This window comes from Caretta caretta, chromosome 8 (genome assembly GCF_965140235.1).
Source record: "Caretta caretta isolate rCarCar2 chromosome 8, rCarCar1.hap1, whole genome shotgun sequence".
Taxonomy (NCBI): domain Eukaryota; kingdom Metazoa; phylum Chordata; order Testudines; family Cheloniidae; genus Caretta; species Caretta caretta.
In genome coordinates this window covers 55,371,704-55,948,419 of record NC_134213.1, presented here as the reverse complement: position 1 = coordinate 55,948,419, position 576,716 = coordinate 55,371,704, and the positions used below count along the sequence as shown (strand labels likewise).

Below are 576,716 nucleotides of genomic sequence, written 5' to 3'. Positions count from 1 at the left end.
CCCCATTTCAACACCTCTCTCCTCTTCCTGGCACCATATTGTCAAAGGATTTTGCATCTCTTCTCTTCTTTGTAAGTCCAGTAGCTTGCTTTTCTTGGGGGCTATCAGTTAGTGGCTGTTTTTGGTGTCCCTCAGTAACCCTTACCCAAGCTTTGGCTCAGAATAAGCTATCTAAATAAATATAGTGTTTCTATTTGATGTGAAGCAGCTATCCTTTATAAGCTGTGCGTCTTTGATAGGTTTGCTGTTTTTATGAACAAAAATAACTCTTTTTGCACTCAGCTTCAGTCTCCCCCACCTTGCCACAAATTTTCCTCTGGCAATTATAATGAGGTGAAGTAATGTTTGGGGAGTAAATATCCTTTACTTAGCTAGCCCAGTAAAATGTGGATCTAAAGAATGGAAATATTTCAAATTAAAGTCATCCTCCCAAGCGGTGCGATTTATATAGAACACCATGCCTTTGAAGCTAGGCCTCCCCTCCCCCCGCTACTGTTCCTCACACATTCTTGTCAGCTGCTGGAAATGGCCCACCTTGATTATCACTACAAAAGGTGCCCCCCCCCACCCGCTCTCCTGCTGGTAATAGCTCACTTATCTGATCACTCTTCTTACAGTGAGTATGGTAACACCCATTGTTTCATGTTCTCTGTGTATATAAATCTCCCCACTGTATTTTCCACTGCATGCATCCAATGAAGTGAGCTGTAGCTCATGAAAGCTTATGCTCAAATAAATTTGTTATTCTCTAAGGTGCCACAAGTACTCCTTTTCTTTGAAACATAGTTGATGTGGCAGAAACTGATGCTTGGCGAAGATAGAATTTCTCAGTTGCAAAGGAAAGATGGATTGGCAGACAAACATTTCAGACCTAAAGAAAGGATCTCTTCTGAAAATTCCAGGTTTAAATTGCTTCGCTACAGCAGAATGCTAAAAAAGGTCTGGATTGATGTTACTGTATAAATGTCACTAAATTTTCAGTTCATCACTAAACTATCTATGGAGTTAACTGCAAGTCCATCACCCAACTGAAATGTTTTAATACAGCTGAGTATTTGCCTTCCTTCAGACAACAATAAAAAAGCCCCAAGTACACTTATTATCCTGAAAAATTGTTTATCGTGAAACTAATTTACAACAAGCAACCAGTTAAAAATAAAAGTCAACACATGCATGACAAAATGCCTGTATTTTCCTATCTATAGATCAGGTGTAATTCCCGCTTTCTTGCACTGACATTACATCAATGCTAAATGATCTGGGGTAGGCTCTCAATGTTCATAGCACACAGGATGGACGTTAGTTCTTTTTGTTGGCGGGGTATTGTATAGAGCAGTTGTTCTCAAAGGTGGTCCGCTGCTTGTTCAGCGGTTTGCCGCTCCAGGCCAATGGGGGCTGCAGGAAGGGCGGCCAGCACATCCCTCAGCCCACGCCGCTTCCTGCAGCCCCCTTTGGCCTGGAGTGGTGAACCGCGGTCAGTGGGAGCTGCAATCGGCCGAACCTGCAGATGCGGCAGGTAAACAAACCGGCCCGGCCCCCCCACCGGCTTTCCCTGAACAAGCGGTGGCCCTAGTTTGAGAACCACTGGTATAGAGAGAGGTGAGTTGTGTTTGGGAAATGATACGGCACCAAACGATACGGCACTCTGTCATGGCAGAGTGGACACAGGGATTTTAGGTCAGCTGTTTACCTGTATAAAAATGTGGCACAATCCCAAGATAATGCAGATGGTTTTGAAGAGATGAGTGGTGAGAAGAAGGAGGAGTCAAAGATGATTTTGAAATATTTTTTGCAACTGATGTTACAACCTGTATTTCATTGGCTAAGAAAGAATGGTGTCTGATGAAGTCCTGAAAATTGGAATTAGCGGATTCCTGGCTATGCAACAGATTTCATGGGTAACATTGGGAAGTCATATATGACCTGATATTTAGAGAGGTTGAGTGCCTGCAGCTCCCATTTACTTCAATGGGAATTGTGCGTGCTCTGTACTGTACCTCTAAAAAGTCAGTCTGTTAACCTTTTTGTGCCTCACTTTTACAATCTGTAAGGGGAAATAATTCTGTCCTACCTTGTTGTGTTAAACTGATGTTTGTGAAGTACTTTGAGACCCTTGCATGAAAGGCACTAGGCAAGTGCCAAACAATAATATGACTAATTAATCAGGGGGTAAAGCTGTGCTGAGAGTTGCTTCTGAGCAGCATTTCCTAGCAGCTATCTCCGGTGTGACTTCTTTCACTCTCTGGTCAATTTTTCTGTTTAATAAAAATTAAGCATTTGGCTGAGAAAATCTAAGTGTGTGCTTTGATTCTTAAATACAAAGAATGTACAGGTTGTGACGGGTTCGGTCACAGAGACCCCCTTGAGACTGTCCCCTGATGTGCTGAGACTACCTCTGAGCCCATTTTCTCTGCCAGTTTGGGCCTCCAGAACCCAGCCTTGTTGAGCCAGACACACAAGCCTGCTGCAGCACATACCCAGGGTCTGAACCATGCCCCCAAAGCTGCAGACTTAACTGAAAACAGCTTAAGAAGTGCTCCTGTCTCCAGCACCCAGACACTCAGTTCCCAATGGGATCCAAACCATCCAAATAAATCAGTTTTACTCTGTATAAAGCTTATACAGGGTAAACTCATAAATTGTCTGCCCTCTATAACACTGAGAGAGAGATATGCACAGCTGTTTACTCCCCCAGGTACTAATCATAGATTCATAGATATTTAGGTCAGAAGGGACCATTATGATCATCTAGTCTGACCTGCACAACGCAGGCCACAGAATTTCACCCACCACTCCTGCGAAAAACCTCTCACCTATGTCTGAGCTATTAAAGTCCTCAAATCGTGGTTTAAAGACTTCAAGGAGCAGAGAATCCTCCAGCAAGTGACCCGTGCCCCATGCTACAGAGGAAGGCGAAAAACCTCCAGGGCCTCTTCCAATCTGCCCTGGAGGAAAATTCCTTCCCAACCTCAAATATGGCGATCAGCTAAACCCTGAGCATATGGGCAAGATTCACCAGCCAGATACTACAGAAAATTCTTTCCTGGGTAACTCAGATCCCACCCCATCTAATATCCCATCACAGGCCATTGGGCCTATTTACCATGAATATTTAATTACCAAAACCATGTTATCCCATCATACCATCTCCTCCATAAACTTATCAAGTTTAATCTTAAAGCCAGATAGATCTTTTGCAGTGGGGGCACTTACTCTGGGTTAATTAATAAACAGAAGTGATTTTATTAAGTATAAAAAGTAGCATTTAAGTGGTTTCAGGTAATAACAGACAGAACAAGGTAAGTTACTAAGTAAAATAAATCAAAATGCACGAGGCTAACTTAATATACTAAGGATCTAGTTACAAATACTAGATGCTATTTCAGGCACAATCCTTTTCAGACCAGCGTTGTAGTTTATGGCCTGGGTCCAGCAATCCCTCACACCCCCACAGCTACAGTCCTTTGTTCCTGTTTCTTTCAGGCATCTCTTTGAGGTGAAGAGACCATCTCTTGAGCCAGCTGAAGAGAAAAATGGAGAGGCTTCCAGCGCCTTTTATATTCTCTCTCTTGTGGGCGGAAACCCCTTTGTTCTTCTGTGCAAAGTCACAGCAACAAGATGGAGTTTGTAGCCACCTGGGCAAGTCACATGTCCATGAATCATTCAGCTTTTTGCAGGCCGACACCATTGTTTACGTGTTAGTTTGAACGTTCCCAGGAAAGCTCAGATGTGGATTGGTGTCTCCCAAAGTCCATTGTTAGTTAAGTACTCCCAATTACTTGAATAGACCCTTAACAATACGTTGGCCAAACCTCCCTTATGTGTTTCCTACAGCAAACACTTCAAATACAAGCATAGAGCCAATGCTCATAACTTCAGATATAAAAATGATACATGCCTACAAATAGGATGATCATAACCTTTGCAAAGATATGCTACATGGCATATCTAGCACAAAACATATTCCAGTTATGTTATATTTACACTCATAAGCATATTTCCATAAACATATAGAATGCAACATCACACAGGCCTTAATTAACACCTGATTTTTTTCTTTCTCTCATGGTGTTTCAGCACTTCCAGCCCTCATCAGAAGTAAGTCCAAAAAGGTAGAGGGAAGCTAACTAGAAGAGTAGATGCTTCCATACCAAAGGTGTGAATTCTACAAATAGCTAATGGTTGAAGGAGTGTGTCTTTTTTTAAAAAAATTGTTTTTCTTCATGGGTCTTAACACAAAATTACCTAGTTTTAAAGCAAATATGCCAATGTCCTGTGTTTTAGACTCAGTTCTTAGCCATCTCTGGCTCAGATTGCTTTTTAGAAATTCCATAGTCTCACTTCATGTACGAGTGAGACCTCCTATTATAAGCTGGATAGAGGAATTTAATACATTACAGTGAAGCTTATTTTAAAGCAAGCTGAAGTACATAAATTTCAATTTTAGCATTTTTTTTCTTAATCAGATACTATGGTAATTGCATTAGCAGGGAGAGATGAAAGTAAGTGGAGGAAACATTTTTTTTTACCGTAACTTTTTAATGGAATATACTATTTGTGAATGGAATCTTATTAGTTGCACCGGAGAAAATGCACCTAATACTTCAACCCTTTATTTTCAGAGGTAAGGAGGAGGTAATGTGGAGGAAGGTGTTGAGAATAGGGGATTAACATATTAGACATCCTAGATATAACAATGAAAGTGTTCTTAAACTAGAGATTACAGGTTCTTAGTCAGCATCCAACTTTTATATTTAAAATCATGTTATCAGTCCACCAGGAAGAAGGGTTAAAAGTCTGGTTGCAACTACAATAGGAATGACAGTATACCACAATCTGCTTGTGAGAGCTGGAAAGATAACTCCAGATAGTCACTATCTTGTCTTCATGAAAGTCTGCCTGGAACCAGAGCTCTGTTTTGGTTTCAGGAGAGGATCATATGTACAGAAGCACCTCTGTTGCTACCTACTTCTGCACTAGAATAACTGAAGGTATCTCTAGTCATGATTGCAGCTCAAGCTGACATACCTGAGCTAGAACAGTGAAGCCGTGAACAGTAAAGCCATAGCAGTGTGAGATAAAGCACAGCTAACCCTGCAAACAATTACCCAGGGTTCCGGTGGGTTTGTATAGCCCACACTGAAACTCACACTGCTGTGGCGTTGCTGTTTTGGGACCCAAGCTCGCTAGATAAAAGCTGCTGGGGTACGTCAGCTCAAGCTGAAGTAATCTCTTGTCATTGTGGTCCAGACATACCCTAAGTTCCCTTCCTCTCTGTAACTTGTTTAGTGGAGGGGCAAAGTTATCAGAGCCATCTTGGTGTTGCCACTAACGTTATAGAGGAATTATGTATGTGCATACTTGAGGTGGTGTGGGCTCCGAGGCTGAGGTCGGCAATGCTACTACCAGCTCTAGTATAACAGCAGATGTATTCTGTGCTATGACCAACACCATGCTAAAGATCAACACAGTGGTAATCTTATAGGGAGTCATGTAAAAATAGACACAGCTGTAAACATACGAGTAAATTAGATTTGGGCAGGAAGTGGGGTGACAGTCAAAGCAGTTACACTTTAGGCCTTCTCTACGCACACAAGTTCTACTGCTTTCATTATACCAGTATAGTACAAACCCCCTAGTGTGGATGCAGTTATGTTAGTGTAAAAGTGCTTCTCCTGGCATAGCTTATGACTATACTAGAAGGGGAATACTGTACTACTATAAGCACATTTATATTAGTTAAACTGTGCCCACCTTAGGAGTTATACAAGTATAACAATATTGGTTTAAAAAAAATCATTCCCTAACCAACGTAGTTACACCAGAAGAAAAACTGTACATAGACAGGCTTTAGACTCAGTAGCAGAAAGAATGAAAGGATAGTGTCAGTGAGGTACAAAACCAAAAGCACCAATTGCTACAAATTGCATCTTTTGGGATTTGGATGTGGTTTGTGTGTTTCATTGCTTTTCTTACGTAAACTTTCCACCTTACTCCTGTTTAAAGAAATGTATTATAAGTAACCAATGACTACATTACAGTACAGAGCTAATTCATAGAAAATAGAATGTTTCCAATTGCATAACAGTATTTGGTAGCTTAAAAGTGCAGTGTTAAGAATAGTGACAACCTGAGATGCTTACTAACAGAGTGGGAATTTAAGTGAACATGCAGTACTAATAATAACGCTTTATATTTATTAGAGTGCATCAACATTTTTTCTTGAGTTTTTTTAAATGAAAAATGCCTTTTTGACCAAAATGAACATTTTAACAGTTTGCCCAATTTTCCTTTTGGTTGAAATTTTCTGATTTTTTCCCCCCACTAAAAAACCAGAAACCAAACCTGAAATTTTCAGTTAAAAATTTTGAGATTTGGTTTTCAAAAACTGAATTTTTATGAGCTTCCCCCCCTAAAAAATTAAACAAAATGTGTTTTGTTTTTTGAAACCCAATAAACTCTTATGGGAATTTTTAAAAAATGTATTGTTAAAAAATGTCTTGCAAAAATGATTGGCATTTTAAACCAGCTCTAATGCTTATATAGAAATTTTCATTTGAACTTTTTTATTTTCAAACTTATACATACACTGAGCAGCAACCTCTGGGATAAAATGTAGCAGCTCTTTAACAGTATTGAGCAACATTACACTCAAGTTTAGTATGGGAAGTGAAGAAATATACCATATCCAATTATGGCCCTCAAATGCCAGGTGTAAGCACTTTCTGAATAAGATTAGATAGACATGAGATTAAATAGACATGCATCACTCAATTATGAGAATAGGAAAAGTTGGGGAATCCCCTATATAAGGGGTGCATACAACTCAACTGTGTTTGGGAGCATCTAAGAAGACTGAATAATGTGGGACATTTATAATACTGTAGCTAGAAACTGCTAGTAGAATAAATCTGACAATCAAGAACATGTCAAAAGCCTCACAGAGACACATTCAGGATTGTTAATTCTTACAATCATGTCAAGTTATTCACCTCTTGTCAAGCCAAACAGATCTCCTTCTGGGGACAGCCTGTCTCTACGCTGACATCTGAAATGTATGGCAGTATCACTGCATCTCACAATGAAATAAAGGTACAGTAAATTTGGTGAGGCATCAGAAAGATGTTGCTGTGGTGTCAATTGTCAGCAATAAGATCTGCTCTAATGCTCACAGCCAAAAGGGTGAAAGCAGGGCTGGCTCTAGGTTTTTTGCCCCCAAGCAAAAAATTTGCCGCCCCAAGCTCCGGGAAAAAAAAAAAAGGGGTGGCCGGAACACCGCCCCTGGAATTGTGCTGCCCCAAGCACATGCTTGCTCTGCTGGTGCCTATAGCCGGTCCTGGGTGAAAGAATAAAGAGAGAGCTGAAAGCTGAGAATACTGGTAACAGGCCCCTTCCTCACAGTGTTTCACAGTAGAATGCTAGGCATCAGAAGTATTCTTAGGATGAATCTTCGTCCCTTTACAAATTCAAGGCTGAGTCCTTTAACTGACGCCTTCATTAAAACATCAAGAGGCTTTTGGTCAAGAGCACCAATAAATAAAAAATGATTATTAATAATGCACAACCTTGGCAGGTCTTTGGACACAGGTGGTATAGCTGGACTCTTGAGTGGAGTGAGGAAGAATGCAATTCTGTTTGGAATAGGGAGCAAACTTGATATCTGTGTTGGGAAAATACTAAAGGGGAAGGGAGGGATAGCAATATTATAGGGCTGGGCAAGTTATACCAGAAGTCTGTGAACAGGCTATATCTGGATAACTTGTCTCTTTTTGACTGTCACCTCAATTAGTTACTTCAGATCTAACAAGCTAAGAGGATCTGGTCACATGAGTTATGTAGTTGGTAAATAGTTAAGCAGTCCAGTCCAGGTCCCCTGTAAAGCCACTACCACATTCTGCACTTCAGAGAATCTGCAACTTGACAATTAATGCCATACAGCGACTGCCTCATAGCTTTGAGCTCAGACATCCCTTCCTTATTTAAAAAAATTGTGTGTGTGTGTGTGAGTGAGAGAGAGAGAGAGAGAGATTCTAAGTGAGTTAGCAATCCAAAACCCATGGACTTTCAGTGGGAGTTGGGATATGTAATTGCATTAGTCTCATTTAAAAATATGCTTGCCACAGAAGCAGTACAAAAAACCCAAACCCAAACAAACAAACAAACAAAAAACAAGTAGAAAGGAACGGATTCACTCAAAAATTAGTAATATTACCTGTTAATGTCACTTGTGAAAAGCTTTCAGTAAGCTCTTCCAACAAATTCTCTTTTAAAGAAGTCTTACAATAAGGGAAGACACCAGTATATTGGTTTGGTATACATTATTAACTTCAAGCCCAAATCTGAGTTCTTGCACCACTTATAGCCTGAAGTCTGTCAACTGGAGGTACAGCTACTTGGATTTGAGTCCCCAGCTGAATTCAGAAAATGTAATCCATGCTATATAAATACAGTAGATGTCAGCTTATTTGGAGGGATGTCAATTTATCACATATAATAAACAAACAAATGAGGCATGTTAATGATAAGGAGTCATATTTATATAGGGCTCTTCACATAGAAGGATCCCCAAGTGCATCACAAATTATGTGTATCTACAATATATGAATCATTTTACTCATAGGGGCTGGAATGTGACAATAGTTTAACACCATCCAGCAACACTACATAACATTTAGGACTGAGGGTGGGGGGATTTTTTTAAAAAAATCTAGTCAGGATGTAATTATATAGTTTGAAATCTGACCATGACACTTGGACTAGCAGAGTCAAATTATGGGATCTCTTTTAAGAACCTTCAGAAAGGTCTTTGGTTTTACAAAAATTCCTGAGATTCCTAAACTTAGTCCATCCTTTTGGAAGTTAGTTGGCTCTTTAAATTAGCTCACTAGTTACTGCATTTCATAAACCTTTATCTACTTAGGACTTGTTCAAGTTCTCATTAAACATAAAGTCAAACTGGCTTCCGTGGGAATGAGAGCTGAGATTTGAGTGAAGAGCCAAGTGAAAATTATGAAGTGATTTCACATGACAAGGCCATTTCAGACACACACACAAAACAACATTAAGCACATAAGATTACACAATAGGAAATCTTGAACTTTTGCTGACCCCTGCCAATGGCAGTTTGCCAAGGGAAAGTTTTGAAGCTACCCTAATGCTCTGTTTTGGAAATCTTTCTGATTCTAATGTCCAGTGCTTGTATACTATTTTAAGAAGAAAATGAGAAGTGCTGAAGTATGTTTCCAGGGTACCATAGCTAATAAACTAAAATGCCTGCCTAGAACTGCTGTACTTTACAGCCTGGAAATCCTATATATTGGTAATTACCCAAACCATATAAACTTATGCAATATTAAACCACAAATGAAAAATAGGTAAGAGAAGGTGGTTTTGCAAAGTAACAGCAGTGTCATCCTGGAAAGAGAATGGGAAAGTGGATGCATATATATCAACTTTGATGAGTATTGTACCTTTAGACTGCAATCTGCAATTATCATGGCAACAGCCATGATGGCCTGAAATAGTTGCTCAGCCTCACCTGTTCGGTTATACAATAGCATTGCAATCCCCCTACCTAATGTAAACCAAATCTTGGCTAGGAACATGAAATCAAGTTGCCAAAAGGAGTGCCTGGCATTCCACTACCTTACTCGTGGCCTTATTGTCTGATAACCAATAGAGAATTTCCTCCTGTTAAAGAAAAACTGCCCTCTAATTACTCTCAGTAATGATTTCTAATTAGTAATTATTAGTAATTACTTATTACTTAGTAATCTTTCTAATCATTACTATCTGCAGTAGTTGCAAAGGAGAGGAAATCACTAGAAGTAATCTATGTCTCTTAAAGTATAATTAACAATTAAACCAGAAAGGTGCCATCTTGACATTCTGATGTCGATTAAAGACTCAGAAAATGCAGCTCAGAGTTTGAGGGCAAAGCGAAAAGGCTGGACACTTGCAAAGTAGCTCTAATATAAGTTCTATTAATTATCCTTTTAACTGCCGATTGGTTTGTGTTTGAAAGGTGACATATGCAGCTTTGAATGTCTGGGAAGTATTTGGATACGTGGTTTTGGTTCCAGCCCATCTCTACTCTTAGCAGGATTCTTTCATTCTTTTGGTAGAAGAGTCAGGGTTGGTTAAACCTCAAAGGGTTTGACGGTTTGGTTCTGATGTAGTTGGTTGGAGAATTTCCAAAACTTTAAAGTTTTGATGAAAAATGTACTTGTCTCTCCTTCCCTCTGCTGCAATGTCTACAAAGCAATGGGCAAAGGCAAGGGTGCCAGTGCTCTGTGCCCGCTGCCTGTTCAGTAATCCGTATTGTCTCAGTGTTGCCTTGGGCTCCCTCTCCCTCTGGTTGCTGTATCTGTCTCTTAGACTGTAAACTCTTTGGGGTGGGGACCATCTTTCTGTTATGTGTGTGTACAATGCTGAGTATAATGCTACTAATAAAACACAATCTTGGATTGTGTTCTGTTTTTGACCAGCTCTTCCTGGACGTGTGGCTGTTTATCAGAACCACTCCCCTGCTCTGTAGTATTCTGATAGGACACCTCAGAGAGTTAGGTGCTTTGTTCTGTTCTTCATAGGTTCTTATACCACGCTTATCACCATAGTAACCGAGTATCTTCCAGTCGTGCATTAAGCCAGCTGACTACTCATCTGTCACCAGGGCCAGATTAAGACCTTTAGAGGCCCTAAGCACTGAAAAGATTATGGTGCCCCCCCATATATAATTCAAAATAAAAACAATACTATACCGTAAAATAAAATTTTATTTTTCGAAATGACACAAAACTTACATGTATGCTGAAATTAAAATAGCTTCTTTCTAGATTTTCTGATTGCAAAATTCTGGATAAGTTCATCGAAGCTGACTCAATGAAGCATGTCCGGTTCCATACACAATAGGGAAAGTGAATCAAGTCTGTCCTGACACACTGTTGTTCTCTGAGAGTTTTTCATTTTTTTCAGCTGAGAAAAAGAGCGTTCTGCGGAGCACTTAGTAATCATCAATGTTAGAAAAATACGTAGTGCAATCTCTACATTTGGAAATACACATTGTATTCTGTCTTTCAATATTGTGTCATGAAGATCAATGTGACTGAATTTCATTTTTCCTGTTTCATTAAACTTTGCGTGCGTATAACAGTGGAACTGCCATACTTCTTCACAGAGATTCATGTTCAAGTCAACAGGGTATGAGTCAACTAGCTTTTGGGAACCTTGTGAATATTGTTTGTCAGATAAATCCATATCATTTAGAAAAGAAAATCTGCTTGATACTTCTTTGTACACTTCACCTCTCCTCTTCATATGAGCTGCAAGTGTATCAATTATAGCGTAGTAAGTAGATACGCGAAATTTGTCTCTAGGATTCAATGCTGTTTCCGTTGCACTGCTATCATTTGCTTGGTTTTTCCTGATTCACTTGCAGGACTGGGCTTCTTTGTAGTTAGTATCAGACACGATATCTTTTGATATGTCTTCAAATCTTTCGAAATCATTCCTCAAAGTGTGTAAGTGGTCTGCTAATGATTGACAGAGGTCTGCACATGTTTTCAAATCCAATTCTTTTTCTTGGAGAGCTTTACTTGTGTGGTAAAAGTGTTGTAAAATTTCATTCCACATGGTCAACACGAATACAAACTCTAGTTCTTGCATCTCGTTTGCAATGTTTTCTGCCTCTCATATAGTTCCTCCCTTTTGTGATTGGTCTTCAGCTATACTTTCTAATGCATCCATAATCTTTCAGTAGGACTCCAGAATTGCACTTGTTGCCACAGCATGTGCCTCCCAGCGAGTATTAGAAAGAGATTTCAACACACGATCATTGCCTAAATATGTTTTAAGAACTGTCCATCGGTGTGCTGAGGCAGAGAAAAATGTATAAAGTAACTGGACTGTTGAGAAAAAACTTACTGCCACTGGACAACGATCAACAGGACTGCGGCCAACAAGATTGAGAGAGTGTGCAGCACATGGCATGAATATGGCATATTTGTTCTGTTCTAAAAGCTTCTTCTGCGTTCCTCGATAACGCCCTGACATGTTCGCAGCGTTGTCATAAGATTGACCTCTGCACTTTAAGAAATCTATTTTGCAAACTTGCACAGATATTGCAGTACTTGATTTGCCATTTCTTCACCCGTGTGGCTTTTCAAATTGAGGAATGTTATAAATTGTTCAACTGGTTTTTCATCTGTGGGAGACACATAGCTTAGTACAATACTCAATTGATCAATATGTGAAAGATCAGGTGTAGAGTCGACAGATAAACTGAAATACCCAGCAGTACTTATTTCATCCACAATAGCTGAACGAACTTTGTCACTCATTAGACCAATGAGTTCATCACATATTCTTGGATAAGTATGATGGGTTACCTTTGCCAGCATTCCCATATTTTGAGATATGGCCTGCTAAAAATGGGTCAAACTGAGCCACAAGCTCCAACAATCCCAAGAAATTTCCATTCTGCAATGATCCAAATGTGTCATTTGATCCCCAGAAAGGCAGACCACGTTCAGCTAATCTTGAATAACAGCTATAACACGCTGCAACACGTGTTGCCAGTATTCACACTCCCCTTTAATTTGTTCTTCCAATTTTTGTGTCAATCCAAAGCCCTATCTTCGATTTAAATATGTCAACATTGAATCTCTGTGAGTAGTGCTATTTTCATGTTGTTCAATTAAAACAGTATTCCGCCAGTCACTAAATCCATCTGCAGCAAACCGGAATGTTGAAGGTTTATATGCAAAAAGTTTGCAAACAAAACAGTACACAGACCCTGTTGATGATGAATACAGTAGCCATTCTCGAGTGTATTTCTCACCATTCACTTTCATGCTGAAAAATATTTTTTGTGGACAATATCTTGTTTGTTTACCATTGGTAAAAGACCGACGTGATTTCTCAAATGGCCCAGTGTGGTGTTGACAGTCATTTGGTCCATGATCTATCCAGTAAGCTACATCATCGGTACTGAAATCAACCCACATACCAGGATCTTTTCTCCTATTATTTACAGCATGAACAGGCTCAGTCTCTGACACATCCACACCTTCTAGAACAATGTCTGTTTAACCACCAGGAGTAGGATGATCAGTTATAGTTTCTGACACATCCACATGTTCTGGAATGGTGTTTGTTTCACAAATAGAAGAAGGGTCAGTCTCTGAAATACCTACAGGTTTTGAAACGATGTCTGTGCTACTGAGAGAAGATGTTGCTTCTGATGGATTCGCTTTGAAAAATGATGTCAGCTTTGGAAGATTTTGGAAAATTTCACTAGTTTTTTTGTTTCTTTTCTTCTGCCAGTTTACGTTTCTGTGCTCCACTCAGTTGGTTACGTTTCATCCTGCCCCTTATCTCAGTTATCTGAACTTAAAAAAAAAAACAAATTATACAATGTACACTATTTTTATGTATATATATATAATATATGTACAAGAAAGAAAAAAAACGAATCAAGTACATATAACTCAGAAGAATATATCAATAATAAATAATAATAATAAATTTATTGCAATATATGACAGGATCTGATTTCCTCATATTATTTCGATCTACGTTAGTAGGATGCCCCCCTGGTTTAGGTGGGGATAAGTAATAAAAAGAGAACAGAAAAACGGGGGAAGAGTGTGTAGTGGAGTGTAAGGAAGTCTAACAAAGTTCTGATTTTTCCCATGATGACTACTTCGATGCTTTTTTTGAAATATCAAATATCAATTTAAAAAAAAATCTCATTATTTTTGGTGTCCCCTGCTTTGCTGGTGCCCTAAGTACGTGCTTAGTCTGACTATTGGGTAATCCAACCCTGTCAGTCACATGTTGTTTGTTCTCATCTTCTTTCCGGAGGGTGCAGAGGAGTGTCTTGTTTTAGTGGGTTTTTTATATTTATTTATATAACTTCAGTATACCTGTTGGCATGTGTTTTTTACTGGAGAAGGCTGGGTCAAAGAAATGCATCTTGCTCTTGGAGTGGAAAGTTGTGAAGTCCTTAGCTCTTCAGGGAGTTCATTCTACAGTCTTGGACCCCATCTCTTCAGAGATGGTTCTGTCTCCTGCACAGACAAGTTTTACTCTTATAGTTGAAACAACAAGGAGTCCTTCTGCCACCTTAGAGACTAACAAATTTATTTAGACATAAACTTTTGTGGGCTATAACCCACTCGATCAGATGCATGGAGTGAAAAATACAGTATGCAGGTATAAATATACAGCACATGAAAAGATGGGAGTTGCCTTACCAAGTGGGGGGGGGTCAGTGCTAACTTATAGTTGAGAGTTCCAGAGGAACATAGTTGTTGGCCATGGTCTTTGTCCTGCAGCTTGAGATGATCTTTTAGCTATCCTTGGCCCAAGTCCTGAAGCGCTTTGAAGATAAGCATTGAAACCTGGAACTTGATTAGAAATTCTATGGAGAGCCAGTGTACAGAGTGGAGGACAGGTGTGATATGCCCACGGTAGCTTGTGTTGCTGAGAAGACACACTGCAGTGTTCTATACTAGTTGGAATTTTCTAGATGCTGAAGGCTTCATGCCCAGGTATATTGCATTGCCATAACTCAGCCAAGAGGTGATGGAGGCATGAATAACTGAAGCCAAGTCTTCCTCTGTCATGAGTATTCTAGCCACCAGCAATGTAGAAAGCATTACTCACTGCCATTGTGACATGAGAACTCAGCATCAGTGAGGAATCCGAGAGTACTCCTAAACTATGGACTGAATTGACCAGTTGTTGATATGTATCTTAGAATAGACTGTGGCTGCAAATCCCTGAAAATACTTTCCTCTGTCCTCCAGCATTACCTCTGTCTTCCTCAGGTTCAGCTTCAGTCAGCTGTTCATCCATGAGTTGATCTCATCCGAGCACTAGACCATCTTGATGGTAGTGGTGTGGTTGTATGTGGGGAAAGATCAGTAGAGATGTTTAGCATCTGCATATTGCTGGCACTTGCGTCCATGTCATCTGACCAGTTAATCTAATGGTTGCATAGAGATGTTGAAAAGGACCAGAGGAAAAAATTGATCCTTGTGGAAGCCCACAAGAGAGGTGTCTAGTGGTGGAGGTGCAGTTTCCCATCACTACTCATGGGGAGCATGGGTGCAGGAAGGGCTGAATGTAGATTATTAGCTTCAGTTTGATGAGCTTATATTTGGCTTTTTGCTAGCTTCTCTGTGAGCTTGAACGGGAGTGGGAGGTTTGATGTTGGGTGATAGTTGGCTAGGACAGAAGTAGTCAGTGTGGGCTTCTTCATTTTTGGTCATACTATTGCATGTTTGAAAGAGGAAGAGATAATTCCTTCTCTGAGTCATTGGTTTCACTCAGGAGGGGCACTAATTGTTCATGAATCTCTTTCACAAGGAAGGACATGAGCTGGCTTCACAAGTCAAATCCCATTGCAATTCACTGGGATTTGGGCACCTAATTGCCTGAGGTGCCTTTGAAAATTTCAGTCTAAGTGGCTGTAATGTACATGTTATGGGGGTATAAACACAGCAAATTAGACTCACCACTGAATCTGGTTAGTGAAGTGCTGGAGAGGGGAGACACTGGTTAAAATTCTGTCACCAAAATGAAGGGAGGGAGGGATGATTTCTGTGCCTCTAAAGTTCAACCCCTCTCTGGTTGAAACCTCGTTGGCAGAAATGACTTGTCCTTGGGGTTTATAAAAATATGTCCTGCAGAGCAATTTGGCCTTTAGAATAGACCAGATAACACCAGAAAGAGTTCAATTTGTGTCAGCTGAAGTAGGCAGGTCGGGTAATTAACTTATAGGAGGCTCTGAAGTCTAGCATTTTTTCCCCAAATACTGGCCATTTGGTGCAATGACATATTGAGGACCGTTTTCAGAAACAAGTTATAAACATTACTGTCTAAATGCAGCTTACTATGCGTTTGTTTGCCAAGTATAGTTGCCTCAGTCCTTGAGTAAGAGAAAGTGTTTTTATGTTTAAAAAGGAAGATAATAAAGACCTTCTTCAGTTCCCCATCCCTCCTTTCAGCAAAGACATCCATCCCTGGTGCAAAGGCTTTATCACAAGTTAAGCTGGACATTGTTGTGTTTTGGGATTTTTTTTGTGGGAGCCCGTTGTTAAAGTGCTCTATTTTGAAAAGTCATCATGAGCTTTCATGGTCTGGTCACCGTTTTTAGTATCAAATGTGCTCCGTTTATGAGTAAAAAGAAATTATTTTCCTAGTCGTCAGCCCTGCAAGCTGCTAGCTTGCACTCTAAATATCCAAGTAGGTTCTTTTCTTCTAGGGTATCATCACTATAATAAAGGTTCTGATTGCAAAATTAGTCCCTCCGCAAAACCTGTTCAAAACCATTGGCTTCAATTTTGTAGAGGATGCACAGGCTGGAATAGAATCCAGTTCACTCCCTGTTAGTTGTTCAGGCTCTCTGGGACTGAGAGGAGTAAAGAGCAGTAAAAGCCTTTATTTTTATCACTTGGACCAGTAGATGTAACCATGAATACACACATAGGAAGCACTTCTGTTAAGTAAGAAGGTACCTTTTCATAGTCCAACCAGACTTTAAAACATTGGTAGCATGTCAGTGAATTTGACCACCATCATGCAGTATGAATCCTTCTGGTCATATTGTAAATACAACAGATCATACTGATAATCAGGGCCATGTCATGCGCTCAGTCACTATCATCAGTTGGAGCTTCATGAAAGGATGGAGGACAGCACGCTATATGCCCTACTACTGCATGGGAGTTGCATTTGCTATCAGAAGCCAACACTGTACTAATTTCTCCTCTGGATGAACATATTCAGCCGCCATTAGCATTAGCTAGAGCTGTGCAGAAGATATTTGTTGCAAAGCTGAAAGCGTGACCCTGAACGTGACCTCCTAGGGAGCTTTAAATTGTGTGATTTCAGGTTTCAGGCTGTGGATGTTGAGACTGGTTACGTGGATTGTAGAACATGCTATTGGGTCTGGTTCTTTGAGTGGCTGGCCTATTCCATGGTCTCGGGGCCAGGAGGCTGGGGGAGGAGGGTAATCAGCAGAAACCGTTTCACTTTTTTCACTTTGATTCTTGGAGAGAGAAATTAAGATGCTCTGTGCAAGGTTGTTAGAAAAACAGTTTATGCACCTTTTCTTACCAAGATAATAATCATACAGTTTGAGATCAGATGAGAATCAGCTAAAAGAGAGGTTAAAATCTGGTATTTTCTGAGCCTCTCCCAAGAGGGACACATTTAAAAAGTTGAAAATTAAAGGAAGGAATATTACAAAACTCACCTTTAAAAAGCACTACTCTCCTCTTCAGTATTTGCCCTCTGTTAGTTTGAAGACCTGCTTGCAGTGGTCTGAGAACCAAGCTCTCCTCCTTTGCACCATCACTTGCAATTCTTTGTCCATGGTTCCTAAAAATGAGCTGTAAAGCTGTTTATCTCACTGCAAACAAAGGATTAACAGCAATAATAGGAAATCTCAGAGGGAAACAAGTGTTCAGGTATGACACATGCTGTATGTTCATAGCATCGATCTTGCACAAACTGACCTGGAAATAAAGAGGAGCCACCAAATCTAATCATTGGTGACTTGATCCATCTCTACTGTTAGCTCCAGGCAAAGTCAAACACTCGAAGTTAGGAAATGCAGACAGGAAACTGACACACAGAGAGATTAATGTCAAAAGGATCCGATCAGAGACATCTAGGACCTGATATTTTTCAGAGCGCATAGCATGGTGTAGCATTTTATATGTTCATAGTACAGCTCCCATTGATGTCAGTAGAGCACTTCTACAAATCAGACCCCAGTGTCGCAGATCGGGCACCCAGAAAATGAGGAACAACTAATCAGTGATCACCTGTGATTTAAGTAACTTGCCCAGCATCACATAGTAACTCTGTGGCAAAGATAGGGATAGAATCTAGTTCTCCAGGGGAGCATTTGGTTGCCTTAACCATGAGACCACCCTTTCTCTTCCTGTAATCCCCTGCCTCATTCACTATTCACCTTCCATCTTCTTCAGCTAATGAAGCAGGGGTCCAATAGACAACAGCCTCCTTCACCACACAGCTCTAAATCATCCCCAGAGTGTGTCCTTTCTCAGCACAGAGTAGGGCAGGGGACCTGTGGAAAAAATAATTTGTGATCATGCAATTAAAGACAGTTACGGGGCCAACATTTTGCAACATTTTAATGTATTTTTGTATGTAATATCATAGGTTTTCGAAAAAGCAAACTGAAAAATCAGATTTAATCATGTGGCATCATATTGATACCTACATGGGCCATCAGCAGTGTTGGAACCTTTAGCTCCACTGCACAGACCTCTGCCACATGAGCTAATGGCGTAACTGATAGCAGAAGTAGACTCTCATCTCCTACATTGACCAGCAGTAGAGGGTGATGGTCCTGAAATACTTTGCTAGAGGGTTTCAAAGAAACTTGCGGAGAGCAGAGGAACAGTGAAACTCAGCAATCCTGGGTTCCATTCCAGGCTGTGGACGGGAGCATGGTCTACCCATTTTCCCCAAGCTTGAGCCTTCTGGTCCTGTCTCTGTCTGTCTCTGCCCCTCCCCACACCCCCAGCTTCTTATTCCAGAACCAGTCGCTTTGCCCAGCAAGCCTCACCTTTCCAGACTCCCAGTCACAATTTCCTAGCGCATATATTCCCAGCTCCCTCCCTGCACCTTGGTTCCTTCTCAGATCAGTCTCCCCTTTGCCCACCTCCTTTCTCCTAACCCATTGCTTCCCATCCAGTGTCCTTGCTTTGCCAATCCCATTCCCATTCTCCTCCAGCTCCTCATCCAAATGTAATCGCCCCTGTCAAAACTATTGGCTCTGTTTCCCTCTCACCCCAATTCCTAGTCCCAGTTTCCTTCTCATCCATTACCAGCCTCCAGTCCCAATCTCTCCCTGCCACCCTGTCTTAATCTAGTCCCTTCACATCTCCCAGCTCTGATTCTTGTCTGCTTTGCATTTAAATTAGGCAGCTTCATCCTCCATGCTGCCTCAGCCCAACAGGAGGGGCATTGAGGGCACAGGAGAGACAGACTCCTTGCTCTGACTTCTAGGGCCTGGCCCCCTAATGGCTGACAGCACCCCAGAGCTGCAATTGCAGGAAAAGTCCTGCTCAGCCCAAGGTTGGAGCACAATCAGTGTGGATGGAATCTTCCAAGAATTTAGCTACTAAAAATCTAAAAAGTCTCTACTGAGCATTTGCAAATTGCAATTTTTCAAAGGCTTATAACTTGGTCAAATTTGGGCAGATTTTCAAAGGAACAACAAAAGGCACAAAAAGACTGACAGAGGCCACCCTCCTGCTGAATTTCAAGTTCATGCTGCAAAGCAGGTGGGTTCTGGAGTGTCTCAAATAAAAGCTCCCCAAAATATTTTAACATGGGCAAAAGAATGTATTTTTCCCTAGCCTCATTCTCAGAAACAGCTAAACTGTTTTCAAAACAAAACAGAAAAAAACAACTCTGCCTGGGACAGTCACCTGGCATGGAAAATTTCAGCCCAAATAGTTGAAGTGTGGTGGTTATAAGCAACTGAAAATAGAGCCTTATAATGGGACATGTCAGGCAACCCTGATAAATGCAGTGCTACCAGCCCTGCCTATCATAATACATACTGACACCAATCAGTGTTGTCTATATGTAGGAAAGACTGATGAGTAGAAGATTAGGGCTATCACTATATAGATATAATTTACCTGTGCGTGCTTAGATTCCACAGTAGTTATTTCAATAGTTATACTGGCATAAAATTGTTGTAATGCAGAGGAGAATCAGGCTCCAGAGATGTAAGGCAAGTGAAGAATAAAGGGGGACTGTGTGCAATCTAACCCGTAGCCTTTTGTTCTTGATTTGTACTAATATCTCCAGTAATTTGTCTATTTATACCCATCAGCAGATGTGACCAGGGATCTTCCCCCATTTCTTCGATGATGCCTGTCGTTGGCAGTGAAGTCTCAGCAATAGCTTGTAAGAGCAGAAACAAAACAGCATGTAAAAGCATGTCCAAAAGCCTTGGGGATCAATGTTCCAAAGGTCTTCAAATAAATCCTTAAAACTTCTGTGAGGTTTTGATATTTCACTGTTTGAAGCTGGGACTGCAATGGAAACAGCACAGAAAATTTGGCTGTAGTCTGACTTAGAAGGAAGTAAAATGTAAGCCCCAAATTGTTTCACTGCATTACCGTGTGCGAGTATAGCAATCATTTGCTTAGAATGAAGTTCTGTAAAGAGCAAGATCTGAGTAGAAGAGAGTTCTTCTCTGTTGATTTGTGTCCATCTCTCTGCATGTGTAGATATGTTGTTTTTCTTTAGCAAAACCATTGCCCGGTAAGAGATTTATAACTGCAGCAATTCATTCCTTAAAGGCAAATATTAAATTAAACAGCAGGGTTTATCTTTAAAAAATGTAAATGTGCAGAAGTGGCTATTCTTCCCACCTATGCCCTTTACCATCTGAAAGTGCTTGAGTAACATAGAAAGCTGAGATCTTAGATTGTATATTGTATAGTGCAGGAGACAGATTGAAAACGCCTCTAAAAATCTACCCATAGCTGCCGTGACCTCACCTCCGGCCTGCACAACCACCCTCTGACAGAGTAAGAGGGGAGACGTGATGAGCACTTTAGATCAGTTAGGTTCTCTGGGAGTTATCCTGGATCTGAGGCGTTACTGACAGGAGGGAGATATTCAGCTGAATTATTCAGAGGTGTCAGCTAGAATCCAGACTAGGGTAAGACCACAAAACTCATTTCAATTTAGAATAGACTGAGACTAAATTGTTGGTAGGTTAGGCCAGTGTTTTATCCACTGAACCTATTACAGCTCCTCTGACATGTCTAGACTTTTTGATTCATCAGCCACAGATACCCTCTGTCAGAACCTTTGACAAAATATACTAAAATCTCATCACACCAGCATGTACTTTTATGTGCGTTTTCATGTCTATCAATGCTGGTCATCTAGTAATGTGTGTGCAAAATTGCTTCACAATCCACTTCCTTTTCTTTCTCAATTCACCAGTTTTTATGATATGAAAGCCTCTTCTGTGGTGACAAACTGTCAAAAATTGTTACATTTCCAAAGAAAGGGCTTAGGCAGAAGAGGATGGTTACAAAGCAGAACACTTCATTTTGCATACATATCCTGGGAAGCAGCAATAATAGGAAAAGGGATATAGAAGAACTTGCATGATTTCATGGGAGTTTTGAGCTCAGCGTGGGCTGCAGAAGACCTGCATGCGGTGGAAGGCAGGTTAGTTTGATTTTTGACTAACTAGGAGTTTAGGGAGCGGTAAATGTTCAAGCTGCTGCAAAGGGAGGAGAGTACAAGGTGGGGGAGTCTCATCATTCCCCTCATTTATGTCAAGAGGAGCCACAGAAATAAATCCCCCTTTTCACCTGCTCTTGGGATCCTCTGGATCAGTTAGTCAGTCTACATCTCCCTGTCATTTTCAACTTAATTTTTAAAGGTTTCAGAGGAACAGCCGTGTTAGTCTGTATTCACAAAAAGAAAAGGAGTACTTGTGGCACCTTAGAGACTAACCAATTTATTTGAGCATGAGCTTTCGTGAGCTACACATCTGATGAAGTGAGCTGTAGCTCACGAAAGCTCATGCTCAAATAAATTGGTTAGTCTCTAAGGTGCCACAAGTACTCCTTTAATTTTTAAAGTATCACACAGGGTCTAATCCTTATGCTGCACCAACCCCGGTGGAGGGTTCCGTTCTTCCCAGCTCTCCGCTGAGCGGTCTCAGATTCACTCAACAACCTTTACTGTACAGCTCCTGCAGATGAACTAGCTGCAGCCCTGTTCTAGTGACTGCTGGTTCCCCACAGCAACAGCTCTACTATCCCCACCCTCAAACAGCAAAACTACATCCATTCCATTGCAACCAGAGCTCTGATCAGCTATGGAGGAGGGCCAGGTTTATAAAGATTTTAGAAATGGGACCTTGAATGACACAGGTATTGTTTTTCTTGTGTCACACTGTCCCACTCTTAGAGCTGGGTGAAACTTCTTTTGGCAAAAATGCAGATTCAGGTCGACCAAAACATTTTGCGAATTAGTGTTAATTTTGCCCAATTTTGGGGATTAAAAGCACACCAACCAAATCATTCCCCAAAATTAATATTTCATTTGGACACTTTGAAATTAAACATTTTGATTTATTATTTGAAATTACTTTTTTAAAATGTCCTTTAATTTTTTTAAAATTATCCTAAAAATGCTTGAAACTAAACTGAAATTTTTTTTAAAAAATTTCAGTTTTCTGTCAATCTAAAGCATTTTTTAAAATTATTTTTCAGAATTGCCAGCAAATTGAAAAATCCATTATTTGCACAGCTCTACCCATGATCCACATCCCCACGGGGACATGACCCATTATTAAATAATATCAGGAGAAATTCCCGAAGCAACCACAGTATAGGATATTGGTCTTGGACCGATACAGAACAAGCACTGGAGGACAACAGCACTGTAAACAGAAGAGTCTGTGATTATCCCAGTTCCACTTTAACCCAGTGGGACTTTGGGAAAGGGCATATTTCTTTATCCCATTTTTGGGGGGCCTGCATAGCCTTTTATTTCTATTTACAGCTAAGTACAGCTCAGTGTGACACACATACTGTACTATATTTGTCGGTCAGCATGCTTGAGACATTACAGTTAAGTATTAGATCTGTCCAACATGACAAGGTTTTTCCAAGGAAAAAGAAATGTATGTCTTCCCATTTTGTAGGCCCTGGGACAAAGATAAGATGCATGTTTGTGTGAGTAAGACTTTAGCAATTAGCACAGGGGAGGGCAAACTTTTTGGCCTGAGAGCTGCATCGGGTTTCTGAAATTGTATGGAGGGCTGGTTAGGGGAGGCTGTGCCTCCCCGAACAGCCAGGCCTGGCCCGGCCCCCACCCCCTATCCAACCCCCACCGCGTCTTGCCCTCTGATGGCCCCCTGTAACCCCTGCCCCATCCACCCCCCCTCCTCTCCGTCCCCTGACCGCCCCTGGACCCCCTGCCCCATCCAACTCCCCTCTCCTTCCTGACTGCCCCCCCCCGGGACCCCTGCCCCATCCAACCACCCCTTCTCCCTGACAGACCCCAGACACCCCGCCCCTAACTGCCCCCACCACCCCATCCAACCCCCCCTCTTCTTCCTGACTGCCCCCTCAGACCTCTGCCCCATCCACACACACCCCGCTCCCTGACCCCTGACTGCCCCCGGAATCCCCGCCCCTGACTGCCCCCCACCACCCCATACAACCCCTCCTCTCCTTCCTGACTGCCCCCCGGGACCCCTGCTCCCATTCAATCCCCCGGTTCCCCGCCCTCTGACCGTCCCGACCCCTATACACATCCCAAGCCCCTGACCACCCCCCGAACTCCCCTGCCCTCTATCCACCACCCCCCCACTCCCTGCCCCTTGCCCCCTTACTGCGCTGCCTGGAGCACCGGTGGCTGGTGGCACGGCTGCACCAGGACAGGCAGCCGTGCCGCACAGCACAGAGCATTGCGCTGGTGGCACAGTGAGCTGAGACTGCGGGGGAGGGGGAACAGCAGGGGAGGGGCTGAGGGTAAGCCTCCCAGGCCAGGAGCTCAGGGGCCAGGCAGGACGGTCCCGAGGGCCAGATGTGGCCTGCGGGCTGTAGTTTGCCCACCTCTGAATTAGCAGCATGTCATGGGAGTCAACAGGGAAATATAACTGATGCTGATCAAAGAGTATATGTAAAGCCCTGCAAATCTGAGGATATCCGTGGACCATGTTTGCAAATCGCGGATCAGATGCAGATACAAATTTTGTATCCATGCAGGGCTCTATATATTTGATTTTGTTATTCAGTAGATGATACGATCACTTTTACTGAACCAAAACCGAAAACTAATCCCAACTATATGTAGTGATCAGAGCAGAGCACTGAGCAGCGGTTGCTATTTATTAGTGGAGGAGTTCAAGGTGGACTCCCCCTGGCTTAAATGGGAAGGATCTGCTAGTAGGGCATTCTCAGTGAGAGACTGTCACCTGTGCAACACAAATTCCAGGGGTATGGCAAGGCCTTCCTTTTTGCTTAGGGTGGGATTTTAAAACACACTCAGCACCAGCTTAACTCTGCTTTCACTACAGTCAGTGAAAAAGCTCCCATTAACTCCAGTGGGAGCAATGAAAATCCAACCCTGTAGCTTTGGGGGAAGGAATGGGAGAGGCTGGACCATGACTGCTGCTGTTTATTAGAGAAATAAAGTTTTGTTGGGGAGTGGTGTCTATTTGCAGTTGTCTAGATTTGTGGCTGAAGGTGTGTGGAAGCTGCCAGATTTCCCTTTCATTCCAATTGTATTTTTAACTTTTGGTAGAACCCTGGCACCTAGAACTCTGGGTAGCACTTTTTTTTTTTTATCAGATCCATTATACATCTAAACACAATGTAATGTGTTTATATATCGATAGGTATAAAATTTAACTACATATGTGAATGTGCAAATACTAGCCCAAAGAAGACACAAAGCATATATAATTTGCACCAGGCTGGATGTTATGCATATCTAAAGACGGCCCCCAAACCTGGTGGATCCCATGGGATTTGTGGGAGGAGGTTATTTCTATTGAGGTTCTGCAGGGATTCTGGCCACTTATTGCTCCCCTTTGCCCACCTGTCTGGCTGTGCAACTCCAATGGATCTGCAGTTTTGGGTTTTCCTGCAAATCCCCATTCAGCTTTAAACAGCTGCTGTGTTCCACCCCAGAGGTGGCAGCAACTCAGCAGCACTGCATTTACAGAGGTATGCTGCAATTAAAAAGTTGCTAGATGCAAAAAGCAAAGTAATTATTAAAATCAATTCTTATTTGCACTTACAGAAGAGTCAGAGGTCAGGAATCCCATTGTGCCAGGTGCTGTGTGCACATGTGATGAAGAGACAGGGGGCTGAGGCACATGACTCATGACAGAGATTCTCAACCCTTTTCTTTCTGAGGCCCCACAAGCTATAAAAACTCCACGGCCCTTCTTGTGCCACAAAAAATACCTGATTTTCTGCATATAAAAGCCAGGGCCGATGTTAGGGGGTAGCAAGCAGGGCAATTGTCTGGGGCCTTAAACCACTGGGGGCCCTGCAAAGATACATTGCTCAGGCTTTGGCTTTAGCCCCAGATGGCAGGGCTCAAGGCCCCGGACTTCAGACCTAGGCAGTGGGGCTTTTGCTTTCTGCCCTGGGCCTCAGTGAGTCCAATGCTGGCCCTGCTTGCAGCCCCCCAGGGAGCTCCAGACCCCTGGTTGAGAACCACTGACTTATGAGGAGAGGCTGAGGGAACTGAGCTTATTTAGTCTGCAGAAGAGAAGAGTGAGGGGAGATTTGATAGCAGCCTTCAACTACCTAAACGGGGATTCCAAGGAGGATGGAACTAGGCTGTTCTCAGTGGTGGCAGATGACACAACAAGGAGCAAGGGTCTCAAGTTGCAGTGGGGGACGTCTAGGTTGGATATTAGGAAAAACTATTTCACTAGGAGGTTGATGAAGCACTGGAATGGGTTACCTAGGGAGGTGGTGGAATCTTCTTCCTTAAGAGGTTTTCAAGGCCCGGCTTGACAAAGCCCTGGCTGGGATGATTTAGTTGGGGACTGGTCCTGCTTTGAGCAGGGGGTTGGACTAGATGACCTCCTGAGGTCCCTTCCAACCCTGATATTCTATGATTCTCCAGTCACTGGTCATGTGTGGAGGAAGGGCTGCTGCATCAGAACCACAGCTCCTAAAGCCCCACTTGTATTTTCATACAAGTATTCTGTCTGGGTCCTTTTATCTGTTAGGGGACCACAGAAACCTTAATTATCTAAGAAAATAAGAGGAGCAAGTCAAATCGGTTTAATGGAGGAACACCCATTGACCCTGCCCTTGCTTGGAAACGTGGCCATCCAAACTTCCAGCACGTTGCTGGTACCTGCAACATACAAGAGTTTATATGTTACAGTAAACCCAGAAAACATTGGGTGGACCAGCTCCTAGGAAGGTGGAAAATCACATTACAAGGGAGAGCCTTTTCAGCATTATTCTATTCGAATGTTCACTGAAATAGGTCATTTAGAGGGAGATTTTCAAAGGCAATTAGGTGCTGAGGTTAGGTGCTGAGCTGGCATTTGCCGCTTAGAAAATCTCTCACATATTTTTCAACTGTGAAAGCTGTTCTCATTGTCGTAAAGAAACAAATCAAGATGCGTATGTAAGGGGACTCTTGTTAACATTCAGTGGGCGTTTTGGTTGGCTAGCTCCCAGTACCAAAAGGGAAGAGTCAATGGGAAATCAGGACCCTGAGACTGACTGTCCCCAGGAACAATGGGGAGAGGCCAATGCTCCAGGTCAGCTTGATTGACAAGACAGGCAGGCTAATCAGGGAGTCAGGAGGCCAGGGTGGGTCCTGTCCTCCGTTTGAGCTGGAATTGTCTGGGTCAGACAGAGTGGGGCCAAGCTAAGGAGAAAGCAGGAGTCCAAGCTGAGCTGGGGATCAGAGCTGTGCCAGATCCAGAGAGGCCAGAAAAGCAGCTCAGGGAGCAGATCCTGTGCTGGGAGCAGGGTTGCAGCCACAGAGCCACAAGACCAGAGAAGCAGCCCAGGGGGATGGAGGCAAAGCAGCAGCAGCATCAGTGCTGAGGCAGAGTGGACCCGGAGCTAGAACAGTGGAGCTGGGGCTGGAGCTGGGTGCGATGAGCAACTGGGGCCAGCCAAGGGGGGACCCTGGGCAAAGGGCCCAGCTCAGAAAGACACCCCCAGCCAAGGGTCCTTGCAGGACAGACTGAGAGGGGAATCTTAACCTGATGGGGGGCTGATGCTGGGAAAAAGGGTCCCACCCAAAGCCCGGAGGTGTGTGGCCACCACCAGAGCAAGTATCCAACCCACATCCCTGCAGCATCCCTGCAGCACAGCCAAGGCCTGAGAAGAAGGCCTGGGACCTACGAGGAACAGACTGTGAACTGCCCTGACATTCCAGAGACACTGTTTGTGATGTTCCTTGCCACAGAGTGGGGTGATGCGTTTTCCTTTAACCATTCCCATTTTTCTTATTCTTTTTTAAATTAATTGCTGATTAAATAAATTGTATTTCCTTTAAATTGTATGTAATGATCAGTGGGTCAGGGAAGCGCCCAGTGCAGACAGAGCACCCCGGCGTGGGGACACCCTAGCCCCTGCCCTAGGTGACCACAGCAAGGTTGGGGGGTCAAGCCTACCAGGAATCCTGGGCCCATCCTTGTTGGGGTTACGAGGACTCTGCCAGACAGGAGAGTTGAAGGGGAGTCCTCGAGGGCAGTGAGGCCTCTGGGTAAAAGAAGTGGGAGTGAGGACTCAGATCCTTCGGCTAGCCCATTTCACTGGGGTAGTGCAGCAGCCAGGAAAGTTCCCCGCAATAGTGGGACCATTCCCCTGCTTACACATGTTTGAATCCTTGGTGTTTTTTTTTTTTAAAAAGTCATTTACCCTACAAATAAACGTGCTTTATATGAAATATTAGCCCTCTTCCGATGGGCTACATAAATATTTTTAAACATAGCACAAACTTCAGCATGTTCCACATGATTTGCAGAGAAATTTCTTCAGGATATCCTAACACAGTCCACTGGGGAATCCTAATATAGCAAAACTTTGTTATGCATCTGTATTAAGGAATAAAATCTGTGTAAGAGTGATGTAGAACTTCCAGACTTATTTTACTCTTTGGGATCATCTGAAAGTATTCTCTGGGTCTCATACATCATAAATATTGTATTGATTCACACATCTGAAGGAATCTCACATGTATACTGGGAATATTAACTGTATTCCTCTTATCTTTAGCCAGTACAATAGAACCTCAAAGTTATGAACACCAGAGTTACGAACTGACCAGTCAACCGCACATTTGGAACCAAAAGTATGCAATCAGGCGGCAGCAGAGACCAAAAAAAACAAAAACAAAAAAGGAAAAAGCAAATACAGTACAGTACTGTCTTAAAAGCTACTAAAAAAATTAAGGGAAAGTTGAAAAAAAAGATTTGTCAAGGTAAGGTGGCTATTTCTGTGCTTGTTTCATTTAAATTAAGATGGTTAAAAGCAGCATTTTTCTTCTACGTGGTAAAATTTCAAAGTTGTATTAAGTCAATGTTCAGTTGTAAACTTCTGAAAGAACAACCATAACGTTTTGTTCAGAGTTACGAACAACCTTACTCCCAAGATGATCGTTAACTCTGAGGTTCTACTGTATAATGTATTTAACAGGGCATTCAGACTAGACAGAAAGGAAAATGAATTATTAAACTATTTGACTGTTATTTGTTGCAATGTCTGAGATTCTTATGGCTGGTCTATATTGAAAAGTTACATCGGCATAACAACATCTTTAACACCCCTGAGAGACTTAATTGACCCGACCTAACCCCCAGTGCAGACAGCAGTAGGTTAATGAAAGAATTTTTCTGTTGGCCTAGCTACTGATTCTTGAGGAGATGGATTACGTACAGAAGCATGAGAACCCCTCCAGTTGCTGTAGTAATTGTCTACACTGAAGTGCTACAGCAGCAGAGTTGCAGAGCTACGGGTTCAGTTCAGTACGAGTTGCAGAGCTACTGTAGTGTTTAAAGTGTAGACATAGCCTTAGATTCACTGGACAAATAAACAAGAAGATAGAACACAATAATCTTACTTTGGCTAATGTCTCATGGGTGATTTGTATTCAGAAATTGACACCGCCCTTGCCCTTAATGGTTTCAGATGAAGATTATATATTTCATTTGTTGACCTGCACTGTTTGTAATGCAACCGCATACTGTTTAAAATCTGCTGCCTTCTACATCAGAGATATGTGCGTTTCAGTGACAGATGTAGTGACCCCAATGTATAGAATCAATTTAAATGACTCAAGGGGTCAGCAAAATCAGATTCATAGAATGGTCAGCCAAAATTGTATTGGAATCTTTGAGCATACTTTAAAGTGGGTGTTTAAGGGAGAAGGATAATAGTTGGATGTGGCCTTAATGCTAGTTTCTGTGTAGTTTGTCATCCTATTTGGAATCTTTGGATGAAAGACGCTCTAGTATGTTAAATATAGATGAGCTGTTTATGGGAGTCATAAGACGACATTGACCAAAGGAATAAATCAGCATGAATATAAAAAAAAAAATGCCCCAAAAGTGAGATCTGTGCAAGAGCCTCTCAAGAGAAGTGTTTTCTAAGTCTAACAGACCCTGGTACCAAGCTCACTGTTAGAAGAGTGTATCAGGGAGCTCTAGATAAAAATGTTTAAAATAACACAATCAAGAAGCCAAAAATTCCACCCCAAACCTGCCCTCTTGGCTAAACTAAAGTGAGCCTTCCTACCTCACTGTAACAGACTCTGTTCTCTGTTGAACCTGAGCTAATCCAATGATACTCTCTCTGTCCTAGACAGCTATTTTATAGAGCTCCCTAGTTTAAACAATTAGATCTTGACTATGGTATAAAGCCCAAATCTTCAATTTTAGCCTAAATATCTTTGATTATCTGGGCCTAAGTAGGGAACCTTTCCAGCTGTTGGTATGTGGACAGCAGGAGATGTAGTCTGAGGTGAACTCCCCTGTCTGGCAGTGTAAGGAGTAGGCCTTTGCCCTCTGTCTTACTGAATAATGAAGACTATTTGGGGAAACTCTACAAAGAATGAGGAAACACAACCATATCACTTGCGTCTTTTGATAGGGGCCTATATGCACTTTGAAGACTAATCGTGACTAATGTGTATTTCAGCCAAGACTTAGTTCTTGGTTGTACGAAAGCACTAAAGTCATAGATGAATAGACGTTAGAACACAGGATTGTTCCTATAGTCAAGAGGAGGCCAGTTGCAGGTAGGACACCTATTCCTCTTTCACCCACACAACTTTAAAAAAGAAAAAAAGGCCGGTCCCAGATGAACATTCCCCCTCACTCAAAGACTGCACTTGTCCCTTACTTACACTGCATTATTTTCACTAACATTGAAGAATTAGCATCTAATGTGTATTTACTGTATCATCACTGCCCAGCTGGTTATGTTATATCTTAACTAGGGACAATGTAGTTTCTTAGATCTCAACTCTGCATCATACATTTCTCCTGGGGAGAAGAGGAGGAATGTATGGGACGTTGGGTTCTGGGGAAATTAGATGAGGGATAGAAGAGATTAGAGGAAAAGTTTATCCTCAAAACTTTGCAAGAATTTGTACACAAGATGGAACCATTATTAGCACTGGCAGGGTTAAGTATAGCCAGCACCAAAAGAAGAGTATGCTGGAGACAGAATACTAAACCAGCATAAGTGTGAATTCCCTTCAATATGCATACAGCTCCCATCATTGCTAATAATAAGAGTTAAGTTGTGAACAGAGGTCAGAATAGAACCCCATGTAGGGAAATGACTTAAATTATAGTTCACGTATTTGCTACAGATACTAGCTTCTTAGATCAGTTAAATATTGGGAAGTGTGACAAATGTTGTCTTCTAGACAAGCCTCTGAGTCATATCCAAGTTTCGTGTTTCTGTTCCCCAAGGACTCTGGAAACAAATGGTATTTTTCTCCTGATGTTTTTTTTAAATTTCATATGCCAGGAAGTGAGAAGAAAGATTGAGCACATTGTTTTTAATTTGTTATTATTAATTTTTCTTTTAGGAACTGTGTCTACAAGTTGTAGACAACTGGAAGACAGCTCAGGACATGAGAAAAATACTGTTTGCTAGCCCATTCGGCACAGCGTATCATAAGACTGCTGCCAACATTCTAATGGTGATTATTTGTGCTCTGAGGAACCACTAATATTGCTGGATTCCTCCTACCCTTGCCAATGCCAGTCATGATTCTGACCTTATGTTCTAGTATGAGGGCAAAAGGCCTTATTTTTTCCTTTCTGTTAATTGTCAAGTGATAAATATAGCTAGTAAAGTGACCTTCTACTCCCATAATAATCTACTAAAGTTTAAAGCCCAGATTATGAAATTTAGCAGTGCTAGCTCTGTAATTGTGGATCAGCCCATCCCTTAGCCTGCAGTTATATGATGTGAGTGTAAATATGGTTAATGAGCAGTGTCAACTATCTTTTTAAGAGCAACGGCAGATTTTTTTAAATTTAAAAACTTTATCAGCAGTAGATTAAATATGTTTAGTCTTAAATAGACATTTATAAAATATCAAGGATGAAATTCTATCCCTACTGAAGCCAATGGGAATTTTGTTATTGACCTTAATTGGCCCAGAATTTTACCCTGAATACTAAGGGGCCAGAGTCTCAGCTGGTGTAAATTACTTCAGAGGAGCTATGCTGATTTGCACCAGCTGAGAATCTGGCCCTTAGTATTTGGGGTAAAGGGCCAGATCCTCAAATATATTTAGGCTCCTAATTTCTATTGAAATCAATGGAAGTTAGAAGCCTAAATACCTTAGAGGATCTGACCCAAAATGAATAAAACCCAGGTAAGAATTCTATAACAGGGATGTGCTGTCACAGGGTGAACTGGTCCTTTAAGAGGGTTGGGGCTCAACTTCACCTGTGCCATACTTAATTCACCTCCCCAGGTGTAGGAAATGAGCACTGCAATGCAGCAGGTGGATCATGTGATTAACCTAGGCCTGCTGTCGGGGGACATAAGAACAGTCTTTGGAGGGCCTAGTGAAGAGCAACTTCTGAGGGGTCTGAATGAAGATGGATTTTAGGGAGAGCAGCCCTGGCAAGTTAATGTTCTATATGTGTGGAAGGGCTTGGTGTGTAGGAAGAGTTCCTGGGAAGGAAAGATAATACAGTTGAGGCTCTAGAGGTGTGGCTGGACTAGTTGTTTAAAGTTCTGAGGACTGGGATTCCATCATAGGTGCTAGAACTGCGGGTGCTGTTGCAACCCCTGGCTTGAAGTGGTTTCTGTGCTATAAAGGGTTTAAAGTTTGGTTGAATGACTCTTAGCACTCCCACTATGCACATTGTTCCAGCACCCCTGGAACCTATATAAAAAGATGGGTGTGACATTGCCCTGTAATGCTACCTAGGCTTAGTGAAGGGAAGTAGTGACCCTTGCAAACAAGGGACAGATGGAAATACTGAGTGTAACCTAGCAGAGGCTAAAGCTGAACCCAGGGGAGAGTGTTGTGGAAGAGAAACAAGGCCCTTTTGGAAGCAATAGCTGTGCCCAGCTAAAGACTGGAGTGGAAAACTTTTTCCCTGCCCCACCTCCCCTTAACAATCCAGAAAGGATGGACTTCTCTGCTTGGTTGAAGGTCTAAATCACTTCAGCTGGAAGATAGACCCCAAGCTAGACAGGTAAGTCCTTGTACTAAACATTGGAACATGGATTTTAAGTGTCAGCAGGCTTTTAAATATATCTAGTATGTACACTTTAAGCTCATTTAACCTGAAGAATGAGAGCTAATCTGGATGCCTGTTTGAGCACTTATTTATTTTTTAAAATTACATTGAGAATTCCTAATGCAGGAAGAAAACTTTGGATGCAAGCTTTTTGAGCAAGGTCTATCTCTTCACTGTGGTGTACAGGGCCTAGCACACTGGGGCCCTGATTGGGGTGTTTTGGTGCTACTGTAATAAAAATCATCTTAAGAATGAGAAAGCAGTGTAGGTGAAGTGGAATTTGGGGGTGACAGTTGCCCTATAACATGGGGCTGAGCTGGTAGGTAATGAGGAGAAATAGAGCATTGTGTGTACCAAATAGATTGGTTTGTATCCTAGAATGTGTTTAATATGAGACTTTCCCAGAGCAATAATTTTGGGAGGGGGCAGAATGAGTTAATCACTCAAGATTGGATGGCAACATACAAATGGAAAGATACCAGTCTGAAAAATATGATGGCTTGTCTTTTTTTCTCCTGTAGTGTCTATAATATTGATCAAGTTTTTTTTTTTTTGTTTTTTGCACGACACTACTCCAGAACATCTTCTGGTATACTGAACTCTGTGTTGTCAAATGTAACCATGGCTCCTCCTAGATAATAACAGTATTGGTATCACCACATTGTTAGTGCTGCTATAGTTAAAACTGTTGTGGGGTTCATGTCTTCAAAAGTGCATAACTCGGCCATTAAAATTCCCTCAAGCCTGACTTTCCTTAAAGGGTTTCAACAGGTGCAGAGACAGAACAACATTAAAGGATGCTCTAAGATTTGTAAGAAAACAAAAGTAATTTCTGACCAGCTGCCTTTAGAATCAAGCCATCGGTACTTACTGAAGATTGATGTCTTTGATTATATTGGAGAACACTTTTTTTATTAAAGGAAACCAGCAACTTTTTTCCAGCTAAAATTCTCTACAGATTTTTGGTATGAAAGCTATGTGGCAGTAACACTGAGACAATTGTAATGACTCCAAAGTAGCCTTCATATTGGTCCAATATTTTGTTTTCAGTCATCTTTGTGACTTCCACCATCTTTGATGTATCTGTTATACCATTAGTTTTACAGAAGAGTAAAACAAAAATCAGGGAAAACTGATTTGAGGACAATATTAAAAGGTATAGCTAGGCTGAGTTCTAACTTTAATCTTTATTCAGGAAAGCACTTCAGCATGTGATTAAGGCTAAACATGCACTTAATATGATCTTGAAGAGGGATACCATTAAGCATATACCTGAATCGAAGTTGAAGGACATTCTAAACCTATATGAAGGGCATTAATACTGAGGGAGGAGGAGGATTATCTAGGATGATAAAAAGAATTTTATCCTTTTTACTCCTAGTTAAGAAAGGGTAAATCTAAGATAACTGTCAGGAAGTTTTTCCTGATTGTATCTATGAAGTGTGCTGTAAAGTGATTAGACAAAGGACTAGAAGAAGGTACTGAATCTGGAAGACCCAAGTCTTTTCCCTCTCTTCTGTGATTCTAGAATAAAGACCAATTTCAACACTTTCCTACTACTTCTGCCCAGGAATAACTTTCATATTAGCAACCGCTATAGATCATATTCCCCCCTCAAATATTTAGATTTTTGAAAAATCTAATATAGCAATAGCTTCACCTTCTTGTCCTTAATCCTCAGTGACTCCTTACTTACAACTTTCTTGCTTTTACAATATGCACTATTCAGAACTTCCTTACTATTTCTGTTCTTTACTGAATCTACCTTCGTCTTTAGTTCTCACTTTCTAAAATATTCACTGTAATTGAAGCGTAGATACATCACAATTACACTGCAGTTTTGCTTTTAGTATATAATTACTGCTAATTCCTATAACCAAACAGTCAACTATATGACTGAATTTTTACTACTGATTTCCCCTTTAGGTAACTCCTGTGCTGATCAGTGCTGTGGGTAGCTCTGCAGGCTGGCTTGCCTGCAGCAGTGTCCAGAAGCCATTGTTTCTGTACTGTGCGGTAATATCCAGAATCTTTAACTTCAAGTTCTTGTGGAGTCACAGATCGTACTCTCCTGTGTCAAGGAGGAAAAAAACAAAGCCTGTTTGTGCTGCCAGATCCTCTGAACTGATTATACGCTTGGGGTCATAATTTGCTTTTGTTTACATTGGTATAAACCCAGAATCAGGTGAAGCTGCTCTGGAATTACACTGGGGTGAGCAGAATTTGGCCCACATTTATGCAATTCCATATTCTGACAGGACATACTGGCCCTTTAAGAGAGGCTTCAAACCCAGCACAGCCTGTTTCCCCTTGTTCTCAGGTGAAAGGGAATTCTAGGAGTTGTGGATGTGCCCCAGTGTGTTCTGGGAAAGGGTAGGTATATAAGACACAAAGTAGCTATATCTGTTAGGTGACTCTTGACACATGTGGTAGATGCGTGTATGTGTGCCTCTCCAGAATGGGCTTTGGAAGGAGCCTGGATAGCACTTAAAGGTGCCTTAGAGCTGAGAGTAGGGAAGGAGAAATGCTGGGCAAGAGTTGGGGGTATGTAAGGGCTTTGTCTGAAGAGTGTTCTGGGTAGACTCTAGTAGTATGTGGAAAGTCTAGGGCAGGGATCAGCAACCTTTGGCATGCGGCCCGCCAGGGTAAGCCTCCTGGCAGGCCGGGCAGGTTTGTTTACCTGCTGCATCCACAGGTTTGGCCAGTCATGGCTCCCACTGGCCACGGTTCGCAGTCCCAGGCCAGTGGGGGCTGCAGGAAGCAGCAGACAGCACATCCCTTGGCCCTTGCCACTTCCTGCAGCCCCCACTGGCCTGGAGCAATTTAGCGGGGGATTGGCCCTGCTTTGAGCAGGGGGTTGGACTAGATGACCTCCTGAGGTCCCTTCCAACCCTGATACTCTATTATTCCTAGCCTAGGGTGAGTATCTGCTTGCTTTCCAGAGTCCAGGCTTCCAAAGAGGGGGAAAAAGGATGTCTCCATTCACCCGCTTCCTGCTGTGTGTGGGAAGCTGGTTATATTCCTGATGAAGAGCCTATGATGGTTCTTGGAGTACCCAGGACTGAGTCCCCTTGTTATGCCCCCACAGCAAGAGACTTGCTGGTGCATAACTGGGGCCCACCTCCAGTCTGTTGGCCACCTAACCAGTCTTCTCTGGGCTATGGAGTATGAATGAAGTTATGACTTTAATATAACAGTTTCTGGAGTGAGGGACTGGGAAAAATAATACTTATATCAAACTTTTGCTAAAATATATGCAAGTCCTTAAACCTCAAGAGACCACAGAGATACTCAGTTTGCCAGTCCCAAGTGTCCAAAAAGCATGAGTCTAGTTTTTTAAAATCCAATTGTTCCTTTGCCTTCTGCCTCTGAACTTTCATGGTTCTTATTTAGAAGTTTTTTCTGAAACCATGAGGACTAGAAATGTTATTTCTAAATGAAATTCTCATGCAGTAGCATAATTCCAGGAGCTGGGTCTCTCTTTAAAAATAAATTTAAAAAATCACCAAATCATAGTACCTGCAATTAAATCATGAGCATTAGAAACAGATGTTAGCATTAAGCTAAGGGAGTAAGTCTGAATAAATTAATTCAGATTTATATTCTGTATAGGGCTGCTTTGAGGTGACAAACTAGGTTATCCCAGTTTTAAAAATACACTGTCTACTGATGCCAAATTAAGCAGGCAGTTACTCCTGAGGGAAACACGAGATACCAGACAAGTCTCCAAATGGTGGACAATGGAACAGGCTGTGCCCTGCATGATACGGCTCTTTTTAAAAGGAGCCAGACAGAGTTCTGACTCCACACAAACCAGGCTTTCATGAGGGTCAGCCTGGCTTGTAACTAAGAGCTCTACATTAGAGGGCAAAGCTGCCTTCTTCCTGGGGAAGACAAAGTGACTATTCTAATCCTAGGTCAGCACTGCTGCCAAGCTAACACTGCAAAAGCAAGAATCCAAATTATCTGGAAATTTCTTAGGGGTAGTAACCACCCAAGGAATGATGCATGTATATCCATTTAAAAAAGAGTAGTGCTCCTGGCTGGCTTCTCCCAGAGTAAGGCTGCATCAAAAGGGAAAAAATACAGCAATGTTATCAAATGATGCAAATTCTGAATGATCTGGTTCTGTTGTTCTGTCAGCAAGGGACATCTGTGTACCAATGACACAGGGCAAAGCAGCTGTCAAAGCATAAGGAAGCTTGAAGACTGTTAGCCCTGGTCTACACTAGGACTTTAGATCGAATTTAGCAGCGTTAAATCGATTTAAACCTGCACCCGTCCACACAATGAAGCCCTTTATTTCGACTTAAAGGGCTCTTAAAATCGATTTCCTTACTCCACCCCTGACAAGTGGATTAGCGCTTAAATCGACGTTGCCGGCTCGAATTTGGGGTACTGTGGACACAATTCGATGGTATTGGCCTCCGGGAGCTATCCCAGAGTGCTCCATTCTGACCGCTCTGGACAGCGCTCTCAACTCAGATGCACTGGCCAGGTAGACAGGAAAAGAACCGCGAACTTTTGAATCTCATTTCCTGTTTGGCCAGCGTGGCAAGCTGCAGGTGACCATGCAGAGCTCATCAGCAGAGGTGACCATGATGGAGTCCCAGAATCGCAAAAGAGCTCCAGCATGGACTGAACGGGAGGTACGGGATCTGATCGCTGTTTGGGGAGAGGAATCCGTGCTATCAGAACTCCGTTCCAGTTTTCGAAATGCCAAAACCTTTCTGAAAATCTCCCAGGGCATGAAGGACAGAGGCCATAACAGGGACCCGAAGCAGTGCCGCGTGAAACTGAAGGAGCTGAGGCAAGCCTACCAGAAAACCAGAGAGGCGAACGGCCGCTCTGGGTCAGAGCCCCAAACATGCCGCTTCTATGATGAGCTGCATGCCATTTTAGGGGGTTCAGCCACCACTACCCCAGCCGTGTTGTTTGACTCCTTCAATGGAGATGGAGGCAATACAGAAGTAGGTTTTGGGGACGAAGAAGATGATGAGGAGGAGGTTGTAGATAGCTCACAGCAAGCAAGCGGAGAAACCGGTTTTCCCGACAGCCAGGAACTGTTTCTCACCCTAGACCTGGAGCCAGTACCCCCCGAACCCACCCAAGGCTGCCTCCTGGACTCAGCAGGCGGAGAAGGGACCTCTGGTGAGTGTACCTTTTAAAATGCTATACATGGTTTAAAAGCAAGCATGTGAAAGGATTACTTTGCCCTGGCATTTGCGGTTCTGCCTTTGCAAAAGGTTTCTGGGGAGGGCAGCCTTATTTCGTCCTTCATGGTAGGACACTTTACCACTCCAGGCCAGCAACACGTACTGGGGAATCACTGTAGAACAAAGCATTGCAGTGTATGTTTGCTGGCATTCAACCAAAATCCGTTCACGCGGTGGGAGGAGGCAAAATGCGACCTTGTAACGAAAGCACATGTGCTATGTATGTAATGTTAACTTTCAAGGTTTACCCTGAAAGAGTGTAGCCACTGTTTTATAAAATGTGTCTTTTTAAATACCGCTGTCCCTTTTTTTTTCTCCACCAGCTGCATGTGTTTCAATGATCACAGGATCTTCTCCTTCCCAGAGGCTAGTGAAGCTTAGAAAGAAAAAAAAACGCACTCGCGATGAAATGTTCTCCGAGCTCATGCTGTCCTCCCACACTGACAGAGCACAGACGAATGCGTGGAGGCAAATAATGTCAGAGTGCAGGAAAGCACAAAATGACCGGGAGGAGAGGTGGAGGGCTGAAGAGAGTAAGTGGCGGGCTGAAGAGAGTAAGTGGCGGGCTGAAGACAGGGCTGAAGCTCAAATGTGGCGGCAGCGTGATGAGAGGAGGCAGGATTCAATGCTGAGGCTGCTGCAGGACCAAACCAGTATGCTCCAGTGTATGGTTGAGCTGCAGCAAAGGCAGCTGGAGCACAGACTGCCACTGCAGCCCCTCTGTAACCAACCGCCCTCCTCCCCAAGTTCCATAGCCTCCACACCCAGACGCCCAAGAACACGGTGGGGAGGCCTCCGGCCAACCAGCCATTCCCCCACAGAGGATTGCCCAAAAAAAAGAAGGCTGTCATTCAATAAATTTTAAAGTTGTAAACTTTTAAAGTGCTGTGCTTAAAGTGCTGTGTGGCATTTTCCTTCCCTCCTCCACCACCCCTCCTGGGATACCTTGGTAGTCATCCCCCTATTTGTGTGATGAATGAATAACGAATGCATGACTGTGAAGCAGCAATGACTTTATTGGCTCTGCAAGCAATGATTAAAGGGAGGAGGGGAGGGTGGTTAGCTTACAGGGAAGTAGAGTGAACCAAGGGGCGGGGGGGTTCATCAAGGAGAAACAAACAGAACTTTCACACTGTAGCCTGGCCAGTCATGAAACTGTTTTTCAAAGCTTCTCTGATGCGTACCGCGCCCTCCTGTGCTCTTCTAACCGCCCTGGTGTCTGGCTGCGCGTAACCAGCAGCCAGGCGATTTGCCTCAACCTCCCACCCCGCCATAAACGTCTCCCCCTTACTCTCACAGATATTGTGGAGCACACAGCAAGCAGTAATAACAGTGGGAATATTGGTTTCGCTGAGGTCTAAGCGAGTCAATAAACTGCGCCAGCGGGCCTTTAAACGTCCAAATGCACATTCTACCACCATTCTGCACTTGCTCAGCCTGTAGTTGAACAGCTCCTGACCACTGTCCAGGCTGCCTGTGTACGGCTTCATGAGCCATGGCATTAAGGGGTAGGCTGGGTCCCCAAGGATACATATAGGCATTTCAACATCCCCAACAGTTATTTTCTGGTCTGGGAATAAAGTCCCTTCCTGCAGCTTTTGAAACAGACCAGAGTTCCTGAAGATGCGAGCATCATGCACCTTTCCCGGCCATCCCACGTTGATGTTGGTGAAACGTCCCTTGTGATCCACCAGAGCTTGCAGCACTATCGAAAAGTACCCCTTGCGGTTTATGTACTCGGCGGCTTGGTGCTCCGGTGCCAAGATAGGGATATGGGTTCCATCTATAGCCCCACCACAGTTAGGGAATCCCATTGCAGCAAAGCCATCCACTATGACCTGCACATTTCCCAGGGTCACTACCCTTGATATCAGCAGATCTTTGATTGCGTGGGCTACTTGCATCACAGCAGCCCCCACAGTAGATTTGCCCACTCCAAATTGATTCCCAACTGACCGGTAGCTGTCTGGCGTTGCAAGCTTCCACAGGGCTATCGCCACTCGCTTCTCAACTGTGAGGGCTGCTCTCATCTTGGTATTCATGCGCTTCAGGACAGGGGAAAGCAAGTCACAAAGTTCCATGAAAGTGCCCTTACGCATGCGAAAGTTTCGTAGCCACTGGGAATCGTCCCAGACCTGCAACACTATGCGGTCCCACCAGTCTGTGCTTGTTTCCCGAGCCCAGAATCGGCGTTCCACAGCATGAACCTGCCCCATTAGCACCATGATGCATGCATTGTCAGGGCCCATGCTTTCAGAGAAATCTGTGTCCATGTCCTGATCACTCACGGGACCGCGCTGACGTCGCCTCCTCGCCCGGTATCGCGTTGCCATGTTCTGGTGCTGCATATACTGCTGAATAATGCGTGTGGTGGTTAATGTGCTCCTAATTGCCAAAGTGAGCTGAGCGGGCTCCATGCTTGCCGTGGTATGGCGTCCGCACAGAAAAAAGGCGCGGAACGATTGTCTGCCGTTGCTCTGACGGAGGGAGGGGCGACTGACGACACGGCTTACAGGGTTGGCTTCAGGGAGCTAAAATCAACAAAGGGGGTGCCTGTACATCAAGGAGTATTTCAGGCAGGACTGCACGGAGGGTTCCAATAAGAAATGGTGCACCTAAGTTATCGTTGTTATTGGAACAAGGAGGTTAGCCTGGCCTCTGATTGATACATGGCTAGATTTACCTCGCTGCACCTTCTCTGTGAGTGACTGCAGTGTGACCTAGAGGAATGAGTCCCCTAGACAGGGGAGGAGGCAAATGAGTACAAAACAAATCTGGTCTATTTCTTGTTTTGACCCACTCCATCTATCTTTTACATCTTTGGCTGGCAGCAGACGGTGCAGAAGGACTGCATGCCATCCACATCTCATGGCTGCTCGGCAGAAGATGGTACAGTACGCCTGCTAGCCATCCCCATCTCTTGCCTGCCTGGCAGAAGATGGTGCAATACGACTGCTAGCAATCCTCATCTCTTGCCTGCCTGGCAGAAGATGGTACAGTACGACTGCTAGCAGTCCGTATCGCCTGCCTGCTCACCATAAGACGGTTCAATAGGACTGACTGCAGGACTAAAGAGAATGACCTGGTCAAGTCACTCCAAATGTAGTCCCTGCGCCCATGTCTGCCCAGGCGCTCCCAGCCGACGCGGCCAGGAGCACCTCGGACACGATGAGGACGACTACCAGTCGTATTGCACCGTCTGCTGCCAGAAGGCAAGGGGTTACTGCTACTGTGCAGCAAAGCCGTACCGCGTCTGCCAGCACCCAGGAGACATAGGGTGACGGTTACCTGAGCGGGCTCCATGCTTGCTGTGGTATGGCGTCTGCACAGGTAACTCAGGAAAAAAGGCGCGAAATGATTGTCTGCCCTTGCTTTCACGGGGGGAGGGAGGGAACGGGAGGCTGACGATATGTACCCAGAACCACCCGCGACAATGTTTTAGCCCCATCAGGCATTGGGATCTCAACCCAGAATTCCAATGGGCAGCGGAGACTGCGGGAACTGTGGGATAGCTACCCACAGTGCAACGCTCCGGAAGTCGACGCTTGCCTCGGTACTGTGGAAGCGCTCCGCCGAGTTAATGCACTTAATGCACTTAGAGCATTTTCTGTGGGGACACACACACTCGAATTTATAAAACCGATTTCTAAAAAACCGACTTCTATAAATTCGACCTTATTCCGTAGTGTAGACATACCCTTAGAAATTAACATAATCTAACAGGAGGCAATTCCTGACTGAGGGTTCACTTTATCCTGGGGGTGAGGGGGAACTTCTGCAAATGAAACCTTTTAAAATGATATGCTTTATGCAACTCCATTAAAAGGACAAATGGGTAATTTACAGCATTAATTATGTTGTAGCAAAATTATGTGCACCTCAGCAAACTGGATCTCTTGGAATGGGGTTGTGTTAATCTAAATCTCACCGTTGGTTTAGCTTGACATAGTCATATCTACTAATCTCATGTTCAAATGAAACCTGACAAATTTTACCTAGTTCTGGCTTGACTGAGATCTAAATTGTTTTGAAGTAAAACAAGCTCTTGAAGCTGGGCCTGTATTTCCTTGAAAGGCATGAAACCTTTAAACAGACCTGGGCTCAGCTTCATGTCTGCAGCGACACTCAATACCAGGTGAATCTTGCTTGGTTTCAGGTTTCGCTGAAAATATTTTACACCGCTTGGCTCAGCAGCCTTCCCCCCCCCCCAACAGCTAATCTCCTTCACTAGCAACTGTTACTGTTTATCAGTCTGAACTATCAATTCCTGGGCTATCCTACTACTAGACCAAGCTCTTTGACAGGAAGAAGTACAGCTAATTGACTCCAGTTACTGAGGTTATATTAAGACATTTAAATATCTTTCTATTGAACACTAATCATGTTATGTTCCAACAAGTGTCTAACTGTACAAGATGGCAACCACCTTGTCAGTGTTCAGAAGCTGCATTCAACTCCATCTAGAATCAAACCCCTCTAAGTTCAGCCTTAGAACTCTTGTATGAGGATTTTGAGGTAGCTGGATAACTTCTAGCCAAACTTGAGATACAGAGAAGGAGAGAGGATAGGGAGAGTTAACTTTCACTGCTGATCTTCTGTGTGCATCCAATGAAGTGAACTGTAGCTCACGAAATCTCATGCTCAAAAAAATTGGTTAGTCTCTAAGGTGCCACAAGTACTCCTTTTCTTTGTGCTTATTTGGCAACTGCTGTTGCTCATTAATATTGCATTGAAACGCCTATGATAGGATGCACAATTCACAGCACAGGAGGTATGCTATTCCTGGTATCTTCAGGAATAATCAAGTAAAGTGACTTGCACAAAAGTGGCCTGCATCCATGCCAACAGCCAATGATCCTGTAAGATCACAAACTAGGAAGGAATAGGGTCAGAAAAAACACGTGCTATTGGAAGCAGGGTTACTGATACAGTAGGCTATCCTTAATTGTTTCTGAACCAACATATGGTATTGCCTTGCATGCTGTTTCTCAGATGGGATATCAAACCAAGGATTGAATGGTGGTTTGTGAGTGTGGTGGGCTTTTTGAGGAAGAAGGGATACTTTCAGTGTAGTCTGGCCACCTGAGGCAGCAAAACTTTGCAGATGATAAATGTGATGTGCTGTCAGGCCTCTGCTTGGCTCCCCTTTACTGAAGTTTGAATACACCCAGGGGTTCAGATGCAATTGTTTCTTTCCCCTTGGTGGGGGCCAAATGGCCTGCCAGCTACTTGACTTTGACTCTTTCCTGACATGGTGGGAGGGGACTAGAAATGGAGAGCCTTGGAGATGCCATGCATTTTGTGACATCCAAACAAGCTGTCAGTTGGAATAGATTGTGTAGATCTTCATAATATGACACTTTCTCATCTTTCTTACATGCCTTGAGCAGTGAAATGCTTAGCAATGTTGACATCTAAAGCATAATTGGCATTTAATGCCCATTTGAAAGTGGAGTTCACACTTCTCAGCTGCTTCAGATTCAGACAGATAGCTATAAAAATGTAAACCAAGTATTTCTTTGGAACCATAACAGCTAGAGTTAGCTTTCTTTTCTCTCTCTAATAAAGACTTTCTGGAAAACAGTAAGGCAGCTCAAGAGAGGAACTAGTATGTCATCTCCCTCTGTATTGGCTTAAATCAAGTTTTCATGAAATCAAGTCCTGAACTATGAAGAGTTGACCTATGCTACTTAAGATCTCCTAGCCAAATTTAAATAGAGTAACTATCGTTAAATTGACCTTAAATTCCCTCTGTAGCTTCAAGTGGATATAGTATTCTTCACTTTCTGCCCTGAACAGTTGTATAGTGTTGCTGGATACTGATCAGCTCCTGGGTGCTGCCTTCCACTGCAGAGGTCAGGGAAATGATTTGTGTATGTGCAGTGTGTGGTTTCTGAAGCTTGAGCAGTCTGAGCTCACTTGGCTGAAAGGCCCTATATACATATCAATTATTAGCTGTAGGAAAATTGCTATTTAGATGGCAAACTAGTTGCTTTTTTCCCCAAAGTACAAAATGAGCCACTAGGGGGGGGAAATTGCCAAGAGTATAATTGAATGGGTTCTGGTTGTTTGAAACCTCCATATACTTCCCAATGTTCTGGGAAGAGTTTACTGTAGTTCAGATGTGTAGGAGCTTGTCAACACTGAGAAACTTATTATAATTATACTGGTAATTTTCCCTGTGTAGACAAGTCCTAAGCAGAGCTGATTGAAACACTGAAATTCTGAGACCTGGAAACTTCTTTTATTCCAATTTAGCACAAAAGCTACACGTTTCCAAAATTTCACTCAGAACAATTGAAACCTTCTTGGTTCTTCTCCCCCTCCCTTCCCCATTCCTCTAAATGAGGAATCTGGCTTCCCCAACTTCAGGAGGTGAGGGTTGTGGAGTCCTTATGCTGCCATGGAGTGGGAAGCCTAGCTAGAACTGGGACTCTCAGGGTCCTGGCTCTGTGGCAGGAAGTTGGAGGGAACCAACAACAGGGTTGCTCACGTGGTGGGGCTGCTGCAGACCTAGAGGCATGAGCTCTCCAGCAGCCCACCAGGTAAGCTGATCAGAACCCTGCCTGTGTTTGGCAAATGTTCTCAAAATTCAAACACTTCCACAATGCGTCAATGACAAATCAGCATTTCCTGACCCATTCCTTTCCCTAACATTTTGTTGAAATGATCAGGAGTTTTCCTAGTACTAAGTCCTGAGGCAGATTCTCAGTGTTGCATATTCATTTTTCTTTCTAACTCAGTTTACTCTTGCTGCAGGACAACAAAGAAAGGAGAGCTGCAATGGTATAACAAGATTCATATTTTAGCACCCTGTTCACAAATGGTAGGTGACTTCACAAGTGTAATGGAGTTCTGGGGGGGTATGTGCTCCTATAATACAACGGGTTGTATTGGGGAAGATTTCAAACAAGCTTGTTTCCTCTTCTTCGTTTCCCTCCCCTCCCCCCCCATCCCAGAGTCTCTTAAACACTGAGTCTGTTTAACAAAATATTGCTTGGCAATAAAAATTGGCCCATGTACACAAGCTCTGGCTGGGCACTGCGCATTCAAGAATTGAATTGTTACAACCACCTGAGAAGAAAAATCACTTCTATGCAACTTGCATGAAGAACCATGTAGCAAGAGTTTATAATCCAAGAAATCTAGCTTAACACTGACATGTTTGTTTAAATTATAGTGACCCCAACTAAGATTAGGCCACTGTTCAGTACTGTACAGAAATATGATCAGATACAGTCCCTACCCCAAAGAGCTTAGAGTCAAAGTAGTTAAGACAAAGGGTGAAAGAGGAATAGAAGTACAGAGGGGTGAATTGGCTTGTCCAAGCATAGGCACCACCCTGTGGGTGCTCCAGGGCTGGAGCACCCACAGGGGGGGAAAAAAAAAATGGTGGTGGTTGAGCACCTCCCACCCACCTGCAGGCCCTGCAGATCAGCATTTTCCCTCTCCTTCACAGGGTCGACCGTGAAACAGCTGTTTCACAGAGTGCAGGAGACTGGAGGTGGGAGGAGCAAGGATGCAGCGCACTTGGGGGCAGGGGCAGGAAGAAGCAGGGTATGAGTGGGGCCTTGGGGGAAGGGGTGAAGCAGGGGTAGAGCTGAGGGTCAAGCACCCTCCCCCCAGCACTTTGAAAAGTCAGCACCTGTGTGTCCAAGTGTGATGCCTTCCTGTGGACCAGAACTTAAGCCACTGTTACTGCTCTGTCTCAGCAGGAGTTAGGTCTGCTGCTGCTTAGCTGTGTGCTGGTTCTGTGACACCCCAGTGTGCTTGCCTTGCCAGCAAGCTCTTCAGGACTCTGCCAGTTCAAACCTTGCCTTGCAGGTAACAATCAGTGAACCCCAATTTGCAAGTTTCCCAGAGATGTCTCCCTGCAGTGTCCAGTCCCTTCAACTAGATATACTCAAAAGTTCTTAGCTGCCTCCTAAGAGACAGTGTACACACCAGCCTATTAGTAGTGGAAGGTGAGCCCTCAGCTAACCTAATACACAATACCAAGAGTTTTATTACAAAACTAAGTTTTATTTCCAAAGAAGGGACATTTAAGTGATCTTAAGGAAGAATAAGACCACTATAGTTACAAGTAAACAAAACAAGCTTTCTAGTGATTAAAACTTAATTTTAGCAAATTACAATCTTTTGCCTAAGCAGTTCTCTTATTAGGGGTATGTCTACACTGCAAAGTTGTTGACAAAATTTTTCTCTTTCACAGATACTTAAAGCCCCCCCCCCCCCATGAAAGACAAAAGTTTTACTGATGCAAGTGGCAGTGTGTGAACACAGCACTCTCCTGCCGACAAAGCTAACGCAAGGCTGGAAGTATTTTGTCGGCAAAAGTGCTGACAAAGTACTGACAAAGTGTTTACACATGCTGACTTTTAGCAACACGGCTGTGTTGACACCACCTTGCCACTAAAAGCTGCATGGTGTAGACAAGCCCTTACTTACATCAGGTTATCAACATCTCATCTTTCAGGTCAAGAGGGATCCAGCTTTCATAAGTGTCACATTGTCTTGAGTGGCTCACAACTGTGAATGCCTCCCTCAGGGCAGACTGTCAAAAACAAGGCAGACACCCAAATTGATGGTCTGTTCTATAATTAGATTTTACCAAGCCAGAAACAAATTTGAACTCCTAGATCACTTACCAGGTCTACCATGACATGACAGACAGCCTCTTTAACACTCCAGTCTATTTGACCACCCAGACAAACTGGAATGTTTGATTAAAAAGTCACTTACACCAAAAATCACACCACATTCAGGTTGCTCCCAGTCCCAAGAGACCAATCACTTAACCCAGATCAGCTGGTACTCTAAGGCCTGGTTTACACTACAAGGTTAGGTTGAATTTAGCCACATTAGGTTTTTTAATAAGCAATGTAGCTACACAATCAACCCCATTCCACTGACCTAAACGGTTCTTAAAACCGACTGCTGTACTCTTCCCTGACAAGGGGAATAGCGCTAAAATTGACCTTCCTGGGTCAAATTTGGGGTAATGCAGACGCAGCACTGCAATTCGATGGTATTGGCCTCTGGGAGCTATCCCTGAGTGTTCCAGTGTGACTGCTCTGGACAGCACTTTCAACTCCGATGCACTAGCCAGGTACACAGGAAAATCCCTGGGAACTTTTGAATTTCATTTCCTGTTTCACTACCTGTGGTGAGCTCAGCAGAACAGGTGACCATGCAGTCCCAGAATTTCAAACTAGCTCCAGCATGGAGTGAACTGGAGCTGATTGCTGTATGGGGAGAAGAAACTGCAGGCAGTACTCTGATCCAGGAGAAGGAATGCTGATATATATGCCAAAATCGCACAGGGCATGGTGGACAGAGGCTATACCAGGGACACAGCAGTACCACATGAAAATTAAGGAGCTCAGGCAAGCCTACCAAAAGACAAAGGAGGCAAACAGCCACTCCGGGTCAGAGCCCCAGACATGCTGCTTCTATGATCTGCTGCATGCCATTCTGGGGGGGGAACCCTAACACTACCCAACAGTCTCCGTGGACACCTGCAAGGTGGCAACCTCACAATGTGGATGAGAGAGGAGGAGAATGCGCAGCAGGCAAGCGGAGAATCCATTCTCCCCAGCAGCGAGGACCTTTTCCTCACCCTGGAGCCAATACCCTCCCAGAGCATATTGTTCCCAGATCCTGAAGGCAGAGAAGGCACCTCTGGTGAGTGCACATTTGTAACGACACTACAGGGGTTAAAAGCAATTGTTTGTATTGTTTGATTTGCCCTGAACCATTGAGATGCATTCACAGCCAGTACAGCTACTGCGAAAGTCTGTTAACATGCCCTGGGGATGGAGTGGGAATTGTCCAGGGATATCTCCATGAAGCTCTCCTGGAGGTACTCTGAAAGCCTTTGCAGAAGGTTTCTGGGGCAGGCTGCCTTATTTCATCCTCCACAGTAGGACACTTTACCACACCAAGCCAGTAGCAAGTAGTCTGGAATCATTGCAGCACAAAGCATGGCAGCAAATGGTCCTGGGTTTTGGTCACATTCATGCTGACACAAAGATAAAAACTGAATGTTGTGTCAGTGATATCATTCAGGGTCACCTGATTGAAATAGGGGAATTTTTGTAAGGGAACAATAATCCCCTCTGTTTGGTGATCCCCAGCCCATTAGACCCTGGTCATGCTGGGCTGTTTGCACTTGGCTAAAAGGGATCATCCCAGAGAATAGCCACATGGTGGATGCTGCACATCCACCCCAAAACCTGCAGCCCCTCCTTTTAAATGGCAAAACCAACCGGCATTGGTTGCTATGGGAAAGGAGGGTGCTGCAGTTTAAAATCATTCCCACGTGTTATGAACATAGAAGCCAACCCCACATACCCTTTAGCTTACCATGGCTGCCTGGAAACTGAATTCTGTTGCCTTGCTGTGTATGATGTGTCACCATACCAGCAGGCACTCAATATAAAAGGCAAAATGCCTTTTACCTAAAACACATGAGCTGTCTGCTGTGAATTGCTTGATTCACTGTGAGAGTCTCCCTTTTGTTCTCAAACATATCATCTTAAATTCTACTCTCCCTTTTCCCCCTGTCCCCGGAGCTGCACATGTTTCTGTGCTCCCCATATCAACTCTGTCCCTGAGGTTATCACCTATTAGAAGGCAAAAAAACCCCACACTCACAATGACATGTTTTCAGAGCTCATGCAGTCCTCTCACACTGATAGGGTACAGCTGAATGCATGGAGGCATTGGGTGGCAGAGGCCAGGAAAGCATACAGTGAACGTGACTGGGACACCCAGGAGGAGATGCTGAGGCTAATGTGGGAGCAAACTGACATGATGAGGTGTCTGGTGGAGCTGCAGGAAAGGCACCTAGAATACAGACTCCCGCTGCATCCATTGTGTAACCACCTGCCCTCCTTGCCAAGTTCCATACCCTCCTCCCCAGGTGCACAAGAATGGGGGAGAGGCTCCAGCACCCAGCCACTCAACCCCAGAGGATGGCCCAAACAGCAGAAGGCTGTCATTCAAACAGCTTTCATTATTAGTGTGGCTACAATAAGCCATGTGGCCTTGTCTTTCCCTCCTCCCCCAACCCACCCAGGCTACCTTTGGCTAGTCAGCATTCTCAGTGATCTCAAAGTTGTTTCGTTCTTTTTTTAAGAAATAAAGAATGAATGGATTCAAAACACTAGGGCCTTTATTTCCTGTGCCAGCTGTAGTTGAAACAGGGTTAGCTTACAGGGAAGTACATTCACCAGAGGGGGTGGCTTTGCATCAAGGACAAACACACAAACTGTCATACTGTAGCCTGATCAGTCATGAAACTGTTTTTCCGAAGTCTCTCTGATGCGCAGCACGTCTTAATAGGCTTTTCTAATTGCCCTGATCTCTGGCTGTTCAAAACTGGTCACCAGGCGATTTGCCTCAACCTCCCACCCTGCCATAAACATCTTTTTTTTTTTTTCCCCCCCTTACTCTCTGATATTACGGAACACACAGCAAGCAGCAATAACAATGGGAATACTGGTTTTGCTGAGGTCTAACCAACTCAGCAAACGGCACCAGGGCACTTTTAAACATCCAAAGGCACATTCTACCACCATTCTGCACTTGCTCAGCCTATAGTTGAACTGTTCCTTTCTGCTGTTCAGGCTGCCTGTGTATGGCTTCATGAGCCATGGGAGCAAGGGATAGGCTAGGTCCCCAAGGATAACTATTGGCATTTCAACATCCCCAACCATAATTTTATGGTCTGGGAAGAAGGTCCCTTCTTATAGCTTTCCAAATAGCCCAAAGTTCCAAAAGATGCAAGCATCATGCACCTTTCCTGACCATCCCACACTGATGTCAGTGAAACAGCCCTTGTGATCTACCTGTGCTTGCAACACCATTGAGAAGTACCCCTTGCAGTTTATGTACTGTTGGGCAAGGTGGTCCAGTGCCAAGATAGGGATGTGTGTTCCATCTATCAACCAACCACAGTTAGGCAACCCCATTGCAGCAAAGCCATCCACTATGACCTGACGTTTCCCAGAGTCACTAACCTTGTTAACAGAAGGTTATTGATTGCCTTGGTTACTTGGATCACAGCAATCCCCATGGTAGATTTGCCCACTCTGAATTGATTCCTGACTGACCAGTAGCAGTCAGGCATTGCAAGCTTCCACAGGTCTATCGCCACTTGTTTCTCAACTGTCAGGGCAGGTCTCATCTTGGTATTCCTGTGCTTCAGGGCAGGGGAGAGCAACTCACAAAGTTCCATGAAAGTGGCCTTATGCATGCAAAAGTTTTGCAGCTACTGGGAATCATCCCATACCCGCAACACTATGCGGTCCCACCAGTCTGTGCTTGTTGGCCGGGCCCAGAATTGGTGTTCCACTGTATCAACCTGCCCCAATGCTGCCATGATGTCCCCATTGCCACATCCTGTGCTTTCAGGAATGTCTGTGTCCATGTCATCCTCACAATCTTCCTCATGCTGGATGCTCCTAGCTAGGCTCTGCACATATTACACGCTGATGCGCAAGGTGTTTACAATGCTCACAAAAGCAGTGTGCAGCTGAGTGGGTGCCATGCTATGGCATCTTCACGGATAACCCAGGAAAAATGAAACTATTGTTTGCCATTGCTTTGAAGGAGAGAGGGAAGACTAATGACATGTACCCAAAACCACCTGCAACAATGTTTTTGCCCCATCAGGCATTGGGAGCTTAATGCAGAATTCCAATAGGCAGCAGGGACTGTGGGATAGCTACCTACAGTGCACCACTCCATGAGTCAATGCTAGCCACGGTATTGAGGACACACTCCACCAACCTAATGCATTTAGTGGGGACACACGTGATCGATTGTGTAAAATTGGTTACTAAAGATTGACTTCTATAAAATTGACCTAATTTCATAGTGTAGATATGCTCTGAATCTCACCACAAAGACAATGCTGGTAGCCAGTGCTGTAGGCTTATTAGCTAAGAAAAGGTTATTGAGAGGTTAAAGTAGGTAAAATATATGTACAGGTGAGTAATTCCAAATGGTAGCAGAAATGTAAGTCATCTGTCAGTTTCCCAAAAGTCTCTCAGGGCTACCCAGAGTAACTTGAAAAAAGAAAAGGAGTACTTGTGGCACCTTAGAGACTAACCAATTTATTTATTTATACAGCTCATGAAAGCTTATGCTCAAATAAATTGGTTAGTCTCTAAGGTGCCACAAGTACTTCTTTTCTTTTTGCAAATACAGACTAACACGGCTGTTACTCTGAAACCAGAGTAACTTGGGATTGGTCGTCTTGTTTAGTTATTCCACACTGTTAGAATCTAAACAGTACAGAGATGAATCCATACTTCTAGTTTCTTCTCAGAGAAAACAAGCTGCCAGGGTCACTACCCACATCAGCTCTTCCTCTGGTGATGGAGAGCGAGGAATGCTTTTTGAGTCTTTGACCCCCTGATCATCACACACAATGACTACTTGCTATGAAATTAGCACCTTTCTGTTAAAGTTCTTCATTTGAATTTTACTAGGCTTCTTGCTCATTTGACGGGTTATTTAGTTACAGTGGTAAACACAGTGTAAATGTTTGTACTATATTATAATGGGTAAAGATAAGTGAAAACTATGCAAATAACATCCCATTAGTTTTCATGAAGTTTAAATACCAAATACTCTTATTCATTTAACAATTAATTTGATCTATACTAATACACAAGTAAACTGACCTGGAGCTCTGGCATGAACTGGCACCTGGTCTGCCAGTGTCATCATAAGTTCAAAGGGTGCTGTACAGTATTGTCCCCTCAATGATGAATCATTAATGTTTCTTTGCTACCTTATTATCCAAATTGGACTGTCTGTTTTAAGAGCCAGGAAGGCTTCCTGAGGCAAGCAGGGGCAGATTCCGTCTCCCAGTGTGATTGTTAAGCACGCTTCTCCCCTGCTTGTCTAGCTTGAGGGCTTTGTTTACCTTCTGTGTAAATGTACTTCTTTGCTCTCTGCCTATGACCAAGCCAGCCTGTCAGACAGATAAATATGCACATTCCTTTGTCTATGGCTCTGCCTCCCGATCGCATTTTAACACCACATTTCGTATAAAGTCCATATATACACTGTACAATGATTTTTCAGGACCAGCATGTTACCTGTTTACATGTGATACTTACTTGGTACACTTGGGATGCATATTATGGCAACAGTGCAGTGTGGGGGACTGTCAGGCATGATGAGTTATGGTATGGGGGCCCTCTGCCAGTTGGCAATGAGGGAATCCAGGGCTCACAGCAAGGTCAGAGCAGATCAGTGCCAGTGCTGGTCACAGAATCCAAGTTTTCTAGTGAACTCCCTTTCAATAAATAGACCATATACATCCCTAGTTCATAATAATTGTCTCTGTACAAGGTTCACCACAGTGTATATAATGTAGCCAACAGCACATATTACTTAGGATCAGCTTGGCCTTCCCATCTTGTTAGTCTACAGAAGCAGGTTTGATCACATAGCACAAGAACTTCCAGCTGAGCAGAACAAAGAAGTGATGAGCTAGGATGGGTAACCATTCCTCTGCCTCCAGAACAATTGCCTGTGGAATCCAATGAGGTTTTTCAATCCTTTAAAATAGCTACATAAAGCATCTGGAGAACTGAGATTATGGTCTCTGCCAGCAGCATATAGACTTCATGCAGTTCTACATTGTTTCACCTCCTGTGCAAACAGCACCCACTCCCTGCTGCTCTGAACTGGCCATCCAATATACCATCTCGGCTTATCTTGATTGGAGAGTAATTATACATTCAGGGAATATCAATATCCTCCTCTTAATGGGTTAATAGCTCCCCACAAGGATCAAGATCATGAGTTGCTATAGTGTAGCTATTACAGGAAAAACCAAGCAATGTGCCAAACATCATTGATTGATTGGTGTAAAGATTCTCTCACTCCTGCCAAAATGACACAGTCCTCATCCAACCCCCCCCCCCCCCCCCACACACACACATTCCAAAAGAGAAAGTGTTAAACTGCATCACAAGAAGCCCAAAGAAAAGATTATTAAAGATATCTCCTCTCTTCCTAAGCTGGAACTGGAGAATGATTGGGAAGTTGATTAAAATCGGTTGTTGCCATGGTCACTTATTTCTGGAGGCCACTCATTTCAGTGTTCTCAACCTTAAACAAGATGTTTCAGCTGAGGTCAATTTTTCAGTTGGTCATCCACTGCCAAAGTAATAGGATCAGATGAACAGTGCTTTTCATAAGCCTTTTTAGTGTGTGAGGAAACTGCCTTTTCTTCTGTCAGATTCCCTTAATGACTTTTTATTAAACTAAGAAAACAAGATTTCTTGCATTCTGTCTTTCAGGCAGATTTTATGTCAAAGATCAGCTGCTTATAAGAGCATTGCAAAGTTGGAACATTTCAAATGAAAGCTCAGATTTTCAGAGAGGAACCTATTTTGCCTCACACTTAAAAAAAAAAAATGTATGAAAGCTGTCAGGCTCCCCCACCCCAGCAACCCCCCAGCAGTGCAACAGAATAGCTCCCACCAAATCTTAACTAAAGACCCAACTAAAGCAGTTGGCTTTAAGAGAGACAAACAGCTCCAATAAAGGTGTTTTTTCCTCCCCCCCTTTTTAAAAAAAACCAAACAACTCCTCAAGCATTCCTAAGCTTCTCCAGCAGCTATGGCTTATTGTCATGTCATGTCCTTTGCTCTACAGTCTACCACAAAGCCTGTCTCTTTTCCACATGACGGATGTATGTACTACCAGAGTTGCAGATAACAGAGGCACCTGCGCTAAAGCACAATTGGTATTAAAAAGAGAGACCGCTGTGGGGGTGTTGTCAGTTTGGGCCCTTGCCTTTGGAACTCCTGTGACCCCATTACCCTGTTCCTAGTCTACCACATTCCAAACTTACTAACTTTCAGAGAATGGGAAGATGCATCTCTTCTCCCTGGCCCAGAGAGATGGGCATGGGTGAAGGGGGATTTTGTTGGTGCTTCTTTCAGGGGAATTTGTATCTGTTATTGCCAGGATAACATTATCTGCAGATAAGAGAGCATCTCCTGCTGACAGCGCTGTCCACACAAGTGCTTTTGTTGGTGAAACTTAGGTTGGTCAGGAGTTTGTTTGTTTTTTTCACTCCCCTGACTGACAAAAGTGCTAGTGCAGACAAAGCCGAAGAGAATCTGTCTGGATATTATATGCATAGTCCCCTTGCCAATTTGGGGGCCACAGAGAAACATCTTTCATCAGCTTCCACAGAGGCAGAGATTGGAACAGAGACTTCCTGCTTCACCTGTGCTTGAGGGACATACAGATTGGGGGTTGGATCAGGAGCCCCATAGAAAAGTAGGGCAATTACCTGCAGGCCCCATAGAGCCTTCACATTGTGGGACTGCCCAGGCATGTGAGGTGACCCTCTGAGGGACCTTGTGACCAGAGAGCCGGCTGCTGGTGGTCAGAGCAGCCAGAGAGGACATGGCTCCTGAGCTACTCTGCCACAGAGGACAAGAGAGTCCATTTCAGAACTGTCTGCTAGTAGCACCCGATAGACCTCCCTGCACCAGGAGCCAGGGGCTGGCCAGAGCTTGAGGCGACCAAGGACTCACTCCTGCCAAAAGGGAGAGCTGTTAGCTTCCAGCAAGGGACACCAGACCTTCATGTTGAGTTCCAACTCTGTCATCCACATAAGACCCATGAGATAACTCTGTGGGTATGGGAGGTTCTTGTTATATTGACTGTTTGCGGGCTTCTAATGTCTGTAGCCATGGGATTGGTTGGGTTCTTTGCTTGTTTGATATCCTTGATGCCTGTTCCATTCCCTTTCTTGTAATTCTCTTCTCCGGTTTCAAAAAATCAAAAGATCAAAATAATTACATTGTATTCCCAGTTAGAACCCCTCATGGATATTCTAGTGCATGCATCTCGCCATTAAGTGGAGACACCACACCTGAACTCAGGGTTCACTGGTCCTAAAGAGGGGGCAATAAAGGGATCTAGCACCCTTGGGAATCAGGGTGCCCCAGGAGGGTATTACATAATAGCATCATTTCCCTTCGTGATAAATCTCAATCTTTCCTTTTCTGACCATGTGACTTTCCCATTGGCAACTTCATTATGGAGCAAATTGCACTGGTCTATTTTAATTTAAAGTGACAAATGTACTAAGCACTCTCAACGTATTCAAGAAAGGATGGTGCCTGCTTTGAGGAGCTCGTGATCTATAGGAAAGACTAAAAGTAGAATATAAAATACAAGTCAACAGGATTCCCTGTAGGGAGCATAGCAACAATGGATTTGTATGAGGGACTTAAATGTGGGCAGAATAAGGGATTTGGTAATTTAGTTCAGAAGTTTATATATGGGGGAAGGGGGATGGCAGCAGCGGTGGCATGGAAAAATGGCCTAGAAGCAATTGTGTGAGAAGCTGACAAATGGGGAAACCCTACTCCTTCATTTATAGGAGATGACCTCTCCATATAATTGGTTTCTCCATCATCCAGCCTTGCCTGCCTGCTAAGGAGACCAGCATGCTCAAAGGCAGCATTGTCTGTTTTACCTTGCCACTTTAAATCCATGACTGGCTGAAGACTGTGTCTTCTCCACACAATGTGGGAAAGCTCTATTGCCCTGTAGAGTTTGCTCTTTATATGAAGGTGAATGCGGTATTGCTTTAACAATTGCATTAGGTTGTGTAGATACGTTACTTATTGGATAGGTGATTTCTTATCCTCTTCTGAGAGCACGGTTAGACCACTTGCACAGCAGGTAAATGTTGTCTCTGCATTACAGCTAATCCTGATATGTCTTGTTTGGGTCTGGTTGGTAAATCTGTTTTTGAAAAGCTGGCTGTCAAGTGAAGGTTTACAGAGGTAGTTGCAAAAGCAAGATGTTATCAGGTCTTGTTCTGAGTGGGCTACAAGTGTACATTCTTCTGTAAAGAGTACTCTAATCTCAGCCACTTGCATGTGTCAATAAAGGTGCTGGAAGCTCTCATTAAAGAGTTTGCCTGAGCAGAGTCTAATCAACTTTCCCACCTGCAGGCCACAAATTGCTTCATCTAAATTTGGCAAACAAGCTCAAACTGAATGCATCCGATGAGGTGAGCTATAGCTCATGAAAGCTTATGCTCAGATAAATTTGTTAGTCCCTAAGGTGCCATAAGTACTCCTTTTCTTTAAGCTCAAACTAGTGATTGGGTAATGACACACCCTGCTTAATTCCATTTATAATACTCAAAGGGCTAGATATCATTTTAGCTGCCAGACTCTGCCAACCATGCCATCATGTAGGTACTGCTGAAGAGGGGCCACTTTGTCGGGGCATCTGAAACTTCTCAAGAATCTCCAGAGACAAGGATAGTTGCTGGTATTAGACTTTTTTTTATCAGGCCAAAACAGAAAAGGACTATTTGAAGGCCTCTGTTGTGTTCCCTGGACATCTGCAACTACTGAGAAGCAACTCATTAGTACTGTATTGTCATTCAAAACAGTGCAGCAACTACAGGCGTGTGAAATCCATAAGGTTTTCTAGCAGCCAACTGAGAACTCATTGCTATTGTATTCAGTGAAATAGAGGTGAACAAACAATGAGAAAAAGTGGAGAGAAATGCCAAGTATTTCTACAGAGTTACAGGGTTTTCAGTGTGATATTGTTTCTGATACTTAAATCCTGATCAGTGACAGAATATAGCACCAGATATACTTGATTTTAATGTAGATTTTAAAAGGTCCTTTGTGCCCCATTACAACTACAACTGATTACCAATGCCTAAAGCAAATAATTAGAAGAGCAATTTCTAGTATTATGGGACTCTGGATTATATAAATATGTCTCTGATACAATCCTTGATCATAAGAACAGCCATACTGGGTCAGACCAAAGGTCCGTCTAGCCCAGCATCCTGTCTTCTGACAGTGGCCAATGCCAGGTGCCCCAGAGGGAATGAACAGAACAGGTAATCATCAAGTGATCCATCCGCCGTTGCTCATTCCCAGCTTCCAGCAAAAACAGAGGCTAGGGACACCATCTCTGCCCAGCCTGGCTAGTAGCCATTGATGGACCTATCCTCCATGGACTTATCTATTTCTTTTTTTCAACCCTAATATTATAGTCTTGGCCTTCACAATATCTTCTGTCAAGGAGTTCCACAGGCTGACTGCGTTGTATGAAGAAATGCTGCCATTTCTTTGTTTTAAACGTGCTGCCTATTAATTTCATTTGGTGACCCCTAATTCTTGTGTTATGAGAAGGAGTAAACAACACTTCCTTATTTACTTTCTCTACACCAGTCATGATTATAGACCTCTATCATATCCCCCCCCTTAGTCATCTCTTTTCCAAGATGAAAAGTCCCAGTCTTATAACTCACCTCATACGGCAGCCGTTCCATACCCCTAATCATTTTTGTTGCCCTTTTCTGAACCTTTTCCAATTCCAATATCTTTTTTTGAAATGGGGTGACCACATCTGTACGCCGTATTCAAGATGTGGGCATACCATGGATCTTTATAGAGGCAATATGATATTTTCTGTCTTATCTATCCCTTTCTTAATGATTCCCAACATTCTGTTTGCTTTTTTGACTGCCACTGCACACTGAGTGGATGATTTCAGAGAACTATCCACAATGACTCTGAGATCTCTTTCCTGAGTGGTAACAGCTTATTTAGACCCCATCATTTTATACGTATAGTTGGGATTGTTTTCCAATGTGCATTACTTTGCATTTATCAGCATTGAATTTCATCTGCCATTTTGTTGCCCAGTCACCCAGTTTTGAGAGATCCTTTTGTAGCTCTTTGCAGTCTGACTGGGACTTAACTATCTTGAGTAGTTTTGTATCCTCTGCAAATTTTGCCACCTCACTGTTTACCCTCTTTTTCCAGATCATTTATGAATATGTTAAATAGGACTGGGCCCAGTACAGTCCCCTGGGGGACACCACTATTTACCTCTCTCCAGTTTGAAAACTGACCATTTGTTCCTACCTTTTATTTCCTATCTTTTTTTTATCAGTTACCAATCTATGAAAGAACCTTCCCTCTTATCCCATGAAGCTTACTTTGCTTAAGAGCCTTTGGTGAGGGACCTTGTCAAAGGCTTTCTGAAAATCTAAATACAGTATATCCACTGGATCCCCTTTGTCAACATGCTTGTTGATCCCCTCAAAGAATTCTAGTAGATTGGTGAGGCATGATTTCCCTTTACAAAAACCATGTTGACTATTCCCCAACAAAGTATGTTCATCTATTTGTCTGACAATTTTGTGCTTTACTATAGTTTCAAGCAGTTTGCCTGGTACTGATGTCAGGCTTACCAGCCTGTAATTGCCAGGGTCATCTCTAGAGCCCTTTTTAAAAATTGGCATCTCATTAGCTATCCTCCAGTCATTTAGTAAGAAGCTGATTTAAATGATAGGTTACAGGCTGTTAGTTGTCCTGCTATTTCACATTTGAGTTCCTTCAGAACTCTTGGGTGAATACCATCTGGGCCTGGTGACTTATTACTTTTTAGTTTATCAATTTGTTCCAAAACCGCCTCTAATGACACCTCAATCTGGGACAGTTCCTCAGATCTGTCACCTAAAAAGAATGGCTCAGGTTTGGGAATCTCCCTCACATCCTCAACTGCAATGGCCTTATCGTCCTTGAGTGCTCCTTTAGCACCTCGATTGTCCAGTGGTCCCACTGGTTGTTTAGCAGGCTTCCTGCTTCTGATGTACTTAAAATGTTTTTGCTATTACTTTTTGAGTCTTTGGCTAACTGTTCCTCAAATTCTTTTTTGGCCTTCCTAATTATATTTTTACACTTCATTTGCCAGAGTTTATGCTCCTATTTTCCTCACTAGGATTTAACTTCCACTTTTTAAAGGATGCCTTTTTGTCTCTCACTGCTTCTTTTATTTTGTTTAGCCACAGTGGCTCTTTTTTGGTTCTACAGTACAAAGCACAAGATCTGCTATGTACTATATCAGCAGCCTTAGGGTGAATGTGTGGATTGGTCAGAAGTGTAACTTCTTTCTGCTTCGTTCTTCTATCTATGGTTGCTATGAAACAATTAATCTCCCAATCCTTTTGTGTGCAAAAATTGAACAATTCTGGTACCAAAAAATCTCTGTTGTGAGAAAATGACTGAAAGGGGACATGTTTATATTATAGATCTGAAACTGATTGGTAAGATGGCTTTTTATTTCCTGCTATGTGCATGTCAAAATGTTCTTCAAAATTGAAGATGTATTGCAAATTTATTATGGAGGGTTTAGGAACTGAACATGCACAGGATAATTTTTTAGGGAAAGATGGTGCCAATAAGAAACTAAACTCTTCTATCACATCCAATATTAAAATTTATGTAACACAACTGAGAGGTCCTGAGTCAGTTGTTTTCTCCCTCCATCAGTTATTCAGTGCAAACAGTCAGTGTGAACTAGCACATTGAGATGAGCTAATTTCTAGCCTGCAGAAACCCCTCTTTCAAGCATGAGTGGCATAAATCATTCTCTCATTGCTATTCCTCTCTTCTGATTTCTTTCTTACAGTGGCTAGGCTCTGGTAACTGATGAGACAATGTTCAAAATAAAAAAATCCATAGTCACAATAAAGCAAACTGGTAGATAGGGATCTACAGGATCACAGGGTTGAACGGCCAGTTACGTATGAACCCTGACCTCTCATGCAGAGACTATCACCTATTCTATAAACCCAATTTGCATACCAAAAAAGTCTAAAGGCAACGTTGTCGCTGTCTTACTCAATGACAAGGTAAGATGCCACTTCTTACACTGGAGCAGCACATCTACCAGGTCCTCAAGGAATCAATTCTGAAGCACTTAGAGGAGAGGAAAGTGATCAGGAACAGTCAGCATGGATTCACCAAGGGCAAGTCATGCCTGACTTATCTAATTGCCTTCTACGATGAGATAACTGGCTCTGTGGATGAGAGGAAAGTGGTGGACGTGTTGTTCCTTGACTTTAGCAAAGCTTTTGACACGGTCTCCCACAGTATTCTTGCCAGCAAGTTAAAGAAGTATGGGCTGCATGAATGGACTATAAGGTGGATAGAAAGTTGGCTAGATTGTCGGGCTCAACGGGTAGCGATCAATGGCTCCATGTCTAGTTGGCAGCCAGTATCAAGTGGAGTGCCCCAAGGGTCGGTCCTCGGGCCGGTTTTGTTCAATATCTTCATAAATGATCTGGAGGATGGTGTGGATTGCACCCTCAGCAAGTTTGCAGATGACACTAAACTGGGAGGAGAGGTAGATATGCTGGAGGGTAGGGATAGGATACAGAGGGCCCTAGACAAATTAGAGGATTGGGCCAAAAGAAATCTGATGAGGTTCAACAAGTGCAGAGTCCTGCACTTAGGACGGAAGAATCCCATGCACCGCTACAGACTAGGGACCGAATGGCTCGGCAGCAGTTCTGCAGAAAAGGACCTAGGGGTTACAGTGGACGAAAAGCTGGATATGAGTAAACAGTGTGCCCTTGTTGCCAAGAAGGCCAATGGCATTTTGGGATGTATATGTAGGGGCATTGCCAGCAGATTGAGGGATGTGATCATCCCCCTGTATTCGACATTGGTGAGGCCTCATCTGGAGTACTGTGTCCAGTTTTGGGCTCCACACTACAAGAAGGATGTGGAAAAATTGGAAAGAGTCCAGTGGAGGGCAACAAAAATGATTAGGGGACTGGAACACATGACTTATGAGGAGAGGCTGAGGGAACTGGGATTGTTTAGTCTGCGGAAGAGAAGAATGAGGGGGGATTTGATAGCTGCTTTCAACTACCTGAAAGGGGGTTCCAGAGAGGATTGCTCTAGACTGTTCTCAGTGGTAGCTGATGACAGAACAAGGAGTAATGGTCTCAAGTTGCAGTGGGGGAGGTTTAGGTTGGATATTAGGAAAAACTTTTTCACTAGGAGGATGGTGAAACACTGGAATGCGTTACCTAGGGAGGTGGTGGAATCTCCTTCCTTAGATATTTTTAAAGTCAGGTTTGACAAAGCCCTGGCTGGGATGATTTAGTTGGGGATTGGTCCTGCTTTGAGCAGGGGGTTGGACAAGATGACCTCCTGAGGTCCCTTCCAACCCTGATATTCTATGATTCTATGATATTCGCTCAGCTATATCCGTGGGAAAAAACAAAACTGCAAATACTCAGTGTAGACAAAAGCTAGAAACACTGTAAAATGTGCTGTGAAATTGCTACTTTTATGGCTAGGAAGTATTTTTTGCTATCACATTTAGGGGAGAACAGATACCGGTAGGAAGATTATATGGTAGGGTACATCCCTCAACACTAAGGCACACCATCTCCTACTTCAGAATTAAAAGCAGCCAACATTAGATTCCTTTACATTGCCAAGTCATTTGAAGAGGGAGGAAGTGAAGGTTGTCCCTCAGCTGGCCTATCTCTTCCCATGAGCAACCACAGTAGGGGACCATCTGCAGACAGGAATTTAGGTTAGCCCTAAAACTGACTTGCTTTTGAGGGGCCTGTAACGTTGCACTCCATATGTTATATGGAAATATGTTTATAAGTGTGAATATGATGTAACTGGAATATACTTCATGCAAAAGGTCTCTTGTAAGGTATCATTACAAAGCTTATGATCTACTGAGTGTCTTCATCCTATTTGGTTGCATGCATTTCTATGTCTGGAGTTAGGAGAATAAGATATAAACTTGTATTACTGATGTAAACGTGTTAAGTGGAAGCCATTAAGGGTGCTTCAGAATCAGTGAACTGTGAATGAATGGGTTTGTTTACCTGCAAGCCTTCCTATGTACATGTCTTCCAGCTACTAGGTAATGAAGAAGAAGGTCTTACAGTGACATATGATCACATTACCTGAACTGGAATGCATCTTAAACCTGGTGCTTTTCCATTTAGAAGGAAGGGTGGGGATCCAGAGAGACAAAAGATTCCTGCCTTGTGCCAAACCTATAAAAGGGAGTGGAACAGAACAAAGAGGGCTGCCAGTCATAAGAAATCCCCTAGTTACCACCTGAACTAGAACTAACAAGGGCTGTACAAGGGGAAAGGATTGGACCCAGGCTAGGAAGGAGTCTAGTCTGTGAAAGAAGCTTATTGGAACATCTCAGGGTGAGATTTACCTGTATTCAGTTTCTTAATGTGTTAGACTTAGACTTGTGTGTTTTGTTTTATTTTTCTTGGTAATTTACGTTGTTCTGTCTGTTATTACTTGAAACCACTTGAATCCTACTTTTTATACTTAATAAAATCACTTTTGTTTGTTAACAAACCCAGAGTAAGTGATTAATACCTGGGGGAGCAAACAGCTGTGCATATCTCCGTATCAGTGTTATAGAGGGCAGACAATTTATGAGTTTACCCTGTATAAGCTTTATACAGAGGGGTTTGGATCCCATTGGGAACTGGGTGTCTGGGTATTGGAGATAGGTAACCTGCTGAGTGGTTTTCAGTTAAAGCCTGCAGCTTTGGGGGCGAGGTTCAGACCTGGGTCTGTGTTGCAGCAGGCTAGCGTGTCTGGCTCAACAAGGCAGGGTTCTGGAGTCCCAAGCCATCCAGGAAAACCGGCTCCGAGGAAATTTCAGCACATCAGGTGACAGTCCCAAGGGGGGCTCTGTGACCAAACCTGTCACAGGGCCCTTCAGAAGCAGATAGTATACCTTAGAGTCTACGGAAAACTGATCTGGGACTCAGGTTGTCACTATTTAATTCTTGAGGATAGGTTCTACATGTGGGTTTTTAAGACTTAATTTCGTGCTCTCCAGTATTATATTGTGGAATCTTACTAGTGCCTCCAGATGTCCTTAACTGAAGTATTAACACTATTGAACAGTAGAAAATAAATCTTACTCTGAACTCCCTGCAGTTGTATGACCTTAAACAGGCTTGCCATCACTCTAGCAATAACTGAGTTCTAACCATCTCTAAAGAGCCCCCCAAAATCTATTCCTACTACATTCCTTTTTTCTTTATGGAAAAGTCTTTTACAACTTAATGGGGGAGAATCAAGTTATGAAGAAATAGTCTGACAGGCTAACTTAAAACTGATTTTAATTTAATAGAGTTATTGGAAAAAATTAACTTCCATAAAAAAATTCAAAATGAAATCAATGTTCCGTTTGAACAAAACTTGTTTAGGTCTTTTTTTGAAAACCAAAATGCTGCTGTTTGGTGTTGGTTCCCCCTGCTCTTCTTCTCTTCCCTGTTAAAAGCTGCGGAGGGGCTGTTTGTGTTTGTGTGTGTGTGTGTGTGTGTGTGTGTTTTAAACTCAAACTGTTATTTTCTTGAACTCTTGTTTAACTTAAGCATTTTGTCCAGAAAACCCCAGCAGCTTGACAAAAATGTAGACCAGCTCTAAGAATTCTGTCATTGCTATGGAATTCTATAAGTTGGTTTGACCACTCCAGAAAAAGGTTATAATTCTGTCAAATTCTATAGGATTCTTCTGTGTGTGAGAGACTTGGTCCTTCAGCTGTGGCAGCGACCCTTCCTGTGACTAGTATGAATTCTCCTCAGGACAGTGAAATGTGAGAACAGGCCACATGATGATATAAAGGAGAATCTCCTTTTTGTTAGAGGAAGGTTCTCTGATGTTGCACAGGTTGTGTTTTGGTTCATAAGCCAGCTTGATCCACTCAGAACTGTTCCAGAGTGCTTAGAGTGTGACAGTCAGGACTCTGCATTTCATTCCCAGCTGTACCTGTGACTTTGGACAAGTTATTTAGGCCTATTTAGGCCAAGTTATTTAGGATATCTACTGCCTGGTATTTACAGGTGCTTCCACTGAAGTAAAAATGTTGGCTGTGTAGTGCTACTGAAAATGTGGCCTTGTGTTTTCCCCCTGGGCACCTACCAATGGGGGCATGTCTTACTAGATTAAGACTTAAATTTTCAGGAGTCACTTTCTGCCTCAGTGTCCTCATCTGAATCACACTTTTCTACTTCAGAAGGGACTTGTGACTTTAACTTGACATCATTGAAAGATGGTATATGAAAGGCTGTTATGATGGGATATTTTAGTAGTGAAAATAAAAATTGATTCTAATTTTTTATTAAATAGCAAAAGTCACAAAACAGGCATAGTATTCTTCCTTTTCCTAGCCTGAACAGCTACTTAAACAGATTAGGACAGAAACCCTTTCCCCCCATATGTAACATCTATTCAGAAAGAGAATTGCTAAGTATAATTATTCTTAATCGGATCTTAATCTTCACTGTGAAATTATATGGTGGTAGTAAGAAAATGACAGGTTAGAAATCCTAAGCAATTTGTAAGAGAGCTAAAGAGACAGAGCTTAGTTTCCCATTGCCCATGTACTCTGCAAAGTGCTTCCAAATGCAGCTTTTAGAACATAACAGCCATACTGGGTCAGGCCAAAGGTCCATCTAGCCTAGTATCCTGTCTTCTGACAGTGGCCAATGCCAGGTGCCCCAGAGGGAACGAACAGAACAGGTAATCATCAAGTGATCCATCCCCTGTCACTCATTCCCAGCTTCCAGCAAACAGAGGCTAGGGTCATCATCCCCGCCCATCCTGGCTAATAGCCGTTGATAGACCTATCCTCCATGAATTTATCTTTGCATTCAAACACTCCCATTCTGGTTTGGTAGCACTCTGTACAGGTGCAAGTGACTATTCATGGTGTAAGGCAATGGGAAACTGGGCCTGTAATCTTTACTGAAGTGTTAATGCAGTATCTATCCCAGAAAGTTGGGGGGGGGGGGAAGCTGCTCTGAGGCACCAACTCCCCTAGGTCATTCTCTTCTCACTACCTTTCCCTCCTGCTGCCTTAGACAGTCATTGTCTTCCCACCTGCCCTCAAACCAACCATACAGAGCTGGTACTGATGGACCCAAAGCCCAGTATGTTCAGTTACACAACTGAGGGAGGTCCTCAGCAGCCCAGTGACATTAAATCTCATCCAGATTGGACTCTAGTTGGCACTGAACTTCATTCTTAAAGGAGAGAGATGGGGAGGTGATACCTCTTGTCAAGGCTGATTCCCCACTCTGGCACTTCGAGTGCAGAAGGTGGGGGCCCGCAAGGATTTTAAAAATTAATACTGGCCACTCCAGGCTGGTATTAAACTCCCAAGGTCACAGCTTCTCTCTGACCTTGGATGGGTAGATGCTGCCACCACCCAAGTGCAACCCTCCCCCACTTTTTAGAGAACCCAGAAAGGCGCACTTGGGAATTCCTTCCTGTGGGGTACCCACAAGCCCTTTCACCCCCACTCCAGGGAAGAGCTGAGAAAGAAAAACAAAGGAAATCGGCTGTTGCCACCAGCTAATTAAACATATGCCCAAACCTCTAGGATACCAAAAAGCTAATACTGTTCGTAAAGGCAAATTTTATTAAAAACAAAAAGAAAGAAAATACATCTGGAATTTAGGCTTTTGCTAGATTTAAAAAAAAAACAACCCACTTTCAAAATTTAAACATCAAGAATAACCTTCTTGAGGTCCAACTTAAAGGTTACAAGCAAAACAAAAAGCATTTGTGGTTAGCACAGAGGAGTCCACAAGCCAATAAGAAATAAACCTAATCATGTCTTCCTAGACATTCCCTAATTTACTTACATTTCTGGGGTTTCAGAAAAGCAATCTGTAGGTATGATCTGATGGATTTTCATACCTGGCTTTCAGCTTCTCACAGCATAACTGTTTCCTGTTCCTCTCTTTCCCAGAGAAGACCACCACACAGAGAAAGGGAAGTTTTCCAATTTTAAGAAGTTCTAGCCCTCCTGTTGGCTCTTTTAGTCAGCTCCTCCACTCTTTTCCTTTTACCTGTGGGCTTATTAACCCTTTACAGGTAAAGGGAATAGAGAACAGTGGTTTTATAGCTAACTGGCCAGCTGGGTGCCCATAAAAGGGAGCTCCCCTCCACTTCATTTATCAACCTGTCATGAGGGAGTGGGGAGGAAGGGTAAGGGGTCACCATGTAAAGGATAGATAAGTGCTGAGAACTGGGAGGCAGGGAAAGGGGCTGCTGTCATGCTAAAACACACTCACTCCTACTTTAAGTGGACAAGGTGTAAACTAAAAAAACCTCCTGAACATACATCTTTGTCCTGCAAATGTGTATTGCTGTATGTAGCCCCCTTAAATTCAAACCTGACGCCAACAGGACAATTAATGGTAATGTCATTGGGATTGGGTTCCAAGGTTAGGCTTGCAAAACAGTTTGCCAGGGTTTGAAAACAGAGAGTGGGGAAAGGATTTGAGAAGCATCATGCCCTAGTGGATAGGGGCACTGGGTTGGGAACCACAATACCTGAGTTCTGTTCCTGGGTCTGCTTATGACCTTGGGCAAATCAGTTCTCTCTGCTTGCCTTTTCACCTTCTCTTGCCAACTTAGACTGCAGTCTCTTCTGGGTAGGAACTGTCTGACAAAGACCCAACCAAAACACAGTATTAGTCAACCCATTGGATGATGCCCTAACTGTGTTGGCAGAGATTTTAAACACCTTAACAAAAAGAGCTGGAAACATTAAAAATAGCAGTTATTTGTGGAGTCAAATAAAAAGACCCTTTTAGGCAAGTGTTCCAAACACCATTTAAAAAGAGTAGCAATGAAGGGGAGTACTGAGAAACAATGTTCAAATTGGACATTTGTGTAAAACCAATTTTAAAAAAATACTTTTGAGCTGTCTCCTTTCTCCTTCGTCTGTTTGAGATTGGAGTCTTTTTGAGGTAAGAACCTGTCCTTATTTCCCCCACTCACTAGTAGATGTCTACTCAACTTATAGGTCTTTCCACATAAGCTAAACATCATGGGCCTGATCCTCATATTATGTAAATTGTCAAAATTAAAGTCAACAGATCTCTACCCTTATGCAAGCAGAGACAGGGCCAGATTCTCTGCTTCAGAGCTCCACAGTGTGCCAGTTCTGTGAGCACATGTGAGTTTTCACGTGTATGCACTGGTGGGAATTTCTGCAACCATTCAGTTGTCTCAAATTATATTATGTTGAGGGCACAAATGTAGATTTGCATCCACAAATGTGGCATCTTATGCATGCAAATGGATGCACCAGCAAAATATGTAGACACTTTAATGGGCACAGATTAAAAGTTTGGCTCCATTCGTCACCTGCTGGCAAAGTAGTATCTGCACATATATACCATTGGCCTAATTCATCCCTGGTATAATTCTATTTAAATTAATGGATTTACACCAGGGATGAGTTTGGTGCAATGTTACAAACAAGAAGGAGGATCTCAACACAGATAAGAGAAATGACAGATAATGGAAAATTACTGTCAAGCCGCTCCAGACAGCTTACAAATGTGGATGCCAACCTCAGGGCAGACTGTTAGAAACCAGGGCACAAACCCCAAACTGGTTGTGTGTTCTATAAATTTCACCAACCAAGTATCAAGTGTGAACTCCTCAAGCACTATAACTGCCTTAACGTGGACACTCCTTTGGGTACTCTAGTCTATTTTGCGACCCAGGCAATCCTGCCTTTTGTGATAGATGGTTCCCCCTACATCAAAAATCACAATAATATTCAGGTTACTCCCAGTCCCAAAGGACCGGTCACTTACCCCAGGTAAAGTGCACTTTAGATCGCTCACCAAATATGCTTGTAGCCAATCCTGTAATAAACTAACTAAAGATTAGCTAGGAAGAAAAGTTATTTACAAGGTTAAAGCAGGTAAGCATATACACACATGAGTTGCAGCCTTAGGTTTCAAAAGATAATAGAAGCTTGTATAATATACAAGTTCTATATGTCCTCTAGGCTAACCCAGGCTAAGCAGCTTGGCTATCCCTTGCTTAAACTTAGAAATATTGCCCTCTCCAAACAGCATAGTGATACAGTTCTTTCTGGTCAGGCATTTTTATTCCCCTCCCCCAAAGTTCAAACTGTGATGGGATGAGGGTTTGTGGACATCCCCTCCTGTGTGTGGGGGGGGGGAGCAATCAACAAAGTCTTTTGTCCACTGATGTTCCATAATGGTTCATCTGGTGTCTATGGGCCTCCTTTTGTTGGGCAGGAGATGACACCACTTATGGTAAACTAGTATTTCACATTTAGTAATGCTTCTTTCTTGACTGGGTGGGGGAGAGACGGGGATGGGGACAGTTCCAGTTTCATAGCAAAACACTTCTATAGTTACACAGCAAACACTTCAGTATTACTTTATAGCATGGGATACAGATATTATAAGTTAGATTAATGAATGCAGCAACTCACAAGCATTTCATAAACTCCAAACACTAAACATATTTTTATAAACTTATCACTAACACACAGGTGAGCCAGACTGGTTTCCAGCTATGCATTTGTCAGTGTTCAGTGAGGGCTAGGGCCCTTGGCATGAGCTGGCATCTGGTCTGTCAGTATCACAACTACTTTGTGTACAGAGGACACACAACAGAAAGTTGTAAGGAGGATTTCATATTCGAGATCTATCAGCAGGAGGGGATTGTAATTATATCTAGAAAAACTTTCTGGGGAATGAATCAAATAGAATAGATTCAAGGGCTCAGAGCTGCATCTTTGATATAAGACTACACTCCCAGTCATGTATAATTCAGCTAAGGGCTGTCAGGTTAGTTTGTGGCACTTCTTCATATTGTACAGATATCCTTCTGGCAATGGTTATGAGGGAGAGACTGTTACAGCAATACGTTAACTCCAGAGCCATAGCACTTTTTCATGTAGTGGAAACAGATTTTTTTAAAGCTAATGTTGCCCTAAGAAGCTACCATTTTTCTCTCTTCTATCAATGTAAAACCTTTTAGATGAAAAGGTTCTATTAAATACCAGATACTAGCCTTGTGTAGATGTCAGTCGTCTGGCTGACAATTCCATCCTCCAAGCCCTGGGGAAAATATCAACTGTCTTTCTGAAGCCCGTGTCCCAATTCAGGAAAGCACTTAAGTCTGTACTGACTTTCCTGAATTGGGATCCAAATCTGGATGTAACACAGGCTACCCCGAACACCTTCACACTTAACATCTATTGAGGATTCTGTAGCGGTTCCCTTTCTGGCAGCACTTAGCCTTTCATTAGCTCATTGCATGGAGGTGGCAATAGAAAGGCCAGTTCAACAGTATATCTGGTTATCTCGAGTTGTCAGTGGTCCCTATCCCTGTGTCCTCTTGCTGGGTCAGCTCCCCAGTAACAGTAGGGGCAGCAGTAGAGAAAATAATGTCCAGCCCCTTTAACTAAGAGTCCAATCCTGTGGGAGCAGGAACCATGATAGTGCACACATGATCACCAATCCTCTCTTTGCTCCAAGATTTTAAAGCTAGCCTTCAATTGTTGCGGTACTAGAACATGTGGTGAGAGAGACCCTTTTGCTTTAAATGTCACTTAGCTTGTTAAGTATTAGTTTGCATTTTACCTTTTATTTCTTGTAACCAATTCTGACTTTATACCTTGTTACCTGTAATTAAGGCTGCGTGTCTGTCACAGAAGTCACTGATTCCTTGACTTCTATAGCAGCCGGTGTGGCTGGCTCTGGGGCTGCCCAAGCAGCTCGGGCAGCCCCTGGCCAGCAGCAGCAAGAGTTCTGGTGTGGGAGGAAGCTCAGTGCTGGGGCAGGGGGTTGGGGTAGCACTTACCTTGGAGGGGGGGCACTCCCCAGAAGTGGCCAGCATGTCTCTGCTGCTCCCAGGTAGAGGGGCCAGGGGGCTCTGTGCACCGCCCCCACCTGCAGGCACCACCCTCACTGTTCCCATTGGCTCCAGTTCCCAGCCAGTGGGAGCTGCAGAGCTGGCACTCAGTGCGGGGGCAATGCATGGAGCCCCTCTGGCCTTCCCTCTCCCTAGGAACTGCATGCTGGCCGTTTCTGTGGAGCTGTGCAGAGCCTGTCAGGGAGCGTTGCTGCCCCCTGCCCCCCAAGCACCAATAGGGGTCCCGGGCCACCCCCCAGCACCCACAATGGCCCTGGACTGCCCCCACCCGAACACCCCGAGCTCAAGTTTCAGATAGGGGTATATAGTACAAGTCATGAACAGGACACTGGCTGTGAATTTTTGTTTACTGCCCATGACTTTTACTAAAAATATCCATGACTAAAACATAGCCTTACTTGTAATCACTTAAAATCTACCTTTCTGTAGTTAATAAACTTGTTTTACCTAAACCAGTGTGTCTTTGGATTGAAGTATTTGGGAAACTTCATTTGAGATAACAGGATTTGTGCATATCGTTTTCTATTAATAAAATGACAGACTTTGTATGAGCTTGTATTGTCCAGAAGGAGAGAGCTGGGTAGTACAAGACACGCATTTCTGGTGACAAGTCTGGGACTGGGAATTTGCTGGTGTTGCTATATAACTCAGCCTGATACAGTAGTAATTTACATGCTGGAGGCTGTGTGTGGGCAGACCAAGAGTGGTTGCTCTCACAGCAAAGCAGTGTAATATACACCCCAGGTTGGAGAATTGAAGGGACAGCTGTACCACAGTCCAGATTGTATCCGGAGTAATGTCACAGCATACCTAAAATTAACATGTTTTAAGTTGCTCCCTGAATGGCGGCTGTTACGGCACATATACTATCTTGGCTGGTAAAATTGTAGAGAAGTGAAATTCCTGTACCAGTGGCACTTGCTGCCATAGGATAGGACGCAAATGAGTTGACAAATGGTTTAGTATTTTTTAAAATGGTTTAGGGACTTAGGACTCAGTTATACTCAAATAAACATACTTGTGCTCACAATGTACCTAGATGACTAAGGATCTGGTTGTCATGGAGGTCACGGATTCCATGACTATAATGTACCTCCATGACTTCTTTGGCTTCAGCCTGCTGCAGCGCTGGGGCTGGAGCAGCTGTCAGGCCCCACTGAGGAGTAGCAGCCCACAGTGTCAGAGCAGCGAGCTAGCAGTCAGCCCCCAGGGCCAAGGAAGCGGCCCACATCAGGAGAAAGTAGTCTAGGCTGGAGCAGTAGCCAGCAGTCAGCTCCTGCTGAGGGAGCAGCAGCAGGGCTGGAGCAGCAGCTGGTGGTCAACTCCTGGCAGGGCTCTGACTATTAGTCTTCCTCCACCCCTGGGGTATTTTTAGTAAAACTCAAGAACAGGTCATGGGCTTCCATGAATTTTGGCTTATTGCCCACAACCTGTCCGTGACTTTTACTAAAAATACCCATGACAAAATCTTAACCTTACAGATGATGAATGTTGACAAAGGGACAAACAGGTGCTGTTCTCCTCGTTCTCCTCTATTCTCTGACTTTTGTGACATCTGGGGTTTTTTGTCCTTAGGGCAGGGACTGTGTATGTGTGTGTACAGTGCTGACGACAGTGGAGGCCCAGGTCCTGATTGGTGTCTCTTGGCATTGCTGTAATACAAATAAGTAAAACATGGATAAACAATTCAACCAGAAGAGCCCATAACTATCTTAGTCAACCTCTTCTGTTGCCCTTAATCTTAGCTTAAACGATTTATACTAATGGATGTGTTGGATGAAGCTCGACTCCACGGAATTGCTGTAGCAAGCGGTGATTGTGCACGATGTTTGTTTTCTCTGGCATGCAAAATGAAAAAATAAACTACTGCTCTAGCCTTGTGGGGCTGTTCTTTACATGCCACTGGAACTGTCAGCTCCCCAAGGCACAGCCACAAACCCCAGTGCAGTCAATTTTCTGTGTCTTGAGGAGAAATCTAACTTAGTTCTTATTTTTCTATCATAATGCTATGTTTCCTTCTGGGTCCTTCTCTCTCTCCTCCCACAAACCCACACCACTATAAATCCTTCTCCTTGTCTCATGTTCTAATGTACGTTAGGAGAGTTGGGGTGGGAGTTCTTTTTCTAAAGATTTTTTTAAAAAAAATTTGCTCCCCAGCTTTCCTTGCACAAATACAGTAGAGACTCTAGTGGCACTTTTCCATCCTTTACTTCAACTGAGGTTAGGAGGTCTGAGAATTGTTTGTTCATCTATAGTAGTGCCACTGACTCTTGCAAGGTCCTGTATTAACAAGTATGATCTAGTGGTGGGTGCAAGAGATGCACGGAGGTCTGGGTTCTATTCCTGATTTTGCCATGCATTTACTTTCTGACCTTCAGCAAGGTACATAACACTTCTGCACCTCAGCTTCCCAATCTATAAAACTGGGATAATAATACTTCATCTCCTCTCCAAAACTGTTTGCAGGACTAGGGAGGGAAGCCTTCTAGGCAAGTTGGGTTTTTATTACTATTAGACAGTTTGGGCCCCCACAGTTTTTGCAACCTAAAGGCCAGACCCTGCAATACTTAGTTATTTGGGTAGACTTTACACTGGTGATGGGTAACCTGTGGCCTGTCAGGGTAATCTGCTGGCGGGCCGCGAGATAACGTTTACATTGACCATCCATAGGCACAGCCGCCCGCAGCTCCCAGTGGCCATGGTTCGCTGAACAAGATTACTTGCTTTAGTTAATGGTTAAAGGAGTAGAGGATAATTCCTACTCACGTGCACACCCAGAATGTATCTATTTTAACACATCAAATATTGCCCAAGTGTTAAAATTCCTAACACTGAAACAGCTCCGCTCCAGCCAATGCTGCTCTGAAGGTGACTTGCTTCCTTGCAGAGGAATCCTGCTTTGTGAAACCACAGCCCTTTAAAACTGACTGTATCCTCCTTCTGTATCTTGCATCTGACCATATCTACAAGAAGGATTGCTCACATTGCTGCCCAGTGCATTGAATTTGCCAGTGCACTTTCATAATACTATTTGGTTGAGGAGAATTTAAGATTTTTTCTCCTTAATTCTTTGCCACTGTGAAATGAAGCCCTGACTTTCTTCCTCTTCCAGGCCTTTAGCTGAAAGCATAGCAACATCTCCTGGAAGGGGATGGCTATTACAAGGTCAATTATAAGTGATTGACAAGTTCAGTTAATGCAATAGAATCTCATGATTTCTTCCAGTTGTGTAATCAGAATTAACTGCATACACAGCTACTACAGTACTTTGTTCCCTTCCCCCATAGTACAAAGCTATTGTAATAGTAAATGATTTGTTTAAAAATATCTGTTCATGTTTGTGGACAATATGCATAAATTAAATCAGTTTGATCCTAGCAGTACAGATCACACCAGTATGTATCATAGCAAAGGATGAGAGAGAGAGAGAGTGTGTGTGTGTGTGTGTGTGTAAAAAACAAAGAACTGGACTGGTGATTTCAGACCAGGAGGGGAAAGAGCCAGGAGGCATTCAAACATTACAGACAGTTGACAAGAAGGTGTGAGTAACAGTAGGGAGAAATTAGTATTGGGGAAATTAAGTTTAGGTTTTGTAATGACTCAACCACTCCCAGTGTCTATTCAGGGCTAATCTGATGGTATCCAGTTTGCAAATTAATTCCAATTCTGCAGGTTCATGTTGGAGTCTGTTTTTGAAGTTTTTTTTGTTGAAGAATTGCCACTTTTAGGTCTGTTATTGAGTGACCAGAGAGACTGAAGTGTTCTCCTACTGGTTTTTGAATGTTATGATTCCTGATGTCAGATTTGTGTCCATTTATTCTTTTGCATAGAGACTGGCTAATGGGCCACTCTCTTACCACTTCAAAAGAGATTTTTCCTCCCTTGGTATCCTGCTGTTAATTGATTTATCTCGTTAGACTGACCTCACACTTGGTAAAGCAACCCCCATCCTTTCATGTATTTATACCTGCTCCTGTATTTTCATTCCATGCATCTGATGAATGGGTTCTAACCCACAAAAGCTTATGCCCAAATAAATGTTAGTCTAAGGTGCCACAAGGACTCCTCATTATTTTAACCCAGCTAGATGTATTGAATCATTATCAGATAATCAGTGAGTCAATTACCAAGGAGGAATAGAACAGAAAGCTACAGGGGACATTAAGAATGGCCATTAAGTATGAAGCAAGCAGTTACCAATAGAGGTTCTTTCTCCTAAGAAGGCAAACAATCATGATTGACTCAATGATGAGAAGACAGAGCATTCAGCAACAAATACGAGCACAACAGGACAGTGTGCTGTCTCCCTGGAGCAAAAATAGGAGATGTAACTGCAAGATTGGACAGCATTATTAAATCATCTGGCAGATAGCCTCTGGCAGTGATCCCCAGAGGAACCAAAAACTCTCTGCATTACATGGAACTATGCAGATGATACAAGACTTCAGGGATCTTGGAAGGGAGCTGAAGAAGAATGAAGTCCAAGTGATCTTCTCAGAGATCCTTCTGGTCCCCGGGGCAGAGAAGGCAGAAAATACTGGAGGTGAACTATTGGCTGCATGACTGGTATGAAGTTGAAGGTCTTGAATGTGGCCCAATATTCCACAAAATCTTGTGTGGGGGGTGGGGGGACGGGGTTGAGGGCAGGCATCCTCTGGGAAATCAGCACCTATGCTCCTAGGCATGCACCGGGTGGTACTGGTGGCATCAAGGCGGGCGGGCATGTGGAAGCCCTGGCCATGTGGGCAGAGCGCACCCAGCAGTGCAGCCAGCAGCTCGCTGGGCACCAACGGGGGCCCATTGACTGTTCTGCTCTGGGGCCCGGAATTGCTGTCAGTGGCCCTGTTTGAGGGGATGTCAAGGGAATGGCCTGCATCTCACAGTTGGGGTGGGGGGGATTTCTCAGTCTGATTAGATGGAGCAGCCAGAGGGCATTATACTAATAGCCAAAGGGAAGGGTTCTGAAGAGGCAAATGTGGTTGTCTCTCTGGAAGATATGCTTTAGTCAAACAAGTTATTGGGCTTAATACAGGGGTAACAGGGCAAAATATAATGGCCTGTGAGACACAGGTCTGATGGTCCCTTCAGGCCATAAAGGCTCTGAATAATGGACATACAGGTAAGTAGTAACTGTAGTAGTAGCACTTGTATAGAGTCTTAAATCGGTAATTGCAAGCCACCTCAGCACTGAGGCTGGGATTGTCAATGGTGCTGAAGGGAGACAAGTGAGTTAGGCATCCAACTCCCTCATGCATATTTGAAAATCACAGTCCAGTTGAGACATCAGAACGCCTGTCGGATGTTGTCAAGATTCCTTCCCCACTCTGAACTCTAGGGTACAGATGTGGGGACCTGCATGAAAGACCCCCTAAGCTTATTCTTACCAGCTTAGGTTAAAAACTTCCTCAAGGTACAAACTTTGCCTTGTCCTTGAACCCTATGCTGCCAACACCAAGCGTGTTAAACAAAGAACAGGGAAAAAGCTCACTTGAAGATGTTGTCTCCCCAAAATATGCCCCCAAGCCCTACACGCCCTTTCCTGGGGAAGGCTTGATAAAAATCCTCACCAATTTGCATAGGTGAACACAGACCCAAACCCTTGGATCTTAAGAACAATGAAAAAACAATCAGGTTCTTAAAAGAATAATTTTAATTAAAGAAAAAGTAAAAGAATCACCTCTGTAAAATCAGGATGGTAAATACCTCACAGGATAATCAGATTCAAAACATAGAGAATCCCTCTAGGCAAAACCTTAAGTTACAAAAAGACACAAAAAAAGGAATATACATTCCATTCAGCACAGCTATTTTACCAGCCATTTAAACAAAACAGAAATTAACGCATATCTAGCTAGATTACTTACTAAATTCTAAGATTCCCTTCCTTTTCTGTTCCCGGCAAAAGCATCACACAGACAGACCCTTTGTTCCCCCCACCCCCTCCAGCTTTGAAAGTAACTTGTCTCCTCATTGGTCATTTTGGTCAGGTGCCAGTGAGGTTATCCTAGCTTCTTAACCCTTTACAAGTGAAAGGGTTTTGCCTCTGGCCAGGAGGGATTTTATAGTTCTGAATACAGAAAGGTGGTTACCCTTCCCTTTATATTTATGACAGATATAAGTATCGCTATCCCAGCTTACAGATGGCAGAATTGAGAAACTGAGATGAAGTCTGTATTGGACTTGAGCCTCATGACTCCCAAGCCCTGTGAACAAAAAAAGCCACATGTTTAACATTTTTCTAGTCGTAATATTGTGCGGTTTTAAATGATCATTCTAATATGGGATAATCCTGTTTCTCCACCTCTACAGGCCCAGAGGTTTCCAGCCAAAATTGAACTGCACTGGCTTTACTGCAATGGGGTGAGGAGTAGATAGGGGTCTGTATCCCTTGAGGCTCTTAGGGCACCCCACGTGGCAGGGTAGGATGGGGCAGACTGGTTGAAGGTTAGGGTTGGGGAAATCTGCAACCATACTTGCCCTTGTAACGCTGAGTGATGGAGACTACTGCGCCCTAAGAGCTATAGGATTAGCCACAGAATAACCCTGTGCCACTTCGCAGCCTGGGGAGGAGGATTCTTTTTGTCTCACAAGGTTTCTTTCACTTTTGGCATGTCTCTAATCTTTCTCCTATGCACACGTGCCCAGCATTCAGATGGTATCCATCACTTGTTAGCTTTCTAGTATGATTGGATTAGATTTCATTCATCTAATATATGTAATAAATGTTCCACTTGCCCTACTCACAACCTTTGCACTGTGTCTACCCTGGCTCTATTAGAGAGGCTGCATTAGTAGTGACTGTTCTAATCAAGGCTGCAAAACAGTCTTGTAGGAACTTAAGAATTGCCATACTGAATCATACCAATCAATGGTCGTTCAGTCTAATATCCTGTCATCCATGGATGACAGTACCAGATGCTTCAGAGGAAGGTGCAAGAAGTCTTGCAGTGGACACTTATGGAATTCCATGAAGTTTTCTCCTAGCCCCTATTAGTGAGAAGCTAGTTTAAGCCCTGAAACTGGAGGGTTTAGAGCACTCTTAAGTTTTTTGGAAGTGGTCAAAGTGGTGGTGGAGACATTATGGAAACTTAGAACAAAAAACCACTTGATTTCCCCTCTCCCCAACAATTTAAAACAATTTTAGTTTTGGGCGATTTTTCCCCTCTTCCCCCCTTTCCCCCCCAGGGAAGGGGAAACCCAAAATAATTAATGAAAACAAATCTTCATAAACATTTTCATGCAAAAAACTTGAAAGGAATCTTTTTGTATCAAAAAAAGGGACATTCTGGCCAGTGCACAAGAGGCATCACCATTATTGTGAAGTGTGTATTCCGTGCTGTGCCAACCACACACTGCTGGCTAATGCAGCAGGGGTTTGTCTGTGATACTTAGCTCAGATTTAATCACTTAATACTCTTGTTTCTTGTGTTCTGGAGCACCAGAACTACCACTGTAGCTGCCCCTTGTGCGAAGGAAGGGAATAGTGCTTGTACTATTTTCACGCTTGCCCAGTCACAACAGAGCCCTGTGTCTGAAGAGAAGTCTTTACTGTCTTCTCTTGTAGTAACCACTAGATCACAGATCATGTTGCAGGAAAGTATAACAGGGAGAAGGAGAAGCAATCAACACATGGATTTTTATAGATTCCAAGGTCTGAAAGGACCACTGTGATCTCCTCCGACTTCCTGTATAAACTGGCCATAGAAGTTCCCCAAAATAAATCCTAGAGAATCTTTTAGAAAAACATTCAGTATTGACTTTTTTTAAAATTGCCAATGATGGAGAGTCCACCATGACCCTTGGTAAATTGTTTCAATGGTTAATTACTCTCACTGTTTAAAAATTCACACCTTATTTATACTCTGAATTTGCCTAGCTCCAACTACCAACCATTGGATTGTGCTACACCTTTCTCTGGAAGACTGAAGAGTCCATTATTAAATATTTGTTCCCCATATAGGCACGCGAACACTAATCAAGTCAGCCCTTAATGTTGTTTTGTTAAGCTAAATTTTGAGCTCCTTGAGTCTATCAAGGAATGTTTCCTAACCCTTCAATCGTTCTTGTGGCTCTTTTCTGAACTCTCCAGTTTTATCAACCTCCTTCATGAGCTGTGGTACACCAGAACTGGATATAGTATCATTCCCCAGCAGTGGTCATGCTAGTGCCAAACACAGGGGGAAAATGACCTTTGTCCCTGATAAATCCAAATTATTTTTTACATACATGTCAAATAGTTTGGATGAACAGCTTTCAGTTTTTGGGTTATCTACAAACTGCTAGCTTTGTTTGCTATTTATTTTTCCAAGTGTGCATCATCACCTTAGTGACATGATACTGTTTTTGCTTCCTGACAGAGTGAACCATCAGGAGAACAACAAATAAGACTATGTCTACATTGCTCTACAGTTCAGACTACAGGGATGTGCATGGCGGTATGCACCAAAGTGCTGTGCTGTAACTCTGCCATGCAGCTGCCGTGAGTGCAAACTAAAAGGTTCCTAGTTCATGTTTAATGTAATCCTTTTCAAACAGGACTTGCACTAATGCAAACTAGGAACCTTTTAGTTTTGCGCTTGCAGTGTCCATGTAGCGGAGTTACAGTGCAGCACTTTGGTGTGCACCAGCTATTCATACCCCAGGCTGCGGGGCAGTATAAACAAGCCCTAAAAGGCAGCCAATTAGTTTATGTATGAATACTCTTATTTGCATGTGAATAGATTCATCTGAAAAACAGCCATTCCCTAAAGGTTCATGAGAACAAAAACCCATTTGGGTGTGTAACAGGGTGTACTCATCTCTTGTGAGTGCCCCCTTGACCAAGTGTGTGTGCCTGCACTCTGTTTGTCCCTGCTCTGGGATAGAGCAGTGCCCCAGAGCTCCCTCCTTGAAGATGTGTTCCAGCCCAGGGACCCTGTAGATAGCAGCTGTCTGCTGTGTCCCTTTAACTACGTTATATGGCTTCTCTAATTCCCTGGGCCACTTCCCCACTGCCTCACGCTATCTTTACCCTTACCTCAAGGCCTTGTCCTAATAGAGTCCCAGCAACCAGCTCAGGTCTCCTTCTCCCTTTCCCCGGTTTCTGGCAGCACTGCCCTATCTGGGGTTCTACAGCTCCATCAACCAGCCACACATCTACAACTACAGAAAGGAACTGAGCTCCCGTTGGCCCTGCAGCTCTTTCTACACTCGGCTGCTGGGCTCTGATTGGCTGTATCCACAAAGCCACTCTAGGCAGCTTGGAGGACCCTCTCCACTGATCCTTTTTTGGGGCAGGGTATGGCAGGGCCATAAGGCTTCCAGCAAGGGGCCTCAGTGGGTATGGTATACACCCTGTGACAGAGTATGTTTGCAAACGGGAAATTAAGAGGTACAACTGCAGTCAATCTGAACAGCTGTTTAGAATTGTGTTTTATACAACACTTCCAATATTCAGCTGGCTCCATACAGTAAATATCTAGAAATATTGCTACTTCAGACACATCTTGGAGCAAGTGTAGCAAAACCACAACTTCCCCCAGATCTGATGTAATTTGCATAGCAACATTTATGATAAATGGACATTTAGATCAGAAATGTCAGTTCTAAATTTAACTGGATTACATTAGGATTCCCTGCATTACAGGCTGATTCCCTGAACTACATTCATTGAAAGATCAACAATATCTCAATCTACTAAAACCAGAAATGGACCTCTGGATAAATAAGCTATTTTATAATAGATGTATAAATATTTTATCACTTTTTTGTCACTTACAAAATTGAACCATGATACATTGTCTAAATCAGTCACGGATGACTCTTGATAAGCTCATCAGTCCATAGTGGAGAATAGTTGGTCATATTGGGCCAGACCCTGAATTTGTGTAAACTGTCATCACAGCTCCCTTGACTTCAACTGAGGTATGACAGCTTACAGCAGCTGAGGATGTGACTCAATATTCCTTATGAATAGGATTTCTCATGAATATAGCCTTTTTCTGTTTGTGAATATTTCAAACAGCTCCTTTGCTTTTTTGGAATGTATTGTGTTCCTGTAACAAGGTTTTCGCTTGGCCCTTGCACTGTGGGACCCCTGCGTCCACAAATCTGCTTGAGACCTCTTCTGGGTGCAATCACCAGTGCCTTTTATTTATAGTGTCAGCTCCCACCGCCTTCTATTTACAGACCGCTCCAAACTAGAAACCGGGGGGACAGCTAGCTTCTCCAGCCAGCATGGATGCACAGTCCTTGGCTCCTCCCTTTCCCCCTTAACTTCCTTCCTTCCTTCCTTCCTTCCTGCCAGCCCTATGTAGCCCCCTGGCTAATGAGGCCCGCAGGTGCTTCCCTTCTATCAATTAGTCGTGGCATTCTCAGCCAGCCCCAATTAATGCTTCTTAATTGGAGCTGGGCTAACAGAGGGCTGGCTCAGGACCTCGAGACCAGCACCCTGTTACAGTTCCCTAAGTATGCACTGAGTCGCTTAGGAAAACAATTTTCCACCTCTGTTATGTTTGAACTCTTCTTTGTTAATGAGGTCATTGGTCACTGAAGTCAACTAGCATTGTTTCTGCTCCCTGTTTGGAAAACTGAAACTCTTTTCAAACAGATGAGCGAATAACTTTCTGCACGCAAATGCTCTTATTTACACACAGTTATGGTATTTGTACCACATTTGTGTGAAACATTTTGCATGAGTATTTACAGATGAATTATAATAAATAAGGGGTTTGAATGTGCTGAACTGATATTTGGATTTCAAACAGATGTTCATGAACACTGTTTTTCAATGTTCAACCAGCTCTGGTTAGAAGACATGGGAATGAGAAATGTGATTGATTAATGCAGTAGTGATAAAAGGTGGTCTTAAGTGTTCTCATATCTTGCTCTTTAATAGTTGTCTTTAATTGGCTTTCATAAGCCATATAAGTATTTCTTAAGGTTCCAGTCATGATCTCACTTTTTTTGTTTTGAGCTAAAAATAGTTGCACAATAAATGGAGTGTAATCAGTCTCTATGCTATTTGTGGCTGTGATATTAGTTCATGTGATAAATAGCATTTACCATACTTTTGATCCTCCCCACCATGTAATCTTCCTACTAATACATTTTCACTGGGGCTCCTTCTGACACTGCAAATCTCCTAGGAGTCTCAAATGGCTTTTTAAACTACAGAAATACTGTTTTCCCGCAAACAAGAAATTTCCTTCAAAACCATACTGGCCCAAAGCCCAGGATTGGCAATATTCAGTCCTGAATGAGCTAAACATGTAGCTAATTTAAGGTCTAATATCTCTCAAACAATCAACTAATAAACTGGTGTTTTATTGCATGGTGGAGCTGGGGATATGCCAAAGGGACCATAAGCAGTATGCTTCTAAATCACTAATTATCAGACCTTAAAACCACAACACAATGGAAAACACAAAACATTGTTTAATTCCGTCCCTGCTCCCGTGTGGATTCCCAGCTGAATTTGTGAAGCCAGATTTTTTGAAGAGACCTCAGCTCCTATTTAAAATCTGTTCACTTGGTAAGGTTCCTAAACAGCAGCTGAGTCCTTTAAATAATCTGGCCCCAGTTGCGGGTGCTGAGCCCTCTAGAATAATCAACCCATAGTTCACAGAGAGCCTGGCTTTATAGGAAGTATCAGTACAAAATGTTAAATGCTGTAATAACACATCTGAAGTAGTTTCTCCACAGCAAGTGTGGCATATATAGAATACCAGATGGTGGATGTACTACAAAGCTTTTTATCAGCACTTATTAGGCATGACTTCCTTTTAAATATGGGTTTGTCATTCATGACTAAAACATTTACCCCCAAACTCATGCTAACAATGTCCTGTGTCATCATTATGTATTTCATATACAGGAAGTAACATAGCTAAGCAAATCTACCACAAAACTTTTTCTTTGGCTGCACTTATCCGTGCTTGTTTTTTATGGCAGTGGTGGTGGTGATTTAACAGCAGACAAACATTTTTATTAACTGTTTCACTACTGCCTGTCTTGAAGTGGCAGAATTCCAAATGGAATGTCAATAGGGTCTTTCTCTCTCCACGTGGTAAGAGATGTGCTTGATTGGCCTTTTTCTGTTCAGAGTCTATTAACTGTGCCATATTGGGTTGTGGACAAAAGTTCCATCACTGGCCAAACTCCAGCTGCCCAACTCAGATCAACTGTGGATTCCCTGCAAATGGAAGTCTTCTGTACTAACCTCTGTGTCCCTAAAAAAGGCTATTTCTGTCCCCCAAGCAAGGTTGTTTCTGTAGAATCACTGTTATAGACGGTTTATGTAGACTTACAATTAATGTTTGTATGTCAAAATATAAAATATGGGTGCATCTATACCTTACAGTCTCTTTCTGGGCAGACTTTCTGCCACTGTGAGCCTTGGACTTGTATCTTTCAGGACTGAATCTAGGGCACCATAGTTTAATTCTCTTCCTACCTGGTGGTGTCTCCCCGAAAGAGAACAGGAAGAATTTTTTATTGTAGCCAATTGTAAACTTCATTTAAATGCAGAAGTGGACTGCATGTTTATTTTCCTTTGCTTTTATCCAACTACAGCAGAGATCTGTGGCCTTGTAGAGCAAGAACACCATTTTCGGCTGATGATCCCCTCCCCCCCCCCCCCCCCAACTTATTTTTTTTTTAAATAATGCAGGCAAAACTGCCACTGATCTCAATGGGAGTTTTACCTGAATACCAAAGTGACTGGGCCCTTAGCTGACTGACTAACAGCCCTAGTGAGCCACAAACAGTAATGCTCTAATATTCCATTGCAATGTCTGGATCAGACTGGACATTGCGTTATTGTGACAACACTGATCAGTGTTTGGGTACCAACTGACAGGCAGCTTAGAAGCACCTGGGGATGGGGAGATGAAGTGTGATGTAGTAAGCTTAGTAATGAAATATCAAGAGGTCATTCTACAGTTGTTGGGTGGGTCCTAATGACTCCATTTGATGCGGCAGTGTCTCCAGTTTACTCTGCTCCTGGTTGCATGGAGTCTATGTGCAGCGCTGCTTCTTTCTCCATCCCTCTGAGCAGTCAGGGAAGGTGGGGGGAGAGAAATCCCAGTGATTCGACCTATTTGCTCAGCATTCCTTGTGCTGCCCGTGTGTGTGTACAAGGCAGTGTTGGGGAGTGCTTGTTTGATTGGTACTTTGCTTGCTCTGCCTCGTATCAGATCACGTCTTAGATGTGGACTTAAACATTAAGACCGGCTTGTGGTTCTAAAGCCACGTGTTGAAGGTTTCTGGACTAAACGCAAATTATTTTTCTTAATAGAAGGTGATGTTTATATGATGTAAAGTCATGCTATCGATCAAAAGATGTGATTATTATGCATTTTTACATAGATTAATAGGGACATGTAGGGGTTGTAAAGTCAATTGCTTGGCAGTGGTGAACTAACAACTTGTTTTCTGACAGTTTTCCTGTCTGGCCATATCACTAAACCTGAGGAATGACTGAAGGGATTAGCATGCCAAAGTAAGAAGATGAACACAAACATGTTGTGTCTGTTGAATAAAATATCCCTTTTAGAGCCATTTCCATGCCAATCCTTTGAAGAACATGGTTGCATCTACACACTTACTTCCCTCTGCTCTTCAGAAAAGATTTAATGTCCAGCAACTGGCCTTATCTAGGTTTTAGAGTTAGAGAACAGCTGGACTAGAGTACTAAGTTGTCAGGACTGCCTGGCTCTGATGATAGATCTGCAATTACCTCACTGTATGACTGTAGGTAAATTAAAACTTAATCGTTCTATGCCTCAGGTTGCCCATCTGTGAAAATATAGATAATCCCTATTAAGATAGGGTGTTAGTGTTAATCAGTAATGAATGTAAAGTCCATTAAAATAAGCACAAAATATTATAGATTCAGTCCTAAACTCAGTGCCTATTCAATCAAAGCTCCCACTAATGCAGCAGGAGTTGACTCACTATTGAATAAAGACTGTAGGATTTTGTTCCTTTTCCCTTTACCATCTCATTCCAATTTTGCACCAAATGTTTGTTTAAATTACACTTTCCTGTTCCAAGCATTACCTTTGATGATAAAGTATTGGCCAAACACAGCTCTCGCTTACAGTATAGACTCTATACTCCTGCAGTGGAATTACTCTGAATTCATACTGATGTAACTGACATCTGAACTAGCCCATTCTTTGCATTTGATGGGTATAAAGTCCTGTTGGTAATCTGGTTTAAGTGAAAAGACGGTGGTGGTGGTGGTGGTATCCTAAACAATGAGTTTCACTAGAACACCCAGTTTCAGTGAGGAGAAGGTATTCTGTTGCAAATATTCTAGCTACAAACCTCTTGCCTTATTGGATTACCCTTACCCAATCAGTGAGTTGATCAGGAAGGCTATATCTGAACACTACTGTTTTTTAGTCAGTTTAAAATGCAGCCTGAGTTTGCATTCATCTGTTATGCTCATGTATGAAAAGTGGCTGACAGTAAATTTGCACTGCCCCGATTTGGTTGCTATATGCCATTCACCAGTGCACTCTGTTTTCAGTGACAGACCCTAAACTACTTAAATAGCTCTATTGCTTCAAAAACCACCCTTCTGACCTTGCAGATCAGCCTTTAAGAACATGAGTTGCCACACTGGGTCAGACCATGGTCCATTTTGCCCAGTATCCTGTCTCCGACAATGGCCTGTACCAGATCTTCCGGGGGAGTATACAGAATGGAGTGGTCTATCCTGGTCTTTCCCTCACAGCTTCTGGCAGTCAGTGGTTTAGAACAGCCCAGAGCATGGGGTTGCATCCCTGACCATCTTGGCTAATAGCTATTGATAAACTTATCTAGGTCTCTTTTGAACCCAGGTATACTTTTGACCTTCATAACATCCCATGGCAATGAGTTCCACTGGTTAGTTGTGTGAAAAACACTTCCTCTTGTTTGTAATAAACCTGCTGGTCACTAATTTAATTGGGTGATCCCTGGTCTTTGTATTGTGGGAAAAGTAAATAACACTTTTATAGACCTACCACATACTCCTTTAGTGTCTCTTTTCTAAGATGAACCACCCTAATCTTTTTGGTCTATCCTCATATAGGAGCTGCTCCATACCCTGGATCATCTTTGCTGTCCCTTCTTGGAAACTTTTCCATTTCACTATATCCTTTTTGAGATGGGGTGACCAGAACTGGTCACAGTAAGCAAGGTGTGGGTGCACCATGGATTTATATAGTGGCATTATGATATTCTGTCATCTTTTCTATCCCTTTCCTGATAGTTCCTAACATACCGTTAGCCTTTTTGACCTCTGCTGCATAGTGAACTGAAGTTTTCAAAACTATCCACAGTGACTCCAAGATCTCTTTTTTTTGGGTGGCAATAGATAATTTAGAACCTATCATTGTACATATATAGTTGGGATTACTTTTTCCAGTGAGCATTACTTTGCACTTATCAATGTTGAATTTCATCTGCCATTTTGTAGCATACTCACCCAGTTTTGTGAGATCCCTCTAACTCAGGGGTGGGCAAACTTTTTGGCCTGAGGGCCAAATCTGGGTGGGGAAATTGCATGCAGGGCCATGAATGTAGGGCTGGGGCAGGGGGTAGGGGTGCAGGAGGGAGTAGTGCAGTGTGGGAGGGGGTGTGAAATGCAGAAAGGGGCTAAGGGCAGGGGGTCGGGGTACAGGCAGATGTGCAGAGTGCAGGAGGGGGCTCAGGGCAGGGGGTTGGGGGCTAGGGGTTGGGGTACAGGAGGGGTGCAGGGTGTGTTGGGGGCTCAGGGCAGGGGGTTGGGGTGCAGGCTCCAGCCCGGCACTGCTTACCTTGAGCGGTTCTGAGGTGGCAGTGGCGTGCAGTGGGGCTAAGGCAGGCTGCCTGCCTGCCTGCCCTGGCCCTGCGCTGCTCCCAGAAGCGGCTGGCGCCACGTCCCTGTGGCCCCTGTGGGAGGGGAGGGCAGAGGGTTCCGTGTGCTGCCCTCACCTGCAGGTACCTCCCCCGAAGCTCTCATTGGTGGCAGTTCCCCGTTCCCGGTAAATGGGAACTGCAGGGGGTGGTGCCTGCAGGCGAGGGCAGCACACGGAGCCCTCTGTCCCCTCATTCCTCCAGGGGCCACAGGGACATGGTGCTGGCTGCTTCTGGGAGCGGTGCAGGGCCAGGGCAGGCAGGGAGCCTGCCTTAACCCCACGGCACCATGGGGGTGGCAATCCTGACGGGCCGATCCAAAGCCCCGATGGGCCGGATCCGTCCTGTGGGCCATAGTTTGCCCACCCCTGCTCTAACTCCTTGCAGTCTGCTTTGGGCTTAACTAGCTTGAATAATTTTGTATACTCTGCAAACTTTGGCACTTCATTGTTCACCCCCTTTTATAGATCATTAATGAATATGCTGAACAACACAGGCTCCGGTACAGACCTGTAGAGGACCCCACTGTTCATTTATCTCCATTGTGAAAACTGACCACTTATTCCTGCCCTTTTGTTTCTTATCTTTCAACTAGTTACTGATCCAAGAGAAGACCTTCCCTCTTATCTCATGGCTACTAAGTTTCCTTAAGAAACTTTCATGAGCCCTGAAGTAAAAATATTTCTAAACTGGGAGTGAGGACTGCTGGGCTTTATTCTCTGTTATGTCTGTAAGAAAACCAAAGCTTCTATTCTAAGCAGAGACTCAGTGACTTACAAACAGTCATGGTGTAATTTGAATTAATTCATTGTCCCTTAACATGTTAACTAATGTGATTGTAAATGCTAGTGAAGATGCTCTACAAATGTTCGTACTGAGCCCTAGGTAAACAACAACCTAGAACAAATGTTTAAGGAATGGCTATGTTAATATTTACAACTGTTAGTTAACTCAACTGAAAAGCAATTATCTTGAGTCACAACAGGACCAAAGCCTCTAATACAGACAACTAGACTAAATTCTGCTCATTTGTACCAATATAAGTCTGCAGTAACTTCAGTGGTATAAAATCCACACATCATTTTATACTTCTGTAAAATGATTATACTACTCACCTGTTGGGTGATGGAGGAGGCATGTCTCTAATAAATGGCTACTCTATGCTAAACTTATCATACTTAAACTTATACCATAAACTTATCATACTTGGGACCAGATCTTCGGCTGGTATATGTCAGTGTGGCTCCACTGAAGTCAGCAGGTGAGGATCTGGCCTTTAATCCTAATCCAATATAGGGCAAAACCAAGAAATCTCAAATACTTTTGTGATAACTGTTGGCAAATGCTGTCTTTATAATAGTTGCTACCATATCTTTCTGGGTGCTGTAAGGGTTAATTAATCAGTGTTTATAAAGTGTTCTGCAGGCCTTAACTAAAAATTGAGAATGAAGCAGCATGGAACAGAAGTCATGCACTGGTAAGTAGGTGCAAAACATTGGTACTATATTAAAAGCAAAGAGACATCTATAATTTCCCCGTGATAACTCTTTTCATCATTGCTTGAGGGAGAAGCTAGTTCAGCTTTAAGTACAATTTTCCTTTTGTTATTTCAGTGGGCTACTGCTTACTGCCTCTGTAGCTTTAAATAAATATCAAAGGAGATCCACTTTTTTGTGTCTAAACAATCAGACCTATTCTAATGCTGACAATCGATATTAATCTTTCTGAATAGAATTGCCATTAAAATGAATTGTTGGTTAATCTACCACACTTCTAACCTCATTGATAATATAGCCATAATCTTAAGCAATTGTGACTGAATATAAACCACCAGGATGATGGAATTATAACACAATTCTATGCACCTAACAGGTGTTCTTTTCCCCAGATTGAAATCATTGTGATGTTGCACTTCATATGTTTTATGGAAATATGTTTATACGTGTGAATATGATGTAACTGGAATATGCTTCATGTAAAAGGTCTCTTGTAAGGTATCATTACAAAGCTTATGATCTACTGAGTGTGTTTATCCTATTTATTTGCATGTATTATTTCTATGTCTGGAGTTAGGAGAATAAGATATAAACTTGTGTTACTGATGTAAATATGGTAAGTGGAAACCATTAAGGGTGCTTCAGAATCAGTGAACTGTGAATGGGTTTGTTTACCTGCAAGCATTCCTATGTACGTGTCTTCCTGCTACTAGGTAATGAAGAAGAAGGTCTTACAGTGACATGCGATCATGTCATCTGAACTGGAATCCATCTTAAACCTGGGGCTTTCCCATTTAGAAGGAGGGGTGGGTATCCAGAGAGACAAAAGATTCCTGCCTTGTGCCAAAGCTATAAAAGGGGAAGGACCAAAACAAAGGGGGGTTGCCAGTCATGAGAAATCCCCTAGTTACCACCTGAACTGGAACTAACAAGGACTGTACCAAAAGAAAGGATTGGGCCCAGGCTAGGAAGAAGTCTGGTCTGTGAAAGAAGCTTATTGGAACATCTCAGGGTGAGATTTACCTGTATTCAGTTTCTTAATGTATTAGGTTTAGACTTGAGTGTTTTGTTTTATTTTGCTTGGTAACTTACTTTATTCTGTCTGTTATTACTTGAAACCACTTGAATCTTACTTTTTATACTTAATTTTAAGTCACTTTTGTTTATTAACAAACCCAGAGTAAGTGACTAATACCTGGGGAGCAAACAGCTGTGCATATTTCTCTATCAGTAGTATCTATAGAGGGCAGACAGTTTATGAGTTTACCCTGTATAAACTTTATACAGAATAAAACAAATTTATTTGGGCTTGGATCCCATTGGGAGCTGGGTGTCTGGGTGCTGGAGACAGGAGTGCTTGCTGAGGTGTTTTCAGTTAAGTCTGCAGCTTTGGGGGCGTGGTTCAGACCCTGGGTCAAGTGACACAAGTGAAATTTGAATGGCAGCACACTTCAGCCTGATAAAAGGCAGCTGTGGAATTCCCTGCCATGAGATACCATTGAGGCCAGGAGTTTAGTGGGCATCTTGTGCCTTACTAATTGATAAAAAGTAATAAAGAAACTTCCCCTATGGACAGCTAATTATTTATTGAAACTTTCTCTGAAGCAGCTGGTGCTGACCACTGTCAGAGACTGGATGCTGGATGGAATACTTAGGATAAACAGAGAGCAAGTGTGAAAAATTGGGACAGGAGGTGTAATTGGCGCCTATATAAGACAAAGCCCAGAATATCGGGACTGCCCTTATAAAATCAGGACATCTGGTCACCCTAGGAACACTGATCTGAGCAGGTCTAGCAGCTTCTACGGTTTTGTGCAATTTTGGTTAGGAGAGAGAACAGGGAGTCAGTGGCATGCAGGAGGCTTTAATCTCCCTCCCTGAACATTGCTGTAAAGAGAATTCCAAGGGCCAGTGTGGAGATAGGTGTGACGTTGCACTCCATATGTTCTATGGGAATACACTTATGAGTGTGAATATGATGTAACTGGAATACACTTTAAGCAAAAGGTCTCTTGTAAGGTATCATAGCAAAGGTTATAACCTACTGAATATATTCCTCGTATTTGTATGCACATATCATTCTTGTATCTGAAGCTAGAAATATGAAATATTAAAAATATAAGAGACTCTGAGGTCCTATTGTAATTATGCAAAGTGTGGGCCATTAATGGTGGTTTAGAATCTTGATGGCTCCCATTGACCTGGACAGTTGGTTGTGAATAGTTTATTTACCTGCAACCCTTCCTGTGTATGTGTGGGCCAACCCAGGAAGAATGGAGACTAGGGGTCCTACAGTGACATGTGACCATGTCACATGATACTGGAATCCATCTTAATCCTTGTACTTTTCCATTGATGAGGCTGGGGTGGGGACAAGCCCAGACAAAAGATTCCCACCTTGTGCCAAAGCTATAAAGGGGAGTGGAGCAGAACAAAAAGGGCTGCCAGTCATGAGAAAACCCCTGCTTACCACCTGAGATGTCTGCTGGAACTAACAAAGACTGTACCAGGGGAAAGGATTGGGCCCAGACTAGGAAGGTGTCTAGTCTGTGAAAGAAGCTTACTGGAACATCTCTGAGGGTGAGATATTACATGTAATCAGTTTCTTAATGTATTAGGCTTAGACTTGCGTGTTTTGTTTTATTTTGCTTTGTGACTTACTTGTCCTGGCTGTTGTTATTTGAAACCACTTAAATCCTACTTTTTATACTTAATAAAATCACTTTTGTTTATTAATAAACCCAGAGTGAGTGATTAATACCTGGGGGAGCAAACAGCTGTTCATATCTCTCTATCAGTGATATAGAGGGCGAACAATTTATGAATTTACCTTGTATAAGCTTTATACAGAGTAAAATGGATTTATTTGGGGTTTGGATCCCATTGGGAACTGGGTGTCTGGGTGCTGGAGACAGGTAACCTGCTGAGCTTTTTTCAGTTTAGTCTGCAGCTTTGGGGGCATGGCCCAGACCCTGGGTCTGTGTTGCACCAGGCTAGCGTGTCTGGCTCAACAAGACAGGGTTCTGGAAGTCCCAAGCTGGCAGGGAAAATGGGCTCAGAGGTAATTTCAGCACATCAGGTGACAGTCCCAAGGGGGTCTCTGTGACCAAACCCGTCACAATGGGGAGAAACAAATTACCTGAAAAGTTCTAGGTGCTGTGACTAAGGTAAAGAAGTGTATTTTAAGAATGTGTTTCCCCAACAATCGTACCTAGATTCAAAATACTGTAACATGCTCGGACTATGTTCTTTAATAGCATTCTCCGTAGCTATAGCATCTTGGATGGAATGCTCATCCTGAATCACTAACAGAATGTCTACACTGTAGTGTAAACCCAGGATTAATAGAACTCGAGTTAGCAGACCCTGGGTTTGTTAACCTAGGGTTTGTGTCTACATTCATTTGTCACCCCAAGTTAGGAACTGTTAAACCCCCAACCTGAGGGTCCAGCATCTACACTGCATTATGTGGGACTGAGTCCAATCACCCATGTCCCAGACTTCTTAGCACCCTCCCAAAATGTGGCTGCTCTTGCCCTTTGTTCATGGTACAGTGTGGGAAAACTTGACTGTCCACCAAACTTGACTATCCTGAGGACAAAGAAAGTCAGCCCTTGGGATTGTGGGACTCTCCACCTTTGTGCAGTCCTGGACCCTGGCTGAGCATGATTTTTGTGTAGACAGAAGGGGGGTTAGGCTTGAGTCTGAGTTCAAACCCTGGAATTACATTGCAATGTAGACATAGCCGAAGTTAGCCAGATCTACTTAATGCATGTGCTGCAGACAAATGATGTAGGTAAGCTGTAGTGAGCCATTGCTGCAGACTGGTGCACAGGATTTCTGTGCTGCTGGAGGTGCAATCTTTCAAGTTGTATGTAAATTCAAAGGCTCTGGACAAGTTTGGACATAAACGACACCTTCTTATGCCAGCTCTCAGATAGGATGAAAGACTACTTTGTCAAAAGATATACGGCTGGCAATACTCTATATTCATTAGAACTTAACAGTAATCACAGTACTAGCAAATATGCCAGGGAAGAGGTTCTGGGAAGGTGACCTTTGTGTACTGCCGTCTGCAGTGTACATGCTATACACTTTAGCCAGCAAACATCCACCTCAAACCTGGAGATGTTTTGCCCTCATGCAAGCAGGAGAAGAGCACCCAAAAGTTCTACTTTAAACTCTGCACTAGTACATCAGTATTTTAGCTGTGTATTTCATTGCTCAAAACTAAGCAGGTGGGTATCCCATTTCTCTGAAAAGCAGAAATTTGTCAGTGCAGCATGACTGTAAGGTTAGCATGTGCATGTTGCTCCAGTCTGAGTACTCAGGTTAGATCACAATGTTGTGTACATTAGTGCATGCCAGAGACCAGCCTAGGCGGTACACATGTGTTGATCAAAGGTGATTATTTTGGAATATTTCTGGGATTTCCAGGATACATTTCTGAAGCAGGAACACAGTGTCCAGACTACTACGTAATACAGACTATTTTTGTGTAGCATCCTCCATATAAAATGCCTCGCTTGAGAGCCAGGTATAATGCATTCATAGAACTGTATTCTGTGGGCCTGAGTTTATTCCCGCTCCCCCCCCCCCCCCATTTCTGGTGATGCACGTCAGGAGAAACTACACCAGGGGTCGGCAACCCTTTCAGAAGTTGTGTGCCAAGTCTTCATTTATTCACTCTAATTTAAGGTTTTGTGTGCCAGTAATACATTTTAACGTTTTTAGAGGGTCTCTCTCTATAATATATAACTAAACTATTGTTGTATGTAAAGTAAATAAGATGTTTAAGAAGCTTCATTTAAAATTAAATTAAAATGTAGATCTTATCAGTTTAGTGTGATCCTTGCCCTTGCTTTTCCTTGCTGAGTTTTCCAATGTCTGGCTCGTATTTGGATACTTTAAGCTGCACACAGGCTTCTGAGTGATCAGTTGTTAACCGGTTCCAAGAGGCACAGAGGACAGATTTAATGTGTGAAAATACCTGTTCACGCAGGTAGGTGGATCCAAATGCTGAAAGCATTGCAAACGCAATTTTCTTCAAACAGTTAAAATTTCACTGGCAGGGACGTCCAGCAAGTCAGAATAGAGGCCCCAAGATCTCTCTTGGTAGCTTTAAGTGCACTCCGCAGATCTCCAAAGTTTGATGCCCACCATTCTGAGCTTTTTAACTGAATGAGCTGCATTTCGAAATGTTCAACACCCATCCACTGAAATACAGACAAATCCAAGTCACTTTTTTTGAACTTTTCAGGTTTAATTAGATAAGAAAGCATTGGGCCAAATCGCTGGAAATCTTGAAATCTGTCAGAAAATTCTGATTCCAGTTCTTGCATGTACATTCCAATCTCATCAACACTGACAGTGCAACGTGTCGATAGCTCTTTTATGTGTTGGAAGTAGCAGAAAGTCGAAGTTCGAATATCCTGAGAAAAAAACTGCTAGTTTTACAACAAATGCCTTCCAGGTTTCATAAAGATCCAGAATGGTTTGCCCTGCACCCTGGAGATGGAGGTTGAGTTCGTTTAGGTGAGCGGTGATGTCAGTTAGAAACATGAGCTTACATAGCCATTTATTGTCATCCAGTTTGGGGTAGTTTTGTCCTTTTTCCGACAAAAAGACCTTGATTGCATCAAAACAGTTTACAAAGCGCACCAAAACCTTGCAACGACTTAGCTACCAATGACAGGTTTCAGAGTAACAGCTGTGTTAGTCTGTATTCACAAAAAGAAAAAGAGTACTTGTGGCACCTTAGAGACTAACCAATTTATTTGAGCATAAGCTTTCCTGAGCTACAGCTCACTTCATTGGATGCATACTGGGGAAACTGCAGAAGACATTATATACACAGAGACCATGAAACAATACCTCCTCCCACCCCACTCTCCTGCTGATAATAGCTTATCTAAAGTGATCATCAAGTTGGGCCATTTCCAGCACAAATCCAGGTTTTCTCACCCTCCACCCCCCCCCCCCCCCCGCACACACACACACAAACTCACTCTCCTGCTGGTAATAGCTCATCCAAACTGACCACTCTCCTTACAATGTGTATGATAATCAAGGTGGGCCATTTCCAGCATAAATCCAAGTTTAACCAGAACGTCGGGGGGTGGGGGGGAGGAAAAAACAAGGGGAAATAGGCTACCTGGCATAATGACTTAGCCACTCCCAGTCTCTCTTTAAGCCTAAATTAACAGTATCCAATTTGCAAATGAATTCCAATTCTGCAGTTTCTCGCTGGAGTCTGGATTTGAAGTTTTTTTGTTTTAAGATAGCGACCTTCATGTCTGTAATTGCGTGACCAGAGAGATTGAAGTGTTCTCCGACTGGTTTATGAATGTTATAACATTCATAAACCGGACTAGTTTATGAATGTTATAACATTCATAAACCAGTCGGAGAACACTTCAATCTCTCTGGTCACGCAATCACAGACATGAAGGTCGCTATCTTAAAACAAAAACACATCAAATCCAGACTCCAGCGAGAAACTGCTGAATTGGAATTCATTTGCAAATTGGATACTGTTAATTTAGGCTTAAAGAGAGACTGGGAGTGGCTAAGTCATTATGCAAGGTAGCCTATTTCCCCTTGTTTGTTCCCCCCCCCCCCCCCGATGTTCTGGTTAAACTTGGATTTATGCTGGAAATGGCCCACCTTGATTATCATACACATTGTAAGGAGAGTGGTCAGTTTGGATGAGCTATTATCAGCAGGAGAGTGAGTGTGTGTGTGTGTGTGTGGGGAGGGGGGGTGAGAAAACCTGGCTTTGTGCTGGAAATGGCCCACCTTGATTATCATGCACATTATGGGGAGAGTGGTCACTTTGGATGAACTTACCAGCAGGAGAGTGAGTTTGTGTGTGTGTGTTTTTGGGGGGGGGGAGTGAGAAAACCTGGATTTGTGCTGGAAATGGCCCACCTTGATTTTCATTCACATTGTAAAGAGAGTGGTCACTTTGGATGGGTTATTACCAGCAGGAGAGTGAGTTTGTGTGGGGGGGCGGAGGGTGAGAAAACCTGGATTTGTGCTGGAAATGGCCCAACTTGATTATCATACACATTGCAAGGAGAGTGATCACTTTAGATAAGCTATTACCAGCAGGAGAGTGGGGTGGGAGGAGGTATTGTTTCATGGTCTCTGTGTATATAATGTCTTCTGCAGTTTCCCCAGTATGCATCCAATGAAGTGAGCTGTAGCTCAGGAAAGCTTATGCTCAAATAAATTGGTTAGTCTCTAAGGTGCCACAAGTACTCCTTTTCTTTTAGCTACCAATGTTGCTCTGAAGTGAAATGAATGGACAGCTAACTTTGCTTTCTTAGGCGCTGACATTCCCTCAACTTACAGTGGGCAAAAAAATCGTGACAGACGGCACACACAATGTCAAATGCAATGTGCTGTTCCATGTGACATGATAGTGATGTAAGCAGCAAATCAGGACTTAAAAATATCCCAGTACAGTGGTGCTGGAGCAATTTTTAAGGTGGGGGTGCCGAGCTGCTCCCCTCCTTGCCCCTGTCTGCACCCCTCACTGCCCCAGGCTGGGGCCAGTGGGCCACAGCTGGGGGTGGCTGCAGAGCCCCAGGCCAGCAGCTGGGACCCGGGGCCGGCAGCAGGCTGAGTGGGGGCTGGTAGATGGGACCCATGTGGCAGGGGGCCGGCAGTAGGACCTCAGGCCGGCAGCAGAGCCCCCAGGACCAGTGGCCGGGACCCAGGCAGCATGAGTGCCACTCAACATCATCTTGCATGCCGCCTTTGGCACGCGTGCCATAGGTTGCTGACTTCTGAACTACACCAATATCAATAGTTACAACATGTGAGAGGAAAATCATAGAATATCAGGGTTAGAAGGGACCTTAGGAGGTCATCTAGTCCAACCCCCTGCTTAAAGCAGGGCCAATCCCCAATTTTTGCCCTAGATGGCCCCTTCAAGGATTGAACTTGCAACCCTGGGTTTAGCAGGCCAATGCTCAAACCACTGAACTATCTCTCACCCAGTTAAAGCATGCCCTTGACTTCTATACTGGTACAAAGGTGGGATTAAAAGCCAATAACAATAGGTGGAGTAGAGAAAAAATTAAAAGAAGGGCAAGTCTTAAGTCATTAAAGATGCAAGCAAGGATTTCTTGCATACCAGTTACAATGGCGGTTGAATAGAAGGAAGCTGTATCAAGCAGCATTTGGAGCCAATCATGGCCTGTTGTTAACAGGAAATATTAAGCAGAGATGGGGCTTATATAAAACAAAAGCCTTAGTTATTTCAGCTGTAATAATTGGATTTTTAAAAGTTACGTTAATTTAGGATGTTTTTCACTTATTTATTTTTTCCCGCCTTGACTTGGACACTAATAATACACAAGCCAACATTATATTTGTGTTCACCATAGTCTATTTCTAGTCAATCCTTCAGTCCCTACTCAGTCAATGGGACTTTTCTCTGACTGCACTGTATTATTATTATTTAATTTATTATCAACCCCATTTTTTTTCAGATTTTCATGCTTTAGCCCAGCAGTATCTCACTGTCGGTTGCTTTTTATGGACCTTCTCAGCAAAATGCAATGATTTTGTTACACGAGAATGGTTATTTAAAAAAAGACACTAGACTTTCAAAAGTATTTTTTACAAAACTAAATTTTGACTCAAATTTGACATTTTAGTAGCACAACTACAATCCGAGGCTTCAGTATCTTAAAAGCACAAACCTCCTTCAGTTATCTGAGAACTGCAAAACGTCTATAAAGACTGCAGCAATACGGACCTAAAGACTCAAGGGTTTGGATGGAAAAAGGCCATTTGCCCTCAGTGCTGAACCCCAGCTCTGATTTGTTGCTTCAAGTTGCTTTGTGTGTCTTTCAGAATGTCTAGTTGTCTTTTAAATTCCATCACTTGTGCTATCTGCTTCAATGGCTTTTTACTTGGTAAATTATTCCATAGGTTTACTGTTCTTCCAGGGAAATATTTTAGCCCAAATTAAACAGTAACATTCAGAGGTGGGAACCAGTCTCAGAGGTGGGAGGTGGGAGCAGCATCTAATCCCTGGTGTATGCACCCCGAAATGGACTATGCTCTTATTTGCATAGTCCTGGCTGCAGCTTTTCTCATTCACGCAGACCTATCCAGTCTCATACTTGTCTCATGCAGGAGAGGCTGACTCATGATGAGACTGCATTATCTGACTATGGCTGTGGGCACTGGTTGTCCTAATTTATTATTTCTATATCATGCTGTAAGTTTGCATGGCACTTTATTGAGAGAATAAAGACCTAGTCTCTACCCCAAGGATCTTACAATTTAGAGCCCTGAATTTTTTGCAAAGATTTGTCACCTGTACACTTAACTTGAAACATATGTATAATCCAATCTAACTCAATGGGTCTATTCATGTATAACTGTGACTGTTTGGGGGAACAGTCTATTTACAACTTATGACTTTAGGAACTCTGTGTAAGCCTCAGTGTGTACTGAATCAGCCATTTGGTGATAAGGACCCTGTCACGTATCTCACATCCTGTCTGGAAGCAGCAACAGGGCAATCAAAGAAGTTGTTATATGCAGTGCTGTTGTAGCTATGTCGGTCCCAGGATATTAGAATGATCAGGTGGGTGAGGTAATATCTCTCATTGGACCAACTCCTGTTTGGTGAGAGAGACAAGCTTTCGAGCTTACACAGAGCTCTTCTTCTGTGAAAGCTCGAAAGCTTGTCTCTCTCACCGACAGAAGTAGGTCCAAATCAAAGAAGTTGTTAACCTGGAATGACTTTGTTTATTATTTGCAATTCATTGGCAAGGCAGATTGGCCAAGCTGAAGGAAAATGGCTCTTCTTCACAGGTTTTTTTTGCAGGTAGAGAGATGAAAGCAGTGGAAATTCCCCAGAAGAAAAGACGGAACAAAGAATCAAGGTGTTAGAACTGGCTTTTAGAAACAGACTCTGGGAGGTTTAGGGAACACAAAGGGACTGTTCTCTGAGCCAGGGGAACCTGCTGACTGCCTGGGCTGAACAAACTAAGGGAAGCTTGTTGCAGCGGCAGGGCAGGAGAAGAGGAGGTTCTTGGAATCTTAGGGAAAAGTACTGAGTGAAACCCAGTGGGCTCTTGCAGTAGTGAGGACAGTAATGGGAGGGTTTTGCATATAGGTTCTGTTATTTTTGTGTGGATCCGTAAGTCTCTCCCTGTTCTTTCTCTTGGAATAAAGTTGTGTGTATTTTAATAAGTTACTCTGCAAAGCCTCTGAGTTCCTTGATGTAATTGCCATGTGTTTCCCCCCCCCCCCCCGCCCCGAACAGTTAAATTGTAACCTGGAGTACCCATGAAGGTGGAGCTCTGGGAAAGGCTGCGTTTAAGCTACTGGGGACTCAGACTTGGGAAAGGGGGTTCAGCTTTGGTCTTGGGGCCCAGGACAGCTGTACCACTTCTGAGAAGGGGTGCTAGACAGGAAATCTGGCCCCTGAGAGGCCAGAGCCCGTGCCTGGGTACTGCTCAGACTCAGTGGGCTTAGAGGCATGCATGATGCAGGATCTAATGGGTTGGGTTCCAATACAGCATCCAGCTTGGGGAGCTCCACCAGGTCTGTCACAGTCAATCACATGTATAACTTTTTGCAGGATCAGGGCATAGCAGTATACAATCTGATTGGTTGGTACATCGCTGTGACCTCCTTAAGCTAAAGAGATGGATGAGGGTTTGGGTAGTGGGGGTACAAAAACAAAGACACTGTCTGGGTCAGGGCAGGGAGGGAAAGAGGGAGAGGCTGGAGAATAAGGTGATGACTTTTACAATCATGTTTAAAAGGGGCTAAAAGGACAGGTTGGGAGTTAAAAACAAACAATAAACTCCCAAAGGGCCCAATTGTACAGACACAGTAGAGGGCTGGAAGTTTGGCTGTTGACTTGAATGGGAGCAGAATTGGGCCTTAAAGTGAGAACTGATCAATATCACAAATGTAGTACAAAATGGGTGCTGGGGCATAATCCCCTGCAGAAAGGGCAGCTAAGCTTTTGGGGACTAGGAAGGGATAATTAGAAGATGGGTGGGGGGAGGAGAGAGGAAGGAATAAGTGAACATCTCTTCCATCCTATTCTGAATATATTTCAGGGTTGTGGCCTTGGTTCTGGAATCTTCTCTTTCCATTAGGGGCTATTTTTCATAGCTGAAAACTCTATATGAGCCATACTCTTTATAGTAGTAAGACACACAAGGGCTTGAGTTAGGAAGCCAGTAATGTGCTACTTGGGGGCCTGAACTCACTAAGCTGAATGCACCCGAGTAACATGCTAATATTAAGCTTGTTGAGGCTCATTGCTATATTAGGATTTTGAATGACATTATTCCAGTTCCTTTTTCTGCTTCATTTACCGTAGCAGTCTGCACAAGACTCCTGAATTCAGCCCTCTAAGGTGTTCTCATTTTACCCCTCACTGTAAAACATTTGAAACGCTTTGCATGAAAGATACTATGTTTTAAAAAAATTTAATATTGAGGTACCTGATAACCTTAAAGGATAGCCAAGTGTGTTGTGCTGATCTGTAATTCAGGGCTAACAATCTGCAGGCTTATAAAAGGGCTCTTTCCTTCACACGACATAAAATTCTGTTGTCATAGTTACTGTCCTGGGAGAAAGATGTCGTGCCAAAGGCAAAATTGGCTTTGGTAAGTAGTGGGAACATGCCCAGAGGGTAGACAGATGCCTCACTGTTGTACTTGATTAAGTTTTCTGAGTTGTGCCTTGATCTAGTTATGTCAGTGCTAGAAAAGTTATGTTAATGTGTAGTAATCTCGAGGTGAAATCAATACTGATGGATGTTTTTGATGAATATGGGATATAACCACTCCCCCTCTCTGAGAGTCTCTGTCCATGGCCATTGTAATAGCAACTGCTCTCCCCTAAACTGATTCGTCTGATTTTCAGGAATCTGTTCCCTCTCTTTTTTCATGCTTATTATGGGGTATGCAAAGCCCTGCTTTTCATTTGCTCGCTGCTGTGATATCTGAGGCTACAGCCACCAAACAGATGAAAAACTGCTCCTCTCCTCCAGTTACTGAGCAGGCCGGGCCCAGGCTGCTCTTCCCAGGAAGCACTGTTGACTCATTTTAAGTGGGTGACAAATCACCACACATAAGGCAAAATCCTTATGATTCAAGCCGTTGATTAGGCTTCACAAAATAGGTTGGGGGGCCAAGGAGAAATCTGGCCAATGAAGACCCCCAAAGGAAGCTTTTGCTGGATGTGTGGTAGCAATGTCAGGACACTCAGTGAAGAGTCTAGGATAGGCACTTCTGGCAATTGTCCAATATGGTGTCTCAAAATCAGTGGAAGAAGCCCCATTTCTTGACATATTTAAGATAAGTCTGGAAAAACCATTAGCAAATGTCCAATGGGGAAAAACCCTTCACTGACAGATGTTTAGATTTAGCGAAATACTAAAGCCAGGGCATCTATTGATAACTTTTAAAAAAATACATCCTAAATTATGCTGTTGTGCTTGACATAACTCGCTACCAGAAAGCCAGGTAAGTGAAAATCTCAAAGCTCCAGCTACTCCCCACTTTTACAATCCCTCAACTCTTCCCCTTTTCAAATGCATGGTGGCCTAACACGTCTCTTTCATATTTAGATTCTATTATCCCCATTGCTCTAGCTAAAGTACTTACATGGCCCCATTACTATCTCCCTGAATGCTCCACAATCTCCAATGCATTTTTCCTCACAACATCGCTATGAGCAGAGCAGTGCTATTATCCCCATTTTAGAGATGGAAAACTGAGGCATAGAGACACTGTGACTTGCCCGAGGACACACAGGAAGCCTGGGATGCAGCTGTGAATTGAATCCAGTTTTTCTGAGTCTCAGGCTAGTGCCCTAATCACTGAACTAACCTTCTTTTCCTCCTCACTATTGGAATTATAAAAGCATGGAATGACGTGCCTTATGCATTTTAATAATGAACTTGAGGGAAAAGTTGACTGAAGTCCTGTCTTTCAAGCAGCTACCATACTGATTGTCATCTGCTAGGAAAAGGCCACTACTGTAAGCAGAACACTGTATCCCTGGTAACTTAGAGTTCAGCTCTTAACACACAAAAAAGGCCATGCTCACAATCTACTTTCTGCAGGGCTAATTTTGTTTTGCACAATGTATGTTTCATTTTCTTATACACACTTATGGTTTTTAATGACTAATGCCGATGGTGTTTCCAGGCAGTTAATAACCAAACTGATGGGGCACTGGTGTAAGTGAGGGTCCTTAACCCAGCTGCTTATCACCTGACAGCATGCCATCTCCTTTGGTCATGATTGCTTAAATATGCCTCTCTCTGTGCCTGAGGCATAGCCTCAGCACAGTCTAGAAGGGATTGATCAACTCCCAGGGGAATCCAATGGAAATAATCCCAGGGACTTCAATGGGAGTTGGATCAAGTTCATCCAGGGCACCTTGCTTATGCATAGGCTATCTGAGTTCAAAGAGGCATGGTCCAATGAACTGAGCATGGGACCATGTGCTGGAACCTTCTGAGTTCTTATCCTAGCTCTGAAACCAATTCATTATCTCTGTTTCCATAGACAAGTCTCTGGCCCTCTGTGTCTGTTTTCCCATCTGTAAAATGGGACTGTTGTGAGAATTAATTAGATAATGTGTGTAATGTGCTTTGAACATAAAAGAGCTATACACATGCTAAGTATTCTCATAACTAGGGTAATGCCACCATGCAAGAATGTAACTATCAGCAACACGACCAGGCACTGTAGCTGAAAATGAGGGATTGCCTGAGAACATCATGGTGAATACTAATGATAGACTAAGGACTGGTTTAAATAAAAATAAAGCAGAGCTCCTGCATCCAGGGAGGGTGTGTGTATGTGCACGCTCATGTGGGAATGTGTGAATCAAAATGTCATGGTTAGGATAAACCCCTTTGATGGTGTTTGTCTGGCAACACTGAGCAAGATGATAGAGGAGTGCCAGAGGGCCTTGAGAAATTTAATAGGGAGGAGGGTTGCAGTTATTTTATATGCATCTGAAGGGTGTAAACACAAAGGAGCTGCATGGGGTACACTGAGGAATCATGAAATGAAGTTAAGCAAAGGGAAATGGGAACCCTATTGTTAGTCACACTTACAACTGAATTGGATGAAGCACTATATGGAACAATCTTGCATTGACAAGGAGATAGCCTACATAACCAGATCAAAAGGCCTGAAGGATCACCCACTCCATCTAGGCTTATCTACACTACTTCACTGTTTGGACTACAAGCGTGTGAATAGCAGTGCTTCCCAAAGTGCTGCGCTGTAACTCCCCCATCCAGATGCTGTGGGCTAGAACTAAAAGGTTCCTAGTTTGTGTTAACATAGTTCTCTTCAGACAGGACTACATTTAGTGCAAACTAGGAACCTTTTAGTTCATGCTTGCAGTGTCTGCATGGGGGAGTTGCAGTGCAGCACTTTTTGGTATTTGCACCCGTGTAGTCCGAACTGTGGGCCAGTGTGCTGTCTTTGGCTATGTCTACAAAGTGTGTAAGAGAATGATTGGATAAATTCTGCTGAATATCTGCAATATCCAAACCACACAGAAGTCATACGCTACTGACAGCAATTGACTATCCTGAGAAAATCTTTCAATAACATTTTGTGGCTTTTGAGTACATCTCACGTTTAAGCACAATGTTGGGCCTAATCCGGTTTCCTTTAAAATTGAGAACTTTTGCAGTGGAGTTGGGGTCCTTCTGATATCTCCTTGTTGACTTATTTTTTAGGTTGGACTGAAGTTAGGAAGAGTTGCCATCACTTCCAGATTAAGGCAGCATAGGGCGGTTTATCCATGTATTAGTACAATAATGCTGTTGAAAACTGGAGGTAGATCAGCTTCATTAGCATGAAGTGCCATTTACAAAAATAGAAGTCTTTAAATATCTCTGCAGAGGGAGCTAAATTCAGTAGTTACAACATATTGGCCCCCCAAAGCATAGCAGTTTGTGTTCTGAGAAGAGAAAGTAAATGCAACAAAAGCGGAGGATCAGTTCCTCAGTCAGGTCAATGCATTGCTACATGGGCGTGAAAGTGAACAACACTAGGAACACTGCCCCCATAGGGAATGGAGGGGAAACTGGATTTAGGGACTGCCAGTGCCATTATGTGGAGAATGCTAGCTGCTAGAATGAATTATAGAAGTAGCATCCGATGAAGTGAGCTGTAGCTCACGAAAGCTTATGCTCAAATAAATTTGTTAGTCACAAGTACTCCTTTTCTTTTTGAGAAGTAGAAGAGCTGGTCAAAAAATGAAACCCCATTTCTGTCTCCCAATCCTCAAAATATCTAAATTTCAGCTTTTCATTTAACTCCTTTTTCCAAATCATTTCCCTAATTCCAACTACCCCAAATCTAATCAAATACAATTGAAAACATGGATTTATTTTTCATGAAAACCCAGTTTTTGTTAAACAAACTGAACTTCGATGCTTTTTTAAAAAAAAATTAAAATTTTTTATGAAACTTCACTTTTAAAAAGGTCAATTTTTATTCATTTAAAAAAACCCCTAACTTGGAAAATTGTGACCAGCTTTAACAAACTGCTAAGGGCCAATCCTACTCCCATTGACATCAGTGGATGTGAGTTTAGGTGGCAAAGGGAGAGATGGCGTTATAAAGGGGAAAATGGTAGCCCAGCATGAAGAGAGGGAGGGGAATGGCTTGCAACATTGCCCTGAGTAGCCTATTGTTATGCCCTTCACCAAAATGGGAGGGGCAAAGCAATTCAAATAACCAGGTTCCTCTCATAACGGTAAGTCTCACTTGACCAAGGATTTAATGCTAGGAGAAGAACCAAACTCTTCATCTATCTTTACCCAAACAGGAAATCTAATTTCAGTTACCAGACGGGGAGACTTTTACATGGTTGCATCAGGCACTTGATTATTTTAGTCTACGGCACAGTACATTATGAAAGGTGACTAGATAATCATTTGTTTCAGCAATAATTTAGATGCTGGCAAACTCTTCCATAATGTTGGAAGACTTTTGCTAATCACCCCTGTATTGAAATTGAAGACAACACAATGTGGAGGAATAAAGGATTTCCTATCTTAACATTCTAAAGAATGTTATAGGAGCTGGAATTCTGTTACATCAGATTCTGGTTAAAAGAGACAAAAGAACAGTTATAAGGTTAAACAGTTTTATTATAGGCAAAGTTGGTATTGTTGCCTGTGGTTATGATTCCCCAACACTTCCCATTATATGACCCTGTTCAGTTGCATATAGCTTTGCCAGACATTAACTGATTGGACTGGAATGTTCCATGCCAGGTGTCTGCCTCAGGCTGGACTTTTTTGGCAAGCTTTTCAGCTAAAAAGGCTCAGACATATCTGAGAACAAGAGCAGGGGAAAAATAAGGATTTTTTTGGTCCATGTTAAATTCTTAAAACATTTGCATTTGGAAACTCTGAAGTGCCTCTAAGTTTTGGAGCAGGGACTTGAATTTTGGCAGGGGAGGGTCACGTTGGTATCAGCATTTGCCTTTTGCCATATTTGAAAAATTCACCCAAATATGACCAGATTATAAATCCCTCAAAAATCTCAATTCGTACATGCTAAGTGAAGAATTTGGCAGCTACATTATCGGAAGATTTCACTTGTATTGAGCATGCCCCAACCCACTCCTGCCAGACCAGGTAGTACTTTTCCTGAAATGGCTCCTCCTGCCTGCCAGGTGCCACTGTGGCAATGCGCACAGGAACCGAGAGTAGGGAGACACTCCCCTGTGTTCTCATTGCCCTCTCAGTTGATGGCCAGGCAATGAGGAGGAGAAAGCAGCCACAAAGAATGCAAGGGGTGCGAAATGGAGGGCGAGGGCTTGAGGAGCCAGGAGCTGATGGGGGTGGGGGTGGAGGAGAGGGGGCTGGATTACAGCAGAGGTGAACAGTCATAGTAGGAGCAGAAGGGTCTAAACACTGGGTTTCACAGCTGTTTGTTAAGTGTGTGTCTCATCCACACCATCTCTAGTCCACACAGAGGATAACAGCCTACTACTGCTGCCAGCGACATCTTTAGTTTTTAGTGCTAGAGGTAAGTGTTGTGGCTTGAAAGGCTCTATACCTGCTGATGATCCAAGCTTGTACTCAACTTGGTTCCATGTGATGGAGTTTGTTTTTTAATTAGGAAATTACATCAAAAATAAACTACATTAAAAGAAGGCTAAGGTTGCAAAGTCAAGCACTTTGCCCATGTAACCTTAATCCAGACCCCTTGTAATTAAAGGCTGTATGATAATGCATATGCCTATGATCACATACTATTTTCCCCCAGGACTCAGGTCTCTTTCAGTGAATGGATAAGTGTTAAATATTTCTTGTTATTCTCCTCCTTCTATATGTAGCCCAATGCATTATTTACTGCACACCATCCAAACCCTGCAGTGAATACAAAATTATTAATTTCTTCCTGGGTGTTTCTGTGGTGCCCTCACCAGACTATCCAACTGTTTCATAAACATTTAACTCTTATCTGCACAGTGGCACTGGGAGGTTAGATGGTGATATTATACACGTTTTACTGCTGGGGAAGTGAGGCACAGATATTAAGGCCAAAAGCTTTCACTAATTTTGGCCACCCAATTTGAGACTTTTCAGACTTGGCAATTAAGCATCACTTTACTAGTTCAAGGTGCTGTAGAAAAGCTACGTAAACTAAGCATATTAGCATCCCTATTAGTTAAGGAGTATTATTCCCAATTAAGAAGACAAAGCAGAGGAGGCTCAGAGAGGTCAAAGTGACTTGTCCAAGGCTAATATTCATTCCTACTCCATCTTCAGATTAAATGCACCATATCGTTAAAACCTTTTGCTTATATGTTTATTCACCAAGCCATCTTCAGAGCAAACAAAGACCTCAGTCTGCTCAGAATGGCATTTTGTTTCCTTCTGTTGCTCTCATTTGGGTAGAGTCCCCACATAACATACTTGAAAGTATGTGTATTTTTTGTGTGTGTCCATTTAAAAAACTTGAATAGACGGGCACTTTTATGAAGGGGAGACTGTTGTATCACAGCTGGCTTGGAGAAATAGCAGCTTTTGGAATACTCTTCTATCATACAGTACCTTGTCAGTGGATCATCAGCAGGGATGGAACCCCCAATCTGCAGCTTCAAGGCACCTGTCTCTCCCATTTGAACTAAAGGAGTAAAACCGGTAGATTCTTATCCTGTGTGGACTCAAAATCCCTCCCTATTTTTATTTGAACAGAAATCTCTGTACCCCAATTCACTTAGCTGGGGTGTTAAATTTCTGCTATAAATCACAACTCCCAGAAATGTCTTTATAAATATATATACTATCTTCATTTTGTTTTTTTAATTCTCTGAAAAGTGAGGGAAGTGGAGAGTGTGTTGGCTGTTTCTTTCCTGGCTGATAAAAGTTTTATATTCCAAAAGCCATCCTAATTTACATCTTGTTCTCTGTGTATTGCTGGATGCCATGTTAAAGACCTTTCTAGTTACATTATTTTCAGTCTGACACAGAGAGAGTTAACATCATGCCTCTTTTCTTTGCAGGCTTAAAGATTTTGCTAGGATCTGTTATCCCTCCCACTCTAAGAAATCTTCAGCGAGGTTATATCACTAAAGCCTTTTATGTCCCCACTGAGGCAAGCCCTAGTTCCTTTCATCTTTCCTTCTGTCAAAACTGTCCAGTGTAATATTCTATTTCCCTGCCCTGTGCTCCTCCAAGGTATGTAAGATGCTCTAAAGGGAGGGGAAAGTACCACCTACTTTGAGATGGGCCCAAACCAAAACCCATATCTGAACAGTGAACACTCCCAAATCTAGGATTTATGGAAACAGGACTGGAACCAAATCTGAATTTTGCAAAGGATACGTGTGTTATTTTTATGTATATATTCTAAAATAAACTGACCAAAAATATGAATCCAAACCCCCCTGAACCATGGAGAGCTTAATCTGATCTGATTTTTTGAGACTTGGATTCATCTCTAAAAACAATGTAACTTGCTTTAATACCTCCTACAGTAGCAAACTGTTTCTCTTTTTCCGGTGTATCCAGATGGCACTGAAACCTTCAGGGATTGTTTTTTATTTGTTTGTTTATTTTTGAATAATTTCCCACACTTCTTCCCTAATCAGTATGTTTTTGTGTCTTTCCACTTAAAAATATATTCTCTCTAGTTCTCATTTTTAGGCCAATGTTCTGAATGTGCCTGCACTGGATTATGTGTGTCACTTATTATTAATGTCACTGCTGAAGTTATCTGAGGTTTTCTGGATCTGTCGTTATTCCTCCTATTCCCAGTATAATTTTCAAATATGCAAAGTCTCTGAGTCAGTATCATGATCTCAGTTGCATGCATGCAGAACCAACCCCAAGATGGCTTATTTTAGTGCTAACCTCTTTCCCATTGGAAAATATTTTAGTGATTTAATTATCAATCTAATGCATTTCATGTCTATATTTTTAGAATTTTTTATTCATTTTAGGCTCCTTATTCTTAAAAGATATGTAATCCCATATCTTTGACAGATGGGTCCAATAGGGTTTGTCTCAACCAGGGATGAATGTGAATCAAAACCCAGAGTCTAGCATTCTTGAAATTTAGGAAAAATATGAGTCAGCGCTGAACTCTGGGAGTTAGGACAGTCTCTGATCTCTGCATCTGGTCTAGGTGCATTATTCATTACCAGTGGTAACCATTCCATAGTTAAGGTTGAAGCTACCTTCCCATTTAAAAATCCATTTTTAACCCTCTTCTACACAGAAATGTTCCTCAAATCTCTCATGCTACATTTCATTCAGGCTGGAAATGTTCTCAGAAGTTTGGTAAAAAAAATTAGAAAAGCCTTTTTTTTCAAAGTGAAGTTCAGGTAAATTTTGAAACCATCATAATTTTAAAATGTCTCCTTTCTGATTTATCTTCTAAATGGCTTGGCCCAGAAACTCTCAAATTGTTTTTTGGCCTTGTTGAGAAGTGCTTGTCAGTGATTTTATGGTGTTAATGGTAAAATTACAAAGATTATTTGGAGAATCCAAATCTCTTGGTTCTGGGGAAAAAAACAACCAGGGCTGGACATCTTGTAAGAATGGGCTTCATTGCAACATTTCAGGTAATTCCGGCTTCCAGTCTGACTGGAAATAGTGCAAGAACAACCTTCCTCTTGGTATGTCAGTGCTTAGGATCTGTCCCAGGCAGTGTAAAGCCCAAAAGAAAAGGTAATGTTTCTCACAGGTGCTTGAACCTCCAAAATGTGATTAAGTTAGAGACTTTGGTTAAGGTTCAGGAACTGAGTCTTATTTGATCTGAACCACTTTGCCTCTCCCTGTTCCTTATTCATTTCGAGGGCAAGACGTGCCTTCTAGCAGTTAAACCACAGGACTGAAGATCCATTATTCTGGATTCTAATATCATCTGTCACTGATGCACTGCATATCCTTGAGCAAATCACATAATTTCTCTGTGTCTCGTTTACCCATTTGTAGATATGTAACGGGACATAACGCTTGCTCTTCTGAGGAGCACTTTGGGGTCGTTGGGTGGAAGATACCTTAGCAGTATCAAGTATAACTTCCTAAGAATCTGGGGTGAAATCCTGGCTCTATTGAAGTTACTGGCAAAACTCTGAGTGACTTCAATGGGGCCAGGATTTCACCCTTGGTTTTTATGTAGAACACAATTTCCCCTTCACTTGTAAAAGCAAGTATACAAGAGTTGCTCATAAATATCCTCCTTCCCTCCATACTCCACCTTCTGCTGTTTTGTGGCATGTTATCTATTTTAGGAGGGATAATCCTTTCCTGGAATAGCCCACTAATAGTTTTTTAAGCACTGAGTTGGCTCTGATGTTTTTGTATGTATACCTTGATTTTAGTAAGGCTTTTGACACAGTTCCACATGATACTCTCATAAGGAAACTAGGGTAATGTGGTCAAGATGAAATTACTATTTTTGTTGTTCCTGTGTGCACCTGTTTGCTCTGTGTGCTTCATTGATGCCCAGTGTGGGGAAGGGGAATGTTTGCTCTCAGGGCAGGCTGGGAGACATAGGAGTGGGCATCACCTAGCTGTGTCTGGGCCTTAGAATCCCATATCATTGGAACATCTGAGAAAACATGGGCATCTAGCAACCAATGACTCAGAGGGATAAAGATTTCCCCATCTCTCAGCAGGGAAGCTGAGCAACATCTCCCGGCTTGAGAACAAAGGACTGGGAGGTGTGAGGTGGGGAATAAGAGTTGGCTGCTGGAAGGAGTCAGGGCTCTCACCTGGAGTCTGACCAAGGAGGGACAGAGAGCTTGAACAGTGGGGTTTACTATAATGGCTGGGCTCTGGGCTAACCAGAATGGTCTGTGCTTTAACCTTCAGTTCTCTGTGCTAGCCTAAGGACTTCCAAGGCTGTCTTGGTCCAGCTGACTAATAAACAGTGCTGCAAAACAATAGGGTTTTAGTGTCACTACAAGTGCAAATGCTTGCTGAGGTGCATTAAACACTGAAGAGTGTACGAGTCTCCACCAGGAGCCTATATCAGTCGGACTCGCTGAACAGAGCTCATCATGTGAAGCAGGAGTGCTAAAGACCCAGAGATGCAGTTTAAGGAGGTGGTGAAGTCACGTGGCTTACCCTGGAGGAAGAATGAGACCTCTAGGAAGTATGACACACTGAAGGGGTTCCTCCTAGAGACTGTTCCAAAGCTGAGGTCATAGCACCAGTCCCATGGATCTGTGACAGCGGGTGCACAACTGGTTGAAGGACCATAACCAAAGCGTATTATCTGTGGTTCACTATTAAACTGGGAGGGTATATCTAGTGAGGTCCTTTAGGAGTCAGTCCTGGGTCCGAATTACTTGGATAATGAAGTGGAGAGTATGCTTATAAAATTTGCAGAAGACACTAAGCTGGGAGGGATTGCTAGCACTTCCCCTCCCAGCTTGAATTTCATATTGTTGATTTCAGACCAAATCAACAAAATGAAATTCAATAAAAACAAAGGCATAGTACTTCACTTAGGAACACAAAATCAAATGCACAACTACAAAATGTAGAATAACTGGCTAGGAGGCTGTATTGCGGAATAGGATATGGGGTTTTAGTGGATCACAAATTGAATGAGTCAAGAATGTGATGCAGTTGCAAAAAAGGCTAATATTCTGGGGTATATTAACAGGAGCATTTTATGTAAGACATGGGAGGCAATTGTCACATTCTTCTTGGCACTGGTCAGGCCTCAGCTGGACTACTATATCCAATTCTGAGCGCCACACTTTAGGAAAGATGTGGGCAATGGAGAGAGCTCAGAGAAGAGCAACAAAAATAATAAAGGTGTAGAAAGCCTGACCCATGAGGAAAGGTTAAAAAAAAACCTGGGCATGTTTAGTCTTAAGAAGACTGAGTGGGGAACCTGATAAGTCTACAGATATGTTAAGGGCTGTTATAAGGAGGATGCTCAATTGTTCTCCATGTCCACTGAAGGTAGAAGAAGAAGTAATGGGCTTAAACTGCAGCAAGGGAGAATTAGGTTAAATATTAGGGAAAACTTTCTAATTAGAAGGGTCTTTAAACTCTGGAATAGGCTTCCAAGGGAGGCTGCAGAATCCCCATCATTGGACATTTAAGAACAGTTTGGGCAAACATCTGTCAGGGTTATTCTATGTTTATGTGGTTCTACCTCAGTGCAGGGGACTGGACTTGATGACTTCCTGAGGTCCCTTCTGTCCCTATGCTTGATTTAGGTCTTTGGAGCGCCATGCTTCTAATTCCTCCATATCCAGATCTTTCTGAAGGCATCCTTCCTTCCCCCTGCTTTTCTGCAACAACCCTCTGTTTGCTCCCTCATTGCTTGGGAACCTTCCAGAGCAACTCTGACAGAATTCTCTAGGGCTGGGGTTCCACGATCTTTGGGGTGGGAGCAAAGAAAAGCTGTTCACTGAATCACTGCACCTGATGTGTTAACTGCTGCTGAATCCCATCTGCATCTCTCCTAGCATAGCTGAAGGGCTTGGAGAGGTGAATGTCAGATGACGGTAAGAAAGCTTAATGTATAATTCATATACATACCATTGGGAAGGAAGGCAGAGCCAAATCTTTCAAAGCCATAATGTTTGTTTCTTGGTTTTAAATACAATCAGCAGCTTGCAAGCCACTGTGTAGTGTCACGTTTCTATGGAGAAGAACAGAGGGACAGCCCCTTTGTGTTCCCTCTTCTGCAGATCCCAGGGATCTACAGGGGATGGCTCTCCTGTAGGCTTCCTCACCCTTTTCAAACTTGGGGTAGAGTGTTCAAGGTTGCCTTTGTAGTATTTGTACTTTTCTCATGAGCACCTCCCTGGGAGTGAGACCCTCTGACCAAGCAGTCCTAAGCAATCTTGTATCTATGGGAAGTGTGTGTTTAAGCAGGGTATACTTAACGTATATTGAAAGTCAAATGCAGTGCAGAGGTGGCTTTCTCAGAGCTGTTTGCAGCACTGTGCTGGGGACCAAGGAGAGATGGGTTGGGAACCTGAATGTGGGGCTTAAAATTAAAAAAAAAATAGTGGCTATTTTTTGGCTGTTATTGAATAGACATGGTCTAGCAGGTGCCAAATATTAGCATGCCCAAATGAAAGATCAAGTGTATGGGAATAGGAACAAGTGTGAGTAAGGAAAACTACAAAGAAGCAGTTGCAAAGAGGCAAGTAAAATATAAGTTACTGTAGGAGTGCTCCTAGGAAGAGGATTAAAACTAAGCAAACTAATCTAGGAGGCAGGGTAGAAAACTCAGAGTGATCAAATAATGTGACTCCAAGGAATTCTGTGCAACGTCTCTGTGTAGGAGAAAAGAATGATTGATTATTCAAATATCCTAGCAGTTATAGGAATCAACAGGAGTTGTGCCTGAGAGAGGAATGCAGGATTTAACTCTGTGGGAATAAAGGAACGCACACAAATATCACTATCCCAAACGGAATTTCTATATTCTGAAAGGTGAGAAGAGCCAGAGACTCAAGTTCATAAGGGACCTCATTATTGCCAATTTGTTGTACATGAGAAACCTCAGATTTTGTGATTTATTCATAGATTATAAACCCAGAAGGGACCATTGTGACAATCTAGTCTGACCTCTTGTATAACACAAGCCATAGAACTGCCCCAAAATAATTCCAAGAGCATACCTTTTAGAAAAACATCCAATCTTGGTTTTAAAAATTCAGTGATGGAGAATCCACCACAGTTCTTGGTAAATTGTTCCAATGGTTAATTACTCAGCATTAAAAATGTACACCTTATTTCCATTCTGAATTTGTCTTAACTTCCAGCCATTGGATCATGTTATACCTATCTCTGCTAGATTGAAGAGCCTATTATTAAACATTTGTACCTCACATAGGTACTTAGAGACTGTAATAAAGTCACCCCTTAACCTTCTTAGATTGAGCTCCTTGAGTCTATCACTATAAGACATGTTTTCTAACCCTTTAATCATTCTTGTGGCTCTTCTCTGAACCCTCTCCAGTTTATCAACAACATGCTTCTTGAATTGTGGGCAGCAGAACTGGACACAGTATTCCAGCAGCAGTCACACCAGTGCCAATTATTGAGGTAAAATAACCTCTCTCTATGCCTACTTGATATTCCACAGTTTATGCATCACAAGATTGCAATAGTTCTTTTGGCCACAACATCACACTGGAAGCTCACTGGGAGCAGAATTCCTAAAGTGTGGCACTCGCATTCAGCTGATTATCCACCACAGTCCCCAAATCTTTTTCAGAGTCACTGCTTCCCAGGATAAAGTTCCCAATCCTATAAGTATTGGCTATGTTCTTTGTTCCCAGGTGTATAGATTTACATTCAACCGTATCAAAATGCATATTGTTTGCTTGTACCCAGTTTACCAGGAAGTCTAGATCGTTCTGAATCAGTGACCTATCCTCTTCATTATTTACCACTCCCCCAATTTTTGTGTCATCTGCAAACTTTATCAGTGATTTTTTTCTTTCAGGTTAAATAAATAGCATAGGGCCAAGAATAGATCCCTGCACGATTCTACTGGAAACACATCCACTCGATGACTATTCCTGTTTACAGTTACATTTTTAGACCTAACTGATAGTCACTTTTTTAATCCATTTAGTCTGTGCCATGTTAATTTTATATGCTAGTTTTTTAATTAAAATGTCATGCAGCACCAAGTCAAATGCCTTACAGAACTCTAAATATATTACTCCAACAGTTACCTTTATCAACCAAACTTGTAATCTTGTCAATAAAAAAACAATCAAGTTAGTCTGACAGATCTATTTTCCATAAACCCATGTTGATTTGTGTTAATGACATTACCCTCCTTTAATTCTTTATTCATTGAGTCCTGCATCAACTGCTCCATTATCTTGCCCAGGATCAATGTCAGGCTGACAGTCTTATAAGTACCCAGTCATCCTTTTTACCCTGTTTTAATAATTGGCACATTAGCTTCCTTTCAGGCTTCTGGAACTTCCCCCATGCTCCAAGACTTATTGAAAATCAACATGAATGGTTCAGAGAGCTCCTCACCCAGCTCTTTTAAAACTTTTGCATGCAAGTTATCTGGACCTGCTGATTTTAAAGTGTCTAACTTTAGTAGCTTCTGTTGAACATCCTCCAGAGATACTAGTGGAATGGAAAGAGTGTTACCACCATATGATCAGACTGCATCATCTGCATTTTTCCAAATCTAGAACTGAAATGTTTATCAAACATCTCTGTCTTTTTTGCATCGTTATTGATAATTCTACCATTTCCATCTAGTACTGGACCAATACCATTATTAGGATTCTTTTTGTTCCTAATATATCTTTAAAAAACTCTTTATTGTCATTAACTCTGGTGGCCATTAGATATCTCCTTGTGTCCCTTGGGTTCCCTTAGAAATTTCTTACAATTCCTAATTTTATTTATATTCATTACTATCAACTTCCCTTTTTTTCCAAATTATTTTTTACAGCTGCTTTTGTTTCCCCTCTAAACCATGTTGTTTTTTAAACTAGTGCAACCTTCTTCCTCAATTGTGGGATTGTGGCTTTTGGGGCATCCAATAAGGTATTCTTAAATGATTCACAATGATTATCCACATTTTTCTAATTATATTCTTCCTCCCACCTGATATGGCTCATAATTGTTTTCAGCTTTGTGAAATTGGCCCTATTAAAGCAGTGTGTGTGTGTGTGTGTATGTGTGTAATATTACATATTACTATTCTGGACTTTATTCTGCTTGCACGTTATAAATGTGATCAAGTCTTGATCACTTGTACCTAAGCTACCATTAATTTTTTAGTTCTGTGATCAGTTCCTCTTTGTCTGTTAGGACAAGGTCTAATATAGAATTTCCCCGGATTGGCTGCAACACTTTGAGTTAAGAAACTGTTATCTATGAAGTTTAGAAATTCCAACAATGCTTTAGTACTGGAAACATGAGACCTCCAGAATACATCACTCAAATTGAAGTCTCCCATGATTTTGTTATTTTTGTTTTGGTTCTCTCCCCCCCCCCCCCCACCGCCATGTTGTAGATAGGCATGTAAGGAAGCGGTCATTTTGATCCCTAGTGAGATTTGGTGCCCTGTAGCAGACACCAGATAGAGCCCCATCTTGTACTCTATCTGTTAGGAGATTGATCCATAAGCATTCAGGATCACTTTCTTCCAAGTTATCAGTGACTCGGAAACAGGTAATGCCATTTTTGATATGGCGAGCCACTCGCTTTCCCCTTTTGCCCACTGATCCTTTCTAAATAGGTGATAACCATTGATTTTAACATTCCAGTTGTGTGAATCATTCCACCAGGTTTCAGTAGTACCAACTAGATCGGGGTGGCTAACCTGTGGCTCTGGAGCCATATGTGGCTCTTAAGAAGTTTGTGGCTCCTTGTATAGGTATTGACTCTGGGGCTGGAGCAACAGGCGCCAACTTTCCAATGTGCCGGGGGGTGCTCACTGCTCAACCCCTGGCTCTGCCACAGGCCCTGCCCCCATTCCACCCCTTCCCACCCCCACCCTTGAGCCTGCCATGCCCTTGCTCCTCCCCCTCCCCACCCCAGAGCCTCCTGCATGCCACAAAATAGCTGTCCTTTGGTTCCTTGATTTATTTTGTTTTCAACATCTCAATTTTGTGCTAACTGAGTGCTCATTTCTTCCCTCATTTTACCCTCCTCTTCTGCTATTAGTTTAACCCTCTCCTGACTACTCTAGCCACACTATCCCATGGAGATTGGTTGCCCTCCTACTGAGGAGGAGGTGGCCATCCAAAGCATACAGCTCCCTCTCCCCAGAGAAGGTGGACCAAAACCAAAGGTAGTACCACAAAACCAAAGCTCTACACCACTCACCTAGCCAGCAGTTCATTTCCAGAATCTTCTGCCTTCTGTCTTCCTTTGCTTGTGGGACAGGAAGCATCTCAGAGAAGATGGCTTGGGTGGGCAGAAGTACAAGGCCCTAAAATAGAGAGAAATGAATGTCCATGCATTCAGAAGAAATCTTTTCCTCCTTATATAGAGCATAAGTCCTTAAATTCAGCAGAAGTAATGCAGTTCCACTGAATGGGAGAGTGTGGGCAGACCACTGAGTGGTCAGGCAGGGGTGAGGAGCTCCTCTGTGTACTGCACCTCACCATGGGTTGGGATTGGCTGTGAGTGGGCATGGTTAGTGAGTCCATGAACTGCCTGCAGCCACTGCCAAAAGCCCTATGTCAGGTGAGCACAATCGGAGGAGGCGGAGGCTACAGTATGACCAAGTAGTTGCTTATAGGTGCTCTGTAAATTGGGAGCAGGATTCTGTCCTCCCCACCCACCTGTATCCCCCAGGTCAACAGCACAAAACCCATGAACTTGGGCTGTGCCTGGCCGTCACTCCTGGATGTCTCCACTAAACAGAAGTCTGGAATGATGCTCTAGCAGGGGAAGTTCATGTCATCCTTTGCAGCCTGGAGTCTCCTCAGGATAGTTTGTCTATTCATTACATAATTCCACCAGCCGCTGGTGCTGCAGGCTTTTACTAAGACAAGGTGGATTTCAGGTTAGCTATAGGATGAATAACATAGTGCTTAAAAGAGAGAGAGAGAGGGAGAGAGAGAGAGAGGATTTGGCATCTCCACCAGTCTGAAGGAACTGTGCAAAGAGCCAGTATCACTGCCACCAAGTGGTGCTGTAGTTTAGCTAGTACCTCTGGAGTAATCATTTCAAATCCTGCCTTGTGATTGCCAAAGGAAATGAGCTGGGTTCCATCCTAACCCGCTTTTCTCCAGTTGATCAGTCTCATATATCTACCACATGATTTCTCAAAGTGGCTAATAGATGCTCAACAGATGTCCAGGATTGGAATAATTGGAAGCATGAGAGCTCAGCCTTGGAATAGCAAGGGATGTTGCATGTAAGGTATCTGGTTGAGTGACAGAACTGTGTGGGCACATAGGCATAGATTAGAAGGAACTCCTGCAGATTAGGGTGGATGTACTCTGTCAAAGATGTGTCGGAATCCAGGCAACTTGAAATTTTATGTACGCAGAGAACATGAAACAATGGGTGTTACCATACAGACAGTAACAAGAGACCTGTGTATATAAAATCTGTGTATATAAAATCTCCCCACTGTATTTTCCACTGTATGCATCCGATGAAGTGAGCTGTAGCTCACGAAAGCTTATGCTCAAATAAATTGTTAGTCTCTAAGGTGCCACAAGTACTCCTTTTCTTTCTGTTATTTTAGGCTTTTCTTGTAAATCCAGGATGTATGACACCTTTGCATCTTGATTTCCTTCATGGAGTCCAGAGAGGGATGGCTTTGACTGCCTGTTTAGTAAATGCTTTGGGAAAATGTTCTGTCTGTCAAGTGATTTAGTTGCTGGTGGATGCCCCTTTGGAGGAGTTTATGCCTCTTCTGTCTCCTCTTATTACAAGGATCTTAACAGTGGGAGTGGAAGCAATTGTAAAATTTCAGCCCAAAAGATGAAGTCAAACTTGGCCTTGAGGGTGAATTTTTCTGGAAAATCCAAGCAAATACAGTTTGGCTCCTTTTGAGAAAAAGAAGGGGGTGGGGAGGAGTGGAATTACTTTCCCCCTTTAAAAAAACAATCTTGTGGATTAAAAATTCAGCACTGAAGTGGCTATGAATATAAACATGATGTTTTGCATGGAAATAATCCTAACTGAGAATGATTTCATGTGTTTCAGAGAAAATTGGTTTTGATTTGACAATAAGAGCCTGTGAAAGAAAAAAAATCACTCTGCCTATGCATAGAACACATTTGCATGGAGTTCTCTCATTTGTGTGGTCAAAAGGGATTTGCCTGTGTGGACAGGGGATTTGAAGAACCCCACACTTACCCCCACAAGTTGTGGCGATGTGGGAAAGGAGGGAAGAGAGGAAGATGGCAAAACGGTACCTTGGAACGAAATGATATAGTTCCAATATCCAATACCAGGACTAGTGTTTAAAAAAACAAAACCCCTTCTACATACCACTGAAAAGTTTGGGAAGAAGGACTACTTAGCTTTCCTATGTTGTAGATCACTAGTTTCTGTCCCACAAGCTGGCATGTCTTAAAATGGACAGGTTTCAGAGTAGCAGCCGTGTTAGTCTATATTCGCAAAAAGAAAAGGAGTACTAATGGCACCTTAGAGACTAACCAATTTATTTGAGCATAAAATGGACACAGGTTCTTTAGCATCCTCATTCATTCTCTTCCTGTGTGCTTGAGTAATATCTGTAGAGCTGTGCAAAGTAAGTTTTGGATAGCATGAGTTTAGATAACTTTTTTTCATTTCACATTGTATGGGTTTGATTTTGAATATTGTTCAGTTTGAGATTGCAGTTTAATCAAACTCAACAAAACACTATTTTGTGGCAGCGGTCACATATTTTCCACCCCAAACCATACATGGGTCCAACTTTTTTAAACCTTGGCTTAGGTTCCTTCAAATGAAACTTGCTGAAAAGGTGTGTTTGTTTTGTGTTTTCTTGGAACCTCTGTAAACCTGGCCTAGGTTCCAGGTCTATGAAAAGCTGAAACCAGGTCAGTTTTCTCTGAATTTGGATTTCATCATGAGTTTTGCACAGCTTTCATCCAGATATAAGTAAGCTTGCTAGTGGTCATCCTGCTCCCTGGTAGATACATTCTCCACATAGTTTGACACGATTATGTGTTTTTATGAAGAAAGAGCTAGGACTGCAAAAGCATTAATGTTGCCAGTAAGAACTGAGGTGTACTGATGGAGTTGTAAGAGGAAAATTAGGGCCAGCTTCATTTTTTTATTTTATTTTATTCTGAGGGGATATTTAGTGTAAATGAGAGCTTTCCGTTAAATGCATGTGTCTAGCAATCTTATTACAGACCAGAAAGATTCAATGCCAAAACCAGATACACTTTCTTCATGTTATAGCCAACACATCCAATAACACATTGCTCTCAAGATTATTATATTGTGCTGGGGTTTAATGAAGATGTATAGATACCATCCATACCTTGCTGTAATAAATAGGGACGCTTCTGTGAAAAATAGCACTGCCATTCACATGAATGGAATTGTGCTTGCTTATAACAGATGTGGAATTTGGCCCCAAACATCTATACACCCTCTTGCTTACAGCACGTTAAGTGGCTCTTTTTTTGGAAGATTTTTAAGGGAAGGGGGCACCTATTGGAAAGAAAAGAATTCACTGTCTTGGCTATTAGTTTAGAGGATCCCACAGGATCGAAGAGGTGAAATGTGCTTGCTGGATAAAAGGATCTTTTGTGGAGCTTAGCTGTAAAGCTTGCCAAGGCCTCCCTTGCTGCATACTCTGTATCCCTCGCGGAGATGCTGCAATGGAAAAATCTACGTGGGACAGTAGAGAGTTTGGAGGACTCTAAACATTACACAGGTTTGTTTTATACATTCTAAGATGTGGAGGAGTCTCCTGTACTCAGTGTCCTGAACACTGTGCTATTCAGCCTAAGTTAGGCATGTTCTGCTGTTCCAAGCTTCCACGAGGCTTTGGTTCTTGAGATTACATGATTGCATTATTTAAAATTAAGCAGTGATTGGAAGTCACTACCCCAGTCACTCTGTGGTGGCATCTGTGAAATGGTAATATTAGTCCAGCTCTGAGAGGGAGAGATTCTCATTCATCACAGAAGTCAAGAGTTGAAGGGAAATATGGCTTGTCTACACAGAGATGTAGTGCACAGCAAGCCAGCATGCGCATATACGTTGCACTAGCTGGCTGCACACTAAGTCAGCATATGGACCTGGCTTGCCATGCACAAAGTCTCTGTGTAGTCCAGCCCATAGACACTCTCAGAGCTGGTCTCAATCAGGTTTGAGGCACATTAGCAAGGTGGGGGGGGGGGAAGCTTGCCATGCTGCTGCCCTTGTTGGATCTGTTCTGTGGATGAACACAGGTCTTTAGTATGCTGGACTGTCAGTCTTGCATGTTTCAAAAGCAAACATCACTTAAAGCTGCAGATTTCAAAGTTATAGGACTTTTACACTCAGCTAGTCTGGCTTCCTGCATTCCTGGCTTCCTGCACAGGCTGTAGAATTTCCCCTTGTGAGTCACCATTTCATCAGGATTGGGACAGACCCCTCATCTTGCTGTGTAGACCATGGCCTGACCATAGCACCTGAGTCTGCTCAGCCTCCAGCCAGAGCAGGATATACTAGAATCTATTCAGGATTTTAGAAGGCACAGGACTAAACTTAAAAGCAGTCTGAAGCATAAAGCAAACCCATTCCATTTTTAAAACTAGTAACCGTGACCCAACATCTTTTTAATATGAACAGGGACAGTAATTCTACAGCTACATTCCAACAACAGAGAAAGAAGGGATACAATCACTTCACAGCATTATACTGCTTTTTTCATTTTTGTGTATATATTGGAGATTCCAAAAAATTAAATTAGATTGGAAAATAGACTTTTACAACATGCCAAAATCCCCACAAGTTGGCTCTTGTGCTCTGTAAGCAGAAAGCGCCCTCTGGTGTTGATATGGGGTCAGTACTGTGCAGTTTGATACAATGATTCTTGTTGCTCTGAAAAATCTCAGCAGGTATGTTTGATTTGACTATTTGTAGACCTTGTAGTATTAGAACTACCATGTAGTATTAAAGCAAAAACTACCAGACACCATGTGTGGAACAACCTCCAATAGAGATAAGCAATCCTCTGAAGATAACAGACTGGCTTTCTACTCTTGGATCTTTTGCTTCTAAACCAAGTGTAAACTGTATTGAGGCAGCTGGCATTTTCAGTGGGGCCTCAAGGTGGTAGGCACCAACCCCTCACTTGATTTCAATAGGAAATGACATCAGTCCAAAACAATCATGGTTTCAAGGAAGGCCCACAGTTGGAAGGAGCAGAAAATTACAATATCATGGATGGTCATGGCCTTTTTAGTGAATGGGCATTCCAGAGGGAACAGCAGAAGGGGAGTGTCAAGGTTTCTCCCCCACTCTGAACTCTAGGGTACAGATGTGGGGACCTGCATGAAAACCTCCTAAGCTTACTTTCACCAGCTTAGGTTAAAACTTCCCCAAGGTACAAATTAATTTTATCCTTTGTCCCTGGATCTCCACTGCCACCACCAAACTCTAACTGGGTTTACTGGGAAATGTAGTTTGGACATGTCTTTCCCCCCAAAATCCTCCCAACCCTTGCAGCCCACTTCCTGGGAAAGGTTTGGTTTACCAATTTGCATAGGTGACCACAGACCCAAACCCTTGGATCTGAGAACAATGAAAAAGCATTCAGTTTTCGTACAAGAAGACTTTTAATAGAAGTAAAGAAATCCCCTCTGTAAAATCAAGATGGTAGATACCTTACAGGGTAATTAGATTCAAAACATAGAGAATCCCTCTAGGCAAAACCTTAAGTTACAAAAAAGACACACAGACAGGAATAGTCATTCTATTCAGCACAGTTCCTTTCTCAGCCATTTAAAGAAATCATAATCTAACACATACCTAGCTAGATTACTTACTAAAAGTTCTAAGACTCCATTCCTGTTCTATCCCTGGCAAAAGCAGCATACAGACAGACCCAGACCCTTTGTTTCTCTCCCTCCTCCCAGCTTTTGAAAGTATCTTGTCTTCTCATTGGTCATTTTGGTCAGATGCCAGCGAGGTTACCTTTAGCTTCTTAACCCTTTACAGGGGAGAGGATTTTTCCTCTGGCCAGGAGGGATTTTAAAGGGGTTTACCCTTCCCTTTATATTTATGACAGGGAGGCAAGTTGGAAAGTAAGAGGCCTAAAGCGATATAATGGTTGGTGAGGAAAGGTGTGGTTAAAGATGGGGGCGGAGAGGGGAGGGAATAAAGAGAGGAAAAGTGTTAAGAAAAATTACTCCAAAGAGAAGGGGTGGGAGGGTGGACGATGGGGAGGCAGGAACAGCTGGAATGGAGCAAGGAGACAGGGAAATCCAGAGGGTTAGTGAGCTGAACACCATGGCCAGATGAGCAGGGGAGGAGTAGGAGGCTGACTGATGATGATGATAATTAATTAGGTGGCAAATGAACAAGGCAATAAATTACATAAATTAACTGTAGAGTTCACACTAAGCATCATGTAGATAACCAGGAGTTATGCAATTCATCCATTCAGCTGAGAAGCCCATGGGCTGTCATTTGGCATGGCTCAAGTTATTGTTTGCCATCTGCATTCCTCAGGCATGGGGCCAGCCCAGCCAAAGTGGGGAGGCTCTGAGAAAGCGGGGGGAGACAAAGGGAAAAGACATCCTGGGGCTGGGAAATTTTGAAATACCAGCTGCAGTTACCTGCGTTCTAAAAGATGAAAGTAAATACATCGCTGGCATTTTACCTAAGCTGCTGTACTCTGGTAACTGGCCAGCATGGTGAAGGAGTTTGTTAAAATGTCATTCAGGGGGCTCCTGTGTGCTGTCCCTTGCCCTTGCAATCCTGCTCCAAACTGCTTCACCACCTGGGACCTTCTGTGGGTGATGAGGCAAGGCCAGGAGTTGCCCCCAAGTCTGCACCAAACTCATCTAACCACGGAAGCCCCACCACTGCCTGAGTGCATCTCCTATTGATGCTCAGGGAAAGCCCATGCACTTAGTGATTCTAGCTTTGACTAGCCTAAAACACGCACCATAAGATATTTCCTTCCCTATACACAGGAACAGTTGGCTCCCCTTTACAACCAGATTGGCCAGTCCGGAGACTCCTAAACCTCATTCCATAGAATCATGGGAGGGTGTCCCTTGAGTCATTATATCCTTATAATTTTATTGAGTCTTGACATTATGCTCATGATATATACACACACATAGACCAAGGCGTTACACTTTGGTGACTTCACGTGGAGCAGCACAGATTACAAATCCCCATGCAAACATTTTTGCTTGCTCAGCATTTAGAAGAGATTGTGTAGTTGTCAGGCAGCTTGCTGTCTGCTCCAGGGCATATTTCTCAACCACATGTAGCAAGTGCAGCCCCTCTGTGCATTTAAATAAAAGGTAGAAAAATAGGGCTGTCTATTAACTGCAGTTAACTCACATGATTAACTCAAAAAAATTAACTATGATTAAATAAATTAACTGTGATTAATCACAGTTTTAATCGCATTGTTAAAGAATAGAATACCAACTGAAATTTATTAAATATTTTGGATGTTTTTCTGTATTTTCAAATATATTGATTTCAATTACAATACAGAATACAAAGTATACACTGCTCACTTTCTTATTTTTGATTATCATTTTTACAGTGCAAATATTTGAAATCAAAGTAGTATTTTTCAATTCACCTCATAAAGAGATTGCACTACAGTACTTGTATCATGAAAGTGAAAATTACAAATGTAGATTTTTGTTACAGAAGTGCACTCAAAAACAAAACAATGCAAAACTTTAGAGCCTACAAGTCCACTCAGTCCTACTTCTTGTTCAACCAATCGTTAAGACAAACAAGTTTGTTTACATTTATAGGCGATAATACTGCCCACTTATTTACAATGTCACCAGAAAGTGAGAACAGGCGTTTGCAAGGGACTTTTGTAGTTGGCATTGCAAGGTATTTACATGCCAGATATGCTAAACATTCATATGCCCCTTCAAGCTTCGGCCACCATTCCGAGGACATGCTTCCTGTTCATGATGCTCGTTAAAAAATGTGTTAATTAAATTTGTGACTGAACTCCTTGGGGGAGAATTGTATGTCTCTGGCTCTATTTTACCCGCATTCTGCCATATATCTCATGTTATAGTAGTCTCAGATGACTCAGTAGATGTTCATTTTAAGAACACTTTCACTGCAGATTTGACAAAATGCAAAGAAGGTACCAATGTGAGCTTTCTAAAGATAGCTACAGCACTCGACCCAAGGTTTAAGAATCTTAAGTGCATTCCAAAATCTAAGAGGGATGAGGTTTGGAGCATGCTTTCAGAAGTCTTAAAAGAGCAACACTCTGATGTGGAAACTACAGAATCCAAACCACCAAAAAAAGAAAATCAACCTTCAGCTAGTGGCATCTGACTCAGATGATGAAAATGAACGTGTCGATCTGCACTGCTTTGGATCGGTATTGAGCAGAACCCGTCAGCATGGACGCACGTCCTCTGGAATGGTGGATGAAGCATGAAAAGACATATGAATCTTTAGTGCATCTGGCTTGTAAATATCTTGCGACACCCGGCTGCAACAGTGCCATGGGAATGCCTGTTCTCACTTTCAGGTGACAATGTGAACAAGAAGCAGGCAGCATTATCTCCTGAAAATGTACACAAACTTGTTTGTCTGTGTGATTGGCTGAACAAGAAATAGGACTGAGTGGACTTGTCATCTCTAAAGATTTACAAATGTTTTAGTTTCGAATGCAGGTTTTTTTTGTACATAATTCTACAATTGTAAGTTCAACTTTCATGATAAAGAGATTGCAGTACAGTACTTAGGGGAATTGAAAAAAAAATTTTTTTACAGTGCAAGTATTTGTAATCAATAATATAAAGCGAGCAGTGTACACTTTGTATTCTGTTATAATTGAAATCAATATATTTTAAAATGTAGAAAACATCCAAAATATTTAAATGGTATTCTATTATTGTTTAACAGTGCAATTAATCACAATTAATTTTAATCACACAATTAATTTTTTACATCGTAGAAAACAAATAGCATTTTCACATAAGTTGCTGTACACAAGACAGCTGCATTACATAGTCATGTAAAGTACACAATTTGGGAGGTGAAGCCATCAACTCCTGAAAGAACCAGACACTCCATAAACCAGAATTGATACTTACATTAATGAACATCCAATTACAATGACAAACCTGAAGAAAAATTGTAACAAGATCTCATAGTTCTGAGTAGGCCTGAATACACACATCCCCCTGCAGAGAGGCATGAATGGATACAATAGTGAAAAAGTGTATTTTTGCTCCAGAACATCTCTATATGTTAAAAGTAGCTGGTTAAACTGTACTTAGTCTATAAAAGTAGTCTTTAAGAGAGCAAGGTGTAGACTGTGAAACTTATCTTGATGCCTATTAAAGGTGAACTTGAAAAGCTGCTGACCCAGATAAGCGCTCAAGGTTCAGAGTTTCTTGTACAACTATAGATATTCTCTCACTTACAGTAAAGCAAGTAATGAAACATTTTAATGCAGCATGTATAAACAATGTTTTGGGACTTTAAAATTCTAATGGCCTGATCCTCAGCAACTGTCAGTCAATGCTGTTTGAGGGGCAGTCTTGTCATTCTGTATTTTTACAGTACCAATGGGCTCCAGGTCTGCAATGGGGCTGCATATGACATCAACGCAGCTAGACTTTCAGTGGCGCTAAGCCAAATAAGGATCTAAACTTAATTTTTTCTAAATGACCCTTTGTTTACCTTTAAGCCAGGAGTGGGGAATTTTTTTTCTATCGGGGGCCACTGACCCACAGAAAAAATCAGTCGCAGGCCACATAAAGCCCCGCAGGGTGGGGGTTCGGAGGCTCCGGGTTTCCCCTAGACTCCAGGGTGGAGCCAGAAATGAGGGGTTCAGGGTGCAGGAGAGGGCTCCTGGCTGAGGCAGAGGGTTGGGGTGCAGGTGAGGGCTCTGGCTTGGGGTGCAGGCTCTGGTATGGGGCTGTGGATAGGAGTTTAGGGTGCAGGAGAGGGCTCCAGGCTGGGGCCAAGGGGTTTGGAGTGTGGGAGTGGGCTCAGGGCTGGGATGCAGGAGGTTCAGGGTATGAGTTCCAGGAGACAGTTTGGGTGTGGGAGGGAGCTCAGGGCTGGGGCAGGGGGTTGGGGTATGGAAGGGAGTTAGGGTGCGGGAGGGGATTCCGACCTGGGGTAGGGGGGTTCAGGGTGCGGGCTCCGGCTGGGCGGCACTTACCTCAGGTGGCTCCCATTTGGGGGTGCAGTGGGGCTAAGGCAGGCTCCATGCCTGATGTGGCTCCGCACTGCTCCCAAAAGCAGCCGCCATGTCCAACCCCTAGGCAGAGGCCAAGGGGCTGTGCGCGGTGTGTGCTGCCTGTGCCACCGTTCTGGGCCAATGGGAGCTGTGGAGCTGGCGCTGGGAGCTGCAGGGCCATGCCAGGAGCTGCGTGGAGCTGACCCGACTTCTGACAACCCAGCACTTGTGGCTCCAGCCCTGCAGGGGCGGAGGGGGGGCGCGCGCTGGGGCTTCTGACCTGCGGCGTGGAGACTTGCTGCAGGCTAGATGAAATGAAGCAGTGGTCTGGATCCAGACCATGGGCCGGAGATTCCCCACCCCTGCTTTAACCGTTACATGGAGAATAGAAAGTGCAGCAATGTTTTTAAAAAAACCCATTAACTCGGAAATGCAAAAAGCAAGCTCTGCTATAGAGAGTCTGGATAAAGACCTCTACAGTCATGCTTTAACAGACATGAAACATCTTTTGGTTTTGATTTTTTTGGTGGTGGTGGGGTACTAACTACTGAGATCAAAGAAATACAGTTTGTTGCTCTAAGTCAATTTCTGGAGTTGGGTACTTTTCTATATACAGAAAAGTTGGTTTGAATTATGCTTCGTTTTAATAATTTTTAGCTAAAGAAAAAAAGTCATGCTAATGTATCAGTTCTGCAGCAAACCACAAAATACAAATGCTTCCCTGAGAGCAGGGCAAATGCAAGAGAAATTGCTATGGCGTTAGTGGCATACAGCACAAGTATAAATTCTGCATTGTATAGAGTATTTTACAAGCTTCTCTACATAAAACTAAAACTTTTTTTCCAGCACATACCTACACTGGGGTTTAAGTATTTTATTGCTTATATGAGGACAGTTTAGCTGGTGGTATGTAGCCAAATGAAGTGTGAGATGTACTTTATGGACTAAACAGCAGAGTTCATAAAATATGGGTGTCATGGCCAGATTCAGCATATCAGGAATCAATACAGAGCTACCTTTTAATGCATTATGGCTGCAGTCCAAAAAGAGACAGATTGCTTTTTCCTCATGAGCGGAGCAAGCTTTAGAATGATAGAAATTCTTCTGTTTTAATTTCCACATGACTAAACAAGGAGCTTTTCTGTAAGGAGAGGTCAGAAGAGACTGTATAAAAAGCAACCATTTTGTTTGTGTGTGTGAAAACATACATAAAGGCACATAATATAATCTCCAGACACATTGCCTGCCTATGCGTTCTGTTCAGTTACCCAAACAGATCAGGGCACTTGCCCATCCGTTGTATCCCATCCTCCTAATTCAGTTTGAAACAGGCAATGGTTAATAGCAAAGGAGCAAACCTTAACGTGTGAGAAGTAGGTATTCATGTGCTACAGGAAGCTGCTGTAAATTGCTGTAACTCCAGTAACACCCATGGAATTACATTGATTTCCACCTTATGAGGATCTGACCCTAAAACGCTGTGTAGTAAGAATGCACATAAGTGATGGATATCACCACCAGGGACAGGATTAAATTTTCTATTTGCACTTATTAGCACCTTATAGCCAAGGATTACATTAAAGATTGTGAGGTGCTCTGATACTGTACAATATACAGGTACCTTGGGTAGACAGGCAAGTAGTAGTAGCTCCATTTTAGAGGTGAGACACTGGAGTTGCAGAGTTTAAGGCTCTAATTCAATTAAGGACTTAAGCATGTACTTAAGTCTATCTCTACACAGCTGAGCATGTGCTGAAGTGCACCTAAGTCCCACTGACTTCAGTAGGGCTTCAGCATCTGTTTAAGTGCTTTGCTAAATTGGGACCTAACTGCAGTGCCCAGGGTTGCACAGCAAGACCTTGGTGAAGGCAGGGCTAGTATCATGCTGTACATATTGCCCCCTGCTTTTCTCACTAGACGTTGCTGCTGCCCCAGCCTGTTTGACTATGTGAAACTAAAAATCTTAAACTCTGAAATCACCAAGGATTTCTAGTCTGTCCTATTGAGGAGAGACTAAAGGTTAACTATCATTTCATTCTGAGCCTGAAACTGGATCCTCCCCTGTTCCTGAACTGAACAAAAACAGGCCTTTTGCTTGAAATTTTCCACATGTGGTCCTTGACCCTAGGTGGATTTTTACATATACTTTAAAAGCCATTTCTGAGATATGGAACTTACATTAGAAAGCCAAAAATTCCAAGTTAAAGTTAAACTTAAAGAAAACTACTGAATGAAAGCATGGAAAATTCCCATGGCAGTACCAACAATTTAAACTTTGTTTCCCCTTCCCCTATAACCAGCTGAAACATCATTCAGGCAACTAGTTTAACCCATAGAGGCTACACTGGAGATATAAATAATGTGGGTTACACTCACATGGGGGGCCCTATTGTACCAGGTGCTGTGTAAACATATAGGAGGACATGGTCCCTACCCGAGGAGGTAATGGTCAGACTGTGTTGAGAGTGGCTGACTGGTGCATGAATTGGCACACCTGCTGCAGCAGCCTACGTGGTATAGAAAAAAATGTGTAATTAGTAGCTCCTAGGCATTGTCTTCAGTTTCAAAAGACTCTAAAGATTAGCCAATTAAAAATAGGTAATAGAACCCATATTTAAAATGGGGTAACTGAGGCAAGAGAATAAGGAGCCATTCACACACAAAAATTTACTGTGTTGAGAGATCATGTTATAACACAAGAGGTCTCTGAATTTCTCATCAAATGGTTTGTTCTTGGACTGTATAGATAGGACTGGACACAGTTAACACCACGTTACTAAACCCTGGATCTTCAACCTGCTTCCCCTCCCGTTTTCATTCACATGGGTAACAAACAGTGTTTAACTTTGTGGTATAATAAGCTAGTCCTCCAAGTATCTAGTGACATGTACATTTGCTTATGTAGATTAGACCTTAGTGATTGGTCACTAGGGTTACATTGCAGGAGTCGCTGAACCTTGGGCCAGTGGTTCTCAACCTAGTCACCATTGTGGGCCGCATCCAATACTATCTGTATGCCCTGAGGATGTCACATGGGCTGCAGCTGTGTGCTGACTGGGCCGCAAGCAGCCCATGGGCCGCAAGCAGCCCATGGGCCGCAAGCAGCCCATGGGCCGCAAGCAGCCCATGGGCCGCAAGCAGCCCATGGGCCGCAAGCAGCCCATGGGCCGCAAGCAGCCCATGGGCCGCAAGCAGCCCATGGGCCGCAGGTTGAGAACCACTGTCTTGGGCTTTAATCACTGGACCATGCCTCTTTCTAGTAGCCTTGGGAATTATCATAGTCATGTCATTTTTCCAGTTGCAAAACATTTAAACCAAAAGAAAATATTCCTGAACAAAACCTACTCTATTTTGCTCTAAATATAGCAGTAAGAGGCCAAAAAGTGAAGGAGTAGGTGAAATTTATATTTTAAATGCTCTTGGTGCCATGAGTAGGACAAACTACTGCCTTTTTAACTTACGCAGAAGTGTATGTTTGAAGACCTTCACTCCAACCACACTACACTAAAGAACAGTTTACTTTATTTCAATATTTACCTTTAAAATTATGACATAGGTCTGACTCTGTTAAGTCTTTACATTCCCACAAATGTAGGGGCGTGTGTGAAGAAGGGACAAAGTTTGAAACCTTCTGCTTCTCAAATAAATAAATAAATAAAAAAATAAGAGACAGGAGGAAGGAGTAACTTGCCTTATACAAAAGTCAGGTCCTTGAAACATGTTACAAACCATTTTACTTTGAGGCATGCTGCAGACGTCAGCAGAGTTCTGCAGAGCAAGTGAAGATTTGCAATGCAGCAGTTAAGCCATTGTACCTTCTAATTTACATACACAAATTACTGAATTTGTTTAGATTTGAAAATAAGGGGCCAAGAAACAGTTCGTCTTTGTCTTAAAGTCATCTCAAAAGCTTCCTTCTTTTCTTTCTCCACTGTTTATTGTCCACGTCTTCAGTATCATCAGGAGGGTCTGGCATTATGAAACCGTCTGTCAGTTTATAATAGACTACTGTGGAATCTGACTCAACTATAGCCAGGATAACCGACAGTGGGGAATCTGTTCCATCTTGTGGAATACATGCTTTCTTCATGATCTCTCTGAGCCTGAAAGAAAGACAGTCAGTTAGGAATCTATTCACAATCATTTCAACATAGCATCAAGCTAAAACTGCAATATCACTTATTTCCCAGGATGTATAGGGTTGAGGACACCCCAGCCAGTAAATCGTGAACACTTCTGCTGTCCAGTGAATTCTCTACCTTTAAAGGAGTAGCAGTACTGCTCATTGCCTAATCTATACCACCATCCTGCTTAGAGAACCCATTTCTCCTTGCAGCAGAAAGCTAAGAGAGCAGAAAAGAGGAACAGTGGGAACAAAGCATTACATTTTCAACATAGCGCTCTCTCTTTCACCAGCTGTGTTTAGGCTTTTCTCTTTACAAAGCTTTCAGAGCCTACAGTGTAGCATTTAACTTATCCTTAAAGTTACTAGAGCCATGATCCATTATAAACAGTGATTTTTATGCTGTAAAGCACGACTATTTGCCTTCACTACACACGCACGTTCAACACCGTGATTAGCATTAGTTCAGGGTAAGCATCAGAGTCCTATGATCCAGTCCCACTAGTCAGCCCTGTTAAGGGTTATATTTCTGGAGTTAAAGAAATGCATTTAAATGTCTGAGGAAAAATTAGCCTTCGTTTTGATTTTAAAATTCTCCAGTTGCACAGACCCCTGCTGGAACTAAATTTGTCAATATATTAACAGGTAGTGCACTCATTTATATACAGTACAGTATATATCAGCTGACTACATTGCCACCTTATTAACCATTTATAGTATGGTAGCCCCAAGGGGCCCCATCCAAAATTGGGGGCCAAATTGTGCCAGACATGGTACACACACAAGATAGCCCCTGAACTGAAAAGCTTCCAATCTAAATAGACGAGATGGATGAAGTGTTAAATGGAGCATTATCTCCATCTTATACATGGGTGAACTGAAGCGCAGAGAAATTGAGTGAGTCTGTGACAGAGCCAGAAAATGAAGTAAGATCTCCCGCCACCCAATCCAGTCTGTTAGCCTCAAAAGTAGCTTTCAGGGAGAGGAAGACAAATAGTTAACTAACACTCCCTGTCAACTACTTTTCTGCTTCCTATTTTTTAAATCCAGGACAATACAGAGAAGAAATGCTTCCATCTCAGTTCATTTTAGGAATAATATGTCGACTATTGTCTACTAATTGAATCAAGGGTCCTCAACCAAAAAAAAAAAAGGAAGGTCACTTTATGATCCAAAAATCACAGCACAGATATACAGGGCTCTAAGAGAGACTATTTAGTCTAACAGCATTGAGGATGTTAGAGCGGTGACATGTAACGACTAAGAGTGCATAATGGCTTAAATCAGCAGTTCTCAAACTGTGGATCAGGACCCCAAGGAGTGTCACAACCCCCTTTGCAATAAAGTTTGAGAACTCCTGGCTTAAATGATTGATGTGGCAACATCTGTATATGACCATCACTGAAAACCATCATGTTTGCTAATAAGCCTCGTGTGGAGAGTTTGTCCAGGATATTGCTACAGAGCCTACCTGTCCCTACAGTATGCATACCCGCCCCATCACTTGATGTACCTTTGAGTCACCCCCAACAAGAGATGTAGATCCTGCAAGTCAGACACTGGCTCAAAATGAGTGTTTCCAAATGCACCTGTTCTCAAGCTCTAATTATCTTCCTCCACCCCATTTTAAAAATTAGAGGATCACAGAGGAATCAAATGGGAAGTGGCAGAGAATAAAGCAGCAGCCTAGAAGCCCAAATGACGTTTTAAGCACATGATCTTCCCAGTGCTCTATTAGCAGTCTCAGAGTTTTGCAGAAATCAGTCATACTTCAGTTTCACTAACGAAGAAAAACAAAGATTTCCTTGCAGGTTTTTCAGCTAGGCCCCATTCACAGAAGGTGTCATGCAAAGGGAGGTCTACCAGCCATTTCACACAGCATAGACATTAAAACAATCATATGCCATATTTTCACACTCCTTTGTTACTATATATGCTGCTGGTGACAAAGCAGAGATCAGCCACGCAAGGAGATGCTGTATGTGGTAGAGCAGAAGGGGGCTGCCTCCAAAATGCTTAAAGATCAAACACCTTAAATTAGCTCTCCTCCTACCTCTAGTACTATTTTGATTGCCAAGTGGCTTTCACTTTGGCATCTCCCTGCCAGGGTGCATGGTGGTGCAGCTGTACATTATTGGCCCAGGGCCACCAGCTAAAGTGCCGATTTCAAGCACAGTTCAGCATGTAGGGAGAAAATACCCGCCCATCACTTTAGATTGAATTGCTCTTTTTTTTTTAAAACCCAAAGGCAGCGCATTTATGATTTGAAGTGGGTTGGAGCAGTGTGGAAATAGGTTCCACTATAAGCGATACCTTCAGAACTACAGGCTTCTACTCTTCTCTGGCCTTCCACAGTGTGATGAACAATTTTCCATAAGACACACCAAACGGCCGTAGGTAGGGGTGATAAGTGTCCTTTTCACAGAAGCACACTGAATAATAAAGTGTGTGAGTGAGAGAAGAGTGTTCTAGAACTAAGGAAGGATACTATGGCGTCTCCCTGGCATCTGCAACACTATAATTTTGTACATAACAGCAAGTGCCCCATTCTCTCATCTTTGCTGCAGACATGCCCTAAAAGTAGTGCACAACTCATGAAACTGCCCTGCCAATTAAGAATTCAACAGCAGGTCAGAAAGTAGACAGAGGCCTGGTCTACACTAGAGTTAGGGGGACACAAGGCAGCCTACAACAACCTATGTAAGTGTATACACTAAAATTTCTCTCCTGACAACGTAACTGCTCCACTATGCCAACTTAATAACTCCACCTCCATGGCGAGGCACAGAGTCAATGTTGATGTAGTTAGGTCAACACAGTGTAGACTGTGACGTTGCACCCCATAATACTTTATAGGAATATGCTTATGAGTGTAAGTATGACATAACTGGGATATGTTTTATGCTAGATTTGCCGTGTAACATATCTTTGCAAAGGTTATGATCTACTGAATATATTCATCCTATTTGTAGGTATGTATCATTTTTATATCTGAAGTTATGAGCGGTGGCTCTATGCTTGTATTTGAAGTGTTTGCCGTAGGAAGACATAAGACAGATTTGGTCAACATAGTGTGAAGGGGTTATTCAAGTAATTGGGAGTACTTAACTAACAATGAACTTTGGAAGATGCCAATTCACATCTGAGCTTTCCTGGGAACCTTCAAACTAACATGTAAACAATGGCGTCGGCCTGTAAAGAACTGAGTCATGCATGAACATGTGACTTGTCCAGGTGACTACAAAACTCCATCTTGTTGAGGGGATTTTACATAGGAGAAGAGGGGTTTCCACCCACAAGAGAAAGACTATATAAGCCCCTGGAAGCCCCTCCATTTTGTCTTCATCCTGCTCAATGGATAGCGTCTCCACCCTCAAGAGATGCCTGAAAAAAACTGGAAAAAAGGACAGTAACTATAGGGGTGTTCGTGATTGCTGGACCCAGACTAGGAAGGAGTCTAGTCTGTCAAAGATGCTTATTGGAACATCTCTGAGGGTGAGATTTACTGCATTTAGTTTCCTACTATATTAGGCTTAGACTTGTGTGTTTTATTTTGCTTGGTAATTTACTTTGTTCTGCCTGTTATTACTTGGAACCACTTAAATCCTACTTTTTATATTTAATAAAATCACTTTTTACTTATTAATTAACCCAGAGCAAGTATTAATACCTGAGGGAGTAAACAGCTGTGCATCTCTCTCTATCGGTGTTATAGAGGGTGAACAATTTATGAGCTTAGCCTGTATAAGCTTTACACAGAGTAAAACAGATTTATTTGAGGTTTGGATCCCATTGGGAACTGGGTATCTGGGTGTTGGAGACAGGAGCACTTCTTAAGCGGTTTTCATTTAAGCCTGCAGCTTTTGAGGGATGTGGTTCAGACCTGGGTCTGTGTTTGTAGCAGGCTAGCGTGTCTGGCATAACCAGGCAAGGTACTGAAGTTCCAAGCTCCCAGGGAAAGTGGGCTTAGAGATAGTCTTAGCACAGCAGGTGGCAGTCCCAAGGTGGTTTCTGTGACCCAACCTGTCACACAGACACCAACTGTAATTGGCTTTCAGAAGCTGTCCTCCAATGCCCCACACTTGACAGTACAGTCGGTACAAGTGCTCCTGGTGAGGACGTGCACCGCCAACACAAGGAGTGTAGTGTGAACATGCAAAAGCAATTTAACTACGGCAATGGCTGTATGCTGACGGAACTTAGGTTAACATAATTTTGTAGTGCATGGAGTCCTGTTAGAGAAACACCACCCCGGCAAGACTTATAGGATGATCTCCCTCCTGAGAATATAGATTATGCAGGATGGTGGTAGATGGCTGCAAGAGGAATTTCAAGAGCCACGCAATTTAAACTCATACTCATTTTAAGAGTAGCCCTGGGACTAGATTGAAGCATGTGCTGTTGGTTGGTGTGGTCTTTACCTCCAAACACAGAAGGAGCTCCTTAATGTTTATTCTTGAGTAGTCTGAATCATTTAAAACTAGATTAGACAATCAGTGGGCTTCTCACCATCCAACTCCCATTCGGACGATATTCCTCATCCTAACAGGCCTTAGCGTTAGCATTCCCACCCCACCCCGATTGTCTAAGACCCCCTTTGCTCAATTTCATGACATTTTCAGCAACTGGGCCATTCTTCAACACGATCAATATTACCAGACAAACCATTTCAATCATGGCTTACGATGCTCCAGGGGGGCCCATCATTGGAACAGGTCATTTTCGTAATGCAGACAGGGCCAAAAGGAGCCTGTTGAATTTTGTGGAAGATACATCTAGTTGCTATACACTGTAATGCAATGCAGAACTGTTGGAGATTATCTGGAGGAGAGCTTTTAAAAGGAATAAGTCCCTGGAATTCAGGAAGTCTGCAGACGCATGTGTTTCCTGTTTCCCTTCAAGGCATCATTGTTGGGATCACATACAGCATTTTTTATTAAGTTCCTTTTCAGCCGTAGTCATTCATAAGAGCAGGTAGGAAGATAATGAGACTGCGATAGATGTTTATCTGGATTTGCACTGTGACTTTACTGTACATCAGATCTGCAATGAACAAAGAGACTGATAAACACTGCACTATTTTTTTAATAATATAGATACAACAAAAAGTATTTTCTACTTCAAAGGACCATTGCCCCTAAGTAAAGAAATGCCAAAAACTGACGCAGCCTCTCTCCAGATGTCCTTTCTGCATTTTGGCCTTCAAAAATATTACTAGATATTTTTCTTTGCCAGATCTGGCAGCGCTAATAAGCCTTCATTTCAATAATTTAAGAGCCTATGAAAAGATAGCAGTATGAACTAGTCCACTTATTCAAAGAATGTGACTACAGCATAGATAATAGAAAAAGGCAAACCACTACCTCCTGTTAAGGTTTCGCTGATATGAGGGGTTTCTGCTCCCATAAACATCTCTAACTGAAACCACTTGTATACAGATGGCCTTTTCTTCTAGGAAAAGTAGAATATTACCAGCATGGGGGATAAAGGAGCTCAATTATCCACAGCATAGCCTATGGTGTTGCAGGCTTCCCCCTGTAGGTCTTCCAATGTGCCTCCAACTTCACCTGAAAAACCACACACCGGATTGAAAGCATAGCTCAGTACCTGTATCCAGTTCATTCTTGACTCCTAGCAGGGAAGATTCACAGATTTTAATGCCAGAAAGGTCCATTATCATAATCTATTCAGACCTTTTGCACAATACAGGCCAGAGAACATCACCCAGTAACTTCATAGGGGGGAACTGTTTCCCATATTTGCATTTTGCTTATTTCCCATGTCCTTCTCCTCTGACGGAAAGAGAAAAGAGTAGTCCCAACTTAATAGCCAGAAATAGTTCTTCCCCACTGATTGTAGACGGGTGCTCAAGATATACCCTGATCTCTCTCCAGGGCCTGGTAACCTTAAACAATTCTTGAAGAATGGAGAATTAAATTCTGGAGTATTACTCCCTGCTCTACCTCATCAGAGCAGTTCCAACTGCCTCCATTCCTCAACATTCTCAGCAGCAGTCTTGTGAAGCACTGAGCAGCCTCAGAGGTTGTTCCCAGTGAGACTGAAGGAAACCGAGGATGCTCAGCTCCTCAAGATGAAGGCCCAAACTTTAAAGCTAATGGTTTAATTCCTTAGCGCTGAATCCTGCATTGCTTATTTGGGTACCCCAAAAAATGATCCATCCCCCAGGACCAACAGGGCCCAGAATGTTGACTATGCTACTATTTTAATCTGAACCAGTGCCAAAAGGCTGTCTTCATTTCCACTGTATTCCTGATTCCCCCTTCCTCACGCATCAGTCATCATGCAGACTGTGTGTTACAATATCCAGTCTTTCCATCTTTACTGATCACCTAAGTATACATCAGTATCGATGGTACAATGCTGATGGCATGCACTGTGTATAGCTGGTCATTATCTACAGCTATTATTTCTCATTATCTTCTTAAAGGACATAAGAGAGTTAACAGACCCTGTGCACTGGGCCTCACAGCCTTCAGATGTCCTGGCTGTTTTGGACCAAACTCTCCTCCCAAAAATAAAGCTCACTTAGTTCTAGGACACACAAGTTACTTGCATAATGACCGATGTTGCAAAGGAACACAAATTCCTACTCATTAAAGTTAACATAACAGTCTGACAGAAGTTGCAAGCCAGTCACTTCTCTCCAATGGAGCTGTAGAAGCTCCCTTTGTCAACACCATTTTTAACTTTAAAAAGCTCAATATAATCCACTACCAGATTTCAATAAGGTGTAGCTAAAAGTTCAAAGCCAAAAGAGCTGTGGTTAACCTGCAGCAAGAGGGAGGTTGAATTTTTTGCTCTTTATGAGCAACTTTAGCTGGTGCCTGTTGTTGTCACTGTTGACATGTCAGCATTAAAAACTCCAAATATCAGGCTTGTATACCAAGAAACTTAACTCACGATGGGGACATCCTGTGATGGTTCTGGAAGGACTTAGAATCATAGATCATGACTTCTGTTTTGCTCTGAAGCATGCATTGTCCTAATAAACGCCACTTATTAGTGAATGCAGTCTTGTAAATGAAGCATGTATACAATAGCAAAATCATTACAGTGTTTTACGCCGTCTTGCCAAAATGAAATTGTGGACTACAATACATAATTAACTTGGTGCCTGAGGCTCCGGAATAGCCCTGTTCATCCAGAGGTTCAGCGACAACAGATACCCTTACACATGCCACCTTCAAGGGATTCATGCCAGTGACTGCCTAGTAAAACTGAAAGGCAGTTGGAGCCCCAAGAGAGCTTATAGAACAATCAAGCATTTGTGCTGCTGGGAGCACAGTGAGAAGTCTGCTGAGCTAAAATATCCTGCAAGTTTCTTTTTTTTTTTTTAAATGAGGAAAAGTCATTGAATGTTACAAGAGAGGCTGCTAAGGTTTGGGGTTTCACCAGCAACAGATCTCAATTTCAGTAGAAGCACTGGGATGGGAAAAATCCAGGGACAGAAAAACTAGGAGAACCTGAAGCACTGCAAGAGTGAAGATGTACTGAAAATTCACTCTCATGCAAATAATCCCACAAAGCAATAAAGATAATCCCACAAATGACAACAGTGTTTCTTGTAAAAGAGGTGTTTCCCCTCTTCTTAGATTTAAGGGACCAAATTTTCAGGGTAACTTGAACTCTGCTTCTAAAATTCATGCCTGTGATTTTGCATGCTCATAGCAAACCAGATCCTACTCCTATTGAGGTCAGCGTGACCAGAGTTAGGCCTTAAATTTGCACACAAAACCCCTATCAAGTATACTTTAAATCTACTTTGTATAAGATTAACTGGATTTCATCATGAAAAAGATATTGCTATATAAAATAACACATTTAACAGTTTACATTTCTAAACCACCTACCTAGGCAGAGGATTTTAGGGTATGTCTAAGCTGCAGTTAAACACCCACAACTGGCCCATGCCAGCTGACTCAGGTTAAGGAGCTGTTTAATTGTGGTGTAGATGTTCGGGCTTGAGCTGCAGCCCGAGTTCTAGGATCCCGTGAGGTGGGAAGGTCCCAGAGCTTGGGCTGCAATGTAGACATGCCCTTAAAACTTTGAACTAAGCCCAACACCTGTGAAGTAGATATTCTCTCCATTTTATAGAACCATCAACCGAGGTTACATGACAGACGCAGGAGTACTACCCAGACCTCAATTCCCAATCATGAATTATAGCCCATAGGCCACACTCTCCTGCTTAACAGTTTACCCAAAACAACCACTCACGCTGCAATCCAGTCCTTTGATCACTAACCCGAAAGAAAGAGACACCACTGATTTTTTTCAATTCCACATTTGTGTGAAAATATTTTACCTATTGTTATTACAAGAAAGAGATAAAATCCTCATCACTGAGGTTAGACAAAAGCATTTCCCCAGCTCGCGTATGTGACAGCACTTTGCATTCAGCAGTTTCTCCTGTCACGTGGGTCTTTCACACACTAGGAAAACACGGTAGTAAAATTACAAATAGCAGGGGAGGCTCATGTGCCATCACACGACAGATACTAGATCTCTTCATTTAATGCACTTCTGGAATATTCGTAGCCATGACAGCGATGGGCACAATTCTTAATAGAAGGGGCAGGTATAATGCCTGAAACTATTTTTAAACTCATTTACTGCTAATTAGATTTCAAGTTAACAGGGTCATTTTGGAGGGCAGGGTGGAGTGTGCATGCTCTCTCTTTTTGGAGATAGCCAGAGAAAGAAGCAGTAGATGCCAGGCAACTGAAGAACTGGTTAGCTGCCCAAGCCATATTCAGGGAAATCCTCAAACGAGCAGGACAGACCTTACGGGAATCTGGACACGGGCAGCCAGTGCAACAAGACAAAGAGGGAGGTGAAGATACTCTTTATTTCTATTAAAAATTCTCTTTGCAAAAAACGTCTGAAAAGCAAAGACAAAACAATGAGTGCTGTGAGCAGTTTGTAATATATGGCACAGGGCTCCAATTAGCTGAAATAAGCCATAATCTTTCCATACTATGGAAGCTGAAGGTTTTGAATCTATCCTTTATAGCTCCTGGATGAATAATTCAGCAGAAGCTTGACCAAACTGAACAGCTTCCTCCCCCTCCAAGCATGTGAAGGGGCAAGTCAGGGCTGGAGAATTAATGTATGTTAGTCTCTGTACACAGAAATCAGCACTTCACCCAAACTTGTGCTGGAAACAAGAGTCCCCTTACTCACGACAACCAACGGAAAAGTTCTCTACAGTATTGCAGTCAGTGCAGCAGAGCATCCAGCCAGGCAAACATTACACCAAACACTGCTCCCAAATGACTGCCTTGAAACCGGAGAGATGGATAGACCCGTGTGTCTGTGAAAAGTCAGCCCTTATAGTCCCAAGCACTATGCCCTTGATCTAGCTTTAGCTTTAGTTTTCAAATTTGGGTAGAATGAGGCAACAGAGGAAGGTTAAATTCACATATGATAAAAATAGTCACTGTCCTTATTGCACATGATAAAAAGTCACTCTCCTTATTTTGGCAGAGGATCCTGCAGGGCAGCCTACAAGTCTGTTTTTAACATTTCATATTTAAGACTAATTGACCTCAGAGACCTCCCTCTCCCACTCTAAGAAATAACTAGACTTCTGAAAACTATATTAGACTATCGCAACTTTGAACACAAGTGAATTGAGTGGTATAAACAGTAATTACTGACTTGTTAAAAATAAGTTTCTATTTGGATGCTAACCAACTTACCAGTTTCAGGAAGTTTAATATTTGAAGTAGCTTAAGTTACAATATATGCCTTTTTAAGAATAATCTTACAAGTGAGCAATTTGCAACTAATTGATACTAGTGGCTGGAGGAACTACTGACAGTTACAGTTGTGAAGAGAATGTTTAATTTCACTTACAAGGTAAAAGTGAACCAGAAAAATGATAGTGCTATTGTTTCTATGCAAAAATTGCTACAGCTCACTAGAAGAAAACATGTTGCCTAATTACAAATTGGACAAATGTTTAAAAGGGACATCAACCCACTTCTGGCCCCCAAAGTTTGTACAAAGTCTGTTGACATAAGACCAATAAACACTTTCAAAAAATATTTGTCAAAACATAGTTATGTTTAAACAAATAAACACTCCAAACAGTGCGATACTAACAACCTGAGAGTGAAACTGCTTCATTGATTTCAGTCCTGCAAATACTTACGCTCATGCCAATAGTTTCATTGACTTCACAGGAACTATCTATGCTTAAATGATTTACTGGGCTGGGGCCTTAATTCTGGAACACTTTAAGAACATAAGAACGGCCATACTTGGTCAGACCAAAGGTCCATCTAGATCAGTATCCTGTATTCTGACAGTGGCCAATGCCAGGTGCCCCAGAGGGAATGAACGGAACAGGTAATCATCAAGTGATCCATCCCCTGTTGCACGTTCCCAGCTTCTGGCAAACAAAGGCTAGGGACACCATCCCTGTCCATCCTGGCTAATAGCAACTGATGGACCTAACCTCCATGAACGTATCCAGTTCTTTTTTGAACCCTGTTATAGTCTTGGCCTTCACAACATCCTCTGGCAAGGAGTTCCACAGTTGACCGTGCATTGTGTGAAGAAATACTTCCTTTTGTTTCTTTTAAACCTGCTGCCTATTAATTTCATTTGGTGACCCCTAGTTCTTGTGTTCTGAGAAGGAGTAAACAACACTTCCTTATTTACTTTCTGCATACCAGTCATTATTTTATAGCCCTCTATCACCCCTTAGTCATCTATTTTCCAAGCTGAAAAGTCTCAGTCTTATTTATCTCTCCTCATACGGCAGCCATTCCGTACCCCAATAATTTTTGTTGCCCTTTTCCAAACCTTTTACAAGTCCAATATATCTTTTTTGAGACGGGGTGACCACATCTGCACACCGTATTCAAGATATGAGTGTACCATGGATTTACAGAGAGGCAATACGATTTTTCTGTCTTATTATCTATCCCTTTCTTAATGATTCCCAACATTCTGTTCACTTTTTTGACTGCCGCTGCACATTGAGTGAATGTTTTCAGAGAACTATCCACAATGACTCCAAGATCATTCTTGAGTGGTAACAGCTAATTTAGACCTCATCATTTTATACGTATAGTTGGGATTATGTTTTCCAATGTACATTACTTTGCATTTATCAACACTGAACTTCATCTGCCCATTTTGTGAGATCCTTTTGTAGCTCTTCACAGTCTGCCTGGGACTTAACTATCTTGAGTAGCATCTGCAAATTTTGCCACCTCACTGTTTACCCCTTTTTCCAGATCATTTATGAGTATGTTAAATAGGACTGCGCCCAGTACAGACCCCTGGGAGACACCACTATTTACCTCTCTCCATTCTGAAAACTGACCATCTATTCCTCCCCTTTGTTTCCTATCTTTTAACCAGTTACCAATCCATGAGAGAACCTTCCCTCTTATCCCAGGACTGTTTACTTTGCTGAAGAGCCTTTGGTGAGGATCTTGTCAAAGGCTTTCTGAAAATCTAAATACACTATATCCACCGGATCCCCCTTGTCCACATGCTTGTTGACCCCCTCAAAGAATTCTAGTAGATTGTTGAGGCATGATTTCCCTTTACAAAAACCATGTTGACTATTCCCCAACAAATTATGTTCATTTATGTGTCTGACAATATTGTTCCTTATTGTAGTTTCAAGCAGTTTGTCTGGTACTGAAGTAAGGCTTACAAGCCTGTAATTCCTGGGATCACCTCTGGAGCCCTTTTAAAAAATTGGCGTCACATTAGCTATCCTCCAGTCATTTGGTACAGAAGCTGATTTAAATGATAGGTTACAGACGACAGTTAGTAGTGCTGCAATTTCACATTTGAGTTCCTTCAGAACTCTTGGGTGAATACCATCTGGGCCTGGTGAATTATTACTGTTTAGTTTATCAATTTTTTCCAAAACCTCCTCTAATGACGCCTTAATCTGGGTCAATTCCTCAGATTTGTCACCTAAAAAGAATGGCTCAGGTTTGGGAATCTGCCTCACATTCTCAACCATGAAGACCGATGAAAAGAATTAATTTTGTTTTTCTGCAATGGCGTTATCGTCCTTGAGTGCTCCTTTATCATCTCGATCGTCCAGTGGCCCCACTGGTTGTTTAGCAGGCTTCCTGCTTCTGCTGTACTTAAATTTTTTGCTATTAAGTTTTGATTCTTTGGCTAGCTGTTCTTCAAATTATTTTTTGGCCTTCCTAATTATATTTTTACACTTCATTTGCCAGAGTTTATGCTCCTTTCTATTTTCCTCATTAGGATTTAACTTCCACTTTTTAAAGGATGCCTTTTTGCCTCTCACTGCTTCTTTTACTTTGTTGTTTAGCCATGGTGGTGCTTTTTTGGTTCTCTTACTATGTTTATTAATTTGGGGTATACATTTAAGTTGAGCCTCTATTATGGTGTTTTTAAAATGTTTCCATGTAGTTTGCAGGGATTTTACTTTTGGTGCTGTACCTTTTAATTTCTGTTTAACTAACCTCCTCATTTTTGTGTAATTCTCCTTTCTGAAATTAAATGCTATAGTTTTGGGCCGCTGTGGTGTTTTCTCTGCCACAGGGAGGTTAAATTTAATTTGACAATTAGACACTCAGACGTAGTATGCTGGTGGACACAGCTGTCGGTCTGCGGTAAATAGGGAACATGGCAGAGCCAAGGGACCACATGGGCTAAAATCCACAGGTTTTTCTCAGGGTATGTCTACACCACAAAATTAGGTCAAATTTATAGAAGTCAGTTTTGTAGAAAGCGTTTTTATATAGTCGATTGTGTGTGTCCCAACACAAATGCTCTAAGTGCATGTAGTCAGCGGAGTGTGTCCACAGTACCAAGGCAACCGTCGACTTCTGGAGCGTTGCACTATGGGTAGCTATCCCACAGTTCCCGCAGTCTCCGCCGCCCATTTGAATTCTGGGTAGAAATCCCAGGGCCTGATGGGACTAAAACATTGTCGCGAGTGGTTCTGGGTACATATCGTCAGGCCCCCCTTCCCTCCCTCCTTCCATGAAAGCAAGGGCAGACAATTGTTTTGCGCCTTTTTTCTTGAGTTACCTGTGCAGATGCCATACCACGGCAAGCATGGAGCCCACTCAGCTAACCGTCACCGTATGTCTCCTGGGTGCTGGCAGACGCGGTACTGCATTGCTACACAGCAGCAGTTTATTGCCTTTTGACAGCAGACAGTGCAGTATGACCGGTAGCCGTCGTCGACGTAGTCCTAGGTGCTCTTTTAACCGACCTCGATGAGGTCGGGGCGCCTGGGCAAACATGGGAGTGACTCAGCCAGGTCATTTCCCTTTTAAGTTTTGTCTCATGGCGATTGAGTCCTACCGGCAGTGCACTTGGCCTCCGTGAGCTATCCCAGAGTGTTCCATTGTGACCGCTCTGGACAGCACTCTCAACTCAGATGCACTGGCCAGGTAGACAGGAAAAGGCCCGTGAACTTTTGAATTTCAATTTCCTGTTTGGCCAGTGTGGTAAGCTGCAGGTGACCATGCAGAGCTCATCAGCACAGGTGACCATGATGGAGTCCCAGAATCGCAAAAGAGCTCCAGCATGGACCGAACGGGAGGTACGGGATCTGATCGCTGTATGGGGAGAGGAATCCGTGCTATCAGAACTACATTCCAGTTTTCGAAATGCCAAAACATTTGTCAAAATCTCCCAGGGCATGAAGGACAGAGGCCATAACAGGGACCCGAAGTAGTGCCGCATGAAACTTAAGGAGCTGAGACAAGCCTACCAGAAGATCAGAGAGGAGAACGGCCGCTCTGGGTCAGAGCCCAAAACATGCCGCTTCTATGATGAGCTGCATGCCATTTTAGGGGGTTCAGCCACCCCTACCCCAGCCATGTTGTTTGACTCCTTCAATGGAGATGGAGGCAACACGGAAGCAGGTTTTGGGGAAGAGGAAGATGATGAGGAGGAGGTTGTAGATCGCTCACAGCAAGCAAGTGGAGAAACCAGTTTTCCCGACAGCCAGGAACTGTTTCTCACCCTGGACCTGGAGCTAGTACCCCCTGAACCCACCCAAGGCTGCCTCCCAGACCCGCCAGGCGGAGAAGGGACCTCTGGTGAGTGTACCTTTTAAAACAGTATACGTGGTTTAAAAGCAAGCATGTTTAATGATTAATTTGCCCTGGCATTCGCGGCTCTCCTGGATGTACTCCCAAAGCCTTTGCAAAAGGCTTCTGGGGAGGGCAGCCTTATTCCGTCCACCATGGTAGGACACTTTACCACTCCAGGCCAGTAGCACGTACTCGGGAATCATTGTACAACAAAGCACTGCAGTGTATGTCTGCTGGCGTTCAAACAACATCCGTTCTTTATCTCTCTGTGTTATCCTCAGGAGAGTGATATCATTCATGGTCACCTGGTTGAAACAGGGTGCTTTTCTTAAGGGGACATTCAGAGGTGCCCATTCCTGCTGGGCTGTTTGCCTGTGGCTGAACAGAAATGTTCCTCCCCACTCCCTGTGGCTAACAGCAGGGGTGGAGGGGCTAGCCACGTGGTGGGGGGAGGCAAAATGAGACCTTGGAACGAAACCACATGTGCTATGTATGTAATGTTAACAGCAAGGTTTACCGTGAAAGAGTGTACCCATTGTTCTATAAAAACGTCTCCCCCTTACTCTCACAGATATTGTGGAGCGCACAGCAAGCAGTAATAACAGTGGGAATATTGGTTTTGCTGAGGTCTAACCGAGTCAGTAAACTGCACCACCATGCTTTTAAACATCCAAATGCACATTCTATCACCATTCTGCACTTGTGCGGCCTGTAGTTAAACAGCTCCTGACTACTGTCCAGGCTACCTGTGTATGGCTTCATGAGCCATGGCATTAAGAGGTAGGCTGGGTCTCCAAGGATAACTATAGACATTTCAACATCCCCAATGGTTATTTTCTGGTCTGGGAATAAAGTCCCTTCCTGCAGCTTTTGAAACAGACCAGAGTTCCTGAAGATGCGAGCGTCATGTACCTTTCCCGGCCATCCCACGTTGATTTTGGTGAAATGTCCCTTGTGATCCACCAGTGTTTGCAGCACTATTGAAAAGTATCCCTTGCAGTTTATGTACTTGCCGGCTTGGTGCTCTGGTGCCAAGATAGGGATATGGGTTCCGTCTATGGCCCTACCACAGTTAGGGAATCCCATTGCAGCAAAGCCATCCACTATGACCTGCACATTTCCCAGGGTCACTACCCTTGATATCAGCGGATCTTTGATTGCGCTGGCTACTTGCATCACAGCAGCCCCCACAGTAGATTTGCTCACTCCAAATTGATTCCCGACTGACGGGTAGCTGTCTGGCATTGCAAGCTTCCACAGGGCTATGGCCACTCGCTTCTCAACTGTGAGGGCTGCTCTCATCTTGGTATTACTGTGCCTCAGGGCAGGGGAGAGCAAGTCACAAAGTTCCATGAAAGTGCCCTTACGCATGCGAAAGTTTCGCAGCCCGTGGGAATCGTCCCAGACCTGCAACACTATGCGCTCCCACCAGTCTGTGCTTGTTTCCCGGGCCCAGAATCGGCGTTCCACCACATGAACCTGCCCCATTAGCACCATGATGCCCGCATTGCCAGTGCCCGTGCTTTGAGAGAAGTCTGTGTCTATGTCCTCATCACTATTGTCACCGCGCTGACGTCGCCTCCTCGCCTGGTTTCGCTTTGCCAGGTTCTGCTGGATATACTGCTGGATAATGCGTGTGGTGTTTAATGTGCTCCTAATTCCCGAAGTGATCTGAGCGGGCTCCATGTTTGCCATGGTATGGCATCTGCACAGAAAAAAAGCGCGGAACAATTGTCTGCCATTGCTCTGACGCAGGGAGGGGCGACTGACGACATGGCTTACAGGGTTGGCTTACAGGGAATTAAAATCAACAAAGGGGGTGGCTTTATATCAAGGAGAAACAAAAACAACTGTCACACAGAATGGCCCCCTCAACGACTGAACTCAAAACCCTGGGTTTAGCCGGCCGATGTTCAACCCCCTAAGCTATCCCCCCTACTCTGGTATTTCAGGCAGGATTGAATCTCCATTACAGTTTTCAAGGTGCCCGACAGACCTCACTAAAACGATTGTCGGCCGTTGATTTCATGGAGGGTGGGAGGGGGAAGCAAATGAATACAAAACAAATCTTGGTCTATTTCTTGTTTTGATCCACTCCATCTATCTTTTACATCTTTGGCTGGCAGCAGACGGTGCAGTCGGACTGCTAGCCATCCTCATCTCCTGCCTGCTCACCATAAGATGGTACAATAGGACTGCCTGCAGGACTAAAGAGAATGACTTGGTCGAGTCACTCCTAATTTAGTCCCTGCGCCCATGTCTGCCCAGGCGCTCCTGACTTACCTTACCGAGGCGGTCAGGAGCACCTCGGACACGATGACGATGGTTTTCAGGCTTGTTACACCGTCTGCTGCCACAAGGCAATGGGTTGCTGCTGCTGTGTAGCAATGCAGTACCACATCTGCCAGCACCCAGGAGACATACGGTGACAGTGAGCTCAGCGGGCTCCATGCTTGCCGTGGTATGGCATCTGCACAGGTAACTCAGGAAAAAAGGCGCTTTCACGGAGGGAGGGAGAGCCTGACGACATGTACCCAGAACCACCTGCAACAATGTTTTTTGCCCAATCAGGCATTAGGATCTCAACCCAGAATTCCAATGGGTGGCGGAGAGTGCAGGAACTGTGGGATAGCTACCCACAGTGCGACACTCCAGAAGTCGACGCTAGCCTCGGTACTGTGGAAGCACTCCGCTGAGTTAATGCACTTAGAGCATTTTGTGTGGGGACACACACAATCGACTATATAAAACCGATTTCTAAAAAAACAACTTCTATAAATTCAACCTAATTTCGTAGTGTAGACATACCCTAAGTAAGTGAACATCAGCCATTTGCTACCTTCTTTTATTTAGCTTATGATTTCCAGGCTTAGTTAGCAACAGTGCCAGTACATTTTAATCAACAATTTAAACCATGGTTTCAACACTAACACAAGACAAGGTTAGCTCAATAAACTGACAGTCAGAACAAGGGATCAGCATTACTGCAACCTGCTGCATTTCCAACTGGCTCTACAATTCATTTTATTGTTTTGCCTATAGAAAAGTCATTTTCAAAGAGTGACATTTGGATACTTACAGATTAATTATTTACAGCCCTTACACACTGCATTACCTTTTGCCCCATGTACCCCAGAAACCATCCTCTGGATTCTCACTGCTCAGTGTCAGCAAGAGGAGGCAGGCCTTCTCACTGGTAAGATGTGCCTGTGAAATTCCATCCCCAAGGATGCACTTGTTGGACAGTCCCTGTGGCTGTTTACAGAACTCAGGTCATTCTATTTGGCTCCTTTTGATGGTGACCATTGAGACACCAGTCACTGTATACTGGAGACATCAAGAATCATGTATCTACATTGTGTTCAGCAGTATCCATACCATTCTCCTGCCACATTGGCTATTAAACCAGCATTAGGGTCAGGCATATGTACAGCTTTAATGGAGTCATCTGAAAGTGGAGAACTGTATTCAGCCAGAACACATTTTAGTGACAACATACTCTATATATTTACTCAACAGCAAAAGCTGGTCACAAACTGTACTTTTAATCAATGTAATACATTCGCTCTAACAGTCAACCATCCTTCCAGTAAAAGATTTCATCCACGCTGATGCCAGAAACAGAGCAAACAGTGCCACCACAGTACAAACAAATTCAGAGTCCATGAATGAAAAGTCCGATGGGATACAAAGATGGGTTACAAATGTTGTGCTGTATCTCCCAGCAATAAAATACATGTTAGGACACAGAATTGCTGGCACTTGCCCACCCACAGGGAGGAAAAAGGTTTTCACTTCCAGTAGAAACCCACCAACATGTAGGAAACAAGAGACAGCATGCAGAAGCAACTTCAGTGAGAAAAGCCAATATCCTAGTTTGCTACCCAACTACCCACACCCATTTTGGGTCTATCTCCAACCCCCAAACCATGAGAGAAATCCCCCCCCCCCCACAGAAAATGGTCAACACCTTCACAAGAAGCAGAACAGTAGCAAATACTTCGTCTTCTAGCTTTTCTTTCAATAGCTTTGTGATTATACAACAGAGCAGCAAGTCATGCCATCTGACGATACCGTTTTGTGATATTTCTTTTTAAAACCATATCCATACTAACCAAATGATTGGTCTGTTGAATAGCAATTGAAAAATCTTATTAATTTACAACTAGAAAACTTCCAACCATATGACTAGTTGCCATAATACACATTTCCTGCCATAAGTTTACTGCTGCTGAAAAGATACCCACAGGATAACCTACTACGTATTTACTATTGGGATGCAAGATTGTTTGCTTCAGACAAGTCTGTCATCTATAAAATCATTGGAAAATGTAAATGTGCCAAAAAAGACATTCACAGAGCATGCACATAAATGAAGTTCACTGTACATCAAGTGCAATTAACTGTATGATCTGTTGGCAGCTCCCCTGACATCACAGTAATAAATGATCAAAGTGACAGTTAGAGCCATGCAAATCTGATGCTATCTGCTTTATATCTGCGGACCATGTATGCAGATCAGACGTGGATACAAATTTTGTATCCACGCAGGGCTCTAGATAAACCGTTCCTTAGAGGTGTCATAGGATAGGATATCAGGCATGGGGGGCAGGGAAGAGAAAGAAGATAGCCATTATCAGATGGGAAGAATACTGTACATTTTACCTAACCATTGGAACACACCCGAAATGTAAACAAAGTTTGATTTGAACAGAATTTCTTTTTAAAGTAACCCTGAAAACACTTTCCATTACAAAACCCACGTCATTAGAAAAGCAGATCTTTCTTGTTTCTCCCTCCTTGAGCACCACAAGAAATTGTACATATAGCTGTGAAAGTAAGGGTTTATAGAGCACTTTCCTAGATAGATCTAATGCAAAAGCGTAGCTCTGAAAATGCTATTATATATATAACTGTTTTCAGCCTGTAGAAGCAAATTTTCAGATTGAAAGTGGCCAGGATTATATTTAAATTAATAAAAAAAAAGAGAGTCCATTCCTGTGATTCAGTATCTAACAAAAGCAGTAGAAAATAAGCATTTATCATCATCTTCAAGGTACTTGAAAATAATTATCTGTATAAACTCCAATACAGGTGATCACCATGAATACTTCAGATAGGACTTTAAATAGTACAAAACATTTTTTGAGTGGACACACAGCCAATTGCTGCTGAAATCGTTACACTGCAGGGTTATTTCAAGTGAGGAAAAAGCAAAAGAAATTGATCAGGCTAAAGGAAAAAAATCCCACCCTCATAATGTTCCTAATACTAGAAATAACTCAGCTCATGTGTTCAAATTTGTTTTTCCCCTGTCTTTTTTTTCCCCCCGTCGTCTTTTTGTTTAACAGAGAATGTTTTTCTAAAGCTTTACAGGAGTTATCAGTTGCCCTATCAATATTTACATCCTCTATTTGTTTTTTCTTTCTGGTAATTCAGCACCAAATACTCTGGGATCACTTGCTCACCTCTGATGAGTGAATGACATGTGGACAGGTGTTGGCACCACAACCTGTAAATTCTCAGCTTCTCTCTCATGCGCACGGAGACATACGAGCTGGAGTTCTGCTAGTCCAACGCATGTCACTTCATGCCAGTTTCTGCCTGAAAATAAGAGAGGGACAAAAGCACAACACACAAGTCTCTCTCTGGTTGCATCATTAAGGAGGGTATAAATTTGGAAAGAAAGTCAACTTGTTGTGGTCTTTATTTTTCCCCCTATGTAAAATATTCCCCATGAGACACGAAGTTTTCCCAGGTTTCAGAGTAGCAGCCATGTTAGTCTGTATTCGCAAAAAGAAAAGGAGGACTTGTGGCACCTTAGAGACTAACAAATTTATTTGAGCATATGCTTTCGTGAGCTACAGCTCACAGTCAAGCACCAACTGTCAGCTTGTGAACAATTCTTTAATGAAACAGCCACAAGGGATTAAAGGCAAGGTCCCCAGCTGCAGTGGTTCTCAACCTTTCCAAACCACTGTACCCCTTTCAGGAGTCAGAGTTATCTTGCATACCCCAAGTTTCACCTCACTTAAAAACTCGCATGGCGGGTCTCAGGCTTCAGCTTTCTGCCCTGGGCCCCAGGAAGTCCAACACTGGCCCTGGCAACTCCATTAAAATTAACTTGCCCACGGTTTGAGAACTGCTGATGTAGTATATAGAACAGTAACATGTCACTGTCTGTATGAAATTTTAGTTCATACTGACTTTGCTAGTGCTTTTTATGTAGCTTTTTATGTAGCTTTTTTATGTGCTTGTTGTAAAAGTAGGCAAACATTTAAATGAGTTGATGTATCCCATAGAAGACCTCTGCGTACCCCAGGGGTACGTGTACCCATGGTTGAGAATCACTGATCTGCTCATCAATTACTGGGAGTGGACACCCTGATTGAAATGGTCTTGTCATCACTGGTTCTCCACTTGTAAGGTAATTCCCTTCTCTTCATGTGCCAGTATATTTATGCTTGTATCTGTAATTTTCACTCCAACCATCTGAAGAAGTGTCTTTTTACCCACAAAAGCTTATGCCCAAATAAATCTGTTAGTCTTTAAGCTGCCACTGGACTCCTTGTTGTTTTTGTGGATACAGACTAACACGGCTATCCCTCTGATACTTGCTACTAGCATGTAGGTCTTCAAAAATCAGAGTACATACGTTAGTTTATTTGATGTCCCAGATTGCTCAGCCTCTCAAGAAAAATACTTTCATTGATTTACCTTCTAAGAGGTCCAAGTAAACTAAGAACGCAGCATACACTTGAGTGCTGTCAGCCACATCCAATGACATCATCTCCGTGAGCTGAAACCAACATGTAACAGCAATCAAAGATGCAGAGCAGAAGTCAGATTGGTACAGATACATAAAACCTTTCAAAAGAGCATGAGAAAGTATGGAGCCTGTTTAAAGAACTGCTACTAAGATTCAAAAAGATTAAACACCAATATAAATATTGACCTCTTAAAATATTTTAAAGTTACATTTCTGCTTGGCCCAGATAAAAAGGCATTAAAAGAATCTTGACTGTTTCTGGAACAGAGCTGTTTTTGAGGAGAAAGATTCTGAGTTTCATCTGTTTCTGCTACAGTACATAAAAAATGGCCATACTGAGTCAGATCAATGGTCCATCTGGCCCAATATCCTGCCTTCTGATAGTGGCCAGTGCCAGATGCTTCAGCAGGGCAATTATAGAGTGATTCATCCCCTATCATCCAGTCTCAGCTTCTGACCGTCAGAGGTGTAAGGCACCCGGAGCATAGGGATGCATCCCCAACCATCTTGCCTTTAATGGACCTATCCTCCAAGAATTTCATCTCATTCTTTTTTTAATCCAGTTATACTTCTGACCTTCAGAACATCCCCTTTACAAGTTGTGCAAAGAAATACTTCCTTCTATTTATTTTAAACCTGCTGCCTATTAATTTCACTGGAAGACCTCTGGTTCTTACTTTACATAAAGGGGTAAATAACATGCTAATACTCCTCAACAACTCTGATTATAAAATGTAAGATAAGGTTTCTCCATATGCTAAACTCTTAAGAAGTTTCTTACATTAAAATCACATTAATCCATCAAGTTCCTCTTCCAACAAAGAGATCTAGCAGTTTTGACTATTCCAAGGAGTTCTACTAACAGGAGACTCATTATTTATATAGCTCCATTGGTGTGCATGGGGCCTATTAGTGCTTTACAGACATCCAAGATGACAAAGGTCAGTGTCCTAAGGAATTTACAATCAATGCTTTTCAGGGCAGAAATTATGCTCTTTTAAAAAGTTTCCTGTGAAACACCATTCAAATTAATAATATACAAATAAGTAATGAAAACAGATCGGATAAGGGGAAACAAAAATCTCTCTGTCTACCTAGTCATGCTACTATCTCTGTTTCTCTGTCTAGACTCTAGGTCAGGGGTGGGCAAACTATGGCCCACAGGCTGAATCTGGCCTGCCAGTCATTTTAATCCGGCCCCCAAGTTCCAGCTGGGGAGCGGGGTCTGGGGCTTGGCCTGCTCCGGCACTCCAGCCGGGGAGCAGGGTCAAAGGCTGCTCCACACTGCTCCCAGCACGGCGCCACTCCAGCTCCTATGTGTAGGGGCAGTCAGGGGATTCCGCTCTGCACACTGCCCCCACCCCAAGCGCTGCCCCCACAGCTCCCATTGGATGGGAACCGCAGCCAATGGGAGCTGCAGGGGTGGCACCTGCAGACTGGGCAGCACGCAGAGCTGCCTGGCCGCGCCTCCGCGTAGGAGCCACAGTGGGGACATGCCACTGCTTGCGGGAGCCACTTGAGGTAAGCGCCTCCCGGAGCCTGCACCCTGAGCCTCCCCCTGCACCCCAGCCCTGATCCCCCTCCTGCCCTCCAAACCCCTCGGTACCAGCCTAGACCACCCTCCTACACCCCAAACCCCTCATCCCCAGCCCCACCCCAGAACCTGCACCCCCAGCTGGAGCCCTCACCCTCCTCCCTGTGCCCCAATCTCCTACCATAGACCTGATCCCCCTCCCGCTCTCCGAACCCCTCGGTCTCAGCCTAGAGCCCTCTCCTACACCCCACACTCCTCATCCCCAGCCCCACCCCAGAGCCCTCAAACACCCCTGCACCCTGAACTCCTCATTTCTGGCCCCACCCCGGAGCCCGCACCCCCAACCAGAGCCCTCACCTGCTCCTGCACCCCAACCCCAATTTCGTGAGCATTCATGGCCCGCCATACAATTTCTATTCCCAGATGTGGCCCTCGAGCCAAAAAGTTTGCCCACCCCTGCTTTACGTTTTGATCTGAATGCTCACCACACGAAAAAACTTCAGTTTGACAAGTTATTGCAGTTGGGTACTCCTTTTCTCCTTCCTCCCTAAAGGAAGGTAGCTCACAAGTTGTTTTTTGTTGATTTCTTAGATGTGTTTGTTTCAATGGTGAGGCTGAGAGCCAGAGAAAAGATTAGTGGTGAAAAGCTACCATAAGACACTGAGATTGAATTAGTCAGCTTGAAAGATTCCTTCCAGAACTCAAGCAAAACTTCTTGGGAAATTGGCAGAAACCCTCTATTCAATCTTAGTTTTCAAAGAAGACTTTCAGCAGCCTAAGATAAATTAACAGGGGTACGTGAGACATTTAAACAATATCTTTAGGGTGAATCTTAAGTGAAGATGGCCCATTTTATTTTGTCTTAGCTGTAGACCGCAACTGTCAAACCATAAATACGCAGCCATGACCCCAATAACTCAGTTACCCTGGAGGAAGAGGCAGCCTGGGTCTGCTGGGACAGGCGGGATCCAGCAGTCAGCAGCTGGGGGAGCGCCCAGTCCCGACAGCTCCGCTCTCCTTCAGGCGGGGTGCCGGGCCACGCAGCACCGCCGAGCCACCCGGCTGGGCGGGGGCTTGTGTGGGCCCCACCGCTGCAGGACCCGGACACCCCAAGCCCCGGGCCGCAGGGAGCAGCCTTGGGACGGCGGGCAGCAGGCTCCGCTCGGCCCCTGTAAGGACCCCCATGGGGCCAGCTCGGGGCCCGCCCCCGCACTTGCCTTAGGGTGAGTCGCCATCCAGTTGCCGCGGGGCGACCCGCGGGCCTCCCGCTCCGGCCCGCTCGGGGCAGTGCCCGGAGCCGCGCAGCCCACCTCGTCCATGCGGCTCCTGCTTGCAGCGCGACTTCGCTCCGGGCGGCGCACTGCACTAAGTGCTCCGGCCGGAGACAATCCAGCGAGCGCTATAGTTCCGCCTCTGATGCGGCAGACCCGCGGCCTCCTCCCCGCCTTGCCCAGCTGCTCCTGGGGAGCCTGTGAGCCAGGCAAGCACAGGGCACGCTGCGCCCGGCTGCCAGTTCTGGGACCAGTTTGCCCTGGCGTCTCCAGGAATTAAAAAATAATCTTTAATTAAAGATTATGTCATGTGATGAAACCTCCAGGAATCTCTCCAACCAAAAGTGGCAACCCAAAGCTGCCCTGGCCCATCGGAGCTGTCACTCTTTGCATCTGTCCCTGTCCACCCATCCCTCTCTAGCCACCCACCTCTTCCTCTCTCTCCATCCCACTGTCTATCCCCTTTCTGTCGCATCTCATCGCAATGCTTACCACACAAATAAACTGCCGGGGACATTAAATAAATGCCACAAACCAAGAGAGAAATCATAGCATATGAGGGTTGGAAGGGACTCAGAGTAACAGCCGTGTTAGTCTGTCTTTGCCAAAAGAAAAGGAGTACTTGTGGCACCTTAGAGACTAACCAATTTATTTGAGCATGAGCTTTCGTGAGCTACAGCTCACTTCATCGATGAAGTGAGCTGTAGCTCACGCTCAAATAAATTGGTTAGTCTCTAAGGTGCCACAAGTACTCCTTTTCTTTTTGGAAGGGACTCAGGCAGTCATCTAGTCCAACCCCTTGCTCAAAGCAGGACCGATCCCCAAGTTTTGCCCCAGATCCCTAAATGGCCCCCTCAAGGATTGAGCTCACAACCCTGGGTTTAGCAAGCCAATGCTCAAACCACTGAGCTATCCCTCCCACCACAGCATGTATGACATACCATGAAATGCAGCAAGCAAACTCCGCTATGGACAGGTGGGAAAAGGATTAGAGGAATTGAAAGGGAAAAGGAGGTGGAGGAAGGGATGAGGGGAAAGGAGGGTGGGTCTATATAATACTAATTGTATAATAGTGTTTTACATGTTCAGTTGCCATACAAATATTTACCAATCATTTTTCACTGTGGTCATGTAAAGTAGTATGGGACTTAAGGACGGGTGGAAGGGGTGATGATGAAGGGAAGTGGGGAATAGAGGAGAATGGTGAATGAGGGAAGGAGGTAGAGAAATTCAAGGTAAGGGAGGAAGTGAATGAGAGAGAAGCAATGACACAGAAAGGAGGGGAAGAAATAAAAAGAAACAGTAGGGGAAGAAAGGAAAAAAGCAAGAGTGACGAGGTCAAAGGGCACAGGAGAAGAAATGCTGAAGGAAAAAAAGAGGAAGAGAGGCTAAATTGAGGGAGGAAGATGGCAGAAGTGTTGGTAAGATGAAAAGAGAAAATAAGTAAAGACAAAACCCTGACAATGTGCATACTAACAATTAGAATGAAAACATCACTGGGAAAGAGAGACTATATGGATAGAAAATATAAAGTGAAGTAAGGATGAGGAAGGAAGAATATGAATAAAGGTGATATGGTATATTTTATTAATTTATTTATAGTTTGTAGAATCTGGGTAGATTCAAATTTATATATATATATATATATATATATATATATATATAATCTCTAGAAATAATCACCACTGATTCCTTTTGTGAATGTGGCTTCTACAGTTCAATGAATGCAGGGTTTCCCTTTGCAGAAGTTGTCAGCTCCTTGCTTGGCACCTGGCTTGTAGAATTTCAAACACTGTCTCAAACTACACAGTCAAATCCATCCCTGGTTAGGAGGCATTAAAGCATAGCTCAGTGCTGGTGTCTGCTCAGTATGCAGCAGCATTAAAAAACAAATATATACTTGGTGCAGTAAGAGAATAATAGAGAACAAATGGCAATGACATAAATGAAACAATTAAATGTCCCCTTCTAGGGCATTGTGCCTGGTTTTAGTCAACCTAGCTCAAGAAAGATCTGGCAGAGACTAAAAACGACCAGAGACAGGCAACTAAAATGCTTAGAGGGAAGGAGTGGACTGGAATTATTTAGCCCGGGAAAGAGAAGAACAAGAGGGGACTTGACTGAGGTATTCAGACTTAGGCAGAGCATAGTGGAAAAATGAACAGTCCCTTCTCTTATCCTTTTATGATGATATGGTAACAACTGGGTCCATCAGTGAAGGATAAATAAAAAGACATCTCTATTTATTCAGCATTTAATCAGTGTGTGGATTACACTAGTGCAGGAGGTCACTGAGGAATCCTGCTCCTCTTATTCTGGCAGTTTTCAGGACCTTTGCCTGTCTAAGAAGTGTAGCTTTGATAGGGCACATACACCTTATTCCTTTGTGACCAATGAAAGGGCTAAAGCATTTTAGTGGTCACAAAAGAGGCGGCTGGTTTTCAAAGACTGTCTGAGCTACCAGACCTGGAAGGAAGAGCTGGCGGCTGTGGCTTGTTTGGCTCCTGGACAGAGGAATGGACAGCTGTGCCTCCTAGGTATGGAAAAAATAGAAGAAAGTAGAGGCTTCCAAGGCCTGTGGGTGGTATGTTCCTAGCAGGGTAAAGAAGCTGCTCTCCAGCTGATCCAGGGAACAGCACACCTGAACTAGGTATCTGGGGGAATTTGCTGCCTGCCTGAACTAATGGAAAATATGGTTCTATCAGAGAGAGTACCCATAGTCAAACTGTTCCTGTCTGTTTGGTATGGACACTTGGAGTGGACTCAAGGAAGATTCCTGCATTTGTTTTATTTCCTTGGGATCTATGACCAAAGGAAAATGAGAGTGTTGCTTCCTCATGGCCAGAATAGTTGTTTTTTTCCTGCCTTTTTCTGAACCTGCCTTACACAGGCTAGTACCTCAACCCTTGGAGTGACTACCAGTCCTGTTACGGCACAACTGGGCCTTGAGTCAAACACACCGGCTGGATTTTAAAAAGCAATGGGATATTTTGACCAATAATAAACAAAGCAATTATATGAGTTGTAAAAGTAGCTGCTGCCTCCTGCCATGTATCAGAAATCTGACCTTTTGTAACCCTGACCCATGTTATTGGGAATAGGAAATGAAGTTGAGTCTGACTCCTGAGTCATATCCTTATTATACGTGGATAAACACACCTCATGATTCAGGGTGTAAACTAACCTCCTACAAGCGTTGAGGGAATTGTTCCCATGTACCAACATAGCACAACAGGCCAGGTGAATTGGCAGAGGGGGAGGGGGAAGAGGGAGAGAGGGGAAGCATTGAAGAGGAGCTACCTTCCTTGAGAGCATCAGATGCTGCTGGAGGCAGGATACTTTGCTAGACAGTCTGATTCGGAATGGGTAACTCGTGTTCCAAAAGGGCCTTTGATGCCATTAACAAAACTTGAAGAAGCCAAGTAATATAAAAAGTGTTCAAACCACACATGGCTTTTGTTAAAGTCAGTGTGTTAAGAACATAAGAATGGTCCTACTGGGTCAGACCAAAGGTCCATCTAGCCCAGTATGCTGTCTTCTGACATTGGCCAGTGCTAGGTGCCCCAGAGGGAATGAACAGAACAGGTAATCATCAAGTGACCCATCCCCTGTCGCTCATTCCCAGCTTCTAGCAAACAGAGGCTAGGGACACCATTCCTGCCCATCCTGGTTAATCGCCATTGAGGGAGCTATTCTCCATGAATTTATCTAGTTCTTTTTTGAACCCTGTTATGATCTTGGCCTTCACAACATCCTCTGGCATGCTGGCGCAGGTGGGTGGTTGACCCCCCTCTGTCCCTGGCCCCTCCTCAACTCCACCCCTGCCCCACCCGCTCCCGCCCCTGCCCTGCCCTGATTCCAACCCCTTTCCCAAAGTCCCCACCCTGGCCCCGCCTCTTCCCTGCCTCCTCCCCTGAGTGCACTGTGTTCCTGCTCCTCCCACCTCTCTCCCGGAGCTTGTTACACTGCGAAACAGCTGTTTTGCAGCAGCAAGTGCTGGGAGGTAGGCAGAGAGGCGGGGACACGGCGCGCTCAGGGGAGGAAGCGGAGGTGAGGTGGGGTGGGGGGGCAGGGAGGGGAGCTTGGCTACCAGTGGGTGCAGAGCACCCACTAATTTTTCTCCGTGGGTGCTCCAGCCCCAGAGCACCCACGGAGTTGTCGCCTATGCACAGGGATATTAAATTTAATTATATTATGGTCACTATTACCAAGTAGTCCAGCTATATTTACCTCTTGGACCAGATCCTGTGCTCCACTTAGGACTAAATCAAGAATTGCCTCTCCTCCTGTGTGTTCCAGGACCAGATGCTCCAAGAAGCAATCATTTAAGGTGTCAAGAAACTTTATCTTTGCATCCCATCCTGAGGTGACATGTACCCAGTCAATATGGGGATAATTGAAATCCCCCATTATTATTATTGAGTTTTTTATTTTAATAGCCTCTCTAATCTCCCTGAACATTTCATAGTCACTATCACCATCCTGGTCAGGTGGTCGGTAATATATCCCCATTGCTATATTATTATTATTAGAGCATGGAATTTCTAGCCATAGAGATTCTATGGTACAGTTTGATTAATTTACGATTTTTACTTCATTTGATTTTACGCTTTCTTTCACATATAATGCCACTCCCCCACCAGCACAACCTGTTCTGTCCTTCCAATATGTTTTGTACCCTGTTATTACTGTATCCCATTGATTTTCCTCATTCCACCAAGTTTCGGTGATGCCTATTATATCAATATCCCCATTTAATATGAGGCACTCTAGTTCACCCATTTTATTATTTAGATTTTTAGCATTGGTATATAAGCACTTTCAAAACTTGTCTCCTTTTAGCTGTCTGCCATTACAAGGTCTGATTGAATGGGACTCTTAATATTGTTATTCTTTATTTGACTGTTTCTGTTCAGACCCTGCCTGTATTTTATCATTTTCCATCCTCTCGTCCTCAGTAGGACATAGAGATTCTCTATTAATAGATCCTTCCCTAAGGGATGTCCGAACCATGTGTTCCTCTGCATCTGTCGGCTTTCCCCCAGCCCTTAGTTTAAAAACTGCTTTATGGTCTTTTTAATGTTAAGTGCTAGCAATCTGGTTCCACTTTGGTTTAGGTGGAGTGCATCCTTCTTGTATAGTGTTGTGTAGCTAAAGCCATGCTCAACCTTTTGAAAACATCCCATAGTGAATTAAATGAAATAGGTTAGAGCTAGGTTGTCCCTTTACATTTAGCTCTGTGCGAGGGAGGGGCTGTGCTGCCCAAGGAAGGAATTATGTTTCTTCTTCCCTGCTCTCTATTTCCTCTTAGCAGAGTGTAATCTCTATTGCTGGCCCTGACCAGTAGCAGATGACTATAGCGCCCACCCTGCATTGGCTCAGCTGTGCTGGCTCTGTGTTAAGTGGGCAGAGTCAAGGTTCCCCCCTCAGCAGAGCAGGAGGGAGCACCAGGTGCTCAAGCCTTTATCTTGAGAAGGGCTTAGTACCTGCAGTGTCTGTTCATTTCTGTGGGAGCTGTGAGGACAATGGACCCAGATCCACAGTCTCACACAGTATGTTGTTGAATGAACACACACGGGAAAATGATAAAAGACAAAAACGCCCTAGCACCTTTGGGTGAACACCCTTCAAAGCAATCACTCCATAACTGACCTGTCAGTCCTCATCCTCAAAGGAAGCCACCCAGGACTTTCAAAAGACAAGCCTGAGAGCTTAATTTCGTAACTTGACTTAAAATTGGTCTTAATAAAGACCCTGGATTTATGGCTTATTACAACAATCTGGAACCCAGTAACCCCCCTTTTTGTCCTGTGACTACAGTGGTGTTAATGGTCCACTTCACCTTTAGTGTCCCTTAGAATACATGCTAACTACTTACGCTAAACTATCTGTTCAATCTTGTATTTAGCTGTCACACTTTGAGTATCTTTCCCTGATCTGAAGAAGAGCTCCATGTAAGCTCAAAAGCTTGTCTCTCTCCTCAAGAGAAGTTGGTCCAAAAAAAGATATTACTTTATCCACCTTGTCTCTCAGACCCACAAAAGTGTTTAGGTGCCTAGCTTCTATTTAGGAGCCTAGATATCTTTGTGGATCTGGGCATATGCTCCTATTAAGATCATGATCCCAAAATATAAATTGTTACAGTGGGTGTTGTGTGGTGGTGTTGTTAAACTGTAATCTGTTGCATTGATGGTCCTTTCAGGGCCATTCATGGGAACATTTCTGGAGAGGGTGAGTTAATGAAATGCAGTGAATATTTTAGTGTCTTAGCTAATTTCCAGCTGGGATAACTGCATTCTGCTTATCTAAATTTCCTCTTGCAGTTTGTTTTAGATACAGTATATTATCTGATTTCATCTGGTTATTCTGAGGCATCTATTTGTAAAACACTTTGTACAAAAGTGGAAAATAACTTCCTTTCCTCAATTGCTAAGAAGTATGGCTGTGGGCTGTGAATTAGCTACTGCCTTCTATCCCAGAGATAGCATAGGTACGTAGTGGAATAAGAAAACCCTGTGTACCTACCGAAGCCCTGGGGATGGGGAGGTGCAAGCCCACCCACATCTAAGCCCCAACCTAAGGGGAGGAGCCACTGGTCTCAGGCAACAAAAGATTATGGGGGGACAACAAGGGAAAAAACAGGGACAGGAGTGTCAAAAGCAGGGAGCCAGAGGAGGACACAGAGCAGAGAACCATGAACAGTGCCCACTGCTCCTCAAAGGCATCCAGGGAGCCAGAGGACACAGCCCAGAGATGTGACTTAAGGGAGGATCAGAAGTAGGCCCCACAGTTCCAGTTTCCTCCTCCTGGGCCAGCATCAGGAGGAGATCGGTGTGGAGGTCTTGTGACTTTGTGGGGCCATGGATGGGGTGTGCATAGATCAGGAAGTGCAGGGAAAAGTGCAGCCAGAACTTAAGGAAAAGGTTCTGGAGGAGCCGGAAAAGGGGCTTCAACATAGCACATTCGATGTAGATGTGCACCATGGTCTCCCTCTCACCACAGAAGGGGCAAATGGTGGGGAAGGTGGTAAACCGCTCCAGGTACACACCCTTGTTTACTGCTCCATGAAGGAGCTGCCGGATAGTATCCCTAGTGGGCTGTGGGACCAGGGTGGAATATGGACTGGCCCACTGGGGTTCCTGACCCTCCATGGGTGGTAGGAGGTCTCACCACTTGGTGTCAGGACGGGATACAAGGGTGAGGAAGTGAAGGGTGTGGAGCACGAGTGCGTATAGCTGTTTCCTAGGCATGGTTCAGAGGTGGACCGGCTGCATGTTGCGCAGCCAGCTCAGGTGGTGCATAGGGGGTGGGTAGGGAGGCTCACCCGGCAGGGGCCCAAAGGTAAACTCTGAAGGGTCAGGGGTGAGGGATGGGCAGGGGGCACCCTCCCGAGGACCTACTTCAGGAAAGCCTGAGAGGTGGGTAGTAAGGCTGCCATCACTTCCTGGAGTATTTGATGGGGAGTATATGACGGGGGACATGAGGAGTGGAGAGCCCCATGTGCCAGCTGAGAGCCAGGGGATCCACCCAATCCTTCTGGTCATAGTCCAAGAAGTTTCCGATCCTGGTGGTACCAACCAGGACCAGTCTCCGGCACACCAAGGGGGACTCTGCTATCTGCACACTGAGGTGGAGGTTGTGTTGCATAGGCTCCGCAAGGAAGTCCTCCCCCTGGATGGCTGCTGTGGATCTGGTCGCTGAGACTAGCTGCCAGGTCCTGAATACGTCCTGGTAAAAGACTGCAATCTCAGAGAGGTCTCGGAGGAGACCCCTGGTATTGAGGTAGAAGAGTTTCCGGTCATATTGGAGGTGGCAGAGTAAGGTATGCGCCAGTGCACTCCATGCTGGACTACTGGCACCATAAAGGAGTCTCTGGGGGCCTGGAGGGGGAAGACAAGGAGCTGACTGCGGAGTCGGAGCAGGCCCTCCCTGTGCACTCTCCTCCAGGGGGAAGAAATCCCTGTGTCTCTGTTTTAATTGTGTAGGTTCTTTGGGATGAAAGGTGCAAAACGTTTCTTTTAAATGTTTACATGGTTGGGTTGGTATTTTCTTTGTTGAACTGATCTCTTATCCCTTGCCATGCCACAGGCCCAAACTCTACAAAGCACTTCAATGGGATTTAAACTGTAGGGAAGGGGAGCGTATGTTATAAAACACAGAGTGCAATTATAAAATAACAATGGGTGAGTATAAAGGCTGCATACAGTACTCCAGTACTTTCTCTGAAGTCGTCATCACTTTTGGGTGCACAAGAAATATGGGGATCGGGCACTTGATGACAAGCTTGTACAATTCTGTTTGCCCAGCTCAGGGGACTTTGGTTTTTTCTCTTTTTTGGACTGGCTCATAAACGATTCGATTTTGTTCTGATCGTCCTGGTAAGGCCCGGCGAGTAGATTTCGGGGGCTGGTAAATATTCATGACTCGTTTGGAAAGCTGCTTTGTGGGGTTGTTCTTGAGCCTGAGTGGGAGCGGAGGGGACACAGCCCAGAACAAGCAGGGTTTTACTCCCTCAGAGGCGAGGGCTGTGCGGCTTGACCCGGGACGGCTGGAACCGGAGGGAGGTGAGCACACGGGCGTGTCGTGTGTGCAGCCCCAGCCCCCTCTCCATCCCGTTCAGCCTGCCCACCAGTGTGCGCCGCGAGGACCAGCAGTCCCCCGCCACCCCCCAGCAGCGAGGCTCAGCCCAGCCGGCTGGCGGCTTCTGCCCGAACGTCGCGCTCCGGAACATGGCTGCGCCGCCCGCTCTCCGGCTCCTGCTGTGCTGCTTGCTGTGGGCGAGGAGCGGGGCCAGCTTCCCCCCGGAGCCGCCGGAGGGCTCGGCCCCTTTGCCGGAGTCCCCTTTGCAGAAGCCCACCGTCTTCATCGCCATCCTCGCCAGGAACGCTGCCCACGCGCTGCCCCACTGCCTCGCCTGCCTCGAGCGGCTGCGCTACCCCAAGAGCCGGCTGGCCATCTGGTAAGGCGCGGGGCGGGGGAGCCCGGGGCGCCCCGCTCGGGGGCAGTGGGCGGGGGAGCTGATGGCCCTGGCCCGGGCCAGCGGGAGCCGAGCGGCGGGCGCGCTGCTCTGTGGGGGAGAAAAGTTTCTGGGCAGCTGCCTGCGGGAACAGGCAGCGTCTGTCTGGCCAGTGCGGGCGGGGGGCGGGGGGGTCCCGATGGCAGCGAAGGGGGGTGGGGGCCGGGCACGGGAAAGGGGGAAGCAGCGCAGAGGCTGGAAGGGAAGGGGTGCAGGGTAAGGGGGGGCAGTGCAGAGGTCAGTAGAGGGGGGCAGGGTAAGGGGGGGCAGTGCAGAGGTCTGGAGGGGGTGCAGGTTAAGGAGGGACGTGCAGGGTAAGGGGGAGGTCAGTAGAGGGGGGGCAGGTTAAGGGGGGCAGTGCAGAGGTCAGTAGAGGGGGCAGGTTAAGTGGGGCAGTGCAGAGGTCAGTAGAGGGGGGCAGCTTAAGGAGGGACAGTGCAGAGGTCGGGAGGGGGTGCAGGGTAAGGGGGGACAGTGGAGAGGTCAGTAGAGGGGGGCAGGGTAAGGGGGGGCAGTGCAGAAGCCAGGAGCATAATGATAAGAAAGCAAGGGAACAAGTAACCCACTGCCTCCAGCGCTTCAGCGATCGAGGACAGTGCTTTTCAAGCTTTTTTCATTTGCAGACCCCTAATATTTCAAATGGAGGTGCAGCCCTCTTTAGAAGTCTTAGCCATAGTCTGCAGAGACCCAGGGATCCAGGGACCACAGGTTGAAAACCACTGATCTAGGGCAAAGGGTCTTTGTCTTTGCTGAACATCTGAGGGCTCCCTGCGTTTCAGGACTCCTGGTACACTGAACAAGAGGTATCAGCCAGGGGCTTCCCTCTGAACCTTTTCTCTGCTGTGCTTTCCTAGCCCTAGCTGTTCTACTGGACAGGAGAGTCTTTCCTTACTGCATTGGTTGGGATCAGGACGAGAGCAAAGCTTTGCCTTACCCTTTGTGTTCTTAGCTGTAAACTTTCCCTGGAGCTACTGCTTCCTATGGAGAAAAGGATTTATTGGAACGAGCTGCCAGCGTGGCTCAGATTTTGGGGTAACTCCACCCCATCCATGCTAAGAGGGGAGGACTCCAAAACTAATCCCCTTCTCTGCAACCTACCCACATGGCTTGATACATTAAACCAGGAGCAGATGTCCACTAGCCTCTCCGGAGCAGAGCAGCGCATGCATCCCAAACTATGGAATGTGTGTTTTGGCTATAAAGACCATGAACACACTGGAGGTAGATAGGCAGCAACGATGTGTTTGGGAGGGTAGGGCAAGGCACATAAAGCAAAGCAGGGATTACAGCTCATGTTTTAACAGCCAGAAAAAACTTTGACTGAAACCACAGTTTTGTTGCAAAATTGCAGGTTTTGATGGAAGTTTGCCCACCTGCAGGCTTGATTGTTGGGGAAAATGCTTGATTCTTATGCAAAAATCCAGTCCTGGGGCCAAAATGAAAAACCAAAGTCTTTGTAGAGACAAATTGCTATTATATTATTGCCATTATTATACCGATTGAACAGCTGTACTTCAGTTATTAGAGAAACAAGGTGGGAGAAGTAACAGCTTTTATTGGACCATCTTTTGTTGGTGAAAGACAAGCTTTCCAACTACTCAGAGCTCTTCTTCAGGTCATGTTCTTGAGTTATGTTGAAATATTTGTGATGTGATCTTAGGCGTGCTTAAAACATATATGAATAGGTGCCTTTCAATATTTGTGTAAATCCAAAGAAATGAAATAAATAACATAGCTCAGTAAAAAGAACTGATTTGTCAGTGCTAGCTAGGTCTTAAATATTAGTATTTTGCAGATGTCCTAGAGGTGGCAATTGCCTGGTTTGGAAGGTGATCATGCTGAATAGGTACTGGAAGGCATTGAACAGAATATATCCAACAGCACTGGTAAGATACATTAAAAGGACCATAGCTCATGAGCAGTGTGGTAATAAAATATATTTTGTGGGAAAGGAAGAAATTGGCCTTGAATTCAATTAGCCTACTGGTATCTGAAGGGGAAAAAATCCTTTCTACTCACCAGACATTAGTTATACATGACTGGAGCAACAGAAGCTGGTAGATAGGATTCTAAGAAGTAAGAACTTTTGTGGGGCCAAGATTTAAAGTAAGAAATGCTGTTTTAGAGCTTGCACCTGATCCAAAGTCTTTTGAAGTCAATGGAAAAATGATTCTTGATTTCAATGAGCTTTGGATTAGTGATTCAGGAAGGAAGACTAGATTTTTAGGCCCCATCAATACCAATGGAAGCTTGCATTAAATTACTTAATCAAACCTGGACAAATATCCCTACATGCATTTCAGGGAGATAGTGGTTATTTACCTTCAAATACTCTACAGGTCTCTACACAAAATTACTGACTAAAAAAATGATTGGTTCTAATCCTCATGTATCATTATTTGGAAATGGGATCTCTGTTTTGTGCACTATGATGTCAGCATAAGTACTGCATTCTGAACTACGGACCAGCAACATGACTTAGAATAGGGACAGGCAAACTTTTTGGCCTGAGGGCTGTGCCTCCCCAAACAGCCAGGCGTGGACTGGCCCGCATCCCTGCTTCTTGCTCCCTGATGCCCCCCACTCCCCAGGACTCCTGCCCCATCCAATACCCCCTGTTCCCTGACAGCCCCCCAGGGACCCCCGCCCCATCCAACCATCCCTTCTCCCTGTCCCCTGACTACCCCTGGAACCCCTTCCCCTGACTGCCCCCCGCTGCCCCATCCAACCCCTCCTCTCATTCCTGACTGCCCCTGAGACCCCTACCCCCATTCAACCCCCCTGTTCCCCGCCTTTTAACCGCTCCAACCCCTGTCCACACCCTTGTCCCCTGACCATCACCCCAAACTTCCCTGCCCTCTATCCAACCCTCCTGCTCCCTGCCCTCTTACTGCCCTGCCTGGAGCACCCGTGGCTGGTGGCGCTACAGCCGTGCCGCCCGGCTGGAGCCAGCCACGCCACCGCGCAGCTCAGAGCACCAGGTCAGGCCGGGCTCTGCAGCTGCGCTGCCCCAAGAGCTCGTACACCCGCCACCCAGAGCATTGTGCCGGAGACGCAGTGAGCTGAGGCTGTGGGGGAGGGGGAAGAGCAGGGGAGGGGCCGGGGGCTAGCCTGCTGGGCCAGGAGCTCAGGGGCCGGGTAGGAGGGTCCCGCAGGCCGGATGTGGCCCGTGGGCCATAGTTTGCCCCACCTCTGACTTAGAACCATAAACGGACATGTTAGGGGTAAATGAACAACAAATGCATGTTTTAAGGATCTGAGAGTTGAGAGGTATTCCAGCAATGTGTAACATATCTCATTTTAGAAGTTTGTCTCTGGGCTAGTATGGTTTGCTCAGCATGTAGTCAATCCTGTTCTCATGTCAGTGGGAGTGCTAGGTTTAAACCTAGTTATTAGACATGTGTCAGAAAAAGTTTACTAGACCTTAAACCTTGCCTGCAATTCAGCTAAATATGTTTACCTGACATTAAAAAAAAACCCCACATTAACGAGAGAGAAGTTCAGATCTGATAACTAAATAGGATATATCAGGGGTTCTCAAACTGGGGGTCATGACCCTTCAGGGGGTCACAAGGTTATTACGTGCGGGTCGCAAACTGTCAGCCTTCACCCCCAAACCCCGCTTTTCCTCCAGAATTTATATATAGTGTTAAATATTTTAAAAAGTGTTTTTAATTTATAAGCGGGAGGGGTCACACAAAGTCGTGCTGTGTGAAGGCCCCATAGTGACAGAAGCATTCTAGGGGACTGCCCATGCAATTACAATACAAGATGACTAACAATATGGTGAGATTCATTATCAAAACTAAATAAGACAAGAGACTGAAAAAACGAGAGAGATATTCTTAAAAGGGGGCTCTGCACAGAGGTGAGGTGTGGTTAATATTGGAAATGCCTCTGGAAAAAGTGTCAATTTTTTTTAAATGAAGAAAGAAGGTCTGAAGTGGGTGTGCAGTGAAAAAGAAGTTCTATATCCTGTGGATTGCCATAGAGAAAGATTGATTGTCTGATGATACAGATCTGAGGTAGATCTTCTTAAAGGGCTGTTCCCACTGAAGTCAATAGCAAAACTTCCACTGGTGTGAGATGGTGCTTAGAGGCATGGAGTATCCAGAGCACAAGATACCCACTAGGACAGAGGTGGGCAAACTACGGCCCGCTGGCCACATCCGGCCCGCGGGACCCCCCGGTCCCTCCCCTGCTGTTCCCCCTCCCCCGCAGCCTCAGCTCACTGTGCTGCCGGCGCAATGCTCTGGGTGGCGGGTGTACGAGCTCCTGGGGCAGCGCAGCTGCAGAGCCCGGCCTGACCCGGTGCTCGGTGCTGCGCGGTGGCGTGGCTGGCTCCAGCCGGGCGGCACGGCTGTAGCACCGCCAGCCACCGGTGCTCCAGGCAGGTGCAATAAGGGGGCAGGGAGCCGGGGGGTTGAATAGAAGGCAGGGGAGTTTGGGGTGGTGGTCAGGGGGTGAGAGTGTGGATAGGGGATGGGGCAGTCAGAGGGCGGGAACAGGGGAGTTGAATGGGGGCCCATCTGTGCAGCTGAAATAGGCGCTGTAACTCACTATTAACACTTTTTGAGGAAAATTATTAATTTTAATTATTACCTACATATAAACTATAACACTGTAAATAAACAATGTACGTTTCCTTTCCATTGTAATGTAAACAATTGTAGTGATAGAAATCCCTAGCAATATGCACTCAAAGAAATGCATCAAGATCTTTGAAACCAAACAGTTTTAGTAAAATTACACTTTAAAAAAATGTTGAGAGCAAAATGTGGCGTTCAAACAGAGCAAACACAATGTATAAATGTACAATATATAAAATTGAACAAAAAGCAACCCAACAATGTTAACAAATTTGTTAAAAAACGTGTTATTTCTTGATTTTAAAACAAAATAGTTGTCCAACTTTGAATATTATATTGTGTTTTAAATTTTTTGGGGGTGTAAAATCTGAATTTGTATGGTGTGTAAGTAAAGACCCAACCCTATTCTCTACTAATTAGAAAATAATCAAAATATTGTAAATAAATATATAAAATAACATGTTATAACACACTTGTTATATTATAATAATGGGTACTCATCCTATCTGGCAAAGGAGAATCCAAACTTCAAGTATGTATTATCATATTTTCTTACCACTTTCTTTATGTTTTTGACTGGCTCATTTCGTGTAGCCGTAGATGGTCCAGGACTTTCATTATCTTCTCCACCAGTTTTCGTTCTCGTTTTCGAAAAATAAATTGATCCATGTCAGGTTGCAGTCCTGCTTGCCCTTTTTTACAGTTGTAAATGGCGGACTGTTTGTACATTGCTAGGTTACCTTGCAATGAAACATACTGGCGCAACTGCATTCTCCAGTCAAGCTCTTAATAAATGTTTAACTCCACGTGACTCATGTAATCTAAGTAAAAGCTATATAAATGTAATGTTTTGAGCTGTATATATTGGACAGAGTATAGAAAAATTTTATTTATTTATTAATAAAACCAAGCTGCAATATGTCAAGTTTAATTCTCACGAATACAACGGTACGTTTCACCAATAGATTGGTGAGACATGACTTCCCTTTACAAAAGTCGTATTGATTCTTCCCCAAGATATCATGTTCATCTATGTATCTAATAATTCTGTTCTTTACTCTAGTTTTAACCAATTTGCCTGGTACTGAAGTTAGATTTACTGGCCTGTAATTGCCAGGATCGTCTCATTGTGTCTCAGGGAAGTACAATGCCTCCCCTCGCTCCTGGGAAGCACAGTCTCAATTCCACTTCTATAGGAGGGTGCAGCGGGAGCTCAGCACTGTAGCTGGCCACATCCCTGCCTCCTTTCCTACTCTCCCTGCCCCTGGGGAGGTGCTAACAAAGAACAATCCCTGGGACTGCTGTTGGGGCTACTTCCTGTGTGGAAGGCATGGAAGAAGAGAGGTTTCTTGAGCCCCCCCCTTAAGTACCTGTTGAAAGGTAAGACACAGTTTGGCCCTCCTGCAAGTATATAAGGTTGTGACAAAAGCTTCCAAAATTTGGGGGATGGAGTGCTTCCAATGCCCAGCCATGCTAGAGTGCCTTAAGGAAACAGGTCAGTTGGATCCTGGTTGTATCTAAGTGTTGAGGAATATTTGTGGCCATTCCATTTTAATGGCCATTTTCCCTTGTTTTTCCTCAGGCTGTGTCAAAAGTTAAAACTTCTTCTTGTGTAGTTTTAGTGTGTGTACACTTACTATGGAAGTTTTCACTGGGATGGATTGGGCTTTCTCAGGGATGTGCCAGTTACAATCTGCTGTGAATCTAGGAGAAACTCATTTGGATTAGGAAACTGGCATGTTAGGAGGATTTGCTAACACGGTTTCATTAGAATTCTATCCAGTTACCATTAAAACTGAACTACAAATCAAAAAACCTCCCTTTCTTCCCTCTTTACCCTCCTTTGTCATGTGAAGAGAGCCTAAAGCTACGTTTTGTGTTTGTGGAGCTTTTCTCTGCTTATTTGGTACATAGGGAGTATCAGGTCCTGGCTCTTTCTTGTTTTTTTGGAGGACTTTGGGAAGATCTTTGGAGATCCTGTTTGGTGACATCACAATCAGCTGAAACATGAGTGGCAGCTCTCCCAGGTCAATTTGACATTGAAGCTAAAATCTTACTTGAAAAAGCCACTTCCCAGTGGTGCTGAGATGTTTGACCCTCACTTAGCTCAGCTGTGTCTACAGCTACTGCAGCTGCATCTCTGGTTGCCGTATAGACATCCCCTGAGAGGAATCAAAAGGCATTTTCTAAGGATCAAATTAGAAACTATGGGCCTGCTTCTCATCTCACATACAGCAAGTTTACCCCCACTGTATTTCTATTGACCAGTGGAGTTACTCCCAGTTTATATCAGTGTACATGAGCAGAGAATCAGGCCCTATTTCTCTGAGGTCGACTCAGCTGCAAGTAAGGAAAATGTACTGTTTGTAAGAGTGCTAATTATGGCTAGCTAGAACCTGATGAACCAGCCATAAGACTATGTCCAGCAGAACTTAGAATGCCAGACTCAGACCTGTGGCACTTTGGCATGAAGAGTCCTTCATTTCTTCTAAAGTACTTTTCAATGGCTTCATCTCACTGAGTCATAGCTTTTCCAAAGGTCACATTGATAATGACCCTGTCAAGAAGGTTGCAGATCTCTGCCATATACCCTTAAAATGTAAAGAAAGCAAATGTCCTTAGTTTCATCCATCAATTCCTATTGCTTCTGAGTTTTGAGCCACATCTCACTGTTGCTGCTGAGAGTTCCCTTGCTGCTGATTGTTGGACTAATCCAGTGGCTGCTGAAGTCAATGGGAGTATTTTCACTGAGTTTTGTGAACAGTGGATCAAGCCTTTTCTGATTAAATGCGCATGGAGTCAAGTTTTGCAGAGTACAATTATATGTTGTGAGATGCACTTTTGCAGGTCCACTTTGGAAATGACAGAGTATACAATAGGTGTGGCCATTGTTTGGTAGCAGCTTGAGATAAATCCCAGATGAGTAGAGGTAGCTCATTGCTGATGTACTGTAAAACTAGCAACACTAAGAGAATGGTTTATCCCTAAAGGTGTCAATGATGTGGCTAACAATGGAAGTTTATAAAAACAGTGTGATGGTGATGCAGTTTTCATAATGTCAAGATTGGTACAGGATTAGTCTATTCCTGTTTGATGCCAATAGAATGTGAATATTTTCCTATCATGTGAGTTCATAACATTTTTAAATGTGAAGCAATGTACATATATGGGAATTTCCATTAGTGAAGCAAGAATCATTTTAACTTCCCATGCTAAATACTCTTGTGAAATATTGGAGTTAGGAATCTGCTGTTTTATGCGCTCACTTCTGTCTATTGATACTGTTTTGATGTATCTCTAAAATCCCTTTTCTGTGTTATGAAACACATCAGATTGTTATAAATGGAATAATTTTGTAAAATAAACCTACTCTTCACTGTTTGCTTTTTGCACATCACTCAGTTTGGATGGTGAAAGTTGACTTGTCTGTTTTAGTTTCTTAGTTAATTTCTATAATCTTTTGTTAGTTTAACATAGTGACATATGGGTTGACTTTTATCATTCATATAGTACCTCTCCACTGTCTCTCATCATGAGGAATGCCACATAATTTTTTTAAAATCCAATTTTACGTTTGCCCCACAGGAATTTTGTGTTATCATGTAATAAAAATTCTACTTGGAACTTACATTATTAGGTATTTTGCAGTGGCACTCAGATCTCAACTGAGATCAAGGCCCCATTGTGCTAAGCACTACAAACACAGCTCCTGCCCCAAAGAGCTTACAATTTAAAAAGACAAGACAGACAGAAGATGGGAGTATATTATCATCTTTTACAGATGGGCGAAACTGAGGCAGATTGAAATTCACAAGGTCATCAGGGTTATCAGTGTCAGACCTAGTATTTGAAAACAGGAGTTCCTGACTCTTGCTGAGTTGCTGAGATCACATTCTCACTTCCAGTACTGTAAATTATTCATATCTGAAACGTAGAACCAGGAAACTGAGATTATACAAAATTGCCTTTATACTGAAGAAATGATTTTCTTCTTTTGTGTGTTTCACAGTCTTGGCAGGTGAAGTGTATGACATCATGAAATGCTTCAGTAGAAACATTGGAAAGGAAATCTGAAAATTACTGCTGTGACTTTAGTCTGTACCACTATCCTCAAATGTATTGCAGCTAACAATATTGATGAATTATGGAGCAACACTGAGTAAAATGTCAGCTGTAAGAATATAAGCACATAGTTATTCCTAATTTCTATGGATCCCCTTCTTGTACTGGAAGCTTCTTTAAGGGCCAGATTCTGATACTCTTACTCCTGTTGAATAGCACCATACTTCAGAAGTGGTCCCATTGAAATCAGGTGATATTAGGCATGAGTAAGAGTATCAGACACTTTCCCAAAATGAGTAAAGGAAGTAGTGAAAATAAAAATTCTGCACCGCTGTTGAGGTGTGTAGCGATTATGAGACCTGTTGGACTTCAGTGAGTGCTATGGGTGCTCAGTATCTGTGAAAATGAAGTCACTTATTTCGGCAACTAAATTGTGGTGTGAATAAACTGGAAAACAAAACAGATACACCTCTACCCCAATATAACACGACCCGATATAATATGAATTCGGATATAAGGCGGTAAAGCAGCGCTGCAGCCGGGGCAGGGCTGCGCGCTCCAGTGGATCGAAGCAAGTTCGATATAACGCAGTTTCACCAATAACACGGTAAGATTTTTTGGCTCCCGAGGACACTGTTATATCGGGGTAGAGGTATATTTGCTTTGTGTGACTGTCTGTCCAATGCATCTGAAAACACACCCACCTACCTTAGGCATCAAGGTTACAATTTTCCATAGCCAAGCAGATGCAGTATGCAATAGAATGTGTGCAATAATCATTTGGCTGTGTGGATCAAGTATCACTTTCCAAAGGCCATATCCTATTGATGCTGTTCCCCACCCCCTTCCTCTGGTTTATACTGGTTTTAAGTTTTGGTTTTAAGGGTTAGTTTGGAAGTAGTTTCTTGGATGTTTTCAAAGGTCAGAAAGAGTTGGTATTTAGATGCTTTGTATATAAATGTACTGTCACACGTCTTTGAATCCCATTAGACTGTAGCTAAAGAATCTATGCAGCTTGTTGGAGTGCCTAGTAGGACCAGTTAAAGGCTACGCTGTTGCTAAAATGCCAGAATTTACTTTGTCCTTGCAAGATGGAGACTTCTGCTCCTGGGAACGCAGTGTGATTTTTGGAAGCTTACTCTCTTATGGACCTGGATGTAGCAATCAGTAAGCTGTGATAACCCAGTGGGGGTTGCCCAAATAGATTTTAAATTCAGGAGTATGCAAGTAAAACCACAGTGTGCTCCCACCCCTAATCTGCCAAAGATAACAAGCTTTCTTCATATATTGTTTCTCCTGAAAGAAATCCTTATATTTGTGAGGTTGTTGTGTGAAACTTGTCAATGCATCCCAGGTTTTTAAGTATAGAGTGTGAATCTATACATGCTGTCTCTCTCTCTCTGGGTGAAGAACACTTCTATCAAGATTTGTTGTTTGCTCATGTCTGGTCCACATATGCTTTGTATTATGTACGCATGTATTTAGCTATATTTAAATCCCTCCCTCCACCTCAGTTTTCTTCAAAGTATGAAGGTTAAAGATCTTCTCCTTGTGTGTCTGTAGGAAAAGCCACCGAAGATTCTGTTTAAAGGATTATGTTTCTAGCCTGGTAATATCGAGCAACGGTTTGCATTGTTGCATACTTCTGCTGCTTTTAACTGTCATGTAAGGGGTGTCACTCACAGGCTGATTTTTGCTGCTTTACTGCTGGTTATAAATCAATGCTGAATCTCGTTAAAAGCTCACAGGATCCCAATGTTGCCTTCGCTTATCCCCCATGCAAAATCCATTAGACCAAATTCCGGGGGTCGACATGTGTATAATCAAGAGCAGAATTTGATCCATATGTTTCTATATTGTAGTAATAGCATATAATGTCCTTGTAGTCTCGTGTGACAGCTGGAATTAGAGCAGAGTGAGTCAATTGTAGAGTTCATATTGTCTAGTATAATACAATTTTAGAGGCTGAGCCTCAGAAGTAGTGAGTGCCCACATCTCCCACCAGCTTCAGTGGGAGTTGAAGGTGGCCAATACCTTTTGGGATCGGAACATTATTCTCTAGCCTCTTTGATACAAACTGTAAGATACTTTGGGATAAAGAATTTTTAAATAAGATGGTCACAGAGGTAAAATAAATACAGAACAACTAAGAGGTATAAACAGGTGAGAAACTAGTATGGGAAACAAAAAAATGGGCCCAATCCACTGACCTCAGTGAAGCTATTTTAAGTTATACCAGCTGAAGAACTGGCCATATAGGTTCTATGATGGATTTGAGATCTTTTTTTGTGTGGATATCATATGTTGTCCTGGTTATTCGGATGTTTGCTGCAGTAATGTATTGGGTTAGCTCAGTAGAGGACTGTCTTCAAAGAAGGCAGGAAGGAAAAGAATGGCTCAGGATAGCCACCTCTGAGCAAAACATGTGAGAGTTAGTAAGGGAAAATGCCAGAGCTATTAGCTTTGATGTTTTTGCCTCCTCTCCAACCAACAGACAAAACTGGTTTGGATCAGAATGGCCAAAACTTGGGAATTCAGAACTCTGGCAGATTTTAAAAGGGATTCTCTTTGAAGAGAATGGGGGTAGTTGTTTGGGGGAACCAGACTGAGACATAGGCACCCTCTGGTGTGTCTTGAGAAGCTAAGCCTGCCTAGGTCACCATCACAGAATGATAGTTTTAGATAAGATAGACACATCTGCAGATTGTTATTTCAAAAGTCTTTCTCTCTCTTTGCTTTGCTCCTACCCCTAAAACAAACAATACTTAGATTTAAGAAGGCTGTCTGTTCGCTGTACATCACTGGTCACAGAAGCCCAAAGGAAAGAACCGCAGTCAGACTTCCTGGGTAAGTACAGTTCATACATAGGGTAGTGTAGCCCAGGGACTGCTCAAAGAGTGGGAAGACTGCAAAATTTCATCCCAGGAGAAGTAAAGACACAAGTCCTGATACCTGTGGGGGCAATTCAGAGACCAGTGAGGGGACAGAGGTGCAGCTAGCCCTTTAACCATGATAGGTTGAACATAACCCTGCCCAACACCCCCCCCCCCAGCCCCTCCCCCCGAAACTCTTCCCCCCACCCTGTTATAAAATTACACTAGAGCTGAGAAATAAATCCACCGAAGCAAGGACATTCCCAGTGTTGCTTTCTGCCATGCATATGCATTGCAACATGTGTGATTATTTATCTGAGAGCCCGATGAGGCTGGATGGCTTCCCGTATCCTGTGAGGATTCTTTAAAAATGAATTGTAATGGTGCATTACACATGGAGAACCAAGTATTGGGAGCTGTCCACACAGCTGTCTGCAACGATGGCCAGTATTGTGGAATGTTTTGAAAGGCCATCTGTGTTGCAGTGCATAGAGAAGACTCAGCAGAGTGCAGGATTCTATGAGTGACTTAACTCACAATTTCCTTCCTTTGGGATGATGTCTCAGACTTAATGTTATTTCAGCTTGTTTGTTTGCCTTTAATTTCCTGTGTTTTAGTGGAAGCATGGTCTACACTGACAATGGTTTTGCCCTCATTTTCGGGGTGGATTAAGGCTAAATGTGGCCCATATACATGCATCAAAAGTCCAGAGTTTTGAGACAGAGTTTTGTCTTCCTCCAAAGGGCTTAGCTTGCTCTAGCAGGCATTTGGCTGCCAGCAATAAGATGTAATGCTATTTGCTACTCTGCCTCCAATTTACAGCTCCTTCCAACAATTCTAATCCTCATAATCTTGCTTTAATAACTCTCCCCATCTTGAGATAGTAACAGGGTCTCTGCAGACCAGTGGCTGTCAATGTGTGAGTTGTAACATCCTCAAAAGAGGTGCCAACAGCTCTTGGTAGTTACCAGAAACCTGCTCATGGTTTTCTTTTTTCAGTCTTTGTTCGCTTATCGACTCTTACAATACATCCTCACTTGACACCAGGAAGGTCAGATAAACTTGCATTAAATCCTGTGGTGCCTTCTTGGTACTAAGGATTCTTGAGTAGATCTGAGAAGTAATTGTGATTGACTAGACTTAGAGTTGAGAACCCAAGCCATAGATCATTAGTGCTGTTTTGCCATTGTAATCTGGCCACAGAGTGAGGTGTCCATAGATTTCAAGTGACGTTATAACAAGGTAGAGAGAGTAAGACCCACATTTTTCAAAAGTGTCCAGTAACCTTTGGTGCTTGAGCTTTGGCTGCCTAATTTGAAACAACTTGGACCCGAGCACCTACAACACTTCCATTTCATGTAGTTCAGGCATTTGTAGTTCCCACACCTCTGACCAGACCCTAATTTTCTCCAGCCAACTGTAGAGACACAGACAGTTAGTAGACGCTTTTGGCCTAAATGCCTTGCCTGAGGTCAGACATTTTATGGTAGAGCTATGAACTGATCACCTTATTGCCAGTCGTTGGTCTCAACCACAAAACCCACCTTCCCTAATTCTAATCTTGCAGTTGTCAGTGGCAGAAGGTCTCTCCTGTTCAGTAATAGCTGATGGAGTTAACTAAGGTGAATTAGAAGGTCTCTTTTTTGCTTATCTTGAAGAGAGTTCTTGGGCCAATTCACAGTTATGACAGAAATGAATTTGTCTCCTTGTATTCTTATTGGCTTTTAGGGTTATTGACTATGGCCAGGTTGTGGGCTCTGATGATGAATCTTCTGTTGAAGTCTTGACTGATTAGTAGGATACCCTTACACACATCCACCCATCACAGTATTCTTTCATTTTTCTCATTTGAGATGCAGTGGTCTTCAGTCACAAGGTGTGCTAGTAACAGACAGACACAAATGGAGCTATTTAGTTATGCAGCACTGGAGAATGGCATCTTCTCCATAAGGCACTGCAGCCAGCCATGCCCTCTCAGCCATTCTGCTCTCCTTTCCTAGTGTATTATTTTTTTGTTTAAGAATGTCACAGAGCACTTAAGGTTTTCATATTCTAAAGGCAGATTTTTTTTCACTTATGCAGTATCTTGTCATTTCTGAAAATCTGAAAGTGCTCTATAAACATTGATTAAGCCTCATAATGCCATCCTGAGATAAGGTAATATTAGCTCCATTTTACAGGCTGGTAAACTAAGGTATAGAGATTAAATGATTTCCTCTTTCTACTTCTGATCTAGTCATTTGCTAAGGTAGGAACAGAACTCAGAACTCCTGACTGCCACTCACTTATTCTAACCACTTAATTATGGAGACACTACATTTATGTACAGTTCAACCTCACTGGCATATACTGCCTTGAAGATATGGCGATGGGCATAAATAAAGATGTATCTGGAACTTTGTTTTAGGTTGCAACTACCAGTTTTACATAACAGGCCAATCTGTTTCCACCTGCCTTCATTATAACCAGTCTCCCAAAGCATTTAATAACAAAGCTTCATTTTGTATCCTGCAGGAGAGACGGCTGTGTTGTTATACAGGCTTCTATTCTATACTTACATTCTCTGGGCAAGGATACAATAAATTTTTAAGCAGGCAAAGTGCCATCTGAACTAGTGGGCATATGCATCAGCAACCAAAAGGATCATGCATATGTATGGGGGTGGGTGGGTGGTAATGCTGTTTGAAGGCAGGAGTTCCAGCTGGGAAAAGCTCTTTGAGCTGGGATCTTTCCCGAAGCTGCTCTACATACACATTCCTCACATGGGAAGTTCAAACTTGCCCCCTTCCAGGGGTTTGGCTTTAATAAAGAAAATAACGGTAAGAGAAAGATCAGGACTACTGACCTCTAACCCTCTCTCCCCAGAAAGTCACGCCCATCTCCCTTATATCCAGGTGAAGTAACAAGTCACCTGCTTCAGTGAGTCACCAGAACACACTTAGCCCTTTCCTAGAGGACCAACTCCTGCCAAATGCTTGGGATAAACACTATCAGCCTGTTGTCTGGGTGTTTTAGGTTTATATGACTGTTTAAAGTGGGGATATGTCATTCATAATCCAGCTCTACGTTGTCTTAACTGTCAGTTTTTAAATAACATTTCTTTATTCAGTGTCGGAATCAGATTTAACAGTGTATTGATTGTTTCCAGTATTTTAATAACCTCTGAGAATTTCCCCAGCCTGAGAGTTATGCCCCGTCTTTGTCACTGGATGTGAGCACATTTTGGATATTGTAGAACACCCTCATTTTTCTTTCTGGAAAGTCAACAGGTGTGTAGTAAATCTGTGGTGGTCTGAAATTCAACCACATGAGTTGAAACTGGTGCATGCATGTAATGGAGTTATCACACATTAGATAAAATTGACCGAACTGGGGTAAAGCAGACTTAATTATAAGGTTTATTCATTGAAGAGATCTGAGAATCATTATATTCACCACTTTGGTATGTAAAATGTTTACTCATTTATAGCCAGATCCTGCACATAGAAGAAAATGGAAGTTTGATCAAGCCATTCACTGGTTTTGTCTTGTATCAGGCATTCATAGAAGGTGTTTCATTATAGAGGATTTGAATGGTGTATATTCTTTAATAGTTTTTTATATTTAGGTGAAGTGTTTGTGCTTAGAAGATGCTTCATCTACTTTAGATAATCATAAAAGAGTGATGTAAAGTAAAAGACTTCATTATATTTAAGGAGGAAAACCCAGTATATCTCTTAATATCATCCCCACATCCTTCTGCGTACAGGATCCAACAATAATTGAATAAACATTTTACATACCAACTGCAGCTAAAATGCCTCTTCCACTTTCCTGCTGTAAGCGATGCCTTCAGGAAAGGCGATATGACAAACTGGACATCATATTGGAAGGAACCTGTCATGGTTCCTGCAGCCGTTCTACCACTGACAGTGGGTAGAGTGTCAGCTGCCATATCATCACAGCTAACTGTGGAGTTGGGCTGTACAGAAGCCAGTGCATAAGTTCTTTCCGCTCCTCTGTCTTTCCACTTCTCACTTCCTACTCCAGTAGGAACCAGGCAGCTCTTCAGAAATGAACGAAAGTCTCCAAAATATAAAAAAACTCTCTCTGGCTGGAAACCAGGTGAATTTGGGGGTATGACCACACAGTTTTGAGGCTTGTATGAATCCAACCTTGTAGTGAGGCAAAAGAGCGAGAGGAGAGGGTATGTAAACCAAAACCCCAAGGCAAGCTTATTGTAAGTTCCTCGCACACCCAAAATGCCTAATTTCACACAGCTCCAGGTGCAGTGGGCCTGATTCTCAAAAGTGCTCAGTACTCAGAATTGGAACTGGGTTTTTTAAAAAGAGCTCAGCACCTGAAGTGCTGAACTGCCTGGGGAATCTGGCCATAGGTGTCACAATGGAAGCTTCTGGGGGCTGAGCGCCTTTGAAAATCTGGTTCTTATTTAGGTTTCTAATGGGTAGCTGCGCTCTTCTGGAAATCTGGCTTCATGTCCTGATGTTTTCGGTCAAAAGATGACTCCCTGTAGCCTGAGCCGAATAGGGAAAGGAAGAGGTGCCCAAGACAAGTGAAGAGGTTCCCAAGACAAGGAGGGCAGTATTCTTCAAAGGAGAGAATGAGGCAACTTGCTTCCTGGGGTGGAGTGGACTTGCAAGTGCCTCCAGCAGCACCTTTGGAAAAGTTCTAGTGTGCACCCCCAAATCTCCACCCTCTGGGCACTGTCCGGGCAGGGCAAAGACCACACCCCTCAAGGCTGTTTAGTGCTGCCAGCTGTTCTTGCAGCTCCCTCCCTGCTTGGGGAACATACAGAACCACAGAGGTCCTTGTCCCCTCTCCCTCTATTCAGGATAGCTATTATGGGGCAGCCATAGTCTGGCCCTTTGGTCAAGGGCAGCTATGCTGAGGTGTGTTTGGATTACTGGCCCCCCAAGCCCTAACAGAGTTGGGTGTGGTATGTGTGTCCTAATTGCTATATCTCTGTGGCACCCAAGAAGTTGTGGGTTGGCTTTGTTTGTTAGCATTAGAAGGTGACAATTTGCTTTGCCATTTGAAAGAAAGGGTGGGCACTGGGCAGTGGTATTTTACCTGGAGCTGCAAGAGAAGAAATATCTGATTAAAAAAATTTTTTTTTAAACCAGATGGTAATTGCTTTTCCCTCCCTAAAGGGATGTTTGCTTTTTCTGTTCTTTGGTCCCTCTGCAGAGGAAGGCTGCACATGTCTGCAATCTGTTTTTAATTTGATGCACAGAGGTGCTGAATAATAGGTTGCAGTAACCAGTAACTCTAAGGTCTGCTGCTTTCCTGCAGCTGTTAGTAGGTGATCGTCTCTTGTGTCAGCAGATCCAAAGATCTGTTTATCCTGCTTGTACGTTACCTGCTCCTAACACGGAGAGTGGCTGGAATTGGGGTGAGAAGCATGGACTATGAGTTCTTTAACACTGTAGTAGTTTGAAGAGTATTCTCCATCACTCCAGTCCTAAGAAGAAATTCAGTTGTTCTCAGGAAAACCAGAGAAAAGGCAAGTGCTACGTTCCCAAATGCTAGTATTTTGAACAGCTTGTGATGTGGAAGCCGGATATTCAACTCTGCCAAATGCAAACACGTCCATGTCTTCTGGTTATCGATTTGACTCCATGCATTATTCACCACAAACTTTCTGCAAAGTAAATTTAAGCAGCCTCCCATAAGTAATAGCCATGCCGATTCATGGTCTATGGAGGTAAGAATCACAAGGAAGAACAGGAGCCTAAGTCCCAGCAAGGGCTGAAAAGAGATCTGTGCCCCTGTAGTTTATGCAAGCAAGGCAAATATGAACGTGGAAAATATCCCTTTGCTGCTGTGCAACTGAGGTTATTGAGTCACTAGGCAGACTCTGATAGAGCTTTTATTCACCCTGTGCTTTTTCTCTGTAACACTGACACAGTCTGAAGCTATGTCTTCACTGCCCAAAGAGGTGTGTTTTTACAGTGAGGTCACTGTGTGTTAGCTATCTTGCTGTGAAATCCATGGAGAGACAAGGCCCCTGTAGCTATTACCTCAAGGTCACTAGGTAAATCCCAGGTGTGTGTGGCGGGGATATAAGGTTGACCTCGACTAGCTACATTGAGGTCAAAACAACCTGTGAAGTAGCGAAGAACTTGAGCTGGTCCCATTTAGTTCATACACCTTCTCTGCTGTGTAGGAGTGGGTTGATTATTAACTTTTGGCTTCTTCCCTTTGCTGCTTGTGGGTATGAGCGTTGCTTTTTGGGTAGTTCTCTCCTCCAGCAGCCACTCAAGGACCTGAGAAGATGGATAAATTTTGCAACAGTAGCATCAACAGCAGTTTCACAAGAGCAATAATAGCACATTCTGGAGTATTGATTGCCCCCCACCCCCATTTGCTTGTTCCTTCACAAATTCACTTCACTGAGGCTTGTGTGTGGGCTGCAGAAAGTAGTGTTACCTTTGTACATATTTATATGATCTATAGCTATATATTAACTCCATCTTAACAACGTTTTCTGTAAGTGAAAGTTGTTGCCAGCAGTGTATTCTCAAAGTGAAAAGCGAAAGGAACTCAAACCCACAGAACCTACTTCTATTTCTGTTGCTGCTGCTAAAGGTATCCAACCAGTGGACCAAATTCTGTGATGAATCCTGGTCACATGCCACCTGAGGCAAGTTGGGCATACGCTAAGAAGGAGGGGATTTTTTTGGTCTAAATTCTCAAGTTCCCTTGAGTTGTTCTGTCCTTCAGGGACAAGTCAAGGCCCACACTCAGGCTACTCAGCATTAAGAGATGGAAGCTTGAAATTTAGGGTGAGATTTGAAAGCCACAAATGGTAGTTAGGTGCCTAACTCCCATTGTCTTTCATTTGAGGTTAGGCACCCAAATGAGTGTCCCCAGAATGAGTGTGATTATCAGCTCCTTTTATCTAATGAGAGCATCATCTCATTTGCAAATTTCACATCATATTCAGCATAACATACTTTTTAAAAAGTATTTGATTCTGTAATTAACAATATAAAAACAATAACAAACAAATCTAAAGGCAAATCAAGACCTTCAACTTTAACATACATGTAGAAATCATTATGCAAAAATAACTAAAACCATAGTACACTTTCATAGTACAGTATGAAAAATAAAGGCAATTAAAAACAAATGGCACTAAAAAAAGAGGACAGTTTTTATAGATGTGTAAAATACGTGGTTTAAAGTCTGGATAGATATCATAAGCAACCAACCACAAAATATCAGAGTTACTTTGAGATAAAATAATTGTGGACAAAATTTTCAAAAGCCTCCACTGATTTTAGGCGCCTCCATTTTTGGTTGCCCAACTTGAGCCATATTAAAGGGGCCTGATTTTCAGAATGTGAAAATTTAGATTTCTCAAGCTGAGCCCCCAAAGTCACTGGTTTCTTCTGAAAATTTTGGCTTATGTGTCTAATTATTAAATTAGATTATTAAATTATTAAATTATATGCCTTTAAGACACAGCCCATAGTAAGGGGCAGTGCACAGCTTCACTCCCATCTGGGGAGAACAGGCTGCTATTCTGTTTGAGTGATTCCTCCAGCCACGCTAAGGGGAGAGCAATTTGCAACACCACTTGAAGGGATCTAGTATGTCATCCTGCCAATTCCGGAAACCAGTTCACCGGGTGGCAAAGCCATGACTCCTTCTTGCTGCCCCCTTATCAGAGAGTTGTTTCCCAGGGATGTGTGGGAGAGCAACTCCATTGCAGCATCTGTACTCTCCTGAGCAGTGCACTAGGAATGCTGTTCTGGCAGTCTCCTTAGTCCTTGCCCACTCTACTGCCTGGCTCTGTTAGCCTGGGCCATGTTCTAGCTCTACAGGAATATTTTAAAGAGTAAATCACAAAAGCTACTCTGAAAGTATCAGCTTTTTATCTAGAGTGTATTAGAGTATATTGATTTATAACAGTTTCTCTCCACGTGCTCTTGGGGAATTTCCCCAAGCCAAACAAAACTCAGCGAGTTCATTCTCTGGTTTAATAATCATTCATAAGAAAGAAGCAGTCTCAGTGGGATCCATATGCAAGTCTTTAAGTTGGGGGATGAATTTGGTACCTCGTGTACAGAAAACAAGCCTTCCATGGTTGCATTCAGCAGCACACAGCCGTTTATAATCGTACTGTTAAGCTTCTTGATGAACCATTTACAGCTTCACTCAGTTGGGGTTTGTTGAGAAGTCCAAATACTGGGTCACCCGTGGAAAATGACTTGGTACATTTACACAACCTGGAACAGCAGCTGTCTGAAGGGGAAAGAATGTTTGGAATGTTCTGAAAAGGAAACATCTGATTGGCTGAAAATGAGGGAATGCGATGTATCAATACACAACAGTTCTCCAACCCTGTCTGATAAATTCCTAAAAGACTAAAGCTAAAAGGGTAAAAGACTGTCACCAATAGCAGTCAGGCTTACACTTTAACACAGGCACATCAGCCTAAATATTCTTCATGTAGCTTTGGGACAACAGCATGAAGTGGTACCAAAAGAACTGGAGCTGATGGCAATGGTTTGTTTTGGATAAATGACTGATCAAAGCCTGAAGCAACACCACACAGCATATAGTGATGCAGCGTATGAAGACATCGTATCTCTGATCTGACAAAGTTGCTTTCAACAACTGTTTTTCTGGTTCTTTAAAAGCATTTCATTTCATTATCCCTTACCAAACTCCATCAGGTTACTGGAAAAACCTATCCACAGCCTGTTCTGAAGCTCACAGAGGATAATAGTTGCCACTGGGTCTGCTGCCTCTTCAGATATTTTTTTTCCTACATGGGAAGGCTGTTTTTGAGGTTTTGGTTACACTGTCTTTTCAAATACTAAAATGACACAAGTTCAAAGAGCTTGACTTGAATACAAAAGTCTGTGCTGCTAAGCACTTCCCCACAATTTTATAATTTCCTAATTAATGCAGGGGCTAACTCGCGTGGTGTCACGACTAAGCCATGGAGGGATGGAATGATTATTGTGAGAGAAATGTTGGAGTCCTGTTTCTAGCATTAACTAATGTAGTTACCGTACCCACAAAAAATTCTTCTCAATGAGTTGTTATTTCAGACTGGTGAGCTCATAGCTGTCTGCTTGGCAAAGCTCAGCTCTGACTTCTTCATACAAAATAAGATTGCTGCCAGGTTTTTCTGCCTCAGACCTGAGCTTTCAAGAAAGCTCCATTTTGCAGAACAAGAGGGACACTTCCATCGGTGGCATTTCCTTCTGTCTTTGACAAGCTTCTCAAGAGGATTCAGAGCCTGCCTTTTTTGGTCTAGCAAATCATACAAGTTTAAAGCCTAAGGATTTCCTGGAAATATAGTGTTTGCATCTGGTTTAGGGTGTGTTTTCAAGCCAGATCATGGGTAGGATTCAAATGTAGATATGATGGCACAGAAATGTCATAAGCTGTTCTTGTCAGATTTTGGTCCCAAATGCTGGGAAATTGATACCTATCATCTTGAATTGTAATGGCCATGTGAGATTATCTGTGTCCATGTAATTTCTGCCATCTTGGACCAGACTCTTATTAGAGTGGTCATTCTTGTGAAATTTCAGTTGCATCCCTAGGGAAGACAGGTTCTTTCCAGTTTTGAATCTGATCCAGAACCCTAACTGGTGTGTATCTGGATTTTGAATACAAACCCCTTGTTTTTCTGACCCACCACTATTCAGAGGTTGTGATTTATGGCTCTGGTTTTGACCCAGCTCTGAGGAAAAACCTATAGAATTCTTTTGTACAACACACTGGTTTATATCCAGCTGAGTTAGGAGCTGAACTTGCTGCCCGCTGAAACTCTCATTTCGTGGGTGTGTGTGAGTGCGAGAAAGAGGTTGCTGGTTTATGTGTTGCATATTGTGTGTGTGTATGCACGCACTATATTGTATATAATAATTTGTTGTGAAGGGTTACTGTTGCATGACCTCTGTTTACAACTTATGCCCATATTTGGAAACAAATTGCCGAAGCTCTGAAAAGCAGATGGGTCTAAAGGATGAGCTGCTAGTCTGAATGGCACTGAAATAGTTAAGTCATGGGCCATGAAAGAAGGATGGGCAGAGTCTAAGTGTCCTTGAAGAGGACTGCTGTGCAGGCATCCTCCAAAATCCACATGCCACTGACTTGTGATGATTTGTGGGATCTGTCTGTAGCAGTTATGAATTTTAGTTGATATTATGAAGTTGTTACTCATGGGCGGTGAGTAAACCCCCGCTTTGGGGAGGCTAGCCTGGTGGTTGTGCCCCTTCCACCCGAGGCTCCGTCCCTCTGCATGCTTGAGCCTCGAACCCTCCCTCCATAACAGGAGGACTGGAGGACAGTCTGTCCACTCACAGCCACCATGGAGGACAGCCACCATGGCCTCCTCTCCCAGGCCCCCGAGCACCTGTCCGGGCCCAGCCACATGGGCCGAGCTATCACCACCACCCTGAACTGCTGATCCTCCTTGACCTGCTGGGCCAACCCCGGCCACACTGGTCCAAGCCCCCGTTCCTCCCCAAGCCACTGGGCTGGCCCTGGCCATGCTGGGCCCAGCCGCCACGGCCTCACTCCCCTGTCAGACCCTCCCGCCCACCACTGGCTCGCCGCATTTCCTCCTCGCTCCCCTGCCCCCGAGGAGGAGGAGTGCGCCAAGCAGCAGCAGGCAAGCAGCAGCAGTGTAGGCCATGGGGGTCGCTGGGAAGGGGCAGGGTCACCACTGCCCAGGTGTCCCGCGGCAGGTCCGCGGCAGCTGCACCAGGGAAGGTTTAGCCTTCCCCAGCCTATTATACCTGCCGCCCATGTTGTTACTATGAAAATTGCTGTAGCATGAATGCTTCTATTTCTGTGTATTCACCATGACCTACAAGCCTGAAATCCATGTTTCTGCCAGACCAGCAGGACTATCTGCACCTGAATAAGTCTTACCTGGAGAGAACTAAAGAGTGACTGCATCCTACTAGAAATCAGTTCTCTCCACCTTCCCTCTGCAAGGGCTTGTGTCAGGGAAAATGAAAAATCCCCAAACACAGAAATAAGACAACAGGGTGCTGTTGCTAGCTTTTAAAAACCACAGAAGGGGAGAGGCACAGGAACTTTGGACAAAAGAGAGGGGTAGGGGTAGACAGGCTAGTGTCAGAGAAGAGCTGGGGGAGAAGGTTTCATGTTTCAGAAACCAAGCTATGCACTGCAGCAGATGGACACTAGATGGCCCCGGAGTTCAGCCCAAAGAATGCTCTGGATACTCCTGAGGGCATTCTGCACCAAAAAATAAAAAATTCTGCGCACAATATTTTAAAATTACGCAAGTTTTATTTGTCAATAAATAAATGCAGAGTTTCCAGCGTGGCAGTGTGGAGCACTGGCCACTGGCTGCATGAAGGTGGAATATCACCCTGCAGCCCCCCACCCATCACTTACCACCGGGACACGGACTCAGCGGTGAGGCTGCACCTGACCCTTACACAGCAGAAGACCTGGGCCTGCCCCAGAAACATCCTGGGGCCCTGCCCCTCTACGGAAGGTGTGGGGCAGGTAGGCTCAACCAGGCAGGATCCAAGTGTAGAGGGGCTCAGTGTGGGGGGATCCAGGTGTGGGGTGAGAGGATCCGGTGTGGGACAATCTGGATGCAGGCAGCTCAGTGCAGGGGGGTCTAGGTGTGGGGGGATCTGGATGCACAGAGGCTCGGGGGGTTCCAGGTGCAGGGGCAATGGGACTCTACAGGGGCTTGTTGGGGCCTGTGAAGGGGTCTAGTTTTGGGGGGCCTCAGTGGGGGGCGGGGGTTCTGGGTGCTAGGGGATTGGGGCTTGGTGGAATGGGGGTCTGGGTGCAGCTAGTTGGCTGTCAGTGGCATGGGGGTCTGGAAGTGGGGGCTCACAGTGGGGCAGGGGGTGGGTCATCAGGGTGGGAGTTTGAGTGCAGGGAACTCAGTGGAGGTGGTCTGGGTGCAGGGGTGGGGATCTGGAGACATGGATTCTGGGTGCAGACGGGCTCAAGATGGAGGGGTTAAGGTTCAGTGGAGTGGGGTTTGGGTATGGAGGGCTAGGAGGGTTCTGGTTGTACCTGGTGAGGCTTGGCAGGGGTGTCTGGGTGTGGAAGGTCCAGATGCACAGGTGTTGGGTGGATGCTGGAGCAGCTCCCCGTACAGTGATCCCTCTCCCCACAGCTGAGGAGTGATGGGGGCAGGAAGCAGGGGAAGATGCTGAGCTTCCTACAGCTGGGGGAGGTTTCTGGGGGTGGGTCTGACACAGCCCCAGCCACTCCTTACAGGGGAAGAGGAAGTCCTGTCCTCTCCTGACTCCAGTCCAGCTGGGACTAGCAGCTGATTCTGGCTCAGGGTAGGAGCCACTAGCTGGGGTGTCCCCAGTCCCGCAGTGATTTACCTTTCCACCTGCTGCTCTGGGTGCCTGAAATGTTGTACCTGCACGGCTAGGGAGTGGTGCGTGACTGCACCTTCCCTTTGCTTCTCTGTCAGAAAGTCATTTTTCTGTGGGGAAGCAAAGAAATCTGCAGGGGGACATGAATTCTGCCCATGCGCAGTGGCGCAAAATTCCCCCAGGAGTATCTGGAGTGGTGAGGAAACTGAGGCAGGGAAATGCCATGGTTTAGGGTTTATTATTTTTGTATAGATCTGTGTATTTCTTTTGTGGTTAAGTAAAGAGCAATAATGTGTTATGCTTCTGCTCAAAGCATCTGTGTATTCTATGCTACACCTACTAGGTGGCCCCTTGAAGGGGTAAAACAGAAGGCCCATGCCTTCGAGTGGAGTTCTAGGGTGTGTTGGAGCAATGGGGGTGGGGGAGCGGGCAGTCTGAGGGGCCAGCACTAGTTTCAGGAACTGGGGCAGTGGGTTGTTTCGTCTAGGCTGTTAGGAGTGGGTGCCAGATATATCTGCACCCCAAGAGTGTGCTCAGAAAACAACAAAGGGATCCAATTAGTGTGAACAGTGGGAACCCAGGGAATACATCTGCTCACAAGGAACAACTCTACCATTACCGTGTGGCCAAACAATTGGAGAAATAGGGGACACATGGGCCCTAGGAATTGAGGGTACAGAGTCAATGAGACACAGTCTGAATGGGTTAAGCAAGCGTTTAAAAAATAAAACTCCTACTCAGCTACAGGGTCACAGAGCACAGCCAGTTCATGCCAAAATGAACTACTTAGGGTAATGTTTTTCCACCATGATTCCAGGTGGTACATTCTGAGCTTTGAAAATCAGGTGACACTAACTGAAAACACTTGCAGCAGAATTAATGAGTCCATTTTTCATCCGTTTCTCCTTTGAATCTTGTAGGCAACTGCAGAGAACAGAACAGAAGGACATTTAGGAGGCGAAAGAGGATTTTAAACCAAGAGGCACAATTTTGTCAGACAAGTTGTTTGATGAGGGAAATCAATGGCAGAATGAGTTTTGGTTTTTTAATTTATTTATGTAACAAATCTCTCTATCAGGCAATCAGTAACACAACACATACACAATATTGATTAGAGCTGTGAATGGGTTTTGGATGAAAAGCAGGCTGATTTCTTTGAAAGGATCTCCAAGGTCTGTAAGCCTGAACCTGATTTCATGGGAACCTGGGCCTGTATTATGGCTGTAGAATGGCAAGCAGCTGGAACTTGGTGGCTTTAGCTGAGTTTGTTGGTTGGAACCTGAAACTAAAGCAAAACTCGAGGACTGCAAACCTACTATGAAATGAAACAAGAAATTAGGTTTGCTTGCAAACTGAGTTTTACAGGGGTCTTTCTCACTCTCTCATGCCTCAGCTCACTAAATAAAAACATAAGTCCCTTAGAACAGTGGTTCTCAAAGCTGGTCCGCCGCTTGTTCAGGGAAAGCCCCTGGTGGGCCAGGCCGGTTTGTTTACCTGCTGCGTCTGCAGGTTTGGCCGATCGCGGCTCCCACTGGCTGTGGTTCGCCGCTCCAGGCCAATAGGGGCTGCGGGAAGGGCGGCCAGAACATCCCTTGGCCTGCGCCACTTCCCACAGCCCCCATTGGCCTGGAGCGGCAAACCGCAGCCAGTGGGAGCCACAATTGGCCGAACTTGCGGACGCGGCAGGTAAACAAACCGTCCCGGCCCACCAGGGGCTTTCCCTGAACAAGCGGCAGACCGGCTTTGAGAACCACTGCCTTAGAAGATCCCCAGTCCCTTAATTTTTTTTATATTTACCATGTGCCAAATTTTGTAACGCATAAAGCTGTCCATTGTCATGTATTATGTACTGTGTTGTGTTAGTGAGTACAGTGCTCCAATAAACACAGTGGCTATTGATTCGATGGTGCTTGCAGGGAGGACTTACTGTCAGGTATTGCAGTTTGCAGTGCAGTGGTTAGAGTTGTGTCTGGGGTGGGGAGGAGAAGAAGAAGGAACTGTTGGAGGTTGTGGGAGGAGGGAAACCAGCCCCAACAAGATGTTGGAACCCACATTCCCCCAGCTCACAGTGAGGAGTCAGGACTTGAGCACTTCCTTTCTTTCTCCCCTGTTGTTGTGTCTGTAGAGTGGGACTACTACCCCACCCCTCCTAAACCCCCAGCAGAACAGACCATGTGTCTGCGGACAAACCTGGCAGGTCTCAGTGGTCTGCAGGAGGTCAGGATCTTCTGTGTAGCGGTCTTGTGCCTTTATACCAGCTGCAAGCCCCAGGCCCATGAACCTGGTCCCCGGCAGTTCAGTTCCATTAGCGCTCCTATGTTAGCGATTGCCCCCAGCTGCAGCTGCCCCTGAGTCGTCTGGGAGGTGAGTGTACAGAAAAGACAACACATCGGTAATGTGTCTGATTATCAGTGATGCTGACAGCCCCCGTTCACTTCTGCAGGAAGCCCACTTCTACTAGCCCCTGTAGAACCAGGCCCTTGGTGTCTCAAGCTGTGCTCCCAACAGTTGCGGCCCCTTCTGGAAATGGGATGCCTTCCTTGTTCAGGTCCTACAGTGAATTAGCGGGAGGACTGGGATCAGAATCCATGTGTCCTGATTCCCTATTCCACACTCTCAATACTAAAGAGACTAGACACTGCTATTGCTATACTCATTAGCCTGAATAATTATTCTAAGATGCAAATTTCCCCCTTTCTGGAAATTAATGAAGTACTGCATTTAACTACTCCTGTTTTTGGAGTATATTTATTTTCAGATGCAAGGGGGACCAATCTGAAGCACTTTGGAGGGCAGTATTTATAAATGAAGCCGTCAGGTTGGTAAGCGCAAGGTGTAATACTGCCTTGTATTTTACGGCTCTTTGCAAAGTACACTGAATCCTTTAGATTTCTTTTTTCTCAAGTGCAAATGCTTCAGTGCTCTTAAAAATAAATCTAAAAATGCAATCAGTGCCTGAAACCAGACCTCAGCAAACAGCGCCTGTAAACAGTGGAGACAATATTTTGGTTAGAAAACAAGTTTTTGTTTTTGAGCATCTGAAGGGTTATTATAAACATGAAGACATTTTTTTGGAAAAGATCATGAGAGTGCCCTAAATTACTGCTGTCATTGCAGGTCCTGTATGAATTGAATAAGCAGCGCTACAATCTGTGTTAGAGAAGATTCCTTCTCACCATGTCTAGTGGACTGATCACAAGGCTGGAGTACCAGTCTCAGCTCTGACATTCACTCCTCCTCCTGTGATTCTGGATAAATCCACTGATATATCTGCTTTGGTTTTCCCATTTGCGAAAAGAGATGATAACTCCCATTGACATCAATGAGAGCTTTTCCATTGACTTCAATGGCCTTCAGATCAGGGCTCTACTCTATCTACCCAGTCCTCATTTCCATGTATGTACTTCCCAGAGGTGTTGTGGAGATTAATTAGTAGAGCATTTCCCCCTCCCCTCCCTATTATCCCTGGTTTGCTGAAATTTTGAAATTCAGAAAATGTTGACCAATTAATTATTAATTTTGTGAAGTGTTTTGAAGATGAAAAAATGCTATATGAGAGCTAGGCACTATTATTACCTTTCCAAATTATTCTGCAGTTTTTGAATGTAGTGGACAAAGCTATCCTTCACTTCGTGTATAAATTCTGAATATTTCTATTTTCATCTAACCTGATTGGCTGAGATGGGTAGTTCTTCTAACTGTTTGATTTACTATATGTAGCTTTTAGTTATGACGCAGTGCATTTATTTCAGTACACTGCAGTATTCCATCCAGTATGGAATAAATTACATTTCATAGCACTATTGGTTATTTGAGAAGTGTTAGGCCAAATTCTGCAGAGCTCCCATTTGAGCTCATGGTCTATATTCTGCTTTCATGTATACAGGTGTAAATCCTGAGGAACCCCACTGACTTCAATAGAGTTATTCTGGATTTCCACTGATGTAACTGAGAACAAAATTTGGCCCAGTGAAGTTATGCCAGGGTTTGAAACCTCTATAAGGAAGAGGAGAATGAGGTCAATGGTATCTTTAGTTCACTCATGATGTCTGCTTTCTGGCACTGGATTAATGAAAATGCACAGCTAGCCAACACCACATGCTATGTGTAGAGTGTGGTTAACTTTCTCTTGTTAAATGCACAGGAAGTATTTGTTTCTTGGGCGTTAAACTGGCTTTCTGTAATTTAATCTCCAGTATGAACACTTCAGTTTCCTATGCTGCTTCATTACCAATCCCTTCTTTTTGAGGTATAGAAAACTAAATGTATCCTTCATCTCTGGTTGTTTCTTCTGAGTGTTCTTTTTGAGTCTTTAATAGCTCTGTGTTTTTTCTGTATTTTCCATTAAAAATAAATAAATAAAGGCCAAACCTTTGTTTTCTCAAGCCTGAGGCTATCTGGGGGCCCATATAGAGCATCCTAAGAGCTGCTCTAAATTACTTTGGCAGTCCTATTCTGCCAGGTGGGGATTGCTGGGAATGCACTGCACTCTGGTCATGTCCCTGGCCCACCTTTGACATGTCACCTAGGGTGGCAGGCGAGGAGGAGGAGACTGGAAGCAGGTGGTGTAGAGGTATCTATGTCAATATAGTGCCACCCAGGGATTTGCCCATTGTAGGGAAATCCCCCCGCTGCCCCTTTATGGGGCCTGAGGCTCTGGCCCAGAATTTGGAGTAAATGGATTGGTGTATCAGTCCTGATGATGCTCTTAATGGGATACCTGGCTTTAGGAGTGAATGTGATCATTTAATATCTCTAAACAGAGAGACTTTGTATTAATAAGACTCTAAATCCCTGTCATGATGACAAGCGCAGTATAGTACCAGAATACGGGTTTTGCCAAATTTTTCACAGGTATTGAAAAATTAATAAAGAGAAAATGTGAGAGATACAAACCTCCTCTTTTCCCCCACTCCTCCAGATTATCTTGGCCTTTGGATAAATCTCTTTCCAGCTGGAAAAATTACCATTCTTCAGCCACTTGTTATTTTTTATTTTTGAGCCTGGTTTCTAGCCAACACTTTTGCTCCCTTTCTTTTCTCTCCCTTTCCTTCCTTTCTCAAGTTAATATTCTCCAACATGGAATTGCATCAAATGCTTTTCATAAACCTATCAGCTTACTTTTTCTGCAAGACTGTCATTAATTTTAATAGGAGTCATGGGGCCAGATCCGCGTGCATAGCTTTGAAGATGGACTCCTCAGGCATGGCCCATCACTGCTTTTCATTTGTCTACCATGTGGCAGACAGTGATATATTTCTGAAGCAACCATCAAAGTACAGTAGATACTGTGATCTCTCTCTCATTAATATTTCAAGGTGCTTTTCTTTAATAGTTCCCTTACCCTCCATCATGGCTCCTCCTGACATCTCACAGCTTTGCTGTAGCTGACATTGCTGTGATCAATGGATTTTTTTTTTTTTTTGAAGAACTAGGGATTGTGTGGGTTTTGTGCCTGATATCCCAATTACCACCACCAAGCGAATGACTGATTTTTTTAAACAGAATGGAACAAATTCTGACCTGCTGTCAGAAGGTTCAACTCCATTGAACTCAAAGAAAAGTTGTACCTGCTTATACCAGGTCTGAATCTGAGTTGCTTAAAACATGAAATAACAGAAGGAGAGCATTTAAACTCATGCATGTGAAGAATGCCCCTCTGTGCTAGGATATCTGAGGCACAACTCACTGGCAGCCTCTGTCCTTTTTATCTATGAAGTTGCATAGAGCTCCCTTCCTCCAGAGCTCCTGGTCCTGCTGCTGAAATGTGTCATCTCTTGTACTAGCATCGACAGTGGACAATCTGCTCCTTTGTGTAGCCTTCCCTCAGCCTTTGTTCCTTTACTGTCCTTCTCTGGCCAAGCACCAGAAGCTGCTAAGGTTCTGTGCTACAGATCTTCCTAGCAGTTCTCATCCCTGCTTTGTTATGCTGCGTGCATGCTGCCTGGCTTATATATGCCCCGGCGGTCTTTGGGCTTGATAGGCACCTGTGGGAGGACGTTAGGAAGAGGGAAGATGTTTTTGGTGAAGCTCAGGAGATGAGAGTTCGGTCCCTAATTCTGCCTCAGACTGTCTTATGTGACTCTTGGCAAGTCCCTTGACTTCCGTGCTTTGTTCTCCATCTGGAAATGGAGATGATGATACTTCCCTGGCTCACAGACTAAACTCATTATCAGTTGTGAAGGCTAAAAAAATCTCACAAGTGCCAAGTCCCCAGTGACTGTCAGTGGCCCTTAAGTGCCTAAGTGCTTTGGTATCCTTTGAGAGAAGGTGCTGTAGCTGTGTGAAGTTGGACTTATTTGATTGTTTTACCTGTTGTCGGTCAGGAGAGGTTTGGGGGGCCAGATGCCAAGTGGGGAGCAAGCTGGATGGGGCCACACATACCTTTATCCATAGGCCTTGCAAAACCTATGCCTGGCTCCTGCGTAACCCCCCAACTACCTTGTTCTTTTTTACAAAAAAACAAAAAACACAGCTGGCAATTCTCCTTTGGTCTGGTTCCCTGGTTGCCACTTGGCCCCAGACCACTCAGCGTATTTACTGGCCTACTTTTAAACACTGATGCCCTATCAATACTTTCTATTCCTCAGGAAATGGACCTGTCACCACAGAACAGATAAAAGCATCAGATAAGAGACTCCGCTCACTTTTATCCTCCTCTCTAATTCATGCTTGTACCTATGTTCTGAGCTGCTGGTGCTTTGTCCTCCTTATCCGTGTCCAGTCCCCATTGCTATCTATCTGTTCCTAAAGGTTAACTTTTCCCTGATAGGAAACATCATTCCGGTGGAGAAAAATTGGGATTGAAAATGTGATTGAGGTATTTAAAATTATGAAGAGAATAGTATGAATCCTAGGGTTGGGTTGGGTTTTTTTTCATTTTTTTCGAGAGGCCCTCAGATACTATGGTGCTGCAGGTTACACAAGTATGTAGACAGATTTAGGCCGTTTAATTTATCTATTTTAGTCTATATAAAAAGGTTTTTATACTGCACTCATCCTTATAGTATCTGAACACCTGCTAGTAGTGCATTAAGCAATGTGACTGCATTCCTGTCACATGTTGTTTGTTTGCTCATCCTCTCTCTTGCATCATACCTCTCATCATAGAGGTATGATGCCAAGGAATCACTTGAAATGATAGACAAGCACATTTAGAACAAATAAAAGGGAACACTATTTTATGGTTTGTATAGCTATCTGTGGAACTCTCTGGTGCAGGACAACATCTAGTCTAACACTGGAGCTGGATTTCTTTCAAAAGGGCTGGATAACTTTCCAAATGCTGATAACGTTTGTAACTGTGGAAGGTGACAAGGGTAATCAAACCTTGGGCTCCAGGCTGATCACAGCTGGGGATCAGAAAGGAATTTTCTCTTCATAGAATGTTTGGGTGGGTATTATTAGGTGCTTTGGCTTTTCTCTGAAATATCAGGTATTGACTGTAGCTGGTGGTAGCAGTCTAGACTAGATGGGGAAATAGTCTGATGTGATATAGTACATCCTAGTTGAACCTGTTTAATCTTCTACCTTCCTTGTAATGCAAGTATGGAGCCCTGCCTTTGGGCCTGATGCTCTAACTCTTACTTAAGCAAAACTGGGGTGAGAGAAGGCTGCAATATCGGGGCTCCTACTGGTAGCTATAATATTCTCTGCATCTCAGCAACAACACTCAGGATTTCTTCTTGCTTGTCTAATCTGTTCAACTGGGGCATACTTCTGTGGATCTCACAGTCCTTTCTGTCCCCAGACAGTGATTTCTTTCATGAGGAAGAAATGCAGAGTCATATTTGTGAATGCAAATGGGTGAGAGAGCTTATTTACAGTGCAGGGTCCACCAACCAGGTTTCTTCCAACAGCTGCACCACAGCAATACATACAGAGCTGTGACTGGCAAGTAGCACACAGACATGCACACCGCCAAGAGAAACGATGTTAGAGGCCTGCTCTAATCTGCCAGTGACCAGGGAGTGCATAGTTGAGGTTTTACCTGCTTTCCATGGGCCAGATCTTGGGAAGGGCCAAGCATTTCCTTCAAGGAGCTGAGCACCCTCCACACTGACCTATTCTGCACCTTGGCTGGAGCTTTGCAGCAGACGTACAAAGATTTGCAGTATTCTGAAACCTTGTCAGTCCCAAGGATACCAGGATGATTTTTAGTCCCTTGGAAGTTGATATAAATTCTGCTATTGACGTAAGTGGGAGTAAGATTCAGTCCTCAGCCTGTGTTATCATTAACTGGAGATGGGCCAAAGCAAAAATCTGGATCCAGACATTCCTGAACTTGGAACTGAATCCAAACTTTGCAACTTGGGTCCATCTTTAGCCTTAGCATCCAGTTTCCATCTAGCGGCAGATAAGACCAGCTGGTACCATCCCTTTCTGTGGGTGGTGTTTGTATGTGTCTGGGTGCCAGCTCTCTAGAACAGTGGTCTCCAAAGTTTTTGTATCGTGCACCCCCACAGTGTCGCCGAAGAAGGGAGAGGGGAAGACCTGCCGCAGACATGCAGAGCTGCCGCCGAAGAAAAAAAAAGGCGGAGTGCGTCTGGCGGTGCTCCTCATGCCGCACACCCCCTAGGATCCTCTGGCGCACCCCCTGTGGTGTACGCACCCCTCTTTGGAGACCATTGCTCTAGATGTTGTGCAGATAATGGAAGAAGTCTTTCAAGCACCTGTGGACCAGAGTTGGTGTAAAAGCACAGGGCCTCCATGCAGATGGTTCTGGCCTCCCACGGATCCTTGTCAATTCTCTAGGACAGGGGTGGGCAAACTTTTTGGCCAAGGGCCACCTCAGGGTTGCGAAACTGTATAGAGGGCCGGGTAGGGAAGGCTGTGCTTCCCCAAACAGCCTGGCCCCCACCCCCTATCTGCCCCCACCCACGCCCCGCCCCCTGACTGCCCCCCTCAAAACCCCTGACCCATCCAACCCCCCTGCTCCTTGTTGCCTGACAGCCCCCTCCCAGGACCCCCCGCCCCTAACTGCCCCCTGGGACTCCACCCCCTATCCAACCCCCCCTGCTCCCTGTCCCCTGACTGCCCCGACCCCTGTCCACACCCCTGCCCCCTGACAGGCCCCCCAGGACTCCCACGCCTATCCAACCCCCCCCATTTCCCGTCCCCTGACAGCCCCCGCCAGAACCTCCTACCTATCCAACCCCCACCATTCCCCGTCCCCTGACAGCCCCTCCAGAACCTCTGCCCAATCCAACCATCCCCTTACCATGCCGCTCAGAGCGGCAGGACTAGCAGCCACGCCGCCTGGCCGGAGCCAGCCGCATTGCTCGCGCGACGGCATGGCTGCGGGGGGTGGGGGGAGCGGAGGGGACAGCAGGGGCGGGGCTGGGGGCTCCCAAGCTGGGAGCTCAAGGGCCGGGCAGGACGGTCCCGCGGGCCGGACGTGGCCCGCGGGCATAGTTCACCCACTTCTGCTCTTGGGTTATGGGCAAGCCCTATATAACTGGTCCATGGGGGAGCAAATCCCCACTCTCCCACTGTGTAACTAGAGGCGACTAGTGAGGATCTTTTCACAGCATTGAGATTTCCTCTTTAGAGTCCTTCTCCCATGGATTTTATCACCTGTCCTGCTTTTAGGTGGCTATTCTTTGCATTTCCCTGCAGAGACCTCTCCATCCCAGGCCCTGGTTCCCTCTGACTGAGGAGACATTTCCACCTTTCTGATATCCAGGGTGGAGTAAACAAGCCACACACACCACAGTGAGTGAGTAGGAAGCAGTTAGCGCTAGAGCTGGGAGAATTCCTCTTTTCAGTGAATAGTAAATTAGCTGAAAAATGCACTGGGGGGCAGGGGGGCACCAAAACTATTTGTAAATTTGAGTGAAATCTGGCGAATAGTTTGGGCTGGAGAAAAAATTCAGAAATGTCTAAATAGCTTGTTTTGACACTTCACTTCGAAACAACATTTTCTTAGTAGCCTTAGCACTCCTTATTCAACACCTGCTAACAGAAGAGCCCTATCTCCTTGTTACACTCCAGTAGTGGACCAGTTGATGGTATGATGGTAGCCTTTAGTCTGGAATACAGTAGAACTCTAGATACGTCCCTGACATGCTACTGTACCCTAGGAGAGAATGACAGCTAGGTGCCATGCTCCAGTGAACAATGACGCTTTAAAGCCAGTCAATATTCGAAGCTGGGCAGTGTTCCCTTCGCTGCACTCTGGGGAGCGGTGCAGCCTTTTCAAACCTATTGGCTTTCTCCTCCCAACCTCCACAGGTTCATATATCTGAAAGGTTGGGGCTGCCCCCTCCATATGGCCATTGGAAGACTGTAACGTACGGCCCTGAAACCCAGCAAGGTGATGTACTGCAGGCTGCACCATGACATACCTGAAGCCTGACGTGTTGAAGTCAGTCAGCTGCTTGACTGGAAGATGTCTCCTGGCAATTATTCCAAGTTTTGGAAAGCTCTCTGCAAAACATTGCATACTCTCTTTTCAACCCCTGGAGCTGGCTGCAACATGCTGGCTGCTAGGTCTGGAGGACCCAGTGCTGCCTTTCCATGAATAGGTTGTTTGCAGTCCTCAGCCTGCAGCAATTACAAAATATTCAATTTGCTGATTTTGGGAGAAGCAGAGGGTTTTGCAGAAAATCCCCACTAACCCCCTTGACCGTGTCTAGGTACCTCATGTTAAAATAAAAGCTAGCCTTGTCTCCCCTAATGTTTTATAGCAAGATCGCTAGCTCGAGCTTGTGGTTGGTGATTACGTAGCCATAGAGTGACTAAGCTGATGATTGGTAAGTATCTTTTTAGTTCAGATAGTTATATATCTCCAACTGCCCCTCTACTTAGCACTTGTTAGGTCAGTTTAATTCATTCATACATCCATGGTTGTGCTTGTTCCTGCAAAGCATTCTCGAGCTGATGGCAGCTGTATTTTGGAAACGGCATGCTAATTATTTGTAAGGCATCTGCACAAGACCAAAAGCCACTGATGCTTCAAATAAATAAAACACAACCCCCTTCCTGTGTACCTGTTGATATATTTAAAAAGTCCCTTATCATGCATTAATTAAAGTCCCAGCTTTCGTTACACCCAATACATATCTGTGTTCTGGAAAGGAAGAAGTTATGATTTGAAAGTGAAAGCATTTCCTAATGCAGCTCCCATGCAGACACTCTCTTTATTACCCCTTTGGCCTCTCTGTCTGAAGCACAATTTACTGTCTGCTCTTGCATTCCTTTACTTCACATTTGGAGTTTGAAGTAGTTCTCTCCTCCAGGTGCTATATTTGTTTTTGTCCTCTGGAAGTATATTGTAAAACCGCCCTGTACATTCTTTTACCCCATACAGCTCTGAGGCTGTTTCTGGCTTGTTTCTGGCTTCTTTGAGGATATGTGCAGCTGCCATCGCTGTCTGTGAAAAATCAGGAAGAGCCTTTTGATGGTTATTATATATCAGCATGTTTTCCTTTGGAAGAGTTATTTGTTCAATCTAAACAAACCTACCCATACCCTGTAAAAGGACACTGTCAGGTTAGAAATCCTGGGCCAGATCCTCAGCTGGTATAAACTAGCATTAATGTCAATACCATGCTGATTTACACCAGCTGAGGAACTGGTCCCATATATTCTTAAGTGAACCATCTCCTTTTATTATTAATAACACCTTTAATTATTAAAACTGAATATTAAAAAAATCTCATTTATTTTCCTTAATATAGGTTGTTTGTTTACTTGTTCCAAATCAACAGAAGTCACATTTACTTTTGTTTGTAGTCAGTTTCTTAATTCTGTAATATTTGGGTTGCAAACTGCAGTGTTTGTGGTTTCTTAAAATTATTTTTAATACAGTATAGCCTATGACATTTTGGATTAAATTGTTATAGAAAGCAAAACAGTTTAAAAATCAAAACCATTCGTAAGAATATTTTTCCTAGAGAGAGTCTCACAAAAATCTTGATGAAAGAATTGAATGTACACAAAGCTCAGGTGCATCGTGTTAATCACATACAGCAAATACTATTGTTCAAATTGACATAAAGATAATCCTGAAATAGATATTCAGTAACAGTCCGCCGTATCAAAAGAATAACAGAATTCTGTTGGATCAGTATTGAAGCCAATATCTCTATTGACTTGAACTATCTTATTTTAGAAACAAGAAAAGGTTTTGCATTACAATAATCACAAGTACAAAGCTTTTGATCTTTAATTTAAACTAGGAAAGAAACAAAACAGAAGCAGAAAACCAAACACAGCAAATTCTGTCTCAGGCAGAACCCCTTGCCATCTAGAAAGTGTGTGTGTGGGAATGTGTACATAATTGTTCTGCGTTTTTCCCAGACAAACTGTAAAACCCACTTTATATTATGAGAATCTAAATGTTACACTTGTGGTATTATAAGATGTACGAGATTGACCTATAGATTTCAATATTGAACTTTCATTAGGTAGATACATTTTTTTGATAACTGGAGGGAACATTCAAACTATTGCAAAAACTACAAAAACCAGAAATGTAATGAGTTTGGTATCTCCAAATACCAAAGGTCCAGGGGGCGTGATCCAAAGCAGAGTCAATGGAAAGTCTCCCATGGATTTTGGATTAGGTTCAATATGTGGAGATTAGAAACTTTAATGAGGTTTTCTAGATTTTTCTGTTTTTTGGTATTCTTTAATTAGAACACCTGCTAATATTTTAGGGGGAGATTTCCACTGAAAATCAGTGGGAGTTGGGTGCAGGAGATGTTCAATTTCCAGAGCCAAAAATATCTTTTCAGTGTCCTGAAATTTCTTCCTGCCTGTTTCCACTTGATTATTCATCTAAGCGGTTTTATTGGTTAATGTCTCATTTAGGCATTAAAGGAAACAAACCATCCCTCAAGAGCTTTGATAAAGGTAGCTATTGACTTATTAACATAGTTAACTGGTTCAGAGGTCAACAAAAGCCCTGGTCCTTCCAACACTTGCAAATGTGATTGACTTTACTCCCATGAGTCATCCCTGTGAAGTTAAGCATGCACGTAAGTGTTTTCAGGACCAGGATCAAATTTTATCTGCATTTTGAATGGTCTCTAATGTAGGAGTAGTTGATGGAGAACATGGGGAGGACTGGTGCAGAAGGGAAGGGGCCTGGAGTGAAGTGGCTGATGTCCCTATGGTTCAATTTCACCTGGGGATTCCCTTACATAGGGAGCCAGTTTTTGGCCTCTAGTACACAGCAGATGTGAGCGGAGGATCACAGACCTCATTTGGATGGGCTACCTGTGGGATATTGATGCCATTTTAATGTTTGCTTCTGAGATGTGACCTGTGCCCACGGAGCTTAATGACATTGAATACATTGGATCTATTGTTAATAAATGTAAATGTTTCATACCAAAGTACTCTGAGAAATGGAATGGACACCCAAGAAGAACATCCTTAGGGCCAAGCTCTGGAAGGCTGTCTCTGCAGCTGAAACAGGTCACTGCACGGAGGAGGGGAAGGATTTGAGGAGGCCATAGTGGGGCTCTCATGCCAGTTCATAGCTCATATCTGTGTGGTGTCCCTCTGCAACAGGATTTGGGGGATGGGCAGGAGAGGGGCCAGTGCATCTGCTATGAAGATCCGTTGGCCATATCCTGCTCCCTCTAGAGCAGGGGCACAATGCCTGCAGTGGCTGTTTGAGACTCCTCCTTAAGATGTGGATAGTATTACTATATTCAGCCATTCTTCATTACAGATTCAGGTGGTATTTTGCCAGTTATATATTAAGGAGATGGCTCTTTGGGAGCCAGTTAATCTCATCTTTCCCTCTATACCGAGCCCTGCCTGCCACAGATGCACCTCCTGCTATGACAATCTGTGCAATAATAGAAAAGAAAGAGCCAAGAGTGTCTGAGAGATTTCTCCACCTTGTGCCAAAACAATGACCCCCTCCCCCCGTGCATTTCTATTTATGAATCATGCTCTCTTTTGTTTACAAGGCCACTTAAGTTTCTACGTTTTGCTGCTGCCAGTGAAACACATCAACTAAAAGCTGCTGAAGAACATGAAACATGGCTTTTTGAAGAAATGTACTTGCATTCCTTTTCTGTGAGGTTACACTCTTGTATGGCTGCCCAGCCTGGGGAGTGTGTCTGTTCTTGTTGGCTCAACGCTCTAACAATCCTTCATTCACGTAATCCCCTGTGATTTACTTGAGACCCAAACTCTCTCTCCTTCAGGATTATCCTGAGATCTGGAGGGATACACTTAAAGGTGAAGAGTTGAAATGAAAACCAAGTTATGCTCAGCATTATGGCCTTAATTCAGCAAAACGTTGAAGTCCAAGTGAAAAGTTAAGCACATGCTTAAAAACCTCATGACTTCCATGGACTTTATGCATGTACTCATGTATGTTTTGTTGAATTGGAGCCTGTGAGTTGATGCCCGCACCCACTAGGCAAGGGGGTTATCAGTGGTGAAATAATAGGTTTTGTGAAATCCATTGGCATTACCTGGCTAGCTGAATGTGTCCCATAATGCATCACTCTCTCTGACACCATAGACAACCTGGGACTAATGGTACTGTGTCTGTAACTTCACAGAAGAATGGATTCTGAGCTGTCTTAGAAAACCAGGCAGGAATGCTGTATTTCTCAAAGAACAAAGCGAATTTTAAAGGAGATGAATTGTTCTTTACCTGAGTCCCCTCCACACCCTGGTGAGTAAGGGCATTCAGCCCACAGAGCGGGACTTCACTCGCTTTTCCTTGCTGTTCACCTTGACAGGTGCAGTGAACGTCATTTGACTTGCTGTATTACTGTGTAGACCGATGCTTCAGCTACTGAGTTGGGAGTTGAGGAATTGTGATTAATCAACATTTGATAATATTATTTACTCCCCCCAATGGGGAAGGATAGTTTTGTAGCTGAAGTAAAGGACTGGGAATCAGGAGATCTGGATTCTACTCCCAACCCTGCCACAGAGTTCTCGTGAGACACCATGTAAATAACATAACCTCTCTTGGCTTTGGTTTCCCATGTGTAAAACCTCATTTAGGTGCAGTTAGAGTTATTATTTGGGTAGTGTGCCGAGACCCCTACGTAGAATGTGGTATAGCACTGATATTTCTGAAAAATGTGCAAGATTCCTCTGACTTACAGTAGTTGCTTCCAGTTAATTCTCTACTTGCTCTTGGAAAAGTCTTCTCCCTGGGTTTCAGAAGTTAGCCGTGTTTTGATATCTCTTCCTTTAGGAAACAAAAATTCTCTTCTAGTTTCTTTCCATTTTATAGTGTCCTAGTCAAGATTCGTCTTTGGTTTACAGGGAGATGTGCCAGTTGGTTGTTTAGGGATTTTTAAAACTCTGGCAGCAGCCGCACACCCCTAATGAAAAGACAGGAATAAATGACTTGTCTGTTCTTTATTTACCACTTGCTATGGGAATTCAAAACCAAATTAATATTTGGCTCATATTAGGATGCTATTGCTTTTTTTTTGGTTACTTTCAGGAGGACTAGGTGTACACCAGAAATAAACACAATAATTAATCAGGACAGCATGTTAGCCACTGGGCCTGTCTCTCCTCTCACACAGGTGAAGTTATTCCTGATTGACATCATTCATATGAAAGATAAATCAGGCCCTCTATAAATGCGCCATCTGTATAATCCAAACTGTTTGGAGCCCTCATTAGCTTGAACAGGTCATATGAAACAGAAGTTACCTAGCTCTGTACCTACCCTTTCCTCTGAAGCTCTACCCTCTGTTAGTTTATCTTAAACTATCATAATTTGAATTATATATTAAAAACCCTTCTGTTACCAAATAACACTGTAGATTATTAAAACTGAAATCATTTTTAAAATCAAATTTACGTTTTAATAGTGACACTCATTTTAGTATTTTATACTTTGCTAAAGTTGGGTTGTGAAACTAAGCCAGTCAGTTTTCAGGAATCACTTATAAAATTCTCTGGCCTTTGTTATGCAGGAGCTCAGACCAGATGATGATAATGGTCTTTTCTGCCTTAAAATATATATATCCAGGGGTTTCACTCTCTGTATGCAGGGACTGATCCAAAGTCCACTGAAGTCAATAGAAAGACTCCCATTGACTCCAGTGGGTTTTAGTCAGATTCACAGTTAGCTCCACATTCTGCTCCGGTATGTTAGTGCAGTGGAGAGCAATGCTTAAATGGAATAAAAATCTGGCTTTAGTTTAACTATTGGCTTGAATAAAATTATGAAACATTTCTGTTGCTCTAAAGTTTTATAAAACCCTTCCCCTTCCTCCAGAATCGCACAGAGTCCCTACTGTGGTGGGCTCTGTGCCATGCAGGTATTATAGACCTTCTATGGCACCTCCTCAACTCCTGCTCTCTGCAGCATTGGTTCTGCTGCTGGAGGGCACTGTGCACCCGTTTGGGAGTGGCAGGATTTGTCCCACATGCTTTTTAAGCTCACCTGTGCCAAGTGGCTTACCCAAATCTGCAAGCTCAATGAATGTAGGGCAAATTATGGATTTGAGCATGCAAACAGATTACGTGACTGCACATCCAAATACCCCTTTGCTCCTGGAATTATCTGATTTGTGTGGGCCAAGGACAATTTGTTCAGTCACATACACAATTTGTGGATACAGGGGGGCTGTGCACAAGTTTTGTGGGCATAACTTGGGTGAGCGACTTTGACTATTTATAACCGTTTTCTCTACATTAGATCAGAACATGTAGAGAAACACTTCAAATGTAGCCTTCTTCAGTACTCCATTGCAAACAGGAAGGACCCTGTATAACTATTTATTTCAACAGCTAACCTGCCACAAACGCTTCATCCCTGGCTCATAGTCTCTTAGGAGATGAACAAGATGATCAAATGGAGCATTTCCACCACTAGCTTCTACAGCATGATTGTCAAAGGACCTCATTACGGGCCTGATACAAAATCCATAGACATCAATGGAGACTTTCCATTGAATATACAGTACAACCTCAGAGTTAGGAACACCTCGGGAATGGAGGTTGTTGGTAACTCTGAAATGTTTGTAACTCTGAGCAAAACATTATGGTTGTTCTTTCAAAAGTTAACAACTGAACATTGACTTAAGACAGCTTTGAAAGTTTACTATGCAGAAGAAAAATGCTGCTTTCCCTTTATTTTTTAGTAGTTTACGTTTAACGCAGTAGCATACTGTATTTGCTTTATTTATTTATTTATCTTATTTGTCTTTTTTTTTCTTCTCTGCTGCTGCCTGATTGTGTATTCTGGTTCCAAATGAGGTGTGTGGTTGACTGGTCAGTTCGTAACTCTGTTGTTCGTAACTCTGAGGTTCTACTGTAGTGGCCTTTGTATACAGCTCTAGGGTCTCAACCCTGCTTCTGTTTAAATGAATAGTAAAAAGCCAGTTAACTTAATTTGTGCCGGATTAGGCTTTTGGTTAACTGTTCCACTATTTGATCTTTACTGTGAAAGGTCTAAGAACCTTTAAAGCAGTCATGTAAAGAAAGAGAAGCTGCTCTTACCGTTGTCTTCTATTTTGGAAAACCAGTTGCCTAATGTTAATCTGCTTTCCAGTATAATATTTTAAAACTACAGTGAACTCCATCAGTAAAAGCTCTTCCTCCCAGCCTACCCAAGTGAAAGAGTTAGGGAATATTAAATGCAGTAGGAAAACTACTGCAGGTCACTTGTGTTCGATTTTTCTACTGCATGTGTTATAATGCTGCATGGAAACTGGGAGGCTAAAAGGCACACAGTGTTCCTTCTGCCCGACAGTACCTTTCCTGCAGTGGTGAAAAACAGCAAAATATTCTCCTGTGCTCCTCCGACACCACACCTGAGGTAAATAAACTGTAAATAATTTGAGAATTCAAAATAGGGTGCTAAAGGAGTGAAAAGCTGATGGAATTTTTTATAACTTCATTTTTTTTTGCAGGGGGAGGGGCAGAATTGCCAAAACGTAAATTAACACACACAAAACCTAAGTTTAAAGAGACATCAGGCTAAAAATACTATGCAGTATTTATAGCAGCAAGTTTCCTTACCTCTGTCAGGAATACGTTAATTAAATCTGTGAATGTTTTAGATGGCTTGCTTACTTTCACCATCTGTGATACTTAGGGCTGGGTTTTGTTTTTCTTTTTGTGGATGGAGAGGTTGTACTTCACTTAGCTTGGACAGTGAGGGCTGAACTACATAGCAAAGTTAGGTTGGTATAACCTACGTTGTAAATTGAAACCAGTATAGTTGATGCTGATATAACTCCCCATGTAGACGGACACTCTTATTCCAGTGTAAGAGCAGCATTTTTGGTTTAGATTTCAATTCTTGGGAAGGGGTTTTAGTTAAACTGAAAAAAAGTCATTCAGACTTGATAAGAGTGTCTATGTTGGGGAGTTATACCAGTACAACTGTACTGGTGTAACTGGTAACATTTCCCATGTGGACCAGGCCTGAAAGTAGAGTATCAGTTTCTCTTTTGTGACTTGTAAGCCCTGCAAGAGAATGTTTAACAAAACCTTTCTGTTAACCAAATCTAGATTTGGACTTTAAAATCTCCCTTTTAATTCAAGGATGAATGACCTGACTTAACCGCAGTGTTAAAACTTCTACCCTTATTGATAGTCACAAGCAGAGCAGGTTACTACTTGAATTGAGGGAATTGTCTGTCAGATGTCTGATATCAGTGCCCTGGACAGAACTACCATAGTCAGAGTGGGCCTGTTTCTGTTGTACTAAATGGGAGTTTTGCCATTGACTTCAACAAGAGCATCATCAGCCCTGTTATTACCATAGCCTGAGCGCATTGAAGGCTGATCCAAAACCCTTGATGTCAATGGGAACCGTTTGAAAGGGGAAAATGGTAGTCCAGGGTTTTTCACCTTTGATCTGCACTGTTCCCCATTCTTGTGAGACCCATGATCCCATCTTCCAGTATTTCTTGCTTTACTTCAATCCCTAGCTCCTGGAGCCATTTCATTATCGTGCGCAAGTTTTAGTGTTATGGTTTGGGGTGCAATCCAGTCAGTGAGGGGTTGTGTCACCACTTGCCTGCAACCTTGGGTGCCTTACAATTAGGGCTGTCGATTAATTGCAGTTAACTCATACGATTAACTCAAAAAAATTAATCGTGATTAAAAAAATTAATCACGATGAATTGCAGTTTTAATCTCACTGTTAAACAACAGAATACCAATTGAAAGTTATTAAATATTTTTGGATGTTTTTCTACATTTTCAAATATGTTGATTTCAATTAAAACACAGAATACAAAGTGTACACTACTAACTTTATATTATTATTTTTTATTAAAAATATTTGCACTGTAAAAATGATAAACAAAAGAAATGGTATTTTTCAGTTCACCTCAAACAAGTACTGTAGTGCAATCTCTTTATCGTGAAAGTGTACCTTACAAATGTAGATTTTTTTTGCTATATAACTGCACTCAAAGCAATGCAAAATTTTAGAGCCTACAAGACTACTCAGTCCTACTTCTTGTTCAACCAATCACTAAGACAAACGAGTTTGTTTACATTTACGGGAGATAATGCTGCCAGCTTCTTATTTACAGTGCCACCAGAAAGTGAAAGCAGACATTCACATGGGACTTTTGTAGCTAGCATTGCAAGGCATTTACGTGCCAGATACGCTAAACCAGGGGTAGGCAACCTATGGCACGTGAGCTCATTTTCAGTGGCACTCACACTGCCCAGGTCCTGGCCACTGGTCCTGGGGGCTCCACTCCTGGCCTGGGGTACTGGCTGCTGGCCCCCTGCCAGCTGGGGTTCCGTCTGCCGGCCCCGCTCTGCCCACTGCCGGCCTCGGGTCCCAGACACTGGTCTGGGGGCTCTGCTACCAGCCTGGGGCTCTGCAGCCACCCCCAGCTGTGGCTCACTGGCCCCAGCCTGGGGCAGTGAGGGGTGCAGGCAGGGGCAAGAGGGGGTGCAGCTCAGCAACTCCACCTTAAAAATTGTTCCAGCACCACTGTACTGGGATATTTTTAAGTCTTGATTTGCCGCTTACATCACTATCACGCCATTTGGAACAGCACACTGTGTTTGACTTTGAGATTAGAATGTACATGCAAGAACTGGAATCAGAATTTTCTGACCGATTCAAGATTTCCAGTGATTTGGCCCAGTGCTTTCTTTTCTAATTAAACCTGAAAAGTTCAATGAAAGCAACTTTGATTTGTCTGTATTTCAGTGGATGGGTATTGAAGATTTTGAAGTGCAGCTCATTCAGTTAAAAAGCTCAGCATGGTGGGCATCAAAGTTTGGAGATCTGCGGAGTGTACTTTAAACCAAGAGAGATCATGGGGCCTCTATTCTGACCTGCTGGATGCCTCTGCCAGTGAAATTTAACTGTTTGAAGAAAATTGCATTTGCAATGCTTTCAGCATTTGGATCCACATACTTGTGGTATTTTCACACATGAAATCTGTCCTCTGTCCCTCTCAGAGCCGGTTAACAATTGATCACTCAGAAGCCTGTGTGCAGCTTAAAGTATCCAAATACGTGCCAGACATTGGAAAACTCAGCAAGGAAAAGCAAGGGCAAGGATCACACTAAACTGATGAAGTGAGCTGTAGCTCACCAAAGCTTATGCTCAAATAAATTTGTTAGTCTCCAAGGTGCCACAAGTCCTCCTTTTCTTTTTGCGGATACAGACTAACACGGCTGCTAATCTGAAACCTGTCACTAAACTGATAAGATCTGCCTTTTAATTTAATTTTAAATGAAGCTTCTTAAACATTTTAAAAACCATATTTACTTTACATGCAACAATAATTAAGTTATATATTATAGACTTATAGAAAGAGACCTTCTAAAAATGTTAACATGTATTTCTGGCACATGAAACCTTAGATTAGAGTGAATTAATGAAGGCTTGGCATACCACTTCTGGAAGGTTGCCAACCCCTGTGCTAAACATGCTTTGGCCACAGTTCCAGAGGACATGTTTCCATGCTGATGACACTTGTTAAAAAAATAATGCATAATTAAATTTGTGACTGAACTCCTTGGGGGAGAATTGTATGTCTTCTGCTCTGTTTTACATGCATTCTGCCATATATTTTGTTTTATAGCGTCTCTGATGATGACTCAGCACGTGTTCATTTTAAGAACACTTTCGCTGCAGATTTGACAAAAGGCAAAGAAGGTACTAATGTGAGATTTCTAAAGATAGCTACAGCACTTGACCCAAGGTTTAAGAATCTGAGGTGCCTTCCAAAATCTGAGGGGGACAAGGCATGGAGCATGCTTTCCGAAGTGTTAAAAGAGCAACACTCCGATGCAGAAACTACAAAACTTGAACCACCAAAAAAAGAAAATCATCTGACTCAGATGATGAAAATGAATGTGCGTCGGCCTGCTCTGCTTTGGATCGTTATCGAAAAGAATCCGTCAGCATGGACACACGTCCTCTGGAATAGTGGATGAAGCATAAAGGGACAGATGAATCTTTAGCGCATCTGGCTTGTAAACATCTTGTGACGCCGGCTGCAACAGTGCCATGTGAACTCCTGTTCTCACTTTCAGGTGACATTGTGAACAAGAACGAGGCAGCATTATCTCCTGCAAATGTAAACAAATGTCTGAGTGACTGGCTGAACAAGAAATAGGACTGAGTGGACTTGTAGGTGCTAAAGTTTTACAATGTTTTACTTTTGAATGCAATTATTTTTTGTACATAATTCTATATTTGTAAGTTCAACTTTCATGATAAAGAGATTGCACTATAGTACTTGTATTAGGTGAATTGAAAAATACTATTTATTTTGTTTTTTACAGTGCAAATATTTGTAATAAAAATAAATATAAAGTGAGCACTGTACACTTTGTATTCTGTGTTGTAATTGAAATCATTATATTGGAAAATGTAGAAAACATCCAAAACTATTTAAATAAATGGTATTCTATTATTGTTTAACAGTGTGATTAATCGTGATTAATTTTTTTAATCACTTGACAGCCCTGTTTACAATGCTTTGCTGCTGTAGCTGCCAGCCTGGGACTCTAATAACCAGCCTACCAGAATACAGGTCACACCCTGATGTGTCTGTGTGCTAAACTGCTGAACCAGGGCTGTCCTCTCCCTAGCTGCCTGTCCACTGCTCCACAGCCCCACTTTGGCTTCCACAAGACTTGGTTACAACCAGCCAGGGGACCCAACATATTCTTAGGCCTGAATTCCCTCCGAACCATGTGCTCTGCAAATGTCCAGCCCTCTCCTGGGCAGCTCAGAGAAATAATGGACTTTCATTGTGTCTGCCTGAAGAGCGGGATGGTCAGACAATCAAATACACGTTCCATTGTCTGGGTAAGATCTGTTTACCAACTTTCCTTCATATGCCTGGTTTAAACACACTTTATTAATAAGTCCAGCATATATCCACAACTCTTAATACACACTACATCCATACATCACCCAAGGATATTAATGATCAGTGAGCTATTAGTTTTCAAATGATATCTCATAAGTCATATTTTGTAGTAAAATTATTATAATAGTTTGTAGGGTATGAATGACCAGTGCTTATGGTCACACTCAGCTTACTGAAAAAAGAAAAGGAATACTTGTGGCACCTTAGAGACTAACCAATTTATTTGAGCATAAGCTTTCGTGAGCTACAGCTCACTTCATCGGATGCATCCGATGAAGTGAGCCTTAGCTCACGAAAGCTTATGCTTTCACGAAAGCTTTCACAAAAGCTTAGTCTCTAAGGTGCCACAAGTACTCCTTTTCTTTTTGCGAATACAGACTAACACGGCTGCTACTCTGAAACTCAGCTTACTGTCTTTTTTTAAATGAAAATTTCTAGCCCTCGTGGTTGCAGAGAAAATCTTGAAAACATGACCAGCGTGCATCCTAGAGGCTGAGAAACCAGAAGAACAAGTTTCTTATTTTTTTTTTTTAAACATCTCATGGCTTATCAGCCAATCTCATGGTTTTGGGGGGCTCAAATCATGATTTTTGAACGTCTGGGATTGGCAATATTGTATAGGTTATTCTACTACAGTTTAGGTAAATCAAAGGACAGGAATGGCTAAAATGGCCCAGCGAGTTCATCAACATGGCTCTAGGCCACTCTGCTCTTTCATACAGCGATGCAAGCCATGCAGATTACAGGTCCCAGCATGCAGTGCTCCATCTCTAGCTAAGCAGCTCTTTCAGCCTGACCAGTTGGATCAGGATGGGGCATTGTATGCTGGGAACTATAGCTCTGTGCCAGCATGGCCATATTAACAATGGAGTTAGGGACTCTTGCCATCTGCTCCATGGGATGCAAATCTGGTGGAATTCCTGGAAACTTGTTTTAATACAGCACTCGGGCAGAATCTGGGTGCCCCTGATTTAGGATCTGTAGCTACCTGTAGGGTTTGATTTTGTTTTTACTACTTTACACGAGCAGGGGGCAGTCCAGTCACCATTCTTAATATGACCTTATTGCTGGTCACCGTTGAACTTTAATGAGGAATGTGTGCTGTCTACATACAGGGTGTGAAGTGTGCTGAAATTTTGAATTTAGAAGTTGTCTGTCATTCATGAAATTCCATTGAAAGCTGGGGTCAGGGCAACACCAATACGCCCAAGCAAATGCTGCTTTAAAAAAAAATCAAGCTGTTTTCTCAGTGTCAGTTTTCAAAAGAGGCTTGTTTAGTGCAGAGCTGCATTCAGGATGAGTTTTTAAAATGTCAATAGTTTGAGCACAAAGAAGGCTCCTCTACAGTGGAGAATATTGTGTGTAACCGAAGTGTCAGGACTGGCTAGTGTGAAACTGTGCATCCTCACAATGAGTCCTCTGTCACTTGCATTTACCCCTGCACCACCACAGAACATTATAATAAATTAGTCCATGTTTGTCTAGACAGACCAAGTACAGCATACACTTTTCGCACATTGCCCTGTCAATGTGCCTCAACCCTCTTCTGGCAGGAACCATTTCTGTAGGGGAGAGTATAGCCCATTCGCCATGGCCATTCAGTGCACCACCTCAGACAGCCAGTTAGGGAGCAAATGATGGTGGTGTTTTTCGTGATGTGGACACCTCTGTGATCTTGGAATTGGACTGAGACTATCAGACTCCTTTCCCTTATGCCACGGAAAACAATGAGAGAGTAACCTCTAAGTTAGAATTGGAGAGTTGAGATTAAAAGGCTCTGAATTGTATTACCAATCTGCAACCTACTGGATGTCCGATTCTCCCCTGAAAGGTGACTGTGGCAGAGATTGTCTGTGTGATTACAGAAAAGCAGAGTTCGTAAGGGAAATCATGACACTCGTTTTGTGGCTCAGTGCACATGGCTGCCAGTAGAAACCTGTGTTGGTGTTTTGTTTGGTTTTTATGCAATGGTTGTCATAAAATAGTCAACATTTCCCCACAGTTTCCAGACAGCAATATTGGAGACATCACAGTCACTTCTTATCCCAAGGACAGATGCATACTGCTGCAGTAAGATACCACTGTATGGAAACAATGGTGAATGCTGACTTTTAATGGTGTTAAATGTAAATAGTTCTGAGAACAATAACAAAAATAGCTGTTGGGAATGGCCTATTTTTGAAGCTCTAAACTGGAAAAAGTAAAGGTTTGCCAAATTGCTAGTCACCGAGCATGTGTGATCCAAGAAGTGACTAACTTTGTTGTGTTTGAGAGTTTAAGGCTTATAAATACCACTGGATGGACACACCTGGAGACTGAAATCCTTTATCTGAGCCAAATCCTTGTCTCAGTGAAGTCACTGGCAAAACTCCAATGGGAACAGGATTTAGCCCCTAACCCACAGAGTAGGTACAGCATAGGCTCCAGCTATGCAGGCTTCCCTCTAGTGACCTCTCTGGTGACCTAGAGATTCCACCAGCTTCCATTCCATTTCACCCCTCAGCCTCCCTTTGGCGAGTGCCAGCTAGTGCAGCCTTTTATGGAGGCTTTTGTGAAGAGGACGCTTGTCCAGTAGAACTGGACTGAGATCACAAATACATTTTTGTCACATAAACTGGTGTTTGTGTTGATCGCAGTGTTTTCTGAAAGACTGCAGAAATTAGTGTAGCACAAGTCAAGTGTTTATTTTCAAAAAGTGCTCCATCTTGGCTCAACCCAGAGCACTGCATGCTGAACATGTAGTCTGTGTGCGCTGTCTCTCTTAAAAATGAGGACAGTTATGGAGCTCATTGTAGAATTCCATAGGCTCCTGCAGTTGCATCTCTACACTAACAGACAGTATGATCAGACTTCTGTCTCCATGCTTGGACTGGAACAAGCAAGGAGGAACTATTGATATAAGTGTGAACTAGCTGCTAATGGGAGAGTTGCTGTAACTCTGTAAAAAACAGCCTATGTGTCTGTCTGCTTAACCCAAAAGGACGTCTGTTCAGCTAGTCAGCATTCATTCCCGGGGGAGCTGCTTTTCCAACCGCCAAGAACAGTCCTCATGTCTGTAGATCAACATCTGGCAAAGGGAACATTCCCTCGTATTAATTATTTTTAAAGGAAATTGCTTTTCCTTTGTTAATGACTGTCTCAATCTCCTACTACTTCCTTCACTTTGCTCTCCCCGTGATGCTGACATTTTGGGGTTGTGTAGTTCTCAGGGCTGAGTGGAGAAAGAGTCCACACTCGGCATTGGCGTAATATGAGAGAGCATCCCCAGAGTAATAAAGGATCTGGCCCGACACCAGAGCCAGAGCTTCAACTCCCCTCTCCAAACTACAAGCAAACCCTCTCCTTCTCCTTTTCATGTAATCAGCAGGATAGAAAAATTGGGGGATGTTGTCAAAGGCACAAAGGGGAGTTAGGTACCTACCCAACCTGTCTTGAGCATGTTATGTGCCTAACTCTCCCTTGAAAACCTCCCCCGTCATCATGATTAACTAGGGCCTTGTAAAACATGATGGGAGGCACACTTGGAAGCTCTTTGGGGAAGGCATGTCTTTTTGTTCTATGTCTATACGGTGCCTAGTACAATGAGGTCCTGTCCCACGATTGGGGCTCCTAAGTGCTACTGCAACACAAATGATTGCTAATGCAGGGACACTAAAAAGAGTGCCCTGATGTTTTAGGAATGTGGATTGTAAATGTTAGACAACCCTTGAACTTATTGGTGCAGCAGGCTAAAACCACTACTTTCTTCTGTTACAGGCCATGGCTTTTTATATTCATTGTGGGCAACCAGGAGCACCAATAAGACTCCTAGGACTGGCACTGGGCTAATTCACTTTCTTTCTTTCTTTCTTTCTTTCTTTCTTTCTTTCCATAAATGTCCCATAAATAAATAATGCTGTCCTGAGGCTATTTAATTCTTTTCCAGCTTATTTAGCAATAATTACAGAAGTCTGTATCCTTGATTTTCCTCTCACTCAAACCAGGTAAATCCGCTGGAGACAAAAGCTTCACTGGTATGGAACCAGTGTAAACAAGAGGAGAATAAGACCCTGTTTATGTCTCATAAGATCATATAATATTGTAAGAAAAAATACCTAAGACCTTGTCCTGAAAGATCTCAAAGAGCTGCACAAATTAAATATGGAGGGCACAGATCCTTAGAAGTTTCAACAGGGTGAAGTCCATGGAGCTATGCTAAATTACACAACTGAGAATCTACCCAGTACAGTGCCACTGAAATGTGTCTGCCTCTGGGACCACGGTAGTGCTCAGCACGCTGCATGGCTGTGAGGATAGGGAATATTTTGTCCAATGCCAGTGGGCAAATCCCAGCTCTTAGGAAAAGTGCTGTGGGATCCTTAATGTTACTGTGAATCTGTCAGGACTCCAGTCTGTAAGGTTTCCTGCAAAGGACCCAATCATAGCAAATTGCATTTGGAAATAGAGTAATAGGGAAGTGGTGCTCATCTTAGGGAGCATGAAGGGCTGAATCCACCCTGCTGAGATCTGATTCCAGTTGGGGGGTTTTTTATACCTGATTCTTGCAACATGGGAGCACACATGCAACCTCAGAAAAGTTGGTGGCAGAAACAGTTGAAGAAGCCGCTGGCCTTCTCCTATGGACTCCTGAGCTCTGGGACCATCCCACCTTACAGGGTCCTAGATCCAGGGCTCCAGCCTGAGCCCTAATGTCTACACTGCAATTAAACAGCTGCGGAGTCTGAGCCTTTAGCCTGGGCCAGCTGTCAGTTTTTAATTGCAGGGTAGACATACCCGGACAGGTGCTGCAGAGACACAATCCCACGAGGGAAATCCTAAGGGATGGTTGCATGGATTTGTGTGTATGTCTCTTGCCAGGATTTGGAACTATACATACACTCCCAATGCAGATTATATGAGCTCCTGGCAGGCCTAATGTGTCCTGGGTTAGGGCAGGAGGAAAGTTACGGGGGTGCCAGCCAACATACAGGTGCACTTTACTATTTATACACAATGTATGTCCACCCATTTGAGGGCATTTCTTTGTCAAGAAAGAATTTGGTCTTACCCTGTCCAGCCTGTGCCTGCTATTCAGATGCTACGTTAATGGGATTCTTTGTGCCCTTATTTCTTCAGGGCAGCCACTGACCATAACGTTGATAACACCACAGAGATGCTCAGAGAGTGGCTGAAGAATGTGCAAAAACTGTATCACTATGTGGAGTGGAGGCCTATGGAGGAGCCTCAGTGAGTATCATGGCCAGTGGTTTCCTGAATGGTTTGGGGGTTTCAATATCAAGATTATAGAAATCTTTAAACCAATGGTGGTTTAAACAAATGATTGTTGCAGGATTTACGTTCAGATTCTTTAAGGGCCTGTCTCAGCAAAGCACTTCAGCACATCTTTAACTTCAGGGGGAATACTCATGTGTTTAAAGTTAAGGACTTTGGCTGATGGGGACCTATCAGCAGAAAGCAGTTCTATTCAGCCATTTCCCATCTGAGCCTGCCTTCCTTGCACATCCAAAAATTCTCAGTGAAAGGTACAATGAATTAACGATTGGTTCCTTATTTTCCAGGAGACTCAGGGAAACATGCTTCATCTCCCCAACCCTGGTCAAAACTCTGTTCCTGGCTTTCAATATTCAGTACTTTTCCATCCAGGGAATTAGTGCAAGACCCAGGAAGGATATCTTGAGGGAAACTATCATTTACTTAGAATCATAGAACCGTAGAATCATAGAACCATAGAATTATAGAAGATTAGGGTTGGGAGAGACCTCAGGAGGTCATCTAGTCCAACCCCCTGCTCAAAGCAGGACCAACCCCAATTAAATCATCCCAGCCAGTGCTTTGTCCAGCCAGGCCTTAAAAACCACCAAGGATGGAGATTCCACTATCTCCCTAGGTAACCCATTCCAGTGCTTCACCACCTTCCTAGTGAAACAGTTTTTCCTAATATCCAACCTAGACGTCCCCCACTGTAACTTGAGACCATTGCTTCTTGTTCTGCCTTCTGCCACCATTTTGAACAGCCTAGCTCCATCCTCTTTGGAACCCCCCTTCAGGTAGTTGAAGGCTGCTATCAAATCCCCCCCCACACACACACTCTTCTTTTCTGCAGATTAAATAAGCCCAGTTCTCTCAGCCTCTTCTCATAAATCATGTGCCCCAGGCCTCTAATAATTTTGGTTGCCCTCTGCTAGACTCTCTCCAATTTCTCCGCATCCTTTCTGTAGTGGGGGGCCCAAAACTGGACACAATACTTCAGATGTGGCCTCACCAGTGCCAAATAGAGGGGAATAATCACTTCCCTCGATCTGCTGGCAATGCTCCTACTAATGCAGCCCAATATGCTGTTAGCCTTCTTGACAACAAGGGCACACTGCTGACTCATATCCAGCTTCTCGTCCACTGTAACCCCTAGGTCCTTTTCTGCAGAACTGCTGCTTATCCAGTTGGTCCCCAGCCTGTAGCAGTGCATGGGATTCTTCCATCCTAAGTGTGGGACTCTGTACTTGTCCTTGTTGAACCTCATCAGATTTCTTTTGGCCCAATTCTCCAATTTGTATAGGTCACTCTGGACTCTATCCCTACCCTCCAGCATATCTACCTCTCCCGCAAGCTTAGTTTCATCTGTGAACTTGCTGAGGGTGCAATCCATCCCCACATCCAGGTCATTAATGAAGATGTTGAACAAAACCGGCCTCAGGACCAACCCCTAGGGCACTCCGCTTGATACTGGCTGCCAACTAGACATCGAGCCATTGATCACTATCCGTTGAGCTCGATGATCTAGCCAGCTTTCTATCCGCCTTATAGTTCACTCATCCAATCCATACTTTTTTAACTTGCTGGCAAGAATACTGTGAGAGACCATATCGAAAGCTTTGCTTAATTCAAGATGTATCACATCCACCGCTTTCCCCATATTCACAGAGCCATTTCCCCATATTCTCATCATAGAAGGCAATCAGGTTGGTCAGGCATGACTTGCCCTTGGTGAATCCATGTTGACTGTTCCTAATCACCTTCCTCTCCTCCAAGTGCTTCAAAATGGATTCCTTGAGGACCTGCTCCATGATTTTTCCAGGGACCGGGGTGAGGCTGACCAGTCTGTAGTTCCCCCGGATTCTCCTTCTTCCCTTTTTTAAAGATGGGCACTACATTAGCCTTTTTCCAGTTATCCGGGACCTCCCCTGATTGCCATGAGTTTTCAAAGATAATGGCCAATGGCTCTGCAATCGCATCAGCCAACTCCCTCAGCACCCTCAGATGCATTAGATCCAGACCCATGGACTTGTGCATGTCCAGCTTTTCTAAATAGTCCTTCACCTGTTCTTTCACCACTGAGGGCTGCTGACCTCCTCCCCACACTGTGCTGCCCAGTGCTGCAGCCTGGGAACTGACCTTGTCTGTGAAGACCGAGGCAAAAAAAACACCTTAGCTTTTTCCACATCATCTGTCACTAGGTTGCTTCCCCCATTCAGTAAGGGTTCCACACTTTCCCTGACCACCTTCTTGTTGCTAACATAACTGTAGAAACCCTTCTTGTTACCCTTCACATCTCTTGCTAACTGCAACTCCAATTGTGCTTTGGCCTTCCTGATTATGCCCCTGCATGCTTGAGCAATATTTTTATACTCCTCCCTAGTCATCTGTCCAAGTTTTCACTTCTTGTAGGCTTCTTTTTTGTGTTTAAGCTCACCAAAGATTTCTATGTTAAGCCAAGCTGGTCACCTGCCATATTTGCTATTCTTTCTGCACATTGGGATGGTTTGTTCCTCCGCCCTCAATAAGGCTTCTTTAAAATACAGCCAGCTCTCCTGGACTCCTTTCCCCCTCATATTAGCCTCCCAGGGATCCTGGCCATCAGTTCCCTGAGGGAGACAAAATCTGCTTTTCTGATGTCCAGGGTCTGTATTCTGCTGCTCTCCTTTCTTCCTTTTGTCAGGATCCTGAACTTGACCATCTCTTGGTCACCGCTGCCCAGGGTGTTACCCAATTCTACTTCCCCTACCCGTTCTTCCCTGTTTGTGAGCAGCAGGTCAAGAGGAGCCCAGCCCCTAGTTGGTTCCTCCAGCACTTGCACCAGGAAGTTGTCCCCAACACTCTCCAAAAACTTCCTGGATTGTCTGTGCACTGCTGTATTGCTCTCCCAGCAGATGTCAGTGTGATTGAAGTCTCCCATGTGATTTGGAAACTTCTGTTAGTTGTCTGAAGAAAGCCTCGTCTACTTCATCCTCCTGGTCTGCTGGTCTATACCAGATGCCCACCACGACATCACCCTTGTTGCTCTCGCTTCTAAACTTAACTCAAAGACTTTTAACAGGCTTTTCTCCAGTTTCATACTGGAGTTCTGAGCAATCATACTGCTCCCTTACATACAGCGAAACTCCTCCATCTTTTCTCCCCCACCTGTCCTTCCTGAACAGTTTATATGCATCCATGACAGTGCTCCAGTCATGTGAGTTACCCCACCAGGTCTGTTATTCCAATCACATCATAGTTCCTTGACTGTGCCAGGACTTCCAATTCTTCCTGCTTCTTTCCCAGGCCTCTTGTGTTCATGTACAGGCACCTAAGATAACCAGCCGATTGCCCAACTTTCTCAGTATAAATCCGGAGGCCTCCCTGGTTTCACCCTTATACTTGTGTTTCCTCCCAGTGTCCCACTTCCCCACTTACCTCCGGGCTTAAGTCACCATCTCCTGGTGAACCTAATTTAAAGTCCTCCTCACTAAATTAGCAAGCCTGCCTGCGAAGATGCTCTTCCCTCTCTTTGTTAGGTGGATTCCATCTCTTCCTAGCAATCCTTTTTCCTGGAACAATATCCCATGGTTGAAGCAAAGCCCTCTCTCCTACACCACCTGTGTAACCACGCATTTACTTCCACTATTCGATGGTCCCTACCTGGGCCTTTTTCTTCAACAGGGAGGATGGACGAGAACACGACTTGCGCCTCAAACTCCTTTATCCTTCTTCCCAGAGCCATGTAGTCTGCTGTGACCCGCTCAAGGTCATTCTTGGCAGTATCATTGATGCCCAGATGGAGGAGTAGGAAGGGGTAGTGGTCCAAGGGCTTGATTAGTCTTGGCAGACATTCCGTCAAATCCTGAATTCTAGCTCCAGGTGAGCAGCACACTTCTCGAGTTTCCCAGTCTGGATGGCAGATGGATGACTCTGTCCCTCTTAGGAGGGAACCCCTGATCACCACCGCCCGTCTCCTCCTCTTGGGAGTGGTGGTCGTGGAACCCCCATCCCTAGGACAATGCATTCCATGCCTTCCAGTCGATGGAGTTTCCTTCCGGTGCCTTCCCTCAGATGACTCTTCTAAACCATTCTCCGTCATAGTACTTAAGTTGGTACTTAAAGGGACACTGTTGAGTTTAAAAAAGATCATAGAAATGTAGTGCAGGAAGGGACCTCGAGAGGTCATCTGGTCCAAGCCCCTGCACTGAGGCACAAACACATAAACACAGACCATCCTTGACAGGTGTTTGGCCAACATGTTTTTAAAAGCCTCCAATGATGGGGATTCTACAGTCTCTCTTAGAAACCTATTCCAGAGCTTAACTAACCTTAGAGTTAAAAAGTTTTTCCTAACATCTAACCTAAATCTCCCTTGCTGCTGATTAAACCCATTACTACTTGTCTTTACTTTTTGTCCTACCTTTTTTAACATCCATATTAAAGAATAACAATCTTCACCTATTAACAAGATTTCAGATTATGAAAGTGAGAGGATTTTTAAAAATCTAATTTAATTTCCATCCTTTGTGCTGTCTTTTTTTTTACTTTTTTGCATTTACAAGGACACCAAATTCACATTTGTATGCAATCACTTTCTCATTCAGGATCTTATTCCCCAACATAGTGCTCTGGTGTTTGTCTTCCAAATCCAGCAGGGCAGTGTTTGCTTAATTTTCAGTAACAATCCTCTTTCAGCTGGCCTTCTTAAATTTTAATCTTGGAAACTTCCTCCTTTAGGTATTTTAAAAAAAGTTTGCTTTTTAGTGAATATGAATTTTTCAGACCCAGTTCCTCAACTGTTGTAAATTAGCACAGCTCTGTTGAGATCATGGAGTCTGATCTGTTTATATTAGCTGAGAATCTGGCCCTGGGTTTCTTTCTTTCTCCCATATCCTCATCAGTAAGGAAGATTCTGCTATCAGAACACAAACTCCAAGCCTCAGAACAATTATGCATATGTGTAACTTGACTCACAAAATTAGTCCCATTAAGTTCAGTGTTAAGGGTTAGTTTGTTGGGATGGGGCCTTAGGTAACAATGGCTAATGAGGTACAAGCCACGAAAGAATCCAGATCGCTCTCCATGAGCTGTGTTGGTTCTGCTGGGTGTAGGGGAGTAATGTGAACAGATGTGACTCTTAATATCTAGCAGGGAGTAGCTATATGAGGTCAGATCCTCAGCTGGTATAAATCAACATCATTGCACTGACTTCAGTGGAATGACACTGGTTTACACCAGCAGAGCATCTGGCCTACTGAATGAGAAGCTGTTTTTGACATCACCCCTTTTTCACCATAGCCATGTGTGAGGCAGGAAACCCTGTAGCACAGTGTGTTCTTTACAGCCTTGTGTACAAACTCCAGGAATAAACTTGGAATCGCTTTTCCTCAGAACCTGCCTTTTTATTTCTGGTCTCCTACCGCCTGGGTCAGTTGAGGTGACTGTCTGTTTTCCTTTTATGCTGAAGTTAGAAGGGCAATGTAATGACCAGGGGTGCTGCAGCATGGACGAGACCCGGAGACAGTAACTGTTTTTCTTTCATAGGTCTTACCCCGATGAAATTGGGCCAAAACACTGGCCGAGCTCCAGGTTTACCCATGTGATGAAACTCAGGCAGGCAGCTCTGCGAACTGCAAGAGAAAAGTGGTCAGACTACATCATGGTAAAACAGAGGTTTGGTTTATTAACTACAGTTGGGCAGAACATTTTCAGGCAGTCATTCTGCAGCCATGCTCGGAGTGGGGGAAGTGGGCAGAAACAAACCATCTCTGAACTCTGATGAGTCCCCCAAATGGCTGCCAAAAGTTCCTCCCTTCTAAAAGAAGAGCTCTTTGTTTGCTCTGAATTCGGCTTGAAAAACACCTGTGGCATCAGCTGATCTGATCAGCAACAGACTGTGTATGAGGCCCCAGTACTGCAATTAGATCTATGTGCAGAGCCCCGCTGAGTATAATGGGGCTCGGCATGGGCCCAAGGATCCACCCACAGAAACCGGACTATGTTTGCCGGGGAATGTAGTCCTGCTGGTGCTGGGTGCCTTTTTTAGAATCCTGCTGGCTATCAGTGAAGTTTGGTGACACCAGAAAGAAGTTTGGCAGAACAGCATGGAAGGGTGGGATCCGAGCCACTTTACAGCAGTGATCAACAGTCTTGCTGTATCAGACTCCAAGTGGGTGGGGTGTGTCTGGTCTCAGGAACCACTGCTGCTATCTCTCCACATAGCACATAACATCCAGCGTGGGCGTTGGCAGTGCAAGCCTCCCCCATGGTCTCCTTTAGGGGAAGAAGCAAGTTCAGTCTCTCTTCCCATTTAGTGGCCTTTCCACAGAAGCTGCTAATTAGTGCCACTGCTGGATGTGGTATTTTTATAGTGGATGCTTGTCCACTGGGAAATAGACTGAGCCCATCAACTCCTTTCACACGGGCTCTCAGTAGCCATGAGATGGTAACAACTTACAGTTACTGTCAACCTAGGTTGGATTCAGACCAGTGACTTAAAGGCAAAAGTGTCCCTAGCCCATTGCTAATCTCGCGAGCCATTCAACTACTGCCTCCCCTAGGAAGGGACATTGTAAAAGTTTATTACTTTATCTGGTGTTGAAAAAGTCCTTTCTTCCTTTTCCTTCTCTAGTTTGTAGACGCAGATAACTTGCTCACCAATCCAGAGACCCTGAACCTGATGATAGCAGAGAACAAGACCGTGGTGGCACCAATGCTGGAGTCTCGCTCTCTCTATTCTAATTTCTGGTGTGGCATCTCCCCTCAGGCAAGTCACGTCTTCCGTGGGGTTAGTGAACAGTGTCGAGGGGGCTGCCGCATGTGTGAGCTTTCTCTGGAGTGTTGTATTAATTTAGGTGGAATATAGGGGCCCAAAGATGTAAACATAACCCAGTTACTGTCCAGCATTAAACAAGATTTGGTGTTTGGTCTACAGTGATCTCAGCCACCATGGCAAACACACCATTAAAATCTTTTTAACTGTTTATTAAAAATACAAAAAAGAAGGAAAAACAGTTAAAGCATTTGAAATGTAAAGTGTTAAGTGAGGCTTTCATTTTAACAACAACCCTTGTTCCCTTTCTCTTGAGCTGGAGAGAGTTTTAGAAGTAAACCCCTCTTGTTTGACCATCTCTTAGATCAGTGGTGGGCAACCTGCGGCCCACGGACTGCACAGCGTAATCTGCTGGTGGGCCGCAAGACAGTTTGTTTACATTTGCACGGCCGCCTGCAGCTCCCAGTGGCCACAGTTCGCTGTTCGCGGTCAATGGGAGCTGTGAGAAGTGGCGACCAGCATGTCCCTGCAGCCCGTGCTGCTTCCTGCAGCTCCCATTGGCTGGGAATGCTGAACCGTGGCCACTGGGAGCTGCAGGTGGCCATGCAAATGTAAACAAACGGTCTGACGGCCTGCCAGCAGATTACCCTGATGGGCCGCAGGTTGCCCACCACTGCCTTAGATGGTATCAGAGATGGCGATAACTGGCCTTTTGGGGAAAAAAGAAGAAGGCAGTTGAGCGGGGATGGAGATTCTGCTGCTGTTGCTGCTGCAGTCCAATCCCATTTCATCCCAGGTGGTCTCTAGGGTTCTGCTGGAGCTGGTAAAAGTGGTGATGTTATCTGGCTCCCTCTCTCTTTAATTTGGTCTGGTCAGGACATCTCAGGATCAAAGTGATGGAGACACAGGGACCTGGGAAACGGGGGGGTTGTCAGCTATGATGGTGAAGCTCGCTCCAGTAGCTGCCATCTCTTCTTCCGTATTCTCCCCACCAAAGTCTCTTTCTTTAAAGACCCAAAAAGGGAGTGACAGGTGGAATAGTCCATCTCCTCATTATTTTGTCCACCAATTAGGCCTAGTTTCTGACATGCCAATTTTGGTTCATTGATTTCTTGTTTCTACCGAGCATGATTTTAACAACAGTCTGTAAACCATATGAGAAGGCCCTTTTTGTCTGGACTAATTCAGTCTCTCTCTCTCTCTGGTTTTCATACATTTTCCCATAACCTTTGTTATTATAGGTTGTTGTGCTGTCTTAAGAACTTTTGCATCCTTTTGACAGTAAACTCACTATTAGGATAAATTTGGAGGCCTTGTTATTACAATAGGGCTCTGCTCACACCCCATTTGGCCGAGTTATTACAACAGGGCTTCACTCACCCCACATTTGCCTGTGATGCTGTGGGGCCCACATCAATTTTGCTGTCCTCCTGAGTTGCCTAGCAGTGCAGGCTGCTCTCTATTCTGAAGGGATGCTGCTCCACCTCAGATTCAAATCAGGCTGATTTGAGCATTAGACAGCCACCTAAGCTTGCTCCTTCCTCAGGGGCAGAGTTGCAAACCTCATTATGGTAGGAGACCCCGGAGGTAAATCAGGGGACGTGTCAGTCAGTTTTTCAGGATCCTTGGAATAAATGGGGGAGGGAAAGCTTTTAGGGAATCCTTTCCTGAGCTAGTGCTGTTCTGACTCTCTCTGGCTTGGAATCTTTCCTCCTTCCTCTGCCTCTGAGCCTTGCCCCACCTCCTTCTGTTGCTGGGTCCTGCTCTCCTGCTTCATGGTGGGGAGCAGCATGGGGTCAACCAGCTGCAAAAGTCATTAGAGTCTTGGCATGGCAGGCAGAGGACAATTGGGGTGGGTGGGGATGTGCTTGGGGATTATGAGGATTTTTATCCATGTGGGACTAGGTGGCTCTTTGAATACTCCTGAAGGGCTGGGATCTCAGAGGAACAATAAGCAGGTGTGTGTGGTGGGGGAGGAGGTGGGGGCGGGGCGGGGAAGAGTTCTCATTAATCAGCCAGGAGCATGAAGGCCTGCGGAGACAGGTGGGGCTGATATGAAGGAAGGAAATAGAGAGATAAGAGCAGAGTTAACTCAGCGGCCATCCATTATTGTAGACGTCAGAGAACTTGGCTGCTGCTCCCTGGGGTTCTTGGTGCTGACCCCAAGCGGATGTTACAGTGTTCAATGTCATCAACATTTTGAGGGGCTGGTTTTGTGTTATCATCAAACGACAGCAGTGAACAAAGTGGCGTATAGCCTGGATATAGAAAAGGCGAAATCCTGAGAAGACTGATCATGTTTTATGGGTGAGGTTGTTTGTAACCAAAAAATGCTGTGTAATGGCCCAATCCCACCAAGTACGTAAGAAAACACCAGTACACCCGCAGCTGCACTGATGTCTATGGGAGGTGATTCCTTGTGTTCTGTGTAATCTGGATGAAGTTAAATACCACGGATACATAATTTTAGGCTGGGTTTTCCAGTATTCTGGCACAAATCAATTAAGAATGTACTCTTCTCCATACACTACTCCATTGTGTGAGCATGTCTGCTTGCGCTTCGACCAGATTTATACAGTGCCGTATTCCAGTAACTGATTTAGAGAGGAGAATCAAGCCCTGTTCTGTTCACGGCACTCCTAATAATTTATTCCCTATCTATACTTTGGTATATATTACTAACAAAAATATTGCACACTCTAGAAATTATTATATTTTTAGGGCCATAAGGAGATTGAGAGATTCCAAAGTTGATAAATGTCTCCTTGTCTGTAAATGAGTTTTGCAAGAGGATTAATTAAACAGAAACATCTTCAGATCCAGAGAAGATCATTTAATTTCAGGTTCTTTAATTGCTCTGACTCATACATATAAATATCTCCAATTCTATACTCCTGCCCTTACCCAACTCTTCGTTTTAATATTTTGAAGAGCCATCCAGAAATTCATTATTAATTTTATTGGTGCTATAGGGAAAAGAAGTGTAGAAAGAACTTCCTGCTCTTCCTTACTCTGTGGCCAATCTGGCAACTCCTTATTCTCCCAGTGACAGGCCAGACTAAAGACTACTGATGTAAGTAAAAAATTGCAGGATAGCATCCTAAACTTCTTCAATTCTTGAGTTTGCTATTAGGAATTGTTATTAGTAAACGTATGGATAAAGAAAGTTTAAAAATGCATGAGAATGCTGGTGGTAGCATCCCTTTAAGCCTTCGGAAAGAAGGGATCAGATTCACAGCTGATATCAGCATTGCTCGGTTGACTTTAATAGATCACAGCCAGTTTCTACAAGCAGAGGATTTGGCACGGAATGCTACAACTCTGACAACAAGTTTCCAGTTTTCCATCATTATTGATGTTAGCTGCGAAAAGACAGTAAAGAAAAGAAAAACAAGATGAAAATATGATCTACAGACTTCCTGGTAAATAATGGTTAGAGTGAAAACAAAACATCCACTTTTTTTTTCCTGGCCACTCCTAGTTTTTGCACTTCTAGCCGAACGGTTTCACACTCCTTCTGGTCCGTTTTCTTCTGGGGACTAGTGCAGGAATAGCAGCTAGAACAAATATTGAAAAGCAGGGTGCAGCAGCAACAAGTGCAGAGCACAACATCTAACTTGTCAGGAAAATAACTGTTATTTGGCAGCAAAACTGACAGCTGGAGCCTTTCCTGATGATGCACGACTTATATGCAGAGCGAGAGAAAAGGCACTGTAAGATGTTTGCTCAACTTCCGTCTGTTGCTGGGATACTTGTGGAACATTCAGGAATTAGGGTTGTTGTTGTTTTATTTTATGATTATTATTTTATTTTAAGAAGATCAGAATTTGCTATGGATCCACACCAGTCCTTGTCATTGTTCAGCCATCTGATCAATGTATTAGGACTGCCTCAGCCTGAGTATTAGGTCGTTATTTCCATCACTGATTGTGTTAGTAGCATTACACAGGCAAAGGCCAGATTTAAGCCACCACAACCCAGGTTGTGAGCCCACAATGATGGAAGGTCCACCTGGGAGGGGAACACAGTAATATGCTAATCAAGCACCTTTCCTAGGCAAACTCCTTTGGTGAAGCCCCCTGGAATTCCAAGTGGACATGAAAGCTGTTCTGCCCCGGGGTGAATCCACCCTCTGGTACAGCTAGCCCAGAGATGCAGGAAGAAGACAAATTGAACACACCCAGTTTCTAGTGGGAGGAATCTGTCTCATTGTGACAAAAAGCCTGTTCTAGTTGCTATTGAGACAATGGGAAAATTCCCATAGACTTCAATGGATGCAGTATCAAGACCAGCGTTGTGTCTGTCTGACAGCTCTGCAACAGAAAGGGGATTTGATTTTTAAGGGGATTGCCGTAAAAGGGGAAGGGCCTGATACTGTGAGCTGCTTAGTATCCTCTTCTCCCATTGACTTCAGTGGAAGTTGAGGGTGCTCAGCACTTTGCAGAATTAGTCTTGGAGATGTGTGTGCAAATGTAGGTTTTAGAGAGTCAGGGAGTAATATCTGGCCAGGCTGGCTTCGAAGCTTTTCCGCCCAGGAGTTTTGTGGTGGTACAGCTCAGGTCTACGTTAGCTGCTGAAAAGGGAAGATGGGTTCATGCTGTAAGGTTTGGGGGTACTTGTATCCAGGGGTTTGGGTCAGCCCATTAGAAAGAGTGGAGCAATTTGGGAAATTCAGTTCCAAGTGCAGATGTCAAACAGCCCCAAAGATTGGGAATGAGAGGACCTGGGATTTTGGCACTGGTCAGGCTCTCTTGAAAAGAGTCAGTGGGCTAGTCATTTGAAATGTCTCATGGTAATAAAGTGCTGGCTCTTCGCATTTCAGGGCTATTACAGAAAGACACCGGATTACTCCCTGATCAGGGAATGGAAGAGGTTGGGCTGTTTTGCTGTTCCGATGGTTCATTCCACATTCCTCATTGACCTGAGGAAAGAGGCCTCAGACAAGCTGATGTTTTACCCCCCACACCAGGACTACACCTGGACCTTTGATGACATCATTGTCTTTGCCTTCTCAAGCCGCCAGGCAGGTATGTTGGTGAGCTCACAGGCTGGGAAGGCTGATCGGTGGAGATGTGCAGATTCTCTTCAGTTCAGAGGTTAATACTTAAAGGCAGTGGGTTGAATTCTACCCTCACTTACATCCCTAAAATGCAGCAGACTTTAGTAACATTTGGTCAATGTGTTTTTCTGCAATTGTATTTCTCAGAAACCTTTTTTAAATTGGGAGTCTCCTCTCTGGACTCTTGGTTGTCACACAGCTGTGCCTGACTGTGACTAACTTTAAGGCTGCTTCTGAATGGCCTGAAGTCTTTTATTCTAGTGACCACTGTCTCCCCTCTTCTCCCTTATCCCATCCCTTTAACTTTCCTGTATGAAACTGTACTGACAGCTTCAGAGACCTTAATCCACAGAACAAGTATGGCCAGGGGCAGCAGCTGTCCAAGCCTGCCCTATGCTGCCAGTGGGCCTCAGCTCTATCTTCTCCCCTTCATGCTCCTTCTCCTCTTCTTGTGCTTTCCTCACCACCAGTTCTTTCCCAGGCACCAAGCCTCTTCTCTGTCCTATTTCAGCTCCAATCAGGTACCAGAAATGGTACCATGTGACCTAAGTGTCCTATCAGAGGTAACAAACTATGGTCAATGAACAGCTCATTCATGGTTGATGGGGCAAGGGTTATCTGTTGACATGATTCCCTGAGTAATTTCAAATCACAGATAAATCCAAGGAGACCACAAGCTGCTTGGGGATCATGGACAACCAAAAAAATACCAACGGACCAACCCATTCATTCACCCACCTTTAATAATACCAGTATGACCTACTTCACAAGGAAGTTGTGACTATTAATTAGTGCTTTGAGAATGGGAAGCACACTGAGATCCTTAGGTGGATGTTGCTATGTAAGTACCAAGCATGATTAGTATGTTTGTCACGTGGAGATTTACAGTGCTCTGTGTGCATGATCTCGGTTAAAGTCACTAGGATTTGTACTGCCAAATGTCTGGTCACCAAATGAAAATTCAGTCCCTGGGCATCACTTGTCTCCTCCCTGAGATTATATTTGGAGGAATCCTCGAAATGGCCTTATTGCTTGACTCTCTCCTTCCTGTTAGAAGTGCTGAGTTGAGTAACTGACAGAGCTCTTCTCTAATATGTCTCTAAGCCATTGGGTATGGGAGGCTCCCCCCACTGACAGGTTTTCCCTGTGTGCATCTGTAACAAGGCCGCCTGGAGGGGGGCAGTTTGCCCAAGGAACTCCAGCGGACCTGCAAACTGTGTGGTGTTGCAACCTGGTGCATGGGGTTGCAGGATCATTCAGATTTGATTCGGCCCTCCCTCTGTCATGATAGAAGGACAGCTGGGCCAAATCTGAGTGACTGGCATTGCAACCTGGTGCACAAGGTTGCAGCATCATTCAGGTTTGGCCCAGCAACCCATCCATCATGACAGGGGGTGGCCAGGCCAAATCTGAGCACCACTGCACTCCCGTGTCCCAGGAGTGAGGAACTGGGCCAAGCCCCACAGGATGAGAGCTGCCACTGCAGGGTGGGCTCACTCGCCAACCCTACCACCCCTGGGCCTATCTTCAGTGTTTATGGAACGGTGGGAGGCCGCAGTTTCAGATTTTGCTCCACATCCCCAAAAAGCTCTGTATTGGGACCTTACATCCTGGCTCCCACAATGAAACAGAACAAGCACTTGTTTTTAAATCTCCTGAGGTGTCAGAACACTGGAAGTGCAGCAACGCAGGTGGCTCTGCATTTAATCAGTGAAAATAATTAGAGCTGTCTGAGCTTTTTGTTCTGCAACCTCAAATTGCACAAAATCTACACAATTTCAGGATTCACAGGAACTTGAATCTCAGCCAAGTTTCACTGCAATGTTCTTTTCAAGTTTGTATGTAGGTTGTAACATGGTTGACCCCACACAGTTTCTACATCCACATACAGGATCAAATTCAGCTCTGCAAATTCCCATCAAAGTTAACTGCTAATGCCAGGGCTGAGCCTGGCCCTCAGGTCCTAGCCATCAGGGTGTGCTATAAGCAGGGCTGCAACACAGTCTCTGAGCTTGCAATGGAATCTGCACAGTTCTTGTGCACTGTACATGGAACTGCCTGACTGTTTTGGAGTAACTGGATTAACCAGTTCTCCAGCCTATCAGGCCTTTGTATGAGAGGACATCCCAAAGCGCAGGGGCTCCTGTAAAACACACATCAGCACGTGAGCGAATACATGGTAGTATGCACAGACTTTCCCACAATACACCTGAAACAAGCCTGGTGTTTGTGTGGCTAGGCCAGTCCAAAAGACACGCAGTTGTACTAGGAAAAATGCCTGCCTTGTGGATGAGCTTAACGGTAGTAGCTGTGCCCATATCAAATGAGCATGTCGGAGCCTGGGTATATTTACAGGTGACACGGAAAGGGGAAAAAACGAGGGTTGTGCAGGTGTGTGCTCGCTCTCTCTTTAGATTAACCCAATATTTTCTAATTCTTTAGTCTTAGAAATATCAAACCATCAAATCTGATCTGCCTTGTTTTTGCTGGAGAACTCCCGAGGGAGTTTTCCCTAGCCCTTAATTGAAGGCGCGGGGTGCTGATGTTTTAACAAAGAGAGTTATTCTCCTAAGTGTTCAAGTTAACATAAACCACCAACCTTCACCCCCCCACACCTCCCAAAAATTTTTAAATCACCTGAATACTTTCCCATCTCAGTCAGTTTCTCTCATGCCATAAGCCTGCCACTTCTCCAGTCATCCATAGGGTCTTGAAGATAGTTAAGACCCTGAATTTCTAATGTCAAACTCCTGTGGGAAAAGTTCTCTAGCTGGCCCTATTTAGACCTTCTTTCTGCTTTATAACGAAGTAAAACAGGGCAGCCCCGCAGTTCTTTTTGTGTTTCACATCCCCCTTAACCCCTTTCTAATTGTAATGTGGATGAGCCCAGGATCTTCACAGTGGAACCTGTTTCAGGCAACATAGGGCAGCTTACAATGTAATTTTGAATCCATGTGCAACTCAGAGGTTTCTGCAAGATTTCACTTCCTCTTTTTTCCTGCTGCGGGGGCCTACATTACTTGACTACAGATAATGTGATAAAGGCAAGAGATGTCTGAAATGCTTCCCAGAACCTTGTTGCTTCCCTCTTTTCCTGTCTGTGACAATGATTTACTGGATTCTCTTGGTTACAGGACCATAGACAATCTGACAATGCCCCAGTGCAGTGAGCTCTAGCTAAAGGACAAAGCATACTGGATAAGATGCTCAGCTGATGTATACTTGTGTTGATCCATGGACTGCAATGGAGCTAGGCCAAATTACCTGAAGATCTGGCTGCATGGGAATTTCAGGACCCTAAAGATAGGTTTTGTGAATGGAGAGATTAGTGGGGAGGAGACATACACATCCAGCGACAGCCTCCAGGAGACACTGTGAGAAGGGAACTGAGAGGCTTTTCATGGGCTCAATGGGCTTCTTGGAAAAGAAATTTGGTCAGGAAGAAACTCACTTCGCTCCTTGCACTGGGGAGGCCCTAATCACAGCCACTCAGTAGGAATGTTCATTACGTTTTGAAAGGACAGTCCCCTACTCAGCATGGCTGTCAGCTTAATGATGTGGAGTCAAGTTTCATTTATCTTCAAGAGCTGTGCTGGGAAATCAATGCCTGGCATAGAAGGCCAGCGGTTAGAGCCAGGAGAACAGCATGCTTTAGCACAAGGGCTGGGATTGTCCAGTCAGCGTTTTGAATGCACAGGTCAGATGAATGGGCATATTCCTGCCTTGAAACACTCAGAGCATAGCAGAAAGGGAGTTTCCATGTGTAGTTTCCATTAACGTTAGTGAGATCTGCTCTGTTAAATAATGGGAGGAGCGTTGTCTAGTTGTTTGAGCTGAACTGCGGGCATCTGGGCTCCTGATTTCTTTCCCTGGCTCTGCCCCAGACTAGCTGTATGATTTGGTGGGGGTGGGAGGTGGAGCTTGCGGGGGACACAAAGTCACCAACTCTCCATGTTCAGTTTCCCTTTCCGCAAATGTCTCCAATAGTGACACCCAAGTCACAAGGCTCTTCTGAGACTTCATTCATTAGCCCTTGTCAAGTGTCCTGAGAGCCTCCTATGGAATGCTGTATACAAGCATGAAATAGCCTACTACTGCTGTCACGAAAGATGACAATAATGAATCCCTTCTGAGTGGAGAATATACAGTACCTTTAACAGCAGAGTAGTGCTACCCCAGAGAGGACTCTTTATTTAATGATTGGTGACAATCATGAGTAGCAAAACTATGCAAGGCAGAGTCTGGATTAAAGGATCTCTTTGGAAAGGTTGGGTTTTTTTGTTTGTTTGTTTTTGAATAGCTGCCGGCATTTTTCATAGCTACTAGTGTGTTGAAAAGGGGGTGTCTTGGGCCCAACAGGGGATAAGATATTAATGAAACCTTGTTCACTGTTACAGCATTGAACAGTGAAGTGTCATCTGGGGTTTTGTGTCAAGTTATTGCCGGCAACTCCCATTGTAACTGTCACAGTTCCAGGGTAACTGTGCCTGTATTCCCCCGTCTGTGGTCCACTTCAGGAGTGCCCAGTCAGTCTTCAGTTTTTTAGCTGTCACCTGTCACTGGGTAGGGACCCGTGTCTCACTCCCTTCTGACTGGAGGGTTTTAAACCTGCACAGCTCCCTGCCTTACACTGGGATATGCCCAGCAAGCCAGTCTGCCTAACAGCCAGCACCTGTGCATTGCTTTCTCTCTGAGGGCTATGACCAGTGTATTGCCAGCAGTTACAAGTAACCACACAGCTCTTTCTAAGCATGCACCGTTAGTCTGACAGTAAAAGCATTACAGAGAGAACGTATAAAAACCCATAAAAGTTCCTAGACGCATGCTAAAAGTGTAGACTGAGCCTGAGTCATCCTAATCACTCCCCCACTGTTTTAGTTCCTGAAGGATCTGGGGTAACCCGCCCCTAGGGCGTAGTCAGTAGAACACAGTCATATGTACAATCCCTGGCCCACAGTGATGCAGTAAACTTAAAACAATATGTCCCCCCCCCAGTTGCAATATCTGTCACAGTGACAATCATTATTAATCATTATTATTTATTTATTATTATATTTTACTCATTATTTATTTGTATTACCATAGCATCTAGGTGCCTCAGTCACAGATTAGGACCCCCATGTGCTAGGCACTGTACAAGCACAGAACAAAAAGACGGTCCCTACCCCCAGGAGGTTACAATCTAAGTACAGGACAAGAGACAACAGATGGATACAGGCAGACGGGGAGTACAAGGAAACAGTGAGACGGCATTGGTCAGCATGACAGGCAGGGCTCCCAGCACACCAGCAGCCTAGCTGTCATCAAGCGTTTTGTAGGCACCATGGCAAAGGAAAGTTATGAGGAGGGATTTGCAGGTGGATAATGAGGTAAATTTTGCGATTTTCATGGAGAAATGCCTGCCAAGCATGTGGGGCAGCACAGAAGAAAGCACAAAGATGCTCGTTTGAACATTTATGGGCTTTCATTAAAGTTATAGCAAAAGAAGGAAAAGCAGTTAAAGCATCTGAAATGTAAAATATTAAGTGAGGCTTTGTTCTTAATGGTATCCCTTTTCCCTTCCCTTCAGCTGTATGGGGCTTTTAAGGGACAAACCCCTGTTTGACAGTCTTTTAGATGGAATTAAAGATGGTATGAAATTTGTTTGGAGTGGAGGAGGGAAGAAGTTAGTTGAGATGGTCTGAAGCTATTGTTATTGTGAAGTCCTATTCTGTTTTCTTTTACACTTTTCTGTCTACACTAGCGACCTTACAGTGGCACAGCTGAACCGATGCAACTGTGCTGCAAGATCGCTTGTGTAGCTGCTCTGTGCCGGCGGGAGAGAGCGCTTCCGTGGACATAACAACACCACCTCCAACATGCGGCAGTAGCTATGTCAGCAGGAGAAGCTCTCCCACCGACACAGCTCTGTGCACACCACTGGTGCTGGTGAAACTTATGTTTTTTTAACACCCCTGAGCGACATAAGTTTTGCTGACAAAACAAGACAAACACCAGGGAAGCAAAGCAAAGTCAGGTAATGCAGGTTCTGCCATTGGTGGCTGATTTCCATTTGCAGGCAGGCTGCTGGAGAAACACAGGCCCAGCATACAGTCTGATTAGCCACTGTGGCAAATTTATACTGGTGTGTAACTGCCTCTCTGGTCACAGGCTCATTGCAGTGTTGCACCAGATGGAGTTGTCTTGACTGGCTGAGCCCGACTCTTTAGTGTGAAGATAAAAGGAAAGAGAGAGGCAAGGGGAGAAATAAGCTGGGGAAGGAAAAGAACAGATGAGGCAAGGGGATCAGGATGCTGAAGGTCCAGTGGTGTCATGGGGGGAGGGGGAGCATGATGGTAAAGCTCATTCCATCCAGTCCATGCATCCCCCTTTCTCCCACTGAGTGACCCCTCCAGAAAAGCCATGTCCAGGAAGGTTTGACAGCCCCATCTCAATAGCATTAACCAATGAGACCACAGTGTGATGATTTTTAATTATTAACATTTTCTTTTAGAACTTTTCAGTGCATTGTCAGGCCGCCCTGTGACTTCCCCAACAGCTTGGCAGCTCCCATAGCACGGCTCTTTTACTTAAACAATCCAGTTTGTACCAGTCTATTTGTCTCCATTTGTTACCTTGGACAGCTTGTATGTTGTTCCTCCAGGATGTGCAGCTTGGGTTAGCAGCTTGGGTTAGGCTCCTTCCTGGGGTGATAACTCTGGTTACTTCACTAGAGTCACCATAAGAATGACTTCTGCCCAGGCCAAGCATAACACTGGCCATCACTGCGTTGCTAATAATAATAATGCCTACATCTATGTGTTTCTCATATTTTCTCAGTGGCAGTGTTTGTTTTTATCCCACATAACAGGAATTGGAGGGATATTTCCCCACAAAGTGCTACCATTTCAAGGTAGATAAGAACTTTTTCCTTTGTTAAGAGAGATTGTTTGGAACAACAGAGAGCTGCACAGCTGAAAGCAGGGCCGGCTCTAGGCACCAGCAAACCAAGCATGTGCTTGGGGCAGCACAGGTCCAGGGGCGGCGTTCCGGCCACCCTTTTTTTTTGGCTCGGGCGGCATTCCGGCCACCCTTTTTTTTGCTTGGGCAGTTGCGCTCTCAGAACTTGGGGCAGCAAAAAACCTAGAGCCGGCTCTGGTTGAAAGCCTGTTAAACAATGGAGGGTAAGGAGTGTTGATTGGTGAGCCAGATAAGATTGGCTGATTAGATCAGTGTCAAATCCATTAATGTCAGTGGGCAGTATTATTTTACTCTTCCATTTGCCTTAATGACTCCTGACAGTGGAATGTGGTTTGGCAAGGAATCCAGTCGCTATTTACTTGTGGAGAGGAGTTTATAATGGCAGAAACATAACAGTCACGAAAGCAGACCATTCCACTTGACTGAAAATCCTAGGGATTATGGCTAGCCACTAATAATCTAAAACATTGACATGCCAGGTTGTAGCTGCTTTTAATTTATTTTTCAGGTCTGAGCTTGTTTTTTAAAAATCAGAGCTGGAAATATATCAAGTTTCAATTTTTCCATTGTTGTGAGTGTCTGGATTTCAACATCCTTCAGACAACAGGTAATTGTCAAAGGGCACAGTCAAAGCCCACTGAAAGCAATGGACTTTTTTGTTGGCTTCACTGCCCTTTGGATCAAGCCCTACCTCTCTAAAGCAAGGTCTTCATTTTGATTCACAGAGATGTATTCACAGCTTATTGCCTAATGAGTTAGTGATGACACTGGGCCATATCGTAGTCCCATTAAAGTCTCTAACAAACTCCCATTGAATCCAGTGGAACCAGGCTTTTGCTCATAGTGAATTGCTAGAGAATCTAAAGTGAATGAAATCATCAATGTATTTGTTTTCCCCTGACCTTGAGATCTAATATGAGGTTGGAGGTTGGTGCATTCTCTCCCACCCCCCAATTTGAGATCCTTATCAGAGGATAAGGAAACCTATGAGCAAGACAAAGCTGTGCAACCTTTTATTATATTTTGTTAATTAAAAAGCATCTTAGTATTCTCCACTTGCTTGTTTCTCTCGATACAGAATACTCTTTGGGCTCTTCCTTTTCCCTCCACTGTTTGGCAGGTTCTTGGCTATGGTAAGAAGTGGAACCTGGATAATAATATGCTTAGCACTTCTGTGGCATTTTTCATCCATAGCTCTCAAAGTGCTTTACAAACACTGATAAGTATCATCATCTCTTGTTTTACACGTGCAAGAAACTTAGGCTCAAAGAGACTAATAGCAAAGTGCAAAATGTCACAAAGCAAGTCATTTGCTGAGTCAGGAATGGAATTCAAGTCTGTACCCAGTCAGTGCTGCTTTACAGCTTAATAATGCCTGATAATGCTCTGTCAACCCATTTCTGCCCTTGGCTGACCACATGCTGCTCCCACTGAAGTCAATGGATCAAATTCTGCTCTTGTTTACACTGTGTCCTTTTGGAGTAAGTCAGTAGAGTTGCTCTGGATTTACACCAGTATAACAAAGTAGAATTTGGCCAAGCCAGGGCAGAATGTGGAGCCTTGCCTATATGGGGAGACTTCGGTCGAGCTGTGTATTTTTCCATGCTTGTCTTTGCCAGTGGTTCTGTGCAGTTTCCCAAGTGCAGTCCAGGGCAGAGAGGAGGATGGAGTCCCCTCACCAGCAGCTATACATATTGAATGCTCAGAATTACTGATTTGCTTCATACCAAGCTGCTTTATCCCAGGGAAGAAATCGTAACCGTGCAGACTGATAACAACAGAGCCTTTGTGCACTGTCAATGGGGAGTGCTGTTCCGTGGGTGGAAATGCCTGCAGCCTGGAAGCACTTCTGATACTTGGACATTCCCCTGCTTCTTGGGCCATATTTTCCCCCCAGGCTTGGACGTTATTACTAAACTCTCGGACTCGCCCTCAGAGGCCTTCAATATGGGATCCTCTTACTTTGCTGCCGCCTTGCCATTTGAAAGTATCTCTCCTGTATGTTTAGACATTGGGGCCCCATCCTGCTGCCCTTGCTCACATCAGTCCCTTTGACTGTGAGTAAAGGCAGCAGGATCATGCTCAGGTTTTGGAACCAAGGGTTCACAGTAGAGAATGGATGATATTTTGTGAAAAATGAAAATGTGTTTTTAGAAGAGATGCCAGTGCCAGGTGTGGGCTGCAGAATCCCCACTGATATCTCCCACCACCACTCCCTAATGTATTTTGCCCCCATTCTAACCAAGGACTTTTTATTTAGCATAGTCCATTGGAGATGTAAGTCTGTTTGAGACTTCAGCTCTGCTCTGCTCTTTGGTTCTGATCCAAAGCCAATGGAGTGACTCCCATTCGACTTTGGTGGTCACTGAATCAAGTTCTCACACTGGCCAGAACACACAGCAAGCAGTTCACTTCGGGTTTTGGGGAGCAGAGAGCTCTTTATGCCTCACCACCTTTGATCTGTTTGGGGGGGCATAGACTGGTTTTGATAGGAGTCACCACTGTCCATTGCTCTAGGGCTGGTCTCTACAGTGTGTGGGGTCGTGAGAGTGAAATGAGGGGTGTGAAAGTGGGAAGGATCACTCCTCTGGGCTCTGAGATGGGCTCCCCCCCAGGAGAGAACAACAGGCTGGCAACTTAAAAGACCGTAAAATCTGTTTTTATGGGATGTGGAGAAATTGGTTGCCTAGAAGTTGGTCATTAGCTAAATACTAAACAAAATTATACTAGAAACTGCACTGATGGTTTTTAAGTGGTTGCTTAAGAGGGGAGACCTGTTGGGGCTGGGGTCCATAGCGTGGGTTTCACTATAGCCAAATAACCATCCTTTTCTCCACTTACAAAGCCAACAAGCAGCCTGGTAAATTACCTGATTCTGTTTCCATTTTCTCTTTATTCCCAGGCATTCAAATGTACATCTGCAACAGAGAACGCTATGGCTTCCTCCCGGTGCCACTGAAATTGCACCAGACACTACAGGAAGATGTGGAGAACTTCATTCATGTGACAATTGAGGCAATGAGTAAGTCAGAGCCTGCCCCATCTCTGCAGAACCATCCTTGGGATGCCAAGTACTTTCTTGTTGAATGGTGGCCCTTTGCCACCTGCCTCAGTGTTGCGTCTGTGCTTGACCTGCAGAGCGACAAGGTGTGGGAGGTAATATCTTTTACTGGACCAACTTCTGCTGGTGTGAGAGAGACAAGCTTTTGAGCTACACAGAGTTCTTCCTCAGGTCTGGGAAAGGTACTCTGAGCATCACAGCTAAAGACAAGATCAAACAGATAGTTTAGCATCAGTAGTTAGCATGTATTCTAATCTAAGGGACCATTCAAGGTGAAGTGAAATGCATTAGGTAAAATGTTCACTGGGGTTCTGTAAAAGTGTTGTTGGAAGTGTGGGGGAGAGTTTGCTCATCAGATGCCCAGCTGTGTTCTTGGGAGCTGGAGGGAGCAGCATCCTATGCTAAGAAGGTCCTTAAAGACTGGATTAAAAATCATTGCTGAGATGTTCAAAGCCACCTAAAGGGATCTGGGCATTAAAAATTAATGGGAGCTGGGTTTCCAAATCCCTCCTTTATCATCCTCATGTGATGGCTGTGTTCCTAGTGGTATCACAGTTGGTTAATAGGAGCTGGTTACAGGGCTGGAATCCCCCCAGTTTGCACCAGTCACCGGGAGAATCTTGGTGCTGGAACTAGAGGTGAGCCCTGCCAGGGCTTGTGCAAAATCTCCTTCTCTTTTATTGATCGATGTATTTAACACAATATTACACAATAACAAATAAAGGAAGCCAACCTGCCAGGGAAATTCCAGACTGATGATTAGATTAGATGCAATCGTCAGTCTCCTCCCAGCCAGAGGAACAGTGATTTGGATTGGCTGCTGAGCAGCTCAGGCAAGACTCAAATCAATGGCATGAAGGTGCTTGGTGGAGCTGTGCTGCCCCGGAGGTCAATGCATAGGTTTGGTGGGGCAACCAGTTGTGCGAGGTCATGGATCTAGTGGCATGGTACTTCCATGTGGATCCCATAGGTCTATGGTGTTTAGGACACCTTGCTCCCTGCCCACTTCACATCATCTTACCCCCGCCTCTTGACGAGGCACAATTTCCTTAAAACTCCGTGGGGCTGTCCTCAGGGAGTTCTCAACCCCCTCTGTCCGAGTCCTGAAGGTTGGTCAGCAGTGGGGAGGAGCAGTCTGGCCCCAAAATCGTTATTAGAGCTGCGGGTTTTACTGGTTTTTTTGCCTATAAGTCCCTCACCTCCTCCTCCCCCGATAAGTCACCACAGCAACAGGAAAGCTCCACCAGCAGCAAACCCCTCCCCCCCCACCAGACCGTTATTTAAATTTTGCCAGAGCTGAAACGTGAGCTCCTCTGTCATCCCAGCCGGAAAGACGTGCTCCAGCATGTGCATTGATACACTGTTCTCGTGGGTGTTTGCAGTCCCATGGCGTCTGGCTTTCTGCCTCTCGAGGCGCTCCTCTGGCACATGACGCTGATTAGGTCGCAGCATCACACGCCACATCTAGTGCCTCTCTGTTCCAGGGGAAGCAGTGAAAAGCGATGACAATGAATTTGGCTGGGTTTCTTTGCCACGAGGCAGCTCAGTAACCAGTCACTGTGGATGTTTCTATTCTCTTCCAGTTGATCATCCTCCAATCGAGCCCTCACAATACATCTCCATTCCCTCAAAACACCCAGACAAGATGGGATTTGATGAGGTAGGTGCGGTGGGTTGTTACCTCCAGGGTGCAGTCTGGGAGCTGTTGGAACTGCTGTGCCCGCTAACAACTCAGCGGAGTTGGCCTCTCTCACACTGCTCTGCTGGTGATTCAGCCAGCCTCGCCAGGCTTTGTTATCACCCATCATGGCAGCAGGCGGTGCCACACACCCAGCTGAATTACCTGAGTGCTTTCCCTAAGCCACTCATGGACAAACAGGAGGCCCCCAGCCAACTTCCCAGCTCCCTAGCCTTGCACCCCTACTGGAGTATAAACCCAGAATTATATCGTCTTGCACTGCACAGGGGTCTGTATGATGCAAGCTCATTAATTAACTAGCTCCCGCCTTGATGTGGGGAAGATATGCAGCAGCCTTTGTTTACAGAGCTAGGATTCCCAAACCCTTCACTCAAAAACTCACTGGTTAAGATAAAACATAAAACAAGTTTATTAACTACAGAAAGATAGATTTTAAGTGATAGTAAACAGATCAAAGCAGATTACCCGGCAAATAAATAAAAGCGCAAACTGAGACTAATATACTAGATAGATAGGATTTGAATTAGCAAAATCTCACCCTGACTGATGATACAAGCAGGCTTACAGATTCTTGAGGGATCAGCTGCATCTGCTTTGCAGCTTGGGTCCTCTTTCCCCATTCCAAGGCCTTTGTCTTCCAGAGGTTCTTTCAGGTGTTCAGTTGTGGGAGAGTGAAGACAAATGATGATGACACTCCCCACCTTATATAATTTCTACATATGGCAGGAACCCTTTGTTCCAAGCTAAGTTCCCAGCCCAGTTTGTGGGAAAATACGGGTACCAAAATGGAGTTCAGTGTCATGTGGTCTGGTCACATGCCCTTGCATGCCTTGCTGAGTCATAGCAACCATTACTCATAGGCTGACTGAAACATCCCCAGATGAGGACAGATCTTTTCCATGGTCCATTGTCTTTGCTGATGGGCCATTAGCACTGTCTAGCTTCTTCACTGTTGTACCTGAAAGGCTAGCTATGGGCGTTTCCAACTTCACAACATCTTTCAATAACACATACACAGTAAAACTTCATAACTTCACATACAATGATAGCACATACAATACAATAAGATATTAATGTTTGGTAGAGTAAGACTTTTAGAATGATACCTCACAAGCTATACTTTGTACAAAACATATCATAATTATATGACAGTGGTGAATATGGGTTTACCATGGTATAGTGCCTGTATGTACTTTTATTTTGTTGTGTGGACATGTGCATCATATAGGAAGCCTTGTCACTCCCACCACAGATAAGGCTGCAAATCAGTTTTCATTTCTATCCTGTCTTCACATGTTCATCAAAACTTTCCAAAACATTGATATGTTGGGTTGAAATTTTCCATGGGATGGATCCTGGTGTCTTTACTTGACTAAAACTCCCCCTGATCCAATGGGGATCCTTTTGAGGCATCCACATGTGAATTTTGATTCCTGCTTTCATAAGAGCTGAGCAGCTGTACTTGATGTCAGTGGGAGCTGTGGGTGCTCAGCATCTTTGGACATCAAGCCTTGAGGTGCCTGATCTCAGATGTCCCAAGTTTGAAAAACTTGGCTGAATCCAACGTCCAGGGATACCAGTGGGAATCTTTCCAGTTACTTAAATGGTCATTAAATCAGGCCAGGCGTGATTTGGCTTCACTTCCAGTCACCTCCTGCAACCACTAAGCTTTACTCTTTCTGTAGGTTAGGATTCCTATGGATAGGTCTCTCCATCCTAGGGTTAGGATTCTTATTAGTAGGCCATTTGGAGTTAGGGATAGGGTTCCTACGGGTAGGGCTCCCAGCCCTAGGGTTAGGGTTCCTATGCATAGGCCACTTGGGGTTAGGGTTCCTATAGGTAAGGCTCCCCGTCCTATGGTTAAGGTTCCTATGGGTAGGCCGCTTGGAGTTAGGGTTCCTGTGGGTAGGGCTCCCCCCCCCCCCAGGTTAGAGTTCTTATGGGTAGGGCTCACCACACTAGGGTTAGTGTTCCTAGGAGGAGGACACTTGGAACTAGGTTTATGGTTCCTAAGGGAAGGGTACTTGGAAGAAATGTTTGGGCTGCTATGGGCAGTGCTCTCTGCCCTAGGTTTAGGGTTTCTATGGGTAGAGCTCCCCACCCTAGGGTTAGGGTTCCTCTGGGTAGGATACTTGGAGATAGCTTCATTATTCCCGAAGAACTTTAGCACTTACGGGTTTTTTAAAATTTCTCCTGCTTTCCATTAAGAAGCAAGGACACTGTTTTGATGACCTCGCAAAGCTGTTAGAGATGGTGACTGAAGAGAGTCAGGTGTTTAAACTGTAAATACACAGCACTTTGGATCACTTGGGTTATGATGGGGTCTGTATGTATTCACTGAATATTCTATATTGTTTGTCCTAATCTTCTTTTCCTGTTTGGGAGCCACATTTCCACTGTGGCCTTTTTGTTTTGATTTTACTTAAGACAGCTGGGAACATGTTTGAAGCAGAACCCAGGAAGTTTGGTGCATAAATCATCCCTTTAGAAACTCCTGCCCCTGTAGTGCTAGAGATGGCTAGCCACAGTCAGAGGCAAAGTATCAGCAGAAAGAGACTGGGGAGGAAGAATTCCAGAGAGAGACTGTGCTGTGAATAAACTGGGTTTACATTTTGTGTAGAGCCAAAAAAACCTGCATAGGACGCATAGTGCCTGCGTGTGTAGCTGCCAGAGACAGTAATATAATCACAGAGGGAGCTACTAAAATTGGAGGAGCCTTGTTTTTTGTCTTTAAGACGTTTTGTTTTCTTGGGTTGGTCTGGAGTTTCTATTTATATGGCTTGTGTCATGAAGTGCGGATTCTGTGTGACTGTTTGTTTGGCCATCTGTGTTTGGAGTCGTGTGTGTTTCTGGGCTGTTTCTTGTGGTTGCACTTAAATTGCCTGATATTTTATTAGTATTACTGCCTTTGCACCAAGCTGGCTCTCAGTCTGGTTTTTATTTGGCCAAGGTTTGTTCCTCAGGCTGAACTTGTTCTTGCCTGCCTGAGGACAGAAACGTGGCCCTGACATTCTGTGTTTTACCAAGGAATGTGTGTGCCTGGCGGGGCCTGCAGTCTGCCCTCGACCAGGCAAAATATGTCTGCTTATCTTGGGCTAAGTGTTGCCCTCAGATCTGTTTTCCGGCCCAGAATGTATCTTAGGAGCACACCTATGATTCTGATTGAATCAGCAGAAAATTTCCAGGATCTGCAGTAATTAAAGGTACCCTGCATTGCAGAACCTGCTTCCACTTGTGTCCAGTTCTTAGGGTGATAGGCATATTGGTAATCCCAAAGATAGATGCAGCATTTGGTAAAGATCTGTGCTCTTTACCACATGCCAACCTCATCCTCCCTTTGAATACAAAAGGGATATATTGTACTGGGTAGAGATTGGCCCAAACAAAAGGTTGGATCCAAACATCAGTGTGCTGGGGAAGTTCAGATCCAGCTCCAAACTGCACAACTGGCCCCTGGCCCTTGCTTTCTAATTCCATATACAACTGTGCATTCAAAGACCATTATGGTTGCAAAGTGAAGCATTTAAAAGTCAGGAAATGCCGAAGTTCATGTTGCCCACACAACCTTGACTCTGCCCCCTGTGTATTTATATTACCCTCCGGTTTCTAATTACTCAGATACAGTTTTCTCATCCAGGCCCCTCCCTCACGCAGTGTTGATGGTGCCTGGAGAATGTGGCACTGTTCATTTAGTTTTTTATTCTCACTGCTCAATGTATGAAGCCCTGCTGCATTCACTGTGTATCGTCCTACCTGGAATCCTCAGCTGTCCAGTTAGGGGTAGAGCTCTGCTCAGGCCTACTCTTAAAGCCCGACCTGGACCTGAACCCAAACTGAGCACAGCTGACCCGAATCCAACCTGAGAGTGTTGAGTCGTTTTTAGAACTGACCCAGCCCTGATTATCCCACGAACCTGGGTCAACTTTATGTCCCTGCCAGATTTCAGGTTTCGGCTCCAAATTGGTGAGGTGCTAGAATTGATCCAAAAAAATCAGATTTTGTAGGTTTTTTTTAACAAGGCAAAAGTGCTTTCTTCCCACTGCCCCCCTACACACATACACACACACATACACACTCTTCATTTTTGAAAATCATTGAACGTTCTTTCCTCAATCTTCCCATAAAAATCAGCAGCTGGACTGAACAAATATTCTGAATTTCAGCTCAAAAGATAAATGTCTGACAAATTTATAGTAATCCAAAACCAACGCTCTTAAATGGAAATGCTCCTGGAGCTCTAACAGGGTTCAAAACCTGCTGAGCTCCGGCACAGGCTTGTATCTGGACTTTGCACTGAGCCAGAGTGTTCTGATGTCCTTCTTTCTTAACCCAGATTTTCATGATTAACCTGAAGCGTCGGAAAGACAGGCGGGATCGAATGCTGCGAACGCTCTATGAGCAGGAGATTGCAGTCAATATAGTAGAGGCTGTGGATGGCAAGTGAGTCTTTGGAAAGATCTGGTTCTGCATAGCAGAACTGTTGATTAGAAGTGCTACCTTGATTAATTTCAGACAATTCTCTTTGATGCCCTGTGATTATGAGTTATCATTTTTAATGTACTATTTGGTGCAGTTTTGCAAAAAAAAAGTTTTCATGCTGTTATTTTATTCTTCTCTTACTCTGATCAGTCTCCATTAGAGATCTGGTAAGATAGTTTAGGCCCAGAAGTAAAGTCTTCTTCAAGGCAAAGTTCTGTGAATAGAAACATTGTCATAAAATTAAATAGGGGTATGACAATGAAAACATTTTTGTGGCATTTACATGTTCCCTTGCAATATGTCCAACCCCACTATGCTACATTATAGTAATGTAAACACTGAGAAAGTTTTCTTTTAGTTGTAACTCTCAAAGCAATGTACAAAATCTCCATTTTACACACGGGGAAACTGAGGCACTGAGGTCAAGGTTGGGGTTTACTAAAGGAGTCAGGTGCCCAAATCCCATTTGAAAGTCCCAGGCTGAGTGACTTTCCCAAGGCTGCTCAGGAAGTCAGTGGCACAGTTAGAAACAGATCTTGGGTCTCCTGGTGTCTCTCTGCCTTCGTGGCCTCTCTAGTGCTAGGGCATTAGAACTTGACCGTGAAACTGACCATAAGCAAATATAATACCGACTGCGCTAGTGCTGTTGTTCAAGGTGAGAGAAATAAAAAAGCAAACAAAATCCCACCATGGTGGAAAGTGAGCTCGGTGTTCTCTAGCCTTCCAGTTTGACTATAGCTGAAGTGTTATTAACAATATTACAATGACCCTTTTAAGATTGCACTTTCTTGAAACTGTTGGGGGTGAGAATCCTAAAAAATCTCTTATGTTCAGCATGATTTAGATCAAATTAAACTGCATTCAGCTACAAATACACAGCCTATTTTGGGAACTTCCCTAGCTCAGGGAAGTCTTTTCACTGCTAAACAATTTCACTGGTTTTGTGCCTGAGTAAAAAATAGTAACATCTATAAAAGTTCTTAATACTGAAAGCAGCTCTCTCTTTCCTCAGGGCATTGAATACAAGCCAGCTGAAAGCTCTGAATATTGACATGCTACCTGGTTACCAGGATCCTTATTCTTCCAGGCCACTAACCAGGGGGGAAATTGGCTGCTTTCTTAGCCACTATTATATCTGGAAAGAGGTAAATAATGTCTGTGCGCTGGTGGGTGTATTACACTTGGATGCTGTGGGAGGGAAGCAATGTTTTATTTTTAGATAGTCTCTCTTATTTTGGTGTGAATTGTCCAGGGTCTCAGTAAAGGTTACGATTTTCAGAAACAGGATCAGCAGTTAGGCTCTTAAGTTCACACCTTGGCACATAAGCAACCTGATTTTCAAAAGTGCTGAGACTTGAGCAGCTCCTATTATGCTGTCAGTTTGCAAACAGCTCCCAGTCTGTGTCACACGTCTGGACTGTGGTCATGACCTTTTTCACAAAACCCATAGCCAGCTTGTTTGGGGCAATGTTGTGCTTGGGGAGAAAAAAAAAAAAGCGAAGAAATGTTGTTGCAGGATTTCACCTATGAGTTTTTTTCTGATTCTAAACCTGTGTAGAATTGAATGGCACCAATTTTGATGACCTTCATACTGATCAAAGAGCAGGGGGGTCAGTCCTGCTCCCAGTGGGGTCCTCGGCATAGCTTCAGAGGGTGCAGAACTGGCCCTTCAATAGCATATGGGCCATTTCAGTCCCATTTGAAAACATCCCTTTCAGGTGGTGAACAGAGAGCTGGAGAAGACTCTCGTTATTGAAGACGACGTGCGCTTTGAGCATCAGTTTAAAAGGAAACTCATGAAACTGATGGACGATATAGAGCAAGTCCAGCTAGACTGGGAGCTCATGTAAGTAGTCTTGTCCCAAGAGCTTTCACTGCCCTAAACCAGCTGGAAACTCTCTCCCCTGCTCTCACATGCACGGAGCATTTCAATAACATGGATGTACCCTCATAATAATCAGACAGGGCTGCCTGCAGGGAATGCAGCATGGAGGAATAAAATTCCAAAGAATCAATAATGGGGGATAATTTTAAAGGAGCTGGAGTAGTTAAAACCTCCATCAAATGAAGCACATTGCGGGTACTCTTTAATAAACAGGTGCCCACAGTGATATAGCCATGGCCTCCCAATAACCCTGGTCCCCCACTCTGAACTAATTCCCATGACACAGGGTGCATGTTCTCACTGTGAGAACAGGGTATTTGAACCCTTTTGTTTAGTCATTTAAATACATACTCATTCTCACAAAGAGAAGCAAGAGGAGAATGGCACCGTCTAGCCAGCAAACAGACTGAGCTGGAAATCTTTGTCCTGTTTCTGAAAACAATTCCACGTTCACTGCCAAGGGAGCAGAGTTTTCGAACTGGCCAGCTGAAGAAGGGGGAGAAGACCTTCTAGGGGGCTCCTCCCCCAGGCAGTTTTTATAATCCTCCGGCTGTTTGGTGCTTTCTGGCACTCAGGTTGTGTGGGTCCCTGGATCAGTGCCTGTGACAGTCCAAAAGCAAAACGTTTTCTCTTCAGATGTATTTTTATAAGGGATAAGCCGTCTCTGGTGGCACTGATTTATCTGGGCTTCATCCAGAGAAGGGATATGGCTGGGGAATTACCCCAACCCTCCTGTCTGTAGGATGATGGAGTTTTAACAAGAGGCTCCCGAGAGGCCTCCAGCACCTCACTGGATACGCACCATAGCGAATTCAAATCCTTGCTTGGGTCAGGATGGTGCATTGGTTTTGGGACCTGTAGTCTCCTTGGACTGCAACTCTGGGTTAAAAACACAGGCAGTTGTGGCACTGGAGAATTCCAGGAGAAGCATTTGACTTGTGGGTGCACTTTGGACCTGATCCATGGTCCAGTGACGTCAATGGAAAAACTCCCACTGACTTAAAAGGCCTTTGCTCAGCCCTGGTTGAAGTGGGAATGCCTGATGTCCCAGTTACAGTATAATTGCACTGCAGAGCTGATCATGGAAACAGGCCTTAGTTTTCACTGCGGTGGGTTTTTCTCCCCTCCAGCTACATTGGTCGGAAAAGGATGCAGGTGCAGCGCCCCGAGAAGGCAGTTCCTAATGTAATGAACCTTGTGGAAGCAGATTACTCTTACTGGACCCTGGGGTATGCAATCTCCTTTGAAGGGGCTCAGAAATTAATTGGGGCTGAACCTTTTAGCAAGATGCTGCCGGTCGATGAATTCCTGCCGATCATGTACAACAAGCACCCTGTGTAAGTAAAAACCCTTCCTTGCTTGGAAAGCCAGCTGGCTTTGCGTGAGCTGTACCTTGCTAACTGATCTTAAACTGGACGTTGCGTTGCTGTTTGTACAGTGCATCTCCATAGCATAACCTAGTAGGCGGAGCAGAGGACTGGATATTATGATTCTTGGATATTGCCAGTGCTGCTGGAGATGTTGAGCAAATCTCCGGACCTTTCTGTGCCTGAATTTATGTAATAATATCCTACCTCGGAGTGGTCTTTTGGGATTCATAAATTCATACTTTTGAAGCAGCTAGTAATCTCTGATTGGAAGTAACTATATAGGTGTATTATTATGATTATGTAGATAGTGTCTACTTTGGAATACCTTACCTGGCATAGGCCTGGGAAAGATCTCTGTGCAACTCAGAGCCTTTCTTTTCAAAACCCTGCTTTTAGGGCCTTTTCAGAATCTACATGGCACCTTCCTACTTCGCTGTGTTGCAGAATCCAGGGTTTTCATTTCAAAGGTGTGTGGGGCAGGGAGAAGTCACATCTTTTAACCAGCTCCCAGCCAGACTTATCAACATTGTCTCTCTCTTTGTGGCGAAAGCTCTGCAAGGCTCTCCCTCAGAGCCCCGGAAAGTGATGTGGGTCTCAAGATACGGGAGGAATCTGTTTTCAAGGGTGGATCGCCTTGTTTTGTAAGAAAACAAGGGGTTTTTTTAATTCTCACCTAAAGCTCCCCCTAACCTTGTTTCCATAGTCTAGTTACCCATTATGACATCTCCCCAAAAGAATTTGGGGTGCCACATCATTGGTCCCTGCTTCCAACAGGTACTGCAGTGTCCCTCTGACAGTTGTCTTCTAGTCCTGTATACAGTCTTAGTGATCCTCTGATAACATATCTGAGACAGGCCTTTGTTCTCCTCCAACACCCGGTTCTCCTAATTGGCCACACCACTTACTCTGTGGTAGCAAGGTACACTCTTCGGCCTCATCTGCATCAGTAGCAGCTTCTCTGGTGGTAGGGACGCTGGGAGCACTAATGCAGACAGGCTGCCATTGACTAACCATTGGGTTGCCCAGAACAGGTCTAGATGGGATTGGAAGTTGTGGCGCTTAAAACGCCAGTGGCCAGTTGACCACTTTGCAAGCAATGGCAAAGTAAGTCATGTGCGGTAGCGATGCCATAGAGGGAGATTTTAAGACAACTGCTAGTATAGACAAAGCCTTTGTTATTTCTTGGCCTAACTTTGCTCCCATTGGAGTTGATGGGAGCATTACCATTGATTTCAGTGGGAGCAGAGTTAGGCCACCCCTGAACTCATCTAAAAATCGCACCCCAACAGTGCAAATAAGAAATGATACAGGGGCCCAGCAGTTGAATTCCAAATGCCAACTCACATATCCAGGTATCTCTGCAAGACTGGGGCTACAGTCCCAGTAGAATTTCCAGATGGATCCAGTATGCTTCCTGTCCTGTTCTCTCATAGGGTGTTGCTATTCAAATAGCTGCAGGGTCCTGCTTCAGAGGTGGCTGCTCCCTAGTGGCAGGTGAAGTGCATGGTTTCTGAAATACTTTGTCATTCTTTAGGATCCTTTATGTTATTGTATAAAAATCACTTTTCCAAAAGGACTAATAGTGTCCTCACTGTTCAGTTCATCTCAAGCCTTCAATCATTTGCCCAGGTTTCACCCTGCGAGGAGCATCTAACTCTACCGACTAGTCCTAGCTCAGTAGATTGGCTCATAACCCATGGAAAGGCAAAGCAAACACAGTGGTGCTGAGCAAGACTTATTTCTGCTAATGATATTTGTTTTCCTTTCTTTAGAGAGAAGTACAAGGAGTACTATGAGTCCAGAGACTTGAAGGCCTTCTCAGCAGAACCCTTGCTTGTTTATCCCACCCATTACACAGGGCAGCCGGGTTATCTCAGTGACACAGAGACATCCACCATCTGGGACAATGAGACCATGTCGACTGACTGGGACAGAGCCCATTCCTGGAAGTCCCGGCAACAGGGCCAGATCCACAGTGATGCCCAGAACAAAGATGCCTTGGCCCCCCAGCCATCTCTCGATGCGTCGTTGTCCAGGGATGAGCTATGACTGTCCCCCTTGCTAAGTGACTCTGACAACAACAGCAGAACCTGCCTCACAATTTAGCTTTCATCTAGAAGCTTCTAGAGACGTCAGTGTGGTCTCCTTCTCGCCGTCTTTAGTGGCGAAGCAAATTGATTGGATCTGACTGACTTAACCTAACCAATCTCTATTTTTTGGGAAAGGGAGTGGGGGGAGGGGCTTGAACCAGAACGTTCCAGATTGGCAGAAAAAAAAAAAAAGACTTCTAAAAAGCGTATCGTAAACTCCAGTCCATTCTCACAAGGGTTCGTAACTTTGAAACCTCTGTGGAGTGGCGAGTTGGCTCCATGGCGCACTGAGTTGACACTAGTAATTACAAAATTTCCTTGAATGACGTCTTTCTACAGTTCCTGGTGTAGAATACTGTATTTATAAAGATTAATATATATAGGGGTTCTGAGGTGGACACGTGTAAGTCCTTTCCAGATAGTTGTCACTGTGCTGCTGCATAACATTAACTGTTGTTGATTTGCGTTTTTTTATCCCCATTCTCTGAGAGAAGCTGCAAGTGTGTGTGTGTGGGTGTGTGTGGGTGTGTTTTAAAGGATCACTGTCAAGATCACGACTTCAAAAATGGCCTCATCTGTGTTGCTATCTACACCTCTTCCATAACGTGAGTCCCCACTTCACATTGCAATACAAAATAGTTTCAGGAGTCCTCTCTCCTACGTTTCAAGACACCCCTCCCATCCCATCTAGCCATAAGGAAAGAGAGGATGGTCACAGTCTCCTGAGATGTGTCTGCAACCTCCTAAACTGACACCTTAGCTGTTTCAGTTTTAATAATCTATTTTAAAATCCATTGTGCTTTTTGCTTTTTTTTATGCTCTTCGTTTTCTTTTTCTTTTTTTTTTTTAATTTGTTTCATTCACACTGAACAGTGAAACTAAATCAGCCAGCGCTACTTCCTGTTAATGGTCAGTTTCACTTCCTGTTTCTTGGCTACAAACCTTTTGGGTTTCCTTCCCAATTAATATAATAAAAAACTATTTCAGTTTCCTCACTGATAGGTTTGGGCCTAAACTACTTGACAGTGTCCCTTTAAAAAGAAAACCATGAAAATGTTAATGGTGTCAAGTCTGCTGTTCTTTGTTGGATGGCTGCATTAGAATTGTATATTGCAGGACAAAAAAGGCAACTTGCCTTTTATATATTTTTAAATGTGAGGAGTGAGCTTGTTCTGTTTTGGATGAGTTCTGATATACTCAGTATTGGGTAAGATGTCAGCATAGTAAGTCATGTTGTTGTTTTTTAAAGTGTCCCATAAGGCAGGTGATCGTGTGCTACACTTCTTAGATTTAGCTGATGTAGATTTAGATCTTTTTCTGTACAACACAAAGTTAGGGGGAAAAAAAATCCTCCTGGCCTAAAATCTAAAGAGATTGTTTCACTTTCTGGATGAGCTGTACATTGGAGCGTGTGGTTGGTTTTCGTTTTTTTAATAATTGCTGATAATGTTGTGCTCTCTCCTAAAGAAGACATGTTACTGTCTATCAGCAGGTCTGATAATACATAGAACTGGATGCAAGATGATTAGCTGTGTGGAGTCTCAATTTACATGGAGCTCTTGGACTGAGAATGCTGGGTGAGCAGGGCTGGGGGTCTGCCATGCTGCTTTGGGGCATTTTCACAGCCGTGTTGAAATAAGGCACAAAAAGATAACAAAGAGACACAAATGTAACCCTTCTGCCCGTCAGAGTTGGCAGCAACAAGGGCCGGGTTCAATATCTAGGGGATCCATTCCAATAACACAATGCAAACCGGCTCGAGCCCCCACCCAGTGACCTGGGACAAATATATACCTCCCCCGCTGGGCGCCTCCAAGAGGCAATATTTCCCCTCTCGCAAGCACATAGTCTGAGTGTAGCAAAAAGCCTTTTAATAACAGAGAGAAACAATGTGGCATTATGTTGGGGAAACACCACCAACACAACCCATGAGCAAACAAAAAAAACCCACCCCAAGCAAATTGGGGCATGCCCTTTTCCCTTTGGTTCTTGAGTCCAGCAACCCCAAATCACCCAAAGTCCAAAAAGTCCAATGCCCCAAAAGTCTCTGTCCCTGGTCAGGGCAGCCCCAGAGTTCGAAAGTTTATCTGTGGAGCTTTACCTCCCAACCTGGGTGGAGATGGGATGGGGGTAAGAGGCACCTTACATGATCTGACACTGACCGCTCCATAGCTTCGCTCCGCCAGCCGCCCCACGAACTCCTTTGCTCAGCTGCGCTCCGCTCCGCCAGCCGCCCCACAAACTCCTTCGCTCAGCTCCGCGGCCCACAAGCAGCTCCTGCCATCCACAAACTGCTCCGCGTCGAACTGCTTCACCAGCCGGTCCACAAGGCACTCCAGCCGTCCCGCAAACTGCTCCACAATATATCTTCAGGCTCCCCCACTACTTAACACAACACTCAGTGATTTCAGCTCTTAGGTGAATTCAGCTTGTAGTAGGGGAGCCCCAGTGCTGGTGCACTGTCAGCCCAAAGTCAGCTCAGCAGCCTATAACGAGACTTCTAATGAAATCAAAATTAGCTCTGATATTCCATAGTGGAGAAAGGGCAATTAGCATGTAAGGCCCTCACCAAGGGGCCCATGCCACCAAGTATTAATACTTATCCCCAGCCTCTCTCCATTCACACAGTTTTGGAACCCATGACCCTTGCCTAGCGAGTGCTACTTAGTTGATGGTGAATCCCTCCATCATAACAAAAGGCCATGTACAGTTCCAAGCACAGTTCCCATAATCAGGGTAATAACAATTTATTCTTCCTGCCCCAATAACAGAGACACTGGGGATCCCACAGCAGCCAAAGTGACCGTTTGGGCAGCTATGGTCTCATTCTAGGCGTGGTGGGTGTGCCTATGCAAATGAGATCGGCCCCTGAAGTTCTTTTCCACAACTTGCCACACCTCACCACCAGATGTCAGGATGGAGCTCATCCTGACACTGCTTACACAAAGATCATAGCTACAACATTTTGGAGCCTGATCTGACTCTCAGTGGGACGCTTGCACTTAACCAACTCCATCATGGATTTAAGATTTTGTGAGCCTGTTCCCCTGGCCCCTAACCACAAACACATGATCCACAACTACCCTATGTGGTGCAGCCTTGTCAACACCCCAAGCTGAAGAAAGTCATGAAACTAGGCTCATGTGGAATAAGGATTGTGGGTCATCCTTGGGCCATAGTGAATTATTTGGGGTTTTTTCCCCTAATACTTAATTTGTAATGAAATAGGTGCCAGAGCTCAAGCAATTAGATGCTGGGGCTTGAGCAATTTTTTTGCATTCATAACTGATGCAGCAAGCCCAGAGGTGCCAGGGCTACGAACTACCAAGCCCTGGCACAAATTAAGTGTTGTTTTTCCCTTTTTAAAAAGCCTCCATTCCCATAATCAGGTCTTTATTCTCCAGCCCACAGGGCAGACCTGACCTCCATTTTGAGCCTTGCTGGCCAGCAGGTGGCACTGTTCAGCGAGACAATGCTTGCCTTCTGATCTGCTTTTTTAAAAGCACCATTTGAAAAATATAAACACGCAGAACATGGTGGTGCTGCAGCTCATCGGAAGGGGCTTTGCTTTGACCCACGGAAGTCAATACGACTCTTGACATGGACTTCAGTGCGGGAGCAGGAGCAGGCCTTTTGTGCAAGCCCACTTGGAGAACAACAGTGAAACTAAACATCAGTTTTAAAGTAGCCAGGGCTAGAAAGGGAAAACTGTGCAAGAATTCAGGTTCTTTCACATTTCATTATGGATGTGAACACAGTGTCACAAAGATTTCACATGCTTCCCTCAGAAACGGGGCAGGTTTTGAGTATAGGACTAGGTGGCTTCGCCCAGGAAGCATATGGAAATGCTGATATTAGCATGCTTCTCATTGTGAAAATAGCCATTTCTCTTCACTTCAGCGGTAACACTGCTTTAGACGGGAGCAATCCCTGGAAACCACAAGGGGAAGGACACTTTGCAGACGGAAAGTCCCTGGTTTGGCACATCTCCATTGTACGTGTTCAGTATTTGCATAAGTGTGTGTGTGTATATGGGGGTAGATGAGGGTTCTTGGGGCTAGGTAGCAGAGAAGAGAAAGCAACTGTCAGAGAGGTGGAACAGTGCTCTAAGCATCAGCTCTGATAACATGGTCACCGCTGAAATAGGCAGCATTGGTCCTTGCTGCTCACAGAGAAGGAGCATGGGCATGAAGCCAGCTGGCTGGGACATAGTCTCCAGAAGGGAGGGTTACCAACCCTCCCGGATTGGCTGGGAGTCTCCCGGCATCGGCACTGATCTCCCAAAGGCTACTGAAACCAATCTGGGAGATTTTAATAGGCCGCTAAAAGTCCAGCGGTGCAGCGGGGCTAAGGCAGGCTCCCTACCTGTCCTGGCTCCGCGCCACTCCTGGAAGTGGCATGTCCAGCTCCTAGGTGGAGGGGCGGCCAAGGGGGGGGGTCTCTCTCCACACACTGCCCCCATCCCGAGCGCCGGCTCCACAGCTCCATTGGTCAGGAACCCCCAGCACGCACACACCCCTAGCCACCCCTCCCTACACCCTGAGCTACTCCCCTGCCTTCACACAGCACCTAGCTACCCCCCCGGCCCCTGCACAGCCCCAAGCTACTCCCCTCCCTGTAGTCTGAGCTACCCCCCCCGCCTGCACACAGCCCCAAGCTACCCCCCTCTCTGAACTCTCAGCTACCCCCCCGCCTGCACACAGCCCCAAGCTACCCCCTTCCCTGAAGCCTGAGCTTCCCCCCTCCCCAGCCTGCACACAGCCCCTCACTACCCCTTGAGCAGTTTTCAAACTTTTTTAGCTGCGTTCACTGCTTTGAGTAAAAGTTTTTGGTTGCATTTCCCCCCAACCCAGAAAGGCTGGGTGGCCTGCAGAGGTGAGTCAGGGGGTGGAGATGCCGCTCCCTCTCTGGACCCTGCTATGCGGAGCTGGCTTGATCCCTGCCGGCCCTTTGCCTTTCTCCCCCCCCCCAAAATAGAAGTCAAACTATGCCTATGTCCCAGGCCCCCCGCCCTGCCCCTGGTCTGGAGCCCCGAGTCCACCCACCTGATCCCCTGCTGGGCCCTCAGAAAGAAAAAGGTTCCGAACCCCTGCTGTAAAGCACACTTGCTTTCTTGCGTGCTACTGTTCTTTGGCTGTTTGGCTGCCGTGAGCTTATTACACTGGTCGCTGCTACAGGGGTTCCCAAAGCTGGCCGCAACACAGACTCTGGGGTGGTCCGCTGGCAGGCGTGACAGTTGAAGGGGGGGTAGATGTAGAGGGTGTCCCTGCCAAGCCCAGGAGTCCCCTGCCCCCCCGATACATGGCATTCCCACACCTCACCCCCCAACTGCCTCATCCCCCTCTGAAACACTATTAATGCTGCTTCTGCCCTCCCCCCCAATGAGCTGGCTTTGTGAGCCATCTTGGATCAAACCCCACCCCACACACCTCTGCCCCAGGGGGTGTCTCTGGGGCTGAGCCCCTGAGCTAACTGGGGTAACCGGTTCTGTTTCCTTTCTCAGTGTCTCCCCCCCAGCTCGTGGGGGAGGGGGAGGTGCTCTCCGCCTGCTGCAGGAGACCTGGGCAAGCTGGTGCTGTGGCAGTCCCAGGGCTGAGCAGAATGTGCCACGCCTGCCACCGGTGAGAGGCAACACCACTGGCCCTCAGCCACCCCTCCTCCCTCTGTGTCACCTTGCTGATGGTAAGGAGGGACATGGTGCTTTGGCTTGATCTGGGGCAGGGTAAAGTCAGGGAGTTTGCCTTAATTCTGCAAGGGAAGGGGTGCGGGTAGGGTTGCCAACTTTCTAATCCCTGAAAAAACAAACACCCCTGCCCCACCCCCATCTCTCGCTCTCCCTCCTTCCCACCCCCCACCCCTCCAGCCCCATTGCTCTGTTTCCCCATCCCCTGGGACTCACCTGCAGAGCTGAGCTGGGAGGAGCTGATGCGGAGCCTGTCTGCCCGATTGCCTCACCCCGGAACTCGGGGCACAGTGGGGTGGGGGGTCCCTGGAGTGAGGGAGCTGGGGCAATCGGGGCACAGGCGGGGTGGGGTGTTGGTCCCTGGAGTGGGGAAATTGGGGCACAGCAAGGTTGGTTGGTCCCTGGAGCGAGAGGCCAGGGAGGGGAAATTGGGGCACAGCAGGGCGAAGGCAGGGGGGTCCCTGGAGCAAGGGGCTGGGGAAATCAGGGCACATTGGGGCAGGGGCAGACAGGTTACCCCCAGATGGCCCCACTACTTACTTTGGAGCCAGCCAGTTCTCTCCGTCAGGCTGGGGGCAGGAAGAGCAGCAGCTCCTAAACAGATCTGCTCCTCCAGGCTCCACTACAGCTGCTGCTCTTCCTGCCCTCACCCCCGGTGGCAGAGGCTGGTTACTGCAGGTAACCAGATGTTTAGCATCTGGTCAGGATGCCTGGCAACTCTCGGTGCTGGGCATCATGGGGCGCACTGCCAGTGGGGAGGAGGGGTGGCACCTGCGCTCAGGCCCAGCTCTGAAGGGCCAGGCTCAGAAGGGCAGTAGAATGATGTACCCCATGAGTACTGGCCCCCTGTTGGTACATATAGTATCCATGTATATAATAATTAGTAATTTTCCTCACAAGGTGTTAATAGTGGACTGTTGTGCTTATTGCCACTGCACAGGTGTGCCACAGGAGAAAGACGTTTGGGAACCCCTGGTCTACGCCCCAGGCTGGGGATGAGGAGACAAGGAGCGTAAGATTGCTTGTTACATTTTGGCAGGTGAGGCTTCTGCTTGGCAGGCAACCTGTGTCACAGCCTCAGCTGTATAGAACAGACCTTGTTTCTGAAGAAAGGAAATCAGATGGGGGCCCAGGCGGTTAAGACGGCGCTCTCAGCTTGGTGCAGCGCAATCTCAGTTAAGCACATCTGTTGAATGTTGTAGCTGCTTGAGTAGGTAAAGTAAGGTCATAGTGTTTTATTAAAAACAAAACTTTTACTGATCCATCAAGAATGTTTTCAGTTCCTTTCATTACTATGCAGTGAATGATGCAGGGGCAGTAAATGCCAGTTTCAGAAAAAGGAAAGAAAAAGTTTTGCATAATTTCATGAGTCTTATTTTATTAGCTAGATGCCTCAGTGTGGCCCCACCTCTTCTCCCTGCAAAATGAAACTGATTCTTCCCCGCAAACTGCTACTTTCCAAACTTACTTACGAGCAGACTAGGAGCAGGAACATCCTGCTGTGACACTGCATTCCCACTTCTATTATAAACACTTTTCTCCCCCTTCCCTTTTGCAGTTACTCATTACTTTCAAATGAATTCCTTTCTAGAGGCAGTTGTTCATGCTTTGGCTTAACCAGAGGTAAAGGTTTTTTGGAAAGGAGGTGCAAATTTAATGCACTTGTTTTTTATTATACATATCTAAGAGGAAAAAAACACGTGTCTGGCTGTAAGTCAAAAAATAGCTGAAGCTAGTAACTTCAAACGTGGCATGTTTTTGGAGATCTCATTGCAGCCCATTATTATTGGACATGTTAAGAACATGCTGAGTCCTGTACACCACAAATATCAAGACAGCCCCTGCCCTTAAGAGCTTACAGCTCTGATAATTTTTAATGAGCTCTGTGTAGGCACAGGGGTTCACCTCTGCTAAGCTGGTTGCAGCATTATAGCCAAAGAAAACTTTTTCTTTGATTGGGGGTGGGTGCAGTAGTGTTTTGTGGTTGTGTTTTTCATAATCAGACTAAACTTGATCTGAATTTTGAAGTAGCTCTCAGTTCAACACAACCCCCCTCCCCGCCCCCCAGACAACTTTGGAGGTAAAAAAGGGGCAGGAGCGGAGGTGGACTGTCATGGGTACAGAAGAAAAAGGGGCTGGAGCTTTACAAAGTGCCACATCTCTCTCTCTCATGTACCAAAATGGATTCCTGCCTGGAGTCCATATGCTGCTTCATGCATCTTTATATATATCCTTCCCTCATCTTACTCCAAGGACTGAGAAAAACATTTAATGAACACATTAGAAGCAAGAGGAAGGGCAAGGACGTGGTAGGCCTATTACTCAATTGGGGGGGGGGGGGGAGTGCTAAATGACTTTTTTCTTCCAGTTTTCACCAAAAAGGTTAATAGCAATTGGACGTCTAACATAGTGAATGCTAGTGAAAATGAGGTAGGATCAGAGGCTAAAATAGGGAAAGAATAAGTTAAAAATTACATAGATAAGTTAGGTTTCAGAGTAGCAGCCATGTTAGTCTGTATCCGCAAAAAGAAAAGGAGTACTTGTGGCACCTTAGAGACTAACAAATTTATTTGAGCGTAAGCTTTCATGAGCTACAGCTCACTTGATCGGATGCATGTAGTGGAAAATACAGTGGGGAGATTTTATATACACAGAGAACACGAAACAATGGGTGTTACCTGATCACTCTTGTTACAGTCTGTATGGTAAGGTGAGCTATTACCAGCAGGAGAGAAAACAAAAACCAACCAAACAAAAAAACAACCCAAAACCTTTTGTAGTGATAATCAAGGTGGGCCATTTCCAGCAGTTGACAAGAACATGTGAGGAACAGTGGGGGGAGGGGGTGGAATAAAATAGTTTTACTTTGTGTAATGACACATCCACTCCCAGTCTTTATTCAAGCCTATTTTAATGGTGTCCAGTTTGCAAATTAATTCCAATTCAGCAGTCTCTCGTTGGAGTCTGTTTTTGAAGTTTTTTTTGTTGAAGAATTGCAACTTTTAGGTCTATAATCGAGTGACCAGAGAGAGTGAAGTGTTCTCCAACTGGTTTTTGAATGTTATAATTCCAATGTGATATATGCCATCATGTGCCAGCAATGCCCCTCTGCCATGTACATTGGCCAAACCGGAGAGTCTTTACGTAAAAGAATAAATGGACACAAATCAGACGTCAAGAATTATAACTTTCAAAAACCAGTCGGCGAATACTTCAATCTCTCTGGTCATCGATTATAGACCTAAAAGTTGCAATTCTTCAATCGAAGTATTCGCCGACTGGTTTTTGAAAGTTATAATTCTTGACGTCTGATTTGTGTCCATTTATTCTTTTACGTAAAGACTCTCCGGTTTGGCCAATGTACATGGCAGAGGGGCATTGCTGGCACATGATGGCATATATCACATTGGAATTATAACATTCAAAAACCAGTTGGAGAACACTTCACTCTCTCTGGTCACTCGATTATAGACCTAAAAGTTGCAATTCTTCAACAAAAAAACTTCAAAAACAGACTCCAACGAGAGACTGCTGAATTGGAATTAATTTGCAAACTGGACACCATTAAAATAGGCTTGAATAAAGACTGGGAGTGGATGTGTCATTACACAAAGTAAAACTATTTCCCCATGTTTATTCCCCCCCCCCCGCCCGCAACTGTTCCTCACACGTTCTTGTCAACTGCTGTAAATGGCCTACCTTGATTATCACTACAAAAGGTTGTTTTTGTTTTGTTTTTTTCTCTCTCCTCTGCTGGTAACTGCTCACGTAACCTGATCACTCTCGTTACAGTGTGTATGGTAACACCCATTTTTTCATGTTCTCTGTGTATATAAAATCTCCCCACTGTATTTTCCACCTCATGCACCTGATGAAATGAGCTGTAGCTCACGAAAGCTTTTGCTCAAATAAATTGGTTAGTCTCTAAAGTGCCACAAGTACTCCTTTAGATAAGTTAGATGTCTTCACATCACCAGGGCTTGATGAAATACATACTACAATACTCAAGAAGCTGATTGAAGAGATATCTGAGCCATAAGTAATTATCTTCAAAAAGTCATGGAAGACGGGTGAGATTCCAGAGAAGTGGAAAAGGGCAAATATAATGCCAACCTATAAAAAGAGGGAATTACAGACCAGTCAGTTTAACTTCATTACACAGAAAGATAATGGAGCAAATAATTAATCTATTTGCAAACACCTAGAAGATAATAAGATAAGCAACAGCATGGATTTGTCTTGAACACAATGTGTTCAAACCAACCTAATAGCTTTCTTTGACAGGTTAACAAACCTTGTGGAGGGGCAAATGGTAGATGTGAAACAGTATCAAAAGCCTTACTAAAATCAAGATATATCACGTGACCTCATAAATAAACTAGGGAAATACAACCAAGATGGAGCTACTGTAAGGTGGGTGCATAACTGGTTGGAAAACCATTCCCAGAGAGTAGTTCACGGTCAAGCTGGAAGGGCATATCAAGTGGGGTCCTGCAGAGATCGGTCCTAGGTCCCGTTCTCTTCATTAATGATTTAGATAATGGCATACAGAGTACGCTTACTAAGTTTGCAAATGATACAAAGTGCTTTGGAGGATAGGATTAAAATTCAAAATGATCTGGACAAACTGGAGAAATAGTCTGAGGTAAACAGGATGAAATTCAATAAGGACAAATGCAAAGTACTCCACTGAGAATGGAACAATCAATTGCACACATACAAAATGAGAAATGACTGCCTAGGAAGGAGTACTGTGGAAAAGGATCTGGAAGTCATAGTGGACCACAAGCTAAATCTGAGTCAACAGTGTAAAACTGTTGCAAAAAAAGTGAACATCCTTCTGGGTTGTATTAGCAGGAGTGCTGTAAGCAAGACATGAGAAGTAATTCTTCCACTCTGCTCCATGCGGATTAGGCCTCAACTGGAGTATAGTGTCCAGTTCTGGGCACCACATTTCAAGAAAGATACGGACAAGTTAGAGAAAGTCCAGAGGAAAGCAGCAAAAATGTAGAAACATGACCTATGAGGAAAGACTGAAAAAACTGGGTTTGTTTAGTCTGGAGAAGTGAAGACTGAGAGGGGAACATGATAACAGTTTTCAAGTATATAAAAGGTTGTTACAAGGAGGAGGAAGAAAAATTGCTCTTGTTAACCTCTGAGGACAGGGCAAGAAGCAATGGGCTTAAATTGCACCAAGTGGGGTTTAGATTGGACATTAGGAAAAACTTCCTAACTGTCATGGTAGTCAAACACTTGAATAAATTGCCTAAGGAGGCTGTGAAATCTCCAGTGATGGAGATTCCACAAAGAGCAGGTTAAACAAGCACCTCTCAGGGATGATCTAGATAATACTTCGTTCTGCCATGGGGACTGGACTAGATAACCTATTGAGTTCCTTTTCAGTTCAATGATTCTATGAAAGGGCTTTGGCTGCTCTAATGGAAGTAGCTGGGTCTCAGCTTCCCTAAGGCTCCTGCTTGTGTACTAGTCTCTAGCAAGGAACAATCCAGTAGCTCAGAGGTAAGATACTCATTTTCTGTGCCTATTTTCCAAACAGCTTTCATGCTGGGTGGAAAAAGGGAAGGAGAAATAAATCACGAACATGTATGTTTTCCCCATTTCTGTCAAAATTTTCGACAAGAATTTTCCAAGCTGCTTTGGAGCACCGAAAAGACGCGCTGGTGTCATTCAGCAGTTGAGTTGTCCGAAGAGCATTTTTAGATTGTTCTCTTTCAAATGATTTGTTTTTCCACTGTGCTATAGATGTCTGATCTAGACCCTTAACAGCTGTTGAATATTCCAGGGCCAGCTAGGTAACACACACAAGCTAATGCCTAATGGTCTGATTTCAGTGAAATATTAATGGAAGCTAGAACCAGAGGTTTGACGAAGAATCAGCAGAAGGAGAACTGCAAAAACATTTTGTTCATGAGAAATTACTTTTAAAATTGACCATCTTAAATAAATGAAACCATTTTTATCCAACAGCAATTTCTTTCCCTGTAAGAAAGGAAAAGACGTTCAACAACATAACCTTGGCACTATAAAATCCAGATTCGCAGCTCTTTATATTGTGTGGGTGAGGGGCTATGCATTATATACCATACTGTAAAACTCACCAACACATTTATGCATTGCCTTTACTGAAGTACAAAGGAAACTGAACTTTAGTTCTGTTGTAAACCTGACCCAACACCAGACACATCTAAGGCTCAGTTCAAAACTGGACCTATTCATCCCCGAAACACAAATACAACTTGAATTTAAGATACCCAGACCTAGAGAATGAGCTGCCTTTTAAATGGGAATAATAATTCTTTTCATAGTAAAGACCCAACACCATTTAAGACATTTATTGGTACATCATGGCTATTTGGTAATGGAAACTAGGCCCAGCTTTGACAATCAGTGCTACAGAACTGGTAAAACATGCTCCAGACTTGTATAAAATTCAAGATCTGAGTTTATTTTAACCAACCCTAGTATTCTGAAAAGACAATCTGTTCTGTGAGTGTTGCTTACAATCCAATGTGTCATTTATGGCTTTCAATTAAAATCTTTTATGTGACCTTTTAATTACGCATGTGTTCTGAAGGGAGACTTGTATCTTCAAGTTAAGAAATGCGTCATTTAAAGTTTCACAGAGAATAGCAGCTATGGGAGCCTTTACAGAAGGTTAAATTCTTTATTCCATCTGGAAGGATGTACCATGTCAGGAAACTATTCAATTAATAGAAGCATATAAGAGAGGGCGGTGGTTGAAGATTATGTATAATAATGCTACAAGTTTATAAGATCTGTGGTAACTTTGGGCACTGAGTAATAAACATGTCTGTCTTATGCCACTTTTAAAACACAAGGTAATATAGTTGCTCTCACTGAATCAATGTGAATTAATGTAGAGTTCTGCACCTGAAGAGGGATTGCACATTACAAAGAAGTATATCAGTGAATTTGGAGAACTTGCAACTGTGCATGCAAAAGGCCTTGATTCCTGTTAAACAGATTAGGTAAGCATAAGGAAGAACACACCGTAGTGGCATTAAGATGTGAACAAAGTCTAGAGAAGTAATGTTGGTTGAGTTTCCTTGCCTTGCTCATGAACAAAATATGACATTCATCCAAAAGCAACTGTGACCCATTTTCTGGCTTTGAACAACTGCAAAAACTGTTTGTCAGTTCTGTGAAACCAACCTACGTGCACACAATTTCATTCTTCCTTGTGTCTCTAGACTAGCATTTTGGGAGGGTCTCAACCCTTCTTTCTTCTTCACAGACGTGAACGCCTCCTGGAGGCAACACTTATCAGACAGGGTGAAGAATTAGCAGCCATCAGCTCATCCACACTCTTTGGAAATTAGTGTTCTCATTCAGCTGATGGCTGCTCGGATCCTCCCGCTTGATTCAGGTGGAATTTAATTGCAACAGTTTTCTTCTCCAATGTATAAAAATAAATTTAAAGTTCTTGTTCTAGGTAATACTGGCACAAAGGAGAATCTGCTTTCCAAGGAGGAGATTTAGCTTATGTGGAATTCTTAAGACAAGGTTGGTTGGCAATTCCATTTTTCCCTGTATATGTGACCTCACCTTCCTAGGCCAATGTGCAAAATATATTTCCATAGTGACTGTCCCATAAGTCTCTCTCTCTCTCTCTCGATGTTCATCTCTATCTATATCTATAGTGAACGCACACTTTGCATTCCAGTCTCAAATCTTTCCATGACACCTTCATCTTCCATGACTTTGTAATACTGAATGGTATCAAAGGAATTTTCTTTTTTCTAAACCGAATCTCCTTTGTGTTAGCTCATTCTCTTCAAAGTGTGATTTTGCTGTGTCTGTTAGTCCAGCACCCCCTTTTGGCAGTTCTGGGAAGTGTCAAGCTAGATCGGCTCCGCATCTTCACTTGCCCATCGAGGGAGTTTTTTTTCCGTAGGATGAAGTCAAAGTTGACCTGGCTGTTCATGGCATAAAATACATTAGCAGTGTCGGGGATGACTAACTCTGCAAAGAGAGGAAACAAAGTCAGTGGTGATGTGCTCTACTATTGATAATACAGTTACCAGCATGAAAAGAAATCTCATGTGGGCAAATCTGGCTGCAATGCCCATATGCGACTCTGATTTGGCAGCAGTGCATTTTGTCCTCTCAGACTTTCCCCTTGTGAACAGGGACATGTTATGATGACAAAAAAGCTATATTAAAAAACATTATTTAGGTTGCAAAGTCAAGCCCTTGGAAAGTTATAAAACTGGCATTTACTAGTTGCCCATGCAACTATAATTCAGATTCCAGTGAGGGGGGGAAATTGGACGTGATCATGTAACTGAAGACTTGCATAGAGCAGATGAGCAAGGGGTCTGAAATAGGGTTACAGCATAGGCAACTGTAAGGCACTTGACAGCTAGGAAATGTGATTGTCCTTGCCATCTTAAAGTGCTTTTAGTGCATTTTGTATGTGTGTAGTTTGGTAGGCTTTGGGTGTTTTTATTAATAGAATTTGGTTTTAGCTTTTATGTGCAACTATAACCACCCCCTCCCCAGCTGCAGAAATGTCCAGTGATTTTGATAGACCCCCTTCCCCCCTGCCCTCACCCCCCACAAAAAAATAAAATAAACCCCCAGACACTCTTAAGGCCCAATCCTGCAAACATTAGATGAGTAAAGCGAAGCATGTGCGTATGTGGTTTGTAGGCTCTGGGCCTGGCTCTCCCACTGCAGTTCTGTCTGACTATTGAAACTGTATTTCTCAGAGCGAGCACTGCATCACCTCCAGCTGCTGCCACTCTCAACACATACCACCACCACTAATGCATTTCATTGTCGGGAGATCTACTAGAAAAGAGAACCAGGGTGGTGTCACTGTAAAATAATATACTAATAGGAAAGAAAGCTTTCCAGGCTGACTACATTAGGGACTTCCCTCATAGTCTACCAGCCCGTCCCAGTTTTGGGCACTAAGAGGTAACCATGTCATTACTACCCCGTTAGGCACATATGTGGTGGTCATCCCACCAGTGTGGATGTAGATGTTGGAAGTGGAGCCGTTTTCCTACATGCTGTAATGTTTAAATGTTATCAGCATCCAATTGGGAAAAAAGTCATGAAAAATCACAAAAAGGGCCATAATGCAGACTTTAATTTTGACCAAAATTGGCAGAAACCTTCTAAATAAATTGGTAATGCACCAATGCACTCAAAATAGTACTGCTTTGAAAAGTTTAGGACATATTTAGCCCCTGATGATTTGTGTGCATTTTCCTGTCCTTTTTTGCCTTCAGTTAGAGTAAAAGGCTGTAGTCACACGACAGCAAGAGCTTGTTTGCGCCATGTAATACCTCAAAATATCTGTCATCATTTATAGAATGGACTGATGTGAGCGAAGATTTTTTTTGTCTGCTATTTTTATGACTCTGTGCAGATAATAAGCCCCCCTGCCCCTTAATTACAAAACATATTTTTTACATTATCTATTCGGCCAGAGACATAAGCCTAAAGCACACGTGGTATAACTGTAATTATCATCTTACTGTCACTGAATGCAGTGACAATACATGTAAACTATTTCTACAACAGTAATGATTCGTAGTAGGAGGACTATAGAATATCCTATGTGAATATATTGTGTAAATAACAAAGTATTACTGTGTACTCTTATATAACTCTTGCATATAACTATGACCTACTGAAGGTCTCATGCAATTCTCACCAGAGCTATATTTATTCTCAAAACCAGTCTCAGTAATTTGCAGATAGCTGAACCATTTCCACTCCCCTTCAGAATCTGTGTCTGATGCGTTCAGTGCTCTTCTGCTACACTCATCACTGTCACAACCGAGTGCATTGCAGCACACCAAATCTTCGTGGTGATATTTGCATCTCTTTGTTGCACAGATACTTTCCCAGCTATGCTGCACAAAGGCTCATGCTGAAAACTGCTCATGCTGTAGGTACTGGGAGCAAGCTTATAAATGACAGCATGCAGTTCGGTTACTGACACCCCACAGCTGATATTTCGCACGTGTTCTTGGGATGGGAAGGAATCACTTCTCTTTTGCACAAAGCTGGGGGTGGGGGGGAGTAGTATTCACATGGCATGTATCTCAGAGCTGACCAACACACAGCTCCAAAACCCAGTAATTCAAGCATTATTAGACTTTCCTGTTGGTTCTACAACATGGTGCTGCTGTGAGAGAGATCTGGAATGCCAACCGGTGCAACAGAAACATGAAGGCTGAAGTAACATGTCTGTTTAAAGGCAAAGGTTCAAAGTGCTCTTACGTTCACAGATAGACAGATTGGCTTGGAAATGTGTATGCTTGTAAAAGGCCTTGGGTGCCATTAGCATTTTGTGGTGCTAATTTGGAGTCATAGGCAAGGGCCTCTGTAGCTACAGCTCCCTTCCCGCTCCTGGCAAATGACGTGTTTAATTTTAAAGGTGCACTAAAAGGCAAAGGCAGAGCCAGATTGGCTTGAGAACTGGTCTGGCAGATGCCTATGCAGAATAGTGCCTGGAGTACAATTTTGGGGTCACTTGGTGAACAAAGCCTCATCATTCTCCTAATCAGTTTTTACAATAGGGCAAATTACACAGGGAACTCCAGCAGGGTTTTAGTTGGGGGCACAGATAGTGCCGATGCAGAAGGCATGCGGTGCTGAGCTGGGACATGAACTGAGAATGAGCATGCTCAGTATGTGCCACAGGCCCACAACACAGAATTCAGGAGAGCTAAGAATAGGCACACAGTCCACATCATTGGCACACAAACCCAGATCTGTAAAGAGACTTAGGTGCCTAAGTCGGTCCCAGTTTTAGGCACTACTGCGATCTACAAAACTTGTGTTTGGCTGCTGCCCAACCCTGTAGGTGCCTAAACTCATTTGGCACCCAAGTTTTTGCTCTAGACGTTCCCCAGACACCAATATTTCTGCCTCGGAGCATGTGTCCTGCTGCCTCACTTTAGGGACCAAAACACCTCTCATGCCTAAGCCTCAGGATGATTCTCAAACCCAGGGCCACTAGGCATTGCCCGGCCTAGCGTCCTGTGGGACTTGATCTGGTAGGGATGCTCAGAGGCCACTTAACTCCACACAAGGCGGTCAGGGATGAGCCAACTTGCCCTATAACATTAGCTCAATAGTTAGGGATGAGTAGTCACACTGGATACAGGTGAGCATAATGAGGAACAGGGATTTGGACAGGGACCTGTCACCTCCGTGAGGAGTCTTCTGACAGGAGGAACAGCTTTTGCTTGTAACCATTAGCCCAGTGGTTAGAGTACTCACATGGGAAGGGGTAGACTCTAGTTCAACCCGCACCCCCACCCCTGCCTGATGAGAAGGGATTTGAATAGGGATCTGCCTTTTCTCATGTGAGTGCCCCAGTCCCTGAACTAAGGGCTATTCAGGTGTCGGCGGCTTTTCATCTCTTGTTGAAGCTGTTCCATTTTAATTAAATAGTAACTGGGCCACAGGGACCATGAGACTCCCTCTACAGTCCCCTATTTAGGTGTTCACCCAGGTTCTGCGAGAGTCTGGTTCAAATCTATTTTCACTGCACGTGCGATGTGGTGAAACCCACCAGCAAGGTATATGTAATGACCAGGTGTCAATCTCTGTCCACACACCATGATCCAGTCACTGCGAAAGTTTGCAATGTTAGATTTAGTCTTTGAATTTGATATCATCTGCAAGCATTGCTTGGTAACGCTGTAAACAGAGTGGGGGCTCCAACTGTCTTGCATTTGGACATTCCCCCTGTGGGCTCTCTCACCAGATTTGATTGATTCTTCATTTGCATAATTGTCACCAACAATAGCAGTGTATTGACATTGCATTCTGACGATAGTGTGCAGCAGCTGATCAGACAGCTCTCCAAAAGTTTTGTACTTGCCAATATCATTGCACATCAGCAGTAGAAGCATCCTGAGTTTAAGAATAGCTGATGTTGGCTCATCAGATGCTGGTGGCTCAACCATTGACAGATTTTTCTCCAGCCAAGACAGCGTGTTGCTCTTTTGGATCTTTCTTAGAGATCCACCCAAATTGAAGAGGGAAAGTGGGACAGGTGCCAGCTTATGCTTCATCAAACACTGGATATCAACATCTCAGGACTGGGCAAAAACTGTCAGCTTGCTGAATATCTGATGATCAATAGTTATCACTTGTGCTGATTGCTTCTTTTGTTTGATTGTTTTGTTGAGACTACCAAATGATTTCAGATTATGCCTTTCTATGGGCTAAAAGAGGTCTTCTTTAGCCCTTTGCAGACATCTGGTTATGAACAGCTTAATTTATTGTGTGCCAGTCTCTCTGATCATGCACAAACCTTCTGCACTTTCAGGTGGGGCCACAGTAGATGTTGCAGTGTTCAAAAGTGACTGTTGTGTGGGCTTGTTCCAGGTTCAATGTTAAAAAGATCTGTCATTCTTTCAGGCACAACTTTTTAATACGTTGGACAGCAATTTAATCGGCAGCCATGTGTTTTGTGGTAGCTTCTTTGTGGAGATGGAAGGCTGTATTCCACACCTTTGTTTTGTCACAGCTGTTACAGCTGCCTTAAAACGTGCAGTCAGGTAATCCTTGGTCAGAGCCTTATCTTTGGTGCAAAGATGCTGATGGTTCCTACAGTCCTTGTTCAGAGATTGCTCAATGACCATGTCACGGTGTAAGTACCCCACCGAAGAGTCTGGCAGTCTGGTACACTGCTTCCTATCAACTTGGGCACAATATATAGCTGGCTTCTCCTCCTCCAGAGATCTGGCTTCTGCTACATTTACACAACCCATCTGGCATAATTCATATGACTACACTGTCATAGTGGGATCATCTCTGCAAAGGTTTCAAGCTCCATGGACTTGTTTTTGCCTCTCTTTGCTGCTATGTAATCCATCCGTGGTTGCAAGCAATGTGTTACCTAGTTTTCCCAGGATGGAAATGTATCTGAACAGTTTTCCCCTTGGGTAACATAAGTGTCCATGAGCTGGTACAATGCTTGGGCGCTGTTCATCAAGTCTGCCAGAGCATTCTGTGCTTCCACTCTGTTTTCTCTGTGTGCCTGTGCCACATCTTCAAAAGCTTCAATGTGTGTTCGAGCTTCCTCCAAGAGGTGGCTCTTCTCATCTTCTGGGAGAACATCAATGTTCAAGGAATTGCCAAGTGCCACCCATTTCAAGCGAGTCATCGCCTCATTCATAAGTTTATGGATTCTAATGCCATGGTTATATGCTTTCCCTCTTAGAGCATGGCTGAAGCACCATAAATGCTGTATCACCCATCAAATTTGCTGCATGATGCATGCCTCCCATCTCAAGGTGGTCATTGTCAAATCTGTTCTGATTCCTCCATTTAAATCAACAGTGCTTTGCAGTAGATTTGCAGCTTCACCATACACGACATAGGTCCAGTTTTGGCCCAGAGAGTGGAACATATCCTGAAAATATTTCATCTTGGTGTGCCCTGTGTTAATATCAGTTGCCAATGAAGGAGTCATTGGACAGTAGCCAATATTCATAAAATATAAACTAGCAGCCAATTTTTTTTCTCAGATCACTCCATGCTACAAAGAATGACAAGTTTTGTGATAAATTACATGGTACAAACAAGCTCATACTGTTGTATGACTGCAGACTTTTGCTTTAACTGATGGCAAAAATGTATGTGAAAATGCATAAAGTATATCACATGGGGCTAAATATTTCCCAAATTTTCCAAAACAGTACTACTTTAAGTACATAGCTTCTAAATACACTTGATAATGCAGCTCTCTGCCAGTTTTGGTCAAAATCAGACTACGTTTCTTGGAGTTGTGGCCCTTTTTGCAATTTAACAATTTTTTCGGATTGGATACCTGAAAATGTTCATACATTATGTGATACAGAAAAATGGCACCACTTCCACCATCTACATCCACCCTGTTGATGATCACTAGATAGGTGCCTAGGCTGTGATAGCAATGAAATTTTTCTAGCTGATGGGTTACCCATCATTAACAAGACACTTTTTTAAATCTGGCTGGTAGACTATCAATAAATAGCTTCCCTGCATGGCAGCCCAAGAGATCTCTGCAGCAGCTGAGACTAAATGCAATTTCACAGTCCTAAATAAATCATTCCCTCTTTTGCATAGTCATGAAGTGTCCCATTAGGTTTGCCCTGTGCAGGGAGGAAGGGGCGGGCTGGAATGCCTCCAACAGATAATAATGAAAAGGCTCTCAGAGAGAGCTGCTTTTTCATGCCAGGTATACATCCTTGGGTCTGCATGGCAAGACTGAATGATCCTAGGGAATGAGGCAGAGCTTTGCTAATATAGTGATTTCCTGACAGGGAGGTTATGGTTAGAAATGTGAGAGCACAGCACTCACATCTTGGGTCATTATCCTTCTGTTACAGTTCAAATCGGCTCAATTTACAGAAAAAGCTTGTTTGGATCTAACTACCAGACCCAGAACTCCACCTAGCATTTGACAAATCTGGCTGGGTTCTTTCTGCCTCTTACATCCATCGCCCAGAATAAGGGTTCAGAACCAGAGCTTAGATGACAAGTTTGTAGAAGATTCATTAGGCAGAAGAGAATCCAGTTTGTTCTTTCGCACTTGAATGGGCTTTTCAGGGATTACAGGAGTAACATCTTACTTTTAATTCAGCACATTAATAGGACAGGATTCATAGAGAGCTAGTAGGGGCATTAAGCTGACACTAGTGGAATTACATGCTTCAAATTTAGGCACATACCAAGTACCTTGCTGCATCAGGCTCTAAGCACGAAGGTATAAAAACCATTTTTACGTCATCCCCATACTGACTCTAAACTTTAGAGTCAGATGGCTTTAGCCATCTGATTTTCTAGTAATAATAATACAAAATAATGATCTTATATGGAAAAGGATCTTAATCTGCTTTACCAATAGATTCACAAACTGCATACAGTAGAGAAATCATTTCAGTGATCATTGAAGCATAGCCCTGTTTCGGGTGAAGCACATCTATTAACAGTGTGCAGCCATAATGCACAGCAATTAAGAACAGGAAGTAAAGTATATTGTGCCCCTTTGAAACTGCTGGGAATTTAGGCAGGCTGAAAGCACCTAGTACTGGCCACTGTGAGAGACAGGACAGTAGACTAGACAGACCTCCGGATAGTCTGTTGGAGTGTGGCAACTCTTATGTTCCTGCATGGAGGCTTTGCTTTGCACGTGCCTATCTGATTTGTCGTGCTCACTACTTCATGGATCCGTATTATATATGAAGGCAGGTAAGCTACGCTCAACTCCACTCTGTACCATGGCAGGGAATCAAAGGATAGTGAAGTCAGATGGCCAGAAGGTGAGGGTGCAGGGTGAGGAAATACCTGTATGCTAACCCTCTGTGGGAAATGGTCTGTGGATAAAAAGGAACCAGGCCTGGCTGAGTGAGGGGGAGCCAGGGAGCAGCTGCTCTCTGTGCTGTACTGCAAGAGAATTTTCATTGCAAATTGCTGCAGAGACCACTGCTGTTCAAGACAGGACAAACTTCCCCGCGGTAGCTTGCACATGCCATTGAAGATGGTAGGGACTACATAGCTGGTGGAGTCCAGTTAATGGGAAACTGCCATGCTGTCAGTACAGGGGCAGGCTGGGAGGAGTATGCAGCTAGGCAAATCATATGTCCAGAGATCTCAGGGAAATGGCCCGGTGTTCCCTGTGTTTTTTTCGGCAGCATGGAATCTGCATGCTACACTCCCAGCTCTTTGTTCATTCCCCTGTGGCCCTGACTTCACGTCTCTTTACACTCTGAAGCTGGGATCTTGGACTGTACATCATCCTGTTCTGCACTTGCTCATATCCAAAGCGGAGGACAGGCCTATAGTGATCAATGAATCAATCACAGATCTACTGAAACTGTCTGTCAGAAGAAAAATCCACTGTGTTTCTGTAGTTCCTTCATATTCACTTTCTTCCTACAAAATCTGAAGAGCTTTTTAAGCAGCAAGCATCGCTGTTTTCTTACCTTTGTCCTCAGCGATGACCTGAACAAGTTCGTAATCCTCGACTGGGTCAGCCTCCAGGTTGTGTTTTGACATAGCTCTCTGAATGACAGCCGGAGTCTTGTCTTGGCTAGTCAACTGGAAAAAAAATTTTGCAATGAGGGTTTTTTCTTCTTCACTTTACTTGTTATCTAAACATTGTAACTGATGTATAAAAGTCTGCTTTGAATTCATCACTTGGTCTGGGGGTGAGTTTCCCAAAGCACTAAGAAACTATTGCCTCTTAGGAATTAGATAGTAGCTATTAGTGGGCACAAAAATGTGCTACTTACGACTTTTATGCAGGAAGATAGATACTGCACCAACTGCGAGATCAGTAAATAACATAATCAGCTCCCTTGAGCAAATGTGTTGAGAGATGAGGTGTCATTTGTACTTGGCTTAAAATTTCTACATAAATAATTTCTCCATCTGTTGCTCATAGGCAGCAATTAATTTGGAATCTAATGGGGTAAATACTTGCTTCGAAACCTTGTGAAGAGTTTTGGCCTTGTATCTAGTCTGCAGTCTGCTGTGGAAGTGTCACTTGTTCTGAACTAACCTAGGGCTGCATCTCAAGCACACTGAAATCAGCAGAAAAATTCCCAGGCCCATAGTTCATAGCTCTTTGCAGCACCTGAGGGATCAATTCCTTTTAAAAAAAAAAAAAGTGTCCTGCAAGCTGCAAAATATTTATTTGATTCACTCATTCAAAACAAACAAACAAAAAACAAAACAAAACAAAACATGGAGTGTTTGTTCCATGGCTTGTGGGTGAGGCATAGGTGAGGTATGTAAAGAAGTCAACATAGGAAAATGGCCCAGCCCAGAGAAACATGATAGCATCGTCAATAGTGACATTTACATTGTTATACATGCTTTGTTGTATATGCTGCCACCAATCCTAGAGCCTCTAAGTCTTGTCAGTCCCTGATATAAGAGACCACCATGAAGACTGCTCTCTTCTATGGGTACGTCCTCACTGCCCATAGGATCGGGGGTAGTGATCGATCTATCGGGGATCGATTTACCATGTCTTGTCTAGAGGCGATAAATCGATCCCTGTACTCTGCCTGTACTCGGCAGGAGGAGTAAGCGGAATCGACGGGGGAGCCGCCGTGGTCGACTCGCCGCCGTGAGGACGGCCAGATAAGTCGAACTAAGATACTTCGACTTCAGCTATGCGAATTGCTTAGCTGAAGTTGTGTATCTCAGTTCAACAACTCCGCCCCGCTAGTGTAGCTCAGGCCTTAGTCTATAGCTGTGTGAGATCATTCAATCAGCTGGGATCCCCTGGACATAACAGAGTCCCAATCATGACCACTCTGCTGCAAGCTGGAATGAGGGAGTGATGAAGAAGCGACTTCAGCAGTCCTGTGCCATCAGAGCATTGCTTAGATCCATTAGCTTTGTTACCGCTTTGTGCCAGCAGCAGCTACAGGGCTGCGCATCTGGTTCATGGTCTATATCTTGACAGTTTCCCTTTAAAGGGAAATGTTTCACAGAGGATCATCTACACCTGGATGAGAGGGATTCCAAATGGAGCTATAGGATGGAAGCATTGCTGCACACTTGCTGGTAGTTTTCATTATAGAGGGAACACTGCTCAGTTCAAAAGCTTGTAAGACCTTCCATTGTACAGTCACTAGTTTTAGGGGGTATTGAGAAAAAAATTCCCTCCAGGCAGAAAGTTGGCACATGCAATCTCAGTCAAACCTGCCACATTCCTCATTTGAGTTTAGAACCTCAAGTATAAAAATTTGTTATTTGTATCTTCCATCCCCAAAACTAACAGCAGAAGTGGTTAACATTTTTCATTTGGAGAAAACTGGGATAAATTTGGACATTTTTCAAAATGAAATTGAGAAAAATATTCTGATATTCTCAGTATTTTTCCATTTTTTAAATTTTCATTCTCAATGTTCCTTTATTGTTTTTATTTATGATTTGAGGAGAAAGGGGGGTTCCATTTTCCATTTTGGTTTTCTACCTTCAGGACTTTCTTTCCATTGCCAGTTTTGACTTGTCCACTCAATCGGGTGGTGAGATTTTTTTCAATATCAAAAATATTTATTTTTTAAAATTTTAGTCTTTGATATTGAAAAAAATGTTTTTATTACAAATTTGTGAAAATCTCTGGGGAAATTTTTGATAAACTAAAAATAGATCAGTTTCCAAAACCCATACAACAAAACCCTGTTTGAAATTTTCATGAAACTTATTTTGATTTTTCAACTAATTCTAATAAATACAAATAAAACTTTGAATTTGGGACAAAGATTATGATTAAAATCCAAATCTCATAATGATGGATGCATTAGAGATAGATTAGATACGACAGAAGGATATTGTATCATACCACCACCTTACAATTATACACCCTTTGAGATCCCTATATAGTTAAGTACCAGGTATTATTAAATAACATCTTTCACTCAAAAGAACTGAAACTCAAGAGGGATGTGTGGGGGGAGGAATGGGTGTGTGGAGCAGTGGGGGTGTCCACTACTAAAATGCAGCTACCTCTAAAAGTGGAATGCAGTGCACGTTTACCAGTAGCATTACACAACAATTTGGGACAAGCAATGAACTGAAGCCAACCGAAACCCCAGGGGGATTTTAGAAGATGGAACATATTGTGAAGATTGGTGTGCACAAATCAAGGACATGATGTGGCCCTTAGCATTTAAAATCTTAGCTGCTTTGATTTGCACCAAGGCTGAGACCTTGCATATAATTGGTTACCCTGAACAAAAACATCTCAGTACTAATAAAAACATTTAACTCCTCCACATCACTGACCATGATACTCTTGTACATGTTGCCATTGTTGTCTTCTATGCTGATCCGGATGATGCACATGTCTTCGTTCTGCTGGTTGTAAACAGGAGGCAATACTGTTGAGGTAATGGATGTGACGGAGATGGAGCGCTTGTGGATCTTGGGATTGGAGGTTAAGGAAGGAGGGGGTGAGATAGTGTTGGTTAAAGATGACACCCCTGAGGAAGATGTGTCCATGGAATGGATGGAGGAACAAGAGGAGGAGGATTCAGAGAGCTAAGTAATGAAAAATAAATTAAGAAAAAAACGACATACAATTAGAAACATGACCATGGAATTTTCATTTCTGGGGTGGGGGAGGGGGGAGAGAGGCACAATCAGGAATTCAGTTACTGTAAAGTCCATGCCCGGTTTCTAAAGTTCTTAGTGGCATTCTCACCTCTGCAGGTAGTAATCTGACAATTTACTATTCACATTAAAAACTTTCCCACCCGCCAACCCTATCCTGTCTGGGTGCTGCTGGACTCCACTACAAAGAACACTTTCTGTTTTCTGCTGCTCTTTGGAGAACAGACCAGCAGGTGGGAGCAGATACAACAAACCAAAGAAAGTTGTGGGATGCCAGACTGCAGAAGGAAACTAGTTTAGGAAGAAGCTCCCGAAGAGCAGGGGTAGGTCAGCAGAAATCAAAGGGAAGTGGGCTCTTTTATTAGGTGAAACACAAACAGTCAAATATCCCCAAAACACCCTTTTCCTCACTGGCAACTCATCCTTTGATTTGAGGGTAGCAGCCTGGTGCACTTAACAATCTCTCTGATTAGCTGCTGTCACGTCTAATGAGCACAGCAGTGGGTGAGAACAGGACTAACTACACACACACACACACACACACACTATATTTACAAAGGTCAAGAGGATAATTGTTCTGGTATAGAACAGAGTTCCCATGACCATCGTGGGCCATAAGCAGCACAAGGCGGGCTAGGGGCACAGACACCAGGAGTGGAATGCACATGTGCAATCACTCAAAGAACTCTTACACTGAAATAAGAGAGTCCACACAAGGGCTTGCACCAGTTTGACTGAAGCCGTTTAATTAAACAGGTGCAAGTCTGTGTGTAGACAAGGCGTCACTGTTGGTTTTTCCCTTCTCCAATTCCCCTCTGATTGGCTTCTCATTTTGATATTTTCTTCTCTCCTCCTGCCATATTGGTGGAGTCTCCCCTGGGCCTGCAGCATGGGCAGTATCTACCTTATTATGAATCATTTACACACACCTTTTTGTGTCAGTGCAGCTACCCACTTCCACACATCCCCAGCTTCCCCTGCACAGTGCCTTAGGCTTTGTCTTCACTGCCAAAAACCGGTGTGGTTTTACAGAAGAAGAAGAACACATGCACATTAGCTATCCTGCTGTAAAATCCTAGTGGAGACAAGACATTGCAGTTTTACCGCATGGTGAACTAGGTGAGGTCAACCACAAGCAGGGGGATAGTGTTTACGTCACCTAGCCTCCCTCATGGTAAAAACCACAGAAACCTTCTCTCTACTAGGATTTTACAGCAGTGTAGTTAATGTGGGTGAGCAGTGTAAAAAAACCTGCCTTTTCTGAAGTGAGGACACAGCCATTTTCACCATGCTGACCACTGAAGGCAGCTGCTTCCAGAAGAGGCAACTCTGTAGCAGAATCAGGGGCTCAACAGAAAATCCAACCACCCTAAGGCTAAGTGCAGATGAGCTCATTCAATCTGAGATGTTCCAGGAGGAAATGCTTGTTGCTGGTTCCATTCGCCTCCACAGGGCTTTGCCTCCCTGTTTTTTTTTTAAAAAAGGAGAATGGAAATCTTCTAAGCCCTTCCTCTCACTGCCATTATCCCATTCACTGGGCCTCAGGAACACCGCAAGCAATCTGATATTTGCACACACACACTTCAGTCTGTTGGTCCCACTGCCAGGAAGCCAATAACCTCCCAGCATAAACATGCCATTACAGACAGCTCCGTCACTCCCACAACTGGTGTCTTGAGAGAGACAGATCTAGCAGTGTGTTGTTAAATGGCTACATGACTACCTAAAAACCCCTCCGGACCCCACAAGAAAAGCTGACCCCAGGAAATTAAAAATGGTTCCCCCTGTGTATATGCTACAGATCTGGCAACACCCAAAAGCTGCTCATAAAAGGAATTGTATAAAAAGCCTGACCTGGATCTTTTCTACTTTCATCACATCTATTTTTAAGGATACTCCCATTCCTTGAAAGTAGTGTCTTGGTCAGTTATAACAGTAGACATGAGTGTGCAATGCAACTGAAAATTCAGCTTTTGCTTATACTAGGAAGGGTCAACTATTCATCAGGGGTATTCATGCTGCAAGCCTTCTGAACTAAGTGTCTAGACTGTACCTTTTTCTGAGGCTCATCAGGAGTGTCTATGGGGGTGATACAGACTTCTTCACCCTCAGAGTGGTTCGACTCACACGATGATACACTGACAGAATCCATGCTTTCACCAGAGCTCCCACTTGGAGTAGATTTGGGCTGCTCTTTGGTTGGTGTGCTATTAGTGATCACATCTGCTCCCAGAAACAGTCTGGCAAGAACACAAAATATACCAAGTAAATAATACAACTACAGAATGTTGCTAGACTGAGCAAAGAGATGACGCTTGATTCATATGTCCACTGTGTTATTTTGTTTCTCAAGTGGTCTGGTGTCCTGGCTCCATCCACATTACATGTAAGATTTGCCATAAGAATTCCTTAAACAGCAACACATTAGTACCCCAATAATATATAATACACACACACACACACACACCACAGAGCCAGATTCAGGGGTAATGTACTACGTGGGGTAAGCTAGACTCCATTACACTTATTCAAATTCCCTTAGACTCACTGACCAATGAGTGATTAATTTGGTGTAACTTACACACCAATGAGCCGGAAAAAGGTAAATTAAAGTAAGGGGCGGCCTACTTCAGCTCACACATTTCTACACTCTCCTGTTAATTGCTTTTCTTGCTTCTTTTCTGACCTCTCTGACATGTAAATTACATCATCTTAGAATCTCTTGCACTCAGACTCGGGGAATAGAGGGGGGGCAAAATTCAGAAGAGAGATTAAGCGTTAAGATACGTCAGTGAGTGGGTGGAAGTCTAACCTAACAAAGGACTCAAACTAAGCCTACAAAGGCCAAATTCATTCCTTGTGCGACTTTAATGACTTCAACAGGGTTGCACCAGAGATTAATTTCTCCCTAAGACTCTAAATGGGTATAATTTATACATACAATTAGAAGGCCAGAAGAAGGTGTAAATTATGTGACTTTATATTCTTTGAGATTCACTTAAACTCACCTCTGAGTTTGGGTCTAAGTCAGTCTAAGGAGTCTAGAGGGAACCTAATTTGGTATAACAATATGTTGAAGAGGTGAGGCAAATTAAGTTGGTGCTGACAAGGCATCTCATCAGCGGACAGAACCCAGAACGGTGCCATGTAACATCTAGAGAAGAATTATGCCAAGCACTATTATAGTATTAATTTGCAAAATATATTCAGGTTGCAGGTACCACAAGTTTTAAAACAAAGATTACACAGCAAACACAAATACCTCAGCCTAACTATCCTATGCTAATTTACAATACAAGAGCTACACTGAAATATGGTGGGAAATAGAAGGATAAACCCAGACTCAACAGTGACACTTACCATACACAGTTTAGGCACAGTGCCAGGGAGAAAGAGTTAGAGAGACAACTCAATTCAGACACAGCAGCTACAGTCTCCAACTCTGCTATTCCCACACCTCTTCATAACCAACTCAAAGGGACAAAACCAAACACAAATACCTTCCTGTCCAAACAGCTACCCTGATCTTATGATGATCAGAATTGACATACTCAGCCAACAAGAGTCTATTGCTAAGGATCCTAGATTGCCACAGAGCTTGCATGGAATTTATGTTTGTCCACTGTTCTGAGGAACCCAGGGGAAAGACTAAGGCAGGAAATGAGGAGTTAATAGCCAGGTTTCAATCTTCATATTAATTCTGATGTTGGCTGTAAAATTCATCTTCTCCTCTTGTCCTGACCATGTCACCCCTCCACAAATATTTTCCTGTCTTCTCTCATATCACACTCACCTTTGAGACTCTACACATTTTTGCTGAGCCCCCTTGATTTCTGCCCCCATTCACTCCTGTTTTCCCTACATTCCTTCAGATCCTCTCTCTTTATTGTCTCCTTTCCCTAATCTTTGTCTCTTTAGTCAACTCTTGGCTTCATGCTCTTTCTCCCCTCCCCACAATCTTGTGCTTGAATTGCTAAGCAATGTTTCATATTCACCTGTCTGAACTAGACTGAACAGGTGACTGGGTAGATAGTACATACCTACCTTACAGGCTGATTTTAGGGCTGTCAGCTGTCCAATTGCACAAACCCAAACACCCTTCCCCGGCCCCCTGTCCCTTCCCGCGGCCTTGCCCCTGCCCCAGCACTTCTGAGGCCCCATTCCCGCTCACTCCATCCCCCCTCCCTCTGTCGCTCGCTCTCCCCCAACCTCAATCACTTTCACCAGGCTCTGGGCTGGGGCTGAGGGGTTTGGTGTGTGGGAAGGGGCTCTGGGCTGAGCCTGGGGCAGGGGTGCAGGAGGGGGTGTAGGCTCTGGGAGGGAGTTTGGGTGCAAAAGGGAGCTCAGGGGGTTGGGTGCAAAAGGGGCAGGGGTGTGGGCTCTGGAAGGGAGTTTGGGTATGGGAGGGGGCTCAGGGCTTGGACAGGGAGTTGAGGTGCAGGAGGGGGTGTGGGCTCTGGGAGAGGGAGTTTGGGTGTGGGAGGGGACTCAGGGCTGGGGGTTAGGGTGCAGGAGGGGTGAAGGCTCCAGGTGGCGCTTACCTTGGGCAGCTCCCGAAAGTGACCAGCATGTCCAGCTCCTAGGCTCAGGGGCAGCCAGGTGGCTCAGTGCACTGCCCCTGCCTGCAGGCACTGCTCCCGCAGCTCCCATTGGCCATGGTTCCTGGCCAATAGGAGCTGCAGCTCAGGGCAGGGTGTGAGGGCAGCACATGGAGACTTTATATATATTTATTTTAGGTGGCTCTAATTTGCATGTTACAATTCTGCAGGAAATTTTTGCACACACAATAAATTAAACCAACTGTGGGCCACAGTCTGATCTCATTTACTTCGCTTTTGCACAGGTGTAATTCCATTGTATTTGGTGATGTTATTCCTGAACAACATCAGCGTCATTGAGTTTATAAGTGGGCCCTAAATTTGTTACTTCTCCTATCTCCCAAAAAGGCTGGTAACCACTGAATGATTTGTTTCTAATCTTTTTCAGCTGTAGTCATTGTAAGTATTACCTGGAACAATAATTTAGTAAACAATTTCAGATGTAATTATGAACTTTTAGCTGACAATATCCCTTTAACGTGATCAGATTCCCTGCCAAGCTCCTCGTCTGGTGGAATACATTTTTCTTGTTTGATTTATTCAGGTCATTCCTCTACTAATTCAGCAGATGCCATGACCCCTTCTGGCATACTCACAAGCTGAGTCTCTTCACCATACTCTTCCGAGGTTTCGGTGACGTAGTGTTAGTGTCAGCAGCTGCTTCTATCTCACATGACAGGCCATAACTACACAACAGGGAAGATTTGTTTACTTGAGAGAGTTAAATATCATTTTATTATCATGCAATATGCCCGCAATATGCCTCAGACTAGCAATAATTTAAAAAGAGAGAGAGATTCAGTTACTCCAGCTTCAACAAGAGGTTACCGCAATACAGCACAGAGAAACAAACATCAGCCTGCACACATTTTACCTTGAGGAAAGGAGTATTTGCTTTTTTTTACAATAGTTTAAAAAGAACTTAAATGTGTTTTTCTGATCATATTAACTATTATCATAATAGCAATCTAAGAAAAGGGATTATACAGTGCAGGACAGGACTGAACACCGTCACTCTGTGTGAGTTGAAATTGGTGTCCTTTCGCGATGAATTTTATAGTACTGTGATTTATCGTAGGTTCACACCTCTAGGTAATACTGAGTGTATATGTAAGCACACACACAGACCGACAGACATATAGATCAGACACAACACACTGTAACATTTTAAAGTTGAAAACCAAATTACCAATCTCAAAACTAAATCCTGCAAAGTGTTAACCAAGTTTTCACCAGCTGTGTATTAAAAGGCACACATACATGCTGTATCCTTGATTTACAGTCTATTTAAATACTATGAGACTATCTAAGCCAGATATAGCTCATACACATAGATGGGAGGCTGGACATGAAAAACATGCTCCCTTCAGTGCATCGATAGTCTCACCTCTCCTCCTCTGTTAATAGCCGCTGTCTCCTGAACCATCGGATGAATTTTTGGTCTGGCGTCATGCAATAGCTATTACAGGAAGATTGCAAGAGCTTAATTTGGGCGATTACTTCAAACTCCTGAGGAAACAAATAATCAAATAGGAATTTTAATTAGAAACCAAAACAAAGCCAAATACAGACTCATTCACATACAAAGTAAGGATAAGTGGGCAGAACACATGCACCAATAATCACAGGACAAACTAAAGACTGCTTCATTCTTAACTGAATACCCAGGCAATTTTAGACACCACAAAGCAGTTTTTCAACAACAAAAATCTGGCTTTTGTTTTCCTGAACAGGTTTTGGTTTTTGCAGGTTTCAACAAAGCTCCACAGGTTAAAATATGGAAAAATAGGACAATCTTCCAACACCAGGAACTCTGCCTTTCAGTATAACTGATTTTGAGAGAGACAAACTCTAATGTGAGTTTAGCACTGGCATTAGATGCCAGAATGAGAGTGTTGCACACTGAAGTCATAGACTAGGGACATCATGGAAAACAGCAGTGAAAGCTTCCCTACTCTGTCCCACTCACATACCTCATCCCTGACCCAGATGGATCACCCTTAGAGGGAGTTCATTCTCTGTGCTTATTTGGACCTTACATTGCTGAGACTACAAACAAGGGTGTCCATAGTGATGACTGATGAAGCAGTCTGTCTTCCACTGCCTTGTACATTGTGCAGCCATTTATACTTGTGTAACATGAGTGTGTTATGCTACTTCTGGTGTGAATGAATGGAGAATTCGGATTTGGTATGGTTTTACACATGCTTTGCTGAGGTGTAAATTACAGCACAGGGTAGAAGGCAGGGCAGACTCAGCAACTAGGAACTGGACTGAGACTACCCATCAACCATCAGATGGCAATAACTTTCATTTGCTTCCAGTCTGGGCTGAACTGGGCTGGTGACATAGTCACAGGAGCTTTTGTGCCCCACTATCAATACCCTGAGCCACCCAGTCATAAATAAAAGGGAAGTTTAAAATGTGGTTTATGGAGCTGGGAATCAGTTAAGAGTAAGGAAATGGGCCCTATCACAGCAAAATCAAAGTCTGCACTGAGTCCCTGAAAAGATTTGCCTTTGGTTTGTCTTTATTCAGACAGATATGACCCAAGCATGTTGTCTTCTACACGGCTTTTCTTTACCTCTTTATCTGTGCAACCAATGCAGGGCAGACTGAAAGGGCAGGCTGAGAGCATTTATTTCTCCGCCCCATATCACCCTTTCATTCTCCCCTGCATCCTTTCTTTGGATCCAATGAAGCAGATTAATGCAGCAAACTAAGGAAGTTTACGAGACTCATGCTACACTTTCTAAAAAGCAAGCTTCACTTACTAGCAGGTCTGTTCTGCTGTTGATAAATTGGATTTAGGAGATAACAGACTTCTTCCACTGATGCTCATGGGCAGTGAACATACAGTCCCCATGCATAAATGTTCTGTATACTGCCTAGTGCTTAGGACTTCCTTTCCCCTGTAGCACCCATCTAATTAATGGCAGTCCTTCCTTCATGCCCCACCTTCAGGCTTGCGTGGACTCACACATATAGCGCTTTACTGTTCTATCCTTATTTGCAGGTAACTCCCATTGAAGTCAATGGTCTTTGGGAATGCACCAAGGGAAAAGAGTAAGTCCCTAAAGCAGAGATAGGCAACCTTTGGCACACGGCCCATCAGGGAAATCTGCTGGGGGGCCGGGACAGTTTGTTTACCTGCAACGTCCGCAGGTTTGGCCAATCACAGCTCCCACTGGCCGCGGTTTGCCATTCCAGGCCAATGGTTGCTGCGGGAAGCAGCGTGGGCTGAGGGATTTCCCTGATGGGCAGTGTGCCAAAGGTTGCCGATCCCTGTCTTAAAGTAAAGTACAAGCAGGATTCTGTACAACAGGGTGGCAGCAAAATGCTAGTCATGGAAGAAGTTCAGACTTACCCGTCTCCTCTTCTCAAAGTTTATCAGCCCACCCTGTATGAAGCAAAGAAAACAGGGATCACTGAAGAATCCAAAGTGAATATATTCAACAGCAGTGTAAAAAGTCAAAGATTGGAAGAAATACGGAATTCAATCATATGGTCTCTTTGAGCAAGGACCTTCTAAAGACCTGAGTTTTCTGATTGCATGCTAGTCCCGACTGGAGATCTGTCTCTGGACTGAATGGCAGTTTGATTAAGAAGGAAATTCCAATTTTGGAACAGGTATAGCATGTTTCAGGTCTGGCAGATGTGTGCTGACAGAACTGTGTGTGTGAGAAATCTGCTTAAATTCTGCCAGCACTGTAAGTGGCTCAAGCCAGTGCTCCCAAACCTTGAGTTTGTAAGAGCCAAGTGAACACACATAGATACGTGTACACACACAACTGGCAAACAAACCCAGTACAGAATTAAGTTTTGTGTGTATTCTGAGTCATAGCTGCTTCCTTTAGATCATCCTTGCAAAACTATCAAGAAAATTTACCAGCCCAGCCAAAAACATTCTAACTCATCCTCACTACAAACACCAAAATATTCAAACTTGAATACCTAAAGTGTAGCTCCTAATTCCATATTTAAGCACCCAAAAAAGTGTGCTGATTTTCAAAGGTGTTCAGTATTTGCAGCTCCCAATGACTTCCCTGGGATTTGAGGGGTTTAAAACTTCTGAAAATCAGACCATTTTTATACAGGTGCCTAAATAAGGATTTAGAAGCCTAACTTCAAACAGCCAAGTTTCAAAATGCTGGCCCTAGAGTGCAAGATATTCTCCTGCAAATCACCCCCCACATTCTCTCTCATTGCTCTTTGGTCACACTCACCTGGCCACACATGTCCCATTCACTCATAATTCATCTGTGATTTGTCCAGTTCTCTCATTCGCCGCCAGATCCATCCATTCTATTCACCTTTGAAATGCTATGGAACCTTTGCCCCCTGGTCAGAATCTCTTGGTCCTGTCCTTCCCTGCCTACACTAAGGTTGGCCAGCTGAAGAGGAGGGAGAATCCTTCCCCACGAAGAACTTCAGTGCTCAAATGATTACAAAATGAGCTAAGACCATGTTGAAGAACTTAACTTCTCAAGCTGAAGAGCTGAACTTAAGACAAAATTGTGGTATTGAGTTTCCCAACACAGAAGGTGGAAGTTTATTTTTTTAAAAAAGTTTTAATTAAAATAAAATAATAAAAACTTTTATACTCTCATTAGGGTTTTTTCAAGCAAAATATAAATTTTGAGCATAAAGTACCACACTTAAGAATGCCCTAGTAAATAAGCTCCATTATTAAATTTAGTAGAGATCTTTTTTTCCTAATAAAAATATTGCTCATCCTCCCCATCTATAACTTTTGACATTGCACACTCCTCTATAAGTCTGTGAATGTTTCATACGAGAATGTGACAAAAGCGGAACATACAGAACCATCAAGATTTGTCCTTAGTGGTGGCTAGTAAATTTGCTGGCCCAATTATCACAACTGCAGGGAGAGGGGTTAGAATTCAAGAAGCTGCACAAACCTACCTCTATATAGTCCTGCAGCGCTGTGTCAAGCATGGTCAGGTCTGTAAGAAAGGTGCCAAGGTAGGGGACTGTACCCTGCATGACTCCCTGCATACAATCAGAACAGTGTCTGGTTAATTGTCAGAGAGAGGCTATGAATTCAAGCCGCTACATTATGATATAAAATATTATACAGAGAGTAGTCAGCTGAAAGCCTGCAGTAAAATTCTGGGTCTGATTCTGTTCCATTTAAATCAATAGGAATTTTGCCGTTGACTTCAATGGGAGTGGGATGGGGCCATTGTTATTCAAATGAACAACTGGATTTTGAAGAGTGGATATATTCAGGGCCTCTGCAACACTAGTTCCTGCACACAGAATTCCTACTGCTGTCCTACAGGTGGAATGAGTGTAAAATATGCTAAAAGGAGCACAAAAGCCAGCATCCCACAGCTCCCTTCAGACTGTGCAGATGGCTCCTAACACCTTGTGTAAACAGCCTTTTTCTATGGCTCATCTCTGTGGGTCTTTGCTTTTTAATGAAGTTATAAAATTGTGTGATTACATTCACATTCCTTCCAAGCTGGGTACGTCCTCCTTGGGATAATCACTGTGTTCTAATTAACTCAGGACTCAACTTTCAATCTTCTGAAGTCTTCTACCTTATTTGGAGTCAGGGTTGATTCTACATCAGTGAGAAAAAAATTCTCACTGCTACTAAAACCAGCAAAAAGATTCATATATCTGCCAGTCAACAAAAATGAAAGCCAGCTTTTGCTTCCATTTCCTCCAGTTTCCAGATCTCTCCTCCTAGTCAGTTTGTCTGAGAAAGCTGTTTGTTTCAGCAAACATTCCAGTTTCATCAGGGTAAAAAGCAGTTTTCACTGGCAAAAATGGAAACAGGCACGTCTTATGGAATCATCTCCTATAAAAATCCGTCCAAATTCCATAAAAATTAAGCGGATCTCTCAAAAATCCTGGGAGTGCCTGTGTGTTTCATGAACTCGCTGAAGTGAATGACAATTTCCCCTTGACCAGAACTAATTTTCCCGTAATATCATAAAATGTTTGGTTTTTTGCAGTAAACATTTTACCAAGTAAAAATTGGTTATTTTCACACAGCTTTGTTTAAAGGGTAATAGCGATTGCTACTGGAGTCTGAATAAGAGCTCCCATGCTTCCTTAGGAAAGACAACCAGCCAGTCAGAGGCTATGGATATCTGCCTACAGCCATCAATCATTTATTGCTGTCTCATGCGGCAGTTTGAATAAATTTCGGAAAGTCTTGAAATTAAGGCCCAAGTCCTCAGTCCTATATCCAATCCTGAGAAGCTGGCCTGGGCACTGGGTAGATGGAGGTGGAAGTGAAGGAAGTAGCTCTAGGCACCCTTGTTTACTCCTGCTGTGGACAGACAAGTGGCGATTGGTGCAACAGCAAACACTCTGACACCACCACTTCTCCTCCAACTCCTCCAGTCTTTTACAGCCATCAGCACGTCCTTATTTCAGGCATTTGATAGATACTTATGTTTTGTAAATACACTTCCTGTGGCATTTTAGTAAATTTATGGGAGTTTTTGGAGCACAGGACAGCTGGGATTCTCAAATTATCTGGTTTCAGAGTAACAGCCGTGTTAGTCTGTATTCGCAAAAAGAAAAGGAGTACTTGTGGCACCTTAGAGACTAATAAATAAATTGGTTAGTCTCTAAGGTGCCACAAGTACTCCTTTTCTTTTTTCAAATTATCTGCTCAGTGACAGGCTGGGTGACCAGATGTCCCGATTTTATAGGGACAGTCCCAATATTTGGGGCTTAGTCTCATATAGGTGCCTATTACCCCCCCCCCCATCTCCTGTCCCGATTTTTCACATTTGCTCTCTGGTCATCCTTGTGACAGCTTAGAGAGACAAGGTGGGGGAAGTGATCTCTTTTATTGGACCACATTCTGCTGGTGAGAGACACACACTTTTGAGCTTACACAGAGCTCTATTTCAGGGCTGGGAAACTGGAAGAAGAGTTCTGCATAAGCTCCAAAACTTGTCTCTCTCCCTAACTGAAGTTGGTCCTATAAAACATATTACCTCACCCACCTTGTCTCCCTAATATCCTGTGACCTGACATGGCTACACCACCACTGCATACAATGATGCTGTTACAGCTTGGCAGTTCAGCACCCACCATATAATATCTGTACAGTACATAAAGATGTATTACAAACTCCTGTTCATGTTCTGGTTTATACTGTAATGTCTGTTTATAGAAATATATGCAGAAAGACTATTTTAGGTCATGTGTAAAAAGGAACAGAGTTAAGGCTGAGTGTTCAATCTTCACTGTTAAGTTCCTTGACACAGTGTACTTGATTGCTCACCCTCACTGTTGTATTGACTCTAGGGTTTTTGCATGGTATAATGCATGTTTTGCAATTTTTAAGTGTATAATGTGCTATGTGCTCTTTTTCTTAAAATGCATTTCTGGATTTTGCTTCTATGTATAATTCACTACAGATAGGATTATCCCAAGTATAAATTCAGAGAAAAGAGAGAATAGCATGCTGCACACACCATATCTTTCTGGAGCTGAAGCCGCCTCTGGGTCCTTTTCTGGTTCTCTTTCACACTACTGTCCAGATTTGCAAACTTGGATGTTCCTTCCTATGGAGTGAATGAAAGGGCAATTAACGGGGGACATTATTGGTAGCATTGAAATACATGAAATTTCACACAACTGAGCCCAATCCACACTGCCCTGAGGTTCAGAAATGCGAGCTTAACTTTTTTGCTTGTTTAAAAACAAAAAAACAAAAAAAACCAAACATTTATGCTTCTGCACTTCTGGGGTTTGTTGGAAACAATTGTACCAAATTCCCACAAGGAAGTTTGTCTGCAAAACAGTCCTGGCCCAGGCGAAGCTTAGAAGAACCACAAATCAACTGACACTTTCAAATTCAAGAAGCTTGAATATGCATCATATATTTCATCCGAACCCAGCTTCTGGGTTTTTGTCCTTAGACCTCTAACTTATTTCACAATCAGCAGTTTTACAAATAAACATCTCCCCCTCTGTTATGTAACACAATGGTGTTTTTCTTTTTTTATACAGTGACTCTATGATATGATGACTAACCTTTACGGTTTTCTGAGTAATAAGGAGACATTCATGAAATAAAAGTGTTTGTTTTAGATTTGCACAATTCGAGGCTGAGGGATTTAGGTTTTCCAATAACTGTATGAACGGGAGCCACATTTCATAACAGTTCTGTAGCCTTTGCCTTATGGCATTAATTTATTTCTGAGATTATGACCCCCTTTTTCTAGTGAATCCCAAAACAACAATAAATAATAATTTGCATTTGTAAAGCTCCTTTTGCAGGATCTCAAGGTACTTTATAAATGTTAATTAATCAAGACTCCCAACATTCCTATCAGATAGATGAGTAATACAACACCTATTTTATAGCTGGGGAAAACAAGGAGTTTTAGTGACTTGCCCAGGCCATATAACAGTAAGTTGCAGAGCCAGAAATGACAGGTTTCAGAGTAACAGCCGTGTATTTGCAAAAACAACCTGTATTTGCAAAAAGAAAAGGAGTACTTGTGGCACCTTAGAGACTAACCAATTTATTTGAGCATAAGCTTTCGTGAGCTACAGCTGTAGCTCACGAAAGCTTATGCTCAAATAAATTGGTTAGTCTCTAAGGTGCCACAAGTCCTCCTTTTCTTTTGGAGACAGAAATGGAACTTAGTAGCCTGGACTCCCATAAGAATGGCCATACTGGGTCAGACCAAAGGTCCATCTAGCCCAGAATCCTGACTTCCGACAGTGGCCAATGCCAGGTGCCCCAGGGGGAATGAACAGAACAGGTAATCATCAAGTGATCCATCCCCTGTAGTCCACTCCCAGCTTCTGGCAAACAAACAGAGGCTAGAGACACCATTCCTGCCACCCTGGCTAATAGCCATTGATGGACCTATCCTCCATGAATTTATTTAGTTCTTTTTTGAACCCTGTTATATTCTTGGCCTTCACAACATCCTCTGGCAAAGAGTTCCACAGGTCCTCCATTTTGTGTGAAGAAATACTTCCTTTTGTTTGTTTTAAACCTGCTGCCTATTAATTTCATTTTGGTAACCTCTAGTACTTGTGTTATGAGAAGGCGTAAATAACATTTCCTTATTTACTTTGTCCATACCAGTCATGATTTTATAGACCTCTATCATATCCCCCTTAGTCGCCTCTTTTCCAAACCAAAAAGTCCCAATCTTATTAATCCCTTCTCATATGGAAGGTGTTCCATACCCCTAATCATTTGTGTTGCACTTTTCTGAAGCTTTTCCAATTCCAATATATCTTTTTTGAGATGGTGCGACCACATCTGCACACAGTATTCAAGATATGGGCATACCATGGATTTATATAGAGGCAACATGATATTTTCTGTCTTTATTATCTATCCCTTTCTTAATGATCCCCAATATTCTGTCAGCTTTATTGACTGCCACTGCACATTCAGTGGATGTTTTCAGATCTCTCTCTCCTTGGTGGTAACAGCGAATTTAGACCCCATCATTTTATATGTATAGTTGGGATTATGCTTTCCAATGTGCATTACTTTGCATTTATCAACATTGAATTTCATTTGCCATTTTGTTACCCAGTCACCCAGTTTTGTGAGATCCCTTTGTAGCTCGTCAGTCTGTTTTGGACTAACTATCTTTAGCAGTTTTGTATCATCTGCAAATTTTATCACCTCACTGTTTACCCCTTTTACTAGATCATTTATCAGTATAGGAGTGGTCCCAGTACAGACCCCTGGGGGACACCACTATTTACCTCTCTCCATCCTGAAAATGGACCATTTATTCCTATCCTTTGTTTCCTATCTTCTAACCAGTTACCGATCCATGAGAGGACCTTCCCTCTTAGCCTATGACAGCTTACTTTGCTTAAGAGCCTTGGGTGAGGGACCTTGTCAAAGGCTTTCTGAAAATCTAAGTACACTATATCCACTGAATCCCCCTTGTCCACATGCTTGTCGACCCCCTCAACGAATTCTAGTAGATTGGTGAGGCATGATTTCCCTTTACAAAAGCCATGTTGATTCTTCCCCAACAAATTATGTTCATCTATGTGTCTGATAATTCTATATTTTCAATCAATTTGCCTGGTACTGAAGTCAGGCTTATTGGCCTGTAATTGCCAGGATCACCTCTGGAGCCCTTTTAAAAATTGGTATCACATTGGTTATTCTCTCATCATTTGGTACAGAAGCTGATTTAAATAAGCTACAAACCACAGAAGAAATACTCATGCACATGGTGCAGCAGGATTGTAGTGCTCTAGATTTTAGAGATGGAAAGACCTCTTGGTTCACCCACCAAGCCACTTCTGGCTTATTCCATACAGTACTGTGACAGAGCGTTGGGCAACAGTAGCTGTACCAGCATTCTGAGCACTGACCAACAATTATGTCAATTATGTCTAACTGGTGAGTCTTGCCCACATACTCAGGATCTAGCTGATCGTCATATTTGGGGTTGGGAAGGAATTTTCTTCCAGGGCAGATTGGCAGAGTCCCTGGGGTTTTTTCGCCTTCCTCTGCAGCGTGGGGCACGGGTCACTTGCTGGAGGATTCTCTGCCCCTTCAAGTCTTTAAACCATGATTTGAGGACTTCAATAGCTCAGACAGAGGTTAGGGGTTTGTTACAGGAGGGGGTGGGTGAGACTCTGTGGCCTGCGTTGTGCAGGAGGTCAGGCTAGACGATCATAATGGTCCCTTCGGACCTTAAAGTCTATGATTCTATGATCACCCCCAGAATAAACCTGAGGGGTAATGCTGTGCCTAACTGATAGGCTGGGATGGGCTGAGGAGAGCCCAAAAGGCTAATGAGTTCATTAGATTAGAAAATAGAAAAGGCACAGGAAGGAGATGCTGAGGGGAGCAGAGAGAGACTGGCAGGCTTTTGCAAGTCAGAGCCAGGAGAGATCTCGCGGGGGAAAATCCTTTCTGTCTCCACACTTCTTGGCTGAGTGAACCAAGAACAGTATGCTTGTAAACACAATGCTGCACAAGTGATGGGGAGAACACTAATAAATTGTTCAAGGTGTTTGAACAGAAGAAGGTCTCCCAGCAGTTTGTATCTAGAAAAGAGACAGGAGAGAGATGCTGCCCTGTCAAAAGTACATTCAGCTGTTTTGATCCACTCCAGCTTTAGATGTCTCAAGCGATGAGTCTGCTACAACTTCCTTGGGGAGACTATTCAAGGATGTGGCAGTCCTCACAATTAGGAAAGAGAGAGTTCCAGGCTTCATCTGAAGCAAGTCTTGGGGTTGTCACGAGTGGAACGAAGTTAATAGAACAGATGCGCGAGATCATCATAAGCTCATTTCATTGTCTTCAGAATGGTTTGCAGAGTAAGAGCTGGCAGGATCCAATAGGTCTGTTCTCGGGGATGTTTAACATTTAGTTAATTAAACTGCTCTGGATAGATATGGACTCCACGCAATATTTATTACCGCTTCACCTGCTGTAAAATGTTTTCATAAATGGCTCATAAATAGCTACTGCCCACCAAGTTTGAATAAAATCACCCGCCACCGCTGAACCTTTGCCCAAAACTCAGTGCTTGACACGATAATGCTGAGGTGAACGATAAACTCCTAGACAGACTAGATATAGACTGGATAGAAACAGAGTGAATTAGACAGAGCTCAGAGAAAACTAACTGAACTTTCCCTTAGTTTCTAGAAGGTTCATACCAACATGTTTCCCTGCCAGTATCTCTCATTTTTAGGGACCTCTGAACTTTTGGGGTTTATCCGGTCTGACAGCAGAATTCCCAGACTACTGCAGCATAGACTGTTCTGTGGCATTTCTGGCCACACACACAGCAGGAAGCCTGCTCCTTCCAGATTCCCAGCCCTGTTTTGTAGTTCCAAGAAGGTGGGGATAGTTTGGACGAACATCTTGGATGAAATCCTCAGCTGGAGTAAACTGGCATCACTCCCACTGCAGTCAAAGAGCTATGACAATTTACAGCTGCTGAGAATCTGGTCTCTGTATTTTTTTATGCTCGTCAGTACCGAACCTTTCTAGATGAATTTATGACTAATGGAAAGGCTATCTAGAACAGCTGTATTTGTGGGAAGTACTTCTGCATCCTTTGCCGTTGTGCTATTTTGCAACTTCTTTGAGCTGCGCTCCTCAGTGAGACAACAGGTACCTCAACACCTTCTAGAGCACCTGTTCACTAGTAGACAAATCCCATAATCCATCCCAACCTTCCATTTGTGTATGGCCTCAGTGCAAGTGGAACCAATGCAATTCTGCTGTGCCAGGGCAGAAAGGTCACACAGGAAGCAGGCATGCACACTCCTTGCATGTCACAGAACTGTGCTCTGTAAGGCTCCCTACAATGGAGCCGGGGGGTGGGTTTGGGCGACTGGTTAGGGAAAGGGCGGAGTTCAACACTGACACAGCTCATAACTCTTGGTCTCAGCCTCATTCTCACCTTCATTAGCAGCTCTCTACTAGTCAGATAATTGTCATGGTCTGAGAAGATATCGGACAGCTCTTCAAACATCAGCATCCTGTCCCTAGGCAGAAGAGGAATTAAGTCAATTATTGATTACAAAGCACCCTAAATCAAGTCTACATCATTATTATCCAGTTTTCCACAGTGATGAAGGACTAGACAACAATCAAACATGTAAAAGGTGGGTCAGCACTGAGACCCATCCACTGAGGTGCTGAGCCTCCTCAACTCCTATTGCTGCTGGCTCAGCATTTTGCAAGATTGCATAACCATGAAAAGTAACCCTTTCTGTTGATGTTCTCCGTGGTAAGGTTGTATGGTGCCAAAATAGGGATATGCGTGCCGTCCAGTGCTCCACTGCAGCCTGGGAATCCCATTGCTTCAGATCCATCCACTATGTCCTGCACGTTGCCGAGAGTCACAGTCGTAATGGTCTTGCACGCACAACAGCCCCCAGAGTGGATTTTCCAACTCCAAAATGATTGCCCACTGACCGGTAGCAATCTGGCATTGCAAGTTTCCACAGTGCGATTGCTGCTTGCTTCTTTGCTGTCAGTGCAGCTCTCCTCTTGGTGTCCTTGCTCTGGAGGGTTGGGTTGAGCTCAGCACACAGATCCAGGAACGTGGCCTTGAGTATCCGAAAGTTCTGAAGCCGCTGCTCATCATCCCAAGTCTGCGTTATGATGCAATCCCACCAGTCAGTGCTTGTTTCTCGGGCCCAGAAGCGGTGCTCCAACATCGGCAGCTACCCTGTGAATGCCACCAATCACCTTGATTTGCTATGTCCCACAGCAATCTGTCCTCCAAGAAATCGTCATGTTCCATGCTGATTAGTTTTTTTCTTACGGCTCTGCAAATACCAGAGGATTGTGCGTCCTGTGCTTGCGATGCTTATGACAGTAGTGCAGAGCTGTGCAGGCTCCATGCTTCTGTCAGAAATGGGGGACAGTGAGGACGGCTGCGTGGGTTTGTGGGATTTTTAAAAAAGGCATGAAAATTATGAGATCTAGGTAACATTATGGAACGGAGACAGTTGCATGCTGGGAAACTGACCTCTTGCTCCCAGTCACCCTTGCATGACTCACATCTGCCCCACCGTGCTTTGCCAAAAACTTCCCAAAAGACAGTGGATTGGATGGTGGGGGGATGCACACTAGGCTATCTACCCATGGTGCACATCACCGTGCATCGACACAAGCACTCTTGGTGAGCATGCACATTGCTAACGCAGGAAGCCAAGTATGCACGCTCACAAACAATATACTAATTGTGGCGGTCTTATGCCGACATTATTTGGGTCAGCAAAAGTTTGTACTATAGACATGCCCTAAGCATAACTGTACTTTGTTTTTGTTGTGGGCCAGTCATAGCGGAAAGGATATAAAAGGACAGTGGGAGGATTACTTTGGAACAGACGCCCAGGTCTTCTTTAACCGGTAGATGGAGTTGGACTGTAGTGCTGAAACAATGGCCCTCAAGGAGGAAAAATTCTTCAGGATCCTACATTCCTGTAAAGGGAGGGATTAAAAAATAAAGGGGAGTTAAAGATCAATATTACAAGTGAGCTGGCGATTTCCTGTTTTTCTAATCTCACAGCTGCAGTGAATTCTTACTACTCTATAGGCAGCTGTACAAACATAGGGCATCAAAAATGGCTCCTCTCTCCCTCCCCACCTACCAAAACCTTTATAGATTTTGGCACTTAATCCTTGTTTTCTTCACTTTCATGTTTTTTTTTAATAGCTTCCAGCTCTCCTAGTAAAAATACTAGTGGAGGTGGGTCTTTGAAGTCAAGCTAAAGAAAACAAACTTTATCCTATTAACAAGCACTTTATAATTACCATCTCCCCCTGCCGGGGAAAGTTGGGGCCTGCGACCAACCCGCTCTCCGAAGAACTCATGAAAGTGTGTCCACAGCCCAGCAGTTCATGCACGCACATGCAAACACCACCTGCTCTGCTAGTCTCCAATATTAACATTAAAAGTCACATTTTTAACGTTACTCTAACGTTACTCATGTTTATGAGCATGAGCTGTGTACAACTTTAGATGCTGTTTAAGAATTTACCTTATAATGTTAATATCAGAGAGTAACAGAGCATATGGTGATGGCATTTGGGCTAGGTTTGTACTAAGGTTGGTATCAAAAGACTGTAGTTGGGGCCAAAGCCATTATTCAAAAGTTCAGGGTCAGACCTGATGACACCAAAAGCTTGAAAGCTATTCTTGTACGATTTCTGGCACCTTGCGCCAAAATCTCACAAAACAGCTTTCTCACAAGATCTTTGGCAACAGTAGAAAACAGGCTTCTTCTTGGTTTGGGCTCAGCTCAGAACCCAAACCATAGGGGATGGTTTGGATCCAGAAATCTGATCCTGAAACACCCTGCTCTCCAAACGTGAAAGAGGTTGGGATAGTAGGTGCCAGTGTGGGCCCATCTTTAGTTTACAGCTTCCACTGTATTTAAGAAAAACATCAGGACTCCCATTATAGGTCCATGTTTTCAGATGTTTATTTAATTCACTGCAGGCTAAACTTTAGCCAACATTTTTCTGCCTCAAGTATTTTTTTAAGAATTGCTTTGCCTCTTTTTAAGTGACACAAACATAAAACAATCAGAAGCTTTCCTGTACCTGAAATACTCAAAAATAACCTTCATTTCAAAAAAGGAATTTTAATAGGCAATTAGTGATTCCTTTTTTATTTTTAAAGAAAATATTTAATGTAGAAAATTGGCCATTCTTGCTCAGTAATTTTAACTCCGAAGTGGAGTTTGAAGCGCTGGCCGTTAGAAAAAACATATAATTTTTTAGTGACTAATTCCACTTTAACGGGCAGATTCTCAAGCACAGGCACCTAAATATGCAAAACATTCATTTCTGCATGCAAAATAAGCAATTCCATTTAGAAGTAGGTAACTGTTTGAGTAGCTAGCCATTCTGCCTGTGCAATTACTTGACTGAGTGTGCACATGCATTCTTCATGGGTTCAGCTAGGGCTGCAGTATTTAATTTTGTGTGTGAATTTAGGCCTGGTGAAAGATACTGGATTGACAGTCCTGGAGGCTGAAGTCCAAAGATCAGATACTATGTGGGCAGTGACAGTCCAGACTTCCCCTGCCACTCCTACTACCCTCTTTGTATGCATCCCCTGTCCTTGAGGGATCACCCCTAGGAATGAGAAAATAGCTTAATCTCCATACAATGCTTCACCTCTACTTCCAAACAAGGGTGTCCGTTAATACCTTTTGATGATGGTTTTTGTGATCAACACCTGTGTACCAGAAAACAAGACTGATACCATCAAAGTCATTTCACACTGGCCATCAAAGAACCATCAGATGATAACAGAAATTGGTCAACTACTGATTTAGGCTGAATCAGAATTGCCAATGTAGAGGTGAAAGACACTACTTCCCATACTAATACCCAGCCCTTATGCGCACTTTTCATCAGTCAAGCTCAAAGTGCTTTACAAAGGAGTGATCATTAGCCCTGTTTTACAGGTGGGGAAACGGAGGCACAGAAAGCTGAAGCAACTTGCCCAGAGTCAGCCAGCAGAGTTCCCTGAGCCATCCATTCCCACCTGTCTAGATGCCTATACTAACAATTTTACTTCTAGAGGCATAAAAACATATTAAGCTTGGAAAACTCAATATTTGTCCTGATTTTTTAAGTATTGCTTATTTTGTATCTCTTTGCAAGAATCCACGATTCTTTAATGTACGTTAGATTTATTTTTAAAGGAACACTGAAGCATTAAAACAAAACTATCTCAGTGCCAGCAGCCCAGCCCTCATGAGCACAGTTCATGAAGCATCCAACAGAAGATACAATCTAGGAAACTCGGGTCGCTAAAGGAACTCAGACAAAATGATATCATGCAAACAAGTGAGAAACATATGGAATCAATTACTAAGGAAAGCAACTGAAGCAAAGAGTAAAAAGGAGTTTGAGAGACACATGGGGTATGGAGAAAAAGCCAGGAAACAGGATTAAGATGAAGCAAAGAAAGGGCAGGCATCTTGAACCAGACGGCCTGTTCTAACATTTCTTCTGTTCTTTTGAGTAAATCTGTAACTACAAACTAGTGAGCATGCCCACTGGACACAGAAAATGATTCAGTAAGCAAATATATTGCAGTGTCAAGGGTTATTCAAAACCACAATACTATGAGCAATAACTTAATTTTTCTGCTTTTTCCCCAAAATACTTTTACTATTACTATTATCAATTTTGCATCTGATCATTTACCTGTCTTCCCATTTACTTTACTTTGAAATATGTTTGTGTTTAAGTAAGAAAAATATCTAGTTCGGTGATTTCATGTTTTAAGTTTATGGGATTTATAAATGGGGAAGGAAAGAAATTACAATTACCTGTTGAAGACGAATTATTTCTAAGGGATTTCGTATTTCTGGTAGCTGATACATAGAATCTCACTTGCATTTGATTCCTTCAAAATCGTTTCCATTTGCTCAGAAGCCCAGTTTCCCATTTGAAACAGGAGAAACACAAACTGGGATTAAAGCAAAGGACACAGGAAGCACCTTTTACTGTTTTACTCATATTTCTTTGCCCAGCCCTTGAATGTTGTATCCAGTTCTATTTGCCCCATCTCATAAAAGGATATAGTGGAACTAGAAAAGGTTCAGAGAAGGGCAAGCAATGGCTTCCATACAAGGAGAGACTAAAAAGATTAGGGCTCTTCAGATTAGAAAAGTGATGACGGGGGGGGGGGGGGGGGAGTGCGGGGGAGGGGGAGAATTTGATATAGGTCTATAAAATGATGACTGGTATAGAAAAAGTGAATAGAGAAGTGTTATTTACCCTTTCACACAATACAAAAAACAGGGGTTACCCGAAGACATGAACAGGCAGCAGGTTTAATACAAACAAGGGAAAGTATTTTTTCCACATAACACACAGTTAACCTGTGGAACTCATTGCCATAGTTTTTGCCATCACAACATCCTATAACTGGGTTGAAAAAAACTGGATAAATTCTTGGAAAATAGGTCCATCAATGGCTATTAGCTACGATGATCAGGGATGCAACCCCACGTCCAAGGCAACCCTAAACCTCTGACTGCCAGAAGCTGGGATGAGAAGACAGGGTTGGAGGACTCCAACTGCCCTGTTTTGAACACTCCCCCGTGAAGTGAGCAGAGCAGCTCACAGCAGGAGTTTGCCTGGGACTGGTAAGTATCCGAGGGTGTGTTTGTTTGCTTGCTGAGGAAGTATCCGAGCGTGTGTTTGCTGGGAGGGGCAGTGTGAGAGCCTGAGTGAGTGTCTGATTGGCTGCTAGCCTGCAGGGGGGCGGGCATTAGGGTGTCTGTTTGTTTGCGTCAGGGAAGCCTGGCTGTTTAAAAATAGCCAGAGCTTCGCGAACCAGCTGAGCGGCGGTGAACCAGCTGAGCAGCGGGGGACAGCAGAGCAGCTCACAGCAGGAGTTTGCCTGGAGTGAGCCCAGTGAGGCTTACGTCTTGCAAACTGCTCTGAGGAAGCTCATAGTAGGAAGGTGATATGGAAGGGGGGGGTTCAGCTGTTGTGACCTGCACTGGATGTGCCATGTTTGTCTTTCTTCCACAGGACAGAAGCGACTTTGTCTGTACAAAGTGCAAGCTGGTCTCCATATTGGAAGAGAAGATTGAAGGTCTGGAGCAACAGGTAACGACCCTGCGTTGCATACGAGAAACTGAGGATTTTCTGGACAAAACTCAGGATAGGCTTCTAGGGGCACAAAGCTCTAAAGATATAGAGCAGGTTGCACAGAGGAGCCAAGAGGCCAGTGAAGAAGCTTGGCAACATGTGACCTCCAGAAGAGGTAAGCGGAATATCCGGGTTCCAGTAACACAGACACAGGTAACTAACCGCTTTCATGTTCTCTCCACAGGTACCATTGCGGAGAGTGGACCAGATGATATGTCTGGGGCGAGAAAGCAGAAGGAGACTCCGCTGGTTGCAAGGCATGAGATGCGATGTCCTGAGGTTGGGAGTTCCACGACCACCACTCCCAAGAGGAGAAGGCGGGTGGTGGTGGTCGGGGACTCTCTCCTCCGGGGGACTGAGTCATCTATCTGCCGCCCTGACCGGGAAAATCGAGAAGTCTGCTGCTTGCCAGGAGCTAAGATTCGCGATGTGACGGAGAGACTGCCGAGACTCATCAAGCCCTCGGATCGCTACCCCTTCCTGCTTCTCCACGTGGGCACCAATGATACTGCCAAGAATGACCTTGAGCGGATCACTGCGGACTACGTGGCTCTGGGAAGAAGGATAAAGGAGTTGGAGGCGCAAGTGGTGTTCTCGTCCATCCTCCCCGTGGAAGGAAAAGGCCTGGGTAGGAACCATCGAATCGTGGAAGTCAACGAATGGCTACGCAGGTGGTGTCGGAGAGAAGGCTTTGGATTCTTTGACCATGGGATGGTGTTCCATGAAGGAGGAGTGCTGGGCAGAGACGGGCTCCATCTTACGAAGAGAGGGAAGAGCATCTTTGCCAGCAGGCTGGCTAACCTAGTGAGGAGGGCTTTAAACTAGGTTCACTGGGGGAAGGAGACCAAAGCCCTGAGGTAAGTGGGAAAGCGGGATACCGGGAGGAAGCACAGGCAGGAATGTCTGTGAGGGGAGGGCTCCTGCCTCATACTGGGAATGAGGGGCGATCAACAGGTTATCTCAAGTGCTTATATACAAATGCACAAAGCCTTGGAAACAAGCAGGGAGAACTGGAGGTCCTGGTGATGTCAAGGAACTATGACGTGATTGGAATAACAGAGACTTGGTGGGATAACTCACATGACTGGAGTACTGTCATGGATGGTTATAAACTGTTCAGGAAGGACAGGCAGGGCAGAAAAGGTGGGGGAGTAGCACTGTATGTAAGGGAGCAGTATGACTGCTCAGAGCTCCGGTACGAAACTGTAGAAAAACCTGAGTGTCTCTGGATTAAGTTTAGAAGTGTGTGCAACAAGAGTGATGTAGTGGTGGGAGTCTGCTATAGACCACCGGACCAGGGGGATGAGGCAGATGAGGCTTTCTTCCGGCAGCTCACGGAAGCTACTAGGTCGCATGCCCTGATTCTCATGGGTGACTTTAATTTTCCTGATATCTGTTGGGAGAGCAATACAGCGGTGCATAGACAATCCAGGAAGTTTTTGGAAAGCGTAGGGGACAATTTCCTGGCGCAAGTGCTAGAGGAGCCAACTAGGGGGGGCGCTTTTCTTGACCTGCTGCTCACAAACCGGGTAGAATTAGTGGGGGAAGCAAAAGTGGATGGGAATCTGGGGGGCAGTGACCATGAGTTGGTTGAGTTCAGGATCCTGACGCAGGGAAGAAAGGTAAGCAGCAGGATACGGACCCTGGACTTCAGGAAAGCAGACTTCGACTCCCTCAGGGAACGGATGGCCAGGATCCCCTGGGGGACTAACTTGAAGGGGAAAGGAGTCCAGGAGAGCTGGCTGTATTTCAAGGAATCCCTGTTGAGGTTACAGGGACAAACCATCCCGATGAGTTGAAAGAATAGTAAATATGGCAGGCGACCAGCTTGGCTTAATGGTGAAATCCTAGCGGATCTTAAACATAAAAAAGAAGCTTACAAGAAGTGGAAGGTTGGACATATGACCAGGGAAGTGTATAAAAATATTGCTCGGGCATGTAGGAATGATATCAGGAGGGCCAAATCGCACCTGGAGCTGCAGCTAGCAAGAGATGTCAAGAGTAACAAGAAGGGTTTCTTCAGGTATGTTGGCAACAAGAAGAAAGCCAAGGAAAGTGTGGGCCCCTTACTGAATGAGGGAGGCAACCTAGTGACAGAGGATGTGGAAAAAGCTAATGTACTCAATGCTTTTTTTGCCTCTGTCTTCACTAACAAGGTCAGCTCCCAGACTGCTGCGCTGGGCATCACAAAATGGGGAAGAGATGGCCAGCCCTCTGTGGAGACAGAGGTGGTTAGGGACTATTTAGAAAAGCTGGATGTGCACAAGTCCATGGGGCCGGACGAGTTGCATCCGAGAGTGCTGAAGGAATTGGCGGCTGTGATTGCAGAGCCATTGGCCATTATCTTTGAAAACTCGTGGCGAACGGGGGAAGTCCCGGATGACTGGAAAAAGGCTAATGTAGTGCCAATCTTTAAAAAAGGGAAGAAGGAGGATCCTGGGAACTACAGGCCAGTCAGCCTCACCTCAGTCCCTGGAAAAATCATGGAGCAGGTCCTCAAAGAATCAATCCTGATGCACTTGCATGAGAAGAAAGTGATCAGGAACAGCCAGCATGGATTCACCAAGGGAAGGTCATGCCTGACTAATCTAATCGCCTTTTATGATGAGATTACTGGTTCTGCGGATGAAGGGAAAGCAGTGGATGTATTGTTTCTTGACTTTAGCAAAGCTTTTGACACGGTCTCCCACAGTATTCTTGTCAGCAAGTTAAGGAAGTATGGGCTGGATGAATGCACTATAAGGTGGGTAGAAAGCTGGCTAGATTGTCGGGCTCAACGGGTAGTGATCAATGGCTCCATGTCTAGTTGGCAGCCGGTATCAAGTGGAGTGCCCCAAGGGTCGGTCCTGGGGCCGGTTTTGTTCAATATCTTCATAAATGATCTGGAGGATGGTGTGGATTGCACTCTCAGCAAATTTGCGGATGATACTAAACTGGGAGGAGTGGTAGATACGCTGGAGGGGAGGGATAGGATACAGAAGGACCTAGACAAATTGGAGGATTGGGCCAAAAGAAATCTGATGAGGTTCAATAAGGATAAGTGCAGGGTCCTGCACTTAGGACGGAAGAATCCAATGCACCGCTACAGACTAGGGACCGAATGGCTAGGCAGCAGTTCTGCGGAAAAGGACCTAGGGGTGACAGTGGACGAGAAGCTGGATATGAGTCAGCAGTGTGCCCTTGTTGCCAAGAAGGCCAATGGCATTTTGGGATGTATAAGTAGGGGCATAGCGAGCAGATCGAGGGACGTGATCGTTCCCCTCTATTCGACATTGGTGAGGCCTCATCTGGAGTACTGTGTCCAGTTTTGGGCCCCACACTAAAAGAAGGATGTGGATAAATTGGAGAGAGTCCAGCGAAGGGCAAAAAAAATGATTAGGGGTCTAGAACACATGACTTATGAGGAGAGGCTGAGGGAGCTGGGATTGTTTAGCCTGCAGAAGAGAAGAATGAGGGGGGATTTGATAGCTGCTTTCAACTACCTGAAAGGGGGTTCCAAAGAGGATGGCTCTAGACTGTTCTCAATGGTAGCAGATGACAGAACGAGGAGTAATGGTCTCAAGTTGCAGTGGGGGAGGTTTAGATTGGATATTAGGAAAAACTTTTTCACTAAGAGGGTGGTGAAACACTGGAATGCGTTACCTAGGGAGGTGGTAGAATCTCCTTCCTTAGAGGTTTTTAAGGTCAGGCTTGACAAAGCCCTGGCTGGGATGATTTAACTGGGAATTGGTCCTGCTTCGAGCGGGGGGTTGGACTAGATGACCTTCAGGGGTCCCTTCCAACCCTGATATTCTATGATTCTATGAAGTTCTGGTACTGGCCACTGTCAGAGACAGGATACTGGGCTAGATAGACCATTGATATGATCCAATATGGCCGTTCTTATGATATTTAAAGATTATCCCTGAATCATCTCACACAGTTTACTCAGAAGTCATGAAGCATCAAGAGGGATGCAATCATTCCAGGATAGTTGATAAATGAGTATTAATAAATTTAGGCCTTGGGGGTCCACTGGTCTATTAATAACACAGAGTACTACCATATGGAAAGGCCCTCGCTTAGAATGGAGCTTGGTTTCTCACCCCTACTCCGCACCCTCATGGCATCAAGGACTAAGAGAGAATGCTGCAGAATTATTGCACTGAGTCTCTCAAAGGGAGAACACCTGTCACTGTCCATTGACCCCCTCTGACTGACCGATGCTCTAGAGGGAGCTTCATCCAGACCCTGCCTGTCCCAGATTATGGGGCAGGTTATCAGCACTGTGGAGGTCTTTAATAAAAGGGGTGAAGAGGAGTAAAAGGGCAGAAAAATTAAGGGATATTGGAGAACTCCCCTCTCAAAACAACAAATGGGACAAACTTTCAAATAAGGATGCAACAAGGGGACACAAAAATGAGCATGCATCCTCTTCACTCATTAACATTTGACTGTGTGTAAGCAAAACACATATCTGAGTGAGTAAATGGGCTACAGAAGCAACCACCCAGTCTATGTGGGGTTTTGTGGGCACCATCATTGACCTTAGTACATTCTTGTTACACTTTCCTTGGGAAATGTGGCCTAATGCATCTAACTTTAAGAGGACCTCACCAGAATTCCACTTCCTTCAAGAAGATTAGACATTTTTCTTTCCTAGGGAAGATTAATTGTTTGACTTTGCAAACCTCTCTCACCATAATAATAGCACTGACACAGACTTCCTACCTTCGAAGCACATGCATCATCCACGTATTAACACTCACAATGCTGTGATAAGGCAGCATTAACAACCCCATTTTCAGGATTGGGAAATGCAGGATCTTGCCCAAGGCCACGAAAGGAATTAGTATGAAAAATAACCTGTGGACGAAGCACATGACCCGACCTCCCAAACAACCATTAACTGAAACAGGACAGAACGAATGCTTTACATGTGCAATATGAATCCACTTCTCAATGATCTTGGCTCTCTGCTGTGTTTTGAGGTCCTTGCCCTTCAGGATGGTGCTGACGACACATTTGGTAACTGCGTTGAACTGAGAGATGGTAGCTCTGATGGTAGGTGCCAAGTGTTTGTTTTCTTTCTTATCCCTCCGAGACCAGATGCATCCCAAGCAGTGGTGTGGCACCACTTTCTTAAAGAGCTTCTAGAACAAGAAAGAGGTTTGTAAATCAACAGGGCTCTCAGAGATTTCTGTTGTTAATATGTAGAAATACATCTTTTTACAGTATGCTGGATCTAAAACTGAGAGTGTCTTAACGGATAAATGCTCATTTTCTCCGGTATGAAAATTTACTCTGCTCCATATATACTTGAGGACAAAATGGAAATGTACCATGGTCAGCTAAAAAGTACTTAGAACATTTAGCTGGTTTGAGCCAACGGAAGGCTGCACACGGCTGGGTCTCGGGGAGGGGAAGCCGGGCAGTTGCCCTGGATGCCGTCTTCCAGGGGTGCTGTACCACTGTCACGTTCAGCTGGGTTCCCCAGGCTGATTGACCAGCCTTCTTCTCTTTGGTTCACTGAATGACCGTTTGTGCGTGTTTGGGGTAGGGGTTAAATGTTTTCCACCCTGGCTGGCAAAAAGGTAAGGGGGGGGGGAGGAAACATGTCTTGTGTACACACATCACATATACAGTAGGAGTATATTTATGTACACACACACACACACCCTTTATCTGCATATCAAAATATACCAATACTATTCACAAGAACAGACTAATATGAGCTTAGTAATTATAGATGTCTATGTAAGAGTGAGATATAGTCACAACAGGTATCAGATATTAAACATATACTATGCTATCCTTGATCTTTGCAAAAAGGCCATGAAGTAGCAATATATATTCATACACACGCAATTTTAAAAATGCTTGGCTGAATAAAACACTCCAACTGGCTGAAATAGGATCAGGTAACCTAAAAGAGTTTTGTGTTGCTGCCCTGATAAGGCTAGCAGCTTTTTGGAACACTACATTTGTATTGGTTAACATGAGTTAAAAGAAAAATTAAAAACAACAACACTAAGTACCCTGGCATTTTCTCCAGTAGCTTTTCCCCCTAAATGTACATAGTACTTACTGCATCCATGTATGTTAACTGCTCTGCCACAAGGTCTTCTGGGAAAAAAGAGAACTCTTCTGGCCCACCAGTCTCCATTCCCTCTTCCTCATCAAGGCTGAAAGTAAAGGTGCTATGGAACCCATCTGTACAGCATGGAAAACATAATATCACTTGGTAAAATACATGTGCTAAACAGTACATTAAAGCCATTGTTTATTATTACCATTATTTATCTGTATTATAGTGGAGCCTACAGATCCTAACAGATGTCAGGGCTCTATTGTGCTAGGCATTGTAGCGAGACACAAAATGGAAGAGAGTCCTTCCTCTGAAGGATTTACAACCAACACAGACAAGACTTGCAGGTATAAAAATTTCTCCCTCCTATAGCAGAACTCCATTAATCCACCCTTTGATAGTCAGTACACTTATAATCTAAAAAATCAAACTATGAAAAGGGCCAGATTGTGTCCCACATTCAGTGCATAGGGACATTTCCTCGCTAGCATACTCTCCTTCCTGGGGTCCTATAGAAGTCCTGGTGTGGATCAAGCTGGGGAGAAGAGACAGTAACCCAATATGAAAAGGAGTACTTGTGGCACCTTAGAGACTAACCAATTTATTTGAGCATAAGCTTTCGTGAGCTACAGCTCACTTCATCGGATGCATACTGTGGAAAATACAGAGGATGTTTGTTTTTATACACACAAATCATGAAAAAATGGGTGTTTATCACTACAAAAGGTTTTCTCTCCCCCCACCCCACTCTTCTGCTGGTAATAGCTTATGTAAAGTGATCACTCTCCTTACAATGTGTATGATAACTGGAAATGGCCCACCTTGATTAGAGGACTCTCCAGGTTTGGGGGGAAAACCATGGTTTATTCCACCACGGAAACTTTCCCCACCACTCAAGGATTAGGGAGGATCTCACCTAAAGGATCCATGAAGATATTTCATTCTCCCTAAGTCCCCATCCCATGGATTTTACTGCAGGAAGAGGAGATCTAGTCCAAAAAAATACAGAAATTGGTGGACTCTCCCATCTCTCAACAAAGATTTAACAGCAAAGCTGTTGTAATGAGGTCTGGATTATTAAGGCTTGACAAAATATACAATACATTTCAGAGTATCTCTGAAGTATTTCATATCAAATTACAACTAAGCAATTGTCAAAATAACAAAAGGACATTATGTGATGGTTCTTCCTTTTCCCCAAAAATGTTTGTTTTCTCTTTGTTCACTACCTTGCAAACTCTAGTAATTCACATCAGGTCTCCCAGTCATAAGCACAAGACTCTACGGTAACAAATTAGAACTATTGGAAGGTAGAGACAGGAATCCAGACACACCAATTTATTGACAGAGCTAAAGGAGGTATGTGGAAATGTCTGCCGCAGCCTTATCTGCAGATATTTTATAAAAATAAACACATGGAAATGGATTTTCATTAGGGTTGTCAAGTGATTAAAAAAATTAATTGTGATTAATTGCACTGTTAAGCAATAATAGAATACCATTTATTTAAATAGTTTTGGATGTTTTCTACATTTTCAAATATATTGATTTCACTTACAACACAGAATACAAAGTGTAGAGTGTTCACTTCATATTTATTTTTATTACAAATATTTTCACTATAAAAACAAAAGAAATAGTATTTTTCAATTCACCTAACACAAGTACAGTAGTGCAAACTCTTTATCATGAAAATTGAACTTATAAACATAGAATTATGTACAAAAAAACGGCATTCAAAAATAAAACAATGTAACTTTAGAGCCTACAAGTCCACTCAGTCCTACTTCTTGATCAGCCAATCACTCAGACAAACAAGTTTGTTTACATTTGCAGGAGAGAATGCTGCCCTATTCTTATTTACAGTATCACCTGAAAGTGAGAACAAGTGTTCGCATGGCACTGTTGTTGTAGCCGGCGTCACAAGATATTTACATGCCAGATGCATTAAAGATTCAGATGTCTCTTCATGCTTCAACCACCATGCCAGAGGACATGTTTTCATGCTCATGACGGGTTCTGCTCGACAATGATCCAAAGCAGCGTGGACTGACGCACGTTCACTTTCATCATCTGAGTCAGATGCCACCTGCAGAAGGTTGATTTTCATTTTTGGTGGTTTGGGTTCTGTAGTTTCTGCATTGGAATGTTGCTCTTTTAAGACTTCTGAAAACATGCTCTACACTTTGTCCCTCTCAGATTTTGGAAGGCACTTCAGATTCTTCAACCTTGTGTTGAGTGCTGTAGCTATATTTAGAAATCTCACATTGGTACTTTCTTTGTGTTTTGTCAAATCTGCAGTGAAAGTGTTCTTAAAATGAACATGTGCTGGATCATCATGATGACCGAGACTGTTATAACATGAAATATATGGCAGAATGCAGGTAAAACACAGAGTAGGAGACATACAATTCTCCCCCAAGGAGTTCAGTCACAAATTTAATTAATGCATTTTTTTTTAATGATCATCATCAGCATGGAAGCATGTCCTCCAGAATGGTGGCCGAAACATGAAGGAGCATACGAATGTTTAGCATATCTGGCACGTAAAGACCTTACAATGACAGCTACAAAAGTGCCATGCGAATGCCTGTTCTCACTTTTAGGTGACATTGTAAATAAGAAGCAGGCAGCATTATCTCCCATAAATGTAAACAAACTTGTTTTTTTAGCGATTGGCGGCACAAGAAGTAGGACTGAGTGGACTTGTAGGCGCTAAAGTTTTACACTGTATTGTTTTTGAGTGCAGTTATGTAACAAAAAAAATCTACATTTGTAAATTGCACTTTCACGATAAAGAGATTGCACTACAGTACTTGTATGAGGTGAACTGAAAAATACTGTTACTTTTGTTTGCCATTTTTACAGTGCAAATATTTGTAATAAAAAATAAAGTGAGCACTGTCTACTTTGTATACTGTGTTGTAATTGAAATCAATATATTTGAAAATATAGAACATTCAAGAATATTCAATATATTTCAATTGGTATTCTATTGTTTAACAGTGCATTTAAAACTGTGATAAATCGCGTTTAATTTTTTTAAGTCAATCGCGTGAGTTAACTGCTATTAATTGACAGCCCTAATTTTCATTACAACAGTTTATGAAAATCACCTCTCTTTCCTCTTTTTTGAGCACGCTGTCCCGTGCTGGAATCCTCCCACTGCCTTTCTGCATCCTAAATCATCAGATTCAACTCCATGACACCCACAAGATCTTAAAAAAATCTTGTCTTCAACTCTGTTCTCATTTCCTTTACACACCTTCCTCCCCCCCTCAAGTCTTTTCCTTTACAGCCACCTTTATCTCCTTTTTCCACTCTCATTTTCACACCTTCTGTCACGTTGTCCCTACATTTTAAGCAATCTCCCAGTCCCGATCTGCGAAGAACACTCTCCTTCTTCAAATCCTTCTTTAACACCCATCTCTCTAAACCAGCTATTCTCTTCCTGACATCACTAGTAATCTCCATACACTCCTTCTCCTGAATTGCTGTCCTGTGCTTGCCTGGTTGCGTATTTTTAAGTTGCAAGCTCTTTGGGGCAGAGAACATGTAGTCTCTATGGCCACGATCTGGCAGACTAATCCACAAAGGGTGGACCTGTGCAAAGCCCCATAGAGGTCTGCTCATATCAATCAGATTGCCAGACCCGGGTCTACATTTGTAAAGTTCATGTCAATGTATAGCATTAGATAATAATCACTGTTATAATTTAATGCTATCATATATTCAAATCTGAACTCTGAAATGAATTATTATTTCAGTTTTACATAAGGTGAGCAGACATAGAACGGACAGGGAATAAAATGAGTCACCACTATAAAGCAGCTCTTATCAGACCCTCAGAATAACTTGTTAATTTTTATTAACTGCCTTTATCCTTGCAGCATTCAAGTAATTTTATTCTCATTCAAGTGAAGTGCCTGTGACTCAAGTAGGAACCTTTTCAAGTGTTACTTCAGGAAATTAGTGCAGGAGCCGAGTGCCTGGGAACTTCTGCTCCTTTTGGACAACAGTTGGATCTAAAAAATAGAGCCTTTGGGCTTTCATTGTTTGGCCTGCTAGAACCAAATCCAGGAAAGATCATCATTAGACACATATTAGCAACACTGTAGACTTCCTTTTTTCTTATGAGGAAAACATTTGGATTTTACGCAATAGGCCTTTTTATACAGATTTAAATGCATAAATTCATTTGGCATTGTGTCTGATTATGCAATAATTCCTCATTTCTGAAACATCCAGCAGGTAATGTTTGTGAGATGAAATGCTACTTTTTTGTTGTTTGCCTTCTTCCATGTGTCATTTCCTTTCACTCATCTATCTGTCAAAGATGGACACTGAATCTGGTTTGCACATTGCACAAATTCCGGTAACTTTCTAGTTATGCTAATTATGTCACAGGAAACTTTCTAACTGGGGTACGGCCTACGTGCCAGGTTTGACACTACATAGCATTTGTGTGTTACTACAGCTCACTATTGTTTCAGTGGATCTTTGACCTGGTAAAGTAAAATTTTCCTCTGTCCTTGGATGTCAGCAGCTTGTCACTTAAATAGGAAAAAACAGCCACAGGCATTTCCTTTGACATGGGGGTAACTGGGAAGAGAAGCTTTCATGACAAATAGGCTTGTGACTGAAGCTGCATTTGGTCACAGCATAGTAACATTTGATGGGATTTTTAATGAATTAATTTAATGAGAAAACTAATTAAAGAGCAGCTGTGGTTTTACTCTGAAGACAGAGAATGCAATTGCAATTAACTACATGGCTGCTTCAGCAACTTCTGTGCACTGGCAGAGTTCTTAGAAATACAGGAGTTCCCAAATTTCGATCAGAATTACTAGACATATGATTCCACACTGCATGTTTGTATTTCATCCCCTATGGTAGATACAATCTCTGTGAGATTCAACAAGCAAACAGCTAAGCAAGACTCCAGTGGGCCTGATTCTACATCCATTGTAACCCCACTGGTTTCAGTGGAGTCACACTTGACCTACATCACTGTAAATGAGATCAAAATCATACACCCTGTAAAATTTACCCTGAAAATTCAGTTCTTCAGGATCGTCTGAGAGATTAGGCAATAATAGCAGTGCAAAAATGTAACTTACTCTCATTTTTCACTTCTTGCTTTTGAAGCTGCTCCAAGAGGTTTTGTGCCCTTCTCTCCGGGTCAGAGCCTGGCATGATCCTTTTAAGGTAATCCAGCAATTTCTGCAAACAAGGGTAATTGGGTGGCTCTCGGAAGTCTTCAGAGCATTGGTCAAGCCAGGCTCTCAAGATTGAGGCTATTGCACTGAAAAGAAGTACATTGGAAAAGGTTGATTGATTATATATGGTATATAAAAAATTCACTTGTCATTTATACCTGTGTAAAGAGGGTACAGAATAAGTGTAATATATTACCACAGCTGTTAGTGAACAGCAAGTTCTGATTTGGTGGCATTTTTGCACGAGCTTTATTGTAATCTCATTTACACAGATTTTTACCACTGACTACGGTGGTGTTATATACAGCACTGTAAACAGGTGCTCAACCACTCCCCAAAGATGCAAGACAGTGGTGAATCAGATCCATTATTTTTAGCAGCACCAAAACCCGCTTATCTAATCCAGTATCTCTATCAAACAAGGTACCATTAGGCATGAGTGAAATGGTTCAGATAATAATAGAAACATCCTTGCTCCAAACATGCACAACCTTCACCCAAAATACAAACCAAATAGTTTTTTTCTTGTTTATTAATAATTTTCTTGCACCTTTATACTTCTGTGTTTGCACCACTTTTTGCACTGTTTCTCTTTCAGTTTAGCAGACACAAGAAATGCAGATTGTTTGGATAAGCTTCAACTAAGCATGCAAAATAAACCCAAATGCTAAAGCTTCTGAGGTCTATCACCCTCTGTTCTATGTTCTAGCCATACTCCATGTTCTTTCTCTATATAGCCAATATATTTTTAAGACTATGCTGACTTTCTATTTTACAAACATTTCCATATTTTCAACTAATGTTTCCTCCATTCCCTTCTATAATATGGCAAGCATCCTGCTTTTCTGGTCAGAAAGAGTGCTTTGAAAGCTGACAGTAATATTACTTGGTTAGAGCAGCCAGCAGGGGTAACTCTAGAATTACAAGAGCACAGCTGCACAAAACATTAACAACTAAGGATGAAAACATGCAAAACTCTCTTGGTTTGGGGCTTCATTACAAACTCAAAACATAGACCGTACAACTCAGGTGGTTCACTTCGGACCAAATCCTGCCATCTTTACAGTCAACAATCCCTTTGATTAACGACTGAGTAAGGACTTCAGGATCTACGCTCTTTGTGGTTATCAGCTTTATTCTTCTGAACAGCTTGGGCTCTTCCATTTCACCATTAATATTTTTCATTAAACAAGCTCATTCATTCCTCAGTCAGAGATTAGTTTAAAAGTTACTTTTATTTAAAATACAGATGTTCCTGCTTCTATGTCCCTACTGCATTTTAAAGAGATGTCTTGCTGTTTTGGAGATACCAGTGTCTTAACCTACTTTAACAACAAACAACTAGTCTGTTGAATTTCAGGGGGCAGGGTAAGTTGACCTTTCAGACTTCTACCCATCTGGGGATGAGTTGCAAGTGAGAGCTCATTTATAGCTCTGAGAAGGGGTTGTTGTTGTTTTTTATGTAGTGCTAATACCGTTCAACACATTTTTTATATTTAGTGCCATTGATGACGGGCACTTTCATACACTAAAAAATAAACAGAGTTTAACACAAGCCCAATCTCTCAGAGTGGAGTTGAAAAGTTCACAGTCGTTACAGACACTGATTTTGCCAGCAAAATAATTTCAGTCAAGAGGGAAAAAAAAAAAAAAAAAAAGTACATTGTGCAGACAGCGGCTGTATCCCACTGACCTCCTATCGGCTGATTAAACAATCAGTGTATTAGGGAGGGAAGCATTCTGAAGAAAGGCTGGACAAGTGCCCAAATCTTGTAGCAGCTTTATGTTTGATGTCCCTGGGAAGAAACTCCCTGTACTTGATAGGCCAAGAAACAGATAGGAATGTGAGACTTCCAAGATCTCAGACAGGAAAGCAACATCATAGAATCCATTCTTTATGGGGGGGATTGCAAGCCATAAATCTTTGTCTGTCCCCACATTGTATACTGCAGTGGTTCTCAACCCAGCAGTCTGGGGCCGCCTGGGGGTCCACGGGCAGGTTTCAGGGGGTCGCCAAGCAGGACCATTGTTAGACTTGCTGGGGCCCAGGGCAGAAAGCTGAAGCCCCATTGTCTGGGAATGAAGCCCAGGGCCCTGAGCCCTGCCACCTGGGGCTGAAGCAGTAGCCTGAGTAACTCAGCTTCGCAGGGGCCCCTGTGTTGTGGGGCCCCTGACAATTGTCCTGCTTGATACCCCCTAATGCTGGCCCTGGCTTTTATATGCAGAAAACCATTTATTATGGCACAGGTGGGCCATGGAGTTTTTATGGTATGTCGGGAGGGAGGGGGGCTCAGAAAGAAAAAGGTTGAGAACCCCGGTATACTGTACTGCATATTTTGTGGGCTGCCACAGAACGTTGGATTTTAAATTCCTGCCTTGAGAGCCACACAATGTGGGCTCTGTTCAGTAGTGCTTTCAAGTGGTCATTCACTAGCCTAGAGGTTCTCCTTGCTCCACTGGTATGAACCCTGTCCCTAAAATTTTAAATCCCTCACTCAGCCCATTGTTGGGTGGGAAGAGAGCTGTAGTTTTGTCACCTTTCAAAATGGGTCCACAGGACACCACTCATCACCTCACATTATGCCCCCCCAATGCAATGCAATATCCCAATGCTGTGACACGCTATGAAGTTATTGCAGAGGCCCCAAAAGATTTGATTATAACCAGTGAGCAGAGCTAGGAGGACAGGGAGCACATGGAAAACCAGAGGGAGAGAGTCCCTCATATCTCTTAACAGCAACTCCATCAATTGATTTTGGAGTGGCACTGATAATCTACAAGATGAGCTCTGCCCAATCCTCCTTGACTGGAAGGATAACTACGATGTGGGGCCTTGACGGAGCAGGTGCTGATGCAGAGGTCAAGCAGAGGAATCCTTAGGTCCAGATGGGAATTTTGAGAACCTCTCTCTGCAAAGATAGCCACACAGCATTTTTCTTACCCCAACTGGTATTAAAGAAAGAGTTTGGGCATCTTAGTGCCTTGGTTGGGGTTAAAAATTCTGCCAAGTCCACCACTACTGTCCCCAGGATGAGAAATTTTTATGAACATAAACTATGCTTTCAGCTCTGCGCAGCATCAAGTATATTTGCAAAAGGGGCTATATGAGATGGTTGACTAGTTTCTTACTGAATCAGCCAGCCAGACAGGAGGCATTTGTTCCTATGACCTCCCCTTTCCTAAATCCATGCTACATACCAACAGCCGAACTGTGCTTTGCAAAGGCCAGTCCCACCGTTTTCCTTTCACATGATTTCCAAGATTTCCCTCGCAAATGAAGTTAACCCAACCCTACTGTCTCAGTTTTACCTTGTCTAAAGTAATATGGGAATCACGTTGTTTGCTACTTTCAAATCCTCAGGAACATCTCCTGAAGCCAGGGAAAACCTTGTACAAACGTCAACCAAGGTTCACAGATTTCCTTCCCACAGTATCTGGATCTTTAAGTACACCAAACCCTTTTATAAGCAATGCAGTTGCTATCTGTAGAATGTCTTGCTCCTCTTCTCTTGCCCCTGCAAGACATTTACTTGGGTAGATTCATTGTTTGGTAGGAGATCCCCACCTTCTTCCCTTTAAAAGACAGGTGAGAAGTCACTGTTTGAACAGCTCTGCTGGTTCTTCTTCATGTTAATTGGGGTGCCTCTCACAGTTTCTATTTGCTCCCCTAGTGATTCCTTTTACTTGGTTCTGCTTGTTTTCAAAACTCTCCCACTTCTCCAGTCCTCATACTGCCCTCCATGTGACTCTACACTTCTCCTCACTTAACCACATTGGTTTCTGGGGTTTTTTTTTTGTTTTTTTAAAGCTTAACTGTCTTTACTGGAATAAATGTTGATTGTACCTTCCCCAAATGAATCTTTAATACTTCCTACTATGGATTTCCCAGGCATGAGAGAATTCCAGACAATTTTCTTTCAATCGTCTCTCATTTCTTCAACGTCTGTTTCCCTGAAGTCCAGTGTTTTGGCACTATTATTATTAATTATACAGCACTGTAACTGCACATGGTGCTTTCCAGCTGAAATAATAAGCTCAACAGGTAACAAAAGACAAATTCTCTGTCACAAAGATCTAAAGACACAAAAAGTATCAATAGTGTATTACAGATATCCTTCCCCCACCCCAAGCATTCTATAACAATAGCCCAAAACATTGCAACATTGGTACTGCAGGTTCTAGTGTTTTGGATAATTAACATGGAATACTATAGTACTTTATTAGAGTTGAACCTCTAGGAATGTCACATGGTCATTATTACTGAGAGGCTTTGTGGAAGCCTCCTGTGCAGCAGGAGGAGGAGGAGGAATTAGACATGAACTTGATGCCTGATTCATTTCCTGCATCAGATTCCAAGTTCCTTTTATAGTTCTAGCTAAAGCAGATTCAGTTGGATTTGATATTAGCTGAGTAAACAAAGGCACCAAGCAGTTAGAGGTGTTTTCATTCACTTTTGCTCCTTGTCGCTTAACAGATACAGAGGGGATGTCGCGAACTGCTAAACTGAAATCAATTTTAGGAGAAAAAGTACAGCTTCTCCGTTTCCATCTTCCTGGATGTGGCTTCAAAGAAACTCTATTGTGCTCCAGTTCATTTGGGATTCAAACCTCAATCCTCTGTCATGCTGGTGCAGCAGTAATGTTTGGGGATATGGGAGAAGAGAACTGTTTGGGGGCTTCCAGTGGGTGTGAAGCTCACTGATTCTCTGCATTAGAAAAGTGAGCTTGTATATTTCCTAAACTTCAGTTAGTCTGGTTGAGACACGCAACCTCCAATTTTATAGCACCCTTAATGTGGTTTCACCATGCTGCAAAGTAAAATCAAATAATTAAAATAAATAAAGCTAACTAAAAATGCCTACTAAATATCTGATATCACAATCAGGAAGCTGATTTTCTGACTCGGAAGCTCTCTTTTCAGTATCTTTGAGAAACAGAACTTTGGACAGGGTTTACTGAAGCTCTTAGCTTTTCTATTTTGCCTCAAGAGCATCCATGTAAATAACGGATTCTAATGCAATTCACTTTCTTTACTGTGTAACATATGTGAAACATTTCCATTATTAGATTTTGTTTGCTCTGTCTATTGATACCCTTTGAATAGTAATTTCACTGGCTAAATATATGAGGCGTTTCTATGTACAGGTAAGAATATAACTTCATATTGTTTACAGACAACATTCTCTGGTATCTCTCCAAATCAGATTACTCAATGAAATGCCTAACCTGACTCAGCATTTCTCTGTGGACATACGCAAGTATCAGGACACTGAATAAATATGACCAAATCAGTGGCTTTGTGGCAATCTATTAACATTAAACTTGTCCCCCTTTACTGCAAACATTGCAAATGAACCTCTAAATTTAGACTAGACACTTCTAATCTGCAGTGCAGAAGCCTGATTCACGACTTATACGAACTTTACTACGAGTCTTTCAAGTTGATGGCTAGATTCTACGCACCTTCAGCTGGAGTGTATAATGTGCCACTTACCAATCACTCCCAGTGTCACAACCCTAGCAGTGAACCACAGGCACATGATCTCAGCACTACATTTGACCCTGACAACTGGTAAAAGGTTCTCCAGTATCCATTTAAAGCACCGATCTGCAACACACACAAGCAGATGCAACACTTTGTCCTGCAAAGACTTTTCTATTCTCTATCTATCCTGAATGAGCTCTGGCCAACTCTAAATGCTTGCTATCTTAAGTATGAGAAATATTCAGTTTCTTTAATGCATTGCCTCTTGAACACATTTGGGACCACACCCATATGCCTAAATAGTTGTCAAAAAGCTAACTGGTCTATCGTGTAAACTTTTAGGCATTCAATACTATCATAAAAAGAAAAGGAGTACTTGTGGCACCTTAGAGACTAACCAATTTATTTGAGCATAAGCTTTCATGAGCTACAGCTCACTTCATAGGATGCAAGATGTACTATCATACTGTCATACCTTTATTAAGCTTTCTTATTTCTTCTCTTAGTTCTACTCTTGATATGATTTTTATTTTGCCTTGCTTCATGTATTCTATCCTGAACTGATGTACTCCTTATTTGCCCAGCACAATACACAACAGTGTGGGACAGGGTTGTTATGACCGAAAATGCCAGAGCAAACCTCTATTTAAAAAAAAAAAAAAAAAAAAAGAACCATGAGATCTTTAATAGCCTTGGAGAGCAGACAGGCCATTATTTTTTAAAAGTCTGATCCTAAAGTTGTTTTTAAAAATCAAAACTCTTATGTAGCATATTTGTACAAAACCAGCGGAAGTGTGGTTTTAAATTTTATGATGAGGGACTAAAATCCCAGACATAAGTTTGAACTGTCACAATAGGAGGCTGGTAAAATATATGAGAAAGAAAAAATGTGTTGACTATATGATTCCCTGTGAGAGACTGTCCACAGAGAAATGTTGAGACAGGTTATTTCTAGCCACCAACACTACCACTTATTATTATTATTTCTTTCATCATTACAAAAATGTGAGCATAAGATCTATTGGCTTGCTCTTCTATGAGAAATGAGTTATGAAATCATATCTAAATTAGAATTGCAAGCCAAGAGAAAGTCTGAGTTACCAGTACCACGTGTTATACAAGATGACCAGAAAGCTATCCACTTCCTAGAATCTATCATTCAAGTTAGAGGAAAGTAGCCAGAGCAGCCAAGGGGGACGCAGTGGGAAATGGTGAGGAATGAGTGTGAATTTGTACTTATAAAGCATCTGTGTAAAGCATGTATACATATTATAGATTTATTAATCTGATGCATTTCGTTATAAATTTTTGCATGAAACTTTCTGTAAATTAATAATAAAAAAAAAGAATGTGGATAAAATTCAGACATGCTGTAAGAAGTTGCCACTTCCATGGAGGTCTTGGGATCAAATTCAGCAGTGCTGGAAATGTCAGTGTAAGTTAGTTACGTGCTGGATGTAGGTTTCAGAGGAACAGCCGTGTTAGTCTGTATTCGCAAAAAGAAAAGGAGTACTTGTGGCACCTTAGAGACTAACCAATTTATTTGAGCATGAGCTTTCGTGAGCTACAGCTCACTTCATCAGATGTTTACCGTGGAAACTGCAGCAGACTTTATATACACACAGAGAATATGAAACAATACCTCCTCCCACGACAGTGGGGTGGGAGGAGGTATTGTTTCATATTCTCTGTGTGTATATAAAGTCTGCTGCAGTTTCCACGGTAAACATCTGATGAAGTGAGCTGTAGCTCACGAAAGCTCATGCTCAAATAAATTGGTTAGTCTCTAAGGTGCCACAAGTACTCCTTTTCTTTGTGCTGGATGTAGATTCATTGGAAGACGTATTTAAGTGATAAAGCAGTGCAACTTGCACCAATTTAGCATTAAGGGGCTGTGCAAAAGTGCATTAATTACATATCAAGAGGGAAGAAGCTACGGGTGTAGCAGGAAAAACAAATAGCAGGAAGGTGTCTGATAAAGTGTGCAAGGCAGTACTGCTTAAAAAAACCCCACAAGACATGCTCTTGTTAATTGCTACTTCTGTTGCTCTTTCACTTCCACACACTTGACATGCAATTGACTGTCATTTTGCACATATGTTGAATGACAATATCAGTGAAATACCTCACTATTGTCTCTTAAATTTACATCCAGGGTCAAATTTTACTCCTACATAGGTATAAATCCAGAGTGACTCCACAAAGACATTGGAGTCTCTCTTGATTTACATTGGTGAAAGTATCTTCTCCATTTTTTGTTCTCGCCTCTTTCCCTCCTATGCTTTCAATTTTTTCCTTTTATTTTTTCCTTTCATCTTGGTATATTTTTCAAGCACATTTTCAATATCCGTTTTTCCTTGGTACCAATGTTTCCAATGGTACATTTTAAAATTCACCACTTCTGAGTAACACCCCCATCTCAAACTCATGCTGACAAAACCCCTATGCTACACCACACCACTACGTATTCCCTATACTTCACATATATATATTTGGTCCTCAGCTGTTTATTTTCCCATGAAACTCACTCAGATCCATCATCTGTTTTGCAACAAGATCTTGCTTTAGCTCAAGTTTTATGGCTGGGTTGACCCAAACACAGAAAGGTCAAGTGGCTTGCCCAAAATCATTAGGGATTCAATGGCTCAGCTTGGATTGGAGCCCAGGACCCTTTGGCCTTCAGCCATTTTCTCTACCCACCACATTTTACTGCCGTCTCTGTATTTCTGACATATTTAAAAACTACCACATGTGCTTGAATGAGTGCTTTATGACAGAATGGGGGGACAATACAGCTAGATCTATTTTCCCTCAAGCAGAGAGGAATCAGGGACCCAAGCTGCTGTGTTGAACCCAGTACGAATGCCTTTACAGCCAGTCCATTTCTTCTTCCAAACTCTCAAACCTATAATGGTTCGCTCTTAATTTCTGACCTCATTTATTTAAAGGTGATCAGCAAGTGTATAACTAAAAATGACTGCAGGATAATACTTTGTCTCTGAGTAAAGCCTTCTATTGAGGATCTCATAGTATTTTACAAACATTAATTAAGTGTAACTACACTCCTGTAAGATAAGTTTTATTACTGGTATTTTTCAGATGGGGAAACTGTAAGGCCCAGAGAGGTTAAGTAATTTGCCTAAGGTCACCAAGCAAATCAGGGGTGGTCTACACTAGAAAATTAGATTGACCCAGCTGTGTTGCTCCAGGGTGTGAAAATCCACACTCCTGAGGAATATAGTTAAGCCCACCTAAGTCCCCAGGTAGATGGTGCTACGTTGACAGAAAAATTCTTCCATCAGCCTAGCTCCCACCTCTTGGGGAGGTGGATTTCCTATGCTGATGAGAGAACCCTCCCATTAGCATAGGCAGTGTCTATGCTGAGGCACTACAGAGGCACAGTTACAGTTCTGTAGCATTTCACATGTAGACAAACCCTCAGTTTAAGAGTGGGCATTAGAAGCAGGAAGTCTTGATTTCCAAAGCATGTTCCCTAACCACTAACCCACATTCCGTCCCTGTTAAACCCGCACAGCAAAGGGCAGCAGGGTATGGAGCCCACTGTCAAACTTACAGTTTGAGTAGGGTTTATACCATCTCAAGTCCAGATTCGCCAACTCAGTTTCAGTAAGATGCCCCACAACATGCTATGCTGTTACATCACAACCAGCACAGAGACCCAGTAGATTAAGGAGCTGGGCTGTGGTGGGGTTGGCGTGTCAGGTGAGTAGTGGTGCTTTAGAATATAATGTTGTTTTGAAAAACTATGCCATACTATATAAAACCACCTACCTGTGTCTTAGGAAGAGATAATGCTGGAATAGGGAATGCAAGCCCCACCTCCTCCCCACTCCCAAAAACCCCAACTTCAGTTAAAATGTTATTTTAAAATGTTATTTCTAGCAGGAAAACATACTAGAGTACGAGCTTGGAAGACTGGTTATGCTGTATATGGGATGTGATTGGAAAGGAGTGTTGGACTTATTTTTTCAAAACAAGCTGAAGAACTTGAAAGCTGCGTGGACTCCTTTCTTCAGTTATGCCGCACACAAACCAGCACAATGAAATTAAGAAACATTTAATAATGCTCCCATGGATGGAATTTGTGACAGTATTATGGGGAAGTTGATAGCACTGACACCTTGTACAGAGCTGAAAGGAATCAAAGGTCTTTACTCATGGTAATAAATACAAACATCCAGCTATTTTATGCTGCCATTGCAGATGCAAATTGTAGATCATTCAGGTGTCCAAGTACAAATACTGTGACCTAAGATTCATTCTACTCTTGACCCTTAAAGATAAATAATATTTCACATGCAATAAAAGAGAAAGATAACTATTATTTTACATTTAATATTTTTAAATAAATAGCTTCACCATTTTGCACACAACATCCCATCCCGTCAAAACTTAAAAATGACTTTAGAATTATGTACAGAGCCTGGGACAAGCAAGCCCTCATCTCCACTTGGGGTCTCGAGGCACTACCGCAATACAATATAAAATCAATAATAAAGAATAATCATATATTTTTGTGGATAAGAAAAGCAAGGGAAACAAACATGCTTAGTTTCTCACTATAATGTGTTGGCCACCACATGAAACATGTCTGATCTGTTCTGGGAAAGTTCCCTTGCCTCCCTCAGAGATTTGATGTTTGTATTATCTGTTAGAGTTATGACAGAGTTACTGCTTTGTGTTATCAAAACGAGTATGGATTGCTGCGTATTTTCAAAGGAAAAGAGGATTATGTTGACCACATCCTTTCTCAATATCCAATCCTGACTGAGGCTTTGCTGTACAGCATAAAGCCACACTTACTTCCTGAGCACTGTTTTGGACTCTGAGGAATTCTGGCTCCCATCTTCTTCACAGTTTGAGGTCTCCAGGTTTCCATACCTATACAACAAGACGGATATTTCAGGCTGTTGCTAAAAATCAAGCCTAAATAATAAGGACTCAAAGGTTATAAGGACTCAGTTTCCACCTAATGGAATATTGGTGTATTATAATTATTGCAATAATTTTAAAAGCTTTCTTATCTTGGACTAGAAATGAAAATATAAGACATTATATACACATCCGTTTATGTCTGGCTACTTGTATTACTCAGGCATCTGTGGCCATTCGCACAGAGTGAATGGAGCAAAGGCGTATACTGGATCTGTTTTTAAGTGTGCGGTCTCAAGCCATATAGGAAGTATGAAGTATTAATATAGACACAGTGAGCTTTCTAATTTGTGTACACAAAGTAGATATCAAGTAGATTAGGGTCCATGACTCACAGTGGAATGGTGACGAGGAAGATGCTGCTTCTGCATTTGTATAGATAAGAGGTGAGATTTTAATGTCTTCCACAATGATGGAGGTCATTTCAGCAATGTAAATGAGATACAGCGTTTGGGTATATGGGAGTTGTTTACAGAACCTTAATTTCAAATACCTTGGTTTTCATTTTTTGTTTGGTAATTACTACAACATTCTATCAACAATGCTTTAAATTAATGTGATATGTTGTTACAAGCTTAAGTCTATCTTGAGGCATTTTATCTAGGAATCTCCTTTGTTTTTAGAAAGGAAGTATCAAAACACTGACATTGACATGTACGTGATGTACGTTATTGTGAACTGTCATTTTTATCTCCTTGAACTTGACTGATTCATTTGTAGTCTCCCAAATGGCTGTGGCAACATGTCTCTACCATGGGTGAGATGGGAATATGGTTGGGAATGTGACCTCTAGTGATTCAAGTAGGGAAGTGTGAGTAAGGATACCTAGGTTCTATTCTCAGGCCTACCATTGACTAGTGATAGGATCCTGTACACATCTGTTAGGCCAGCATTTTCAGAAGCGGCCTCTAATTTTAGGTTCCCACTTTCTATACCTTAAGCCTGATTTTCAGAGGTGCTCACCTCGAGTTGTGTGTGCTCAACACTTCTCAAAAATCAGACCCACACATGGTCAGGCTAGTGAAGCCCCCTATTCAAGCAACATCAGTGTTAGTTATATCCCTGGCTTATACCGAGGCTGAAAGATAAGTAATTTATCTACATCAGAGCAATCCAGTAAAGCTACCAATTCTGCACCATTAAAGCCAATGGGAATTTTGTGTCTGATTCAGCTGGAAAAGGAGAAAGCCCATAATGTTTGTAAAGATGCTTGGATAAAAGAAGGGCAAGTATTATTAATTAATGGGGGTAAGGTTTATTACTTTTGGCACTTTTCTGGTACTGGATGTTAGTGCTATAACATGGCTTTATGCACTTCCCAGGTGTTCCAGGACTATACTGCATTTTACACCTACTAAGTATGGGGGCTGGTTCTTCACACTCACAACAGCAGCACCTCCAGACTCAATTTCACAACTCATCAGTGTAACATGATCATCACCTGTAATCAGATGTCATGAAGACTGAGGTTCTTACTTTGGTTTACTAAAATTTTCCTTTTAGTACTAGCTGCCCTGGGTAGACTGTAACACTGCAGAAGTGCAGAAGGAAGATATCTTCTAGGACAGAGAGATAATCAACCTCAATTAGTACAGGACCCAAGGACTGCTTTGTAATACTGTTGAGGGCATCAACTAAAGTAAAAACGGGGTTTTACATAGTGAGGTTAGAAAGCAAAAGAGCGATTTGACAGATTACAGCGGTAGCTGGGAGAACATGCCACTGGGTAACATGGAAGGATTTGGAAGAAAAGAGACCTGCCTCTAAATCCCTTTACCTCCAACCTCACAAGTGGTATGGGTTTAATACGACTTCAAGAAAAGAGGGCCACATACTGAATCATCAACACATCTTTCTACAGCACCTATACATGAAGATTTCTTATCAAAGTACTGATCCACCCTCCCCTCCTGCTAAGGGATAGGCTGTGACTGGCCCTTGTGCAGGGGGACTTTGCAATGCGATTACCCTGGTCTCTTGTGTGCTCCATGCAAAGGCCTGTCCCAGCCTCTGAGCTTGCAAGAGAATTGAGACTGTTTTCTGTTGATCCTCAGTGTTGCATATTACCACAAAAGGGACAGGGAAGAGTCAAGACCTGGCCTTGATTCCCTCTACATTCTCCTTTTACTCCACTGGCACAGGTTGACCCTTGGCTTGTAAGAGCCTTATGGATGAGAGCATAAATTGGTGTGGTTCTAGGCAGAGACAATTGTTGTAAAAATCCAGACTCTTAAGAGAGATCTGGCTACAGCTGTAAGTTTGAGAATCTTGGCCAAGATTTTCAGAAGTTACTAACAATTTTGAGTGCCTTAATATCTAGGAGCCGAACTTGAGATGCTTTAGAAGGGCCTGATTTTCAGAGGGCAGGTACTCAACACTTTGTGAAAACCATGCCACTTGAAGATGTCTCAAGATGGGCACCCAAAAACTGAGGAACCCAAAATCATCAATCATTTTGAAAAGTGAGCCAACTTGTTTCTCTAAGATGCAGCCAATGAAAAATAGAGACTTATTCATCCAACCACCTTAAAGGAGAATGATAATGCTGTGAAAGAGTATGAAGAGAGGAGCAAACTCTGCTCCTTCATCTATCTGAAGATTTTACATCAAGGCCACGATGATGCTGTGAAGGTCAACTGTTGGCATTTAAGCCTAAGAAATCCTCCCAAAACCAGCCAGCTGCTATCTGCTACACGGTGAAAAGTATGTTTGAGCATTATTATCCATACTAGTAAAAATTACTTGCTCTTCTTTAGCACATTTCATCTGAGAACATCAAAGCACTTTACAAATAGTAATGAGTTAAGTCTCAACAACCCTGCAAGGCAGCTGTAGTGTTGTCGTCATCCTTGCTTTACCGATGGAGAAACTAAGGCACAGAGAGGGTAAGTGACTCAAGGCACAGAGAGGGTAAGTTACTCAAGCTCTCATAGCAAGTCTGTGACAAAGCTGGAAATAGAATCCTGATCTCCTGAACCCCCAGTCCTCTACTCTAACTGCTAAATTACACCGTGCTTCTTACTCTATGTCTATACCCATGTTAGTGTTGAAACTTTCTGAAATCTCACCACTCCACCTTGTCAGTCTCGGACAGAAGGCAAAAACCTGCAGACTCTTACATTCTTTAAAGTCTAAATCCTTCTCAATTATACCATTACAACTCCACTGCATCAATGGGATTGCACAAGTGAGAGAGAGCACAGAATTTGATCCTCTGAATGAGCTTTTAGATATCAGTGCAAGTGTATTAATTTTGCTTAGAACTGTCATGCTTTCACTGACTAAATTCTAACATATGCAAAAAAATAAGCATCGCTAAACTGATAAGTGCAGATTCTGATACTCTTACCCATGCTGAATAGCACTTTATTCCGTGAGCGGTGCCCCTGAAGTCTATGCAACCATTCATGGCGTGTCACCACCACTGGTGTATAATTTGATACATATCCTTTTTTATAAGTGTGCCTTCTTTCCGAGTCTCTGCTATCTAAGTCTTCCCCACTGAATCCTACTTGGCCTCTCATAGTTCTCAGAGTTACCCTCAATCCTCATTTCCAGTATTTCCAGCATCTGCAATTCAAAATAAATACTAATAACTCTATTTGCTATACCGCCTAACGATTTATTGCAGCAATGAAATAAGACAGTACCCTGAAATAAGCCTTACCCTGAATATATTCCCAAATATATTTCAATTAATTCCATTTTTTTTTTAAAAAAAAAGTACGGTATGCTGAATTTTACCCATATTCATTAACTTCAGTCAGAATTTGGTCCTATATCACAAAGTTATTACAATGACAGGTGATAACTGCCACCATAGTTGTCAATCTCAGTTAGCAGCCGTGAAAAGAGCTTGGAGAATGAACTTTGCTCTTCCCTACCCCTAGGGGTGAGCTCTCCAGAACAGGGGCCAGGCACACTGATGGGGCAGCGTGCAGGGAGCTTGCCCTGTTTGCTGCCCAAGTTCTGTGAATAAAGAGAGGAAGGATTTCACTGTCCAGTGCCATTGGGCACCCTACACCAGAAGTAATTTCACTAAAAAGTATATTTTAAAAGTAAAATGGGGAGGGGGAAAAAACCTTTAATATGCAAATGATTTGAAAAGGCAAAAACTTTCCCTGCAAGCAGTGGCTAAGATAACTTCAGTTCTGAATGGCAGCAAATAATTACCTATAGATATTGATTGGGTTTTATAATTCACCATTAATTCTTTCAACAAAATTGAATAAGCAGTGGAACAGTGTCATTATTCCAGTTCTAGAAATCCTCCTTACATGAAATGTTATCTAAACACAGACAGAATGTCAAGCATACACATCTAAATCCCATTAGTGAAACAAATGTTGAACTTAACAATCAAATAGCAATACAAGCAGGCAATTATCCATAACAAAACAGAATACCACATAACACTACATTGGTTTCCAAATCACAGCCTGTCTCACTATGAAAGGGCTTTGGACGTACAACAGAACATTAAATATGGGTGAGGAGGAGTTTACAATGCCTGTAACATACAGAATAGCATTGCTGCAGACTTCCACTACTCTGCCCTCATCAGGTCCTGGACAAAGATCTAGTCACTGAATAGCGTTGTATCAATGCTTTGCATACAAAAAGAGACATGAGAAACAAAAGGATCCCACAGCCCATGGAACTTTTCAACCTTGTCCAGTGTTTGGAAGGTTATATACTTCATGCAGAGGGACTAAATGAACCAATGAAACCAGAATGTGATTCACAGTATTTAAGTTTTAAATGCTGAACAATGGAATAAGAAATGTACCCTATCCACTGAAGTTTTTTGGGGGGTGTGGAAGAAGGGGAACTACTCTTTAACCACTTAATGGTTAGGGAATCATAAAAAGTGTGGCCCTTAGTGTGGATCCCAAACAAACATAGAAACATATATATATATACATACACACACAGAGTGATGAGCTGCCAAAATCTTAACGGGTTCCCCCCTCACCCCACAAGGGGGTCGTTGCCCACCCCCACCCCCTGGGACTCCTGCCCCATCCAACCCCCCCCACGTTCCTTGACGCTCCCCCCAGGACCTCTGCCCCATCCACCCCCCTCCCCTGCTCCCTGACTGCCCCCAGAACCGGGCAGGAGGGTCTCGTGGGCCAACGTAGTGGGTGCCCACCCCACCCCTAAGAGCCAGAGGCACCTGCGGGGGGCGAGGTGGGGAGTCCCGGTGGTTCTTACCTGGTGTAGCTCCCAGAAAGCATCCAGCAGGTCCCTCTGGCTCCTAGGGGCGGGGGAGCGTAGCTAGGGCAGGAGCAGGGCAAGCAGCCGCTCCCCCCACTGATCACATCAAAAGTGGCGCCTTAGGCGCAGACTGGGAGCACCCACGGGGAAAATTGGCCCCAGCTCACCTCACCTCAGCCTCCTCCCCTGAACCCACCGCCCCGCTCTGCTTCTCCGTGCCCCCACCGCCCCCCGCAGCTTCCCGCGAATCAGCTGTTCGGCGGGAAGCCGGGGAGGACTGAGAAGCAGGCTGCGGCTCCCTGCTCAGGCCAAGGGTGGTGGAGGTGAGCTGGAGCGGAGAGCAGTTCCCCTGCACCTCCCCCGCCCCGGGTTACCTGCTGCGGCGTGGGCAGCCCTCCTCGCACCCTCCCCCACCCAAGCTCACCTCCGCTCTGCCTCCTTGGGCCTGAGCGGGAAGCCACTGCTTGCTTCTCAGCCTGCCCCGGCTTCCCGCGCAAACAGCTGATTCGTGGGAAGCCTGGGGGGGTGGAGAAGCAGAGTGGGGTGGCACGTTCAGGGGAGGAGGCGGAGGCGGAGTGGAGGTGAGGTGGGGCCAGGGCACGTTCAGGGGAGGAGGCAGAGCGGAGGTGAGGTGAGCTGGGGCTGGGGTGGGGAGCTGCTGGTGGATGCTCTGCATCCACCAAATTTTCCCCTTGGGTGCTCCAGGGCTGGAGCACCCATGAAGTCGGCGCCTAAGTCACCACTTTTGGCCAGTTAAATTTAGAAGCCCTTTTAGAACCGATTGTCCCTCGCGGAACAACCGGTTCTAAAAGGCCTTCTAAATTTAACAACCTGTTCTAGCGAACCGGCTCCAGCTCACCAGTGTGTGTGTGTGTGTGTGTGTGTGTAAAAATAAATATGCTTCTTTCATTCACTAAGGATCCTAATACACTTTCAAACTATATAAAATACTGCCCTACTGAAATGCAGTCACTTCGGAAGTGGAAGGAGGAAACCAGCCAGTATCCCGCAAAACAATATAGAAGGAAAAAATATTTTGGCAAATGACACTGAGCCAAATCCCTTTTCTTAAGAAAAGTGACTTGGGATCCTTAATGTCCATTCAAAGTAACAGTACTACAGGGTTGAAGAATCTAGAGGCCCACCCACTGTTTATTATTCCCATACAAAAAAATTGTCAAAATGCTGCCTGAGAACTTGGTTTGATTTTGATCGAACTGAAATTGGCTTAATATATTTTGATATGTGATGCTGACAATTTGTGTTTTAACAGTTATAAAGCTTTAACTTTCTGAATCTAAACATCTACTGTCATTAAATAATTGTCTGACCTCCCCGCCCCAGTTCCTACAACTGTGAAAATGTAAATCGAAAAAACAGAATAAAATGCTTAAAACCCATAATTTTGCACAACTATGAAAATCAATAAACACTGGAAAAATACATAATAAACATCCGCCAAAATGATTACAAAAAAAAAATTTGAATTCTGTCAAACCAACCCTATATGTATGTCTTGGACCATGTAAGTGTAACCAGTGATACACTGAAAAGGTGATTTGTGGATCAGAATCATTACTGGAATGCATAAGGCCAATTTTCACATCCATAATGCCAATAACCGAATGGATGGACCTATCATCAAAGTCCTAGAAGTTCCCATAGAAAATATTATCCACCCGTTTTCTATAGTACCAGGAAGTTCAAGCCAGCAGGGCTTCCCTCTTGAGCAACTTAAGAGGAGAAGGGAAGCCCTGCTGCTCAGAAGCTCCTGTGGCCAGCAGGCCAGAAGCCACACTGTTCCTGTGCACCTGCTAAAACATGCAAGCTGGGAGTCCTACTTCTCAGACCGTGTGAAGTACCCAGCAGAGGAACTCCCCTATGGCTTCATCCTGCAAGGTGCAGAGCACTCATCTGAAGGGCTGAGTGTCCTTAATTCCCATCAAGCACTCACTGGGTAGCTGAGGAGGTGCAGTGCTAGGCAAGGTGCCTGTCCTGCTCCGTTTCTAAGTTCAGTGGGAGCACAGTTCTGATTCTTTGGGCTCTGCTGGCCAGACACTATTATTTCTCTCTCAAAAGAGCTCACAACAAACATTTTACACAGCAGAATTTGACAGTCAAACTGGAGGAATAATTTTCTTTTTATTCATCAGCTTCTGCTGAGCAAACAGATACCATTATGATGAAAAAATGCTAGTAACTTGGGCAGAGAGTTTCAAAGCCATTAGGGCAGTATTTCTCAACCTTTTTATACCAGGCACCAGCTTGCTGCCTTCTAAACTACATCAGGGAGATCTCAGGGACTGGTGCCAGTCCACAGACTGGTTGTTGGGAAACACTGCTCTAGGGGATTCAGGTACCTAACACCTATTAATTTTAAGAGATGGAGACATCAAATTCCTTTTAGGTAGCTTTGAAAATCAAACCTTTGTTTTTATTTTTTTAATGCACTTGCCTAGGCACAAGATTTTGTTTAGATCTACTTCAACCTAAAGGGTCACAAGAAAGCCTTTGGAAATTGGAGGGATCCAAAAAAAATTAAGACTCAAATTTCTTAAGTATAACACAAAAACTCCCTTTAGCTCCTAAAGTATTGAATGGATTTACATGTAAACTTCCACAGCATTTAAATTTCACTAAAAGAGTACATGGTAAAACCTTGGCTATGATTAATATTTATTTTCACACCTGCTAAAGAGGCTAATCTAAAGCCTATTCAAGTCAGTGGGAGATTTTCCCAAAGGATTTAAACCCTGCCTTTAACTGAAAAATCGAAAACTGCCTTTGAGTGTATTACATATTTTTAAAAAATCTGACATCTATATTTTTACAGCAATTGCATGTTTGAATGAAAAACTAAAAATTAAAATTAAAATTTACACATTTTAAAAGTTAGATTTGAAACTAACGTTTCTGATTTGTCTTATACTCTGTGCAATGCTATTCATTTCAGCAGTGTAAATGATGGCAGAATTTGCTCCTGAGAGTTTTTCCTATTCTAATGCACAGATGCAAATTGCCAATTCATTTTCAGTTTTTGCAGTTCTTACATCTGACTTTTTCTTCCCAAGTCGATGTCCCATGTGATCATGTGCCTCCTGCTGTGAGAAGATTGAGCCCATGTGTGTTTTGGTTTTGGGGGACCCCCTCCTGAGAGCAGGATCCTGCTTTCCTATGTCATGCGGAGAGGATTAAAAGGAGCATAAATTACATGTGGCTATTTGTGCTTTCAGCCATATATGGAGAAAAAACAATCGATTCCCCCATGTCCATATACGAAATGAAGAGTACAATGCGTAGTCTGGAAAGCCTTAATAAGATTCTGTACAACTTGTTTCTTAATGTTGGTAAGGCAAAGTAACACCCATATTTTAAATCAGTGGGGTGTCTTAGGACAGAGGTTCTCAAAATGTGGTCTGTGAGCACCATTCAGGTTGTCCGCAGATAGTTCCCTCTAAGGTGCGTGCCTGGGCGGCCGCACACAAAAAAATGAAGGGCCACCCACCTAATTAGTGGAGCCATGCCTGCGTGGGAGAACTGGGGGAATTGGGACATGCCGGGCTGTGGCGGCCAGAGAAAGGTGATTTTCCACAGCTCCAAGGCTGCGACTGCTGGGGAGAGACGGCCCTCCTTCCCAGCCCCAGGTTGGGGGCTGCCGCGGTGGGGAGGGGGACAGAGAGAGAGAGAGACACGCCCCCCTCCTTCCCAGCCTGGGGGCTGCTGCGGCGGGGGAGAGAGGGCACATCCATTGCATTAGAAAGGTAAGACTACTGATATTAGAATAGAGTTGTGTGCTTTTATTTGTAGAACAAAAAATGTTAATTATTATTAAGTTCTTTTTAATATAGCGCTTTTATCCAAAGCACTTTACAATAGTTAGCTAATGGTACAAACAACATTTGGATCAATCGTTAAGTGGTCCGCCGAGACCCTCAGCAATTTGCAAGTGGTCCGTGAAAAAAAAAGTTTGAGAACCACTGCCTTAGGAAAAGCCTGGGTTGGGAAAAGATGGATAAACCTGGATTTTTTCAGTTTCTCAGGGAGAAGATCACAAAATAATCTCCTCAAGCTGCAGGTTACTTTAACCAAAGCACAAGTTATTTTGAACTTTCTGCACATATATCAAAATACCTTTTCTGACTTGTCACTTCTCTGGCATCAGCTTTCTTTATTGTTTTCCCATTCACAGCATCAAGCATAGCTTACAGGAATGGGTTTCAGCATAAGTACAACCTTGCCTATTTCTTGTTAACCAGAACACATTTTTTCATACCCAGAATTCAGATCATGCTTATAATACATCAAACATGATACCATGCAGACCATGTCTGATATATGAACCATATCCACTCCCACAAACATACCATTCCTGCAGGCAAAAATTATTTTCTACAAGTGTAAAATTCACCTCCCAACCTGGGGCCAGGTCGTAGAGCTGCATCCTACCTGTAGCACTTGTACAAGGTATTTTGACTGATGGATCCAACAATCTCAGATCAAGTAGCCCATTACCTGGCTTGGTCCCATCACCATTTTTTATAGGACCAGGGAAGAGCACAGACAGAACAGTGACACTCCCTGCACAGCTACTCCACCTACGGTTCCCCTCCCCCATTTCTACCACCCAAGGTAAACGTAGGGCTTAAGTGATTGTGGGTATGTCTACACTGCAATTAAACACCCATGGCTGGCCCATATCAACTGACTCAGGCAGCAGGGCCCAGGTGAGTGCGGATTCTTCCATCAACCTAGCGCTGTCTACACCAGAGGTTAGGTTGGCTTCCCTACACTGCTCAGGGGTGTCGATTTTTCTTACCCCTGAGAGACATAGTTGGGTTGACCTAAATTTTTAGTGTAGACCAGGATTTATTGACATGAGGAGGTGCCATTAACTTTAATTCATCCACTTGCCTGAGTGAGGGTTGCAGGATCTGACTCATGTTTTCCAGCACCAAGTGCAACGGGGTCTCAATGGGTGATAGGGCTTCTAGGTGCTACTGTAATACAAAATTATCTAAGAAAGAGAGAAAGCCAAGCCCTCTGAGGTGCTGCAAGCCCTTGGCTCCCACTGACTTTCAAAGCGTTGAGGGTGCCCAGCACCTCACAGAAGTAGGCTCCCACTGTATTTTTCACCTTAGCTAACAGAAGACACAGCAGTGACCAAAGTGTTAGAGACTGGGGTGTGCGTGGTCTTGCCTAATGGTCAGGGCAGGAGTCTGCCCTATTGGTTGGAACAGAGATAACCCGGCCTAGTAGCCAGACCCTGATCAGGAGCCAAGTTGCCAAGTACAAGGAGTGAGCCAGAGCCACGGTCAGAGGCCAAATATCAAGTTGAGAGAGTGAGATGGTATCAAGAGCCAGGAATCAGGAGCCAAGGGTCAAAGAATCATCCAGAACAGGGGCAGGAGTCAGGAGCAGCAACTAGGAACTGGGAGCCAGGAACAAGGAGCTGGAGGCCGGAGCAGAAGTCAGGTGCCAGGACCAGAAGAAGCAAGACACAGAGCTGTGGCAGTGGAAGAATATTGTGCAGCCAGGGACCCAGGCCTTATGCAGGGTTTAATGATGTGCCTACTGGAGTCTTCAGCCAACCAGTCATTAGCTGAACCAGCTGAGGACACTGAGCTGGGTCTGGGTTCAACTGCAGGTCCCTGACAATAAGGGGCTCATTTTTAGAAGTGGGCTCAAATGCTTCACATGCAACATGGGTAACTGCTTATCTACCTATTTGCACAGTCAAATGAAAATGTGGGTCATTTAAACAGAGCTCACACAAAATGTACATGCTCAAATTTAAAAGCTACCTAAAGATTTAGCCCTGTATACAAAATATATCCTTTAATTTTCTTCCCCTCCTGCCCACCACTTCCTCCTTTTTTTCTTTTTTACTGAAGCATGGATGAGACAATTTTATGCTGGTGGCAAAAGACTGGTATAAAATATACTAAAACACAAGAGTTATGGTCAGTCTAACACTAAGATTACAAGTTGAAATGCTCAAAAGCAAGGATATGAAAATATTAAGGACTTCACGGTAATGTTAATTCAGCCCCACTGCACAAAGTGTACATTTTAGGGGATAGCTTTAGCAACAAACATTAATATATTAGGCTGTGATTTTTAGAGGAAGCTTAGGGAGTTAGGTGCCCAATGGAATTTGGGTATCTCACTCCTTTAGGTGACATTGAAAATCCCTGCTATAATGTACACATTTACAAAGCAACATAGAAATAGAAGCCACAACCCTGATGTGTTAACTTTACCATGAGAAACTTACTTTTTTCCATTTCCTAACCTTTGTGAATCTAAAGTCATAACCTCAACATTACATTAATGTGCATTGCTTAGACTTTAATTTCCTTGGGTGCATCTCTGCTCAGGAAAAAAGCCCGAGAGCAATCCGGGAGAGCCTACAAGCTTTCCTGGTAAAGCAAGCGTCTCCAAATGAGTCTTTGTGATTCCATTAAATAAAAAGAAAAGGAGTACTTGTGGCACCTTAGAGACTAACAAATTTATCTGAGCATAAGCTTTCGTGAGCTACAGCTCACTTCATCAGACGCATTCCACACAAGTACTCCTTTTCTTTTTGTGAATACAGACTAACACGGCTGCTACTCTGAAACCTGTCATTAAATAAATGTAGCTTACTGGAGTTTGATCATTTTTAATGGTTAAAAACCAAACACCCAAAAACCACCAACCAAAACCTTGGCTGATGGCTTTGGTATGGTCTGTTCTTGCAAAGGATTATCCCCCGATTCCCATCTGTCAGGGTTCCTTCCCCACTCTGAACTCTAGGGTACAGATGTGGGGACCTAAATGAAAACCTCCTAAGCTCACTTTTACCAACTTAGGTTAAAACTTCCCCAAAGTACAAACTATTTTACCTTTTGCCCTTGGACTTTATCACTGCCACCACCAAACGTCTAACTGGTATATTACTGGGAAAGCGTCCGTTTGGAAATGTCTTTCCCCCCAAAATCCTCCCCACCCTTACACCCCCTTTCCTGGGGAAGGCTTGATAAAAATCCTCACCAATTTGCATAGGTGAACACAGACCCAAACCCTTGGATCTTAAGAACAATGAAAAAGCAATCAGATTCTTAAAAGAAGAATTTTAATAGAAGTAAAAAGAATCACCTCTGTAAAATCAGGATAGTAAATACCTTACAGGGTAATTAGATTCAAAACATAGAGAATCCCTCTAGGCAAAACCTTAAGTTACAAAAAGACCCAAAAACAGGAATCTACATTCCATTCAGCACAGCTTATTTTCTCAGCTATTTAAAGGAATCAGAATCTAACGCATATCTAGCTAGATTACTTACTAAGTTCTAAGACTCCATTCCTGTTCTGTCCCTGGCAAAAGCATCAAACAGACAGAGAGACAGAGACAGAGAGAGAGAGAGGCTTTGTTTCTCCCTCCCCCCAGCTTTTGAAAGTATCTTGTCTCCTCATTGGTCATTTTGGTCAGGTGCCAGTGAGGTTATCCTAGCTTCTTAACCCCTTACAGGTGAAAGGTTTTTCCTCTGGCCAGGAGGGATTTTTAAAGGTGTTTACCCTTCCCTTTATATTTATGACACCATCCCTGAGCTTAGAGTTCTTAAATCCCCAGCTGAAGGGCATTAAATTTTACTGTATTCATTTTGGTACTCATGAAAGTGCTGGACTGACAACTTTGGAGACTGATGTTCCCTACTGAACCACAAAACAGGAACAGCACGAGCAACCCCAGTGCCGGCCTCCACCTTACCACCCCCCAACCATCCCCAGCTAACGTGCCTCAATCAACCCTGACTTAGACACCCCAGAGATGACCAGTCCTTGGTCAACATTACAAACAATGGTGTCAATCTGTGCCAGTTGTGTCACTATGTTTTCAGATGACGAAACTCATGTAGTAGGAATGAGTAGAGAGTGACTTATAATGAAAACTATGTCCTTAGCAGTTGCCCCCTTCTACAACAATTTCCTAATGTATCAGTCGTCCTTATCTGCTCATTTTCTATAGTGACCTATGGCATGAATCACAAGAAATTGCAGGGAATATACAAATCTAGCAGAATGCCCAGCAATAAGGGGCTAATCCAGCCTTCTTTTGTGTGGCCTCAGATGAGCCTTTGGTGGTGGAACAGAAGCAGTTTTGGCTGCAGAAGGGCTGAAACTGGTTATAGTCAGGTTACCCATGGCAAGCACAACCTATGAACAGGACAGACTACCAGTCCATGAGAGTCCCCTGCACAGTAGAATGCAGTAGGCAAAAACAGGGCAAGGGTGTCTGTAGTTCTCAGGCGGCACATAAGGGCCTGCAGAGTTTACTCCAGCTATCAGGCCGTGCTATTCTCCAGAGAGCTGCATTGCAGTCTGGGACTGATTCCTTCCTCCCAACCCCAGCACGGTGCAGCAGTGGGTTCTGGATTTGCCCCTCAGTGCACGATTGTTTTTACATATTGGTAAGTTACAAATGTGCAGTATGTGAACTGGGAAGAGAACGAAGGTAACACAAAGAACAAGAAGAACAGGAGTACTTGTGGCACCTTAGAGCCTAACAAATTTATTAGAGTGTAAGCTTTCGTGGGCTACAGCCCACTTCATCGGATACATAGAAGGGAACATATAGTAAGAAGATAATATCACACACATGCAGAGAAGTTGGAAGTTTCCGTACAAACTTTAAGAGGCTAATTAGTTTGTGACTTCGTCCTCACCCACAACTATTTCACATTTGGGGACAATATATACTTTTCAATATATACTTTTCAATATATACTTTCAAGCGGCACTGCTATGGGAACCCGCATGGCCCCACAGTATGCCAACATTTTTATGGCTGACTTAGAACAACGCTTCCTAAGCTCTTGTCCCCTAACGCCCCTACTCTACTTGCTCTACATTGATGACATCATCATCATCTGGACTCATGGAAAAGAAGCCCTTGAGGAACTCCACCATGATTTCAACAATTTCCATCCCACCATCAACCTGAACCGAGACCAATCCACACAAGCGGTCCATTTCCTGGACACTACTGTGCTAATAAGCGATGGTCACAGAAACTACCATCCTATACCGGAAACTTACTGACCGCTATACTTACCTACATGCCTCCAGCTTCCATCCAAGACACACCACACGATCCACTGTCTACAGCCAAGCTCTAAGATACAACCACATTTGCTTCAATCCCTCAGACAGACAAACACCTACAAGATCTCTATCAAGCATTCTTAAAACTACAATACCCACCTGCTGAAGTGAAGAAACAGATTGACAGAGCCAGAAGAGTACCAGAAGTCACCTACTACAGGACAGGCCCAACAAAGAAAAATAACAGAACGCCACTAGCTGTCACCTTCAGCCCCCAACTAAAACCTCTCCAGCTCATCAAAGATTTACAACTTATCCTGAAAAATGATCCCTCACTCTCACAGATCTTGAGAGACTGACCAGTCCTCGCTTACAGACAGCCCCCCAACCTGAAGCAAATACTCTCCAACAACCACACACCAAAAACACTAACCCAGGAACCTATCCTTGCAACAAAGCCCGATGCCAACTCTGTCCACATATTTATTCAAGTGACACCATCATAGGACCTAACCACATTAGCCACGCCATCAGGGGCTTGTTCACCTGCACATTTACCAATGTGATATATGCCATCATGTGCCAGCAATGCCCCTCTGCCATGTACATTGGCCAAACTGGACAGTCTCTACACAAAAGAATAAATGGACACAAATCTGACACCAGGAATCATAACATTCAAAAACTGGTAGGAGAACACTTCAACCTCTCCGGCCACTCAGTAAAAGATTTAAGGGTGGCAATTTTGCAACAGAAAAGCTTCAAAAACAGACTCCAACGAGAAACTGCTGAGCTTGAATTAATATGCAAACTAGATACCATTAACTTGGGTTTGAATAGAGACTGGGAGTGGCTGGGTCATTACACATATTGAATCTATTTCCCTAAGTTAAGTATCCTCACACCTTCTTGTCAACTGTCTAAATGGGCCATCTAGATTATCACTACAAAAGTTTTTTTCTCCTGCTGATAATAGCTCATCTTAACTAATTAGCCTCTTACAATTTGTATGGAAACTTCCAACTTCTGTGCATGTGTGTGTATATATATATATATATATATATCTTCTTACTATATGTTATATTCTATGCATCTGATGAAGTGGGCTGTAGCCCATGAAAGCTTATGCTCTAATAAATTTGTTAGTCTCTAAGGTGCCACAAGTACTCCTGTTCTTTTTGTGGATACTGACTAACATGGCTGCTACTCTGAAACAAAGAACAAGGATGGTTTTGTCGTAAAGACACTAGATTTGAACATAGAAGACCTAGGTTAAATTTCCAAACTTCCTGTGTGAGTGGGCAAGTCACTTAATCTCCCTGTGCCTCAGTTTTCCCCCTATTAAAATGGGCATAATAATCCCTTTCTGTCTTGCCTCTTTAGAATGTAAGTTCCTCAGGCTGGGGCTGTCTCTTAGTGTGTGTCTGTACAGTGTGTAGCACAACAGAGCCATGATCTCAACAGCACCTAAATGACAACTACAAAGAAATAAAAGAGTTGGAGCAACCAAATTAAAAACCCATGCAACAAGGGAAACACACACATCTCCTGGGCTCTTAAAGGCAGAAATACCATATATACTCGTTCATAAGCCGAATATTTTTGGTAAAAAAGTGAAGCATCAAAGAGCAGGGGTCAGCTCAAACAGGTCTACACCAAAATTTGATTATTTTAAACTCTATGAAATAATTGAATTGAATATCTAATACATTGTTGTTTTGTTTACCTGAAGCGTCTGCAAGCATGGAGCCCCTCAGTTCTCTGTGGCTGCAGTTCGCCGTTCCCAGCCAATGGGAGCTGCGGGAAGTGGCACACCACTTCCCGCAGCTCCCTGTGGCTGGGAATGGGGAACCGTGGCCACTGGGAGCTGAGGGGCTCTGTGCCTGTGAACGCTCCAGGTAACCAAAACATCCCAACTCACCAGCGGCTTACCCCAACGGGCCGGGAGCCAAAGTTTGCCAACCCCTGAAATATAGGGTCGGCTTATGAAAGGGTCACACAGTTTTTACTATTTTTACCTATCCATCTTGGGGGGGGGGTAGGCTTATAAATGAACAGACTAATGAATGAGTATACAAGGCATGTATTTTATTTCAAATCAACCCATTTTTTAGCTAGAATTGTGTCATCTGGCTTGAAGCCCTCTTTGACTGGCTGATTTGGATTAATGTACCCACTGGTAACTTCTAATTGTTCATAGCACAAAAGGCAATCTTCTTTTGTACATATCTGATTAATACAGGAGAATGTAAAAGACATGGAAGAGAGTACAGTTTAGGAACCAGGAGGCAAGTCAAAAGCAACTGTACTGTCAGGGAAATAGTGTTTAAAATAGATGCTTTTAAATAAAGTCAAGTTGAATTTTTAAGTACTTCTTTTAGTAATTCCAACCATTTTATAATTTTTTAAAAAGTTCCTGCTGATAGAAATATTTCCCTATAAAATAGTTATATGCCATAGAAGTTTGGAGCTCCGAAGTTCCCTACATTCCACACAAAAGTGGTGTCCCCTCATGTTTATTGTTGAAAATTATTTACATCAGAAGCAAAGAATCATGAAACTGAGGTTATGGAAAGAGTTTCTCACACTAAAGGAAAGACTCCTATAGCATTTTTAGTTCTCTGCATGAATAACATTTGTGTTCTCCTCATTGTCGGTTTTGGTCACCCATTGTGTCCCACCTTTGGATCTTGGCAGATTGACAGGGGCATTCTCAAGTCTAAAGCTAACCTTGTTTTCTTCTTCCCCAGTGTGGCTTCTCTTTCACCACTCCTACATGTTACATGGCTTTTATGCTCCTACAGTTCTTGTATTCGAACAGTACTTTGTATCATAAGAGTCACAGAGGGCCTGTCTTCTAAGCACTTTAGCATCATTATTAATGAAGTCACACAACAGCCCTGTGAGATAAGCATTATTATACCCATTTTCCAGATGGGGAAACTGAAGCATGGAAAATATGTATGTCTTGCCCAGTACCACATAGGAAGTCAGTGGGATAGCCAAGACTAGAAAACCAGGCGTCCCAACTCCCAGTATCCTGTTCTAATTACTAGACAATGCTATAGCCTTTCTGTACATCACTTGATTTTGACAACATGCTAACTAAATAAGCACAAGAAATAAAATGTCCCTCTACCCTTTGGAGATCCAGTGATAAATAGAGAGAGGAAAAAAACTGCTGAGATGGCAAAATGATTACACTATGGTGATGTAAACAACTTAAAGTACTCCTACCCAAAAAGCCATTCTTAACTTATAAGCAGAATAAAGAGCATTGAATGTTACAGACTGATAACCGATGTTGGTTATGTATGGACCAATCACCTTACTAACTCCACCTAAACCTGGATTCTTTTGAGATTAAATGGTTTTCTACCTTAGATTTGTATTCTGGAACCACTGAGCTCTCCAAAAAAAAAAAACAAAACAGTGCCTGTGTCATGGCTTCCCTCAAAAATCAAAAAGGCCAATCTGCTGTCCTTTCACGACAGGAAATAAGGATGAGTATTCTGGCACAGTGTAGTAGGTATGGAACAGGCTTGTATGCTCATGCCTGTATAGTCTATGTCTTGACACAGCAATAGCCCCTTCTGCGTAGCCTGCATACAGGAGACTGTGCACAGGGATACTAATGGCTTGAATTCAGTGACAACTCTGACTTTGGTTGGTTATGCCACTTTCCCTACAGTGGTCACAATCTGGTTCTTTAGTAGCCCAAACTAGCCATCTCTCCCTATTTGGCGGCGATGGCATTATGAAGTGAGGAGGAGAGACATTTATCAACTCAATGGTTAAGCTGAAATACAGTACTGAATTTTCCAAGCTTGTAGGAATCATCACTGATTTTGAAATATCTAAATATCATGTAGCATTTCAAATACATCTTCAATACATTTGAGCTAATTCCTTTCAATGCTCCTCATCATGCACATGACATGATAGTTTTCCATATTATTATTTTCTCTATAGCTACCCACCCACTAACTCTTACCTGTCGAGGAGACGTTCCAGTACTTCTTTAGTAGAGGCAAAGCCCCTATATGTTGACAGAAAGATGCTAATGTAGGTAAAGTCATTGTCCCCAAAAGCCGTCAGCAGGTTCTCCACAAGTTTCTCCAGAGTACCAGCTTTTATTGTTCTGATCTTACATGTTTCGTACTGGCTGACGGTATGTCCTGGAGGCAATTGGTCCCCTTCAACCTGTGAAATAAAGAATCAAAAGCATGGGAGAAACCAAATACCCCAAATGAGAAGAATTACCACACCAAACAACAAGTTAAACTATGCTTTTTGGGTAAGGGATAAATGACAGCATGCCTTCAATTCCTGAAATATTCTGTCATTTTTGATAACCATTGAACTCTAGAAGATGGGTCTATTGATGCAACACTTTAGAATTGTTTACCCTTTTAAAAATAATTTCTTTGATATCCTTCACCTGATGTTTCAGTAGCTGAGTGTAGTCAAACCACCACACGTTATGGTGCCATTAGATCTTACAATCTAAACCAGATTAGTACTGGGATAAGAGACCTGTAAGAAACATCTAGGTATGAGAGGAAGTAATACTGGGGATTCAGTGGCTCTCATATTTCTAAATCAGTATTAAAATCAATACCTACAGCCGGGTGTTTAGAGCACGGACGCAGGGGGCGGAAATTATGTGCAGAAGGTGCCAAGTTTAGACGAGATGTAAAACTGACGTCCTGAACACTTGGGGTCATCCAACATTCCATAATGCTTTTTGCAAAAGGAGGGTGTTAACTCCAGTGTCCTAGTCAAATCCCAAATGTATCATTACATTCTGTCACTATTTCTCGTTGTTTCAATAAGATGCAATATTTCTCAGCATATCTACATTTTTGTATAGTATTTTTGTGTACGGTTTAGAGCCTGATCTAATGTCTGTTGAAGTCAATGGGAAGAGTTCTAGAGTTGATTATATGTCAGTAATGGAAAATGATCCCTGAGAATAGTTCATATACTTGTTTGTAAAGATATCTGAGATTACAAGTGCTATATAAATGAAAGATATAAATGCAAACACTAATAAATAAAATATAATAGTAATGACTGCATCAATTTGATGAGAATTTCCTTTTTTGCTTTTAAATTGCCCAATTTTAAGGAAGAATTGTATTAGAGACTATTGGCATAAAAAGGCAGAGAGCAGGAGAGAGGAGACTTCAGCAAGGTGTATAGTTTTTTCTTTTAAAAAAAAAGAACGCTTTGTGCCAGTGTAACTGGGGTACTGTAGATTCAACTTGGGGAATGTATGCTGAAGTGTATCTCCTCAGTTACCTTGCAATGAATGGTGTCATCCAGCCTACCTACAGCAATATCAATAAACTTTCATGAATGGGAAAAAAAGCGGTTTCCTTGGAGAGAAGTAGATGGTTCATACCTGTCTGTGAGAGTCTGCAATCCCAGATGGGAAGAAAAGTGTTAACAATCCCCAGCAAGCAACATATTCTGACTTGTGTAAATTAACAACTGAAATACAGTTTGAATAAATGAAAATAGCTCTTTTAAATATAAAGTTAGTTTTATATCGATACAAGATGTGTACAATTTAGGGTAGGAAAAATGTATATATTGAAGAGTAATGGGATCATGCAAAGGAAAATTTAGGATATCAAGAAACATTTCTTGACCACAAGGTCTATTAGACTGTAGTATGATCTCCCACAAGAAGTGGTGGAAGCCCCATTGTTTAGACATTGTAATTCTAATTTAAAATTAGACTGGATGGAGCACTAATAAATATGTTGTAGGGAATAACCATGCACTGACCAAGGATGGTCTAAATGAGCTAATTAGTCTCATCTATCATTAATTTTTGCCACCGTCTCAAGACAGAATAGGAGGAGTTCAAGCCATTTCCATTGCACTTCAGCATTAGGACATTGAATAGTTTGTTTACTGGTAGCTTTCAGACACTAGCTTACACATGACATTCCACTGATACTTAACCTTGAGATGGAGACAGAGTGTCACAGCTGGTTTCCCCACACCCAGCCTCTCTCCCCTGAGCTAACAGCAATATAATATCACCACAGCTGCTTCTCCTTTCCCCATCTGTCCCTCTGTGAAATTCTGTAATTTTTGTTAAATAACTGTTTTTTTTATCTGAATTCAACATTTGTGAAAGGTGCCAGAGTCTGGGGTCCTCAATCTACAGAGCAGGTGCAACTTGAATAACAGAAGTACAAATTTCTGCATGCTGCTTTGGCAACATAGTTCAACCTTCCCGGAAAGGACCACCTCTAGGAGTTAGAAGGAAGTTCAATCTCCATGCTCAGCCAATCACTGGTCTCTCTGACGAGACTGCCAAATAAAGCACTTGTTAATGGCAACTATGAAGGCGCTTTCTGAGACACAAACACCTGGCACTGGACTGAAGCCACCAAACAGCCATAAGATGTTTGTGACTTTTGGTAACTACCAGCTTGGACTGGATTCAAACTAACAAGACACAAACAAAGGCTTGTTAGTCAATTATCAATTTCCAGTCACTTTGTCCCACACACAGTTTTGTGATCTTTAAAATTCTTTTAGAAAACTGCAAGCCTGAGTCTGGCTTCTCTGAGGTAGCCAACTGCTGTTGTGTCCACACGTGATGCTTTGAGGAAGAAACTCTCGTGACTGATAGTTTCCAACATAGGTTTCCTGTCTAGAATTCTTCACCAAAATGGCTGCCACCATTCTTAGAGCACAGTCAACCACCTCTGCATCTACTTTATGAATAGCTCTGCAGACCATATATTGTCTTCAATCTATTTGTGGCACTACTATGGACAGCAGTAAGAGAAATGCGTGCGTCTTAAGGTCAGCGTACGGCTTGAAGTGCTTGAGGGCTGGTACTCTTCTCCTCCATTGATGCAGACCATCCAATGGGACTCTAAGGGCTCCTTTGTCCATTCAACCAACCAACAAGATATTATGTTGTGTTTGTTCATATCACGCCACTTGCTATACTTTGATATCATAATGACACATAGGCTGGCAAAAACAATCAATGCAGTCCAACAAACTTTTTCACAGACAGATTTTCTCTCAGCTGTTTAGTGCAGGGAGTTTTAGTTAAACAAGTTTTATCAAAACCAAACCATAATAGGGCTCTATAAAGGAAAAAAAAAAAGGTGAGGCCAGACCTGCTCTGCTACAACCAAGATGTCCTTTATAGAGGCAAATGCTATGTGCCGAGTGTTTGTCTACACACAAAAATGCACTCATTTACCAGTTTATTTAAAATTGTCCAAACTAATATCAGTTTAAAACTAATTATATCATCTTAGTTTGCCTCTGTACATTTACAGTTTCAACGCCAGATTTAAATTGTTAGTTTATGTAATGCAGTAGTGCCTAGAAGACCCAGTTAAGGACCAGAACTCCATTGTGCTAGACACTGTACAAAAACTGAACAAAAAGATAGTCCCTGATTTAGAAGTGTCCACATGCAAAGTTCCACCCATTTAACTAAATCTAACTTTAAAACACACCTTTAGTTAAATCAGCACAACTGTATGTGTAGATCAGGCCTGACTCACTCAAGTAGTCCTGTTGGCTTTAACGGGACTACTTGTGCAACTAAGTCAAGCACTATTTGGAGACCAATCCAACACCCATTGACTTTAATGGGATGCTGAATCAGACTTTTATCTGCTAACTTGGTGTGGGGATCTTCTTCCTATAAGGCTGCTTGAGTTAGCCTGATACTTTAGTTCTCTTCTCATCTGCTTCTCAGATCATTTTTACAGGGCTCAGAGTGCTGACCCCACTTTGTACAAGTATTGGCAATATAGTGATAGATATCCGTGGAACTGTATTCACTCCTATTTACAAGAAGAAACTCCTTTCTTTTTTCTTGATAGTGTAGCTGGCTAGGAAGGATGACTGTTGTCTGGGAGTCAGGCCAGGAAAGTGGGAGTTAGGGCTTTAGGTCCTGGCTCTGCCAACAATTAATTGTGTGGCCAGGACTAGTCAGTTATGGACAGATTGTGTCATTAAGGTACAGCCCTCAGTACCGGGGAGATGTAGGGCCACACTGCTCCAGTAGGAACTCTGGGAGGTAAGGTAGCTCAGGGAGGCACAATATCTCCCAGAGCTCCCTGGCACGGGAGGAGAACATATGCCGGGCATTCTTTCCAGAGGGTGCAGTATATGCTTCCCTTTGAGGCCAGACAGCTACATAGCCCTGTTTTCTCCCAACCCACTTTGAGGTGGTCTACAACTGTGTCTAGCTACTTTGCAGGGGGCTACAGGCAACGGAAGGCTCCTTGCACCTTACTCACTCAGCTCTTATATGCAAAGCCAGTCATAATCCAGCCCTTAGCCTCTGTATATCTCAGTTTACCCATAAGTAAAATGGGTATAATACCTAGCATACCGCTGATGCTATATAAATAATTAGTGATTAGACAGTCATAGGATACAAGTATTATTTGCACACACCAGCCTAAATAGGAAAGTAATTAAAATATCATTTAAATATTTGTCAAGTCACTGTCACTAATTGTTAATCTTGATCCATTTTGCCTTTGTTGCTACTTTGCTTTAAAATCAGAGACCAATGTTATAATAAAGGATCCAACTAGCAATTTTTCTTCAGATCTCTTTTATATATAGGTTTGATCACTGTCGTGTTTTAGACTATGGAGACTAACAGAAGATTTTACATATATATATATATTTTACTTCACTAACTTAAAACAATCCAGCCAGTTTGAAGACTTACTAATGATGAACAATCTTAAGAAGTTGTAAGAAACCAATTTGGGAACAAACTGTGGATTTGTATCATTCAGTGATAGGTACATGCAGGGTGAGAAGATAAATGGAAAATCTTTAGTTTGCTAAATTTCCCCTTAAGTGGCTTTAATCCCCGCTGCAAATCATTTTTACATTTATAATATAGCCTTTAATATTTTTTTTTATAAATCACTTAAAAACTAAATCCTTCCTTCAGTTTGAGAAAATGAGCATTATCTGAAATCTTACTTTAAAGCAGCTGCATCTCACTTGTGAATGAGGACACTTCTTTTGTTTTAGCATATGCTTTGGGCCTGTAGACCAAGGAACAACACGCCTTCCCTCTTACATTAAAATATCATTAGCTGCTCTTATACAGATGATTCAGGCAGGGAACCAAAACAGTGATGATCAATAACTTCTACATCCCTAAAGTCCATGGAAAATTATTTATTATCATCATTTATTTCCAGTAGCATCCCACAATGTGCTAGGCTTTCTAAACTGCAAACAAAGCACAATCCTTGATCCAAGGAGCTTGTTATCCAAGGTCTTAATCTTGCAAATTGCTCCATGTGGCTGGATACCTCTGGAGGAGTCCCGCTGACTTCTCCTTGTTTGGAGTAGTTTACAGGAAGAGCAACAGAGGGTAATGAGAAAGGATACATAGATAAGGAGAGGGTCAAGGGAGTTAATAACCACATCTTGATAATACATAAGGTAATGCTAATATTATAAACAGATTAGGACCTTATTGTGAACTCACTGGCATGAAGTGCCTACACCATGGATAGCAGTATGGAGCAGAACCTAGTCTCAAGTGCACTGGTGTCAATACAACCCCATTGAAATAAATGGAGTTACACCACTGTAACTTGAAGATTTTGTCCCACAAAAATCTCAGAATTGCCATTTATGAACCTTTTGTGATTGAAAAAGTATGCGATTTGCCGTGGCACTCTACAACCCCACTCAGAAAAGGCATAAAGCAACACGTTATTACTACTATTATTTTTGTAAGTAAAAAAATTTTCTAAGCAAAACTTAATTTTGTGAATAAACTAAAACAAGCAATTTGCATGTAAAAAAAAAAATCGAACCTCCTTTTTGATACTTCGCTGTTAAAGTTTTGATTTTTCAAATCAGCTATTAATTATTTAACACAGTTCCCTTCACTTCATTAAGAGGAACTTGTGCTTCATTGTATTTAACTTAACATTATTTTGTATCTAGCAGAATTTTTTTCCTTTTACATTAAAGTTAAGGCCATATTCTACTCTTATTCCACACGCAAAGCTCCCATTCACGTCAGCATGCAGATGAAGAGGAGAATCTGGCTCTAAGACTGAAACGCACACAAAAATACACTTTAATTGTAACTTGCCCAAGACATCATACTGCAAGAATGCTAACAAAAAAACGCTGACAACCCAAAATTGAGTTTGCCAGCAAAAGAGCAAGCTGCTAAAAATCATTTTAAGGGACTTTTAGGGACTGTTTTTATTTGCATTATTTCAGCAACTCTGCCTTGAAGTTTAAAAGGAAAAAAGACTTGGCAGACAAGAGTTCAATAACACAGACTTACAGAATAAGACATTGTGGGCTGAGCTAGCATGCTAACAGGAAACTGCTCAATCTGGATTTAATCAGAGATCATCTCTTTACTGACATGACCAGGATACCCAAAAGCATGAGGAGTTTTTATGTTTGCTTTGGGCCAGCTGTCTGCCTATGAGAATACTGTATCTACTGCTTTTAAAAAGGAGCCTCTGAAGCGATTACAGACATGTGACATCCCTTAAAGTCACTGGAGGGCACATGCCAATTCTGAAATTTCAGTTTTAAAAAGTTTTCCTTCAATATGAATGTCTAATGGCTTGGTTTTCAAAGGTGCTGAGCACCTCAGGCTTGCATTAACTTAACTGGGATTCATGGGACCCCAACAACTCTGAAAATCAGGCCATATGTCTCTATTTCACAGTGACTTCCTCCAATCAAAAGAATTCTAGCACTGATATTTTGTGCATGTGCTTGATTAGCAAACAGCTTCCTACCACCTAAGGAGAATATCTCAACACCAGACAAAACTACCTAAGAGTAAACTGAGATATATCCTTTATTCATCAGAATAGGTAGCTATTAAACTGATGTGTTTCTAACAATCTCTATCAACCCCTTGGAATGGTATGTACTGTGAAGGGCCAATCCAATCTAAGCTGCATTCTTAGGGCTTTATAGCACACAACTTCATCCATACGTACAACTCCCACACACAACAATGATGCTCCATGTGGATTGAAAGTCCCTTAGGTTAACATCCTGTGAGATGCTGAGCTCCCTCAACTCACGCGGACTTCAAAGAGAGTAGTAATAGGGCGATTGGCATATAACATCAACATAAAGGTCACCCACAGAACAGAGTTTGGTTGCATTGTCATTTACAATTGAGGCCTTCACCCTGCTGCTACTGCCATCATGCAGGCAGATGTCTGCACCTGCATGGAGCCCCACTGACTTAACTGGGCTCCATGTAGGTACAGGGATCCACCACACAGCTAGCTGCAGGACTGGGGACTTAGACTGTAAACTCTTTGGGGCAATGATTTTGCCAGTTTCTCTTTTAGCGAAGAACCCAACACACACCTTCTGAACTCAATAAACAGTAATAATACAGAACCATACTCAGAGTGTCCTAAATTACAATGCGTTTGTTACTAGGACAGCAGGAAATGTATAGGCAAATGTGACAGCCATTATGAGTTCAATAACAGATCACACAGCCTATTATTATATTAGAGCCTTTCTGCCTCCCCCCGTTGAGATTACTGGCCAGGAAGCCGAGGTTATCTACTGCTCCTTCCACAAAATACCAGAGAAGCTTTAATTTCCACAAAGACACCACCACAGACAGACAGAAAGGAAAGCAGCACCTAGGCCAGGGGTCGCCAACCTGTGGCTCCAGAGCCACATGCGGCTCTTCAGAAGTTAATATGCGGCTCCTTGTAATAAGCACTGGCTCTGGGGCTGAAGCTACAGGCGCCAAACTTTCCAATTTGCTGGGGTGCTCACTGCTCAACCCCTGGCTCTGCCACAGGCCCTGCCCCCACTCCATCCCTTCCCGCCCTTGAGCCTGCTATGCCCTCGCTCCGCCCCCCCCCCCCCCCCCCAGCCTCCTGCACACCATGAACCAGCTGATCGGGAGGTGTGGGAAGGGAGGGGGAGGCACTGATTGGCAGGGCTGCCGGTGGGTGGGAGGTGCTGGGAGCGGAGGTGTGGGGCCGATGAGGGGCTGCTGACATATTACTGTGGCTCTTTGGCAACGTATGTTGGTAAATTCTGGCTCCTTCTCAGGCTCAGGTTGGCCACCCCTGACCTAGGCTATACCAGTACACTACAATTTAAGCATTTGGTATGTGCCCAAGTCATGGTATAGGACTTGAATCCACAATCTTGGGGCCAAACTTTAATTAAATCTTCCACTTTAATTATTTAAAATGTTAACATCTAAGAAGAATTGTTTGATTAAAAAGATATGGGGTAGAATTTTCAAATGTGATTAACTCTGAAGACCCATTTTCAACTGTGACTTAGGCACATAGGAACCTAAGTGTCATTGACTTGCGTTGAGGCTATTAAGTACCTATGTCACTTTTGACAATGGGACTCAGATACTTTTGAAAATTTTACCCATGGTCTTTAAATTGACAGTGCACCTTTAAATATAGGATATTTAGCACATCTGTACAGTAACTACTTTCATCTTTAGACATGCTGAGAATAAATCGTCCCACCATTTTTTTAAAACCATCAAAAGCACAACATTCGGAAGTGCAAACAGGCCTGCCACTTGCCTTGGGAGAACAAAGGAAATCTATGGCACATTTAGTCTAAAACTTCACAGACAGATTCATAAATTCATATGTTGCTTAGAGAAATGTTAAAAGGGACCTACATGGAAAAATACAGCTTTGTAAACTGTCATGAAGAGAGATTAAACCCAAGACAAAAGTAAAGAAAAAAAATAATATAACTGAATTGCCCAGCAAAGTGTGTCAGAACAGGAACTTCCAACCAACAACTCCTCAAGCACTGTACTAGGTAACACACACACCTCACTTCAGTCAATTTATTTTCCAAAGAATTACTTTAAAGATAATTAATTAACAAGAAATGAACAGGTACATATTTCAGAGTCACAGCCATGTTAGTCTGTATTCGCAAAAAGAAAAGGAGTACTTGTGGCACCTTAGAGACTAACCAATTTATTTGAGCATAAGCTTTCGTGAGCTACAGCTCACTTCATCGGATGCATACTGTGGAAAGTACAGAAGATCTTTTTATACACACAAACCATGAAAAAATGGGTGTTTACCACTACAAAAGGTTTTCTCTCCCCCCACCCCACTCTCCTGCTGGTAATAGCTTATCTAAAGTGATCACTCTCCTTACAATGTGTATGATAATCAAATTGGGCCATTTCCAGCACAAATCAAGGGTTTAACAAGAACCTGGGGGGGGGGGGGAAACAAGGGGAAATAGGTTACCTTGCATAATGACTTAGCCACTCCCCGTCTCTATTCAAGCCTAAGTTAATTGTATCCAATTTGCAAATGAATTCCAATTCAACAGTCTCTCACTGGAGTCTGGTTTTGAAGTTTTTCTGTTGTAATATCGCAACTTTCATGTCTGTAACAGGTACATAGGGCTTTTCATTCCAGAAGGATCTAAATATGCTTCATAAACTGCATATTGAGTTGCTTGTCCTCTGAAACTAAGTGTGTAAAACTTTTGCTTACAGGTATGGCTAGTGGCAATCTACAGCAGCAGCTGACAATCTGACTGTAACTGACCCAACCTGACAACTGGAGCTTCTGAGGAGATATGGGGATCATCATTTCATGCAACAGGAAGCAGCTATTCTGCCCTGGTAACTACACAGTGTATTTTAGGAGAGAAGATCAAGACTCATGTCAGAGTAGCAGCCGTGATAGTCTGTATCCGCAAAAAGAAAAGGAGGACTTGTGGCACCTTAGAGACTAACAAATTTATTCGAGCATAAGCTTTCGTGAGCTACAGCTCACCTCATCGGATGAATGCAGGGGAGCTATAAAGTGCATTTTCTTGATGAAGACTGAGTTGACCGAAGAAAATTACAGGGGGGTGGGATCTACAATGAAGAGGGACAATATTGTGTAGTAACTAATCGCAAGGAGTTTTATTAAACTCATGTCAAGTGTTCTTAAGCCTAAAGCCTAGTACGGATAAGCTAAAAATCTTACAGGCCTCAGTCTATAGGTCTTGCATTACAGCCATGTTTTATTTATATACCAAATACACACTCCTCACTCCTAAATAGTTGTCAGTCTTGTATTCTATAAGCCTATCGTAATTACACAAGAGATTCTGAAACTTACATATTGAGGATCTGGCAGAAGACAGAAGTTAAAGTGGGGCAGGGGCTACTTTAACTCACAGTGTACTTTCTTATACCTTCTTCTGAAGTTATGAAAACTTAGCAAACTTCAGAGGTGATGTCTGAGGGAGTCTATGAATCTCACCACATATTAAGTGGTGGGGGCCACTGTCTGGAAGAGGTGTATGGCCCCTTTAAGTGCTAGAGAGCCAGAATGACTTCCTGTGGCAGCTTCAGACTAGGTCAGCATCCCTGACCCATCCCCCAGATGACAGGAAGAGAAGGGGGATTATTTAGGTCCCCTCCAGTGCAGGAAAAGCCCTCTTTTACCTGGACCAGGTGGAGCAGCACCAACCCTCCCACCCATGGAAGTAATTAAATGGCAGGTTGTGTCATGATCCACTGTGGGCGTTAGGCTAGTTGCACCTTTCCTGGGGTGCTGGGAAGGAATTTTTTCCCTCACCATCAGATTGGCCAAGGCAAGGTGGGGTTGGGTTATTTTTTTTGCTTTGTTTTTTGCCTTCCCCACAACAGGTTTGGGGCTTAGTTGGGGCAAACATGAAACACGGGTTAGGCTATAATGTCCAACTCTTTATGTAAGCTTGGGGCGGATGTCCAGTGCAGGTACTCCAGAGGGAAGGGATATGGTGATCAGATAAAATGGATTGGTACAGGATATAAAAGAGGTAATCCTTTATAAGGAGGGGAGTTTGGGGCTCCTATGACTGGTACAGCATGGTATCAACCTCCCTCCCCCCCACACACTTTATAGCTCCCCTCAATGCTTAGCGAGTTGGCTGGGGGGCCAGGCTGGGTAAAGGGGAGGGCTGAGAGCAGCCTCCACCAGGTATATGTAAATGATTATGGAATTACATGAACTGTATGCTTTTATCTGCCAGGTACTCCCAGACACATTTAAGAAATAAGTTGCAGCTTAATTAAACCACATCCAGTGTCTCCAGTCCTTCTAGCATAGCTGGACAATCTAAGGGAGTCTAAATAAGTAAACAAACAAAAGTGGCTGGGATTTTCGGAAGTGCCTATGTAATTCCCATTAAAATAAATAGAAATGGGGTGTCCAAATTTTCTAGATGGCTTTGAAAATCTCAGCCAAGTCTACTTAGACTCAACTATGAATTTGACCCATTTTTTGCAAGCTTCTATGCAGCTAAGGAGTGCACACTATTTCACTCATGGTGACGGACGTCCTCTGAGAATGGACAGGTTCATTATGCAGTACAGAAGCTTTTCAAAACAACTGTAGATGCACTGATCACTCAGTCCCAGCCTTTATCTCTAGCTGTCTCGTGTGATTTACATATTTACCTTCCCTTTGCTTCCAAAAGAGTGTGAAACTTCCTAAGTCTTTCCTACAAAAACTAAACTAAACTTAAATAAAAAATCCCTCATCATTCTGATTCTTGCCTAGCTTCTCACAAGGACTTTCACCTCCTCTCCAATCCAACTCTCTGCCCTCACTGAACCAAGACAACTGGATCTGAAAGATCAGCATGGGTCATTTCTCTTTCTTTGATTTCACAGTTCTATCAGATTTAATAATTCAGCAGTTAACCTGTACCCCATTCTCTCTCACACACACATACTTTTTCCCCCATTGCGAATATTAAAATTGTACATGCTAAAGGAAGCAAAAATATAAAAGGAATATTGCCTACAAGATGTAATTATAAAATCCTCGTGGGCCAATTCTGGGGCTGGTGCCTCTGTAAGCAAGACACAAGTTACAACCATCCCGCATATGCAAATATTTTTGGGGTGGTGGGAGATTAAAGTACAGTGATGCTTGAACAAAAGAAAGTGTAAAATAAACCAGGTAGGAGTGTGTTAACCATTGGCATTTCACACCTCTCCAGAAGTAAGTCTTCAAAAAGAGATTTACTAGAAAGATTTTTCCAAATCAACTGTGCAAATCAAACATACACATTTAGCTTTCCTTGAGTATGTTTTTGAGAGCCCTTCCATACCCTAAAAATTTAGGCATTCAAGATTAGTGCACCCTTGAAAATTTGGGCCTGTCATGGTTCCTTCCCCACTCTGAACTCTAGGGTACAGATGTGGGGACCCGCATGAAAGACCCCCTAAACTTATTCTTACCAGCTTAGGTTAAAAACTTAGGTTAAAAACTTTGTACCTAAGGTACAAACTTTGCCTTGTCCTTGAACAGTATGCTGCTACCACCAAGCGTTTTAAACAAAGAACAGGGAAAGAGACCACTTGGAGACGTCTTCCCCCAAAATATCCCCCCAAGTCCTACACCTCCTTTCCTGGGGAAGGCTTGATAATAATCCTCACCAATTTGTACAGGTGAACACAGACCCAAACCCTGGGATCTTAAGAACAATGAAAAATCAATCAGATTCTTAAAAGAAGAATTTTAATTAAAGAAAAGGTAAAAGAATGACCTCTGTAAAATCAGGATGGAAAATACTTTACAGGGTATTCAGTTTTAAAACACAGAGGATCCCACTCTGGGCAAAACCTTAAAGTTACAGAAAACAGGAATAAACCTCCCTCTTAACACAGGGAAAATTCACATAAAACAAAAGATAAACTAATCTGCCTTGCCTGGCTTACCTATACTGGTTGCAATATTGGAGACTTGGATTAGGATGGGCTGGAGAAGATGGATTTCTGTCTGGCCTCTCTCAGTCCCAAGAGAGAACAAACACGTAAACAAAGAGCACAAACAAAAGCCTTCCCCCCCCCCCCACAAGATTTGAAAGTATCTTGTTCCCTTATTGGTCCTTTGGGTCAGGTGCCAGCCAGGTTAGCTGAGCTTCTTAACCCTTTATAGGTAACAGGATGTTGCCTCTGTAACAGGAGGGATTTTATAGCACTGTATACAGAAAGGTGGTTACCTTTCCCTTTATATTTATGACAGGGCCTAACTCCTTGCTGTTTTATGGCTTCATGTTGTTCCCATTGCAGCCAATAGAAAAATTCCTATTAATTACAATGACAGTGGGATTGGGCTCTTAGGCTGTGGGCCTGAGCACCTCCTGAAGGTGCCAAGTGCTCTCTCAGGAGGCATTTGGCACTTTGCAGAATGGGGGCCTTCATTCCCAATCTCAAATTCAATCTCACAGATAATGAGGATCCCCAACCTAACCCCTACTTCCAGATTCTTTTCATTTTAACAAGCAGATGAATGAAGTTACAAGTGGTGACTGCAAAACAGCTGTGTCCATGCCCTGATCTCAGAGATCATACGGACTCTGGGCCAATGTCCAAACTCACCCCTTCAATGAGGTTTGGCTTTATTGGTAACTTAAAAACAACAGAACAACACACATTTCATCCTGATTCCTTCCCAAGCTTGGCTGTTCTTACGATTTCCCTCCAAGACCACCTCTGCATAACTAGTCTGGAGCTTAATATAGGGTTTTAGCACCTGAACGATCACAACAGAAGAACCCTGAATTCCTACAGGGCGTCAGTGTCTGCTACTGCTACAGTGACAAAAAAGACTGAGTACAGAATACCATCAGACCCCTTCCTGACAGGATGAGAAGGCAGGCCAGGAAATGGGGATACATTAAAAAGGCCCATAAAGGAGGCAATAGCACAAATCCAACTACCCTAAATGAACAAGAAAATAAACTGACAAAAACAAACATATCTTTTAAAATAAAACATTAGTCTTTACAATACCACCATAATGCTTTTTCATAATACACTTAGATATGCATTATGTGCTGCAAAGGAAGACTATACAATATGTCATGTGAATAACTGACGAGGTTGCTTAAATGGGAAACATATAAATTGCACCAATTTAGCAGCAAGTCTAAATAACGTACATTACTAGTAATCTTGCTTCCTTACTTTAATCACTTACACAGTCTGAAGAGCTGATCTGGAAATACCAGTTAGCCTTATTCCCTTTTGGTCTTTCCAGAACCACATTGTCTGTGTGTATTAGAAAGATCCTGCATGGAAGAATTATAGAAACTACATAAAGAAATACCATTTAGTTAATCTAATCCATATCCCTATCACTGCAGCATAGTTTCCCACGGCACATTTTCTGGTGTTTTATCTAATCTAGTTTTAGAAGTCCCCTGTGATAGAATTTTCATGCCTTCAAGACATCCACATCACCACCCGCCAGCTGCTAAAATCATCATCCTAGCCTGTCAATCTGCTTGTGTTACACCCATCTTTGAAATTGTACACTGGCTTCTTCTCCATGCCATTTAGTTTTTCTTATGCTCATCTTCAAATCTTTGCATAATCTTGCCCATTTACAGTCTCACCTATCGCACCGCCCTTAACCTTTCAATGTAGCAATGATGCCAGCTTCAGTACCCCATTAGTCCACTTCTCCCTCAGCTATCCCCATCTCGTTTCCTGTATCTCCCCATACAGACGAACTGCCCTGCCGGAGCTCACCCCATGAGACCTTTCCACATTCAAATCCCTCCTGAAGACTCATTTGTATCACCATGCCACAAGAAGTGAGTCAACTTCACCGTGCTGGGCACATGCCTTTACTGACTAACTGTGGTATCTTACTGTTTTGTCCCCTTCTCTTTCCTCCCTAATCTCCACCTGTTTGTTTTGTTCCTCCTTCATTCTACCATTGTCTCAAATTAGACTTGAATCTTTTCAGTGCAGGGATCATGTCTTATCTGTATTGTGAAATAGCTGGCACACTACTTGGTGCTGTAAAATAATAAAATAAGTAATCCCCCTAGCTCATCTGCAATCCCGCACCCCCCCTGTCTTGAGGGAAACCTTCATTAGAAACTCTGCCAGGTGACTGATCCACTGTGCTACTCTACTGGTTTTATCAGAGGAGTGAACACCATGGTCCTAGACATCAGCATTTCCCAGAACTGGCTTTTCTGAAATCAATCCCCTTGTCCAGCTGCACTCCATGAATTCATGCCTTCCCAAACTGCATTAAGCAAGCTCGTTCTCAGTGATTCCAAAGTTCTCCATAATCCTCACCTTCTCAACCTGCTCAGATGTTGCAGATTACACGGTGCATACACAGAGTGGAGATTTTTCAGGGACTGATCCTGCTCTCCTTACTCCCGCAAAACTTCCACTGCAGGAGGTTGCTCATAATTTACATACAGAAACAGAAACTAAATTTGTCAAAGTGGAATTCTAATCTCTTAACCACATTCAACATTTGTTCACAGGGATGGTTTTCCCCCAGATCTGCACTCTCCTGTTTGGTCACAGGAATTATCAATACAGCAAATATAGTCAGTTGGTTTTAATGTGGCAAAAGTCACTTCATTGTATGAAAATAAAAGGTCAACATCATGAAAAACAACATTCATGTGTAGTCAAAAGGAGTAAGGCTTTTTTTTTTTTTTTTTTAGTAGTAGTAATTATATTTTTGGGTTCTCAAAAACTGCAATACCTTCCCCCATAAAAAGAAAAGTTAACAACATTTTTCTCTCCAGGAATGTGATTTAACTTAATTATTAAACTAATAATCACTTCCTGTGCACTTGCTAGAAACAAAGAATGACTGTGGGAGACAGTAAACAATACTGCTGAACTTGAAATGGATTTAAAGATGCTGCAAACAATAATTCTATTGCAGAACTACTGCATATAAACATATTACATAAGTCTACATAGCTTTATTTACTCTCATTGGATCTGTGGCTTTGTTTTCATATTACAAAGCTTATTTAAACAGTACACAGCATTGTATGGCACAGAATGAAAAAAAAATCATATTGACTCAAGAAATCAGAGAAAACTGCTATTGAATCCAATGTAAATAATCATGCAGGAGTGAGAGATTTTCACTGTCTGCATCACTTAACTACTAATCCATCTCCCCAAGACTTAGACTTTGTCTACATGAGAAAATTGCACTAGTTTAATGTAAATCGGTTAACCTGGTTAAGGCAGCGATGAACTTTGTGTAGACACTCTTATTTTAAGAGTGGCTTATTTAACTTTAGCTCAAACTACTTAAGCTAAATCACACACACGCATGTGATAGCATCAAATGGGGATGTAAAACAAGTATAGCTTACATACAAAGCAATTAACATGAGGGAGTAAGACAAAGCAAGTGCTCCCCCAGGGTGTTCTTACATCTTCCTGTTCAATATTTTTTTAAATGTCACAACAGGAGCTGGCACCTGGTGTTCTTCTCTTCTCTGCTCTAGCTCTTCTTGCCAATCAATGTTTTTCTAAACAGAGAATTGTTTTTGCATAGAGAGGAATGAAAGTCTTGTGGCTTGAGTAAGTGCGCAAGAGTTCATTCACATTTTGTACAGCAAATGCAGCCAGCACGCTGACAGCCCAGCCAGCATCAATCTGGAGCACTCAATGGGAGAAAAGAACTGGGATTTAAAAATGCAAGGAACTTGATTTCCAAATGGAGTGCATTATTAGTACTTATCATTTGTTTCCAACAGCACCCACATTAGCTGCTGTATCGAAATACAAGACACCATCTCTGTGCTGAAGAGCTTCCAGTCTGAAAAGGCAAATGGACAAAGAGTAAGGGCAGGAGGTACAACCCAGAAAGAAAGTGGTCCAAGTAATGAATGGCTGTCTTCACAATAAAATATTTGCTGTGTGTATTTGTTTCTATTGGATACTTAAACTGTCCTCCAACTGCTCCCCTGCATGCCATTATTCAAATAATGTTTCATACACATTGCAGAAGTAATGAAACTGTGTAATCTGGGTTAATTCAGAAAGATGCAAAGAACTGTATCTGTACTAGGATAACACTGCAGCCCAAAAGTCTCATCAGCTCCTCTAATGACCTTATATACAGGTGAATACAACATTCAGCTGCCTTTTGGAGCAGCTCATTCAGGAGGACACTACTCTGGATTTAGAATATGTGACAGTAGTTATTATATAAGTTTTAATGCTGGGGTAACGGCATTGGGGCTCTCTGAAGAGTTGAAACAGAGGCTCTACAAAGTGGGCTGACTTATACCTACTTCCTGGTACATGGCTATTATGAAGCTTAGTTAAGGCTGGCAAATCATTTTGAGATCATTGGATGAAAGATGCTACTATATATAACTGAAATATATAATATTTATTATATTATTATTACACCTGAACAAACAGAGAACCCATGAACTGTCCAAGAAGAAAGAAAAAGCTGCTGGATATATATTTTAAGCTAATGGTGAGGAGAAAAGAACAGGCACAAGAATGGAACCTCCATGGAAGAGCTGTAATATGCATATGAGAAAGAAAGGAAAAACCAATACTTGGACGTTAAACTGCTCCCCAGAGCAAAGAAAAAATGGATGAAAGCATGGAATATAACAACGTCACACAGAGGAAGTGTTTGAAATGCCGACACCTTATTGTTGTCTTTATGGTTCAGGGGGTAGCATTCTTGGCTCTGGCCCATGAGGCTGAGGGTACAAATCCCATACTAGCACTTGAATGCATCCCAAATGCTGACACAGCAGCCCCCTTCCAGGAAAGTACTATCCTGTGTATGTTAAACTATGCCCTTTTGCTCAACTCCAGTGGGGTCTGTGTGAAAGTCAAAGGGCAGTTTTTAGAAAGAGTGGGGGGATCAATCTCAGCGCCTTTGCCAGAATCCTTCCCCTTAACAAAACAGGTTCTAATATTCAAGACTATGCCTGTGTGTGAGCTTTGGAGTGTATTTACCTACACAGTCACTGTACTACTAGTATACACAATAGAGTTTCATAGTGCGGATCAGGAAAATTTTGCCGCGGTACAGAACTACTTGTTATAACATATGAACTGCATAAGACTTCTTTCTCAGAGGCATGTACACTATGCCATGATAATAAAATATAATACTTGGATCCAAGGATCTCAAAGTAGTTTACAAAGATGGGTAAGCTTATCATAGATGAGGAAACGAAAGCATGGAGAAGTCAGATAGCTTGTTCAAGGCAACACAGTGAGTCCATAGTAGTTGGACTCTAGGCCTCTTGACTCCTAGATCATGATGAGTGTTTAGTTTAGATGACACAGTTTGAGTATTCATGTTCTCCATAAATTTGCATAGTAAGTAATTAATATATAATGTATTTAAGAGAATAAAATATACAGTTTATTCTTAATGAACATTGGTAATACTTATGTCACTTTATTTTTTAAATGATAGGAGATGTAAAGATGCAGGAGGAAGCATTTTGGAATGACAGCTATAATCTCATTTGTGCCTCCTGCCAGCAATGAACACCTTACTAGTGGCAAGACTCTGCCCCTACAGAGCTGACTGCAAAATCAGGGCTTTAGTTTGCACATCAGTATCACATTAGGACCAAAAAAGCCTATCAGGCCTTAGCCATAGTTGTTTGATGGAGCAAAAGGTCAGTGCTACAATGCAAAATGGCAGACATTTTCACACCCAGGTGGGAACTACCAAATTTGCCAATTTCACTTTACTTGCAAAAGCGGTCATCAAAATCAAAGGACAGCCTCATTCTGATGAGTTAGGAGAATGAGCAACAGATGGCTTATGCAATTAAATGTAGAGAAATGTAAGAGGCTAGCAGGAAAATCTGTTAAAAGTATTACCCTCAAAGGTTGGGCACTACTGAACACAGATCAGGGGAAAGATCTGAGGGGTTAAAGTAGGCAGAACATTAAATCTTTCGGCACAATGCTTAGAAGCAGTAACAAAAAGCAAACAATTCTGCAGTGTATAAATAAAGGGTATTGAACACAAGTCAAAGGACATTATTCTTCCATTTCATAAGGGCCTGATGAGGCCACATGTAGAATGCTATGCTCAGTTCTAGCTGCCTTTTAATTTTTTTAATAAGGGCTATTATGTAGCTGGGTAGAGTAAAGCAAAGAGCAAGCCACATGACTCCTAGATACATGCAAACCTACACAGAACAGTATGAGATATAGCCTGTTTTGCAGAAAGAAAATAATACAGGACCTATTTCAGTGGAGCTGGGTACTTACAGGTCTCATTGACTAGAAATGAGGTTGCAGGTGCTCAGCACTTCTGAAAAACAGGGCCCATAGGGAAATAAAAAATGATGTTATAATAAGGTCCTAACACAGGGGTGGGCAAACTTTTTGGCCCGAAAGCCACATCGGCATTGCAAAACTGTATGGAGGGTCGGGTAGGGAAGGCTGTGCCTCCCCAAAGAGCCTGGCCCCCACCCCCTATCCGCCCCTCCCACTTCCCGCCCCCCTCAGAACTCCCGACCCATCCAATGCTCCTTGTCCCCTGACCACCCCCTCCCAGGACCCTCCACCCCCTATCCAACCCCTCCTTCTCCCTGTCCCCTGACTGCTCCAACCCCTATCCACATCCCCACTCCCAGACAGGCACCCCCAGGACCGCACCCCATCCAACCCCCCCACTCCCTGTCCCCTGACTGCCCCGACCCCTATTCACACCCCCACCCCCAGACAGGCCCCCCCCCGGGACTTCCACGCCTATCCAAACCCCCCTGCTCCCTGTCCCCTGACTGCCCCCTGGGACCCTTTGCCCCTTATCCAACTCCCCCCCCCCCCCCCCGGCAAAGCCCCACTGCCTGGCAGGAGTGCAGGCCAGAGCGCTGGCGTTGCACTGAGGCTGCAGGGGAGGGGGGGAAGCAGGGGAGGGGCCGGGGGCTAGCCTCCCTGGCCGGGAGCTCGGGGGCCGGGCAGGACAGTCTGGATGTGGCCCGTGGGCCATAGTTTGCCCACCTCTGTCCTAACATCTACTGGTTACTAAAGTTCTCATGGCTCTTTTCATGAGTTTAGAGGTATTAGCCATGGTGTCCTGTCAAATTCTACTGTGAGTAACTGTAATCTGTCTACTAAATTCTGACCGCAGACAAACTGGAAGAAGAAACTGATGAACATAGGCACAAAGTAATTGACACATCACTGTCCACACTGTCTCAGACAATGGACAGAACCAGATGCTTCAGAGGAAGGTACAAGAATTCTCATAATAGACTTGTGGAATAACCTGCCCATTGGGAAAGAGTCTTCCTAGACCCAGGAATTTGTGGTTGTTTTATGCCCTGAAGCATGAAAGTTTCTCTCTTCTAATCTTATCTAATGTAACTGTGATTGTTCTCATTATCCACATAAATATCTATTTCTTCTTGAATCCTTCTAAGCTGTACAGTTATGTCTTCCAGCAATGTGTCCGCCAGGTTAATGATGGCTAGTATAAAAATGTATTTCCATTTTAAAAATTATCACTTTTCAATTCCATTGAACATCCCCTCGATATTAGGAAAACAAGAGCAGCCAACTTACCTTCCCGATACCATTCATTATTTTAATATACCTTTCTCATGCCCTCTTATTCATCTCTACTGTAAGGCCCCAATCCTGCAAAGGCCTGTGCTTATAGTTCAATTAACAAGACTTTATGAGGTCAGGGCCTAAATTAAATAATCCTAATAATTTCAGTCTTTTCATTTGAAAGTCTCTCCAGGCCTCTAACGGTTTTCATTTCTCATCTCTGGACTCTTCTGTTTGTGTTACATCTTTTTGAGATGGTGTGATAAGATCTAAACACAATTTATCTAATAGCATTACTATATTTTTATGTTTTCTCGCCCCAGTCCTTTATAGAACCTAACATTTGCTTTGTTTTCATGACTATTGCTGCACAGTGAGTAAATATTTTGATAGAACTGTCCACAATGAAGCCCAGGTCTTTTTCCTGAGGGTTACAGTTAATTCACTTCCTGTCCTAAAATGTACCATTGTCATGTTGTGCATTATTAAATAGTTGTTGCTTTCCATATATGGTACACTCCCATTTATCCAAATGGCCTGGGGGACAACCAAGAGTTTTGGATTACCAGGCATTTGGATAAAGAGAAGTGCAATTAACTAAGAGCTACACTGGGGACACACTGTGGATTCAGATAACTAGGATTGTCGGATACTGAAATTATACTGCATACGTCACATATGTGGAGAAGATACTTATGATAAACTGTAGAGCCATGAAATAAATAATACCTTGCATCTTTCACAACTAATCCATCTCCCCCAGGATTTACACTAACATTTCAAATCCCTCAGAAACTTCAAAGAGCTTCCCCCCCCCCCTTTTTTTTTTAAAACCAAGCTACCCCAGAAATATTTCCTCCTCCCCAACAAAACGTAACCCAGCACAAACACCCAGGTAACAATGTCACTCATAAATTACGTGCCCAAACCAAATGTATGCATATGAAACCTTTATATCACATCACACCATAAGATTTTCTAGTTAGTCTGTCCAGTCAATATTTGTGGCAGTGCTTCGAAAAGCATTTGGATGATAGGTGTTGTAAAAATGTCAGATCACTATCATTTTAATTGGATATAAAAACATAAGAACAACCATACCGGGTCAGACTAATGGTTCATCTAGCCCAATATCCTGTCTTCCAACACTGACCCATGCCAGGTGTTTCATATGGAATAAACAGAATATGCAATCATCGTTGTCCACACCCAGCTTCTGACAGTGAGAGACTAGGGGCATGGGGTTGCACCCCTGATCATCTTGACTAACAGCCATTGTGGATCTATCCTCCATGAACTGACCTTATTCTTTTTTTAACCCAGTTATACTTTTGGCCTTCACAACATCCCTTAGCAACAAGTTCCACAGGTTGAATGTGCTCGTACTTCCTTTTTTTGTTTTAAACCTGTTCCTATTAACTTCATAAGGTGACCCCTGGTTCTTGTGTTATGTGAAGGGATAACTTCCTTATTCACTTTCTCCACACCATTCATGATTTTACAGACCTCTTATCATATCCCCCTTTAGTCAAGCTAAGAAGTCCCAGTCTTTTTAATCTCTGCTCTTATGGAAGCTGTTCCACACCCCTAATCATTTTTGTTGCCCTTCTCCATACCTTTTCCAACTCTAATATATCTTTTTAGAGATGGGATGACTAGAACTGCAGACAGTATTCAAGGTCTGGAGTACCATGGATTTATATAATGGCATTATGATATGTTCGGTCTCATTTATCCCTTTCCTAATAGATCCTAACATTGTTAGCTTTTTTGACTGCTGCTCCATATTGAGCAGATGTTTTCAGAGAACTAACCACAAATGACTCCAAGTTCTCCTCTTTGACAGGTAACAGCTAATTTAGACCCTATCATTTTGTATGGATAGTTGGGATTATGATCTCCAAAGTGCATTAATCAACACTGAATTTCATCTGCCATTTTGTTGCCCAATCACCCAGTTTTGTGAGATCCCTTTGTAACTCTTTGCAGTCTGCTTTGGACTTAACTATCTTGAGTAATTTTGTATCATCTGCAAACTTTGCCACCTCACTGTTTACCACTTTTTCCACATCATTTATGAGCAGGAATCCTAGTTTTCTGTGATAAAAACCCAAAATTCTCTGATTAAAAAAACCTATAAAAATCGACGTTTTTCCAGTTACTGATCCATGAGAGGACCTTCCGTCTTACCCCATGACTGCTTACTTTGGTGAGAGACCTTGCCAAAGGCTTTCTGAAAGTCCAACTGCACTATATCCACTGGATCACCCTTGTTCACATGTCTGTTGACTCCCTCAAAGAATTCAAATAGACTGGTGAGCCATGATCATCCTTTACAAAAGTCTTGTTGACTCTTCTGCAACAAATCATGCTCATTTATGTTCCTGGTAATTCTGTTCTTTCCTATGTTCTTTTACTTCACTTCCAGTCCCTAAATTATTGATAGTACAGTGCTGTGTTGCGTTAAGCAGCAGCTATGTGAAGTAAAGTGATTGCTATATGTAGTATCTTGATTTCCATGGCCCAAATCCAGAAGTCCTTATTGAATATTTTGCTCAGTCTTCACTCAAGCAATGCTCCCGGTTTTCAGTATGAGTTTTGCCTGAGAATGGCTAAGTAAAACCAGAATAAGGACTTCACAGTTTGGCCCTAAATGTATTTCTATATGTATCAGTGACTTCTATATCTATTTCTGTGATATGCTTTGAGGTTTACAAAAGGGGCTTTATATAAACACATAAAGCTCATGTTAGCCTTTAAAGGATAGACACTACAGGCCTAATCCTGCACCAGCGAAGTTAATGGCTGTGTTGTGACTGACTCTAATGGGCTCAGAACTGGTCCCAAGCAGATGTAATGCACATTGCCTGCATTTCCCTCTTGATTTCAGACTATTAGAATACTTTTGTAGTAGAGTATTTATTTGGCAAGTAGATTTCTAAAGCAGTAATGAAAAATACAAGTTGAAAGCCTGCATTTCTAGATTGTCACTGAACATATTTTTAATTAACTTTACAAAGGCTAAATTTAAAACCAAGCGTGGCTAACATATCCACCGTACAGCAGTCTGTTCCTTAAATGAAAACACCAAAAAAACCCAACTGTTAACTAATGGTTACTCCAGGTCTCCTCTCTTTACAATGCCTCAATGCAGCTCATATGTTGCTTCTCTGAGGCTTTCCAATGACACATAACCACACTGCTTGCCAACACTCCTTTAACCCTAATGGTGACCTACATCTTATAACATTCAGAACAAAAATGGTAATTTCCTTTCAGCATGAACTAATTTGTTATTTCTTCAGTTTATCTGATCTTGAAAGAAATAACATCACTAAATTTTACCCTGCTAGTTAACAGCAACACAATTATTACTGCAGATCACCTGAGAAAGACACTGCAACTAAGTGAGAACCCACTGTCCTCCTGAGAATGATACTGCAGGCAGGTGAGCACCGCAGATTTCCTGAGAAAGATACCAGTGGAGTTCAATTATTGTGTAAGGTTCTGTTATTTTCTTGTGTATCACAGATATGCTTGAAGTATGTCACAAGCAATTCTCTCAAGTCAGACTGACAGTCAAATCTCTAACATGACAATTACTCCTTTACAGGCACTTCTGATGCAAGAATTACACAATGACAATTTAAAAGCTTAGTAAGTGATCATTCTGGATGGTGACAAGATGTTCATCTTCTATGGTAAGGCCTCCTTTTCTCGCTTTTTGATGGCTTGTTCTTTGGGGTCATGGGGAGGGAAGAAATAGGAAAGAAGTCTTTGTGCGCCCCAGAACACAGGGAGCATAGCGACAGCTAGTGCAAGATGTCCTTATATAGTCAAACAAGGAGGGTGGTGTCCTGCTCATCCCCAAGACAGTCCCATAGGAAAGAAGGCAGAAGGGGAAACATCTCTCTCACTATAGACAATAACCCAGCATGGTGTCTGCTGGGATAATGCCTGCCAGATCCCTGGGAACTATTCTGCTGCTTTTGCCAAACACATCATAAGAACTGCTCCCACCAGTTCCTGCCTTCAGTTGTGCAGTGGGGGGGGACAGACCACAGAAATCTGAGCTGCCTTAGTCAGAAGTGGCCCAGATGCAACAGTAAGCCAGTGACAAAACAAATGCCAAGCCCTTGCCTGCTGAGTGGGCTAGGAAGCTGCACTTAACAAGAAGTTCAGTGACCTAAGATAAAAGGACATCTTGAAACTGGCAGAAAGTCTGTCAAAGGGTAAAGTGGGCTCCGATAAAGTCTGTCCACAGGTGACTTGAAGGTTTAGGTGCTCCTGAAGTTTTGGTGGCTCTATGTTCCATTTAAGTCTTAATCTATCCCTGGCAGGCAGAGGCTGGAAAGACAAAAATCCAGTCTAAAAATATAACTTATTTTCAAAGATCTTTTTCAAGACCCCAATGGGAGGGTTGCTCCCAAGGCTATAAATGTGGCTAGGGACCCAGACAGAGGGAACCACACCTGGAGTAAAAAGTTAGATTAACGTTCCAATGATGTTTTTCTGTTTACCCAATATAACCTCATTGGCAATGCATGTGACTGAAGCTGTGCTTAGAAGCCAAGCAAGGCATTATATCCAGCTTTCTGTGTGTGAAGCAATTAATTGTAATCCAGTTTTGAAACAAAAATATGAGATTCTCAGAAAATATATTTACCAAATACTCCACAGCCCTTCAGATCCAACACAAAACTGCAAGCGGCCAGGTCTGTATTAAGCTACCCTCCCACTGCAGTTTAATGTTTATTTCAGTTATATGTTAGCATCTAAAAGAGGAGCAATTCAACAACATCAGAGAGACCCCCAGACAGGTTGATCCAAAACATAAAAACCCCACAGGACAAAAGCTTAATTATGGTGAAAAACAAAGCAAAAAGAAATAGTCACATCTCTGAAACCTCACACTTTGGAAGTAAACAAAGCCATAAAGCTGACTGAATGTGCTACTGAAATTGATCTCACTGGTCAGTTATTTATTTAGCAGGTTCCCAGTCTTCTTAAGGCACATCTGAGATCCTTTGTAAGAACCGCTATTACAGTACACTAGTCTGTATCTCCCATCAAGAAATGGAGAAATTATTATTTGAAAGTTGTCTCTCAAAGCTTAGCTATCATTTGTAAGGTGCAGGAAGTCAGCTTCACACAGTTTCTATCTTCAGCCTTCCTCTCTGATTTCAGTTTCTAGCTCTCTCGTCTGCCACAGTCATCCTCGATAACTTCAGCTCCACGTTAATGCCCCACGTGACCCCTTAGCTGCACATTTCCTGGCCTGCATGTCTTCATTTAACCTGTAGCCCTGGCTCGGTTCTCCCACTTACCAAAAGAGCCCATCACTTGACTTGGTCTTCACCAAGCACAGCTCTGTCTCTTGTCTCTGGTGCCACAGGCACCAACTTTCCAAAGTGCCAGGGGGTACTCTGCCTCAGGCCCTGCCCCCACTCCACCCTTTCCCCCAAAGCCCCACCTCCACCCCACCTCTTCCCACCCACTTCCACCCCCTCCTTGCACGCTGCAAAACAACTGATTGCACTGGGTGAGAGGCACAGGGAGGGGGAGAGAGGGGCTGATTTGTGGGGCCTGCCGGCCAGTGGGAAACACTGGGGGGAGCTGATGGAGTCTGCCGGCGGGTGCTCAGCACCCACAATTTTCCCCGTGGATGCTCCAGCCCCAGAATACCCACGGAATCGGTGCCTATGTCTGTTGCTGATTTCCCCTTCTCTGCCATTACCTCGTGCCTTTCAGCACTGCCCATCAGTCCCCCACACTATGCTGGTCACTCAGCCTTTACTTTCAGTCCATTAGCATTGCTGATTTCTCATTTGCTCTCAGACTTCTCCTCCCTCCCCTTTCTTTCATTTATATGGCTGTTGATTCTCTCCACACTTCACTCTCCTCCACTCTTGACTCTTTTGCCCTTCTCTCCCATTGCAAAGTCTGCCCTACCAATCACCAGCCCAGCCTCACCCCCAATATCCACTTCATTTGCTTCGGCTCTCACGCTGCAGAATGACTCTGGCGGAAATCCTGTGTCAGGTCAACTTCCTCCACTACAAAATTCTGTTCTCTTCTCCTTCAGTTCTGCCATCTTCCTAGGTAAGTAACTCTACTTCTCCAACTTAACTGGATCACACACCCGCAATCCCAGTCACCTTTTCACCACCTTTCACTCACTCCTCAAACCCTCCCTGTCTCCAGCCTCCACTTCTTTCTCGGAAAAGAAAACTGACAAAATACAATGGGAGCTTCCTCCTCCCTGCGGCTTGCTTTTCCTTCCCCACAACTCTCTCTCCTTCTTCTCCCCATCACAGACACAAAAGCTTCTCATCTGCTCTCCTCCTCTAACACCTCTACTTGCCCTAGAAACCCTATCCCACCTCCTGGTCTTCTTCACACCACTCTTGTCCTCTCCCTTACTCTTCCCCTTAACGTCTCACTCCTGTCTGGCTCTATTCAGCTGGCAATACAAGCATGCTTTAGTCTCTGCTATCACAAAAAACCCACCCTTGACTCCACTTGCCTCTCTAAGCTCATTGAATGTGTTGTTTACAGTTGCTGTCTGGCGTTCCTCTCGTCCACTTCCACCCTAGGCCCTCTCCAATCTGGCTTCCACCCCTTGCACTCCACTAAAACCACTCTCGTCAAAGTCTCCAATGACCTCTTCTTAGCCAAAGCTCAGAACCAGTACTCCATCCAGAACCTCCTTGACCTCTCAGCTGCCTCCAACACCACCAACCATACTCTTCTTCTTGACTCTGTCCTCCTACCTTTAATCCCTCCATCAGCCAATCCTCCTCACCCGCTCTCCAAACCTCATCTCTGGGTAATCTCCTCTGCAAACACAAACTCAACTACCATCTCTATGCTCACAGCTTTCAGATCTACCTTTCTACTCCAGGGCGCCTCCTTCTGCCCAAACTAAAATCATGCGGATCTCTAGGAATCAGCTTAAACTCAACATGTCTAAAACAGTGTTCTTAATCTCCTCTCCCCTCCAAGTCCACCCTGCTACCTCCTTTTTCAATCTCTGTGAACAATATCACCATACTGCCTGACATGCAGGCCTGTAACCTGAGTGCCATTTTCAGCTTGGACTTCTCTCTGCCTCTCCACATCTTGACTTCCAGGCTAAGTGTAAATTTTGCAGATTCTTTCTGTATAACATCTTTAAGATATAAGCTTTCCTATCCAGAACACAGATGAAACTCTCATCCAGGCTCTCATCATATTGCATCTCGGTTACTGCAGCATCCTTTTCTCCGGTGTTGACAAATGTAATCTTACCCCATTCAGACCCCATTCAGACCCATTTAGAATGCTACTGCAAAGATCATTTTTCTAGACTGTCACTTTGAATATATCTCCTCTCTCTCTACCTCCATCCATTGGCACACCCTCCTCTATTGCATCAAACATAGCTACTTGTCTTTACTTTGAAGCCCGTCCCCACTCCACCCATCATCTCTCATTGACTATTGAGAGGTTGACTCCCACCTCCCATTGGCCCATGACACCAGCCTCCACAGCCCAATTGTTACATTTTCAAACAAGCATCTTCGTGCTTTCCCATGCTGCCCCTCATGCCTGGGAGGAGCTACCCATAAACATCCATAAAACAGTTAAGCTGCTGGTATGCAGAGAGTACTGCATATCATGTGGACCAATATGGTCTCATTGTTTCCTTGTAGTCCTCCCATCTGTCTGTATCCAACTGTTGTCTTATATATAGACTGAAAGCTCTTTGGGGCAGGAGCAGGTGTTTCTATAGCGTCTAGCACTACAGGATCCTGGTCCATGACTAGGGTTCCTTGGCATTATGGTAACAGAAATAATTAACAACAACAGGTTTTTAAACCACTTAAAACTAAATCCAGTGAATCAAACTGATGATCTTATGGGGGTTTATCATGTTACAGCTAGCTTTCATAACATTGCCTCTGGTGAAGGATACCTTCTTAAACACAGCCTTCTGCTAAAACAAAAGCTGAGTGGTTGGCTGTTTATATACCAGACTCCTGTTTTCACAAAGGTTTATTACTGCTATAAGCATTTGACTCTTGGCAGACCTTTGCTCACATGGCCTCAGCCAAGGAATCTTTTTTGTTATTATTATTATTATTATCACAAAAATTTGAAACACCACAAATTAGTTAGAGTTATAGGGATGCAAAGTGTTAAGATGCTTAACTGATACCCTATGACTGACCTTTTTGCAGACCGCTCAGTTGTAATGGGTCCAGTGGGATGGGTGTCTTTGGATGCTCTCTTAGGGTGGGGAATTTTGTTTAAAAAAAGAAGTTTAAATATGAAAGGCTAAAACAGACAGAATGGACTAGATTCATACACAGTCTCACTCTGTTGTCTTTTGTGTCATTACAATAGAGATGAATTTGTCCAAGATTTCAAGCCTGTCAATACTCAATGGTACTTTTTTAAGCGTAAAATTCTGATATAATTGAAATAAACAAGCAGATTTCTAATTCACTGACATTTTCAGAATGAATTCTGCAGCGCTCTCTTCAACATGGTAAACAATAATGTACATTTTTACCTAGTGCCTGTCATCTAAAAGGATTACAAAGCACTTTATACACACAGCACCACTGAAAAGCAGCTACTTTGGGGTCACTGGGTCAAACTACTACTCTGATGAAAAATGCCACAAGATATTTAATATCCATGCACAGTAGACAGGCCTTCAGTTTTTAAAGTCACAAAGGAAAGATACCTACCCCACTGCAATAAACTACAAGGAACCCAATTTCTCTTTCTTAGGAGGATGAAGGGCTGAGTAGACCTTTACAGGATTTGCACTGGTAGTACCAGGGAGCCTAGACACTCTCCAGCTTGACTTTTTTTAAAGGAAAAATCATTTAATCATAAAGAGTTCCTTTATTTTCCAGACTAAAGCCCACATCCTGTTGCTGGATATGTATGCATTACTCTCCCATTGTCTTCAGTTTGGCCCTGAATCAGCAACCCACACATGTAGGACTCACTCATTAGAAAGAAAGAACTCCAACACTGGGAAACCCAGTGGGTTTTTGGAAGTAATTCATTTTATACAAACCATTGAAAAAGTTAAACACGTAGAGTAAGAAAACCACATCAGCTCCAGATTTCAAAGTAAAGCAAAACAAAACTCATGACACTTGTAAAAAACAGTTCTGCTTTTCATGGCAGAATTGCTGATGGAGTGCACATTAATTACCAGTGCTCCAGCATAAGGGCTGTTTATTGATCAGGGGACCAGTAATGTTCCCACTGAAGTCAACAGCAAGAGCAGGCTCAGGCTCCATCCACATAAAGGACTTAAAATATTTTAAGTTCTGAAGTGCTTACAGGGAACAAACAGGCTGTGGGACTGTTCTGATTTTAAAATAATTGTGCAGGATTATTGCTCAGAAAAGGTGCCAGCCTGACAGCCCAGGAGACTGATTTTATCCATTTACGAACAGAACAGCTGCAGACTTTCTAACATGCGGCCTCCCTGCCCACAAATATACCTCAATCCTGACCTGGAGGGACCAGTTCTATCCCGCAATAAAAGAATAGCTCATTTTCCATGATGCTTCAGTCCTTGACCTCTCCCTATAATCAAAGTAGTATACCATCTCCTGCCAGTTGTGGTGGTGGTCTCTGTACCATGGACACCTGTGCACTGATTACAGGTCTGAGCGCCCCATACATGGACACTACTGAACAGTCGGGACTCCAATCTGAAGAGTGCTTCAACTGTGGTGACTACATCTGTGGGACACAATCTCACTCCAAATGTTTTTGACCTGTGGCAAAACTACCATCTGTGCAATTAACAGGAGCTCAAAATACATTCAGATATTTTCCCCCTAACCCTGCTATAAACAGGAGGCAGAGATGGGAAATCTGCCACTCATCAAAGGAAGCAGATTTGAAATAATCTGTTCTGCTTAGAACTCTGTGTACTTCTTGGAAATAGGGAAAAGGGAAATTCTGAACACTATCTGTATGCAGGGCAAAGTTTGCTTATCTTTCTAGACTGTGTTTTCAGTACTGCTGTCTCGCATGTTGCTTTATGCCATGATACTTGACAAGAAATCTATTTGATTTAAATCTCAAGGTAGCCCTAAGAGTCTTTAAATTATTGACCTTATATGGATTGAGGAAAGATGTTTTTCAAAAACTGGTAAATAAAACTGATCTAGAATGTGTATTGTGCCTTTCATTCTGAAGGAACTTTACAAATAGATAAAAATATGGGCCAGATCCTCAAGCAGTGTACTGACATAGTTCCATTGGCTTTAATGGAGTGATGGCATTTGATGCCAATGGAGGGTCTGACCTTATGGAAGTTTAGAGCACACAGCACCTTGCAGTATTTGGCCTTCTATACAGGCCTTGTTTCACCCACCACTAAGGCACCACCTGTCTTTGGGATGAAACACTGCACTTGTGTAACAGCACACAGCAACACTGCACAACTGTGTAGGACAGAAAGGGAAGATGAAAGGTGTATGCAACTGAAAAAGCAGTGGAATTATAGCCCAGTTCTGCTTCCATTGTAATTAATGGGAGTTTTTCCATTGACTTCAAAGGGTGCTGGACTGGGTTCTCAGGTAGGCAGAATGTAGGTACTATAGTTAGTGTGTGTCCAGGTCCAGGGGCCTGATCCTGAGGGATACCACTCTTAGTGAAATGATTGCGAGTGCTCAGTAATTTTCAGGATCAGACCCTGGACTAAAATCCTTACACCTGCAAAAAGTACTATGAGATCCATGACCGCAACTGATCAAATCCTAGTTTTATATATCATCCAGAAGATTAAGAGTTGAACACAACAGAACTTTTTTCAGGCAATGCAGATACAGAGTTGTTCTTTAATGTTAAAACCAGTCTCTGCTAAAAGTTAATAACATAACTATGCCGTGGAATTCAGCTCTTTGGACCAGGGCTCCAAAGTCTACAAGTAATTTCTCAAGATGCCACTGTGCCGGTTTTACTCACCCCTAGCCATCTTGCTCCTTTATTGGCAGCCTGTTGAATCTGCACTCTTTTGAGGGTGACATGGTAAACAGCTCCTTCCTCTACCTCTTCACCCCCGTCCTGAATTGAGCTCTGCCATGGAAGGGGAGAAAAAAAAAAGAGAAAGGAAAAAAAAAAGGTACTTTTCCCCCCTTCTCTGCTAACCATAATCTGTACCAGCTGCTATACTCCTTATTGCAGAGCTCAGTGCACAAGATGGGCTGTATAAAGTAAATATAAGAATCAAAGCATTACAGGACACTTTTCGATTGAGGGAATGCTGAGATACTCTTGGCAAGCTGCCATTTCCTATGGTATCAGGATACCCCGACTTTCCATTTAGTTCTTTTTCCTAGACTTGCACATATTTTAAATAGTTTTGTTGTCTTTTTTGAAGGAAATGATTCCATTCTGATTAGTAAACTTTTTTAAAAGCAATTAATCTCTTTGGTTTTCCTTTATGGAAGGAATTATACTTTAAAACAGAGGAATTACATAGGTTGAGATCATTTAAACTAAAAACTAAAAAATTATTTAAAATACAGTTGTCTATTTCTTTTGACATGAGGGACTAAAAGCACTTCTGTTTTGCTTTTTAATATTATTTCAGGCTACAAAACCTTCACAGGGCTAAGACTAGGAAAGTTACGAATATCAGAAAGCAGAAGCAGCACCATATCATCACACTAAAACTTTAATTGAAACATAACCTGAAATAATTCTCCATTTTATATTTCCTAATCTAAAGAACAAAATATAAAAACAAAGACAAACCACTATTGCTGAGCCAGGGAAAAAAAATCCTGAATTCATCCTCAAGGACTCATCTAACTTCCCTTTCTCAAATGTTTCCCTCTTCTGTGACACTCCACAAACAGACACAGAAAGTCAATTACTTTGCAGATAAGCATCATTTTAAAAGCAGTAATGCACACTGAGAGATAATAATAAGGAACAATGAGAAAGAGACTTTAAAAGTGGGTCTCAAGAGATTGCAGACACAAAAAGTTGCACACAAATATGTCATCAGTGTGCCAGATTCACTCAGAAAGAATACAATCCAGTCCTGAAATAGGGATTCTCCATCTAGGAAGTCTTTAGAGAAGTCAGGGAGCTCTAGTTACCATTTTAGCTTTCCAAAGCAATTTCATTCTCAGTTTCCTCTTCAGGACATCGACGGGGCATGATGGATCCTGTTCTGAAGCAAATAGCTTTTACAATCCTCTCACATACTTTCTCAACTCAGTAGACACCACTCTGCCTCTATTGCTTGGGTTCTGCAGTCAATTCATGACCACAAAGAACTGTGTAAGTGGTGTGCCGGGGGAGAGAGAGAGAGAGAGAGAAAGAGAGAGACTCCTCCCCCCACGCACACACAGTGATGTAAGGTTTTCCTGTTTATGCTTATAAATTTAAACTCCCCTTTCTAAGCTCCAGCATATATAAAAAGTTATTATAAAATAATCTTTCAGTGCTTAAAGACCCTTCAACATTGTGCTAAGCCTCTGAAGTTTATCTTAGTTTCCTGACATATACTAGGTACCAAAGTAATTCCCCCACCCCCCTTAACTATAAGAGACAAAGAGAGGGGAGTGGTGAAGGGGGAGGGTTAAATAAACTGCTATTATCCACTTGCGTAGACTTCTTTGAATAATCTAATCAGAGTGACTCCAGCCAGGCATTAACAATGTAAAGCTGCAATACCAATAGAGGAGTAAGTTTATCTTTCAGAAGCACAAAAATGGTACCTCAATATTCTAAAAGCCTTTAGAATTGAAAACCATTCAGAATTGAAACATTCAAAAAGGGTTTAATAGTGCACTGATCTGATGGCAGAACTGAAGATCATGACTTTCTGAAAACTTCACTTAAAAGACTTAAATATAACACATTCTCACTTCAGCAAAATGAGACTCAGGAGTTTCCAATCAAATAAGAGAGGTTCTTTTCTTTCCCTATTAAGAAAACTTGAAGTTTTTCAGTGGTGATTCTAGCTATGTTCATGGGAATCCTGCAGTATTATTTACTTACCCAACTCAATAAGTGTAAAATGCACTTTACAGAACAAGTATAAAATGACAGGATCACTGCCTTGAAAAGATGACAGTCTCACTCAGGATGATGTGATACACAGTTCAGCTCTCTGGACACAAGGAGATGTAGAAACCTCATGGACGACAGAAAATTAAGCCAAACTTGGAGCTTTTTGCCCAAATTGTTTTCAAATTATGAGATGGCAAAAAATTACCTGGAGTCCTTTTGGAGGCTCTCATCACATTAGTTCTTAGTCCATTTTCAAAATCAGTAATGTACATGAAAGTGTCACAAGCAATTCACAAACATGGGTTGCTTTTTAAACGAAAAAGGCCACATTTTTTTAAGTATCAAAAAATCAAGTAGGCTGAAGAGTTCTGGTTGTGAATATATATCAGTGACATAAGGGGAGAAAACTAACAGTGTTCTAGTTTAAAAAACTAATAATCAAAAATTAGGATGTTCAAAGCTAAGATTGCACATTAAATATCTCCAGAAGTTCGAAAGTATGGCTCAGGATAGCTCAAACTATTGTTAGTATATCATCCATACCATCTATGCCTCTCCCAATGATATAAAACCTTACTGTTACGCACTGCACATCTTCAACCTTTGCAATACAAACCACTCACTCTCATTCTATTTACCCATGCCTGGCACACTAATGAACACCAGCCACCCAATACCGCATGTAAGTGCCATCTACCCCAAAGATCAGTTCTAGCTCTTCCAGTTCACCTTCTCTTTGTAAGCCACCTTCCCACTATTAACCAAGAAAACACAACATTTTCACATCTTATCCTCTACATACAATCCATAAACAACACTGGCCTGTACCTACCATTCCATTATATGCCACAAAGCCCTAATTACCCTCACCACCTTCTCTACATAGACTAGAAACCCCTGCAGAGTTATTCTTTTTTATGATTTGTATTATCATAGCACCTAAGAGCACTAGTCATGAACTGGGAACCTGTGGTTGGCACTGTACAAACACGACTTACTATTCTTCATAATGACAGGTTTCAGAGTAGCAGCCGTGTCAGTCTGTATTCGCAAAAAGAAAAGGAGTATTTGTGGCACCTTAGAGACTAACAAATTTATTTGAACTTGTGGGTCCAAGCCACCTCAACCTCCACATTCAATCAGATATCCAATCTGAACCTTGCCACTGTATAAATAATAGGCACAGACACGAATGTGCCTCATCTAAAGATCTCAAAGTACTTTACTGACACTAATTAAGTTCTCTTCAGACCATCTCAGTGAGGCAAGTAAATAGTATAGTATTAGTAACCCTTTTTCAGATCAATAAACTGAAGCACACAGAAATCAATGTCACAGGATCACTCATTGAGATAGTAACAGAGCCAAACATGGAATAAAGGCGCACCAACCCCTGCTCTAACTACCGGTAGACTTACTTATACATATTGATGTTATTAACTGTTAGGGCAAGCATGGTGCTAACACACGGAGACTATCACTTGCAGCTGCTAACAACAGGAAACAAGGAACATTATTTTAAGCTAGGAAACTAAGACTGAAACGTATTGCCATGGTTGAACTGATTTGACTATTTTTCAGGCTGTGTGTGTGTTTATTTTTTGGTTGTGCAATACCAAAATGATCCAGGATATGTCCTGTGCTATATCAGATAATGTCTCTCTGTGTGTTATAAGTGACTACTAAGTCTGGTATCCTACAAATTTAGAACTATGTTTTCAGCTCAGCTAGCCTGTAAAATTGCACCTAAAATTTTGCATGCTGAAAGTGGCACATAATTTTTCACATTCAAAATTTTCTACATGCAAACACCTGGATCTGTGTTGAATACATAAAACTGAAATAAGCAATTTTATAAACTGGTTCTAAAAAATTGGCTAATTAAGAAGCAAAATATAACAGGTTATCATGTGAAGAGGGGAGGATTCATGCTGCCAAGAGTAAAACACCAAGTCTGGACAATTATTTATTATCAAAAAGATGAGTTCTTGGTCAACTGTCCAGTTGACGGTACACTGAGGTATGATGTTCCAGCACCAGAGTTAGCAGTCACCAAAGAGGCAATTACTTCTAATCCATTGTGTTTTCATTGCAAGAAATTGGCAACAAGTTGATGCAAAAAAGAAGAAAGCAACTCATATTTGACCGTATCTTTCTCCTATTTAAATCAGTGACAAAACTCCCCATTGATTCCCAGTGACAAAGACTGGGGCCTTTGTGATTGCCTGGCCAGTGAAAGCCAAGCTCAGCACTTTGCACTCAAAATAGGGTTCAGAGTAGCAGCCGTGTTAGTCTGTATTTGCAAAAAGAAAAGGAGTACTTGTGGCACCTTAGAGACTAACAAATTTATTTGAGCATAAGCTTTCGTGAGCTACAGCTCACTTCATGGGTGTAATCCCTCCTCCTGTGCATGTCTGTGAATCCTACTGGTTGCCAATATCTGAAAGAAATGGGGGGGGAGGGGGAAGAGGTTAGGCAGGAATGTCAGTCAGCACTTCCACATCCAGATAGCAGGTGAGACAGACAGCCACCCTTGTAATTGATTCAACTGGCCATTATTTATTTGGTCATGATTTTGACAGATCCATGGATTTACTTATTAGCAAGGGTCAGGATGGCCATTCTAGAAGTGTGGAAGAGGTTCTTCAATGAAACTGTAAAGGGCTCACAAAGCTGATTATTTTGTAAATTGTTATTTTTAATTATGTAATGTGCCAAGATGCTTCAGTAATTGATACGGATATAATTTCTAAACAAACAAACCATACATAAATAAATCAACCAGTAGAAGGGAGGATAATATTCAAGTATGCATTGAGTCTTTTCTTTGTTTGCCAAATTATTATAGCTTGCTTTTTATAACAGCAGTTTGCATTTATACATCATCTTGCATCCTGAAGAACTGTAAATTGCTTCACAGAAATACAGCCACCTCTGGGGTGCCAGGCAGCAACCCATACCACTGCAGACAGAACACTTCATAACAGTGTGGGAAAGGGAAATTTTTGGTCAAGGGCAGCACAGTGTCATGAGATCTAATATCAACGCAAAACAGACAGAAACTCTTTTAAGGACTGATTCAAAGAAAACCAACACCACACAATAATCTGCATAGAACTAAATTTATCTACTTTGCAAAGATGAAGGATTAACTGGACTCTCCTAGATTTGAACCTGTAATTTCACAGAGTCTAATTATGTCAGATCTTGGCAGGCTTATTATCAGATACAACTGCTATTTAGGTTAGCATGTAAGAGCATGTACATATCATGCCAACCCCCTTCTCTGCCAACCTGTTTCTTTCCCTGATGAGGCTGGGAATATTGAGGTATAGACATCCAGCTCTTTCCAGCATCATCCACCTCTCACTGTCATAGGCACTAAATTCACTCATATTTAAATACATTTTCAAAGCAGTAGATTTCTGAGTGAGTCTTGGAGGTGAAGTGTGTGCAGCCAAAGGGAAGTAGGGAATAGGACAGAGTATATTTGTTCCCTAGTACTCTCAGTCAGCTGACCCTGAGGGGAAGTGTCAAGATCAGCTTGGAGGAAGAAGTTACATTCCACAATAAGAGTTATGGCTTTGTAGGGAAGAGGGAAAATGGAAAACAAGATAAAAATACAATAGTCTTATCTGGAAATCTTTAATGTTTACTTGATCAGAACTGAGACTTTAATTAGACTTTTGTTTATCTATCTCCTTAAATCAATTTAAATAATTCTTTTTAGTTTTTAAAGTTATTTCCCCAAACTAGTTTAGTAGCTATGAAAAAATTAAAACGACCATGGCCAAGCCTAATCAAAATGTAACATGGAGCCTGGAACAACCAACTCATTTGATCTTACATTTGTCCCTACCTAAGGCCCCAATTTAGCAAAGAATTTAAATACGTGCTTAAAGTTAATTATGTGCTTAACACTCAATGGAACTTAAGCCCACGCATAAGTATTTTGCTGAATTGCACCCTAGATCCTGAAGTCAATGGAATTGAGGGATCTCAACACCTGGTGGGATTATACCCTCTATCCACCACTATTACATCAGTTATATTATCTAACAATGATCACACTTTAAAATGGATTTTAAAGCCAACTAAGGGATTTGGATTCCTAGTTAAAAACTGAGTGTCCAAATCCTCTAGCCAGCTTTAAAATTCTCACCCTTAAAATTCTGTTTTGCGAGATGATGGGTTCCAGTGGTATTCCCCATATTAAGTACAGGGAATCTCTCTCAAACTAGTAGAATTTTTCAAGAGGAAGGAAACATTTTAATCATGGCCACTGTACAGGCTAGAAATCTAACACAGGTGCCCATTTTTATTCTGTACTCTAGTATGTAAATTTAGAGGTTATTAGAGACAATTGTAAATGTTGTTCTTGCAATTAATTTTAAAAACAGAAAAATAAACTCATTTTATTTTAGCCCTCTAGTTACCAGTCAGTGTCTGCTAAATTTAGATATGTAAAGACCTACCTAGTATATGAACACTGAAGTTCAATACAGAGAGATGCTCATGGCCACCTATAAAGTGGCACAGGCAGAAGAGAAATCTTCCCTATCTAGGAAATTATAAGTCCCCATCATTATGGTATCTGACAACCTATCCAAGGTGAGGAGCAGAGATCAGAATGCATATACAATACCAAGAGGATCCAGGCTCTGATAATATAAAGGATGATCCATAAAGATCTCAGGGACTGATGGTAATACAGAAAAGAATAACTATTCTGAGCCAGCTGCAGCTTGGGTTACTACAACTATTATTTTGTAGTTCCAGCAAGGTTTAATAATTATTAGTTAAACAAGATTTGCCATGATCTATACTGGCTGGTCAGCCAGGGTCAGCAATGTGTTAACTAATTTGACTTTCCATAATTGTGTTCAAACACGATAATATTTTCTAGTGAAGACAAGACGTGTTTCTGCCACTTCTGCTATATACATTATATATGTTTCTGCTAATGACTCTCTCTGTGCATTCTTTCACCCTTGCAAGGAAAATGAACCATAAATCCACTTGTGAGTACAAACTCAACCTTTTCACTGTGTGACACTTTAAAATATAGTTAACCCTGGAAAGTTCCGAAGCTGTGAACCATGGATCACTGGTGTGGTTCATGAAGCACTTACGGATAGTCCACAGAGAACTGAGAGAGTTACATAGTGCTGACCCCTCCTCATTTTTAGTTGTTGCTATAGCGAGCATCCAGGTTCTTCATTGAAAAGACAAGTCAAAACACCTATAACAGTACCTGAAAACAAGGAGGAACCAACTTTGCTGACTAACAGGGGCCACTCCTGCCTAACAGGAGAGAAAAGAGGACCATCTTCAGGGACCAGAATGATCAGCCTCTAGCCGAAGAATGTCCAGGAGAGCAAGGGAAAAAGGAACAAGGTAGCCAGACTCTAGGCAGTAGATCAGGGGTTGGCAACCTTTGAGAAGTGGCACGCCAAGTCTTCATTAATTTAAGGTTTCCTGTGCCAGTAATAAATTTTACATTTACAGGGGCCCCCTGACGGAACCTCAGACTGGCAGCGGGCTAAGTGGGCCGGCGGCCAGGACCCTAGCTGGCAGGGGGCTGGGCGGCTGGAACCCCGGACCAGCAGCGAGGTGAGCGGGGCTGGCGGCTGGTATCCCAGGCCGGCAGCAGGCTGAGTGGGACTGATGGCCGGGACCCCAGACCAGCAGTGGGCTGAGCGGGGTGGCGGACAGAACCCCAGACCGGCGGCAGCGGGCTGCTGGCCCCACTCAGCCTGCTGCCGGCTGGGGCTTCTGTTCACCCAGGCAGGCAGCGGGCTGAGTGGGATCGGCGGCTGGGACCCTGGCTGGCAGCAGCGTCCCAGTAAAAATCAGCTATTTCCATGCCAGATTTTAGCACTCCATATGTTTTATGGAAATATGCTCATGAGTGTGAATATGATGTAACTGGAATATGCATTATGCAAAAGGTCTATTGTAAGGTATCATAACAAAGGTTATAACCTCCTGAATATATTCCTCCTATTTGTATGCATGTATCATTCTTGTATCTGAAGCTAGAAATATGAAATATAACTCTGAGGTCCTATTGTAATTATATGCAAAGTGTGGGCCATCAATGGTGGTTCAGAATCTTGATGGCTCCCACTGACTAGGACAATTGGTTGTAAATGGTTTATTTATCTGCAAGCCTTCCTGTGTACATGTGGGCCAACTGAACGAAAGCTTATGCTCAAATAAATTGGTTAGTCTCTAAGGTGCCACAAGTACTCCTTTTCTTTTAACCGAAGGATGGAGACTAGGGGTCTTACAGTGACGTGTGACCATGTCACATGATACTGGAATCCATTTTAATTCTTGTACTTTTCCATTGATGAGGCGGGGGTAGGGACAAGCACAGACAAAAGATTCCTGCCTTGTGCCAAAGCTATAAAAGGGGGCGGAGCAGGACAAAAGGGGCTGCCAGTCATAAGAAAACCCATGCTTGCCACCTGAGATGTCTGCTGGAACTAACAAGGACTGTACCAGGGGAAAGGATTGGGCCCAGACTAAGAAGGAGTTTAGTTCCAATAAGCTTCTTTCAGACATCTCTGAGGGTGAGATATTACCTGTAATCAGTTTCTTAATGTATTAGGCTTAGACTTGCATGTTTTTGCTTTATTTTGCTTGGTGACTTACTTTGTTCTGTCTGTTATTACTTGAAACCACTTAAATCCTACTTTTTATACTTAATAAAATCACTTTTGTTTATTAATAGAATCAGAGTAAGTGATTAATACCTGGGGGAGTGAACACCTATGCATCTCTCTCTATCAGTGTTATAGAGGATGGACAATTTATGAATTTACCCTGTATAAGCTTTATACAGAGTAAAAAGGATTTATTTGGGGTTCAGGCTCCCAGAAAGGCTGAACACTGGGTGCTGGGAAAGTCCCTGTTAACTGAGAAGCCCCTGGGCTGAGTGAATCTCAGTTTCAGTGAACTGCAGAGAGACGTGGCCCAACTTCTGGGTCTGTGCTGGAACTAACTGGAGTGTCTAACTCAGCAAGACAGGAGTTGAGGGGTGCCTGTTCCAGCAGGGGGGTTGTTCTCAGTGGTATCCCAGCTCATCAAGTGACAGTCTCGAGGGGAGTTTCTGTGACTGAATCCATCACACAGTGCAATAGAGAATTAGGCCCTATGTCATCCAGAGTGAATACTCATCAGCTCGGACAATTATCTTTCAAATGAATGACATCCAGTACACCCACAATGGATCGATTGGAAAAAAACTGCTGGGATCAAAAATTACATGATTTTCAGGCCATTAAGTGTATTCATCAAAATGAAAATTAGCTTACAGGAAAGGCAAAAAAACTGCTTCCAGCATTTCAATTCCAGACAGTGAGCACTGTACTACCAACTATGGGGCTGATTCTTCATGCCTGGAACCTTCCTTGCTGAGTCATTTACACCTGTGAAAGCTGAGGGTAAAATGCTACCAAAGCAGAATGGTAGGTGTGACGTTGCACTCTATATGATTTTATAAAAATATGCTAATGGGCGTGAATATAATGTAACTGGAATATGCTTCATGCAAAAAGTCTCTTGTAAGGTATCATTACAAAGCTTATAATCTACAGAGTGTGGTCATCCTATTTGTATAAATGTATCACTCTTGTATCTGAAACTTGAAATATGAAATATGACTCTGAGGGCCTATTGTAATTATGCAAAGTGTGGGCCATTAATGGTGGCTGGGAATCTTGATAGCTCCCATCAGCCAGGACAAATGACTGTAGATGGCTCTGTTTGCAGGCAGGCCTTCCTGTGAGTCAGGCTAGGAGGAACGAAGACTTGGAGTCTCACAGGAAATGTGACGATGTCACCTGGTACTGAAATCCATCTTAAACCTGGTGCTTTTCCATTTAGAAGGAGGGCGGACCCAGAGAGACAAAGGATTCCTGCCTTGTGCCAAAGCCATATAGGGGGTGGAACAGAACAAAGTGGGTGGCCATCATGAGAAATCCCTTAGCTACCACCTGAGCTGGAACAAGGGCTGTACCAGGGGAAAGGATTGTGCCCAGATTAGGAAGGTGTCCAGTCTGTGAAAGAAACTTACTGAAACATCTCTGAGGGTGAGATTTTATCTGTATTCAGTTTCTTACTGTATTAGACATAGACTTGTGTGTTCTGTTTTATTTTACTTGGTAATTCACTTTGTTCTGTCTGCTATTATTTGGAACCACTTAAATCCTACTTTCTGTATTTAATAAAATCACTTTTTACTTATTAATTAACCCAGAGTATGTATTAATACCTGGGGGAGGGGGGGCAAACAGCTGTGCATATCTCTCTATCAGTGTTATAGAGGGCGAACAATTTATGAGTTTACTCTGTATAAGCTTTATACAGGGTAAAACGGATTTATTTGGGGTTTGGACCCCTTTGGGAGTTGGGCATCTGAGTGTTAAAGGCAGGAACACTTCTTAAGTTACTTTCAGCTAAGTTTGCAGCTTTGGGGCACGTAGTTCAGACCCTGGGTCTGTGTTGGAGCAGACTGGCGCGTCTGGCTCAGCAAGACAGGGTGCTGTAGTCTCAAGCTGCCAGGGAAAGCAGGGGCAGAAGCAGTCTTGGCACATCAGGTGGCAGTCCCAAGGGGGTTTCTGTGATCCAACCCATCACAGTAGGTTTTATATCCACTTTACAATCAATTGGCGAGATTTAAATGACTACACCTGGGAAAAACTAGGTCCTATGAACCCACTAGATTCAGGGCTAGGCCTAAGGGCTTTGCCAGCCATGGCAGAAAAACATAGTGGAGCCGTCACTCCCGGACAACAATGGAGCAAAAAGAAAAAAGCAGTGTGGCACCCCCTCGCCCAAAAGCTGGTATACAGGGCAACTTTCCAACTCACCTGCCCCTAAAACTAGCCCTGACCAGATCAACCCTTCTTGTGAAGCTAGGAGGTAGCAGAAGCCTTCAAATCATTAAAGAATTCCCAAGCATGATTGTAAAATGCCAAAGGAAATACAGTATATATTCCCTACACAAAACTATGTTACCAGAACATTAAGGTTGCATAGTTAAGAGCTCTAAATCAGGAAATACCAAAGTTAAGAATGAACATGCAACCTTAGCACTACCACTTGTTCAAATTTATGTGACAGAGACTACAGTTACACGGGCATGCACTGTGTCTCAGTGTACACAATACAATAGGATATACTTTTCCTGCATGTGTAGCACCTCGTACTACTGTATAAGGAGTTTCACTTGCCAGGACTTTGAAACAATGCTGCTTGCAAAAACAACACACGCACACACAAAAGGGGGAAACAACATTGGTAAACTTCATAATCTGGAATGGTTTCTCTAGAAACACTGGATTATTCTAGTCTATGCACTTTAGGAGGTACCCAGGATGAAGTCCCTCTCCTGTGAGCCATATAAACTATGCAGCCACTAAGGTGTGTCAGAGTGGAACTCTTTCTGATGCACATTACAAAGTGCACAGGAATCCTCTCTTACCTCCTCCACTCCTTACAAGACCCACAGAACCTCTCTTCTGTCCTGTTGGGACTTACAATATCTGTAAGAGCAGAGGCAAGAGCTCCTAGGAGCCCTTGTGCACAGTGGCTGAGATATTACAGAGTGTTTAAGAATCTTCCCTCACGCCGATGAAACTTACAAGGTCTGCAGCCCTTTTTACAGCTCCAGGTGTCCCCACCTCTTCACAGAAGTATCTCTCACTACTTTTTACTACCTAATTGGCCATGAATGCATGCATTTACAGCAAATCCTCTCTCAGATGCAGCCTTTACAAGCTTTAAAGACAGATCTAAAGTGCATGATCTGTACATGATTTTCTAAGGCTCATAATTGGGTCAAATCAAAGCCAAAAGCTCTAAAGCACTTCCCCACAATTAGGGCTATTTCCATGTCAGATTTTAGCACACAGCCCCCAGCCTCTTAGGCTGTACAGCTGTTCAAAAGAAGGGAGCAAAAAAATAAAATAAAAAATAATAAAAAAATTCTCTCTCCTCATATTCACAAATGGATTAAATGTTTTGCTCAAACTTCCCAAAAAAACTTTCTTTGACTAGAGTCCAAAGGCCTGATTCTCCTCTCATTTGCACCATTTTAAAAGTTTGTTTATACTTTGCAGACTTTTAGCAGATACAAAGAAAAGTCATTGTTACATTTCAGTTTGATGATAGGTAACTCAATTGACAACAGTGGAGCTCCTCTCAATTTACACTGCTGGGAGACCAGAATCCACCTCCATGACAGGAAAAATCCAACTACCCCAAAATTAGTATTTTCTGGAATATGATGGCTGAATGAAAACAGGAGGCTAATATAACCTGGAAACCTTTACATCACTATAACAGTGGTCGCCACGACACCGCTGTTACATCACAACACAAAGCAAAAACGAACACGCTGTCACGGACATGCTCCACTCTCAGTAATTTCTTCATAAAAAAACAATTGTTTTCAAAAGAGGATAAAATATTTCTCTCATAAAAGTCAGCAGTTTTGTGAAACTCCAAACTGATTCACAGATTTTCCTTTTTAAATGTCTTTGGTCAAATTAGTGGATTTCAGCTCTTGTGAGATATTGATATAACTGGAGTGACACCTCGGCTAGACGTCACAGACAGAATCATACCTGACAGGGACTTACAGATTCTTCAGCTTTTTGTTTCAGTCAAATCTAAGTGAGCCAGGAATTACATACACATGCACCATCATTGCATTTCATTCTCAGGTTAAAAAAAACTATGTTACCAGAACATTAAGGTTGCATACACATGCACCATCATTGCTTTTCATTCTCAGGTTAAAAAAAAAAAAAAAAAACTTTTATAGTCATATTTGTTAGTGTTTCTTAGTTGTGCTACCTGTTGTCTTTTGGGAGAAGTTTAAAAAATAAATCCAGCATTTAAACATCTCCATCCTCCCACCTTAGTTTCATTTGGTTCTTGCTCTCCCTTTTCATCTGATGTTCTGTAGCACAAATCTCTGCTACTTACTAGGCATCTTTGTTATCTTCAGTTATGAGCCCCACCCTTTCCCTCAGTGTCTCTCTTCGAGATACTCTTCCCTCCCTTTCTGATTTATCCTCTTTCATTTTTTAGGCCTTGATGCTTAGCCCCCACTGCTTTCTATTTTGCAGCAATGTTTTAGCCTACTCTGTACACTCATGCTTTTAGTTTCCCTATTGCTCAATATGCTTCTTGTGCATGCATTTGGACCAGGTTACAATCTGGTTTTATATAGTGCCTTTCATACCCTGGATATCCCAAAGCACTTTATAAAACAAAGTACTAGATACTGCAGGCCAGATCCTCAGGACTGTCCCTTCTGCCACCAGCACAACCCAGGAAAGAACAGCACAAACATGGCTCTAAGTCTTTGTAGCGCCCTGATCCTTGAACGGCCAGGCTGGTGCCAATGACCGATGCAGTGTGGCCTCAGGGCTGCTCTTAGTTGTGCTGGCTGCAACAGCCTCCAGGGGGCATTCCAACAGCCATGGACTGCAGAAGTACAGCAATGCTCTGGCTATACCCCCTTTTCTCCTACTTATACCCCACACATGTTGGGCTGTGAGGGAATGGCCAGTTTTAGGGCACTGGAGGATTCCTCTGTGCAGTGGGAGGACTGAGCTGATGTCATAAACCAGCTTTAAGTCTGCTTTGTGCTGCCAAAGTAGCAAGCAGATTTAACCAGACCAAGGATTTAGCCCTAGATGTGCAGTGACTGTTCAGACTTTGGAACCGCGCAAGGCTTGAACAAATTTCCTGAACTTCTGGGTCTCTTGTTCTTTGCGATAAGGTTCTTTTTCTCTCAAAAATCTAATAACCTAAAAATTGCTCAGATTTTTAGAGAGCATTTCCCCAGAAAACAACAAGAGAGCCAACAGTCCACCAACCCTCTCCTCATCTCACTACTGACCCAAGAAGCAATAGCCAGGTGTGTATTTCTAGGAGAAGAGAGAGAAAGGGGACTTTACTCATTTCTCCTCCTCCTCCTTCCTTTTTGAGGAAGAACTGGGTTCTCCATCCTCTCCTCCGCCCACTAAAGCAAGGTAAGATATCACTAAGGCATCCACACCAGATTTCCTCCTCCATCCCAAAAGAACATTCTATTGTCAAGTCCGACACAAATATATTGTAATATTAAAAGACATCTTTATGGGATAGCATACTACTGAAAAAGAAAAAGCTTTCTCGTGGTGAAGCAAGCAGTTCCTCCTTTTACTTGCAAAGTTAAGTTCGGGGGAGAGGGGGAGCTTATTCATGGTTTGCGACCCAAACCGGCCTCTGATACAAGTACCCGTTTAAAGAGTAACTTCCAACATACTGTTTCCTTCTCTGTACACCTCCTCTGGGATTTTTTCCTCCTCATTCAAGTAACGATTAATACTCCAAACAGCAGCAAGGACAAACACATTCGCTGTGGTGAAAACCACGGCAAAGAAATCGTTAAAATCTTTGAAAAGTCCTCATCTTCCTTAATTGCTCCCCTAATTCCCTGGTAGTCTAGCAGACCTACCAATTCCCTTGTGAGTTTCTTGCTTGTGCTGGAAATGGCCCACCTGTTGATCACTTTAGATAAGCTATTACCAGCAGGACAGTGGGGTGGGAGGAGGTATTGTTTCATATTCTCTGTGTGTATATAAAGTCTGCTGCAGTTTCCACGGTAAACATCTGATGAAGTGAGCTGTAGCTCACGAAAGCTCATGCTCAAATAAATTGGTTAGTCTCTAAGGTGCCACAAGTACTCCTTTTCTTTTTGCGAATACAGACTAACACGGCTGTTCCTCTGAAACTTGCTTTTTGATAAACTTACAAAGCTGGCAGGGGGTTGGGGTGGGGTATGTCTTTGGCTGTTTGCTTCTAAAACACCCTTCTAATTTCCATTTTATATGCCATACTTTATATTCTTTTTTATTGGCTTTCCTCAGGTTTGATTTCCATTTTCTAAAGGAATATTCAGTTTGAATAACCTTGTGAAACTTCCTACTTAATTATAATGTTTTTCTTCTTGCCCTCCTGCTTCCCATTTTCACTTGGGGTATGCATGCCTTCTATGACTGTTATAGTATGGTTACGTAGCATCCATGCTGACTAAGGATTTTGATTTCCTTAATTTTGATTTTAGGGTCTTTTTGACTAGCCTCATTTTTTCTTTAATTCCCCTTTCTAAAATTTAGTATAACAGTGCTAGGTTTATCACAATTATTCCCCAAAGGATGCTGAACTTAGTAATTACATCGTGGCACTATCAGTACCTTTCACTCTATCTGGGGCCTCTCTCTGCTCTTGAATAGACTTTTGCCAGTTAGCTCTGTCTTTATATCTTAACTAGCTCAAAGCAAAAGGACTTTGCCCCTCCCACCCATTCAACTGCAATCAGTTGGCTTGTCTTTAGTTTGACTCATTCACTTTGAAGACACACAGATTTCAAAAGAGGCCCATTCAATAATTTAGTTTTATTACTTCTAAAGAGACTAGTTCCAGAGATTAGTTTTATTAGCTGCCCCTAGAACAGCTACTGCCCTAAGAATTAGTTAATAGCTTCTAAAATATCTATTTCAAAGATCAAGATTTAAGTCCCGAAATTAACTCTGCATCTTAGGTTCAAAAGGTTTAATTACAGAATTAAAGTATCATCTTGTGAATTGTTTAGGTGTAGGGAACAGCCCAGAACCACAAAGCAAAGCTGAGCCATATGCTACCGCCACCTTCTTGTCCCCTAAGACAGTCGGAATCAACCCTTCAATAATAGGGAGCAACTGATAATCAACCATTACTTTATTTTGTGGTTTCTATTATAGTTAAGAGAGACCACACAGGTTGAACTCTTCCGTGGGATGTTCCAACAGGAAGGCCAACCATTCAGAAATCCAGCATTTTGAGAGTTCTGCCAGGTGACAATCTTCAAAAAATAAGAGGGCTTCAAAATATCAGGGAATCCATAACCCTGCAGTTAGATTCCATAACTTCCTCCCCAGGTCACACCATTCTTAAAATGGACCTGGAGAAGGCACTCACAGCCTGTGAATCAGAATGAGCACCCTAAACCCAATTCTGTTCTCAGTTACAATTATGTAAATCCACTGAAGTCAATGGAGTCTCACTGGTGTAACTGAAAGCAGGATTTAGGGCTCAGTCCAACTACCCTTGAAGTCAACAGAAAGGCTCTAATATTCCAGCTGGATTGGGACCTCACCCTTTCTTTTTCTTGGAGTTCAACCAGAAGCAGCATCTTCTTCTGCTTCACTGGAACAAAGTGGATAACATTAAAGTGAAATAAGAATTCATTACTTATCAGCATGCCCCTTTGGATATATTTTGCAGCATTCATTCTACCCCATTTCATCCCATCCTGTAAAACTTTATTACCTCCTTGTAGCCCTGCTCCAGAGCTGAACACAACATTATGCACCATTATATCAGAGCTCCCCATTCTTTACAATTTTCTTTTGAGCACTGCTCCTTGCTCTCCCCTTCAAATCTAAACAATGGAACTAAAAAGACATACAGAACAAACAACATTTAAATTAATATACTGCTCTCTACAACCACATAACTCTGTTTTATCTGCTGCTCATTTCCTAACTGAAACTTCAGGGCTTTATTGATTATCATGATTCTAAATAAAACTATAGATCTATTAAATTAGACTTGGCAAAAAGGGCAAAGCAATAACAATTTGTCACCTCCAGTTGATTTACCTCCTCCATCTCTAAAGTATCCCATATTTGGGTACAGTGGTCCATACATCAGTGCCGTGTACTCTCCAGCTTAGTGGGAGCTTTGGTTCCAGATGCTGCTTGTGCAGTCTTCTATTAAATCTCTGCAGAACCAGATACTTGTAGGAGGAATTCTGTATCTGTGTGAAAGAAATAAGGGAGAGGTGTTTTAAATACAAACAGTAACGTGTTTCCTTATATGTTCTCATGGTCTCTTTCTTATGAGATTAATCCATTGAATATAGTCATCGTATAGATAAGGAGGCAGGCACATGTAATATTTGTTAGTTACATAGAAAGCCACTGGTCAGAGTAGATGGCATAGTGGAGTAAGTCTCAAATCTCCCTTTCCAACCCTCCCAATTCCCCTCTGTCATTGTTGAAGGAACCATTAACCGCTTTGCCACTAGGGCCTGCAACCTGGGTGTCATATCAGACTCCTCTCTCTTGTTTGCACCGCACATGCAAGCTGTGTCCACATCGTGCGGCTTCTTCCTCCATAAGGGTATGTCTAGATTAGGAAAACAGGTTGGGAACACATTTTAAAACAAGATCCGGTCTAGACTAGGAAGGTAGGTTGAACACCTATCAAGTCCAGCCTTCTCTTTCTGTCCACACTGCTAGAACTCCTACCCAGGCCCTTGTCTCTCATCTCGACTACTGCAAACTCCTCCTCTCTGGCCTCCCTAGCACCAGACATCACCCCTCCTCCAGTCCATTCAAAATGCAGCTGCTAAAATGGTCTTCCTTGATCATTGTTCTGAACACATCCCCTCTCTGAATCCCTCCACTGGCTACCATTTTCTGCTGCACTGAATTCAACCATCGAGTATTCACCTATAAGGCCCTCACAACTCTGCTCCTCCCTACTGATTCGCTCTTTTTGAGACCTCCGACCCCTGTAGCCTCATCCACTCTACCAATGATGCCAGGCTTGATCTTTGATTGGTCTGCTTCTCCAACCATTATATTCATAGTTTCTTCTCTGCCACCATTATGCATGGAACACCTACTTTGAACTAGCTGATAAAACCACTATACTTCCTTCTTCAGATCTCTCTTCAAGATCTACTTCTACTGTGATGCATACAAGAGATCACCAATTCATAATGGCTAGGTAAAGGGCCAGTGGGGACTGCTAATGTTTATTTCTGTTAAAAACAAAAGTTGAAATGACTTAGAACAATCAAGTTATGCATCTAGCCCATCTAAATGCATGTTCTCATTTCTGTTACTTTGTTTCTCTGTCCCACATCCCTCCTGGTTGCTACGCACCCTTGCCACATCTTGACTTTCATTAGATTGAAAGTGCTTTGGGACAGGGGTTGTGCCTTCCTATGTATTTGTAAAGCTTCTAGCACAACGAGGTCCCAATTCTGACTAGCACTGATAATAAATAACAACAATAATATGGGTCCACAGGGTCAAATCCCATCAACTCAATCTTTTGCCCTTCTGACGTAGGCTAACTGAATATTATGCAGACCAATGAGTTTGGATCCTTGGATGAGACTTCACAAACTTTGATCCCATCTGCTTGGCTAAGCTATTAACTGATCCAATTGTACTTTTGGGAAGAGTATGCCCAAGTGTTCTTAGCTAAAACTTTCCTTCTTGTCACTTGTGCTCTTTGCTGTTTGGCAGCTGCATTACAGTCCTGTAGTAAGTATATACACAGGACCAAATCCGTTTCATCTTTAGTACACAAGTACTCCTATGGACTTCAGCAGAATTACTTGCAAGTGACAAGTTTTGAACCACGGTTTGTGCACATGTTAGCGTCCTTTGGGATTAAGTTGTTTATTATTATTGACACATTTGTGTTCGGATGCCAAAATATTCATTTGAGGATGTTAGTTTCTATTTCCAGCCATATGACATCTATTTTTAATTCCACATTAAATAAAGACACACAGAAACAAAAGACAGGAAGGTGCACAATGCTAGAGGCACCGTACAAATACAGGAAGTTGACCATGCTTTGAACGTTCACCTTATTCCTGAACAGTTGAACCATCCTTAAGATCCAGCCAAAGACCAAAAAGCAAAACTAAACCCAAAAGGAAACATTGTAGAGGGAAATCCTCCTGTGTTCAGATACCATGATGATGGGAGATGTTAGAGAGAACCCAAATTTGGAATAGTAGGTAGCACAAAAGAAAATGAGATGTATAATGATATAATAAAAATAGAAAGCGGACTGAGGGATAGCTACACATACAAACATAACAGAAACATCAAGAATAATTGTTTGCCTGGGAATAAAATTAAAAATCATAAAATACCCTAATGTATTATAAGAACATTTGTCTACTAAAAAGGACAATGGCAAGTACCTATGTTAGGTATTTCCAGGGTGCCCTTTACTGTAATAGATGAGCACAGAAATGGAACATTTCAGGCAGCTGAAGCCCCAAAGTGATCTGGTGAGGAATGCCCTTTGGATTTAAAACATTTATTCAAAAATAACAATTATAAACCCCACCAGTATTAGCAAAAGGTTAAAAAACATATCACACAGCATGAGAGAATCGACAGTGTTTTGTGTTGATTTTTACAAGCAGCGGTTGGCCAACTAGGAGAGCACTAGCTAGCAAATCAACCCTATTCTCAGGGCTGAGGAGACATTACTAAAGATATGAGATGAAATCTGGAAATTTTATATGCAAAACAGAACTCCAGCTGAAGTCAATGAAAGTTTTGCCTGAGTAAAAACATGGAGTACCAACTTCAGAATCAGGCCCATGTTGAACGATGCTGTCTCACAAACACACACACGGAAGAGTAAAAGCAAAATCCTGATTATTTTTTTTCTCCAGGGATCAAGTAGAAAAGTACCAGACAAATGGAGAATGAAATATTAGTGTTAGGAGAATATTATAAACAATAAACTCTTTGCCACAAAATATCATTGTGGCCAAGAGCTCAGTAGGATTCAAAAAAAGGATTAGTCATTTATGTGGACAATGAGAACATGCACGGTTACATTAGAGAGGATTTTTTTTAAAGTAGTAGTAAATAAACCCTCCTGCTTCAGGGCATGTGCAAACCACTATGACAGTAGTTAGGAAGAAACTTTTCCAGGAGCAGGTTATTCCATAACTTTTGGCTACTGCTTTTCTGCACCTTCCTCTGAAGCAGCCGACTGTCAAACCCTAGATACTGCACCGCTTGTCTGATCTGGTGTAGCCCTTCTATAATTCTGGATGAAAAAAATTCTGACAAGACTAGAGAAAAAAGGGACTTGGTGGTGGGAGGGATAGTACACTGATTTGAACACTGGCCTGCTAAACGCAAGGTTGTGAGTTCAATCCTTGAGGGGGCCATTTAGGGATCTGGGGCAAAAACTGGGGATTGGTCCTGCTTTGAGCAGGGGGTTGGACTAGATGACCTCCTGAGGTCCCTTCCAACTCTGATATTCTGTGATTCTGTGGTGTTCTTTAAAAGTGAAGTAACATTAAAAATGAAATTAACACAAAATCTTTCTGCTGACGTAGAAATGTCTGAGTCACTTGCAGGGATAATAGATATGCTCTTGCCAGATCCTGGTGGCCAAAATGCATTAAAATAAACTATTATTCCAGCAGGCTAATAGTAGGTGTTCCATGCTGCTATATAGGAGGCACATGATTTTCTCCCCTTTTTTAGTACTGGTGAGCAGACCCAGACTGGAAGCCTTGGAGGCGTTAAGTCCTCAAGTCACAGGAAAGATACACAGCATAGACTGATGCAATGCAAGCTTCGCCATAATGCCTTGCCAATACGCCTCAACTCTTACCTGAAACTGCCACCTTGGAGAGGACAGTTCAGTCCCTAAACCCTCTGCTGAGATTGCCAATAAAAGTGCCAGATAGTATTACCTGTAGCGATGGGTTTTGTGATGTGGACTTCTGTCCACTGAGGACTGGAATTAAACCACCAAATCCATTTCACGCTGGCCACCAAACTGCCATCATGTGGTAACAGCTTTCGGTTATTAAGGAGTTATTCTGGATTAAAACCAGGAAGCTAGAGGTGAAGAGGCACTGTATCCCACCGTAAACACCATTCAGTTACTTTTTATGGTTTGTTTTCTTAAGCTTTATTTGTGGAGCAAGGGAGAAGCAAAGAAATCACTGCACTTTTTTGCTTTAAAAAGTTGGTTTAGACACGCAGTACACCAAGACCAGATGTGCATTTATCGCTATAACGTAGCCTGATGTGTAAGTCAATAATTTGGCAACCTCCTTAGAGAAGGAATTTGCTTATTTTTTGTTCCACTAGCTGGTCCAAAACCATTTCCAAAGTTGCACAATCCTTCTCCAACTTAGTCTCTCTGTTGAGAAGCAATACTCAAAACAGAGATTTGTGGGGGGAGGAGGGCAGAAGCAGGTCTCTTCTGGTTACGTGGTTAAGTGCTAAAAAGCAAGAGTTTAGAAGAGAGAAAACACTCTGCTTGCTTTCTGAGGCAGGTTTCTCTCTTTTCCAAGGGGACTCCAATCTTCATACATTCCTCCCTTTCCCCCCCATGATAGTATTTGGCAGGAGCTTTTAATTAAAAAACAGCCAGACTGCGTTTGTGCTACCCCAATGAACCTCTCTTGGGAACCCATGTTCTTTGCTCAGCAATTCCTGCTCAGAGCGCTGAGTGCCAACAAAAGGAAAACAGCTGGAATGACTTCCTATCCTTCCTATTCTCCATTCAGGCCTGGTGGCCTAGTAACAATTATTTTTTTATTTTTTTCAAGACAGAGGCTAAAATAACAAGGATTCATTCAGGCTTTAAAGAAAGACATGATGCCTTTTGTAAAACATTATTTATGGCTCATTTCTTAAATAAATGCATTAAAAGTCTAATGCTAATACAGATCTAATAGATTAAGGGCCTGATTCAGCTGCCCTGAAGGCAGTAGAAAGGTTCCTGTCAACTTCAAGGGGAATTGGATTGTGTGTTTAATGACAGACTGATCGATTAATAAACTGGATCATATATTTGTTTGTATATGAACAGCACCTAGAACCAAACCTGACTGGAACCTCTAGGCACTACTGTAAAGTAAAAATTAAACAATAATGTCATGTGACTGGCCTATGCACTATGTCATCACCGACTTGCAAATCTGTGCTGCAGAGATGCAAATATATATAATTACTAATTCAAATTTGCATCAGACAAAACACAAATAAATGATGGGTGCCATGTTGTCAAATTTCACAATTTTATTGCATGTGTTAGGACATCTCATGTTTTCCTAAAAGCCCCAGCTGAAGTTATTACCTGAAAAATCATAAGGGGGGGAAGGGAGAGAGAGAGATAAGATTCTAGACCTCATAATTGTGGAGAAAAGTTTGAAAACATGAAAGCTGAAGACTCCCACACCAGAAGGCAAACAAAAAACACAACATATATTATTTTTAAAACCACATGATTTTTAAGGCAATCATGTGAGTCAAAATCCTTTTGGGGAAGAAAAGTAAGAGAGGTTCCATGGCACAGTGATGGGGTCTTCTACAGACCCTCAGAATCCAATTTGGACATGGATAGAGACCTCTTTCATATTTTTAATGAAATAAATAATACTGGGAGTTGTGTGATTATGGGAAAATTTTATTTCCCAGATATAGATTGGAGAACAAGTGCTACTAATAATAGTAGGGCCCAGATAGAAATCCGACAGATTTCTTCACCAGTCGCTGAACCAACAAGAGGTGATGCCATTTTAGATTTAGTATTGGTAAGAAGCGACCAAGGACCTCAAAGAAGAGCTGGTTGTATAAGACAATCTTGCTTCAAGTGATCATGACTTAGTTCAGTTTAAACTAAATGGAAGAATAAACAAAAATATGTCTGCAACTAAGGCCCTTAACATAAGAACAGCCAGACTGAGTCAGACCAGAGGTCCATCTAGCCCAGTATCCTGTCTTCTGACAGTGGCCAATGCCACATGCTTCAAAGGGAATGAACAGAACAGGCAATCACTGAGTGATCCATAACCTGATGTCCACGCCCAGTCTCTGTTTGCCAGAAGCTAGGGACACCCAGAGCATGGGGGTGCATCCTTGACCATCTTGGCTAATAACCATTGAACTTGATCTTTAAAAAACTAAGGGAATTAGCTAGGGAAGGGGACTAAACGGAAGAGCTCAAGCATCTGAATGTGAAGGAGGCTTGGAATTATGGTGTCAAAGTTGAAGAAACTATCTGAAGCCTGCATCCCAAGCAAGGCGGAAAATTCAAAGGGAAGGGGTGCAGACCAAACTGGATTAACAAGCATCTCAGATAGGTTATTAAGAGAAAGAAATGAAAGCAGGGATGGATCAGCAAGGAAAGCTACTTCTTGGAGGTCAGAAAGCGTAGAGAAAAAATTAGAATTTCCAAAAGCCAAGCAGAGCTGGACCTTGCAAAGGAAATAGAAACCAATAGTAAAAGGTTTTTTAAACATAAAAAGAAAAAGAAAACAGGGAAAGAAAAAGTGGGATGACTAAACACTGAGGATGGGGTGGAGATTAATGATAATGTAGGTATGGTGCAACACCTAAAAACTTAGGCAAAAATTCATTTAATAAGAGTAATGAGGAGTTTGGGGACAGTGGCAGGGTGGCTAATGGGAACAAGGTATGGAAGCAGAAATTACAACATCCAAGGTGGAAGCCAAACTCAAACAGCTTAATGAGACCAAATCTATGGGCCCCGGATAATCTCCATCCAAGAATATTAAAGGAACTGGAACATGAAATTGCAAGCCCAACAGCAAGGATTTTTAATGAATCTGTAAACTCAAGGGTTGTGCCCTATGACTGGAGAATTGCAAATACAGTGTCTATATTTAAGAAAGGGGAGAAAATGATGCGGGAAATTACGGGCCTGTTAGTTTGACCTCAATGTATGCAAGGTCTTAGGAGAAATTTTGAAAAAGAGAGTAGTTACAGACATAGAGGTAAACAGTAACTGGGATAAAATACTACATGGTTTTACAAAATGTAGAACATTCTAGTCAACTTGATCTCTTTCTTTGAGAAGATAATCGATTTTTTAGCAAATAAAATGCAATAGATCTAACCTATCTGGATTTCAGTAAAGCATTTTATATAGGTCCACATAGGAAATTATTATTTAAATTGGAGAAGATGAAGATTAATACAAGAATTGAAAGGTGGGTAAGGAACTTGTTAAAGGGGATACTGCAACAGTCATGCTTCAAGGTGATCTGTCAGGCTGGAGGCAGGCTTCTAGTGGAGTTCCTCAAGAATCAGTCTTAGGATCAATCTTATTTATCATTTCCATTCACGACCTTGGCACAAAAAGTGATAATGTGCTAATAAAATTTATGGATAGCACAAAGTTGGGAGGTATTGCCAATACAAAGGAGGACCAGAATATCATACAAGAAGATGTGATGATCTTGAAAATGGAAGTAATAGAAACAGGATGAAATTTATTTAGTGCAAAGTCATGCCTTTAGGGACTAACAACAAGAATTTTTGCTATACGACAGAGATGTATCAGTTGGAAGCAACAGAGGAGAAGAAAGATCTGGCTGTATTGGTCAATCACAGGATGACTATGAGCCGCCAATGTGATGTGGCCATGAAAAAGGCTAATGCAATCCTAGGATGCATCAGGCAAGGTATTTCCAGTAGAAATAGGGAAGTGGTATTACCATTACAGAAGATACTAGTAAGACCTCATCAGGAACACTGCAGGCAATTCTGATTTCCCACATTTAAGAAAAATTAATTCAAAGTGGAACAGATACAGAGAAAGGCTACTAGGATGATCAGAGGAATGGAAAACCCACCTTATGAGGGGAGGCTTAAGAAGCTTGATTTGTTTAGCCGAACAAAACAAAAGTTGAAGGGAGATATGATTGCTTTCTAAATACCTCAGAGGCGTTATTTAAGTTAAGATCCAATATTGGCACAAGAACAAATGGATATAAACTGTCAGTCAGCAAATTTAGGTTTGAAGTTAAACTAAAGTTTCTAATCATTGGAGGTGTGAAGTTCTGGAACAGCTTTCCAAGAAGAGTAGTGGGAGCAAAAAATCTAACTAGTTTCAAGACTGAGCTTGATAATAATATAATGAGATTGCCTACCATGGCATATGACCCATCTGCGACTGCTATTAGTAAATATCTTCAACAGCTGGAGATGGGACGCTAGATGGAGAGGGCTCAGAGTTACTACAGAAAATTCTTTCCCAGGTCTATGACTCTGTGCTCAGGGTCTAACTGACTGCCATTTTTGGGATTGGGAATTTTTCCCCAGATCAGATCTGCAGTGACCCTTGTGTTCTTTTTTTTTGGCCTTCCTCTGCAGAGTGTGGCAGCATTCATTTGCTGATTTGAACTAAATTAAATGATGGATTCTCTTTAACTTGAAGTATTTAAACCAAGATTTGAGGATTTCGGTAACTCAGCCAGAGGTTATGGGCCTATTACAGGAATGGATGGGTCAAGCAGGGTTGCCAGGTGTCCGGTTTTCAAAAGGGATCCTGGCGGCTCCAGTCAGCACTGCCAACCAGGCCGTTAAAAGTCTGGTTGACGGTGCTGCAGGGCTAAGGCAGACTATCCCTACCTGTCCTGGCACCGCAGTGCATCCTGGAAGCAGCCAGCAGGTTTGGCTGCTAGGCAGGGAGGCCACAGGGCTCTGTGCGCAGCCCCCACCCCCAGCACCAGCTCCACACTCCCCTTGGCCATGGTTCCTGGCCAATGGGAGCTGGGGGGTGGTGTCTACGTGTGAGAGCAGTGTGTGGGGCCTCCTGGGCAGCCCACCTAGGAGCTGGACCTGCTTGCTGCTTCCAAGATGCAGCACGGAGCCAGAACAGGCAGGGAGCTTGTCTCAGCCCCGCGGGGCCACTGACCGGGAGCCGCCCGAGGTAAGCCTGCACCCCAACCCCCAACCCCAGCCCTGACCTCCTCCCCAACCCAGAGCCTCCTCCTGTACCCCAACCCCTGCCCCAGCCAAGAGCATCCTCCCACACCCTGAACCCCTCATCCCCACCACCACCCCAGAGCCCGCACCCCCAGTGCACAGCCCATACCCTCTTCTGCACCCCAACCCCCTGACTCAACTCACAGCCCCCTCCCGCACTCCGAATCCCTCGGCCCCATCCCCCCCAGCCTGGAACACCCTCCTACAGCCCAAACCCTTCATCCCCGGTCCCACCCCAGAGCCTGCAACCCCTCAAACATCCCAATGTAGTGAGCGGGGTGGGGGTGCCTTGGAGAAGTGGCGGGGCTAGAATGTTCAGTTTTGTGTGATTAAAATTTGGCAACCCTAGGGTCAAGTTCTGTGGCCTGCGATGTGCAGGAATAGGAGTTGAGAGTCATGCTGTCAGAGGTTTTTTCCTCAGGTCTAAATGGAAAAACAGAGGGCTGCGTATAGTTTGATGGAGCCTAGAAGGAGACAGAAACAATGAGCAGAAACACCACAGAAGCATACAGAAAAGGCAGCAAGAAAACCCCAGAGATAGCCAAGAAGGTGATCCTGAGAAAAAGCTAAGAGATAGAGCTTTTGGGAAGACTGCTTACTAGAAAGAGTCGGGGAACTGCGAGCAAAGAAACTCTCTCCTGTTGTTTGTTTCCCATAGCGTTCAGGGAAACAGGACTTTATGTACATTCTTTGTAAATAAATAGGATTGTATCAAAAAAATACTTGACTCCATCATCAATTTTTCCTACTAACAGAGACAATCTGCAAGACGCTGATTATTGGCTAAGCGCTCAGGTCAAAAGGGGTAACAATAGTGAGTACAATACAAGGGGGAAAGTGGTCTGCTGGTTAGGGCTGAGGATTGGGAATCAGAACTTTGCCACTGACCTACTGTGTGACTCTGAGAAAGTCACATGACCTTCCTGTGCCTAAATGTATCCATTATTAAAGGATGGGTAATACTTCCCCATCTCAGATGGGTACTGTGAAGCTTACTTAAGGCCAGATCATGGTTCTTCACCCACTACCCCGGCTCTGCCTCCAAACCAACCAACCTAGCAGTGCCTTTTTAAAGATCCCCTTCAGGGCTGTTGTTGATTTGTGTTCAGACCCTATGCAGGAGGGAGTTTCCTTCTGTGCTCTCCACCCTTATGCACCCAGGCAGGGCTAGGCACAATGTTCTTATTCATTATTTGTATTATGGTAGTGTCCAAAGGGCACAATCAAGCTCAAAGCCCCTAGGGCTAGGCACTGTACAAAGACATATGACAGCATGGCCTCTGCCCCAAAGAGCTTACCCTTAATGTTTGTAGAGTGCTCTGAAATACTAAGACAGAAGGTACAATAGATACCAAATTTTTTTTCTTCCAAGCAACTTCCTACAGAACACCGCTACAGCTATTACAATTCAAACCATGTGGGTAATCTAATTCATCTATGACTCAGTGCATGATGCCTGATTCATAACAGAATAAAGCTACACACTTGCAATAAATTTAAAAGCGGATTTATATTTATTATCTATTTGTGTTTATGAACATGGCTCACTTTCATGTATTTTCATTTTAATCAGTCATTTTGCTTAACCAGTTTAACTTTACTTGGCCGTGTTTCACTGTACCACAAATATAGAGATTCCATGTGAAATTTCATCTGCCAAACCCAGATGAAAGAAAAGGCCCCTCCTCAAAAGCTTCAGGGTTGGATGAGGAGAAACACTGTCAAGGGCTGGTATGGTGGATTATGGGAAAAGGCCCTTCATCAAAGACCTCCTGATGTGGATGGAGGGAAAGAAAGAGGAGAAAAACAAAGGCAAAATTTTAAAAATGGTCTTATCCTGCAATCCAGGTGCAAGCAGAGTAGGAGCTGAAATGATGTGTCAAAGTTACAGTAATACAGAGCAGGAATATCCTCTGTCCTGTGCACTGAAAGTGATATACCATCCCTGTGCAGACTAGGAAACTGAGAGGCAGCAAAATATTCCATCTGGTGCATTCCAGACTGGTACCAAAATGGAGATGCTGTATTTCACAAATTGAGCTATCAAGCACTTGTATATAAAAAGGGGCCAATTAGACGGCAGCCACATCTGTAAAAACTTTAACCCTTAACCTTAGGAAAGCATAATCTAGGATAAAACAGACACACACAAGTCATTCTCTGTTGCCTTTGAAAATGCTGTTATGGATTACCCAAGGTATTATGAAGAGCTGATGAGAAACCCAGACATAGCCCTACTGAAGCATTTGAAATCTTAAAGAAAAAGAAGTACATTCCAGTTCTTAAAGCATTTAATATATCACAGCTAGACCCTTCTCTCATACTAAGAGGAAAACAGTCATGGCTTCTTTGCAGACAGTATGAGGTGACTGTCTAACAATTTTTTCATCAATTGTATTTTAGTTTTCCTTTGAATGGAATTTAGTTTTACAATGTACTTTTCATGCTGAAGTGTATCAACGCACCATGTACATAACACTGAATTACATACAGTTATGCACTGACTTTGTAGGGAAACCACAGCAGCACAAAGCACTCCCCATAAACTCATGCACAGTCTTGGACACCACAGCTTGTTTTATTTTTACAATTAATAACACTCAGCACTTCTAAGACACCTTTCATTAGAAGATCGCAAAGCACTTCACAAACATTATTAGTGAATTAAGCTTCCTGACCCTCCTGAAAAGAAAGGAACTATTTAAAAGATCTACTCATTGCCAGAGGATGCTATGAAGGCCAAAACTCTATGAGGGTTCAAAAAAGAATTAGATAAGTTCATGGAGGTTGGGTCCATCAATGGCTACTAGCCAAGATGGTCAGGGATGCAACACTATGCCCTGAGTATCCCTAAACCTCTGAATGCCAGAAGTTGGGACTGGATGATAGGGGTCAGATCACTTAACAATTGCCTTGTTCTGTTCATTCCCTTTCAAGCATCTGGCATCAGCCATAGCCAGACGACAGGATACTGGGCTAGTTGGACCAGTGGCCTGACCCAGTATGGCCATTCTTATGTTGATCTCTCAAGTACATGAAGATATCGGCCCTGCTACTTGCATAAGGGGATATGCTCCCTGCCCCACTTTCCCCTTCCATTTTGTGGGGTACAGCTTTAGCAGGCCGTGCTGCATATGTAACCTCTACTAACAATAGTGAGAATTATGAGTGTAAGTCACTATGCACAGCATTGTAAACAAGCCCCCAGAAGTCTGCAGTACAATTGTCTGGAAGGAATCAGGCTGTGTATTTTGTACACAAATAGCTGAAAACATGTAAATGTAATATACAGCGGTTAGCAACATGCTGATTAATACAAGACTCACAAAAACATATCAGTGGGGGAAATAAATCTTTTCACCTCTATGGTCTGAGCACATTCAAAGCCAGAGCTGCAACAATCATGATTAGTGAGCTTTGATCAAGGATTAGATACTTATATGAATAAGAATCATATCTGCAGCACACTATCTAAAATGAAAATTATATGAGCTAACAAAGCTCCTGCTACAGGGCAGAACCTGACCAGATGATAGGATAGTACTGCACAATACAGTGAATTATGAAAGGCTATAGGTGTCTTTGAAGCATCTGAAACTGGTCACTGTTGCAGATCTGATACTGATCTAGGCAGGCTACTGATTTGTTCTGCAATAGCTGTTCTTATTTCCGAAGGCCAAATTTGGAGGGGAGGGGGTGAGCATGGTAGGATGCCAGAGAGATCTGCATCCTGTATCTGCTATGAGCACATATTCAGTAGAGTTGCCGTACTGACATAGGCAAGGATAAGAATTGGCCTATGGAAGGAATTGCATTCTGTATGTTTTGGGGCAGGATGGTCTTGTGGCTCAGACACAAATCTGGGAGTTGGACTACCTAAATTCTGTTCCTAGCCTAAAGAAAAGGAGGAGTACTTGTGGCACCTTAGAGACTAACCAATTTATTTGAGCATAAGCTTTCGTGAGCTACAGCTCACTTCATCGGATGCATGCTGTGGAAAGTATAGAAGATCTTTTTATACACACAAAGCATGAAAAAATGGGTGTTTACCACTACAAAAGGTTTTCTCTCCCCCTACCCCACTCTCCTGCTGGTAATAGCTTATCTAAAGTGATCACTCTCCTTTCAATGTGTATGATAATCAAATTGGGCCATTTTCCATTTCCAGCACAAATCCAGGGTTTAATAAGAACCTCGGGGGGGGGTGGGGGGACACACAAGGGGAAATAGGTTACCTTGCATAATGACTTAGCCACTCCCAGTCTCTATTCAACATTTACAACACACACTTTGCTTCTCTACAAAAGAAAAAGGACACTAAACTTTCTAAACTACTACATGCCACAAGGGGCCACAGCAATGGTTCCCTCAACCCACCCAGCAATATTGTTAACCTGTCCAACTATACTCTTAGCCCAGCAGAAGCAGCTATCCTATCTTGGGGCCTCTCCTTCTTCCCCTCCACCCCCACAAACATGATACGGTTCTGTGGTGACCTAGAATCCTATTTTCAGCGTCTCCGACTCAAGGAATATTTCCAACACACCTCTGTTCATGTTCACCCCCAACATACTAATCCACAGAGACCTCCCTACCAGGAATATTTCCAACACACCTCTGTTCATGTTCACCCCCAACATACTAATCCACAGAGACCTCCCTACCAACACTACAAAAAGAAGGATTCTAGGTGGACTCCTCCTGAAGGTCGAGACAGCAGACTGGACTTCTACATAGAGTGCTTCCGCTGACGTGCACGGGCTGAAATTGTGGAAAAGCAGCATCACTTGCCCCACAACCTCAGCTGTGCAGAACACAATGCCAACCACAGCCTCAGAAACAACTCTGACATCATAATCAAAAAGGCTGACAAAGGAGGTGCTGTTGTCATCATGAATAGGTCGGAATATGAACAAGAGGCTGTTCGGCAGCTCTCCAACACCACTTTCTACAAGCCATTACCCTCTGATCCCACTGAGAGTTACCAAAAGAAACTACAGCATTTGCTCAAGAAACTCCCTGAAAAAGCACAAGATCAAATCCGCACAGACACACCCCTGGAACCCCGACCTGGGATATTCTATCTACTACCCAAGATCCATAAACATAGAAATCCTGGGCGCCCCATCGTCTCAGGCATTGGCACCCTGACAGCAGGATTGTCTGGCTATGTAGACTCCCTCCTCAGGCCCTACGCTACCAGCACTCCCAGCTACCTTCGAGACACCACTGACTTCCTGAGGAAACGACAATCCTTCGGTGATCTTCCTGATAACACCATCCTGGCCACTATGGATGTAGAAGCCCTCTACACCAACATTCCACACAAAGATGGACTACAAGCCGTCAAGAACACTATCCCCGATAATGTCACGGCTAACCTGGTGGCTGAACTTTGTGACTTTGTCGTTACCCATAACTATTTTACATTTGGGGACAATGTATACCTTCAGATCAGCGGCACTGCTATGGGTACCCGCATGGCCCCACAGTATGCCAACATTTTTATGGCTGACTTAGAACAACGCTTCCTCAGCTCTCATCCCCTAACGCCCCTACTCTACTTGCACTATATTAATGACATCTTCATCATCTGGACCCATGGAAAAGAAGCCCTTGAGGAATTCCACCATGATTTCAACAATTTCCATCCCACCATCAACCTCAGCCTGGTCCAGTCCACACAAAAGATCCATTTCCTGGACACTACAGTGCTAATAAGCGATGGTCACATAAACACCACCCTATACCAGAAACCTACTGACCGCTATGCCTACCTACATGCCTCCAGCTTTCACCCTGACCGCACCACATGATTCATTGTCTACAGCCAAGCTCTGCGATACAACCGCATTTGCTCCAACCCCTCAGACAGAGACAACCACCTACAAGAACTCTATCAAGCATTCTTACAACTACAGTACCCACCTGCGGAAGTGAAGAAACAGATTGACAGAGCCACAAGAGTTCCCAGAAGTCACCTACTACAGGACAGGCCTAACAAAGAAAATAACAGAACGCCAGTAGCCGTCACCTTCAGCCCCCAACCAAAACCCCTCCAACGCATTATTAAGGATCTACAACCTATCCTGAAGGATGACCCAACACTCTCACAAATCTTGGGAGACAGGCCAGTCCTTGCCTACAGACAGCCCTCCAACCTGAAGCAAATACTCACCAGCAACCACATACCACACAACAGAACCACTAACCCAGGAACCTATCCTTGCAACAAAGCCTGTTGCCAACTGTGCCCACATATCTATTCAGGGGACACCATCACAGGGCCTAATAACATCAGCCACACTATCAGAGGCTCGTTCACCTGCACATCCACCAGTGTGATGTATGCCATCATGTGCCAGCAATGCCTCTCTGCCATGTACATTGGTCAAACTGGACAGTCTCTATGTAAAAGAATAAATGGACACAAATCAGATGTCAAGAATTATAACATTCACAAACCAGTCGGAGAACACTTTAATCTCTCTGGTCATGCGATTACAGACATGAAAGTTGCGATATTACAACAAAAAAACTTCAAAACCAGACTCCAGCGAGAGACTGTTGAATTGGAATTCATTTGCAAATTAGATACAATTAACTTAGGCTTGAATAGAGACTGGGAGTGGCTAAGTCATTATGCAAGGTAACCTATTTCCCCTTGTTTTTTCCTACCTCCCTCCCAACCCCAGAGGTTCTTGTTAAACCCTGGATTTGTGCTGGAAATGGCCCACCTTGATCATCGTACACATTGTAAGGAGAGTGATCACTTTAGATAAGCTATTACCAGCAGGAGAGTGGGGTGGGGAGAGAGAAAATCTTTTGTAGTGTTAAACACTCATTTTTTCATGCTTTGTGTGTATAAAAAGATCTTCTATACTTTCTACAGTATGCATCCGATGAAGTGAGCTGTAGTTCACGAAAGCTTATGCTCAAATAAATTGGTTAGTCTCTAAGGTGCCACAAGTACTCCTTTTCTTTTTGCGAATACAGACTAACACGGCTGTTACTCTGAAACCTGTTCCTAGCCTAGTCCCTAATTCACTGGGCAACAAATATTTGCCAGGCTATTACCTGTGCCTCAGTTTTCCTCCTGTAAAATGAAGATAAGAGGACCTGATTCTCAATTACACTAAGCCCCTTGACACTGCTCAGACTAGTATAAAGGGGCCTTAGTATAAATGAGAATCAGGCCTAACATATACCTAGCTCAGAGTGGTGTTGTGCTGTATAACTCATTAATGTGTGTAAAACGTATTAGGATCCTTGGATGAAAGGTGCTATAGCAGTATGGAGGATAGTTATTCTTGAAGAATTTTTTATTTTAAACACATCTAGAAATAGGGAACCTGATTCAGAAGTAAGATACCTTTTACCCCAATCTTTGTCGATTTCTAGACCTGAAGAATCAATGGTTTTGGAGTTTCTGAAATGTTTGGGTAGAAATACCAAAACACCAAAAGAGAGGCTGTTCTTGTGATATTTTTAACACAACCAGAAGCAAACCGAAGAAGTCTGATTTGAACAAATAACTTTGGTCTTTATTTGATCTGCATCTGAACTCTGAACCTTGTGAGATCAACCCACCAACACTAAACATGACACCAAGCTGAAAGCACAGGAACTGACAGATTTGGCAAAGAAACGACATATGTAATTAAATGAGGTCATGAAATTCTCACTGTGTAAGACTGGCACATGATAGGAGTTTAAAGATGAAGTCCATTATTCCGTTGATATAATTTAAGCTGTTGTTCCACAGGAACCAGAATAAATATTTTTTATTTGTGTTTATGTTTTCACTGTCTTTTTTGCCTCAGCCGTCTCACTGGATTGTCACCAGCAAGGAATAATATCAGGAGAAGCCGAGGTCTCTTGTTATTTCAGATCCACAAATGTCTCCACATTTCGTTTTTTGAAAAGCCATGATAAATACTAACACAAATTCTAGAACTGGCACATGCTACAAACAGGATATTCAGTCGATTTCTTGTTGAAATTTACTGCACATCGAAGTAATGAATACAACTCAGCTTGTGCACATAACAACAAGCAGGATTAGTGAGCTTTGATCAAGGATATCTTCATGTACTTGAGGGATCAACATAAGAATGGCGATACTGGGTCAGGCCACTGGTCCAACTAGCCCAGTATCCTGTCGTCCGGCAATGGCTGATGCCAGATGCTTGAAAGGGAATGAACAGAACAAGGCAATTGTAGCCCATATAGCAGTCTTCCGTGCAACAGGCAAAAATACAATCCATTCTCTTGTCAGCTGTTAAAAGGGCACACAGCCACTTCACACCACCCATACTAAGGGCATCACTCTATCGGATTAAGATCATGAGATAACCAAAGATAACAGTTAACCTTTTGCTAAACTGAAAGACAACAGCCATGTTCTGAAATCGTGTCTTCCTGGCAGTTCTCCAAACATGCTTTATTTTCAGTGACTAAAACAACACTAACCAACAGCAGAAACTAGATGTAAAAAAAAAACCTCTCACATTCTAGTATAGGTCCAGCAAAAATCCTGAATTTTCTTACTTTCTACCAAACACTCATCTCTGTATACTGCAGTAATGCAAGCCAGTTAAATAAGGAAACGTTCTTTCTCTGTCTTATTCACTCTCCTTCCAGTTCCTTAATAAGTAGATTAGACGTAGGCCTGTATTGAAACACCAAACCTACGCCTCACTGAGCTGTACAAAAATTTGGATTTGGCAGCCCTAACTTTTGCTTCCTATCAGTTTTGAATCCATAACAGGATTTTCTCTCTACTTCCCTAAACACCAAGTTTCTCAAACAGCATCTTCTGACGGATTGTATCAAAAGCATTTTTAAATCTCTAAATAATTCTAGCTCCTGGTTCTCCAGTGCCCACTCTTGTAAATAATTTCAAGAAGTTAGAGAGGCAGTTGGAGAGGCAGAGAGTGGATCAGTTGATGTACGCAAGCTCATAGCTGGCATGTTTAACCATCTCTGGGGGCTTGCTGACAGGGTGTTCCCCGAGAGGAGCTCCTGGCTGTGGTATCCCCTTTCTCCTTGGCACAACACTGACAGAGTGTGTTGATGCAACATGGCCTATGTGTTTATTCAGGCTCTCTATGTGGGGTTAGTTTGGGGGTTTTTTTGGGTAGGTGGGGTTGTCCTTTTGCTTGCACTAGCTAATGTTGGTTTGCCGGATTTATAGTATTGATGAATTCAAGTTTGATCTTGGTTTTACTTCACTGATTTAAAAAGAACTGTCCTGATTTAAACCAATGTGAGACAAGAATTATACCTAATATTCTTGAATTGTTTTTGTAACTATTCATAAGAACATAAGCATGGCCATACTGGGTCAGACCAAAGGTCCATCCAGTCCAGTATCTTGTCTACCGACAGTGGCCAATGCCAAGTGCCCCAGAGGGAATGAACCTAACAGGTAATGATCAAGTGATTTCTCTCCTGCCATCCATCTCCACCCTCTGACAAACAGAGGCTAGGGACACCATTCCTTACCCATCCTAGCTAATAACCATTAATAGACTTAACTGGATAAATTCATGGAGGTTCTCTTCTAAACCCTGTTACAGTCCTAGGCTTCACAACCTCCTCAGGCAAGAAGTTCCACAGGCTGACTGTGCGCTGAGTGAAGAAGAACTTCCTTTTATTTGTTTTAAACCTGCTACCCATTAATTTCATTTGGTGGCCCCTAGTTCTTATATTATGGGAACAAGTAAATAACTTTTCCTTATTCACTTTCTGCACACCACTCATGATTTTATATACCTCTAGCATATCTCCCCTTAGTCTCCTCTTTTCCAAGCTGAAAAGTCCTAGCCTCACATGGGACCTGTTCCAAACCCTTAATCATTTTAGTTGCCCTTTTCTGAACCTTTTCTAATACCAGTATATCTTTTTGGAGATGAGGGGATCACATCTGTACGCAGTATTCAAGATGTGGGCGTACCATGGATTTATATAAGGGCAATAAGATATTCTCCATCTTATTCTCTATCCCTTTTTTAATGATTCCTAACATCCCGTTTGCTTTTTTGACTGCCGCTGCACACTGCGAGGACGTCTTCAGAGAACTATCCACGATGACTCCAAGATCTTTCTCCTGATTAGTTGTAGCTAAATTAGCCCCCATCATATTGTATGTACAGCTGGGGTTATTTTTTCCAATGTGTATTACTTTACATTTATCCACATTAAATTTCATTTGCCATTTTGTTGCCCAATCACTTAGTTTTGGGAGATCTTTTTGAAGTTCTTCAGTCTGCTTTGGTCTTAACTATCTTGAGCAGTTTAGTATCATCTGCAAACTTTGCCACCTCACTGCTTACCCCTTTCTCCAGATCATTTATGAATAAGTTGAATAGGATTGATCCTAGGACTGATCCTTGGGGAACACCACTAGTTATCCCTCTCCATTCTGAAAATTTACCATTTATTTCTACCCTTTGTTCCCTGTCTTTTAACCAGTTCTCAATCCCTGAAAGGATCTTCCCTCTTATCCCATGACAACTTAATTTACGTAAGAGCCTTTGGTGAGGGACCTTGTCAAAGGCTTTCTGGAAATCTAAATACACTATGTCCACTGGATCCCCCTTATCCACATGTTTGTTGGCCCCCTCAAAGAACTCTAATAGATTAGTAAGACATGATCTCCCTTTACAGAAATCATGTTGACTTTTGCGCAACAATTTATGTTCTTCCACGTGTCTGACAATTTTATTCTTTACTATTGTTTCAGCTAATTTGCCCGGTACTGACATTAGACTTACCAGCCTGTAATTGCCAGGATCATCTCTAGAGCCCTTCTTAAATATTGGCGTTACACTAGCTATCTTCCAGTCATTGGGTACAGTAGCTGATTTAAAGGACAGGTTACAAACCATTATTAATAGTTCCACAATTTCACTTTTGAGTTCTTTCAGAACTCTTAGGTGAATGCCATCTGGTCCAAGTGACTTGTTACTGTTAAGTTTCTCAATTAATTCCAAAATCTCCTCTACTGACACTTCAATCTGTGACAATTCCTCAGATTTGTCACCTACAAAAGACGGCTCAGGTTTGGGAATCTCCCTAACACCCTCAGTCATGAAGACTGAAGCAATGAATTCATTTAGTTTCTCTGCGATTACTTTATTGTCTTTAAGGGATCCTTTTGTATCTCGATTGTCCAGGGGCCCCACTGGTTGTTTAGCAGGCTTCCTGCTTCTGATGTACTTAAAAAACATTTTGTTATTACCTTTTGAGTTTTTGGCTAGCTGTTCTTCAAACTCCTTTTTGGCTTTTCTTATTACATTTTTACATTTAATTTGGCAGTGTTTACGCGTCTATTTACCTCACAAGGATTTGACTTCCACTTTTTAAAAGATGCCTATTATCTCTCACTGCTGCTTTTACATGGTTGTTAAACCACTGTGGCTCTTTTTTAGTTCTTTTACTGTGTTTTTTAATTTGGGGTATACATTTAAGTTGAGCCTCTATTATGGTGTCTTTGAAAAGTGTCCATGCATCTTGCAGGGATTTCACTCTAGTCACTTGTACCTTTTAATTTCTGTTTAACTAACCTCATTTTTGCATAGTTCCCCTTTCTGAAATTAAATGCCACAGTGTTGGGCTGTTGAGGTGTTCTTCCCAAATAAATTAATATATTCCCCAGGTCTTTACAACTTCTGCCTCTGAACATATGCACCGTAGGGGCACTGGGTTATCATAGACTGAGAGGGAAATCTGACCTAAAGAAGTCAGTTTCAGTTAAACTGAACATTGATAATTTATATAAGTTAGGAGGAGCTTCTCATCCTGTGACTTGAGCCATCACCTTATTGAGCAGGAGCTGGGCGGAGTAAAGGAGACACCTTACCCTTTTATGACCAAATTAAAAGCAACAAACAGCAAACAGAAAAGGAGTACTTGTGGCACCTTAGAGACTAACCAATTTATTTGAGCATGAGCTTTCCTGATGAAGTGAGCTGTAGCTCACGAAAGCTCATGCTCAAATAAATTGGTTAGTCTCTAAGGTGCCACAAGTACTCCTTTTCTTTTTGCGAATACAGACTAACACGGCTGTTCCTCTGAAACCTGTCAAACAGCAAACAAACACTCTTAACCCAAAACAAAATCCGGTCTGCTCCATCCTGTCTCCTTAGGGAAGGTCACCTCTCACTTAAACTTCCTAGTGGTATCTCTATTGCCCACTATTTGAGCAATCAGTTCCTCCTACAGCATATAGAAATTCACAACTTTGTTCATCTTATAAACTACTGCTTATATAGGACAATTTCTGCCTTTTTATTTTACTAGTCTTTCAAAGCTGGAATACTTTATCTTCCATTTTCTCAGGTTCAATCTCTTTGCACAGCTAGAGGCAATTGCCATCTATTTGTTTAAAAAAAAACTTTGTTCATTATTCTTCCAGTATTGAACAGAAATCATGGGCAAACAGTTTCAACTCAGCCAATAATTTAATGTATTTATTGGTTTCTATAATGTGCTCAATTGCAATTTCAGAGCCCATGTACATAACTCTAAAAACCTCGGGGCCAGATTCTGATATCAGGTTAAACACAGAGTAACTCCATCAGGTGACCTACTCTGTATTTTCCCTGCAGTGGCCAAGATGAGAATATGGCCCCAGAATGTATACAAGAAAGGACAAATTGCTAACCAAATTACCAGCACCACCCTCAAGCAAAATCCAGAGTAAAAAGAAGAGTCTTGTGCAATTCAATTTATGATTCCATATTGTTCCTAGAGCATTTATTATACTTGGCCAGAAATAGGACACTGACAAATAATTCATCAATTTAGCACTCGGACTCCCAAGCCACTAGCACACATCATTGTTCGGCAATCCCCATTTAAATAACTGTGCACAAGTTCAGTAAATTCTTTGTACAGCTTTCAATTGCTGTCATTTCATTTTAGATATCACTAGCCGAATATAGAGTACAAGACAGCTTTTTTTTGTAAGGTAAAAATAAAAAATATATATCCATAGTTCTGATCTTTACCAACCACAGATGTGACACATAGGGCTGGCCCGAAAACAAAAATTCACTTTTGCAAAAAGTTTGAGGTTTCAGCATTTGCTTTCATTCTGCATCAGAACAAAAACTAGACCTTTAAAAATTTAAAGTAGAGAAATATTCACCTCAGAATAGCTAATATGCCATTGGCGAGACACTCACCTAGGATGCGGGAGATGCTGATCAGCACCAGCTGAGCACTCAAACCACCCAGCTATTGGCTATTCTGGGGAATAGGGGTCTCTCTAAATGCCATCCAGAACCTGAGAAGCCTTCCTGACAAATTTTTTGTTGAAACTAATAAGTTTCACAAAAAGTTGCAACTTTGACAAATCAGCATTTTCTGATGAAAAAGCATTTTATTGAAAAATTCCCAACCAGCTCTAGTGTCATCACTTATGGATACTGTTTTCAATAAAGAGAAAGCAGAACATCCTAAATTAATATACACATATGGATTGATAAGGCTAAGCAACACTTTGGTGGAACCAACACACATTCAGGGTCTGATTCTGATCATATACCTCATTTATGCCAGAGTAACTCCATTGACTTTAATGGAGTTATTTTTGATTTATACTGGTATGAATAAGAGAATCAGACTCAGTATCTTTAGTGATATGAAGCAAACTACTCTCCCTCCACCGGCAAACAGATGTCAACAGGGGCTAGATCCTCAACCAAATCAATTAAAAAGAAATGTGCGTGTGTGTGTGTGTATATATATATATGCAATAGTCCCAGATACATAATGTGCCCATCGATGTCACAGCGGGGAGGATAAGCCTATCTGTGTAGCAACAGATCTTCCAGCCCCACCTTCCTTACACTGGTACACAGGGAACTATGCTGGAGTTGACAGCGTGAGAGTGGCAATACACCGCCCACCAGTGTGGAAAAAGAAAAATGTTGGCAACTCCCTAGCATTACAAAAATATCATGGACACTTTAATGTTCATACAGCATGGAGAGGGCTGAGGTTTTTAAGATCTGGGTGGTTTGTAATGGGAGTCTCACATTATTTGGTGCTTTTGTTAGAGCTCCAGATGGTAGAATCAGGTTACTACATAATAAGCTCAGCTTTCCTTTAAAAAAACAAAAAACAAGAAAACCCCAAAAGATAATTTTATAGCCCTTGTGGCTAAAGAGAAAAGCATGAAAATGTGAAACCTGAACATTCCAACACCAGAAGAAAAAGAAACTACTCCCCTGCCTCCCCATTTATTTTTTAAATCTCATGATTTTTCTAGTGCCTGATTTGTGATTTTTGAATGCTTGGGTATGGCAATACTGCTAGAGCAAAATGCATAGAACTAAATTTATTTATGTTGAGAGGATGCAGAATCCTGAAATTTGAACTTGTGATTCAGGGTATCTGGCCTCTGGCTTCCATTTACACACTTTCAACCAAACATACATTGAGCCAAATTCATCTCTAAGGTAAACCAGGTATGAATTTAGCTAGCTTTCTACAGTATTTATTACTGTTCTTAGATGTCTGTTCTCATCCCACGTACAACAAAAACTAGCTTTAGCAGGCATTACTACTTTGGTCTCCAATCCTGCAAAGACATACACATGTGCTTAACTTTATGCCCAAGAGTAGTCCCAATGACATCAATTTGTTCTTTTATAGGACCAGAGCCTTGATCAGAATTTTTATGAGCAAATAAAACGTGCCTTAGAAATAGTGATTTCTTCACTACACTGACTTATTATCTCTCTTCAGGCTCCCATTCCTCACTGAACCTTCCTAGGTGATCTTTGGTTCAAATACATATATGTTACCTTTTTCAAGTCCATAGGCTACGGAGCTCTCTCTCTTAGGAGGACAAAACACTGGGTGGAGGGAACAGCCTGTTTCTTTAAAAGGAAAAAAAATTAGTGCAAGTTGCAATGATTTTAAAACTATGTTAAAAAGTTAGTTACGGAGATTATCCCGTAATAGCTAAATTACTGGGAGGCTAAATGGTGGGCTGCACCAGTTTTTCATTCTACGCATCCGATTTGAAAATCCTGATGTAATTCATCAGTGAAAACGTATTTAGTATCTTTACCCCAGTCTCCACCATCAATTTCATAAAGACCACCGGACAGTTCAGTATCATTAGCACAGTCTGCTCAAAGGAAGGCCAGCACTGAAATATTTGGGGCAATGTAGATGAGGATCAAGAAGCTTTGGTGTTCCTGGTTAAAGACAAAGCTGTTTCCTATTTTTGCATGCTCTGAATTCACAAACCCTGCACTCTGGCTTTCACGTTTCACCAGCCCCCAACAATATTTTCATCAGCTGTCTATTGCTGCTACAAATACCAAAATAGGCGATGCCAGGTCATCTTCCCTTTGTTACAGTCTCCACTGTTCACCACAATATTGGGATCCAGGGGCCTGATTCTGATTTCACTTATTCCAGTGTATATTGGGAATAACTCCACTGAAGTCAGTGAAGTTACACTTGTGTAAAAACAGTGAGACACAAACACCAGGACACATGGGACTTGCGGGCACTTTGCAGGATCCAGCCCCAAGTCTCCAAATGAAACTAAAGCATTAAATCAAAAACAGCTTTGGATCATATCCTGCTTCTCCCTCCCCGCCCCCATATTTAAAGTCTTAAGATAGAACAGAAACATTAAGTTTCTGATTGTTTAAGAACCACATGACTCTTCTGTACTTTGAACTCAGATAAACTTATTACTGAATGAAGTCATGTGTAAAATGCTTTCCAGTAGAGATTATTTTGAACCAGGCAGTGCTAAGAAATGCTACAGAATTTCAATGCTCAGAGATTTCAGCAGAAAAAAAAAAGGGAGGGGGGCATTCTTGTACAAAGTGCATTACTTAGAGGGGGAATACTAGATCCCCCTTATGTAAATATATTTGTACTAGAGACAGCAAACTTTGGCTTTTTAATTTGGCTAATTAATGGAGAAAAATCATTATCACACTTCTGGAACTATATCTATACTTTAGATAAATGTTTGCCAAGTTCTATATAAACCCTTAATCCGTGTATTTCCTTCGATGCAAAAGAAAATCTCGATAAATCATGTTATCCTTATTTTAAGTAAATAAAACCAATATCAGTAATTACACTCAAAATTGGCAAACTTGGGATAGATTGGGGTGTAAGGAGCTTCATAGATTCTGAAGAGGTACATGATTGCATCTAGTATTTGGAGAAGATGTAAAAGTGAGGTCCTGACCAGTTGGTATATTTCTCTCAAGAACAAGAACATATGGCCTATGTCTTGGCCAAATTCCAACTTGAGTAATTATATGCTGACCACTTAAATTCACCCTGTAGTTTTAATTGAATACAGTAATTCTCTTCACTTCCTTCCATATACAGTTGTATAGTGCTGTTGTGCACCATTAAATGGCAACTGCTGTCTGCCCCAGAGATGGCTGCATTTCAGGCGTAGATGAAGGGATTCCTATATATAGAGAATACATGTTTGTGTTGTGGTTTAAAGGTTTTACTGGAAAAAAATTAAAGACCCACTCTCCACACTGCTGCAGCCCAAAACCCCTGTGTTCCTCCTGCAGATGGAAAACTCCCCCATTGACCAATACAGGGTTAAGTCCATAAGGAAAGCAGATAAGTAGAAGAGAGGGTGCTGGAAGCGCTCTTGGCTAAACACAGGGGCAGCCAGACAAAACAAAAGACTTCTGAGGGTCCTTATTGTTCCCTAAGCCTGTGCACTGGTTAATTGTTATGAATAAACAGAATGAAGCTAATAAAATATTTATACTCCTACAGTGTAATCTAAAAAGAAAAGGAGTACTTGTGGCACCTTAGAGACTAACCAATTTATTTGAGCATGAGCTTTCGTGAGCTACAGCTCACTTCATCGGATGCATACCGTGGAAACTGCAAAAGACTTTATATATACACAGAGAATATGAAACAATACCTCCTCCCACCCCACTGTCCTGCTGGTAATAGCTTACTAAGGAACTCAGAGCACATTACAGATATTAATTTGTTGGCTCACAACCCCTTGCCTCTGCAAGGTGCTGTATATAAGTACTGTATCCCCATTCTACAGAAGGGGAACCAGATACAGAACTATAGGACCAAACCCTGGGCCCTTAGTCAGGCAAATGTCCCATTGGAATCAACAGCATTTTTTCCTGAGTAAAGATTGCAAAATTCGGCTTTAAGGCTAACAAAAATGATTACTGATTTGGGGTGCCTCAGGTTAAGTGTCCAATTTGATACACATTGAGTCTGACTTTCCCAAGTGCTGAGCACCCACAGCACCCATTAACTGCAACTAGAGTTCTGAGTGCTTAGCACTTACAAAATAAATAAATAAATAAATAATCAGACCCACAGTGTCTCAAATTAGGCTCCCAGAATCAGAAGCCACTGTCTCTGTAAGCAATCCAGCCCAGTGGCACACTCAGAGGGGCTGGGGATAGTGCCCCCTCACCAATCTGTATTTTAACCACTAAACCATTTGCTAATGTTTATAAAGTGCTTTGAGGATGAGATGTGCTAGGTAAGTGCTCAGTGTTATTGTCTACAGCTGTACACTTGACAAGAATTTCTTTTTGTGGAGAGTTCCACAAGGTCACCAGCTGCTTCATCCACCAGACCTGGACATTTAAGAAAGTTAAATAGAGCTTATACAACTAAATTGGCATCTAGCCTTTCTTTTTCTTTTTTCAACAATTTAAACAACAAGGCACAGAAGCTGACTTGTCCTGAGAACCTGCTGAGTGGTCAGTTTTGTTCCATTTTGCTTAAGGGTTTTTTGATTTTTTTTGCCACCCTTCCTCTTTTGACCCACATTCCTCCACTATGAGAATAGTGTATGTGGTAAATGAGAAGCAGAGCTCTGCTGTATTCACTGATTCATTTGGAGTCCGCTCCCCTGTCGGTTCCATTCTTCTTACTTGGCAGGGGATTTAAATTGATGAGAATGCTGCAACCTGAAGCACTACAGTACAGGATCCTTGTCATTTTAAGCCCCTGCAGGCTCATAAGGACAGAGCTGGCAGGGAAGCAGAGGGCAGATGCACATATGCACTCAGGTCACATGCACACAGTCCCATTTAAACCCAGAGTCTTTGACAGGTTACCCTGGGGCTCCGAGCTCCTCAGTTAGGATACTGCAGCACTAATCTGGGAGGCTGGAAGATTTGCTGTTGTTGTATCAGAGCTACATAGAGTTTTAGGGGAAGAGGTCAGTCTCTTTGGCAGCACCTTGTTAAATGTCATAATAAGGTTATAAGATGGGGGAGGTTATATCTTTTATTGGACCAATAAAAAAAATTAATTCCACCACCTTGTATATCTAACATCCTGGGACCAACATGGGTGAAACAACACTGCATACACAGAATAAAGTTGGCATGGCTACAACAACACTGCAAACAGAGAATAAAGTTCAAACCATTCTTATGGCCAGTTAGTATAAAATGCTGAACACCACGTGTGTGCTATGCTGCCATCCTGTGGCCAGTCTGGCTGCTCATGGAAGGCAACAGTAACACACACCTTTCTCCAAATGCTTCACCTTTTTTCTATTTGCTAGTATTGGCAAACTACAGGAGGTCTGGAGAGGTGCAGATAAGCCCCTCAAAAGGTTTTTATCCAAACTCTGAGGATTTTTTCTTCCTCAGAACCACTCTTTTTTATTATGAGTACTATTTACCATTTAAGCACCAATGTGCTCATCAGTGTAGAAGACAGATACAGAGTCCTTGCCCTGATGAAATTACAGTGATCAAGACAGACACATACAAGACTGAACACAATAGGACACTCAGTGTGAATATTTTCAACATCACACGGACAGTGTTTGTGGGCTTCAGGAAGAGATCCTTTAGGACAAGCGTGGGCAAACAAAGGCCCGTAGGCCAGATCCAGCCTGTCAAGGCTTTGGATCCGGCCTGCGGGATTGCAGCCCCGTGGGGCAGCGGGGCTAAGGCAGGCTCCTTACCTGCCCTGGCCCTGAGCCACTCCCAGAAGCAGCTGGCACCACCTCCCTGCGGCCTCTGGGGGAGGGGTTAGTAGAGGGCTCCATGCGCTGCCCTCGCCTGTAGGCACTACGCCCTGCAGCTCCCCTTGGCCTAGAACGGGGAACCACGGCCAATGGGAGCTTCGGGGGAGGTACCCGCAGGCAAGGGCAGCGCACAGAGCCCTCCGCCTCCCCCTCCCCCGGGAGCTGCAGGGACGTGGTGCTGGCTGCTTCCGGAAGCGGCGCGGGGCCAGGGCAGGCAGGCAGGCAGGCAGGCAGCCTGCCTTAGCCCTGTTGCACGCTACTGCCACCCTGGAGCCGCTAAAAGTAAGTGGCACTGGGCCACAGCCCACACCCTGGACCCTCCTGCACCCCAACCCCCTGCCCTGAGCCCCCTTCCACACCCCAACCCCCTACTCTGAGTCCCCTGCTGCAGCCCGCACCCCAAGCCACTGTCCTGAGCCCCCAACCCTCTACCCTGAGCCTCCTCCCACACTCCACACCCCCTCCTGCACCCCAACCCCCTGCCCTGAGCCCCCTCCCACACTCTGCACCCCCTCCCACACCCCAACCCCCTGCCCCAGCCCTACATTCATGACCCTGCATACAATTTCCCCACCCAGATGCGGCCCTTGGGCCAAAAAGTTTGCCCACCCCTACTTTAGGAGAACCCCAAATGAGACGCAGATGGAACAATCTCCTGAAGCAGGTCCTCATGCACAGGAAAGAGCAAGGAATTTGGCAAAAAGACAGGAGTGTGACAAGGAAACAAAAGGAGTAGTGAAGCTCGAGTCAGCGGAGCAAAGAGGATTTGCAGGAACGCAATAAGAGCCAAAATGCAGGTGGAAGGAGGAAAGCCAAGCAGGGCCTTGAAAGCAATGATGGGAAATTTAAACTTGAATCAGTGGGAAAGGGGGAGCCCGCTGGAGCTTTTTGAAAAGGAAGTGATAGGGTCCAACTGAAAAAGGAAAATAATTAGCCAGAGCATCTTTAAGTCAAATCTTGTTTACCTTACACAAAACTCCTATTAACTCCAATTTGGAGTTTTTTGAGAGTATGATTAGCATGATTTGGCCCACTGTATATCAGACTGCTTACACACTTATTAAAGATCCAACGATCATAAACCTATGCAAGGACTTTAGCAAAATCAAGATTGAAGCAGGGACTATTTTGTGTTATGTGTCTGCACAATACCTAAAACAATGGTGCCTCTTTGTCGGATTGGCTCTACAGATGAATAATAAATAGTTACTTGGTATCAATATGCCAAATAAATATTTTGGTTTGTAATACCTGTGCACCTTTTATCCCCTCCCCCTCAAAAAAAAACCAAAAAAACCCCCACGTGTACCAAAATATCTGAAAAAAATTAAGGGAACTTAATAAATGAAGAGAGAAAATGAAATACTGACAGGCAAAGGAAAGAAAGCTAAACACAGCAGACTGTTTGAAATACAAACAAATGAAAAAGTCTCATTTGTGTCTGCGTATCCTAGCATTTGGCAATTGCAAACATCAACATGAGGTTGCCTTTAGAGTCTTCACCACGACTGTAGTAGGGTTGTCACACCTCAGTAAAGTTATACAACAAAATTACAAGCTGGTCTATGGAGACAAGGGGAAAAAAACAGTTTTTTTTTTCCAATTGAACAAATGATCTTAACGCCCACCCCCTGAAGTTTGTAATATTTATTAGACTAAAATGGGAATCAACAACTGGACTTAGGAAAGCCTGTGAAGTAGACTACATATACATTGACTACTATCCTGGTCTGGAGATGTACTGATGGTAATTATACTTTTTTTTAAACTATTTGATTGTGCTCAGATTGTATACAGCAAATCTAGTGATCCAATTTCTGAAAAGTATGCAATGCTTTATATATATATATATATATATATATATATATATATATATATACACACACACACACTTTGTACTTTTGTGGGAGGGGAGGCAGTAGCAGGAAGAGACATTTTCTGATTAATTTATTTTAAACACAGAAAGCAGGCCTGCAAAAACAAGGACAATCTGAAACTCATATTGCCAACTTGCCCTCTCTTCACTTGAAGCTGCAATCCACAAAGCTTTCTTGTCTGTACTTGTGCACCAGCATATTCGTTGGAGACGAATATGCATTATAATGTTTGCTGTGTAAGTGCAAAGGAAATGGGAGGGATAAATTATTAGTTTCTTTTTTCTTCTTTCAGGACTGTCAATTACAGAAATATGAGTGGGGAGATTTTCCAGTACAATATGAACCCAGAAAGGGAAACTTTGTTCCAGGAATATCTGGCAAATCAAGGAACAGTAGTAAAGCCCTATTATTGGCAGACACTGAGCAAAAGCTGTGCCAAATGCCCCTACCATATACGGACAGGTGAAGAAGCAAGAGTCCCTTATATGGAATTTCATAAGGCCTTTGGATTCCCATATGGGCTAATGAGTCATCAAAACAAACACCTTATATTCTATGAACTGAGGAGCTTCTCTGGGACATTAGTCCAAAAGGGCCATGCAACCAATTGCATTAAGTATAACATCCACCCAGAGTCCATGTTATTTGAGATGGGTGGCTATCTGGATGCACTTACATATGACTATGACAGCATCAGGTACATAATTCTTTATTCCAACTACTCTCCTTGTAATGAAGCTGAGCACTGCTGTATAAGCAAGATCTACAACTTCTTGACAAAGTACCCAGACATTTCCCTCTGTATTTATTTCTCTCAGCTTTATCACACGGAGGATGATTTCCCCGTGTCCATATGGAACTGTGAAGCTTTACGAAGCCTTGCCAGCTTGTGGCCTCATGTGACTTTGAACCCATTATGTGGTGGGGTCTGGCATTCCCTCCTTTGCAATTTTGTGAGTGGTATGCCAGAAGCAACCCTTTATCATCCAATTTTACCTGCAAGAGCATTAGCTGACCAACAAAATTCACATAAAATTAACAACATAACAGGAATTAAATCTTACTTAATGAAAGCATCTCCCCAGGCAATATATGAAAATCTAAAACCCCAGCAGAATTTGCAGCAAGACTATTTTGCTAACACACCCTCTCATCAACTTTCACAAATGATGAACGGCAGATTGCCACCACTGATGAGTCACAGCCATTTGGTGCCTTTCACAAGCAAGTTTCTGCCTTTTGGGGGGCAACATTTATATCCCAAACCTAAAAATATTGTAAGGCATTTAAAGATGCCCAAGGAGTTATTTAATTATACCAATCATTCCCAAACCTTTTCCCATGGAAGACCTGTTCAGGTGGTAGAAATCACTGAACAACTTTTAAGCAGCAAGACCACAGATACCAAAGGGCAAAAAAAAAAAAAAAAAAAAATCCATCTCTTATGAAAGTTAATACACAGAGGGACTGGATGGTTCAGAGAACTGTGATGCTCAGGATATGGAAACTTTCACCTTTAGAACACTCGTTTAAATCCAGTCTAGGCCAGTAATGATGAAAATTCAGTACCTGCCCATGACTTTTAGTGACTTACAATAAATGAAGTTGACGGTCTCAATCTGATTTTTACTGGAGAGGTGTCCACATCATGTAAGACGTCAGCATAACTAGTATCCTTGTTGGAAGCCCCGGCACAAGGCAAGGATGAAAAGGACAATATAGATCAAACACTGCCTGAATCCCTAGAAGTGGTTCCTTCAGGTAAGGGTGGACATACATGGGGGAACACTACACTCCCACTACTTGTCTTGTGAATAAAAAAGCCTTTACCCTCCAAGGTTGCCACCTCTCATCAGCCAGAAGTTCATGTAATATGATTTTTAAATTAGATTTTAAAAATATATAAGATTAGAAATATATAAAAAATGAAATTGAGTGAACACCAAAGAGATCTCTTTCATATCAAGTTTAAAAAGGTGGTGCTGATAGCATATAGAGTATGAAAAGTGAGTTGTTTTATAGATCAGTGCTTTCACTGTTGTAATACAAAATATTTGTTACGAATATTTAAAGTGTTTTAGTTGCAGCGTTCTATAGCAAAGCTGGTAACTTCTGATCTCTAGCAAAAGGGGCTTTGAGTGATGTTACAGAAACCTTAACCAAAAAAATACCAATTAATTCTGCAAAACCAATTCTCCCACTCCCTTTTTATTTTTGTGACCTTGATCTTGCAAGGTGCTGAGTGATTTCACTTCAGGAAATTCAGGGGGACAACTCACTTGCATGAATCTTTGCAGGGTTAAGGTCACAGTATGAGAACTCTGTACTTCTAAATCTTAGTAACATGCAATCCTCTGGGGCCCTCTTCAATCCCGATTGAGTTTTTCCATTGACTTCAGTGGGAGTTGGACTGGAATTTTAAATTGAACTTCTTAATGTATATACAATTATTTTAAAAATGAACACATTTATTTAAAGGAATGCATGATAAAAATCTTATTTAAAAAGATTATCTGTTGTTAATACCTTAGACGATTAAAATGGAGTGTTTTTTAAAATGTACTATGTCTGTATTACTTTCTGCATTTCACTCAGCTTGAACAGTAAAAGTTGGCTAGTCAGTTTCACTTTTGGTTTAAAGTCAATTTTAATTTCCCCTTGTTATGGATTAGCACAAGGCTTTTGAGTTTGGGTTCCCAGCACCAGAGGACAAAGTTTAATGTCCTAGAATAATATATTGTTTTGAGTATTAGGAAAGCATTATGATTCATATTAGATTCTGTAAAATCCTTTTTTGTAAGTCCCAGATTTTGAACTCAAACTACTTACCAATGTCTATTTAACATACAATACTAATATAATTTATACCTCAAATCTGATTTCAATATGTATTAAGGACTATTGATTAAAATGTTTATATCAATATAAAGGAAGGGATTACTGTTTGAAAATAAGAGTAGGAACAGGGAGTCAAGTTTTTGGGGTTTTGGCCTCAACTCTGTTACTGATTCATCATATGACTATGAGTAAAACTCACTATAGCCCAAATTCTTGTAGTTACCTCGATTTTTTAAGAGCCTGATTTTGGATACTTTGGGCTAGCAACACCAAGCATGCCTGCTCAAAAAGGAGACAAGTGAAATTGAAAACCTGCCCACCTAGAAACTGCAGCAGCCAAAATCAAGGGGCACTGCTGAAAGTTTGGACACTTCCGTGCCTCAGTTTCCCCGTCTACAAAATGGGGCTGTGAGCGCTAACCCTTCTCCCGAGCAGCTGGGTGGGGTGAATGAATTCGTCAGCACCAGGAAGCACTCAGGGGCGCCCCACTGGAAAGCGCTGGAGAAGCATTGCAGGAAGGGAGACAGGCCTCGGGAGCAGTAACCTCCTTCCTGCGGTAGCCCCTGAGGACAGACGGGGGACGGGCCACACCGGGGCTGCCAGAGATAAGCCGCACCCCGTACACCGGTGCGTATTGGGGGCTCACACCCACCCGGCGTGCAGAGGCTCAGCCTAACCCAGCGGGGCCGGATCGGGGGCTTCGCGCCGCACCGCGCCGCGCCCCCTCAGAGGCCACGACGCCCCCATACAGCGCCGCCTGGCTACCAGAGACCGCTCCTATGGTAACAGTCCTCCTCACGCCGGGAGAACACGTGACCACCTCCTGCCGACCAATCGCAACAGCTCACCTGCTCCTCCCCAGACCCTGCCTTCCTCCGCCCACTTGAGGGTTGCCTTCTCTACGCCTCCGCGCAAGGCCTGCCGGATGCCGCAAGAGAAAGAGGAAGTCTGTTCAGAACACATGCGCAGAAGGGGGAGGTGCGGAATTTAAAACACGCATGTGTAAAAAGAGACTCGCAGTTGTGTTGCGCATGCGCCCACCCACAAACGGCGAGCGCGTATGGCTATTACGTAGGAAGAGACTGTCGATCGAGCACGATCTTTCCTACTGCGGAAGTGAGAGGCGGAAGGAACTCTGCTCCTTGCGCATGCGCAGTGTTGCTCGCTGCGGGCAGTAGGGGGCGGGCACCGCCTTGCGGAGGGGAGCGGACGAGAGGCGCCGGTAGGTTCTGGGGCGATGGCGAAGAACACGGTGTCCTCTGCGCGCTTCCGCCGCGTGGATGTGGATGAATATGACGAGAACAAATTCGTGGACGAGGAGGATGGAGGCGACGGCCAGGCCGGGCCCGACGAGAGCGAGGTGGACTCGTGCCTGCGGCAATATCCTTCCGCCAACGCCGGAGAAAGAGTCCTGGCCCCTGGCGCTGAGGCCAGGAGCGCGAGGGGAGGAGGGGGCTGGCCCCCTGCCCTGCCCTGCCCTGCCCGGTTCCGTGCCGAGCCCCGGGGCGGGGAGTGGTCCCCAGCCCTCGACTGAGCCTACCAGGCTTGTAGGATGCCCAGGGCACAAGAAGGGGGATGGGGCTCGCCTGTGCCACCCTGCATTGAGTGTGCCAGGGTCTTGCTGGCCTGGAAAGTTACTGTCTAGGGGAAGGGGGAGAGGATCCTCCATGTCCAGTGCTCAGATTCACCACAGCCCTCTCTCTCTCTCGAACTGGTCTCCCCTGTACATCTGTGGCTCCCTAGGGGCAGGCTTCAGGTTGGGCAAGGACAGCCAATAGCACCTAGCCCCACAGAATGAAATAAATAACTGTTGTCTTTGAGTGTAAGTGCAGGAGTAGGAAACACACAGATTAAAACCCAGGTGTTAGGTTCTTAAACAATAGATTTTCAATTAAATGTGTTCCAAACAATGTAAAACTTCCTAGAGTGTCTCTGTCTAATCCCTGGCTTGAGCACCCTGCCATCCATGGAGACAGTTGCCCCTCTACAATTGTATTTATATATGTTAATATTAGTCAGCTTTTTTTATTTCCAGTTCTCTGGGGCGGGAAGACACTTGAGGATGTGGTCTTGTCTGTCCTCACAAGAGCAGGAGGGAGGAGCAAAGAGAAAGCCCTGCCCTCAAACCCCTTTTCTTAGGCTTCAGGGTTGGAGGAAGTGTGCACTCTGTGTGGTTTTCCTTTTATGGGAATAATTGCACCCAGTCCGTGACAATCTGATTGCTTTTCACTTCCACATATTAAAGCATTTCTCTTCAGGAGTGCCTTTTCAAGGCGAGGCTGAACCACGTAGGATTAATGACAGGTTTCAGAGTAGCAGCCGTGGTAGTCTGTATTCGCAAAAAGAAAAGGAGTACTTGTGGCACCATAGAGATTAACCAATTTATTTGAGCATAAGCTTTCATGAGCTACAGCTCACTTCAACGGATGCATTCAGGGGAAAATACAGTGAGGAGATTTATATACACACAGAACATGAAAAAATGGGTGTTCATCATGCACACTGTAAGGAGAAAAGGAGTACTTGGGTTTTGTGATTCAGTTTTGGCAGTTCCTGGAGGTGGGGGGAAAAAAAACCTGAAAGGCAAATTTCTGTGCTCAAAACTGTGAAACCCTTTAAGAAAATTCAAGTGGGAGCTGCTTAGCTTCCTTTTCTGTACAGTCAGCAGGAAGCCTGAATTACCTATGTCTCTAGAGCATGTTTTGTGCTCCTTCTGGTTCATGACAGTGATGAAGGTAGTCTTGGAATCTTGTTGTTCTATAATGAACTCTATCTGTGGTGCATATTAGTCATGTCACTTAATGCACGACTGGGAGGTTTTTAGATACCACAGTGGTGGATGCAGTATAAGAATCTGAATAGAAAACTCTCCTAAATCATAATCAACTACAGTGTGATGAATTGACTGACAGATTGACCTTTCTTTTCAATGTTTAGTTTGAGGTCCTGACTGATGGTATTTTTCCAATTTATGGGCCACAGATGTTCCCACTAACAGTTTATTTCAGCAATCACATCATTCTGTATTTTGCAAACAGCCGTGCTATAGCTTGTTGCATGATATTTTGCCATTATGTGTGGTGTTTGAAGATAGAATGGGTGGAATGTCTAAATGTTTCTATTATTTGGATCCTTGTTCTGTGATTGGTGCTCTCCAGTACTGAAAACTGGACCACCTTAGTACTGTCCCATTGCTTTTAGTAATTGGCTAGTATTTGTTACCTTACGTTGCACTCACTGAAGTGTTCAATATGGAAGATGTTCTCTCAGCAACTCCATAGCTGATATTCCGAGTAATGAACAAGTTCCATGTGAACCCCACTGTATTGTGACTAGCTCTACTGCTTTCCAAGTCCTTGTTTCCCCATCTTTCCTTAACCATTGTTCACAGGGAACATGATGGCTGCATTGCAGGCAGCCCTGAAGAATCCTCCAACCAACACCAAGAACCAAGCAGTAAAGGTGAAGTAATCAATAACTCTCACATTTATATGCCATGCTGTGAATTTTCCTAATTCTTTGTCCTCTATAGATTTCTCACTTCCCCTCTCGAGACTTATTAAGCTCTTCCCTTTTGCCAAACTATACTCTGCCAAAGTAGGCCTATGAAAAAGGCCCCAAAACAGTAGGCACTGATTGGCTACTGTGTTGAGTCCATAATTCTAGCTAACAATAAGAACTTAGAAAGTATAAGCACTCCCAGGATAGAGTGACTATACTGTGCACACATACTTGCCTGTTGGATAAGGCTCCCAAAAACTAGTTTTGAGTGTTATGGATGCCCAAAGCAGACTGAACGATGCACAGATAAACTATAGGAATCTACCATACTGTAGCCACCCACACAGCTCTGTTTAAAGTGGAGTTCTGCTCTAAGCATTCACTCTGTAAGAATATATCTGTGGGATTCCATGTTTGTTTGTGACACTAGACCAAATTTCCCAGTAAAGATTGCTTTCCCCCAACTGCCAGCCCTACAAATTTACTTGGGATTGTGAGAATCACTTAACGATCTTGCTAGCAAGGGCATCATCAAGAAAGAAATTCTGCAGATAATTTTGCCCTTTTTTACATCTGTGACAATGTTTCCTTCACTAGAATTGCACTGGTATCATTGAAGGTATAATACAAAGACATTAGGGTTGCATAGGGGCTACTGTAACTTAATTCTGATGTAGGGGGCAAATAAATCTAAGTTGCTCTTCCACAGTTAAGTTGCTTCTGCAGGGCTAACTGTAGTAAAGTATTAAAACTTCTGACAGTGAAATACACGACACAGTACACATGGGGCAGATCAGCTGTACAAAGTAGTGCCATTGTACAAAGTGTTTTTCCACTTGGAAAAAAGACTTAAAATATGACTGGTGTCCCAAAGCCTTGTGAAAACCTGCAGACCTGGCAGCTCTGTCTCGCGAGCTTGTTCTTGGCATCATTCTTATTTTAGAATAAGAGCCTCCCACCAAATCACTGTTGCTACTACATATCTGAGAAGGCTCACTAAATCAAATGGCTGCAGGATGTGTCTGCTTATTGGGAAAGATAATGGCTATAATTCCTTTGGGAAGCAACTGCAGACAGTACTTGCTCAGTGGGATTATACACAGGAGGAATCCATTCTAACAGTTAAGGTTTCTTTTATTGCTGCCTCTCAAGCGGTTGAGTGAACAGAGGAAGAAAATTACTTTTTGGGGGCGGGGGAGAAGAGGTTGATGCTTACAGAAAGGGTGATGATAGGACCTAGCCATGCTACACAAATTCTTGATCCTGAAATGGCATCAAGGTCAGTTCTCAAAAACAGTTACCTGAAACATTTGGTGCTAGTAGTTGTATTTCAGCATGGATGTGACAATTCAGCTGCTTTTAACTGTGGCTTCAAATGTTTGGGTTGGCCCCTGTAGATTAAGCAGTCATATTACCAGGAACTATTTCATGCTGGTAATGCTGACCGGGCCTTAAAGATGTTTTCCAAAGATTTTGTAAAACATTGCGTACACAGAATTAAAGCAGTAGTTATAATACAGTAGTCAATGGGGGAAGAGAGGGAGTAAAGCTAAGGTATCAGACAGTGCTGAGTAGGGATACTTCTGAAATTTGGGAGCAGACTCCTTTAAGATCACTTCTGTTCCACAGCAGTGCTGTCCATCTAGACAAAATGTAAAATAAGAGGAGGCTTAGGTTGTGAGAGGAAAGCCAATCAAACCCTTAGTCTTCTTAGTTCAAAATAAGTTGGAACTTTCCGGTCCATGACACATTAACAGTGATAAAGTTCAGTATAGCCCTTATACAGTACTATGGGTGGAGTCCTGCAAACAAAAGCCAAGCTTGGTGAGCAGAGATAGAAACCTAGAAGAGAACAAGCTTGTTACAAACCCAGTGAAGAAAATGAGTGTCTCTTTTTTGAGACTAGCTTCCTTTGCCCAACTGGGGATGTGCTACCTGTTTAACTTATCTAAAACTTAATTTCAAATTAATTACATATGTTAGCTGTAAATTGAAATTCATTTAGAATTACAGATCTGTGTAGCAAAGTCAGTTGAGGTCATGCTGTCATAGGGCAGAGGTGGACATCTGTTCTACAGTTTGCTTGACAACTTGGTGTGTGTATGAGCTGCCTTAACAGAACATTTTTGCATTGTTAAAAATAGAAATGTTCTGCCTCCCAGAGCTGAGAGATCATTAACATTTGGCCGCAGACCATGTGAGTATGGATCAGCTCAGTTCCAGGTTGTGACTTTTTCCCTCGTTTACAGGATCGTGCAGAAAGCATTGTCCTGAAAGTCCTCATCTCTTTCAAAGCCAATGATATTGAAAAGGCAGTACAATCTCTGGACAAGAATGGAGTTGATCTGCTAATGAAATACATCTACAAGGGATTTGAGAGCCCCTCTGACAACAGCAGTGCTGTGTTACTGCAGTGGCATGAAAAGGTGTGTTGATGGTCTGTCACTTTTGGCCTGATAATTTGCGTTAGCAGAGACCCTTACATCCAGGACTCTGTCTTGAGTCCAACAAGAATCATCCTTTGTGACTAAGTGCCTCCTCTGCCTTGGTGGGTCCTGCGGTTATTGGTGGATTTGCTCGCCTCTGAGATTCAGAGCAGCCCTTGCTTGTGGCTCAAACCTGCCATTCACTCAGCTAACCTCATCACTGGCCAGCATAGAGAAAAAGAAGGAGAATAATCCCCACAGTCTCTGGGGGGACCTTTCCCTCTGGTAGGACCCACAGGTCAAACACTCCTCCAGGAGGGGGGAGAGGGATCGGGGGAACCCAGGCCTGCCCTCTACTCTGGGTTCCAGCCCAGGACCCTGTGGATCACAGCTGTCTACAGTGTTTTGTGTAACAGCTGTGTGACAGCTACAACTCCCTGGGCTACTTCCCCATGGCCCCTTCCCAACACCTTCTTTATCCTCACTGCAGGACCTTCCTCCTCATGCCAGGTGGCGTTTGTACTCCTCAGTGGTCCAGCAGCACACCTTCTCACTCCCTACTCCTTGCGCGCCCCTCACTGACTGAAGTGAGGTCCTTTTTAAACCAGGTGCCCTGATTAGCCTGCCTGTCTTAATTGGTTCTAGCAGCTTCTTTATTGGCTCCAGGTGTCCTAATTAGCCTGCCTGCCTTAATTGGTTCCAGCATGTTCCTCATTGTTCTGGAACTGCCCCTGTTATCTTACCCAGGGAAAAGGGACCTGCTTAATCTGGGGCTAATATATCTCCCTTTGATCACTCTTCTGTAGCCATCTGGCCCGACCCTGTCACACCTTCTTCCCCTTAAAATTCCAGTGTTCATATTGCAACAGTTGGGATGGGAAGGACAAGGTTCCCCAGGGAACCATGTGAAATTAATACACACTTCCTACTGCATATTGATGCATGCAGACTTTAGAGGTGAAGTTTGATCATGTATTAGGTAAAAATGAAAATGAGCCATTACATACTTCCTAAAAACTGTCGTCTTGCACCGAGGCAATATAATCTAAAGGTCAAAGCTGGGGACTTAGCTGGGAATAAAACCCAAGAGTCCTGACTCCCCCAGTGACTCTGGCTTGTGCCAGTTATCTAATGCCTGAATCCATTTCCACATCTATAAAATGAATGTAGTAATGCTTCCCTATTGCAGAATGCTGACGTTTAGTGTCTGTAGAACACTCTGAGATGTTCAAATGAAACGTACTGAAGTCCAAGTAGTAATTGTTTGTCTCTGGTTATTGTGGCTTTATATTAACTGTTACTTCTCTGTTTTCAGGCTCTCGCTGCTGGAGGTGTAGGGTCCATTGTCCGTGTCTTGACTGCCAGAAAAACGGTTTAAGTTCAGCAGCCAGTGACTGCTTGCCGTGGGTGTGCAAAATGCTGGTACAATGACCAAAACAACCAAATGCCACTGCTGCCCTGGGGGTAGCATCTGTCTCTCAGCTTGCCTTCCTGCTTCCTCTCTCATATCTATGACAAAATATGCATATCTGAGTTCCTTTTGCTGTTCGGGTAATAATAGAGGTGCCATTTTATTTCTAATAGGAGTATTTGGTACTCTCAAAAGCATTTCAGTGACATATACACAAGTCTTTGTGTAAGATGATTTACATTCATGTATTATCATGCCAGATTTTGACTTGACTTTCCAAGCAGATACTGAGGGACTCAGGGCAGTGTCTTAATTCTTTAGCTAACCAGGCAGTGTTCAGTGTAAGCTGTGTGTTTTAAAAGATGGTGCAGCTATTAATGGAAACTGGACTATGCTTCTCCTGTTCAAACTCTGAACCCTACAGCAGCAAGTACAGTAGAAGAACAAGCTCTGGCTCAAAAGAACCAGAATATCCATCCAGTGAGTTGAGTATTTTTTCCTATCTCACCTTTATGGTTTATCTCTGTTTCCTTTGATCATTCAAGTCTTGGGTCCACAATGGGAGAGTCACACTGTTGCAGAATTGTCTAAGGCATCACAACACAGTTGTATGACATATTTAAGGATGACGGTCCATTTCCCCTGGGCTTTAACCTAGTGAAGCTTTCCTTTTTTGGACCTGAGATCCTGATGAGGAAAAATAGAAGGGGCTGTTATACAGTTAAATCCCATTGCAGCATGTTGGGGCGGGGCAGGGGGGCAAAAAGTGATTGTAGCTAACACAATGTAGTAGCTGCCTTTTAGTAATCTGAGAAATGCAGACTGGTGCCTAATGTGTCCATTGCAAAGCCCCTTGATCAGTGTTCAGGTACATGGGATCCAGAAGAGATTAATTTCTGATCCTAATAGGTACGCACTCCATGTTATATTTCAGTACAAAGTGACTTGGGTGAATCAAGTCAAGTCCCCAAAAAAGACAGGTGCTTTTTAAAATAAAAATTTTCCAAAGGCCCAGTGCACCCCAGCCCAGGGATAACCTTGAATGTGTATGACCAGGAGCAAGGCCAGCCTGTGTCTTACATTCACATTTTACACCAGTTTAGGAGGAACTCGTGAAAATCTTTGCTGTTTTTTGATACTTGCTTTTTTTTGTAAAATTATAAAGATCAGATAATAAATTGTCACTGAATATTTATTTAATGTTTCAAATTCCTTGGTGTTAATTGTTCTGATAGCTTTATTTCTGAATTTGGGAAATTCACACAGTAACAGAAGGATTGAGGAAGGAAAAAAGCCGAAATAGTCACCTGACTTCTGCTCTTCACCTCCAGTCTTTTTCCTGCCAAGGTTGTTTCCGCAGCAGCACTTTGCACGTGTAAGTAATCATAGGCCTGGATCATATTGTAACAGTCTTGAATGCTCTACCTAAATCAAGATATGTGGACACCAACACTATTCAAAAATGTAGCTGTTTTCCAACTTCATTGGGTCCTTTTTTTGCACACGGACATATCAGTAAGAACAATGAAGAGATTTTTAAACTCATTCCCCCACCCTACTTTCCTTATGAAAAATGATTAGCTAGGAAAGGAAAAAAACAATAGCTCCTGAAGTCTCATTCTTGTTAGTTCCTGCTTTTTTTTTTTTCCCTTACATTTTTTTTTAAGTGCTGAAAACTTTGTGGCTACTTCATGTCTAAGTGAATATTTTCATCCTGGCCTAATTCCCAAAGAATTACTCCATCACTGAGCAGTGGATTGCATGGTCACTTTTAAGTGCTTATGCATAGACTAGTTGCTCTCTGAATAGGACTTAGGCCATTTCAGTGAGTAATGATTTTGGGTGTATCCATTTTTTTGGTGCCCAACTTGACTGTTTTAAAGGGGCCTAATTTTTCAAAGGCAGGCACTTTGACAGTCAAGGGTCAAAGATGCCTTAAGTGAGGCAACCAAAGTTACGAGTCACTTTTGAAATGTGCATCTAGCATCTACAGTTTTCTTACCAGTATTAAGTTCACATTTAGTTGTGAATTGGAGTTTGCGGGGAGAAGTCATGAATGTACATGTAAGGATGAGGAATAGTGACATTTGTTCCACTAGGAAAAAAGCTTTCTAAGCTATATTATTTGCATTGAGTGAATAAGTCCAATTTGTTAGCATTGTCAGTGTTTGCTCCACAGTGGTCTCTGCAGTAACTAATTACAGCTCTTCATGTAACTTCGCTCCCTCCATACGAGCTCCATTGCTCTGGTTGGGGAGTGTGGGATCACAGCCTGCACTCAAGCAGTTACCTATTTATTCTGCCTTTTCTGAAGTCAGTCTGAGGCACCCAGCAGTGATTTGCCCCACTGCTAGTATCCACCACCTAATTCAGGTAGTCTTAAACAAAACCAAGATGTATTGACAAATTACAGAAAGAAAAAACAAACGAGGGCTAGGGACAAAATACTTTGCTAGTCAAACACTACAGAAAATTTTGGTAATCTGGGCCAAGTTCATGTTGCACAGTGTTAAGATAAAATATGGGAAAATCAGGTTTCTCTCTCCCAGCCTAAAGTCTGTTTCCTTTTCCCAGTTCCGTGTGTCTCACAAAGAAAAGGTATTAACTAAATCCTCTTACCACTTATGGGATCAGTTCTGTGCCCTATTTAACATACACAAAAACAAACATCCTACCAGCATGATGTACTACATATTTTATCTGCCTTTCAGTCCCAACCAGGTCTGGACAATAGACATTATTCCCATTTCCACTAGTTCATGTACTGTCAGTCTCTTGCTCATTTTAGTGATATGAGATACATTATTTAGGCATGACTGCAGTACATTTGATTCATAGAAATCTATAAACCATATCCAGTTATAGCTGTCTTTAAGGTCTATGTGAGGAGCTGCATAAGGAAGCTTATTACTGAAAGAACACTGCTCTTCCTAGGTCATGGTGTTAATAAAGAAGAAAAACCCAGTACTGAAATTACTCAGCCTGCATTTGAGTGGTTTAGAGAGGAAGAAGATATAAAGCATGACAAGGTCACACTAGTCCTGATATGCAGAAGATGATTTCAAAATTCCAGCTGTACTGAGTAATAAGAGGGCTGGGGTAATAAATGACTGGTTTTAATGTGGCATCAGGCTAGGATAATTCATAGCGCGTTGCTCTGTGAATGGCCCCAAAACAAGCTCTATTAACAGAGAAATAATTGTTTAGTTTGTCTACTTCCTGTAATGTTCAGTTTTACTTACAATGATTATCTACTACCATGCACTACTTAGCCTGTAAAGAAGCCAAGGCCTTTCACATTGCCTTATACACAGATTTTTCAATGGGATCTCCCTGTACTCCTGCAACATGTCCACCTTTTACAAAAGGCAGAACTACTCTAGCAAATAGGGAAACCTGCGTAGGCATTCATAGGCTTTTAGGGTTATCACCTTTTCAGCAGGGCAAATATGAATCAAGCCCAGTCCCTTAAGGTAACGCTCACTCTTCCCAAAGTGGATAATTCTAATCACATCTATACAAGGTTAGCTGGCAGACTCATCTCTCCTAATATGTCCTCCACCTCGCTTTCTATTCCTGCTGTCCCCTGTTCATACTTCTCCTCCAGCTAGTTCCCATCTCTTTTGATGCCTTTTCTTCACTATCCCTCTTTGCCCTTTCTCAAAGTAAGGTCCATCATACCTGATTCTGCCATTCCTTCCTCCTTCTAGCTAATGTTAGTGGTGCCTCACTTTCTTCCATCCTAAATTCAAAGACCTGATTATGATCTAGCAGGCAGTGACTCTGAAAAAGATTTGGGGGGGATCCTTGTAGATAATCAGCCGAACATGAGTTCCGACTGTGATGCTGTGGCCAAAAGAGCGAATGCATCCTGGGATGCCTAAACCGGAATCTTGAGTAGAAGCAGAAAGGTTATTTTACTTCTGTATTTTGCACTGGTATGACAACTTATGGAATGCTGTGTTCAGTTCTGGAGCCCACAATTCAAGAAGGATGTTAATAAATTAGAGAGGGTTCAAAAAAGAGCCACAAGAATGATTAAAGGATTAGAAAACACACTTCATAGTGATAGATACAAAGAGCTGAATCTAGATTAACAAAAAAAAGGTTAAGAGGTGACTTGATTACAATCTGAGTATCTACATGGGGAGCAAATATTTAGTAATGGGCTCGTCAGTCTAACCGAGAAGGGTATAACATGATTCAGTGTGCGGAAGTTGAAGCTAGACACATTCAGACTGGAAATAAGGTGTACGTTTTTAACGGTAAGAGTAATTAACTATTGGAACAATTTACTAAGGGTCATGGTGAATTCTCTGTTACTCACAATTTTAAAATTGAGATTGGATATTTTTCTAAAAGATCTTCTCTAGAAATAATTTTGGGTACGTTCTATGACCTATGCTATACAGGAGGTCAGACTAGATCAGGGGTTCTCAAACTGGGGGTCGTGAGGTTATTACACTGGGGGTCGTGAGCTGTCAACCTCCACCCCAAACCCTGCTTTGCCTCCAGCATTTATAATAGTGTTAAATATATTTTAAAAGTGTTTTTAATTTGTAAGGTGGATCGCACTCAGGCTTGCTATGTGGAAGGGGTCACCAGTACAAAACTTTGAGAACCACTGGACTAGATGATCACACTGGTCTTCCTGGCCTTGGAATCTATGAACTGAGCTAGGCACTGTACATACATCTTTGAAATCAACTGATGCTAGAATGTGTCAGCTGCCTTCAGGTGGCACTAGATATTCCAAGGCAGCAAGGACAGCTACATCTCGATGCCATGGATTGATTGCTATAAATATCTATGTGTCTTCTGGATGTGATGTGTTAAGTAAAAGAAGATGCGTATAGATGTACGTGAGTATAGGATAAACAGTAAATGGGTAGAGTTGTGATGATTATTTGAATATTGCACATTTCATCTATGTAGGGCACAGAAGTTCCAGTCATTAGAAGAGGGGGAAATAATCTCAAATTAAAAAATATATATTCCTGGTGTCCTGAAACAAATAAGAGAACCTGTTGATTCAGAGAAGAGAGAATCTGCTAGAATCCAACAGAGGAAATAAGGTTTATTTTCTTTCAGAAATTCTATAGTGATGTTTAACTTCAACAACATTTTCTCACCGCTAAATGAGGGTCGAGGATTTATTAAGACACAATGTATACAATGATCACTTTGCGCACCACTGAAATGCAGCCACCTCTGAGGTGAAAGACCGCAGCTGTTAACAATGCAAAGCAACATTTTAGTTACAGGAATTAGAGAATACTCTTTTCAACTGAAATTGCAGGGGGTATTTAGCTACATAAAATATTATTAACCTGATAACCCAAGAGAGTGGGTTTATCATTCTCTGCTCTTATGGAAAGTCCTAAACCTAAGGAATTAAAATTAATAGGAGCTTTTAAAAACTGAGTTGGCACTTCAGAAATGAAAACGCTGCTTTGAGGGTTATTCTAGGGCATGTCTGATGTGCTCTTCATTTTCTGAGACCCACGGCTGAAATGTCTGCAGGCCTGGGCACAATTCAATTGTCGGAGTAGAATTTGTTGCCTGATTTCCCTTCCTCCAGAATTCAGGCATATTCCTAAGGGCCTTCAGATCTAGAACAAGATCACTCAGTAGGGTATCCCAGCATGTGTCCTCTCCCCCAGTAACTACAACCCAATGTTGGCACACTTCCCTGCAATATGTCCTACCACTGGTATGCTCTGTTCCCCTCCAGTGCTGTGCCTCCAAGAAAATCCCGCTGATCACGTTTCTCTCATGATTTAAAGACTTTCTGGTAGAAGGAATATTGTCAAGTTAGAGGGCAGCACAGGGGCTAACGAATCTGGAGTAGAAGTCCCAGCATTGCCGGTGACTCTTAGGCAAGTCACCGAACTGCTCTGTGCTTCCTATTTCTCCAGCAGTGAACTAGGGAATCACACACCTGTCTGACATGAACAGGCAGTTATGGTGCTCGGCTGGGACTGGAGAGACTAGAGTCATGTTCCCTTCTCCACTGCAGACTTCCTGTGTGACCTTGGGCAAATCACTCAATCTCTCTGTGCTAGGGATCACCAGCAGTACAATGGAGATAATAGCATCTCCCTACCTTACAGGAGTGTTGTGAGGATAACTACACTGAAGAGTGTGAGGCTCTCAGATACTATGGTAAGGGGCTATAGAAGTACATAAGATAGGTCTCACAGGGCTGGTTAGAAGGCCCATTCAGAAAGTGCTTGCTGGTTCTTGGATGAAGACAGTCATGGATAGGTGAAGTGGTGCTATTCTTTTCTCCCTTTGGCTCTGCCATCTCCTCCTTTTAGTACACAATGACATGAATGCGGGTAACCTTACCTGGGAGTGTCTGAATGGCTTTGGATGCTAGTCGTTGGGAAAGGATGGTTGCATAGTCACGAATTGTCAGATGAGCTGCAGCTGTGGAGCAGCTCTTTCCAATACAGCAGTGAGGATTCTTCTGGGCGGAGACCACAATTGCATCACACTGTGCCACCCTGATGCCGTCCATGGCTGTGTCACCCATGGGGATGGCTAGCAGGAGGAAAAGGGCAAAAAGCAACTGATTAGTTGTGGGGGGCCAGACAGTAATCACACCGATCAATAATATTCTAGTCAGAGAAGCTGAACCTTTCTCAGTCTCTGTAAATCTGCATTGAACTGTGCAGCTGTGCAAAACAGGGAAAGGTGATCCATCGCTGTGGCTGAGAGAGGCCAGTTCACTGACTGGTACAGCGCAGAGAGCGGATAGCCATAATTTCATCCTATGGCTGAAGTGTATCCTGGAATCAAATAAGAAGCTCTGAGTTCTACAGTGTGGCCTAGCTCTTCCATCATCTTATCAATGGAATTGCAGCCTGGAAAGTCTATAAGGCCAAACATGCAATGTATTAGGTTGAGCTGTGCAGCAAAGACACCTGGTACATGCGGGAGTCTGTGGTTGCTACAGGCCGTATTGCCCTACAGTCTGCAGTTTAAGCAAATTAGGCATGGCCTTGGGGGTGCCTGGCAAGTTGTTTCATGTGACCTTTGGGTGGACAAATGCTGTGCACTCTTGCTTTCTATGCAGTGGAATTGTTGGGATTTATGCATTGCCCCATATAGCATCAGGAAATGCCTGACTGATCACCAGTAGTATTGGATGGGACCCTAATAAGGCTACTTTTTCCCCTCCAGCAAAGGCAGAATTCTACTGCTTCAAGACTGGTTGTGAGGGAAAGGGAGAGAACACATGCTTTATGAGTAGCTGCGTCCTTCCCTCAAACCAGCTAATCAAAATGGGGGAAAGGGAGAGTAATCACTTTCTTTAAAAACCAGTCAGAATATTTGTGGGAACCGGAGGCCTGCGGGCCACACAGTCGTCTTGTTTATTAGATTGACAGCAAAAGCACAAAGGGAAATGAATTGAACGAATTATTTATTATTTGTATTGCGGTACCCCCTTGGCGCCCCAGTCATGGACTAGGACCCCATTGCGCGAGGCTCTGTGCAGATATAGAACTAAAAGACACTCCCTGCCTGCACCAAAAAAATTACAATCTAATTACATTTGGCACGTACTGGCTAGTTCAGGGGCTTTGGGCATACGGAGTCTTTCACTCTAGATCACTAAATCATAGAATATCAGGGTTGGAAGGGACCTCAGGAGGTCATCTAGTCCAACCCCCTGCTCAAAGCAGGACCAATCCCCAATTTTTGCCCCAGATCCCTAAATGGCCCCCTCAAGGATTGAACTCACAACCCTGGGTTTAGCAGGCCAATGCTCAAACCACTGAGCTATCCCTCCCCCCAATCAAATCAAATCAAATCAAACAGAGGCAAAATCAGTACTTATCTACTGACTGAGGGCACATCTGAAATGAATTTGTGGCTCTCAAGCCAGTTCCTAGTGAACACGTGTCCAAATCACAAAAGCCATCATCCTAGTTGACCCCCCCCCCCTTCTAGCTAGAGCTGGGGTGGGCAAACCTTTTGGCCCGAGGGCCACATCTGGGTATGGAAATTGTATGGTGGGCCATGAATGCTCATGAAATTGGGGGTTGGGGTGTGGGAGGGGGTGAGGGCTCCAGCTGGGGGTGCGGGCTCTGGGGTGGGGCCAGAAATTAGGAGTTCAGGGTGCGGAAGGGGGCTCCAGGCTGGGGAAGAGGGTTGGAGTGCGGGTGAGGGCTCTGGGGGTGGGGCCAGAAATGAGTTGAGGGAGTGGGAGGGGGCTCTGGGCCGGGGCAGGGGTTTGGGGTATGGGTGGGGGAGTGAGGGGTGCAGGCTCTAGGGTGCAGGAGGAGGCTCTGGGCTGGGATCGAGGGGTTTGGAGGGCAGGACAGGGATCAGGGCTGGGGCAGGGAGTCGGGGTGCGGAAAGGGTCAGGGGTGCAGGCTCTGGGCAGCGCTTACCTCAGGCAGCTCCCGGAAGCAGCCCGGGGGAGCTGCAGGAGCCGCGCGGAGCAGGACAGGAGCTTGTGGGCCTCATTAAAACGTCTGAAGGTCTGGATGCAGCCCCGGGCCGTAGTTTGCTCACCCCTGGGATAGAGCCATCAAGGACTGAAGGGATTACGGATACTGAACTATGTTCTCTCCATCCACCCCTATAAACAGTCCATTCAGAATAGGTTGACTCATAGTAGATTAGGGTTGGAGGAGACCTCAGGCAGTCATCTAGTCCAATCCCCTGCTCAAAGCAGGACCGACCCCAACTAAATGATCCCAGTCAGGGATTTGTCAAGCTGAGCCTTAAAAACCTCTAAGGATGGAGATTCCACTAGCTCCCTAGGTAACCCATTCCAGTGCTTCACCACCCTCCTAGTGAAATAGTTTTTCCTACATGGCAGGTGGGACAAGACCTCCTTTGGTTGCTCTGGAGTTTTTCAAAGCAAAACATGGGTGATGACATTCTGCTCTTACTCAGTCCCTGCTGTACCTATTCTATGGATCTTCAGATCTCCAGGCTGTCCACACGGCACCTTTCACAAGCACTGAGTTCACTGTAACATGAACAAGATGCACACTTTGTAACGGGAGACATGAACATTTTGATTTTGGGGCTCATCTTTCCTCCCAGGTGGTGCAGATTTTAACTGGCTGACGTGTGCCCATCAGGAACTTCTCTAACACAGCAGTTACAACAACGTAAGCTGTTACAGTGAGAAAGTGACAGAGACAGGAAGTAGTGAGGAGGCACAAAGGGCTAGTAATTATAACTGCTGGGGTGGGAGCTGATTCACTGGATGTAGGCAGCATAGGCGAGGAGGGCTGTCAGATGCACTTTTTCCAAGGAGATTGAGAAAAACTAAAAGGCGGGAGGGAGGGGAAACAGGGCAAGAAAAGGGAACAGGGATGAAAAAAACTGAAAGCCAAAATAGTTTTGGTTTCTGAAAGTTGCCTCAATGCCTTTTTACACTTCCCTTGAAACATCCAGTGTATTGTGAGCAGCTCCGATCGTGGTTGATGTTTGTGGCGCTCTTCTGGGACACACCTATGGCATGGAGCCTTGGTGCTGCCTAGATTGCATGGCACCAGCCCCACTGCAGACTGTGGCAGGCGCACGTCCCACCCTGCTCCCATTGGCCTTAGTGTGTAGAAACTGCCCCTTATCTACTTCCCATCCCACTTCTGCAATGGCTGAGCACAGAACACTGCTTTGCTATCCTTTGTAACAGCCAATGACTAACTCCTCCACCAACTGGAGGTTTCTCTATCAATTCAGGGACAGATGAGGTCCAAGAACTGACAAAGAATCTCAAAGGACCTTGAACATGGCTGGGAAGGTGACCCTGACATTTACCAACAGGGGAACGGCAGTGCCAGGAGAGCGTAGCAGCACAGCAGTGAGGCACTGAAGATCCCAGGAGCCGGACACACTGTTGGGCCCTGAGTGCTCAGGCAGCCTACATAGCTACTACTGAGAGCAGAATGTCATATCACCCACATTAAAGTTTTGCTTTAAAAACTCCAGAGCAACCAAAGGAGGCCTCGTCCCCCTGCCAGTGTCTGAACAGGAGCCAGCACAGCTGGCCCCTCACTGCTTGCAGCCATAGTGTGTGATTCAGGGGAGTGGGTGAGTGTCTAGGATGCAATCTTCAAAGTCCATAACACATCCTGATTCAGGCACATCCCGCTCCCACCCACAGCCTGCTGCACCTCTGAGATCACAAGCCATTTTCTGCTGTAATTCATTATGCGGAGGCAGAGGGCCCAGTCTGAGGCCTAACCCTTTGCCTTCATGCACAGCAGTAACAGCCAGGCACAGCTTCGTCCTGTTGTAATCAACCTCTCACTAAAGCGAGGAAACAGGATTCTGGTGAATTTGCCCCACTCCATCGCAGATGAAGCAATACGTACCGCAGGGAACCTGGGAAAGGCCTTGGAGCTGTGGTTCCCTGATACTAAGGGCTAATGCAGAAAATGATTCACCTGTTGAGGCAGACAATCCGTCAACAATCTCTCACACAGGATCCATCGCTCACCTAATTTATAGGTATCCTGGCCAGCAGCAATTGGCCTGAAAGCAGAGAGGATGTTTTCAAAGAAGAAGGCACACTGATCTCAGCCCTTCCTGTTTCTGTAGTAGATAAATTGTGTTTCATGCCATTTACTGTGTATGTATGTTTCAGATGCAACCTTAGAAACGAATGTCCTGTCTCCTCTGCGTAGACACTGAAGAGCTAATTGTTCTTGTTGAGAATAGTGTTATTAGTCCAGGTGTTCCAGACAAAATTCTCCCTTCCCCCTGCACTTTGCTCTGATTGGTTTTCTTCCCATCTGAGAGGTGCCTATATTTCAGCAGTGCTGTAGAGCAACAATTCTACAAGTCCATTTGGCTGGGAGGAGTCAAGGAAAGTAAAATAGGGAGCTCATTCAGATCACAGAAAGGCAGTGGAGTAGGTTTGGGGGTGAAGGTGGTATGGAGTTTGCCCAGTGCTTTGGTACAAAGGGTGCTTTGTGAGCTATTAATCAGCACATCTTGTCAATAATAACTGAGCTCCTAAAGAAGCATGCATTGCTGCACAGCTGGAAGGCCTCGCCCCCAGTCCCACTGAGTCACCTGCTCCCAGGGTGCTTGCATTGTTCTTGGACTCTCCTCTCATGCTCCTCGTATTATTACAGAAGGGGGGTATTAGTATTATAGAATCAGGGTTACCTGGAGGTGGTTTTAGCCGTAGAGTCTGGCATTTGACTGGGCCCTTACACAGAGAAGGGGATTAATGTGCAAAGTATACACCCTGCATTAGTCTCTCATGTTCATAAGCAAGGCAATCATGCCACCTCACTACGGGGATCCTCTAGGAAGTGCCACCCCACAGATTTCCATTCTGATCTCTCCCCCCAACAAACCAGCCCACTCCTTCTATCGCCTCACACCAGTCTCCCTGAACACCCTTCCCACCTGCCCCTTCCCCATTCTACTCCATCCCCCAAATCCCCTTACAACTTCACTAACTACAAGTGGGGCACGTCTGCCTCCCTGTTGGGCCCTACAATCCCCAGCTGAATGGACAGGGCTAAATTCTACACTGCCCTTTGTCACATGAGATCTCATTGGCTTCAGCAGGGTAGCCCTGGGTGAGCCACTGCAGAATTCGGCCTGTGGAGGGAGGGGAGGGAGCACAAAATCACCTCTCCAAATCAGTCCAGACATTGAAAGCTTCTGTTGTAGATCAAGGGCTGGGCTGCGATTGGTGAAGATTCTGAATCAGGCTGTCATAAATATAAAGGGAAGGGTAAACCCCTTTGAAATCCCTCCTGGCCAGGGGAAAGCGCCTCTCACCTGTAAAGGGTTAAGAAGCTAAAGGTAACCTCGCTGGCACCTGACCAAAATGACCAATGAGGAGACAAGATACTTTCAAAAGCTGGGAGGAGGGAGAGAAACAAAGGGTCTGTGTGTCTGTCTATATTCTGTCTTTGCTGGGGATAGACCAGGAATGGAGTCTTAGAACTTATAGTAAGTAATCTAGCTAGGTAGGTGTTAGATTATGATCTCTTTAAATGGCTGAGAAAAGAACTGTACTGAATAGAATAACTATTTCTGTCTGTGTATCTTTTTTGTAACTTAAGGTTTTGCCTAGAGGGGTTCTCCATGTTTTTGAAACTAATTACCCTGTAAGGTATCTACCATCCTGATTTTACAGGGGGGATTTCTTTATTTCTATTTACTTCTATTTTTATTAAAAGTCTTCTTGTAAGAAAACTGAATGCTTTTTCATTGTTCTCAGATCCAAGGGTTTGGGTCTGTGGTCACCTATGCAAATTGATGAGGCTTTTTATCCAACATTTCCCAGGAAAGGGGGGGTGCAAGTGTTGGGAGGATTGTTCATTGTTCTTAAGATCCAAGGGTCTGGGTCTGTAGTCACCTAGGCAAATTGGTGAGGCTTTTTACCAAACCTTGTCCAGGAAGTGGGGTGCAAGGTTTTGGGAAGCATTTTGGGGGGGAAAGACGTGTCCAAACAGCTCTTCCCCAGTAACCAGTATTAGTTTGGTGGTAGCGGCCAATCCAAGGACAAAGGGTGGAATATTTTGTACCTTGGGGAAGTTTTGACCTAAGCTGGTAAAGATAAGCTTAGGAGGTTTTTCATGCAGGTCCCCACATCTGTACCCTAGAGTTCAGAGTGGGGGAGGAACCTTGACACAGGCCAATCCAGTCTATTCTTAATACCCAGCCTTTGGACCTTGGCAGCAACCTTCACAAAAGGGTCTGCACGGTGAAAGTTGGTGGCTGTAACAATGAAGCAGCTGTGTGCACCTTTCACTGCTCTGTCCATCCTGGAGGCAACCCAGGAATCCAGCAGCACAGTCTCTGCTCTGGGGTGACGGGAAAGGACAGATTCCCCCAGAGAGGAGTGGACTTTGAATCCCCCCATCATGCAGCAAAGCAGTCACCATGCTTCTCCCCTCCTTGTTCTCTGCTCCAGTAATGGCCACCATTTGCATCAAGTTAGACAAGCACCTGCATGTCAGGAATGGTCTAGTTATTATGTAGTCCTGCCACAAGTGCAGGGAATTGGACTAAAAGTCCTCTCAAGGTCCCTTCCAGTCCTATCCTTTTATGATCATCTAGAGTAAATAAAACTCACTGCACACAGAGCACTTCGCAGAAGTTTTCAGTTTCCATGGCTCTACATCCTTCCCCTTTTACCAGTCTGAGAGTTAATAATAATCAGCTATTGTGTATTGCTGCTGTGTATACTTAAAGCAGCTGCCACATTCTATCCCCAGAAGCGGCTGCATTTCAGTAGGCCCTATATAGTCTTAGCTTTCTCACCAGGGTGCCGCAAAGCTCAATGTTTGTACTGTATTCTAAGAACCCCAGGGGCAAAATGCTACCATACTGAATTGCTTGGTCTCCTTGAAATTTACCATGAAGGAGAATGAAAAAGATTATACGATATTAATCAGGTTGAGAAGGTGCCAAGAGGAAGCGATTCCAGCTCTGGCACTCATACCAGCTTGGGTTCATTGGTTGCTTAGTTTCTATTTTAATAGAGGAAAAATTAATAGACTAGAATGAAGGTTGCTGTGTGCATCGCAGAGCGTATGTACCTTTCAGAGGCTCTCACCTTTCTTTCAGTTGTTATTGCATAAGAAAGCTACCGCTCACACGGATAAAGCTCCTGGTCCATTGCAATCAACCGTCTGTTTGTAGTAGCGCTCGCCCTTTGGAAAAGTTTATTTATATTACAGTAGCACTTAGAAGCTCCAACTGAGATCAGCACCCCAAGCATTAGCAGAGCTTACCACCTATATAGACAGGATGGACAAAGACTGGAAGGGAAAGCTGAGGGACAGAACAGAGAGGTGAAGTGACTTGGCCAGTGTCACAGAGCAAGACAGTGACAGCGCCAGGAGTAGAACCGAGGGCTCCCAAATACTGTACCAATGCAGTGCCCTTTGGGGATCTGTAATCCAATGTGAAACGCTCCATGAAATAACAAACAAGAAACATCCGTGAGTTTTAAATTACTCTTGTACAAAAGATACCAACAGGCCCCGCAGAGGAGGGTTTCCATACTTAAAGAGTTTGTTTTCCCATCCCTTTCCTTCCAGGTCACTTCACTTGCTCGCAGACTTCACTTCCCCTTTCCTGAGGCACAAGAAGATCACAGTCCCCTCTGTGTTGCTCAGGGTTGCTATAGCGATCCCACCAGAGCAGGCTGTGCCTGAGTAGAGGCTGACAGGGGCTCAGCTTGTAACCTGAGAGAGAGAGAGCAAGCATGAGCTGGCAGGTTGGAGATGCTTTGTATTGTGTTTCTGATTGAAAATGAGTCATTGCTTCTCAGGAGTACAGATTTCCTCCCGCCACCCACTCTCAAAAGCAGATATCAGACAAAAGAATTTCCAACAGGATTATCCACGGCTACATAAGAGTTACTTAGGCTGTAGCCAAGGAGCTGGAGCTTTAAAAACAACATGTTGCTCTTCTGTATCCCCTGATCTGACAATACTTTAGAAAGAAAGGTAAAGATAAATATCCCTATTTTACAGATGGGGAAACTGAGGCACAGAGGTACAGTAACCAAGGAAAGTAACCAGCAGAGCTGGGAACAGAATGCAGCCACTTGACTCCTAGGCTAATGCTCTGGTCTTTACCGTCTCCCTTCCGGTCAATTTAGTGCTGGTGAAAGGGGCCAAATTCACAGACTCTGAAGACCGAAATCCTCTGCCAATCTGCTGCCTTGCCTTTCTTGTCTTGTGAGGAAACCTGTAGGCCCAGACAGAGCTAGTGTAACCCACACCCCTCCTGGGTGTGGTGTTCTGCCCCATCTAGTCACACCAAGCCCACTCAGAGCGAGAGAGAGAAAATGAGTCTGCCCTACAACCTTAGCTAATAGGCAGTTGGCTTTTAGCTCATGCGGTAGAGGTTCACGCTTTAAGCTCCAGAGATCCCTGGTTCGATCCTGCCTGCCGCCGACCAGGGTCTGTCAGCGTTCCACTAGTACCTGAGCCAGGAAGAAGGCAATGCACAGAAAAAGGGAGACGAAACAGTTCTTCCCATGTAAAAAGAAGTCATATGAGGTTGAGCAAAGCTCTGGAAAGATCCCGTCTGTCCTGCTCTCGACAAGACAAGTGCACTTGAAGCACAGGACAAAGGAGAGGTGGAGTCATGGGACTGTAGTAATTGCATGGCTGATAGTGTCAGCTTCTGGTGCAGTCAAAAGGCAGTGGTTGGAGCGGGTTCTTCAGGGGAGTGATAATGTGAAAAAAACGGAGTTAAAGCAGGACAATCTCAGGAGTTTTAGAATTTTAATGTCTGGGGAGAAGCCGTTGCAGGCTGGCTCAGTTCAGCCAAAGCCACACCCACAGGCCTTGTCCCAGGACTGCTGCAAACACACCGCAGCATTTCAGCACTGTTTTAAGTCACTTCTGAGCCAGCTACAGGGGCTGCACTTCCCCTTCCCAACCCTGGAGGGCAGAGAAGATGATGCAATCAGCACCAGGCTGTTGCTAGGAATTGCCCTGGGAAAGTGGTGGAGACATTGCAGGCTACCTTTCAAGGGGGATCCTGGCACTGCAGTGAGCAGTCCTGAGGCCCTGATTCCTCCAGGATGCATTGTCAGGGCTCTGTGACGCAGTCACGAGCTCACTGACAGACTCACATGACAAGCGCACTCCCCCAGTCACAAACGTCCATCTGACGGGCCCACATGATTTCAGATGAAGTTCCCTGGAAATCAAAGTCTAAAGAAGTGAGGGGCAGCAGTGGGAGAGGATTTAGAGTGACACATCAAGAATGTGTTAAGAAAAATAATTTACCTTGGCCAGCATCTGCTGTACTTCCCCATCTCAGCAGGGCTGTTTCAGCAACTAGCAGTGGAGACACTTCCTGTTTGGTTTGCGACACTGCTGGCTCCAGGGCCAGAGGAAACACAGAAGTACAAGCAGGAGAAGTGCAGAGTGGCTTCGTGACTGTAAAGAGCAAAGAAGGGCTGAAGCAAGGGGAGGCAGTCTTTACCCCACTGCAGGCTGCTGCTGCACCATGTCTCTGGCTCAGACCATCCGACTGTGGAATGAGGGAGTGTGTGCTACAGACCGCGAGGACTGGACAGCTGCGCTGGATGCTTTCAGCTCAGTGCAGAACCCCCCTTCCAAACTCTGCTTTAACATTGGCTGCATCCACCTGATCCTGGGGAATTTGGCTGAGGCAGAGCAGGTGAGTCACTCCTGTTACTGGCCCATTTTCACAGGCCAGTCTGACTGACGTACAACAGGGTGCAAGCCCAGACTTCTCTGCCAGACAGACTGACAGACCCGCTGAAACGTGGAGTGACTAACGAGTGTAGACTGGCCGATGGGATGACTTGCAGACCAGCAGGTCCAACACCTGGCTTGATCTGTAGCCTGACATACAGAAGGGTATTCAGCACAGATCCAAGGGGGTGGCTGGCAAACTGACCAAACTGGGTACAGTGTGAGGGGAAGGGGAGGGGAGATTGACACCCCAATGTAGGGGGCCATATGGAGCATTCCCTGAGTGGAACACATCAACATGCAGGGATAAAGCAACTGGTTAGAAAGACACAGTGAGACAACTACGGTGCATCAATTCACCCAGTGCATTCCTTCTGCCCTACTGAAATTCAGTTAGTTCATGGGTCCTAGGGTGATCAGATGTCCCGATTTTATAGAGACAGTCCTGATTTTTGGGTCTCTCTCTTACATAGGTTCCTATTGCCCCCCACCTCCCTGTCCTGATTTTTCACATTTGCTGTCTGGTCACCCTAATAGGTCCCAGCAAGATCCAGGCAGGAAATGGTTTTCCTGATTCAGAGCAGGGACTTGAACCTAGCTCTCCAGGTTCCCAGCGAGTGCCCTAACCACCCAGCTATTGGCTATACTGGAGGGCTGGGCGGGGTCCAGAAATTCCACCGTGGACCAAAGAGGCATTTCCCGACAGTTTCCTGACCAGCTCTGGTCTCCACTTGGGGCATCAGAAACCCTGGTCAGGAGAAATACAGCAGGCATGTAACAGAGGGTCAGGCAGCAGGGGAGGAGGCAACCCCTCCCTTGTCTTGCTTCTCTCCATGTTCCTCTTGCTTATTCACCCCTCATTTAGGCCCTTCCCCGGTACTCTGCCCTCATGCCTCACCCCAGCTCAGGGCAAGTCTCTCTCCACAGCATGTTCCATTGCTCTGCATCGCTCTAGGACTCCTCCCTGATCCCTAGCCTTGCACTCAATGTCCAGGTCTCCCTCTGCCACACTCCGCCAGTCTGTCTGTGCCGTGTATGAACCACCTTCTGCTCTCTACAGGCGTTTGCCAGGAGCATTAACTGCGACAAGCACTTAGCCGTGGCCTATTTCCAGCGCGGGACAGTGTTTTACTGGAGAGAGAAGTAAGTGTTGGGTGCACTCTCCAGAATTGAGGGGTTCATGCTGCCTTTAGGCAGAGCCATTTCCTGGTTCCTGACTGGTTGAGAACAGTCATTTTGGCAAGTCAGTCCTGTTGTGATGCCAAAGGTGATAATTGGGGCTGGGGCACACCTCCCAAGGTAAACATTTTCTCTTGCTTAGAGGCAGAGGACTAGTGGGTTGAGAATGGGTATCAGAGCCTGGGGAATACCCCAGTGTCTTTAAAGACCCCCGCACAAGACAAAGACAATGGGGGACACAGCTAAAACCTTCACGGCAGGGCCTGTCTCACACATTGTGCAGTGCCTAGCGTAAAGACAATACTATTAACACTGATCGTGGCTTTGAAAATAGCCTGGATAGAGGTGAGAGGCGCGAAGTGCTAGGGCTGGCAAACTGCGATGGGCAAGGAGGAGGGGGACGCACTCGCTCCAAGAGATTCTGACATCTGAGACCCTCGAGGCAGCCATATCTCATGAGAGTGACTCCAAACGACCCCAGGACTCAGTAGGTAAAAGGCCATCAGTATCCTACGGGCTGGAAGGAGTCAGCTTAGAGCAACTCAGGGCTAGAGCAGGACTCTGTGGGCTTTTGAAGGATGGCAGGCAGCGAGATTAGCACAGAGCCGTACTCTGATGGTTTATCACATTTCTTTGCTCTACAGGTACGAATTGGCCATTGAGGACTTTAAAGAGGTGTTAGCCCTGCTGCGAGGGAACCAGCTGATAGACTACAAGATCCTGGGGCTGCAGTTCAGGCTGTTTGCTTGTGAGGTGAAGCGGGTGCAGGGGCTGAGAGTGTTTGAGACAAGCGAGGGCAGCCGGGAAGTATGGGAGGTGAAAGAATGGGGTTGTATGCTAACCCAGCTCCACTCAGCCAGTGGGTGCAACACAGAAGTGGGTCACCAGGGGACACGCAGTCAGCACAGCGGCTGAGAAAGCCGCAAAGTCCCAGAGTTGGTAGGACCCCTACCACATGCACCTGTCCCACAAACCCCCCTTCACCCAACACCACCAGCTCCACCCCCGTGACCAAACTCCCCCAATCCTTTGTGAATGATTTAGTGGTTCCTAGATTTAGAGATCACCTCCTGATAACCAGTGAGGGCTGGCTTAGGGCCAGGCTCCTTCCTGGGGACTCAGCTCTGGGGTGAGAAGCTAAGGAGCTCTCTGCAGCTGGGCTCTTCTTTCTCCGTCAGTCAGGTTTGAGCCCCACCCCTACCACCACCATGGGGGGAGACTGGGGCAGCACTGCCTTCCCTGAGACATCTCCTCTCTACCCTACCAAATTTATGGCTGTGAAAAATGCATCCCGGCCTGTGAAATCTGATCTCCCCTGTGAAATCTGGCTATTGTAGGGGAGACCAGATTTCAGAGAGTTGGGTGGCTGGAGAGCGGCGGCTGCTGGCCAAGAGCCCAACTCTGAAGGCAGAGCCACCGCAAGCAGCAATGCAGAAGTGAGGGTGGCATGGTATGGTATTGCCTCCCTTACTTCTGCGCTGCTGTTGGCAGTGGTGCTGCCTTCAGAGCCGGGCATCTGACCAAGAGCTGCCCTCCAGCCACTCAGCTCTGAAGGCAGCAGCACAAAAGTAGGGGTGGAAATACCATGACCCCCCCTACAATAGCCTTCTGACCCACCCCAGCCCCGTTTTGCTTTGGGATCTGCCACGATTACAATACCGTGAAATTTCAGATTTAAATATCTGAAACCGTGAAATTTATGATTTTTTAAATCCTGTGACTGAAATTGACCCAAATGGGCCATAAATTTGGTAGGGCCCTACTGATTATCATCTGGCAATTAGGCAGCATGGAGGAAAGGGGCGTCTTGAGGATTCGAAGCAGGAGTCCGCAGCTGGGCAGGTTCTGCCTCACAGAGCTGGACAAAGCCAGGATTTGGCTTGCAAAGCATGGGGAGGGATGGGTTGGATTACTGAAGGCTGTTCACTAGCACAGGTAACTTTAGAGATGTAAAACTAGCTTCTCTTTGTAACCAAATCCCCCTGAAAAGGGAGATGAATTAGCCCTGGTGAGGGCAAATCACATGGCCCCTGGTAAAGAGTGTGATCACTGTTAGGAAGGTTACAAGCAGGGAGCAGAATCATTACAAAGAGAAGCAAGTCCTCTCCCCCCCCCTCAAACACACACATCACCTCATTGCCTTCAGAGAGGCTTTCTCGATCCTCCTTTGGGATGCAAGGACAAGCAAACCCCTCAGCAGAGTCCTCAGGCAGTGGTGCCATATGCAGTAACGTGGGCCATCACAGGTCTGCAATCTGCCCTCTGGTGTAGGCCACTGTTCTGGGAGTGGGTCAATGGAGATGGCCCATTCTCTGCTCCCTGTCGACCTTGCAGGTGTTGTATAACATAGCCCTGCTCTACGCCAAGCTGGAGGACTGGAGAAAAGCTGAAGAGCATCTGACGCTGGCGATAGGCATGAAGACCGAGCCCCGGCATAACAAGATTGACAGGGCGATGGAAGCCATCTTGGTAAAGAACAACACTAGGGATTGCTTAGTGGGTCTGTTCCTATCTAGGCTCACACTGAAAAGCCAGGGACCTGTAGGGATGAGAGACACTCCGAATTCCAGGAAGGCAAGGAACTGTCTTTGATCAGAGACTTTACAGAGCAGCAGAAAACGCTGAGAAATATTGCAGGAATTGTGGGTTTCAGGGTAGACAGTAGGATTTGCAGGTGAGTGGGGCTTGTGAGGGGATAGTTGGGCCAAGTGGGCATTTATTGTCAGAAGTGGGGGTTGAAGCAAGGAGGTGGTTGGGCTGAGTGGGGTTTGTGGGGAGGGGCTGGGTCATGGGGCAGTTGGATCGAGTGGGGTTGTGGGGAAGGGGCGGCTGGATCGAGTGGGGTTGGGGGAGCTGGGGTCGACGCAAAGGGGCAATTGGGTTGAGTTTACATGGAGAGAGCTAAACAGAAAGACAGAAGTCCGGCAATGCTGGAGCAAGCTGTGCTCTCCCCACATATCCCTGAAAAGCACTGTGATTTCTGTGTGCTGCAGAAGCATAGACTCTTTGAGCCGGTGGCAATTCCTCCGGGGAAGCTGTTTAGGCCAAATGAAAAGCAAGTGGCTCAGCTGGAGAAGAAGGATTACCTGGGAAAAGCTACGGTAGGAAATTCATCCAAGGGGGAGGAATTAACAAGCAGTTTTCTCAAGTCGGGCTGTGGGTCAGAGGAGCCAACTCACTGGCCTCTGCCTAGGGATCCCCACTTATTTATTATTGGCTGAGTCTTGGCAGCACAGAGGAGAACAGGGAATTGAGGACGTCCCCGCCCTGAGGGACTCAGCCACTTGTAGGGGGAGGAAAATCAGTAGAAATCCATTGTAAAATTTGGAAGCTGCATGAATAAAACAAGAAAACGGGCCTGTGTGTGACCATGTTTTCAGACCCCCTTCAGTGCATGAGAGCCAAACACTGCAGCACTGACGTAGCACGTGAGAACCGGGAAAGCAAATGGCCAATTCCCTTGCCACAGCCTGAGCCAGAAAATAAACCAGCAGCAGCTAAGGTGCAAAGCAGATCAGCCAACCAACATCCTGTCAGCTCCAGTGCTTCCAGGGGCTATCAGTAATTCACGTAAGGGCGTCTGGTTTCGAAGGCCAGGATTTTTGAAACAGCCTAAGGGAGTTAAGTACCAAAATCATAGTGAAAGGGAGCTGGGAACCTAGCTCTCTCCAGCTGCTTTCAGAAACTCAGGCTACAAATATAGCTGAATTTTAAGCCAACATTGTCCCTTTCAGTGCTGCAGGGACAAGGCTCAAGCCTGAGAGCTCACCCCCATGAGAGGGCAGGCTCAGGTGCCCTGCAGCGCAGTAGAAAGTGTTTAGCCCGAAGACATTGCTGCTCTTGAACCAGGGCTGGGTGTTAGAACCACTAGAGGAACAGCGGCCCCCATGGTGGTTGGGTCAATAATACATGGGAATTGGAGCAGTTAGCTGGGATTTTCCAAAGCCGGAGAGTCAGGGCCACGGGGAGGTTAGACTACAGTGAGCAGCAAGCAAAAGCGTAGGAGCAAGGGGGCAGGAGAGGGAGTGGGAGCTGGGGAAAGCCAGGAAGAACCAAGTAACGGCCTTTCCACTCTTTGTCTGTAGGTCGTGGCGTCTGTGGTCGACAAGGATAGTTTTTCAGGGTTTGCTCCGCTTCAGCCGCAGGTGAGGCAGCATTGGGTGCATCGTAACACACGTAGCACAATACAGCACATGCTGCCAATGAGAGAACGTGTACACGCGTCTGCACTGCAATCGCTGATGACATAGCGGCTAGATTTGACCTCTTTAGCTCAAACAGCAGCAGTGAAGGCACAGGCGGCAGCCGGGGCTAGTTGCTCCAGCCCACGCCCAGTGTCCTGGGTGGCACTGTATAACCCGTGCTGCTGGGGCTTCACCTCCATTGTGCTGCAAGCTAGCTAGATCAGTGCTAGTTTGGTTATGTCCACGCATGCAGCAGTCCCACCTGATTGCAGCATCCGTACACACACCTTGCGTGTGATTTTCAACAACTTGCAGGAAATCCAATAAGACCCAGATAGTTCAGCTGTTATTTTCCCTCCTTCTCTCTCCCTCCCACCAGCCTCAGTTTCCTGACAAACACACCTCCCCGCTAGGCCTTCAGCTGACATTTGCTGCTTCTGAGGTCTTCCATCTGTTCAGACTCTTGAGCCACCAGAAGGCTTTAGTTAAAGTTCTTTGAAAGACTATCAAGGAAGTGAGGTAACCACAGGGTCTGGTGTATGTCCTCTTGTGACCTGAAACAGCTCCATTGCAAGAATAAGCGGGCTGATCCCACTACGGCAAGAGGCCGATAGCATGTTTCCCTACCATTCAGTAGTATGGCCACGTTTAATGTAGCAGAGCTCTTGAAGAGGTGGTAAAATTGGCTAAATATCCAAAATGATTTGGTTTAAGACTAGAGGAGATTGTGTAGCGCTGCAGAAGGGCCTAGCAAAGCTAAACACCATGATGGCAGCTGAAATTCATCAGCAGGTGAGTGCATGGTGCTGCATATTGGAACAAACAATGAAGTGGCTGAATGGGCTCTGGGTTAAATTGTGGCCTCTTAGGGTCTGTCTAAGCTGCATTTAGACCCCCGTGGCTGGCCCGTGGTTTGGGCTCACGGGGCTTGGCTAAGGGGCTGTTTAATTGCGGTGTAGATGTTTGGGCTCAGCTAGAGCAGGGCCCTAGAGCCATGCAAGGTGGGAGGGTCCCAGAGCTCAAGCTGCAGCCTGAGCATCTACACTGTAATTAAACAGCCCCTTAGCCCGAGCCAGCTGGCACAGGCCAGCCGCAGGTGTCTAACTGTCATGTAGACAGACCCTTAGGGGGATGAGCCAAAGTGACATTATGAACATCTCCTGAGATGGCTGCCCAAAGCACAGCAGTGGTCCTGGGGGCAAATAAAGGGTTGGGCTGCACTGAAAAGGGAACAGAGATTAATCATGCCATTGCAAGTATTAAACTGCTGGTCTATATTAGGAGAAAGGAAACATCCTGAGAAGGGCAAGACACGTATTAGGAGCCTGGAGGGATTCCTTTTGCAGAGGGATTAAACTGGCAGGATTATTTAGGTTCTGTTTGTTTGTTTACAGACGAGTGGCCCTCCACCCAGACCAAAGACACCAGAAATCCTCCGGTGAGTTAAACAGAGTCTAGGGGATAACAGTAATGCATGGAGCCAGTCTGATACTGCAGCAAGTAGGCTATGGATACAGAGGCACGGCAGGCTGCAGATGTGTGAATTAATCAGACATGCAACATCACCCCCCCCCCCACCGAGAATTGAGACACTGGGACAATAGGGAACTGGACTGGCAGGTGAGAATGGCTTTGGTGATGAAAAGAGGTCTCGGACACTAATAGGGAAGGAGACAGCTGCTCTAGCAGTGGCCGGAGGAGAGGGGAACAGCAGGGTGTAGCTGGAGAAGGCTGTAGCAGCAGGGGCAAGGTGAGGAGAATGTACAATGGGGGCAGCAGTAGAGAGACTGGCAGCAGCGGTACAGGGGAGGAATGTGGAGACTGGAGAGGGAAGGAGTGGTGAGCTGGGCTAGGCATGGGAGCAGCAATTACTTCTATGTATTCCAATGAAATAAACTGCTGCATTGTGATTGGTGGGGCTGTAATTCCGTCTCGGAGATCCACTGACTTCCTAGACCAAGAGAAAGAAGCCCTTGTGGCTTTTGGTGCTACCAGAGCCCCTCTGTAGATTTATAGCCCCGCAGCAGTTAAAGCAGGCAAGAGGGAATCAGGACTGCGGGGTTCTCTTCCCAGCTCTGCCACAGACAGGCGGTGCTAACCTTGAACAAGTCAACTCTCTGCCTCGTTGTATCCACCTGTGAAACGGGGCTGATGCTTCCCTAACTCCTGTGGGGGAGGCATCAGTGTATGCAAGGGGCTGCACAAGGCTCAGATGACTCGTCCTATACAAAAGCAGAATAGTAGTAACGTGTGTAGCACCTGTCCCCGTACCGAGGCTCTGCGCAGTTACAGCTCCCAGACTGGCCTTGTCATACGCACACTCACTCTATATTGGATACTGGATTTTCTCCAGTTCTGGTGCTGGTTTCATTCAGAATGATGCCACCCCTAACAGGAGTCAGTAACTTACAGCTGTAATGGCAGATAGATTCAGCTCCCTATCTACTATCCCATGTGCTTTTGGGATGCAGTCTGAGTGAGCGATGGAAGGAGTGAGGAGACTCTGTGTGTGGGGAGGATGAGAGATTGCATCAGACACTAGCCCCATTGCAACAGCACAAACACCACGTTTCTGTTTGCCCAACCTAGCAACTTCCATCCTAATTTAGTGGCAATCATATGCAGTTCTGCCTTCAGAGGGGCTCAACCTATGATTCCCTGAAGTGCCATGGAAAACCACATGCTCTTTACCAGAGCACTGGGGCCAGCTGCTCTTTACTCTTTATCACTAAGTCTCCCAGGGCTCTCTTCCCAGCCCTGCCACTGATTTCCTGAATGACCTTGGATAACTCACTTTGCCATTCTGTGCCTTAGTTTTTCCATCTATAAAATGGAGCCAGGTAATGATACTTATGACTTACCTGCTTTGTAAAGTGCTTGGAGGTCTATGTATGAAGAGTGCTATGTACATATGATGTACGTATGTATGATGATCTTGGTACTTCGATACCATGGTGAGGGGTACATCGGGCCAAAATCCAGCTCTGTCCTCCCACTGCAGGGCTAATAGGGTACAATGAGCAGATAGGGTGAGGAAGGACGATGTCCTTCTGACATAGTGACTGTGACAGCCTCAGCCACTAGAAACACAGAGGGAGGCGGGAAGAGGCCCAGGAGAACAAGAGATCCAAGACAAAGCTAAGGAAGGCAGCAGCGCTCTTCCCAGCTGACTCAGCCATTGCTTCCCCACCTAGGGCCCTGGAAGGGGAGCCGTACCGCGTGCTATACGAGTTCACGCCCGAGACCACGGAGGAGCTGCAGGTCCTACCGGGAAACATTGTCTTTGTCCTGACGAAAGGGAAGGACAACTGGGCCACCGTTATGTTCAACGGGAAGGTACTTAGAGCCCATTCCACACGTGGGCTTTGCCAGGCCAGTGCTGGCACTTGCTAAGGGTGTGTTCCCACTCCATCGAAGGCAGTGCCAAAGCCCCCCCCCCCCCCCCCGACCCCTATGGGGCGGTGCCAGGGCTCAGTTGCTGGGTGAGTTTGCTGGGTTGCTTTGTATGTCATTGCTTTTGTGCTGGGACCTGTTACCTGATCCATGTGCTTTTGAGTCCACACTGCAGCCTGTAAAGTGCTGCAAACATAGACACGTTTTTAGGCTTGGTAGGATCCTTCCCTGCTACAGGTCCCTTGGGGAGCTGTTTCCTGGCATCCTCTAATTCCATCAGCCAGCATCTGAGCACAGACTGCCTTGCTCACCCGCCCCAGCCCCACCTCAGGCTGTCTGGCCCCTGCGCAGTGTTTCCACTCACCTTCTCACTGTGGGCTCACCAGCTTGTTCCTTGCATCCCCGCTACCTGCTCCCTCGGCCCTGCATTTATACAGTGCACCCCATACACTTTAACAGTACCCATTACACCACCCCCGGGAGGTCCCTGTTTTACAGGTGGGGAAGCGGAGGCCACAAAATGACTTGCCCACGGTGAAGCAGCAAGCACGTGGCAGAGCCAGGAAGGGGATGCCAGCCTCAGCTCCAAGGCCTGACCACCCTTCCTGTACAGCTGGTCTCATTCAGCAACCCTCCCCCACATCAGTTAGTGACCTTCAAAAGGCCATCCAAGCCCCGCCTTGCCCTTTCTCCAGAAACTGCTCAGATGCATCCCTCAACTCAAAGTGCAAGAGCCCTGAGGCTGCACCTGCAGCCAGATCCCACACATGAAAGCAAAGCCTCGGGCACTAGCCCCGAGCAGTGTCAGCCCACACTAGCTCCATGACACAGCAGTGTGAGCTGACCAAGCTGCTCTTGGTGGCCTATCTGATCAGATGCCATGCAGAGGAGGCATGCTCCCTCTCCTTAGATCCTCCTCCTGGGACAGTAGGTTCGGCCCTAGGCTGCTCAGACACCTCTCTGAACTGGAAGAGGCCAGAAGAAACAAATCTAAACTCTGCAGCAGCTGCCCTTCCAGGCTACAGGTGTAGAGGAGACCCCCAGATTGATGGGCATGGTTGAGTTGCTCCTTCCCGGCCTGTGGTTCTACCCATATGTTAATACATAACCCTGCTGCCGTCTCCTCCTAACCACTCCTGCTTTTGTCTGTGTGTCTCCCCCCCCACAGAAAGGGATTGTCCCCTGGAACTACCTTGAGGCCGTGGAGCTCCAGAACCAGCCGCAGGTCCGGGTAAGGCAGGCTGGCACACTAGCAGCCCCTTTGGAATAGATGTTTCCCTACAGAGTGGTGTCTCACACCAGGAGGATGATGCTGCAACTCACCAGAGCCTACAGCGCTGTCATTGTTACTGTATGCAGGGGCACCTGCCTGCAGCACCCCCTGCCTCATGCTCTCCAGCCCTGCCTGCTCACTAGGGCTGCATGAATTGCTCCTGGAACACCCAGAACTCCCCCAAATCAGGATGACCATGGCACCCCACCTTCATGAATGTCCATATATCTGGGTAGGTGCGGATCCCATGGTCCACAGAGTGGTAGCCAGGGATTGCCTGCGCCGCTGGGAGCGGGGAGACCGAGTGTTTCATCACCCCATTCTCTCCATCAGGATCTGAATGGCCTGAGAGATGTATTTCAGAGGAACAGCCGTGTTAGTCTGTATTCGCAAAAAGAAAAGGAGTACTTGTGGCACCTTAGAGACTAACCAATTTATTTGAGCATGAGCTTTCGTGAGCTACAGCTCACTTCATCAGATGTATACCGTGGAAACTGCAGCAGACTTTATATACACACAGAGAATATGAAACAATACCTCCTCCCACCCCACTGTCCTGCTGGTAATAGCTTATCTAAAGTGATCAACAGGTGGGCCATTTCCAGCACAAATCCAGGTTTTCTCACCCTCCACCCCCCCCACACAAATTCACTCTCCTGCTGGTGCTAGCCCATCCAAAGTGACAACTCTTTACATAATCAAGTCGGGCTATTTCCTGCATAGATCCAGGTTTTCTCACATCCCCCCCCACCCCCATACACACACAAACTCACTCTCCTGCTGGTAATAGCTCATCTAAACTGACCACTCTCCAAGTTTAAATCCAAGTTAAACCAGAACATCTGGGGGGGGGGGGGGGGTAGGAAAAAACAAGAGGAAACAGGCTACCTTGCATAATGACTTAGCCACTCCCAGTCTCTATTTAAGCCTAAATTAATAGTATCCAATTTGCAAATGAATTCCAATTCAGCAGTTTCTCGCTGGAGTCTGGATTTGAAGTTTTTTTGTTTTAAGATAGCGACCTTCATGTCTGTGATTGCGTGACCAGAGAGATTGAAGTGTTCTCCGTAGAGGCCCTGCCAGGCAGTTCCCTCCAAATGCACACTGCCCCCTACAGGTTACCACCCAGCACTGCAGCACTATCACACATGGTGGGGAGCTGAGCTAGGGCTACCCAAACCACCCCTCCAGGATCCCTGTGGCCAGTGAGTCGCAGCAGGGATGTGATGCACAGATCCTGCCACCCAAGATCCCAAAGTAGCAGCTCTGCCGGTGTCCTAAAAGGGCATCCCACATGCAGGACAGCAGGACCCAAGCTCCCCTGTGCTGTCCCCTGCTGATAGTAACACTAACTACAGTCTCATCTTGCACAGGAGGAAACCCCCACTGAGTTGGACATCCCTGCCCCACCCAGTTCTACCGCTCCGGAAAAGCCCAGGTCTTCAGCACCAGGTCAGTGACCGTCGTACCCAGGGATCACTGAGATGGCAGTAGCTGGTGGGAACAGGCACTAGTTTCACCCCATCTGATGGGGGTGTGCCCCCTCTTTCCTGCTCTGCTGTACCTGCACTGTGGGAATCTGTCCCAGCCAGTTGCAGCTCTTGTGTGGCCCTTATTTGCTGTTGGCACAGTAGAGAGAGGCTGGAGCAGGGGACACAGTCATTTGTAGTGTTATATGGCATAGTGCTGGTGATGGACTCGAAGAACAGAGGGTTGAATTGTGACACGCCTCCAGGTCACTTGGAAGCACTTTGAAACTGTGCTCCTAAATCACTTGGGCACTTAAGACCCTCCCACCCTAAATCCTGTCTGACTGGTGGGGAACAGTACAAAGTCGAGGCCCAAAGCTCTGGGTACAAGCAGGGCATGTTTAGGAGGAAGATGCTCATGGTTTGCAGGCTGCCCGCTGTGGACACGCACTGCCTTTGAGGGGTTAGCTGGGACTGTTAGACCCAATTTTGCTGCTTTAGCTTTAGATGTGGGCTTCTCTCCCAGGGCTCTGAACCCTGCTCCAAAGCATTTGGCCCCTGCTGGGGCTCTCAGAGACTCCCAGTGCTTGTTCAGTACAGCTGGGACAGGGGGCACGAGGGCTGTGTTTGAAAAGCTGCTTGAACCTTCAATTCCATCTCGTATGGACAGCCAGGCTGATTTCACTCCCTCAGAAGAAAAGGTCCTCGGTGTGCTCGGCTAAGGGCTGTCTGGACTGCGGTGAATGCTGCACTCCCAGCGTGCCCACGCTCAGACACCAACGATCCGTGAGGTGGTAGTGCCGAGCGGCGCTTACCGAGATCAGGGGCCCATTGTGCAAGGTGCTGTACAGACAGTCCCAGATTCCCTACTTATTTCAATAGACAAGTCAGACAAAGGAGTTGCTATTGTCCCCTTCTGCAGAGTGGGAACTGAGGCCCAGAGTAAATTAAGCATCTTGTTCAAGCTTGTAGAGCTGAGAACTAAACCCACTTCACTCACCTCCCAGTGCAGGGAAATCAGCAGAAGAGCATCCCATAGCAGGCTGCTGCCTGCCTGTCCTGGGGCTGTATTCTCTGCCACTGTACGTTGCGCCATTTAAGATGGAGCTGGGTTTGCAGCAGCAGCGGCTGACTTCACTGCAAGTCGCTGGAGTCCCGCGTTCCACACTGTTCTCCAGCATTTGCCTGACAGGAGAGGGAGGGGGCTCCAGTTGCTGAATGAGGGTATGAAACTGTCCCATTCACCAAGCCCAAAGACAGTGTCCCCTGACCCTTGAGTCAGGGCCGGCTCCAGGCACCAGCGAACCGAACTGGTGCCTGGGGTGGCAAATGTAAAGGGGCGGCAGGACGTCGGGCTCTGGGGTGGCAGTCCTGCTTGGCGGTGGGCACGCGACTCTTCTTCGATCGCTGGCAGCAATTCAGCAGACGCACCGTCACTCCGCCTCCGTGTTCGGCAGCAAGGTTTTTTGTTTTGTTTTTTTTTTTTGCCGCTTGGGGCTGCAAAAACGCTGGAGCCAGCCTTGCCCGGAGTGGAAAGCAGCCACGTGCTGTAGGAGTCAGCTGCTAGCAGCCCTATTGGACCTGGACCAGAAGCACTCAGATGTGCTAAGATACAGTGGTTAACACTTGTTAAAGCTGGCCAAGCTGGTGGAGGGTGAGGGTGAGAGGAGAAGAGGATGAGTGAGCGTGTTCATTCTAAACCCTTTGAACCATCTCATGGGAAGCATCATGTCTGAATGACCAGATTTGAGACATTGTTGGCACCCTAGAAGATCCTGATATGGGGTTCTAATGTTGGAATGGCTTTTCTATTAGACCAGCGGTTCTCAAACTGTGGGTCAGGATCCCAAAGTGGATCACGACCCATTTTAATGGGGTCGCTGGGGTGGTGTTAGACTTGCTGGGGCCCAGGGCTGAAGCCAAAGCCCGAGCCCCACCACCCGGGCTGAAGCTGAAGCCCGAGGGCTTCAGGCCTGAATGGCGGGGCTCAGGTTACAGGTACCCCCTACCTGAGGTGGCGGGGCTCAGGCAGGCTCAGGCTTTGGTCCCCCTCCTGGAGTCGTGTAGTAATTTTGTTGTTAGAAGGGGGTCGTGATGCAATGAAGTTTGAGAACCCCTGTATTAGACAGCAAAAAACTGCCTACCATCTTTGGCCTCATTTGATGCAGTTTTGGATGGCTGCCTGCAGTTGGATGATCAGGACCAAATGTAAATGTGTTAATAAATGCAAAATAATGCCTATTGGAAAATATAATCTCAATTATGCATATAAAATGATGGGGTCTAAATTAGCTCTTACCACTCAAGATGATGATGTTGGAGTCACTGTGGATAATTCTCTGAAAACATCCACTCAATGTGCAGCGGCGGCAAAAAAGTGAACAGAATGTTGGGAATCATTAAGAAGGGGAGAGATAATAAGACAGAAAATATCATGTTGCCTCTATATAAATCCATGGTACGCCCACATCTTGAATACTGTGTGCAGGTGTGGTCGCCCCATCTCAAAAAAGATATATTGGAATTGAAAAATGTTCAGAAAAGGGCAACAAAAAATTAGGGGCATAGGACAGCTTCCATATAAGCAGAGACTAATAAGACTAGGACTTTTCATCTTGAAAAGAGATGACTAAGGGGGGGATATGATAGAGGTCTATATAATCATGATGAGTGTGGAGAAAGTAAATAAGGAAGTGTTATTTACTCCTTCTCATAACACAAGAACTAGGGGGTCACCAAATGAAATTAATAGGCAGCAAGTTTAAAACAAACAAAAGGAAGTATTTCTTCATGCAACACACAGCCAACCCATGGAACTCCTTGCCAGAGGATGTTGTGAAGGCCAAAACTATACCAGGGTTCAAAAAAGAACTTTATAAATTCATGGAGGATAAGTCCATAAATGCCTATTAGCCAGGACGGGCAGGGATGGTGTCCCTAGCCTCTGTTTGCCAGAAGCTGGGAATGGGCAACAGGGCATGGATCACTTGATGATTACCTGTTCCGTTCATTCCGTCTGAAGCACCTGGCATTGGCCACTGCTGGAAGACAGGATACTGGGTTAGATGGACCTTTGGTCTGATACAGTATGGCCGTTCTTATGTTGAGTGGACTCTGCAGAGGGATTTTTTTACACTGACTCATGGTCTTAGTGGAGGTCTTCAGGGAACCTGAAGATGTGTTCTCCACTCAAAGTGCAGCAGCTTCAAAAAAGCTAACAATGTTAGGAACCATTAGGAAAGGGACAGATAATAGGACAGAACATATAATAAATGCCCCTATATAAATTCATAGTGTGCCCACACCTTGAATACCATGTGGAATTCTGGTCACACTATCTCAAAAAAATGTTAGAGTTGGAAAAGGTACAAAGAAGGGCAACAAAAACAATTAGGGGTGTGGAACAGCATCCATATGTGGAGAGATTAAAGAAGACTGGGACTATTCATCTTCGAAAAGAGATGACTAAGAGGGTATATGATTGAGGTCTATAAAAATCAAGAATGGTGTGGAGAAAATGAACAGGGAAATGTTATTTACCCCTTCATATAACACAAGAACCAGGGGTCACCCAATGAAATTAACAGGGAGCAGGTTTACAACAAACATAAGGAAGTACCACATCACATAACATACAGTCAACCTGTGGAACTCTTTGCCCAGGGATGTTGTGAAAGCCAAAACTATAGCTGGGTTCAAAAAAGAATTAGCTAAATTCATGGAGGTTAGGTCTATCACTAGCTACTAGCCAAGATGATCAGGGAATCAACCCCATGCTCGGGGTGTCCCTAAACCTCTGACTGCCAGAAGCTGGGAGTGGACAACAGGGGATGGATCACTTGATAATAGCCCTGTTCTGTTCATTCCTTCTGCCAGTGGCCAGTGCCAGGTGCTTCAGAAGACAGGATACCAGGCTAGATGGACCATTGGTCTGACCCAATATGGCCACTCTTACATTCTAAATCTTTAACCCTGTTCATATATCCAGCATAACTTTAATTTTCTCCCTGCCCTCTATAGAAGCTGCAACTCCTGAAGTAGCATAACCCTCAGGGACTAACAAGCTTAACATGAGCAGGAAACAAACACCTAAGCTTACTTCTAAGCTAAGTGGTCATTAGCCACTGCCTGCAAGAGCCTGGCTATTGCTCCATAAAGCATTGACAATGAACAGTCACCAATCCCTTAGTCTGAGCTGGATAGTGGGCAGCGCTGTGCTGGGGGACGATGATGGATTGACAGCCCTGGAGAACGAAGCGCTGCATGGCCCCAGAACTGGCAGAACCAAGGAGCAGCAGGGTAGGCAGAGGGTCTGGAATGGGGCTTCCATCCTGAGCGGGAGAACCACCTCTACGATGTCCCTCCTTGCCCTCTGCTCAGGCTGTCAGCAGAGGGGCCACTTTGCACTGGGCTGGATGGTGGCAGGTGGAAACAGCTACATCTGAACTTGCTTTACAGCTAGACACAGTCTGTGAACATAATCAGGTGTCAGACAGGGACACGACATTGGCAGCTGGCTGTCTTGTTTGGAACAGAACAATCACTTTCAAAGGCCACGGGCCAAACAAAGCCACCTTCAGCAAGGAGGGAACTAAAGAACTAAATGAAAACTTTCATTCGAAGAAACCAAACAAAACAGCTGACCAAGAATGGCACTCTTTGAGAATGAGAGTTAGTTTGAGCATTTACCAGTTTTTCCAACAACTTTTTATCTGGAAATTTGTAAACACTGCAGACATTTTTAGATTTTTATGAAAAATTTAAAAAGACTTCCTTTCCCAGGCAGCTGTACTTCAGAGACACTAGCAGAGTAACATTCAGCAATGCCAGCAGAGCTGACAGCCACACCAGTTAGCCTTGTGAGTCAGAAGGCCCAGGGAACCTTCACATCCAGCAGGGTCTCTAGCCCAGCAAAATCCTTAAAACGGAGCACAAATCTCACAGTGGGACCATATTGAATACACTGGCGCTTCTGTAATGCCTTCCAGTGTCAAAGCATTAACAAACGAGGGGGCAGATCCTCAGCTGGTATAAACTGTCATAGCTGCATTCACTTCAATTGCACCAGCTGAGGATCTGCTCCCATGAATTTAACCTTATCTCTGTGAGTTAAGAGTCATCTGCAGCGTACAGAGAAGGAAACATGCACAGAGAGATTTTCAAAAGTGTTGAGCACCTGGAGCTATGGGCGCTCCCCAGTGACTCGCCCAAGGTCACACAACAAGGCAGGGGCAGAGTTGGGAACAGAAGCCAGGAGGTTTGACTCCCAGTCCACACATTAACAGATCTTCACAGATCCAAAACCCTGAGCTGAGAATGTAAGAGGTATGACAGATGAGTCGCATACATATTTGTTCGTCATGATCATTAGTTTATCAGTCTAAACACGGGGAGTCTAACTTCCCTTCCATTCTAAAAATCCAGACCTCTACCACTTGTGTTAACTTGGCTACCATTAGTGCTGGAACTTACAGTGTCTTGTCAAGCCCCAGCCTCTAGGAGAGACCACGGTAAACTGAACCCTGAGCAGCTCTGACACATTTCATCCAGTGTTACCATGTGAACCAACCTCCTCTTCTAGGTGCACTGTCCAGTGGTTAAGGAGCTCACTCAGCCACATGAATAGCCACATAAGGCAGATTATGTTACGTTACCCAGCAATTTGTGCTTTTATGGTTTTTTTTTTGTTTTGTTTTGTTTTTAAGAAAAAACTGTCTCTATGCTCTATGGTTGCAAAAATAACCTTTAAAATGTGAAATCAAGTGTAGCTGGTGCAGTGATATCAGCCTGAGTCATAGAAATTTGGGTTGCTTCCATTCATCTCAATGAGGTGTTAATGGCAAAACCTAATGACACTAATGATTTCACTCATTTTGGCAGCAACAAGCTAATGTGCTTATCTGCTGTCATTGTTTGAGGTAATGAGAGATGTGGGGTGAGGGGGCTGCCATTAATCTGAGTAAAAAGAAAAGGAGTACTTGTGGCACCTTAGAGACTAACCAATTTATTTGAGCATAAGCTTTCGTGAGCTACAGCTTATGCTCAAATAAATTGGTTAGTCTCTAAGGTGCCACAAGTACTCCTTTTCTTTTTGCGAATACAGACTAACACGGCTGTTACTCTGAAACCTGTCATTAATCTGAGTATATGTTTGCATGGAGAGTGACAATAGTTACCTGCTTAGAGTCCATTCATGTACTTTTTCCTCTGTTGTCTATTCAGCTCACAGACCTGGTACTTCTGGAAAACAGCAGCAAGAAGCTCCAAAGGTAATGGGTGTCTCTGTGTGCTTGTGGAGAGGAACCACTGAAGGGTGAATACATACCGTCCATATACACATGCATTTATTGTACTGGGGTAAATATTTGCGCTTTTGGAAGTGCTGCAAAACCAGAAACATTTTTGAGCTTGTCACCTTCTAGACTAATAGCCTCTCTGAAAAGTAATAGCCAGGCTGCGGGTCAGCTGGACAGCAGGATATAAGACAGTCAATGTACCCAAGCACATCCTTTGACTTTTTACTGTGCTGGTAAGTTAATGATTGGGGTAGCTTTTGGAGAGGTATCCTCTATCCTCTCCCTGCACAGCCAGAGCAATGCAAGCCTCTCTCACACCATCTGCATTAGCATGCCCTGACTGACCAGAGTGAATTGCTTTCAGACTGGTCAACACTAGAATTGCCACCATGTTTGCCAATAAGCCTTAGTCGTGATGGTGGCTTTTGTGACAGACACTTACCTGCTGGAAAAGCTATTAAAACCCCCTAGCTGGCAGATTGCTGGTGACCTGGGTCAGAATGGAACCAATAGCTTAGAGTTGAAAGGTTTCCGTTTCCATGCCAGCCCCCTGATTTATGCAGGCCTCATTCCTCGTCTTTTAACAAGTCATAACTACCTGTAGTTATACAATAAGGCTTCTGTGGTGCAGATTGCAACATTCAATTCCACTTTTCCCCTGCAGGATGTAGGATCAGCTACTTCAAACTCCTATGTTCTCAAGGTGCATTACAAGTACACAGTAGCAATACTAGTCTGGCTTGGAATCACCTACAGCAAACTCCTGGACATGGTGTGCAAGAAACTGGAGCTCTCACTAGAGCATACTAAACTGAGGTGAGCTACTGCCCGGTCTCAGCATCATCCTCATCTTCAGGGGGCTTCTGGTCTCACGCTAATTTTCCCCTGTGGCACAGGTACCGGCCTGCAGGGAGTGAGGAGCTGGTAATTCTGAGCGAGGAGAGCATGAAGACAGTATGGAGTCACGCTAAGGACTATTGCCTGACACTGTGGTGTGACGTCACAGAGGTCAGTAAACTTTGATTCTAATTCTTGCTGACTGTGGACAGCTCTTCTGGCACTAGCATTCCTAGTTTATCATCAGCAGGGACTCTTGCTGGCTGAATTTGGGAGAGAAATACAGTATTTGAGAATCTGGATATTTGAAAGTAATTCAGTCTGAGGGACAGTAAGAGACAATGTGGTAAATCCATAGCCGAGGGCCAAACTCAAAGGTGCTAAGTGGTGTAAGAAACTCCCCTAGTTCCTCAGAGACTGGCACCCTCTGGCCTGTTTACCCCACGCCCAGGCTGGGTCTTTGAGGGAGCTCCTGTTGGCATAACTTACACCCTGGGACCCAGAAGGTGTCTGCTAAAGTAGATGCAGTCTGGTATATTCCTGTCTCCTGGCCAGTTACCCTGGCATGGACTCTCTTTAAATCAGTGAGGCATTCAGAGGTGATGTGTGAGTGTGTGGGCTGGAGAGGGGGACTGTGTGCATGATAGGGCATTAAGTGGGTGAGGGTCTACTTAAATCGGAATGACTCTGGGCCAGGGTAGCGTGCACTGGGGCAGGGAGTTAGAAGTTGTATCAGCTCGTGTTCCCCTCTAAATCTGGGCCCAATTTATTCAGATTTGGGCTCCTGTATGATAAGCCTATGCCCATCCCTCCGCAGCTATCAGGAAATGGAAGGCAGGGCCAGAGGTGCAGGGGGCATCTCAAAGAAGCCAGCCCTTCAAATCGAGCGGTCCCGCCACGTCAGCCCCTTTCTCCACCATACCTACCCTGCAATTCCTGTCTTTCACAGGCTGGAACACCCCACCCCAGGCCACTGCTGTGCCTGGGTCCCAAATGCAAAGGGGACCAGCACACTCAGCTCAGCACAGGCCAGCCCATTAGGCGGGAAGAGGTTGTGTGAAAGTCTAGGAGCTGGGGTGAGAGCTTGCAAGGTGCGCTGTGGGAAGACACAGCCAGGTGGCAGCTCCCCGGAACAAGCCACCCAGCAATCCCACTCCCAGCAGTGGCTATGTGCAAAGAGGCTGGTTTGAATTTTTATTTTTTTAAAGACAGCGCCTCCAGAGAATGCCAGAGCCCCTGTGGGAGGCTCTAAACTTTAAACTTCCCTGGTGTTGGGGGTCCTTCCAAGCCCTCTTCCTCTCGCCTCCCCAAGAACTCAGTTCCACTCCAAATTTCATCCCTCATTCAGAGCCCTAGAATGGCGGAGCAGCTGCCCATGCTGAGCAAGACTAGCAGCAAGGCCCAAGCAAGAGAACTTGATTCTCCTTTGGTTTTGCACAAACCTTTCTTTGGCCTCGCGTACAACCCCAGTCCTCTAGTGAAATGAGTCAAGCTACTGAGGCACCCAGCCCTCTACACCCTGCATCTGTTGGTGACCGAGGTAGCCGTCAAACACAAAGGCAGGTAGAAAGAGCTACCAGGGACAACCTAGCTCTGATGAGTGCAAGGGTGGAGGGAAGCCTGGCTTTGAACCCAGGCATCTCAGCAGTGATCGAATGTCCTGCAAAGGACAGCCCGGCCTCCTGCTGCACTCAGCCAGCTGCTGGAGCTGCAGGAACAGTTCTGAGAGGCATTTTACCCCGAGCGTGCACACTGAAGAGCACCAGAGGGGGACAGAAGCAATGGCCGTTCCTGTCACATCAGTGCAGCCTTGTGGCGGCAGGGGGCAGCTGACCCTTCAGGGGCTTTGGCAATGGCTACTTTCCCCAGGAAGTCTGGGTGTGTTTGATCCCCATACACGGGTGGATTCCCTGGTGGGCCAGCTGCTCATTTCTTGCTCCTGCCTTGGAGACAAACTCAGCCCCCTTGACCCAGCTGTACCAGGCGAGGATCGGTGAGTGCAGGCCATGCCCACCACTTCGCTGACTATTTGAGTCCTGGGCTGATCTCATGGCAGGAGCCTGGGAGCCAGGCTTCTGGCTGCAAGTGAATCTAGGAGAAGGGCCCAAGTCCCACTCCTAGTATCTTGCACTTCTGTGATGCCTTTCACACAAGAGTCTCAGGATGCTTACAAAGCATCAGAGTGCACACTCTATTCCCCTCCCCCTGCCTTAGGGCCAAAGTGCCCCCCATAGGTACAGTAGCTAAGGAACGTATAGGATAATTACATAGACCCATTTGGTAGTTCTTGGGCAATCTGGATAGAGGGAGACATACACAGTTCATCTGACACACATGTAAACTTACAGTGTAACAACACTGCTAGCTCCTCCTGTGAAATTCAGTCAGTAGCTTTTCTTACATAGACATGCACTTTAAAGGAAACACCAAGCGGCATCTCAACAGGCTGTTTCCTGCATTAGGGAGACAAAGATTTAACCCGAGGGGAAGATGGCCAAGCTGAGGAGGGTACCCAGAAGACATCACAGCAGCTGGAAGCAAACCACGTGGTAGCACAATACAGTTATGAAGCCATCCAGCCCGAGGACCTGGAATTCCAGGCAGGAGACGTGATACTCGTCTTATCCAAAGGTAGGTTTATGCTGCTGTGACCTGGACTGGGGCTCCCAGTTCTGGTAGGAGCACTGGCCTGACTTCAGAGCTGCTGAGCACCTTCACCAGCTCCCACTGAGTTCAGTGGGTGTCCTGGATATCCAGGTCCTCCAAAAACCATGACAAAAAACCCTTGAAAGTTAATTCATCCAACTGTTACCTATCTCTTTAGCAAGTCACCTTTCTGCTGGGCATAGACGAGCCAGCTGAGAACTTCTCCGGCTGCTTCCCCGATCTGTTGGGTCTCACCCTGCACCTTAGCGGGCTCAGCCCCATATGGAGTCAAGCCGGCGAGACCAGTAGAACTCTCCTGTTTCCAGCTGCTTCCGCACGCCTGGCTGAGACACAGGCTCCTCCACCTTCCAGCCTGCAGAGAGTAATCCCTTGGCTGCAAAAGCCAGCATTGCATGTGACACTTGACCGTCGCTGGTCTTCGTAGGACTACAAGCTTGCTGAAAGAAGCTTGGTGAGAGGCTGTTGGGTGTGGTCTTAGGGCTGTGGGGATAATGCTCAAATCCTGCAGGTTGAAAGTGTGGGGGAGGATAAGAAAGATGCCTTCCTTCCTTCCCACCTCTAAGAGATGGGCATTTTTAATCTGAAACCTGCAAGATGGGTCTCTGGTTCCCTTTTCTCTAGAGAGCCCCCATTTAGGTCTTGTCTATACAGAGAGAAAAATTGCACCAGTAACTACATCAATTTTTTTTTTTACACTGTTGCAAATTTTCTTACCATGTACAAGGCCTTCAGATCAAACCTGCTAAGGTAAGGGCAGCTTCTGTCCCATGTGCTGCGCAGGAAGTGAGCAGGATTTTCAGCCGATTGACTAACCCAATGAAGCAGCAGGCTAAGGAGGGTTTAGGGTCTACACATGGACGCTTTCTAGTTCTCTCTAGTCTAGCTTTAGCTTTAGTCCAGTCATCCCCAGCAGCAGTTCAGCCCACCCAGATCCTCCAGTTCTACCCTCATTTCCCAGTTTAACAGTATCGGATGTTACCAGGCCACCCCTTCCAATCCACCTCAGAGCAGCCTTGTCCCACGCCTAATTAAATACAGCCACACCGATTTTTGCTCTTTTCTTTTTTAGACACACTACACGTCCAAGCTGAGCCGACTTCAGTCGGCCTCTTGAGTTCTATCCCGCTTGAGACATGCTAGTTTGTTAATCACTTTCTCAATATCAGTTTTCCTTTTTTGAAAGAAAGGAAGAACCAGGGTGGCCATTTCAGCCCAGGCTACCACACCCCACCTTCGGAACAGAGCCACTCAGTTATTTCCCCAGGCCCTCTCTCCTAATCAGCTTCCTTTTTCACTGCACTGCTCTTTGGCAGTGATCGGTTTAGGGTAGAATTTTGTATGAATCTTTGATCCTTCCCAATACCAGTCTGTGGTGTTTTCAGGACAATTCAAGCTTTCTGGGGGTGTGAGGCTGTGTAGTGGGCCTTTAGCCTTGACGGTTTCAGCCTGTGCACGAAGCACAGCAGGGAGGACAAGGCTGGTATGCTCCAGTGCAGTTATGGACAGACTACAGTAGGCACAGATATGGATAAGAACAAGGCTCAGCCCTCTGCCCTGACCTGGTGTGCTCCCTTGCTCCCAAGAGCTCAGGTTGGAAGAGGGGCGGATTTGGCAGAGGACGAGCATGGCAGGAGAGATGGGTTTTAGTGAATCCCTCAATATGCGAGACCTGTAGCTAGATGCGGCCCTTAGATCTTATGCCTGCTCTAAGGCAGGAATAATTTGGTGGCTGCACAGAGGTGCTGTCATTAGTGAAGTGTCTCGTCTTCCTACACTCCCTCCGTGGCCCACTCAGGTTTTATGCCTTGCTTTTATATGCCCAGATGGCACCTGCCCCGCCCAGGATAAAGCCCTCTAACGCCCTGTGATCCTGCTGCTGCTTTTCACTGAGCCTGGAAAAGCCACCTCTTCCTTCCATTCATTTTTCAGAAATTCCAGCACTCCATTCATTGCACCATCGCCCCCGCTGCTGTTCTCCTCTGACACTTGCTGGTTTTCGTTCATCTCTGTTGCTCTGGTTTGTACTCTGTGATGTGACCAGTGACAGACTGCAGCTCTGAGGGTGCCAGGCTCTGGCCACGCCATATTTGGCTTTGCCCCTTAAGTTTGCTCCATTGTCTTTTAAACAGGGCCACCATCCCCCCAGAACTGGGTCTGTAGGAACTTAGGGCAGTTTGGTGCCTAAATCCCACTGACAGGTTGGCACTTAGCAGGCTTTTGCGCCTTTGAAAAGCTTCCCCTTATTGTCCTACTGCCTCGGCCTGGTACTGCCTGCAGCTTTACACTGAAGACCAGTTTTCCCTCAGAAAGGGAGAGTCAGGGCTAGTCTACTCCCGCAGCAGCACTTTAATGTGCCTTGCCTGGTCATGGCGCTCTCCCAGCGCTCTAAAAAACCCACCTCAACGAGGGGCGCGGCTCCCAGCGCTGGGGCACTGTTTACACTGGCGCTTTACAGCGCTGAAACTTGCTGCGCTCAGGGGTGTGTTTTTTTCACACCCCTGAGCAAGAAAGTTGCAGCACTGTAAATTGCCAGTGTAGACAAGCCCTCAGAGACTTCACTATTGCTATTGATTTTACCTGAAAGACGTTCAGGGTTTCATACTAGCGCCCATCACCATAGTATCTAAGATAATACTCCTGCGTCCACCTACTTCTAGAATCTCCCGTCCACATTTCCAGTCAGTCCTCAGGAATTAATATTTTTTATTTAAAAAAAAATAGAAAGCAAGATTGCTTTTTTCCCCTATATACCTAAGGCCTTCCTGCTCTATTTACTCCTATAAGCTTTTCCCATTGTTTCAGAAATACCTGCCCATCTTCGTACCGGTCCTCCCCAGTTCTGCAGCCTATTCTTTGTTGCCACCTCCGACTTGCGCTTTCACAGCTGTCCATCCTGTCTGTCCACTGGCTCCCTCAGTTCCTCCTTCTTTAGCCACGTCTTCACCTGGCTTTCAGCACATCTATTTACCCATTTGAGGAGCTTACTAGCGCCCTTAGGCACTGATCGGTTTGTGGGGTGTGATGTTGTTTACAAACTTATCCACAGTGAAAAAAGCGTCTGCCTGTAATTTTATCTTCTAGTGAATGAAGAGTGGTTGGAAGGCCAGTGCAAGGGGAAGGTGGGCATTTTCCCCAGAGCTTTTGTTCAAAAAAGTGATGCCGAAAACCCTGAAATTTAATTCCACAGAAGACTAAGGATCCCAGGACGTGCAACAGCAGCATTTAAGATGTCTCCTCTCATTAAGCACTGTATGCAGAATTGTTACCCTCGTGTGTAAGAAAAGCCTTAATTCTTTTTAATTTTTGTTTTGCCCCAGCTCTTATTTAAGCATGTCCCAGTTAGCACTTTGTTTATGAACCATCTCCCAGCGTGGAGACCAGCCACTCAGGCCTGCCTGAACAGTTGCGCTTCTAGACCACTTGAGAAGCAGTTCTCCCTGTATCTATTCTGTCTCTGGCAAAAATCTGGAAACCTCTTCTCAAGGAGGGCAGTGCTGTTCTATTTATGGCACTGCCAGCAAGAATGGAAGAGGAGCTGGTGGTCAAGAGCAAAGGATCAGGACAGGTTAATCCTGCCACATCATTAGGCACCTGTCAGCCACCACAACCCTCCCTCTCCTTTTCCCCCTTCCAACATGACTGTCTTTTTTCTGCTCAATAAAATGGCTCCTCTTTCACAGTGCTTCACCTTCACTTACCAGCAGCTGGGATTTCTCAAAACTCTTAGGAAGGCACCTTTTCTCGTATCAGAGCTACTAGTCCTTCTGGTAGCACAGGAGCTGTGGATAAAGTTACTGTCAAATCTCTGCACTGACATTTACACTATTAGGTGTTCTACACTTTTTATGAGACGATTTCCCCATTCTAAGTCCCCACACTCCTAGCAGTATAAATATTGGTATTTGTATTCAAGTGAATTTATCGTTCTTGAAAGATGTCTGAAAACAGAAACATGAAAGCTACCACATCAGTACAGTGCTGGCTCGCCTACACTGCCCCACTAATGTGCCTCAAACCTGACTTAAAGGTACTAGCCTCAGACAAGGCAATTCAGTTTCCAAAGCTCATTTAAGAATTGGCCCCACATTGCTACTATGACAAGAACAGTACTATCAAGGATGATGTAGACACCTGTGCCACTAAGACTTGAACTGAGACCAAACATCCATCAGGTAGTAAGGACATGGTCAACGCCATCCTGATGTGTATATGGACAAATGGCCTGTGGGCAAAAGGCTTAACATCTCAGTATCAATCCCCTGCCATTCCAAACTTTATTGATTCACATACCACCTTCAAAAGAAACTGTTAAAAGTACCACATGCAAATTTCTCCTTTTGTGCACATTTATTTTAGACCTTATTAGGCTCAACTGACGTATTTACAAACTCAGTAAAATAAGTGGTGAATTAGACCAATGGAGATCTTCCTGGGGAAGTCAGAGAAAGGAGTTTGGCTGGGGGAGTCAGAGTGTTAGGTTAGAGGACAGGAGGTTTAGAACTGCTCAGGAATTTTTTTTTTTTTTAAACAAAACATTTCCCTCCCCGCACCATGGGAAAATGCCGCTTTGTTAAAACCAAAACTTTCTACAGGAATGTACCACAGTTTTAACAAAACTCATCAGGGAAGGTCTCAGGTCCAGGATAGAATTTCTGCTCAAAACCAGAGACACCCCCCTGCCCTCACACACATTAGAACAGCCTGGTGGTTTGGGCATTCACCTGGATATGGGTGATCCAGTGAATATCTAATTATTTATACAACAGCTCCAACAGGAGCCACACCCAACCCAGCATTCAAACCAGGGACCTGAACCTGGGTCTCAGCAATCCCAGGTGAGTGCCCTGACCACCATGTTATTGGCAGTTTTGGGATAGGAGCTCTTGCTCGGGTTTACACACACTTCAAAAGAACTCAGTTCCATCAGGATGCAGAATGGGGAAGTTTCAAAATGGTAAAAAGGTTCACATGGGGGGAAAACCATTTCCTTCCCAGCTCTAATGGTGTTAGACTGAGGATACAGGTTCTGGCTGGAGTATAGAGGGGCTCTGGTGGTGAGAACGTGAGAGAGCAGGGAGGCACAGAGGGGTGGGGGAGTCTTAGCTGGACATCCAGGGCTTTAACTGGACACCAAGCAGCTTCAGCCAGTTTACCCTTACTCCAAAGCTTCCGGTTCCCAGTTCTGCTTTGGTTCTCTCTGAGCCAGGGAGCTGCCAGTTCCACTGCAACACCGGCCTCACAGGAGTTTTATACACAAAAGTCTCCTCCTACCCTGGGCCCATGACTCACATCATCATCTTCTTCATTAACACTTTCTAGGGCGTAAGGGATTTTCCAGCCCACCAGTCTCCCTTTCTGGTCCCCATCCTAGGGAGCCTCTCTCCTGACTTGATGCTCTCCTGTAATTCTCTTCTCCTCCTGGGAGTCACTTAACAGCTGGGTTTTATGTTAAGGTGGCAGCTACTTGATTAACACCTGACCCCATTCCCCCAGCTAGTCTGTGGTTCCCTTGGATTCCTGTTTCCTTAAAGGAGCAAAGTCCTTGGACAGGGGTCAGGTGGGATCCCTTAGAAAGGAACAGCCCACCCTGTTACAGCCTCATGTATCACCAGTGATGCACATACCACAGTTTGGAAACCCCAGCCCCAAATCTTTCCATCAGCCCACAGGATTAAAGTTTAACTCATTCTCTGGGCTCTGGCGGTTTGACATAATCAGCCTTCCAACTGAAGGCTTTGCCAGGAACTCCCATGCATCATTTTCAGTTCAATGTTCAGAGCCCCTGTGCTATGTTTGCCTTTTGGGTCTCCCATGCTGGGTCCAATCAGAATCTCTCTGGCTCACTTAATCTTTCAATCCCACGTGGATATTATATTCCTTAGTATGAACCTTGCTCCCTTTTCTACAAAAAGAAGAGAATCTAAATAACTTCCGTTCAGTTAGACAGGAAATAAATGCTACTCAGGCCTGGATGGAGAGAACATGGTTTAATTAAAGGCAAAGCTGATTTCAGCAGCTGCAGGTCTTGCACAGACAGACGAAAAACACAAAAAAGCTTACGACACAAACCAGTTTCTGTTGGGAATCCCCGAGCCCTATGCAACTCCAACACCGGAGGGTGGGATGGGGAATCCCGGCCCAAGACTCAGAAAACATTCCAAACACCAGATTCTCATGCAGAAATGGGATTCTGTGGCTGGGACTCTGGCACTGCTGGGCGTGAGATGGGGAACCTGGTTAGCTTGTCTAGGGTGCAAGAGTCAGTGACAGTTCAAGCACTGGAATGTTGCAGCTGCCTGGGTGCACAGCTCAAAATACACAAACTGGGGGCCTGGAGAGAAGCACAGAAGGTTTTGGTTTGTATTCACCACCTCTAGGATGGGAGCTTCACTCTTTAGACCCTTTCAAAGGAAATATATCTTCGAACTGCAACAGAGAACAGTAATGTTGCTAGTGCAGGGGGCATGGGGGAGCCAGTCATACCCTAATGAAGGGCATTAAGCTCTAATCTTCCCTTTTTGTAGTAATTGGGGCTGCCCAGACTCCAGTGTCACTGAGGCTCCTGCATGTGCTTTGCTCTGCAGCTGTTTCTCAGCTCAACGATTCTGAATCATCACACACAAAACGCCCCTCTGGCTAGCATTGCAAATGGACATTTAGCTTGTTTCCATAACTTCCCTGGGAAACTAACAGAAATGCTGTCCTTTTTTCTATATGAGATTTCCAGTCTTCCTTTTCCCCTAATAAATAGCAAATAAAATGCTGTATTTCCCTTTCTGCGCCTTTTCAGAAGTGAACGGCGCTATGTTTTCTTCTGGGTGTGGATTACACGTGCCTGTGATGCCTGGAATTTCACTCTGGAACTGGAGGTTTGGGGCTCAGCTGCATGTGAGTCTGGAGTTGACGTATACCTATGGGGCTGTGTACACACCACACTGCCCAGCTGACTGTCTTCTTTACCCCATCGTGCTGGACCCATTCGTTGTTTGTGAGATGTTGACATCGGGAAAAAAAACTACGAGCATCCAGCAACGAGGGGAAGGTGGGGGTAGAAAAAAACAAAAAACAAAACAAAAACACTGAAAGCTTCTACCTACCTACCTACTAAAAGGAGTCAGGCTGTGAATGCACAGACTAGTCTGCCCTTTATGAGGCTGGTCACTATGCCACAGTAAAATGTACAGGAATCAGAAACATTAATTTAAAACCCCGTAGCAGTTACTTGCTTGCACTGCAATGCCCACTGCGTCCCCAAATGTAGCTTGAACACCTACAGAAAGGGCATTTTACGCTGGAGTCTCTAACCCACACAAGGGCTGGCCAGAGCCTTTGAGTGAAAGATGAAGTGGTGTCAAGTGCCAGACTCTCCTTCATGAAACTCCTTCACTAGCCCAGGAGATAGATCCTCACCCTGTCACCACCCACCTCTGACCGGAGCAGCGACTGGGGCTTTCATTGCTACACACTGACTACAAAGCACATTGTGTATGGAAGAATTCAGTGTGATCTTACTACTGAGACAGTAATAATAATAATAAAGATGTTTAGGAATAATTTCAACTACATTCTCAGTCAGCAAAGCAATCATTAATGGATTCCTATTTTATCTCCCCAAAGAGAGGAAAAGGATTGAGAAGTTCTCATTGGCTTCTCCCATCTGCCCTTCATTCTCAGCTTTTACTTCCCATGTGGCTGGGGACATGCACGATGGAGAAGGTGAGAGGCGGTGATATCAGGTTACTGAGTGAGACAAACAGCAGTTCCTCTCTCCCTCCAGAGGGCCGGGGGGGATGGGAGAGTTCCTGATGTTTTTTGTTGCACTGCAGACATTTCGTGCACACTCAGTGGGTTGGTGGAGCACTTACGCCCTCCTGACAGCAAGGAACAGAAGAGAGGGCTGCCACCTGCACAGGACTGTGTGGGCGAGTCCTGCAGACCCAACATGCCATGGTTTATGGAGCCTTTCTTTGCAAGGATTGCCACCTCATTCTCAGTGTGGTGGATTCATGGGGCCTTGTCCACGTTGCTGCTTCTGCTTCTGCTGCATTAACAGTTGCTCCAGGGCTGACGGTCCAGGATGCATCATGGAACTGGACCAGATGGACTAAGGAAATAAAAACAGCAAGGGTCAGCATTAGTACCTGGTTGAGGGGGCCCCTTCTCATATACATTTCCCAGACTGGCAAGTCTCCCATTTTCTCCTGCCTCCCCCCAGTATTTATACCATTCTCTTCACTGGAATGGATGCTTTTGTAACTGGTTGGATCACAAATTAGTTACTAAAAGGACCCTTCCTCTTAACTCTCCTCCCTTCTTCCTGTATGCCCATAAAACAAGACAACGTGAACAGAGATTCCCATTACCTTAAAACTCATCCCAGACTAATAAATTCTTCTGCATTTCCACTGCTTGTTTTTAAATAGACACAGATATGGTAAATCAGACCTAACGTTTGGGTTTCTTCTAGTTCAGCCAGTCTATTCCTGGTCCATATGACATTTCAAAGTGAGGAGAGAGATTTCTACAGTGTGAGAGAACTGACACCTACAGTGACGTCTTCCAGCACTGGACATGCCTAACACGTTGTCTGCATTAGTGGGTTTTGCAGCAGGAAACCTTCAGCTCATAGTACTAAGGCCTGGTCTACACTAAAAGGTTAGGTCAACCCAGCTACACTGCCCAAGGGTGTGAAAAAGCCACACCCTCTGAACAACACAGTTAAGTTGATCTAACCCCCAGTTTAGACAGTGCTAGGTCTATGGAAGAATTCTTCCATCAGCCTAGCTGCCGTCTCTCGGGGAGACGGATTACCTGTGCCGACAGGAGAACCTCTCCCGTCGACATAGGGAGTGTCTATACCGAAGCGCTACGGTAGCGTAGCTGTAGTACCATTTCAAGTGCAGACAAGCACTACATTAACAGTCTGGTGCTTGGAACGCTTGACACGTATTCTGCATTGAGTCTCATCACCCAGATCTCCACACGCCATAAATACATTTAGGAAATAGGGGAATTACACAACAGCACTAAAACCTATTTTCTTCTCTTCAAGTTCAATATACCTTCAAGCTCTCCATGAGCACAGCAGAAGAATCCTCCATAGCGGGGCCATGGGTTGCCCAGGTGCCGCTGGGAGTGCTGGTCTGGTGCCAGCTGCTCTCCGAGGAGGAGGATGTTGCTGGGAGATAGTCCAGCCCAAATCCTCCCATTGCTAAAGCAAACAGAGGCTGGTTAAAAGTGCATGTAACAAAAAGGCACTGCAAAGCATCAGACTCTAACTTGGGGAGTATTTGCCCCAGGACTGGAACCTAGCACTCACCTGGTTTATCTGTTTTCCAACGGTCTGCAATCCTCCTGTCCCTGTTGTCTGGCGTCCCAATAGGTCCAAAGTTGGAGAATGGAACAGAATTGTGGTTATGAGTTGGAGGGGAGCTTGGCAAACTGCTTGGGTTGGAGGAATGAGGAGACTGGCTGGCTGGTGTTGAATGATCTGTTTAACAATATAAATCAAGATAGAGTAAAAGAAATGTCAAAAAATTGGTAAGGGTTTTCTGCACATCTGAGAATGTTAAACTCTGCTACAATATCTGCAGTCACAAGGCTTTTCTCTGAGGCAGGGTCAGTTTATTCCTTATTATATTAACTTCAGGATTTGGAAATCTGCCAACTGTAATGTGACTATGCCACATCACAGTAGTAGAATAATTTATTTGATAGCCAATGGAAAAAAACCACGTGTGCTTACTTGAGACCACTGGAACTCTCCTAGCAAGATCTTTGTGCAGGGCTTTCTAGCCAATGGAATGGAGTTCGCCAAACTTATTTCAAATATGTTGTGGGTGCAGTTTTCAGTGTTGAGCCCCTGTTCACAATCTGAAATTTGTTTATTTTGTAGTTTGACCAAAGCCATTGTTTTATACAAAAATGATTTTCTTTCTCCACTGTCTCGATCATTTTGCAAAGAGTCTGGCATTAAGTGATGAATCATCAAATTCAGGAAGTCTGACTTATACAGAAATCTGCGATAGCCTGAAAGGAATTCAGGCTTGTACTGAATACCAAGCAAGAGGTGTTGAGGAAGTGTGGAATATTAGCAGATCTAGCTGGTAGAGGAGAGAATGTTACCTAAGGATAGATGAGAGCCCTATAACATAGGGTAGCAGGAGGCCACTTAAATGAAGAGGCAAGGTGATAGAAAGTAGAATGGAGGGTCTTGCCATAAGTCTTACTGGAATAGAGACCACTCTGCAATTGCATCTTTTTAGACTGAGAAACTTCTACCCTCACATCTCATCTAGCACCCCCCACCTCTGTTCTGCTGCACAAACTAACCTCTTCTGCAGCTGCTGCCATTTGGAAGAGCGTTCCCATCTCTTGGCTTCAGCTTGCCATTTTCTGAAATCAATTTTTCCCTCCCTTGCCTATGCCTCTTGATTTACCTCTCCTTTCTACTCTAACCGTATTACTATATTATGGTCTCTAAAAGGTGACCTGTAAAGGAAAAATGTGTGCGTGCATTTTTCTGTCTCTTTGTGATGTATTAAAGCAGCACTCCACCCTATATCCTTTACTTTTGGAATATCAGGACCATGAAATCTAGTCTTCCCTGATTTGTCTGAAGGACTTCTTGGAGGATTAGGACAGAAGCAGCAGGTGTGTCTGAATCATTAGAGCTTTTCTCCCAAATGTTTGTCAGTAATTAGAGTTAAATAAGTGTTAATAAAATAGCTTGGAAAATGGACTACAATTTCTTGCCCCACTCAGTTGCTCAGGTTTCTCTCTCTCTCTCTTTTAATGTCAGAACCCTGTAATTCTCTGGCATTTGTAGTCTTCCATCAAAAAACAGGGTACCAAAGACACCAAGCGGTAAGAGACTTTGAAAAAGACTTTCAGGCCTTCTTTCTATACTATAAAGACGCAAATAGAAATTTTTCGTTTGCAGGTCACATTTAACAAATACAATACAATATATATCACAATAGGTATAGAAAATAGCTTCTGTGCAGCTTTCTGAACTCCTGTGCAGGAAAGAAGCCATATCAAGATTACTACCTGAGCTTGCTGGAAGGGAGGGAGACCAGGGCGTCCCTTCAAAGAGAGAATATAGTGACGTCTCCTGATGGGCCATTGAGGGAGTGACCTCTGCTTTTGTGCTGGTATTCAGGTTTTTCCCATATACCTCATTGAACATGCTGCTGTTTGGATATCTTTCCTGCAATATTAAACAGAGTTTAATCTGAGTACCAGACTTATTTGAAACATTAAGGCTGTGGAAAGAACTTGAGGTGTGGGTTAAAACACTTCATGAACTCCATATTTATTCCCCCTTGCCCCATCCCCTTTATAATCATTTTACTTATATAAACTATCACTTCCTGAATCATCTCCCCAGCTATACCACAAAATCCTACCTTGGTCTGTAACTGGACAGTGGACCATGCTCACAGTAGCTTAGTGGGAAACATGCAAGCAACAGATGATGAAAAGAAGGAAAAATATACACACTAAGGGCCAATCCTGGGGACCTACAAAGGCAAGACTCCCAGTGAAGTCAACGGGAGTTTTGACTGTTGGTCTGCAGAATCAGGCCCTAAGAGGAGACAAAGAAGGAACAAACAAATGAGACAGGGGGACCAGACAGTGTGCCTAAGAGGTCAGAATGGAAAGACCCAAAAACCACCTACCTATAGGAATAAGATTATAGCTGGGAATTCCTTTCCAGCTTGTGTACATTTTTGGAACTAGTGTAACCACCCTGATTCTATAACACGACCAGAGCTGAATGGAAGTTTCCAAGACTGAAGGGCTAAGAGTTCTTGGTGTTTACATACCTGGTTTAGGGAGAAGCCAGTGAGGGACAGGAAAGAAGATGACTGAGACATCAGCTCCGATGGTTTTTCTAGTAGGGACTTCTTCAGAAATCAAAAGGGAAAGATGTCATTAGATGTTTATGGTATTTGTGAATGAGAGAGAAAGCACATTATGCCACATTAAGGACAAGTTGTTTAATCACCAGAATACTTTAAAGCAAGTTGTTAATCAAAAATATTTTACAAGTTATTTTCAACATTGGGATGAAGCAAATATTGATACATGCAGAAGAGTGTCACAAACCCATCACATTAACTGAAATCCAGTTAATGCCTCAGCACCAGCAGCTACACCAAGTTTGAGATGAAATCTCAACCAAACCCGTTTTATGATTTGTCGTGCTGGATTAGGCCACTGGTTTATCAAGTCTTGGTATCTTGCTTTTGGCCTTTGTCAGTAACCGATACTTCAGAGGAAGGCAGTCCCCTCTACCAATAAAGAAGCCAGCTAATTGTGCAATGTTATACATTAGGAGAGCAAGAATGGGAGAGTTTTATGCCCATTTCCCCAAATGATCAGTTCACCTTCTTGGCAAGAGATTTTATCATCTTTATTTGCAGCTGTGCCAAATACGTTAGCTGTCACAAGATAATTCAACTCTTAAAAGAAAATATACATCTACTGTATCCTGAAGCATCAAGACGTGACTATGTGGTATATGCCTTTTTAATTAGTTTTAAAATACTCCTTTAATGTCAAGTGTTCTCTTGTTCTCATCACAACATGGGATAAGGAGGAAGAACTGATCAATTTTTATGATGGCAGGGTTTCCCAAATGTTCATAGGTGGGGAACCATTTTATAGACCACTCCACTACCAGTCAATTATCTGGATCAATTCCCCTCCCATATGTAATCATGTAACATCCTGTGAAGGAGCAGAGACTATTGCCAGACAAAGCCGGAGTTAAGAACACCTGTGGGTTCAGCTAGCCCCGCCCCGTTATACCTACAGCCAATGCCAGGCCTGGAGGGGGGAGAAAAGAAGGAAGCCTCCCTCAGCCAGGGGCTGACTGGCGAAGAGGCAGGAGCTCTCTGTATGCCTGCCTGAAGGCACAGACCAGCAACCTGCCTGCCAACGCAGCCACTGGAGGCAAGTAAGTCTTCCCCTCCTAAGTGGAGCCTACAGACCAGCCCCAACTGCGGGAAAACTGGACTAGCAGGGCCATGCCCCAAACTAAAATGACTTGCATAGGGAGCAGCCCAGGAAAACAGGTCCTGAAGCCCTCTTCACAGCAGGAAGGAAGGTCTATCTCCCCTGCTTAGGGGCGAGTGACACAGGATCCTGGGCCGGGACCTGAGGGAGGAGGAGAGCTCAGGTCCCCCTTCAGCCCTCCCTAACCAATGATCTAGCCACTAGGCTGTCTGGCCACCGAAGGCCCTATCACACACCCCTTTGGGAACTATAGTAATTACTTGTATTACGTTCTGTATGTTACTCTAGGTCAGTAGTCTCCAGCTGGTTGATCGTGATTGACTGGTCGATCCTGGAGACTCTCCCAGTCAATTGTGATGTCCGGTGGTGCAGCGGGGCTGTTAAGGCAGGCTCCCTGCCTGCCCTAGCCCCACACTGCTCCTGCAAGCGGCCAGCATGCCCCTGAGGTCCCAGGGGTGGGAGGGCAGAGGTCTCCGCACACTGCTCCTGCCTGCAAGCACCGCCCCCGCAGCTCCCATTGGCTGGGAACAGGGAACGGTGGCCAATGGGAGCGGTGCCTGAAGAGAGGGGTAGTACACAGAGACCCCTGCCCACCCCAGGGGCTTGCTCTTCCTTTTCCGGGAGCAGCGTGTGGCCAGGGCTGCCCAAGGTAAGTGCCCTGCCCCTCCACACCCCCCACACAGCTGGGCCTGCTGTACTCATGCTACTCCTGATCTTAATGCTGTCTTAATGCTGCAGAGCCATTCAGAACCTTGAAGGGGGTGGCACTTACCTTTGGGGAAGGGGCGGGGTAGATCCTGGGTTGCCCTTAAATTCAAAAAGTGATCTTGGGTGTAAAAAGGTTGGAGACCATTGCTCTATGTATTTAAGTTTCTTATAAAGCAGTTTAGCAGCTAGAAACAAGGAGAGCCAGTACAATGCCAGCAGTCACCCTCCACAGACAGCAGGGAATCTCTTGTCATTTTTAACTTCACGCCCCTCAATTGAGTCCCCACTAGTTTTTCTCCCTTCTGCCCTACCTAACTGCTAGTGTTAAGGGGTTAGCAATAATGCACCTCAAACCAGCACGAGGCATTTTGGCATGATGTTCCCGTTTGGAACAGAGGGTAAATGTGAATCAATTTTCAGGACGTTGGATCTATCCACATAATATAAAAATTTATGTGCCGGTGGGCAGCGAGTGCCACAGAGTTCAGGATGACTGTGTAAGTCACAAATGAATTGTATGTGACAGTCAAAATTAAAATTGGGGCATCACTCAATACTTTGTTAAATTCATTTAAAATTATTTAAAATTAAATCCTCTGGATTACACTGCAGCCTGCATTGTAGTCCTTTCCTAGAATTTAGACCTTCGTATCAGGAACATCTTTGTGTTTGATCCTGTCAAATGACCAGGAATTCCCCTGTCAGTTTTCTAATAAGCAGAGGCTAGCTTATTGGGTTTTGCCAGGGTGACAACTTGATACTTGGAAAATGTTTTATAATTCAGACAAATGCCAAATTTGGCAATTCCACACCACTCAACCGGCACACGAACAAAGCTGGCCTCCCTCCACTTCTCAGCAAAGATTGGTTCAAATATGGGGGGAATACAAGCTTTAAAAAGAGGGGAATTTGTTTTATATTTGTGCTGTTGTTCAGAATTGTGTGAAGATGTTCTTTCTTTGATTTATTGTATATTATGTATGAATCAGAGGCTCCCAATGCATTCAGGAGACACGCCTCTTCATTTTATAAATCTAAGTATTACTAAGACTTCAGTATTGTCACAAGATATTCTACAGGGTATTTAATCAATTGTAACTTTAAACTACAATTGCCATAATAAAAATATGAAATAATGCTTTTTAATTGATATTCTGTTACTAATTCACAACGTTCAGCAGTTTTCAATGGTTCTCCCGGTCAACGTCAATTAAGAAGGCTCTAGTATGCTACTAAAACATAACATTCAAGATTTCCCACCAAACCTTGTTGTAATCTACAAGACTGAAAGTTAACCTTATTCTTTATCCATATACTTCCAATTCTTTTCTAAAAAGGTATTTTCTTCCTTCTGTGATTTTTTGCATTTTTAAAAAATTATTTTTTCATATTATGTAACATATAATCATTGTTTTCATAATACATGAAAACAATATGATTTTACATATGGATAAAATAGAATCTTGTGAGTAACCAAGCCTATTCCACTGTGGAAGGCATAGTTTTATAGATTCTGGATCAATGTTTTGCTTGTGGTCTTAACACTTTTAAACAAAGCAATTACTTTGAATTCTGAAGAAGCCAAGAGTCCAGAAACTGGATCAATTGCTATTCTATTTTTTATAAATCTCCTCCTCAATTATCCTGAGCTAATGAGCCAGCAGCTTGTTTAAACTCGCAGGCAGAGACTAACTCAACAAGGGAAAACAAAATTTCACACATCTTGCAACTTCACAGAAAAAAGATGCCAGAATTAGAGTGAGAAGCAGCAGAATTAAGTCAAATACATACAAAGAGGCTTCGTCCAGGAAGAGAGGCGAGAGGCCCCAGCAGAGCTGGGTAAAGATCAGGAGGATTAGACAAAATCAGCTCTTCCTCCTCCTCCAAGGCAGCCAGACTCTTTAACAGGTCCGGAGGAAGCAGAGGGGAGCTCTTGGGGTCCTAGTGACAGAAAGGAGTACAGTCAGATGCAGCAGAGGAGGGAAAAAGGAAAAAAAGCAAGAATATGAATGAGAAGGGAAGCCACAGAAAGAGAATAGAAACTGTAATAACCTCAAATAAGGCAAGACAGAATAGTGTCCAGAAGAGAGGAATATTATAAAGCAGTTAAAAAGGCAGCATGCAAAAGAAGCACAAGACCATAAAGAACAGTGCAACATAAGGAGAGAAACAAGGAAGGAGGGATGGAAAGAGAATGCTAAACTGATATTAAAACTAATATCTTGTCCTTATGCATATTTAGCAGAATGATGCAGTTTTACATCAAGTTGAAGTTTTCAGTCAGAGACTAGTAACTAAATTAGAGAATGTGCTCCCTGTTATATTAGTGATCTGCAGACTAATGGATTCATTCCACATTTTGTAAGGCAAGGAAAACCCAGATCTGAAGTCTGGTTTTCTGATAAGAAAAATCACCATATTTTTTCTATAGCCAATCTGTGTTTTGCTTTGGTTATTTTTTTTTTATGGTTAAGTTTAGTTTTCATGAGAAAAACATTTCTACCTCTAATGGCCCTTACTCTTATGGTCCACAAGTGAATGTACCATTGGGCAAAAGGAGGTTTCCCTACCTGGGAAAGGGGGAGTGGACAGAATTAGCCATCTCACATTGTGTGTGTAATCATTAAATCAGCCACAGGTGGGTTGCGTGGCATAGTCTCTGCTCATGCTTCAAGCAGCCAAATCAAAAGTTGCAGCATGGATGAGATCCATGGATGGGGGTGAGGAGATCAGGACACTGGCACTGTTCCATCTAAAAACACAACCTGACATTAGGGCATGAGGCAGTTTCCTGGTCACTGTCTAGCTCTTCTCCCTCAAGGAACTGAACTGACCTCTTAATCCTCAGTACACTCACACAAGTACACCTGACCCCAGGTTAAAAATGGAAACCATGTTTCTGCCTCAGTTTCCTTATAACCAATACCAAAAAGCATTGCACCCCAGACTTTTCTTCAGCAGGACTAACAGAACAGAAATTAACCACAATATTTGTAACAGCAATATGAGGCACAACTGGATGAGCAGAAGCAAAGGATGAGTCTGGCAAAGCAATGGACCAGGCAAGCAGGTCACCCATTTCTGTTTGGTGGAGTTTAAAAGGAAACTGAGGCAGGAGGCAACTTTTTTTTAATTTCCAGCCTAGGTTGGATGTGTTGGTGAGTCAATGCACCGAAGATATCAAGTGCAGGTTAGCAGCTTGTTTAGAAGGCAGTAATTAAATTTCAATTGTTTGAATACGTTTTTTGTTCTCTGCTCCTAGACAATAGGATCTCTCTCAACCTGGTCTATCACTAAGAGGGTCTCTTGCAGGAGGCAGGGGAGTCAGTCACCAAAATCAGAATGTGGCATGAATTTTCCATTTTCCATCAAGCAGTAAATTCTTGCTTTAGTGCAGAGGTTAATGTCACTTCTACACTGAGTGTGACTGACAGTACCTTGAACCAACAGTTTCCCCAAGAACATGCTCCCATGTACTTAGACCAACTGAGTGGCAAATCCAGTACTGGTGGCTGGAATCTCAAGTGAACCACTCTCCAGAAGGCAGTACAATATCATATTATCCCTGTTGGGGGGTGGGCCAGAAACAGCCCCACATTTACGCATTTCTTGCTAGAGGATATGGCCAGAAATTAGAGTTTCACATTTAGGGATATCAGAGTCTTGCTGATCTTCACCACTTAATAAAATGAATGTTTACCTCAAAAGCCATCCTGGGCACAGTGTCCTGGTCTGGGCGGAAGACTCCTTGTGGTCGCTTCCCCCTGCGATCCATGTTAGCCTGTTGTGCCATCACTACCCTATTATCAGCCATGCCATAGGAGGAGTCCCAATAAAATTCTGGCATCTTGACTTCTGAGGGGTTGTGGTTATATGGCTCCATGGGGAAAGGCTTCATTTTTTTCTCCAGAGGCTGCTGCTGCATCACAGGAGGCTGTAATGACTGTTCAAACAGTTTTAGAGGGTCCTGGGCCTGAAGATAATAGGGCTGCTTTACAGGCATGATCTTTCCCAGTGGGCCTTGGACTTGAGGAGGATTCCAGAGATGCTTTGATGAGTCTGCCTGTGGATACTAAAAAGAGATGCACACTTTCACCATAAGGCATAAACAATGGATTACCATCATAAAGGTTAACTGAATGACTAAACTGTTCTATTCAGATGTTCATTCCTGGTGACCACGCCCACTGGTCGATTACAGATTCTCCATTTATAAATCCCAGAGTGTCTCTCACAGTTCTTATTCACCGAAGTTCAGAATCTCAGTGAGCACTCACTTCACACTCCCTACTCAAGCTCTGAGGTAACACCTGAGAAATGTCATCCTCATTTCAATTTGCAGACTTCACAGACCTCCAATTGAGGTGCCTTGGGTGGTCGTGGAGTCTCTCTCAGCTACAGATTTCAGACGGAGCAATGTTCAAAAGGAGATTTCTCAAGTGCTGAGTGTATAACTAATGGATGGCACGGAACCAATGTGGTGAGGCATTTAACTAAAAAGGATAGGAGGGAATAGTTATGGGGAAAGATCCAGAGCCACCCTCCTTACCTAGACAGGAAACCTCCTGGCTGTCTAGAAAAGCCTAAAGCAGAAACATCTAGTCGAAAAGATCACCTTTTAGCCATCTGTACACATATGCAGAAGGGCGAATACATTGTCTCCCATACAAAACATTTCAGACCTCAATAGCTAGCTTTAATTATAGAGACAATAGTCCACAGCACCAAGCCATACCCTCCTGTACACTTTGGCCATACTATACTGGCCAAAATTTTCAAAAATAGGAGCTTAAAGTCCATAGTCCTAAATCCATATTTAGGCGCCTAAAGGCAGGATTTTCAAAAGGATCTAAGTGACTTCTGCGCACAAATCCTATTGACTTCAGTGGGACCTGTGCTCCTATTTTGAAAAAATATTGGCCACCGCATCCTTCCCTTTCATGGATGCTTGAAGAATTTTATAGTTCTTATGTTTTAAGTTTACCTGCTGGAATCCAGAGTGGTGTGGTGGGCTCTTCCTTAGGGCCTGCACAGCTTTTGTAGGGGACTGTTGTTGCTGGGCCAGAGCTTGGACCTGTAATTGGCTTGCAGACTGGGCTGTTGCCTGAGCTGGTAAGGATGTAAGGGGTTGCTGGGAAGGTGGTACTGACTGTTGAGGTCCCTGGTTCATTGGCCCTGGTCCAGAGGGCCGCTGCTGGCTGTAAGGAATGTGGGACTGTTTCCCACCTTGCACCTGGTTTCCTGCAGAGGAGTGAGCTGTAGGCTGAAGAAAGGTTCCTGGAACAGAAACACCACCTGGGAAGGTGTAACCCGAGCTCATGGAGAAAGCCACAGGAGGAGGTATAACGTATGCTGGAGGTGGGAACCCTAGAAAACATAAAAACACACCTTTAATCATTAGGAAGCCACACGCCTTAAGCAATGCAGGATATGCATGATGGTTTTCCATTTACTGTGTTTCAGTCATGAAGACTGTAAATATGAGCTGTAATTCCACATTTGTGAGACTTTATATTTTCCCCAAATGACATCCACACACTTTCAAAAATCAGGGGAAGGGGTTTGATAATTTTATAGGGAAGTTCTATTTCTGAATTTTTTTAGCTACCCTTCTAGTTAATGGTTATGGTCAATGGGAGAGACCCCTGAAATTTCTCCACCCTAAATTTAACCTATTTCTTTCTACTTTTTCTCCATCTCTCTTGCCTTCACCATCCTGAGATTTTCAATCTACTACTCTCCATCCCACATTCTGTCTGATACTGAATCACTGCAATGCTGAAGGGAGGACTGGCAACATATGAAGCTGCACCCCACGCCCAGGTAGTCTCCAGTCCCTGACTTAGTTCTGTACCCACTTAGCTCTTTGGATAAACTAAGTCCTCCTTTCAGCAAGACTAAGGCTATGTCTAGACTACAGCTTCTGCCAGCATAATTTATGTTACTCGGGGGGGTGAACAAGCCACCCCTGAGTGACAAATTATGCTGGCATAAGCACTCACGTACACAGCGCTATGTCAGCGGGAGAGCTTCTCTCACTGACACAGCTTCTGCCACTTTCAGAGGTGATTTTATTACGTCACCAGGAGAGCTCTCTCCCGTCAGCATAGAGTGTATTCACCACCCATGGTGCAGCTGCACCGCTGTACATGTTGACATTGCCTAACTTCTTTTCTTGCAGTTTGGACTGTTGCAGTTTGGGGAGGAAGACAAGGGACTGAAGCTGCTCCTCCCAACCCAGATTTTCAGTTGAGTCTAGTGTAAGAACTGAAGGTCCTCTTTCTCCATCCCCACTTTTGGTCACTTGGGGAAGGTGGGCTCTGCAACTGCTCATTGGGCAAGCAGCATGGAGAAAGTAAACATGATAGTGGCACTTAAAGCCACAAGATCCCTCTGTTTATGTGAGTAAAACAAAGCCCTGAGAAACAGCAGCAGCAAATCATTAAACATATTTAGACAATATATCTTAACACAAATATTAACACCACACCTTCTTCAGTGGAAACTTGGCTGTAAAGCATATAAAATATAAAAGATCAGCTATGCAATTATGAGAGTATTGTGTACAGAAACAAGTTGGGTCAGGTAATATCTTTTATTGGACCAACTTCTATTGGTGAAAGAGACAAGCTTTTGAGCTTACACAGAGCTCTTCTCCAGGTCTGGGAAAGACACTCAAGGTGTCACAGCTATCTATAAGGTGGAACAGATTGTTTAGCATAAGGAGTTAACATATTGTAAGTGACCATTCAAGATGAAATAGGCAGTTAATACTTTTGCAGTTGCAGGACAAAAGGAGGGTTACTGGGTTATAGATTGTTGTAATGAGCCAAAAATCCAGTGTTTTTATTGAGTCCATGATTTTTAGTATCTAACAAAGTATCTAACTAAGTTCCCAGGCTCCTCTTTTGAATACTTCACTCCTAAGTGAAACAGCTTTGCTTAAAATCCTGTTTTACTCAGTTTGTCATATTATAAGTAAATACAAGAGCAGACTACAGCAGTTTCATATTATAAAGTTAGAAGCTTGTCCTTCAACCACAAAACCTAAGTGATGTGCTATATTTGCATGTAAACCATACAGACATCATGGCATGGAACGTAATTCCAAAATATAACGAACCCTATTTATCTCACTTTTCAGTTCAACTACAACCTCTGGTTATTATGCTTTAAGTCAGGTCCATAACCTGAAATGATTATTTTACTAAAACTGTTGCTGCCTTGAGGGGCTTCAATAGATCTTTCATCACATGAATTTCTATGCAGTTAGTAGTAAGTGCTGCTTCAGATGAGAATCAGCTGATTTACCTGGCCGACTGGGAAGAGGAGGGAAGGCTCCTGGGTGATGAATGGGGATGAACTGGGAGTTGCTTGCCTGGCTTGGAGTCTGAGTTACTGGTGTTTTCCTGGCTTCGGACACTGGAGTTTTCCGCATCTCAGTCTGAGATTTTACCTATATCAAAAGAAATCACACAAAAATAGTTACAGATTTTTTGTCAGCCATCTACATCATCTCAGCTCTGAAATGGAAGGCCCAGACAGCGATATATTCACTTTGTCCAGATAGTCGGAGGGGAAGAATGATCCAAGTAGTTAGGGCATGAGGACTTGGGAGATCCACAAGCTTCCTGTGCAATCTTCTGCAAGTCACTTAGCCTGTCTGTGCCTCAGCTCCCGGTCTGTAAAATAGGGATAGTAGTACTTCCCTACTTCACAGTGTATAAGAACAAATGCAGTCTGGAAAAGAAGCTGCAGCAAGACTTCTCCCAGTGTATTGCTCCAGCCCAAATTATGCAGTATATATGCAAGGCCCTACATTTTATGCAGCACATTTGACCCAAATTATTTAAAAGGACCCTCAAGTGGTCCTCGCGACAAGCCTCCCTACCCGAACACCAGTACTCTACCACTTACTACTCAGCCCCATCCAGCACAGTATCTTGCGTTATTGGGTATTAAATTCAATTCTATGCTGCCCCCACATTTTCAGGTAGTCAAAGGTTTTGTACTGCATGATGAACATTTAGATTTGGGGAAACAATTATGTAGCAGATTCAAAAAATAATGCAAGAAACTAAGGGACTGAATAACTACTTTATACACAGGGCCTTGAGTATGTGTGATGTGCATTTTAATGCACATTACAATGTCCAGCCACCCACTTCCTCATTCTCATGCAATACAAAGTTCATAAATCATAAGGCTGTAACACAAGGGCCTATAGGACACAAGCCTGTATGATAACAAAGCTTCGCATAACTAAGGCCTAGGCATAAAATGTTGATATAGGCAGTTACTGGGTAAGTTGTCTTTAATTGACAGTTTGACCTTAAGTCCCAAGATAAGTATTACAGTAAATGAGAGTGGTAGGTGATGGGAAAAAGTGAAGTGAGGTACCACAAAAGTATATTTTTGGAATTTTAGGGAAATTTAAAAGGACGCTGAGCTTAACCGAAACTAACATGTACTAACTGCAGATGTACCATGGCAACTAATTGACAAATGCTAATGAGCATAACATAAGAGACTAATTGAGCGATTGAAGACAGGGACTCCAATTTTATTGAGGGTAGAAGTACCTATAAGGGAAAAGGTTAAAACCATCACTGGATATAGATTTAGTTGGGGATTGGTCCTGCTTTGAGCAGGGGGTTGGACTAGATGACCTCCCTGAGGTCCCTTCCAACCCTGATATTCTATGACTTTATGATATGCATAAGATACGATGGGCGTTAGCATAACACCCTATACAAGTTAAGACCCAGCCTGAGGGCAGTTGGACATGTTGAATGCGTTGATTTGACAACCACACGCAGATCACCTCATCTATTCCAGGGCTCCCCACAAGAGATGATGCGAATATGTAAGTGCTAGCCATTTTGTATTGGCTCTATCTCCTTTGTGTATTACAGGGCTTGTGATCTTGTTTGTTTAGCAAATAAATTTTACTAGACAGAAAACATGCAGAGTTTTGTTTCTTGTATGCTCCTCAAGTTCCTCATTCTACTGGCAAAGCTATTACTGTGCCTGATTTGGAAGCAGACCCCTTTCAAATTATTGTATAATATCTATATGAAAATAAGTACCCCCTTAGCAATCAGGCAATAGAAGCATTTGAATAGCCCCAAAGTATTTTCCATAAAATGAAAATTAAAACATCAATGTTGTACAAAAGTTCTGAAGGTGACCTGCAGAAAAGGGGTCTTCTGTCCTGTTTTATTTCTTTATGTAGTGAAGTAGGCTTTGAAGTTTTTCAAAACAGATTTCTTCTGCTTGCAGGACTGAACTGTATTAGATTTTTAAAAATCTGATCAGATTTTGTCATTAGTTTTTAACTTTACCATTTTATAGTCTTAACTTGCTGAAGTGGATGTTTTATATTTGTTTCCTTTAGTTTCCTAAATAGCAGAATTTGAGATGTTACGCGGGGGGGTGGGGGTTGGGGAGAGAATCTCTCCCCCCGCCAAAAATCTCAAAAAAAAAAAAAAAATCCAAAAAGATTCACATTTTAAACACTTATTTATGCTGAAAAAGACAGAACCTCATTATCAACCTTACTGTGAGGAAGCCATAAACTCTCAACCGAAAAGCTGATAAATTACATATCTGCAGCCAGCATTACCTTCTGATCTACTGAATTTCCACAAGTCAAGAAAGACTTATTATTTTCACCAGGCTATCCTCCTTCAGGGTTTGAAGTCAACTTTGGTCTTCAGTCACTAAGGTGACTTCGGAAAATTACACCCATAAGTGCCTAAATATGGATTTAGGTGCCTAATTTTATACCTCTATTTTTGAAAGCTGTAGCCTATGTGTATTTAAAAAGTTAATAGCTTTGTTAGTGTTGAAAGTAACTTTTTCTTTCAGTGACAAAATCGGAGTACAATTTTAGTCTAAGATACTGTAAACACTCATACACACGCTTAACTTTAAGCAAAAGTAATCCCATTGAAATAAAAATTCTTTATCTATCAAAGCAGATTAGAAGCGTAATTTTTTTCCTTTGCAGGTTACCTTCATAATACTATCACCTAACAGTGCCCCTCATACAGTAAATATGCTACCAGGACATGAATTTACCAGCCAGCAAGCCTATCATTTCTTCAGCATTGGTTTACACAATGTTCATGCATAAACAAAATGTCTTCGCAACATTAAGCCTGAGGCAAGTCTTTAATATAACAGTTCCACAAACCACTTAATTTAAATCACTAACACAATAAGTAGCTGCATCGACTGATCGATCAGATCTGATTTAGAGATTATCGGGGAACCTCAGGATACTTGGAGAAAATCAGCTTTACATCAGAGACATAAGAATGGCCATACTGGGTCAGACCAAAGGTCCATCCAGCCCAGTATCCTGTCTGCCGACAGTGACCAATGCCAGGTGCCCCAGAGGGAGTGAACCTAACAGGTAATGATCTAGTGACCTCTCTCCTGCCATCCATCTCCACCCTTTGACAAACAGAGGCTAGGGACACCATTCCTTGCCCATCCTGGCTAATAGCCATTAATGAACTTAACTGGATAAATTCATGGAAGTTCTCTTTTAAACCCTGTTATAGTCCTAACCTTCACAACTTCCTCAGGCAAGGAGTTCCACAGGTTGACTGTATGCTGAGTGAAGAAGAACTTCCTTTTATTTGTTTTAAACCTGCTACCCATTAATTTCATTTGGTGGCCCCTAGTTCTTATATTATGGGAACAAGTAAATAACTTTTCCTTATTCACTTTCTGCACACCACTCATGATTTTATATACCTCTAGCATATCTCCCCTTAGTCTCCTCTTTTCCAAGCTGAAAAGTCCTAGATGCTTTAATCTCTCCTCATATGGGACCCGTTCCAAACCCTTAATCATTTTAGTTGTCCTTTTCTGAACCTTTTCTAATACCAGTATATCTTTTTTGAGATGAGGGGACCACATCTGTACGCAGTGTTCAAGATGTGGGCGTACCATGGATTTATGTAAGGGCAATAAGATATTCTCCATCTTATTCTCTATCCTTTTTAATGATTCCTAACATCCCGTTTGCTTTTTTGACTGCCGCTGCACACTGCGAGGACGTCTTCAGAGAACTATCTATGATGACTCCAAGATCTTTCTCCTGACTAGTTGTAGCTAAATTAGCCCCCATCATATTGTATGTACAGCTGGGGTTACTTTTTCCAATATGTATTACTTTACATTTATCCATATTAAATTTCATTTGCCATTTTGTTGCACAATCACTTAGTTTTGGGAGATGTTTTTGAAGTTCTTCACAGTCTGCTTTGGTCTTAACTATCTCGAGCAGTTTAGTATCATCTGCAAACTTTGCCACCTCACTGTTTACCCCTTTCTCCAGATCATTTATGAATAAATTGAATAGGATTGATCCTAGGACTGACCCTTGGGGAACACCACTAGTTACCCCTCTCTATTCTGAAAATTTATTTATTTCTACCCTTTGTTCCCGGTCTTTTAACCAGTTCTCAGGCCATGAAAGGATCTTCCCTCTTATCCCATGACAACTTAAATTTATGTAACAGCCTTTGGTGAGGGACCTTGTCAAAGGCTTTCTGGAAATCTAAGTATACTATGTCCACTGGATCCCCCTTGTCCACGTTTGTTGACCCCCTCAAAGAACTCTAATAGATTAGTAAGACATGATCTCCCTTTACAGAAAATTGTTGCGCAAAAGTCAACATGGTTATGTTCTTCTACGTGTCTGACAATTTTATTTTTTACTATTGTTTCAGCTAATTTGCCTGGTACGGACGTTAGACTTACCGGTCTGTAATTGCCAGGATCATCTCTAGAGCCCTTCTTAAATATTGGCGTTACATTAGCTATTTTCCAGTCACTGGGTACAGTAGCTGATTTAAAGAACAGGTGACAAACCACAGTTACTAGTTCCGCAATTTCACATCTGAGTTTTCAGAACTCTTGGGTGAATGCCATCTGGTCCCAGTGACTTGTTACTGTTAAGTTTCTCAATTAATTCCAAAACCTCCTCTAGTGACTTCAACCTGTGACAATTCCTCAGATTCGTCACCTACAAAAGACGGCTCAGGTTTGGGAATCTCCCTAACATCCTCAGCCGTGAAGACTGAAGCAAAGAATTAATTTGGTTTCTCTGAGATGACTTTATTGTTTTTAAGTGCTCCTTTTGTATCTCAAGCGTCCATTTCACCACGTGTGTTCTTCCCTAAGAAAATCTCCACTACACTTTCTACTGCCCTATTGGATTCATTGTTCCCAGGGGAGATAACATGATCTAGTGCTCAGAGCACGATTCAAGGAATCAGTCTATTCCAGACGATCATACTCTCTGTGCCACTGAGCAAACATTTCCCTCATCTGTGAAATGGGAAAAATTACCTTTGAGAAAGTTATACAATTAGGTGCTATTAAATTTGAAGTATTATTTATCCTAAACACATTGGGCCATATCCTGTGCCTTGGCTTCATCCCCCTTGTACTGCTCTAGCTTGCAAAGGAGATGGAATGCTGACTGAACAGGGAAGCTGGAGAGTCCCTTCAACATAAGGCTTAGCTGGCTCCACAAACCTCCGTTGCCTGGACAGTTGTCTGCAGCCAGAAATCTGGCTAATATTCAATACACCAGTGTTCAAACTGCTCTAGGAAGCACAATGTACTTCCATAGTTTCTCTTAAACTACCCAACAGCACAGTAAATACAGCAATTCACTATCAGAAATGAAACATTAGACTCTACCCAGAGAGCAGAGCCAAATTCAGGAGCCAATATAAGTTACACCTTTTTCCAGCCTATCTGTGAGTTATTAACTAGCCTCTCTTCCACTTCTAGTTGGATACATAGGCCAAATGTGGAAGTGACTCGTAAGATGGTATACGGTAGATTCCACTTAATAGCAATCCTGATGTTAGCAACTTCTAGTTAATGGTTCCCAGCAAAATGTTGCCAATTCCATTCACATTAACATCATTATATACACACAAAAAGCATGAAAAAATACCTCCTCCCACCCCACTCTCCTGCTGCTAATAGCTTATCTAAAGTGATCACTCTCCTTACACATTGTATCATACACATTGTATGATAATCAAGTGGGGCCATTTCCAGCACAACTTGATCATCATACACATTGTAAGGAGAGTGATCACTTTAGATAAGCTATTACCAGCAGGAGAGTGGGGTGGGAGGAGGTATTTTTTCATGCTTTTTGTGTGTATATAATAAGATCTTCTACACTTTCCACAGTATGCATCCGATGAAGTGAGCTGTAGCTCACGAAAGCTTATGCTCAAATAAATTGGTTAGTCTCTAAGGTGCCACAAGTACTCCTTTTCTTTTTGCGAATACAGACTAACATGGCTGTTACTCTGAAACCTGTCATTAACATCATTGTTAATGGGATCTGGATATTGGCAACGGCACGCCGCTTATTAGCGCCCATCCCTTATTTTGAAGAAAGGCCCATCGCAGGCAGATTTGCAAGGCTGCAGCCAGGAAAGGAAGTGGTGGGACAGCCTTTCCCTGCTTGCAGCCCCACAAAGCTGCCTGCTGCCAGTGCTCAGCCCATCCCAGTTCTTCCTTCAGGGCCTGCAGCCCAGCAAACCTCCCTGCACACAGGGACTGTACAGGTATGGGGCTGTGGATGGGCAGGGAGGTTGTGGGTAGGACAACAACAGGGAGAGGAGCTGCATCCCGGATGTTACCGTGGCACAGTACCTCTCCTTGTGCCTTGCCAGGGCACTGCATACCACGAAGAAAGCACTGGGATGTACTGAGCCCTGACCCTTGGAGAGTGTAGAGAGACAGGTATGGTGAAGCCCCATGAGCCCCTCAGCACCTCTGCTCCGCATAGAAAGTCCCAACATCCAGACTGCAGCTGCCTTGCCACAGTCAGGTTTGCACGGCTACATCCAGAAAAGGCATGTCCCAACGCTTTCTTCCCTGGCTGCTGCTTTCCAAATCTGCCTTCCGCTTATTAGCAACTCTCTGATAATAACAGGTTTCAGAGTAGCAGCCATATTAGTCTGTATACGCAAAAAGAAAAGGAGGACTTGTGGCACTTTAGAGACGAACCAATTTATTTGAGCATAAGCTTCCGTGAGCTATAGCTCACTTCATTGGATGTATGATGATGTATGATGTCTAATAATAGCATCTTTTTGCTAGCAACCGAAGAGTTACTAATAAGCGCAATCTACTATGCTACGTGAGCAAACAACTCCTTACACCCTCCTATTTTACCTGCTACACCCCCCTTTTCCAGGGTTTCCACAGTAGTTATTGTACACCAACTTTGCTTTCCTTAGATTGAGTGGGCCAGGAGTCAAAAGTATAGGGTAAAAGCACACGCACGACCACATTTCACAGTCCGTGACATGTTTTTCATGGCTGTGAATTTGGTAGGGCCCTAGTTACGAGTAATGCAGTATAAGTTACATGATGGTAAGCTGATGAGAGTCTAGATCATGGGTGGGCAAACTATGGCCTGCGGGATTGCCACCCCCATGGCACTGCAGATCCCGAGCAGATCCCGGAAGCGGCCAGCACCACATCCCTGCGGCCACTGGAGGTGTGGAGGCAGAGGGCTCCGTGCACTGCCCTCACCTGCAGGCACCTCCCCCCACAGCTCCCATCCTGGAGCCGATCCAGGTAAACGGTGCCAGGCCGGAGCCCGCACCCTGAAGCCCTCCTGCACCCCGCTCCCCAACCCCCTACCCTGAGCCCCCTGCTGCACCTCTCCTGTACCCCAAACCCCTGCCCTGAGCCCCCTCCCACACTCTGCACCCCCGCTCCTCCCCAACCCCTTGCCTTGAGCCCCTTCCTGCACTCTGCACCCCCTCCCACAGCCCGCACTCCCTCCCACAGCCCTACATTCAAGGCAAGTTTGTTTACATTTGCGGAAGATAATGCCACCTGCTTCTTGTTTATTATGTCACCCGAAAGTGAGAACAGGCATTCACATGGCACTATCATAGTTGGCATCGCAAGATATTTACGTGCCAGATGCACTAAAGAGTCATATGTCCCTTTATGCTTTGCCCACCATTTCAGAGGACATGCATCCATGCTGATGAGTTCTGCTCAATAACTATTCAAAGCAGTGCAGACTCACACACTTTTGTTTTCATCATCTGAGTCAGATGCCACCAACAAAGGTTGATTTTCTTTTTTGGTGGTTCGGGTTCTGTAGTGTCCACATTGGAGTGCTGCTCTTTTAAGATTTCTGAAAACATGCTCCACACCTCATCTCTCAGATTTTGGAAGGCACTTCAGATTCTTAAACCTTGGGTTGAATGCTGTAGCTATCTCTAGAAATCTCACATTTGGTACCTTCTTTGCATTTTGTGAAATCTGCAGTAAAAGTGTTCTTAAATTGAACAACATGTGCTGGGTCATCATCCGAGACTGCTATAACATGAAATACATGGCAGAATGCAGGTAAAACAGAGCAGGAGACTTGGAATTCTCCCCCAAGGAGTTAAGTCACAAATTTAATTAGTGCATTAATTTATTTTAAGAGCATCATTGGCATGGAAGCATGTCCTCTGGAATGGTGGCGGAAGCATGAAAGGGCACACTAATGTTTAGCATACCTGACAAAGAAATACCTAGCAATGCCAGCTACAATAGTATCATGTGAACACCTGTTCTGATTTTCAGGTGACACTGTATATAAGAAGTGGGCAACATAGTCTCCCGTAAATGTAAACGAACTTATTTGTCTTAATGATTGGCTGAACAAGAAGTAGGACTGAGTGAGGACTTATAGGCTCTAAAGTTTTACATTGTTTTGTTTTTGAGTGCAGTTATGTAACAAAAAAATCTACATTTGTAAGTTCAACTTTCAAGATAAAGAGATTGCACTACAGTACTTGTATGAGGTGAATTGAGAAATACTATCTTTTGTTTATCATTTTTACAGTGCAAATATTTGTAATAAAAATAACAAGGTGAGCACTGTACACTTTATATTCTGTGTTGTAAATAGAAATCAAACGTGAAAATGTAGAAAAAATCCAAAATATTTAACACATTTCAATTGGTATTCTATTGTTTAATAGTGCAATTAAAACTGTGATTAATCCCAATTAATTTTTTTGAGTTAATTGCTTGAGTTAACTGCAATTAATCGACAGCCCTAGTAAAAACGTATGATGCTAAAGTAAACAGGCCTTTGTATAGTAGAGGAGCTGATCTGTTAAGTCAGAAGTGTCATTTTTAACTAGTGACTTTTCAGTGTAGAACTACAATTTAAGGTACTGAACATAGCACTCTCCATTACCTCCCTTCCCTCAAGGGTAAACTTGTAAGGAAATGCCATGAATCACTTTTATATCTGGTCCCTAAATAAGGCCTGTTGCTGTTCTTCAACTAACAACTACTGGCATAGCAGTAGCACCTAGCACCTCAGTCACGGCTCCTTTCAGCTAGATGCTGCACATAAAAAGACAATCCCTGCTCCAAAGAGCTTACTGTCTAACAAAACGGCAAGCGACAGACTCTGTACTCAGAATCTGAATGCCTTACCTGCACTGCCACATTCTGCTTTCCTGCCTCCTGCATCTTCTCCAAGCTGCATTTCTTGGTTTCATTCTTTCTCTTGTTGTCTTTCTTTCCATCATTTTTAGTGGCTGCTATTCCTTTGCTATAGTCCCGTCTTTCCCTACCCACATCTTTAGGTGGATAGATTCGCCCTTGCTCTCGGTTTACCTCTCGTGGTTTAATGTTCTCTTTGAATGTGACCATTGGTTTCTCCCCAGTGTCACAGTTGCTAAGATTTCTGCCAGTGGACAGAACTGATTTGAGTCCTGGGCTCCCATCTGTAGACAGTGGCTCTGCAATGGATGTTTCCTGTAGGACGAGACTCTCTTTGGCTTCACTAGGGTCCTCTAGCAACAACTCTGGGATTTCTGTCAAAAACAACAGTTTTCCTACTTCGTTTTCACACTGAATCAGCCTAAAAAAAGAAAAAGGTACTGAATAGCATGTAGTAGTCCTTTTAGCCATGTAGCCCATCTTCCCAGGCTATAATAATGGCATGACATACGCAACGAGCCAGCACACAGCACACTAACCCCCCAGCCTCAGTACTAACTCCATATAACAAATTACATTATACCTTCCAGGCTGCTGGCACTCTTCAATATGCACACACACACACCATTGCCCAGTCTCTACGACTTCACATACTATTGCCAGTATTGTTATTTAATTGTACCACAGTAGTACTCAGAGGTCCCATTGCACTAGATGCTTTACTACCATGTAGGAAGATACAATCCCTGCCCCAAACAGGTAAATCTCAGGAACTGTGTATTCCTACAAGTTTCACGAATGCTCATTATCAGATCCATGCATTCGCACATTGTCTTTTGTCACTACCACAGTACAAAACATTAACTTACATATGTAGTGTTCTACAATACACTAATGCAACATATCAACATTACCACTCAAAACTAAATCTCTGGCACCTGTCAATGCTACTAAGCTTTACAGCAAGAACAATATACAAACAGGAGTGAGAGAGATAGCACTAGCAGCTGCGTAGATACCTTGGCTGGTTGTCAGCAATCCATTTTCCTGTGAAGATCAGTCGTTGCTGCCGTACCCGTCGCTGCAGCCCTTCTTTGTCTCCTGTAATCCCCTGGTGGCCTTTGGAGAAATCCAAGTTCCTAATGTTGACGTAAACAAAGAATGGAAAATAAAATTAATCTCAGTTGCCTCTTGTACCGTAAAGGCAAATGGAGGCTTGCAAAAAGGACTATGAATTGTACAAAAAGTCTATTGCAGGTTTCATTTTCAGCAGGATTTAATAACCTAAATACAGGTTTCAGATGCATCCGATGAAGTGAGCTGTAGCTCACAAAAGCTTATGCTCAAATAAATTTGTTAGTCTCGGAGGTGCCACAAGTCCTCCTTTTCTTTTAACCTAAATACAGTTATAGATATCGGAATTGTATTTTCAGTTATATTACTTTAATAAAGAAGGTCTACATTAAGCAAGTAAACTAGTGACGTCAAGTCCTTTATGACATGACAAAAGGGTGCATGATATTAGGAAAAGCTCTCATATTAATTAAGACCAAAATTAAAGGTTAACAGTAAGCGAATGGATTTAAACCAAGGTTTCTCCCTCACTAGCCATCTCCTCCTTGCTTTGGTAGTGAAGTCATAGTGCTATTAGTACTCTGATGCTACGGAAATTATTCAGATGTCAAGTATAGGCAAACTATTTTGCTACAGGATCAAGCCGAAGAACAACTTAGGATCAGAGGGAGAAAATCCCACAACTTCAACAGCAGCAAAGGAAACACAAGGGCCAAGTAGTTTTTTTTTTTCATATAAATATATTCCTTTCCCAAGTTCTCAGTGTGAGTTCTCCTTTAAGATAGTCACGGTTTTCAAAGCTGGGTTGAAGGCTATTGAAGGAAAAAGGCAAATTTAAAAATTAAAGCCAGAAAAAAGAACCCCATCCATGTTTCAAGTTTTAGTATATTTTATATACAAATGTGTTCAAATAAATGGAACTTCCCCTTCCTCAAAAATGACAGGTTTCAGAGGAACAGCCGTGTTAGTCTGTATTCGCAAAAAGAAAAGGAGTACTTGTGGTTAGTCTCTAAGGTGCCACAAGTACTCCTTTCCTTCCTCAAAAATGTTACTCCTGTGATACTGGACATGGACTCCAGTTCATCACAAAACTAGAGAGATAGGAGTCCTGCATGCAGACCACTTTTTACTTATTAAAATTGTTTGAAGGAGATCTACATTCATCTGTACTTGCTCTCAAAATAGGGTTAGTGCAGAACATCAGTATCTCCCTACCACAAAGTCTTCCTCTCAGTACTTCACCACCAGTATGGGTAAAAAGAACAGGAGTACTTGTGGCACCTTAGAGAATAACAAATTTATTAGAGTATAAGCTTTCGTGGGCTACAGCCCACTTCATCGGATGCATAGAATGGAACATATAGTAAGAAGAAATATATATATACATACGCACACACACAGATAAGCTGGAAGTTGCCATACAAACTGTGATAAGCTAATTAGTTAAGATGAGCATTCTCTGCAGGAGAAAAAAAAACTTTTGTAGTGATAATCAAGATGGCCCATTTAGACAGTTGACAAGAAGGTGTGAGAATACTTAACATGGAGAAATAGATTCAATATGTGTAGTGACCAAGCCACTCCCAGTCTCTATTCAAACCCAAGTTTGTGGTATCTAGTTTGCATATTAATTCAAGCTCAGCAGTTTCTCATTGGAGTCTGTTTTTGAAGCTTTTCTGTTGCAAAATTGCCACCCTTAAATCTTTTACTGAGCGGCCAGAGAGGTTGAAGTGTTCTCCTACCGGTTTTTGAACATTATGATTCCTGATGTCAGATTTGTGTCCATTTATTCTTTTGCGTAGAGACTGTCCGGTTTGGCCAATGTACATGGCAGAGGGGCATTGCTGGCACATGATGGCATATATCACATTGTAGATGTGCAGGTGAACGAGCCCCTGATGGCGTGGCTAATGTGATTAGGTCCTATGATCGTGTCACTTGAATAAATATGTGGACAGAGTTGGCATCGGGCTGTGTAACAGGAATAGGTTCCTGGGTTAGTGTTTTTGTTGTGTGGTGTGCTGGAGAGTATTTGCTTCAGGTTGGGGGGCTGTCTGTAAGCAAGGACTGGTCTGTCTCCCAAGATCTGTGAGAGTGAGGGATCATTTTTCAGGATAGGTTGTAAATATTTGATGATGCGCTGGAGAGGTTTTAGTTGGGGGCTGAAGGTGACAGCTAGTGGTGTTCTGTTATTGTCTTTGTTGGGCCTGTCCTGTAGTAGGTGACTTCTGGGTACTCTTCTGGCTCTGTCAATCTGTTTTTTCACTTCAGCAGGTGGGTATTGTAGTTTTAAGAATGCTTGATGGAGATCTTGTAGGTGTTTGTCTCCGTCTGAGGGATTGGAGCAAATGCGGTTGTATCTACCACTAATTAACCTCTCAGAGTTTGTATTGCAACTTCCAACTTATCTGTACGTATATATATTTCTTCTTACTATATGTTCCATTCTATGCATCCGATGAAGTGGGCTGTAGCCCACGAAAGCTTATGCTCTAATAAATTTGTTAGTCTCTAATGTGCCACAAGTACTCCTGTTCCTTTTGTGGATACAGAATAACACAGCTGCTACTCTGAAACCTGTCAGTATGGGTAAAGCATCCTTCAGCTGCCACTCACCTGAATGAGGGTCTCAGAGCCAAGAATCCCTGCAACTCAAACTCCTCTGGAAGTGGGGTAGCTGGTGAACAAACAAGAAAGAATATCAGTAACAAGGCCTGGAATATGCTGCACCAGTAAGGTTATGGATATCCAGTCACCACATACAGTACAGCTCACACTACTAGATAAATGCTGTACTACTCATGCTGTGGGATCTACAGAAAGTGAAGGATAGATAAAATGAAATACAATATGCTCAGCACAGGAAAAAGCAGTTTGTAAAATATTCATATTCTAAGTGTACTAATACTAGAAGGTGCTTTATTCTACCATGATACCCCACACCAATGATGTTAGAGACACTTCCTCCCCACCTCCCACCGCCCTTTCACAGAACACAGACTAGAAGCATCCTTACCATTAGTGCTGGAAAGATCTTCCTCATGGGGCTGGAAGCTGTTTAGCAGAGAAATCAGCCATGGCCAAATGCTACAAATCAAAAGAAGATAGTTTCCACTTGTCATGGTATGTCTGAACTGGAATTCTACTCATTGTACCAATTCAATATGGAGGCCTATGACAGAGTTGAAATCCAACTCAGCCCAACTGCTTCCAAGAATGGATAAAATCAAGATTTTTGGCATCCCTCCCTTACTGCAACTAGTCAGGAGCCCTTATTCTCCTTAACAAAGTGAACTCCTTCTGCAATGAAATGATATTTTTTCAGTGCTGTCAAGGGAAGGATAGAATTTTGAGATGCAAGGAAAATGCTTTCAAAAGGCGGTCTGAGATAACCAAAGAACCCAGTTTCCTGTCACCAAATTCAGGAAGTATGGCAGGTGCATTTACCAGCTAGAGAGCAACAAACCACAGCTGTCACTTGATTTTAAAATATTATACTAGGGGAATGAGTTCACAGCCTTTGTTTGTAGTTCGTACTTTCCAATTCAAAGCTGACTGTTCTCAAGAGAATATATCTGAAAATCATTTCAGAGACAAAATGCTTCCGTAAGATATAGTTAGGGTTAGGCAGACTCATTACTTCTAAAAACCTTAACAGAATATTGTAGTTCTAGAAGTAGATGTTGGAACACCACAAGTCCTAAGTTCAGGTTGGATTTAAGTTGAACACTAAACTACCTTCACTCTTGACGCATGCCCTGCTAAAGTTGGTGCAATGACTGGAAATACTTTGCATAGACACCACTCTGTTTTGATGTCAAATCTGAAGGACTACTCTATGGGGCACGTATAAGGTGAGGCAATTGTCTGAGAATGAAATAAAGTACTCTGATTTTACAACAAAGGGGGAAATAGTGCATATCCGTCTACCTATGGATAGTCAAGTCTTATTACAGCCAAAAGGAAAATAAAAGCGTAGTGAGGTACACAAATATGGGTATATTGGGTCCATGGCAACAGTGAGATGGAAGGGACAGACTGATTCGGCACTCTGCGGAATGCCTTTATTCTCTGGGGCCCTAACAGTTTTTGCATATTTTTTTTTAAAATAAATGAAAGCATAAATTAGCGAATCTTTCAGATGTGAACCTGTCTCTGCAGACAGACAGAAAATAGTTTGAATAGAGATGTGAAATACTCCATTATCTCAATAGCATGTTAACATTTAATTGCCATCAACAGGCTTAAAATCAACCATTGATAACCATCTTGCTACTTGTTTTGCAAGCACATGGTACTCTGGGATTGCTAGATGAACTTGAATGGAGCACAGTACTATTACACTTCCCAACCCTCCAAATCTGACTCATGGTGAGATATGAAAATATACAGTAGTGGTGGAAATGGAAGAAGGTGGAGAAAAGTTCTGATGGGTAAGACACAGGCATATTCCAGGAGTATGAATTCTAGTTGGGTCTGTGGCAAAACAGAGGACTTCTATGTAGCAAGTATAGTCTGCATTTCTGCTAGTTTATGGCTGCTTTTGTATACCATAGGGCAGAGGTGGCCAAACTTACTGACCCTCCAAGCCACATATGACAATCTTCAGAAGTTTGAGAGCCATGGCACACCTAGACGGGTCTCCAACCCTGCTCCTGCTGAAGGCCAAGCCTTGGCAGGTGCACCCTGTGGGGCTGAAGCCCTGAGACCCCTCTCCTCACTAGACAGAAACCTCTACCCTCCCTCCCTCCCCCCTCACCCGCTGCAAGGCAGAGGGCCCAAGCTCTCCCCCACTCCCCATACATTTAAATTCAGTGAAACAATACAGGTTGAAACGAAGACCAGATAAATCAAGAATTACTCAGAGATCAGAAAATTACAAAGCCTAACCTCCTTTAAACAGAATGGTCCAGCTAAAGGAGCTTACAAAACACCATTAGCCATACTGACAGAACCTATAGCCACCTTGAACTTGAGCAGATTGGTTAACTGAGCTTACAGCTCTGTTAGCACAGAACAATTTAGTGACTCCAGCAGATATTTGCTGAGGGTTAAAAAACCTGAATAGCCTGTAAAACACATCCTGAAAAACACATCCTGCAGCATGGACTCCTGTAGTAGCCATATTGGAAATAACCTGCATCTTGATCCCATCTCACATTTCACAATCTGCCTCTCGCCCCTACAACTGAGCTCAAAGATTTCTTAAAACTCTGTCTCTGCAGGCATGGTTCTGGCCTGGAGACTCCTTCCAATTGTATGGCTCCCTTCATGGAAAAATACTTGCAAACTGGGCTACAGAAAAGGAGTTAGTATCTTTTCACTGCCAGTGTTAACTACTAAGTACAGTGTGCGCAAAAGAGCAAGGGGCTGGCACCAGTATAAAGACGAGTTATGTGTCAGATGAAGGAGAAAGTATTTCCTACTATATTCTAGGCAGTTTCACCAAACAACCCCCAAGTTTTGTTGCCTCGAGGGACTGAGGCAGCGGAGCAGAGATTAAAGAACACTAATCCATTTCAAGTTTTCATTGTGCCTAACTTGTCAGGGTCCCACAGGACTTAAACTTTACAAGTGTACCAGTAATGTTTATATTGCAGTTCACTTGCCTCCTGTGACAGATCCCCTCATCTTCCCTTCCCTCTGCCAGTCAATGCCTTGGACTAACATTTATATCCTGTAGTGACTGGCATCAATTCTGTGAAAGCAATAGGCATTCTATGTCAAAGGCATGCCCAGAGCTCTCAGAATGAATCTGACCTTTTTCAGTAAATCTTAGTCATTATCTACCACATGATGAATTGAAATACAAACATGTACCCTGAAGGTAGGTCAGCCACTTTTCCTGAATGACTGCCGAGATTGGTGAACGTAAAAATGTTGATTTTCTAAGTCCATCAAATCCTTTTAGATCTAAATTACAGTAAGTAACACACCCTCATTCTGTTTGTATGGTAGGGTGTGAGGGGAATAGAGGTGGAGAGTATAAATATCATCCGTGTAGTTCTCATCCATGATATTTGCCATACTTTCAACATGCCTTTTGAAATAAATTAATAAAAAGTCTTTACTAACAGTAGATCTCTGCTTTAGCTATTTTTGAGTCTAGTATGTGAGTGTAAAATGTTTAAAAAGAAATTAGGAGGCCTACTTAAAATAGTTTCCAAAGTGCACTGGCTGCTGTCTCATTTATATCAACAGGGAACAAACTTTTGTACAATATTTTTAAAAGAATGAAATAGACATTCTGTTGAAGTTGTCTACCAACCTGATTCTGGATAGAGTGACATGCATCAAAGTGACATGCAGATATTGCAGCTTGTGGAACTGCAACAGAAAGCGGTGGCCAGAAACCCGATTGTGAAGAGCCACACACTAGAACTGGTATTTTATGGATATTTCTTTTCCTATCTGGGATTAAAGATTCCTACCCTTGGGTAATATGGTTTCAGCAGAAGAAAAATCTGTATCAGCTATTTGTTTTGTTTAAGGTAAGAGCAATGCTCCACAAGAAAAAGCACATAAACCTTCAGGGTTGAGAACTTGTGTATTTCTGCATTTTTCAGAGTACAGAAAATTCTAAATCTGCATGTAGTACAAGGATTATTTCCCCAATGAGTCCAAGAATAAGCACAGTTAAGACTGATAGAGATGTTTTCAAATAAATAGGACAGGGATACTTACAGCTTTACTATATAATAGGAAAGCCTCAGAAGTATGAATAGGTCCTTTTTCATTTGTGGACCCCTTTGGAAATCTATTGTCTGTATATACAGTTGAATTCTGTTCAGTCAGTTTTCAGTGTAAGTCTTTCATGGACCCCTTAGACCTCCGCAGACAACAGGTTGAGAACTACTGCACTAGAGTATTACAGAGATGGAGGGACACAACAGATACAGGTTTCAGGAGAACCAATGAAGGGAAAAAAGGAAAAAAAGTGTTTTTTTATCCTAAAGGAAGCTTTTTGTTATTAGCAGTACTGCGAGAAAAACTTTAAAGAGACATGGTCAGCTTGAATATAGGGCTAGATACCTTAAGGGCCTGATTCATGCTTTCCCCCAGTTTGGGAACTCCCTTTTTAGGGCCTCTAGTTCAAGCTGTGCATTTGACAGCTCTTAGTAATTTTTACTATGGATGTAGTCACAGCGTCTCTTTGCTGAGAAAAAATAAGGTTATTTCACTAAGTTTTCAGTTATATTAATCTTAGCTATTGCTTGCAACTAATGAAAGTATAACAATCAGACCAGTGCGATCAAGTTGATGTTGCCCCTTTACTACGAGAATAGGAGCATGTAGACAAATTGAGCAAAAGTGAGGGATTTTTAAGTAGGGCTCTGTGTCCTACCTTCTCACAGCAGAATTCAGAACTTTTTACTTTGAGGGGAAAAAAGGAATAGTGCACGTTCATCTGTTCTGAGGGAAGGAGGGAAAAAGATCAAGTCTGATGAATGAAGGAGATATCATAGAATCATAGAATATCAGGTTTGGAAGGGACCTCAGGAGGTCATCTAGTCCAACCCCCTGCTCAAAGCAGGGCCAATCCCCAATTTTTGCCCCAGATCCCTAAATGGCCCCCTCAAGGATTGAACTCGCAACCCTGGGTTTAGCAGGCCAATGCTCAAACCACTGAGCTACCCCTCCCCCAGACACGGCAAAAAATTTTTACCGTCAAAGATGATTTTGAAAGACTGATTACTTACCTTACAGTAAGTATGGTTGTTAGAGATATGTTGTCAACATGGACTCCACTCCTGGTGCACATGTGCCTCATGCACACATAATTAGACTCTTTTGACCAGAGGTGTTCGTTGGGGCTGTGCTTGTCCCCTACATGTTCTCATACCTTCACCCAAACACATAAACAGCAGAGCAGGCCCAAATGTTCTTGAGTTCCTTCACCAGTTCAGAGCCCTAGAGGAGTAGGACTCCATAGTAGTGGGGAAGGAGTGCAGGTCATGGAATCTAGATGGACAACACATCTTGAAGATGTCATGGAAGTTACTGTAATGTAAGTAATCATTCTCTCTTCTTTGAGAGATTGTCCACATGACTTCTACTCTAGGTGACAAACAGTTGTCTGTTTGCTTGGATGTGGGTACTAGGAGTCCTACTTGAACAATGAATGGAGAACAGCCCTGAAATAAGCAGCATCTGATCTGGAAGCCTCTACCAAAGAATAGTGTCTTGTAAATGAGTGAACCATACATGTAGCCAACCATATAAACTTCAGAAATAGGAACAGTTAGCAGAGGATGCCTGATGTCTAGCAGAATGAGCTCTAATGCAGCTAGGTGGATCTAACTCACTCATAATATGTTCTTATACAGTTGAAGAGCTAAGACTCTCAGAGGATAGTGCCTAACCCATCACTCACTTTCTCTGAGAAGGCCACAGTTTAGGTATGTTCCTAAAATATTTTTGTCCTGTTAAGGTAGTCTTACAATCCCTTGACTAAATCAAGTGTATGAAATTTAGTTTCCCATGAGACTGAGTGAGACTTGGGGAAGAAAACGAAGATGAATAAATTGATATACACAAACATTTTAAACAACTTTGGGCAGGAACTTGGGATGAGAGCTAAGAGTGATCCTTTCCTTATGAAACACAGTTTAAGGGAGCCCTGTCCTGAGAGCCTGAATCTCTACTACACTTCAAACTGATGTAATGGCTACTGGAAAGGCAGTCTTCATAGTTAGGTGGTAGAGGGAACAGATTGCTAAGCACTCAAAGGAGGGGACCTATCAACCTTTTAATGTTATAGAGGTCCTAAAAAGGGAGCTCCCAAACTGCGGGAAAGCATGAATCAGGCCCTTAAGGTATCTAGCCACTGTAGGGTGAGAAAATAGTGTGATTCTGGATAGGAAAGTGATATGCAGATATTGCAGCTTGTGGAACTGACAAGTCCAGCTTTGGAGGCTAATAAATAGTCCAATATTGCTGAAATGAGTGTTGCTGAGGGAGACTTCTACTCCTTATGCCAGAATAGAAAACTTTCTACTTGGCTATGAGTCAATGTAGTTGAGGCTTTCCTGCTTTGGAGCAGAATGTTCTAAACTTCTACTGAAGAGCTTTTTCTGGTGGATGTCAGCGAGCCAACATCCAGGCTATTAACAACACAGGGTGAAAGATCTAATCATTGTGCTGTGAGACTATGTTGCACAGGACAGGCAAAGTCATCTGAGGCTGCATGGGGAGGTTCACCAGATCCAAATATTGGAACTCCTTGGCCCATGCAGGGGCTATCACAATTGATCCAACATCTTGCCTAAGTTTTCTACGGTCTCTCAAGGATGTTAGGGGAAAGCATACATCAGTCCCAGTGTCCAGGGGATAAGAAAGGAAACTGATAGAGCCCAGAATGGAGCAGAACACTTGACACTTCTTTTCTGACCTGTGGCTAATAGGTCAACTGATGGGTATCTCCACTTGCAAAAAACGCTCTGCAACACTGAGTCCTTAACTGACCACTTGTGATTGTCTGAGAACTGCCCCGGGAGGTGATCTTCCAGCAAGTTCTGAATGCTTGGAAGATGCAGGGCCAGTGACATCAGTGGGTGAGGAATAGAGCTGAATGCTCTCTTGTGCAGATGACCTAGCTCCTCCTCTACTGCAGACATAATATATAACTGTGGTGGTGTTTGTTAGCACTTCGACTGTAGATCCCTGGAATAGAGGCAAGAATGCTTTGCATGCCAGTCAAATGGCTCTGAGGTCTGGGACATTTATGTGCAGACAAACTTCTTGAGAAGACCACAGGCCTGGTGTTTGAAGGTGACTTAGATGAGCACTCCACATCTCTCAATGAAGCCATCTGTCCCCAGAGTCTTGGTAGGCAGAGGCGCAGCAAAGAGTACTTCCTCATACACCTGAAGTGGGTCCTTCTACTAGTTTAGTGAGGAGAGAACTTCTTGTGGGACCATGATAATCAGATCCATGAAGTGTCCGCTGAATGTGGATTTTTCATTGTTGACTTTGAGCCTTAGTGTGGCAAAGAACTTTAAGATTATTTGAACTGCATTGGCCACCTGTTGTGCTGAACTTCCTCAGATCAACCCTTCAACAGGATATGAATAAACTCCTCCTTTGTCTCTGTAAATGAGCTGCTATGACTACCAGGTACTTGGTGAACACCCTCAATGCTGAGAAAGACTAAAGGGCAGAATCCAGTACTGGTAATGAGATGTTCCTACTAGGAATCTGAGGGATTTCCTGTGAGCCAGGTGTATATTGTTGAGACACCAAAGATCTAGAATGGGCTGCCAACCCCCTTTCTTTAGGAAGAATAAATAATGAGAATTAAAAACCCCATCTGCCCCTGAATTCTAAATCTCCCCCCACATCTTGGAGCAGTGGAAGAATCCACCTTCTTGCTTCAACAGTATCTTGAGAGGGGTTCCTGAAGAGGGACAGGGCAGTCGAGGGGGCAGCAGGAAGAAAATGGAATTGTATGCAATACCAGTTGCTGACAATCTCTCAGACCCACTTCATACCCAAATGTGCCCAGCAGGGCTATGACTGATAAGCATTTGTATACTGAATCAATGGACACAGGAGAATACCAGGGACCCATACACTTTCCTGCTCAAAGAGAAATCTTTGGAGTCCATCCCTGATTCCCATTGTAGTTGGGAAGGGGAAGTATACTGTATTGATGTCTCAACTGCTGTATGCATTGCCGTGATTGAGGTGGTCAAAAGTCTAGTTTGCACTACTGAGGGGAATCCACTACCATCCCAGCAAGGGCAATTCAGTACCAGGTCCACAGACAGGTCACTAACTGTGCCAAAAAGACCACAGATGCAGTGTATGCAGGGTACAGAGAGTGAGGAAGAGTCTGTGTGAGAGGAAAGGCAATCAGCAGATACTCTTTTCATAGCCAGTAACAAGATTCCAGAGGAATCCATCTTGGGCTATTTGGATGCCATTGACTGTGGCACTTGAAACAAGTTAAACACATGTTGACTCTTGTGTCTTGGTTCTGAGGATGTCTAATCTTGTCTCTGGAGCGTGAAGCTCCTTCCTAGCTGTGCCTGAAGAAGTCAACAACTGGATTGAAGCCGACAACTGGTGCCTTAGACCTCTCAGCCCTGGAGCTCAGGATGAAATCCCAGCTGGCTTGGGCATAAGCTGAGAGAGATTGGAGAAAGCCTGAACCTTAGCCACATCCTTCTCTGGGTCTGAGGAGGCTTTCACTGAAATCCTCCAGAAGCAGGCACCACTAACCTTATGAGTCTGCCTGGAACAAGAGCAGCAAAATAAGCAATTGTCAGAGATATGACATTTGCCTAAACAAAATAGCCACTTAGATTGCTGAATGGAATAGCAGCACCACAAAGTGGCGTTCCTAAAGCCCAGAGATTTAACATCTACCATAACAGCTCAAGTCTCCATACAAATGGAAGGGAGAGGAGGAGGCTCCAAGCCTATTATCTATGAAAAATTAGTAAAAGAAAGTAGTAAAAAAAATTTTTTTAAAACAGGCAATCTAAAAGTTAACAACCTGACAGCTGTATTACTTAAACACTCACTGCAACTGAACTGAAGAGAAGCAGGCAGACTGAAAGGACTCCATCTCTCTGCCAAGGGCAGAAAGAAAGAATCTGGGTAGGTATTGTGGGTTAGGTGGAGATGGAAAAAAAACCTGCAAGTTGTAGAAACGGATGGCCAGAAGAATCTGATCTCAGGTGCATGGGGTGCATCTGCAGTAAGAGAGGAATCCATGTGGACAACACATCAATGAAGAACTTAATATCTGTCGATTTTACTTAATTTTAAGTTTTTTACATGAGCCTCTCTTTTTGAAACCCTTAAATTATACTTGCAGTCTATAAAAGGAAACTGAACATATGATGGAACAAGTTGAAAAACTGTTGAACTCAGATTTCCTTTTCATTATCCTGTGCCTGTGATTTGGCAAAATGAAGCATGGAGAGGTCTTTATTTTTTGAAGTAGGAAGATTATGGGAAGATAAAAATTTCCCTAAGTTTTCTTTTTTTTTTTTTTTAAATTTTGAGTGACTGTTGGGGAAAACGGTACATAACACTTTTTAAGGGCAGATTTCAAAGCACTTTGCAGTGGTGAGTAAGCACTATCATCCCTATTTGACAATCAGGGAACTGAGGTGCAGAGAGAGGTTAAGTGACTTGCCCAAGGCCACACAATTAGGGGCTGAACAAGGAACAGACTATAACTCCAGACTCCCAGTCCTATGCTATACCCACTGCTTTTGTAGGGCTCTGTCCATTGTGGCCACTTACCCCCAAGGATGACAGCAGCCTTCTCTTTATTAAGGTATACAATACTCTATTCTTACTGTGAAGATTAGCATTTATTCAGGCAGTGCCAATTAATCCAGTCACTGTACTTCACCTTGGTTTTTTAAAGACATCGAGAGAGAGAGAGGGAGAGAGTGAGAGTGTGAGTGTGAGTGAGAGAAAAATAGCAGCCACTTAGGTGTTGAAAAACATCCACAGAGCCAAACAAAATTAAACAATTGCTGTAGTTGTAGAATAGACTGGGCAGTGCCACAAAAAGCCTATAATTATGGTACTATGAGCATAGAGTAGAGCAACACCATGAGATGCTCTGTGCTGACCTTCAGTACAAAATTGAAGATTATGGGAGAATCTTGGATTCTAGCACCATCCAAGCCTCAGTGTATGACTTTTGGAAAATCATTTTACAGACATCAGCCTCAGTAAATCTAACTGAGCGAGTACAAAAAACCAACACAGATTACTGGGTGAGGTTGTTTGGTTTATGTTATGCAGAAGTCAGACTAGATGTTTGTAATGGTCCCTTCTAACCTATGAATAAAATCTAAAAAACAATGGTTATATATTTGCAAATACTGTATCTAGTTTAACACCCAGAACCCACATTTTTCTTTGCAAAAATTATGTACTTTTAAAAACCTCAGTGTCTGTAAATGAACAGTTAAGGGACTCAGTCTATTTCTTCACTACCTTCTTCACATTAATCCTTCTTTAGTCACTATCACCTTACACAACTGACAAAGTCAAAAGAAAAAAAATAATTGTATCAAAAAGAGAGAGACTCACAACTGTCTTTCATCAACCACTGCCTCCTGGAAGACACTGGGCCTAAGTTTCAGCCAGTCCATCGAGACCTTTACAGCAGGAAGCGGGTATGCACCCCAAGACTCCTCCTGGAAGTCATTCTGCAGTGGACACTTGCACAGGACTCCAAGAAAGGAAACTGAAAGGATAACAGGTGAAGTGAGCTGTAGCTCATGAAAGCTTATGTGCAAATAAATTTGTTAGTCTCTAAGGTGCCACAAGTACTCCTTTTCTTTTTGAAAGGATAACAGAGGAATCCATAACTTTTAAAAGTGTTACACCATAAATCTACTTTGAAGGCTATTTATTTAGAACAAGCCACCCTAATGATTTTAGTTTAAAGATTCCACTGGCAGATCATAATCTCTTATTTTCCATGTACTACTTCTTACCACAAAGTTCAGCCATTAGCTTTTTGAATTGTTTTTCCTAAAAAGGCTCTGTTGACAACTGAAGAGAGGTGGTAAATCCAGTAGGACAAATAGGTAAGTATCTCCTTACAAGTGAATCAATGGAAAAAAATAGAAACTGAATTGGGGGTGGGCGACAGGAGGGAACAATCCATTTTAAATGTATATTATATGGAAGCAAAGAAGAAAAAAAAAAATATTTGGAATCTCAGTACTTACTGAAGAGGGCAAGTAGCTGTGTCCAGCAGAGCTGCTCATCCTGGCTGTAACTATGCTGTTCAGTTTCATTGCTAAAATCTCGCAGATGATGCAGTTGAAACAGGTTGATGACAGTAATATGAACTAACTGCTGAGAGTTGAAGGCTTTTTGGAATAACAACCTCTGTAACAAAGAAATTTATATAAGAGAGTGTGTACTATAACCCAGAAAGAATGCATCTGAAAGGGTTAGTTGACTGACTGACATTTCAGACTTGTGGTTACTATTGTACTGCATTAGCAATGGTTCAGCCACTGGGGAGAAGGCACTCGTCCTAAAATGTTTTTTGAGTGCTATTAGATTATCCCTAATAGTGAATTACCCCTCCAGCGCAAACATACACTTAAGATGGCACCGGAAGGGGCTCAGTTAAGTCTGACAGACTTTGCTAGATCTCTACACCTGTACACATAAGATGGAATGTACTGTGGGGGACTGGCCCACTCCATGTAGTTTAAATGTAACATGCAACAGAGTGATTACGTTAAAATGTGTGACTATGCAAACTGCACAGAAACAAACCAGCTAATCTTTTTCCCTTTCAAAAAAATGAAACAGCAGCAACTGTAGTGTCATGATTAAGATTTTTACAGATAAATCAGGAAATTCAACCATGATGTATGGTTATGCATTATGAGTGTTTTCATATTTAATCCCATGTGACAGAACTATTAATAGTGATGAAAATGGCACATGTTTACAAAAATGATCTTGCTTCACTAAGTACAGTAACACTAGACACCTGCCATTCTTTGGCAGATGAAGACGAACTTTAAACCTTTCTGATGCATAGTGATAAGGGTTGATATCCAATCTACCACCACAATCAAATTAGACAAAATCACACAGCGAGCTAAAGTTAGTTGCCTAAGAGGAAAAAATGACTTTTCTGAGTCCCATGCCCAGTTTTGTTGTTTGCCTAAGAGCATACAGCACCCTAAATTCTACAACTGGAGTCAGAAGCATAATGAGACTGCTGGTATTGTTGAACAGTCCGAACCCTATAATTTTGGATGTAAAGAGAGCTTCAAGTTTAGCTGCATGACCAACCATACAGTATCTACAGCTAAAAATATTTCTGAAAATATAGCCCATCATTTCATCAGTTTCATGACATCCCGAAGGCTGAGCTGTTAAATGACCATTTTGCTTCAGTCCTCACTAAAAAGGTTAATCGTGACCAGATATTCCAGTTAATATTAACAAGGGGAAAGGAATGCAAGCCAACACAGGAAACGAACAAACTAAGTTAGATCTATTCAACAGGGCCTGATGAAATTCATCCTAGGGTATTGAAGGAACTAGGTGAAGAAATCTCAGAACCGTTAGCAATTATCTTTGAGAGCTCACGGAGGATGGGTGAGGTTCCAGAGTAATGAAGGCTAAACGTAGTACCTATCTTTAAAAAGGGGAACAAAAAGAGGGCCTTGGGAATTATAGACCAGTCAAGCCTAGCTGCCCCAGTAGATAGGGGAAAGCAGTAGACATGATATATCTAATTTTAGTATGTCTTTTGACAGTCCCCCAGGACATTCTCATAAGCAAACTAGGGAAAGTAGTCTACATACAATTACTATACAGTGGTTGCACAACTTGTTGAAAGACCATACTCAAAGAGTAGTTATCAATGGTTTGCTGTCAAAGTGGAAGAATGTATCTAGTGGGGTTCCACAGTGGTCAGTCCTGGGTCCGGTACTATTCAATAATGACTTGGATAAAGGAATGGCAAGTATTCTTATAAAATTTGTGGGTGACACCAAGATGAGAGGGTTGCAAGGAGGACAGTCACAGGAAGACAGGATTAGAATTCAAAACTACCTTGACAAATTGGCTAATTAGTCTGAAATTAACAAGACGAAATTCAATAAAAACAAGTGCAAAGTATTTTACTATGGAAGGAAAAAACAACAACAAAAAAACAAATGCACCACTACAAAATGGGAAATAACTGGCTAGTAGTCCTGAAAAGGATCTCGGGATTACAGTGGATCACAAATTGTATACGAGTCAACACTGTAATGCAGTTGCAAAAAAGGTTAATATAATTCTGGGGTGTATTACCAGGAATGTCATATCTATGACACTGGAGGTAACTGTCCCACTCTACTCAGCACAGGTGGGGCCCTAAACTGGAGTACTGGCTAATTATAGGCGCCATGCTTTAGGAAAGACGAAGACAAACTGGAGAGAGTCCAGAAGAGAGGAACAAAAATGATAAAAGGTTTAGAAAACCTGACATATGAGGAAATGTTAAAAAAACTGGGCATGTTTAGTTTTCATTAAAAATAGACTGAGGGGAAACCTGTTAACAGTCTTCCAATATATTAAGGGAAGTTATAAAAAGGACAGTGATCAATTGTTCTTCAAGTGCAGTGAAAGTAGGACAAGTAGTAATCAGCTTAATCTGCAGCAAAGGAGATTTAGGTTAGATATTAGGAAAAAACTATAAGGATAGTCAAGCTCTAGAATAGGCTTCTAAGGGAGGTTGTGGACTCATTGGAGGTTTTTAAGAACAGGTTGGACAAACACCTGCCAGGGACTGTCTAGGTTTACTTGGTGCTGCCTCATTGTAGGGTGCTGGACTTGACATCTAAAGGTCCTTCCCAGCCATAGGTATCTATGATTTCATGCTTCACTTCACAACCCAGCTAGATGAAATGATTTTCTTATATCATGGAGAGGAGGAAGCTAAAACTATTCAGCTCAGTGTAGCAAATGCCACGTTACAGAACACGTTGCTTATATATACACAGCACAATGTAATTCACAAAGTCAGGGTGTCATTAGTTCTTGCACACCTTGGACGTGTTCGGTACCACAGAGTCTTCCGCATGCCTGAGCACTGTTCATAATTACTAATAAGCATTCTGGAAAGTACCATTTATAAAACGGCTAAAATTAAGAAAAGAGACAGTGAAGAACAGTTCGGGGGGGGGGGGGGGGGGTTTCTTGTTTTAAATTGTACCTAGCTAAATCACATTGTCTGGACCTAAACATAAAAAAGCTCATCTGTTTGAATTAGAGAATGTAACAGTTTTAAACTTATGAGCGATGTGCTTAAATTACTGGTTACTCTTTACAGAGGAGACAGCTCAGTTTTGAATGGTTCCACTCCATGCACAGAACTGAAGGCTTTCAAAACAAACACTGCTCTCAAGGGTAAACTTTGCCAGCAGGAAAGGCAGCTTGAGCAGGGTTAAAACAGTCTTAATTACTACTAAAGAGTAAACGTAGGAAATCAAAGGAGGAAGCTCTTGGTTCCGAGTTCACTAAAGAATTTAAGGAAGACTCATCAGATGAAATAGTAGTAGTTGGGAGAAACTGCTTTTCACAAAATCTCTTGCGATCATCCAGTTCAAGAAGCAGAGAATCAAAAGTGGCACTCCAAGCTCAGAATACAGCCTATGTTTTAAATATTTAATTAACCTTTTGTCTCCAACAGAAGAACACATTTGGATAAGCAATATTAAACTGCAGAAAAAAAATCATGCTGTCTGTGTAGGTGAGTAGGGCTGACCCATTATCAGCCTCACCACCAAATCTTTGCAGCCTGCACCTCATGCATAGGGCCATACCAAATTCACGGCCATGAAGAACATGTCATGGACCGTGAAATCTGGTCTTGTGTGTACTTTTACCCAATACTATAAAGATTTGAACGGGGAGACCAGCGTCTTTCAAATTGAGGGCCCTGACCCAAAAGGAAGTTGCAGGAAGATCACAAGGTTATTTTAGAGGGGTTGTGGTATTGCCACCCTTACTTCTGAGTTGCTACCTTCACAGCTGGATGGCCGGACTGAGGGCCCAACTCTGCAGGCAGCAGTGCAGAAGTAAAGGATGGCAATCCTGTTCCATGCTATCTTTACTTTTGCACTGTTGCTGGCAGCAGTTCTGCCTTTAGAGCTAGGCTCCCAGCCAGCAGCCGCCCAGATCCGAAAGCAGTGCCACCGCCAGCAGCCGCACAGAAGTAAGTAAGTAAGTAAGGAGTACTGCAACCTCCCCTACAATAAAACTTTGTGACCCGCCCTGCAACTCCCTTTTGTGTCAGGACCCCTACAGCTACAACACCATGAAATTTCAGATTTAAATAGGTGAAATCATAAAATTTACGATTTAAAAAATCCTACAACCATGAAATAACCAAAATGGACCAGAAAGGAATTTGGTAGGGCCCTACTCATGCATATCATGTTCTATTTCAGGATGCAATACACTTACCCTCTGGTCAGAAATACTTTGTCAGTTTTCTTAGAGGAACATGTTTTTCCAGCATATTAAATCAGTGAAAGACTAGATTCCTGGATAGATGTTAGATTTCCAAAGTGAAAAATTAGGAATTTTTTGTGGCACTAACCTTGAACTGTTCCTCCAGCCTCTCTCGAAGAGGGCTCAGCTTCTCCAAGCCCTTACTCAGATATACATGGCCATGGAACTTAATAAACGCCTTGATGAAGTCAGACACCCCCCATCGAGTCTTCACCTCATCCCGACTGCAGTTTGAGAGAAATAGTTGGCTTCAGTCTTTGTAAATAGACATAGCTGCATAGACTAAGGATCTTCCAGGCAGAAACAATGCTAATAGCTGCATCCCCTTCTCAGAGAAAGGACAGGGGTGTGAGAGAGAAGAGGTAGTTTCCACTGTTGGCTGCCCCTACCCAAGAGATGTGCTGGTAACTTGATACAGTTCAGTTGCCCCCCAATGGTGCTCCCACCCAAGAGGATCTCAGATACAGGTACCTCCTGCTCAATACATATATAAGGCGGATGTGGCTGGAATGGGGGTCAGTGATCTCCTACTTCTGTGTGCACATTTGGTACTATGAATGCTTATCTGTGGTGGGTATACACACAGACACACCAAATAAGAGAGGGAATACTTGCCAGGACAGAGGCAAAGGGAGTGTTAGTTATGAATAACTACTCACTCCCTAGAACAGATCAGCCTCACCTTTCCAGTGCTTTAGAAAGTGCTTTTTGTAGATTAGTGGAGGCAGCTGGGAAAGGGAACTTCACAGCAATGCTTCTGCAGTAGTAGAAAATTGTGGTCAGGTGGTCTCCTTTGGAGGAAGCTAAAATAGCCAACTGATTGTAAGGCTGACCTAGGGGAGAAGAGGATGACAATTTCTCATGGAGTGAAGTGATCTTTTCTTCAACTGTAACCAAATCTATTTGCTCTAGAAAAGAAGCTCTATTTCAATCTAAATCTTAGCTATAAGGATAGCAAGCTTCCATTTAAAGCCTATATATCCTTTATACAGATCAGATTAATTTGCTGAACCAGTTACCCGGCCCCATCTCAGCACTGCTATAATTCACAAGCTACAGAACTCGTGGTTCAAATTTTCACAAATCTATTAAATGTAAAAACAGATGCAAATGACTTAATAAAAAAAACTGTCTAAGCAGGAAGGTACAGTCAAGGCCAGGCAAAGTTTTGCCTCTAATATACCAATCAGAATCTACTAGAAGTTACTGATGTAATACAATTTAAAATACATAGGACAAAAAGACAGCTCCAAAAATTTAGAAGTCAGTTTTAGATGACTACTGCACTAACTGAGTCCTGGTGGGTGTGGCTCATAAAAGTGGTTTGCATTCTCGCTACAGAGCAACCTGCAGCAAATGGGAATCTGTATTCAGTTCATTGTAGTTGAATTAGTTCTATTCAGTACTATATCACTGCACCTGCATAAGGAGAGAGATCAGGAGAAAATAGGGAGTCAGTAAGCTGAACTACAGAACCACCTCAAATTTGTATGAGTGACTTGGAGACCCCGTGAATTACTGAATTTTATTTATTAGTAAGTAAATAATTAAAGAAAGCAAAGAATGTTTGTTCATTTGACAAGTGCAGTATAGGTTTAATAATACTTCATACAAAATGCATAAATGTACTATAGCATATTCTGTAACATAGCTCAGTCTTAATACTACAAGACCTCACTATAATACTTTGCTATTAATCCTTTGAGAAATGAAAACAGATTGTGTGTGAACTATGGGTGAATGCAGATTAGTAAAGTGTGAATTATCAAGGTTCTACTGTAACTTATTGCTGGTATTTTATTTTTTTAATAATCAAGATCTTAAAACTATTTCTCCATTTTCTATGGAGAAAAAAGCAAACGCCTGAAATACTGATTTGGGATAGTAAACTCAGCAGAATAGAGGCATCTCAGACTCACCATTGGAGGGAACAAGCTGAGCTGCATGTCTATAGTAGGACTCTGCCTGGCTGGTCTGATTCCTGTAGCGAGCTAAAAAAGGAAAGAAAGGCAAGTTCAGACAGCAGTTTGTCTTGCTGCTCAGAGGGCTAAATTCTCCTCAACATTTCCAAGTATTTGGTCCTGCAGATTACAAGTACATACAGTTTACTTGAGGAGACCCATAAATGTCTTGCAAATACTTTAAAACAAACAGTAGGATTACATACTGAGTACCCGAAAGAGTACAAGGAACATCAATTCACTTTTAGTTGCCCTCCCTTTCCCACTCCTCTTTCAGGTCCCAAAGTCACAGATTACCAGCTCTTATTCACTACCCTCAAATACACTGTGTCAGACACATTACACAAAAAGCTGTGAATGCTCCTCATTCCTCGACACTCTGAATATTCAATACCTAGTCCTAATTTTAAAGTAGTTGCAGGTTGCCTTTTGCAATAACCCCTTCTACAAAAAGTTTAATCTAGTGTGGATCATATAATCTAAATATGTAAAGCACCACAATAAAATTATAAATGGAATAAACCTTTTGAATTTAAGTGTACCTGGATGCAAAATAAAACAGCCAGGCTTATGAAAGTTAGACTTCTTACCATGTTCTTTGTAGGAAAGACTGTTTAACATAGGCTCTCTCTGACATGAACGCCTGTTAAACGTTGCAACACAAATTCTTGTAATAGCTCTTGCAATTTAACAGGTTTCTACTTTTCACTGTCTACCTCTGCAAGAAACAGAGCTCCTCTAGATGAAAACACAAGTCTAAGCAAATCATTAGAAATCACTCTTCATAATATCACTGCCTTCGTGCATCACAGTCTTTCAAGGGCTCTAACACTCCAACATTACATTTCAGACCGTTCAAACTGTTCAGTCTACAGGCAGCAGTTCAAGGCAGAGTACTTGGTCTAGCACAGGGGTGTCCAACCCGAGCCTGAGAAGGCGCCAGAATTTACCAATGTACATTGCCAAAGAGCCACAGTAATACGTCAGCAGCCCTCCATCAGCTCCCCCACCCCTCTCCCAGTGCCTCCCGCCCACCAGCAGCCCTGCCAATCAGCTGTTTCGTGGCACGCAGGAGGCTCTGGGGGGACAAGAGGGAAAGAGAGAGCACTGCAGGCTCAGGGGAGAGGGCGGGAGCGGGTGGAGTGGGGGCAGGGCCTGTGGCAGAGCCAGGGGTTGAGCAGTGAGCACCCCTCAGCACATCGGAAAGTTGGTGCGCGTACCTCCAGCCCCGGAGTCGGTACCTATACAAGGAGCCACAGGTTGGCCGCCTCTGATCTAGCTGCAGCACAGGTTGCACGGATTCCTTTCCAAGTTTATGCTATACAGAGCATCTCATCTCTCCTTGCTCCAAACACTCACCAATGTCTCCGAGGTGGACAAGGCAGTGCTGGCAGATGTATGAGCAGGAGCTAGACTGCGGCTTCACAATGGCGCTGGTGTGCGTCTGTTTATTGCTGATAATTCCCAGCTGGGAGGACTTCACACGGCAGGGTAAGTCTACATTAAACACTGTGCACAGCTCCTGTAATAACTAGAAAAAAAGCCCTGGTTTAATAATAAAAATCAGACAGTAATCAACACAGCGATGTCAAAGCAGTGCAAATACTACTACTACTGCATCAACAACAACAACAGAGTTGCATACCCCACCATAAAGAGCACCTCCATAAAGAAGACATGTTCCCCACACTTCACTGCCCAGAGGTAGATAAGTAGGGGGCAGAGGGCAGATGCAGATCTGTTACCGTCATTTTTAAATATTTTCTGAGAACAGCAGTTACTAGTTAGGTTTTCCCTTAAAATTCCTGACTCCAAAGACTAGTTTGGGTAAAGAATTCACAGGAGAACAAAATTACTGAATTCTTATAGTACCACTTTCTTAAATGGGCATCCATCGTATTCTCAAAGTATACAGCAAGGTCCAGTGGATGTACACAATACTTCAAAACTGCCATACAGGTATATTAGGAACTGAGCAAAAACATGCTTTAGAGCAGAAGTGGGCAAACTTTTTGGCCCGAGGGCCACATCTGGGTGGGGAAATTGCATGCAGGGCCATGAATGTAGGGCTGGGGCAGAGGTGCGGGGAGGTGTACAGGAAGCAGCTCAGGGCGAGGGGTTGGGGCGGAGGAGGGGGGGCAGAGTGTGGGAGGGGGCTCAGGGCAGGGAGGGGTGCGGAGTGTGGGAGGGGTGTTGCAGGAGGCTCAGAGCAGGGGGTTGGGGTGCAGGACGGGTGCCGGGTATGGCAGGGGGATGGAGTGCAGGAGGGGTGCGGCGAGGGCTCAAGGCAGGGGGCTGGGGTGCAGAAAGGGTGCAGGGTACCGCAGGGGGCTCAGGGCAGGGGGTTGGGGTTCGGTCTCCAGCCCGGTGCTGCTTACCTGGAGTGGCTCCGGGGTGGCAGAGGTGCGTAGTGGGGCCAGGGCAGGCTTCCTGACTACCCTGGCCCCATGCCGCTTCTGGAAGCGGCCGGCACCAAATCCCTGTGGCCCCAGGGAGTGGGTGAGGGGGAAGGGGGTAGAGGGCTCCGTGCGCTGCCCTGCGGGTACCTCCCCCAAAGCTCCCATTGGTCTCAGTTCCCCATTCCCAGCCAATGGGAGTTGCGGGGGGCGGTGCCTGCAGGTAAGGGCAGCACATAGAACCCTCTGCCCCCTCCCCATCCCCCAGGGGCCGCAGGGACATCGTGCCAGGGGCTTCCAGGAATGGCGCGGGGCCTGTGGCACCACAGGGGTGGCAATCCCACGGGCCGGATCCAAAGCCCTGATGGGCCGGATCTGGCCCACGGGCCGTAGTTTGCCCACTCCTACTTTAGAGGCCTAGTTCAATGGGCTTTAAGACAAGACGCTGCTAAGTCTTTGTAGCATGTCAGTACACTGTGCTATCCGTAGATACTGATTCCCCTTTAGACTGGTCCAAAGAGTTCAAGAAACAAACTTGGAAAAAAAAAATTCTTATGCTTTTTGCTCTCAACATAAAAGCTAAAAGTACACAAAATTTATAGTCTGTGCAGGATCCCATTCCCTTAAAATACTGTTAATGAAATTCATGGAGAAGGAAGTCCAAGATCACTTAGCAAAAAGTTAGATGGGAGGAGAGCACTACCTTTTCTTTATGGGAAAGAAGCTCTTGTGTCCAACTGCCAGAGGCAAAGGGAATATACAGGTAAAACCTGAGCAATTGAGAGGGGAAGGGATTTTTAAACTGATTGAGCAGAGCTGAATGTTAACTACAACAGTTTCAACATCCCTACCCCTTCAGATAAAAGCCAAGAGAGGGCCCACTACAGTTCTCTAGTTGTTCATGACATCCACTGGCATTTTGTCTGACTTGATAGAACGCCAGGCCAAAAATTATAGGTGAGAGACTCAAGTTCCAAAGCAGAGACAGTTGTTACTGAATCAAATACACTGAACGCTGATGTGAGGGAGTGCTGAGGAATGACTGAGTTTTGTTTTCCCGGTTAATGCTTTTGTAGTTTTGCCTAGAGGCTTCTGGCAGAAGCTCTTGAACCAAGAGCATTTTGCTACACCATAACGGAAATACCTATGTACAACCTTATTACTAAGAAGTAGACAGATGTAAGGAGTACTTTGCAGCCCTGTAAATTCACTTTCCCCAAAAAAATTTTAAAAAGGAGAATAAAGTGTCTTTTAGCTTCATATTAGCTGCAGACAACTGAATCAAAGAGACAGGCAGGTGAGACAGTCAACTCTTATTTATGTATTTGGCACAATCTTCCAGAGTCTGAGTAATCACTTGGAAAGTACCCGTCTTGGGCTGCAACATCTTGGCAAGGTTCAAGAGTCTCTTCCAAGAAAAGCACCTAATTCATAATAGGTAAATACTGAATAATAAGCTTTCTTCAAGACAGAAGACTCAAACTTTTAACTTAAAATGTGATATGATGAATAAAGAACGATCCAGAACTAGTCTTGTGATTAAGAAAGAATAATAATCCAGAAATAGAAATTGCATTGCTGGGACAGGTAAGAGCACTTCTTTCATTTGTCCTTTTAACAATAATTCAAACAAAGTCTTTGAAGGCATACAAACTCAAAAATCCTCTTCCGATGTGCCTTTGTATATCAGAATTGCCACTAAGTAACAAAGAAGGACTACTTGTTAGCTGGTATCTGTGTTGGAGACCAAAGACATAACATTGACCCCTGAATGTTCTCCAGCTGGTGATATGAAGGGTCACATAGATCATGGCCAATCTATCAAGGATGAATAAGCAGAATGCTTCCATTCTCAGCTGAATCTACATAGGAAGCCCAAAAGGGAACCGTAGCTGGTAAAGCTGATGGGGACAGAGAGCTTATATCCCAAAAGTTCTTGGATATGATGGTTTCCAACTTAGCAACTTTCTTTACTCAAGAAAGGCACAGATGTGTCACTCCTAACAATCTTCAAAGTTATAGCTATGAACATCCTTGAAGGCTAAGAGGTGAAATGTGATACCAAAGTCTGCTTCAATTGTCCAGACAATACAGAAAACAGCAGCACAGAAAATACATATGGCATCAAGCATTTATGGTTTATGTGCTGCTTGAAGAGTCAAGTCCCTCAAAGCAGCTTCTCAAGAATGCTTCAATTGCTCTTCCGATATTGAGGATTTTGTCCTTCTCAACGATGAAGAAAATGGATGAAAAAAACTAATGGTACTTTTTCAAGCTCTGCCCATATTACTCCACCCCCTGCCTACTTGAACCTTTAGTCATTTGATAAATGTGAAGGTCTTACTTCATGCACATTATAGTTACATTTTAAATGTACTTTTTGCTCAGACACAGTAAAAAGAGTCTTATCGTATGGACAAAAGAAAGATAAAGAATCCCTTAAAAGCAGAACATCTCCAACTGATGAAGAGGAGAGAAACCTCTGAAGTGATCTTCCAATATACAGTGTGATAGGTATTCATTCTCAAAGATGCCATCTGCACAGCAGTTTCACTCCTGAGCATAAGTAGCTTGAGTGAGGTCTCCAAATTAAAAGCAAATCAATTAGCACTGCAGTGAGCAGAGAAAGAAAGACAGCCTATGCCACAACAACATAAAAGTAACATGAACTTTAGCATACTTCAGGGAAGAAAGACACTTCCAAAAGATAAAGGTGTAAAAACAAGTAAGGCCACAATGAGAATCCTCAGACTGTCTGAAGCTGGCTAATTAATACAAGAGATATCCCAAAGAGAGAACTCCAGGAGACAGGAGAGTCTGCTCTGCCTCACCCATCATAACTCACGCACATATCCTCCAGTACTGTCTGAACAAGAACTCCTTTTCCTAGAATCTGAATTAAAGTTATAATGCTTCATGCGGTTGTGCAGGAAAAACCATGGCAGCTTTGCACATATTCAGAATTTAAGCAGACCTCATGCAGCAAATGAAGCAGCTATATTTTGGATATTCTGTGTTGTGGTTCCTATAGGCATCAGACAAGGATGTCTTATGAACTTTTTACTGGTAGTGGACTGGTAATGAGAGAGACCACAGAACAATCAAGGGTCATACAATGGACTTTCACATAGAAGTTAGAGCACCTTGACTTTGCAGATGACATCAGCTTGCTATCCCATACCCACAGAGACATGTAAGCCAGCACAAATGATCTCCAGGCTTATGCACAATTAGTAGGGTTGACAAACTTCAAGAAAACTAAAATTATGAGAATCAACCCAAAAGAATCATCAACAACACTTTCTAGGACTAATATGTCACATATCTTGGCAGCACTGTAAGCACAACAGGTGGAACAAAGACATTAAAGCTAGAATAGCAAAAGCCAGCCATGCTTTTGTAACTCTAAAGCCAATCTGGAGAAACAGAAATCTTGTCCTCCAAACTAAACTTTGAATATTTAACACCACTGTAAAGTCAGTCTTACTATGTGGTGCTAAAACTTGGAGTCTTAAGACCTTACTATCTAACTTACAAATTTTCATGAAAAACTGCCTTAGACATATCCTCAGTCTCAGATGGCCAAAATAAAAAGGTGAAGAACTCTGGAGAATGATGAAACAGAAGCCAAGAGAACAGGATATTATGGAACAAAAATGGAGATGACTATGCCATACATGGAAAGACCCAAAATATCATGACAGGCAGGCATTGGACAGGAACCCTCAGGGTAAGAGGTGGCAACCTAGACCAAGGATAACATGGAAACACACTACAGAAGCAGAACTGAAAGCTATCAAAATGACAGGGAAAGAAGCTAAGACTGCTTCAGGAGACTGACAAAGATGGAAGACTCTGGTGAAGGGCCTACATTCTGCATGGAATGGAAAGGCATAAAATGAAAATATCTAGGGTTGGGATTATCAGGAGTGTAAGGGAGTTGAGTGCTCTTAATATTAATCATAACCCTTTTTCTGTTATCAAATCTCCACCACAGTATCATTTTAATTTCATCTTTTTAAAATGGAATGGCCTTCTATGTAAAGTAATCAGTTTTATAATAGTTTTTAAACAGCCCAATGGGTAAAGCCCTACCAAATTCACAGCCATGAAAAACGCATCATGGACCATGAAATCTGGTCTCCCCCCATGAGATCTGGTCTTTTGTATGCTTTCCCTATGCTATACAGATTTCACGGGGAAGACTAGCATTCATCAAATTGGGGGTCCTGACCCAAAAGGGAGTGGGGGGGGGTCCACAAGGTTATTTTTAAGGGGGACGTCACGGTATTGCCACTCTTTACTTCAGCGCTGCCTTCAGAGCTGGGTGGCCGGACAGTGGCAGCTGTTGGCTGGGCGCCCAGCTCTGAAGGCAGTGCCCCACCAGCTGCAGTGCAAAAAGTAAGGGTAGCAATGCCATACCACGCCACTCTTACTTCTGTGCTGCTGCCTTCAGAGCTGGGCAGCCAGAGAGTGGCGGTTGCTGACTGAGGGACCAACTCTGCAGGTAGCAGCACAGAAGTAAGAGTGGCAATATCATACCACACCATCCTTAATCCCTCCAGCAGCCCAGTTCTGAAGGCAGCACTGCCGCCAACAGTAGTGCAGAAGTAAGAGTAGCAGTACTGCAACCCCCCCCCCCATAACCTTGTGACCTGCCCCCCCCCCCCCCACACAACTCCTTTTTGGGTCCAGACCCCTACAGTTACAACACCGTGAAATTTCAGATTTAAATAGCTGAAAATCATGAAGTTTACAATTTTTAAATTCCTATGACCGTGAAATTGACGAAAATGGACCATGAATTTGGTAGGGCCCTACCTATGAGGCCTCAGCTGATCACCACAGAAACATCTCCCCAACTCCGCAACTGGTGTTCCTTCAAAAGTCAAAAGATTGCTGAGGGATAATTATGGGACCAACAACAGTAGTAGCTGTGTTTATTAAGATTACATGCAAAAAAACTATGTTAGAGGAAGATTAAGGTTACAAACTCAAGCACTTTGTGTAGTGAAGGAGACTCCTCTGTACGACCCCCCCCTTATTTGTTACAGAAGGTAGAAGGCATGTAGTGGATTACAGAAAAGGAAAGGATGGTCTCAGGGATAAGGCAGCTAAAAGTTGCTCTGGAGAACTGGATTCAATCCCTTCTGCCAGAGTTCCTACATCAGGGGTGGGCAAACTTTTTGGCCTGAGGGCCACATCAGGTTTCTGAAATTGTATGGAGAGCCGGTTAGGGGAGGCTGTGCCTCCCTGAACAGCCAGGCATGGCCCAGCCCCCGCCCCCTATCTGATGCCCCCGCTTCTCACCCCGACGCCACCCCCCCCCGGGACTCCTGCCCCATCCAACCCGCCCTGTTCCCTGACTGCCCCCCGGGGGACCCTTGCCCCATCCATCCCCCCACTCCCCGCTCTTGGTCCCCTGACCATTCCCGGACCCCCTGCCCCTAACTTCCCCTGCCACCCCATCCAACCCCCGCCCCGCTCCTTCCTGACTACCCCCCCTGGGACCCCTGCCCCTGACTGTCCCCAGACCCCCCGTCCCTAACTTCCCCCTGCCTCCCAATTCAACCCCCCTTCTCCTTCCTGACTCCCCCTGCCCGATCCACCCCCCCTGCTCCCTGTCCCCCGACCGCCCCCCGCCACCCCATCCAACCCCTTCTCTCCTTCCTGACTGTCCCCCCAGGATCCCTGCCCCCATTCAACCCCCGTTCCCCACCCTCTGGCCACCTTAACCCCTATCCATGCCCTGAACTCCCCTGCCCTCTATCCAACCCCCCCTGCTCCCTGCCCCCTGACTGCGCTGCCTGGAGCACCGGTGGCTGGCAGCACGGCTACACCAGGACAGGCAGCTGCGTCGTGCCGCGCAGCACAGAGCACTGGGTCAGGCTGGGCTCTGCAGCCCCGCTGCCCAGAGCATTGCGCTGCACAGCGGCGTGGCTCCAGGGGAGGGGGGACAGCTTTCCGGGCCAGGAGCTCGGGGCTGTTCTTTGCCCACCTCTGTCCTACATGATGCTAGTCAGGTCACTTAAGCCATGCTTTTCAAAAGGTGGTTAACTAATTGTGTGTTTCTCATTTTATGGATGCTTGAACTTGAGACCCTTGGTCTGATTTTCAGAAGTACTGAGCACTCACAGCTGCAACGGAAATCAATGGGAGCTGTGCTTTGAACATATGAAGTCCTCTATAATGCTAAATACTCTAAAAATCAGGTTCAAGGTGTCTCAAATGCTTTCCAAAGACAAGGTTCTCAGGTGGTTTTTTTCGACACTGAAAACCAGTATATTTTTCCCTAATCTCAATCAGAAACAGCTGAATGGTTATGGCTGAAATAAAAATAAATAAATAAAAATGGGGGTGGGGGGGAGGGCACAATTACCCAGCACTGAAAATTTCAGCCCAAACAGTTAAAGTTTGGCAAACAAAAAAAAAAAACAAAAAAAAACCCAACACCCCACACAACTGAATCCAGGGGTCTTATAACGAGAAGCATCAGGTAACCTTAGTAAGAAGCTGGTCTACCAGCTTCACCTATAATAAATATTTTACCATTTTTAGACTCAGACTGCTGTAAGAATGAATACCTCATGCTCTTCCTTCTCCATGTACAATATTAAACAATTGGTCAAGTGCATTATAGGAGCTTGTCTGCCTCAAGAGTAAGCAACTGCTGGAGAGAACATACTAAGTTTGACAAAATAAACAGTGCAAGCTAAGCAGAGGAGCTGCATACATTCACTATCAGGGCAAAAGTTTAAAAACTCTTGCTCCAAGGTTGTATATTTGTATGGAAACCAGTGTTTCAGAACTCACCTGTGTGTAGAAACCACTAGCTGCCTCTAGGAACAGAGAAAGGTTCGCCTGAACTTCACTCCGATTCGGGTTTGCTCGGTTTTTTGCCTGCCCCTGAAGTGTTGTGATCTGATTCTTAAAAGCATGATTCCAGCTGAGAATAAAACACAATTCTGTTGGCTACAGCAGTGACTCACTGGGCGGACACTGAGCTCCCTGAGAATGGGAAAAAACTGTCTGTTACAATTATAAGGCACCTGGAGCTAACTCCATCAAAGCTCTCCACTTATTCTAGTGCCTTAACTGCTCCCTTTTAAAATGGAACAGAACATGCAGTGGAAATCTAAAGTCAAACAGGGAAGAACGGCAAATTCCCCCAAATCTCCAAAAAACAAATAGATTGTTTACAGCATTAACAATTATTTATTTGCTGCCAGCACTAACCAGCATGTCAAGCACTATTAGTCATAAAGCTTTGACCATCAGTCTCATGGACAGACTTAGAGAAACTGTTCAGGAACTGATGTCAGGCCAAAATGTCTGAACATCCAGCAGCTTTAACATCACGCTCTTCCAGACTCTTTGCCAGGGACTGGAAGAAATGCAGACTATTAACCAAGGCTGGTACAAAAAGATGCTCCTGTTCCTCAAATAAGATCCAGGGGTAGAAGCTGGGGGACAATCCAGCAAGAACCTCACCTGGCTATGAGGAAGTCATAATGAATGCCCCACTAGAGCACTAGCCCTATATGATCTCTCCCCAATCTCTGGCATGGAGTCTTTGTCCCTAAATTAGTACGAATGAACATTTGGAGCTCCTCCATCACCAGTTTCCCAAATGCTCAGAATGGCAGTGTTAGGGAAGATTTCCTGCTCTTCTGATCCGCCTTTCCTTGATGGAAATAGAAAGGCAAATGTCTCTTTCCCCCTCTTTTCAACCTCACACAACTGAGGGGGGCTCAATACCACTAGTCCTCACCCCATAAGAGGATCTTCGTCAGTGATGATTGCATCACCCTCTTCTCATGCTGATCACGAGGATGCTTCCAGCTTGTTTTACTAACACATAGCACTCTACTTCTGTGCTTCAGCTGTAAGGCAGGGTGGCACTTGCCCATTTGTAAGTTAGAGTTGACATGAGTGGGTAAGCAAGTGTGGTTTTGAGTCTTTTGTTTTTGAGTCTTGTTCTGAGCTGCATCTCACTCACATGGCTCTCAAGTGGAGCTAGATCCCATCCCCTGACCTCAGTAGGAGCTACACTATATTTACTAAGGCCGAGTACCCAAAGCTTCTTCCATGTCAAAGATTATGTGGCAGAGCAGCTCCTCTTAGACATAGAGAAAAACAGATTATTCACCTGTTCGACTAAAAAGGCAGGTCCATGGATTAGAATTCTCAAATATTCTCAAACAAGTTTTTGGGAATGCTGAAGGGATTTCACTAGGAATTACATATTGGAAAGTCTCTATGCAACAAGTGACACCCCTCTCTCCAACATTAATCAGTTCAATAAATCATGGATCTCACTCACAGTGTGTATGCTACACATGCCTAAACAATGAACTATTATGTGCAAGTCCTTTTTTGAGAGTACAAGTCCATTAGAGATTTTCTGATGCACAGCATGGTTTTCCCCAAAGTACTTAAGGGCAGGAATTGTAAACATCCTTTCATTCCCCATTCCCATACATTCCTCCTAGTTCTTTAAATTCAGTGTAAGATTATTCAAAATGCATTTATTCAAGCTTCCACTTACAGAAAAATTGAGCCCATTTTATAAGTTGTACCCACTCTTCCATAAGTCTTGGAAGGATCCTGCTCTAGTTCACAACACATGTGAATACTTGCGATTAGAATACTTACAGGTCCTGTTCCACTTTCTTGTCTAAAGCATACTCCAGATCAGTTACTAGCATTTTCTGGTATAAGTCCTGCAGAGCCTGTCTGGATGTCCAGACTTCAGCTGGACCCAGCTTTGAATCTGAGCATCAAAAAACAAAAGAACAGATTTACCATGTCCCAGTACACAGAACAGCATTGTTTCAACTGATTTTTCTCATTCCTGCCCCAGGAAAGAAAACACCATGTCGTGCCACATCCAATGTCATGCCACACCTCCCTTCAATTACAGCTTCATCAAAAAACAAAAACTAGGAAAACCAATGAATACCAGGAAGAGATTTTCAGGCTTTGCAACAAAGGGCCAAAATGACAAGCTGCTAGAAACCAGAGGATCGCACACGAATTTCATATGCAAACTATTTTACCAAAAGCACATCAACATAATATTTATTGCAGTTCTGAAAAAAGACTAAGTTACCACTTATATAAATTCACCAGCAATAAAAACATGCTATCTTGTAAAAGCCAGAAGACAGATGCTGCAAAGCTGCATTTTAGGACTTCACAGGCTGCATTTGGGGCACCCATAAGTTAGTGTTTGACACAGCAGTTCCAGCATCTTTGGTGCTAGAAACCAGAGACAGATCTTTTCTCTGCTGTTCATTTTTAAATAAGTATCAGATCAGTCATTACCCAAGACATATGAGCTAGGTCCAGTCCTTCTCTCTCCTCCCAGGTGGAAGATAGGACTCATCCTACATCACCAGCTGGGACAGAAAAGGACTTGTCTCTCCATAAGTGTTTTAAGGCACTGCATGGGAGTTTTAATTATTTAAGTTTCAAATTTTCATTTTCTGTCTATAGCAGGGAGTATAGTCACTTGTAAAGCATTCTCCATTTAGCCACATGGGAAGAATAGACCTTTAACAGGACACCACCTACACACTCCAGAGATCTTGGAAATCCCAGCTATTCACTAGATCATATTTATAAGTAACTGTTTGAACTCAGGATTTCAGTTAGGTCTCAATGTCCAAAGTTAAAATGAAATTTTACAGCCTGCTTCTTTTATGCCCATCGTCTCACTCCTATTAGGAGTCTGGTAAGCATTTTGTATCACTACAACAAAGAAATAGGACTCAAACACAATTTTAGTAACTGCACTAACGGTGAAATAAAAGACAATTACCTGTCATGTCAGCCTTCAGGACTTCTGCCTGCCTGCAAGAGGAAGACAGGACAAGACATTAGATATTAACAAGGACTGATGAAGATAATCAAGTTACACCAAACAAGTGGGGAGGGATGTTGTTGTTGCTGGGGTTTTTTCTCTTTTTAAAACACAACTGCTTGAGCGTGAGGCAAAGACAAGGGTTCAAGTCTTTTTAGGGATTGTATATACCAATATAAGCTAAGATGTGAATTTAAACCACTAGAATTTGTCATGTAGACACTTACGCTCTTATAAGAGTGGCTTCACTTTAGTTTATGTTGCTTTGAAAGGGTTTAAGCTAAACTGATTTAAGCCACTCTGATAAAAGCCACTCTTGTACCAGAAGAAGAATGTTTACTTGGGGAGTTATACTGGTATAAATGAATGTTACTTACCTGTAATCACAGTTCTTTGAGATGGACTCTGCATAGTCACACTCATGGGATGTGCTGGCTAGTGAAGTTCAGGCTGTCAAGCCTTCTCATAGCAGTGCTTCTTAGAGCACTCATGCATCCCTCTTATCCTTTGACTTTGCATTCATGAACGTTCTAAGGACAAGGCTATAAAAGGTGTCATGGTGCTCCTTACCCACCTCAGTTCCTTCTATGGAGTCTTAACAGAATCTTGACTGAGGAGTCAGAGGAAAAGGGGAATATGCAGAAACAATCTTGAACTCCAGTTACAGGTGGGTATCCTTAATTTCTTCAAGTGTCCTTAGCATATTCCCATTCATGGGATAATTTGGCAAGCAGTACCCCATAGATGTAAGGTGGAACTCCAAGTCCTAATTTAAGTCCCTGAAGTTCTGCTCTGCCAAACTGAGTGTCAGATCTAGATACTAGGTCAAAGGAGTATTGTTTTGTAAAGGTACGTATAGAGGTCCAAGGAACAGCCTTACAGATCTCTGAAATTAGAACATATCTGAACCTGGTCTACTCCTAAATGTTGGGTCGACTTAGATACATCACTCAGGGCTGTCAAAAATGTCACACCCTGTCTGACGTACTTAGGTCAACCTAACCTCCACTGTGGGCACAGCGAAGTAGACAAAATAATTCTTCCATTAACCTAGCTACCGCCTCAAGGGGATGGATTTACTACAGCAGGGGTGGGCAAACTACAGCCCACAGGATTGCCACCCCTGTGGTGCCGCGGGCCCCACTCCGCTCCCGGAAGTGGCCAGCGCCATGTCCCTGCGGCCCCTGGGGGAGGGGAGAGGGTGGTAGAGGGCTCCGCACACTGCCCTCGCCTGAAGACACTGCCCCCCATAGCTCCCCAGTGGGAGGTATCTGCGGGTGAGGACAGCATATTGTGCCCTCTGCCACCCCCTCCCCTCCCCCAGGGGCCGCAAGGACGTGGTGCTGGCCGCTTCCAGGAGCGGCATGGGGTCAGGACAGGCAGGGAGCCTGCCCTGGCCCCGCTGTGTGCTACTGCCACCCTGGAGCCACTCCAGGTAATCGGAGCCAGGCCAGAGCCCGCACACCAAACCCTCTTGAACCCCGCACCCCAGCCCCCTGCCACACCCCGCATCTCAACCCCCTGCCCCGAGCCCCCTCCTGCACTCCTGCCCTGAGCCCCCTCCGCCCCAATCTCTTGCCCTGAGCCTCTTCCTGCACACATTCCCACACCCCACACTCCTCCTCATACCCCAACCCCCTGCCCCAGCCCTACATGCATGGCTCTGCATGCAATTTCCCCACCCAGATGTGGCCCTTGGGTGCCCTAGATGAGGCAACTTTTCTCTCCTCTTCTCTGGCAGCGAGGAGGAGGGCATTCAAGGAGAATACCTAGCAGTAACCTTCATTTTATCCCATTTAGAAGAATAAGCTTGTCTCTTCAGGTTCCAGTAACTTATGGAATTGCCAATTTGTACGGTGTACCTGCACTACCAGAGTAAATGTTGATACAGAGTGAATAGGAGAGGAAGAAACTACTTCCTCCTCCAGAACTATCTTTGGATCTGATGCAGTCTTCAGAACTGGGGGAAGACTCTTAGGCAGGGATATACCTTGAACCAGAATCTTAGTTTTTGATTTAGGATCTGATGTTATCCAGTCTAGATGCAATCGATCTGAGGATTCCCTCATTTTCAATTTGTCCCTGCTAACACAAGCCTTCTTGTCTTGGAACTGAAGTAGAAAGATCCCAGGGGTTTCTCCCGTGGTTTGGCCTTCATCTCACAGGCTGAAACAGACGGAGTCCGAGTGCCTTTAAGGTCAGTCTAATGATCTGGGGGGCTTGACTACACTGAGGTGCTGGATCTTGATCCTTGGGCAGAGATTGAAACCTTCTACATAGTGCTCTTAATGCCAGAGGTGTAAGGAGCAGACATAGGCGTTTTCATCATGAACAGGGATCCCTTGGATGTGTCGGGTTCAAGAGGCTCTAGAACCAGAGATTTGTGAAGCAATAAGACTTACAGCCTGTTGTCACATTCCTTGCATTCCCTCAGGGTAAGTGTGCTACAGACAGAGCATCTTTAAGGAGAGTGACCCTGCCCAAGGCATTGTGTGTGGGCATCCAACACCAGAAAAAGATGGCAAGACAAGAGTTGCACCTTTCAAAAGCAAGTCTGAACTTTCAGATCTGCCATGGAACCAGTCAAAACCGAAATTAACTACTATCTATTATAATAAAAAAACCCTTTTCCTTAACCAACTAACCTTTTCATTAAAGTGACACTAAAAACTACACTAAAGTAAACCACTAAATTCTTTGATAGAAGAATCCTGATTGGATAGATGTGAATCTCTCCAGATCTATCTGCTGGTGTGGCTGGAAGGAACTGAGGCAGCAAGCAGAGGGCACCACATCCCCTTTCACAGTCTTGCCCTCAGAACGTTCAGGAATGTAGAGAAGAGAGGTAGGAAGGATGCATGAGTGCTCTAAGATTAGGTTCCACTGTCTGAGCTGATCAGGTCAGCGCATTCCACGAGTGTGAATATGCAGACGACACTCGAAAAAATTATAATTGATGTACCTATACCACAATAACTAGTGAACCTTTCCTGTGTAGACAAGCCCTTAAAGAGTAAGAACAGTCACAGTTTCAATATGTAGGAAGAATATTTCTGAACCACTAAATGTCCCAAATCAAAGCCTCCATTATGTGTCTATATGGCAGATGCATCTAATTCTTCTGTTTCGCACTAGAGATAAAGTGCAATTTAAAAAAAAAGGTATCTTATAGGTACATCATAACACTAGCTATATTGACTCACCCTTGAGTTTAATACCCAGAAAAAATAACTCATTCTTAATGTTAATTGTTAAGACTAACTCATTTCCAAAGATCAGTTTTCACCAAGTCAATTACCAATTTATGTCAATTCTTTGACCTTAGAATAATTACTACCATTTAATATTAAACACAAGAAACAACTATTAATAAAATGTGTTCACTGGTACAGCATATTTCAATAAACCTTATCTGCCCATCTTGGAACACTACATTTATGATTTGAAATAAAAAAAACCTCTATTCCTTTATTAAGTCCCTATACTTGTCATAATGGAATCCACATTTTGAGGGCAGGCCCTAACAAAGTACAAGTTTATAAAATAGGCAATGGAAATTTCTTAAATATCAGGGCATGTCTATACTACAAACTTTTGCTACCGCAAGTTACATCGGCATAAAACCACTGCAGTTAGTGTATCACTTGTGCACGTGCATACTTGGCTCCTCGCACTGGCTCCGCATGTACTCATTAGGAGTGTGTCAATATGCAGTGCCAAGCATAATGAGTAGGTAACCCAGTGTGCAACCCACCGCTGCCCAATGCACTTTCTTTTGAGACGTTTTGGCAAAGCACAGTGGGGCAGAAAAAAGTTGCACAGGGGGACTGGGAGTAACAGGTCAGCTTCCCAGCATGCAATTGTCTCCATTCCATCATGTTATCTATATCCCATAATTTTTGCGCCTTTTTAAAAAAAATCCCACAAACCTGCATGGCCTTCTTTGCGGTCTGCCATCTTTGACAGAAGCCTGGAGACTGCACAGCTCTGAAATATTGTCATAAGCATTGCAAACACAGGATGCATGTGTGATATTCGCCTCCGGTGTTATCTGGACTGGTGATCTGGTAGGTCAGTGGCCTCCAAAGTTTTTGGATCGCGCACCCCCCCGATGCCGCCAAAGCAAAAAGAGTGGAAGACCTGCCGCAGGCGTGCCGCCGAAGAAAGAAGAAGGGAAGACCTGCCGCAGGCGTGCAGAGCTGCCGCCAAGGAAAAAAAATGGCAGAGTGCTGTCTGGCAGCGCTCCTCCTGGGATCCTCTGGCGCACCCCACTTTGGAGACCACTCTGCGAGGTCACTTCAATCTTTGACTCTGGGAGCCAGCCTCACCCTGCTCTGCTGTGAGAACCCCCACTCCTGGGCTGTTCACACACAGCCGCTAGCATGTAAGCTGCTCCCAGCTACTAGCAACCGAATGACACTAACCAATATCTCTGGTCCCAGACACAACCCTGTGAACCTCCGTCTTTCACTGTCCAGTTATGCCCACTGGACGCTGCAAGCTTATATAAGTTCGTCAATTTAACAAAGAAATTGATATGTACCAGGATTGTTATCCCAAGGGGAGCCTCTGACACACTTCAAACCAAACGCACTGCTTCAGGTAGAACACACAAACAGATTTATTAGCTATAAAGACAGACTGATAAGCTAAAGCATAACAAGTCAGATCTGGTCAAATGAAATAAAAGCAACACACATTCTAAGCTGATCTTAACACTTTCAATGTCCTTAAAAAACTGAGGTGCTTCTCACCACAGGCTGGCTGGTTACTTTTCAGCCAGGCTCTCCCCTTTGATCAGCGTTTCAGTCGCTTGGTGGTGGTGGTGTCTGTAGATGTAGGTGGAAGAGAGAGAGCATGGCAAAATGTCTCTCCCTTTTATAATGTCCTTTCTTTCCTCTTGGCTTTGCCTCCCTCCCCACCCCCCCACGTCAGAGTCAGGTGAGCATTACCTCATTGCAGTCCCAAACTGACCGAAGGAAGGAGTGACTCCCTCAAGGGTCTAACAGATTCTTTTGTTGCTGCCTAAGCCAGTGTCCATTGTTCCTGTGAGGCTGGGCTGGGTTTGTCCCATCCATGCCCTGACGAGGTGTGAACTGCTTCTCTGTTCTTGGAGAGTTTTTGCATGGGCTTGCTTTAAGCCATGAGAATACATTTTTCAGCCTCATAACTATATACATGAAAGTATAACCTATAAGATTATTGTAACAAAAAAAACCCAAGTACTTGTGGCACCTTAGAGACTAACAAATTTATTTGGGCATAAGGTTCCAAATAAATTTGTTAGTCTCTAAGGTGCCACAAGTACTCCTTGCTTTTTTTGCTGGTACAGACTAACATGGCTACCACTCTGAAACCTGATTACTGTAACAATTGCTACAACATCACTATAAGAACCATGTTCAGTGCATTATGAGACTTCCAAAGACACCCAACGTGACAAACTCTGCATTGGATACCACACAATCATTTTATAAAGATGAACATAGGGGCATAGGGTGTTACCCTGAGGTACAGAGCGCAATAGCATGATCCTCCAGTATTTGCAAAGCCATCTTAAAAACCAAAATCAGCGTGGAACATTATGATTTCTTGGAGGACAGACTGCTGTGCAACATAGTGAGAACCAATTTGAGGCTGTTGGTGGCATTCATGGAGCAGCTGCAGATAGTGGAGTGTCACCTCTGAGCACAAGAAATGAAAACTGACTGGTGGGATTGCACTGTAATGCAGGCTTGGGATGATGAGCAAGGTCACATTCCTAGATCTGTGTGCCAAGCTTGCGCCAGCCCTCCAGCTCAGGAACACCAAAATGAAACCTGCCTTGACAGTGAAGAATCAAGTGGCAACTGCATTGTGGAAACTTGCAATGTCAGATTGCTAGCGGTCAGCAGGAAAAAATTTTGAAGCTTGAAAATCCACTGTGGGGGTAGTTCTGTGTGCAAGGCCATTACGACTGTTACTCTAGGCAATGTGCAGGTCATAGTAGATGGATTTGCAGCAATGGGATTCCCAAACTGTAGTGGAGCAACACACAGAATGCATATCCCTATTTTGGCATCAGACCATCTTGCCACAGAATACAAAAGAAAAGGGTACTTTTCTATGGTATTGCAACTGTTGGTGGAGCCCCGGATACGCTTCACTGACATCAACATTGGCTAGTTAGGAAGGTGCATGACACGTGGATCTTTAAGAAGAAAGGACAGTTCAGAAACCTACAAACAAGGACTTTTTTGCCAATGTTAATCTGCCAGTTGAGGAAATGTTGACATGCCAATAGTGATCCTAGGGGACCTAGTCTACCGCTTAATCCCTCAGTTCTGGGAGCCACATGCTGGCCATCTCAACAGCACCAAGTAAAGATTCGACCACTGGCTCAGCAGGTGCAGAATGACAGCTGAATGTGCTTTTGGTAGACTGAAGGAAACTGGCATTATTTACTCACAAGACAGTTAAAAAAAATCCCAATGGTTATAGCTGCCTGCTGTGTCCTGAACAACATTTGTGAAGCAAATGGGGAAAAGATGCCTGCTGTTTGCTGAGTGAACAGCCAGACACAAGGGTGATTAGAAGAGCTCACTGCAGAGCTATATGGCTCAGGGAGGCTTTGAAAGAGTACTTACCCAATGATCCACAGTATTGCATTGTACTGTACTGTGATCAACGTGGCCCTGCTATTTTAGGGCCTCTTAGGAATTGTTTGGTGCTTCGTGTACAGCTATAGAACACTGCCAATGCACCTATTAATTTTGAAGTGGTTGTTGTCCTTTTATGATTATTACACTGTCACTGATCTAATGTGTTGTGTCACGCTATACAGTAACAAGTGAATAGGTGCTTTCTGAACTGCTAGGAACTCTGCAGCATATGTTGTGAACTACTAATGATGAATTCTTTTCCACATAATAGAATTTTATTCAGTAACAAAACCAGTGCAAAAAACCAAAAAGCCTGTGCAATTTAAAAGCAAATACATGAAAAATGTAATATATTAATGGAACAGAACTTAAAGGGAAAGAACACTCACGTCCATTTTAGCTATCCATACACCAAACCGTGGCTTTCACAGGTCAGAGCATGTGAAGCTGTGGCTGTCCTTAATGTTGCCCCAGGATGGAATGGTAGGGTTAGAAATGTGGAATGTTTAAAGAGGTGCTGCAATGGAGTTCTCATTGGACTACAAAAAAAGAGACGAGCCTTGGACTGTTGAACCTGTAGGTCTGCAAGAGAGTCTGCAGCATCTGTTTGTTGCTGGAGAAGCTCCATTATGTCCTGATGCATCTCCCTCTCCTTTTTCCTGTCTAGCCTTTCTCCAGGATGTCTGCAATGTTCAGGCCCTTCAGGCCCTTTACTCACAGTCTAAGGAGATCCTGCAAGCCAGCACTGCATCAAACATGTCATCTCAAGTCCTCTTCTTTCTGCTCTCTATCTGGCTCTGGATCTGCAGGCATGGAGGAAGAAACCCCTTGATATCACAACGGAGCAGCTGCACATAAAACACAGAGGTACTACTGTCAATACAGTCACAATGGAAAGTGAAAGTTAAGATTAAGAATTCCCTTCCCTTGCTCCTCTAAAGTTTTAAACAAGACATGCTTATTGACATTTCTGCTTCGGAGTGCTTGTGCACAGTGCTACTCATCATGATTGCTGTTAGTATGGCCCGCCGGGGGGAAGGGAAATGAGAGAATAGCTAGGTTGCATAAAACTATGAGTATAGGCAATGGCACTGAATACTGGCACCATTTTTCACAGGTAGTGGTGATTTAGCGGATATCTCACTCCTGAAGTAACAAAGGCATACAGAGCACAGCTGCTGCTGGAGTCCCAAAGCTGCCTGGGACTGTATGCTGTTAGCCTGTGTACTGCAATGGTGCCTGCCCAAGTCATCACTGACTGGCATGGGAAAGTGTTCTACTGTGGAGGAAAAAATAAGGCTGCCATCCCTAGAAACCTTCGGGAGAGAACTGCAGAGTACATCCAGGAAAGTTTCATCGAGATATCTCAGGAGGATTCCAGGGACATTCCAGTGTATAAAAACAAACAGCTCCGTGTGGCCCCCTTGCTTAACTCTACAGAGGAATGAAAAGCAGATAACTCTACCTCTCTTTGTTGTACTGCTATCTCGTCTAATATGGGTAAATTAATGAAAAGTCAATAGCTGTGTCCTGTTAAGCTGTGGGCATCATCAGTACATCATTGTAATAGGAAATACAGTTGCACACTTACCTGAGGTTCCTTTCCCTGCACCAGGCTCGCCCATGCTCGACTGCCAGGACTGCAGTGCAGTCTCAAACAGGTGCTGGTCACATATCCTCCATCCTCCTGCTCGCTGTTCATGCCAGGGGCCTGTGACTCGGGCTCTTTGGAGGTATGCATGGTGGTCTGTTGGGTGGTAGTAGAGTCTCCGCAAGTATGGCTTGAGGTTCTTTATAAAAGCAGCAGGTCTGTGGCTCACCACCAGATGGACTGTTGGCCTCTCTGGCCTTCTGGTATGCCTGATGCAGTTCCTTCATTTTCATGTGGCACTACTGCCTCTCCCTGTTGTAACCTTTCTCCTGCATCCCCCATTAAATCTGCTCTTATAGGTCCACTTTTCTACAGCTGGTCCGTAGCTGTGCTTGCATGAGCCTCTTCTCCTGGTCCAATCAGGTTACCCAATATTTCCTGTCTACTCCAAGCCACAGTGCATCTGGAGCGGATAGCTGGCATGATCAGTGGCACATAACAATGGACAGCTGCTAGGTGTGCTCGGCAAGCCAGACAATCAGGAAAAGGCATTTCAAAAATAAAAAACAAAAAAAACTGCAGGACTTTAAAAAAAAAAGCAGGGGGGAGGGGGAGGGGCGCGGCGCAGGCATATGGGACTTCTGGCATTTAGGATTCCCGGGCAGTGGAGCTGACAACTGCAACCAGAGCGATCAGTGTCAGGCACTGTGGGACAGCTGCTGGAGGACTGTTAGGGCCAACGTAAGTAATGTAGTCTCTATACTCGCACTGGCTTGACTTCAGTAGATTGACCTTAGCTCAAGGCCCCTTGGGGAGGTGGTGTTACTGCACTGCTAGAACAGCGCACATACATCGGTGGGAGGCCAATTTAACTTCAGGTACATGCACAAGTAGGCTGACGCCAGGCAGCTTAATCACCCTCACTTTGCAGTGAGGACCAAGCCTAAATATATTTAAAATCAAATCCCTCTTCCTAGACTTCCAAGGAATTATCTGTGGGTAGTATTAACCATCATTCATAATTTCTCTCTCATCTCCAAGTCAGAATAGCTGTTGCAAATACAGGTGTCTGATTTATGGGCGAGACAGGCTATCCCCCTCTTTTTGGGGCTGTGACATACCCAGGGTACAATCCAGACCAATGAGTAGCTGTGTCACTCCTGACCGCAAACCTCAGATGCACTTTACACTGCTTTGCTGCTGTAGCCTCCAGACTGGACTGCTCACAAACAGCCTCCAGCATGCAAGTCGCTCCCAGCTACGTGCGCATACGCTGCAGCCATCCAGTCACACTAGCTCTTATCAGCCTTGAGCATATTGCAAGGTGACCCCAACACATCCCCAGTCCTAGATTTACCCCCAGAAATATATGTCCTGTATTGCCCAGCCCTCTCCTGGATAACTAACTTATATAAAGCCCATCATTTTATTAATAGACATGATAAGCACACATCTAGTTACCCCAAATGGAGTTTCCCAAACAAACACATTGGACAAGATAAAATAAAACAAGTTAACTAACTACAAAGAGACAGATTTTAACTGAGTACAAGTTAGGAGGCAATAAAGGCAGAAATGGTTACACAAAAAAAAGAAATTAGGCATCAGTTAGAAATTAACATAGCCTGTTAAAATGTAAGAGCCCTCAACCTTCCCCACCCCATGCAAGCCTCCAAAATCCTGCAGGCCACCTCAGACCCTTCGCCCATGCCTATAAGTGGCACAAATCCCCCGTCACCCACTGTACCAACCTCCTAGGATTAAAACTGAATTACTATGCAAAAGGGAAATACGGTGAAACACTGCTTACCATCTCCAAACTCTACCCAGGCTGGGAAAAAATTACTGAAATAGTATTCCAAAACTGAGGAACGAGAGTTTATCATTGTTGCCATGGAGACTTGAATCACCTATAATAACTACTTGTTCTGTTTCTCAACTCTCCCAGCTTCTGCCCCCGACACCAACCTCCAATAACAGGACTGCTATCAGTTGCAGAACTCTGGACTCATTTCCAAGGCAGGAAAAGGAAGACCAAAGATAAAATGTTTGGGAACCTCCTGGCAGCATCCCAAAAGAGGAATGAAGAGAGGAGTGGAGGGAAGTTCTCCTTGCAGAGACAGACAGGTGATGCAGAGACATGTGATGCAGAGCATGTGCAAAAGACAAATCATCTTGAGAACATGCTGCTGCACTGGCCTGCAACCCATGGAGAACAATGTGTTCCAGGAACAGCAGTACCTTTCACAAGGCTACAACAGGCATTTCTGTAGATATCCCATACCACAAGGCCCTGAAAACAGTAAGTTCTAGAATCCATCACCACCCCCACAACAAACAAAAGGTTCTTCCCACACTATTCCACATTCCAAGGAAGATGCCAGGCACAAATCACATGTACACAGGCCTGTGACCAGTACAGCACTGATATACATGTACTCAGTATTTAGTCACGTGTTGCACAACTGCACTTCAATGTTGGATACAATTTGCACCGTCTGTCATGGTATAATGAATAATAATTTTTGTTCAATAACTGATTTTTATTATTTGCACTGCCTGACTTTCAATAAAAAATTATTTTGACAAACGTTCAATAAAGTTTCATAAAAATACCACATTTCCACTGTCATTCTGCAACTATTCAGGGATAGCTGAACAGGTCCTTTCTCCTATCCAAGTGTCCAGTAAAAGGCATCATAAGCCAGTGAAACAGAGGGTAAACTGGGTCTACAAGAATGACAAGAGGAATCAGACCACCCATAATGTTCACAGTGGTCCTGGGACCAAAATCATCATTTTTCATTAAACAAAAACAGGCGTGAGTTTCAAAAGAGCCTAACAGCATGGACCATTCCAGATCATCCCACATTGGTGAACCTGCCACAGTGATCAACCAGGCCCTGGAGCACCGTGGAGAAGTACCCCTTTCTGTTTATGAACTCTGAGGCCTGGTCGGGGAGAGGGAAACAAAGAATAGGCACATGGGTCGCATCAATGGCCCACCAATACACTTCAGGGACCCTAGCTGTGCAAATCCATCAATAACCTGCTGTGTGCTGCCAAGATGAATGACTCATGCCATCAGCACCTTCTTAATATAAACAGTGCATGCCTCCGTGACAACAATCCTAACAGCTGATCTACCAGCTACCAACCAAGAGCAATTTGGTATTAACTAATCATAGGTGACAAGCTTCCAGATGCTGATGACACATTCTCCTCCACAGTGAGGAGAGAGCTCACAATGGTATGATGCCGCTACAGTTCTGTGCGGATCTTTAGAAAAGTGCTCTTTGTCATCCCAAAATTCTGCTTCGACTTCTGGGCAGCATCATGATCCTTTACCACCGGAGTTGGTTTCTCAAACCCAGAAATGGCACTCAATGGAATGAAGATGTTCCAAGAAAGCTTTACACACAATTAACTGTTTGATCTCATCCTCCTCTGCCTGCTCTGCTGAAAACGACTTGCCAGTGTGGCAGCTGGCTGCCGAAGCCACCTGTATGCATGATTCCAAATACATGCACAGCACCATCTATGTATTAATGTATGCGTGGACTGTGGGATGCAGATGTGTTCCTTCCATGCTGGCTGACAGCAGTTAGAAAGTGCTGCTAACTCGCAAGATAGAATCAATCATGGGATGTGTTCAGAGGAATCTCAACAATTTGTTGCTATGACCTCTACATCCCAATTTCCAGTGGGTATCCCACAACGTGCTGACACAAAATCCCCATAATACATAGAACCCAGCAACAGGGCAAAGCACCAGGGGATACCTGCCCAGAACACTAAGAGCTTATTTTGAAACAAGATTAGTGCCTTGTGTATGCATTGATTCATGGGGGTAGCAGGCAAGAGTGAGCTGTATGGATGCAATTCGTTTGGAATAGTTATTCTGCAAGAGCACACACAAAGGTAATCTGAAAAACCCCACCATGTAGACAAGCCTTTAGTCTACATGGCCACTGAAATCCTTCTAATACCTTATCCATGCTAGGGATTTTTTGGAGGGAAAAAAAATCCCCACTGTTGTTCCCCAGTTGCCTATACTAGCTTTTCCAATATTGCTAAAAAGCCTCTTGCAGCTCCTGAGGTTTACCACCAGGTCATCTAAGCCTACTCAGAGCAGGTTGAATTGAAACAGGTAAAATACCAGCTATAACAGAAGCTTTATCTCCCTTAGAACTCCCAACATAAACATGACCTCCCTTCCAAAGTTACTTTTTTTAAAGCTAAAATATAGAGGAAGAGCTATGAGTGCAAAGATGTATACATTTACGACAATTTCTATGAGACAAGAGTGAGTGATAAGATATATTCTAACAAATTATTCACCTTGGAAAGGAGGAAATTGTTTGCTATTTAAATGCCTAAAGATAATATATAAGGAACTAGGATCTTCTCTCTCTTTAGTAAAGTTATAATTAGGGCTGTCAAGCAATTAAAAAAATTAATAATGATGAATCGTGTTGTTAAACAATAGAATACTATTATAAATATTTCTGGATGTTTTCCACATTTTCAAATATACTGATTTCAATTACAACACGTAATACAAAGTGTACAGTTCTCGCTTTATATTATTATAAATATTGGCATTGGAAAAATGAATACTATTTTTCAATTCACTTAATACAAGTAATTAGTGCAATCTCTTTATCATGAAAGCGCAACTTACAAATGTAGAATTATGTACAAAAAATAATTGCACTCAAAAACAAAACACTGTAAAACTTTAGAGCCTACAAGTTCACTCAGTCTTACTTCTTGTTCAGCCAATTGCTAAGAGAAACCAATTTATAGTTAAGGGTGATAATGCTGCCCTCTTATTTACAATGTCACCTGAAAGTGAGAACAGGTGTTTGCATAGCACTATTGTAGCTGGCTTTGCAAGATATTTACATGCCAGATGCACTAAAGATTCATGTCCCATCATGCTTCAACCACCATTCCAGAGTACATGCGTCCATACTGATGATGGGTTCTGCTCATAACAATCCAAAGCAGTAAAGACTAACGCATGTTCATTTTCATCATTGGAGTCAGATGCCACCAGCAGAAGGCTGATTTTCTTTTTTTGGTGGTTCGGGTTCTGTAGTTTCCACATTGGAATGTTGCTCTTTTAAGACTTCTGAAAGTAAGCTCCACACCCCGTCCCCCTCAGATATTGGAAGGCACTTCAGATTCTTAAACCTTGGGTCGAGTGCTGTAGCTATCTTTAGAAATCTTACATTGGTACCTTCTTTGCATTCTGTCAAATTTGCAGTGAAAGCGTTCTTAAAATGAACAACATGCTGGGACATCATCCGAGACTGCTATAACATGAAATATATGGCAGAATGCGGGTAAAACACAGAGCAGGACACATACAATTCTCTCCCAAGGAGTTCAGTCACAAATTAAATTAATGCATTATTTTTTTAACAAGCATGGAAGCACGTCCTCTGCAATGGTGGACAAAGCATGAAGAGGCATACGAACGTTTAGCATATCTGGCATGTAAATACCTTGCAATGCTGGCTACAAAAGTGCCATGCAAACGCCTGTTCTCACTTTCACGTGACACTGTAAATAAGAGGGCAGCATTATCTCCCGTAACTGTAAATTTGTTTCTCTTAGAGATTGGCTGAACAAGAAGTAGGACTGAGTGGACTTGTAGGCTCTAAAGTTTTACAATGTTTTGTTTTTGAGTGCACTTATGTAACAAAAACCTATACATTTGTAAGTTGCGCTTTCACGATAAAGAGATTGCACTACAGTACCTGTATGAGGTGAATTGAAAAATGCTATTTTTTAAATCATTTTTACAGTGCAAATATTTGTAATAAAAACAATATAAAGTGAGTATGGTATACTTGGTATTATAACTGAAATCAATATATTTGAAAATGTAAGAAGAACATCCAAAATATTTAATAAATTTCAATTAGTATTCTATTGTTTAACAGTGCAATTAATCGTGATTAATTTTTTTGAGTGAATCACGTGAGTTAACTGCAATTAATCAACAGCCCTAGTTATACTGCAATGTAATAAAATCTGAACTGGAATAGGGTATATACACACAAGAAGTCAGAGGCTGAACTAGATAGGAACTCAGTTGTTCCTTCTGTCCACAATTCTGTTTTTCTGCCTTTCCCAAGTAACTGCAAGGGCTAGAAGCCCAGCCAGCCACACTACTATTTTCATCTCAGAATCAAAAATAATTCCCAGGAATGGAAAGCAGAGTGACCATTCGGAGGCTATTAGGAGGTTTAATTAATTTGTGGTTTTACACTAATTTGAAAAATATAAAAGCACTATAATTCTACTGGCTTAGTAAATGACCATCTAAAGCACCTCATTTCTGGAGGGAGATATGACCTGATCATATCTTTGCTCTTGTGGGCTCTAGGGTATGGAGGAGATCAATTCCCTTTGACACCCCATCTCAGGACATGTAAAAACTACACACCCACTTTAACAGCGTTTAATACGACCACTGGTGGTCACACATTTATTCCACTGAACTGACGTTTCGTTTCCTGTATTAGATTCCCTCCATTTGTTGCTGGCATTTTTTTAAGAATGTTGACTTATTTTATTTAATTCTGGCTGTTATTTTGTACAAAAGTTTTCATCAGGAGATGCTTTATAAACAAGTTTATTTGAACATCAGGGATCAAATTATTGTATCCAGACATCCCATCACGTTCTATGGGAGAAAAACTATTTGTTTCCAGTACAAACTAAGTCTGTTTACATGTCTCCTCAGAACCCAAGTTATATATTATAATTTATAGCAAATACAAGAGAACCAGTTATGATGCAGGAATATTTCATATTATCTCCTATTTCTATTATGTACAAGTTTAGAGAAGTATGGTTCAACAACCGTATCTGGAAGTTTTTGATCTATGTTGTAGGCATTGTTCCCCACTCAAGTCTGGGGATGTGCGCTAGCAACTCCCAAAGTAAAACTTAGTTGGATTTTGTTACTTGTTTTTAATTCTATATTAGTGTGTAACAAAAAAAATTGTGCTCTTCCGGTATGAATTTCAGATACACACATTAGTGTGCCCATTAAGTCGTTGCCTAGACTTGTTCTTTTAAAACAAATTGGTGGTTTAGAACAAAGCAAAAGGATCTGTTTAGACAGCTGAAAAGAAAAATTGTAAGCTTAAAATTTAGTTAAAGATCCTATTTGATATAGGCAAAATTTAACACACAACCTCAGTCTAAACTAGTGACTGTAACAAAAGGATGCCTTTTCATGAACTTAGTAAGTATTATGACTCAAAAAAGGGAAATATTTTGATTTCAGGACTGAAATCTGAAGTCAGACTGAGAAACATGTCACACTTTAACAGTGACAGGATGAGAGAGCAGCCCAATCCTCATGAAAGTTTTTACATTAATTTTTCCTACAAACACTTTTAGAATAGCTTTCAACACCTTTCTATCAAAGATACTGTCAGGTAGTTAACATTCAACAATCCATTTTTCTAAATTCACATTTTTCATAATCTAATCTGAATTAGATCTGATTTACCAGGTGAAATACTCGCACATGTTCTTTGAATTTTACCTGGTCTCTTAGAAAGTGGTAGATGAAGAGACGTATGGCAGTTTGTTTGGTATACATGTGGGCAGAAAGCTATAGTCTTTCTTGTGGAGAGGTAACAGAAGGCTAACCTTGAAGTTAATAATACAGCTCACAGTAATTTATCTCCCCCCCCCGCCCACAAAATAAAGTCATGTCAAAAGGCAAAAATAGAGAACAAGTTCCTTAGAACTCCCGGTGCTTTCATAGGTTATGTTCTCACCTGAAATATATTTTAATTCTTTAAATAATTGTTAAGTCAGTTAACACAAAATCATCTCCATTTTAAACACATAACCAGCCCTCCGTCTCATCAACAATAAATCTGAGAGGAACTCTCAGTAACTCTGCAAAGTGTAAATAGAAAATAATCTGCATCACTACCAACCAGCCTGATAATATCTTCCTCCCAGCTTCAAAGGTGCCTTTCTTGGGACGCCTGGTCCCAGTGGCCCAGCATTACCTGAAGCGCCATGGGGCTACATCAGAGCTGCCATATTGGATCAAACCAATAGTTCCTCTAAGTCTTGTATAACAGTGCCTAGTACCAGAAACTTCAGAAGGAATGGAATATCGTGTCCATAGGAGACATTTCTTCTTAACTCTTGTCAGTCCGTACTCGGATTATGTCCTGTAGCACATGGAGTTAAGTCCTCCTAAAAATTATCCATATAAAATGTCTAAATTCTCTTCTGAATCCTATCAAGCTCCTGGCCTTAGCAATATGGTGTGACAATGAGTTTCACAGGTTACTTAGGCATTGCATTAAAATATTTTCTTTTATCAGCTTTAAATGTTTTGCCTTTCAATTTAATTGAACAGTTGTTTACTTCTATAAACAAAAATACTGCACGGCAATATCAAAGATGAAACCTTTCATACATTAAAGCTTTCCCATGAAGTTCTTGCAAGTCCATAAAAGATTTAAGGAATCTGTTTTGTAAGCATTCAGTAATCTTCCTGGAAACCTGAAACCACACAAGCAGTTGTCTATCATAGAGTGCAAATGCCCAAATTAATCTCAAAATTCTAATATGCCTGCCACACATACTTTCCATACCTTTGTCCTATCTACTATAACTGTCGGTTTTCTTGGGTTAATCACCCAGACTGTCACCTGCAAAAGAACTGTTACTTACCTTGCAGTAACTGTGGTTGTTAGAGATGTATTGTCTACACGGATTCCACTCTTGGTACACATGTGCTCTATGCACATGAAACTGGATTCTTTTGGCCAGCCGCGTCCATTGGCGCTGCATCTGTACCCTAGATGTTCTTGAATTCCCACAATCTGAGCGCATGAAGGGCAGATCAGGCCCAACCATTCCTCAGTTCCTTTGCCAATTCAAAATGCTAAAGTATTAGAACTCTGTAGAGTAGAGGGGAAGGATGGCAGGCTGTGGAAACCACATGGACAACATATCTTGAAAAACCAGTTACTGTTCTTTTTTCATGTGGAAAATCACTTGAAGACAGAATCACTTGGATTCCACTCTTGGCGACGAACAAGCTGTTGTCTCTGTATGCTTGGAGGTGGGTACTAGGAGTCCTATTTAAACAATAAAGGCAGTCTTTGGAAAAATCAAGGAGCAGGTCCTCAAGGAATCAATTCTGAAGCACTTGGAGAAGAGAAAAAGTGATCAGGAACAGTCAGCATGGATTCACCAAGGGCAAGTCATGCCTGACTAACTTAATTGCCTTCTAGAACGAGATAACTGGCTCTGTGGATGAGGGGAAAGCAGTGGATGTGTTATTTCTTGACTTTAGCAAAGCTTTTGATACAGTCTCCCACAGTATTCTTGCCAGCAAGTTAAAGAAGTATGGGCTGGATGAATGGACTATAAAGTGGATAGAAAGCTGGCTAGATCGTCGGGCTCAACAGGTAGTGATCAATGGCTCCATGTCTAGTTGGCAGCCAGTATCAAGCGGAGTCCCCCAAGGGTCAGTCCTGGGGCCAGTTTTGTTCAATATAGTCATTAATGATCTGGAGGATGGCGTGGACTGCACCCCCAGCAAGTTTGCAGATGACACTAAACTGGAAGGAGTGGTAGATATGCTAGAGGGTAGGGATAGGATACAGAGGGACCTAGACAAATTAGAGGACTGGGCCAAAAGAAATCTGATGAGGTTCAACAAGGACAGAGTCCTGCACTTAGGACAGAAGAATCCTATGCACCGCTACAGACTAGGGACTGAATGGCTAGGCAGCAGTTCTGCAGAAAAGGACCTAGCGGTTACAGTGGATGAGAAGCTGGATATGAGTTAGTGTGCCCTTGTTGCCAAGAAGGCTAATGGCATTTTGAGCTGTATGAGCAGGGGCACTGCCAGCAGATCAAGGGACGTGATCATTCCCCTCTATTCAACATTGGTGAGGCCTCATCTGGAGTACTGTTTCCAGTTTTGGGCCCCTCACTACAAGAAGGATGTGGAAAAATTGAAAGAGTCCAGCAGAGGGCAACAAAAATGATTAGTGGACTGGAACACATGACTTATGAGGAGAGGCTGAGGGAACTGGGCTTCTTTAGTCTGCAGAAGAGAAGAATGAGGGGGGGATTTGATAGCTGCTTTCAACTACCTGAAAGGGGGTTCCAAAGAGGATGGATCTAGACTGTTCTCAGTGGTAGCAGATGACAGAACAAGGAGTAATGGTCTCAAGTTGCAGTGCGGGAGGTTTAGGTTGGATATTAGGAAAAACTTTTTCACTAGGAGGGTGGGGAAGCACTGGAATGGGTTACCTAGGGAGATGGTGGAATCTCCTTCTTTAGAGGTTTTCAAGGTCAGCCTTGACAAAGCCCTGGCTGGGATGATTTAGTTGGGGATTGGTCCTGCTTTGAGCAGGGGGTTGGACTAGACCTCCTGAGGTCCCTTCCAACCCTGATATTCTATGATTCTATGACAGCCTTACCAAAAACAGGCTTATGAACTGGGAGCCTCTATTAAAGAATAGTGTTTTGTAAGTGAGTGGACCAAGCTCCATGCAGCAGCTCTACACATTTCTGAAACAGGAACATTCTTTAAATAGGCAACAGAGGATGCCTGAGCTCTAATATGGCTAGGTAGAGCTAACCTAACTCATAACATGTTCTTATACAGCTGAAGACCCCCTAAGACAATCTCTTCTGGTGATGGCTGTGAGGTGCTAGAACTGACCTTCTTAAATAAACCTACATCTTGCAGGGGTAGGGGGGAAGGACAGCAAAAAAAAAAAAAAAAAAAGGATTTCCAAGCTGGTTATGTGCCCCCCAAGGAGCCTAATAAGGCCAAGACTGAATGTTATAAGGATAAGGGGCTGGAAGCCATGGGAGTGGCTATCAGAACAAATGTTTCCCACAAGATTCCTGAAGTCTGTTTCTGTACGGACAATCTCTGAATTCCCTATCAGACCAGTCAGGCTCATGAAAGTGGGAATGAGATGAGAGGGTTGGGATACCTCCCTACTATGTTCAGAGAGGAAGGAAAAAGGTTAGCTCCTCCCTTGGATGAGGTATACCTATCTGGTGTCTTAGGGTGACCTTTGCACAACCTAAGCAGGATTGCTTATAGGTACTGTGGTAGTATTAGAGAGCGATACAGAGGCAGAAGTACCTCTAGTTGCAGATGACAGCAAGGAGGATACTGGTAATGCAGTCACCCCAAGATCAGTAGGTACAGAGAATGACTTTTGTACAGAGAAAGTCAACAGCTGAGTCTTCAGCACCAGAACAGAGGGAGTGCAGATGCAAGCTTTAGATGGCCCGTGGATATCCAGAGACCAACTGGTGCACAGCTGAACCAATATGGGCTGTGAACTGCCTTTCAGCCCGAGCATCAATACGGCAGCATTGTGCGGATTTACCTCACTTTAATACACAGAGAAGATGATCCATGTCTGCGTTCTCTTGGAATGGTGTTCCTTCTTATCCTTTTCTGACAACTCACTGGAAGAGGTCTTGGCTGCTCCATCAGATTCAGTAGTCAAAGGATTCAATCTTTCAGATGAAGAATGAGCCTGAGACCTTGGAGTAGAGCTGCAGCTCACAGGAGCACTAGTCAAAGAGGACTACTCAGGCCTGGTTAGATTTTTTTATTTTCCCCCTTCCAGGCTCTCATCAAGCATTCCAGAAGAGTGAGCTTGAGCTGGGCCTCTCTTGCCTTCTGTGTCCTCCTGTAGAAGACATCGATCAAGCACCTGCCAGATATGTCCCTCACCAAGGCAAAAGAGTCACCTACTGCACCCATCACTAAGTGGGATAGCCACCACACAAGACAGGTTTTAATCATGAAGAATTTGTATCCACCACAATGACTGAACTGGGAATATCCCACCCCCAACCTACTATTAAAAAGTTTTTATATTTGTCAACAGACTTGATACAAAAACTATACTAAGTACACTATATAACTTCCTGCTACTAACAAGCTTAACAAGAGATCACACATTGCACGGAGTAATTGGACACTGACGTGGTTCTGTCTCTCTGCCATGAGCCCACTCTGTTCTTTATACCTTTGGGTAGCAGCACAAGGACATCTAGGACACAGGCACAGCTTCAATGGACAATGCTGGCCAAAAGAACCTGATCTTGTGCAAACAGGCAGTTGGCACACAAAGAGTGGAGTTCATATGGACAATCACTTGAAGAAGAAAGGTTACTTCTGAGCAATATTTTAATACATTTAACTTGGCTACATTCAAATTATGATCCCTGAACCTCCCACCCTACATGCTAAAATGCTAGGTCATCCCAATTTCAGATCAGAATGAACAACTCACAGTCAAACTTCTTAAAAAGGAGGTGTAGGCTCAGATGACAGAGAGGTCAACCACAAGGGCAACTTTGTTTCTGTCACCCAGGACATTAGGGACAGCCATACCAGAACAAAGTAGTGATCCATAAACGGCCAATTTGTGTTGTACAAAATGCTACAGGTGGGATAAAAATTCATTCCTAACCCCAGATGGTGCCCATTTTACACTGAATCAAAAGAAACAGAAAGCTATTAAAAACATGGGTAGGAAAGGGGAGTTATTACAGTGCTATTACAATTCCATAATATAACTGCACTATTGAGTTCCACAGGTTGTGTAGTAAGTGTAAAGAGGGTTTTTAAAAACAAATTTAAACTTTGCTGCTTTTTAATTGCATTGAGTTTCTTGGGGCACTTAGACAACCACCTCTATTCCTCTCTTTTTGCAGAGAACTACCACCAACATATTCATGCTAATCCATGCTCTTCTAAAACAATGTGTTCAGTAGAATGCCAGTCACAGAAACTGACCTATTTCAGGTTTCTTTTCTCTACACTACTCCTCTTGGAAATTAAATTTTCCACAATATACATATGTGCCTTTAACACAGCAGGATCCATGCAGCAGAGAGAAAGAATGCAACGTACAACAGTACTGACCCATTAGCTACTGAGAAAATTTTGTTCAGGGTAAAAATGTTGTTCATTGACCATCCTAAAAATACCTTTATAGGAAGTGCAAAGTAGATGCAGTCCAAGTTGGAGATATTCCTCTTTTCCCAGCTTCTTGGACGTGCATTCGCGTTGCTGAAATTGGTAGAAGTTGTGAAAAACAATAATGTGATTTCAAAATACTAATCTGGCTTACATTGATACTCTGTTGTTTACCTTTGTTGCAAAAGAAATCACACCACTGCCTCACATGGAGCACATTTTGGGTAATATGCATCATCTTTTGACCAAGGATCTCAAAGTGCCTTCCCAAGATTAGAAAAGTTTGAATGTTTATTGAAGAGAGATCATTACATTAATAGTCTAACCAGGAAGCTGCAGTTCAAATTAAATCCAACAAAAATTCCATAACATGGCTAAAATAATCTTGAAACATTCAACAATATTCCTATCGCAATCCATGCAGGACAGTAGCCAAGGAAAGTCATACCATTACCCTACTCTCTCCACTGAGCATCTGGAGCAACGTCAACGTCAGATCAGCCATAAAGATACAGACTGCAGGGAAACACGGGATAGTGAATAAAAAGGCTTCAAACAAGGTCAGCTACTGCAAGTAATATTAATACAGCATTTAAAACCCTCACTTAGACTGTGGGTGTCACAGCTGTGATTGGAATTGCCCTAATGGTTGATATAAAGAATGTGGAGGGAGAAGATAGGTTTCCATGATCCTGGACTCAGTTTCTCACATGATGCACAGCTATGGTTGGAAAACAGTATTTGCTATTTTACACAGTTTCTAGTAGGAAACAGACCCTGACTTACAATGTTGCAATGAAAAGGGACATAAAATTGAGAAGGCCAGAGCACTGAACAACCGTACATGTCGTTCATGAGTTTAGCATGTGCTATAGCAAGTTATTTTTTCTTATTCTGCAGCAGTTCCTTTGGTGTGCAGGTGTCAGTGTTGGCATAAAGCTTACAATCAATTTGATATTCAAAAGATATGCACTGCACAGAACAAATACAGCACTAAAAAGCAGAATCTTTAGGCTGGAATCTGGCCTACCTCAGTAGTAAGCAAAAAAGTTACTGCTTTTAACCCCTCAGTGGTTTGTGTGAAATAGACTGGTGTTCTCAATCCAGGTCTCAGAAGAGAAATATTACATTTGACAAAATTTCAAGCCTGTTAGCAAGTCTCTTCAGATAACTGCGCACTCCTTCATCCTTATAGCTGGTAACTTTTGGTCAGGTTGATGGTGACCCTTGGGGAAATTCAGTGTATCTTTTCTGTAGACAGAGCTTATGAATGATGTCAGTTTGACAGCTCTGAAGCTAAGTCCTCTAAGTTCACTTAGACTTTTGGAAAAAGTCTCTCTCCCTGCCTACTCTGGAAAATGCTTTTGCTGACAGTTTCTAGATATGTCTATCTGGAGAGTGGAAGGCCTAAGTATCTAGAATTTGCTTCCCCCACTAGTTCAACACATCCTAGTGACTTTCATGAAGCAGTGCCACTCATCAACTTATTCCAGCTTTTGCCTAAATGGGCATCAGGGTGTGATTAAGGTTTTGCAATGGTTTGGGGAGTTTGACATAACTAAGTATTAATGTATAGGTGAATTGTATAAATTGAACAAGTATAATAGAATATATTTTCATGTGAAGTGCTTGCCCAAATAGCTTTTGTAAGCTTGAGGTTAACTGAACAAGTAGTTTTGAGTATTATAAACTTGGAAGTGTTAACAATTTTCAGAAAGTTTTAACATTTGTTCAATTACTTTATTTAAAAGAAACCACTTGTTCCACACAAGAGTTCATAGGACTATTTTTATTCAGTTAGAATGCAAGGAGGTTTTAGTTAAAATTTCAGCTATAACTTCAGCAAGAGAACTAAAGCACCACTCCACCAAATCTATGCTTCCACCTAAAGTTCCTAGCCCTTTACACTGTAAAGGTAAATAACTGACAAAACATTGGAAAGTTCTGCTAGAAGAGAATCTTCGGCTCCAACCTCAACCCCTGGCCTGAGTTCTACTTCTGGAATTTTCATCCCTGCATGAGTCCTCTCTGACCCCTTCTCTTATCATCAAGATAGCTCCACTTACAATATTGACTGGAAGAAGCGGCAATCCCACCACCATTGCACATTACCATTACTTGCATTCAAGACTCCAAGCTACTGCCCTTACCAGCACCACTCTGATATCAAGAGTTTCCTCTCATCTGCTCCCCTATTGCTTCCAATACAATGCTTCTCCAGAGATATAGTGAAATGAAACTCTGTAACAAGACTTGGCAATGAAAATGTGCCCAATATGCAAGACTACCTTCACGAAGGGTAAACATGTATGCCTGCTCCCTTTTATTCTATGGAAAGGGAAACATGAGTCCATCCCTTCTCCTCTCCACCCAAGAATATGGGGCTCACTGGAATCTATGTGCAGAACAGAAAGACTAAAGGTGGTCTCTGGACTGTCTTAAAGGTGAACAAGGTAAGTACAAGGCTCTTTCTAGCCCTTATAGGAGAATGGTGTCTCAGACTGTATGCGAAAGGTAAGTGTGAGAAATTGTGTCTGACCTATGGGAGGGTTGAACTGGAACAGGGCTGAATCTCTGACCCATGCATAGGGCTGGGCAAGTTGTCCATTGGTCAATAGACAATACTTTGCATTTACATAATGCCTCTGCAACTATTCTATAGATTTTCAGAATGTAGGTGGGGATAGTGACCCAACCTAGAAGGGTAGATCAGGGTAAAGTAGTACTGGAATTATAGGAGAATGGCTAGGGATAAGAGGGCAGAGTTAAGGTTAGTAGAGGAACCTTAACTGAATTTCCTAGAATTACTAGCTATTGTAAAAAAAAAAATACACACACACATACACATACACCTATATATTTTTTAAATATAGTGTGAGAGAGCAATATATAGTCAGCCTTGTTATTTTTTCAGTGAAGACTGGCTGGAATAATATTTTATTAAGTTTCTTCCCTGCTACCATCACCATCCACAGCTCTCTTCTAAGCCTCTAAAATGGAAGCTGCTAGTGGCTAAGGTAAGGAAAAGGTAAAAAAGTTCTGTTCTAGTTTGCTTCCTTGTCTCCAGCTACTGGCAATGCAGCTAAGGTAACAACTGTGCTCATTTAACAACATGTTCTGAGCAAGGAAAGTAAGTTACTGAAGGATTTTAAAAGTATTTATTTGAAACCATAAGAAGCAGTTCCATGTTCAAACTTAATAAAATCTCTGTTTTTCACATCTGTGTCATTTCAAGTCTCTGGTGGTGAAACTGTTTAAAAAGCATTTGCTTTCCTTTCATCACATGGTTTAAAATAAAGAGCACTCCAGATGCAAAGTTACTTCCAATTTCTAGTAGAAAATAAGTCTTAAATAACCAATATCCTTAAGGGATATCCTCAGCATCCCTTGTGATAACACATGCATTAGTGCACAGATAGTCAATCTGCATGCACTGGCTGGCAGCCAGCCCACTGGGAACAGGTAAATGACGTTAAATTCAACCTGGTAAAATCCATTTATTCGTTGTCTCCTTGACCTGTTCTGTGTTATACATTTTTTCTTTAGGTTTATAGAAGATCAATTACTCAGAAGTCTTTTCCAATCTGTCAGTCTTGGAACAAGACTGTAAAATTCTACTTGCTCCCAATGAAAAATTGTTTTTGGCAAGTTACAAAGGAGTTTCGCCACACCCCCATCACCATGATAAGGATAGTAGATTTTTGCATCTTAGCTGTTATACATTCTATGACAATTTTGCAAGGCTCCTTTGAAACCAAGCAAGGAAAACACTAGACTTTAAGTTTCCTAAAGAAAAGCAATGCTATGGCCTATGACAGAGAACGGTAACAACAATGACACCAATACTTTCTCATCCCCCATGTCCACACTCAGAGAAACACACCAGTTTCAATTCTGGGTTGTAACAGATATTCACAAGTCATTACAGCAATATTAGATCTAAAGCTCTTTTTCAACAACATTGTACCCATTACATTAGAGAAGTTACTGAATTAACAATATTTTTACTGCTACCTTTGTCAGTGAATAATGTTGCTGTGTATGACAGAAGAGGTTCAGCAATTAAAACTGATGTGTCAGCTACGTGTTTTGTAGCACTTATATCCCTATCTAGACCTTAAAAGTCACTGAATTCAGACTGATGTCATTTTAGATCATCAAATCAGCTTCAGATATGAAGTTATTTAGGTCAGACTTGAAGTGGCTAGATTGCTTTTTGGAGGTAAATAATCTAGCGGCAGTTAAGATAGCACTATTTTTAAATGGGTTAAGTTTGAGACTATCAAAGGCAAGCATTGGCAAGCATTCTAAAATGTTCAACATAATGGATGATTGAGTATTCTATTTAATACTATGCTCTCAGTATATATAACAAAATACGCAGCCTTATCATTCTGCAGGACCTAAACAGCAAAGAGTAGCTGTCATTAGCATCAAATGGTAACAAACTAGATTTTCCTCCAATCTCGTAGCTAAATTTTATTTCTTATGGATGGCTGTCAGAGGTCTTCTGAAGATTATGAATCTGGTTTATAACTTCTCATAAACATATAAAACAGACTAACTGGCTACATTTCAAGTGTCTTCCAACAAAGTATAGTGTGTCCATTCAAAGCAACTGCTCTAGAAGAAGAGGCTATATTTCCACAAGTCGATAGACTCATTCAAACAAACAGAGGCAGCGTCTAAAATACAGTTTCATTAGCCAGCACTCCAAAAACCCATCTTGGAGTAGGTCAAGTAAGAAACTCTCCCCAGCAAATGCTATCAACTTCTGCAAACTAACCTTTAATTTAAAAAAGAAAATAAAAAAAGTGTATATATACATATATACTTTATATAAGGGCTGTCGATTAACTGCAGTTAACTCACACGATTAATTGAGATTAATTTTTTGAGTTAATCGTGACTAAAAAAATCACAGTTAAATAGAATACCATTTGAAATTTATTAAATATTTGTGGATGTCTTTCTGCTTTTTCAAATATATTGATTTCAATTACAACACAGAATACAAAGGTTTCAGAGTAGCAGCCGTGTTAGTCTGTATTCGCGAAAAGAAAAGGAGTACTTGTGGCACCTTAGAGACTAATAAATTTATTTGAGCATAAGCTTTCGTGAGCTACTGCTGTTAGTTTCTAAGGTGCCACAAGTACTCCTTTTCTTTTTACGGAATACAAAGTGTACAGTGCTCACTTTATATTATTTTTACTACAAATATTTGCACTGTAAAAATGATAAAGATATGTATGAGGTGAATTGAAAAATACTAAGTATTGAAGCGCAATCTCTTTATTGTGAAAGGGCAACTTACAAATGTAGATTTTTTTTTGTTACATAACTGCACTCAAAAACAAAACAATGTAAAACTTTAGAGCCTACAAGTCCACTCAGTCCTACTTCTTGTTCAGAAGAAGACAAACAAGTTTGTTTATATTTACGTGACATAATGCTGCCCGCTTCTTATTTACAATGTCACCTGAAAGTAAGAACAGGCGTTTGCATGGCACTTTTGTAGCCAGCACTGCAAGGTATTTACATACCAGATCTGCTAAACATTCGCATGCTCCTTCATGTTTCCATGCTGATGACTCTCGTTAAAAAAAAAAAAAAAGGTGTTTCTTAAATTTTTGATTGAACTCCTTGGGGAAGAATTGTATGTCCCCTGCTCTGTTTTACCTGCATTCTGCCATATACTTCATATTATAGCAGTCTCAGCCCTGGTCTACACTAGGACTTTAGGTCGAATTTAGCAGCATTAAATCGATGTAAACCTGCACCCGTCCCCATGATGAAGCTCTTTATTTCGACTTAAAGGGCTCTTAAAATCGATTTCCTTACTCCACCCCTGACAAGTGGATTAGCGCTTAAATCGGCCTTGCCGGCTCGAATTTGGGGTACTGTGGACACAATTCGACGGTATTGGCCTCCGGGAGCTATCCCAGAGTGCTCCATTGTGACCGCTCTGCACAGCACTCTCAACTCAGATGCACTGGCCAGGTAGACAGGAAAAGAACCACGAACTTTTGAATCTCATTTCCTGTTTGGCCAGCGTGGCAAGCTGCAAGTGACCATGCAGAGCTCATCAGCAGAGGTGACCATGATGGAGTCCCAGAATCGCAAAAGAGCTCCAGCATGGACCGAACGGGAGGTACGGGATCTGATCACTGTATGGGGAGAGGAATCCGTGCTATCAGAACTCCGTTCCAGTTTTCGAAATGCCAAAACCTTTGTCAAAATCTCCCAGGGCATGAAGGACAGAGGCCATAACAGGGACCCGAAGCAGTGCCGCGTGAAACTGAAGGAGCTGAGGCAAGCCTACCAGAAAACCAGAGAGGCGAACGGCCGCTCCGGGTCAGAGCCCAAAACATGCCGCTTCTATGATGAGCTGCATGCCATTTTAGGGGGTTCAGCCACCACTACCCCAGCCGTGTTGTTTGACTCCTTCAATGGAGATGGAGGCAATATGGAAGCAGGTTTTGGGGACGAAGAAGATGATGAGGAGGAGGAGGTGGTTGTAGACAGCTCACAGCAAGCAAGCGGAGAAACCGGTTTTCCCGACAGCCAGGAACTGTTTCTCACCCTAGACCTGGAGCCAGTACTCCCCGAACCCACCCAAGACTGCCTCCTGGACCCAGCAGACGGAGAAGGGACCTCCGGTGAGTGTACCTTTTAAAATACTATACATGGTTTAAAAGCAAGCATGTGAAAGGATTACTTTGCCCTGGCATTCGCAGATCTCCTGGATGTACCCCCAAAGCCTTTGCAAAAGGTTTCTGGGGAGGGCAGCCTTATTGCGTCCTTCATGGTAGGACACTTTACCACTCCAGGCCAGTAACACGTACTCGGGAATCATTGTACAACAAAGCATTGCAGTGTATGTTTGCTGGCGTTCAAACAACATCCATTCTTTATCTCTCTGTTATCCTCAGGAGAGTGAGATATAATTCATGGTCACTTGGTTGAAATAGAGTGCTTTTCTTCAGGGGACACTCAGAGGAGCCCATTCCTGCTGGGCTGTTTGCCTGTGGCTAAACAGAAATGTTGCCCGCTGTTAGCCACAGGGAGGGGTGAAGGTAGCCACGCGGTGGGGGGAGGCAAAATGTGACCTTGTAATGAAAGCACATGTGCTATGTATGTAATGTTATCAGCAAGGTTTACCCTGAAAGAGTGTAGCCACTGTTTTATAAAATGTGTCTCTTTAAATACCGCTCTCCCTTTTTTTTTCTCCACCAGCTGTGTTTCAATGATCACAGGATCTTCTCCTTCCCAGAGGCTAGTGAAGCTTAGAAAGAAAAAAAAAAACCACACACTCGAGATGAAACGTTCTTCGAGCTCATGCTGTCCTCCCACACTGACAGAGCACAGACGAATGCGTGGAGGCAAATAATGTCAGAGTGCAGGAAAGCACAAAATGACCGGGAGGAGAGGTGGCGGGCTGAAGAGAGTAAGTGGCGGGCTGAAGACAGGGCTGAAGCTCAAATGTGGCGGCAGCTTGATGAGAGGAGGCAGGATTCAATGCTGAGGCTGCTGCAGGACCAAACCAGTATGCTCCAGTGTATGGTTGAGCTGCAGCAAAGGCAGCTGGAGCACAGACTGCCACTACAGCCCCTGTGTAACCAACTGCCCTCCTCCCCAAGTTCCATAGCCTCCACACCCAGACGCCCAAGAACGCGGTGTGGGGGCCACAGGCCAACCAGCCACTCCGACACAGAGGACTGCCCAAAAAAAAGAAGGCTGGCATTCAATAAATTTTAAAGTTGTAAACTTTTAAAGTGCTGTGCTTAAAGTGCTGTGTGGCATTTTCCTTCCCTCCTCCACCACCCCTCCTGGGCTACCTTGGTAGTCATTGCCCTATTTGTGTGATGAATGAATAAAGAATGCATGAATGTGAAGCAACAATGACTTTATTGCCTCTGCAAGCGGTGATCGAAGGGAGGAGGGGAGGGTGGTTAGCTTACAGGGAAGGAGAGTGAACCAAGGGGCGGGGGGTTTCATCAAGGAGAAACAAACAGAACTTTCACACCGTAGCCTGGCCAGTCATGAAACTGGTTTTCAAAGCTTCTCTGATGCGTACCGCGCCCTCCTGTGCTCTAACCGCCCTGGTGTCTGGCTGCGCGTAATCAGCTGCCAGGCGATTTGCCTCATCCTCCCACCCTGCCATAAACGTCTCCCCCTTACTCTCACAGATATTGTGGAGCACACAGCAAGCAGTAATAACAGTGGGAATATTGGTTTCGCTGAGGTCTAAGCGAGTCAGTAAACTGCGCCAGCGCGCCTTTAAACGTCCAAATGCACATTCTACCACCATTCTGCACTTGCTCAGCCTGTAGTTGAACAGCTCCTGACTCCTGTCCAGGCTGCCTGTGTACGGCTTCATGAGCCATGGCATTAAGGGGTAGGCTGGGTCCCCAAGGATACATATAGGCATTTCAACATCCCCAACAGTTATTTTCTGGTCTGGGAATAAAGTCCCTTCCTGCAGCTTTTGAAACAGACCAGAGTTCCTGAAGATGCGAGCGTCATGTACCTTTCCCGGCCATCCCACGTTGATGTTGGTGAAACGTCCCTTGTGATCCACCAGAGCTTGCAGCACTATTGAAAAGTACCCCTCGCAGTTTATGTACTCGGCGGCTTGGTGCTCCGGTGCCAAGATAGGGATATGGGTTCCGTCTATGGCCCCACCACAGTTAGGGAATCCCATTGCAGCAAAGCCATCCACTATGACCTGCACATTTCCCAGGGTCACTACCCTTGATATCAGCAGATCTTTGATTGTGTGGGCTACTTGCATCACAGCAGCCCCCACAGTAGATTTCCCAATTCAAATCGATTCCCAACTGACCGGTAGCTGTCTGGCGTTGCAAGCTTCCACAGGGCTATCGCCACTCGCTTCTCAACTGTGAGGGCTGCTCTCATCTTGGTATTACTGTGCCTCAGGGCAGGGGAGAGCAAGTCACAAAGTTCCATGAAAGTGCCCTTACGCATGCGAAAGTTTCGCAGCCACTGGGAATCGTCCCAGACCTGCAACACTATGCGCTCCCACCAGTCTGTGCTTGTTTCCCGAGCCCAGAATCGGCGTTCCACAGCATGAACCTGCCCCATTAGCACCATGATGCATGCATTGGCAGGGCCTATGCTTTCAGAGAAATCTGTGTCCATGTCCTGATCACTCACGTGACCGTGCTGATGTCGCCTCCTCGCCCGGTATCGCTTTGCCAGGTTCTGGTGCTGCATATACTGCTGGATAATGCGTGTGGTGTTTAATGTGCTCCTAATTGCCAAAGTGAGCTGAGCAGCCTCCATGTTTGCCTTGGTATGGCGTCCGCACAGAAAAAAGGCGCGGAACGATTGTCTGCTGTTGCTCTGACGGAGGGAGGAGCGACTGACGACACGGCTTACAGGGTTGGCTTCAGGGAGCTAAAATCAACAAAGGGGGTGGCTTTACATCAAGGAGTATTTCAGGCAGGACTTCACGGAGGGTTCCAATAAGAAATGGTGCACCTAAGTTATTGTTCTTATTGGAACAAGGAGGTTAGCCTGGCCTCTGATTGATACATGGCTAGATTTACCTCGCTGCACCTTCTCTGTGAGTGACTGCAGTGTGACCTAGAGGAATGAGTCCCCTAGACGGGGGAGGGGGGAAGCAAATAAATACAAAACAAATCTGGTCTATTTCTTGTTTTGATCCACTCCATCTATCTTTTACATCTTTGGCTGGCAGCAGACGGTGCAGAAGGACTGCATGCCATCCACATCTCATGGCTGCTCGGCAGAAGATGGTACAGTACGACTGCTAGCCATCCTCATCGCCTGCCTGCCCGGCAGAAGATGGTACAGTACAACTGCTAGCAATCTGTATCGCCTGCCTACTCACCATAAGACGGTTCAATAGGACTGACTGCAGGACTAAAGAGAAAGACCTGGTCAAGTCACTCCAAATTTAGTCCCTGCGCCCATGTCTGCCCAGGCGCTCCCAGCCAACGTGGCCAGGAGCACCTCGGACACGACGAGAATGGCTACCAGTCGTACTGTACCGTCTGCTGCCAGAAGGCAATGGGTTGCTGCTACTGTGTAGCAATGCCGTACCGCGTCTGCCAGCACCCAGGAGACATACGGTGACAGTTACCTGAGCGGGCTCCATGCTTGCCGTGGTATTGCGTCTGCACAGGTAACTCAGGAAAAAAGGCACGAAACGATTGTCTGCCCTTGCTTTCACAGAGGGAGGGAGGGAAGGGGGGCCTGACGATATGTACCCAGAACCACCTGCGACAATGTTTTAGCCCCATCAGGCATTGGGATCTCAACCCAGAATTCCAAAGGGCAGCAGAGACTGCGGGAACTGTGGGATAGCTACCCACAGTGCAACGCTCCGGAAGTCGACTCTAGCCTCGGTACTGTGGAAGCGCTCTGCCGAGTTAATGCACTTAGAGCATTTTCTGTGGGGACACACACACTCGAATATATAAAACTGATTTCTAAAAATCCGACTTCTATAAATTCGACCTTATTCCGTAGTGTAGACATACCCTCAGATGATGACCCAGCACACGGTTGTTTGTTTTAAAAACACTTTCACTGCAGATTTGATAAACCACAAAGAAGGTATCTATGTGAAATTTCTAAAGGTAGTTACAGCACTCAACCCAAGATTTAAGAATCTGAAGTGCCTTCCAAAATCTGAGAGGGAGGAGGTGTGAAGAATGCTTTCAGAAATCTTAGAAGAGCAACACTCGGATGCGGAAACTACAGAACTGAACTACCAAAAAAGAAAATCAATCTTCTTCTGGTGGCATCTGATTCAGATGATGAAAAATAAATATAATTGGTCCACACTGCTTTGGATTGTTATCTAGCAGAACCCATCATCGGCATGGACGCACGTCCTCTGGAAGGGTGGTTGAAGCAAGAAGGGACATATGAATCTTTAACACATCTGGCATGTAAATATCTTGCGATGCCAGCTACAACAATGCCATGCGAACATCTGTTGTCACTTTCTGGTGACATTGTAAACAAGAAGCGGGCAGCATTATTTCCTGCTAATGTAAACAAACTTATTTGTCTGAGTGATTGGCTGAACAATAATTAGGACTGAGTGAACTTTTAGGTTCTAAAGTTTTACATTGTTTTGCTTTTTGAGTGCAGTTATTTTTTTTGTACATAACTCTACATTTGTAAGTTCAACTGTCATGATAAAGAGACTGCACTATATTTGTATTAGGTGAATTGAAATTATTTTGTTTTTTACTGTGCAAATATTTGTAATCAAAAATCATATAAAGTGAGCACTGCACACTTTGTATTGTGTGGTAATTGAAATCACTATTTGAAAATGTAGAAAACATCCACAAATATTTAAATAAATAGTATTCTATTATTCTTAAAATAATTAATCACAATTAAATTGCTTGACAGCCCTATATATTTATTTCTAGCCTCTATGGTTGCAAAGACCACATCAGTTTGCTCTTGCAGGGTTAAACTGATGCAGTGCTGTCCTCTTAAATCTGCAGAAAGTGAGCTCTGCTGTCTATTCTGTTGCTCACAGATTCCACAAGCTGATGCACAGTGAAAGTGGAGATGTCTTGCCAGTTTTCAGATATGTGTGGACATGAGTGAAGCAAGAATCTGGTCACTCGTGCTGCAGTTTTGGAAAGCCATGAGCAACAGTACAGGCAGGCACTGCAACTATCCATTGTGAAGGGGGACTCAACACTGAAGGTGCAGGGAACCGACGAATAGCAGAAACAACTTCTTTCCAACAAAAACCTGAGGGGGTGAGGAGGTTAAAGTAACCCAGAAGACTGGGTGAGGTGAACAATAGTGGAGGATACCCCAGCTTGCCTACATGAGGATCTTTAACAAAACAGCAATTGTGAGGCAACTTACTCTACAACAGCTATTCTGAAATCTCTCTCCACGTGGACACTATTCTAGAACAGAAGTGATTTTATTCCAGAATAAATACAGGAAACTTAACAGCCACTTCATGAACACCAACAAAAAACATTCTGAGCGGAGCTGGTCAAAACAGGGGTGTAATTTAACAAAATTTCAGAATTTCTACAAAATGTATAAATTTTGAATATTTTTGAGAAGCTCCAACTCTCATTGAGCAGCTCGCAAATAAATTTAAGACATTCCCAACAACGACAAAGTCTAAACCAAAATCACTTGTAACAGTTCATAAAGACTAACAGTTATTTATGTAATAGTTGTCTAAGGTCTGTGCTTTTATATAAGCACACATTTTAACAATTTAAGAGTACATGAATACCAAACAGAAAAGTTTTTCTTCTGTCAAAACTCCATGCACCCATGATGAGACAGCTAGATGTACTTAAAAAACCCTCAGTCCTAACACTTATTCAAGGCCATAAAATGCTGATTTAATGTAGAGGACACGGTAAGCACGTATAACTGGGATTTATTCAGTTTGCCAATAAATTTATTCACTATACCAATTGTGATAGGACGTTACTACATGCTGTGGAAATCATATTTCTAATTCTCCATTTTAAGAATATAGTCCACATTTAAATATTTAAGAAGCTGAATAATAGTGGAGAAACAGAGTTAAGACTGAGTGCTGGTCAGAGAGAAATCCTGCTCTTTAAATATTCCAGAGCATTTCACAAATGTAAATAGATTTAATCTAATGATTAATTTCATCTGCTACGGAAATGCGGGTACTTTTTGGGAGAGAAACACTTAATGGTAAGTGAGCAGGACCTTGGCTTTATTAGTACCAGTTGACATTCCATGAAAGACATATGACCTACAGTTGGTTTCAGTAAAGATACCCAAAGAACATAAGTATGGAACTAAAGAAGCAACCAAGTAAATGTTCCCAATACAGTAATATAACATGAGCCTTCAAAAACAGACTAAGTTCTAAAGAAGGAGAGAGAAGAAAATCAAGAATCACATATTTGGAACTTGCCACAAATCAATGCTTGAATTTCAGCCAGATGCTGAAGTTTATTTCTAATGACTAAATAGCATCTGGGAGATAAGAGTGTAGACTGTATTTTCTGAACCACCCTCCAGCAGTCTTCCACTGAAACCAAACTGTTGAGCTTGCACCTCCTGAATTCTTTCAGTCAGGCATAGATTACGGATTTAAATCTAACTGTGATTCATGACAGTCTTGTGTAAAGACTGACTATCCTGGTAAACTACAATGGCCACCAGATCATTTTAACTTTAAGCAACAGCAAACAATAAGTAAAAGGAATTAGAAACTGAAGGTTCACTCTGGGGGAAAAAAATGTATCACTACTGCATTGCTACAGGACAACAGTATTTCCATCAAAAACCAATATACTCTGAAATGTTGGTGGTTAAAAGCTTTAGTGCACGTATATGTGCACTATCATCTGCTGGGTATTTAACAGGGGTTAGTGAGATTTTAGCTAACCACTGCTTTTCCTTATTACTTAGCACATCTATATATACCGGTCTAACATATTCTGTTCTTACATTAAAACAAAAAATCGACCTAATTTTGAAAATCACTAGGCCATTGTGTGAAAACAAAACATGGAACCATATGAATCATGACTGCTGTAATCTGATGAATCAGGTATCCATATGTTCAACTGAATTTTCAATTATATATAAATTTGATTTTCTATAATTTTGCCTTTGAAGACAAAAACATCAACTCCCTTCCAGTTTGTCATCCCAACAGATAAATCTCCACACAGGCCTCAAAATGTCTCATTGCTACAAGCTCCATTATAGTACTTTCTAGCCTTTGCAGGTCTCTAATAAAAGAATCCTCTCCATAAAAGGTTTCAGAGGAACAGCCGTGTTAGTCTGTATTCGCAAAAAGAAAAGGAGTACTTGTGGCACCTTAGAGACTAACCAATTTATTTGAGCATGAGCTTTCGTGAGCTACAGTGATGAAGTGAGCTGTAGCTCACGAAAGCTCATGCTCAAATAAATTGGTTAGTCTCTAAGGTGCCACAAGTACTCCTTTTCTTTCTCCATAAAAGAAAGACTTCAGTTAACACTAGTGATTAAGTCCATCATGACATTGCAAAAGTGTACACAAACTTGCCTATTTTAATCTCAAAGAACACCCCTAATTCTGGATATTTCAATCTAACTCAGTATCTTCCAAACAGGCAATCCCCACATTTGGTCTGTGTCTTTAGTGCCCTGACTAGCAATCCTGCATGCATGGTGGATGCTGCCAGAATAGATAGTTACCTCAAAAGGCATCAGCAAGTGCTTGAAGTCACCACCTTTTAGGACTTAAACAGTAAGATCTGAAAACTTCTTTCACAATAGATTCAAATTTTTGAGACGGAAGAGTTGTGCCAAAACTTCGACTGAATACACTGCTGCACCAGCTAAATTCAGATGAACCATCTCTTGGAATTCCTGTTGCCTGAAACGTCAATTTCTTAAGCTTTTTACTCCTATGACGCCATAAACTGTTGCTGATATTAAATCTACTACACCAGAGTTAAATAAATCTTGAGTAAATCCGTTGTATACCAACCTTTGCTCAAGTACAGACTTGTCATCAGCAAGCACAGTAATAAATTTAGTTTTCTGTATGTGTTTGAGACACTTTCAACTTTGCAGTTGCCTGTATAATGTCTTTCACAAGTGGATGCAAATATGGTTTCATCCAAGATTAAGGCCACTTTTGGCATACAAATTGTAGACTACAACAAAATCTCTGAAACTGAAATGTTTAGGGTATGTGTAATCAAAGTGGCAAACTACTGCATGGCCTTATGTTGTGTGGCTATGCTTTAGCTACTCACTCCTTGGCACACTCTTCCATGCTATACATTTTATACGTACTTGGGGAAAAATAAAGAACAGGCAACTCAGCTATAGCTACAGATCGTTCTTCCCCCCCACCCCCCCCAGGTCAGTATGTAGTTTTTATATATGTTTAGACAGTAAGACAAGGACTGACTTGTAAATCAAAGTATCTGCTAATTATGGACTCAGTACAAAGCTTATTATGGATAAGTTGGATAGTTAGACCTAACACTTGCCTTTCTGGCAAAAAATAACCCCATTTGGACTGATTGTGGCCTACAGATTGTAAACTTATTCTCCATATAAAAATCAAAATGGCCTTGGCAGTGGTAGAAGCAGCAGCTACTGCTAAATTTTTGGGGTTCTAGGAGTTGCTGCATAGCTTACCCTGGCTTGGCTGGGAAATTAAACTTATTTGGAGACCTTTGCATTAACTACCTCTGAGATACTTGACTGCTGGGGGATGGACATGGACACAAACAGACAAGCAGTAGTGACTTTCCAGAAATTGCTCTTGAATAGCTTTAATGACAAGTTTCAGAGTAGCAGCCGTGTTAGTCTGTATCAGTCTCTAAGGTGCCACAAGTACTCCTTTTCCTTTTTAATGAAAGGATTATTCCTCCAAACTGGACATCAGAACTAAAGCCCAAACTGAGAGTGTAGCGCAGTGTAAGAGAGCTCCAAATAGCAACCTTCTCAGTGACAGATACAGTGCCAAGGTATGCTGTGGAAACTTATTCCAGTAACTTCCAGATCACTAGAAATTTAATATAATCATGTAACCACATATACATTTTTTGAACCATTTGAACAGCCATTAAACTGAGATGGACCGACCCCTGGTCTTATCTACATAAGCCACAAGAATTCTGGAGAACTTGCGGGATAGATTTGTTCCTATATAGATAACTTTAGGCTTCCAAAGAGTCTTAAATGCCGAGCCGGACATCCTTGGGCTTGGAGGGAGAGGAAATGTGAAGACTAATGGCCTGATTGAGATGGAAGTTTAGACAGTAATTTGGGGTGAAGATGCATGACCTACTTTTAATAAACACAGTACAAGGAGGATCCAGCCATCGGACTCTTATCTCACTAATTCTCCAGGCTGATGTTACAGATATAAGGAATTCTGTTTTCAGAGATAGGACACAGTCAATAGTCTAACTAAGGTTCAAAGAAAGGAACTCAGGAACTTTGTGAAAACAACATTTTGTTCACAAGAGGTGGTTCACACATCAGAGGGAATACCCAGGAAAAAATGAAGAGCCACCCTGGTCTACTTTTTGAGCTGTCCAGAAGGAGAGTCTTCCAGTTCATTGAGTAGAAATGTCTTGTTAACGGTTTCCTACTTTTGGACCTCAGCAGAGCACTTGATCTACTGCTCCCAGCAATCAACCAAACTGTCAACTTGAGATCCCATTGGACAATCTCATCCCAAACCAAAACAATATATCTAGCAGACTGAGAACCTGGACTTGTGGATTTAACTATAGTTTCAGAAGGCCAGAATATCAAAATTGCCATGCCCAAGTCAATTGCCGTGCCCAAGTCAGCATCTTGGTTACATCCTTATCCGATTTCTGATGGTCTTCTGGCTCAAGGTTGAAGGAAACTCTTGCCTCTAGTCCAGAGGGGAATATCTGTTGATGATGCTGGATCCTGCCTGCTCCTGAAGTATATGAGGAGATATTTGGCAGTCACTGCCGGCAAAGACATCTAGCTGGATCTTACCCATTTGCAGAAAATGTAGAACTAGTCATATTACTGACTGTCAACTCTCAAGGGGTCTGCCAAAACATTGTCTAAACTTTTTCCTGAAAATGGAGAGCCACTGGAGCACACTGACAGTGAATGCTGCATTCCAACACGATAACTTTCTGACATAGCTGGCTAAATCAAGCCCCTATCCTTGGCAGTTATTCTAATTTATCTGTGTGAGGTTCTCCATCAGGATTTGGACTTGATAATTACCAGTCCTCACCTATCACATAGCCTGAGCATAAGCCTTATGCCCCAAAAAGGTTGAGGCACCTGGTGTTTATTCTTAGATGCGAATCTAGAAGCTCCAGCCTGGCAAGGTCTCTCATTGGCCACTGCTATTGAGAGCACATCTAGGATTAGGCAAGAGTAAAAATATTCAAAGCCCTCCTCAGGGACTTGATACTGTCTAATTACAAAAAACTAAACCTAGAGTCAGCAAAAGGGCCCTTGCAGGCTGAAAGCACCATTGTTCATAGGGGTAGCAACACTGCTTTCCCACAGAATATCAGAACCAACAGGCTTTCTTCTGGACCAAAATAAATCCTATGTCTAAGGACTCCATACTATGTCCCCAATAGCTCCCAGAAGGCCTTCATGCCATCAGCAAGCTGGGCAACCTATATGCTCAGCAGGAAAGACTAGGAGAAATGAGGCACTCCTAACTCATCTGTGACACCAAACTCATTCCCTTCTATTACTGACCTCCTCAGACGGAGATATTAGCTGTGGGGACACCATGCTGATTGCAGGACCAGGAACAGGTGGAGAGATGCTGGCTTAAAGAAATAACTCTTGTAGTCTGATCCAGTAGATATAGGAAACAAAGTCTGACAATACATGGATTGCAACCAGAGTAACTACTCTGCACAACAGCAAATGTGAGATATTAGTGATATGGCACTGAATGAAGACAGGGAGCAGTCAAGAGGAGATTAACACAGCAGATGCAGGGAAGTAATGGAGCTATTGGTGAGTCCATGAAGACAGAGAAACAATGTGAATTATAAAAAAATTAGTAGTCAAAACTTTTAATGAAGAGACTAGTTTGATCATGAGATTAAACCAATCACATGAACTCTCAGTACTGTTGACTTGTCAGTACCAGAATTACTCAATGGTATGCAAGACCTGTAATTCAATCATCTTTCTTTCTATGGTTATGTTCTACCAGAGTAAAGCTACATTTAGCTAAAATGTAGAATTCGCACCTTTGTGAAATACATGTATTAGTTCTAGCCTCAAATAGCTAAGAGTTTAATTAAACTAATGCACGTCAAGTCAGTTATGAAAAATATATTTCCTCAAGGAAAACTTGAGGAATGAGCTAACAGTTCAATTCTTTTCTTTTGTAAAAGAAAAATAAGCTGTTTACAGGAAGTAAAAGTTAGTTCTATTTTATATTAAGATTTCCATTAATATACTGTTCCACTATGTATGATTTAAAGTGACCTGACATTTCAGCTTTATTCTCTCTCCAATACCACAACAAGTTTGCTCCATTTATTAATATTTGTGGGCTTAGTTTTATGTATTTTTTTAAATATTAAACAACAGCCTTGCAAACTCACCTGGAGTCCTGAAAGATAAGCCAGGCTCTTTCCTTCTCGCATATCACCAGCAAGTAATAAAGTTTACCCTCCATGACACCTCAAGAACCACACTGAAGGCTGAGGTCGGGTGGGTAGGTTCACAGGCCTAGCTGTTGGGGAAAAAAAAAATATTACCCTGTTCTCATAAAGACACATGTACTCAGCTTTACATGGGGCAAGTAATCACAATGACGTCAACGGGACTACTCACAGCACGTAAAGTTAAGCACATGCTTAAGTCTTTAGGGATCAAGGCCTATAGAATCATAGGACTGGACCTTGAAAGGTCATCTAGTCTAGTCCCCTGCACTCACGGCAGGACTAAGTATTATCTAGACCATCCCTGACAGGTGTTTGTCTAACCTGCTCTTAAAATCTCCAATGATGGAGATTCCACAACCTCCTTAGGCAATTTATTCCAGTGCTTAACTACCCTGATAGTTAGGAAGTTATTCCTAAAGTTCGACCTAAACTGCCTTTGCTGCAATTTAAGCCCACTGCTTCTTGTCCTATCCTCAGAGGTTAACAAGAAGAATTGTGAAAAAATATGTAATATACTTGAAAAATGTTATGTCCTCTTGATCTTCTCTTCTCCAGACTAAACAAACCCAATTTTTTGAATCTTCCCTCATAGGTCAATTTTCTAGACCTTTAATCATTTTTGTTGCTCTCCTCTGGACTTCCTCTAATTTTCCACACCTCTCCTGAAATGTGGAGCCCAGAACTGGACACAATACTCCAGTTGAGGCCTAAGCAGCATGGAATAGAGCGGAAGAATGACTTCTCATGTCTTGCTTACAACACTCCTGCTAATACATCCCAGAACAATGTTTGCTTTTCTTGCAACAGTGTTACACCGTTGATTCAGATTTAGCTTGTGGTCCACTATGACCCCCAGATCCCTTTCTGCAGTACTCCTTCCTAGACAGTCATTTCTCATTTTGTATGTGCGCAATTGACAGTTCCTTCCTACGTGGAGTACTTTGCATTTGTCCTTATTGAATTTTATCCTGTTTTCCGCAGATCATTTCTCCAGTTTGTTCAGGTCATTTTGAATTACAATCCTAACCTCCAAAGCACTTGCAACCCCTCCCACCTTTGTATCATCCACAAACTTTTTAAGTGTACTCTCTATGCCATTATCTAAATCACAGATGAAGATATGGAACAGAACTGGACCCAGAATTGATCCCTGTGGGAACCTGCTCAATATTCCCTTCCAGCTTGACTGTGAACCACTGACAACTACTCTCTGGGAACGTTTTTCCAACCAGTTATGCACCCGCCTTATACTAGCTCCATCTAGGTCAGAGGTGGGCAAACTACAGCCTGCGGGCCACATCCGGCCCACAAGACCATCCTGCTGGGCCCTTGAGCTCCTGGCCCCTCCCCTGTGGTCCCCCCTCCCCTGCAGCCTCAGCTCACCGTGCGGCGGGGCTGCGAGCTCCTGCCGGGCAGCGCATTGGTGTGGCTGGCTCTGGTCAGGTGGTGCGGCTGTCAGTCCTGCTGCTCTGAGCGGCATGGTAGGGGAGCGGAAGGTTGGATATGGGTCAGAGGGTCCCGGGGGGCAGTCAGGGGACAGGGAGCAGTTGGATGGGGCGGAGGTTCATGGACGGTCAGGGGACGGGGAACAGGGGGAGTTGGATAGGCAGTGGGAGTCCCGGGGGGCCTGTTAGGGGACAGGGGTGTGGATAGGGGTCAGGGGGTCCTGGGAGAGGGTGGTCAGGGGACAAGGAGCAGGGGAAGTTGGATGGTTCGGGGGTTCTGACGGGGGGAGTCAAGGGGTGGGAAGTGGAAGAAGGCAGATGGGGGTGGGGGCCAGGCTGTTTGGGGAGGCACAGCCTTCCTTACCCGGCCCTCCATACAGTTTCGGAACCCCGATGTGGCCCTCAGGCCAAAAAGTTTGCCCACCCCGACCTAGGTTGTATTTCCCTGGTTTGTTTATGAGAAGGTCATGAGAGACAGTATCAAAAGCCTTACTTAAAGTCAAGATACCATGTCTATCGCTTCCCTACCCCCATCCACAAGGCTTGTTACCCTGTCAGTTTATAAACTGGACAGGCTTGATATTGGATCAGTGAGACAGACCTGGAGCCCCACTAAATTTTGGTGGGGTTGGGACTTCTTTTTTTTTTTTTTTTAAAAAGGAGTAACATCAGAGAACAACAACATTAACATTTTCACATTACAGAGAAGAATGTCTCCATTAAGTAGATAAATTTAAGCTCCTGAAACGGCGGTCCAAACTTGAACTACCTGTCCTTCCTCTTCCCCTACCCCCAACCCAAACTTCACAGTAACATCATCTTTTTAAAAGGAATACACCAGAGAGTTTTCAGGTAGGAAGAAGAGACAGTATACTCTTGAAAGCGTTCTCTGTGGCTTCTAATTGGGAATTCCATTGCTAGCGGTGTTTTCCTTTCAGGTGTCTCTCCCAGCTCTAGCAAGAGCTAGCAGAACACACAAGAGATATTCAGACATAAACAAGTCTGCTCCTGTAAGATTAATAACTAGTTTTGTGGTAAGAGTACCTGAGAATTCCCAAGTAAACAGAGAATGAGAGCGAGCCTAATCAAAATTGCTTTGATTCATAAAACATACCTTAGACACCATTTTCACCTGAGCAGGGAGATCATGCAAACTGGGAGTCTTGGAAAACCATTAATATGATCTTTGAGAGAGGTCTCATAGGCCTGAATGTAATTAAGGTTTCAATCTATTACTTTCCTGTCCCTCTCACCAGACTTTATGCAAATCCTTGAGTACCTATTTTAATGTTTCTAACTTATTCCTCCCAGACGACAAACTACAATGGGACAAACAGCATATACAGCACAACTGAATCCAGTGATAACAGAAATTGAAACCCACGAGAATCAGCTACATAAAGGTAATTATCTGGTGATGCAGCTTAACTGGTGACCTGCAAAGGATATTTTTAAAATTGGGGTTTCTCCCTTTTTCCATCTTTATGGCATAGGAAGGTGACTGAATGGGATCCCCCCGGCTTGGTTTTGAGGTTTGGTTGGTTGGTTTTTTTTACACCTTTGGAAATATCAAGCTTGTCAAGTTTGACCTTTCCTGGTTCTGCTAGAAACTTCCATAGGTGTCTCAGATATTTATCAGCTCTTACATTTTGATTGAAATGACACTGATTCTTTAACAAAAAAGTTCTTCATCCTAACTGCTCTACACTCACTGAAGTTAGATGTTTTGTGAAGTCAGATGTGTTAAGGGTGGGGGGAAGGGACAGGGAAAGAGGTTTAAACCGTTCTGGCTAAAAATCCGTTCCCTTATTAGTTCAACTTTCAGTCTTCCTTGATTCCTGCAAAGTCATTTCACTATTTCTCCAATCATTAATCTTCCAAGAAAGACAACGCATGAATTCCCAACCCAAAAACCAGGCAAAAAAATTTTCACAAAAGCCCTCCAAGGCCTTATTTATACAACAAAGAAGCACTCTTCCCGCCCCGCTCCCACCTTTACAAATCACCATCCTGTTCAGCTATCCTTAAGCACAACATCCTTAAATTCAATTATTCCTTCATCAGTGGATTCCAACTGAGAGTTCTTATGCTACAGTAAGAGAAAGGATGGCCTTCTTCCTAAGGCAAAGAACTAGCAGAATGGGCATTAAGACACCTGAGTTCTATTCTCAGCTCTCGTACTGTATGATCTTGGGCAACAGTTATCCCAAACGACATCTCTGTACCCCAATTTCTTCCATATGTAAGTTATTAAAATGTAAATAGCTCCATAGACATATATAATACTTTACTTCCATGGATAGTGCACACTGAGTGCCAAAAAGCTTACAATCTATATAGGTCAAAAAAGACAAGGAAGAGTTCTGGAGACGGAGAATGTTTGACTACTGACAACAAACTATTTAAAGAAGTGGTTTTAAAGGAGGGAGTAAGTTTTTGCCAGTCAAAGACAAGAATACTTCCAGAAGTATTTTATTTATCGTTTGTATTGCGTTAGTACCTAGATGCCTCAGTCCCATTTTAATAGGCACTGTACAAAAATGAAGCAAAATGACAAAGAGAGAAAAAGCAGTAAGACAAAAGATTTGAGAGGAGCAAAAGGAATAGATGTAGGTGATTATGGAAGGTCTTGCAGATGAAGAGGATCTTGAACTTGATGTGGCAAAATGCGGAACGCCAATGGAAAGATTCCAGGAAGTTTGTTTTTTTTTCCAGTGGGGGAAGGGGAAATTGGTCAGAACAGAGAGAAAGGAAGATAACTTTAGTACCACCAATTTTGAAAGACCTGGAGGATAGCAAAAGAGTTCAGCGGCAGGGAGGCCTGTCAGGACTAGATTTCAGTTATAAAAGCAAAAAAATGACTAGAACATTGATAGGGATTTAACCACTGGAATCAATGAGAAAGATTCATTTGAGAGATATTAACAAGGAAAATGCATCAGCATTGGGTGGAGGAGAAAAGAATTAAATGCAGCACATATTACAGGCCTGGGAGACATGAAGGATAGTGATGTTGTCCATGAACAGAAGGGAGACGGAGGGAAAAAAAAAGTTGTTTTAAAAAGAACAAATCTGAGATAGCATGGAGACAACCCAGAGGAATGAGAGGCAGCCAGGAATACAAGACTGGATAGAGAAAAAGGATTTGGGAACTGCCATTATGGGGGAGGTAGCTGAAGTGTTTTAAGATCCCTGGATAGAAGGCCTTTTAGAACTGTAAAGAAATATATTAACGGCATCTCATCACCTCTTTCAAAGGCTCTTGCTTCAGTCCCTGAGTCTTCAAAAAGGGATACATGTCTCCTTTTAGTATATTTACTGGTACTAGGCTCATCATTATCTAGGCTTTTTTGCTGACACTGGTCTTCTAAATTACAAGACAACTGGGCTCTTAAATGCAAAGAATTAAGTTTACTTCATGCTTATGTCCCAGTACTTTCCACTCCAAAATACTGTATCGTGCATTTCTGTACTTTTGGGATTCCACAATACTTTCATTCTGTGGAAAAACCCATTGACTATCTCTTCTCCTAACCCCCCGAATTGCTTGGTTCCAAAAACATTTTAACTCTACAAGCCACCATAAAAAACTCTGCAGACTACTGGTCCAATGATCACAATTTGAGAACCTCTGCTATATTGCCTTTCATAGAAAAGAAATCCCAAGCACTTTACAGACTACAGATACAGATTTTGCTTTACATGTAGAACCCATTTAACACTGCACAGTATAACTAGAGCTTAGCCCTGTATTGATTTGAAACTGCAGACAAACGTAGGCAGGAAGAATATAATAGCCCAAATTAGAATTGGGCCAGGACACCATCATTAGCATTCCTGGGCTTGCATAAAGTCCTATGTGATATTTAACAACCGCAATGAAGGACTTTGGATTTCTCATCTGAATAACTTAACTCTCTCTCCCTCGACAGCTAATGCCACTTTGCCATGCAATCTTCCCCACTTCACCCATTTCACCCCACTTCATCCGATCATAGCCTCTTGGCCCAACCATCTAGTCCAGATCCCCTCAACACATCCCCTTTTCTCCCCATGACAATTTTCTATCACCTTTCCCAGACAGACGTCTCGCCTCCTTCCTCCTGCACCAGTATATCCTTTACTCCCCCACACCTCCCAGAGTCTTCTACTGAGGTTACCCCTACTTCCTCCATCTATTCCACTCTTCCCTCGCTGTCTGCTCAGCCTCCTTTCGTTTGCATTTACCTCCTCCCAATAAACTCCCCTTCACCCGATGTACTCCCCAACTATGCCACTCCCTCCCCCTCAACGTCCTTCTCCTAGATCACTGCTTGCCCACCCCCCTTCCTAGTAGGCATCCCTTACTCACCTCTCACCCCCCAACACCTCTCCCCCCTTCCCTCCGCTCGCCCTGTCAGACGTACACAGCCAGCCCCGGCTCTGCCCCTCCCCTTCAACTCACCTTTCGCCCCCGGGTCCGTCCCCCCGTTACACCCCCGCCCGGGCCGAGCTGCCGGGTCTGACCCTCACCTCACCCCTCCTCCTCACCGGAGATACTGCGCACACAGCAGGCTCATCCTCCGCCGCTCGCTGCCCGTCCCCGCCACCCCTCTCCGGGTCTCACAGTCGGGGCCGCTCCGCCGCCAAGGAGCCGCCGCCGCCTCCGGCCGCCGCCATCTTCCCGTGCTGGGCCCAGGCTCCTCCTGCCCGCCGGGTGTCCCCGCTCTGGGTCTCCGGCCCGGGAGTGGGCGTAGAGAAGGGGCAGTTCTCGCGAGACCCGCTCCGGCACCGCGCAGCTCTCAGCTGCCTGCCTCAGGCGACCAGGCTCGAGGAGGAGCCGCCGCCGCCTCCGCGCGCCGGGGCAGGCAGCTGCAGCCTCCGGGCTTCACAGTCAATGCTGTCCGCCTCCCCCACACTTCCGGGCCCGTGCCCGGGCCCGGCCCCGCCTCCCCAGCCACACTTCCTGCCCGCGCTACGGCCAAAGCCTTCCCCGCGCGTTCGCTGCCAACCCGCCAACCCGTTGTCTGGGCTGCTGCTATAGCAACGGGAGGTTGCCGCACTATCACCATAACAACCGCCGAGCGTGCTGCTCTTCCGGATTGGAATAGAGCCAAAAAACTGGCTCCTCCCCATGCTCCTCCTGACACCGCCCGCCCCCACTTGGCTGCCTGCCCTACATCCCGACCACTCCCCCACTCCTCTCCAATACCCCCTCCCTCACCTGCCCCCCGCCCCTCCCCCCAACCCCTCTCCCCCCAGCCCCAGTTGTCCGTGTGAATACACTGTGCTCTGCCAGAATCACCAGCTGCGGGGCCGAGCTGGCTGGGCCCTCATGAGTCAGGGCACTCGCTTGGGGGAAATCACACAGATCCCCCCCGTGCTTCGTGCCGATCAGCACCTGGCGTGAGGATGAAACCAGACCCCCTCTCCCCACCCCTAGAAGAGCTCAGCACGGCCCAGCGCATCTGGGAGGGGGCTATGCCTGCACCTGCCTCTGCAGCATCTGGCACTGTCAGCGATGGTGCCAAACTAGAGGCACTGCTGGGCTGTTCCCAGATTCGTGCAGTTGTTACAGCAACGTGCAAATGTCCTACTGTGCTGCCCAGCGCTCACCGCTGTGCCAGTATCACGGAAAGTCTGAGGGTTCCTTCCCAAAGCGGGGGGAGAGCAAGCTAAAATACAATCAATCCATTTTCCTTGACGTCAGGAAGCAATTTGGTGTGTCACAGATTTAATCATGTAGGATTCCAGGAAGCTCCTAGAGCCCAAAGCTGTGACAGTTAAAATGAGAGTGATTTCAAACAGTTCGCAGTGAGATGCTCACTGCTTCATTTCAAAGTCTTTCATCACAAGAGGGAGCTAAAAAAATACATTGATGCAATCTAAGTGAGCTCACTCCAAATAATAAGGAAGGTTGCCTGCCACCTGTCAGTAATCTTTTTTTAAAAAAAACAACAACCCCAAATCACCTAAGGCCATGCTGCAGCCCCTGCTTCCTTCCAAGATACTCCCTGTAAGGGGGAATAATCATGTCCCTTCTTTCCTAAATGCTCTAGAAATGACCTCTTATTGCCTCCTTGAGGACTAGAGCTATTCCAGTTCCTTAATCCAGCTGTTTGCTTGGTTCTTCCTGCTCTCATTTTTCTACTCACCACCCTATTACTAGAAGGGTGGGCTTGTTCAGCTCACCTCACCCAGCCCACCAGTCAGAGTTTGTTCCCAGATCTCTCACACATACCCACACTTTGCTGCTGGCTCTCTCTTCCTCTCCTTGCCAGCTGGGAGAGTGAACTGGCTTTTTCCTTCTCTGGGAGAAAGTACAGTGTAGTGCAATTAGGGCCTGATTTTCATGGATCAGCACGCACAATAGGAGCCAGATTTCCAAGAGTTCGGCACCCAACTCAGTGTTGTTCACTCTTTTGGTATTATCACACATATCTCATGATATTTGGTGCTTTTCTTAAAGCCTCAGGTCCTGGAGTTCAGTGATTGTGTGAGAATCTCTGCTTTTTATTTTTAAGAATGTTTCTTTCTGCTCATAGTTACAGAGAAAAGCATGAAAACATGAACCCAAAAGGCTCAAAAAACAGAACACATATAAAGAGACTCAACATTTATTTTTAAAACCCCCTCATGATTTTAAAGACAATATCATGATTGTTTGGGGCCCAATTTATGATTTTTGAGCTCTTAGGGTGTTTGGTATGTTGAGCTCTTTGGAAAATCTGGCTACTTATTTGTGTGCCTGAATAGGAGCAGGACTGTTTTAAAATCTGGCCCTTAGGGCCTGGCCCTGGACAACAGGGGGCTTGGTTTCTAGTCCCATACAAAAAAAAATAGATAAAAATAAAAAAGTTAAAATGGAGTTAAGATTAAAAGAATGTATTAGTAATTTAAGGTAAAAAACTGTGCAAACTTTGGCAAGTCACTTAATCTCCTGTCCCTCAATTTGTCAATCTGTAATTTGGGGATAAAAACACTCCCTGCCAGTGCCAGACAGGTTTGTGTTTCGAAAGAACTTTGAGACCCCTGGCCAGATGATGCCACAGAAATGCAAAAAAAACATTACAAGTGTTCTGTAACCCACACACCTCCTGAGTGTGGTTTTGTGTCTCCTGTAGTGGCACTGAGACCACTTATTTGAGAATAAAGAGTCTGCTTTACAGGCTTAGCTCAGGACTAGTTGGCTTTTAGCTCATGCAATAGAGGCTCATGCACTGAGGTCCTAGGTTCGTTCCCGCCCACTGACAACCAGGGTCTGTTGGCATTACATTTCCTCCATTGCTACTGTGGACCCATCTTCTTCCTCTATGGATCCTGAAATGGGCAGCCTCTCCACTGTTTGTCCCTTCATCCTGGCTAGCTTATGCTTTGAGATGGGGTAGAGGGAAGCTCAACTTTGCCCTTCCCTACTAGCTGGTACACTTATATCAGGCATTGCTTGGCTTAAGTAGAGCACCAATGAGAATATGTGTGGGAGAGGGAAGCTTCTCCAACCAGACTGCCAGATGTGCAAATGAGGGGAGTACTTGGGTCACCAAAGCTTCATCCCACCAAGAACAGAGTGTGCATGATGTGGTAAATGAGTGGCTTTGTGCTAAGAGCTCTGAGGAGATAGTAATTTAAGCCCATTGGAGAATCAGAATATCTATCCCCATATTTATTTCAGCCCTGGCTTGGACGCATCATAGGTTCTCTCCACCTTCCTTTTAGGGGAAACTTTTAACCCCCCGCCCTTCACCTAACTCTCCCACAAACACACAGGTCAGTTCTGCATACATTCCCTATCCAAACCACCAGAGTAATTTGGGGCAGGTGACGGTTGGGGAGCAGAAAGTCTCCCTTTGAATCTTAGACTCCAAAACTGGGGATTCAGTTTATAACATTTTTGCAGGAAGCCTCAGCTCTGCTTACACTGACCCTCTTCAGTGACATTGCAGGAAATCATAGCAAAATATCTACAGCCAGTGTGACTGAGTAGCAGGGACTTACCAATAGAAAAAGCTATAATTTAGTCATCTTTTGTAGTGTTGGGTGGCTCAGAAGATTGGTAGTAGTCTAGGGTGCTTTTCACTTTTAGGATACCAGTTCAAATCTGGCACTGGTGACTACAAGGTGATACTATTTGATGGTGTAATAGTTGCTAGTGCAGGAGGAAAGAGGGTCTTATTGCTAAAGCACAGGGCTTTTGGGTTCTTCTGACTCATTCATTTACTTTGGGGGACTCCTTTAATCTCTTTGTGCCTCAGTTTCTCCATCTGTAATATAAGGATAGTAAGTAGAGCTGGATGAAAATGAGGGCTCAATGGAATCACAATGTTCTTTGTGAATGTGTCAATTCCATTACAACTTTTGACAGAAACCAGGCAGGGATTCCTGGCTCCTGGGACTGGCTAGCTCCTTGGCTCTCACCTGGTGGGCTGCTCTGTGTCCAAGAATCCCGGGCTTCCTGATTACCCACCTGGTGGCTTATGTGCAGTCAATTAGCCAGGCATTCAGGGAGCCTGTTACCTGAGCAGGCCAGCAGCTTGCTGGGGGGCAGCTGGGGAACCAGGCAGCCTGGAGATCCTGGGAAATGTTTTTAAAAGGTCAAAACAAATTATTTCAATTTTTTCTCAACAAAATGTTGGAATTCCCATTCCATGAGATATTTCAACATTTTGATTTTTTGTTCTTAGTCTAAAGATTTTTTTTAACATTTGGAATTTCCCACTAAATGGGAATCACAGGTTCTGACCAACCCAAATAACAACACTTATCTACCTCATGGGGCAAAGGCTGGCTCAAGCAAAGCTGGTGTCCTCAAGCTACCAGGGGACCAAAATTCAGTTTCCACCTTTGTGTCCCATAATGAATGTTATTATCCCATAGCATTCTCTGTTATGCTAGCAAAGAAAAGCAGGAGGCACTAGAGAATGTATTCATATCTGATCTGTGTGTTTGTGGAGATAGGAGAAAAGTGTTAAGCAGAATGAGAGGAGATGGATAAATAGATTTAAAATATGCCAGAAAGCATATAATAATTATAATAATACATAATTCCATAGTATAATATAAAGCTACAAAAATGTTGAGGAAATATACATGACAATTTTCCTCTGGATGCATGGATAGTCCTCTTGTGTAATCTTGCTGAAGATGATTTTTCTTCTTATCCCAAACAGAAATTCTTATATATTCTGTATCTCTTCTGTACTATTATTCATCACATGACAATGAAAATCTAAAGAAGCCCCCAAAGGCACATAGATAGATTTCAGAAGCTTCACATTGTGCCACCGGTGCAGATCAGTTATGTGCTCTGGGGGAAAAGCAAAGTATTTCCAAAATATTTGGAATTCTTGCACAGATACTATGGCATAAAATAAGCTATTCCTTTCATAGGACTTCCTTATAACATGGTAACTCTGCTAGATGTAGCAAGAATCTTTGTGATACTCCTTATATAATCATTACAATGTTTATTTGGTTTTTCTTTGTTTTACAGCCTAACAGAATGAGAGGAGAGAAACCTGGGATGTGCCCGAGCAAAGGCTACAACAATAAGGGAACATCCCAACTTAGGCAGATCAAAGATCACCACAAAGCTCTGAATCAGCACAAAGCAGCTTGCATGCCAGGCTATGTGCACTGGAACACAGCTGTAAAGCTCATACTAGCATTTTGACCTGTCACATGGCACCCTCTTGACTCAGGAAGGCTCCATGCAACTGTGGGCTTGGCAGAATTGTCTGAGCCAACCCTGCATGGGGCTGTTTGGGGCCTAAATTTGCAAAAGTGTATGACATGTTTTGAGATGCTTGGGTGGAGGATGCTTATAGGAGGGCACATGCATCACAAAGGAGACCAAAAAGTGGCAGGGCCCAAACCCCAGTGCACAGAAAATCACTGTGTAAGTGTAAGAATATGTTTGCTAAATGGCAAATCCTTTAGCACACAGGGTCTCAACGTGGAGGTCATGACCCTCAAGCAGGTAGTGGAAAGACTAGGGTGGTGGTCATGACCACTCTCCCTTTCTTTGTGGCTAGATGAGAGGGGGGATCCTGATTGTTCTATTGCAGTATGTGAGATCAAGAGGGGCTAACATTCTTAGTCTGGGACCTGAAAAGGTAACTTTTAGATACAAAAGTAACAAAGACAAATTATGCAAAGGGAAGTATTTGGAGAAGTGAAATCCAGGGCTAAAGGGTGTAACAAAGTAAGCATTTAAAAGAATCAACTTGTAGATTGGATCAGAAAATGTAGTTACAGGACAAGGAAAGTTTTAAAGGAGGGTTACTCCTGATCTTCATTAAAAATTAAAACTATGTTAAGAACAAGTTATGGTTGAGAATACATATGGGTAATTTACGTGTAAAAGAATATTACAATCACATGAATGTTATCCCAACATCAAGCATCACAAACCCAGGAAATTCATAGTTAAACATAAAAGAAATGTATACATGTTAAACATATGGAAATACAAAGCTAAGGCATCCAAACAACCTTAATTCTGCTCTATAGTGATACCATTAAGGAGAGAGAAGGGAAAACAAAAACAAAACACAGACACACAAAAAACCAACTCACCCCTCCAAACCTCCCCCCCAAAAAATAACCAACCAAACAAAACCATTAATATGTCTTTCAAATTAGTTTAATCTAATCTGAGACTACACGCTACAATGCATTAATCATAATTGAACGATTGTTGCATAATGTCACTACAGGACGCCAAAACTGCTCTAACTTACTCCAGGGCAAGCCAGAATCACTGCACAGCCCTAAAATGTAGGGAGCATAAGGGTTTCTTAAGACTCAACCTAAATCCACTCTGACCCTGCTTCTCCTGCAGAAATGGAGTTCACTGAGAATCAGGCCTCCACAGTGGAATGACTCCATGGATAGTAAGAGATTATTATTATTTCTAAGATGTGCGATTGTTTTGTATAATACTTAATGATGTCAGCATATAAACACCACCTATCAGTTCATTTATCTACTTCATTATTCATTTTATGCCTGAACATGTCTTTATGTAGACAAAACTGCCACTGAGTTTAGTAGCGCAGGGGCCACCCGAAGGGATGAAGTGGATACAATTTGGGGCCAATCACATACAGATGCTCTTTTATATGCAAATTCTGATGATGTTTTGAAAACAGGTCCCTTACCCTTTTAAAGTGTTTCAGGTTAAAATGTGTTAAGGAAAAACGTGTTAATTTAGCTGCTTTATGTGTGGCCTGTGTGTGGAAACCGTGGCCTCTCAGGATGTAGGGCATGAATTTGGTTGTGTCAGTCCAGTTGCTAGTGGGCAGGTGGCCACATCACAATACCACCACTTTGGGCACTAACTGGTGCTGTTGGTGGCAACCTCAGTAGAGGTAAGGGATTTAGCTTCCCCTTTACTCCAGTGTATAATCCCTCCAATGCAGAGTTGAAAATTGCATTGCTCTTGCCTGGGTAGTCCCTGTCCTAGTGATAAATAGAGGACTTCAGTCTCTAGGACTGTCATCTAGAAGGAGGATGCTCAAGGGGGAGGCTTTTTGCAGCTGTGAGGTCATATTCCTAGCAATCATATGCACATGCATTCAGACAGAGTTCCTCTGAGTGACAGCCACTGACTCCTTGGACTCCTAAGGGCAGAGGGCGTTGTCTGGGGTTCTGTGCTTGACATACCCTTCTGGATCTTTTGTTTTGACCCTGTCACCTGCAGCCCCATCCCTGTGTTTTCATGTTTTGTCCCCTGCTATTAGTTGTTTCCTGGGTTCCGTGGCTCCTCTGTTCACCTGAAGGAGTGGACCCTTCATTCTCCTGGTGGGATCTGCCCCCCCATCGCTGGATTCAAACAGGCAGGAGGAGGAAGCTTGATGGGAAGGCTCTCTGTGATTGTGAGGCTATATTCCCAGTGCTCATATGCACATGCATCCAAGCAGAGTTCCACTCGGCAGCATTCACTGACATCCTTGACAATACTTTGGAGCAGTGGGACAGCGTCTGGAGTCCTCTGCTGAGCGTTCTGGTTACTTTGACACCTCTCTTGTGTCATTCATCCCCTTTTATTAGCTGACCTCAGTTTCTTTGTGGCCCTTCCCCTTGTCTGAGGATATGGCGAATGCTGTTTCTGTAGGGGTTCTTCCTCTCCTAACTGTGATCAAATAGATTAACAACTTTCCACCTTTCCGTCTTCTTGGCACCTCCCCTCTCCTGAGGAGGTTGCTATCACTGTTTACTGTGGTTGAGCCCTCTTCAGGTAAGCTGCCTCCCTCTTTGAGGCCAAACAGAATGACAACCACATTGCATATTTAACGTAAACATTTACATTACATTTAAAATGGCACCTTGACATTTAAGCTGTCTTATGTTCCATCCCTGAGCTCACACTGTCCTGTGGATAACCCGAGCAGTATTGCTTTAAAAGAAAAGATGGCTGCAATGCCAATTTGATTTTTTGTAATCCAAGTTTAGGTTTGGTTTTAACCTTTAACTAACCAGAGCACAGATTTTCTCTGACTGCTAGCACTTGCGTGAGCTGAACATGATATATGTTCACAAATACATGAGCCTTCATCACTGCAAGCCAGCCCTCTCTGCTTTTGCACGTGGATGTTAAAGGGAAACTTATCAAAGTTAGAGCTTGAGTTTGGGCATTCTGTGCTGGGTGGGACAGCCCATTTTCCACCTATTCATAAGAAGTTGTTCTGCTTTTCTTCATTGTCATCTTCTGCAGAAGAAAGTGAGTCCTCTCAGTTAGCATGTGCAGTGCCCTGAGGGAGCAGGACATGTCACCTCACATCACGTATGTATCTGAACAATGCAAGGAGTGCCAATTGCAGGATGGGAGGACCTGGCTGTCTTGTTTAGTCTTGTTTGAGTCAGGTGAGAGTCAAGATCCACCCCAAAGCTAAAAAATGCTGAGAGAGACTCCGCTATAGTAAAACTAGTTGCGTATACTTTGCTGACTGTCATAGGAGGGAAATGGATCTGTGAATTTTCAAGTAAAGCTAGTTGTGTCGCTTACTGAAGGCTTAATTTGGCATTTCTTTTTGTGCAGGATATATTTAAGATCCTTGAATCTTCTGGGGTCTCAGGTATTTAGTACTTTTGTCCTCTATTGGTTCATCAACTTGCTGTGCTACTTAAAATGTCCTGGTGCCATCTGAATAACAGAGGTTTCAGTGACATGTCAAAAGCACTGATTAGCACAGTGGGTTATCAGCAGCAAAATGAGTTAAAATCACTTCCTTTTAGGGTGCCTGAGGGTCGAATTTCACCTTCAGTGGCAGTGGGAAGAACCACAGTTTCGTCTATGGTGCCATCAGCTAAGCCTTGATGCATATCCACCCTTTTTGCCCCTTTCCTCATGGGTGCCCCTCAGAAGGAAAAAGAAAGGAGAAGGGAAAATTTTCACTGACAATCTCAACCTGCCCCACCCCACATCCCCAAATAAACTGCATAGAGCTGGGTCAAATTTGCTTTCCCAAAGTGACTATCTCTATGGAGTATTTTTTTGCTCCCCAGGGAAATGTACCTCCCCCCACCACGCTCCAGTGAACAGTAGGGAAACAGACACTTGGCCAGCTCACCTCACAGAGAGCCTGCTCAATAGAAAGAGT

The 576,716-nt window shown here is 43.5% G+C and overlaps 7 protein-coding genes and 1 long non-coding RNA gene across 21 annotated transcripts; 4 read left to right on the top strand and 4 right to left on the bottom strand.

Moving 5' to 3' along the window:
• Positions 1–127,351: 127,351 nt before the first annotated feature.
• Positions 127,352–151,712, bottom strand: TSEN15 (tRNA splicing endonuclease subunit 15). Of its 2 annotated transcripts, none has more exons than XM_048861282.2 (4): positions 151,568–151,712; positions 148,765–148,846; positions 147,516–147,651; positions 127,352–127,949 (listed from the first exon to the last, which is right to left on the bottom strand). In XM_048861282.2, the coding sequence occupies exons 1-4, from the start codon at positions 151,667–151,669 to the stop codon at positions 127,745–127,747; spliced, it is 525 nt and encodes a 174-aa protein (XP_048717239.2). In that variant the 5' UTR covers positions 151,670–151,712; the 3' UTR covers positions 127,352–127,744. The 2 variants fall into 2 exon arrangements, with proteins under 2 accessions (XP_048717239.2, XP_048717240.1); XM_048861283.2 differs by lacking the exon at positions 151,568–151,712 and adding an exon at positions 151,276–151,394.
• An 8,216-nt stretch (positions 151,713–159,928) lies between these two features.
• On the top strand, positions 159,929–246,959 carry COLGALT2 (collagen beta(1-O)galactosyltransferase 2). Of its 3 annotated transcripts, XM_048862001.2 has the most exons (13): positions 160,485–160,580; positions 162,423–162,523; positions 211,943–212,053; positions 217,604–217,721; positions 218,691–218,825; positions 223,654–223,858; positions 233,753–233,872; positions 235,495–235,571; positions 239,944–240,050; positions 241,102–241,234; positions 241,808–241,935; positions 243,105–243,311; positions 245,117–246,959. In XM_048862001.2, exons 3-13 carry the CDS (start codon positions 211,980–211,982, stop codon positions 245,391–245,393), a joined length of 1,581 nt encoding a protein of 526 aa, XP_048717958.1. In that variant the 5' UTR covers positions 160,485–160,580; positions 162,423–162,523; positions 211,943–211,979; the 3' UTR covers positions 245,394–246,959. The 3 variants fall into 3 exon arrangements, with proteins under 3 accessions (XP_048717959.2, XP_048717957.2, XP_048717958.1); XM_048862000.2 differs by lacking the exon at positions 162,423–162,523 and having other exon boundaries at positions 160,233–160,580; XM_048862002.2 differs by lacking the exons at positions 162,423–162,523; positions 211,943–212,053; positions 217,604–217,721; positions 218,691–218,825 and having other exon boundaries at positions 159,929–160,580.
• A 10,598-nt stretch (positions 246,960–257,557) lies between these two features.
• On the bottom strand, positions 257,558–414,827 carry RGL1 (ral guanine nucleotide dissociation stimulator like 1). 5 transcript variants are annotated; one of them, XM_048860422.2, is made up of 19 exons: positions 414,704–414,827; positions 381,162–381,319; positions 364,393–364,503; positions 333,016–333,224; positions 314,592–314,669; positions 304,185–304,369; positions 299,065–299,189; positions 297,914–298,129; positions 288,691–288,794; positions 287,263–287,347; positions 282,316–282,405; positions 279,773–279,859; positions 278,214–278,246; positions 276,234–276,355; positions 275,443–275,532; positions 272,302–272,488; positions 269,922–270,176; positions 267,104–267,218; positions 257,558–259,121 (listed from the first exon to the last, which is right to left on the bottom strand). In XM_048860422.2, the coding sequence occupies exons 2-19, from the start codon at positions 381,204–381,206 to the stop codon at positions 258,934–258,936; spliced, it is 2,325 nt and encodes a 774-aa protein (XP_048716379.1). In that variant the 5' UTR covers positions 381,207–381,319; positions 414,704–414,827; the 3' UTR covers positions 257,558–258,933. The 5 variants fall into 5 exon arrangements, with proteins under 5 accessions (XP_048716379.1, XP_048716382.1, XP_048716383.1 ...); XM_048860425.2 differs by lacking the exon at positions 314,592–314,669; XM_048860426.2 differs by lacking the exon at positions 364,393–364,503.
• On the top strand, positions 411,355–413,579 carry APOBEC4 (apolipoprotein B mRNA editing enzyme catalytic polypeptide like 4). Its single transcript, XM_048860429.2, has one exon. It carries the CDS (start codon positions 411,356–411,358, stop codon positions 412,463–412,465), a length of 1,110 nt encoding a protein of 369 aa, XP_048716386.2. The 5' UTR covers position 411,355; the 3' UTR covers positions 412,466–413,579.
• Positions 414,828–414,996: 169 nt separating the features above from the next.
• ARPC5 (actin related protein 2/3 complex subunit 5) lies at positions 414,997–422,388 on the top strand. The gene is made up of 4 exons (XM_048860430.2): positions 414,997–415,236; positions 417,246–417,317; positions 419,606–419,782; positions 421,098–422,388. Exons 1-4 carry the CDS (start codon positions 415,093–415,095, stop codon positions 421,158–421,160), a joined length of 456 nt encoding a protein of 151 aa, XP_048716387.1. The 5' UTR covers positions 414,997–415,092; the 3' UTR covers positions 421,161–422,388.
• A 12,752-nt stretch (positions 422,389–435,140) lies between these two features.
• LOC142073003 (uncharacterized) lies at positions 435,141–437,034 on the bottom strand. Its single transcript, XR_012669655.1, has 2 exons — positions 436,946–437,034; positions 435,141–435,385 (listed from the first exon to the last, which is right to left on the bottom strand). It is a non-coding gene; the product is annotated as an uncharacterized LOC142073003 (long non-coding RNA).
• A 131-nt stretch (positions 437,035–437,165) lies between these two features.
• Positions 437,166–462,355, top strand: NCF2 (neutrophil cytosolic factor 2). 3 transcript variants are annotated; one of them, XR_007358113.2, is made up of 16 exons: positions 437,166–437,342; positions 438,441–438,523; positions 439,204–439,312; positions 440,894–441,028; positions 441,553–441,660; positions 442,645–442,704; positions 444,138–444,181; positions 445,938–446,079; positions 447,305–447,367; positions 448,783–448,861; positions 455,101–455,147; positions 455,839–455,990; positions 456,071–456,182; positions 458,474–458,642; positions 458,836–459,129; positions 461,760–461,842. XR_007358113.2 is itself a non-coding variant. In XM_048861953.2 (15 exons), exons 1-15 carry the CDS (start codon positions 437,169–437,171, stop codon positions 461,855–461,857), a joined length of 1,575 nt encoding a protein of 524 aa, XP_048717910.1. In that variant the 5' UTR covers positions 437,166–437,168; the 3' UTR covers positions 461,858–462,355. The 3 variants fall into 3 exon arrangements, 2 of the variants coding, with proteins under 2 accessions (XP_048717910.1, XP_048717911.1); XM_048861953.2 differs by lacking the exon at positions 458,836–459,129 and having other exon boundaries at positions 461,760–462,355; XM_048861954.2 differs by lacking the exons at positions 441,553–441,660; positions 458,836–459,129 and having other exon boundaries at positions 461,760–462,355.
• Positions 462,356–464,650: 2,295 nt separating this feature from the next.
• Positions 464,651–568,033, bottom strand: SMG7 (SMG7 nonsense mediated mRNA decay factor). Of its 5 annotated transcripts, XM_048860335.2 has the most exons (24): positions 567,667–568,032; positions 561,629–561,759; positions 522,206–522,237; positions 521,038–521,155; positions 519,196–519,328; positions 511,346–511,517; positions 509,945–510,016; positions 508,708–508,858; positions 508,114–508,249; positions 503,720–503,882; positions 503,073–503,229; positions 493,027–493,097; positions 492,627–492,687; positions 489,956–490,075; positions 488,928–489,357; positions 479,724–479,868; positions 477,397–477,779; positions 476,113–476,484; positions 474,204–474,353; positions 470,510–470,590; positions 469,731–469,890; positions 467,998–468,168; positions 467,741–467,889; positions 464,651–466,782 (listed from the first exon to the last, which is right to left on the bottom strand). In XM_048860335.2, the coding sequence occupies exons 2-24, from the start codon at positions 561,700–561,702 to the stop codon at positions 466,669–466,671; spliced, it is 3,615 nt and encodes a 1,204-aa protein (XP_048716292.1). In that variant the 5' UTR covers positions 561,703–561,759; positions 567,667–568,032; the 3' UTR covers positions 464,651–466,668. The 5 variants fall into 5 exon arrangements, with proteins under 5 accessions (XP_048716292.1, XP_048716294.1, XP_048716295.1 ...); XM_048860337.2 differs by lacking the exon at positions 561,629–561,759 and having other exon boundaries at positions 567,649–568,032; XM_048860338.2 differs by lacking the exon at positions 474,204–474,353.
• Positions 568,034–576,716: the final 8,683 nt, after the last annotated feature.

Bases quoted from the DNA above. Each gene is read 5' to 3' on its own strand.
- TSEN15 (XM_048861282.2), bottom strand. From the start codon at position 151,669: ATGGACGAGGTGGGCTGCGCGGCTCCGGGCACTGCCCCGAGCGGGCCG. The intron at 147,652-148,764 runs GTAAATCAATGA...TCTTATTTTCAG, and splicing joins TTACTTGGACCTCTTAGAAG to GCAGAAACTGGCATGAAGTG. The intron at 127,950-147,515 runs GTGAGCAAGTGA...TCTTTCTTTCAG, and splicing joins ATGTCATTCACTCATCAGAG to GCTCAGAGAGATCATGAAGA.
- COLGALT2 (XM_048862000.2), top strand. From the start codon at position 160,351: ATGGCTGCGCCGCCCGCTCTCCGGCTCCTGCTGTGCTGCTTGCTGTGG. The intron at 217,722-218,690 runs GTAAAACAGAGG...TTCCTTCTCTAG, and splicing joins AGTGGTCAGACTACATCATG to TTTGTAGACGCAGATAACTT. The intron at 241,235-241,807 runs GTAAATAATGTC...CATCCCTTTCAG, and splicing joins ACTATTATATCTGGAAAGAG to GTGGTGAACAGAGAGCTGGA.
- RGL1 (XM_048860422.2), bottom strand. From the start codon at position 381,206: ATGGACCACTGTACCCAAATATGGGATACTTTAGAGATGGAGGAG. The intron at 364,504-381,161 runs GTAAATCAACTG...CTTCCATGGCAG, and splicing joins ATACTTTAGAGATGGAGGAG to AGCTCAATTCAGGACGGGGG. The intron at 270,177-272,301 runs GTACAGTCTAGA...TTCATTACTTAG, and splicing joins CTGATGAGCCTCAGAAAAAG to CTCTCTGAATCCTCCTCCTC.
- APOBEC4 (XM_048860429.2), top strand. From the start codon at position 411,356: ATGAACCCAGAAAGGGAAACTTTGTTCCAGGAATATCTGGCAAATCAA.
- ARPC5 (XM_048860430.2), top strand. From the start codon at position 415,093: ATGGCGAAGAACACGGTGTCCTCTGCGCGCTTCCGCCGCGTGGATGTG. The intron at 417,318-419,605 runs GTGAAGTAATCA...CCTCGTTTACAG, and splicing joins CCAAGAACCAAGCAGTAAAG to GATCGTGCAGAAAGCATTGT. The intron at 419,783-421,097 runs GTGTGTTGATGG...CTCTGTTTTCAG, and splicing joins TACTGCAGTGGCATGAAAAG to GCTCTCGCTGCTGGAGGTGT.
- NCF2 (XM_048861953.2), top strand. From the start codon at position 437,169: ATGTCTCTGGCTCAGACCATCCGACTGTGGAATGAGGGAGTGTGTGCT. The intron at 437,343-438,440 runs GTGAGTCACTCC...TGCTCTCTACAG, and splicing joins ATTTGGCTGAGGCAGAGCAG to GCGTTTGCCAGGAGCATTAA. The intron at 455,148-455,838 runs GTAATGGGTGTC...TTTCCCCTGCAG, and splicing joins AGCAGCAAGAAGCTCCAAAG to GATGTAGGATCAGCTACTTC.
- SMG7 (XM_048860335.2), bottom strand. From the start codon at position 561,702: ATGGAGGGTAAACTTTATTACTTGCTGGTGATATGCGAGAAGGAAAGA. The intron at 510,017-511,345 runs GTGAGTGTTTGG...TTCCTTTTTTAG, and splicing joins TGTCCACCTCGGAGACATTG to CTCGCTACAGGAATCAGACC. The intron at 490,076-492,626 runs GTGAGTGGCAGC...CGTCAACATTAG, and splicing joins GCTCTGAGACCCTCATTCAG to GAACTTGGATTTCTCCAAAG.